At 44.8% G+C, this 549,590-nt stretch overlaps 1 protein-coding gene across 4 annotated transcripts; it reads right to left on the bottom strand.

Moving 5' to 3' along the window:
• Positions 1–74,085: 74,085 nt before the first annotated feature.
• atrn (attractin) lies at positions 74,086–444,462 on the bottom strand. 4 transcript variants are annotated; one of them, XM_067981305.1, is made up of 29 exons: positions 444,140–444,462; positions 378,072–378,155; positions 371,319–371,432; positions 364,511–364,639; positions 345,113–345,318; positions 344,143–344,308; positions 343,039–343,129; positions 340,501–340,744; positions 328,564–328,747; positions 324,848–325,002; positions 311,176–311,260; positions 307,591–307,811; positions 305,758–305,879; positions 303,817–303,955; positions 301,729–301,910; positions 296,455–296,674; positions 292,386–292,571; positions 281,046–281,267; positions 280,745–280,882; positions 278,479–278,572; positions 270,956–271,008; positions 264,739–264,833; positions 264,051–264,129; positions 255,843–256,000; positions 230,151–230,212; positions 204,223–204,301; positions 140,165–140,272; positions 88,274–88,388; positions 74,086–81,896 (listed from the first exon to the last, which is right to left on the bottom strand). In XM_067981305.1, exons 1-29 carry the CDS (start codon positions 444,427–444,429, stop codon positions 81,772–81,774), a joined length of 4,146 nt encoding a protein of 1,381 aa, XP_067837406.1. In that variant the 5' UTR covers positions 444,430–444,462; the 3' UTR covers positions 74,086–81,771. The 4 variants fall into 4 exon arrangements, with proteins under 4 accessions (XP_067837406.1, XP_067837441.1, XP_067837452.1 ...); XM_067981340.1 differs by having other exon boundaries at positions 255,843–255,997; XM_067981351.1 differs by lacking the exons at positions 74,086–81,896; positions 88,274–88,388; positions 140,165–140,272; positions 204,223–204,301; positions 230,151–230,212 and adding an exon at positions 249,893–253,492.
• Positions 444,463–549,590: the final 105,128 nt, after the last annotated feature.

Here is a 549,590-nt window from a genome sequence, read left to right as displayed (position 1 = left end):
GTGGTCGGGGTGTGTTAGAGACGATGGTGGTCGGGGTGTGCTAGAGACGATGGTGGTCGGGGTGTGCTAGAGACGATGCTGGTTGGGGTGTGCTAGAGACGATGGTGGTCGGGGTGTGCTAGAGACGATGGTGGTTGGGGTGTGCTAGAGACGATGGTGGTCGGGGTGTGTTAGAGACGATGGTGGTCGGGGTGTGCTAGAGACGATGGTGGTTGGGGTGTGCTAGAGGCGATAGTGGTTGGGGTGTTCTAGAGATGTGTGTCGCTGAGAATGACAAGCTGTTTCACCTTGTCCAGAACAATCGAACCAGAAGACACGGTCTCTGGTGGGTCGACCCAGCCTAAAATGAGCCTGTCCGGGGGCCTTGGAAAAATTTTCAATGGGGCCTGTGCCAGCCTTTACAGAGGGTGGCCATTTACAGGCCCCAGCAACAGTGTGGAAAATTTCGAAGAGGGAAAAAAAATGTTCTTCAGGCAGCTGGGCGGTTGCTTTCTTTTCCATTGGGCCATCCACACCAAGTCTCTGCACTTGCCCCCGCCCTCTCCGAGCCTAGCCTGAGACCCCAATGGAGCCTCGGGAGCCCACCTTTTATTGTGAGTGACCCTGGGACCAGAATCAGAGCCAAGTTCAGAGGGCAATTCTGGGGCAGGCATTAGTCCTACCCTCACCAGAGATCCACTCCCCTGTCTGAAGATCCAAGCCTATATATTTACAGGAAAAACGTGACTTCTCTTTTAACAGATTGGAAAAGGCATAAAAGATTTATCTTGTGTCTGAAGATTTGTAAGCCGATAAGGTGATAAATAACTGTTTGTGCTTCTAACAAAGCACTCTGGGCATATCAGCATGATGGAACTTACCTTACTGGGCACCGATCCAAGTTCCATCTCAAGAGGATCTGACTTGCTGCACAGACAGTCTGAGTCGAAAGGTTTAATAACAAACATGGCAATCTGTATCATCGCATTTCACACACCTGGGGCTTTTAATCAGCCGCATTCAAAAACCAAATGACCAGCTTACTGATTGATGGCCTTGAGTGTCGAACTTTCCCCCACTCCTCCCCCACCCGACTTGACCAGTAGGCTGGGGGCAGGTGGCTGTTCCATTAACAAGTGGGCTCTGCTTTCCTCCTCTCTGAATTTCAATAGTCAAATGTGACGGGATGCAAAAATAAAAAGACCTACACACAGGAACATGGAGACTAGGAGCAAGAGTAGGCCATTCGGCTCTTCGGGCCTGCTCCGCCATTCAAAATGATCATGGCTGATCGTCTAACTCAGTACCCTGTTCCCGCTTTTTCCCCATATCCCTTGATCCCTTTAGCATTAAGAAATATATCTATCTCCTTCTTGAATACATCGAATGACTTGGCCTCGACAGCCTTCTGTGGTAGAGAATTCCACAGGTTCACCACCCTCTGAGTGAAGAAATTTCTCCTCATCTCGGTTCTAAATGGCATACCCCGTATCCTGAGACTGTGACCCCTGGTTCTGGACTCTCCAGCCATCGGGAACATCCTCCCTGCATCTAGTCTGTCTAGTCCTGTTAGAATTTTATATGTTTCGATGAGATCACCTCTCATTCTTCTAAACTCTAGTGAATATAGGCCTAGTTGACCCAATATCTCCTCATACGTCAGTCCTGCTATCTCAGGAATCAGTCTAACATACATGCCAACTAGTTGCATTTCATCTTCCAGTTCTGACGAAAGGTCTTCGACCTGAAACTTTAACTCTGTTTCTTTCTCCACAGATGCTGCCTGACTTGCTGAGCTTCTCCAGCATTTTCTGTTTTTATTTCAGATTTCCAGCATCCGCAGTATTTTGCTTTTAATCAAATATTCTGGACAGCTGAGAGGAGCCGAGCCGAGCGGAGGGAGCGTCCGATAAAAGGCGGGATTTCAGAGTGCTGAGAGGAGCCGAGCCGAGCGGAGGGAGCGTCCGATAAAAGGCGGGATTTCAGAGCGCTGAGAACAGCTGAGAGGAGCCGAGCCGAGCGGAGGGAGCGTCCGATAAAAGGCGGGATTTCAGAGCGCTGAGAACAGCCGAGCCGAGCGGAGCCGAGCGGAGCTGCGACCGAGTTCGAAGTGACGTCAGGAATCAGATCGGGACATGACACAGGGGAGGCACCTGATTGGTGAGTAGGTTCAGGTGAGTATTTCTCCTTATCTACAGTAACTGAAGTAAAAGGAAAGGGAAGGTCTGCAGGTCTTAAAGGAAGTAGCGTTTATTTTTTAGTGAATCAAGGTCCCTAGTGTAGTTAACATTCTCTAAATTGAGAACAATTTAAAGGAGTAAACTCCTTAAAGGGAGTGGTAAGTAGTTTTTCTTTCCTTTTTTTTTCTCTTGACATTGTAGTTGTTCTTAAGCTAATTTAAGGGTTAAGTCATGGCAGGAGATCCCAGCGCCGTGTCATGTTCCTCTTGTGGGATGTGGGAATTCAGGGCTCCTTCCTGTATCCCTGATTCCTTCACCTGCGGGAAGTGTGTCCAGCTGCAGCTATTGTTTGACCGCTTGACGGCTCTGGAGCTGCGGATGGACTCACTTTGGAGCATCCGCGATGCTGAGAAAGTCGTGGATAGCACGTTCAGTGAGTTGGTCACACCGCAGATAAAAATTACTGAGGGAGATAGTGAATGGGTGACCAACAGACAGAGGAAGAGTAGGAAGGCAGTGCAGGGGTCCCCTGCGGTCATCTCCCTCCAAAACAGGTATACCGTTTTGGATACTGTTGGCGGAGATGGCTCACCAGGGGAAGGTGGCAGTGGCCAGGTTCATGGCACCGTGGCTGGCTCTGCTGCACAGGAGGGCAGGAAAAAGAGTGGCAGAGCTATAGTGATAGGGGACTCGATTGTAAGGGGAATAGACAGGCGTTTCTGCGGACGCAACCGAGACTCCAGGATGGTATGTTGCCTCCCTGGTGCAAGGGTCAAGGATGTCTCGGAGCGGCTGCAGGACATTCTGGAGGGGGAGGGTGAACAGCCAGTTGTCGTGGTGCATATAGGCACCAACGATATAGGTAAAAAACAGGATGAGGTCCGACAAGCTGAATTTAGGGAGTTAGGAGTTAAACTAAAGAGTAGGACCTCAAAGGTAGTAATCTCAGGATTGCTACCAGTGCCACGGGTTAGTCAGAGTAGGAATGACAGGATAGCTAAGATGAATACGTGGCTTGAGAGATGGTGCAAGCTGGAGGGATTCAAATTCCTGGGCCATTGGAACCGGTTCTGGGGGAGGTGGGACCAGTACAAATTGGACGGTCTGCATCTGGGCAGGACTGGAACCAATGTCCTAGGGGGAGTGTTTGCCAGTGCTGTTGGGGAGGGTTTAAACTAATGTGGCAGGGGGATGGGAACCGATGCAGGAAGTCAGTGGGAAATAAAGTGGTGACAGAAACAAAAGGCAGTAAGGGAGAGTGTACAGAACATGACCGGACAGATGGTCTGAGAAAGCAGGGCAAAGACCAAGGGAAGTCTAGATTAAACTGCATTTATTTCAATGCAAGAAGTCTGATGGGCAAGGCAGATGAACTCAGGGCATGGATGGGTACATGGGACTGGGATGTTATAGCTATTACTGAAACATGGCTAAGGGAGGGGCAGGACTGGCAGCTCAATGTTCCAGGGTACAGATGCTATAGGAAAGATAGAGCAGGAGGTAAGAGAGGAGGGGGAGTTGCGTTCTTGATTAGGGAGAACATCACGGCAGTAGTGAGAGGGGATATATCCGAGGGTTCGCCCACTGAGTCCATATGGGTAGAACTGAAAAATAAGAAGGGAGAGATCACTTTGATAGGATTGTACTACAGACCCCCAAATAGTCAACGGGAAATTGAGGAGCAAATATGTAAGGAGATTACAGACAGCTGCAAGAAAAATAGGGTGGTAATAGTAGGGGACTTTAACTTTCCCAACATTGACTGGGACAGCCATAGCATTAGGGGCTTGGATGGAGAGAAATTTGTTGAGTGTATTCAGGAGGAATTTCTCATTCAGTATGTGGATGGCCCGACTAGAGAGGGCGCAAAACTTGACCTCCTCTTGGGAAATAAGGAAGGGCAGGTGACAGAAGTGTTAGTGAGGGATCACTTTGGGACCAGTGATCATAATTCCATTAGTTTTAAGATAGCTATGGAGAAGGATAGGTCTGGCCCAAAAGTTAAAATTCTAAATTGGGGAAAGGCCAATTTTGATGGTATTAGACAGGAACTTTCAGAAGTTGATTGGGAGAGTCTGTTGGCAGGCAAAGGGACGTCTGGTAAGTGGGAGGCTTTCAAAAGTGTGTTAACCAGGGTTCAAGGTAAGCACATTCCTTATAAAGTGAAGGGCAAGGCTGGTAGAAGTAGGGAACCTTGGATGACTCGGGAGATTGAGGCACTAGTCAAAAATAAGAAGGAGGCATATGACATGCATAGGCAGCTGGGATCAAGTGGATCCCTTGAAGAGTATAGAGATTGCCGGAGTAGAGTTAAGAGAGAAATCAGGAGGGCAAAAAGGGGATATGAGATTGCTTTGGCAGATCAGGCAAAGGTGAATCCAAAGAGCTTCTACAAATACATAAAGGGCAAAAGGGTAACTAGGGAGAGAGTAGGGCCTCTTAAGGATCAACAAGGTCATCTATGTGCGGAACCACAAGAGATGGGTGAGATCCTGAATGAATATTTCACATCGGTATTTACGGTTGAGAAAGGCATGGATGTTAGGGAACTTGGGGAAATAAATAGTGATGTCTTGAGGAGTGTACATATTACAGAGAGGGAGGTGCTGGAAGTCTTAACGCGCATCAAGGTAGATAAATCTCCGGGACCTGATGAAATGTATCCCAGGACGTTATGGGAGGTTAGGGAGGAAATTGCGGGTCCCCGAGCAGAGATATTTGAATCATCCACCGCTACAGGTGAGGTGCCTGAAGATTGGAGGGTAGCAAATGTTGTGCCTTTGTTTAAGAAGGGAGGCAGGGAAAAGCCTGGGAACTATAGACCAGTGAGCCTGACATCTGTAGTGGGTAAGTTGTTAGAGGGTATTCTGAGGGACAGAATCTACAGGCATTTGGAGAGGCAGGGACTAATTAGGAACAGTCAGCATGGTTTTGTGAGAGGAAAATCATGTCTCACGAATTTGATTGAGTTTTTTGAAGGGGTAACCAAGAAGATAGATGAGGGCTGTGCAGTAGACGTGGTCTACATGGACTTCAGCAAAGCATTTGACAAGGTACCGCATGGTAGGTTGTTAAATAAGGTTAAATCTCATGGGATCCAAGGTGAGGTAGCCAATTGGATACAAAATTGGCTTGACGACAGAAGACAGAGGGTGGTTGTCGAGGGTTGTTTTTCAAACTGGATGCCTGTGTCCAGCGGTGTGCCTCAGGGATCGGTGCTGGGTCCGCTGTTATTTGTTATTTATATTAATGATTTGGATGAGAATTTAGGAGGCATGGTTAGTAAGTTTGCAGATGACACCAAGATTGGTGGCATTGTGGACAGTGAAGAAGGTTATCTAGGATTGCAACGGGATCTTGATAAATTGGGCCAGTGGGCCGATGAATGGCAGATGGAGTTTAATTTAGATAAATGTGAGGTGATGCATTTTGGTAGATCGAATCGGGCCAGGACCTACTCCGTTAATGGTAGGGCGTTGGGGAGAGTTATAGAACAAAGAGATCTAGGAGTACAGATTCATAGCTCCTTGAAAGTGGAATCACAGGTGGATAGGGTGGTGAAGAAGGCATTCAGCATGCTTGGTTTCATTGGTCAGAACATTGAATGCAGGAGTTGGGATGTCTTGTTGAAGTTGTACAGGGCATTGGTGAGGCCACACTTGGAGTACTGTGTACAGTTCTGGTCACCCTATTATAGAAAGGATATTATTAAACTAGAAAGAGTGCAGAAAAGATTTACTAGGATGCTACCGGGACTTGATGGTTTGACTTACAGGGAGAGGTTAGACAGACTGGGACTTTATTCCCTGGAGAGTAGGAGGTTAAGGGGTGATCTTATAGAAGTCTATAAAATAATGAGGGGCATAGATAAGGTCGATAGTCAAAATCTTTTCCCAAAGGTAGGGGAGTCTATAACGAGGGGGCACAGATTTAAGGTGAGAGGGGAGAGATACAAAAGGATCCAGAGGGGCAATTTTTTCACTCAAAGGGTGGTGAGTGTCTGGAACGAGCTGCCAGAGGCAGTAGTAGAGGCGGGTACAATTTTGTCTTTTAAAAAGCATTTGGACAGTTACATGGGTAAGATGGGTATAGAGGGATATGGGCCAAGTGCAGGCAATTGGGACTAGCTTAGTGGTATAAACTGGGCGACATGGACATGTTGGGCCGAAGGGCCTGTTTCCATGTTGTAACTTCTATGATTCTATGATTCTATGCATACAGTTAGACAGACAGCTCTGCCCCTCAGAGATACTCGGCTCCTCGGTGACACTGCAGCACGGCCCATCAGTAGCAGATGAAAGGTCATCGATCTGAAACATTGGGCTCGATGTTAGCAGGGCTGTGGGTTTGCGGCGGGGGCGCTATTGGGCGTGTGGGTAACACGCCCGGTGAAATTAGTCTGCCCCGCGCGCGATCGCAGCCAAAAAGGGTAGCAGGCGCATGGGAACAACACCACCTGCACGTTCCCCTCCAAGTCACACACCATCCCGACTTGGAAATATATCACCGTTCCTTCATCGTCGCTGGGTCAAAATCCTGGAACTCCCTTCCTAACAGCACTGTGGGAGAACCGTCACCACACGGACTGCAGCGGTTCAAGAAGGCGGCTCACCACCACCTTCTCAAGGGCAATTAGGGATGGGCAATAAATGCCGGCCTTGCCAGCGACGCCCACATCCCGTGAACGAATAAAAAAAAAACTTACCTGGTCTTCCGGGTTCCCCACTGCTGATCTGCACGTCGGGCGGGCTGCGCATGCGCGGTAAGATCTGTCAGCTGGAGGAGCTCTATTTAAAGGGGCAGTCCTCCATTGACAGATGCTGCAACAAATAGAAAAAATTACAGCATGGAGCAGCCCAGGGGGAAGGCTGCTCCCAGTTTAATGATGCCTCACTCCAGGTATCAATACATGGGGTGAGGAGGAGACGGAGGACAGAGATCTTCCACCCGGCGGGCGGGAGGAAGCAGCCTGCCTCTGCCACCAGGAAGGCCTGGCTCGAGGTGGCAGAAGAGGTAACCTGCACCACCAACATATCGCGTACCTGCATACAGTGCAGGAGGCGCTTCAATGACCTAAGTCGGTCAGCCAAAGTGAGCACACTTACTCATTCCCCTACACTCCATCTGCCACATCACCGCCCCCACCCCACATCTCCTTCTGCACTGCCAACACTACTCTGTCACATCACCCCTCATACCCACTCAAAGCTCATCCTCATCTTACCTGCACTTACTCACCTCGCCAGTACTCATCCTGCCACTACCACTCAACCCAATCCTCATACAATCTCATGGCTCTAACCCATACTCACCCTCTCGTGCATCTCTTTCACGGTCAGCCTCACTCAACCTGTCACTACCTGTGCTGCAGCCACAGGGCATGCATCACATATGTGCAGTAGGCAGCGTAAGGCAAACGTGTCGTGAGCATGAAGGGGATGCACAAGGGTGTTTGAGGGTTTGTCATGTTTTTTTACTTATATTGAATTTCTGACCAACTCACATTACATATTATATTGGCACCACTACTGCCACGTCTTTGCAAATCTTGTCTAGTTTGTACAATAATGCCCTTTCCTGAGGATCACAATGAAGACCCACAACTGATGCCACCCATTGTGTCACTGTAGAGTGGTGTAGGTGTATTTGCAGGGCTCTTTTGTGGAGACGTCGGTGATGTCCCCGGTGGCACCCTGGAAGGATGCGGAGGAGAAGTTGTTCAGGGCAGTGGTGACTTTGACAGCGACAGATAAGAAGATGGTACTTGGGCCAGCCGGGAGCAGCTCGGCATGAAGGAGGCTGCAGATGTCCACGACTACATGTCGAGTGACTCTGAGTCTCCGTGTGCACTGCTGCTTAGAGAGGTCCAGGAAGCTGAGCCTCGGTCTGTGGACCCTGTGGCGAGGGTAGTGCCCTCTGCGACGCATCTCTCTCTGCGGTTGCCCTCCCTCCTGCTGTGGAGGTGGATGTGTCACAGCACTCTGTTGTGGAGCTCCACGTGTCAGAGGTGGATGGCGTGGCCGGCGAGGCTGGTGATGCTGTTCACCCTCCGTCATGACTGCAGCTACGGCGGCTCCCATCCAGAAGATGTACATCTGAGGGGGTCCGCAAGGTAGGTAAATGTCTCTGGACCCCGGGGTAAGTGTGCAAGTTGGTGAATTTTCTTGTCAGGAGGAGGGTGGTGGAGGCCAAACTTTGTCCCAAGTGACAGAGTGGCCTCCTGCAATGAGTGAGGGTCTCCCCTCCCCCCCACCTGTCAAATGGACCTTTGCAGCTGCCACAGGCTGACAGCTGCGACAGGTCCATTTGAACTGGGAGTGTTTCCCCCAGTATGGGAAACAGTCCCAGTTGTCTATAAAATCCCACCCCTCCTCACATATTCCCTTAATCAGGTCTGTCAATGACCTGAAATACCTCAGTAAATACTTTTAAGTGGCACCCCGCTGGCTTTAATTGCCTGCGGGAGTCCCACATGCCGGGGCTGCGCGCGTACACCGGCGCATCCGTGGGGAACCCGGAAGTGGGCGGGTTGGAGCCGGGCTCCCGACCCGCTCCGGGATTCCCCGATTTTCGGAGCCCCCCCGTCAGGAACGCACCCGATAGCAGGTGCTAAAATGGAGGCCATTAACTCTGTTTCTCACTCCACAGATGCTGTCTGACCTGCTGAGTGTTTCCACATTTTGTGTTTTTATTTCTACATACGTAATATTTTGTTCTGGGAGTGTGCGACTTTAGTGATCAGTTTAAATTAGTTACTGAATGGCTGAGAACAGCCGGTCTAGATTTTATTTGAATTAGGACCCTAACTTTCGAAGGCTCACAGCTATATAAAAGGGGCTCTTTGAGTTCCTTTTCTTCTCTGATTCAATGAATCATTTTTGAGAAAGCAACACGTGACTACACTTACAGACTACAGTAGTTTTGGGAGGGGGAAGGTTTCTCACCTTACTGTTCACAAGTAGTTGCCACAGTGACTCATGCACTTCAGAGAGGAGATTGTGGGTTCAGAGACCAGAGCACATAATCTCAGCTGATGTTTCAGTAGAGTACTGAGTGCAGCCTTTCAGATGAGGTGTTAAACCGAGGCCCTCTCAGGTGGATCAGAAAGATCCTAAGGGAACTGTTTAAAGAAGAGCAAGGTAGATACCCTGACCAACATTTATCTCTCAACCAACACCACCAAAAACAGATTAACTGGTCACTTATCTCATTGCTGTTTGTGGGATCTTGCTGTACGCAAATTGATTGTTTCATTTCCTACGTTACAACAGTGACGACACATTGCCGAATCCCCCCATCAACATCCTGGGGGTCACCATTGACCAGAAACATAACTGAACCAGCCATGTAAATACTGTAGCTACAAGAGCAGGTCAGAGGCTGGGTATTCTTTGGCGAGTGACTCACCTCCTGACTCCCCAAAGCCTTTCCACCATCTACAAGGCACAAGTCAGGAGTGTGATGGAATACTCTCCACTTGCTTGGATGAGTGCAGCTCCAACAACACTCAAGAAGCTCGACACCATCCAGGATAAAGCAGCCCGCTTGATTGGCACCCCATCCACCACCCTAAACATTCACTCCCTTCACCACCGGCGCACTGTGGCTGCAGTGTGCACCATCCACAGGATGCACTGCAGCAACTCGCCAAGGCTTCTTCAACAGGACCTCCCAAACCCACGAACTCTACCACCTAGAAGGACAAGGGCAGCAAGCACGTGGGAACATCACCACCTGCACGTTCCCCTCCAAGTCACACACCATCCCAACATGGAAATATATCGCCGTTCCTTCATCGTCGCTGGGTCAAAATCCTGGAACTCCCTTCCTAACAGCACTGTGGGAGAACCGTCACCACACGGATTGCAGCGGTTGAAGGCGGCTCACCACCACCTTCTCAAGGGCAATTAGGGATGGGCAATAAATGACGGCCTCCCCAGCGACGCCCACATCCCGTGAACGAATATTAAAAAAAACTCTGCGGCGAGTGACTCACCTCCTGACTCCCCAAAGCCTTTCCACCATCTACAAGGCACAAGTCAGGAGTGTGGTGCAATACTCTCCACTTGCCTGGATGAGTGCAGTTCCAACAACACTCAACATAAATCAACGTCTAAAAATCAATCATAAAACCTAAAAGGGATCTTTCCTCCAGACACCATCCAGGATAAAGCAGCCCGCTTGATTGTCACCCCATCCACCACCGTAAACATTCACTCCCTTCACCACCCGCGCACTGTGGCTGCAGAGTGTACCATCCACAGGATGCACTGCAGCAACTCGCCAAGGCTTCTTCGACAGCACATCCCAAATCCACAATCTCTACCACCGAGAAGGACAAGGGCAGCAGGCACATGGGAACACCATCACCTGCACATTCCCGTCCAAGACACACACCATCCTGACTTGGAAATATATCGCCGTTCCTTCATCGTCGCTGGGTGAAAATTCTGGAACTCCATTCCTAACAGCACTGTGGGAGAACCTTCACCACACGGACTGCAGCGGTTCAAGAGGGTGGCTCACCACCACCTTCAAGTTATTTCTCTCTCCCGATATCTGTACTTGTCTCTCTCTCCCTTCCTGTGTCGGAATGAACTTGTCTCTCTTTCACCTCCGTGTGTCAGTTTGTCTGTCTCTCCCTTATGTCTGAGTTTGTCTCTCGCTCTCTCTCTGTCCCTCCCCATGTCCTGAACTCGTCTCTCTCTCTCTCTCTCTCCCTCCCCATGTCCTCAACTTGTCTGTCTCTCGCTCCCCCTCCCCATGTCCTGAACTTGTCTCTCTCTCTCTCTCCCTCCCTCCCCATGTCCTGAACTTGTCTCTCTCTCTGTCCCTCCCCATGTCCTGAACTTGTCTCTCTCTCCCCCTTCCCATGTCCTGAACTTGTCTCTCTCTCTCTCTATCCCTCCCCATGTCCTGAACTTGTCTCTCTCTCTCTCTCTCCCTCCCCATGTCCTGAACTTGTCTCTCTCTCTGTCCCTCCCCATGTCCTGAACTTGTCTCTCTCTCTCTCCCTCCCCATGTCCTGAACTTGTCTCTCTCTCTGTCCCTCCCCATGTCCTGAACTTGTCTCTCTCTCTCTCTCTCTCTCCCTCCCCATGTCCTGAACTTGTCTCTCTCTCTATCCCTCCCCATGTCCTGAACTTGTCTCTCCCTCTCTCCCCCTCCCCATGTCCTGAACTTGTCTCTCTCTCTCTCTCTCTGTCCCTCCCCATGTCCTGAACTTGTCTCTCTCTCTATCCCTCCCCATGCCCTGAACTTGTCTCTCTCTCTCTCCCCCTCCCCATGTCCTGAACTTGTCTCTCTCTCTCTCTCTCCCTCCCCATGTCCTGAACTCGTCTCTCTCTCTCTCTCTCTCCCTCCCCATGTCCTGAACTCGTCTCTCTCTCTCTCTCTCCCCCTCCCCATGTCCTGAACTTGTCTCTCTCTCTCTCTCTCTCCCATTCTCCTGAACTTGTGTCTTTCTATCTCTCCCCCTCCCCATATCCTGAACTTCTCTCTCTCTCTCTCTCTGTCCCTCCCCATGTCCTGAACTTCTCTCCCTCTCTCTCTTCCTCCCCATGGCCTGAACTTGTCTCTCTCTCTGTCTCTCTCCCTCCCCATGTCCTGAACTCATCTCTCTCTCTCTCTCTCTCTCCCCCTCCCCATGTCCTGAACTTGTCTCTCTCCCTCTCTCTCTCCCTCCCCATGTCCTGAACTTGTCTCTCTCTCTCTCTCACCCCTCCCCATGTCCTGAACTTGTCTCTCTCTCGCTCTCTGTCCCTCCCCATGTCCTGAACTTGTCTCTCTCTCTCTCTCTCTCCCCCTCCCCATGTCCTGAACTTGTCTCTCTCTCTCTCTCCCTCCCCATGTCCTGAACTTGTCTCTCTCTCTATCCCTCCCCATGTCCTGAACTTGTCTCTCTCTCTCTCCCCCTCCCCATGTCCTGAACTTGTCTCTCTTTCTCTCCCTCCCCATGTCCTGAACTTGTCTCTCTCTCTCTCCCTCCCCATCTCCTGAACTTGTCTCTCTCTCTCTGTCCCTCCCCATGTCCTGAACTTGTCTCTCTCTCCCCCTCCCCATGTCCTGAACTTGTCTCTCTCTCTCTCTCTCTATCCCTCCCCATGTCCTGAACTTGTCTCTCTCTCTCTCTCTCCCTCCCCATGTCCTGAACTTGTCTCTCTCTATCTCTCTCTCCCTCCCCATGTCCTGAACTTGTCTCTCTCTCTGTCCCTCCCCATGTCCTGAACTTGTCTCTCTCTCTCTCTCTCTCTCCCTCCCCATGTCCTGAACTTGTCTCTCTCTCTATCCCTCCCCATGTCCTGAACTTGTCTCTCCCTCTCTCCCCCTCCCCATGTCCTGAACTTGTCTCTCTCTCTCTCTCTCTGTCCCTCCCCATGTCCTGAACTTGTCTCTCTCTCTATCCCTCCCCATGCCCTGAACTTGTCTCTCTCTCTCTCCCCCTCCCCATGTCCTGAACTTGTCTCTCTCTCTCTCTCTCCCTCCCCATGTCCTGAACTCGTCTCTCTCTCTCTCTCTCCCCCTCCCCATGTCCTGAACTTGTCTCTCTCTCTCTCTCTCTCCCATTCTCCTGAACTTGTGTCTTTCTATCTCTCCCCCTCCCCATATCCTGAACTTCTCTCTCTCTCTCTCTCTCTGTCCCTCCCCATGTCCTGAACTTCTCTCCCTCTCTCTCTTCCTCCCCATGGCCTGAACTTGTCTCTCTCTCTGTCTCTCTCCCTCCCCATGTCCTGAACTCATCTCTCTCTCTCTCTCTCTCTCCCCCTCCCCATGTCCTGAACTTGTCTCTCTCCCTCTCTCTCTCCCTCCCCATGTCCTGAACTTGTCACTCTCTCTCTCTCACCCCTCCCCATGTCCTGAACTTGTCTCTCTCTCGCTCTCTGTCCCTCCCCATGTCCTGAACTTGTCTCTCTCTCTCTCTCTCTCCCCCTCCCCATGTCCTGAACTTGTCTCTCTCTCTCTCTCCCTCCCCATGTCCTGAACTTGTCTCTCTCTCTATCCCTCCCCATGTCCTGAACTTGTCTCTCTCTCTCTCCCCCTCCCCATGTCCTGAACCTGTCTCTCTCTCTCTCCCTCCCCATGTCCTGAACTTGTCTCTCTCTCTATCCCTCCCCATGTCCTGAACTTGTCTCTCTCTCTCTCTCTCTCCCCATGTCCTGAACTTGTCTCTCTCTCTCTCTCTCTATCCCTCCCCATGTCCTGAACTTGTCTCTCTCTCTCTCTCTCCCTCCCCATGTCCTGAACTTGTCTCTCTCTATCTCTCTCTCCCTCCCCATGTCCTGAACTTGTCTCTCTCTCTGTCCCTCCCCATGTCCTGAACTTGTCTCTCTCTCTCTCTCTCCCTCCCCATGTCCTGAACTTGTCTCTCTCTCTGTCCCACCCCATGTCCTGAACTTGTCTCTCTCTCTCTCTCTCTCCCTCCCCATGTCCTGAACTTGTCTCTCTCTCTCTCTCTCTCCCTCCCTCCCCATGCCTGAACTTGTCTCTCTCTCTATCCCTCCCCATGTCCTGAATCTGTCTCTCTCTCTCTCCCTCCCCATGTCCTGAACTCGTCTCTCTCTCTCTCTCTCTCCCCATGTCCTGAACTTGTCTCTCTCCCTCTCTCTCTACTTCGCCATGTCCTGAACTTGTCTCTCTCTCTCTCCCTCTCCCCATGTCCTGAACTTGTCTCTCTCTCTCTCCCTCCCCATGTCCTCAACTTGTCTCTCTCTCTATCCCTCCACATGTCCTGAACATGTCTCTCTCTCTGTCCCTCCCCATGTCCTGAACTTGTCTCTCTCTCTGTCCCTCCCCATGTCCTGAACTTGTCTCTCTCTTCCTCCCCATGTCCTGAACTTGTCTCTCTCTCCCCCTCCCCATGTCCTGAACTTGTCTCTCTCTCTCTCTCGATCCCTCCCCATGTCCTGAACTTGTCTCTCTCTCCCTCTCTCCCTCCCCATGTCCTGATCTTGTCTCTCTCTCTGTCCCTCCCCATGTCCTGAACTTGTCTCTCTCTCTCTCTCTCTCTCCCCATGTCCTGAACTTGTCTCTCTCTCTATCCCTCCCCATGTCCTGAACTTGTCTCTCACTCTATCCCTCCCCATGTCCTGAACTTGTCTCTCTCTCTCTCTCTCTCCCTCCCTCCCCATGTCCTGAACTTGTCTCTCTCTCTATCCCTCCCCATGTCCTGAACTTGTCTCTCTCTCTCTCGACCCCTCCCCATGTCCTGAACTTGTCTCTCTCTCTCTCTCTCCCTCCCCATGTCCTGAACTTGTCTCTCTCTCTCTCTCCCCCTCCCCATGTCCTGAACTTGTCTCTCTCTCTCTCTCTCCCTCCCCATGTCCTGAACTTGTCTCTCTCTCTCTATCCCCCTCCCCATGTCCTGAACTTGTCTCTCTCTCTCTCTCCCCCTCCCCATGTCCTGAACTTGTCTTTTTCTCGCTCTCTGTCCCTCCCCATGTCCTGAACTTGACTCTCTCTCTCTCCCCCTCCCCATGTCCTGAACTTGTCTCTCTCTCTATCCCTCCCCATGTCCTGAACTTGTCTCTCTCTCTCTCTGTCCCTCCCCATGTCCTGAACTTGTCTCTCTCTCTGTCCCTCCCCATGTCCGGAACTTGTCTCTCTCTCTCTCTCTGTCCCTCCTCATGACCTGAACTTGTCTCTCTCTCTCTCTCTCCCTCCCCATGTCCTGAAGTTGTCTCTCTCTCTCTCTCTGTCCCTCCCCATGTCCTGAACTTGTCTCTCTCTCTCTCTCTCTATCCCTCCCCATGTCCTGAACTCGTCTCTCTCTCTCTCTGTCCCTTCCCATGTCCTGAACTCGTCTCTCTCTCTCTCTCTCCCCATGTCCTGAACTTATCTCTCTCTCTTTCTATCCCTCCCCATGTCCTGAACTTGTCTCTCTCTCTCTCTGCCCCTCCCCATGTCCTGAACTTGTCTCTCTCTCTCTCTGTCCCTCCCCATGTCCTGAACTCGTCTCTCTCTCTCTCTCTCCCCATGTCCGGAACTTGTCTCTCTCTCTCTCTATCCCTCCCCATGTCCTGAACTTGTCTCTCTCTCTATCCCTCCCCATGTCCTGAACTTGTCTCTCTCTCTCTCTCTGTCTCTCCCCATGTCCAGAACTTGTCTCTCTCTCTCTCTCTGTCCCTCTCCATGTCCTGAACTTGTCTCTCTCTCTCTCCCTCCCCATGTCCTGAACTTGTCTCTCTCTCTCTCTCTGTCCCTCCCCATGTCCTGAATTTGTCTCTCTCTCTGTCCCTTCCCATGTCCTGAACTTGTCTCTCTCTCTCTGTCCCTCCCCATGTCCTGAACTTGTCTCTCTCTCTCACCCCATGTCCTGAACTTGTCTCTCTCTCTCTCTCTCTGTCCCTCCCCATGTCCTGAACTTGTCTCTCTCTCTCTCCCTCCCCATGTCCTGAACTCTTCTCTCTCTCTCCCTCTGTCCCTCCCCATGTCCTGAACTTGTCTCTCTCTCTCTTTCTCTGTCCCTCCCCATGCCTGAACTTGTCTTACTCTCTCTCTCCCCCTCCCCATGTCCTGAACTTGTCTCTCTCCCTCTCTCTCTCCCTCGCCATGTCCTGAACTTGTCTCTCTCTCTCTCCCTCTCCCCATGTCCTGAACTTGTCTCTCTCTCTCTCCCTCCCCATGTCCTGAACTTGTCTCTCTCTCTATCCCTCCCCATGTCCTGAACTTGTCTCTCTCTCTCTCTGTCCCTCCCCATGTCCTGAACTTGTCTCTCTCTCCCTCCCCATGTCCTGACCTTGTCTCTCTCTCTCTCTCTATCCCTCCCCATGTCCTGAACTTGTCTCTCTCTCTCTGTCCCTCCCCATTTCCTGAACTTGTCTCTCTCTCCCCCTCCCCATGTCCTGAACTTGTCTCTCTCTCTCTCTCTATCCCTCCCCATGTCCTGAATTTGTCTCTCTCTCCCTCTCTCCCTCCCCATGTCCTGATCTTGTCTCTCTCTCTGTCCCTCCCCATGTCCTGAACTTGTCTCTCTCTCTCTCTCTCTCTCCCCATGTCCTGAACTTGTCTCTCTCTCTATCCCTCCCCATGTCCTGAACTTGTCTCTCACTCTATCCCTCCCCATGTCCTGAACTTGTCTCTCTCTCTCTCTCTCTCCCTCCCTCCCCATGTCCTGAAATTGTCTCTCTCTCTATCCCTCCCCATGTCCTGAACTTGTCTCTCTCTCTCTCGACCCCTCCCCATGTCCTGAACTTGTCTCTCTCTCTCTCTCTCTCCCTCCCCATGTCCTGAACTCGTCTCTCTCTCTCTCTCCCACTCCCCATGTCCTGAACTTGTCTCTCTCTCTCTCTCTCCCTCCCCATGTCCTGAACTTGTCTCTCTCTCTCTCTCCCCCTCCCCATGTCCTGAACTTGTCTCTCTCTCTCTCTCTCTGTCCCTCCCCATGTCCTGAACTTGTCTCCCTCTCTCTCTTCCGCCCCATGTCCTGAACTTGTCTCTCTCTCTCTCCCTCCCCATGTCCTGAACTTGTCTCTCTCTCTCTCCCTCCCCATGTCCTGAACTTGTCTCTCTCTCTCTCTCCCCCTCCCCATGTCCTGAACTTGTCTCTCTCTCGCTCTCTGTCCTTCCCCATGTCCTGAACTTGTCTCTCTCTCTCTCCCCCTCCCCATGTCCTGAACTTGTCTCTCTCTCTCTCCCTCCTCGTGTCCTGAACTTGTCTCTCTCTCTATCCCTCCCCATGTCCTGAACTTGTCTCTCTCTCTCTCTGTCCCTCCCCATGTCCTGAACTTGTCTCTCTCTCTGTCCCTCCCCATGTCCTGAACTTGTCTCTCTCTCTCTCTGTCCCTCCTCATGTCCTGAACTTGTCTCTCTCTCTCTCTCTCCCTCCCCATGTCCTGAAGTTGTCTCTCTCTCTCTCTCTGTCCCTCCCCATGTCCTGAACTTGTCTCTCTCTCTCTCTCTCTCTATCCCTCCCCATGTCCTGAACTCGTCTCTCTCTCTCTCTGTCCTTTCCCATGTCCTGAACTCGTCTCTCTCTCTCTCTCTCCCCATGTCCTGAACTTGTCTCTCTCTCTCTCTGTCCCTCCCCATGTCCTGAACTTGTCTCTCTCTCTCTCTGTCCCTCCCCATGTCCTGAACTTGTCTCTCTCTCTCTCTCCCTCCCCATGTCCTGAACTTGTCTCTCTCTCTCTCTCTGTCCCTCCCCATGTCCTGAATTTGTCTCTCTCTCTGTCCCTCCCCATGTCCTGAACTTGTCTCTCTCTCTCTCTCTGTCCCTCCCCATGTCCTGAACTTGTCTCTCTCTCTCTCCCCATGTCTTGAACTTGTCTCTCTCTCTGTCCCTCCCCATGTCCTGAACTTGTCTCTCTCTCTCTGTCCCTCCCCTTGTCCTGAACTTGTCTCTCTCTCTCTCTGTCCCTCCCCATGTCCGAAACTTGTCTCTCTCTCTTTCCCTCCCCATGCCTGAACTTGTCTCTCTCTCTCCCTCCCCATGTCCTGAACTTGTCTCTCTGTCCCTCCCCATGTCCTGAACTTGTCTCTCTCTCTCTCTCTCTCTGTCCCTCCCCATGTCCTGAACTTGTCTCTCTCTCTCTCTGTCCCTCCCCATGTCCTGAACTTGTCTCCCTCTCTCTCTGTCCCTCCCCATGTCTTGAACTTGTCTCTCTCTCTGTCTCTCCCCATGTCCTGAACTTGTCTCTCTGTCCCTCCCCATGTCCTGAACTTGTCTCTCTCTCTCTCCCTCCCCATCTCCTGAACTTGTCTCTCTCTCTCTCCCTCCCCATGTCCTGAACTTCTCTCTCCCTCCCCATGTCCTGAACTTGTCTCTCTCTCTCCATCCCTCCCCATGTCCTGAACTTGTCTCTCTCTCTCTCTCTCCCTCCCCATGTCCTGAAGTTGTCTCTCTCTCTCTCTCTGTCCCTCCCCATGTCCTGAACTTGTCTCTCTCTCTCTCTCTCTATCCCTCCCCATGTCCTGAACTCGTCTCTCTCTCTCTCTGTCCCTTCCCATGTCCTGAACTCGTCTCTCTCTCTCTCTCTCCCCATGTCCTGAACTTATCTCTCTCTCTCTCTATCCCTCCCCATGTCCTGAACTTGTCTCTCTCTCTCTCTGTCCCTCCCCATGTCCTGAACTTGTCTCTCTCTCTCTCTGTCCCTCCCCATGTCCTGAACTCATCTCTCTCTCTCTCTCTCCCCATGTCCGGAACTTGTCTCTCTCTCTCTCTATCCCTCCCCATGTCCTGAATTTGTCTCTCTCTCTATCCCTCCCCATGTCATGAACTTGTCTCTCTCTCCCTCTCTGTCCCTCCCCATGTCCTGAACTTGTCTCTCTCTCTCTCTCTGTCCCTCCCCATGTCCTGAACTTGTCTCTCTCTCTGTCCCTGCCCATGTCCTGAACTTGTCTCTCTGTCTCTCTCTGTCCCTCCCCATGTCCTGAACTTGTCTCTCTCTCTCACCCCATGTCCTGAACTTGTCTCTCTCTCTCTCTCTCTGTCCCTCCCCATGTCCTGAACTTGTCTCTCTCTCTCTCCCTCCCCATGTCCTGAACTCTTCTCTCTCTCTCCCTCTGTCCCTCCCCATGTCCTGAACTTGTCTCTCTCTCTCTTTCTCTGTCCCTCCCCATGCCTGAACTTGTCTTTCTCTCTCTCTCCCCCTCCCCATGTCCTGAACTTGTCTCTCTCCCTCTCTCTCTCCCTCGCCATGTCCTGAACTTGTCTCTCTCTCTCTCCCTCTCCCCATGTCCTGAACTTGTCTCTCTCTCTCTCTGTCCCTCCCCATGTCCTGAACTTTTCTCTCTCTCCCTCCCCATGTCCTGAACTTGTCTCTCTCTCTCTCTCTATCCCTCCCCATGTCCTGAACTTGTCTCTCTCTCTCTGTCCCTCCCCATTTCCTGAACTTGTCTCTCTCTCCCCCTCCCCATGTCCTGAACTTGTCTCTCTCTCTCTCTCTATCCCTCCCCATGTCCTGAATTTGTCTCTCTCTCCCTCTCTCCCTCCCCATGTCCTGATCTTGTCTCTCTCTCTGTCCCTCCCCATGTCCTATACTTGTCTCTCTCTCTCTCTCTCCCCATGTCCTGAACTTGTCTCTCTCTCTATCCCTCCCCATGTCCTGAACTTGTCTCTCACTCTATCCCTCCCCATGTCCTGAACTTGTCTCTCTCTCTCTCTCTCTCCCTCCCTCCCCATGTCCTGAACTTGTCTCTCTCTCGACCCCTCCCCATGTCCTGAACTTGTCTCTCTCTCTCTCTCTCCCTCCCCATGTCCTGAACTCGTCTCTCTCTCTCTCTCCCCCTTCCCATGTCCTGAACTTGTCTCTCTCTCTCTCTCTCCCTCCCCATGTCCTGAACTTGTCTCTCTCTCTCTCTCCCCCTCCCCTTGTCCTGAACTTGTCTCTCTCTCTCTCTCTCTGTCCCTCCCCATGTCCTGAACTTGTCTCCCTCTCTCTCTTCCTCCCCATGTCCTGAACTTGTCTCTCTCTCTCTCCCTCCCCATGTCCTGAACTTGTCTCTCTCTCTCTCCCTCCCCATGTCCTGAACTTGTCTCCCTCTCTCTCCCCCTCCCCATGTCCTGAACTTGTCTCTCTCTCGCTCTCTGTCCCTCCCCATGTCCTGAACTTGTCTCTCTCTCTCTCTCCCCCTCCCCATGTCCTGAACTTGTCTCTCTCTCTCTCCCTCCCTCCCCATGTCCTGAACTTGTCTCTCTCTCTCTCCCTCCCCATGTCCTGAACTTGTCTCTCTCTCTCTCTATCCCTCCCCATGTCCTGAACTTGTCTCCCTCTCTCTGTCCCTCCCCATGTCCTGAACTTGTCTCTCTCTCTTTCCATCCCCATGTCCTGAACTTGTCTCCCTCTCTCTCTGACCCTCCCCATGTCCTGAACTCTTCTCTCTCTCTCTCTCTCTCTGTCCCTCCCCATGTCCTGAACTTGTCTCTCTCTCTCTTTCTCTGTCCCTCCCCATGCCTGAACTTGTCTCTCTCTCTCTCTGTCCCTCCCCTTGTCCTGAACTTGTCTCCCTCTCTCTCCCCATGTCTTGAACTTGTCTCTCTCTCTCTCTGTCCCTCCCCATGTCCTGAACTTGTCTCTCTCTCTCCCCATGTCTTGAACTTGTCTCTCTCTCGATCTGTCCCTCCCCATGTCCTGAACTTGTCTCTCTCTCCCTCCCCATGTCCTGAACTTGTCTCTCTCTCTCTCCCTCCCCATGTCTTGAACTTGTCTCTCTCTCTCTCCCCATGTCTTGAACTTGTCTCTCTCTCTCTCTGTCCCTCCCCATGTCCTGAACTTGTCTGTCTCTCTCTCTCCCTCCCCATGTCCTGAACTTGTCTCTCTCTCTCTCCCTCCCCATGTCCTGAACTTGTCTCTCTCTCTCCATCCCTCCCCATGTCCTGAACTTGTCTCCCTCTCTGTCCCTCCCCATGTCCTGAACTTGTCTCTCTCTCTCTCCCTCCCTCCCCATGTCCTGAACTTGTCTCTCTCTCTCTCCCTCCCCATGTCCTGAACTTGTCTCTCTCTCTCTCTATCCCTCCCCATGTCCTGAACTTGTCTCCCTCTCTCTGTCCCTCCCCATGTCCTGAACTTGTCTCTCTCTCTCTCTATCCCTCCCCATGTCCTGAACTTGTCTCCCTCTCTCTCTGTCCCTCCCCATGTCCTGAACTTGTCTCTCTCTCTCTATCCCTCCCCATGTCCTGAACTTGTCTCTCTCTCTCTGTCCCTCCCCTTGTCCTGAACTTGTCTCTCTCTCTCTCTGTCCCTCCCCATGTCCTAAACTTGTCTCTCTCTCTTTCCCTCCCCATGCCTGAACTTGTCTCTCTCTGTCTCTGTCCCTCCCCTTGTCCTGAACTTGTCTCTCTCTCTCTGTCCCTCCCCATGTCCTGAACTTGTCTCTCTCTCTCCCTCCCCATGTCCTGAACTTGTCTCTCTGTCCCTCCCCATGTCCTGAACTTGTCTCTCTCTCTCTCTCTCTGTCCCTCCCCATGTCCTGAACTTCTCTCTCACTCTCTGTCCCTCCCCATGTCCTGAACTTATCTCCCTCTCTCTCTGTCCCTCCCCATGTCTTGAACTTGTCTCTCTCTCTGTCTCTCCCCATGTCCTGAACTTGTCTCTCTCTCTGTCCCTCCCCATGTCCTGAACTTGTCTCTCTCTCTCTCCCTCCCCATGTCCTGAACTTGTCTCTCTCTCTCTCCCTCCCCATGTCCTGAACTTCTCTCTCCCTCCCCATGTCCTGAATTTGTCTCTCTCTCTCTATCCCTCCCTGTGTCCTGAACTTGTCTCTCTCTCTCTCTCTCTCCCTCCCTCCCCATGTCCTGAACTTGTCTCTCTCTCGACCCCTCCCCATGTCCTGAACTTGTCTCTCTCTCTCTCTCTCCCTCCCCATGTCCTGAACTCGTCTCTCTCTCTCTCTCCCCTTCCCATGTCCTGAACTTGTCTCTCTCTCTCTCTCTCCCTCCCCATGTCCTGAACTTGTCTCTCTCTCTCTCTCCCCCTCCCCATGTCCTGAACTTGTCTCTCTCTCTCTCTCTCTGTCCCTCCCCATGTCCTGAACTTGTCTCCCTCTCTCTCTTCCTCCCCATGTCCTGAACTTGTCTCTCTCTCTCTCCCTCCCCATGTCCTGAACTTGTCTCTCTCTCTCTCCCTCCCCATGTCCTGAACTTGTCTCCCTCTCTCTCCCCCTCCCCATGTCCTGAACTTGTCTCTCTCTCGCTCTCTGTCCCTCCCCATGTCCTGAACTTGTCTCTCTCTCTCTCCCCCTCCCCATGTCCTGAACTTGTCTCTCTCTCTCTCCCTCCCTCCCCATGTCCTGAACTTGTCTCTCTCTCTCTCCCTCCCCATGTCCTGAACTTGTCTCTCTCTCTCTCTATCCCTCCCCATGTCCTGAACTTGTCTCCCTCTCTCTGTCCCTCCCCATGTCCTGAACTTGTCTCTCTCTCTTTCCATCCCCATGTCCTGAACTTGTCTCCCTCTCTCTCTGACCCTCCCCATGTCCTGAACTCTTCTCTCTCTCTCTCTCTCTCTGTCCCTCCCCATGTCCTGAACTTGTCTCTCTCTCTCTTTCTCTGTCCCTCCCCATGCCTGAACTTGTCTCTCTCTCTCTCTGTCCCTCCCCTTGTCCTGAACTTGTCTCCCTCTCTCTCCCCATGTCTTGAACTTGTCTCTCTCTCTCTCTGTCCCTCCCCATGTCCTGAACTTGTCTCTCTCTCTCCCCATGTCTTGAACTTGTCTCTCTCTCGATCTGTCCCTCCCCATGTCCTGAACTTGTCTCTCTCTCCCTCCCCATGTCCTGAACTTGTCTCTCTCTCTCTCCCTCCCCATGTCTTGAACTTGTCTCTCTCTCTCTCCCCATGTCTTGAACTTGTCTCTCTCTCTCTCTGTCCCTCCCCATGTCCTGAACTTGTCTGTCTCTCTCTCTCCCTCCCCATGTCCTGAACTTGTCTCTCTCTCTCTCCCTCCCCATGTCCTGAACTTGTCTCTCTCTCTCTATCCCTCCCCATGTCCTGAACTTGTCTCCCTCTCTGTCCCTCCCCATGTCCTGAACTTGTCTCTCTCTCTCTCCCTCCCTCCCCATGTCCTGAACTTGTCTCTCTCTCTCTCCCTCCCCATGTCCTGAACTTGTCTCTCTCTCTCTCTATCCCTCCCCATGTCCTGAACTTGTCTCCCTCTCTCTCTCCCTCCCCATGTCCTGAACTTGTCTCTCTCTCTCTCGATCCCTCCCCATGTCCTGAACTTGTCTCCCTCTCTCTCTGTCCCTCCCCATGTCCTGAACTTGTCTCTCTCTCTCTATCCCTCCCCATGTCCTGAACTTGTCTCTCTCTCTCTGTCCCTCCCCTTGTCCTGAACTTGTCTCTCTCTCTCTCTGTCCCTCCCCATGTCCTAAACTTGTCTCTCTCTCTTTCCCTCCCCATGCCTGAACTTGTCTCTCTCTGTCTCTGTCCCTCCCCTTGTCCTGAACTTGTCTCTCTCTCTCTGTCCCTCCCCATGTCCTGAACTTGTCTCTCTCTCTCCCTCCCCATGTCCTGAACTTGTCTCTCTGTCCCTCCCCATGTCCTGAACTTGTCTCTCTCTCTCTCTCTCTCTGTCCCTCCCCATGTCCTGAACTTCTCTCTCACTCTCTGTCCCTCCCCATGTCCTGAACTTATCTCCCTCTCTCTCTGTCCCTCCCCATGTCTTGAACTTGTCTCTCTCTCTGTCTCTCCCCATGTCCTGAACTTGTCTCTCTCTCTGTCCCTCCCCATGTCCTGAACTTGTCTCTCTCTCTCTCCCTCCCCATGTCCTGAACTTGTCTCTCTCTCTCTCCCTCCCCATGTCCTGAACTTCTCTCTCCCTCCCCATGTCCTGAATTTGTCTCTCTCTCTCTATCCCTCCCCATGTCCTGAACTTGTCTCTCTCTCTCTCTCTCCCTCCCCATGTCCTGAAGTTGTCTCTCTCTCTCTCTCTCTCTGTCCCTCCCCATGTCCTGAACTTGTCTCTCTCTCTCTCTCTCTATCCCTCCCCATGTCCTGAACTCGTCTCTCTCTCTCTCTGTCCCTTCCCATGTCCTGAACTCGTCTCTCTCTCTCTCTCTCCCCATGTCCTGAACTTATCTCTCTCTCTCTCTATCCCTCCCCATGTCCTGAACTTGTCTCTCTCTCTCTCTGTCCCTCCCCATGTCCTGAACTTGTCTCTCTCTCTCTCTGTCCCTCCCCATGTCCTGAACTCGTCTCTCTCTCTCTCTCTCCCCATGTCCGGAACTTGTCTCTCTCTCTCTCTATCCCTCCCCATGTCCTGAACTTGTCTCTCTCTCTATCCCTCCCCATGTCCTGAACTTGTCTCTCTCTCTCTCTCTGTCCCTCCCCATGTCCTGAACTTGTCTCTCTCTCTCTCTCTGTCCCTCCCCATGTCCTGAACTTGTCTCACTCTCTCTCTCCCTCCCCATGTCCTGAACTTGTCTCTCTCTCTCTCTCTGTCCCTCCCCATGTCCTGAACTTGTCTCTCTCTCTCACCCCATGTCCTGAACTTGTCTCTCTCTCTCTCTCTCTGTCGCTCCCCATGTCCTGAACTTGTCTCTCTCTCTCTCCCTCCCCATGTCCTGAACTCTTCTCTCTCTCTCCCTCTGTCCCTCCCCATGTCCTGAACTTGTCTCTCTCTCTCTTTCTCTGTCCCTCCCCATGCCTGAACTTGTCTTTCTCTCTCTCTCCCCCTCCCCATGTCCTGAACTTGTCTCTCTCCCTCTCTCTCTCCCTCGCCATGTCCTGAACTTGTCTCTCTCTCTCTCCCTCTCCCCATGTCCTGAACTTGTCTCTCTCTCTCTCCCTCCCCATGTCCTGAACTTGTCTCTCTCTCTATCCCTCCCCATGTCCTGAACTTGTCTCTCTCTCCCTCCCCATGTCCTGAACTTGTCTCTCTCTCCCTCCCCATGTCCTGAACTTGTCTCTCTCTCTCTCTCTATCCCTCCCCATGTCCTGAACTTGTCTCTCTCTCTCTGTCCCTCCCCATTTCCTGAACTTGTCTCTCTCTCCCCCTCCCCATGTCCTGAATTTGTCTCTCTCTCCCTCTCTCCCTCACCATGTCCTGATCTTGTCTCTCTCTCTGTCCCTCCCCATGTCCTGAACTTGTCTCTCTCTCTCTCTCTCTCTCCCCATGTCCTGAACTTGTCTCTCTCTCTATCCCTCCCCATGTCCTGAACTTGTCTCTCACTCTATCCCTCCCCATGTCCTGAACTTGTCTCTCTCTCTCTCTCTCTCCCTCCCTCCCCATGTCCTGAACTTGTCTCTCTCTCTATCCCTCCCCATGTCCTGAACTTGTCTCTCTCTCTCTCGACCCCTCCCCATGTCCTGAACTTGTCTCTCTCTCTCTCTCTCCCTCCCCATGTCCTGAACTCGTCTCTCTCTCTCTCTCCCACTCCCCATGTCCTGAACTTGTCTCTCTCTCTCTATCCCTCCCCATGTCCTGAACTTGTCTCTCTCTCTCTCTCCCCCTCCCCATGTCCTGAACTTGTCTCTCTCTCTCTCTCTCTCTGTCCCTCCCCATGTCCTGAACTTGTCTCCCTCTCTCTCTTCCTCCCCATGTCCTGAACTTGTCTCTCTCTCTCTCTCTCCCTCCCCATGTCCTGAACTTGTCTCTCTCTCTCTCCCTCTCCATGTCCTGAACTTGTCTCTCTCTCTCTCTCCCCCTCCCCATGTCCTGAACTTGTCTCTCTCTCGGTCTCTGTCCCTCCCCATGTCCTGAACTTGTCTCTCTCTCTCTCCCCCTCCCCATGTCCTGAACTTGTCTCTCTCTCTCTCCCTCCTCGTGTCCTGAACTTGTCTCTCTCTCTATCCCTCCCCATGTCCTAAACTTGTCTCTCTCTCTCTCTATCCCTCCCCATGTCCTGAACTTGTCTCTCTCTCTGTCCCTCCCCATGTCCTGAACTTGTCTCTCTCTCTCTCTGTCCCTCCTCATGTCCTGAACTTGTCTCTCTCTCTCTCTCTCCCTCCTCATGTCCTGAAGTTGTCTCTCTCTCTCTCTCTGTCCCTCCCCATGTCCTGAACTTGTCTCTCTCTCTCTCTCTCTATCCCTCCCCATGTCCTGAACTCGTCTCTCTCTCTCTCTGTCCCTTCCCATGTCCTGAACTCGTCTCTCTCTCTCTCTCTCCCCATGTCCTGAACTTGTCTCTCTCTCTCTCTATCCCTCCCCATGTCCTGAACTTGTCTCTCTCTCTATCCCTCCTCATGTCCTGAACTTGTCTCTCTCTCTCCCCATGTCCTGAACTTGTCTCTCTCTCTCTCTCTCTGTCCCTCCCCATGTCCTGAACTTGTCTCTCTCTCTCTCTCTGTCCCTCCCCATGTCCTGAACTTGTCTCTCTCTCTCTCTCCCTCCCCATGTCCTGAACTTGTCTCTCTCTCTCTCTGTCCCTCCCCATGTCCTGAATTTGTCTCTCTCTCTGTCCCTCCCCATGTCCTGAACTTGTCTCTCTCTCTCTCTCTGTCCCTCCCCATGTCCTGAACTTGTCTCTCTCTCTCACCCCATGTCCTGAACTTGTCTCTCTCTCTCTCTCTCTGTCCCTCCCCATGTCCTGAACTTGTCTCTCTCTCTCTCCCTCCCCATGTCCTGAACTCTTCTCTCTCTCTCTCTCTGTCCCTCCCCATGTCCTGAACTTGTCTCTCTCTCTCTTTCTCTGTCCCTCCCCATGCCTGAACTTGTCTCTCTCTCTCCCTGTCCCTCCCCTTGTCCTGAACTTGTCTCTCTCTCTCTCCCCATGTCTTGAACTTGTCTCTCTCTCTCTCTCTGTCCCTCCCCATGTCCTGAACTTGTCTCTCTCTCTCTCCCCATGTCTTGAACTTGTCTCTCTCTCTCTCTGTCCCTCCCCATATCCTGAACTTGTCTCTCTCTCCCTCCCCATGTCCTGAACTTGTCTCTCTCTCTCTCCCTCCCCATGTCTTGAACTTGTCTCTCTCTCTCTCCCCATGTCTTGAACTTGTCTCTCTCTCTCTCTGTCCCTCCCCATGTCCTGAACTTGTCTCTCTCTCTCTCTCCCTCCCCATGTCCTGAACTTGTCTCTCTCTCTATCCCTCCCCATGTCCTGAACTTGTCTCCCTCTCTCTGTCCCTCCCCATGTCCTGAACTTGTCTCTCTCTCTCTCTATCCCTCCCCATGTCCTGAACTTGTCTCTCTCTCTCTCTCCCTCCCCATGTCCTGAACTTGTCTCTCTCTCTCTATCCCTCCTCATGTCCTGAACTTGTCTCTCTCTCTCCCCATGTCCTGAACTTCTCTCTCTCTCTGTCCCTCCCCATGTCCTGAACTTGTCTCTCTCTCTCTCTCCCTCCCCATGTCCTGAACTTGTCTCTCTCTCTATCCCTCCCCATGTCCTGAACTTGTCTCTCTCTCTCTCTCCCTCCCCATGTCCTGAACTCTTCTCTCTCTCTCCCTCTGTCCCTCCCCATGTCCTGAACTTGTCTCTCTCTCTCTTTCTCTGTCCCTCCCCATGCCTGAACTTGTCTTTCTCTCTCTCTCCCCCTCCCCATGTCCTTAACTTGTCTCTCTCCCTCTCTCTCTCCCTCGCCATGTCCTGAACTTGTCTCTCTCTCTCTCCCTCTCCCCATGTCCTGAACTTGTCTCTCTCTCTCTCCCTCCCCATGTCCTGAACTTGTCTCTCTCTCTATCCCTCCCCATGTCCTGAACTTGTCTCTCTCTCTCCCTGTCCCTCCCCTTGTCCTGAACTTGTCTCTCTCTCTCTCCCCATGTCTTGAACTTGTCTCTCTCTCTCTCTCTGTCCCTCCCCATGTCCTGAACTTGTCTCTCTCTCTCTCCCCATGTCTTGAACTTGTCTCTCTCTCTCTCTGTCCCTCCCCATATCCTGAACTTGTCTCTCTCTCCCTCCCCATGTCCTGAACTTGTCTCTCTCTCTCTCCCTCCCCATGTCTTGAACTTGTCTCTCTCTCTCTCCCCATGTCTTGAACTTGTCTCTCTCTCTCTCTGTCCCTCCCCATGTCCTGAACTTGTCTCTCTCTCTCTCTCCCTCCCCATGTCCTGAACTTGTCTCTCTCTCTATCCCTCCCCATGTCCTGAACTTGTCTCCCTCTCTCTGTCCCTCCCCATGTCCTGAACTTGTCTCTCTCTCTCTCTATCCCTCCCCATGTCCTGAACTTGTCTCTCTCTCTCTCTCCCTCCCCATGTCCTGAACTTGTCTCTCTCTCTCTATCCCTCCTCATGTCCTGAACTTGTCTCTCTCTCTCCCCATGTCCTGAACTTCTCTCTCTCTCTGTCCCTCCCCATGTCCTGAACTTGTCTCTCTCTCTCTCTCCCTCCCCATGTCCTGAACTTGTCTCTCTCTCTATCCCTCCCCATGTCCTGAACTTGTCTCTCTCTCTCTCTCCCTCCCCATGTCCTGAACTCTTCTCTCTCTCTCCCTCTGTCCCTCCCCATGTCCTGAACTTGTCTCTCTCTCTCTTTCTCTGTCCCTCCCCATGCCTGAACTTGTCTTTCTCTCTCTCTCCCCCTCCCCATGTCCTTAACTTGTCTCTCTCCCTCTCTCTCTCCCTCGCCATGTCCTGAACTTGTCTCTCTCTCTCTCCCTCTCCCCATGTCCTGAACTTGTCTCTCTCTCTCTCCCTCCCCATGTCCTGAACTTGTCTCTCTCTCTATCCCTCCCCATGTCCTGAACTTGTCTCTCTCTCTCTCTGTCCCTCCCCATGTCCTGAACTTGTCTCTCTCTCCCTCCCCATGTCCTGAACTTGTCTCTCTCTCTCTCTCTATCCCTCCCCATGTCTTGAACTTGTCTCTCTCTCTCTGTCCCTCCCCATTTCCTGAACTTGTCTCTCTCTCCCCCTCCCCATGTCCTGAACTTGTCTCTCTCTCTCTCTCTATCCCTCCCCATGTCCTGAATTTGTCTCTCTCTCCCTCTCTCCCTCCCCATGTCCTGATCTTGTCTCTCTCTCTGTCCCTCCCCATGTCCTGAACTTGTCTCTCTCTCTCTCTCTCTCTCCCCATGTCCTGAACTTGTCTCTCTCTCTATCCCTCCCCATGTCCTGAACTTGTCTCTCTCTCTATCCCTCCCCATGTCCTGAACTTGTCTCTCTCTCTCTCTCCCTCCCCATGTCCTGAACTTGTCTCTCTCTCTCTATCCCTCCTCATGTCCTGAACTTGTCTCTCTCTCTCCCCATGTCCTGAACTTCTCTCTCTCTCTGTCCCTCCCCATGTCCTGAACTTGAATCTCTCTCTCTCTGTCCCTCCCCATGTCCTGAACTTGTCTCTCTCTGTCTCTCCCTCCCCATGTCCTGAACTCTTCTCTCTCTCTCCCTCTGTCCCTCCCCATGTCCTGAACTTGTCTCTCTCTCTCTTTCTCTGTCCCTCCCCATGCCTGAACTTGTCTTTCTCTCTCTCTCCCCCTCCCCATGTCCTGAACTTGTCTCTCTCTCTCTCTCCCTCCCCATGTCCTGAACTTGTCTCTCTCTCTCTATCCCTCCTCATGTCCTGAACTTGTCTCTCTCTCTCTTTCTCTGTCCCTCCCCATGCCTGAACTTGTCTCTCTCTCTCTCCCTCTCCCCATGTCCTGAACTTGTCTCTCTCTCTCTCCCTCCCCATGTCCTGAACTTGTCTCTCTCTCTGTCCCTCCCCATGTCCTGAACTTGTCTCTCTCTCTCTCTGTCCCTCCCCATGTCCTGAACTTGTCTCTCTCTCTCTCTCCCTCCCCATGTCCTGAACTCTTCTCTCTCTCTCCCTCTGTCCCTCCCCATGTCCTGAACTTGTCTCTCTCTCTCTTTGTCTGTCCCTCCCCATGCCTGAACTTGTCTTTCTCTCTCTCTCCCCCTCCCCATGTCCTGAACTTGTCTCTCTCCCTCTCTCTCTCCCTCGCCATGTCCTGAACTTGTCTCTCTCTCTCTCTCCCTCTCCCCATGTCCTGAACTTGTCTCTCTCTCTCTCCCTCCCCATGTCCTGAACTTGTCTCTCTCTCTATCCCTCCCCATGTCCTGAACTTGTCTCTCTCTCTCTCTGTCCCTCTCCATGTCCTGAACTTGTCTCTCTCTCCCTCCCCATGTCCTGAACTTGTCTCTCTCTCTCTCTCTATCCCTCCCCATGTCCTGAACTTGTCTCTCTCTCTCTGTCCCTACCCATGTCCTGAACTTGTCTCTCTCTCTCTCTCTCTCTCTCCCCATGTCCTGAACTTGTCTCTCTCTCTCTCTCCCTCCCCATGTCTTGAACTTGTCTCTCTCTCTCTCCCCATGTCTTGAACTTGTCTCTCTCTCTCTCTGTCGCTCCCCATGTCCTGAACTTGTCTCTCTCTCTCTCTCCCTCCCCATGTCCTGAACTTGTCTCTCTCTCTATCCCTCCCCATGTCCTGAACTTGTCTCCCTCTCTCTGTCCCTCCCCATGTCCTGAACTTGTCTCTCTCTCTCTATCCCTCCCCATGTCCTGAACTTGTCTCTCTCTCTCTCTCCCTCCCCATGTCCTGAACTTGTCTCTCTCTCTCTATCCCTCCTCATGTCCTGAACTTGTCTCTCTCTCTCCCCATGTCCTGAACTTCTCTCTCTCTCTGTCCCTCCCCATGTCCTGAACTTGTCTCTCTCTCTCTCTGTCCCTCCCCATGTCCTGAACTTGTCTCTCTCTCTCTGTCCCTCCCCATTTCCTGAACTTGTCTCTCTCTCCCCCTCCCCATGTCCTGAACTTGTCTCTCTCTGTCTCTCTATCCCTCCCCATGTCCTGAATTTGTCTCTCTCTCCCTCTCTCCCTCCCCATGTCCTGATCTTGTCTCTCTCTCTGTCCCTCCCCATGTCCTGAACTTGTCTCTCTCTCTCTCTCTCTCTCCCCATGTCCTGAACTTGTCTCTCTCTCTATCCCTCCCCATGTCCTGAACTTGTCTCTCTCTCTATCCCTCCCCATGTCCTGAACTTGTCTCTCTCTCTCTCTCCCTCCCCATGTCCTGAACTTGTCTCTCTCTCTCTATCCCTCCTCATGTCCTGAACTTGTCTCTCTCTCTCCCCATGTCCTGAACTTCTCTCTCTCTCTGTCCCTCCCCATGTCCTGAACTTGTCTCTCTCTCTCTCTGTCCCTCCCCATGTCCTGAACTTGTCTCTCTCTGTCTCTCCCTCCCCATGTCCTGAACTCTTCTCTCTCTCTCCCTCTGTCCCTCCCCATGTCCTGAACTTGTCTCTCTCTCTCTTTCTCTGTCCCTCCCCATGCCTGAACTTGTCTTTCTCTCTCTCTCCCCCTCCCCATGTCCTGAACTTGTCTCTCTCTCTCTCTCCCTCCCCATGTCCTGAACTTGTCTCTCTCTCTCTATCCCTCCTCATGTCCTGAACTTGTCTCTCTCTCTCTTTCTCTGTCCCTCCCCATGCCTGAACTTGTCTCTCTCTCTCTCCCTCTCCCCATGTCCTGAACTTGTCTCTCTCTCTCTCCCTCCCCATGTCCTGAACTTCTCTCTCTCTCTGTCCCTCCCCATGTCCTGAACTTGTCTCTCTCTCTCTCTGTCCCTCCCCATGTCCTGAACTTGTCTCTCTCTCTCTCTCCCTCCCCATGTCCTGAACTCTTCTCTCTCTCTCCCTCTGTCCCTCCCCATGTCCTGAACTTGTCTCTCTCTCTCTTTCTCTGTCCCTCCCCATGCCTGAACTTGTCTTTCTCTCTCTCTCCCCCTCCCCATGTCCTGAACTTGTCTCTCTCCCTCTCTCTCTCCCTCGCCATGTCCTGAACTTGTCTCTCTCTCTCTCCCTCTCCCCATGTCCTGAACTTGTCTCTCTCTCTCTCCCTCCCCATGTCCTGAACTTGTCTCTCTCTCTATCCCTCCCCATGTCCTGAACTTGTCTCTCTCTCTCTCTGTCCCTCTCCATGTCCTGAACTTGTCTCTCTCTCCCTCCCCATGTCCTGAACTTGTCTCTCTCTCTCTCTCTATCCCTCCCCATGTCCTGAACTTGTCTCTCTCTCTCTGTCCCTACCCATTTCCTGAACTTGTCTCTCTCTCCCCCTCCCCATGTCCTGAACTTGTCTCTCTCTCTCTCTCTATCCCTCCCCATGTCCTGAATTTGTCTCTCTCTCCCTCTGTCCCTCCCCATGTCCTGAACTTGTCTCTCTCTCTCTCTCTCTCTCTCCCCATGTCCTGAACTTGTCTCTCTCTCTCTCTCCCTCCCCATGTCTTGAACTTGTCTCTCTCTCTCTCCCCATGTCTTGAACTTGTCTCTCTCTCTCTCTGTCCCTCCCCATGTCCTGAACTTGTCTCTCTCTCTCTCTCCCTCCCCATGTCCTGAACTTGTCTCTCTCTCTATCCCTCCCCATGTCCTGAACTTGTCTCCCTCTCTCTGTCCCTCCCCATGTCCTGAACTTGTCTCTCTCTCTCTCTATCCCTCCCCATGTCCTGAACTTGTCTCTCTCTCTCTCTCCCTCCCCATGTCCTGAACTTGTCTCTCTCCCTCTATCCCTCCTCATGTCCTGAACTTGTCTCTCTCTCTCCCCATGTCCTGAACTTCTCTCTCTCTCTGTCCCTCCCCATGTCCTGAACTTGTCTCTCTCTCTCTCTGTCCCTCCCCATGTCCTGAACTTGTCTCTCTCTCTCTCTCCCTCCCCATGTCCTGAACTCTTCTCTCTCTCTCCCTCTGTCCCTCCCCATGTCCTGAACTTGTCTCTCTCTCTCTTTCTCTGTCCCTCCCCATGCCTGAACTTGTCTCTCACTCTCTCCCTCCCCATGTCCTGAACTTGTCTCTCTCTCTCTCCCTCCCCATGTCTTGAACTTGTCTCTCTCTCTCTCCCCATGTCTTGAACTTGTCTCTCTCTCTCTCTGTCCCTCCCCATGTCCTGAACTTGTCTCTCTCTCTCTCTCCCTCCCCATGTCCTGAACTTGTCTCTCTCTCTGTCCCTCCCCATTTCCTGAACTTGTCTCTCTCTCCCCCTCCCCATGTCCTGAACTTGTCTCTCCCTCTCTCTCTATCCCTCCCCATGTCCTGAATTTGTCTCTCTCTCCCTCTCTCCCTCCCCATGTCCTGATCTTGTCTCTCTCTCTGTCCCTCCCCATGTCCTGAACTTGTCTCTCTCTCTCTCTCTCTCTCCCCATGTCCTGAACTTGTCTCTCTCTCTATCCCTCCCCATGTCCTGAACTTGTCTCTCTCTCTATCCCTCCCCATGTCCTGAACTTGTCTCTCTCTCTCTCTCCCTCCCCATGTCCTGAACTTGTCTCTCTCTCTCTATCCCTCCTCATGTCCTGAACTTGTCTCTCTCTCTCCCCATGTCCTGAACTTCTCTCTCTCTCTGTCCCTCCCCATGTCCTGAACTTGAATCTCTCTCTCTCTGTCCCTCCCCATGTCCTGAACTTGTCTCTCTCTGTCTCTCCCTCCCCATGTCCTGAACTCTTCTCTCTCTCTCCCTCTGTCCCTCCCCATGTCCTGAACTTGTCTCTCTCTCTCTTTCTCTGTCCCTCCCCATGCCTGAACTTGTCTTTCTCTCTCTCTCCCCCTCCCCATGTCCTGAACTTGTCTCTCTCTCTCTCTCCCTCCCCATGTCCTGAACTTGTCTCTCTCTCTCTATCCCTCCTCATGTCCTGAACTTGTCTCTCTCTCTCTTTCTCTGTCCCTCCCCATGCCTGAACTTGTCTCTCTCTCTCTCCCTCTCCCCATGTCCTGAACTTGTCTCTCTCTCTCTCCCTCCCCATGTCCTGAACTTGTCTCTCTCTCTGTCCCTCCCCATGTCCTGAACTTGTCTCTCTCTCTCTCTGTCCCTCCCCATGTCCTGAACTTGTCTCTCTCTCTCTCTCCCTCCCCATGTCCTGAACTCTTCTCTCTCTCTCCCTCTGTCCCTCCCCATGTCCTGAACTTGTCTCTCTCTCTCTTTGTCTGTCCCTCCCCATGCCTGAACTTGTCTTTCTCTCTCTCTCCCCCTCCCCATGTCCTGAACTTGTCTCTCTCCCTCTCTCTCTCCCTCGCCATGTCCTGAACTTGTCTCTCTCTCTCTCTCCCTCTCCCCATGTCCTGAACTTGTCTCTCTCTCTCTCCCTCCCCATGTCCTGAACTTGTCTCTCTCTCTATCCCTCCCCATGTCCTGAACTTGTCTCTCTCTCTCTCTGTCCCTCTCCATGTCCTGAACTTGTCTCTCTCTCCCTCCCCATGTCCTGAACTTGTCTCTCTCTCTCTCTCTATCCCTCCCCATGTCCTGAACTTGTCTCTCTCTCTCTGTCCCTACCCATGTCCTGAACTTGTCTCTCTCTCTCTCTCTCCCCATGTCCTGAACTTGTCTCTCTCTCTCTCTCCCTCCCCATGTCTTGAACTTGTCTCTCTCTCTCTCCCCATGTCTTGAACTTGTCTCTCTCTCTCTCTGTCGCTCCCCATGTCCTGAACTTGTCTCTCTCTCTCTCTCCCTCCCCATGTCCTGAACTTGTCTCTCTCTCTATCCCTCCCCATGTCCTGAACTTGTCTCCCTCTCTCTGTCCCTCCCCATGTCCTGAACTTGTCTCTCTCTCTCTCTATCCCTCCCCATGTCCTGAACTTGTCTCTCTCTCTCTCTCCCTCCCCATGTCCTGAACTTGTCTCTCTCTCTCTATCCCTCCTCATGTCCTGAACTTGTCTCTCTCTCTCCCCATGTCCTGAACTTCTCTCTATCTCTGTCCCTCCCCATGTCCTGAACTTGTCTCTCTCTCTCTCTGTCCCTCCCCATGTCCTGAACTTGTCTCTCTCTCTCTGTCCCTCCCCATTTCCTGAACTTGTCTCTCTCTCCCCCTCCCCATGTCCTGAACTTGTCTCTCTCTGTCTCTCTATCCCTCCCCATGTCCTGAATTTGTCTCTCTCTCCCTCTCTCCCTCCCCATGTCCTGATCTTGTCTCTCTCTCTGTCCCTCCCCATGTCCTGAACTTGTCTCTCTCTCTCTCTCTCTCTCCCCATGTCCTGAACTTGTCTCTCTCTCTATCCCTCCCCATGTCCTGAACTTGTCTCTCTCTCTATCCCTCCCCATGTCCTGAACTTGTCTCTCTCTCTCTCTCCCTCCCCATGTCCTGAACTTGTCTCTCTCTCTCTATCCCTCCTCATGTCCTGAACTTGTCTCTCTCTCTCCCCATGTCCTGAACTTCTCTCTCTCTCTGTCCCTCCCCATGTCCTGAACTTGTCTCTCTCTCTCTCTGTCCCTCCCCATGTCCTGAACTTGTCTCTCTCTGTCTCTCCCTCCCCATGTCCTGAACTCTTCTCTCTCTCTCCCTCTGTCCCTCCCCATGTCCTGAACTTGTCTCTCTCTCTCTTTCTCTGTCCCTCCCCATGCCTGAACTTGTCTTTCTCTCTCTCTCCCCCTCCCCATGTCCTGAACTTGTCTCTCTCTCTCTCTCCCTCCCCATGTCCTGAACTTGTCTCTCTCTCTCTATCCCTCCTCATGTCCTGAACTTGTCTCTCTCTCTCTTTCTCTGTCCCTCCCCATGCCTGAACTTGTCTCTCTCTCTCTCCCTCTCCCCATGTCCTGAACTTGTCTCTCTCTCTCTCCCTCCCCATGTCCTGAACTTCTCTCTCTCTCTGTCCCTCCCCATGTCCTGAACTTGTCTCTCTCTCTCTCTGTCCCTCCCCATGTCCTGAACTTGTCTCTCTCTCTCTCTCCCTCCCCATGTCCTGAACTCTTCTCTCTCTCTCCCTCTGTCCCTCCCCATGTCCTGAACTTGTCTCTCTCTCTCTTTCTCTGTCCCTCCCCATGCCTGAACTTGTCTTTCTCTCTCTCTCCCCCTCCCCATGTCCTGAACTTGTCTCTCTCCCTCTCTCTCTCCCTCGCCATGTCCTGAACTTGTCTCTCTCTCTCTCCCTCTCCCCATGTCCTGAACTTGTCTCTCTCTCTCTCCCTCCCCATGTCCTGAACTTGTCTCTCTCTCTATCCCTCCCCATGTCCTGAACTTGTCTCTCTCTCTCTCTGTCCCTCTCCATGTCCTGAACTTGTCTCTCTCTCCCTCCCCATGTCCTGAACTTGTCTCTCTCTCTCTCTCTATCCCTCCCCATGTCCTGAACTTGTCTCTCTCTCTCTGTCCCTACCCATTTCCTGAACTTGTCTCTCTCTCCCCCTCCCCATGTCCTGAACTTGTCTCTCTCTCTCTCTCTATCCCTCCCCATGTCCTGAATTTGTCTCTCTCTCCCTCTGTCCCTCCCCATGTCCTGAACTTGTCTCTCTCTCTCTCTCTCTCTCTCCCCATGTCCTGAACTTGTCTCTCTCTCTCTCTCCCTCCCCATGTCTTGAACTTGTCTCTCTCTCTCTCCCCATGTCTTGAACTTGTCTCTCTCTCTCTCTGTCCCTCCCCATGTCCTGAACTTGTCTCTCTCTCTCTCTCCCTCCCCATGTCCTGAACTTGTCTCTCTCTCTATCCCTCCCCATGTCCTGAACTTGTCTCCCTCTCTCTGTCCCTCCCCATGTCCTGAACTTGTCTCTCTCTCTCTCTATCCCTCCCCATGTCCTGAACTTGTCTCTCTCTCTCTCTCCCTCCCCATGTCCTGAACTTGTCTCTCTCCCTCTATCCCTCCTCATGTCCTGAACTTGTCTCTCTCTCTCCCCATGTCCTGAACTTCTCTCTCTCTCTGTCCCTCCCCATGTCCTGAACTTGTCTCTCTCTCTCTCTGTCCCTCCCCATGTCCTGAACTTGTCTCTCTCTCTCTCTCCCTCCCCATGTCCTGAACTCTTCTCTCTCTCTCCCTCTGTCCCTCCCCATGTCCTGAACTTGTCTCTCTCTCTCTTTCTCTGTCCCTCCCCATGCCTGAACTTGTCTCTCACTCTCTCCCTCCCCATGTCCTGAACTTGTCTCTCTCTCTCTCCCTCCCCATGTCTTGAACTTGTCTCTCTCTCTCTCCCCATGTCTTGAACTTGTCTCTCTCTCTCTCTGTCCCTCCCCATGTCCTGAACTTGTCTCTCTCTCTCTCTCCCTCCCCATGTCCTGAACTTGTCTCTCTCTCTATCCCTCCCCATGTCCTGAACTTGTCTCCCTCTCTCTGTCCCTCCCCATGTCCTGAACTTGTCTCTCTCTCTCTCTATCCCTCCCCATGTCCTGAACTTGTCTCTCTCTCTCTCTCCCTCCCCATGTCCTGAACTTGTCTCTCTCTCTCTATCCCTCCTCATGTCCTGAACTTGTCTCTCTCTCTCCCCATGTCCTGAACTTCTCTCTCTCTCTGTCCCTCCCCATGTCCTGAACTTGTCTCTCTCTCTCTCTCCCTCCCCATGTCCTGAACTTGTCTCTCTCTCTATCCCTCCCCATGTCCTGAACTTGTCTCTCTCTCTCTCTCCCTCCCCATGTCCTGAACTCTTCTCTCTCTCTCCCTCTGTCCCTCCCCATGTCCTGAACTTGTCTCTCTCTCTCTTTCTCTGTCCCTCCCCATGCCTGAACTTGTCTTTCTCTCTCTCTCCCCCTCCCCATGTCCTTAACTTGTCTCTCTCCCTCTCTCTCTCCCTCGCCATGTCCTGAACTTGTCTCTCTCTCTCTCCCTCTCCCCATGTCCTGAACTTGTCTCTCTCTCTCTCCCTCCCCATGTCCTGAACTTGTCTCTCTCTCTATCCCTCCCCATGTCCTGAACTTGTCTCTCTCTCTCTCTGTCCCTCCCCATGTCCTGAACTTGTCTCTCTCTCCCTCCCCATGTCCTGAACTTGTCTCTCTCTCTCTCTCTATCCCTCCCCATGTCTTGAACTTGTCTCTCTCTCTCTGTCCCTCCCCATTTCCTGAACTTGTCTCTCTCTCCCCCTCCCCATGTCCTGAACTTGTCTCTCTCTCTCTCTCTATCCCTCCCCATGTCCTGAATTTGTCTCTCTCTCCCTCTCTCCCTCCCCATGTCCTGATCTTGTCTCTCTCTCTGTCCCTCCCCATGTCCTGAACTTGTCTCTCTCTCTCTCTCTCTCTCCCCATGTCCTGAACTTGTCTCTCTCTCTATCCCTCCCCATGTCCTGAACTTGTCTCTCTCTCTATCCCTCCCCATGTCCTGAACTTGTCTCTCTCTCTCTCTCCCTCCCCATGTCCTGAACTTGTCTCTCTCTCTCTATCCCTCCTCATGTCCTGAACTTGTCTCTCTCTCTCCCCATGTCCTGAACTTCTCTCTCTCTCTGTCCCTCCCCATGTCCTGAACTTGAATCTCTCTCTCTCTGTCCCTCCCCATGTCCTGAACTTGTCTCTCTCTGTCTCTCCCTCCCCATGTCCTGAACTCTTCTCTCTCTCTCCCTCTGTCCCTCCCCATGTCCTGAACTTGTCTCTCTCTCTCTTTCTCTGTCCCTCCCCATGCCTGAACTTGTCTTTCTCTCTCTCTCCCCCTCCCCATGTCCTGAACTTGTCTCTCTCTCTCTCTCCCTCCCCATGTCCTGAACTTGTCTCTCTCTCTCTATCCCTCCTCATGTCCTGAACTTGTCTCTCTCTCTCTTTCTCTGTCCCTCCCCATGCCTGAACTTGTCTCTCTCTCTCTCCCTCTCCCCATGTCCTGAACTTGTCTCTCTCTCTCTCCCTCCCCATGTCCTGAACTTGTCTCTCTCTCTGTCCCTCCCCATGTCCTGAACTTGTCTCTCTCTCTCTCTGTCCCTCCCCATGTCCTGAACTTGTCTCTCTCTCTCTCTCCCTCCCCATGTCCTGAACTCTTCTCTCTCTCTCCCTCTGTCCCTCCCCATGTCCTGAACTTGTCTCTCTCTCTCTTTGTCTGTCCCTCCCCATGCCTGAACTTGTCTTTCTCTCTCTCTCCCCCTCCCCATGTCCTGAACTTGTCTCTCTCCCTCTCTCTCTCCCTCGCCATGTCCTGAACTTGTCTCTCTCTCTCTCTCCCTCTCCCCATGTCCTGAACTTGTCTCTCTCTCTCTCCCTCCCCATGTCCTGAACTTGTCTCTCTCTCTATCCCTCCCCATGTCCTGAACTTGTCTCTCTCTCTCTCTGTCCCTCTCCATGTCCTGAACTTGTCTCTCTCTCCCTCCCCATGTCCTGAACTTGTCTCTCTCTCTCTCTCTATCCCTCCCCATGTCCTGAACTTGTCTCTCTCTCTCTGTCCCTACCCATGTCCTGAACTTGTCTCTCTCTCTCTCTCTCTCTCTCCCCATGTCCTGAACTTGTCTCTCTCTCTCTCTCCCTCCCCATGTCTTGAACTTGTCTCTCTCTCTCTCCCCATGTCTTGAACTTGTCTCTCTCTCTCTCTGTCGCTCCCCATGTCCTGAACTTGTCTCTCTCTCTCTCTCCCTCCCCATGTCCTGAACTTGTCTCTCTCTCTATCCCTCCCCATGTCCTGAACTTGTCTCCCTCTCTCTGTCCCTCCCCATGTCCTGAACTTGTCTCTCTCTCTCTCTATCCCTCCCCATGTCCTGAACTTGTCTCTCTCTCTCTCTCCCTCCCCATGTCCTGAACTTGTCTCTCTCTCTCTATCCCTCCTCATGTCCTGAACTTGTCTCTCTCTCTCCCCATGTCCTGAACTTCTCTCTCTCTCTGTCCCTCCCCATGTCCTGAACTTGTCTCTCTCTCTCTCTGTCCCTCCCCATGTCCTGAACTTGTCTCTCTCTCTCTGTCCCTCCCCATTTCCTGAACTTGTCTCTCTCTCCCCCTCCCCATGTCCTGAACTTGTCTCTCTCTGTCTCTCTATCCCTCCCCATGTCCTGAATTTGTCTCTCTCTCCCTCTCTCCCTCCCCATGTCCTGATCTTGTCTCTCTCTCTGTCCCTCCCCATGTCCTGAACTTGTCTCTCTCTCTCTCTCTCTCTCCCCATGTCCTGAACTTGTCTCTCTCTCTATCCCTCCCCATGTCCTGAACTTGTCTCTCTCTCTATCCCTCCCCATGTCCTGAACTTGTCTCTCTCTCTCTCTCCCTCCCCATGTCCTGAACTTGTCTCTCTCTCTCTATCCCTCCTCATGTCCTGAACTTGTCTCTCTCTCTCCCCATGTCCTGAACTTCTCTCTCTCTCTGTCCCTCCCCATGTCCTGAACTTGTCTCTCTCTCTCTCTGTCCCTCCCCATGTCCTGAACTTGTCTCTCTCTGTCTCTCCCTCCCCATGTCCTGAACTCTTCTCTCTCTCTCCCTCTGTCCCTCCCCATGTCCTGAACTTGTCTCTCTCTCTCTTTCTCTGTCCCTCCCCATGCCTGAACTTGTCTTTCTCTCTCTCTCCCCCTCCCCATGTCCTGAACTTGTCTCTCTCTCTCTCTCCCTCCCCATGTCCTGAACTTGTCTCTCTCTCTCTATCCCTCCTCATGTCCTGAACTTGTCTCTCTCTCTCTTTCTCTGTCCCTCCCCATGCCTGAACTTGTCTCTCTCTCTCTCCCTCTCCCCATGTCCTGAACTTGTCTCTCTCTCTCTCCCTCCCCATGTCCTGAACTTCTCTCTCTCTCTGTCCCTCCCCATGTCCTGAACTTGTCTCTCTCTCTCTCTGTCCCTCCCCATGTCCTGAACTTGTCTCTCTCTCTCTCTCCCTCCCCATGTCCTGAACTCTTCTCTCTCTCTCCCTCTGTCCCTCCCCATGTCCTGAACTTGTCTCTCTCTCTCTTTCTCTGTCCCTCCCCATGCCTGAACTTGTCTTTCTCTCTCTCTCCCCCTCCCCATGTCCTGAACTTGTCTCTCTCCCTCTCTCTCTCCCTCGCCATGTCCTGAACTTGTCTCTCTCTCTCTCCCTCTCCCCATGTCCTGAACTTGTCTCTCTCTCTCTCCCTCCCCATGTCCTGAACTTGTCTCTCTCTCTATCCCTCCCCATGTCCTGAACTTGTCTCTCTCTCTCTCTGTCCCTCTCCATGTCCTGAACTTGTCTCTCTCTCCCTCCCCATGTCCTGAACTTGTCTCTCTCTCTCTCTCTATCCCTCCCCATGTCCTGAACTTGTCTCTCTCTCTCTGTCCCTACCCATTTCCTGAACTTGTCTCTCTCTCCCCCTCCCCATGTCCTGAACTTGTCTCTCTCTCTCTCTCTATCCCTCCCCATGTCCTGAATTTGTCTCTCTCTCCCTCTGTCCCTCCCCATGTCCTGAACTTGTCTCTCTCTCTCTCTCTCTCTCTCCCCATGTCCTGAACTTGTCTCTCTCTCTCTCTCCCTCCCCATGTCTTGAACTTGTCTCTCTCTCTCTCCCCATGTCTTGAACTTGTCTCTCTCTCTCCCTGTCCCTCCCCATGTCCTGAACTTGTCTCTCTCTCTCTCTCCCTCCCCATGTCCTGAACTTGTCTCTCTCTCTATCCCTCCCCATGTCCTGAACTTGTCTCCCTCTCTCTGTCCCTCCCCATGTCCTGAACTTGTCTCTCTCTCTCTCTATCCCTCCCCATGTCCTGAACTTGTCTCTCTCTCTCTCTCCCTCCCCATGTCCTGAACTTGTCTCTCTCCCTCTATCCCTCCTCATGTCCTGAACTTGTCTCTCTCTCTCCCCATGTCCTGAACTTCTCTCTCTCTCTGTCCCTCCCCATGTCCTGAACTTGTCTCTCTCTCTCTCTGTCCCTCCCCATGTCCTGAACTTGTCTCTCTCTCTCTCTCCCTCCCCATGTCCTGAACTCTTCTCTCTCTCTCCCTCTGTCCCTCCCAATGTCCTGAACTTGTCTCTCTCTCTCTTTCTCTGTCCCTCCCCATGCCTGAACTTGTCTCTCACTCTCTCCCTCCCCATGTCCTGAACTTGTCTCTCTCTCTATCCCTCTCCATGTCCTGAACTTGTCTCTCTCTCTCTCTGTCCCTCCCCATGTCCTGAACTTGTCTCTCTCTCTCTGTCCCTCCCCATTTCCTGAACTTGTCTCTCTCTCCCCCTCCCCATGTCCTGAACTTGTCTCTCTCTCTCTCTCTATCCCTCCCCATGTCCTGAATTTGTCTCTCTCTCCCTCTCTCCCTCCCCATGTCCTCATCTTGTCTCTCTCTCTGTCCCTCCCCATGTCCTGAACTTGTCTCTCTCTCTCTCTCTCTCTCCCCATGTCCTGAACTTGTCTCTCTCTCTATCCCTCCCCATGTCCTGAACTTGTCTCTCACTCTATCCCTCCCCATGTCCTGAACTTGTCTCTCTCTCTCTCTCTCTCCCTCCCTCCCCATGTCCTGAACTTGTCTCTCTCTCTATCCCTCCCAATGTCCTGAACTTGTCTCTCTCTCTCTCGACCCCTCCCCATGTCCTGAACTTGTCTCTCTCTCTCTCTCCCTCCCCATGTCCTGAACTCGTCTCTCTCTCTCTCTCCCCCTCCCCATGTCCTGAACTTGTCTCTCTCTCTCTCTCTCCCTCCCCATGTCCTGAACTTGTCTCTCTCTCTCTCTCTCTCTGTCCCTCCCCATGTCCTGAACTTGTCTCTCTCTCTCTCTCCCTCCCCATGTCCTGAACTTGTCTCTCTCTCTCTATCCCTCCTCATGTCCTGAACTTGTCTCTCTCTCTCTTTCTCTGTCCATCCCGATGCCTGAACTTGTCTCTCTCTCTCTCCCTCTCCCCATGTCCTGAACTTGTCTCTCTCTCTCTCCCTCCCCATGTCCTGAACTTCTCTCTCTCTCTGTCCCTCCCCATGTCCTGAACTTGTCTCTCTCTCTCTCTGTCCCTCCCCATGTCCTGAACTTGTCTCTCTCTCTCTCTCCCTCCCCATGTCCTGAACTCTTCTCTCTCTCTCCCTCTGTCCCTCCCCATGTCCTGAACTTGTCTCTCTCTCTCTTTCTCTGTCCCTCCCCATGCCTGAACTTGTCTTTCTCTCTCTCTCCCCCTCCCCATGTCCTGAACTTGTCTCTCTCCCTCTCTCTCTCCCTCGCCATGTCCTGAACTTGTCTCTCTCTCTCTCCCTCTCCCCATGTCCTGAACTTGTCTCTCTCTCTCTCCCTCCCCATGTCCTGAACTTGTCTCTCTCTCTATCCCTCCCCATGTCCTGAACTTGTCTCTCTCTCTCTCTGTCCCTCTCCATGTCCTGAACTTGTCTCTCTCTCCCTCCCCATGTCCTGAACTTGTCTCTCTCTCTCTCTCTATCCCTCCCCATGTCCTGAACTTGTCTCTCTCTCTCTGTCCCTACCCATTTCCTGAACTTGTCTCTCTTTCCCCCTCCCCATGTCCTGAACTTGTCTCTCTCTCTCTCTCTATCCCTCCCCATGTCCTGAATTTGTCTCTCTCTCCCTCTGTCCCTCCCCATGTCCTGAACTTGTCTCTCTCTCTCTCTCTCTCTCTCCCCATGTCCTGAACTTGTCTCTCTCTCTCTCTCCCTCCCCATGTCTTGAACTTGTCTCTCTCTCTCTCCCCATGTCTTGAACTTGTCTCTCTCTCTCTCTGTCCCTCCCCATGTCCTGAACTTGTCTCTCTCTCTCTCTCCCTCCCCATGTCCTGAACTTGTCTCTCTCTCTATCCCTCCCCATGTCCTGAACTTGTCTCCCTCTCTCTGTCCCTCCCCATGTCCTGAACTTGTCTCTCTCTCTCTCTATCCCTCCCCATGTCCTGAACTTGTCTCTCTCTCTCTCTCCCTCCCCATGTCCTGAACTTGTCTCTCTCTCTCTATCCCTCCTCATGTCCTGAACTTGTCTCTCTCTCTCCCCATGTCCTGAACTTCTCTCTCTCTCTGTCCCTCCCCATGTCCTGAACTTGTCTCTCTCTCTCTCTGTCCCTCCCCATGTCCTGAACTTGTCTCTCTCTGTCTCTCCCTCCCCATGTCCTGAACTCTTCTCTCTCTCTCCCTCTGTCCCTCCCCATGTCCTGAACTTGTCTCTCTCTCTCTTTCTCTGTCCCTCCCCATGCCTGAACTTGTCTCTCACTCTCTCCCTCCCCATGTCCTGAACTTGTCTCTCTCTCTATCCCTCCCCATGTCCTGAACTTGTCTCTCTCTCTCTCTGTCCCTCCCCATGTCCTGAACTTGTCTCTCTCTCACTCCCCATGTCCTGAACTTGTCTCTCTCTCTCTCTCTATCCCTCCCCATGTCCTGAACTTGTCTCTCTCTCTCTGTCCCTCCCCATTTCCTGAACTTGTCTCTCTCTCCCCCTCCCCATGTCCTGAACTTGTCTCTCTCTCTCTCTCTATCCCTCCCCATGTCCTGAATTTGTCTCTCTCTCCCTCTCTCCCTCCCCATGTCCTCATCTTGTCTCTCTCTCTGTCCCTCCCCATGTCCTGAACTTGTCTCTCTCTCTCTCTCTCTCTCCCCATGTCCTGAACTTGTCTCTCTCTCTATCCCTCCCCATGTCCTGAACTTGTCTCTCACTCTATCCCTCCCCATGTCCTGAACTTGTCTCTCTCTCTCTCTCTCTCCCTCCCTCCCCATGTCCTGAACTTGTCTCTCTCTCTATCCCTCCCAATGTCCTGAACTTGGCTCTCTCTCTCTCTTCCTCCCCATGTCCTGAACTTGTCTCTCTCTCTGTCCCTCCCCATGTCCTGAACTTGTCTCCCTCTCTCTCTTCCTCCCCATGTCCTGAACTTGTCTCTCTCTCTCTCCCTCCCCATGTCCTGAACTTGCCTCTCTCTCTCTCCCTCCCCATGTCCTGAACTTGTCTCTCTCTCTCTCTCCCCCTCCCCATGTCCTGAACTTGTCTCTCTCTCGCTCTCTGTCCCTCCCCATGTCCTGAACTTGTCTCTCTCTCTCTCCCCCTCCCCATGTCCTGAACTTGTCTCTCTCTCTCTCCCTCCTCGTGTCCTGAACTTGTCTCTCTCTCTATCCCTCCCCATGTCCTGAACTTGTCTCTCTCTCTCTCTATCCCTCCCCATGTCCTGAACTTGTCTCTCTCTCTGTCCCTCCCCATGTCCTGAACTTGTCTCTCTCTCTCTCTGTCCCTCCTCATGTCCTGAACTTGTCTCTCTCTCTCTCTCTCCCTCCCCATGTCCTGAAGTTGTCTCTCTCTCTCTCTCTGTCCCTCCCCATGTCCTGAACTTGTCTCTCTCTCTCTCTCTCTATCCCTCCCCATGTCCTGAACTCGTCTCTCTCTCTCTCTGTCCCTTCCCATGTCCTGAACTCGTCTCTCTCTCTCTCTCTCCCCATGTCCTGAACTTGTCTCTCTCTCTCTCTATCCCTCCCCATGTCCTGAACTTGTCTCTCTCTCTATCCCTCCTCATGTCCTGAACTTGTCTCTCTCTCTCCCCATGTCCTGAACTTGTCTCTCTCTCTCTCTCTCTGTCCCTCCCCATGTCCTGAACTTGTCTCTCTCTCTCTCTCTGCCCCTCCCCATTTCCTGAACTTGTCTCTCTCTCTCTCTCCCTCCCCATGTCCTGAACTTGTCTCTCTCTCTCTCTCTGTCCCTCCCCATGTCCTGAATTTTTCTCTCTCTCTGTCCCTCCCCATGTCCTGAACTTGTCTCTCTCTCTCTCTCTGTCCCTCCCCATGTCCTGAACTTGTCTCTCTCTCTCACCCCATGTCCTGAACTTGTCTCTCTCTCTCTCTCTGTCCCTCCCCATGTCCTGAACTTGTCTCTCTCTCTCTCCCTCCCCATGTCCTGAACTCTTCTCTCTCTCTCTCTCTCTGTCCCTCCCCATGTCCTGAACTTGTCTCTCTCTCTCTTTCTCTGTCCCTCCCCATGCCTGAACTTGTCTCTCTCTCTCTCTGTCCCTCCCCTTGTCCTGAACTTGTCTCTCTCTCTCTCCCCATGTCTTGAACTTGTCTCTCTCTCTCTGTCCCTCCCCATGTCCTGAACTTGTCTCTCTCTCTCTCCCCATGTCTTGAACTTGTCTCTCTCTCTCTCTGTCCCTCCCCATGTCCTGAACTTGTCTCTCTCTCCCTCCCCATGTCCTGAACTTGTCTCTCTCTCTCTCCCTCCCCATGTCTTGAACTTGTCTCTCTCTCTCTCCCCATGTCTTGAACTTGTCTCTCTCTCTCTCTGTCCCTCCCCATGTCCTGAACTTGTCTCTCTCTCTCTCTCCCTCCCCATGTCCTGAACTTGTCTCTCTCTCTATCCCTCCCCATGTCCTGAACTTGTCTCCCTCTCTCTGTCCATCCCCATGTCCTGAACTTGTCTCTCTCTCTCTCTATCCCTCCCCATGTCCTGAACTTGTCTCTCTCTCTCTCTCCCTCCCCATGTCCTGAACTTGTCTCTCTCTCTCTATCCCTCCTCATGTCCTGAACTTGTCTCTCTCTCTCCCCATGTCCTGAACTTCTCTCTCTCTCTGTCCCTCCCCATGTCCTGAACTTGTCTCTCTCTCTCTCTGTCCCTCCCCATGTCCTGAACTTGTCTCTCTCTCTCTCTCCCTCCCCATGTCCTGAACTTGTCTCTCTCTCTCTCTCTGTCCCTCCCCATGTCCTGAACTTGTCTCTCTCTCTGTCCCTCCCCATGTCCTGAACTTGTCTCTCTCTCTCTCCCCATGTCCTGAACTTGTCTCTCTCTCTCTCTCTCCCCATGTCCTGAACTTGTCTGTCTCTCTCTCTGTCCCTCCCCATGTCCTGAACTTGTCTCTCTCTCTCTATCCATCCCCATGTCCTGAACTTGTCTCTCTCTCTCTCCCTATGTCCTGAACTTGTCTCTCTCTCTCTCTCTCTGTCCCTCCCCATGTCCTGAACTTGTCTCTCTCTCTCTCTCCCTCCCCATGTCCTGAACTCTTCTCTCTCTCTCTCTCTGTCCCTCCCCATGTCCTGAACTTTTCTCCCTCTCTCTTTCTCTGTCCCTCCCCTTGTCCTGAACTTGTCTCTCTCTCTCTCTCTCTCCCCATGTCTTGAACTTGTCTCTCTCTCTCTCTGTCCCTCCCCATGTCCTGAACTTGTCTCTCTCTCTCTCTCTCCCCATGTCTTGAACTTGTCTTTCTCTCTCCCTGTCCCTCCCCATGTCCTGAACTTGTCTCTCTCTCCCTCCCCATGTCCTGAACTTGTCTCTCTCTCTCTCCCTCCCCATGTCTTGAACTTTTCTCTCTCTCTCCCCCCATGTCTTGAACTTGTCTCTCTCTCTCTCTCTGTCCCTCCCCATGTCCTGAACTTGTCTCCCTCTCCCTCTGTCCCTCCCCATGTCCTGAACTGGTCTCTCTCTCTCTCCCTCCCTCCCCATGTCCTGAACTTGTCTCTCTCTCTCTCCCTCCCCATGTCCTGAACTTGTCTCTCTCTCTCTCTATCCCTCCCCATGTCCTGAACTTGTCTCCCTCTCTCTGTCCCTCCCCATGTCCTGAACTTGTCTCTCTCTCTCTCTCCATCCCCATGTCCTGAACTTGTCACCCTCTCTCTCTGACCCTCCCCATGTCCTGAACTCTTCTCTCTCTCTCTCTCTCTGTCCCTCCCCATGTCCTGAACTTGTCTCTCTCTCTCTATCCCTCCTCATGTCCTGAACTTGTCTCTCTCTCTCCCCATGTCCTGAACTTCTCTCTCTCTCTGTCCCTCCCCATGTCCTGAACTTGTCTCTCTCTCTCTCTGTCCCTCCCCATGTCCTGAACTTGTCTCTCTCTCTCTCTCCCTCCCCATGTCCTGAACTTGTCCCTCTCTCTCTCTCTGTCTGTCCCTCCCCATGTCCTGACCTTGTCTCTCTCTCTGTCCCTCCCCATGTCCTGAACTTGTCTCTCTCTCTCTCCCCATGTCCTGAACTTGTCTCTCTCTCTCTCCCCATGTCCTGAACTTGTCTCTCTCTCTCTCTGTCCCTCCCCATGTCCTGAACTTGTCTCTCTCTCTCTCTGTCCCTCCCCATGTCCTGAACTTGTCTCTCTCTCTCTCCCTCTGTCCTGAACTTGTCTCTCTCTCTCTCTCTCTGTCCCTCCCCATGTCCTGAACTTGTCTCTCTCTCTCTCTCCCTCCCCATGTCCTGAACTCTTCTCTCTCTCTCTCTCTGTCCCTCCCCATGTCCTGAACTTTTCTCTCTCTCTCTTTCTCTGTCCCTCCCCATGCCTGAACTTGTCTCTCTCTCTCTCTGTCCCTCCCCTTGTCCTGAACTTGTCTCTCTCTCTCTCTCTCTCTCCCCATGTCTTGAACTTGTCTCTCTCTCTCTCTGTCCCTCCCCATGTCCTGAACTTGTCTCTCTCTCTCTCTCTCTCTCTCTCCCCATGTCTTGAACTTGGCTCTCTCTCTCTCTGTCCTTCCCCATGTCCTGAACTTGTCTCTCTCTCCCTCCCCATGTCCTGAACTTGTCTCTCTCTCTCTCCCTCCCCATGTCTTGAACTTGTCTCTCTCTCTCCCCCCATGTCTTGAACTTGTCTCTCTCTCTCTCTCTGTCCCTCCCCATGTCCTGAACTTGTCTCCCTTTCTCTCTGCCCCTCCCCATGTCCTGAACTGGTCTCTCTCTCTCTCCCTCCCTCCCCATGTCCTGAACTTGTCTCTCTCTCTCTCCCTCCCCATGTCCTGAACTTGTCTCTCTCTCTCTCTATCCCTCCCCATGTCCTGAACTTGTCTCCCTCTCTCTGTCCCTCCCCATGTCCTGAACTTGTCTCTCTCTCTCTCTCCATCCCCATGTCCTGAACTTGTCTCCCTCTCTCTCTGACCCTCCCCATCTCCTGAACTCTTCTCTCTCTCTCTCTCTCTCTGTCCCTCCCCATGTCCTGAACTTGTCTCTCTCTCTCTTTCTCTGTCCCTCCCCATGCCTGAACTTGTCTCTCTCTCTCTCTGTCCCTCCCCTTGTCCTGAACTTGTCTCCCTCTCTCTCCCCATGTCTTGAACTTGTCTCTCTCTCTCTCTGTCCCTCCCCATGTCCTGAACTTGTCTCTCTCTCTCCCCATGTCTTGAACTTTTCTCTCTCTCTCTCTGTCCCTCCCCATGTCCTGAACTTGTCTCTCTCTCTCCCTCCCCATGTCCTGAACTTGTCTCTCTCTCTCTCCCTCCCCATGTCTTGAACTTGTCTCTCTCTCTCTCCCCATGTCTTGAACTTGTCTCTCTCTCTCTCTGTCCCTCCCCATGTCCTGAACTTGTCTCTCTCTCTCTCTCCCTCCCCATGTCCTGAACTTGTCTCTCTCTCTCTCCCTCCCCATGTCCTGAACTTGTCTCTCTCTCTCTATCCCTCCCCATGTCCTGAACTTGTCTCCCTCTCTGTCCCTCCCCATGTCCTGAACTTGTCTCTCTCTCTCTCCCTCCCTCCCCATGTCCTGAACTTGTCTCTCTCTCTCTCCCTCCCCATGTCCTGAACTTGTCTCTCTCTCTCTCTATCCCTCCCCATGTCCTGAACTTGTCTCCCTCTCTCTGTAACTCCCCATGTCCTGAACTTGTCTCTCTCTCTTTCTCTGTCCCTCCCCATGCCTGAACTTGTCTATCTCTCTCTCTCCCCCTCCCCATGTCCTGAACTTGTCTCTCTCCCTCTCTCTCTCCCTCGCCATGTCCTGAACTTGTCTCTCTCTCTCTCCCTCCCCATGTCCTGAACTTGTCTCTCTCTCTATCCCTCCCCATGTCCTGAACTTGTCTCTCTCTCTCTCTGTCCCTCCACATGTCCTGAAATTGTCTCTCTCTCTATCCCTCCCCATGTCCTGAACTTGTCTCTCTCTCTCTGTCCCTCCCCATTTCCTGAACTTGTCTCTCTCTCCCCCTCCCCATGTCCTGAACTTGTCTCTCTCTCTCTCTCTATCCCTCCCCATGTCCTGAATTTGTCTCTCTCTCCCTCTCTCCCTCCCCATGTCCTGATCTTGTCTCTCTCTCTGTCCCTCCCCATGTCCTGAACTTGTCTCTCTCTCTCTCTCTCTGTCCCCATGTCCTGAACTTGTCTCTCTCTCTATCCCTCCCCATGTCCTGAACTTGTCTCTCACTCTATCCCTCCCCATGTCCTGAACTTGTCTCTCTCTCTCTCTCTCTCCCTCCCTCCCCATGTCCTGAACTTGTCTCTCTCTCTATCCCTCCCCATGTCCTGAACTTGTCTCTCTCTCTCTCGACCCCTCCCCATGTCCTGAACTTGACTCTCTCTCTCTCTCTCCCTCCCCATGTCCTGAACTCGTCTCTCTCTCTCTCTCCCCCTCCCCATGTCCTGAACTTGTCTCTCTCTCTCTCTCTCCCTCCCCATGTCCTGAACTTGTCTCTCTCTCTCTCTCCCCCTCCCCATGTCCTGAACTTGTCTCTCTCTCTCTCTCTCTGTCCCTCCCCATGTCCTGAACTTGTCTCCCTCTCTCTCTTCCTCCCCATGTCCTGAACTTGTCTCTCTCTCTGTCCCTCCCCATGTCCTGAACTTGTCTCTCTCTCTCTCCCTCCCCATGTCCTGAACTTGTCTCTCTCTCTCTCTCCCCCTCCCCATGTCCTGAACTTGTCTCTCTCTCGCTCTCTGTCCCTCCCCATGTCCTGAACTTGTCTCTCTCTCTCTCCCCCTCCCCATGTCCTGAACTTGTCTCTCTCTCTCTCCCTCCTCGTGTCCTGAACTTGTCTCTCTCTCTATCCCTCCCCATGTCCTGAACTTGTCTCTCTCTCTCTCTGTCCCTCCCCATGTCCTGAACTTGTCTCTCTCTCTGTCCCTCCCCATGTCCTGAACTTGTCTCTCTCTCTCTCTGTCCCTCCTCATGTCCTGAACTTGTCTCTCTCTCTATCCCTCCTCATGTCCTGAACTTGTCTCTCTCTCTCCCCATGTCCTGAACTTCTCTCTCTCTCTCTCTCTCTGTCCCTCCCCATGTCCTGAACTTGTCTCTCTCTCTCTCTCTGTCCCTCCGCATGTCCTGAACTTGTCTCTCTCTCTCTCTCCCTCCCCATGTCCTGAACTTGTGTCTCTCTCTCTCTCTCTGTCCCTCCCCATGTCCTGAATTTGTCTCTCTCTCTGTCCCTCCCCATGTCCTGAACTTGTCTATCTCTCTCTCTCTCCCTCCCCATGTCCTGAACTTGTCTCTCTCTCTCACCCCATGTCCTGAACTTGTCTCTCTCTCTCTCTCTGTCCCTCCCCATGTCCTGAACTTGTCTCTCTCTCTCTCCCTCCCCATGTCCTGAACTCTTCTCTCTCTCTCTCTCTCTGTCCCTCCCCATGTCCTGAACTTGTCTCTCTCTCTCTTTCTCTGTCCCTCCCCATGCCTGAACTTGTCTCTCTCTCTCTCTGTCCCTCCCCTTGTCCTGAACTTGTCTCTCTCTCTCTCCCCATGTCTTGAACTTGTCTCTCTCTCTCTCTGTCCCTCCCCATGTCCTGAACTTGTCTCTCTCTCTCTCCCCATGTGTTGAACTTGTCTCTCTCTCTCTCTGTCCCTCCCCATGTCCTGAACTTGTCTCTCTCTCCCTCCCCATGTCCTGAACTTGTCTCTCTCTCTCCCTCCCCATGTCTTGAACTTGTCTCTCTCTCTCTCCCCATGTCTTGAACTTGTCTCTCTCTCTCTCTGTCCCTCCCCATGTCCTGAACTTCTCTCTCTCTCTCTCTCCCTCCCCATGTCCTGAACTTGTCTCTCTCTCTATCCCTCCCCATGTCCTGAACTTGTCTCCCTCTCTCTGTCCCTCCCCATGTCCTGAACTTGTCTCTCTCTCTCTCTATCCCTCCCCATGTCCTGAACTTGTCTCTCTCTCTCTCGCCCTCCCCATGTCCTGAACTTGTCTCTCTCTGTCTATCCCTCCTCATGTCCTGAACTTGTCTCTCTCTCGCCCCATGTCCTGAACTTCTCTCTCTCTCTGTCCCTCCCCATGTCCTGAACTTGTCTCTCTCTCTCTGTCCCTCCCCACGTCCTGAACTTGTCTCTCTCTCTCTCTCCCTCCCCATGTCCTGAACTTGTCTCTCTCTCTCTCTCTGTCCCTCCCCATGTCCTGAAATTGTCTCTCTCTCTCTGTCCCTCCCCATGTCCTGAACTTGTCTCTCTCTCTCTCCCCATGTCCTGAACTTGTCTCTCTCTCTCTCCCCATGTCCTGAACTTGTCTCTCTCTCTCTCTGTCCCTCCCCATGTCCTGAACTTGTCTCTCTCTCTCTCTGTCCCTCCCCATGTCCTGAACTTGTCTCTCTCTCTCTCCCTATGTCCTGAACTTATCTCTCTCTCTCTCTCTGTCCCTCCCCATGTCCTGAACTTGTCTCTCTCTCTCTCTCCCTCCCCATGTCCTGAACTCTTCTCTCTCTCTCTCTCTGTCCCTCCCCATGTCCTGAACTTTTCTCTCTCTCTCTTTCTCTGTCCCTCCCCATGCCTGAACTTGTCTCTCTCTCTCTCTGTCCCTCCCCTTGTCCTGAACTTGTCTCTCTCTCTCTCTCTCCCCATGTCTTGAACTTGTCTCTCTCTCTCTCTGTCCCTCCCCATGTCCTGAACTTGTCTCTCTCTCTCTCTCTCCCCATGTCTTGAACTTGTCTCTCTCTCTCTCTGTCCCTCCCCATGTCCTGAACTTGTCTCTCTCTCCCTCCCCATGTCCTGAACTTGTCTCTCTCTCTCCCTCCCCATGTCTTGAACTTGTCTCTCTCTCTCCACCCATGTCTTGAACTTGTCTCTCTCTCTCTCTCTGTCCCTCCCCATGTCCTGAACTTGTCTCTCTCTCTCTCTGTCCCTCCTCATGTCCTGAACTTGTCTCTCTCTCTGTCCCTCCTCATGTCCTGAACTTGTCTCTCTCTCTCCCCATGTCCTGAACTTGTCTCTCGCTCTCTCTCTCTGTCCCTCCCCATGTCCTGAACTTGTCTCTCTCTCTCTCTCTCTCTGTCCCTCCGCATGTCCTGAACTTGTCTCTCTCTCTCTCTCCCTCCCCATGTCCTGAACTTGTGTCTCTCTCTCTCTCTCTGTCCCTCCCCATGTCCTGAATTTGTCTCTCTCTCTGTCCCTCCCCATGTCCTGAACTTGTCTCTCTCTCTCTCTGTCCCTCCCCATGTCCTGAACTTGTCTCTCTCTCTCACCCCATGTCCTGAACTTGTCTCTCTCTCTCTCTCTGTCCCTCCCCATGTCCTGAACTTGTCTCTCTCTCTCTCCCTCCCCATGTCCTGAACTCTTCTCTCTCTCTCTGTCCCTCCCCATGTCCTGAACTTGTCTCTCTCTCTCTTTCTCTGTCCCTCCCCATGCCTGAACTTGTCTCTCTCTCTCTCTGTCCCTCCCCTTGTCCTGAACTTGTCTCTCTCTCTCTCCCCATGTGTTGAACTTGTCTCTCTCTCTCTCTGTCCCTCCCCATGTCCTGAACTTGTCTCTCTCTCCCTCCCCATGTCCTGAACTTGTCTCTCTCTCTCTCCCTCCCCATGTCTTGAACTTGTCTCTCTCTCTCTCCCCATGTCTTGAACTTGTCTCTCTCTCTCTCTGTCCCTCCCCATGTCCTGAACTTCTCTCTCTCTCTCTCTCCCTCCCCTAGTCCTGAACTTCTCTCTCTCTCTATCCCTCCCCATGTCCTGAACTTGTCTCCCTCTCTCTGTCCCTCCCCATGTCCTGAACTTGTCTCTCTCTCTCTCTGTCCCTCCCCATGTCCTGAACTTGTCTCTCTCTCTCTCTGTCCCTCCCCATGTCCTGAACTTGTCTCTCTCTCTCTCCCTATGTCCTGAACTTATCTCTCTCTCTCTCTCTGTCCCTCCCCATGTCCTGAACTTGTCTCTCTCTCTCTCTCCCTCCCCATGTCCTGAACTCTTCTCTCTCTCTCTCTCTGTCCCTCCCCATGTCCTGAACTTTTCTCTCTCTCTCTTTCTCTGTCCCTCCCCATGCCTGAACTTGTCTCTCTCTCTCTCTGTCCCTCCCCTTGTCCTGAACTTGTCTCTCTCTCTCTCTCTCTCTCCCCATGTCTTGAACTTGTCTCTCTCTCTCTCTGTCCCTCCCCATGTCCTGAACTTGTCTCTCTCTCTCTCTCTCCCCATGTCTTGAACTTGTCTCTCTCTCTCTCTGTCCCTCCCCATGTCCTGAACTTGTCTCTCTCTCCCTCCCCATGTCCTGAACTTGTCTCTCTCTCTCCCTCCCCATGTCTTGAACTTGTCTCTCTCTCTCCACCCATGTCTTGAACTTGTCTCTCTCTCTCTCTCTGTCCCTCCCCATGTCCTGAACTTGTCTCCCTCTCTCTCTGTCCCTCCCCATGTCCTGAACTGGTCTCTCTCTCTCTCCCTCCCTCCCCATGTCCTGAACTTGTCTCTCTCTCCCTCCCCATGTCCTGAACTTGTCTCTCTCTCTATCGACCCCTCCCCATGTCCTGAACTTGTCTCTCTCTCTCTCTCTCCCTCCCCATGTCCTGAACTCGTCTCTCTCTCTCTCTCCCCCTCCCCATGTCCTGAACTCTTCTCTCTCTCTCTCTGTCCCTCCCCATGTCCTGAACTTGTCTCTCTCTCTCTTTCTCTGTCCCTCCCCATGCCTGAACTTGTCTCTCTCTCTCTCTGTCCCTCCCCTTGTCCTGAACTTGTCTCTCTCTCTCTCCCCATGTGTTGAACTTGTCTCTCTCTCTCTCTGTCCCTCCCCATGTCCTGAACTTGTCTCTCTCTCTCTCCCCATGTCTTGAACTTGTCTCTCTCTCTCTCTGTCCCTCCCCATGTCCTGAACTTGTCTCTCTCTCCCTCCCCATGTCCTGAACTTGTCTCTCTCTCTCTCCCTCCCCATGTCTTGAACTTGTCTCTCTGTCCCTCCCCATGTCCTGAACTTGTCTCTCTCTCTCTGTCTCTGTCCCTCCCCATGCCTGAACTTGTCTCTCTCTCTCTCTGTCCCTCCCCTTGTCCTGAACTTGTCTCTCTCTCTCTCCCCATGTCTTGAACTTGTCTCTCTCTCTCTCTGTCCCTCCCCATGTCCTGAACTTGTCTCTCTCTCTCTCCCCATGTGTTGAACTTGTCTCTCTCTCTCTCTGTCCCTCCCCATGTCCTGAACTTGTCTCTCTCTCCCTCCCCATGTCCTGAACTTGTCTCTCTCTCTCCCTCCCCATGTCTTGAACTTGTCTCTCTCTCTCTCCCCATGTCTTGAACTTGTCTCTCTCTCTCTCTGTCCCTCCCCATGTCCTGAACTTCTCTCTCTCTCTCTCTCACTCCCCATGTCCTGAACTTGTCTCTCTCTCTATCCCTCCCCATGTCCTGAACTTGTCTCCCTCTCTCTGTCCATCCCCATGTCCTGAACTTGTCTCTCTCTCTCTCTATCCCTCCCCATGTCCTGAAATTGTCTCTCTCTCTCTCGCCCTCCCCATGTCCTGAACTTGTCTCTCTCTGTCTATCCCTCCTCATGTCCTGAACTTGTCTCTCTCTCGCCCCATGTCCTGAACTTCTCTCTCTCTCTGTCCCTCCCCATGTCCTGAACTTGTCTCTCTCTCTCTGTCCCTCCCCACGTCCTGAACTTGTCTCTCTCTCTCTCTCCCTCCCCATGACCTGAACTTGTCTCTCTCTCTCTCTCTGTCCCTCCCCATGTCCTGAACTTGTCTCTCTCTCTCTGTCCCTCCCCATGTCCTGAACTTGTCTCTCTCTCTCTCCCCATGTCCTGAACTTGTCTCTCTCTCTCTCCCCATGTCCTGAACTTGTCTCTCTCTCTCTCTGTCCCTCCCCATGTCCTGAACTTGTCTCTCTCTCTCTCTGTCCCTCCCCATGTCCTGAACTTGTCTCTCTCTCTCTCCCTATGTCCTGAACTTATCTCTCTCTCTCTCTCTGTCCCTCCCCATGTCCTGAACTTGTCTCTCTCTCTCTCTCCCTCCCCATGTCCTGAACTCTTCTCTCTCTCTCTCTCTGTCCCTCCCCATGTCCTGAACTTTTCTCTCTCTCTCTTTCTCTGTCCCTCCCCATGCCTGAACTTGTCTCTCTCTCTCTCTGTCCCTCCCCTTGTCCTGAACTTGTCTCTCTCTCTCTCTCTCCCCATGTCTTGAACTTGTCTCTCTCTCTCTCTGTCCCTCCCCATGTCCTGAACTTGTCTCTCTCTCTCTCTCTCCCCATGTCTTGAACTTGTCTCTCTCTCTCTCTGTCCCTCCCCATGTCCTGAACTTGTCTCTCTCTCCCTCCCCATGTCCTGAACTTGTCTCTCTCTCTCCCTCCCCATGTCTTGAACTTGTCTCTCTCTCTCCACCCATGTCTTGAACTTGTCTCTCTCTCTCTCTCTGTCCCTCCCCATGTCCTGAACTTGTCTCTCTCTCTCTCTGTCCCTCCTCATGTCCTGAAATTGTCTCTCTCTCTGTCCCTCCTCATGTCCTGAACTTGTCTCTCTCTCTCCCCATGTCCTGAACTTGTCTCTCGCTCTCTCTCTCTGTCCCTCCCCATGTCCTGAACTTGTCTCTCTCTCTCTCTCTGTCCCTCCGCATGTCCTGAACTTGTCTCTCTCTCTCTCTCCCTCCCCATGTCCTGAACTTGTGTCTCTCTCTCTCTCTCTGTCCCTCCCCATGTCCTGAATTTGTCTCTCTCTCTGTCCCTCCCCATGTCCTGAACTTGTCTCTCTCTCTCTCTGTCCCTCCCCATGTCCTGAACTTGTCTCTCTCTCTCACCCCATGTCCTGAACTTGTCTCTCTCTCTCTCTCTGTCCCTCCGCATGTCCTGAACTTGTCTCTCTCTCTCTCTCCCTCCCCATGTCCTGAACTTGTGTCTCTCTCTCTCTCTCTGTCCCTCCCCATGTCCTGAACTTGTCTCTCTCTCTCTCCCTCCCCATGTCCTGAACTCTTCTCTCTCTCTCTCTCTCTGTCCCTCCCCATGTCCTGAACTTGTCTCTCTCTCTCTTTCTCTGTCCCTCCCCATGCCTGAACTTGTCTCTCTCTCTCTCTGTCCCTCCCCTTGTCCTGAACTTGTCTCTCTCTCTCTCCCCATGTGTTGAACTTGTCTCTCTCTCTCTCTGTCCCTCCCCATGTCCTGAACTTGTCTCTCTCTCCCTCCCCATGTCCTGAACTTGTCTCTCTCTCTCTCCCTCCCCATGTCTTGAACTTGTCTCTCTCTCTCTCCCCATGTCTTGAATTTGTCTCTCTCTCTCTCTGTCCCTCCCCATGTCCTGAACTTCTCTCTCTCTCTCTCTCCCTCCCCATGTCCTGAACTTGTCTCTCTCTCTATCCCTCCCCATGTCCTGAACTTGTCTCCCTCTCTCTGTCCCTCCCCATGTCCTGAACTTGTCTCTCTCTCTCTCTGTCCCTCCCCATGTCCTGAACTTGTCTCTCTCTCTCTCTGTCCCTCCCCATGTCCTGAACTTGTCTCTCTCTCTCTCCCTATGTCCTGAACTTATCTCTCTCTCTCTCTCTGTCCCTCCCCATGTCCTGAACTTGTCTCTCTCTCTCTCTCCCTCCCCATGTCCTGAACTCTTCTCTCTCTCTCTCTCTGTCCCTCCCCATGTCCTGAACTTTTCTCTCTCTCTCTTTCTCTGTCCCTCCCCATGCCTGAACTTGTCTCTCTCTCTCTCTGTCCCTCCCCTTGTCCTGAACTTGTCTCTCTCTCTCTCTCTCCCCATGTCTTGAACTTGTCTCTCTCTCTCTCTGTCCCTCCCCATGTCCTGAACTTGTCTCTCTCTCTCTCTCTCCCCATGTCTTGAACTTGTCTCTCTCTCTCTCTGTCCCTCCCCATGTCCTGAACTTGTCTCTCTCTCCCTCCCCATGTCCTGAACTTGTCTCTCTCTCTCCCTCCCCATGTCTTGAACTTGTCTCTCTCTCTCCACCCATGTCTTGAACTTGTCTCTCTCTCTCTCTCTGTCCCTCCCCATGTCCTGAACTTGTCTCCCTCTCTCTCTGTCCCTCCCCATGTCCTGAACTGGTCTCTCTCTCTCTCCCTCCCTCCCCATGTCCTGAACTTGTCTCTCTCTCCCTCCCCATGTCCTGAACTTGTCTCTCTCTCTCTCTCCCCCTCCCCATGTCCTGAACTCTTCTCTCTCTCTCTCTGTCCCTCCCCATGTCCTGAACTCGTCTCTCTCTCTCTTTCTCTGTCCCTCCCCATGCCTGAACTTGTTTCTCTCTCTCTCTGTCCCTCCCCTTGTCCTGAACTTGTCTCTCTCTCTCTCCCCATGTGTTGAACTTGTCTCTCTCTCTCTCTGTCCCTCCCCATGTCCTGAACTTGTCTCTCTCTCTCTCCCCATGTCTTGAACTTGTCTCTCTCTCTCTCTGTCCCTCCCCATGTCCTGAACTTGTCTCTCTCTCCCTCCCCATGTCCTGAACTTGTCTCTCTCTCTCTCCCTCCCCATGTCTTGAACTTGTCTCTCTCTCTCTCCCCATGTCTTGAACTTGTCTCTCTCTCTCTCTGTCCCTCCCCATGTCCTGAACTTGTCTCTCTCTCTCTCTCCCTCCCCATGTCCTGAACTTGTCTCTCTCTCTATCCCTCCCCATGTCCTGAACTTGTCTCCCTCTCTCTGTCCCTCCCCATGTCCTGAACTTGTCTCTCTCTCTCTCTATCCCTCCCCATGTCCTGAACTTGTCTCTCTCTCTCTCTCCCTCCCCATGTCCTGAACTTGTCTCTCTCTCTCTATCCCTCCTCATGTCCTGAACTTGTCTCTCTCTCGCCCCATGTCCTGAACTTCTCTCTCTCTCTGTCCCTCCCCATGTCCTGAACTTGTCTCTCTCTCTCTCTGTCCCTCCCCATGTCCTGAACTTGTCTCTCTCTCTCTCTCCCTCCCCATGTCCTGAACTTGTCTCTCTCTCTCTCTCTCTGTCCCTCCCCATGTCCTGAACTTGTCTCTCTCTCTCTGTCCCTCCCCATGTCCTGAACTTGTCTCTCTCTCTCTCCCCATGTCCTGAACTTGTCTCTCTCTCTCTCCCCATGTCCTGAACTTGTCTCTCTCTCTCTCTCTGTCCCTCCCCATGTCCTGAACTTGTCTCTCTCTCTCTCTGTCCCTCCCCATGTCCTGAACTTGTCTCTCTCTCTCTCCCTATGTCCTGAACTTGTCTCTCTCTCTCTCTCTGTCCCTCCCCATGTCCTGAACTTGTCTCTCTCTCTCTCTCCCTCCCCATGTCCTGAACTCTTCTCTCTCTCTCTCTCTGTCCCTCCCCATGTCCTGAACTTTTCTCTCTCTCTCTTTCTCTGTCCCTCCCCATGCCTGAACTTGTCTCTCTCTCTCTCTGTCCCTCCCCTTGTCCTGAACTTGTCTCTCTCTCTCTCTCTCCCCATGTCTTGAACTTGTCTCTCTCTCTCTCTGTCCCTCCCCATGTCCTGAACTTGTCTCTCTCTCTCTCTCCCCATGTCTTGAACTTGTCTCTCTCTCTCTCTGTCCCTCCCCATGTCCTGAACTTGTCTCTCTCTCCCTCCCCATGTCCTGAACTTGTCTCTCTCTCTCCCTCCCCATGTCTTGAACTTGTCTCTCTCTCTCCCCCCATGTCTTGAACTTGTCTCTCTCTCTCTCTCTGTCCCTCCCCATGTCCTGAACTTGTCTCCCTCTCTCTCTGTCCCTCCCCATGTCCTGAACTGGTCTCTCTCTCTCTCCCTCCCTCCCCATGTCCTGAACTTGTCTCTCTCTGTCTCCCTCCCCATGTCCTGAACTTGTCTCTCTCTCTCTCGACCCCTCCCCATGTCCTGAACTTGTCTCTCTCTCTCTCTCTCCCTCCCCATGTCCTGAACTTGTCTCTCTCTCTCTCTCCCCCTCCCCATGTCCTGAACTTGTCTCTCTCTCTCTCTCTCCCCATGTCCTGAACTTGTCTCTCTCTCTCTCTCCCCCTCCCCATGTCCTGAACTTGTCTCTCTCTCTCTCTCTCTGTCCCTCCCCATGTCCTGAACTTGTCTCCCTCACTCTCTTCCTCCCCATGTCCTGAACTTGTCTCTCACTCTCTCCCTCCCCATGTCCTGAACTTGTCTCTCTCTCTCTCCCTCCCCATGTCCTGAACTTGTCTCTCTCTCTCTCTCCCCCTCCCCATGTCCTGAACTTGTCTCTCTCTCTCTCTCTCCCTCCCCATGTCCTGAACTCGTCTCTGTCTCTCTCTCCCCCTCCCCATGTCCTGAACTTGTCTCTCTCTCTCTCTCTCCCTCCCCATGTCCTGAACTTGTCTCTCTCTCTCTCTCCCCCTCCCCATGTCCTGAACTTGTCTCTCTCTCTCTCTCTGTCCCTCCCCATGTCCTGAACTTGTCTCTCTCTCTGTCCCTCCCCATCTCCTGAACTTGTCTCTCTCTCTCTCTGTCCCTCCTCATGTCCTGAACTTGTCTCTCTCTCTCTCTCTCCCTCCCCATGTCCTGAAGTTGTCTCTCTCTCTCTCTCTCTGTCCCTCCCCATGTCCTGAACTTGTCTCTCTCTCTCTCTATCCCTCCCCATGTCCTGAACTCGTCTCTCTCTCTCTCTGTCCCTTCCCATGTCCTGAACTCGTCTCTCTCTCTCTCTCTCTCCCCATGTCCTGAACTTGTCTCTCTCTCTCTCTATCCCTCCCCATGTCCTGAACTTGTCTCTCTCTCTATCCCTCCTCATGTCCTGAACTTGTCTCTCTCTCTCCCCATGTCCTGAACTTGTCTCTCTCTCTCTCTCTCTGTCCCTCCCCATGTCCTGAACTTGTCTCTCTCTCTCTCTCTGTCCCTCCCCATGTCCTGAACTTGTCTCTCTCTCTCTCTCCCTCCCCATGTCCTGAACTTGTCTCTCTCTCTCTCTCTGTCCCTCCCCATGTCCTGAATTTGTCTCTCTCTCTGTCCCTCCCCATGTCCTGAACTTGTCTCTCTCTCTCTCTCTGTCCCTCCCCATGTCCTGAACTTGTCTCTCTCTCTCACCCCATGTCCTGAACTTGTCTCTCTCTCTCTCTCTGTCCCTCCCCATGTCCTGAACTTGTCTCTCTCTCTCTCCCTCCCCATGTCCTGAACTTGTCTCCCTCTCTCTGTCCCTCCCCATGTCCTGAACTTGTCTCTCTCTCTCTCTATCCCTCCCCATGTCCTGAACTTGTCTCTCTCTCTCTCTGTCCCTCCCCATGTCCTGAACTTGTCTCTCTCTCCCTCCCCATGTCCTGAACTTGTCTCTCTCTCTCTCCCTCCCCATGTCTTGAACTTGTCTCTCTCTCTCTCCCCATGTCTTGAACTTGTCTCTCTCTCTCTCTGTCCCTCCCCATGTCCTGAACTTGTCTCTCTCTCTCTCTCCCTCCCCATGTCCTGAACTTGTCTCTCTCTCTATCCCTCCCCATGTCCTGAACTTGTCTCCCTCTCTCTGTCCCTCCCCATGTCCTGAACTTGTCTCTCTCTCTCTCTATCCCTCCCCATGTCCTGAACTTGTCTCTCTCTCTCTCCCTCCCCATGTCCTGAACTTGTCTCTCTCTCTCTATCCCTCCTCATGTCCTGAACTTGTCTCTCTCTCGCCCCATGTCCTGAACTTCTCTCTCTCTCTGTCCCTCCCCATGTCCTGAACTTGTCTCTCTCTCTCTCTGTCCCTCCCCATGTCCTGAACTTGTCTCTCTCTCTCTCTCCCTCCCCATGTCCTGAACTTGTCTCTCTCTCTCTCTCTGTCCCTCCCCATGTCCTGAACTTGTCTCTCTCTCTCTGTCCCTCCCCATGTCCTGAACTTGTCTCTCTCTCTCTCCCCATGTCCTGAACTTGTCTCTCTCTCTCTCCCCATGTCCTGAACTTGTCTCTCTCTCTCTCTCTGTCCCTCCCCATGTCCTGAACTTGTCTCTCTCTCTCTCTGTCCCTCCCCATGTCCTGAACTTGTCTCTCTCTCTCTCCCTATGTCCTGAACTTGTCTCTCTCTCTCTCTCTGTTCCTCCCCATGTCCTGAACTTGTCTCTCTCTCTCTCTCCCTCCCCATGTCCTGAACTCTTCTCTCTCTCTCTCTCTGTCCCTCCCCATGTCCTGAACTTTTCTCTCTCTCTCTTTCTCTGTCCCTCCCCATGCCTGAACTTGTCTCTCTCTCTCTCTGTCCCTCCCCATGTCCTGAACTTGTCTCTCTCTCTCTCTCTCCCCATGTCTTGAACTTGTCTCTCTCTCTCTCTGTCCCTCCCCATGTCCTGAACTTGTCTCTCTCTCCCTCCCCATGTCCTGAACTTGTCTCTCTCTCTCCCTCCCCATGTCTTGAACTTGTCTCTCTCTCTCCCCCCATGTCTTGAACTTGTCTCTCTCTCTCTCTCTCTCTCTCCCTCCCCATGTCCTGAACTTGTCTCCCTCTCTCTCTGTCCCTCCCCATGTCCTGAACTGGTCTCTCTCTCTCTCCCTCCCTCCCCATGTCCTGAACTTGTCTCTCTCTCTCTCCCTCCCCATGTCCTGAACTTGTCTCTCTCTCTCTCTCCCCCTCCCCATGTCCTGAACTTGTCTCTCTCTCTCTCTCTCCCTCCCCATGTCCTGAACTCGTCTCTCTCTCTCTCTCCCCCTCCCCATGTCCTGAACTTGTCTCTCTCTCTCTCTCTCCCTCCCCATGTCCTGAACTTGTCTCTCTCTGTCTCTCCCCCTCCCCATGTCCTGAACTTGTCTCTCTCTCTCTCCCTCCCCATGTCCTGAACTTGTCTCTCTCTCTCTCCCTCCCCATGTCCTGAACTTGTCTCTCTCTCTCTCTCCCCCTCCCCATGTCCTGAACTTGTCTCTCTCTCTCTCTCTCCCTCCCCATGTCCTGAACTCGTCTCTGTCTCTCTCTCCCCCTCCCCATGTCCTGAACTTGTCTCTCTCTCTCTCTCTCCCTCCCCATGTCCTGAACTTGTCTCTCTCTCTCTCTCCCCCTCCCCATGTCCTGAACTTGTCTCTCTCTCTCTCTGTCCCTCCCCATGTCCTGAACTTGTCTCTCTCTCTGTCCCTCCCCATGTCCTGAACTTGTCTCTCTCTCTCTCTGTCCCTCCTCATGTCCTGAACTTGTCTCTCTCTCTCTCTCTCCCTCCCCATGTCCTGAAGTTGTCTCTCTCTCTCTCTCTGTCCCTCCCCATGTCCTGAACTTGTCTCTCTCTCTCTCTCTCTATCCCTCCCCATGTCCTGAACTCGTCTCTCTCTCTCTCTGTCCCTTCCCATGTCCTGAACTCGTCTCTCTCTCTCTCTCTCTCCCCATGTCCTGAACTTGTCTCTCTCTCTCTATCCCTCCCCATGTCCTGAACTTGTCTCTCTCTCTATCCCTCCTCATGTCCTGAACTTGTCTCTCTCTCTCCCCATGTCCTGAACTTGTCTCTCTCTCTCTCTCTCTCCCTCCCCATGTCCTGAACTTGTCTCTCTCTCTCTCTCTGTCCCTCCCCATGTCCTGAACTTGTCTCTCTCTCTCTCTCCCTCCCCATGTCCTGAACTTGTCTCTCTCTTTCTCTCTGTCCCTCCCCATGTCCTGAATTTGTCTCTCTCTCTGTCCCTCCCCATGTCCTGAACTTGTCTCTCTCTCTCTCTCTGTCCCTCCCCATGTCCTGAACTTGTCTCTCTCTCTCACCCCATGTCCTGAACTTGTCTCTCTCTCTCTCTCTGTCCCTCCCCATGTCCTGAACTTGTCTCTCTCTCTCTCCCTCATCATGTCCTGAACTCTTCTCTCTCTCTCTCTCTCTGTCCCTCCCCATGTCCTGAACTTGTCTCTCTCTCTCTTTCTCTGTCCCACCCCATGCCTGAACTTGTCTCTCTCTCTCTCCCTCCCCATGTCCTGAACTCTTCTCTCTCTCTCTCTCTCTCTGTCCCTCCCCATGTCCTGAACTTGTCTCTCTCTCTCTCTCTCTATCCCTCCCCATGTCCTGAACTCGTCTCTCTCTCTCTCTGTCCCTTCCCATGTCCTGAACTCGTCTCTCTCTCTCTCTCTCTCCCATGTCCTGAACTTGTCTCTCTCTCTCTCTATCCCTCCCCATGTCCTGAACTTGTCTCTCTCTCTATCCCTCCTCATGTCCTGAACTTGTCTCTCTCTCTCCCCATGTCCTGAACTTGTCTCTCTCTCTCTCTCTCTGTCCCTCCCCATGTCCTGAACTTGTCTCTCTCTCTCTCTCTGTCCCTCCCCATGTCCTGAACTTGTCTCTCTCTCTCTCTCCCTCCCCATGTCCTGAACTTGTCTCTCTCTCTCTCTCTGTCCCTCCCCATGTCCTGAATTTGTCTCTCTCTCTGTCCCTCCCCATGTCCTGAACTTGTCTCTCTCTCTCTCTCTGTCCCTCCCCATGTCCTGAACTTGTCTCTCTCTCTCACCCCATGTCCTGAACTTGTCTCTCTCTCTCTCTCTGTCCCTCCCCATGTCCTGAACTTGTCTCTCTCTCTCTCCCTCCCCATGTCCTGAACTTGTCTCCCTCTCTCTGTCCCTCCCCATGTCCTGAACTTGTCTCTCTCTCTCTCTATCCCTCCCCATGTCCTGAACTTGTCTCTCTCTCCCTCCCCATGTCCTGAACTTGTCTCTCTCTCTCTCCCTCCCCATGTCTTGAACTTGTCTCTCTCTCTCTCCCCATGTCTTGAACTTGTCTCTCTCTCTCTCTGTCCCTCCCCATGTCCTGAACTTGTCTCTCTCTCTCTCTCCTTCCCCATGTCCTGAACTTGTCTCTCTCTCTATCCCTCCCCATGTCCTGAACTTGTCTCCCTCTCTCTGTCCCTCCCCATGTCCTGAACTTGTCTCTCTCTCTCTCTATCCCTCCCCATGTCCTGAACTTGTCTCTCTCTCTCTCTCCCTCCCCATGTCCTGAACTTGTCTCTCTCTCTCTATCCCTCCTCATGTCCTGAACTTGTCTCTCTCTCGCCCCATGTCCTGAACTTCTCTCTCTCTCTGTCCCTCCCCATGTCCTGAACTTGTCTCTCTCTCTCTCTGTCCCTCCCCATGTCCTGAACTTGTCTCTCTCTCTCTCTCCCTCCCCATGTCCTGAACTTGTCTCTCTCTCTCTCTCTGTCCCTCCCCATGTCCTGAACTTGTCTCTCTCTCTCTGTCCCTCCCCATGTCCTGAACTTGTCTCTCTCTCTCTCCCCATGTCCTGAACTTGTCTCTCTCTCTCTCCCCATGTCCTGAACTTGTCTCTCTCTCTCTCTCTGTCCCTCCCCATGTCCTGAACTTGTCTCTCTCTCTCTCTGTCCCTCCCCATGTCCTGAACTTGTCTCTCTCTCTCTCCCTATGTCCTGAACTTGTCTCTGTCTCTCTCTCTGTTCCTCCCCATGTCCTGAACTTGTCTCTCTCTCTCTCTCCCTCCCCATGTCCTGAACTCTTCTCTCTCTCTCTCTCTGTCCCTCCCCATGTCCTGAACTTTTCTCTCTCTCTCTTTCTCTGTCCCTCCCCATGCCTGAACTTGTCTCTCTCTCTCTGTCCCTCCCCTTGTCCTGAACTTGTCTCTCTCTCTCTCTCCCCATGTCTTGAACTTGTCTCTCTCTCTCTCTGTCCCTCCCCATGTCCTGAACTTGTCTCTCTCTCTCTCTCTCCCCATGTCTTGAACTTGTCTCTCTCTCTCTCTGTCCCTCCCCATGTCCTGAACTTGTCTCTCTCTCCCTCCCCATGTCCTTAACTTGTCTCTCTCTCTCCCTCCCCATGTCTTGAACTTGTCTCTCTCTCTCCCCCCATGTCTTGAACTTGTCTCTCTCTCTCTCTCTCTCCCTCCCCATGTCCTGAACTTGTCTCCCTCTCTCTCTGTCCCTCCCCATGTCCTGAACTGGTCTCTCTCTCTCTCCCTCCCTCCCCATGTCCTGAACTTGTCTCTCTCTCTCTCCCTCCCCATGTCCTGAACTTGTCTCTCTCTCTCTCTACCCCTCCCCATGTCCTGAACTTGTCTCTCTCTCTCTCTCCCTCCCCATGTCCTGAACTCGTCTCTCTCTCTCTCTCCCCCTCCCCATGTCCTGAACTTGTCTCTCTCTCTCTCCCTCCCCATGTCCTGAACTTGTCTCTCTCTCTCTCTCCCCCTCCCCATGTCCTGAACTTGTCTCTCTCTCCCTCTCTCTGTCCCTCCCCATGTCCTGAACTTGTCTCCCTCTCTCTCTCCCTCCCCATGTCCTGAACTTGTCTCTCTCTCTCTCCCTCCCCATATCCTGAACTTGTCTCTCTCTCTCTCTCCCCCTCCCCATGTCCTGAACTTGTCTCTCTCTCTCTCTCTCCCTCCCCATGTCCTGAACTCGTCTCTGTCTCTCTCTCCCCCTCCCCATGTCCTGAACTTGTCTCTCTCTCTCTCTCTCCCTCCCCATGTCCTGAACTTGTCTCTCTCTCTCTCTCCCTCTCCCCATGTCCTGAACTTGTCTCTCTCTCTCACTCTGTCCCTCCCCATGTCCTGAACTCGTCTCTCTCTCTGTCCCTCCCCATGTCCTGAACTTGTCTCTCTCTCTCTCTGTCCCTCCTCATGTCCTGAACTTGTCTCTCTCTCTCTCTCTCCCTCCCCATGTCCTGAAGTTGTCTCTCTCTCTCTCTCTGTCCCTCCCCATGTCCTGAACTTGTCTCTCTCTCTCTCTCTCTATCCCTCCCCATGTCCTGAACTCGTCTCTCTCTCTCTCTGTCCCTTCCCATGTCCTGAACTCGTCTCTCTCTCTCTCTCTCCCCATGTCCTGAACTTGTCTCTCTCTCTCTATCCCTCCCCATGTCCTGAACTTGTCTCTCTCTCTATCCCTCCTCATGTCCTGAACTTGTCTCTCTCTCTCCCCATGTCCTGAACTTGTCTCTCTCTCTCTCTCTCTCCCTCCCCATGTCCTGAACTTGTCTCTCTCTCTCTCTCTGTCCCTCCCCATGTCCTGAACTTGTCTCTCTCTCTCTCTCCCTCCCCATGTCCTGAACTTGTCTCTCTCTCTCTCTCTGTCCCTCCCCATGTCCTGAATTTGTCTCTCTCTCTGTCCCTCCCCATGTCCTGAACTTGTCTCTCTCTCTCTCTCTGTCCCTCCCCATGTCCTGAACTTGTCTCTCTCTCTCACCCCATGTCCTGAACTTGTCTCTCTCTCTCTCTGTCCCTCCCCATGTCCTGAACTTGTCTCTCTCTCTCTCCCTCCCCATGTCCTGAACTCTTCTCTCTCTCTCTCTCTCTCTGTCCCTCCCCATGTCCTGAACTTGTCTCTCTCTCTCTTTCTCTGTCCCTCCCCATGCCTGAACTTGTCTCTCTCTCTCTCTGTCCCTCCCCTTGTCCTGAACTTGTCTCTCTCTCTCTCCCCATGTCTTGAACTTGTCTCTCTCTCTCTCTGTCCCTCCCCATGTCCTGAACTTGTCTCTCTCTCTCTCCCCATGTCTTGAACTTGTCTCTCTCTCTCTCTCTGTCCCTCCCCATGTCCTGAACTTGTCTCTCTCTCTCCCCATGTCCTGAACTTGTCTCTCTCTCTCTCTCCCTCCCCATGTCCTGAACTTGTCTCTCTCTCTCTCTCTGTCCCTCCCCATGTCCTGAACTTGTCTCTCTCTCTCTCTCCCTCCCCATGTCCTGAACTTGTCTCTCTCTCTCTCTCTGTCCCTCCCCATGTCCTGAATTTGTCTCTCTCTCTCTGTCCCTCCCCATGTCCTGAACTTGTCTCTCTCTCTCTCTCTGTCCCTCCCCATGTCCTGAACTTGTCTCTCTCTCTCACCCCATGTCCTGAACTTGTCTCTCTCTCTCTCTCTGTCCCTCCCCATGTCCTGAACTTGTCTCTCTCTCTCTCCCTCCCCATGTCCTGAACTCTTCTCTCTCTCTCTCTCTCTGTCCCTCCCCATGTCCTGAACTTGTCTCTCTCTCTCTTTCTCTGTCCCTCCCCATGCCTGAACTTGTCTCTCTCTCTCTCTGTCCCTCCCCTTGTCCTGAACTTGTCTCTCTCTCTCTCCCCATGTCTTGAACTTGTCTCTCTCTCTCTCTGTCCCTCCCCATGTCCTGAACTTGTCTCTCTCTCTCTCCCCATGTCTTGAACTTGTCTCTCTCTCTCTCTGTCCCTCCCCATGTCCTGAACTTGTCTCTCTCTCCCTCCCCATGTCCTGAACTTGTCTCTCTCTCTCTCCCTCCCCATGTCTTGAACTTGTCTCTCTCTCTCCCCATGTCTTGAACTTGTCTCTCTCTCTCTCTGTCCCTCCCCATGTCCTGAACTTGTCTCTCTCTCTCTCTCCCTCCCCATGTCCTGAACTTGTCTCTCTCTCTATCCCTCCCCATGTCCTGAACTTGTCTCTCTCTCTGTCCCTCCCCATGTCCTGAACTTGTCTCTCTCTCTCTCTATCCCTCCCCATGTCCTGAACTTGTCTCCCTCTCTCTCTCCCTCCCCATGTCCTGAACTTGTCTCTCTCTCTCGATCCCTCCTCATGTCCTGAACTTGTCTCTCTCTCGCCCCATGTCCTGAACTTCTCTCTCTCTCTGTCCCTCCCCATGTCCTGAACTTGTCTCTCTCTCTCTCTGTCCCTCCCCATGTCCTGAACTTGTCTCTCTCTCTCTCTCCCTCCCCATGTCCTGAACTTGTCTCTCTCTCTCTCTCTGTCCTTCCCCATGTCCTGAACTTGTCTCTCTCTCTGTCCCTCCCCATGTCCTGAACTTGTCTCTCTCTCTCTCATGTCCTGAACTTGTCTCTCTCTCTCTCCCCATGTCCTGAACTTGTCTCTCTCTCTCTCTGTCCCTCCCTATGTCCTGAACTTGTCTCTCTCTCTCTCTGTCCCTCCCCGTGTCCTGAACCTGTCTCTCTCTCTCTCCCTATGTCCTGAACTTGTCTCTCTCTCTCTCTCTCTGTCCCTCCCCATGTCCTGAACTTGTCTCTCTCTCTCTCTCTCCCTCCCCATGTCCTGGACTCTTCTCTCTCTCTCTCTCTGTCCCTCCCCATGTCCTGAACTTTTCTCTCTCTCTCTTTCTCTCTCCCTCCCCATGTCCTGAACTTGTCTCTCTCTCTCTCCCTCCCCATGTCTTGAACTTGTCTCTCTCTCTCTCCCCATGTCTTGAACTTGTCTCTCTCTCTCTCTGTCCCTCCCCATGTCCTGAACTTGTCTCTCTCTCTCTCTCCCTCCCCATGTCCTGAACTTGTCTCTCTCTCTCTCCCTCCCCATGTCCTGAACTTGTCTCTCTCTCTCTATCCCTCCCCATGTCCTGAACTTGTCTCCCTCTCTGTCCCTCCCCATATCCTGAACTTGTCTCTCTCTCTCTCCCTCCCTCCCCATGTCCTGAACTTGTCTCTCTCTCTCTCCCTCCCCATGTCCTGAACTTGTCTCTCTCTCTCTCTATCCCTCCCCATGTCCTGAACTTGTCTCCCTCTCTCTGTCCCTCCCCATGTCCTGAACTTGTCTCTCTCTCTCTCTATCCCTCCCCATGTCCTGAACTTGTCTCCCTCTCTCTCTGTCCCTCCCCATGTCCTGAACTTGTCTCTCTCTCTCTATCCCTCGCCATGTCCTGAACTTGTCTCTCTCTCTCTGTCCCTCCCCTTGTCCTGAACTTGTCTCTCTCTCTCTCTGTCCCTCCCCATGTCCTAAACTTGTCTCTCTCTCTTTCCCTCCCCATGCCTGAACTTGTCTCTCTCTCTCTCTGTCCCTCCCCTTGTCCTGAACTTGTCTCTCTCTCTCTGTCCCTCCCCATGTCCTGAACTTGTCTCTCTCTCTCCCTCTGTCCCTCCCCATGTCCTGAACTTGTCTCTCTCTCTCTCTGTCCCTCCCCATGTCCTGAACTTGTCTCCCTCTCTCTCTGTCCCTCCCCATGTCTTGAACTTGTCTCTCTCTCTGTCTCTCCCCATGTCCTGAACTTGTCTCTCTCTCTCTGTCCCTCCCCATGCCTGAACTTGTCTCTCTCTCTCTCTGTCCCTCCCCTTGTCCTGAACTTGTCTCTCTCTCTCTGTCCCTCCCCATGTCCTGAACTTGTCTCTCTCTCTCTCTCCCTCCCCATGTCCTGAACTTCTCTTTCCCTCCCCATGCCTGAACTTGTCTCTCTCTCTCTCTGTCCCTCCCCTTGTCCTGAACTTGTCTCTCTGTCCCTCCCCATGTCCTGAACTTGTCTCTCTCTCTCTCTCTGTCCCTCCCCATGTCCTGAACTTGTCTCTCTCTCTCTCTGTCCCTCCCCATGTCCTGAACTTGTCTCCCTCTCTCTCTGTCCCTCCCCATGTCTTGAACTTGTCTCTCTCTCTGTCTCTCCCCATGTCCTGAACTTGTCTCTCTCTCTCTCTGTCCCTCCCCATGTCCTAAACTTGTCTCTCTCTCTTTCCCTCCCCATGCCTGAACTTGTCTCTCTCTCTCTCTGTCCCTCCCCTTGTCCTGAACTTGTCTCTCTCTCTCTGTCCCTCCCCATGTCCTGAACTTGTCTCTCTCTCTCTCCCTCCCCATGTCCTGAACTTCTCTCTCCCTCCCCATGTCCTGAACTTGTCTCTCTCTCTCTATCCCTCCCCATGTCCTGAACTTGTCTCTCTCTCTCTCTGTCCCTCCCCATGTACTGAACTTGTCTCTCTCTCTGTCCCTCACCATGTCCTGAACTTGTCTCTCTCTCTCCCTCCCCATGTCCTGAACTTGTCTCTCTCCCTCCCCATGTCCTTAGCTTGTCACAGTCTCTTTCCTTCAGCCGCCCCTTGCTTTCAACTTTCTCCCTTCTGGCCTTTTGCCTTCCTATCTTCAGACTCGCTCGCTGCTCTCCACAGCCCCATTGCCGATGGTAGCTTTGCTTCCGTCTCTCACTGTTGACTGCGGCTGCCTTCTCACTAATTTTGCTTTACCCAGTTTGAATTCCCGGGGCTCCAGCCAGGGCTGACCCCTGTGCCGCTAAAACTTGTTTTTGCTATAAACCCATTGAAGACGGCTTCTCCGACAGTGAATCACTCCCTCAGTACTGCACGAGAGTGCCAGCCCAGATTTTGTGCTTAAGCCTCTAGAGTGGGACTTGAACCCATAACCTCCTGATTCAGAGGCGAGAATGCTACTAACTGAGCCAACATTCATAGAAAGTGCAGAAAGTCAACCACATTACTGTTTTCCTAAAGTGCGATTGTGAACATCTTTCTGGCTTCTCCAAACAGCAACCATATTCAGTATAAAACTTTAAATTCTTCAAAGTAGAAAAAATCCTTTCAACAGAAAGAAGATACTTCAAAGTATGCCTATGGATTTGCTGTGCACTGACAGTATATTATTCTTTTAGTTCATATGTTGATGAGCACTGCTTATATTTCCAGTTTTAATGCATTTGTTTTACAGCATTTTTCTCTTCAGTGTGGTGGTTGCACAGAGGAAGATTGTCCTGCAACAGGCTCAGCCCCAACATTAATGAAGAATCTGATGACAGGCAGTCATATCGTATTTGGCAAGAGCTGAGATACCAACTCAAGTATTTGAGCATGTAGATTGAGGCACAGGTTCTGTGCACAGTGTATCCATTTTCACAAACAATCCCATCTGCTGGGACAGTGCTCCCTCAAAATTTGCCACAAAGTGGTTCCAGTGTGTGTGAGATGATCAACACTCATTGATACACAGACAGCTCTCAGTCTACTGAGAAGAAATCACTTACAACAAAGCAAGGTAGAAACACTCCCCTACCCCTAACTACCAAAAGAAAGACTTGCATTTATATAGCGATTTTCACGACCTCAGGACATCCCAAAGCACTTTACAGCCAATGAGATACCTTTGAAGTGCAGTCACTGTTGTAATGTAGAAAACACGGCAGCCAATTTGCACACAGCAAGGTCCCACGAACAGCAATGTGATAATGACCAGATAATCTGTTTTAGTGATGTTGGATAAATATTGGCCTCGGACACTGGGGCGAACTCCCCAGCTCTTCTTCAAAATAGTGCCGTGGGATCTTTTACGTCGACCACTGTACTGCACTGGAGAGTCAGCCTAGATTATGTGCTCAAGGCCCTGGAGTGAGGCTTGAACCAACAACCTTCTAACTCAGGCGAGAGTGCTACCACTGAGACAAAGCTGACACCTTGGTCACAGGCACTTGAACAGATTTAAAGATTTAATACAGTAAAAGCTAAAAGTCTCTGCATTTACAGATGTGTCACATGGCATATATTGTAAATATACTTTCTCCATCAAATGCCACAATTGGCATCTATAATGTCAAAACCAGTTTGATTTAGTCACAAATATCGAGTTATATGTTGCAATAGGACACCACTCACTCAATCACTGACTAAACGGATTGAGGAACCCGAGTGACTGCACCGCCCAGGTCTGTAATAACTCCATTCTGCGTGTAGCAGTTTACACGTTGAATAAATATTATTTCACCAGTGGATGTCCCGTTGGTCAGAATAAGTCGGTTAACATGATGTTTTATAACGACAGGAATGCTGTGCTATGTATTTGGTGTACTCTGCTGCTGAGGTGAAGCAGCGTTTAGGTGGGTGGTTCCTTTAAGGACATAAAGCTCAACTGCTGCAAATCCTGAGGTCATTTTGAGGTTAATAGCTGTTAGTGAGGGAAGTTTACAGATTAGGAGGTGGTTGGTAATTTAATGTGGCATAGTCTTATAGAAAATAACTATAGATCATCTGTTGTGTATATGCAGTATCTGTGCTGTGTATTCTTTTTGTGTTTTTATAAGTATCCAACTGAGATTAAGGAGATGAAATTACACCCTACCGTTAGCACAAGCTGCATATCTTACCGTACAAATTGTAACTGGAATATAACGAAATGAAGAATGATTGACAAAAGCAGACTTTATCAGGATCTAACCAGATCCAGATATACACCAATTCCATTATGTTTGATCCATTATATATTTTTGTATTTCCATAATTTTCTTCCTCAAAGGCAATTTTTTTTGGTCAAGTGGGTATCCGACACACACATAATCCCTTCACGTTTAAGAGTCTCCAGGCTACTCCTGCTCTAGATGACAGGTCTATCTCTTCAGATTCCATTATTGAGCCAAGTAATCATCAACATTGCCCCAGAATACCGTAGATCTGCCTGAGGTACTGGATTACCAACTCAGCCAGAAGGATTACTTGAGATCTTAACTTCCATTTTGAAGTCACCTTGACCCCAAAGAGACTCCAATTAATTTTTCCAAAGGAAGACTCACTAGCTGGTTATTGGACACTGATAAAGAACCTCTATTAAGATAGTACTTTATCACAGCCTCAGGATATCAGGAAGTGCTTCATAACCAATCAGTTGCAAGCATGGCTTTGAGCCCTCAATAAGTGGAGGTCCTCACATGCGTGGCAATGGTGAGCAGCGTAATTCATCATAAAATATGTGACTGCATCACCACCATTCTCCCAGCCACAACATGGACACACACCACACCCAGTCAGATCATGGCTCCATTAATTAGAGGTGTGGAGCTTCTGCAACCTAATCACAGTAGACGCCACCAAGCCCTGGATCTATGAGCATGTCTTCTCATACCCAGCCTGTAGCTAAGATCGACTAGCTGCGGTCAGCCCAGGCCTGACAGTTTTCTCATCGGTCAGCCACTGGACATTTGTGTTCAGATGGACCTACACAGGGCAGCTAACTTCATGTTCCAGGCATCCAATGCTAGTGCCATATCAGGCTTGCTCCTCTCAAACTCCTGAATGCGAGGAGCTTTGGCTGAGCGGTGTGCCTGCCGCGAGGCTGACTCTCTCCCTCTCTCTCCCCAAGGTACTCGGGGTTGGGTCAGCGTAATACGGAACCATAGGTTCTGCAATCTTTTCCCTTTTCGGCACAAATCCATCTCGCAGACCTGGACACAGTGCATGGGCCAGAAGGTCTTTCATTGTATGCTCTCAGATGGAGGCCATGTGGACATGTGTTATATGCCACAAATGTAACCTGCTTTGGAGCCTTCTTGTTATTTAAGCAAGGTGAGAAAGACCAAAGTGTCCTTTGTCCCTTAAATCTTCCAATCAAATACAGTCAAGATCCCTCGTTGAGTCGTGCAAAGCTGTCTCACACCACTATATCCTCACAGCACAGGATCGCCTGTAAAAACGGAGCGCTACAGTACTTGCAGAAAATACTGGACCAGGCAAACGAGACAGTCCCTTACGATGCCATCCAAAACATCATTGAACACATTGTCTAGCATGGGTGGCAGTGGAGAATTTTGCCTCACTGCTTTACTGTGTTTCTCCTCTAACATTATACGGATCTTGGAGCTGGAGTACAGATCCTGGGTAAGATCCAAGATTTGACCATGTACTTCCATAGCTTCGAGCTGCTTCACAAAGCCCCCATGAGGCACTAGGTCAACGCATACAAATTGATCAAAGTGATGTAAATGGGTTTCCCCTGAGCCATACCATATTCTGCAATCTTGTATAAAGCCACAACTCGCCCTACATATTTCTCACAACTACGAATCCAGCCTGTTCCTTTCTGAATATTCCACAGGTTCCAATATCCAATGTGCAATGACCCGAAGAATCATCTTGATGATACCCTTGGTAGATTTCAGGCTGGAAACCACAACTTGCACTCTGATACGCTAAGGGAATGTGCGGCTCAAACAGAATTCTATTCACCAGCTTCAGAGGGCAAGTTGGTGGTTCCTGGCCTGTTTTTCCAGACCACCTGTCATTCACCCCCCACCCTTTCACATTCAGCAGTTTTTATGAATTGAGCACGAACAGTGTCCAAGTGCTGTCATTAGTTAGGCATAATACAGTAGGCCTAACTGTGGTCAACAACTTCTTCTTCAGACTCCCATATTGGAGTTAGGCACATCAAACAGTACACTAAGCAGTATCAGGAGAAATGAGGAGGAATCACACCAACAAGGTTGGAACCCTGGTCACCCTACAGTTTAGCTGATCTGCAATAGCAGTTACTACTACACAAACGGGAGTTCAAACTTGGTGCCACAACAATGCCCAAAGCAAAGGGGTCAATCGACTGACGAGGACTTCTTAACTGCTGCAAACCATAACTCCACTGCAGAATGATTATTGATAAGAGCTTGAACTAAATAGAAGGGTTTTCATTTGCTGCCCTTATCCTTGCAGTTACTCTATCTGCATATGGGACAGGAACACCTCAACATCCCCAACAATACAACTTCCGACGCTTGTGGAAGGACATATTGGCACACACTGAGTGGAAAGAGGTAAGTCAATGATTTGACTGGCAGAATTTTTAGACTTTTCATGAAAATAAATATTTGTTGGTATGAGTCATTATTACAGGCACTTCGGCATGACTGGAGATAGGAAATGCCTTCCTTCAACTTCTAGATTTTAAGGTCAGGACATTGTCTAACATATAAATGTTTGGTGAGAAACACTAAACTCAAACAAAACACTAGCCTTGTGTGAAAATGCACACAATAAAAGAACTTGGATTTCTATGGAGCCTTTCAGGTCCTCAGGATGTTCAAAAGCACTTTGCAGCCAATGAAGTACTTTTTTTTTTGAAGTGTAGTCACTGTTGTAATGTAGGAAATCACCTTTGTATTCAGAGTATCACAATCGGAACGAGTTTTATTTCAGTGAAATTTCATCCTTCATTTACATGTGTAGTACAGGCCTTTCCCCCCATGTTCAATTCTTCCATTATTTTCATTTCTATTCAAATTTCAACCATTAAATTAGCTGTTATTTTACAATACAAAAATTATACGAAAAAGTGCAATCCTAAATGTTTCCCCCCCCCCTCCCAACCCTCCACAATCCCCCTCGCAGTGAAACTGTTTACAATACTTACTCAATATTTACATACCAGTGCAATTGATGCTAAATTATACATATTAACAAACTACTCATTTTATGCACATGGAAATAAGAGTACAGGAAGAACATTCTGGAAGCAGTAAGTTAAAACTTTACAGGAAAATCAGCCAAAGGAGACTTGACTTCTATGATGCCTTCTTGTGCATTTTCAGAACTCATGGTTCAGGATGAATATCCATTCAGGGATCAGGGAACTGGTACATCAGAAAAGACTAGTGAGCAACTGGTCCCAAGGTTTCAGTACAAGTTTTCTGCTGTATCCATCTGTGAAGATATGGGAGATTTGCAGGATTGAAAGGGGATGGGAGGAGAGAGGAGGGGGAACTCATCACTGTTTTCTGATGAGCAGCAACTTGGAAGGGCTCAGCATCCTTGCCATCATCACTGGAACAGCGGCCCCCCCTATACATTATAAGCAAGGCCACTGGTTTTCCATTTACAGAGAAACAGACACAATTGCGGAATGTAATCCCTAAAACATTGGTAAAAATTCCAGAATCCCATGCCATAAAAATGGAATTGGACTTATTCAGTCACCATATATCCTGATCCTCGGGATGCCACGTATAAGTGACTTAAAGATTTTTTTTTGCAACGTGGTATAAATGTTAAAAATGAGTTGGAAAGCTACGCCAATAATTTCCAAAGTGCCACCATTCCTTTTCCACAAAAAAAGCTGCTGTCTGCATGGCTGAATTCTCCCTTTTCTGGATTCCCCAAGATAGTAGTTCCAAATACAGGCCCAATATTTGTACTGATTGGTGACTTTTCTTTAAAAAAAAAGGTTTTGCTGTTTTTTTTTCTGTAACATTAAATTGGGTTTGGGTTAAGGAAGAGCAAACCAATACACAAGTCCAGATGGGCTCCAGAATGTTGTTCCAATTGTTTTTTCAACTGACAGCCATTTGACTAAACTCTGCGATTGTACAAAACTAAGATAACTATCATCCAAAAGACAATGTGTGTACATTTTCAGCTGTGCACAAGTAGAATTGTGCGGGCAGCAATAAAATGTGCTGTTCATAAAGCATTATCTTTCAGTCTTCTTGCAGTGATGCCACTGGAATTAATCACACCCCTAAGCTTTCCTTTACCCACATCTTACGGTAATTAAGTCTGCTTTCCAGTGACTAACTGGCTTATCCTGTTCAACAATCAGATGAAGATGAGGGTGATTTTTGTGTGGGAGAATTACATACAGTAAATGATGAAAATCTGAAATAAAAACAAAGTGCTGAAAATGCTCAGCAGGTCCATCAGTATCTGGAAAGAAGAAAGGCAGGTTAATGTTTTTTTCAGAACTCCTAATTTGTTAACTCGTCTTTTCTCTATTCACATGCTGACAGACCCGCTGTGTTTTTCTAACTTATTACTGCAAGATGCAACACTTCCATATCAGGCATTAAAATCTACAAAGTCACTGCTGGCTCAGCAGTGCAATCACTAAACACTTTGTAACACACTGCAGGCTGCGCATTCTTCTACATATTTTAAGAAAGGAGTTTTCCCAAAGCAGAACTTATTGGCTCCCAAAAAACATCTCAGGCAAAGGTACGAAACACACTAAAAATTTACAGTTATTGCAATTTTAGAGTGCCAAGCTCTGGTACCTGCAACTCTTCAATGCTCTGATTTCAAGATTCTATCCAAATTAGTAACGATAAAAAAAATCTTGTGTCTAAATTTACTTGATTGTTACAGCTAAATAGAATGTTTTAACCTGTTAGTAAAGACCTGACTGCTCACTCTCTGAATTCCCCTCCCATAGTGTTTAAAGTATTTACATTTACAATTTTAATAACGATCTCTCTCCAATGTATTTTAATAGTATAAAGCCCCAGTTTGCTCAATGGTGTAATACTTCACCAACTAGCATAATTGCAATTCTCAACCAATGCTCTGAAGGTGAACTGTGGGTTTTCTTTAGAAAAGGGATGTAGCATAATAGAACCCTCTCTCCTTATGAAAGAGATAACAGGAATCACGGGTGACTAACTGGACGAGTAAAAATGTCACAATGTGACACTTGTTGAAAAGGTTAACAAGCTGCACAGTGCATTCTTCATAAACGGTCCTGTAATTCGTTTAATGCTTCTTTTGAAAATATAAACCATTTAGTATTAACATAATCCTCTTGCTTATTTTGTATTTTTCTATAACAAATAAAATGAAAAAAAGAAAGTTGGATAGATTGAATATCTTCATTCTGGGAAATTCAGTGTTTAAAATTTGGGTTATCCACAAGTCCCGAATGGAAAGTACCAACCAATTAAAGATAGCATGCCCCTTTTATTGGCCTATGCTCAATGTAAAATTCAAAATGCTGAGATCAGGGACTGAGAGGGTAAACATGCCAAAATGTCAATAGTCTATGTATCAAGTGAAAGTGAGTCTTATTGATCCTGTATAATGAGGGGGTTTTGTTGGGGGGGGGGGAAGGGGGGAGGAGGAGAAAGAAACAGGGGCAGGAAGAAAAAAAATAGCAGTTGAGTTGTTTATTAAAACTTTTTTCCATTACAGCCAAAAAGTGGGGATCAAGCAGTAATTCTGTCCGGCATACAAAACTTCCAATGTGGCTAATTTCAACTGGTTCTGACAGCCTGTGATGACAAACAGCAGCCCTGCCCAATCTCTACCACAAGCCCTGCAGTATTGGAGAAAGTAACTTTCTGTTTAGCTGAATAATAATTTTAAAAAGTACTTCGAATTTTTAAAAAGAAATAAATCAGAAGCAATAAAATGTTAGTATGGGCAAGGAATGACGCTCTAAGGTGGGGGGAGGGGCACTGATGGCCCTCAAGGGTCAGATGTGGAAGGAAAAGAAAGAAACTATTATTGGCAATGGATGGATAAATGCACTGATGCTAATTGAAAGCTGGCCAATTAAAAAAAGTCAAACTCTCTCTCTTGGCTCCCATGATGTTGTCCAGCCAGAAGCTCTGGGAGAATCTGGTGCATTGACTGCTCCCCATGGCTAATGCCATTTACTAGAAAAAATGAATTTTCATTTACATAGCGCATTATCACATCCTCTGGACACTCCTAAGTGCTTTACCATCAATGGGTTACTTTTGAAGTGCAGTCAATGTAGGGATATACAGCAGCCAGTTTGCACATAGCAAGATTCCACAAACAACTAATGATTGAATGAAAGGCCAGTTAATGTGTTTCCGATGGAACTGGCGAAGAGGAATCTTGGCCAGCACACCGGGAGAACACACTGCTCTTCTTTTACCTCCGAGCAGGCAGGCAGGCAGGCACGGCCTTGGTTTAATGTCTCATCCAAAAGGTGGAACATTTATAATTTTCTCCCTCCAAATGTTAATCAATAGTTAACCAATGGCTGCTCACCTTTCTCTTTACTGCAACTGCATTGTTGCTTCTACACATTTGGACATTAAAGAGTGTCTTTTTAGCTTTGACTGAGGCAACGGAGTCTTAGCATCTAGGGAAGTAGAGCTGAGTCTTGGTGGGAATACCAATTTATTTGAAAAGACTTCACTAATTTCATCTGGGAACTGTAAACCACACCACATTTCAGATCTGAACAGGGAGATGCTGTTTTCTCTTATATTAGTTGGTATTTGGGTTAGGTTTACAGTGCATCCGAGGTTACAGCTCAGCATAATCAACTGATCCAAATGTGCCCACAGAGGCACATTAAAGAATGTCATTGCTTTGCGAGTTTACATCACTGAGGTAAAGGAAAGCGCAAATGAAAGAAAGCACTCCTGTGGGATGAGAGGATGCACTGCACTGAACCAACACCTGGTAGCACAGCATTAAGGAATGCAGGCTGATTGCCCCAAGACAGACGGAAACATCAGAGCACCAATCTTAGGCCTTTCTCATGTCTTCCAGCTGCCGGCAGGTTGACTACTAGCTCTCCCATTCATAGGTTCTGCATCAGAGAGCATGATGGAGGAGAAAAGAATTCACCCTCACTGTAAATCCAAGTGCTAGATCAGGAATGACTAGCTCAATGTTGCACTCATGACCCAAATGGCCAAATATGGTTCCCAGTCCCATCTTTGTAAGAGGGTAATGAGCAGAGTTGTTGATAGGGAGAAAGTCGAGAAGAGAATTGTTACTTTCCTGCTTTACTTTTTTAAAAAAAGCAAATGTGAGCTTGTGAACTAGCTCTATCAGTCAGGAGTTACTTGTCCCCTCTTCACTGATGGCAAGACAATATGATTTTCTGCTCCCTTTGGGAAGAAAATATAAAGATGAAAAGCAAAGGGTTAGAACTGCTTCACCAACCATAAATTATTTTTTAAAATGACAATCCAGATCATCGGGAAGAAAAAGGAAAAATAGATTGACTGTTTCCGCTTCCCCATAAAAGATAAGATCTTTAATTCCCTATTACAATTCTTATTAAAGAATAAATTGTTCAAACAAAACCCTCAACCTTGTGTGCATGCACAACTCTCTGTTCTAAAACTTTTTTTTACACAGCGAGTGGTTGGGATCTGGAATGCACTGCCTGAGGAGGTGGTGGAGGCAGATTCAATCATGGCCTTCAAAAGGGAACTGGATAAGTACTTGAAAGGAAAAAATTTGCAGGGCTACAAGGGAAGGCCGGGGAGTGAGGCTCGCTGGATTGCTTTGCATAGAGCCAGCGCGGACTCGATGGGACGAATGGCCTCCTTCCGTGCTGTAACCTTTGTATGATTCTAGTTTAGAAGATGTCTGTCCGACTTTCCTTCCAGTCCAAAGCTTGGCTATGATTGCCTATGGTCTCAATAGCTCACTGCAGATTAAGTTTCAAAGCTCGAATATAAAAATGGCCCCAAAATGTAAAAGCTAATGAACATAAAAACTTTACCGCCTTCAAACAATAAATGGCCAACAAAGGGGCATAACCATCTGACCAGCAGCTCAAAATCTTTCAGCATCTATTTTCTTTAACTTATTACCTTGAATTTTAGGGAAGCATTTAGATTCCAAATTATATTTTTCCTCTTTGTGTTTTGAAGCCACCAATTTTGGTGCTCATTATATGCCTACAACATACTATGGTTGCAAGTTGACTTTTTGAAAGATAACATTTTTATGTTACTCTAAATCTAAAAGGATTACTACAAACCTGACTAACAGCACAGCTCGACATGGTCAGTTAAAAATGTAGTGCCTCAAGCTGTCTTATCCTCCTCTCACACCTCCCCCTATCCCCCACAAAACTCGTTTCCCTCGTGTCAAATGTTCAAGTTTTTCACAGTAGACAAGAATTTCTGGAGAGCACAGTTTGGGCACTAGTCTCTGACCTTGGCAGGAAGCCTGGGTTGAATGGTGCCAGTACACAGACAATGCACTGCTGACACTGCCGCAAAAACTCTGAACACTTTAAACAAACATTTTGCAACAGGTCAACTTTCTTACACTGTTTGTGACAATTACGAAGCATTACAATTTACGTGGTGTTTGGCGGTGCTTTAGAAGGATCTGAGCCTTGTCTGTACTTTTTATCCATTTTTAGTGAGTCCTGAAAGTACTTACTACTAAAATGAGTCTCAGTCCATCTATATCACTGTGTCGGATAGTGATCAGTAGCAGTCGTAATGATATTTCTGCGTCACTCGAATCCCATTAATAAAGTCAGCACCACCGTAAATTTCTGATAATTCTGAGTGTTGGAATGGTTGAATGAAATACTTTTATCGTGCACTTATGTTGGTTTTTAGGTTAGTGAATTGCGACGTCAACAGTTCAGCGGGAAACACGAAGATGGAGTGATTCGGAGATCACTGCGAATGCTGGAAATTCTGAAACAATAATTTAAAAAAATTATCTGAAAATGTTGGAAGCACACTGCGGGATCCATCAGCATGTGAAAGGGAAATGAAGGGTTAAGAGCTTGGGTGTAACTCATCGTCAGGACTATTTTTGATGAAGGGTTACACCCAAAGCATTAATCTATCTTTTCTTGTTAAGATATTGACCACGCTGAAGTAATGTTTAGTTCTGCAGGAGAACCAGGCCTGAAACATCTGTTCTCTCCACAGATGCTGACTGACCTACCATGTATTTCCAGCATTCTACATTTTTGTTTCAGATTTCCACCATTTGCAGTTTTTAATCTGAAATTATAACATTGTTGGCTCAGCAGCAAAGAATGACTTATAACCAATGCCTTAGCGAGCTTTCAGGCCTCGCTACTGACTCGCGCTAGACCATCACAGTTTGCATATCAAGGTTTCCTGCAAAACAAAGAAGTGTGGCGGATTTTTTCACATTCATAAAAGGAACAGTTTTCACAAAAGCAGAGAACGACATTCTGAACAATACAGTTTTGCCAGTGGTTGGCTGGAGTCATGATGTACAGTACAGAGGACCCAAATCACAGAGCGGCCGGTTCATCAAGTTATTGTGGAAAGCAGATAATTACTACGGACCAGAGTGTTTTATTTCTGTCCCTTTTAAAAGCTTATATGCAGAATTTGATCAAGACCAGCTCCACTGGACGTCCAAACCATTTTCACAGGTGAACTATTCCTTTATGTCCCAGCAAGACAGCTTCACAAGCGTCAAGTGTTAAATCTAAGCAGACCGTTTCCAAGGTCCTTTCATTGTTTAGGGTGAAGGTACAACATTCACTGCCAAGATTCCTTTATTAAAAAAGATGCAGACCATCTTTCCTCCCATTTTGCGTTTCTTACCAAATTGCCTGTGGAATAAATAAGTCGCTGCTCGCCTGGACATAACTACAAAGGAAAGGAAAAAATAAAAATCAGCAAATAGTGTTATTCAAGAATAATTTTTGTTTTGTAGCTTTCTTAGAAGGTTCCTGGATAGTGTCATAATTGAGATGTAGCAATTCTTAATGACTATTGTTTTCTTTATATATATAAGCTGAGGTATGGTAAAAGTGTCTCTGTGTAGATATGATCTGTGATCATTCTAAAACAAGCCAACAGAGCTGGTATCCTGGCCAACGTGGGACAGACGGTACTCACTTCCCCCCTCCCAACAATAGAAGTTGGAATCTGTTATAACAGTCAAAACTATGAACATCACATCGGTTAACATCTTACCACTTTTTTTAAATATCATGAAATTTGTAACATCCTCCGGCCCTCCCTCGCCTAAAGTGCCTAGGGAGGAATAAAAATGTTTAAAAACCAGATATTGCTTTTGATCATCATTTCCAGTTTCTATGGAGAATGTGATCTTAACCGGTTTTCATTAAGTGAATGCAAAAAAAAAGAGATGTGACATGATGAGAAACTCTGCCTCGGAAATATAGACACTAGCACATAATCTTCAGCGAGCAAATCTCACACATGCACAGAAGAGGGGCAGATGGAGAGATCTGTGTTTCTCAAAATGTTTTTAGTCTCTTTTGGCCACAATCTCAGAACTGCAAGCTAAGTTTTTTTAAAAAATCCTTCAAGATCGACAAAATGAGGCTTTGCAGTGTCAAATGCAGGTGGCTGGCTGTGCAGGGGGGAGGTGCTTCCTATTTCGCACGGCTCCAGACTTTTCTTTGTGATCCATTGACTTTTGTTGAGAGATGTCAACTAACGCGCTGGCTACAGCAAGACCTAATCAAAGGACAAACAAAAACAAAGCAAGTTTAGTATAGCAAAAGCTATAACATGGCCAGTCATAAGTTAACACGGTGAATGTGGCTGGCACAGAGTTGCATTAGGTACGAGTAGGACATGGACTTGCTGCTGTGATTTCCCCACATGATGATTTTCTACTCTCAGATATGCCGTTAAGGGTGAGGTGTAAGGGTCAAGTACTTCCCCCTGGTAGCAGGAAAAATCTGGGGGAGGGGAAGAGAAATGGGTGCCACCTTCACACACCTACAGCAGGCAACTCAAGAGGGGCATCAGCAGCCTACCCTCAATACCCTGTGGCAGAGAGAGCTCCCGCACCCAGGAAAGATCTTGCGAAGAAGGAATTTTTCAAACAAATTATTATTCGGGCACAGAAGTCAATCATAGCACTTCAACATTAGGTAAAAGGAAGATGTTCAAGGGTATGAGGGTCAGACACAGAGAGCTCAATATGCAGAAAGCCTAGAGGAGAATAGAAAGTGCAGGGGTGAAATTAAAAAGGTGATTAGGAAAGCAAAGAGAGGGCATGAAAAAATACTGACAAGTAAAATCAAGGAAAACCCAAAGATGTTTTATAAAATACATAAAGAGCAAGAGGACAACTAAGGAAAGAGTAGGGCCCATTAGAGACCAAAAAGGTAACCTATGTGTGGAGGCGGAAGATGTGGGGTATGGTTCTCAATCAATACTTTGCGTCTCAAAAGAGGGGGACGATGCAGACATTGTAGTTAAGGAGAAGAAGTGTGAAATATTGGATGGGATAAACAGTGAAGGAGGAAATATTAAGGGAATTAGCATCTTTGAAAGTAGATAAATCGCCAGGCCCGGATAAAATGTATCGCAGGCTGTTAAGAGAAGCAAGGGAGGAAATAGCAGAGGTTCTGACCATCATTTTCGAAACTTCTCTGGCTACAGGTGTAATGCTGGTGGATTGGAGGACTGATAATGTTGTACCGTTGTTTAAAAAGGGGGAAAAGGATAGACCGAGTAATTACAGGCCAGTCAGCCATATCTCGGTGGTGGGCAAATTATTGGAAACAATTCTGAGGGACGGTATAAATCATCATTTAGAAAGGCACAGATTAATCAAGGACAGTCAGCATGGATTTGTTAAGGGAAGGTCGTGACTGACTAACTTGATTGAATTTATTGAGGAGGTAACAAGGAGGGTCGTTGAGGGCAGTGCATTTGATGTAGTGTATATGGATTTTAGCAAGGCTTTTGACAAGGTCCCACACGGCAGACTGGTCAGAAAAGTAAAAGCCCATAGGATCTAAGGGAAAGTGGCAAGTTGGATCCAAAATTGGCTCAGTGGCAGGAAGCAAAGGGTAATGGTCGACGGGTATTTTTGTGACTGGAAGGCTGTTTCCACTGGGGTTCCACAGGGTTCAGTACTAGGTCCCTTGCTTTTTGAGGTATACATTAAAGATTTAGACTTAAATGTAAGGGACATGATTAAGAAGTTTGCAGATGATACATAAATTGGCCATGTGGTTGATAGTGAGGAGGAAAGCTGTAGACTGCAGGAAGATATCAATGTACTGGTCAGGTGGGCAGAGAAGTGGCAAATGGAATTCAATCCAGAGAAGTGTGAGGCAATGCATTTGGGGAGGGCAAACAAGGCAAGGGAATACACAATAAATGGGAGGATACTGAGAGGTGTAGAGGAAGTGAGGGACCTTGGAATGCATGTCCACAGATCCCTGAAGGTAGCAGGACAGGTAGATAAGGTGGTTAAAAAGGCACACGGGATACTTTCCTTTATTAGCCGAGGCATAGAATATAAGAGCAGGGAGGGTGTGCTGGAACTGTAGAAAATACTAGTTAGGCCACATCTTGAGTACTGCGTACAGTTCTGGTCACCACACTACAGGATAGATGTGATTGCACTAGAGAGGGACAGAGGAGATTTACGAGGATGTTGCCAGGGATGGAGAATTTTAGCTATGAGAAAAGATTGGATAGGCTGGGATTGTTTTCATTGGAACAGAGGAGGCTGAGGGGAGATTTAATTGAGGTGAACAAAAATTATGAGGGGCCTAGATCATGTGGATAGGAAGGACCTATTTCCCTTAGCAGAAGGGTCAGTGACAAGGTGGAGAGCATAGATTTAAAGTAATTAGTAGAAGGATTCGGGGGGAGCTGAGGAGAGTTTTTTTCACCCAGAGAGTGGTGGGGGTCTGGAACTGACTGCCTGAAAGGGTGGTAGAGGCAGAAACCCTCAACTCATTTAAAAAGTACTTGGACGTGCACTTGAAATGTTGTAACCGACAGGGCTACGGATCAAGTGATGAAAAGTGGGATTAAGCTGGAGAGCTTTTTTCCGGTCAGCACGGACACAATGGGCCGAATGACCTCATTCTGCACAGTAACTTTCTATGATTCTAACAAACAGGAAAATGGAATTAGTGTAGAGCATTCCAGCAAGGGACAAAGACATAGGCACGGTGGCATACGTTTGTACTGAAATTTCTAGGATTCAAAAATGGGAGAAAATACAATTAAAATTTTTAAAATTTCTATTTCAAAAAATGAAGTGAGTGTTTCAAAATGACCTCTGCTGGACTTGTAATAGCCTCTTTGTAGACTTATTCTGGATCATTTTGGCCAATAGAAGCATAGAAAGGTTACGCAAGGAAGGAGGCCATTCGGCCCATCGAATCAGTGCCGGCTCTATGCAAGAGCAATCCAGCTAGTCCCACTCCCCCGCCCTATCCCCGTAACCCTGCATATTTTTTCCTTTTAAGTACTTATCCAGTTCCCTTTTGAAGGCCATGATTGAATCAGTCTCCCCCACTCCCCCGGGCAGTGTATTCCAGATCCTAACCACTCCCTGTGTAAAAAAGTTTTCCTCATGTCACCTTTGGTTCTTTTGCCAATCACCTTAAATCTATGCCCTCTGGTTCTTGACCCTTCTGCCAATGGGAACAATTTCTCTCTATCTACTCTGTCTAGACCCTTCATGATTTTGAATACCTCTACCAAATCTCCTCGCAACCTTCTCTGTTCCAAGGGAACAACCCCAGCTTTTCAAGTCTATCCATGTAACTAAAGTCCCTCATTCCTGGCATCATTCTAGTAAATCTCTTCTGCACCTTCTCTAAGGCCTTCACATCTTTCCTGAGTTGCGGTGCCCAGAACTGGAGACAATACTCCAGTTATGGCCGAACCAGTGTTTTATAAAGGTTCAACATAACTTCTATACTTTTATACTCTATGCCACTATTTATAAAGCTGTATGCTTTTTTGACCGCTTTCTCAATCTGCCCTGCCACATTCAACGATTTGTGAACATATACCCCCAGATCTCTCTGTTCCTGTTCCCCTTTTAAAATTGTGCCCTCTAGTTTATATTGCCCCTCTTCGTTCTTCCTACTGAAATATATCACTTCCCATTTTTCTGCGTTAAATTTCTTCTGCCATGTGTCTGCCCATGCCACCAGCCTGTCTATATCCTCTTTTGAAATCTATCACTATCCTCCTCACTGTTCACTACCCTTCCAAGTTTTGTGTCATCTGCAAATTTGGAAATTGTGCCCTGTACACCCAAGTCAAAGTCATTAATATAGATCAAGAAAAGCAGTAGTCCCAGCACCGACCCCTGGGGAACACCACTGTACACCTTCCTCCAGTCCAAAAAACAATCGCTCACCACTACTCTCTGTTTTCCTGTCACTTAGCTGGTACTGCCCCCCACTTTACTCTATGGGCCTCAGTCTTGATGACAAGCCGACAATGCGGCACTTTATCAAACGCCTTTTGAAAGTCCATATACACCACATCAACTGCATTGCCCTCATCTACCCTCTCTGTTACCTCATCAAAAAACTCGATCAAGTTAAAAAATGACTTGCCTTTAACAAATCTGTGCTGGCTTTCCCTAATCAATCCACACTCGTCCAAGTGACTGTTAGTTCTGCACCGGATTATCGTATCTAAAAGTTTCCCCTATAGTGAACAATAGTTGATTTTTGGGTGGGAAAAAGTGATTCCCCCTGATGCCTGCGTGCCAGTCGGTGAGAGAAGGGGAGTATTCTAAGGCCTGCATACCTACATTCCCTGTTCCTGGAAAACAGACTAAATCTGGGAAAAAAAGAATAGGCTACGAAGTAGCAAGAGATATAAACACAGTTGTTGAAGGGACAAGGGATGTCAAAAATCAATAAAACCAGGAAAAAGGAGAGCGTGAATGTTCCAATAAATTGGACCGGTTTGTACATGAAGGCATAAAGTATCCAAAATAAAACTGGAGAGTTTGAAGCAGTATTAACTATGGAGAGATAAGATCTAGTTCCTATAATGGAGATATAGCTTAATTTTGGACAGACTTTGGAACTTAATATTCCTGGTTGGAACATTTTCAGGACAGATAGAGGGGAAAAAAAGGGGGTCGATGTGGTGGTAGTGTGAGTGAAGGATTCTGTCACAGCGCCAGAACATAACATAATCCTCTAGGACATCCTTAAGACAGAATCCATATGGACAGAGTCAAGAAATAGAAAGGGAAATGGTACAATTCTTAGTGTGTATTACAACCACTAAACAGTAGAGATGAAATAGACTGAGAGATCCTCACACAGTTCAGATAATTATACAAAAAGAGGGTAATAACTTTGGGTGATTTTAACTATCCCAACGTAGACTGGAATAAAGGTAATGCATGCGATCAAAGTGGGGAACACTTTTTAAAATGCAAGCAGTACTGCTTCTGAGATCGATACATTTCTAATCCATCAAAGAAAGTAGCATTGCATGATTTATTTCTGGGAAATGATGTGGTGCAAATAACTGATGAGAGTAGAACAATTGGGAAATAGTGACCACAACATAGTTAGGTCCAATGCAAGAACAGAAAAGGGTAATTAGAGTCAAAGATAAGGATGCTAAAGTGTAAAAAGGCAAAGTTCAGAGTGTTTAAATGGGGTCTGGCCCAAATTAACATGGCATAGAAATTAGCAAACAGATTAACAGAATAGCAGTGGAAAATCTGTAAATAGGACACGCACAGAGTCAAAAATAAATATATTAGTACAAAGCAAAATGAGGGTGCAAAGTTTGGAGTTCCATGGTTAGAGAGATTAAAACTAAACAACTTGCATTTGTACAGCGCCTTTAACAAAGCAATAACGTCCCCAGGGTGCTTCACAGGAGCGTTAATCAGACAAAATTTGACACCGAGCCACAGAGATATGAGGACAGGTGACCATAAGCTTGGTCAAAGGGGTAGTTTTAAGGAGATATTTAGAGGGGGAGAGGCGGAGAGATTTAGGGAGCGAATTCTAGAGCTTGGGGCCTAAGCAACTGAAGGCATGGTTGCCAATGGTGAGAGATGAAAATCGGGGATGCATGAGGCCAGAACTTAATAGGGAGGCATATGATGGAAATTAGGGCCAACAATATTGGAGCATGGAATGCTTTGAGGCAGAGACCAGTGCATTTTTAAAGGGAAAATTGGTAAATATTTGAAGTGGAGGAAGATACAGGGATATGGGGAGATAGCAGGGCAGTGAGGTTAGTTTTCGATTGCTCTCAGCCATATGGGAGTGAAATTAGGAAGCACTTTTTCACACAAAGGATAGAACCCTCTCCCTCAAGAGGCTGTGGATACTGGGACAATTGGAGCTTTCAAGTCAGAGATCGACAGATTTTTTATTAGGTAAGGGTATCAAGAGATATAGATCAAAGATGGGTAAATGGAGCCGAGGGACAGGTCAGCCATGATCCAGTTGAATGACAGAACAGGCTCGATGGGTTGAATGGCCTTACTCCTGTATCTATGTTCTAGCAAAGAGCCGGCACAGATACGATGGGCCAAATGGATTCCTTCTGTGCTGTAAACGTCTATGGTTCTAACTTGTCATTTACATTCCTACACAGGATTTTAATTTAGCTGTTCACACAGCTTCATATATTGTGTGCACAGCTTAAAACGCAAGGAAAGGATATTCTTTGATTAAAAGCAGGTTTCAGTTTGGAAGTGAAGAGTACATTAGTATTAAATGTCAGAACGCTCCATTGGTACGCATGTAGTCCACCCTCAAATGCAAATCCTCCCCTTAGAGCAAAAAACTTTACATACAAGCCACACAACAAACCAAGCTTTTTTTCTGATTTTTAAAAAAGTTCTGCCTCTATGCAAGTTAACATAGTAACCACAAGTCCTCACTCCTTCCCTAGTCAAAGTTACCATGCAGCAAGACGACACGACACCCCAAAAAATTGTCATCTTATGCCCCCACACCTCTGAGCAAAGGTTTTACATTAGAATTGTTTGGCAAGGGATAGAATTAAACAGGATCTATACAGGAGCTAAAGTTCATTGTAACTTAAGCAGGGGATTCTAAATTTTCACTGACCTGACTGTCCTGGTGGTGGGATTCCTCCCAATCCTCTTGGTAATCGTACAAATATTGATAGGATAGCTGCTTTATTACCAAAGCACGGCTCTAATGCAATGGGTTTAGGGATACTCTGCAAGGGAAAAAGAAATAAAAGCTTTACTACATTATGCAAGAGAGCACGTCAAAACTGGTGGTGGGAGCGCAGACATAAATTGGATCGGAAATAATTAATCTTTATGTGACTGACCTACCCAGACTAAAGTCTAAAATAAAATTACTTTTAACAGCAGCTTTTTGGCACTATATTGAGTTTCTCTTATTTAAAAAAAACATGTTACATTCAGCACTATTTATCATTAGCTTTTTCTTGAACAAAACACTAGGCTCCTTCATTTTGGAGAAAGCAGTAGCCCAGTGAATACTGTTGGAATAGATTGTGCACATATAAAAGTGTAAACAAAACTCGGAAATCAATCTTCATGGAGAAATCATGCCTCGTCACCTAATAAACCACCTTCTTTTTGCAGAAGGGAGATGTAATGCCTTGTCAGTGCTGAGACCCACTGCTGTAAATTTGGCTCAGCAGCTTGATTTGAAGGGTCGGCGGGACTGCCTGTTTACATTGGCAGTTGCTCCGTTCAGTAATTTGTACTGCTTCTAAATTAGGCTGCATGTGCACACATATAAGCACTTATTAACATTCTCCCATAGTGGCAAGGAATCAGCAGTTTGTGCAGGAGGCAATAAGCAATGAATAGGTGGAGGTTGAATGAATAGACCCCTTTCTGCTCCTGTCTACTGACTATAAGATAGTCCTTTTTTCCTCTCCTCCCCAGTTCCTGAATAGTGATCAGGAATGGGAACTCCAAGTCAATTTCCCTCTCAATCAAGAGCCTGGAGGTCAATTATAGGACCCAGTCATAATTTTCAGGGTTATGTGCTAGATATTTGCTAAGGTTTAATGTCAACAGTCACTCCGATAAGCAGACCTCACATCCCCTATGATCCGGGGTGCATCTTTCCTACTCAATATCTAGACAAATGATAGCATAATCCAGGGATTATGACAGAGAACCTACTTCATAAACCAGCTACTGAAATGTAACACATGTTGCTACCACATAAACACAGACCACACTGTCTTAGCGAGAGAGGAAGAGAGAGAGACAGCCTCTCTGTGAACCCTGACCTTTAAGTCAATGAGATGGGGGCTTGGGTAAAACTGTCAATCAGAGTTAGTAGCCTCTGATATGGTAGGAAGCTTCCCACTGTCTGCCTCGTTTGGCCCTCGACTGTGCCAATGGAACACAACACCTTGGGCTCGATATTAGCAGGGCGGCGGGTTCACAGCGGGGGTCGACTGGACGCGTGGGTAACGCGCCTGGTGAAATCAGTGTGCTCCGCACGGAATCGCAGGCTAATTGGAGCCACTTACCTTTGCTTCCGGGTTTCCCACAGGTAAGTTGCGCGGCGGGCGGACTGCGCATGCACAGCAAGATCTGTCAGCTGGAGGAGCCCTATTTAAAGGGGCATTCCACCAATGCTCCTCCTGCAGCAAACAACCAATGCTGAACCATGGAGCAGGCCAGAGGGAAGGCTGCCCCAAGATTTTCGGACACCTCACTCCAGCTGCTGCTGGATGGGGTGAGGAGGAGGAGGGAAATCCTTTTCCCGTCTGATGGGAGGAAGTGCCCTCCCTCCACCATGAAGGCGGCATGGCTGGAGGTGGCTGAGGAGGTCACCAGCAGTGGAAATGTGCCACGAACCTGGGTCCAGTGCAGGAAGAGATTTAATGACATAACCAGGTCAGCCAAAGTGAGTATACTTACGCATTCTCCCACACTCCGTCTTCCACATCTCCACCACCACACAACCCCTTCTGCACTGCCACCACAACGCGCTCGCATCACTCCTCACATCCACTCAACTATCATCCTCACCTTGCCTGCATGTACTCACCGCCCCTGTCCACATTCGAACACTACCACGCAACCCAATCCTCATACAATATCATGGCTATGGTGCACACGCACCCTCCCATGCATCTCTCTCACGCTCAACCCCACCCACACCAATGCATGCAGTGGCTCGCCATGCAACCATCACTCAATCACACCTCTGTGTTTTGCCTTGATAGGAGAAGAGATGCCAGAACGCCTGGGAGAGGGCACGGTCCGGAGGGGGCCCGCCACACCAGGTGGCACTAACAGACGCAGAGCAGAAGGCATTGGAGATTAGCCATACGCTGGAGTGCCTGTCCGTGGCGGATGCCGAGGCTGGGATTGCACAAGCGGCCGGTGACAGAAAGCTAACACTCAGCACTCATGATAGCAAATGATCTTAGCATCACTTGGCATCTGCAGCACCACAACATCTGTCCACATGCCTAATATTGCTTTCTGTTCTCTTACAGGGCCATCTGCGAGCGCCGTGACCGTGGAGGGCAATTCCTCAGAGGACCTGCCGGTCTCCGAGGGTCCATCATCACATCTGAGCCATGCATCTACCACCGCAGATACATACACCTTGGTGGGTCCCCTTCCTCACTTAGTTGGGCCTGCACATGGTGAGTCACCACGCACATGTGAGCACGAGCAGACCCTGGTGGCAGGGGCAAACGTGGAGAGTCCGCGTCAGTGGGAGCACTCTTCTCCCGGCTCTGCTCAGCTGGACCCAGATGATGAACCCTGGGGGCCAGCCATGAAAAGGAGAGTCATCGAGGGGCAGGAGCCATGCATCCACCAGAGCAGATACATACATCTCGGTGGGTCCCTGTCCTCACTTAGTTGGGCTTGCACATGAGGGTATCTCCGAGATAGTGTCGCAGGGACGTGAAGGCATCTCTGAGACAGTGTCGCGGGTAGGTGCGGGAATGTCTGCAATGGAGGAAAGGCTAGCCTCCCTCGGGCGTCAAGCACGGCTCAACAATGAGTCCATTCAGGCCCTGACAACGGCCGTTCGGATTCAGGGTGAGCAACATTCTGCCGCCTTGAACAGGCTGACAGATACTTTACAAGTGGCCTTCCAAGGCCTCACACAAGTCGTCCAAATTGCCATCCAGCAGGGTGGAAGGAGTGATGTGGGCCTGGGCCACGAGAGGGATGATGGTGAAAGGGGACATGGAAGTGGGGACGCCACTCAAAGCGCTCCCACGTCTCACCCGTTGCCCCCCTTTCAACCAGTACATGCAATGCTGCCCCCTCTCCAGGTGGCCGAGTCTGCCCCCACACAGGTGCAGGTGGAGCAGTCTTTGGAGGGGCCCTCACGGGCACCCAAACCCAGAGGGCGTCGGCCCAAAGCATCTCATCGGTCAGGGCATGGATAAGAGTAACCTGCCACTACCTCTGCTGAAGCCACAGGGGTAGCACCACGTAGGGGTTACTGGAAATGCAGGGCAAAGGTTTTGTGAGCACAAAGGGAATGCACAAGGGTGTCTGATGATTGGTCATGTTTTTTATTTATATTTGTTTTCTTTCACATGCACAATAAATATTATCACCACTACGGCCACGTCTTGCCCATTCTTGACTGGCTTGTGGAATAGGTCCCTTTCATGCGTTTCACCATGAACACGCACACTTGATGCCACCCATTGTGTCACTGCAGAGTGGGAGTAGGTGTATTTGCAGGGCTCTTTTGTGCAGACGACTGAGAGAAGTCGGCGACGTCCCCAGTGGCACCCAGGAAGGATGCGGAGGAGAAGTTGTTGAGGCCAGTGGTGACTTTGACAGCGACAGGTAAGAAGATGGTGCTCGGGCCAGCCGGGAGCAGCTCGGCACGAAGGAGGCTGCAGATGTCCACGACTACATGTCGAGTGCACTGCTGCTCAGAGAGGTCCAGGAAGCTGACCCTCGGTCTGTAGACCCTGTGGCGAGGGTAGTGACTTCTGCGACGCATCTCTCTCTGCGGTTGCCCTCCCTCCTGCTGTGCAGGTGGATGTGTCACAGCACTGTGTTGTGGAGCTCCACGTGTCAGAGGTGGACGGCGTGGCGGGCGATGCTGTTCGCCCTCCGAGGAGGTCATGACTGCAGCTACGGCGGCCCCCATCCGGAAGATGTACATTTAAGGGGGTCCGCAAGGTAGGTAAATGTGTCTGGACACCGGGGTAAGTGTGCAAGTTTGTGAATTTTATTGTTAGGGGGAGGGTGGTGGAGGCCAAACTTTGTCCGAAGTGACAGAGTGGTCTCCTGCAATGAGTGAGGGTCTCCCCCCACCCCCACCTGTCAAATGGACCTTTGCAGATGCCACAGGCTGATGGCTGCAACACGTCCATTCCCCCAGTACGGGAAGCAGTCTCAGTTAATTTCAAAATCCCAGCCCTCCTAAAATATCAGGTCAATAAGGTCTGTAAACAACCTGAAGTACATGTTCAAGTACTTCAAGTGGCACCCCGCCGGCTTTGATTGCCGGCGGGAGTCCCACATGCGAGGGCTGCACGCGCATGTCAGCGCGTCACTGGGGAACCCGGAAGTGGGCGGGTTGGAGCCAGGCTCCAGACCCGCCCCGGGAATCCCGGATTTTCGCAACCCCCCCCCCCCATCCCCGCCACGAATGCACCCGACTGCGGGTGCGAAAATCGAGCCCCTTGTCTCTCAAGTGTCACAAGGACCCATCTTCTCTCAGTAGCCCAAAATGTTTGACATTGTACATAATGATCCTCACTTTGAGTAACTAAATAAAACTTCAAATCCCGATTGTAACCAGTCTGATTCCAGATTATTAATTAAATAAAATGCTGAATTTAGCATTACACAAATATTGTAAGTAAAAAAAAATCTCAGTCAACACAGGTGAAGTCCAATTTGCCACATACCCCAGCAGAGTCTTAGTTAGATCAGCTTACCTGGGGCCTTCCTGGTCGATTTAGCTCAGTTACTTAATGGATAAACCGATTGAGCAAGTATAAACTACTGATCACACTCCAATTAGACACTTATCAGTAGGTTAGAGGGGTAGGCATGTTAGAAAGCACAGGATTTTTCAGCAACATGGAGGCAAACATACTGAAAGCGGTGACACAGCAACAACCAACACGAAATCAATTACATTTCCCAAATCACATTGACATCTAAATGAAAGAGGTTGAAGAATAATCACAGAAAGACCGTTGAGAAAAGGAGCTCCTTTTGTGCATTTGTGGAAAGCTGTACTTTTCTGACCACACAATATCCTTTTGTTTGTTATCGCCATCCTGGGTAATGCACACCCTGCTGCTTATTAAAGCCAAGTAGATAGTTTGCTTCCAAGTCAGTATTACTCTTGGTACCACTGGCAAATTTTTCTTTCCCTCTCTTAACAAGCAGCGATATTCTGCTCCAGTTTTGCCTTCAGCAACATGGCCAAGGATGGGGACTCAGTGTAGGAGGAGATAGAACCATGCTGAGGAAAACTGCTGATAACCTGACCTTGCCTTAATGATAAAATAAAGTTTATTACTAGAAATATAGTCTGTAAAAAAAAAATACTAACATTATCTTTTCCAAAACTAGAAATCAAGAGTGAAGTCAGAGTGTCCAGACTGCTTTGCTTTTTAAAAATCACATACAATTTATTTGCTGCAAAATTGATTCTGCTGTTGCAAAGTTCATTAGCAAATATCCCAGCAATTTGTTCAGTTGAAAAAGACCCAGAGGCTATTTAGTGGCATATAACTCCTTTCAAATGTATGCTGATGACATCATAGATTCCTTGAAGGAACTGTTGAGGTTGGTGATGTGAGTTAGCCGAGCTAGCAGGCAATTGAAGCCAAAGCAGCTCACCTCTCTGGGCTTACAACTAATCTCTCGTTCAGGTGATGAGAAATACATGGAAATACGCAGAGGTCACAACTCTGAAACAGGCTATTTGGCCCAACCAGTCTGTGTCAGTGTTCACCCTTCATGAGAACAAATAGTTCTAACCACCTACCCTTAACATTCAACGGCATTACCATCGCTGAATCCCCCACCATCAACATCCTGAGGGTCACCATTGACCAGAAACTTAACTAGACCAGCCACATAAATACTGTGGCTACAAGAGCAGGTCAGAGGCTGGGTATTCTGCAGCGAGTGACTCACCTCCTGACTCCCAAAGCCTTTCCACCATTGACAAGGCACAAGTCAGGAGTGTGATAGAATACTCCCCACTTGCCTGGATGAGTGCAGCTCCAACAACACTCAAGAAGCTCGACACCATCCAGGACAAAGCAGCCTGCTTGACTGGCACCAATCCACCACCCTAAACATTCACTCCCTTCACCACCGGCATACCGTGGCTGCAGTGTGTACCATCCACAGGATGCACTGCAGCAACTCGCCAAGGCTTCTTCGACACACCTCCCAAACCCGTAACTTTTAACACCTAGAAGGACAAGGGCAGCGGGCACATGGGAACACCACCACCTGCACGTTTCCCCTCCAAGTCACACACCATCCCGACTTGGAAATATATTGCTGTTCCTTCATCGTCGCTGGGTCAAAATCCTGGAACTCCCTTCCTTACAGCACTGTGGGAGAACCGTCACCACATGGACTGCAGCGGTTCAAGGCCGCGGCTCACCACCACCTTCTCAAGGGCAATTAGGGATGGGCAATAAATGCTGGCCTTGCCAGTGACGCCCATATCCCACGAATGAATAAAAAAAAGTATTTTCTCTCTTGAAATGCATCCAAGTGCCTTCTAAACCATTGAAAATATTAACATCAATGTTCAACCATGGTAATTTATTCTATGATCATATTACTCAATGTGTACAAAAAAAAATTGTCTAATTTTTTATCTTGTTGCTCCTGGTATTTAAACCCTTCATCACAGGGAACAATTTGCATGGATGAACTTTGTCATTCTCCTTCATAAATTGTGAAAAATTCAATTACATCACCTCAAAGTCTCCACTTTTTCCCCAAAGAGAACAAGCCGAACTTCCTTAATCGTTACTCATAACTGAAATTCTTAGAGCCGTAGAAGTTTACAGCACAGAAGTAGGCCATTTTGTGCCATCTTTATACTAGAGCAACCCAAAACAATCTCACTGCCCTGCTCTCTCCCCATAGTTTGTTTCCTCTGTTTTGAATAGATATCCAAATTTCCATTAAAAGATGCAATGGTCCCTGTTGCAAAGCAGTCCATGCACCAACAACCCTCTGCACAAAGAGATTTTTCCCAACTGCTCTCCTTACTCTGTGAAAATTTTAAATTGACGATACCTTTGTCAGGATCTCCCAACCAGAGTAAACTTTTCATAATTTTAAAAACCTCTATTAAATCTCCTCTTAGCCTTCTCTAATCCAGTGAAAATAGTCTAAGTATCCTAAACTTCTCATCATAAATATAGCTGCCCATCCCTTGGTGAACCTATGCTACACACTCTCTCGGACTTTAGAGTCCTTTCCATAATGGAGTGCCCATGACTGCAGAGAGTACTCTAGTCTAACCAATGTTTTGCATAAATTCATCATTATTTCTTTACACTTGTATTTTATGCTCCTATTTATAAAAACACAATTCTATTGGCCATTTTTATGGCATTGTCTACCTGCACTCAACACTCTCAAAGAATTATTTGAACCCCTAGTTCTGTTCATCCACACCCTTCAGTGTCTTTCCAACTTTAATTTTGTAACATCTTTAAAGCTTAAAAAAAGAGAATTTGACTTATTTGAGTTGACATAAACCAATATTCCTAATTCTAAACACAACCACTGTATATACTCCCCAAAATGCTGGTTAAAAATCTCATAATTAAATTTAATATAAACTGAATTTGGTTTAGTCACTGTAAATCAGTGTCCTTGCCCATGATTGACTGCGTGCCAACTTGAGTAAATTACAAAAGGTAGAAATGCTGTCTATTTCACCTCTGGAAAGAACCTAGGTGAAAGGACTGTTTCCATAATATAAACAGGCCATCAGCCTGCCGGCTTCAGGGATGAGAGGTCTGAACGACAATTCAAAAAATGACAGCACCAAAGCCCCAGAGGATGCTTTCTAAGGAACTGTAGCAGTTGTGTTGTGTGTTGCATATTTAAAGACTGTTAACACAACCAAATTGTTTTTCACACTGGGGACTTTAAAAGAGGGAATATTCTTCTCACAAGTGACTTTTAAGATGTTTATTTACATTGATTGGAGGAGTACAGAAATTAAAATGAAAAGTGACAAATGTAGGGTTAATAATACAAAAGAAAATCAAGCGGAGTATAGAAAGCAAAAGAGTGGAAGCAACAAAGATTGGAAAGGTCAGTCTGTTTTGGGACCTCTTTTGTTTAATCTCTTCATAAATGATCTGCTGTAGGAGTCACAAGCACAATGATCAAATTTGTAGATGATTCAAAGCTAATGAAGGTGGTAGACTCCAAAACTGAACAGGATACGGCGGGATTTGAATATATTTGGGAATTGGGCAGACAGGTGGGTAAGATGAAATTCAATGTAGAGAAATGCAAAGTGCTTCACATGGGGACAAAAAAATCCAGGAAGGGACTATTACTAAAATGGAGAAAATAATATGCAAAGAAAACGAAGGCGATCTTGGGGTCCAGATTGACAATAAATTGAAGCTATTGCAACAATGCTCAGTAGCAGTGAGTGAAGCAGATCAGATTTTGGAATGTATTAAAAGATCAATATTGAGCCAAAATAGTAAGTGAGGTAATCTTGTCACTTTATAAATCATTGGTGCAACTGCACTTAGAATACTGTGTATAGTTCTGGTCGCCACAGTACATAAAGTATATTGCAGCCATTGAACGGATACAGAAGAGAGAAAGCAGAATAATTAAGGGTATGGAGGAATTGGATTATGAGGAGCAATTGAGCATGCTCACTGGAAAAGAGAAGGTTGAGAGGTAATTCGATTGCTTTTTTTTAGGACTCTAAAAGGACCATGAAAAGCTGTTTCACCTTGTCCAGAACAGCAGGACACAGCCAGCACTTGAAGGGGGATAAATTCAAAACTAATCTGCAGAAAGTTTCAGTGAGCGAGTGGTCAGTCTACAGAACAGGCTCCCTAGGGATACGGTGGAAGCAGATAGTATTGATTTATCCAAGTGCAAATTAGATATTTTTCTTTCAGAAAATAATATTTTGGGATACAGTATATAAATAATTTGAGACATGACATATGGTAAGAGGATCAGATGACTTTGAACTTATGCCAAAGCTTTCTACCGCTGGGGGTTTTCCTCGCCTCATGTCTGGGTCTGTTGTGGACTAATTCATAGAGATTGTTTGCTATGGTTAGTTAACAGCTCCATTATTATATCATGCGACTACCAGGATGGCAGAAGGCAAACTAGATGGACCGTGGTCTTTTCTCGTCCAGCAATTCCTATGCTCCCATGTTGAACAGGGAAGTTGGTGTTTCAGGTATGGATTATTCATTTGAACAGAACTGTTACATTGATACAATGCAGAGAATGTTTCCAGCATTCCCCATAACTGCACCAATGTAACACCTCTGCTCAAAAAGGGAGAAAGGGATACACTGGGTAATTATATACCAGTTAGCCTTACGTCAGCAATAAGTATAATTAATACTCATTTGGAAAGAAATAATTTAATTTAAAGACAGCCAGCATGGATTTGTCTGACAAATTTAATAAAGTTCTTTAAGGAAATAATGGAGTGTATTAATATAGGAAATGAAACGGATGTTTCGCATATGGATTTTCAATTGATGTTTGATAAGGTACCTCATAGGAGAACTGTTAGTGTAATTAGGGCACACACTATTAAAGGGAATGTTTGAGCATGGATAGGAAGTTGGCTAAAGGACAGAAGAAAAACAAGAGCTGTGGCTAATGGATGTTTTTAGACTGGAGAGAGATGGAAACAGTGATGTCCTCACAGGAGTCAATGTTGGGATCATGGTTCTGCAAATGATCTGGACTCAGATGTATGGGGGGAGGGGCACTATTAAAATTTGGAGATGTGAAAAAAAATGGAAAGCATAGCTAGCTGTGAAGAGGACTGTAAACAACTTCAGGAGAAAAATAGACAGATTGGGAAAAGAGGTCACATGAAATTCAATACAGAGAAATGTGAGGTGATACATTTTAGGAAGAGTAAGGAGAAAAAAATATACACTAAATGGAAGAACTTTAAAGAGAATAGAAGAGCAGAGAGATTTAAAACACATTTTTAAAAGTAGAAAAAGAAGTTGTTTTAAAAAAGCATCTAGGATTTTGAATTTTATGAATTGAATATAAAAAAGCAAAGTGGTAATGCTAAACCTGTACAAATCATCTGTTAAAGTTGCAAATAAGATACTGTGCCCAGTTTTGGGCACCTTACTTCGAGAAGATGTCATGGTCAAGGAGAGGGTACACAAGAGATTTACTAAGATGATTCTAGGGATGAGATTTACGAGGAGAGAAACCAAGCATTTTTTCACTAGAACAGAATGGTTAAAAGGAGATCTGAGAGAGGTGTTCAAACTTATGAGGGTTTTTTTCATGGTAAAAACAATTTCCACTGGATGGTGAGTTGGGAACTAGAAGGCATCAATTTAAGATCATCACCATAAGAATGAAAGGGGAGGTTAGGAGAAAATTTTATGGAGCAGATGCTTGTTAGCACATGGAATGTCCTACTAGAGTGATGGAAACACATACGAACATACAAATTAAGAGCAGGAGTAGGCCATTCGGCCCCTCGAGCCTGCTCTGGCATTTGATAAGATCATGGCTGATCTGATTGTGATCTCAACCCTACTTTCCCGTCTACCTATTATAACTTTTGACTCCCTTATTAATCAGGAATCTATGCATAATAGTTTATAAAAAGAGAATAGATTTTTTTTTAAAAAGGAGGAACAAATGCCATGGGCAGAATGCCCTTCTTCTCTGCCGTAAGATTCTGTGATAGTTTATTCTTGTCACACGGTACTCCAAAACACCAACATACACTGACTTTTTCCAGGTTCATGGATGGAAAATGGGCATCTCTTTCTGTTAGCTCAATGGGCCCCCATAATCACTGGCAACATGCAAGTCAAAGGAAAATATTTATGTAACAGTGCCTGAGCTGCACCTTAACGCAAAATATCAAACTACCTTTAAACTGCATTTGGACTCCTCAAAACTAATTACATATTAAGTAGGAATGAAGTTCACTGAAAACTGGGCACTCGAAATATATGTGAACACACAGTTTAAACAAAGAGGATCTCAAGTTGCTGCAGCCAAATCCCAAATTAATGTCAGAAAAGATTAATTTTAACTGAATTACAAGGGTAGATTTGAATTTCATAAACCTTTAAAAGATGTGGGAGTTCAGAATAAATGGTGAACCCTTAATCTGCTGAATAGGAATACCTGCAGGACAACAAATGTTGAACATTGATTCGTAACAATCTCTGAAGTTACACAGGGACTCAAGAAACATGCTTATTCCAATAAGTACCTACATTTCCAGCTCACCAATTTTCTTTCCTCTTATCTTAGCTGACTCTTGCTGGACGATGGTAACTGCTGTTACTTCACCCACCCCAAGCAGTCATTCATCCTGTGCGAGCCTAGTGAGTGGTGGCATGCCATTGAACCACAGAGGGCATCACAATGAAGTCTAATCCTATTCTCACCTGACGTCCACTTTTTTTTGTTGGGGGCTGGGGAGGGTAGCAGTGAAAAGTAATCAGGAGTGGAAAGTTTGGCTGACTTTCCCCACTCACATCCCAAGGACGCTAAGGCCAACTGTAGCACCCAAAATGTTGCCTTGGCTGAGATCATCTAACTCAGCAATGACTGAATTTTGAACCCTCCTGCATTATACCAGGTGCTGCCTTAAGGCAGTGGGCCGTTGGGGGAACAATGGCACAGAACAACACAGAACTGCAGTCAGGGATCTTGGGCTGACACAGCAACCAAATGGGTAATTATGATAGCCTGGCTCTAATTTTAAGATTATACCCCTTTGTTCTAGATTCCCCCACCAGAGGAAATAGTTTCTGGGGCAGGAGGGACCTGTATAAGCCAGATAGGTTGCACCTCAACAGAACTGGGACCCATGTCCTCGCGGGGAAGATAACGAGTATTGTGGAGGAGGGAGGCACCAGAATGAAACATTAGAAAGGAGAAACAAGGTGACAGAGGATTGGGAGAGACAAAAAGCAGTAGAGTAAAGAATAGTTCAGAAATAGAAGGGATCAAAGAGGGAGCAAATGAGTCTAAGGTAAGTTTGGAGTGCATGTGCATAAATGCATGTAGCGTGGTATATAAGGTTAGTGAGCTGCAAGCACAAGTCACCACATGGGACTATGATACAATGGCAATAACAGAGACCTGGCTCAAAGAAGGGGAGGATTGGGTACTTAATATTCCTGGCTACAAGGTATTCAGAAAAGATAGGGAAGGAAAGAAAGGAGTGGGGGTGACAGTGTTGATCAAAGAAACTATTAGAGCACTGGAAAGGGATGATTTTGAGGGGTCAAAGACAGAATCTATTTGGTTAGAAGTAAGGAACAATAGAGGAGCCATTACGCTATTGGGTGTATACTACAGGCCACCAAATTGTGGGAAGGAGACAGAGGATTAAATTTGCAGGGAAATTACAAAAAGGTGCATGAACTATAGACTAGTGATAATGGGGGACTTCAATTATCCCAATATAGATTGGGATAGTAACAGTATATAAGGGCAAAGAGGGGTAGGCATTCCTGAAATGTGTACCATCAGTGTGTTTCTAGCCCAATAAGGAAGGAAGCAGTGCTGGATCGAGTTCTGGGGAATGAAGTGGGGAAGCGGTGCACGTTTCAGTGGGGGAGCATTTGGGGAACAGTGATCATTATATCATTAGGTTTAGAATAGTTATGGAAAAGGACAAGGAACAATCAAGCACAAAAATACTTGACTGGAGGAGGGCTAATTTTAGTGAGTTAAAAGGGGATCTTGCCCTGGTCGATTGGAATCAAAAATTGGTAGGCAAAACAGTAATTGAACAATGGGAAGCGTTCAAGGAGAAGCTGGTTCGGGCATAGAGTAGACACATTCCCATGAGGGGGAAAGGAAGGACATACAAAGCTAGAACTCCCTGGATGACTAAAGATATAGAGATTAAAATGAAACAGAAAAAGGAGGCTTATGACAAGTGTAAGGTTCATAATACAGTGGAGAATCAAGCTAAGTACAGAAAGTACAGAGGAGATATAAAAAAGGGAATAAGAGGGGCAAAGATAGAGTACGAGAATAGATTAGCAGCTAACATGAAAAGGAACCCAAAATCTTTTATAAACATATAAATAGTAAAAGGATAGTCAAAGGAAGGGTGGGGCCGATTAGAGACAAAAAAGATAGAGGCAGAGGGTATGACTGAGGTACTAAACGAATACTTCGCATCAGTCTTCACGAGAGAAGAGGATGCTGCCAACATAGCAGCAAAGGACCAATGTTGGATAGGATAAAAATAGATAAACAGGAGGTACTTAAAGGAATGGCAGTACTCAAAGTAGAAAAGTCACCCAGTCCAGATGGGATGCACCCTAGGTTACTGAGGGAAGTAAGGGTGGAAATTGCAGAGGCTCTGGCCACAATCTTCCAATCCTCCTTGGATATGGGGATGGTGCCGGAGGACTGGAGGATTGCAAATGTTACACCCCTGTTCAAAAAGGGGGAGAGGGATAAACTCGGCAATTACAGGCCAGTCAGCCTAATATTGGTGGTGGGGAAACTTTTAGAGACAATAATCCGGGACAAAATTAATGGCACTTGGAAAAGTATGGGCTAATAAATGAAAGTCAGCACGGATTTGTTAAAGGGAAATCGTGTTTGACTAACTTGATCAAGTACTTTTAATGAAGTAACAGAGGTTTGCTGAGGGTAATGCGGTTGATGATGTGTGTATGGACTTTCAAAAGGCATTTGATAAAGTAGCACATAATAGACTTGTAAGCAAAATTCAAGCCCATGGGATTAAAAGGACAATGGCAGCATGGATACAAAATTGGCTAAGGGACAGAAAGCAAAGAGTAGTGGTCAACGGTTATTTTTCAGACTGGAGGGAGGTGTACAGTAGTGTACCCCAGGGGTCAGTAATAGGACCATTGCTCTTTTTGATATATATTAATGACCTGGACTTGTGTATACAGGATATAATTTCAAACTTTGCAGATGACACTAAACTCAGAAATGTAGTAAACAATGTGGAGGACAGTAACAGACTTCAGGAGAACATAGACGGACTGGTGAAATGGGCAGATGCATGGTAGATGAAATGTAACGCAGCAAAGTGTGAAGTGATGCATTTTGGTCGAAAGAATGAGGAGAGGCAATATAAACTAAATGGTACAATTTTAAAGGGGGTGCAGGAACAGAGAGACCTTGGGTTGTATGTACATAAATCTTTGTAGGTGGCAGGACAAGTGGAGAAGGCTGTTAAAAAAGCATATGGGATCCTGGGCTTTATTAATAGAGGCATAGAATACAAAAGCAAGGAAGTTATGCTAAACCTTTATAAAACACTGGTTAGGCCTCAGCTGAGGTATCAAGTTCAATTCTGGACACCACACTTTAGGAAGGATGTCAAGGCCTCAGAGACGGTGCAGAAGAGATTTACTAGAATGGTACCAGGGATGAGGGGCTTCAGTTATTTGGAGAGACTGGAGAAGCTGGAGTTGTTCTCCTTCGAACAGAGAAGGTTAAGAGGAGATTTGATAGAGGTGTTCAAAATTAAGAAGGGTTTTGATAGAGTAAATAAGGAGAAACTGTTTCCAGTAGCAGAAAGGTCGGTAACCAGAGGACACAGATTTAAGGTGATTGGCAAAAGAATTGCCTGAATGGGTGGTGGAAGCAGATTCAATAATAACTTTCAAAAGGGAATTGGATAAATACTTGAAGGGAAAAAAATTACAAGGCTATGGGGAAAGGGCAGGGGAATGGGATTAACTGGATAGCCCTTTCAAAGAGGTAGCGCAGGCACGATGGGCCAAAGGCCCCCTTCTGTGCTGTAGCATACTATGATACTTTATCTACCTATCGAATCCTTTTATCATTTTAAACACCTCAATTAGATCTCCCCTGAATCTTGTATACTCAAGCGAATACGAGCCAAGTTTATGCAACCTGCCCTCATCATTTAACCCTTTCTGCCCCTGCATCATTCTGGTGAATTTGGGTTGCACCCCCCTCCAGGGCCAATATATCCTTCCTCAGGTGCCGTGCCCAGAACTGAACGCAATACTTCAGATTGGGTCTGACCAAGGCTCTGTACAACTGAAGCATCACTTCCTCCTCTTTGTATTCCAACCCCCTTGAGATAAAGGCCAACATTCCATCAGCCTTTGATTGCTTTTTGTACCTGTCCACTAGCTTTTAGTGATTTGTGTACATGGACACCCAAATCTCTTTGCTCCTCCACAGTTCCTAGTTTCTCACCATTTAAAAATTCAACTAGATTAGTCAGATATGATCTACCCTCACAAATCCATGGTGACCCTTTGATCAGTTCACACTTGTTCAAAATGCTCAATCGGTCCCTGATGATAGATTCCAGTAACTTCCCGACAACTAACATTAACTGAGGTCTGTAGTTTCCCCCTCCCTCCTGTCTTAAATAACGGAGTAACATTTGCAATTTTTCAATCCAAAAGCACAATTCCTGAATCTAGAGAGCTTTGGTAAATTATGACTAATGTTTCTGCAATTTTCTCACCTAATTATTTTAATACTCTGGGGTGGAAGCCATCAGGCCTTGGAGATTTGTCTATCTTAAATCCCATTATGCTCTCCATTCCCATTTTTTTTTCCTTACATTCACTAAGTTCCTTCCCTTGAATTATTTCCACTGGTGTTCTGTCTGTCCAGTGAAAACGAATACAAAGTATTCATTTAGCAAGTCTGCCATTTATTACCCATTACAGCCTTGCCAGTATCTGTTTTTAAAAGGTTTACATTCCTCTTCACCTCTCTCTTTCTCTCTTAATATATTTATAATAACTTTTATTGTTAGCTTTGATATCCATTGCAAGGTATTTTCAAATTGCGTTTTTTCACCTCATAACTTTCTTTGTATCCCTTTGTTCCTTTTTATTGCTTTCACATAACATGGGTGCTGTTCTGGGAATGGGGATAGGGCACACTGCTTTGGCAGAATACAAGTTGCTTTACGCCTTCTCCAGGTTTTCAGCGAGTGGTACCAAACCGATCTTTCCTCGTTATTCTTCCATATTTATACTATCCTGTGCGTGCTCAGAAGACCTGGGGCTCAATATGAGCAGGGCGGCGGGTTCTCAGCGGGGGGTCGACTGGGCGCGTGGGTAACGCGCCCGGTGAAATCAGTGTGTTCCGCATGCAATTGGAGCCACTTACCTTTGCTTCCGGGTTTCCCGCTGGTAAGATGCGCGGCAGGCGGACTGCGCATGCGCAGTAAGGTCTGTCAGCTGGAGGAGCCCTATTTAAAGGGGCAGTCCACCAATGCTCCTAATGCAGCAAACAACCAATGCTGAACCATGGAGCAGGCCAGAGGGAAGGCTGCCTCAAGATTTTCAGACTCCTCACTCCAGCTGCTGCTGGATGGGGTGAGGAGGAGGAGGGAAATATTTTTCCCGTCTGATGGGAGGAAGTGCCCTCCCTCCACCACGAAGAACGCATGGCTGGAGGTGGTCACCAGCTGCAGCAACGTGCCACGAACCTGGGTCCAGTGCAGGAAGAGATTTAATGATAGGCAAAGTGAGTATACTTACGCATTCTCCCACACTCCGTCTTCCACATCACCACCACCACCACACAACCCCTTCTGCACTGCCACCACAACGCTCTCGTATCACTCCTCACATCCACTCAACTATCATCCTCACCGCCCCTGTCCCCATTCGAACACTACCACGCAACCCGATCCTCATACAATATCATGGCTATGTTGCACACGCACCCTCCCATGCATCTCCCTCACGCTCAACCCCACCCACACCAATGCATGCAGTGGCTCACCATGCAACCATCACTCAATCACGCCTCTGTGATTTGCCTTGATAGGAGAAGAGATGCCAGAACGCCCAGGAGAGGGCACGGACCGGAGGGGGCCTGCCACACCAGGTGGTCCTAACGGACGCGGAGCAGAAGGCATTGGAGATCAGCCATATGCTGGAGTGCCTGTCTGTGGCGGATGCCGAGGCTCGGATTGCACAAGCGGCCGGTGACAGAAAGCTAACATTCAGCACTCATGATAGCGAATGGTCTTAGCATCACTTGGCATCTGCAGCACCTCAACATCTGTCCACATGCCTAATATTGCTTTCTGTTCTCCTGCAGGGCAATCTGCGAGCGCCGTGACCATGGAGGGCAATTCCTCAGAGGACCTGCCGGTCTCCGAGGGTCCATCGTCACATCTGGGCCATGCATCCACCAGAGCAGATACATACACCTCGGTGGGTCCCCGTCCTCACTTAGTTGGGCTTGCACATAGTGAGTCACCATGCACATGTGAGCACGAGCAGACCCTGGTGGCAGGGGCAAATGTGGAGAGTCCGCGTTGGTGGGAGCACTCTTCTCCAGGCTCTGCTCAGCTGGACCCAGATGATGAACCCTGGGGGCTAGCCATGAAAAGGAGAGTCATCGAGGGGCAGCAGCACATTGCCGAGGTGCTGGAACAGGTGCCACGTGCACTCTCCACAATCGCGCAGAGAATGGAGGAGTCCAACTCCTGCATGAGGGGAATGGTGGCACAGGTGCAGGAGGGTATTTCCGAGATAGTGTCACAAGGACGTGAAGGCATCTCTGAGATACGCGGATAGGTGCGGGAATGTCTGCGGTACAGGAAAGGCTAGCCTCCCTCGAGCATCAAGCACGACTCAACAATGAGTCCATTCAGACCCTGACAACGGTCGTTCGGATTCAAGGTGAGCAACATTCTGCCGTCTTGAACAGGCTGACAGATACTTTACAGGTGGCCTTCCAAGGCCTCACACAAGTTCTCCAAACTGCCGTCCAGCAGGGTGGAAGGAGTGATGTGGGCCTGGGCCATGAGAGGGATGATGGTGAAAGGGGACATGGAAGTGGGGACGCCACTCAAAGCGCTCCCACGCCTCACCCGTTGCCCCCCTCTCAACCAGTACATGCGATGCTGCCCCCTCTCCAGGTGGCCGAGTCTGCCCCCGCACAGATGCAGATGGAGCAGTCTTTGGAGGGGCCCTCACGAGCACCCAAACCCAGAGGGCGTCGGCCCAAAGCATCTCATCAGTCAGGGCATGGATAAGAACAACCTGCCACTACCTCTGCTGAAGCCACAGGGGTAGCACCACGTAGGGGTTCCCGGAAATGCAAGGCGAAAGTTTTGTGAGCACAAAGGGAATGCACAAGGGTGTCTGACGATTTGTCATGTTTTTTATTTATATTTGTTTTCTTTCACATGCACAATAAATATTATTATTACCACTACTGCCACGTCTTGCCCATTCTTGACTGGCTTGTGGAATAGGTCCCTTTCATGGGGTTCACCATGAACACGCACACTTGATGCCACCCATTGTGTCACTGCAGAGTGGGTGTAAGTGTATTTGCACGGCTCTTTTGTGCAGACGACTGAGAGACGCCGGCGATGTCCCAGGTGGCACCCTGGAAGGATGCGGAGAAGTTGTTGAGCGCAGTGGTGACTTTGACAGCGACAGGTAAGAAGATGGTGCTCGGGCCAGCCGGGAGCAGCTCGGCATGAAGGAGGCTGCAGATGTCCACGACTACATGTCGAGTGACTCTGAGCCTCCATGTGCACTGCTGCTCAGAGAGGTCCAGGAAGCTGAACCTCGGTCTGTCGACCCTGTGGCGAGGGTAGTGCCCTCTGCGACGCATCTCTCTCTGCGGTTGCCCTCCCTCCTGCTGTGCAGGTGGAGGTGTCACAGCACTGTGTTGTGGAGCTCCACATGTCAGAGGTGGACGGCGTGGCCGCCGAGGCTGGTGATGCTGTTCGCCCTCCGAGGAGGTCACAACTGCAGCTACGGCGGCCCCCATCCGGAAGTTTGAGGGGGTCCGCAAGGTAGGTAAATGTGTCTGGACACCGGGGTAAGTGTGCAACTTTATGCATTTGATTGTTAGGAGGAGCGTGGTGGAGGCCAAACTTTGCCACAGGCTGGTGGCTGCAACAACACTCAAGAAGCTCGACACCATCCAAGATAAAGCAGCCCGCTTGATTGGCACCCCATCCACCACCCTAAACATTCACTCCCTTCACCACCGGCGCACTGTGGCTGCAGTGTGCACCATCCACAGGATGCACTGCAGCAACTCGCCAAGGCTTCTTCGACAGCACCTCCCAAACCCGCGACCTCTACCACCTAGAAGGACAAGGGCAGCAGGCGCATGGGAACAACACCACCTGCACGTTCCCCTCGAAGTCACACACCATCCCGACTTGGAAATATATCGCCGTTCCTTCATTGTCGCTGGGTCAAAATCCTGGAACTCCCTTCCTAACAGCACTGTGGGAGAACCGTCACCACACGGACTGCAGCGGTTCAAGAAGGCAGCTCACCACCACCTTCTCGAGGGCAATTAGGGATGGGCAATAAATGCCGGCCTTGCCAGCGACGCCCACATCCCGTGAACGAATAAAAAAAAACTGGGAGCGTTTCCCCCAGTACGGGAAACAGTCTCAGTTAATTGCAAAATCCGATCCCTCCTAAAATAACAGGTCAATCAGGTCTGTAAACAACCTGAAGTATCTGTTCAAGTACTTTAAGTGGCACCCCGCCGGCTTTCATTGCCAGCGGGAGTCCCACATGGGGGGGCTGCGCGCACATGTGAGCGCGTCACTGGGGAACCCGGAAATGGGGCGGGTTGGAGCCGGGTCCCGGACCCGCCCCGGGAATCCCAGATTTTCGCAGCCCCCCCGCCACGAACGCACCCGATTGCGGGTGCGAAAATAGAGCCCCTGCTCTCCATTTTCCGTATCCACCTCCAACTGGCTTATTGGAGTGGAAGCACAAGATCGTTTTAACGATTGGAGTCCTCTTTTGAATTAAAAAAAACATTTCTGCAATAAAAAGGAATGTGAAGAACTGGTCGGGAAACAGGCACTGAGCCAATCGCGCGTTACTGGGCGAGCATGCTGATGCACTGAATTGTTTTCAGGGAGTTTGGAAGAGCACAAGAGGAGGTTATTGCTCGGGCAGTAAATCATAGACCCATGAACAAATACATCTCCAACAGCTCTGCCAGAACAAGGTATGTTCGACGATTCTTATCTGAACGCAGCTGTTGGAACTGTGCATTTACCGTTAAGTACATACGTCCCTTTCATATTAGTGCTTGGTTAGTATAGATCCTGAAGGCAAAGCTGTAGACCTACAAAAAAAGCTGGGACCACGACTGGCGTACGGAGACAGATTTAGCAGTGTATAGGTGGAGTGCTGGCTCATAGATGCCAGTCTCCCACAGTCCGAACCAAATCGAGAGAGAGCAGTGTTCGCTCTTTGCGCCTGATTTTATTGGCATGATCACCTGACACAGATGCCAAAGCTTTCCAATTCTTCACTCAACTTAAGCATGAAAATTCACATAGAAAAATAAAGAGGCACTTACATTGTATATGCTACAAATTTGACTTTTTTTTTTTAAGACTGTTGTAACAGCGGTGAGGGGGCATTGGGAAACTATAATGCAGCTTTTGGAAAACAGATAAAAAGAATGAAAATGCTGAAAAACAAAGAGAAAAAGCTGAAAACTCAGTAGATTAGTCAGTGCATGAAACAGAAAGACAGATTAATATTGTGGTGAGACAGGCGAGAAGTTCTGACAAATGGTCTTAGATAAAACTTTAATTTGTCTTCACTTTCAAATACTGACTGACCTACTGTGCATTTCCAGCATTTTCTGTGAATTATTTATTCTGTATTTTTTACATTCAATGGCTCAATGTATATCCTCTACATCAGGGGTGCCCAAGCTTTCTGTCTTGGGAAGTCACCTAGATACATACCATGGAGTCTTGCAAGATTGGTCACTTACAGCTGTAAATCAGTGTCAGAGCATTGGGAGGCATTCAAGGGGGAGATTCAAGGGGCTCAGAGTAAACATGTTCCCACAAAGAAAAAAGGTGGGAGTGCCAAATCAAGAGCCCCATGGATGACAAGGAGCATACAGGGTAAGATAAGGCAAAGAAGGGAAGCTTATGTCAGGCACCAAGAACTCAATACTGCAGGAAGCCTAGAGGAGTATAGAAAGTGCAGGGGTGGAATTAAAAAGCAAATTAGGAGAGCAAAGAGAGGGCATGAAAAAATATTGGCAAGTAAAATTAAGAAAACCAAAAATATTTATAAATATATAAAGAGCAAGATTAGAGACCAAGAAAGTAACCTATGTGCGGAGGCGGAAGATGCGGGTATGGTTCTTAATGAATACTTTGCGTCTGTCTTCATAAAAGAGGGGGACAATGCAAAGATTGTAGTTAAGGGGGATGAGCATGAAATACTGGATGGGATAAACAGAGAGAGGAAGTATTAAGGGGATTAGCACCTTTGAAAGTAGATAAATCAGGCTGGATGAAATGTATCCCAGGCTGTTAAGAGAAGCAAGGGAGGAAATAGCAGAGGCTCTGACCATCATTTTCCAATCCTCCCTGGCTATAGGCGTGGTGCTGGAGGATTGGAGGACTGCTAACATTGTACCATTATTTAAAAAGGGAGAAAGAGATAGACAGAGTAATTATCGGCCTGTCAGTCTAACCTCGGTGAAGGGGCAAATTATTGGAATCGATTCTGAGGGACAGCCTAAATCGTCATTTAGAAAGGCACAGACTAACCAAGGACAGTCTGCATGGATTTGTTAAGGGAAGGTCGTGTCTGACTAACTTGATTGAATTTTTTGAGGTGGTTATAAAGGAGGGTCGATGAGGGTAACATGTTTGATGTCGGGTACATGGATTTTAGCAAGGTCCCATATGGCAGACTGGTCAAAAAAATAAAAGCCCATGGGACTCAAGGGAAAGTGGCAAGTTGGATCCAAAATTGGCTCAGTGGCAGGAAGCAAAAGGTAATGCTTGACGGGTGGTTTTTTGCAACCGGAAGGCTGTTTCCAGTGAGGTCCCGCAAGGATCAGTAGTAGGTCCCTTGCTTTTTGTGGTATATATTAATGATTTGGACTTGAACTGGGGAGCTTGATCAAGAAGTTTGCAGATGATACAAAAACTGGCTGTGCGGTTGATCGTGAGGAGGAAAGACTATAGACTGCAGGAAGCTATCAATGGACTGGTTGGTGGCAGAAAAATGGCAAATGGAATTCAATCCAGAAAATTGTGAGGTAATGCATTTGGAGAGGGCAAACAAGGCAAGGGAGTACACAATAAATGGGAGGATACTGAGTGGTGCAGAGGAACTGAACAAAGGGACCTTGAAGTGCATGTACATAAACCCCTGAAGGTAGCAGGTCAGGTATAAGGACATAACAAATAGCAGCAGGAGTAGGCCAGATGGCCCCTCAAGCCTGCTCCACCATTCAATCAGATCATGGCGGATCTTTGCACTCAACTCCACTTTCCTGCCCGATCCCCTTATCCCTTAATTCCCCTAGAGTCCAAAAATCTGTCTATCTCAGCCTTGAATATATTCAATGACTCAGCATCCACAGCTCTCTGGGGTAGAGAATTTCAAAGATTCACAACCTTTTTTTTTTATTCGTTCATGGGATGTGGGCGTCGCTGGCGAGGCCAGCATTTATTGCCCATCCCTAATTGCCCTTGAGAAGGTGGTGGTGAGCCGCCTTCTTGAACCGCTGCAGTCCGTGTGGTGAAGGTTCTCCCACAGTGCTGTTAGGAAGGGAGTTCCAGGATTTTGATCCAGCGACAATGAAGGAACGGCGATATATTTCCAAGTCGGGATGGTGTGTGACTTGGAGGGGAACGTGCAGGTGGTGTTGTTCCCATGCGTTTGCTGCTCTTGTCCTTCTAGGTGGTAGAGGTCGCGGGTTTGGGAGGTGCTGTCGAAGAAGCCTTGGCGAGTTGCTGCAGTGCATCCTATGGATGGTACACACTGCAGCCACAGTGCGTCGGTGGTGAAGGGAGTGAATGTTTAGGGTGGTGGATGGAGTGCCAATCAAGCGGGCTGCTTTATCTTGGATGGTGTCGAGCTTCTTGAGTGTTGTTGGAGCTGCACTCATCCAGGCAAGTGGAGAGTATTCCATCACACTCCTGACTTGTGCCTTGTAGATGGTGGAAAGGCTTTGGGGAGTCAGGAGGTGAGTCACTCGCCGCAGAATACCCAGCCTCTGACCTGCTCTCGTAGCCACAGTATTTATATGTCTGGTCCAGTTAAGTTTCTGGTCAATGGTGACCCCCAGGATGTTGATGGTGGGGGATTCGGTGATGGTAATGCCGTTGAATGTCAAGGGGAGGTGGTCAGACTCTCTCTTGTTGGAGATGGTCATTGCCTGGCACTTATCTGGCGCGAATGTTACTTGCCACTTATGAGCCCAAGCCTGGATGTTGTCCAGGTCTTGCTGCTTGCGGGCTCGGACTGCTTCATTATCTGAGGGGTTGCGAATGGAACTGAACACTGTGCAGTCATCAGCGAACATCCCCATTTCTGACCTTATGATGGAGGGAAGGTCATTGATGAAGCAGCTGAAGATGGTTGGGCCGAGGACACTGCCCTGAGGAACTCCTGCAGCAATGCCCTGGGGCTGAGATGATTGGCCTCCAACAACCACTACCATCTTCCTTTGTGCTAGGTATGACTCCAATCACTGGAGAGTTTTCCCCCTGATTCCCATGGACTTCAATTTTACTAGGGCTCCTTGGTGCCACACTCGGTCAAATGCTGCCTTGATGTCAAGGGCAGTCACTCTCACCTCACCTCTGGAATTCAGCTCTTTTGTCCATGTTTGGACCAAGGCTGTAATGAGGTCTGGAGCCGAGTGGTCCTGGCGGAACCCAAACTGAGCATCGGTGAGCAGGTTATTGGTGAGTAAGTGCCGCTTGATAGCACTGTCGACTACAACTTCCATCACTTTGCTGATGATTGAGAGTAGACTGATTGGCCGGATTGGATTTGTCCTGCTTTTGTGGACAGGACATACCTGGGCAATTTTCCACATTGTCGGGTAGATGCCAGTGTTGTAGCTGTACTGAAACAGCTTGGCTAGAGGCGCAGCTAGTCCCCATCTCAGTCTTAAATGGCCGACCCCTTATTCTGCGACTATGCCCTCTAGTTCTGGACTCTCCAGCTACGGGAAAAAACCTCTCAGCATCTAGCCTGTCAAGCCCCCTCATAATCTTATATGTTTCAATGAGATCACCTCTCATTCTTCTAAACTCGAGACAATAGGCCCATTCTACTCAACCTCGCCTCATAGGACAACCCTCTCATCCCAGGAAATAATCTAGTGAACCTTCGCTGTACCGCCTCTAAGGCAAGTACATCCTTCCTTAGATAAGGAGACCAAAACTGTACACAGTGCTCCAGGTATGGTCTCACCAGAGCCCGAAACAATTGTAGTAAGACTTCCTTACTTTTGTACTCCAACCCCCTTGCAATAAAGGCCAATATTCCATTTGCTTTCCTAATTGCTTGCTGTACCTACATGCTAACATCTTGCGTTTCTTGTACGAGGACAGCCAAGTCGCTCTGAACACCAACAATTAATAGTTTCTCACCATTTAAAAAATATTCTGTTTTTCTATCCTGCCTACCAAAGTGAATAACCACACATTTCCCCACATCATACTCCATCTGCCACCTTCTTGCCCACTCACTTAAACTGTCTATATCCCTTTGCAGACTCTCTGTGTCCTCCTCACAGCTTACTTTCTCACCTAGCTTTGTATCATCAGCAAACTTGGATACATTACACTTGGTCCCTTCATCTAAGTCATTAATGTAAATGGTAGATAGCTGAGGCCCAAGCACCGATCCTTGCGGCACCCCACTAGTTACAGGTAGATCAGGTGGTTAAAAAGGCATACGGGGTACTTTCCTTTATCAGCCGAGGCACAGAATCTAAGAGCAGGGAGGTTATGCTAAAAGATTGATTAGGCCACAGCCTGAGTAATGCGTACAGTTCTGGTCACCACATTACAGGAAAGATGTGATTACACTAGAGAGGGTACAGAGGAGATTTACGAGGATGTTGCCAGAGCTGGAGAATTTTAGCTATGAGAAAAGATTGGATAGGCTGGGGTTGTTTTCTTTGGAACAAAGGAGGCTGAGGGGAGATTTAGTTGAGGTATATAAAATTATGACGGGACTAGATAGAGTGGATAGGGAGGACCGATTTCCCTTAGCAGAGGGGTCGGTGACCAGGGGGCATAGATTTAAAGTAATTGGTAGAAGGATTAGAGGGGAGCTGAGGAGAAATTTTTTCACCCAGAGGGTGGTGGGGGTCTGGAACTCACTGCCTGAAAGGGTGGTAGAGGCAAAAACCCTCAACTCGCTTAAAAGTACTTGGATGAGCACTTGAAATACCGTAACCTACAGGGCTACAGACCAAGTGCTGGAAAATGGGATTAAGCTGGATAGCTCTTTTTCGGCCGACATGGACACGATGGGCCGAACGGCCTCCTTCTGTGCCATAACTTTCGATTATTCTATGATAAACTGGTTCTGCAACCTGTGCTCCATTTCTTGGGAGGCTCCATGCCGGGAGCAGAGCCTTGTAAAACAAGATTAACTCCACGTTCCTATTAACTTACAGATATCTTAAATTGCTATTACCAATATGTTCCCATTATGGATTTATTCAACAGTGCTGAAAACAACCCTTTCCAAACCTCCAGGCCCATAAAATTCAACCAGGACAAACCAGAAAACAGATACAAGAAAGAACAAGTCCCAAAGCATTTCACGGTAAATTAGGTACTTTTGAAGTGTAAGCACTATTGTAATATAGGGAAACATAGCAACCAAATTGCAAACAGCAAGGTCACACAAACAGCAACGAGATAAATAACCAGATAATCTGTTTCAGCGCCACGGGATCTTTTATGTCCACCCGAGAGGGCACCACCTCCTACAGTGCAACACTCTCTCAGTACTACACTGAACTGTCAACCTGGATTACGAGCTGAAGTCCTGAAGTGGGCCTTGAACCCACAACGTTATGACCTGGAGACGAGAATGCTACCACCTCGAAGTCAGAAGGTCGTCAATTCAAGTGCAAATAGGAACGAGACCCCTGGGATTTTGAGGGGCAGATTGTCAGGGCTCACAAGCCCGATGGGCTTAGTTTGGACACCTGCTGCTCAGTATGCTTTTCTACAGAACAGTTGACCATACCACTATTAGAGAAATTCCATAGTGAGGAAAGCGCAAGATATCACGTGCAAATGCATCAATCTTGTTACAATGAAATATCCACCTGCTTGTAGTGAAAATCCACATCTTAATCCTCTTATTATTTAGCCCATCTAAACAGCTGTGGAATAAACTCCTTAATAAATTAAAAGTGATTCCTTCAGTCACCAAGTGCTTCATCTCTGTCAACATACTGACTGAATCTCTTAATAAGACCCATTTCAAAGCGATCATTTCGATTCAATTGTAGTGAACTGCCCATCTCGGGACTGCAATGAAACCCTGTTTGATGAAGTACGCAGTCAGTTTCGGGTTAGAATCTTGATGAGAAACTGACTGCGCATTTCATCAAAAGGTTGCAATCCCAAGACTGACTGTTTACTTCAAGTGAACTCGAAGCTTTCACTATTTCATCAACCTGTCAGTAAACAGGGCTCAATCAGCCAAGCTTGTGAGATGCTGAAATTTTGTTGTGGAAGAAAATTTAATGACAAAAAGCGGGACTCTTAACTACAATATAAATTGGATTCACAAACATTTGCTGTGCTGGAGAGCCAGAGCCATGTGCTGGATTGGTTCATTATTATGACAAAATCTAATGGCACAATTTCGATATATAGCAAGTCAAGCGAGGTACTGTGCAGGCCATAGATCTTCGTGTAATCATCTGTAAACATGGCCAACAGTATAATCTGCTCTCAGTGTGCAGAATTTACAGGATTAGTTACAGGCAACTGAATCTTCTGATGTTGCTCTTGGAATTTTCATTCAAATTTTATGTGCCATGCGGTTTTCTAAAATTACAATTAGATAAAAGTTTTGATAAGCTACAAAACTGCATACACACCCAATAATTCAACCCACCCGACAGCAATGTCACCTGCATTGGTCACATCAACAATTGCACCTTCTAACAGTCATCCGTCTGCAGCAGAGAATGTGATAACACTTGCCCCAGGACACATATAAATCTGTCTCTGTTGAGGATGACGTCTAAGACAGCAAAAACTTCCTAAGGCACTCAATACTTACGCTTGGCTGCACCAGCAAGCTTTTCCTGACATGATAGGGGGAGAAAGAGAAAGAGGAAAACACAGGGGAGTACTTCAGAATGTAAACTTGTAACAAAGTAGACTATAAGCCAGCACTGTGAATTTTACACAATTCAATAGAAAGGTAGGAGTATACACATACAAAATTCATAAGAACTGGGATAACAATAATAAGGGGCAAAGAGGAATTTTTGAAATGTGTTCAGGATAACTTTCTTGACCAGTACGTTTCCGGCCCAACGAGGAAGGAGGCATTGCTGGATTTGGTTCCAGGGAATCAGGCAGGCCAAGTGGAGCAAGTGTCAGTGGGGGAGCGTTTAGAGAGCAGCGATCATAGTATCATAAGGTTTAGAATAGCTATGCAAAAGGACACGGACCAATCTAAAGTAAAAATACTCAATTGGAGGAGGGCCAATTTCAATGGGATGAGAACAGATCTGGCCCAGGTAAATTGGAATCAAAGATTGGCAGGCAAAACTGTAATTGAACAGTCGGCAGCCTTTAAAGAGGAGATGGTTCGGGTACAAGTCTAGACACATTCCCACGAAGCAGAAAGGTAGGGCAACTGAAGCCAGAGCTTCCTGGATGACAAAAGAGATAGTGAGTAAGATGAAATGGAAAAAAGGGGCATATGACAGATGTCAGGTTGATAACAGAAGTGAGAACCAGGCAGAATATTGTAAGTTCAGAGGGAAAGTGAAAAAGGAAATAAGAAGGGCAAAGAGAGAGTATGAGACAAGACTGGCGGCCAACATAAAAGGGAATCCTAAAGTCTTCTACAGGCATGTAAATAGTAAACTGGTAGTAAGAGGGGCGGGGCCAATCAGGGACCATAAAGGAGATCTACTCATGGCGGCAGAGGGGATGGCCAAGGTAAGAAATGAGTATGTTGCATCTGTCTTTACCAAGGAGATGCTGCCAGAGTCTCAGTAAAGGAAGATTATAGTTGAGATATTGGATGGGCTAAAAATTGATAAAGAAGAGGTACTTGAAAGGCTAGCTGTACTTCAAGTAGATAAGTCACCCGGTCCGGATGGGATGCATCCTAGGTTGCTGAGGGAAGTAAGGGTGGAAATTGCAGAGGTACTGGCCATAATCTTCCAAACATCCGTAGATACGGGTGTGGTGCCAGAGGACTGGAGAATTGCAAATGTTACACCCTTGTTCAAAAAAGGGTGTAAGGATAAACCCACCAATTATAGGCCAGTCAGTTTAACCTCAGTGGTGGGGAAACTTTTAGAAACGATAATCCGGGACAGAGTTAACAGTCACTTGGACAAGTGTGGATTGATTAGGGAAAGCCAGCACGAGTTTGTTGAAGGCAAATCTTTAACAAAAAATCTTTAACAGAAATTAACTTTATGGAGTTTTCTGATGAGGTAACTGAGAGGGTAGGTGAGGGCAATGCAGTTGATGTGGTGTATATGGACTTTCAAAAGGCGTTTGATAAATGCCACATGGTAGACTTTTCAAGATTGCAGCCCATGGAATAAAGGGGGCAGTAGCAACACGGATATAGAATTGGCTAAGTGACAGGAAACAGAGAGTAGTGGTGAACGGTTGTTTTTCGGACTGGAGGGAGGTGTACAGTGGTGTTCCCCAGGGGTCGGTGCTGTTTTTTTTTTGATACATATTAATGACTTGAACTTGGGTGTACAGGGCACAATTTCAAAATTTGCAGATGACACAAAACTTGGAAGGGAAGTGAACAGTGAGGAGGATAGTGACAGACTTCAAGAGGATATTAGACAGGCTGATGACCTGGATGGACACGTGGCAGATGAAATTTAACGCAGAAAAATTAGAAGTGATACATTTCGGTACGAAGAATGAGGAGAGGCAATATAAACTAGAGGGCGCAATTCTAGAAGGGGTACAGGAACAGAGAGATCTAGGGGTAAATGTGCACAAATTGTTGAAGGTGGCAGGACAGGTTGAGAAAGTGGTTAAAAAAAGCATACGGGATCCTGGGCTTGGTGTTGTAAAATTGTTTACAATTGTCAACCCCAGTCCATCACCGGCATCTCCACATCATTTATAAATAGAGGCATAGAGTACAAAAGTATGGAAGTCACGATGAACCTTTATAAAACACTGGTTCAGCCACAACTAGAGTATTGTGTTCAGTTCTGGGCACCGAGCTTTAGGAAGGATGTGAAGGCCTTAGAGAGGGTGCAGAAGAGATTTAGTAGAATGATTCCAGGGATGAGGGACTTTAGTTACGTGGACAGGCTGAAGAAGCTGGGGTTGTTCTCCTTGGAACAGAGAAGGTTGTGAGGAGATTTGATAGAGGTATTCAAAATCATGAAGGGTCTAGACAGAGTAGATAGAGAGAAACTGTTCCCATTGGCGGAAGGGTCAAGAAGCAGAGGACATAGATTTAAGGTGAATGGCAAAAGAAACAAGGGTGACATGAGGAAAACTTTATTTACACAGCGAGTGGTGCGCACACTTCAGACAGGAAGTGCGTAGGACGCCACCTTGGTAAAGGGGTTTGCCCGCGTGCAACTAATGACCGCTGGCAGCATGTAAAGTATGGAGATTATGATGTCAATCAGTGTGCAACGTTGATTTAAAGGGACTGCTTCTATTTTGGAAGTCCACACTCCACCCAACGCAGTGTCTTAACTTTGCATGGCTGAGCACGATGCCCCATCGGCAGTATTTAAAGGGATCATGCAGGAGTTACAGGTAGATTCCTGGATTATTACTTTTGGCTGTTGCTCAACTTCTAGATGTTTTTTGCTGAGTTCTAGGGATGTTGAAACTTTCAATAATTAACAGAGAGGGAGGTCTGGCTGCTCTGGCAGTCCTGTGGCTTTTATCTACAATCCACCATCTACAAGGCACAAGTCAGGAGTGTGATGGAATACTCCCCACTTGCCTGGATGAGTGCAGCTCCAACAACACTCAAGAAGCTCGACACCATCCAGGACAAAGCAGCCCGCTTGATTGGCACCCCATCCACCACCTTAAACATTCATTCCCTTCACCACCGGCGCACCATGGCTACGGTGTGTACCATCACAGGATGCACTGCATCAACTCGCAAAGGCTTCTTCGACAGCACCTCCCAAACCCGCGACCTTTACCACCTAGAAGGACAAGGGCAGCAGGCACATGGGAACACCACCACCTGCACGTTCCCCTCGAAGTCACACACCATCCCGACTTGGAAATATATCGCTGTTCCTTCATCGTCGCTGGGTCAAAATCTTGGAACTCCCTATCTAACAGCACTGTGGGAGAACCTTCACCACACGGACTGCAGCGGTTCAAGAAGGTGGCTCACCACCACCTTCTCAAGGGCAATTAGGGATGGGCAATAAATGCTGGCCTTGCCAGCGACGCCCACATCCCATGAACGAATAAAAAAAAAAATCTACTACACAAATTAGTTGCCTTCAGACATGGATGGCCTGGTAGCTCTACCTCTCAGATTAGAACATGACAGAGCAGGGCAAGCTGCCAGAAGAGGGGGGAGGAGGAACAGGGCACTTAGCAGGAGGCCATATCCACAAAGGGTCTTCAGGAACCATTTCTCCTACCTCATCTTCAGCAAGGAGCAGTGCATAATGTGCCTCAAAGCAGAGCAAGGACAGCAATGCCTGTGGCTGTCATGGTTGAATAGCTGCCAGTGTGTGTGAGTTGTGAGATGTGGGTGTGAGGCTTGCAACAGTGCTAAGTGTGTGAGGGTGAGGCAAACCATATGAATTGAAGGGTTGAGTACCGATTGATAGATTGGTAGATGGGTGATGGGGTGTATTGAATTGAGCAGTGCATGAGGCTAGTGGTGCAGTCAATAGGATATGCCATTTGAAGAATGAACTCACTCACTCACCTTGACAACTTGCATTATATCACTGAACTTCTTCTAGCACTACATTCAAGTTCTTGGAGCTACGCTCCTAGCATTGACCTCCTCCGCTACTTCCTCCCACTGCATCTTGAGCATATGCCTGGAGGACCTCCTGCACCCCTGTGGATACAGGAATGTCCCTCCTTCTCTCCATCTCTCGCACCAAGGCTTCCAGTGCATTATCAGAGAAACTTTGTGCACGCTCTCTCACAGGTTGAGACACATTCACAAATCATCTTCCGAACCAATCCACTTATCTCACAATATATATCAATGCTTTGGATGAGGGAACCAAATGTAACATTTCCAAGTTTGCAGACGACACAAAGCTGGGGTGGAATGTGAGCTGTGAGGAGGATGCAAAGAGGCTCCAATGTGATTTAGATAAGTTGGGTGAGTGGGCAAGAACATGGCTGATGCAGTATAATGTGGATAAATGTGAGGTTATCCACTTTGGTTGTAGAAACAGAAAGGCAGATTATCTGAATGGTGATGGATTGGGGAAAAGGGGAGGTGCAACGAGACCTGGGTGTCCTTGTACACCAGTCGCTGAAAGCGAGCATTCAGGTGCAACAAGCAGTTAGGAAGGCGAATGATATGTTGGCCTTCATTGCAAGAGGATTTGAGTATAGGAACAGGGATGTCTTACTGCAGTTGTATGGGGCCTTGGTGAGACCACATCTGGAGTATTGTGTGCAGTTTTGGTCTACTTATCTGAGGAAGGATGCCCTTGCCATGGAGGGAGTGCAACGAAGGTTTACCAGACTGATTCCTGGGATGGCAGGACTGACGTATGAGGAGAGATTGGGTCAACTAGGCCTATATTCACTAGAGTTTAGAAGAATGAGGGATGATCTCATCGAAACATATAAAATTCTAACAGGACTAAACAGACTAGATGCAGGGAGGATGTTCCCGATGGCTGGGGAGTCCAGAACCAGGGGTCACAGTCTCAGGATACGGGGTATGCCATTTAGAACTGAGATGAGGAGAAATTTCTTCACTCAGAGGGTGGTGAACCTGTGGAATTCTCTACCACAGAAGGCCAAGTCATTAGATGTATTCAAGAAGAAGATGGATATATTTCTTAATGCTAAAGGGATCAAGGGATATGGGGAAAAAGCGGGAACAGGGCACTGAGTTAGACGATCAGCCATGATCATCGGGAGCAGGCCCGAATGGCCTACTCTTGCTCCTATTTTCTATGTTTCCTGACAATAATTCCATCAGTCACAGTGCACCTCCCCTTTAAGAAGTGCCGGTTGCTTTTAAGCATTGTATATTACAGGCGTTTTTGGAATGGTTATTTTCAGAAAGCTCTTGGTCTTGGGGCACAGCCTATTTCCTCCTCCCCCAGTCGTAATCATAAGTGATCATAAATAAAGCGCAAGGTAGCAGATTTGATTTTAAGAACTGTTTTCATTGTGTCATTCAACAGTATCTTCATGCATTAAATGGAGATGTGGACATATCTCTTGATTCAAACTGCACATCCACCATTCATAGTGAAATGAAGTGTTCAGCAACTGATGGGGCAGGCCAGTTTATTGATTGACTCATTGGTGTTATCTTGAAACGCACAATAGTTTTTACTCATATACACCGGGATGTATGTCGGGACCCCACTGATGCGTGCAGCTGATGAACAGCGCAGGCTGCACGCGGCAATCATTTAAATCAGCAGGCAGCACAAATCGCAATGAATGGGCATGGGTTAATAGGGTACCACGATCCCCGCACCCGTTTTCAGGGGTTTTCCAATTTAACCCCCATGGCTTTTTTTTTATCAGTTTTGCACTGAGTTGCTTAAATTGCATGAAATACCTTATGTTGGAACCAATCACCAACCATGAACACTTGATTGATCCAGAAAATAAATGTTGGTTTCAGTTGAGTTTTAGTGTCAACATGTTACATAAATGGAAGACTGTTTTAATAGCATTATTTCAATTCTAAAGAATTAGTTCTTTGTCATGGAAACTTATGGGTATACAGAAATTCAAACCAAGTTATCAATTCTTTTTGGCAATGGGCCAGCTTAACTCCATTATCTGGTTTGTCTGACTGATAAGACTTGCAGTCAAAGGATACTACATCAAAGTGGTCAGATGCACAGCTAGACTACTATTCTGCTCATATGTTTTTTCTCTGCTCCAGTTTCTCCCCTTACCTTTCTAAAAGATATGACTTGTATTGGGGGACAGTTGTTCTAGGGGGTTACAGCTATGCAATTCCTCACTTAGGTCGCTGTTCTGTATATGTGAAGCCGTACAATGAGTGCAGGTGTACTTGCCTGTATGGGCGAGGTACATCAAAACTGAATCCGCTGTCCACATGCATGCATGCATACAAGCACAATTCAAGCAATTGCCACAAGGATCTCTGACTGACGTTCTCTCCTCTGGCCCAAGAACACTGAAGCAAGCAGCAGAATCCAGTGCCACCCAGCTGGGAATAGGGTTGTCTGACTGATGGACTTGCAGTCAAAGAATACTACATCAAAGTGGTCAGATGCACAGACCATGAGACAAGCTTAGTCTGTCGGCTCAGAGCCACATCAGTTGACCAAAGAGTCATCTTGATTGGGGTGGGGAGGTGGCATGTGAAGCAGCAATCTCTTCAATCAAACGTACAGGTCATGTAGGATGTCCTAATTATTCAGGTGATGATAGGAAAGAAAATTTCGTAACATCTACTGAAACATGAACACAGCTCTCATGATTTTGAAGAGTTGTCCCTGTTGACTTCATTTTCAAACGAAGACAAACAATTAGAGATATCGGGAGATAAACTGGGCCGCATAGCGGCCGTCTTGTAGGCGGTACGCAACCTAAGGACCCAAAATGGCATATGGAATACGCACGCACGCCTTTACTGTGACACGCGCTGGATGCCATCTTGGTAAAGGTGTTTGCGCACACACAGATAACGAACACCGGCACTATGTAAAGTAGGGAGAATATGCAGTAGATCAGTGTGCAACGCTGATTTAAAGGGACAGATGTGATTTTGGAACTCAACGCACCGTCCTAACCACGCACAGCTGAACAGGTCGTAGATAACCTGGAGGACCCCCCCAACCGGCGCTATTTAAAGGGGTCATGCAGGTGTTGCAGGTTAGTTGCTAGATTATTGCTTCTGGCACAATTATACATGTTTGTTGAAGCTTCCTATACTTGGAGAAAGTTGCAATATTATATATAGAGTATAATGTAGGAAAATCCTACATTACTGTTGGTGGCATTTAAAACAGTGTGCTGAACAAGGTTTCTGCCAACTATGGGTGGCTGCTAGGGCTCCCGCTGGGCATTGAACACGACTGGGAGCACGCAGAGAGGCCATGCAGAGCAGGTCAAACTGCGAGGAGAGGGAGGAGGATAAGGAGTAAGCAGCGCAGAACACTGAGCAGGAGGCCATATCCAATGAGGGCCTTCAGGGACCAATTCTCTTACCTCAACATGAGCGACGATCCGATGGCTGTGGTTCACGAAAGAGGTTGTGATGGAGATATGTCAACTGTTGCAGCCACAATTGCAGCCTCAGAGCAGGGCAAGAACAGCACTACCTGTAGCTGTGAAAGTAACCGTGGCGCTGAACTTTTACGGCTCTGGATCCTTTCAGGCCACTGCTGGTGATATAAGCAACATCTCGCAGTTTGCAGTGCACTGAGGCTCAGGATGAGCTGCGCAACAGATTCATAATGTTCCCTCTTGACAGAGCATTAGAATGAGCAAGCACGATGGTTTGCTCGCATTGCAGGCTTCCCCATGGTGCACAGTGCCACTGACTCCACGCATATTGCCATGCATGCTCCACATCTCAACTCGGACATCTTCATGAACAGAAAGAGGTTCCACTCCCTCAATTTGCAGCTGGTGTGCGGCCACACACAGTGCATCATGCAGGTCAATGCCTGCTACCCTGGCAGCAGCCTTCATTAGACCACAGTCCAACGTTCCACCTACCCTTTAACTGGCACGGCAAGTCAAAAGCTGGCCGGTGGGCGACAAGGGCTATCCCCTCATGAAGTGGCTCATGACTCGTCAGACATTGCATCATGGTGGGTTCCACAGGTGTGCTGATGGAGGTGGCCACCTGTTCCATGTGGGAAAGGATGGGCTCCAAGCTCTGTGCAAAGCCCTGTGCCAAGTTGCAGCTGGACTCCTCCATGCCCCTTGACATTGTGTGCAGGTTTTCTGGTAGGCTTTCCAGTGCGCTAAGCATTTGGTTGTGTACGCCAATCAGCGTTCTTCTGTAGCCTGGCCCATCAAAGTCCTCACCTGACTCCTCGGCAGCAGAATTAGTGTACAACCTCGCTCTCTGGAACTGTCCCAATGGACTGGAAGGTAGCAAATGTTACCCCGCTATTCCAGAAGGGAGAGAGACAGAAAATAGGGAACTACAGGCCAGTTAGCCTGACATCAGTTGTCAAGAAAATGCTGGAATCCATTAGTAAGGAAGTGGTAACAGGGCACTTAGAAAATCATAATATTATTAGGATCGTCAACATAGATTTATGAAAGGGAAATCATGTTTGACAAATCTATTAGAGTTTTTTGAGGATGTAACTTGCAGGGTAGATAAAGGGGAACCAGTGGACGTAGTATATTTGGATTTTCAAAAGGCATTCGATAAAAGGTTGTTATGCAAGGTAAGGGCTCATGGGGTTGGGGGTAATATATTAGCATGGATAGAGGATTGGTTGAAGGACAGAAAACAGAGAGTAGAAATAAATGGGGCATTCTCAGGTTGGCAGGCTGTAACTAGTGGGGTGCCGCAAGGATTGATGCTTGGGCCTCAGCTATTTACAATCTATATTAATGACTTAGATGAAGGGACCGATTGTAATGTACCCAAGTTTGCTGACGATGCAAAGTTAGGTGGGAAAGTAAGCTGTGAGGAGGACATAAAGAGTCTGCAAAGGGATATAGACAGATTAAATGAATAGGCAAGAAGGTGGCAGATGGAGTATAATGTGGAGAAATGTGAGGTTATTCACTTTGGTAGGGAGAACAGAAAAACAGAATATTTTTTAAATGGTGAGAAACTATTAAATGTTGGTATCCAGAGAGACTTGGGTGTCCTCGTACAAGAAACACAAAAAGTTAGTATGCAGGTACAGAAGGCAATTAGGAAAGCAAATGGAATATTATTGCAAGGGGGTTGGAGTACAAGAGCAAGGAAGTCTTACTACAATTGTGCAGGGTTTAATGAGACCTCACCTGGAGTACTGCGTACAGTTTTGGTCTCCTTATCTAAGGAAAGATATACTTGCCTTAGAGGCAGTGCAACGAAGGTTCACTAGATTAATTCCTGGGATGAGAGGATTGTCCTATGAAGAGAGGTTGAGTAGAATGGGCCTATACTCTCTGGAGTTTAGAAGAATGAGAGGTGATTTCATTGAAACATATAAGATTATGATGGGGCATGACAGGGTAGATGTTGAGAGATTGTTTCCCCTGGCTAGATAGTCTAGAATTGGGGACATAGTCGCAGGATATGGGGTCGGCCATTTAAGACTGAGATGAGGAGGAATTTCTTCATTTAGAGGGTTGTGAATCTTTGGAATTCTCTACCCCAGAGGGCTGTGGATGCTCAATCATTGAATATATTCAAGGCTGAGATCGTTCGATTTTCGTACTCTTGGGGCATGAAGGGTCATGAAGATCAAGCGGGAAAGTGGAGTTGAGGTCGGAGGTCAGCCATGATCTGACTGAATGGCAGACCAGGCTCGAGGGGCGTATGGCCTACTCCTGCTCTTATTTCTTATGTTCCAGCGAGATGGCATCTGCTGTATCCGTTGCCCCCGCCCCAGCTCCTGCGCGCTTGTGCCCGGTGTCTCACCACATGCAGATCCCTCCTCTAACCTAGCCTCTACACTACAAGCAGTGTCAGTATCCGAGCTGGTGCATGCGAGTGTCAGATTAAGTGAAGGTGTGGCTTCATTATCACTATCCTCCTCCACCTCCACCTCGGACAGTGCCGACTCCAGTTCTTGGTTATCTGCAATGACAAAGGGAATCTCACGTGCTGCCTGCATCTCAATGACTGGGCCCTAGTTAATCATGCACCGCGACCCACGCACCCGGATTCGGGAGTTATCCAATTTAACCCCCATGCTAATCTGTTTGAAGCAAGTACGGGAGTGCTACATAACAGTTGAAAAACAAAATTATCAGTTTAAAAATGTTTTATTCCGTTAGTTTACCCAGTGATAATCCTGGCCTGCCATCAGTGTTGTGAAACACCACCCGCTTTTTAAAAAAATTACTAGCTGGTCTCCTGTGGTGTTGCTCATTTAGTCAGACAGGACTGTTCTCAACAGAGTTGCTGCTGTTTCTTCAAATTTGCTACTAGGCTTCAGGTTCCCCTTCTGTCCCGGCTCAAAGTATGACCTGCCCTCCAAATTTCTTACTTATTAATATGAGCCATGCAGTTCAAACAGAGTGGGCAACCTAATCCAGCAGCCACGTTGAAAACTGAAACAAGTTTATTGAGGTTGATGCATCCTCCCTCAGTTCTTCCTGGTCCTAGCTCTGCCCAAATACACTTCCATACACGAGCCTAACTTTCGCGTGTTGCCAAACCCAAGTTCCCCCCTCAACAGGGTCTCATTCATCATCATCCCACTAATGATCCCATAGTGCACCTTCCCCCCATTCTTCTCCCCCTGACCCAGAAATGCTCCCAAGCCCTAATGTTGAAGAGTCCAGATTTTGCAGTCAGATAAAAGTGCAATGAGCACAATCCTCTCGAACTTCATGTTAAGTTGGTTCCAAAAACAAAAACAGGCAGCATATGCCACACTGGTCTTTTGGATTCGCTGCACTTCACTGGACAACAAAGTAAAAAAAAAAGCAAATTTAAAGGAGTACTTTTTTCTAGTCTGCTAAAAATACTACACAATATACCCGATTCACTAGATTCTGAGGGACCTTCACAGAACTAATTGCATAGAAAAATGAAAAAGGTCATAAAATATCATAATTCATAAATACAATGGAAGCTAAACTGACAGTTTTAGTGCTTCAGGAGTGTGTTGACTATAATGCTTTCCTGGCAGTGCATGAAGAATTGTCACTTCAGCAAGGTACAAGATGGTTTCTGGTGCTTGTGGCGCCATAACCCAGCATCTTCAGGAGACAAGGAGAGACTTTTATTGGGGGTGGGGGGAGAAAGAGACGTATGGAATTAGACAACCTCAGGAAAGCTCCAATCTGCACCTTTGTATGGGCAATAAAAATGATTGATAATATACTTCTAGGCTTACAGAGTGAGACCACGGTAATGTGACTGGGCTCTGAGGCATCAGTGCATAGCTAGTGACTGTATCTGAATTGTAAACAATTTTACAACACCAAGTTATAGTCCAATGATTTTTATTTGAAATCTACAAGCTTTCGGAGGCTTCCTCCTTCCTCAGGTAAATGTACCTGAGGAAGGAGGAAGCCTCCGAAAGCTTGTAGATTTCAAATAAAAATCGTTGGACTATAACTTGGTGTTGTAAAATTGTTTACAATTGTCAACCCCAGTCCATCATCGGCATCTCCACATCATGTATCTGAATGTGACAGTGCAGGCTCTGAAACGTCAAGCTTGTATTGCATAGGACAGTGTATAGGTCGCAATATTGGTCAAAAAAACAATTACAGCTGTGAGGAGGGATATGTTAGAAGGATCATCAAATGAGGACATATGGGTTGAAATGAAGAACAAAAAAGCATCAATCACACTGCTGGGAATGTACTATAGATCCCTAAGCAGTCAGAGGGAGATAGAAGAGCAAATATGTAGGCAAATTTCTGAGAAGTGCAAAAACTATAGGGCAGTAATAGTAGGGGATTTCAACTACCCTAATATTAACTGGGATAAAAATCAGTGTAAAAGATGTAGAGGGCGCAGAATTCTTAAAATACGTTCAGGAGAACTTTTTTAGCCAGTATGTAGCAAGCCTAACAAGAGTGGGGGCAGTTCTGGACTTAGTTTTAGGGAATGAAGTTGGGCTGGTGGAAGGGGGTATTCAGTGAGAGAGCATTTTGGTGGTAGTGATCATAATTCAGTTAGATTTAGCATAGTTATGGAAAAGGATAAAGACAAACCAGGAGTAAAAGTTATCAATTGGGGGAAAGCTGAGATGTGATTTAGCAAAAGTGGACTGGAAACAGTGTCAGAGCAGTGGGAGGCATTAAAGGAGGAGATAGTGAGGGTTCAGAGCAAATATGTTCCCACAAAGAAAAAGGGTGGCACTCCCAAATCTGGAGCCCCCGGATGTCAAGGAACATAGAGGGTAGGAAAAGGCAGAAAAGGGAAGCTTATGTCAGCTACCGAGAGCTCAATACTGCAGAAAGTCTAGAGTATAGAAAGTGCAGGGGTGAAATTTTTAAAAATTAGGAATGTAAAGAGAGGGCATGAAAAAATATTGGCAAGTTAAATCGAGGATAACCTAAAGATGTTTTATAAATACATAAAGAGCAAGAGGATAACTAAGGAAAGAGTAGGGCCTATTAGAGGCCAAAAAGGTAACCTGTGTGTACAGGTGGAAGACGTGGGTATGGTTCTTAATGATTACTTTGCATCTGTCTTCACAAAAGAGCCATGATGTGGAGATGCCGGTGATGGACTGGGGTTGACAAATGTAAAGAATCTTACAACATCAGGTTGTAGTCCAACAATTTTATTTTCAAATTTTCAAATAAAATTGTTGGACTATAACCTGGTGTTGTAAGATTCTTTACATTCACAAAAGAGGATGATTCAGAGCTTTTGTTCAGGAGGAGGAGTGTGAAATATTGGACGGGATAAACTTGATGAGAGAAGAAATATTAAGGGGTTTAGCATCCGTGAAAATAGATAAATCGTCAGGCCTGGATGAAATGTATCCCAGGCTGTTAAGTGAAGCAAGGCAGGAAATAGCGGAGGCTCTCACCATCATTTTCAAATCCTCCCTGGCTATAGGCATGGTGCCAGAGGACTGCTAACGTTGTACCGTTGTTTAAAAAGAGAGAAAGGGATAGACCGAGTAATTACAGGCCAGCCATTCTAATCTCGGTGGTGGGCAAATTATTGGAAAAAATTCTGAGGGACAATATTAATCGTCATTTAGAAAGGCACAGATTAATCAAGGACAGTCAGCATGAATTTGTTAAGGGAAGGTTGTGTCTGACTAACTTGATTGAATTTTTTGAGGCGGTAACAAGGAGGGTCAACGAGGGCAGCGCATTTGATGTAGTCGACATGGAGTTTCGCAAGATTTTTGATAAGGTCCCACGTGGCAGACTGGTCAAAGAAGTAAAAGCCCATGGGATCCAAGGGATCCCTTATTTAAGGAAGGACATAATTGCTTTGGAGGCGGTTCAGAGAAGGTTCACTCGACTGATTCCTGGGACGAGGGGGTTATCTTATGAGGAAAGGTTGGACAAGTTGGGCCTGTATACACTGGAGTTTAGAAGAATGAGAGGTGATCTTACTGAAACATATAAGATCCTGAGGGGACTAGAAGGGGTAGATGCTGAGAGGATGTTTCCCCTGGTGGGATAGACTAGAACAAGGAGCCACAGATTAAAAATAAGGGAGATGAGGAAAAAAATTCTCTCTGAGGAAGTGAACTCCCTTCCCCAGAGAGCGGTGGAGGCAGGGTCATTGAATATTTTTAAGGCTGAGTTAGATAGATTCCTGGTTAACAAGGGAGTCAAAGTTAAGAGTAGGTAGATGGGAAAGTAGGGTTGAGGTCACAATCAGATCAGCCATGATCTTCTCAAATGGCAGAGCAGGCTCAAAGGGCCGAATGGCCTACTCCTGCTCTTAATTCGTATGTTCGTATGAAAGTGGCAAGTTGGATCCAAAATTGGCTCAGTGGCAGGATGCAAAGGGTAATGGTCAACGGGTGTTTTTGTGACGTGATGGTTGTTTCCCATGGAGTTCTGCAGGATCAGTTCTAGGTCCCTTGCTTTTTGTGGTAAATATCAATGATTTAGACTTAAATGTAGAGGGCATGATTAAGAAGTTTGCAGATGATACAAAAATTGGCTGTGTGGTTGATAGTGAGGATGAAAGCTGTAGACTGCAGGAAGATATCAATGGACTGGTCAGGTGGGCAGAAAAGTGGCAAATGGAATTCAATCCGGAGAAGTGTGAGGTAATGCTTTTGGGGAGAGTAAAAAAGGCAAAGGAATACACAATAAATGGGAGGATACAGAGAAGTGGAGAGGTACAGAGGGACGTTGGAGTGCATGTCCACAGATTCCTGAAGGTAGCAGCACAGGTAGATAAGGTGGTTAAGACGACATACGGGATAGTTTCCTTTATTAGCCGAGGCACAGAATATGCAGGGAGGTTATGCTAGAACTGTATAAAACACTAGTTAGGCCACAGCTAGGGTATTGCGTACAGTTCTGGTCACATTACAGGAAAGATGTGATTGCCCTCGAGAGGGTACAGAGGATGTTGCTAGGGCTGGAGAATTTTAGCTATGAGGAAAGATTGGATCAGCTGGGGTTGTTTTCTTTGGAACAGAGGAGGCTGAGGGGAGATTTAATTGAGGTGTATAAAATTATCAGGGGCTGAGATAGAGTGGATAGGGAGGATCTATTTCCCTTAGCAGTGAGGTCAATAGCCAGGGGGTGTAGATTTAAAGTAATTGGTAGAATGATTAGAGGGAAGTTGAGGGGAATTTTTTTCACCCAGAGGGTGGTGGGGGTCTGGAACTCATTGCCTGAAAGCGTGTTGGAGGCAGAAACCCTCATCACATTTAAAAAGTACTTGGATATGCATCTGATGTGCCATAACCTACAAAGCTACGGATCAAATGCTAGAAAGTGGGATTAGGCTGGATAGCTCTTTTTTGGCTGGCACAGACACGAGGGGCCGAATGGTCTCCTTCTGTGCCGCAAATTTCTATGATTCTACAAGTGTAAATGCCAGCTAGAGCAGTTGTTAATATTGTTAACTCTTCATTCATGTTATTTGGAGCAAATCCATGGCATTGACCTGCAGAGCTAGAAATTATCAGCATTGCCCAGTACAGTTACCGTAGCAAAATAAATATAACAGTAAATGTTCTTCGATTCTTCCTATGTCAACTCACAGAAGCATCAAAAGCAGCATGTGAAATTTCAATACCTCAGGCGATTTTGTTTGAACATTTGTATCTCTAATGTTACACGAACTCCAGCTAGCAAAGCAAGGTGACTTCAGCTACAGTTTATACAATCTAAATATTTTGTTAGAATAGGGATTTACTGACATGAAAACTACTGTTTTCAGACACTTTCTTCAATAATGATGAGGCTCGCTGTGTCAGTCACAAAGACAAAAAGGTGGTAGGGCAATTTTTGAAGAATGTATATAAGATTTTCTAAGCTTCAGGGATCACCTGAAGAAGTTGCAGATTATCACAACATTAATCTCAAAGAGACAACTTGAAATTCCCAACAGCCTTCTTGTACACGGGCAATTTCAACAGTGAAATTATAATTTTCTCAGCAAATCAGTTTTCCTGAATTCAAGATTAGCACTTCCCCGATTTCCTCTCAATCTCTTAAACCATGCAAATTGTTTCACAAGGAGGGAGGTGGGGAAGTTTTACCCAGTGTCTTCACCAATACCACTCCGAACTGGCGGAAGCCTCTCTGGTATGGCCCTCCTGTGGCTAACAGCTTGCTTTAGGTGTCAGCTTTGGCTCAGTTGATAGCTTTCTCACCTGAGTCAGATGTTTGTTGGTTCAAGTCCCACTCTGGAGACTTGACCACATAATCTAGGCTGACACTCCAGTGCAGTACTGTCTTAAGTGCTGTCTTTTGGATGAGACGTTAAACGGATGCACCACCTGCGCTCGGAGTTGGATATAAAAGATCCCATGCCACTATTTGAAAAATAGCAGGGGGGTTGCCTGACTAACATTCATCCCTCACTAAAACAGATTATCTGGTTATTATCTCAAGATTTGTAGGGCTTTGCTGTGTGCAAAACGGCTGCCGCTTTTTCCTACATTACAATATTGAGTACAGTGCAAAAGTATTTCATTAGCTTTGAAATGTCCTGAGGTTATGAAAGGCACTACATAAACGCCATTTGGTGCTTTCAAACAGCAACATACCAAAGACTGGAAACTCAGTGGATTGAGGCATAACAGAAACATAAACTCATTTATCATTGCATAATGCCACCCTCCAATGCCAATATTTTGATAATTTTTCATAAGTTTGGGTACTGAAGGTCCCTAGAAAGCATCAAACTAGAGAACAGCGTCACAAATTTCACAGACTATGAAATGAGATTCAAGAAACTAATCTCATTTTAGGCTTAAATGCTATTTCATATTTCAAAAGAATAAATCCAAGATTACAATATTAAAAGCTGGAAAACATCTTTCTTACATATTAATCATTTGTAGCATTTTATGTTTCATTGCAAAAAAACTTTAAACAGCATACAAAATGTACCAAGTCGATCTTCAATGAAATTAGATGGTGCTTGAATTTTGCATTTAGACACCCAATTGGCATGATCTGGTATTGCTAATTACAACTTCTATGCCCAGGTAAGGAATCACAGAATCATAGAAAGGTTACAGCACAGAAGGAGGCCATTCGGCCCATCGAATCCACGCCGGATCTATGCAACAGCTGGTCCCATTCCCCCGGCCTACCCCTGTAGCCCTGCAAATTTTTTTCTTTCAAGTACTTATCCAGTTCCCTTTTGAAAGCCATGATTGAATCTGCCTCCACCACCCCCTTGGGCAGTGCATTCCAGATCTTAACCACTCACTGTGTAAAAAAGTTTTTCCTCATATCACCTGTGGTTCTTTTGCCAATCACCTTACATCTATGCCCTCTGGTTCTTGACCCTTCCGCCAATGGGAACAGTTTCTCACCTCAATATCTACTCTGCCTAGACCCTTCATGATTTTGAATACCTCTATCAAATCTCCTCGCAACCTTCTCTGTTCCAAGAAGAACAACTCCAGCTTCCCCAGTCGATCCATGTAACTAAAGTCCCTCGGCTCTGGAATCATTCTAGTACATCTCTACTGCACCCTCTCTAAGGCCTTCACATCTTTCCTAAAGTGCTGTGCCCAGAACTGGACACAATACTGCAGTTGTGGCTGAACCAGTGTTTCTGAAGGTTCAACATAACTTCCTTACTTTTGTACTCTATGCCTCTATTTATAAAGCCCAGGATCCCGTATGCTTTTTTAACCACTTTCTCAACCTGCCCTACCACCTTCAACGTTTTGTGCACATGTACCCCCAGATCTCTGTTCCTGTACCCCTTTTAGAATTGTGCCATCTAGTTTATATTACCTCTCCTTGTTCTTCCTACCGAAATGTATCATTTTGCATTTTTCTGCGTTAAATTTCATCTGCCACGTGTCCATCCATGCCACCAGCCTGTCTATATCCTCTTGATAGTCTATCACTACCCTCTTCACTGTTCACTACCCTTCCAAGTTTTGTGTCATCTGCAAATTTTGAAATTGTACCCTGCACACTCAAGTCCAAGTCCAAGAAAAGCAGTGGCCCCAGCACCGACCACTGGGGAACACCACTGTACACCTCCCTCCAGTCCGAAAAATAACCGTTCACCATTATTCTCTGTTTCCTGTCACTTAGCCAATTCTGTATCCATGTTGCTACTGCCCCCTTTATTCCATGGGCCGCAATCTTGATGACAAGTCTACCATGTGGCACTTTATCAATCGCCTTTATCAAAGGAGGTGGGAATGAACTGGCAAAAACCTGTTGCTCATGTTCCTCTCACGAGGAGGATAGCAGATAGGAACAGCTCATGAGCAATGTGGTAATCAGAACACTCAATGCAATGTGACCACATTCCACCATGACCACAGCGTGGATACGTACCATACTCTGCTGAATGACTCTGGGAGAACTTCACATTGAGTAGAGATTGTTTACGGTCACCTGAACAAACAAATGGGATCTTGGTTTAACACCCCATTTGAAAAACGGCACTTCTAACAGTACAATGCTCCGATCAGTACTCCATTCCAGTGGCAACAGAGATATAAATCAACTATGTGAACAGACACTCCTTACGTCCTCCAACTGGCAACTTTGAGAACCTTTATGAGTGAAACAAAGACTTAACGCCATAATTGGGGGCATCCACTAATTATCAAAGGATCATAGAATGTTACAGCACAGAAACAGGCCATTTAGCCTGCATCAGTGTTTTTCTCCTTCATCCAGCTCGGCTATTTACACACTCCTGCTTACTCTCAAAACATGGACTCTGCTTCCACAACAGTTTTGGCAGTGAATTCCAAACTCTAACCACCATGTATTAAAAATAAACATTCTAACCTCCCATTTAATTAATTTTGTGATTAGTTTAAATTTGCACCTTTTCATTACTGCCTTGCTGACCGATGGAAACAATTCACTATTTGCATCATAACCCTTCATAATATTGAAGGCCTCCATCAGGAACCCATTAATTCTCTTCAGTCTGGTGAAAGAAAACCCTCATTTTTGGTAGCGTTCTCATGAATCTACACTGTACCTTCTCCATTGCTTTTATATACTTCCTATAATGGAATGCCTAAAACTGCACACAATACTCCAACCGTAGCCCAATTAAGGTCTTGTACAAGTTCAAAATTAAGGATTCCATTTGCCTTTTTCATGGCTATGTCCACTTGCGATGCCATCTTTAATGACCTGTGTATCTGAACATCAAGGTTCTTCTGCTCCATTTAAAACCTCACCATTTATACTGACTTTGCTTTACTCATTCTTAAATCCAAAAGGTATGATCACATACTCTAACTGAATGCCATCTGCCAACTATCTGCCCATCTCCTGCAATCCTTCACAATTCTCATCACAATTTATTGCAACCCCTCTGCCCCCAATCTGTTATCATCACAAACTATTGTTCCTTCAATTCCTAAGAGCTGATAATTTATGTATAAAGGAAATACAAGACTGGTCTAAACACACACTTTTTTGGACCACCAATCCCTTATCTTTCCTGTCTGAGAAACATCCTTTTACTCATGCCCTTTGCTTTTTCCCATCCAACCGTATGGCTCTTTATCCATGCGGCCACATTCCCCTCAACAGCTTGCACTTGTATCACGTTTTTAATGTAGAAAACATATTTTTAAAAAATGTTCCAAGGCACTTGAAGAGTGTACTTCTTTGATGACGCTGACTCATACGTGAGCTGTGACCGCGAGTGTTCACAGGCTATTCAATTCATCTACATCTCAGCCTGATCCTGTTCTCACCCAATGTCAACAAATGCACACTTCTCAGTGGTGGTGGTGGTGTGGGGGGGGGGGGGGGGGGCGCGGCGGGGGTGTGTGCGCGGTGTAGGGGAGAGAAAGAGTTACTGCAGAGAGATCTGGAGCAGAACCTCTGGCTGATTTGTCTCTCCCCAGGCCAAGGATTCTAAGGGCAACTGTACACTGTAATTACACATTAGCCACATATTCCTTGGAAAATGTGAAAGCCATCAAGAGGTTTTTCTTTACCTGAACTCTCACAACCTTATCAAGAAAAAAACAAGACAACACCAAATCAGAGAGGTGTTGCTTACAGCAAATGGTGTTCACATTTTTCCAAAAATAATAAATCTGACAGGTTAACAAATGGGACTCAATTAAATGTCTACACGACGATTTTTATGCTGGGAGGTTTAAGATGTCCACTAGGGACGGTAAAAATGTGCAACACTAACAAGAAAACAAATCCGGCAACGAACAGGGAAAAAACATGTTTCAGAAACCACCTGTGTTTGTGTAGTGGAAGATTTTATTCGGTGGAAGTTTTTGATGACTGACACATCCTTGTTAAAGAAAGTAAACTGTAAAATTTTTGGACCCGACCCTTTTTTATACAATAAACAACCACTGGTGTAAAGCAACCTTAGAACATCATTCCATTGAGACAAAATTCTCCATGGGGATCAAGCTGGATGACAGTGACCACCTCCCCAGTGTCACCATAAGCTTTTACTACTTATGTCCCCATGGCATTTCTGCATCCATTTGGTGATTATACGACTGATTGGGACTGAACTATTTCACTTAGGAACAGGAGTAAGCCATTCTGCCCCTCGGGCCAGTTCCACCATTCAATCAGGTCATGGCTGATCTGTACCTCAACACTATTTAACCGCCTTTGATCCATATCCTTTGATACCCTTACCTAATAAAAATAGTCAATCTCAATTTTGAAAATGTCAATTGACCTAGCACCACAGCCTTTTGGGGAGAGAATTCCAGATTTTTATTACTCTTTGTATGACAAAGTGCTTCCTGATTACACTCCTAAATGGTCTAGTTCTAATTTTCCCTCACCAGAGGAAAGAGTTTCTCTGTCTCTACCCTATCAAATCCTTTTATTATTTTAGATACCTCAATTTGATCACCCCATAACCTTCAAAACTCATGGGAATATTAGCCAAGATTATGCAACCTGCCCTCATAATTTAATCCTTTAAACCCTGGTATAATTCTGGTGAAGCTGCGCAGCACCACCTCCAAGGTCAATATATCCTTCCTGAGGTGAGTTTCTCAAAACTGAGCACAGTATTCCAGATGGGGTACGACCAAGGCTCTCTGCAACTGAAGTGCAAGTTCTTCCCCGTTGTATTCTAGCCTCTTTGAAATAAAGGCCAACATTCCATTAGCCTTTTTGATTACATTTTGTACTTGTTCATGAGCTTTTAGCGACTTGTTCGCATGGGCACCCAAATCTCTTTGTACCTCCACACTTCCTAGTCTCGAATCATTAAGAAAATATTTCAATTTGGTGTTTTTCTTAGACCCAAAGTGGGTGATCTCACACCTCCCCACAATGAACTCCATTTGCCATAGTTTTACCCACTCACTTAATCAGTTTATGTCCTCTTATGACTTCCTACTCTCATCTACACAACTTACTGTGATTCCTAACTTGGTGCGCAGGAGTTAACATGTGCCCAGTAATCACAAGCAGAATGTGTACTGGCAAAACAAGCTTCTCCCTAGTGGAATTTTGCACAAGACAGGTAATGGATACTGAGGCACTTCCACTGAAAACAAATGCCACAAACATTGCAACACAGATGAATTGATCACTGAGAAAATATAAACAACATGCGCAACAGAAACAGTCAAGATAAGAAAAATATCCCATAAATGTTGGTAATGTTGCAAATGTTTCTCTGCCATCTCTCCCCACCCCACCCCACTCCATGCCTCCTCTGAGCTCATCTCGTCTATTAGACTCACTTCCTCATCACTCATACCCATTCCCAATTTGCTGGCCACCCAACTTCCTTACCTGGCTCCCATGTTCCCTCCTATCATGGTTACCATCATCCACTCTTCTCAAAACAAAATCCACCCATATCCTTAAAAACTACCATCTCACCTCCAACCTTCCTTTCCTTTTCTTTCCAAGGTCCTTCAACGTGTTATAGAGTCATAGAGTTAGAGTCATAGAGTTATACAGCACGGATAGAGGCCCTTCGGCCCATCGTGTCCGCGCCGGCCATCAGCCCTGTCTACTCTAATCCCATATTCCACCATTTAGTCCGTAGCCTTGTATGCTATGGCATTTCAAGTGCTCATCCAAATGCTTCTTGAATGTTGTGAGGGTTCCTGCCTCCACAACCCTTTCAGACAGTGAGTTCCAGACTCCAACCACCCTCTGGGTGAAAAAGTTCTTTCTCAAATCCCCTCTAAACCTCCCGCCTTTTACCTTGAATCTATGTCCCCTTGTTATAGAACCCTCAACGAAGGGAAAAAGCTCCTTAGTATCCATCCTATCTGTGCCCCTCATAATTTTGTACACCTCAATCATGTCCCCCCTCAGCCTCCTCTGCTCCAAGGAAAACAAACCCAATCTTCCCAGTCTCTCTTCATAGCTGAAGCGCTCCAGCCCTGGTAACATCCTGGTGAATCTCCTCTGCACCCTCTCCAAAGCGATCACATCCTTCCTGTAGTGTGGCGACCAGAACTGCACACAGTACTCCAGCTGTGGCCTAACCAGCGTTTTATATAGCTTGTTGCCTCCGTGATCCATGCCCATCTATCCCGCAACTCCCAGTTTGTATCCCGCCAACCACGCTTCCGCCCCTTTCATAGCAATAACAGAGCCCTAACCAAATCAAGAACAACATAATGACTATGATGCATTATCTCTCCTTGTCCTCGCTGCAGCCTTTGACACAGTTGCCAAACTAGCCTCCTCTAATGCCTCTCCTCCACCGTCCAGCTCAATGGGACTGCCCTTGCTTGGTTTAGTTCTAACTTATCCAATCATAGCCAGAGCCTCTTCACCAATGTCACCATCACTTCAAAAGAGTCCTCCGTCTTCGGTGACCTCCTCTTCCGCATCTACATGCTGCTCCTCAGCAACATCATAAGAACATAAGAAATAGGAGCAGGGGTAGGACATACGGCACCTCAAGCCTGCTCCGCCATTCAATTAAATCATGGCTGATCTTCAACCTCAAATCCACTTTCCTGCTCGATCCCCATATCCCTTGGTTCCCCTGGAGTCCAAAATTCTATAGATCTCATCTGCAGACATAGATTCAGCTTCCACATGTATGCTGCTGACAACCAGTCAGCTTGTCTGACATGCAGTCTTGAATAAGCTGCAATTTTGTCCGGCCAAACATTGGGAAGACCAAAGCCATTGTATTTGGCCCCCACCATAAACTCTGTACAGTCACCACTGACTCCAATCCCCAGTGCTTCAGACTGAACCAGACTGCTCGCAACCATTGCATCCTATCTTCTCCCGAGCTGAGACCATGACCCCAAATCCTTTCCATTGTAAAGATATACCTACTTTACCACTGCCCTCAACTCAGCTCATCTGCCAGCGAAACTCTCATTCATGCTTTTGTCACCTAAAGACTCAACAATTTTCATGCTCCCAAGCCAGCATCCCAACCTCAGTACATCCAAAACTCTGCTGTTGTGTTCTATCCCACACCAAGTCCAGTTCACCAATAACCCTCTGTCCTTGTTGACATGCATCATCTCTCGATCCCTCAATAATTAAAATTTAGAATTCTCATCCTTGTATTTCGCCCCTCCCTATCTCTGCAACCTCTTCCAGTGTTCCACTCAGGAAGCCAATCGATTGGAAGCTTGTTGGAAGATGGGATAAAGTGTTCTGCTGTAGGATTTGAAGGCCTGAAGCAGTTTAAAGGGCCAGGCACCATCAGCTTTAAAGTATCATCAGTCTTTGCCAAAAAGTGTCTGAGGTCAGCTGCAGGTCGGACACAGAAGTGCTGCTGCTGGAGGTCTAGCCCTGTTTGGAATAGAGAAACAGAGGCCCCAGTGGAGAGCTAGCTGCACAAGTGCAATGAATGGAGATGACCAGGGCAGTGGGAACCAAGTCCAATACCCAACACACGGTCAATCAATGCTTGAAAAAGTTTTATGTTCTTACCAAGTCAAGCGATGCAGAAGGGACCAGCCACGTCTTCCAAGAATTCACTGTACTAAACACGCCTGCCAGTTACAAATATCTTCTCCTCACATACAGCTGAACTGCTTATAATCAATGCCTGTTAAGTAGCACACCTTTTGCATCCTTACACTCCACAAAAAGCCTTGGATGATATATGACTGCCTATTACACACTCATTACTGTCTGTATTTGTGAATCATGATGCTTAAAGCATTACGACTGCAGGCAGGACGGACCAGCTGGTCTTTTCCTGTGCATCATTTTTGTATGTTTGTATGTTGAGAACTTATTACTGGATGTCATGGTAACCAAAGGTAATTTGGCCCATTTGTTCTCCTTTTCAAAGGCAAGATAGCCCATAAAGCAGAGAGAAATTTGTGATGGAAGACCCCCCAAACCTCTGCACTCTCTTCCACTATGAGGAGGAAGTGCTCAGAATCCTGAGGGAGGGAGGGAGGCCGGAAATGGGAAGTGGTAGTTGTGAGTTCTTGATGACATTCTGCATTTTTTCTGACTCTTCCTATTGTCCCCCACATTACTGAATTGTCCTTCCTACTGTCTCTCACTGAACTAGATTATGAAAACTCTCAGATCATTCCTTTCACTGAAAGTAACAGGAGGTCCACTCTTCCAAAAACCATTCTAGCCTCACTTCCTCTTCCAGGAGGAGCTTGGCCCAAATTCATCAGTAATGCCAACACTTTATCGCACCATTGTTTACTCTATTTCCCCTTACAGCGACTTGCCTACAAAGAAGGTGTCGGGTTTTATAAAGCAAAGCCTCATCAACCTCTGATCCTGGGACAACTAGACGTGTCCCTACCTCTGTCTGTATATTCTGGTGAGGTTACAGCAGGAGGACCTGCATCTCTGGTGCTGCCTGTCATTGCTCCACAGTGTCCTTTTCTAAAAAGCAAAGGAACAAGGGAATGTCCCATGGGAAATCTACTGTGTCCCTCCTAGAACAGTAGTGGAAATTGGCACAAAGGTAAATGGATAAGTTATTGGCAAGAGGAAAAAAACCCACCAAAATCAAGCTGGAAATAATGTTTCAGCAAATCCTACTTCTGGTGGCCTCTATTTGCTTCCGTCTTTTCTACAGCACCTAGCAACCTTGAATGCCCATTTCATACAGGAAATGAAATAGTGCAGATAGGGATGGAGGCAGATAATGTTATGATACGTTAGTCAAATGGACAGCTCTGTATCACAAATCTTAATAAACACTGGGTACAAATGGACATTTTTGTAAATAGAGCAAAAACAGCAATAAACACCAACTAGACAATTTGAGACAGTGATTTATCAACTGTTCCCTTCCTCAAGTTTGGTGTAAAATAACAGGTATACAAAGGGACTTCTCATTACCTTGATGCTTCCTCCAATGAGATCGGGCGGCTCCTCTTCTGTCTCCAAGGCAACATTGATGGTGGCAAAAGGGCGACTGGCCATCTGCTGCATCTCTCGTAGAAGTTGCTAGGAGACACAAGTACACACAGGTTTACTAAAGGCAAACAGCAAAGAGTGCAGTGCAACTCTTAGCTATGCACCAAGCTTCTCTAACAACCACTACTCTGGTTTCCCAACAGCATAACAGCTCATTTAGCACAACAGGTATATTATCAGCTAACATGAAGGTTCTGCTCCACACACCAGGATCCATATTCCTTTGTAGCTGCTATGATTTATTTGTAGAAGTGGGGGAGAGGAGTGGGGGGAGGGGGGGGAAAGAGGGGTAGACAGAGAAAGGTACAGCAATGATTGCAGTCTGTTCTTATATATATATATTATGTTAATTCATTTTATATGTACCTCATTTTTCAAGAAAAAAGGGCTATTCCCAACACAACTTTCAAATATTCAAGGCTACACCACCTATCAAAAAAGTGACTGATCCTAATTGTAGTAATGTTTCTCCATTTTACCAGTTATATTAAAAAAAATAAAAAGGGGGTGGTAGAAAATTTTCAGATTCCCTTGTACATTTTACACATGGCAGAGCAATCTAAGTGGATAGCTCACTCAGAGAACTGGTGCAGCTGTGATGGGCCAAATGGCCTTCTTATCTGTTGTAAAATTCTATGCTTCATATGGACCGATAAAGATCAAACAGGCTTCATCCAAAAATGTAAAGACTGCACAGATCCATAAGACCATAACAGATAGGAGCAGGAGTAGGCCATTCGGCCTCTCGAGCCTGCTCCGTCATTCAATGAGATCATGGCTGATCTGATTTTTACCTCAACTCCAATTTCCCGCCTTTTCCCCATATCCTTTGACCCCCTTGCTGATCAAAAATTTGTCTAACTCAGCCTTGAATGTATTCAATGACTCAGCCTCCACAGCTTTTTGGGGTAAAGAATTCCAAAGAATCACGACCCTCTGGGAGCAGAAATTCCTCCTCATTTCTGTCTTAAACGGGCGACCACTTATTCTGAGACGATGCCCCCTAGTTTTAGATTCACCCATGAGGGGTAACATCATCTCAGCATCTAACCTATCGAGTCCCCTCAGAATCTTGTATGTTTCAATGAGGTCTCCTCTCATTCTTCTAAACTCCAATGAGTATAGACCCAACCTGTTCAATCTTTCCTCAAAAGACAACCCTTCCATACCCGGAATCAACCTAGTAAACCTTCTCTGAACTGCCTCCAATGCAAGTATGTCCTTCCTTAAATAAGGGCACCAGAACTGTATGCAGTACTCCAGGTGTGGTCTCACCAGCACCCTGTACAGTTGTAGCATGACTTCCCTGCTTTTATACTCCATCCCTCTAGAAATAAAGGCCAATATTCCGTTTGACTTCCGGATTACCTGCTGCACCTGTATGTTGACTTTTTGTGTTTCATGTACGAGGACACCCAAGTCCCTCTGTACCGCAGCATTTTGTAGTATTTCTCCATTCAAATAATATTTTGATTTTTTATTTTTCCTCCCAAAGTGGATGACTTCACATTTTCCCACATTATATTCCATCTGCCAAATTTTTGCACACTTAACCTGTCAATATCCCTTTGCAGACACTTGGGGCCCGATTTTACCAGGGGTGCGGGTACTCGGCGGGTAGGCCAGCGGGCGCGTTGAAAACGCGCCCGGTGAAATTAGTGGGTTGCCCGCGCGATCGTAGCAGGCAACACACTAATTGGATCCACTTACCTGCTCCTCCGGGTTCCCCGATGCTGATCTGCGCGTTGGGCGGGCTGCGCATGCGCAGTAAGATCTGTCAGCTGGAGGCGCCCTATTTAAAGGGGCAGTCCTCCACTGACAGATGCTGCCACAAACAGCAAAAATTACAGCATGGAGCAGCCCAGGGGGAAGGCTGCTCCCAGTTTAATGATGCCTCACCCCAGGTATCATTAGATGGGGTGAGAAGGAGGGGGAGGACAGAGATCTTCCACCCGGCGGGCGGGAGGAAGCGGCCCACCTCTGCCACCAAGAAGGCCTGGCTCGAGGTGGCAGAGGGGGTCACCTGCGCCACAAACATATCGCCCACCTGCATACAGTGCAGGAGGCGCTCCAATGACCTCAGTAGGTCAGCAACAGTGAGAACACGTAGTCTTTCCCCTACACTACGCCTGCCACAACACTGCCCCCACCCCACATCTCCTTCGGCACTGCCAACACTACTCTGTCACATGACCCCTCATACCCACTCAAACCTCATCCTCAACTTACCTGCACCTACTCACCTCGCGAGTACTCACCCCGCCACTACCACGCAACCCAATCCTCATACAATCTCATGGCTCTATCCCATAGTCACCCTCTCGTGCATCTCTCTCACGGCCAGCCTCACTCAACCTGCCACCACCTGTGCTGCAGCCACAGGGCATGCATCACATATGTGCAGTAAGCAGCGTAAGGCAAACGTGTCGTGAGCATGAAGGGGATGCACAAGGGTGTTTGAGGGATTGTCATGGTTCTTACTTCTATTGAATTAAAGAACAACTCACATCACACATTATATTGGCACCACTACTGCCATGTCTTCGCGAATCCTGTCCGGTTTGTGCAATAATGCCCGCTCCTGGGTATCCCTATGAGGACCCACCACTGATGCCACCCAGTGTGTCACTGCAGAGTGAGTGTAGGTGTATTTGCAGGGTTCTTCTGCGCAGACGACTGAGAGACATCGGGGATGTCCCCGGTTGCAGCCTGGAAGGCTGTGGAGCAGAAGTTCGGGAGGGCAGTGGTGACTTTGACAGCGACAGGTAGGAAGATGGTGCACGGGCCAGCCAGGAGCAGCTCGGCATGAAAGAGGCTGCAGATGTCCACGGCTACATGTCGAGTGACTCTGAGCCTCCGTGTGCACTGCTGCTCAGAGAGGTACAGGAGGCTGAGCCTCGGTCTGTGGAACGTGGGGCGAGGGTAGTGCCCTCTGCGACGCATCTCTCTCTGCGGTAGCCCTCCCTCCTGCTGTGCAGGTGGATGTGTCACAGCACTCTGTTGTGGAGCTCCACGTGTCAAAGGTTGACGGCGTGGATGGCGAGGCTGGTGAGGCTGGTGATGCCGTTCGCCCTCCGAGGAGGTCATGACTGCAGCTACGGCGGCCCCCATCCGCAAGATGTACATCTGAGGGGGTCCGCAATGTAGGTACATGTCTCTGGACCCCGGGGTAAGTGTGCAGGTTGGTGACTTCGACCATCAGGAGGAGGGTGGTGGAGGCCAAACTTTGTCCCAAGTGACAGAGCGGCCTCCTGCAATGGCTGAGGGTCTCCCCCCACCCCACCTGTCAAATGGACCTTTGCAGCTGTCACAGGCTGACGGCTGCAACACGTCCATTTCAACTGGGACTGTTTCCCCCAGTGTGTGAAACAGTCCCATGTTTATCCAAAATCACACACAGTCCCTTAATCAGGTCAGTTAATGACCTGAACAACCAAAGTAAATACACTCAAGTGGCATCCCGCTGGCTTTAATTGCCTGCGGGATTCCCACCAGCGGGGGCTGCGCAAGCACCCCCGCACGTCAGCGCGGAACCCGGACGTGGGCGGGATCGAGGCGCGATCCGGTCACGTGTCTGGATATCGGGATTTTCGGGGCCCCCCCGCTGGAAAGCCACAGGAAACCCGACGGTAAAATCGAGCCCCTGGTGTCCTCATCGCAACTTGCTTTTCCACCTATCTTTGTATCATCAGCAAATTTGGCCACAAGACACTCTGTTCCTTCATCCAAGTCATTGATATATATTGTAAATAGTTCAGGCCCCAGCACTGATCCCTGCGGCACCCCACTAGTTACAGATTGTCATTTTGAAAATGACCCTTTTATCCCGACTCTTTGTTTTCTGTTGGTTGGCCAATCCTCTATCCATGCCAGAAGATTCCCCCTAACACCATGAGCTCTTATCTTATGCAGTAATCTTTTATGTGGCACCTTATCGAATGCCTTTTGGAAATCCAAATATACTGCATCCATTGGTTCCCCTTTATCCACCCTGCCCATTACTTCCTCAAAGAACTCTAATAAATTTGTCATACACGATTTCCCCTTCATAAAACTATGTTGACTCTCCTTGATTGTATTATGAGTCTCCAAATGTCCTGCTACTACTTCCTTAATAATGGATTCTAGCATTTTCCCAATGACAGATGTTAGGCTAACTGGTCTATAGTTACCTGCTTTCTGTCTCACTCCCTTCTTGAATAGGGGTAGAAACATAGAAAATAGGAGCAAGAGTAGGCCATTCGGCCCTGCTCCGCCATTCAAAATTATCATGGCTGATCGTATAACTCAGTACCCTGTTCCCGCTTTTTCCCCATATCCCTTGATCCCTTTAGCATTAAGAAATATATCTATCTCCTTCTTGAGTACATCTAATGACTTGGCCTCCACTGCCTTCTGTGGTAGAGAATTCTACGCGTTCACCACCCTCTGAGTGAAGAAATTTCTCCTCAGCTCGGTTCTAAATGGCATACCCCGTATCCTGAGACTGTGACCCCTTGTTCTGGACTCCCCAGCCATTGGGAACATCCTCCCTGCATCAAGTCTGTCTAGTCCTGTTAGAATTTTATGTGTTTCGATGAGATCACCTCTCATTCTTCTAAACTCTAGTGAATATAAGCCTAGTCGACCCAACCTCTCCTCATATGTCAGTCCTGCTATCTCAGGAATCAGTCTGGTAAACCTTCGTTGCACTCCCTCCATGGCAAGGACATCCTTCCTCAGATAAGGAGACCAAAATTGCACACAATACTCCAGATGTGGTCTCACCAAGGCCCGGTACAACTGCAGTGTTATGTTTGCGGTTTTCCAATCCGCTGGGACCTTTCCAGAATCTAGTGAATTCTGGAAGATTATGACCAATGCATCCACTATCTCTGTAGCCACTTCCTTTAAAACCCTCGGATGCAAGCCATCAGGTCCAGGGGACTTGTCAGCCTTTAGACCCATTAGTTTACCAAGTACTTTTTCTCTAGTGATAGTTTTTAGTTCCTCCCTCCCCTTTGCCCCTTGATTTTCTACTATTACTATTACTGGTATATTATTAGTGTCTTCTACTGTGAAGACAGGTACAAAATATCTGTTCAATTCCTCTGCCATTTCCTTGTTTTCCATTATTATTTCCCCAGTCTCATCTTCTAAGGGACCAATGTTTACTTTAGCTACCCTCTTCCTTTTTATATACTTGTAGAAGCTTTGACTGTCAGTTTTTATATTTCTTGCTAGTTTACCCTCATAATTTATTTTCTCCCTCTTTATTATTCTTTTAGTCGTCTTTCGCTGGTTTTTAAAGTTTTCCCAATCTTCGGGCTTACCAGTAATCTTTGCCATGTTGTATGCTTTTTCTTTTAACCTGATACTATCCTTGACTTCCTTAGTTAGCCATGGTTGGTTCACCCTTTTTGTGGAGTCTTTCCTCCTAACAGGGATATATTTTTGTTGCAAGTCATAAAATATCTTTTTAAATGTTTGCCACAGTTTATCCACCATCATACCATCCAATCCGTTTACCCAGTCCACTTTAGCCAATTCTGCCCTCATTCCTTTATAATGGCCCTTATTTAAGTTTAATACAGTAGCTTCAGACCCAAGATCCTCGCTGTCAAACTGGATGTGAAATTCTATCCAAGTGTAGACTTCAAGGAGACCCAAAGTTAGATAAGTCCTGGGAAACTTATTAGACAATTTCTCAAACTGTCTACTACGTAAACTGTATCAATGCATGCACTGTCGTCCCTGTGTATAGGCTGCACTCAAACGTGAACCCTCGCACGAGGAAAAAGTGATTCACAAAAGGGTTGCTCCCCAACTTACAAACTGTTTTTTTGAAGTTGGCCTATGTATGAGTCAAATATTAATTGGAGTGGGCAGACAGAGAGAAAAAAGCAAAGTGCTGCTCCAGCAAAATTAGCAAAAAAAAAGTTCCTGTGACAAGAAATTTTTAATCTCAAGAGTCTCATGGAAGTATAAGGCAGAGATCAAGAGCAAGAGCCCTGGGACAAACTTTTTTCCTCTCTTCACAAGGACATCGCTGTCCAGGCTGAGGCTGAATAAATCAGGAGAGAAAAGGGATCAAACATGAAATCAGTCTGGTCTGTGTGTCTCAGTACCACCAACATGGGGCCCTGCCCACTGAGCAACCACAATAAAGGTGCAGATATTTTATGTCTAAATTAAAGGCATCACATAATCAAAGCATTGTTACAGCACAGGAGGAGACCATTCGGCCCATCGTGTCTGTGCCGGCTTTTTGAAAGAGACATCCAATTGGTTCCACTCCCTACTTCTGTAAATATTTTCTCAAGTATTCATCCAATTCCTTTTTCAAAATTATTATTGAATCTGCTTCCACCGCCCTTTAAGGCAGCGTATTCCAGATCATAACAACTCACTGTGTAAAAAAAAATGCTTCCTCATGTCGCCTCTGGTTTTTTTGCCAATCATCATAAATCTGTATCCTCTGGTTACTGACCCTTATGCCACTGGAAACAGTTTTTCCTTATTTACTTTATCAAAACCGGTCATGATTTTGAGCAACTCTATCATATCCCCACTTAACCTTCTCTGTTCTAAAGAGAACAGCCCCAGCTTCTCCAGTCTCTCCGCATAACTGAAGTGTCTCATCCCCGGTACCATTCCAGTAAATCTCTTCTGCACCCTCTCTGAGGCCTTGACATCCTTCCTAAAGTGTGGTGCCCAGAATTGAACACAATATTCCAGCTGAGGCCTAGCCAGTGTTTTATAACAGATTTAGCATCACTTCCTTGCTTTTGTACTCTATGCCTCTATTAATAAAGCCCAGGATCGCCATATGCTTTTTTAACAGCCTTCTCAACTTGTCCTACCGCCTTCAAAGATTTATATACATACACCCACAGATTTCTCTGTTCCGGTACCCCCTTTAAAATTTACCATTTAGTTTATATTGCCTCTCCTCGTTCTTCCTACCAAAATGCATCAATTCATACTTCTCTGCTTTAAACATAATCTGCCATGAGTCTGCCCATTTCACCTGTCCGTCTACGTCCTCCACAGTGTTTACTACATTCTCGAGTTTCGTGCCATCCGCAAACTTTGAAATTATACTCTGTATACCTAAGTCCAGGTCATTAATATGTATCAAAAAGTGCAGTGATCCTAATACTAACCCCTGGGGAACACCACTGTATGCTTCCCTCAAGTCTGAAAAACAACCATTCGTCCCTTAGCCAATTTTGTATCCACGCTTTAATCCCATGGGCTTTAATTTTGCTTACAAGTCTATTATGTGGCACTTTATCAAATTCCTTTTGAAGGTCCATATACACATCAACCCTCTCAGTTACTTCAAACATGATTTTCCTTTAACAATTCACTGCTGACTTTCATTTATTAACCCATACTTTTCCAAGTGCCAATGAATTTTGTCCCAGATATTGCCCCTAAAAATTTCCCACCACCACCAATTAGGCTGACTAGCCTGTAATTGCCAGGTTTATCACTCCTCTTTTTTGAACAGGGGTATAACATTTACAATCCTCCAGTCCTCTGGCACGCCCCTATATCTAAGGATTGGAAGATTGTGGCCAGAATCTCTGCAATTTCCACCCTTATTTCCCTCAGTAACCTAGGGTGCATCCCATCTGGACCGGGTGACTTTTCTACTTTGAGTACTGCCAACCTGAAGTACCTCCTCTCTATCTATTTTTATCCTATCCAATATCGCTACTACCTCCTCTTTTAATGCTACATTGACAGCATCCTCTTCTCTAGTGAAGACCAATGCGAGGTATTCGTTTAGTACTGCAGTCATACCCTATACCTCCATAAGATCATCTTTTTTGTCCCTAATTGGCCCAACCCTTCCTTTGACTACCCTTTTACCATTTATATGTTCATAAAAGACTTCTGGGTTCCCTTTTATGTTAGCCGCCAATCTATTCTCATACTCTCTTTGCCCCTATTATTCCCTTTTTTAGATCGCCTCTGTATTTTCTGTATTTAGCTTGGTTCTCTACTGTATTATGAACCTTACATTTGTCATAAGCCTCCTTTTGCTGTTTCATTTTAATCTCTATATCTTTAATCATCCAGGGAGCTCTAGCTTTGGATGTCCTTCCTTTCTCCCTCGTGGGAATGCGTCTACTCTGTACCCCAACCATCTCCCCCTTGAAGGCCTCCCATTGTTCAATTACTGTTTTGCCTATCAATTTTGGATTCCAATCCACCTGGGCAAGATCCCTTTTTATTTCACTGAAATTAGCTCTCCTCTAGTTAAGTATTTTTAGGTTTGATTGTTCCTTGTCCTTTTCCATAACTATTCTAAACCTAATGATATTATGATCACCGTTCCCCAAGTGCTCCCCCACTGAAACATGCGTCACCTGCCCCACTTCATTCCCCAGAACTAGATCCAGCACTGCTCTTTGGGCTGGAAACACAATGATCAAGTAAGTTCTCTTGTATACATTTCAGCTTAGAGATTTTTAAGCGAAATTTGTTCCACATCTCACTGGAGTTTTTACTTTTGTTTAAAAAGATTCTTTATACTACACCATTGACATGGAGCCAGGAAACCAGTGAAATAATGCTTTTGACACTGTTTACCTGGCAGAGATATATTTTCTAATTCCAGCTTTAACAGTTGCTTTTTTTGACAAATTTGTTGAAATCCAGTACATTAAATTTCTTGCATTTTAATAAACTGAAACACCTTTGCCAGAAGTTAGTTGCTTTAGCTCTTTCCAATTAAGTAGAAGTACAATGTGCATAATTTTGTTAAACTGGGTTTTAAACAGCAACATGCAAACTCTATTGAAACCTCGATTATTGCCAAGAATTTGAGGCAGTCAGTACACCAGTGGGAGTCAGGGCTCCAGAAAGTCAGGAGTTGCAGCTTTGGGCCTGGGAAAAACGATTATATATTGTAAACGAACCTGCTGTTTTCTGCATTTCATAAGACTGTCGGCTATTAATGCTCAAGCAGCCTGCTCCCCAATCTGCATATGGCATTGTTGTTGTGGTGAGAAGGAATTGATAGATGCAAAAACAATCCAAAAATCAAGTCCTCTGACATTGAAAACAGCTCCATAATAATTATAGGGAACTGTCAAATTGAACTGACTTCAGCTGAAAAAGGTTTCAGGAAGCTTATGGACATTGTCTCCAACAGCAAGCAACTTCTCAGGCAAATCAGAAGCTGAGGCATTGGGTAGGGGAAGTCTCAGGGAAAGAGTGGGCAAAGTTCATGAACAGAGGTTTCATAACTCCTTTTAAAATGCAAAGTTCTGTGGATGACCACAAAAGTACTGTTCTGGCAGTAGACCCAGGTTGCACTCTGCAAAAGCCTACAAAGGAAAACCGTGGATAATTTTATTCTACTTCCTGCATGGCAGTTTTGTGGTTCACTGTACGGAGGCCAGTAAAAGTGCTCAAGCCAGTCAAATTAAGTCACGCCAGCTGCACAAGTGGCCAGAGTTCATCTGTCCATTAAATAGAATTCAGAGATTACATTCCCTGTATTTTACATGCAATTTCAATGCAGAAGATACTGCAGTTGCTATCCGAATTGTCCTGATAACCTACTGTAATATATATTTCCAGAGAATATCATGTGAGGCTTACACCTCTAGCTCTTGTAACATAATGACGCCTCATCTTTTCAGATTTATTGCACTGCTTTTACTGTATTCTGTACTGACTGCATAATGATTTAAAATATCAACTATTATACATATTATAAAGTGTAGCTTAGAATAATACAATCTGGCTGTTCTCGACGTTAAAATGGCTCACACTTCACACCATTCTAAGCAGTGCTTATTTAAAAAAATATAAAACAGACAGAAGAAAAGTGCCAGTAATTCATTCTTGAAGAGTGAATATGATTTTGCCACTTGTGCTATCATATTTTATCTTAACAGCTGGCTTTCTGGCTGTGATGCTGTCAGGAAGAAGCACTTAAGAGTCGCTTTAGGGAATAATTACACTAAACACTGAAGCAATCTGCTTATCATACTCACTTTGTAGTCTTTTTAAAAAAAATACAGACTACAGCTCACAGACTCAATGCACTGTCCTGAGAGAGAGAAAGAAAAGAGAGAAAAAGAGAGAGAGAGAGAGAGAGACAGACATGTGACAAACCACCATGAGGCTTCTATCTGAAAGGTCAAAACATCACACTCAATAATTCAGCTGGAGCTCATGTTACATTGAGAAAGGCTCGGTGGCCCATCAATATCCGTTACTTATGAACTTCTGAAATACCCATGTGAATGCATCAGTTCAAGCGTATGCAGCACAGGGCTGGTATATGCCAGGACTAATGAACTCATAAATGGTTGAAGGGAGCTGGGGAAAACTAAATATTAACCCTTTGCATGGCATCAGCCAGCACAGACATTAAGGACCTGCGGATTTGAACAAAATCTCACCAAGAGTCCCTAATTATATTGCAGCAAGCCATAGATATGATGTACAACAACAACAACAACAACTTGCATTTATAAAGTGCCTTTAACGTAGTAAAAAGTCCCAAGGTGCTTCAGAGGAGCATTACCAAACAAAATTTGACAGCAAGCCACATAAGGACATGTGACCAAAAGCTTGGTCAAAGAGGTAGGTTTTAAGGAGCATCTTAAAGGAGGAGAGAGATGTAGAGAGACAGAGAAGTTTAGGGAGGGGATTCTAGAGCTTAGGGACGAGGCAACTGAAGGCAATGGTGGAGCGATTAAAATCGGGGATGGACAAGAGGCCAAAATTGGAGGAGCGCAGAGATCTTGGAGGATTATAGGAGGTTACTGAGATAGGGAGGAGCGAGGCCACAGAGGGATTTGAAAACCAGGATGAGAACTTTAAAATCAAGGTGTTCCTGGAACGGGAGCCAATAGTTCAGCGAGCACAGGTGTGATGGGTGAACTGGACTTGGTGAGAGTTGGGATACGGGCAGCAGAGTTTTGGATAAGTTCAAGTTTACGGGGGGTGGAAGGTGGGAGGCCGGCCAGGACAGCATTGGACTAGTCAAGTCTAGAGGTAACAAAGGCTTGGATGAGGGTTTTTAGCAGCAGGTAAGCTGAGGCAGGGGCAGAGACGGGCGATGTTACGGAGGTGGAAGTAGGCGGTCTTGGTGATAATGCGGATATGTGGTCATAAGCTCATCTCAGGGCCAAACAGGATGGCAAAGTTGCGTACGGTATGGTTCAGCCTCAGACAGTGGCCAGGGAGAGGGATGGAGTCAGTGACTAGGGAACGGAGTTTGTGGCGTAGAAGACGACAATGGCTTTGGTCTTCCCAATATTTATTTGGAGGAAATTTTTGCTCATTCAGTACTGGATGTCAGACAAGCAGTGTGACAATTCAGAGACAGTGGAGGGGTTGAGGGAGGTGGGGGTGAGGTAAAGCTGGGTGTCGGCAGCATACACGTCCTTTGGGGACTCCAGAGGTAATGGCGCAGGAGTGGAAAGAGAAGCCATTGCAGGTGATTTGTTGGCTGCAACTAGATAAATAAGAATGGAACCTACTATAGACTATATAGCACTTACGATATATTGATCGCAATACCTTTTATTTTTCAAAGACATTTGTTCACTAAAGACACTTTCACAATTAACTGCAAAATTATCCCAGTCCAAGGAAACTTACCTCCGTGCTCTGCTGTCCTCAGTTTACCTTTCATAAACTTATGGACTCGATAATTTGAAGCCTCCTGCTCAGTACTGGGTAAGGGGTGTGAGGTGGAGCAAGGAAACAAATAATGGCTTTCCGAGTAGAACTGTTCAAGTAATACGTGCTAGTAGTGCATTGTAATTGTAGTATATTGTATAGTAATGAATAGCAGAATGTATCTATCCCAGACTACATAAAATCACACACTTAGCTGTTTCTTGGGAGTGGGGAAATGGGAGGGGAAACAGAAGCAAATCAGGCAGAACAATTAAAAGTTACCATCCTGTCCTAGACTGGTGTCTGCACAATTCATTGTTTTAAAATAACAGTCCTGCAGTGAAGACCTGATGCTTCCTTTGAATTTACCATTTCCACCTGTTAACAACTTGCATGTTATAGAAATTATTTCTCACAGTTTAAGGTCACTGCCCAGAGACTTCAATTCTCTTGTTGAATGATTTGAATAAAAACCTGAGTGCTGACTGGGTACAAAAGCCAAAATGCCCCTTATAATACAAACATAAGGCCACAATACAGTGTAATGCAAGACGTGTGCACTGGATAATTACATATCAAATTCAGTTGTTCTGCCCTCCCCCAACATTACCCCTGTATTTTGATAACTATCACACGAGAACATAACAAAGTCGGCTGGTATGCATTTCAAGCAGTGTGGTCATTCGCCTTGCTTCCCACATAATGACCTTTGGTTTCCTGCAATTAAAAGGAAATAATCAGTTCAATAAATATTTAATTTCCCATAAATTTTATGGGGGTGGGGGGTGGGGGAGGAGGCACAAGCAGATGTACTGGGACCAGTCGAAAATATACAATCATGTAAAGGAGCAGGAGCTGACCCAGGCAGATATTAAGACTTCTGAGGAACAAGGGTCAGCTCCTGCTCCTTTACATGATCTTCTCCCAGTCCTGACAAATACCAAAAATTCAAACAGGAAAGAAAGTACATTTTTTGTTTGTCCCATGTTGTGCGATATCCAGGCCAATTCTGTAAATTTTACAGAAACTTCCATCCTGCACAGTGAACCTTCCTTTAAACAGCGATGGTTGACACAAACATCAGCCATCTATCAGTAAATGTAAACAATCTTACAACACCAAGTTATAGTCCAACAATTTTATTTGAAAATCACAAGCTTTCGGAGGCTTCCTCCTTCGTCAGGTGATTCACCTGATGAAGGAGGAAGCCTCCGAAAGCTTGTGATTTTCAAATAAAATTGTTGGACTATAACTTGGTGTTGTAAGATTGTTTACATTTGTCAACCCTAGTCCATCACTGGCATCGCCATATCATCTATCAGTAAAACACCAGCATTTTCTGGCATAAATTGACCACACCTCAGTAAACTTTCCATAATAACTTTCTAAACTACTGTCAGTTTATGGTTGCTAGGACACTTAACATTGCTTTCTCTGGGGGAAAAAAAAACTGAAAAAGGCCCACATTTGTTCAAGTGCTAAAAGAGAAAGAAATGAATTGCACAAGAACAAAACTGAGTGAAAAAGATTTTTTTTTTCCAAGGATGTTTTTGTATGCAAGTTAACCTTGGGGTTGGCAGGGGCAGGGTAGAGTGTTATTCATGCGCTCTTACATTGCAGTAGGGATTTAAGGAAAGCAGTGCCATACTGTTTACCCTTGTTGCCGAGAGACTTCAGCTCTCTTGTTTGAGCAACAAACCTCAGGACAACTAAGGACACAAGTCAAAATGCCTATTATAGAACAAAAGGCCATAATACGTAACCCGGTCATTGAGTAATTGCATATTAAATCCAGTTGTCCAACTGCCCCTCTCATTACCCGGCATTGTGGTAACTATTGTGGTGCATTATAAAATTGAGTTAATGTACAATTTGTGCAGTGTGGTTGGTTGACTTGCATCACATATAATGACTTTGCTGGGCAGCTTTCTGATTCAAGATATTCCTGTATTGATCTCCCTGTTCCTTTTTAAAAAAAAACTTTAACATAATTTTCCTTTTCCCCGAGTTTGTAGAACTGTAGAAGTTTACAGCACAAAAGGAGACCATTCGGGCCATTGAGCCTGCTTTGCTAGAGCAATGCACAACTAGTCCCATTGCCTCACTCTCTCCCCATCACCTTGTATCTTTCTCTGCTTCAAATATTTATCCAATTTTTCCTTTAAAAGATGTAGTGATCTCTGCCTCAGCCACTCCTTGTAGCAAAGCAGTCCATTCTCAAAAATCCTCTATGCGAAGGAACTACTCCTCACTCCCTTACTGAGGACTTTAAATTGATGAGCCACATCACCGACTTCCCCAATTACAGGAAATTGTCTTTCCCTATATCAAAATTCCTCATTACTTCAAAATATCTCTTTGAATTTCCTCTTCGCCTTCTCTGCTCCATTGGAAATAGTCCCAATATCTCAAGTCTCTCCTCATAATTCAAGTTTCCCATCTCTGCCATCATATGGGTGATTCTATGCTGTCCACTCAACATGGATTTTATATCCTTTTTATTGTTTTAATGTCCTTATTCCCATTTTTCCCTCACTTTGGCTTGCTTCATTTGTTTTTCTCTAGTTCACATCACTCTCAAGGGTCTTATGAAATGTCTTCAGATCCAACTGAGGAAATTGGAGCCAGCAAATCCCAAAGCAGTTTGTAACATTTGCAAAAAGATGGATCTCTGCTGATGCCATCACAAGGTAAGTCAGTCAATATGTGTTTATACTTCAGCTGACGAGGAGACCTGTTAATTGCTGGCTACAGTAAATGCCTTTAAACACTCACACTTAGCCACCGTTCGATAGCACTCCAGCTGCTAACTCACTCTCACACATCTATTTTTGTTGCTTAAACTCTGATTTTGCTGCTTTTGCTTATGAAGGGACTTTTTAATGAATCTCTCTGTAATTGGAGTAGCGATAATTTACTGCAGTGAATGGCTTTAATTTCACTGCTGTGGTAACGCAGAGCAGTGAAATATGCAAACCCTGTGGAATAAGAAAAGTTCTGTAAACACCACAGACAAGTGAAAAGGATGCTATCTCAATCTAGCAGATTACTTTTGCTCTCTCCCTAACTGCTGCTTCATTACCTATGCATAATGCCCACTCCACAATCTCATCCTGTGCCTGAGTAATTAGAATGAATTTCAAAGGAGTGAGTTTGCACTAGTGTAAAAGTGGCAACTCGCATCCTGGTATTAAGATTGCCAATCACACGGGGTACCAATGTTGTGTGAGCAAAGCCTGGTTTTAGGGTCCTTGAAATTTTGGGATCCAAAAGGCCCACTGAAAGAAAAAAAATGTTTTTTTTAAATTGAGAAAGAGATGAAAAGACAAGGTCCATAGCGCAGGACACTAACAACGTCGAAGAGTAAGAAAGAAGGCAAGATAAATCAAGCAGTGATTAGGTTACACTATAGCTCCGGTTTTACCTCGGGGCGGGAATTAGATAAGCGTGTGGGGGGATGGGGGGGGTGAGGCAAGCGCCAAATCCCTCTGGCCTCAGCAAAGAGGGGCCAGAGAAATTTTAACTCACAGGCCCCATCTGAATGCCCCCAGTCAGTTGCCTCACTCCAGCTTCATCTGGCCAGCTGGCGGGAGCGTAATCTTGAGTGACAGGAGGTCGCCGACTGGGACCAAAAGAGCGGTTGCCGACAAGGGAGGTATAAACTTTCCTTGTAAGGACTGGAGAAGCACTCCTGCTCCTCCTGGCCCCAAAAGAAAAGTTTAAAAAAAACACTGCTGTTTGGGCCTCTGCTGACACCGGCTCCTCTTCCCGCTAGCTTAACCTTGCAGGAAAGCCACAATTCCTTTCCCGTTCAGGCGACCAGTTAAAATTGCAGTCAGGCCCGAATATGTCATCAGACCCCAATCTGCATATTTAAAGAAGGACCCTGCCAGTTTCAGATGGGTGTCCTTGTCTTCTGATCAGACGACCGGGTTAAAATAGAAGACAGCGGGACCGGAGCGATACATCGACGGGTAAGTCTTCTGGCCGACTGGAACACCCCACCTGCTCGGGCAAGGTTAAAATCGCCCCATAAGTTTCGGTTTCAAAAGATGAAAGATTGTAGGAGAAAGAGAGGACAAGGACCTTTAGGTATTGAAACTTGCAGTCCTTACCCGGTCTGGGCCTATATGTCACCCCAGGCCCACACCAATGTCTACTGCCCTCAGAAGTGGCCTAGCAAGCCACTCAGTTGGCCCACCACCACCTTCTCTTCCAACTAGAGATGGCCAATAAATGCCAGTCTTGCTAGCAACTCCTGTATCTCAAGAAGGAATAAAAACAAACATGCAGAGGGAGCCCACAGATACTTTCCTGCAGTCGTCACCACTATTCCAACACAGTCTTCAAGTGTTGTGAATGTGGTGCAAGTTTTTAGGTTTTCCAATTCCTGGAATAATAACGTTACCAGTAATATAAAACTATCTGACGGTTTATGCTGCTGTACATGTCTACAAATTGGCTCGCACACGGTTTAAGTAAAAGTTTTTAACAGATTATCCCCTGCAAGAAATTAGGTGTTGCCCATCAAGTATGGGTTTTGCCGGCATTATTTTAGTCCCCTATCTAGATATCTGACCCTAAAACTGACAGCAGCAAAGAAATACGTGCAATACGCTTCTCTACATGATCACATGGGTAAGATGGGTATAGAGGGATATGGGCCAAGTGCAGGCAATTGGGACTAGCTTAGTGGTATAAACTGGGCGACATGGACATGTTGGGCCGAAGGGCCTGTTTCCATGTTGTAAACTTCTATGATTCTATCACGTTAGTGGACCTTGCAAGCAGCATGTTGGTGTGTGCAGTTTTTAAACTTCCTCTGCTCCACTCCTGTTTAGAACCACAGAATAAATCAAGTCTCATTGAAACCACTTCAAAGCAATTCTGATCAGATTGATAGTGACCATGTTTTTCCTGTTGGTGAAACCACATTGCAGCATAATTGGGGAAGTTCACCAACTGGAGAAATCGTGTATTCTGAATAAGTTCCAATATGAGTATAAATTGGAGCAGCAAATGAAATGCAACTAAAAAGCAGAGATAGTTGCTAATTCGGCTTCAACTATGTAGTTAGGTTAGCTCCTTTGCACAGCCAGACTCAATTCCTGCTCCAAACCAGTTGCACAATGACATGAATACTTGTTGTTAGAAACAGAAATATGTAAAAAAATTGACAGAAGTAAAAGTGTTTGCTTTTTGTTTGAAGAGGTCACAAATGAGACTTTCATTTTTGAAATACCAGATTGAAAATTCAGCCTGAGGCAGTTTAAGGCTTAGTTCTGATACTGTGTGTGAATCTTGCATTTATAAGCCACCTTATCAAGTGTCTCAGAAATGTCCTATAGTGCTTCAAGTCCAATGCATTACTTTAAAGTGTAGTTACTGTTATGGGTTATCATCATCAGAACAGAGGAGAATAAGGGTGATCTGACAAGTTGTTTAAAATTGTGAAGGGATGGGACAAAGTAGATAGAAACAGTGATTGAGGGGCCTATAACATAGATTACATATGAAACATTTAGGACAGAGAGCGGGGGAATTTTTTTTTATATAGAGCGTTGTGAAGCTTTGGAATGTACTCCAGAGTTAGTGATTGAAGCAGAGATCACATCAAGATTTAAAGGTTAGATAGGTGGTTTAATGAAAGGGGAATAGAGAGATATAGGAGCAGGGTGAGCACATAGGAATACGACTACAACTGTGTGGAGGATAAACACCATCACAAATGGGCCTGTTCCTGTGTTGTAATTTCTATGTAATCCTACGTAAAAGTAGCAGCCATTCTGTGCACAGCAAAATCCCACAAACAGCAATGAGGCGAATGACCAGTTATTAGGTTTTTATTAGTTTTGGTTATTGGAAGAATTTTAGCTACGGTAGTGGGAGAACTCCCCGCTCTTTTTCAAATAGTGCTTTGGGATGGACGTTCAACATTCAGTTGAACCATCGAAACAGACAGAGCCTCATTGAAAGGACAGCATCTCTGACAATGCAGAACTCACTCAGCAATGATTTTCTTACTTATTTGTTGAGTTTGAAAAGTGAAAACCTACTAAAAGTTGTAACTTACTTATTATTGCCACAAACTACCAATATCTTCATTTCCCCACTTCCTGCTACATTCCATCAACTCAAAGCGGTTGTTTCTGCGAGGTAGTTCTTACAAGGGACATTTAAGTCTCTAAATAACTTCCTGAGCAGATCACTCAATGTTCCAATTTTACATAGGGAATTAAAACCATGGTTCAAAGTCGATGCTCACCATGCATGGACATCTATTATCTGTGTTAGCAAATCTTTAGCATTTCAACACCATGTGTCACAGCAGCTAATAGACACTGAAATCTGAAGACTTGACACTCTTGTGCACCCTCTACCCCAGAGTGCACGTTAGTCATTAACACACAAAATTTGTTTCATCAGGAAAAAAAACTATCACCTCAAACATATAAATTTCAATGAATAAACATGTAGTGAGGCATCATCTGGCAAAGGCAGGTCCCTCCAAAATCTTTCCAAATCTCTGAATAGCTGCAATCAGCAAGTCGGAAACATTTACTTTACAGCCTATTTTGACTGGGTAGAGTAATATCTCGTTTATATGGAGGCCTGGAGCCATAATCCAGCATTAAAATTAACTGTCTATTGGTTCAGGGAGGCACATGATCTTGTCTAAACTATAGAACAGTTTCACGAACTGAGGGGCTGGGTGGTCCGTAGGTCGGGCTATGAGGACTATAAACCTCTGCTTTGGCTGCTCCAGCCCTTCTGCCATGTTCACCATCCCTTGGGCTCACCAAGGACGTTATCCTGCCACGCTACATTTAGAATCATGGCATTTTACCGCAAAGCAGGCTGCCATTCATCCCATCGTACTTTCACCGGTCTCTGAAACAGCAATCCACTTAGCCCATTCCCCTGCCCTTCTCCCATACCCTATAAAAGTTTTCTTTTTCAAGTATTTCAAGAGGGGTAAACCTGGTAACTACAGGCCAGTCAGTCTAACGTCAGTGGTGGGAAAATTACAAGACACCATTGTCAAAACCAAAATTAATTCTCACTTGGAGAAGCATGGGTAACTAAGGGACAGCCAGCACGGATGTGTTAATAGCAAATCATGTCTGACTAATCTGATTGAGTTCTTTGATGAAGTTTCAGAGATGGTTGATGCAGGTCATGCAGTAGATGTTGCATATATGGATTTTCAAAAGGCATCTGATAAAGTATCACGTAACAGACTTATTTGGAAAATAGAAGCACATGCGATTAAAGCGCCGCTGGTAATTTGGGTATGTAATTGGATAAGGGATAGGGGGCAGAGAGTAGTGGTGAACAGATGTTTTTCTGACTGGAGAGAAGTATGCAATGGGGTCCCCCAGGGATCGGTATTAGGACCATTGATTTTCTTGTTATGTATAAATTACCTGGATTTGGGTAAAGCGAGTACAGTTTTGAAGTATGTGGACGACACAAAACTTGGCAACGTAGTAAATAGCAGCAGACTTGAGGAGGACGTGGACAGACTGGTGAAATGGGCAGACACACGGCACATGCAATTTAATGTGGATAAATGTGAAGTGATGCACTTTATGAGAAACATGGAGAGGCAGTATAATCTAAAGGATTCTATTTTGAGGGGGTGCAAGTGCAGAGGGGCCTGGGAGCGCATATTCACAAATCTTTGAAGGTTGCAGCGCAAGTTGACAAGGCGGTTAAGAAAGTGTATGGGATATTTGGCTTTGTAATGAGGGCCATTGAATACTAAATCAAGGAAGTCACGCTGAACCTTTACAAATCACTGGTTTGGCCTCAGTTGGAGTATTGGCTAAGGGACAGGATTACAGAAGGCAGGATTGGCTATTACAGCAATTAGAGAATTGGCTAAGGGACAGGAAACGGAGAGTAGTGGTGAACGGTTGTTTTTCGGACTGGAGGGAGGTGTACGGAAATTTGCATATGACACAAAACTTGGAAGGGTAGTAAACGGTGAGGAGGATATGGACAGGCTGGTGGCATGGATGGACACGTGGCAGATGAAATTTAACGCAGAAAAATGCTAAGTGATACATTTCGGTAGGAAGAACGAGGAGAAGCAATATAAATTAGAAAGCACAATTCTAAAAAGGGTATAGGGACAGAGAGATCTTGGGGTATATGTGCACAAATCGTTGAAGGTGGCAGGGCAGGTTGAGGAAGTGGTTAAAAAAGCATATGGGATCCTGGGCTTTATAAATAGAGGCATAGACTACAAAAGTATGGAAGTCATGATGAACCTTTATAAAACACTGTTTCAGCCACAACTGGAGTATTGTGTCCAGTTCTGGGCACCGCACCTCAGGAAAGATGTGAAGGCCTCAGCGAGGGCGCAGAAGAGATTTACTAGAATGATTCCAGGGATGAGGGACTTAGTTACGTGGATATACTGGAAAAGCTGGGGTTGTTCTCCTTGGAACAGAGAAGGTTGCGAGGAGATTCAAAAGAATAGAGGTATTCAAAATCATGAAAGGTCGAGACAGAGTAGATAGTGAGAAACTGTTCCCATTGACAGAAGGGTCAAGAACCAGAGGACATGGATTTAAGGTGATTGGCAAAAGAACCATAGGTGACACGAGGAAAAACTTTTTTTTGTTTACACAGCGAGTGGTTAGGATCTGGAATGCACTGCACGAGGGGGTGGTGGAGGCAGATTCAATCATGGCCTTCAAAAGGGAATTGGATAAGTACTTTAAAGTAAAAAACTTGCAGGGCTATGGGGAAAGGATGGGGGAGTGGGAATGGCTGGATTACTCTTGCATAGAGCCGGCGCAGACTCGATGGGCCGAATGGCCTCCTTCCGTGCTGTAACCTTTCTATGATTGTGTACAATTCTGGGCACCACACTTTAGGAAGGAAATCAAGGCCTTGGAGAGGGTACAAAGGAGGTTTACCAGGATGATTCCAGGGATGAGAGACTTCAGTTAAGTGGAGAGATTGGAGAAGCTGGGGTTGTCCTTAAACCAGAAAGCAGGTAGTGATCATAATTCAGTCAGATTTAGCATTGTTATTGAAAAGGACAAAGGTAGAATAGGAGTAAAAGTTCTCAATTGGGGAAAGGCAAATTTTACTAAGCTGAGAAGTGATTTAGCAAAAGTGAACTGGAAACAGTTACTTGAAGGTAAATCAGTGTCAGGGCAGTGGGAGGCATTCATGGGGGAGAAAGTGAGGGTTCAGAGCAAATATGCTCCCGCAAAGAAAAAGGGTGGGAATGCCAAATCTAGAGCCCCCTGAATGTCAAGGAGCAGACAGGGTAAGATACAGCAAAAAAAGGAAGCAAATGTCAGTTACCAAGAGCTCAATACTGCAGAAAGCCTAGAGGAGTATAGAAAGTGCAGGAGTGAAATTAAAAAGGAAATTAGAAAAGCAAAGAGAGGGCATGAAAAAATACTGGCAAGTAAAATCAAAAACCAAAGATATTTTATAAATACGTGAAGAACAAGAGTATAACTAAGGAAAGAGTGGGGCCTATTAGAGACCAAAACGGTATCCTATGAGTGGAGGCGGAAGATGTGGGTATGGTTCTTAATGAATACTTTGTGTCTGTCTTCACAAAAGAGGGGGAAGATGCAGATTGTAGTTGAGGAGGAGTGCAAAATATTGGGTGGGATAAAAATAGTGAGAGAGGAAGTATTAAGGGAATTAGCATCTTTGAAAGGAGATAAATCACCAGGCCTGGATGAAATGTATTCCAGGGTGTTAAGACAAACAAGGGAGGAAATAACGGTAGCTCCAACCATTATTTTCCAATCCTGCCTGGCTATGGGCGTGGTGCCGGAGGATTAGAAGACTGCTAACATGGCACCGCTGTTTAAAAAGGGAGAAAGGGATAGACCAAGCATTGATGATCCATCTAGGCCTCCTCCCGATATACCCACCATCACAGAAGTCAATCTTCAGCCAATTTGATTCACTCCACGTGATATCAAGAAACGGCTGAGTGCACTGGATGCAGCAAAAGCTATGGACCCCGACAACATCCTGGCTGTAGTGCTGAAGACTACTGCTCCAGAACTAGTAGCGCCTCTAACCAAACTGTTGCAGTACAGCTACAACACTGGCATTCACCCGACGATGTGGAAAATTGCCCAGGTATGTCCTGTCCACAAAAAGCAGGATAAATCCAATCCGGCCAATTATTGCCCCATCAGTCGACTCTCAATCATCAGCAAAGTGATGGAAGGTGTCGTCGACTGTGCTATCGAACAGTGCTTCAGCTGCTTCATCAATGACCTTCCCTCCATCATAAGGTCAGAAATGGGGATGTTCGCTGATGATTGCACAGTGTTCAGTTCTGTTCACAATCCCTCAGATGATGAAGCAGTCCGTGCCCGCATGCAGCAAGACCTGAACAGCATCCAGGCTTGGGCTGATAAGTGGCAAGTAACATTCGCGCCAGACAATGACCATCTCCAACAAGAGAGAGTCTAACCACCTCCCCTTGACATTCTTTTTTTTATTCGTTCATGGGATGTGGGCGTCACTGGCAAGGCCAGAATTTATCGCCCATCCCTAATTGCCCTAGAGAAGGTGGTGGTGAGCCGCCTTCTTGAACCACTGCAGTCCGTGTAGTGAAGGTTCTACCACAGTGCTGTTAGGAAGGGAGTTCCAGGATTTTGACCCAGCAACGATGAAGGAATGGCGATATATTTCCAAGTCGGGATGGTGTGTGACTTGGAGGGGAATGTGCAAGTGGTGTTGTTCCCATGTGCCTGCTGCCCTTATCCTTCCAGGTGGTAGAGGTCGTGAGTTTGGGAGGTGCTGTCGAAGAAGCCTTGGCGAGTTGCTGCAGTGCATCTTGTGAATGGTACACACTCCAGCCACTGTGTGCCGGTGGTGGGGGTGGGGGGAGTGATGGATGGGGTGCCAATCAAGCAGGCTGCTTTGTCTTGGATGGTGTTGAGCTTCTTGAGTATTGTTGGAGCTGCACTCATCCAGGCAAGTGGAGAGTATTCCATCACACTCCTGACTTGTGCCTTGTAGATGGTGGAAAGGCTTTGGGGAGTCAGGAGGTGAGTCACTCGCTGCAGAATACCCAGCCTCTGACCTGCTCTTGTAGCCACAGTATTTATGTGGCTGGTCCAGTTAAGTTTCTGGTCAATGGTGACCCCCAGGATGTTGATGGTGGGGGATTCGGCAATGGTAATGCCGTTGAATGTCGAGGGGAGGTGGTTAGATTCTCTCTTGTTGGAGATGGTCATTGCCTGGCACTTGTCTGGCGCGAATGTTACTTGCCACTTATCAGCCCAAGCCTGGACGTTGTCCAGGTCTTGCTGCATGCGGGCACGGACTGCTTCATTATTTGAGGGGTTGCGAATGGAACTGAACACTGTGCAGTCATCAGCGAACATCCCCATTTCTGACCTTATGATGGAGGGAAGGTCATTGATGAAGCAGTTGAAGATAGTTGGGCCTAGGACACTGCCCTGAGGAACTCCTGCAGTGATGTCCTGGGGCTGAGATGATTGGCCTCCAACAACCACTACCATCTTCCTTTGCGCTCGGTATGACTCCAATCACTGGAGAGTTATCCCCCTGATTCCCATTGACTTCAATTTTACTCGGGCTCCTTGGTGCCACACTCGGTCAAATGCTGCCTTGATGTTAAGGGCAGTCACTCTCACCTCACTTCTGGAATTCAGCTCTTTTGTCCATGTTTGGACCAAGGCTGTAATGAGGTCTGGAGCCGAGTGGTCCTGGCGGAACCCAAACTGAGCATCGGTGAGCAGGTTAATGGTGAGTAAGTGCTGCTTGATAGCACTGTCGATGACACCTTCCATCACTTTGCTGATGATTGAGAGTAGGCTGATGGGGCGGTAATTGGCCGGTTTGGATTTGTCCTGCTTTTTGTGGACAGGACATACCTGGGCAATTTTCCACATTGTCGGGTAGATGCCAGTGTTGTAGCTGTACAGGAACAGCTTGGCTAGAGGCGCAGCTAGTTCTGGAGCACAAGTCTTCAGCACTACAGCCGGGATGTTGTCAGGGCCCAAAGCCTTTGTTGTATCCAGTGCACTCAGCCGTTTCTTGATATCACGTGGAGTGAATCGAATTGGCTGAAGACTGGCTTCTGTGATGGGGATATCGGGAGGAGGCAGAGATGGATCGCTGAATCCCCCATCCACATCCTCGGGGTCACCATTGACCAGAAACTTAACTGGACCAGCCACATGAATACTCTGGCTACAAGAGTCGGTCAGAGGCTGGGTATCCTGCGGCGAGTGACTCACCTCCCGACTCCCCAAAGCCTTTCCACCATTTACAAGGCATAAGTCAGGAGATGGAATACTCTCCACTTGCCTGGATGAGTGCAGTTCCGACAACACTCAAGCAGCTCGACATCATCCAGGACAAAGCAACCTGCTTGATTGGCACCACATCCACCACTGTAAACATTCACTCCCTTCACCACCGGCGCACCGTGGCTGCAGTGTGTACCATCTACAGGATGCACTGCAGCAACTCGCCAAGGCTTCTTCAACAGCACCTCCCAAACCCACGACCTCGACTACCTAGAAGGACAAGGGCAGCATGCTCATGGGAACAACTCCACCTGCACATTCCCCTCCAAGTCACACACCATCCTGACTTGGAAATATATCGCCATTCCATCATCGTCGCTGGGTCAAAATTCTGGAACTCCCTACCTAACAGCACTGTGGGAGAATCTTCATCACATGGACTGCAGCGGTTCAAGGCAGCGGCTCACCACCACCTTCTCAAGGGCAAATAGGGATGGGCAATATATGCTGGCCTTGCCAGCAACGCCCACATCCCATGAACGAATAAAAAAAAATTACCAGCCAGTCAGCCTAACCCCGGTGATTGACAAATTATTGGAAACAATTCTGAGTGGCAGTATTGATAGTCATTTGGAAAGGCTCGGATTGATCAAGGACAGTCAGCATGAATTTGGTAAGGGAAGGTTGTATCTGACTAACTTGAATGAATTTTTTGAGGTGGTAACAAGGAGGGTTGATGAGGGTAGTGCGTTTCATGTAGTTTACATGGATTTTAGCAAGGCTTTTGACAAGGTCCCAAATGGCAGACTGGTCAAAAAAGTAAAAGCCCATGGGATCCAAGGGAAAGCAGCAAGTTGGATCCAAAATTGGCTCAGTGGCTGGAATCAAAGTGTAATGGTCGACGGTTGTTTTTGTGACTGGAAGGCTGTTTCCAGTGGGGTTCCGCAGGGCTCAGTGCTAGGTCCATTGCTTTTTGTGGTATATATTAATGATTCAGACTTGAATGTAGGGGACATGATTAATAAGTTTTCAGATGATACAAAAATTGACCGTACGCTTGATAGTGAGCAAGAAAGCTGTGGACAACAGGAAGATATCAATGTACTGGTCAGGTGGGCAGAAAAGTGGAAAATGGAATTCAATTCAGAGAAGTGTGAGGTAATGCATTTGGGGAGAGCAAACAAGGCAAGGGAGTACACAATAAATGGGAGGTTAGAGAGGTGTTGAGGAACAGAGGGACCTTGGAGTGCATGTCCACGGATCCCTGAAGGTAGGAGAGGTAGATAAGGCGGTTAAGAAGGCAAACGGGATACTTTCCTCTATTAGTAAAGGTATAGAATGTAAGAGCAGCGAGGTTATGCTAGAAGTGTATAAAACACTAGTTAGGCCGCAGCTTGAGTACCGCGATTAGTTCTGGTCACCGCATTGCAGGAAGGATGTAATTGCACCGGAGAGGATGCAGAGGAGATTTACGATGATGTTGCCAGGACTGGAGAATTTTAGCTGTGAGGAAAGATTGGATAGGCTGGGGTTGTTTTCTTTGGAACAAAAGGAGGCTGAGGGGAGATTTAATTGAGGTGTATAAAATTATGAGGGTCCTAGGTAGAGTGGATAGGAAGGACCTATTTCCCTTAGCAGAAAGGTCAATAATCAGGGGGCATAGGTCTAAAGTAATTGATAGAAGGATTAGAGGGGAATGGAGGAGAAATTTTTTCACCCAGAGGGCAGTGGGGGTCTGGAACTCACTGCCTGAAAGGGTGGTAGAGGCATAAACCTTCGTCACATTTAAAAAGTACTTGGATGTGCACCTGAAGTGCCGTAACCTACCGTAGACCAAGTGCTGGAAAGTGGGATTAAGCTGGATAGCTCTTTTTTGGCCGGAACAGACAAGATGGGCCGAATGGCTTCCTTCTGTGCCGTAAATTTCTATGATTTTATGAGAAGGTTAAAGGGAGACCTGACAGAGGTATTCAAAAAATGAGGTGTTTTGATCGAGCAGGTAGGGAGAAACAGTTTCCTCTGCCAAGTGGGTCGGTAACGAGCGGTCATAGATTTAAAATAATTGGCAAAAAAACTGGAGGGGAATTGAGGAGAAATTTTTTCACACAGAGGTTTGTTAAGATCTGGAACACACTATTTGAAAGGGTGGTGGAAGCAGATTCCATAGGAACTTTCACAAGGCAATTGGACATGTACTTGAAGAGGACTAATTTGCAGGGTTATGGGACTAAATTGGACAGTTCTTTCAAAGAGCTAGCACAGGCATGATGGATTGAATCGCCTTCTTCTGAGCTGTAAGATTCTATGATTCTATTTTTCCCTTCACTTTTAAAAGCTATAATGGATTCTGCTTCCACCACTGTTTCTGGTAGGGCAACAGTCCTCTGCCGAAAGAGGTGCTGGCTAGTGCTTGGGGTGGGAATCCCCCATCCCCACACGGCCAGCGGGGTGATCCCCACCCTGGGGTCTACCTGCTTTTCTCCGCCACATTCCAGGGCCATGGGCGCCTTCTCTTTGCTAGAATTTCCATGTTTCCCTCCCCCTCTGCTATAGCCATCTTCACCACCTCTGGACCCATCTTCTGTTATTGTACTTGTCCCATTATCACCCACTTATTGCCTTGCACCATCATCCCTTTTGTCATTTAATCATTCATTCTCTCCGCCTTATCACAAACATTCCCCTTTATTCTTTACCGACCCCCCTTTCCCCTGGCTCTGAACTTGCTTAAAAGCTGTTAATTTCTAACGCCTTCCAGTTCTGATGAAAGGTCATCGACCTGAAACGTTTCTCTCTCCACAGATGCTGCCTGACCTGCTGAGCGTTTCCAGCACTTACGGTTTCTTTTTTTGATACACAGCTTGTTTTTGTCACCTGACATGGATTAATGTGAGTACAATGCAACAATCCCAAGTCTCTTTCAACTTTCCCATTATGTGGAGATGCCGGTGATGGACTGGGGTTGACAAATGTAAGGAATCTTACAACACCAGGTTACAGTCCAACTATAACCTGGTGTTGTAAGATTCCGTACAACTTTCCCATTGGTAAGTTCTATCCAACCAATAGAATACACATGCTTTCACTTCCAATATGCAGTACCTTGTAATTGCCATTACTAACCCTAATGTGCCATATGATCAATCCAGGTGCCACCTTATTAAGCTTTGCTCACTTCACCCTGGTACTGCATTATCAGAAGTGCTATCTTTTGGATGAGATGAAGAACCAAGATGAGGTGAATGTGAAAAGATGCCATGAAACTATTCAACAGCAGGCTGTAGTCCCACTACCCTGGCCAACATTCATTCATAGAATCATAGAAAGGTTATAGCATGGAAGGAGGCCATTTGGCCCATCGAGTCCTTGACAGCTCTATACAACAGCAATCCAGTTAGTCCCACTCCCCCGCCCTATCCCCATAGCCCTGCAATTTTTTCCATTCAAATATTTAGCCAGTTCCCTTTTGAAAGCCATGAGTGAATCTGCCTCCACCACCCCCTCGGGCAGTGCATTCTAGATCCTAACCATTCGCTGCGTAAAAAAGTTTTTCCTCACGTCACCTTCGGTTCATTTGCCAATCACCTTAAATCTATGTCCTCTGGTTCTTGACCTTTCTGCCAATGGGAGCAGTTTCCCTCGATCTATTCTGTCTATATCCTTCATGATTTTAAATACCTCGATCAAATCTCCTCTCAACCTTCTCCGTTCCAAGGAGAACAACCCCAGCTTCTCCAGTCTATCCACGTAACTCAGTCCCTCGTCCCTGGAATCATTCTGGTAAATCTTTTCTGCACCCCCTCAATGGCCTTCACATCCTTCCTAAAGTGCAGTGCCCAGAACTGGACACAATATTCCAGTTGTGATCGAGCCAGTGTTTTATAAAGGTTCATCATTATGACTTCCTTGCTTTTGTACTCTATGCCTCTATTTATAATGCCCAGGATCCCATATGCTTTTTTAACCGCTTTCTCAACCTGCCCTGACACTTTCAACGATTTGTGAACATATACCCCCAGATCTCTCTGTTCCTGCACCCCTTTTAGAATTGTGCCCTCTAGTTTATATTGCTTCTCCTTGTCCTTCCTATCAAAATGTATCACTTCGCATTTTTCTGCCTTAAATTTCAGCTGTCATGTGTCTGACCATTCCACCAGCCTGTCTAACATCCTCTTGAAGTCTATCACTAACCTCCTCACTGTTCACTACACTTCCAAGTTTTGTGTCATCTGCAAATTTGGAAATTGTGCCCTGTATACCCAAGTCCAAATCATTAATATATATCAAGAAAAGCAGTGGTCCTAGTACTGATCCCTGGAGAACACCACTGCACACCTCCCTCCAATCCGGAAAACAACTCTTCACCACTACTCTCTGCTTCCTGTTACTTTAGCCAATTTTGTATCCATGCTGCTACTGCCCCCTTTATTCCATGGGCTTCAATCTTGATGATAATCCTATTATGCAGCACTTCATCAAACACCTTTTCAAAGTCCATAAACGCCACATCAGCTGCGTTACCCTCATCAACCCTCTCTGTTATCTCATCAAAAAACTCAATCAAGTTAGTTAAGCCTTTAACAAATCCATGCTGGCTTTCCCTAATCAATCCACACTTGTCCAAGTGACTGCTAATTCTGTCCCAGATTATTGCTTCTAAAAATTTCCCCACCACCGAGGTTAAACTGACTGGCCTGTAGTTTTGAACAAAGGTGTAACATTTGCAATTCTCCGGTCCTCTGGCACCACTCCTGTATCTAAGGATGTTTGGAAGATTATGGCCAGTACCTCTGCAATTTCCACCCTTACTTCCCTCAGCAACCTAGGATGCATCCCATCTGGACCGGGTGACTTATCTACTTGAAGTACAGCTAGCCTTTCTAGTACCTCCTCTTTATCAATTATTAGCCAATCCAGTATCTCCAACTATATCTTCCTTTATTGAGACCAACACTTAATTCCTTAACCAACACCACCAAAAACAGATTAAATGGTCATGCATTCATTTGTTCTTTATGGAACTTTGCTGTGCACAAACTGGTCGCTACATCTGCCTACACAACAGTGACTATATTTCAAAAGTAATCCATTGGTCCTGAGGACATAAGGCACTGGACAAATGCAAGTTCAACCATTATTACTCTATTTGTATAAGCTATTTTGTTCACAATTTTTCAAGTTTAAATCTTCATTCAGTGATTTGTGGCAATGTAGGGACCATTTGACACACACACAAGTCATGTTCATCAGTGTGAAAAGTTAGATTTAAGTTATAAAAATAATTATTAGACAAGAACAAAAAAAATCTGCTGCCAGTTGGAGGATTAAACGAAAAACAATATTCTGATTTGCAGGGTTAAAATCAAACCCATGTTTAATGTGTCCCCAAATCTCATTTTGTGTTAAACAGACAAAAAATGCATCATTATTTCCTTCATGCATTTTTTTTTTAAAAAAGAGCCTCGTGTCAAGGATGAGTGGACCATACAGTTAAGACTGTCCGTAACAAGCAATAAGCTTTTGCTTGATGGCCATCGTAATGGACTTGGAAAATGCAAGGCAGCAACCTGCTTGTTCTGTAAATGACACATTCCTACATCGAAAAATACCAGGCTACAAAAGACTTTCCTACGTTTAAATAAAAATGGTTTCAAATGATTGCTTCATGAAGATTTAAGTTGAAGGAAATTGAACTCTCAAATCTCCTTACGGTGGATGATTTGGTTTGTTCAAACCACACAAAAAAGTCAGTGTGATTCACACCCTGCTGCTCTTCACATACAAACCTTCTAATATAAGAGCTCTCCCCCCTCCCCACCCAACCCTTTAGATGTAGAGGAAAGACTTAAACTAGCAGCATCTCTGGCTGTCAGGGATTTTTGAACTACGTGCCTCATTTTTCTCTTCTCTCCTTAACTTCTTGTGTGACAGATTGTCAGATAGAGGGTAAGAACAGAGGAAATGCTTCTGGTAAATTAAATCATTTTTTTTTCGGAACGCGGGGAGATACAGGATGAATAAAAGATGAACTGTTATAACTTGGCTGGATCTTCAAACTCAATTCCATGACAGATGTCTCAGATCCAAGATTCACACAACTGCAAGATGTTTGTGGAACTTAAAATATGAAATCAGAACTGAAGGCACCATGACATTAAAAACCTAGTTAGTAATTTTCACCAAGGACTGCTGCAGAAATCTGCATTACAGCAGTTTAGAAATCATACTGTATTTATCAAATAAGTGTTGCAAGCCTCCAATCACAAAAATAATTTTTGCTGTCAGAATCAAAAGTCGTCGTTGGCAAGTAATTTCATATCAAAAACAACTGCCAAGCAGTGTGAATCGGTCATTTCTTTGCTCTGATTTGCAGCACGTATTTCTTCTGTAAGCAGAATGAGTAACTAAAAACATTAAAATATATGTCCTTCCAAAGTTTCTGGGGAGACTATTTTGAGTGGGAGACACAAACATGAAATATTTCTGAAGCTAATTGTACAGAATTAATATTTTAAAATCAAGAAGAAAATGCCAGGAATGCACAGTTCCATCAAGGCAGATGAACATTTCTGATGAAGGGTTCTTACCAAAAACTTTAACCTGTCTTTTCTCTTTTCAGATGCTGATGGACCTGCTGTGCATTTCTAGCATTTCCTGTATTTTGCAGCATTATCAGGTTGTCCGAGTTGGTAGCACACTGGGCCCCAAGTCAGGAGGTTGAAGGATCAAGTCCCATTCCAGGAGGCAATCCTACATATATGATCTCCTTTCACACTTGAGGCTCAAAAGCCTTAGCTCCACAATTTGTTTGTGGCTTATCTCTATAATCAACTAGATTAATCTCATTACTCTTCTTTGCATTGTCTCAAAGGCCTTATGGCGCACTGATGTCACAGAAGCATAAAATCTTACAGCACAGAAGGTGGCCATTTGGCCCATTCTGCCTGTGCTATCCAATTAGTTCCACTCCCCTGCTCTTTTCCATAGGTCTGCTATTTTTTTCCTTTTCAAGTATTTAGCCAATTCCCTTTTGAAAGTTACTATTGATTCTGCTTCCACCACCCTTTCAGACAGTGCATTCCAGTTCCTAACAACTAGCTGCGTAAAAAAATTCTCTTCATCTGATCATGGTGACCAGAATTTTGTGCAGTACTCTCGGTTCAGCCTGATGAGAGCACTGTGCAGCATGACTTCTTGGGGATTTAAACTTAAATTTTTCATTAGTTACCTTTCAATGCAATCATAAATGAGCCCAGTCATTAAATGGATGGAAATTAATGGTTCAGTGACCAATTTTAAAACAAAATACTATCATCCACATGTGATTTCTCTCAAGTTTATGCTTCCCAATTAATACAAACTAAACTACTCATGTTCCATTTTACCAGCACTACCATGACAGCAGAAATGGTGTCAAGTGCCACAGAAGTCAACAAGACCCACTTAAGATGCTATTTATTGCAGTCTCCTGAGGAAACGATGCCCTCAGCAGCAATATAATTTGGGAAGCTTACATCTTTTTAGGTGCCATTTTTTAAAAAAACTCAAAAATGATTTCTTTTAGGAAAGATACCATTCTTAAAATGGTCTCTCGCACTGCAAGCTGGGAAATTGGCTTCTGTTCTTGTAACTCTGTCCAAAGAATAACAGAAGTGAATACTGAAGATTACTCTATTCCAATAATGCGTCTAGGAGGAGAAAAAGAGTCACCAAATACAATCTCTATCGCAGATTACTTTGCACAGAAAGGTCTTGCTTCAAGTTATCGATACAAGCTTTCCTATGGGAACTGACTTTTGTACAGGGCATGAGAAAAAGTACAGGCGGTTGATTAAACGGGTAAAGAACATAAGAATATAAGAAATAGCAGGAGAGGCAATTCGGCCCCTTAAGCTTGCTCCACCATTTAATAAGATCATGTCTGATCTTTGACTTCAACTCCACTTTCCTGCCCAATCCCCATATCCCTTGATTTCCCTGGAGTCCAAAAATCTATCTATCTCAGTCTTGAATATACTCAACGACTTAGCATCCACAGCCATCCGAGGGAGAGAATTCCAAAGATTCACAATCCTCCGAGTGAAGAAATTTCTCAACTCAGTCTTAAATGGCCGAACCCTTATCCTGAAACTATGCCCCCTCGTTCTAGACTCTCCAGCCAGAGAAAACAACCTCTCAGCATCTACCCTGACAAGCCCCCTCAGAATCTTGTATGTTTCAATGAGATCACCTCTCATTCTTCTAAACTCCAGAGAGTATAGGCCCATTCTACTCAATCTCTCCTCATAGGTAAAGACATGTGGTGGTCACATGGGATTCAGACTACTGCTCGTGTGAAGGATAAACACTAACGTGTACTGGTTGGGCCAAACGCCTGTTTCAGTGTTCTGATTTCTATATAATTCTAGTCTTGGAAGTTATTTTGACGTGACGAGGTGAAGACACTGGAAGCGTAGCAACCACCATGAATGATGAAAACTGTATTTTATGCTTGTGTCCACCACTCAAAATGGTCTCTCCAAACAACACTATTTTGGAAGGACAAATATATTATTGTATTGCACACAACATAAAAATTTCACGTTGCCACCGTTGCATTTAATTGACTTGTAGCGCTAAAATGACAACAAAGGTGTTGTTACATAAACATTCGACATGGCCACAATTACTGCACCAATGATTTCCTATTGACAACCCTGAGTAATATTCTACCTTGCTTTCATAGAACAATACGAGGTAAGTTTACTAAATTGACTTGGGATATAGAGTTGCAGATCAATACTGCCCTGATCATTTTTTATTGTATTGATAGGCTGTACAATTTACACTTCATAAATGGCTTCTATTGTGTTTAATTGGAAGATCAACCATTCATTGGTCTGTAGGACATACAACCAAGATTTAACATGGAAGTGTATTTAGTACCAATATACCAAAGCGAGGGTCGGGGGGTTGGGGGGGGGGGAAATCACATTCAAACCAATGTACTTCAATATTGTATTTAATGTTTCTTATATGATAGTCTAAATTCATCACCTCAAATAACTTGGACAAGTGTGGATTAATGAAGGAAAGCCAGCAGATTTGTTAAATGCAACTTGATTGAGTTTTTTGATGAGGTAACAGAGAGGGTTGATGAGGGCAAAGCAATTGATGTTGTGTACATGGACTTCCAAAAGGCGTTTGATAAAATGCCACATAATAGGCTTGTCAGCAAAATTGAAACCCATAGGATAAAAAGGGCAGTGGCAGCATGAATACAAAATTGGCTAAGTGACAGGAAACAGAGTAGTGGTGAACAGTTGTTTTTTGGACTGGAGGGAGGTACACAGTGGTGTTCCCCAGGAGTCGGTACTAGGACCACTGCTTGTTTTGATCTATATTAATGACTTGGACTTGGGTGTACAGGGCACAATTTCAAAATCTGCTGATGACACAAAACTTGGAAGTGTAGTAAACAGTGAGGAGGATAGTAATAAACTTCAAGAGGATATAGACAGGCTGGTAGAATGGGCAGACACATGGCAGATGAAATTTAACACAGATGTGCGAAGTGATACATTTTGGCAGGAAGAGTGAGGAGATGCAATATAAACTAAATGGTACAATTCTAAAGGAGGTGCAGGAACAGAGAGACCTGGGGGCATATGTGCACAAATCTTTGAAGGTGGCAAGAAAAGGTTGAGAAAGCGGATAAAAAAGCATATGGGATCTTGGGCATTATAAATAGAGGCATGGAGTACAAAAGCAAGGAAGTTATGTTGAACCTTTATAAAACACGGATTCTGCCACAACTGGAGTATTGTCCCCAGTTCTGAGCACCGCACTTTAGGAAGGATGTGAAGGCCTCAGGGAGGGTTCAGAAAAGATTTACTAAAATGGTTCCAGGGATGAGGGACTTCAGTTACGTGAATAGACTGGAGAAGCTGGGGTTGTTCTCTTTAGAGGAAATTTGATAGAAGTGTTCAAAATCATGACGGGTTTAGATAAAGAGAAAATGTTCCCATTGGCGAACCACAAGACGCAGGTTTAAGGTGACTGGCAAAAGAACCAAAGACGACATGAGGAAAAACTTTTTTACGCAATGAGTAATTATGATCTGGGATGCGCTGCCTGAAAGGGTGGTGGAAGCAGATTCAATCGGGATTTCAAGAAGGAATTGGATAAATACCTGAAGGGAAAAAATTGGCAGGGCTACAGGGAAAGAGTGGGGGGATTGGACTAATTGGATTGCTCTTACAAAGAGCCGGCACAGGCTCGATGGGCCGAATGGCCTCCTTCTGTGCTGTAACCATTCTGTGATTCTAACTTCCAACACCAGAATTATATGGAAATCAGAACTGTGAAACAGGCCGTTTGGAACCAGAACGCGTTAGTGTTTATGCTCCACACAAACAGTAGTCCTAATCCCATGTGCCCACTATGTTTCTTTAACCCTTTATTCCCCTTTCATTCAACCACCTATCTAACCTATTCTTAAATGTTGACGTGGTCTCTATTACTAATTACAGTAGTTTATCCCACAGCCTCACAACATGGTGTAAAAAAAATTCTTCTTCTCTAGGTCATAAATCTCTGACATTTAATCTTATATCTATGCCCCCTCATTCGAGAACCCTCAACCATTAGAAACAGTATGTTTCTATCAACTCCGTCCCATTCCTTCATAAATGTAAACACTTCGACCAAATTACCCCTTAATCGCCTCTGTTAAAATGAAAAAGGCCCCAATTTACATAAGAACATAAGACCCCTCAAGCCTACTCCGCCATTCAATAAGATCATGGCTGATCTTCGAACTCAACTCTACTTTTCTGCCCGATCCCCATATCCCTTGATTCCCCTAGAGTCCAAAAATCTATCAATCTCAGTCTTGACTATATGCAATGACTGGGCATCCAGGACCCTCTGGGGTAGAGAATTCTAAAGATTCATAACCCTCTGCTTGAAGAAATTCCTCCTCATCTCAGTCTTAAATGGCCAACCCCTTATCCTGAGACTATGCCTCCTAGTTCTAGACTCTCCAGCCAGGGGAAATAACCTCTCAGCATCTATCCTGTCAAGCCCTCTCAGAATCATATAAGTTTCAATGAAATCAACTCTCATTCTTCTAAACTACAGAGAGAACAGGCCCATTCTATTTAATCTCTTCTCATAGGACAACCCTCTCATCCCAGGAATCAATCTAGTGAACCTTCGTTGTACCGCCTTTAAGGCAAGTATATCCTTCCTTATATAAGGAGACCAAAACTGTACACAGTATTCCAGGCGAGTACTCAAAGCCCTGTACAATTGTAGCAAGACTGCCTTACTCTTGTACTCCAACCCCCTTGCAATAAAAGCCAACATGCCATTTGCCTTCCTAATTGCTTGCTGTACCTGCATACTAACTTCTTATGTTTCTTGTACGAGGACACCCAGATCTCTCTGAACACCAACATTTAATAGTTTCTCATCATTTAAAAAACACTCTGGTTGTTCTATTCTTCCTACCAGTGAATAACCTCACATTATACTCCATCTGCCACCTTCTTGCCCACTCACTTAACCTGTCTATATCCCTTTGCAGGCTTTGTGTCCTCCTCACAGCTTATTTTCCCACCTAGCCTTGTATAGTCAGCAAACTTGAATTCATTACACTCTAAGTCATTAATATACATTGCAACTAGCCGAGGCCTAAGCACCAATCTTTGCGGCAACCCACTAATAATAGCCTGCTAACCTGAAAATGACCCGTTTATCCCTACTCTGTTTTCTGTCCGTTAGCCAACCCTCTATCTATGCTAATATATCCCTCTATCCCTCTGGCGGTCTGGTTGTCCTTCCTTACTGTTGCTGAACACTGCTGTTGCTTTCAGTGAGATATCAACCAATGCCCTCAGATCTCTGTCCTGTGTTTTGTCCTCTTGCCTAGAGTCTTCCAAATTGTACTTTCACTGTTTATGTCCCTTCCCTAGTCTATCACCATGCATTTATCCACCTTAAATGCCATTTGCCACTCATCAGCCAATCTTCTGAACCTATTCACACCCTTTTGTATTTGGTTTGCTGTTCCCTATCGTTATCAAATGCAAACTTACCAACTTTTTGTCTGTCCCCAACTCCAAATCGTTTACATAAACTGGATACAGAAATGGTCGACATGGCGAGGGGTCACCTGCTAGTGAACCCTGGTCAAGTCGACGCACCTCTGTTCACTTTCTCTGCTTCAGCCAATTTCCAAATAATATAGGGTCTATTCCATGCTTTTCTACTCTGTGGACTAATTACTTGTGTGGTATGGTGTCAAAAGCCTTGCTGAAACCAAAATATAATTGCATTCACAGAATTTCTGTTGACAAGCTCTGTAATTTCTTTGAATGAAGCACTTTCAAAATATAATCACTGTTTTAAAAATGGCAGCCAATTTGGATACAGCAAGGTGCCACAAGTAGCAATGAAATAAATTGACCATGTAATTCCTTTAGTGGTGTTGATTGAGAGATAAATTTTGGCCAGGACAATATTCTGCTCTTCAAATAATGTCATGGGATCTTTTATGTCCACTTAAGCAGGCAGGCTTGGTTTAACATCTGATCTGAAAGAAGGCATCTCTGATAGTGCAGCACTTCCTCAGTATTACAAGAAGTATCAGCCTCCATTATGTGCTCAAGCCTCAAATTTTTAAGCAAAGACCACCGCCCTCCCCTAAACCCATGCTAACTCCCTCTTACCCTGCCATACCATACCTATCTCTATCTATTTCATTATCCCCTTTCACAATGCTTTCATGTACTTTACCCACAAAACTAGCACACAGCTTTCCGGGTCTTCCCTACAGACTTTTAAAAATATTTGTGAGTAACTACTTTCCAATCTAGGGCATTACTCCAGTTTCTAATGATTCCGTCCGATAGTGACAAAGATGTGATGACATTTGCTAGCCACTTCTCGAACTACCCTTGTAGGAAGTCCATTTAGAGCTGTTGCCTTGTCTTCCTTTGACTTCAGCCTAACAGTGATTGCTTATCTGAAACTTCTATTTCTTTCAGTATTTCCTCCATCCCTCCAGAAATTCAAGTTCTCTGCTAGGGAGACTGCCCGTGGGGTCTCCTGGGTGAACGCATAAAAGAGTAATTCATTTAGTATGTTTGCTGAACCTTGTTCACTTGTAACCTTCAGTATATTTCAATGGCCCCACAGTTATATTTTTAAGCTGGTCACTGCAAATATTTTGAGAGACATGCCTGGAATTTTTTCCAAATATTCCCTGCCATCCTAACCTCATTTTCTATTTTAGCTTCTTTTACCACACTTTTAAATTTATCTCAGTCTAACATGCTACATGAAGCTTTATACTTCAGAAATAAGCTTTTGCTTTTATTCCCTAAATTACTTCCATTCTTGCCCACATCAGTCGTTTCTCTCACTTGCCCTTCTTCCCTAATGGTATGTATTTGTTCTGTATTCTGTATGATATTTTTAAGCATGGTCTACTTTCTTTGCATGCTTTTCTCCTCAAACTGTCCGGTTTTCTTAACTCATTCCCAATCCCCTCAAAATCTATCTTTTTAAAGTTGGCGGTTTCCATTGCATTCATTCTTTTTTCCCTTATAGTAATTTTCCAGTAATGAAGCTGCTCTGTGGGCATGTCTTCTTTTTAATTTAAAATGTTGTTCCTCAATATGCCATCAGTAATTGATCCACCAACTCCTCATACTGTCTTAATTGCGCAAATTCATCTAAATTAGGCAGCGATTAAAAGGTAATATGTCATAATCCTACTTGATGACACCATGAAACAATACCCTCCATTTAATGATCTGAAGATCAACCACTGGGTTTAGTTTATTAGCATCCAAATGCAGCCCACACAATTATGTAGGAGAGGTCTGTTATTGAAGCGCAAAGATGTGGAAAATTCTCACTCATTTCAGATACAATCACTTTGAACTATTACTGCTGCATGCTCAATTAACCTTTTGTTTGTTAAAATGTTGGTGAATGCAGCAGAACATTGATGAGTTGTATCCTGATGTTTCCTTCTCTTTGCCATTTTCTTAAAGTTTGCTTATGGATTCCTTAAAGCCAATGCTTCGGACAGTATCATTGTCACGGTCTAGTGACACACAAGAGCATGAGAAACAGATTTCAGGTTGAGTGACTGGCCCTCAAATTACTGGAGTCTAGGAGGATGGATGAGATTTTCATTCCTGGGTGGGGGGAGAATCTGGTGCACAACTCAGTTCTGCTCGAATTCCACCCTGTTTACAGTGGTAAATTCTGATAAGTGGGTGCTGTGTTAGAATCTTCCATCTGCCCCCCACCAAGTGGACTTGTTAGGGGACCCCCTGGGCTAGCCCAGTAAGTTCCACTCATTCCGCCTTTGAAAGAGCTCAGGAAAATTCATGCTAGCCGAGAGGTAAGTTGGTAACGGAACTAAGCAGCAAAGTACCTTGGTGGGCACTTTCCTGGCTTCCTCTCACCATTAGAGTGGCACAGTGATGCTTAAATATTCTAACCACTGGTTCAAGGCAGGTGTTGCATGCCTCAGCCATGCAAATGACCCTGGCCCTGCAATTTGCATTCTCAGGCAAGGCATGGAGGTTCCATGTAGCATTTGAATCGTAATGGCACAGGAGCAACGGCCAACTGACTTCCTCAGTGCTGTAATTTCTATGATTCTATAAGAGGCATCATATACTTGACAGCCAACTCCTGAGTTAATAGGCTTATTAAAAATCTTCAGCGGCTTCAAGGCATTCATTTAATAGCCAGATGCTGTGATGGGGAACTGCAGGCTCTTTCTGGTTAGATGAGGCACTGAATGGTCTTCCTCACTGCATTCTACCTTATGATCTCGTAAAAGTGGCAGGTGGATAAAGCAATAGGTACATACCCACGGTATTTACCTCTGGCTCCAATGATCTTAATTTCTAATAATTAATGTATTTTGGAAGAAAGTTGAAGAGTCTCAGTTATGTTGTGCTCAACTTCTTTTCTCCTTTTGGTATCCAGTGTCAGTGTCAAATAAAGCACAATTCAGATGTGGAACAAAGCTTCTTCCAACTCTGTCCTAACCTGTCTTAATCCTAATCTGACAGAATCACCCCCTACTGCACCAGTATGCCATTTCCAATTCTCACATCAGCCATTCTTGTAGGTTCTGAATAAGGCAAACAATTTAATGCTGAATATGTCCAGTTTTGTACTGTGGTCTAGGTTGAGACAGCCCCAAACTATTTCCCATAGGTACCTTTAGCCAGCAGAGAAAGGAGACTTCAATCCATCGGCTCGAGTCACATTTAAACAGATCCTAGGGCATAAACCTACATTTCATTGCAGCTTAAACTGTAAAGAAAAGTTCACGATAACCAAGTTAGTCACAGGTAAACAAATTTATTTGATAAAAAATTAGAGTTGAGCCTTGCCCTGAGAGCACTGGTCACCTTACCAATTTTCGCTACCAGTGTTCATAAGTTATGCGCTTCACCACAGAGATTACTTACTTTTAGGTCTTATTACCTTGAACAGCAATGTTATTTCAGTTACTGCCCATCACTGTCAGCAGCTATCCTAGGAAAGGCTTCTCTAGATGATAAAGCACTTTATGTAAAACGAATCACAATCATCATAGAAATTGCAGCACAGAAGGAAGTTATTTGGCCCACTGTGCCTGCACCAGTGATAACTCTTCAACTGGAGCAATTTACTCCAATCCCATTTCAACACTTGTTCCCTACAATGAAAGCTATTACCTTTCTACCCTATAAGGGAACACAACACTCAGTTTTGTAAAGGCACAGCCACGTTCCAAACCAAGAAACTTCCTTGTGCGAGACAGGTGTTTTAGGCCACTACGTCACATGCCAAATCTATTGAATTAAAGCAGCAGTAGTGCATAATTATAGCAAGACTACTTTACAAGTGGCAAATTTTAATGCATGTTTTAATAGATTTCAAGTCACAACAAAAATCTATCACACAATCAGGTGACTAATAAAAGCAGCAAGTTTCAAGTGGCATTATATTACAAACACTAATGACATGGGAGATGTAGTTTTCCCCCTGCTGTTACCTTTGTTCCACCAGCATCGCAAGACAGCACAGCTAGCAGAGGATTGGGAGGCATTTGTATGCATGTACATGCCAACGCTTTCCGACAGTGCTATTATCTGTTTGCCCAAATGGTTTACATTAGTCTTTTGGGAACAAACTCGCAGCATATAAAGCAGTATTTACCACATCAAGTTTTGTTTAACCGCTGGAAAGCTGACCATGCCGAGCACAACATGCACATCATCTTTGCATCATTTGCTGAACGAACAACTTCATTTTTTTTTAAAAACACCAGATTTGTCTTCTAACCTGAAGGCATCAACCCTTTCTGGAATATTGTCTCATCAACACAGCGAGACCCTCTCGTACCTTGCCCAATTGGCCAGTCTTTCTCCATATGCAAGTTTAAACCTTGAGGAGAGACAGGCTATTTTCCCATGCAGGGCATCACAGTGGAGTTATTCCCACTCAAAACCATGGACATTGGTCAACATATAGCAGTCGGGAGTGGGAATTCTGGCTGATTCACTCTCTTTCCCCCCATTTCCCCCCCCCCGCCGCCCCACACCAAGGCACATCAGGGCCTCAACCAGTATCGAAACTGCTGCATCGGCTGACATCAGCTATTTCGGGCAGCAGAGGATTTTATCTCAGGGAGCTTAAAAGTACATACTGAAAAAACAATAGCCCTTTAGATCAGCTACTTCCTTTATTCAGTCTTCACTTCTCCTGCAGCCTTTTAAAGTCCAAGCTTGGCGTCATCAATTCATTATTACTACACTTAACTAATCTTTCCTCCTACCCTTTTAAATCTGGGTGATGTCCTGCATAATTAGCCTTGTAGTTTATTAATTTTTTTTTAAAAAAAGTATGAAACAGAGCCCACAAAGCAAAAAATTCATCTGAGACACCACGTCACAACTGAACTTACGGTATGGCGCATAAATAAACATCAGAGCTGCACGCTCAACAATAAAAGTAGACAATGTTATTAATTGAAGCAGCTTGAGAAAATAATGACTCAGCCCCTCCAACTTTATACAACAAAACATGACTTTCTCTACCGGATTAGCAATACCCATTAAAAATCCATTTGCAGGATTAGCAACATGAACAATGGGTGGACTTGCATGTTAAGTCTAAAACAGAACAGCAACATCACGATACAAATGAACAGTTTGAGTGGCAAGAAAAAGAATCAGCAGTATCACTGCTCGCAACGAATGCACAGCCCACTTATTGTCAGCAGAATAGTCAGGACCAAGAATAAGTGAGTGCACTATTAGGAATATTTTCAACAACGGTAACACTTCCCTTAAAATCTCCCCACCCAAGTAATTAGTCACCGAACATCTGCGTCAGCACAAGCTTTACCAGAAACAGGGTTATCGAGAATATGATTTCGGGAAATGAACCTGCAAGAAAAGTTCCTGAAGGGTGACAATATCCCTTTATAAGTTTTAAGCATGAGAACACTGTTCCGGACTATAGTCGAAGATCTACTAGAATGGTACCAAGGATGAGGGATTTCAGTTACGTGGAGAGACAAGAGAAGTTGGGTTTGTTCTCCTTTGAGCAAGGGTTGGGGGGAACAAGGGGAGCTTTAATAGAGGCGTTCAAAATCATGAAGGATTTTGATAGAATAAATAAGGAGAAACTGGTTCCAGTGGCAGAAGGGTTGACCAGAAGAGATATATCCAGGAGTAGGCCATTTGGCCCTTCGAGCCTGCTCCGTCATTTAATGAGATCATGGCTGATCTAATTTTTACCTCACCTCCACTTTCCCGCGTTTTCCCCATTTCCTTTGACTCCCTTGCTGATCAAGAATTTGTCTAACTCAGCCTTGAATGTATAACCAGAGGACACAGATTTGAAGTGGCATAAGAGTTAGAGGTGAGATAAGAAGAATTCTTTTTTTTACACAGCAAGTTACGATGATCTGGAATGCACTGCCTGAAAGGGTAGTGGAGGCAGATTCAATAGTAACATCCAAAAGGGAATTGAATAAATATTTGAAGGGGAGAAAATTTGCTGGGCTATGGAGAAAGAGCAGGGGAGTGGGACTAATTGAATAGCTCTTTCAAAGGCACGATGGGCCGAATGACCTCCTTCTGTACTGTAAGATTCTATGACATTACTCCATGTTAGAATGGTATGTATATTCAGTCCAAATCTCTGAAAGCACCTTCAAAGCCCATAAAATGATTTTGGTTTGAATGATTCAGGGCACAAAAACATTGGTGGGCTGCTGTGAATATAAATTGAGTAACTTTAAATTGTTAAGTACTTATTCACCGGTAAGGCATTAACTTTTACAGCCAGCTTCTTGCAGATAATACACATTAATCTGCACTTCGATACAGTATCTGAGGCGCAAGTAATTTTGCCTGAACACAGAAAAGCATCATATCCATTCAGACTTCTGAGAGAAGCACATCGTCCCTAGTTCTCTATAATAATCGTCACTTGGTAGAAATTACCATGAATTCTGGCATCACAAGCCTGTCGTTCATTTTTGCTTCAAGGGTAATTAATTTTTGTTGCTGTTGATCCAAGTAGTAGCAGGAAAAAAAAACTGAAGTTTTTTTTGGAAAAGTAATCGAAGTATAGAAAGGACTTGCATTAGGAGTGAAATTTCCATCCTAATCACATCTCTCAAAAAACCCAAAATGCTTCAGAATTACTTTGAAGTGCCGGGAATACCAGGAGAACTCCCTGCTCTTCTTCAAATAGTGCCATGGGATCATGAGCAACCTAAACCCCTGGGACAGGCAGAGAGAGCCATGGTTCAATAGCCCATACGAAGAACAGTACTTCTGACAATGCAGTGGTCCCCCAATACTGCAGTGGAGTGTTAGCCTGGATGATGTACTCAAATCCTAATCAGGCTTATATCCAGTCTTCTGACTCAGAAATAAGAGTGTTATCAATTGAGCCAAGCTGATAGTTAGTAGTTTAAATGAGCTCCTGTAAAGTCCCATTTGAAATGAGTTTGAATAGTCTCGATCCAATTGTTCATGTGCATGTGCTCATGCACTAAACTGCTGTTATTTAAGCACTAAACTGGCAATCTCACACAGAGAGGCAACAGCTTGGCTGATATGGAGAAAAGAAAAATGTCATTGATGCAATTGTGAGCTAGGAGGCCGATGCACAGCACAGGAAGCTTTACTGCATCTAAACCTGACCTGGGAGTGCTTGATGCTGACAATAAATGCTCAAAATAGAAAATGCTCCATTCTCCAGCACCAAGATCCCTCAACTTGATGAGCACAAATTTCATGAAGAAAACTCACGTTTTAGGTTACCGTTATGTTTTTGCATCTTTTCTAACCTTCTTACTCTTAAATTATTTTGGCTCTCATTTCTTAGATCACACTCACCAGTGAGTTCCCAAACAGCCATATCTTCGAGAGCCAATCTTCACCTTGAGATTTAGATAAGCTTTCAGTAACATGTCCAGATAAATGGAACTGCAAACAATATTTGGTAACTGCTTATAGTTACCGGATTATTTTATGCCTCCATAAGATTTCACTTCACTCTTCAAAAAGTGGTATGGCAGCCTATTAGGTCTTGATTAAAGTTTAAAATATGAAGCAAATATATTACATGAATTATGAACAGGCACACACTCTGATGATGACTTACGCAACTTTTGAGTCGACAAAATAATAATGAAAATCACAACTCTAAGAACTAAACTAATCTTTTGCAGATGATTTTTAAATAGACAGTGTTTTACCCATCTTTCACGAATATCAACTGTGTCTCTTCTGAGATCTTCAAACAGCCTCTTGACTTCTAAGATTTCAAAACTGTTCTCCCATTGGATTTTTCTAACTAATTTGAAGAGAATAGATTGCTTTTATATCCTGGAAAAATGCCACTGGCACTTCCTGGATTTTGAATACCTGATCTCTCGAATTTAAAAATGAACTGTGAAATACAAATGAAGTCTGTGCACATTTGAAAATTGTGTTACATTCCCACAAAATTTGCAACACTGTATTGCAGTATACTTGGCATAAATATCTGAATAGCAGTCAGAATATCTCGTTTGAAAAGGGTTCCCTATATGAAGTGCTAAGTAGAGAGGAGAGATTGGACTTTTGGGAAATCTAGCCTGCTTTGGGAAAGTCAAGGGGCTGGAAAAACTGTTGCAGCTTTGTTACAATGACATCATGCTCAAGCAACAGGACAAAGAGCTGCTGCAAAGTTTTACTCACAGCACTGTGCTTTTGTAAACTGAATAATATTCCCACAAATATTATGCCCCTTTAAAGCATTTCAAATCATTCACAAAAGGGATAATCTGTTACCCTACCTACAGATGCGACTTGGTTTCTGTCAATTGACTGACTGTTACTTTTCAATCACACAGCTTTCCCGTATAAAGATCTCTTCTGAGGTCAAAAAATTAAAATTGTGAGACAAAATAAGATCCATCTCTAGTTGCTACTCATTACAATAAACACTTCAATGAAATATTAATAGCAAAGGCTTCCATTGACGGCTGTTAACTACCACAGAGGGATTAATTAAACCAGCTGCTGTGAAGGCACATTTGTATGTAAAGAAAAGTCATGGGCTGCACATTGGCGTATGTCTTAATTAAAATCAATAATGCTACATAACAGTTTTAACAAGCCGGTTTTGCAAGGGAGTGCTTACTGAAACATTTTTACTTGCGTCGCTGTTTACTTTCCTCCAACTTTAGAACTCAGTGAAATATAGAAAGTAACATTCACAAAGCTTCAATCAACAGGAGTAATTTTCTTCAATTTTAGCAGTAGTATTCAAACTCTAAGAATTCATATATTCTGTACTATAAAAATAACTTAGTTAAAACAAACATTAAAAAGATTAAATGAATTGACATGCACAGTACAGCTTTCAATTATGTATGCAAAGCAGATAAATGCCACATTGACGATCAAACCAACATGACAGATAAGGAGTTTTATTGTCTCTGGACAGCCACATGCCAAATTATTAGCAAACTTCAAGATGTATCAAAACAGATTCAATTAACATCTGTCCAAAACAACTTATTCCATTTAACGTAGAAAAATATTCCAAAGCGCTTCAGTGAAGCCTAACGAGACAAAAAATCAATACCGAGCCAAAAAGGGGGATATTAAGGAGGGGTGACTAAAAGATTGGTTAAGGAGGTGGGGTTTACGGAGGGTCTTTAAGGAGAAGAGGGAGATGAAGAGGTGTAAGGAGTGAATTCCATAACTTAGGGCCTAGATGTCTGATGGCACAGCCGCCAATGATGCATGAGGAGATGCACGAGGCCAGAGTTGGAGAAACGAGAGTTCTCGGGGCTTGTAGGGTGGAGAACAATGCAGAGATAGGAAGGGATGAGGCCATGAAAAAATTTGAATACAAAAGAAAACATTTTTAAACTTGAGGTGTTGGGGCACCAGGAGCCAATGTAGGTCCACGAGCACAATAGTAATGGGTGAGTGGGACTTGCTGTGGGATAAGGGCAGCAAAGTTTTGTATGAACTGAAGTTTATGGAAGGCGAAGGATGGGAGGCCAGCCTTAAGAGTATTGGAATAGTCGAGTCTTGGTGACAATGGCATAGATAAGGGTTTGGCAGTAGATAGGCTAAGGCAGGGATGGAAACTCGTATCAGGGGCAAACAGGATGCTGAGGTTGTGAACAGTCTTGTTCAACCCAAGACAGCAGGGTGGAATCAATGGCAAACATTTGGAATTTGTGATGGGGGACAAAAATAATGGCTTTGGTCTGCCCAACCTTTATCTGGAGAAATTTGTGGCTCATCCATAACTGGATGTTCCACAAGTAGTATGACAACAGAGGCATGGAAGTGGTGGAGAGGCAAAGCTGGCTGTCATCAGCATAGATGTGGAAGCTGACCCCATGTCTTCTGATAATGTCACCAAGTGGCAGCATGTAGATGAGGAAGAGGAGGGTGCCAAGGATAGGATCCTTGGAAGGGGTGGGGGGGAGCGGAGGACTCCAGCGGTAACGGTATGGGTGCGAAAGAAAATCCATTGCTGGAGATATTTTGGCTATGGTTGGATAGGTAAGTGTGGGGCAGTTCAACTCAGCTGGACATTGGAGGAGAGGTGTCGGAAGAGAATGATGCAGTCGACCGTGTCAAAAGCTGCAGAGAAGTATAGAAGTACGAGGAGGGATAGTTCACCACGGTGACGTCACGGAGGATGTAATTTGTGATCTTGTTTAAGGCCGTTACAGTGCTGTGGCAGAGGCGGAAATCCGATTGGAGAGATTCAAACATGGAGTTGCGCAAAACACGGGTGTGAAATTGTGAGGCAACAACACGTTCAAGGACTTTGGAGAAGAAAGGGAGGTTGGAGATAGGTTGGTAGTTGGCAAAGACAGAGGGGTCGAGGGTGACATTTTTGAGGAGGGATCTGATGACAATGATTTTGAAAGGGAGGGGGACAGTAGCTGAGGAGAGGGAAGCATTTACAATGTCAACTAGCATGGGAGCAAGGAGGATAAGTTGGGTGGTCACCAATTTAATGGGAATGGATTCAAAAGAGCAGGAGGTATGTCTCAGGGACAAGGTGAGCTTGGAGTGGGCATGGGAGGGGGTGGGGAAGAGATAGAGAAATTAGAAAAGAAAGCAGGTTCAGGGCTAGGGCAAGAGAATGGGGAGGGGCAACTGAACAGTTGCCCTCAATCTTAGTAACAAAGAAGTCCATGAGCTTGTTGCAAGTTGTTGCTGCTGACAGTGGTGGGGTCGGAAGAGAGGACTTTAAGGAGATGGTTGACAGTGCAGAATAGGAGCTGGGGTTATCTTTGCTTTCAAGGATGATCCTGGAATAGTAAGCAGTTTTGGCAGAGGAGAGCAAAGCCTGATAGTTCTCGATGTGATCCAGGCAGAAGGGTCGGATAGTCCGATATCACTACCCTGTTCTTCTGAAGCAGCCTTTTGGTCGATTCACACTATAACTGCAGCGTTGTGTCACAATGACATTGTGGTTACAGTGTAAATCTGAAGTCAGGCCCTGACATCTCAGCGAAGAGGTAGTCTTACTCCGTTTTGCTTCAGAATCATTTCAGATCTCGATACAAGTTTGGCATCAGTGCAAAGGCACAACTGCTTCGCACCTTCTCCAACCTGTAATATTAACGATGAAAACCAATGCAACAACCTTTCTTCCTATGACAATATTTAACATATTTCCAATAAGTCAGCTGAAGAACTGTACTACTGCCTCTGCTTGTGACAACAGTTACACTTATAAGGAAAACCTCTATTTCTGACTGACTGTAATTGGTGTTAGCTAGGTTCAAGGTTTTTCAGTCATTTGCAATGTATGCACTGCTGTTTTCGCACCTTTTTTACTATAGTTAATGTCAGTAGTTTTGTTTTACCTTTATCACACCTTGGTTTTTTATTTTATTCCTTTTTGCCAAGTGCCAATGTCCAGCTGACTAAAGAAAAAAAATGAAGCTTCGCCGATATCCAGATGCGAGTTCTGAGAAAACTGAAATGAAATCGCTCTTTCTTTAACACTAAGGTGACAGTTGGGTGGCACGAGATTCACATTATTTCTATTTACCTGCTATGTGTTTTTAAACCACACTTCCCTGAAATTAGACTTGTCTGGACCAAAGAAAATCTTTTTCTGTTTAGAAAAAAAGTGATTTATTTATGTACTTCCCAACATGTGTTGCGGTGTGGAGAGAATTTTTTTAAGCCTAATTTTAAATATGGCAGGAGAATGTAAATTTCAAGCCATATCTACTAACACGACTAAGTCTAAGTGTGAGACAATTTTGTTGAGACATGTGGTTAACTACATCACCACCTTAAACATTCACTCGCTCCACCACCGGCACACCGTGGCTGCAGTGTGTACCATCCACAAGATGCACTACAGCACCTCTCAAACCCGCGACCTCTACCACCTAGAAGGACAAGGGCAGCAGGCACATGGGAACAACACCACCTGCACGTTCCCCAAGCTTCACACCATCCTGACTTGGAAATATATCGCCGTTCCTTCATTGTCGTTGGGTCAAAATCCTGGAACTCCCTCCCAACAGCACTGTGGGAGAACCTTCACCACATGGATTGCAGTGGTTCAAGAAGGCGGCTCACCACCACCTTCTCAAGGACAATTAGGGATGGGCAATAAATGCTGGCCTTGACAGCGATGCCCACATCCCATGAATACATTTTTAAAAACATGTTTTCACTGCTGCATATTTGATTTCTAGAACCCACCAGTTTTACAATAAATCCTCCAATTTCAATTGGTTTCTGGTGGTAGATGGAAGACAGTTTAGCTAGATTTTGCCCACTACAAGCAAGACAGAATACATAATGCAACTTGCCTACGTAGGCTCTCCATCTGCCCAAGTGACATTTAAGCAAATGCTGGCAGCTCCTCCGTAATCTTTTCCACAGCTGCAACAAATCTTCATGGTTAAACATACGGGCCCAGAAAGTTCAGCTTCCACAGAAAGAATATAACACATGTGAGAAACCTCCAGGAACATTCCCCAGAGCCAACCTGTCAATTGCTCTGCAACACAATTCACCAACTGCAAACACAGTCAAAAGTAAGGATACTCAGTTGCACATAGCTAAACGTTATGAGCTGAAAATCTGGTGGCATTATACTGTGCTGTATTTCTCATCGAAGCAAATAGGAAGCAGACTATTTTTGTACTGAAATGGAGCTGACATATTTCAAGACTCAATTAGGTTCACTGCTGTTTAGAGGTGCAATCCAAGTGTTTTCCTTTTTAAAATCCCTACTGAAATGAGTGGAAGTAGAATACAAATATGTTAACAATTTAGTCAATACTCCAATGAGATCAACATAGTCACAAACTACTTTATATCAAATTTAAGTACCACTTTAGCAGAAATTGCAGAAATACACAGTGTGAAGATAAAAGGTTTGTGTGGCAATACACAAACTTGGCACAATTCTTCAGAAGATTACAATAATGACTTGACAACAGCAATCGCTCCACTTCAAAAAAAATTGAACACCTGGTCAGCCTAATGAAGCAAATGACCCAAAAAATTGTACCCAAGATGCAGCACATACACAGGCATTAATTTTAAGCCATACCACTTGGCTTAGCAAGTTGTAAAGACTTTTTTCCTTGTTCATCGACTTGAAAATCAGCTTTAAATACATGAAACCCCACAGGGTTAAATCAGGGCTCTGGCAAAGACATCCAGGCTACTTGGGGACACTTGTGACTAATGTGCTCTAAGCACAACATCTTCTCTCGGAAGATCACCAACTGAACCATTTGAAGGCAATATTACACTCTAAGAGACTGCAAGAAGCAAATTTCTGAAAAAGGGTATATTAACCCCTTGTCAACTGAATCCAATTCCATTGTTATACTGTTTAGTGTCTATGTCTTTTTTGATTCACTTTGTTGTTTCACCTGGAAATTAATCTGGCCAAGACGTTTAGCCTGTGGATAATGGACAACAGGCAAGAGTTAGGTGAGAGGGAGGCAATATGATCAAGATTTGAAGAGCCTTTCGAAAGATTGATTGAGAAGTAACAAGGCAGAGCAGGAGAATGTTATGGACTGCAGCCCTGCCATCGATGATGGTGAGGATAGGCGATTTTGCAGGGAAGGGGATACGAGTAGGAAGACACACAGCAGATCAGAGTCAGAACAACAAAGGGTACAGGTTGGGATGGAGGGCTCAAGAAGGCAGCAGAGTAATTTTGGGCACGGCTATGTGGGAATTTGTAAAATGCTACAGAATACAAAGGACAGGACAGAACAGAAATACATCCTTATTTAACAGTACAAACATAAAAAAGATAGGCAATGCACACTGCATTTTTATTTATGTTTATATGTATTTTATTTATGTTTATATGTATTTATTTAGGGAACAGTGGAGTCAACAATTGTAACACTAACAGTTAGCAGGGCAAAGTTTTTGCTGCTGCTTGGAAATGATAATGCAGTAAGAATGGAATTCAAGCCGTACACAGCCGCCACATTATTAGTTTTGTGTTGTGGTGGAAAAGCTTTTATCTGAAGGTAGGGGGATGCACAGAGATTTGATGCTTTTGATAGGAAGTCTTGATAAAGGCAATGACAGGCCAGTCAGCCTAACGTCGGTAGTGGATGATCCATCTCGGCCTCCTCCCGATATCCCCACCGTCACAGAAGCCAGTCTTCAGCCAATTCGATTCAATCCATGTGATATCAAGAAACGGTTGAGTGCACTGGATGCAGGGAAGACTATGGGCCCCGACAACATCCCAACTGTAGTGCTGAAGGCTTGTGCTCCAGAACTAGCTGCGCCTCTAGCCAAGCTGTTCCAGTACAGTTACAATACTGGCATTTACCCGACAATGTGAGAGGGGAGAGATACAAAAGGGTCCAGGGGGGCAATTTTTTCACTCAAAGGGTGGTGAGTGTCTGGAATGAGCTGCCAGAGGCAGTAGTAGAGGCGGGTACAATTTTGTCTTTTAAAAAGCATTTGGACAGTTACATGGGTAAGATGGGTATAGAGGGATATGGGCCAAGTGCAGGCAATTGGGACTAGCTTAGTGGTACAAACTGGGCGACATGGACATGTTGGGCCAAAGGGCCTGTTTCCATGTTGTAAACTTCTATGATTCTATGATTCTATAATGTGGAAAATTGCCCAGGTATGTCCTGTCCACAAAAAGCAGGACAAATCCAATCCGGCCAATTACCACCCCATCAGTCTACTCTCAATCATCAGCAAAGTGATGGAAGGTGTCGTTGACAGCGCTATCAAGCAGCACTTACTCACCAATAACCTGCTCACGGATGCTAAGTTTGGGTTCTGCCAGGACCACTCGGCTCCAGACCTCATTACAGCCTTGGTCCAAACATGGACAAAAGAGCTGAATTCCAGAGGTGAGGTGAGAGTGACTGCCCTTGACATCAAGGCAGCATTTGACCGAGTGTGGCACCAAGGAGCCCTAGTAAAATTGAAGTCAATGGGAATTGGGGGAAAACTCTCCAGTGATTGGAGTCATACCTAGCACAAAGGAAGATGGTAGTGGATGTTGGAGGCAAATCATCTCAGCCCAAGGACATTGCTGCAGTAGTTCCTCAGGGCAGTGTCCTAGGCCCAACCATCTTCAGCTGCTTCATCAATGACCACCTCTCCATCATAAGGTCAGAAATGGGGATGTTCGCTGATGATTGCACAGTGTTCAGTTCCATTAGCAACCCCTCAGATAATGAAGCAATCTGAGCCCACATGCAGCAAGACCTGGACAACATCTAGGTTTGGGCTGATAAATGGCAGGTAACATTTGCGCCAGACAAGTGCCAGGCAATGGCCATCTCCAACAAGAGAGAGCCTAACCACCTCCCCTTGACATTCAACGGCATTGCCATCACCAAATCCCCCACAATAATCAGAGACAAAATTCATTGGCACTTGGAAAAGTATGGGCTAATAAATGAAAGTCAGCACCGACTTGTTAAAGGAAAATAGTGTTTGACTAGCTTGATTGAGTTCTTTGATGAAGTAACGGAGAGGGTTGATGAGGATAGTGTGGCTTATGTTGTGTATATGGACTTTCAAAGGGCATTTGATAAAGTACCACATAATAGACTGGTTAGCAAAATTAAAGGTCATGGGATTGAAGGGATGGTGGCTGCATGGATGCAAAATTGGCTAAGGGATAGAAAGCAGAGAGTAGTGGTGAACGATTGTTTTTCAGACTGGAGGGAAGTATACAATGGTGTTCCCCGGGGTCAGTATTAGGACCACTGTTCTTTTTGACATATATTAATGACATGGACTTGGGTATAGAGGGCATAATTTCGAAGTTTGCAGACGACATGAAATTCAGAAATGTAGTAAACAATGTGTAGGATAGTAACAGGCTTCAGGAGGGCTTAGGCAGACTGGTGAAAAGGACAGACACATGGTAGATGAAATTTAATGCAGAGAACTGTGAAGTGATGCCTTTGGTAGGAAGAATGAGGAGAGGCAATGTAAACTAAATAGTGCAATTTTCAAGGTATTGTAGGAACAGAGAGTCCAGGGGGTGTATGTACACAAATCTTTGAAGGTGGTCGGACAAGTTGAGAAGGCTGTTAAAAAAAGCATACGGTATCCTGGGCTTTATTAATAGAGGCATAGAGTACAAAAGCAAGGAGGTTATGCCAAACCTTTAAAAAACCCTGGTTAGGCCGCAGCTGGAGTAGTATGTTCAATTCTGGGCACCACACTTTAGGAAGGATGTCAAAGCCTTAGAGAGGGTGCAGACGAGATTTACTAGAATGATACCAGGGATGAGGGATTTCAGTTATGTGGAGAGACTGAAGAAGCTGAGGTTGTTCTCCTTAGTGAAGGTTGAGGGGAGATTTGATAGAGGTGTTTAAAACCATGAAGGGTTTTGGCAGAGTAAATAAGGAGAAACTGTTCCCAGTGGCAGAGGGGTCAGTGGCCAGAGAACACAGATTTGAGGTGATTAGCAAAACAACCAGAGGCGACATGAGGAAATATTTTTTTAAGCAGCGAGTTATGATGATCTGGAATGCACTGCCTGTGAGGCTAATCGAAGCAGATTCATTAATAAATTTCAAAAGGGAATTGGATAAATATTTGAAGGGAAAAAATTTACAGGGCTATGGGGAAAAAGCATGGGAATGTGACTAATTGGATAGCTTTTCCAAAGAGCCGGCACAGGCATGATGGGCCGAAAGGCCTCCTTCTGTGATACTATGATAATGGACCCTTAAGCATCAGCTGAGAAGAGAAAACTCAAACTCCACTAACAAGCAGGGAAAGAGCGAGGCGATCAAAACTGACATTTGAGACAGAGGAGACATGATTTCGGAGACTTTTCTTTCTGCCTTGACTTTTGTGATAAACACTGAACATTTTATCCCTAAGCACATTCTAAATTTACAATTTAAGGTTAAGTCATGTTCCCACATTCAAGGCATGGTTGTTTTAAGAAGAATATCTGATCTTAGCAACCCTCTGTTGCTCCCAGTTTCACCCACCTGTTTCATCTGCTTATCTTCTACAATTATACATAAGAACATAAGAAATAGGAGCAGGAGTAGGCCAATCGGCCCCTCGAGCCTGCTCCGCCATTCAATAAGATCATGATGTGGAGATGCCGGTGATGGACTGGGGTTGACAATTGTAAACAATTTTACAACACCAAGTTATAGTCCAACAATTTTATTTTAAAATCCACAAGCTTTCGGAGGCTTCCTCCTTCCTCAGGTGAATGTGGAAATGAAATCCTCGAACCTATCGCATTTATAAATCACAGAACAATGCCTGGTGATTACAGATAGTCTTTTCAACTGCCCGTTGCCAAGGCAACCAAAGTGTTCAGACAGATAGGTGTTACCTACAGGGCCACCGGATATACAAACGGCCAGAACTAAAAAAACAGATGATGTGGAGATGCCAATTAAAAAAAGAGCGAGAGAGGCAGAAACATAGAAACATCCAGAAGGAAAAGACAGCAATTGACCCGTTATATTAAAAACAGATAACATTTGTTCGCTGGTGGGGTAACGAATCTCCATCAAAGACGGGCACCTCAGCACCTCACTCTACCGCAAGCCCACGGACAACCTCACGATGCTCCACTTTTCCAGCTTCCACCCTAACCACGTCAAAGAGGCCATCCCCTATGGACAGGCCCTGCGAATACACAGGATCTGCTCAGACGAGGAGGAACGCGATGGACACCTACAGACGCTGAAAGACGCCCTAGTAAGAACGGGATATGACGCTCGACTCGTCGATCAACAGTTCCGACGGGCCACAGCGAAAAATCGCATAGACCTCCTCAGAAGACTAACACGGGACGCAACCAACAGAGTACCCTTCGTCGTCCAGTACTTCCCCGGAGCAGAGAAACTACGCTATGTTCTCCGCAGCCTTCAACATGTCATCAATGACGACGAACACCTCGCTATGGCCATCCCCACACCTCCACTACTCGCCTTTAAACAGCCACCCAACCTCAAACAGACCATCGTTCGCAGCAAACTACCCAGTTTTCAGGAGAACAGCGTCCACGACACCACACAACCCTGCCACGGTAACCTCTGCAAGACATGCCAGATCATCGACACAGATACCACCATCACACGAGAGGACATCACCCACCAGGTGCATGGTTCATACTCCTGTGACTCGGCCAACGTTGTCTACCTCATACGTTGCAGGAAAGGATGCCCCGGAGCATGGTACATCGGCGAGACCATGCAGACGCTGCGACAACGGATGAACGGACACCGCGCAACAATCGCCAGACAGGAGGGTTCCCTCCCAGTCGGGGAACACTTCAGCAGTCAAGGACATTCAGCCACCGACCTTCGGGTAAGCGTACTCCAAGGCGGCCTTCGAGACACTCGACAACGCAAAATCGTCGAACAGAAATTGATAGCCAAGTTCCGCACCCATGAGGACGGCCTCAACCGGGATCTTGGGTTCATGTCACGCGACACGTTACCCCACCAGCGAACAAATGTCATCTGTTTTTAATATAACGGGTCAATTGCTGTCTTTTCCTTCCGGATGTTTCTATGTTTCTGCCTCTCTCGCTCTGTTTTTTTAATTGGCATCTCCACATCATCTGTTTTTTTAGTTCTGGCCGTTTGTAAATCAGGTGTTACCTACAGGGCCACCGATCTGTCTGAACACTTTGGTTGCCTTGGCAACGGGCAGTTGAAAAGACTATCTGTAATCACCAGGCATTGTTCTGTGATTTATAAATGCGATAGGTTCGAGGATTTCATTTCCACATTCACCTGAGGAAGGAGGAAGCCTCCGAAAGCTTGTGGATTTTAAAATAAAATTGTTGGACTATAACTTGGTGTTGTAAAATTGTTTACAATAAGATCATGGCTGATCTGATCCTAACCTCAAATCTAAATTCATATCCAATTTCCTGCCCGCTCCCCGTAACCCCTAATTCCCTTTACTTCTAGGAAACTGTCTTTTACTGTCTATTATCTTAAGTTCCCAATGTACACTTCTGCTGGAATGAACCAAATTGCCTTTGTCTACAATCCAACCATATCTAGATTGTTTTAAATATTTTGCTACCAAACTTTTTTTTGTTAAGTCATAGGTCAAACTAGCAACAACAAAATCCTTTCTGACGAAAGGTCTTTGACCTGAAACGTTAACTCTGTTTCTTTCTCCACAGATGCTGCCTCACTTACTGAGCTTTTCCAGCATTTTCTGTTTTTATCTTTAACAACAAAATAAAACCCCTTTCTAAATATTTTTTGAAGAAAACTTAAATGTCAATGCCTTTGGTATCAGAAAAACTGGCTTAGGAAGAGTCAGTGAACCCAACAGGTTGAGGGAACTGACTCACCAGTTTTTACAGGTCTTGTAATTGACTGGTTTTCAGACACCAAGGCTGGGAAGTGGACATGCTCCTATGGGATCTACTTGCGTGATGTCAGAGTGTGCCTAATTTAGTTTACACACACAAAACATCTACATGAAGAAGCTTTCTGAAGCTGACAAATAAAACAAACTCAACTTTCCTTTAATTGCAGGCTAAATTCATCTCTGAAATAATCTTAACTACTGAAAAATTATACCTTCTAAAGGAGAAAAAAAGATACATTACAGCTTACCGTATGCTATTGTAATGCCTATTAAAAGAGGAGAGGGAGAGGGAGAGGGAGACAGTGAGAGAAACAAAGATCGCAGACTGCAACTTAGACTTCCACTCCAATTTTTTTTACTGAAAAGAGCTGATTGGACATAACAATGTTAATGTACATTGGTGCTACAGTGTGACACGTAGGTTTCATCTCCATTCCACTAAGTTTCTCAAGTCGGCGACGAGGTGTCATTTGAGGAGATGTTGAGCAAAGACCAGGCAGCTCCGCATAAGGATTAAAAAAAAACCCTCAACGCATATCGCTTAGTCAGTCTGCTTTCCGACATCTCCTGACAGCAACTGAAGAACAGTGCCGATGAAAGTAAATGGAGTACGTCAGCCGTGAGGAGTGTGTGGCTTGGGGAAGCCAAATGAGGGTAAAAATGGAAAGAGTTGAGGCAAACTTAATGAGAAAAAGGTGAGTGGAATCCATATTTTGCAACCTGAAGTCAAGTAAAGAGACCCAAAATATTTTAAGCTGCAGTATATTGTTTACAGAATAGAATTGTTCTCAGGTTGTGAGCGAGGTCAGCAAGGCTGCTTTTAAAAAAATTTTTAACTGCCCATCTCCTAGTTGTCCAAGAAGGTGTGGATTGGCCTTCTCCTTGACCACTGCAATCCTTGTGGTGCTGGTGCTCCCGTAATAGATGGAAGAGGAAGGATCTTGCATTTAAAAAGCACCTTTCATGACCTCAGAACATCCCAAAGCGCTTTACACCCAATGAAGTACTTTTAAAGTATGTTCACTGTTGTAATGTAGGAAATGCAGCAGTCAATTTGCACACAGCAAGGTCCCATAAACAGAAATGAAACAAATGACCAGATAATCTATTTTAATAATGTTAGTTGAGGGATAAATGTTGGCCAGGATATTGGAAGAACTCCCCTGCTCTTCTTCGAATAATGCCGTAGGATCTTTAACATCCACCTGAGAAAGCAGACGGGGTCACGGTTTAAAGTCTCATCCGAAAGATGGCACCTCCAACAGTACAGCACTCGATCAGTACTGCAGTGGAGTATCAGCCTAGATTTTGTTCTCAAGTCTCTAGAGTGGAGCTTGAGACCACAATCTTCTGACTTCAGAGCCGAGAGTGCTACCACTGAGCTAAGGCTGACACATGATGGTGTTAACATAAAGCAGTTTTCATTTTGAAATGGGATTTAGCCATCATCTGAATTAATTTTTCTAAATGGGAGGAAGAATAGTCCAAGCTCAAAGTATGCACAGTAGGTAAATATTTTATATTTTCCCCAACCCTTCAGTTTTGTGGATTACCTATTTCCCTGAGGTTAATTTTCCAGATTTTGCCAAATCCGGGTCTCTGTTCATGACGGATTTCAACCCAAGTGGACTGTGGTAAACCTACGACGTGATGCACTTTGACTTCCAAAAGCCTTTTCATAAAGTTCCACAAGGAAACAACAACAACTTGCATTTATATAGCGCCTTTAACATAGTAAAACATCCCAAGGCAATTCACAGGGGAGGCTATTAATTATACTCAAAGCTGTGGGGGTTCAGGGTAAACCCTGGGAGTTGGTAAGGAACTGGTTAAAGCTTAGGAAACAATGAGTATGTTTTAAAGGTGATATGTCAAAGTGGAGGGGGATGTAATGAGTGGGGTCCCTCAGGTCTCAGTACTGGGAACAATGCTGTTTCTAATTTATATAAACCACATTGATTCAGAAACTCAATGCAAAGTGGTCAGATTTTCAGATGATAACAAACTAGGAGGGATAGTCGAATCAGAAGAGGCAGTTCAGAAATTGCAGAATGAGTTGTACAAGATATGTACGTGAACAAATCAATGGTGCATTACATTTAATGCAGGCAAGAGTAAAGTGCTATACATAAGAAGGATAACTAGATGACAGGCATGAATGGTGTTGAAACAGCTAACGGTGAATCTAAAAGAGCTTTGGAGTATTCGTAAATCCGATGCTAAACATGATCAACCGATGCAGAGAGGCAATCAATAAAGCCAACAGGATGATGAACTACATAGCCAAAATGGTAGGATAGAAGTCAGAGGAGGTGATGATCAAACTTCACAGTGCTCTAGTCAGACCGCACCTTGAATACTGCATCAAGTTCTGGTTGCCAAGAAATGAGAGACATTCAAGCACTGAAGGCAATGCAGAGAAGATGCTGATCCAAGGTATCAACGAGCAGCAGCAGTAAATAAAATCTAAATGCAATAAGTACCAATGCCCATGCTAAGTGCCCACCCGCCCCCCCCCCCCATATACAATGAGTTTGACACCCTTGGCCTACCTTAACAGAATACTGTAAGTGGAATCATTTTTTAGTCTCTTGGGTATGTATTTCTGCAAAGACGGAGCATAGAAAAAGCACTTCAGAATTGTAGGGGATAAAGTCTGCTTATGGGTACTGCTGTTAGTCATTCAGAGATAAGACAGTATAAACCTTGTTTTTTTTTCAAGAAATGACAGGCCAAGGTCCATGATGTAGAATACCCGTATCAAAGGAAAGGACATGGTAAAACGAGCGTTTGGGTGAGAACAACCTTGGGTTTTAAAAGACGTGTCATAGGAGGAAGAGAGTGAGATGAAGAGTTTCACAGTTTTTAAGTCCCAGGATAGAATGAATTAGAGTGAGGTGCATCAATTGCAAGACATTAAGTAGGGATAGAGGGGAGACAGCATATAGGATAGCGTATCTGCAGCTTAAAAGGAACAAGGGAAGCAAGTACAGATAAATAAACGCTCAAATTTCCCAATTACAACAAAGGTGGTACAGCACAGAAACAGGCCATTCAGCCCAACAGGTCCATGCTGGTGTTTATGCTCCACATGAGCCTCCTCCCACCCGTCTTCATCTAACCCTATTCAACATTGAAAGCAAACCCCTACCCTTCCAAAGTTTCCCTCTCCCAAATTACCCAAAACTCACTTTACAGTCATTCAACTCTACTGTTCAATTCTGATTATCTTATAAACCAAAAAGATTTACCAGTGGTATATCATATCATGGTATTTTTGTAGGTCATTGAAGTAATTTAGCAAATTGGGAAATATTTCAACAATAATGATCCTAATTAAAATTTGAGACACTTAGCAATTGATCATTTATGCCCTCCAGTATCAGTCATTGGCTGCTCAGGAACCTTAGAAATAGACTAATTTTTCTTGTATATTAAAGGAGACAACATTTTAAGAAGATTCAGCTTGCCACAACTGATCCAAATGAAAAAAAGTTTTTTTTAAAAATAAGTATCTTGGGTGATGGGCAATATTCTGAAAATCTATTCTGGATGTTTTTCTAATGCCACACCTTTGCAGGTTTAAGAATTATTCAAGGATAGCTGACAAGCACATCATTTAAAAGGAATGCTAGCATTAACTACAGAAGCAAAAATAGAAATAGAAATTTTCCATTCACCAGTGCTAAATGCCTTGAGCTTAGGGGAAAAAAAAGATAGGAAGGCAAACTTAGAGAAAAACACTCATCAGCTTTTCTCTGACTCAGGGGAACCTTAAACTAAGCTTTACCAAACTGCAGCAGAAAGCAACAGAATGAAACCATGGTACTATAGCTCATAATTTAACAACCACAAGGTTACTAAATAGCACACTATAGAATAAAATAAGACATGAAGAATACCTTTAATATAAAACTGTATCACAGTGCCCTCACCTCTGCAGACTCCAGTACAACCTCAATTCAATATATTAAAATGATATTATCATAGAATCATAGAAGAATCATATTCTTCATTTTTCTCGAGGTACTGCAAGTAACAGGTCCACTGACACATTTTTCCCAATGTGCCATGAAATATTCAACTTTTTAAATCTTCAGAGTTAATGGTTTGAGTTCCTGATGCTGCTTGAATAATTTTCCCCTCTTTTTCTGGAGTATAGATGCAGTCTGGTAATTTCATCAAATCCACCTCACACTAGCCAACGATTGGTCCTGCGATAACTTGGAAATTTCTTCCGCCCTTGTACAATAAACAAGTCCAGGCCTCAGGCAAGCCTAACTCAAGCAGTCACATTTTTTTAAGCGCTCTTTCTGTATATAATTCCTCAGCCTTGCACTTATTTCATCTGCAATAGTTCTGTCCACTTACAAATACTGTCCAAGTCCTTCTGTGATTCTTCGCTGCTTTGTCAGACCCCACCGTTACCTTTTAAGATTATGAAAGGGCTTGATAGGGTACACGGAGAGAAGACATTTCCATTTATGGGGAAATCAAAATTAAGGCTATAAATATAAGACAGTCATGAATAAATCCAATAAGGAATTCATCTTTAGAAATATCTTCACCCAGAGAGTGGTTAGAATTTGGAACTCGCTACCACAAGGAGTACTTGAGGCAAATACCATAGATGCATTTAAGGGGAAGCTAGATAAACACAGAAAGGAAGAAAGGAATAGAAGATTATACTGATAAGGTTAACTGAAGAGGGAAGGAAGGAGGCTCGTGTGGAGCATAAACACCAGCATAGACCAGTTGGGCGAACGGCTTGTTTCTGTGCTATGCATTCTATGTAATTCTGGAAGGAAAAGATGTGGAAGGAAAGTGGAATAGTTTCAAAGGGATAGTTTTTAAGATGCAAAAGGAATTTACCCCTGAAATAGGTGAGGGACAGGATAAAAGAGTAAGACCAGTTTGACTAACAAATATGTGAAAGGCATTAGGGAGAAAGAGAAATATTCAGGAAGGGAACAGGATAGGAAGATCTATAAAAACAGACTGAGTAATGCCAAGAAACTGATAAGGGCTGCAAAGAAAATATAGCTGGAAATTGTAAAGTATCCTTCAGGCATGTCTAGAGTAAGCAAAGAGGGGTTGGCGCACTAAAAATTACAATGGGGAACTGGTGTCCGAATGTAGAGAAATTGCTTAGGTGCTTAACCCATTATTTTTCAACAGTGTGCACAAAAGAAATGTGGGGACAGTTTAAAGATGAATGTAGACTGAAAAAAATGAAATCACAAGACAGGACATATGTGGGGGGGGGGGGGGGGGGGGGGGAAAACGTTGATGAAGCTCGAGGTAGATAATGCTCCTAGCTCTAACAACTTTCATCCCAGGACTCTGAAGGAATTGGCTTAATCGATTGCAAATCCTTATGCGGATATTTTTCAGAGCTTGCTGGACTCGGGCCAATTCCCAGAGAATTTGGAAAATAGCAAATGTGACTCCCATCTTCAAATGAAATAGGGCATATCAATGTTGTTCTTTCTGTCTCTTCAGTAACTAATGAAAACCCAAGTACCATGTTACTATCAACACTCCTTAACATTAAATATTTTGCACAAATGATAAAAATGCCTCCATTTTCTGCCTGTAGTTCTTGTTTTCTGAAATAATCATTCCTATATAGTCTAACCATGGCAGGACTGGAGCTGACTTTTGCGGCATCCACTTCAAATGACATATTCCAAAATGTGGGTTTCTAAAAATTGTTGAATTGGAAGGTCAGAATTTGGAGCAAAAGTTGGAAGAAGCTATTTTACAGAGAACTACAGCTTCCCACCAGTGTACCTCTTACATAAATTTGCTTTTCGTATTACCAGCAAGTTTTATTTAGTCATACACAGTGGATGGATGGATGGATACAAGAAAAAAAGCCTGAAAAAGACTTGCTCAGCCAAACACAGAGCATATATACAGATCTACCTTTCCAACACACACCCAACATTGCACAGCTCAATAGGCTAAACCCATAATAATGGTGTAAAGTTCTGTTTGCATTTAAGCTTCCCACAACAAAACCAAAGACATGTGAGAGATCCAAATGTGCAACGCTTCACTTGTGCTTCCATACTGTGTTAAAAAAGCTTTAAGACTTATAAAAGCTATAGTCAGACAACGTATTGCAGCAATATTTAAAATTAATTTATTCCATGGAAAGCAACTCATAGCATATCAACTTATAGCCCAGACCTAGTGGCCTATCAATCAATATACCATTTTGGTACAGCAACGAGGAGTATAGCAATGTGGTATCAGGTGTCCAGGGTCTGTTGGTCAATCTTACACATTATGGCATTACAATTAGTTTCAGCATCCCGAAGATAAGAGAGATATAAACACAGTCACACAAGCTGGAAAAATGTTTATGTGGACAAATGAAGGCCAAATTAAGCCCATTTGCAATGGTCTCCATGGCCAAGTAGCCCAATACTCATCATCCTGACTCAAACATGATGAAAGAGCACTTGGGCAAAGACCTGGAGGTTGCAGTGCCACATGGAACCACACTCAAATATAAGTTGCTGCCTTTGGAAAATCAGCAGTAAGGGAAAAACCGGAGAAACGTTAAATGAAGCCCACTTGCTGCAATGTGTGCATGAGTTACCATAATTCATCAATACATTATCCAAATACTGCAGCATTGTGCATACACCAAGCTGTTCCAGTACAGCCACAACACTAGCATCTAGCCGACAAAGTGGAAAATTGCCCAGGTATGCCCTGTCCACAAAAAGCAGGACAAATCCAATCCGGTCAATTGCCACCCCATCAGTCTACTCTCAATCAGCAAAGTGATGGGAGCTGTCGTCGACAGTGCTATCAAGCGGCACTTACTCACCAATGCTCAGTTTGGGTTCCGCCAGGACCACTCGGTGCCAGACCTCATTACAGCCTTGGTTCAAACACAGACAAAAGAGCTGAATTCCAGAGGTGAGATGAGAGTGACTGCCCTTGACATCAAGGCAGCATTTGACAGAGTGTGGCACCAAGGAGCCCTAGTAAAATTGAAGTCAATGGGAATCAGAGGGCAAACTCTCCAGTCATACCTAGCACAAAGGAAGATGGTACTGGTTGTTGGAAGCCAATGATCTCAGCCCAAGGACATCGCTGCAGGAGTTCCTCAGGGCAGTGTCCGTGGCCCAACCATCTTCAGCTACTTCATCAATGACCTTCCCTCCATCATAAGGTCAGAAGTGGATGAGTGCACAGTGTTCCGTTCCATTCGCAACCCCTCAGATAATGAAGCAGTCCGTGCCCGCATGCAGCAAGACCTAGACAATATCAAGGCTTGGGCTGATAAGTGGCAAGTAACATTCGCATCAGACAAGTGCCAGGCAATGACCATCACCAATAAGAGAGAGTCTAACCATCGCCCCTTGACAGTCAACAGCATTACCATTGCCAAATCCCCCACCATCAACGTCCTGGGAGTCACCAGTGACCAGAAACTAAACTGGACCAGCCACATAAATACCGAGGCTACAAAAGAAAGTCAGAGGCTGGGTATTCTGCAGCGAGTGACTCACCTCCTGACTCCCCAAAGCCTTTCCACCATTTACGAGGCACAAGTCAGGAGTGTGATGGAATACAATCCACTTGCCTGGATGAGTGCAGTTCCAAAAACACTCAAGATGCTCGATACCATCCAGGACAAAGCAGCCTGCTTGATTGGCACCCCGTCACCACCTTAAACATTCACTCCCTCCACCATCGGCGCACCGTGGCTACAGTGTGCACCATCTACAAGATGCACTGCAGCAACTCACCAAGGCTTCTCCGACAGCACCTCCCAGACCTGCAACCTCTACCACCCAGAAGCACAAGAGCAGCAGACGCATGGAAACAACACCACCTGCACGTTCCCCTCCAAGTCACACACCATCCTGACTTGGAACTATATCGTCGTTCCTTCATCGTCGCTGGGTCAAAATCCTGGAACTCCCTACCAACAGCACAGTGGGAGAACCTTCACCACACGGACTGCAGCAGTTCAAGGCGGCGGCTCACCATCACCTTCTCAAGGGCAATTAGGGATGGGCAATAAATGCTGGCCTTGCCAGCGACACCCACATCCCATGAATGAATTAAAAAAAACATACACCCATATGTTTTATTCCATTGCACAAGTAATAAAAAGATGTTACCACACAATACTGTAATTCCAGCTCATAGTCACATTTCCACTTTTGTGAACCTGTTATTTCTTTGTCATAGTGGCCAGATTAAGTCACTTATCACAAATATTGTCGCACTAAAAAATGACAATTACCAAGAGCAAACATTTGCATTCTTAAACAGCAAAATAATCTGAGGTAATAAAACTTTCCAAGATATTTCTACAATAATTTTGATGACCACAATCAGGTATTCAATGGTTTCCTTTTGTGTCTTTATGTTATGTGTGACTGATTAATGTGGCGCCTCATGGAATTATTAAGATCTGTTTAAAAAGAACTGTCCAAACCTGCACAAAAAGCAGTCACACCACATTTAAATACGGCTACTACTCTAGGCTAGTTCAGGAGATAGGAGTGTTCAATGCGCAACCTTATATTGAAAAGGAGCATGTCTCAACTGATAACCGTTTGGCAGTAGTGGTGAGGGGTGAGGGGGGAGTCAGTTGGTATTTCTGGTAACTCGGGCTTACCTCTCTCCGCCTCGATGCCCAGCAGCTTTGTTTAATCTTCCACACCACAGCAGCCACCAACAGTAACGACAGAAAACAACTGCAAAATATTTTTTAAAAAGAACAGTCAACCCGGAGGAACAATCGTACTTATACACACCCTCCAGCAGACAGTCTAATGCACCGAACTAGACATAGTCAGAGACAAAAGAAGAAAGGGCAGCTTATTGACCCATAGCAAAGGTCAGCCAGTTTTTAAAACTAAGGATTGCACTGACTCAAAATGACCAATTTTGATATTCAAGGGGGACTCCTTGTTCAAGGGCATTGTTAGTTTAATAGTTCAGACTTCTCTTATGAGACCTCATGCAAATACGGAGTCGCCCCAAGTGAACCCCCTGCAAATACTGAGACATCTGCAGACTTCTACTCTAAATTCTGAAAGGCAGCATCAGGTACCAAAAGATGGTTATTGCAGAGAACATTCATTAGAACACAGCAAACAAATATCATTCTGAAAAACAGGACAATTCTAGAGACACTGCTCAAGGCATGCCAAAAGCCAAATAGACAGTATACTGATGTGGCTGCAGATTTCCAAGGAGCCCTGCATTAAATCCCTAGGATCTACTAATCCCAGTTTCAAAACTTGCACTCCAGTGCATACCCAGACAGCACTGCAAAAATTGCTTAGTAATGTCAGTTTAGCTCAGATTGTAGCACTCTCGTCTGAGCAGGAAGCCTGTATGTTCAAACCCAACTCTGGGGGTGAGTCTAGCTTGACACTCCAATGCAGTACTGAGACATGGCGAGAGATGCTATCCTTTGGACAAGATGTTAAACCTATTCCCAATGGACATTCAGATGGACATTAACGATCCCATGGCACAATTTGAAAAGCAGGGAGTTCTCCCAAGTGTCCCAGCCTAGATTCCTCCTTCAGCTAACAAAACAAATGTTTACCTCAGGATTGTTACTTTTACCTACAATTTAAAACAATTCAAAATACATTAAGCCCTTCGAGATTTCTGGAAAAAGTGGTGAGGTGATATATGTGCACAAGTCTTCGTCAATATTGCTCAGTTACATAAATTGATTTAAATATTGTATGTTTAGCTATTTTTGCATTTTGAGTTTTTTGGTTGGCGGTGAAATGCATGATGCAAATTTTCATGTTCAATTACAATTACAAAAGGAGCTTTGGCGACCAGCTGGTGTATGTACAATGAGGAGGAGTAAAAGTAGCCCACCACACAACAAACCATTAAAAATAACATTTATAGTTCCAATGGGCATCTGGAACAATTCACATTAGCAGGACTCCAATACAATTAAGATAAAAATCAATGTTAATTCTGCTTTGGACCCAAATATTTTCCATGCTCAAAATCTTTTCCCACTCACTGTGCTCTAATGGTGTGGTGAAGATCGATTCTAAACCTTCATATTTTATTTGAGTGCCTGCCATCCTTCTCATACCATCAAAACTTGACTTAAATCATTAAGTAGGATCTTAAAAATGCAAATGATGTCTGGTCATACGTTGCTGCCATGTCCTGTCAAAATTAAATCTTGACGTCAGCTAGTAGCTACAAAATACTCATGTCATCCTTCAGAAATGACCCTATAATTTGGTGAGTATAATGAAATGTGAACTCTCTGAACTATTCGCTACTACAAACTTGTAATTAGTTTGGGATAAAATGCACAGTCAATTGCTTTAGCCTACGTTTGTATTTCTTTTGCTTCAATTTATTTCTTATTTTTGACAATCAATAAGCTTTTCAGCCAGAGTGGTACGCTGTAAATTAAGTGCACATTGTACAAATGCTGTTTCGAGCAGGCAGATTAGAAGCTGACAAACTAAAAAGTCCTCATTCTCAACAATCACCAGATACTCTGCAGTTCAAGACATTTTTCAGCAGATTTCAGGAAAATTACACCACTTTTCTTCCTTCTTCAAAAATAGAATTTCACAAGCTGTGTTAATAGAGTGCAACTATAATAGCAGAATATAGGAGAGTGTGCATGATTGTGTGGAAGTTCAATATGGTCCAGCAAATGTGCGAAATAAGGCACATAAGGTAAACTGTCTTGTACATTTCTCAAAGCACATTTTTAAATGCAGAGAATAGTTGGGCACATCACAACTTCAAGCCGTTTGTACATTTTGCAGGTAAGGTCATCCTACTTCCAATCAGTAATGAAATATTGTCAAACAGCATTATTCCAGTGTGTAAAGTGATAGAGATAAGTGTAGATGATATAATTGTATATTTTAGGAGTACGCAAGGGCCTCTGCTGCTGTGACTAAAACAATGTCATCTATGGAAAAGGACCAGCCATATTTGAATAGTGGAGCTGTGGAAGGAAAGACACTTGCATTTATAATGTCTTTTCACGACTCCCAAATGTCCTGACGCACTTCACATACAATAAATTACTTACGTCAACAAATGCGATAGTTGTTTTCTGAACAGCAAGATCCCATAAAGCAATGAGATGTTTGGTATTGGTTAAAACCCGAAAACCTGGTCTGTTTATGATGATAATACATAATCAGCTCAGACTATTATAGACAATGACCCAAACCTAGCAGATTGCAATGTCATTACTGCCTGCAGCCATAACACGAGAATGTAATGCCAAGCACCATAAAATATCCTGGGATTGGAGGGAAAACCCAGCAAATTGCTGCAAATCACGAAGGTTACTTCGACAGCCAACTCCCTCCCTTGTGACCTCTACCACGAAAAAGGACAGCAGCAACAATGTTGTGGGAACACCATCACCTTAAGTTTCCTTTCACGTCATACACATCCTGACTTTGACATATGTCACCACTCCAGCATTGCTGGGTCAATATCTCGCAATACCCTACCCAACATCATTATGGGAGCACCATCACCACATGGACTGCAGCAGGTCAAGAACAACAACTTGGGATGGGCAATAAAAGTCACTTTACCAGCATTGTCCATTCCCAAGGACAAATATAATAAAACAAGAGGCCCTGACCCAATTTACACAATGTCTAAAATGGAAGGTCTGTCGGGTACATCCAAAAGGCTGGAAAAAAAATTCTCCTGAGGTCTTCCAATGTACCTCAGGAACTGATGCATTGCAACCAACAATGTAGTTTGTAATAAATGATGCTGAATGACTCTAAATTGGGCATCTCATACTGATGACCTGTAACCAAAGAAGCAGCCTGCCTCCCAATGTTCATCTGGGATGGCAAAATTACAGTTATTTCCTCATGCCCGTTTGAGAGCTGCAGCTCTCCAGCGAAAAAGAGGTTAGTTGTCTTTTAACAAGAGAGAGATGAACGTCTTTTGCATTTATGATAGGACATCTATGCTTGATCAAGAGCAGAATACCTGAAGGTAACCATAAAGATAGTATTGGTGCAGAAGAGATTTGTAAGAACGGATTCCCTATCATGATGATGGTAGAATTTTCAAGCCAGATCAAACTAGCTTAGAAAAATCCTGGTCCACGTCAGTAAAGGGATTCTCAGCATTGAGCCAAGGAGTGGGTTGACAGGCACAAGACAACTTTTGCTCAGGCTCCATTGATCATCTGGAGATGCACAATAACATTCAATCCTGCAGCACAAGATTTGCTCCAAAAATAACATAGCACCGAACAGCACTCATCATTATTTAAAAGCAAATGGAAGAGCAACTTCCAGCGAACACACCCATGTACAGTCAAACACACAAAGCCGGAAGTTGCTTTACGAAATTCTCTGCTCATTTGAAAGCTGCGCGGGAAGGACAGCTCGCCGGTGAAATGAATGGACCAGCACAAAGTTGCTGCACTGGAAACAAACTAATCGGGTACGATATCATAGTGGTTATGTTACTGGACTAGTAATCCAGAGGCCTGGACTAATAATCCAGAATCACGAGTTCAAATCCCGCCACGGCAGCTGGGGAATTTAAATTCAATTAATTAAATAAAATCTGGAATTAAAATACTAGCATCAGTAATGGTGGCCATGAAACTACCGGATTGTGGTAAAAACCCATCTGGTTCACTAATATCCTTTAGGGCAGGAAACCTGCCGTCCTTACCCAGTCTGGCCTATATGTGATTCCAGACCCACAGCAATGTGGTTGATTCTTAATTGCCCTCTGAAATGGCCTAGCAAGCCGCTCAGTTGTAAAATCTCGCTAAAAAAAGTCACAAGAAGAATAAAACCGGACGGACCACGAGGCACCGGACACAACAAAGGCAAACCAAGCCCAGTCGACCCTGCAAAGTCCTCCTCACGAACATCTAGGGACTTGTGCCAAAATTGGGAGAGCTATCCCACAGACTAGTCAAGCAACAGCCTGACAGAGCCATACTCACAGAATCATACCTTTCAGCCAACGTCCCAGACTCTTCAATCACCATCCCCGGGTATGTCCTGTTCCACCGGTAGGACAGACCCACCAGAGGTGGCAGTACAGTCAGGATGGAAGTGGCCCTGGGAGACCTCAATTTTGACTCTGGACCACATGAAATCTCATGGCATCAGGTCAAACATGGGCAAGGAAACCTCCTGCTGATTACCACCTACCGCCCTTCCTCAGCTGATGAATCAGTCCTCCTCCATGTTGAACACCACTTGGAGGAAGCACTGAGGGTAGCAAGGGCACAGAATGTACTCTGGGTGGGGGACTTCAATGTCCATCACCAAGAGTGGCTCGGTAGCACCACTACTGACCGAGGTGGCCGAGTCCTGAAGGACATAGCTGCCAGACTGGGCCTGCGGCGGGTGGTGAGCGAACCAACACGAGGGAAAAACTTATTTAACCTCGTCCTCACCAATCTACCTGTCACAAATGCATCTGTCCATGACAGTATTGGTACGAGTGACCACCGCACAGTCCTCGTGGAGACGAAGTCCCATCTTCGCACTGAGGACACCATCCAACGTGTTGTGTTGCACTACCACTGTGCTAAATGGAATAGATTCAGAACAGATCGAGCAGCTCAAAACTGGGCATCCATGAGGCGCTGTGGCCCATCAGCAGCAGCAGAATTGCATTCCAGCACAATCTGGAACCTCATGGCCCGGCATATTCCTCACTCTACCATTACCAACAAGCCAGGAGATCAACCCTGGTTCAATGAGGAGTGTAGAAGGGCATGCCAGGAGCAGCACCAGGCATGCCTAAAAATGAGGTGCCAACCTGGTGGAAGTGACAACTCAGGACTACCATGCATGCTAAACAGCGGAAGCAACATGCTATAGACAGAGCTAAGCGATTCCACAACCAACGGATCAGATCAAAGCTCTGCAGTCCTGCCACATCCAGTCGTGAATGGTGGTGGACAATTAAACTACTAACGGGAGGAGGAGGCTCTGCAAACATCACCATCCTCAATGACGGCGGAGTCCAGCACGTGAGTGCAAATGACAAGGCTGAAGCGTTTGCAACCAGTTTCAGCCAGAAATGCCGAGTAGATGATCCATCTCGGCCTCCTCCCAATATCCCCACCATCACAGAAGCCAGTCCTCAGCCAATTCGATTCACTCCACGTGATATCAAGAAATGGCTGAGTGCAGTGCATACAGCAAAGGCTACGGGCCCCGACAACATCCCGGCTGTAATGCTGAAGACTTGTGCTCCAGAACTAGCTGCGCCTCTAGCCAAGCTGTTCCAGTACAGCTACAACACTGCCATCGACCAGATAATGTGGAAAATTGCCCAGGTATGTCCTGTCCACAAAAAGCTGGACAAATCCAATCCGGCCAATTACCGCCCCATCAGTCTGCTCTCAATCATCAGCAAAGTGATGGAAGGTGTCGTTGACAGCGCTATCAAGCGGCACTTACTCACCAATAACCTGCTCACCGATGCTAAGTTTGGGTTCCGCCAGGACCACTCGGCGCCAGACCTCATTACAGCCTTGGTCCAAACATGGACAAAAGAGCTGAATTCCAGAGGTGAGGTGAGAGTGACTGCCCTTGACATCAAGGCAGCATTTGACCGAGTGTGGCACCAAGGAGCCCTAGTAAAACTGAAGTCAATGGGAATCAGGGGGAAAACTCTCCAGTGGCTGGAGTCATACCTAGCACAAAGGAAGATGGTAGTGGTTGTTGGAGGCCAATCATCTCAGCCCCAGGACATTGCTGCAGGAGTTCCTCAGGGCAGTGTCCTCGGCCCAACCATCTTCAGCTGCTTCATCAATGACCTTCCCTCCATCATAAGGTCAGAAATGGGGATGTTCGCTGATGATTGCACAGTGTTCAGTTCCATTCGCAACCCCTCAGATAATGAAGCAGTCCGAGCCCGCATGCAGCAACACCTGGACAACATCCAGGCTTGGGCTGATAAGTGGCAAGTAACATTCATGCCAGACAAGTGCCAGGCAATGACCATCTCCAACAAGAGAGAATCTAACCACCTCCCCTTCACATTCAACAGCATTACTATCGCCGAATCCCCCACCATCAACATCCTGAGGGTCACCATTGACCAGAAACTTAACTGGACCAGCCATATAAATACTGTGGCTACGAGAGCAGGTCAGAGGCTGGGTATTCTGCAGAGAGTGACTCACCTCCTGACTCCCCCAAGCCTTTGCACCATCTACAAGGCACAAGTCAGGAGTATGATGGAATACTCTCCACTTGCCTGGATGAGTGCAGCTCCAACAACACTCAAGAAGCTCGACACCATCCAGGACAAAGCAGCCCGCTTGATTGGCACCCCATCCACCACACTAAACATTCACTCCCTTCACCACCGGCGTACTATGGCTGCAGTGTGTACCATACACAGGATGCACTGCAGCAACTCGCCAAGGCTTCTTTGACAGCACCTCCCAAACCAGCGACCTCTACCACCTAGAAGGACAAGAGCAGCAGGCACATGGGAACACCACCTGCACGTTCCCCTCCAAGTCACACACCATCCCGATTTGGAAATATATCGCTGTTCCTTCATCATCGCTGGGTCAAAATCCTGGAACTCCCTTCCTAACAGCACTGTGGGAGAACCTTCACCACACGGACTGCAGCGGTTCAAGAAGGCGGCTCACCACCACCTTCTCCAGGGCAATTAGGGATGGGCAATAAATGCCGGCCTCGCCAGTGACGCCCACATTCCATAAATGAATAAAAAAATCTGCACAGACAAAGATACGCTGGGTTTTTTTTTTAGGTCCAAACTAACTTTTAATGGTGTGCTAAGTCTTAATGATTACCAATCAACCTCTCTGGCACTGAAAATTAACTTTTGAAAATGTGAAGTCTCATTCCTTCCGATTTTAATTGAGATTTAAAAAATTTTTCTTTTTACTTTTTATTTGTCTCTTTTCTCTATCTTTTTATTCAATATTTCTTACCCTTTCTTTTTTCACTTTCTCTAACTGATTTTACATTGAATTAACTGTTGTAGCTTTCACTTGCTGGTTCTGTGCCTGCACGGCTTGTCAAGGATGCTTCAATCTGATCAGTTGAGGGGAGAAGGAGCTCCTTTCTCCGCTCACACAGCTCACCGATGCCCGGGAGAGGACGCTGCGCTTTTTGCAGCTCACCATTACAGCAAGTTCCCATGCTAAAGCCCATAGATCGTTTGTGGGCAAGTTTAAATCTAATGAACGATGGGCCCCGTTCCTTCGCCACTCAGAGCAAATTTCGGGCCTTTGCCAGAGAAATTTTTCTCTTTATTTTGTATTTTAACTTTTAGGAATAAAATCTATAACTGCCACCTGACAAACTGCAAACTGCAATGGGTAGGGGCAGCTTTAAATGAAAACACTGCTCTTTTTAAATGCCACACAGACTCTCAGAAATGAAAGCTGTTTGTCATATTTGACACCAAGCCGGTTCAGTAAGTCCCATTACTCTCCTGAAAAATGACAGCTCTATTAAAAGGAAGAATTCTTTTGATGTACCTGTCATAAAACCAACACCTGGGAGAATAGAGAAATCTCACATTTCAGGGGTCCTATTCCAGTTCATGCCTTCTCTAAGATAGCTAGCAGATTATGCTGTCGACAAATAAGGTTTATTTGTAGACAGCACCTCCTTGTGGACATTACTGTTGATGATCCTTTTTGGATTTTATTTCATCAATACAACTATGTTCATCATTCAGGTACGGTAGCACAGCGGTTATGTTACTGGACTAGTAATCCAGAGGCCTGGACTAATAATCCGGAGACATGAATTCAAATCCCATCATGGCTGATGGGGAATTTAAATTTAATTAAATAAAATAAAATCTGGAATAAAAAGCTAGTATCAGTAATGGTGACCATGAAACTACCGGATTGTCGTAAAAACCCATCTGGTTCACTAATGCACTTTAGGGAAGGAAACCTGCCGTCCTTACCTGGTCTGGCCTATATGTGACTCCAGACCCACAGCAATGTGGTTGATTCTTCACTGCCCTCTGAAATGGCCTAGCAAGCCACTCAGTTGCACAATCCCGCTACAAAAAATCCTAATAAGAATAAAACCGGATGAACCACCAGACATCGGACCACGAGGCACCAGACACCGGACCACTAGGCACCAGACACAGCAAAGGCAAACCAAGCCCAGCTGACTCTGCAAAGTCCTCCTCACTAACATCTGGGGACTTGTGCCAAAATCGGGAGAGCTGTCCCACAGCCTGACATAGCCATACTCACAGAATCATACTTTTCAGCCAATGTCCCAGACTCCTCCATCACCATCCCTGGGTATGTCCTGTCCCACTGGCAGGACAGACCCACCAGAGGTGGTGGCACAGTGGTACACAATCAGGAGGGAGTGGCCCTGGGAGTCCTCAACATTGACTCCGGACCACACGAAGTTTCATGGCATCAAGTCAAACATGGGCAAGGAAATCTCCTTCTGATTAACTCCTACCGTCCTCCCTCAGCTGATGAATCAGTCCTCCTCCATACTGAGCATCACTTGGAGGAAACACTGAGGGTAGCAAGGGCACAGTATATACTCTGGGTGGGGGACTTCAATGTCCTTCACTAAGAGTCGCTCGGTAGCACCACTACTGACCGAACTGGCCGAGTGCTGAAAGACATAGCTGCCAGACTGGGCCTGCAGTAGGTGGTGAGAGAACCAACAAGAGGGAAAAAATAACTTGACCTCGTCCTCACCAATCTACCTGTTGCAGATGGGCATCCATGAGGCGCTGTGGCCCATCAGCAGCAGCAGAATTGTATTCCACCACAATCTGTAACCTCACGGCCCAGCATATTCCTCACTCTACCATTACCAACAAGCCAGGGGATCAACCCTGGTTCAATGAGGAGTGTAGAAGAGCATGCCAGGAGCAGCACCAGGCGTACCTAAAAATGAGGTGCCAACCTGGTGAAGCTACAACTCAGGACTACATGCATGCTAAACAGCGGAAGCAACATGCTATAGACAGAGCTAAGCGATTCCACAACCAACGAATCAGATCAAAGCTCTGCAGTCCTGCCACATCCAGTCGTGAATGGTGGTGGACAATTAAACAACTAACGGGAGGAGGAGGCTCTGCAAACATCCCCATCCTCAATGATGACGGAGTCCAGCACGTCAGTGCAAAAGACAAGGCTGAAGCATTTGCAACCATCTTCAGCCAGAAGTGGAGAGTGGATGATCCATCTCGGCCTCCTCCCGATATCCCCACCATCACAGAAGCCAGTCTTCGGCCAATTCGATTCACTCCACGTGATATCAAGAAACGGCTGAGTGCACTGGATACAGCAAAGGCTATGGGCCCCGACAACATCCCAGCTGTAGTGCTGAAGACTTGTGCTCCAGAACTAGCTGCGCCTCTAGCCAAGCTGTTCCAGTACAGCGACAACACTGGCATCTACCCGACAATGTGGAAAATTGCCCAGGTATGTCCTGTCCACAAAAAGCTGGACAAATCCAATCCGGCCAATGACTGCCCAATCAGTCTACTCTCAATCATCAGCAAAGTGATGGAAGGTGTCATCGACAGTGCTATCAAGCGGCACTTACTCACCAATAACCTGCTCACCGATGCTCAGTTTGGGTTCCGCCAGGACCACTCTGCTCCAGACCTCATTACAGCCTTGGTCCAAACATGGACAAAAGAGCTGAATTCCAGAGGTGAGGTGAGAGTGACTGCCCTTGACATCAAGGCAGCATTTGACCGAGTGTGGCACCAAGGAGCCCTAGTAAAATTGAAGTCAATGGGAATCAGGGGGAAAACTCTCCAGTGGCTGGAGTCATACCTAGCACAAAGGAAGATGGTAGTGGTTGTTGGAGGCCAATCATCTCAGCCCCAGGACATTGCTGCAGGAGTTCCTCAGGGCAGTGTCCTCGGCCCAACCATCTTCAGCTGCTTCATCGATGACCTTCCCTCCATCATAAGGTCAGAAATGGGGATGTTCGCTGATGACTGCACAGTGTTCAGTTCCATTCGCAACCCCTCAAATAATTAAGCAGTCCGAGCCCGCATGCAGCAACACCTGGACAACATCCAGGCTTGGGCTGATAAGTGGCAAGTAACATACGCGCCAGATAAGTGCCAGGCAATGACCATCTCCAACAAGAGAGAGTCCAACCACCTCCCCCTGACATTCAACAGCATTACCATCACCGAATCCCCCACCATCAACATCCTGGGGGTCACCATTGACCAGAAACTTAACTGGACCAGCCATATAAATACTGTGGCTACGAGAGCAGGTCAGAGGCTGGGTATTCTGCGGAGAGTGACTCACCTCCTGACTCCCCAAAGCCTTTCCGCCATCTACAAGGCACAAGTCAGGAATGTGATGGAATACTCTCCACTTGCTTGGATGAGTGCAGCTCCAACAACACTCAAGAAGCTCGACACCATCCAAGATAAAGCAGCCTGCTTGATTGGCACCCCATCCACCACCCTAAACATTCACTCCCTTCACCACCGGCGCACTGTGGCTGCAGTGTGTACCATCCACAGGATGCACTGCAGCAACTCGCCAAGGCTTCTTCGACAGCACCTCCCAAACCCGCGACCTCTACCACCTAGAAGGACAAGGGCAGCAGGCACATGGGAACAACAACATCTGCACATTCCCCTCCAAGTCACACACCATCCCGACTTGAAATATATCGCTGTTCCTTCATTGTCGCTGGGTCAAAATCCTGGAACTCCCTTCCTAACAGCACTGTGGGAGAACCGTCACCACACGGACTGCAGCGGTTCAAGAAGGCGGCTCACCACCACCTTCTCGAGGGCAATTAGGGATGGGCAATAAATGCTGGCCTCGCCAGCGACGCCCACATCCCGTGAACGAATAAAAAAAAATGCATCTGTCCATGTCAGTATTGGTAGGAGTGACCACAACACAATTCTTGTGGAGACAAAGTCCCATCTTCACACTGAGGGCACTGCCCATCGTGTTGTGTGGCACTATCACCATGTTAAATGGAATAGATTCAGAACAGATCTAGCAGCTCAAAACTGGGATCCATGAGGCGCTGTGGGCATCATCAGCAGCAGAATTGTATTCCACCACAATCTGGAAACTCCATGGCCCGGCATAACGCTCACTGTACCATTGTCATCAGGCCAGTGGATCAACCCTGGTTCAATGAGAAGTGTAGAAGAGCATGCCAGGAGCAGCACCAGGCATACCTAAAAATGAGGTGCCAACCTGGTGAAGCTACAACTTAGGACTACATGCATGCTAAACAGCGGAAGTAACATGCTATAGACAGAGCTAAGCGATTCCACAACCAACGGATCAGATCAAAGCTCTGCAGCCCTGCCACATCCAGTCGTGAATGGTGGTGGACAATTAAACAACTAACGGGAGAAGGAGGCTCAGTGAACGTCCCCATCCTCAATGATGGCGGAGCCCAGAGGTGAGTGCAAAAGACAAGGCTGAAGTGTTTGCAACCAGCTTCAACCAGAAGTGCCGAATGGATGATGCATCTTGGCCTCCTCCCGAGATCCCCACCGTCACAGAAGCCAGTCTTCAGCCAATTTGACTCACTCCACATGATATCAAGAAACGGCTGAGTGCACTGGTTACAGCAAATGCTATGAGGCCCGACAACATCCAAGCTGTGGGGAACTAGCTACGCCTCTAACCAAGCTGTTCCAGTACTGGCATCTACCCAACAATGTGGAAAATTGCCAAGAATGTCCTGTCCACAAAAAGCAGGACAAAGCCAATCCGGCTAATTACCGCCCCTATCAGTCTACTCTCAATCATCAAGAAAGTGACGGAAGGTGTCGTCGACAGTGCTATCAAGCGGCACTTACTCACCAAAAATCTGCTCACCGATGCTCACTTTGGGTTGTACCAGGACCACATGGCTCCAGACCTCATTACAGCCTTGGTCCAAACATGGACAAAAGAGCTGAATTCCAGAGGTGAGGGGAGAGGTGAGGCGACATCAAGGCAGCATTTGACCGAGTGTGGCATCAAGGTGCCCGAGTAAAATTGAAGTCAATGGGAATCAGGGCGAAAAATCTCCATTGGCTGGAGTCATAGGAACATCGGAACAGGAGTAGGCCATTCAGCCCCTCGTGCCTGCTCCGCCATTTGATAAGATCATGGCTGATCTGTGATCTAACTCCATATACCCACCTTTGGCCCACATCCCTTAATACCTTTGATTGCCAAAAAGCTATCTATCTCAGATTTAAATTTAGCAATTGAGCTAGTATCAATTGCCGTTTGCGGAAGAGAGCTCCAAACTTCTACCACCCTTTCTGTGTAGAAATGTTTTCTAATCTCACTCCTGAAAGATCTGGCTCTAATTTTTAGACTGTACCCCCTACTCCTAAAATCCCCAACCAGCGGAAATAGTTTTTCTCTATCCACCCTATCCGTTCCCCTTAATATCTTATAAACTTCGATCAGATCACCCCTTAACCTTCGAAACTCCAGAGAATACAACCCCAATTTGTGTAATCTCTCCTCGTAACTTAACCCTTGAAGTCCGGGTATCATTCTTGTGAACCTATGCTGCACTCCCCCCCCCAAGGCCAATATGTCCTTCCGAAGGTGCGGTGCCCAGAACTGCTCACAGTACTCCAGGTGTGGTCTAACCACAGTTTTGTATAGCTGCAGCATAACTTCTGCCCCCTTGTACCCTAGTCCTCTCGATTTCAAGGCCAGCATTCCATTAGCCTTATTGATTATTTTCTGCACCTCTTCATGACATTTCAATGATCTATGTGCCTGAACCCCTAGGTCCCTTTGGACATCTACTGTTTTTAACTTTTTATCATCCAGAAAGTACCCTGTTCTATCCTTTTTTGATCCAAAGTGGACGACCTCACATTTGTCTGCACTGAATTCCATTTGCCACAGTTTTGCCCATTCACCTAATCTATCAATATCGCTTTGTAATTTTGTCATGCCTAGCACAAAGGAAGATGGTAGTGTTAATTGGAGGCCATCTCGCCTCTAACTAGTCTGAATACTGGTGAGGGAGAGGGTTCCTTGGGGAGTGTAGCCAGAGCCAAGTCCACAGTACCATAGTACCATGGATGGCTCAGCTGCACTTGGGGGGAGGGGGGGGGGGGGCGGAGGGGAGGGCGGAGAAAGGTCAGGAGAGCAACAGCGATAAGGGATTCCATAGTTAGAGGAGCAGACTGGCGTTTCTGTGGCCGCAGAGGTGATTCCAGGATGATATGTTGCCTCCCTGGTGCCAGCGGCTGTAGAACATTCTGGGGGAGAGGGTAAACAGCCAGAGGTCGTGGTCCATATTGGTACCAACGACATAGGTAGAAAGAGGGATTTGGTCCTCAAGGAAAGTAATCTCCGGATTACTCCCAGTGCCACGCGCTTGTGGGTACAGAAATAGGAGGATAGAGCAGATGAATGCATGGCTGGAGGGATGGTGCAGGAGGGAGGGCTTTAGATTCCTGGGTCATTGGGACTGGTTCTGGGGGAGGTGGGACCTGTTCAAGCCAGACGGATTGCACCTCAACAGGGCTGGGACCAATTTCCTTGCGGGGAGGTTTGCTGGTGCTGTTGGGGAGCGTTTAAACTAACTTGGCAGGGGGATGGGAACCTGAGAGGAGATTCAGAAGGCAGAGAAACAAAGCTAGAAGTAGAAGGCTGAAAAGGAGTAAGTGAAATTGGAAGACAGCAGAAAGAAAGGCCAGCAGAAAATAAGGTCAAACTAGGAAAAAATGTTAGAGGCAAAATTAAAGGTACTTTATCTGAATGCACGCAGCATTCGCAACAAGGCAGATGAATTGACGGCACAAAGGGAAGTAAATGGGTATGATCTAATTGCCATTACAGAGATGTAGATGCAGGGTGACCAAGGCTGGGAACTGAATATTCAATGTTATTCAACATTTAGGAAGGACAGGAAAAAAGGAATAAGAGGTGGGGTAGCGCTGTTAATAAAGAATGAGATTGTACAATAGTGAGAAAGGATCTTGGCTCAGAGGATCAAGATGTAGAATCAGTTTGGGTACAGCAAGGGGCAGAAAACATTGGTGGGAGTTGTTTACAGGCCAGCAAACAGTAGCGGTAATGTCGGGCACAGTATGTGGGAGAATCTTCACCACGTGGACTGCAGCAGTTCAAGAAGGCGGCTCACCACCACCTTCTCAAGGGCAATTAGGGATGGGCAATAAATGCTGGCCTTGCCAGCAACGCCCACATCCCATGAACAAATCAAAAAAAGTATAAAACAGGAAATTAGAAGCACATGAAACAAGAGTAATACAGTAATCATGGGGGACATTAATCTACATATGGATTGGGCAAACCAAATTAGCACTAACACTTTGGAGGACGAATTCCTGGAATGTATACGAGATGGTTTGCAGTATGTTGAGGAACTGAGGGAACAGGCTATTTTAGATCTAGTATTGTGCAATGAGAAAGGGTTAATTAATAATCTTGTTGCAAAGGAGCCCTTAGGGAAGAGTGACCATAATATGATGGAATTGTTCATGAAGATTGAAAGTGATGTAGTTCAATCCGAAACTTGGGTCTTAAATCTAAAATAAGGAAACTACGAAGGTATGAGGCGCAAGTTGGCTGTGGTTGATTGGGGAACTACATTAAAAGGTATGTTGGTAGACAGGCAATGGCTAGCATTTAAAGAATTAATACATAATTTGCAACAAATATATATTCCTTTAAGGCACAAAAACCCAACAGGAAACGTGGTCCAACCGTGGCTAACAAGAGAAATTAAAGATAGTATTAAATCAAAGGAAGAGGCAGATAAAGTTGCCAGAAAAAGCAGTAAGTCTGAGGATTGGGTACATTTTAGAATTCAGCAAAAGAGGACAAAGAAACTGATAACAAAAGGGAAAATAGAATATGAGAGTAAACTAACGAGGAACATAAAAAGGGACTATAAAAGCTTCTATAGGTACTGTTAGCGTGGATTTTGGACTGTTGAATTAAAGGCAACGATGAAGTGACTGATGGGTACATGACAGTGGTATTTACCCTAAAACCACATTGAAATGCGCTTTGTGTAGATTAGACTAACCTTAATTAAAGGCTTAAATATAACGCTTGACTACTAATAAAATGGACACTTAATTAAACAAAATGGATTCTATTAACAAAGGGACACTATTAAATAAAATGGATTCTGTGACTGTGGGAAAGACAGTTAAAAGTGTTGAGTTTGTACATTCCAGAACTGGCTTACAGTCTGGGAAGACAAAGGACATTTCATAACGAACTGATAAAACTATAGAACCAGACTGCATAAAACAAAGGCATGCTGTCTTAAGGTGATAATAGTTGTTCGGACTTAATTGGTTAATGCGTAAGCAGTCTGTTGTTGCTATGCGGACTTAATTGGTTAATGTGTAAACTGTCTGTTGTTGCTGTGCGGACTTAATTGGTTAATGTGTGTAATCAAGATTTATGATGTAAAAGCTACTGAAATCTGTATTTCAAAGGTATAAAAAAGCATGACAACCATTTTAAAGTTGAGAAGTTAGCTGCGGTGCTGCGGAGTGTCCAGTCTTCTCCCAAAGCTTTGTCCAATAAAACTGCATGTTGAATCTTTAAGTCTGACTCCGAGTGGTGATTTTTTCCCACAACAATTGGCGTAGTCGGCAGGATCTCACTACTGGTGAGCTGATCGGTTGGCCTCGATCAGCGAACTGGAGTAGAGATCATTGAACTGTGGGAGTCAGACTAAGCCAACAGTGCAGTTAACACAGGGGGGTAAGTTAAGAGAATTTATGGGACTGTTGGGTATAACTAAGAGCTGGTTGATTGTGCTGATCGACTAAGGACAAGGAAGTGTCTCTTTTGTAGCCTGCCTTAGACTGGCTGTTAAGAGGGGAGATCCCCCACGCGAAGGTCAGGATCTTGAAGTGGATGCAAAAACAGGGGCACTTGTGATTGTGAAGCACGAGTAACCAGAACCATCCGGTACCAAACTCTGTAGTGGCGAACAAACGCAGAGATTAGAGCATAAGTTAAAGCATAAGTTGATTTACGATGTGTATTGTCTGATCATACAACCTAGAACCGAACCCCATGGGAGGAAACACATTATCAAACTGATAATTGTGACCGTGAGTATATAGTTGCAACTGAGAGTAAAATCTGGAGTGGAGTTCAGGCTGGGAGTTAAGAAAGTTTAGAAAGTTTGGGAGGGAAAAGCAAATCTGGCGTGACCGGCAGTGACCGGTGATAAGGCTGGCTGTACACCAGCACATACCGACAGTGATCGGTGATTAAGTACCGGCAAGTCCCGGGGCCAGGACCCGATAGCTGAAAGAAAAGAAAATCCGGCAAAAAAGCCGGGACCCGAAGGAAAGATATAGCGAGAGGCTGATATATCAGAAAAGAAAATCCGGTGGTTAGACCGGGACACGAAAGGTTCGAGTGAAAAGAAAACCCGGTGGTTAGACCGTGACCCGAAGGATATAGCGAGAACAGAGCACGATAGTAAAGATGACAAGTGAACAACCTAGATGGGGACCTGCAGGTTCCCTCATCGAGAAGTATATGACAGACAGACACTCATTAATTAAACAGATGCAAAAGGATGGCTGGGATATTTCTCAGACCTTAGAACAACAGAGAAAGTGGATAGATAGGGAAAAGAAGGATAAAACAAAAAAGGCAGGAGTATTATTAGTCCACCAACTAGCGGGACTAATAGGGCAAGTAGGAACCTCTACTAAAAAGTGGAGTGACGACAAAGATAAAATAGGGAATTAGAAACTAGGATAAGGGAATTCGAAAAAAGAATCAATTAAAATGTTTAAAAGACAGAGACCCGGAAAAGAAAGGGTGTACTGTCTCTTTAAAAAGCCTGTCCTGATTGTGAGTGTTTTTTTTTTCGGTGTTGTGGGCCACGCCCCTTCTTACTGCGTCTTACGTGTTTATGTATTTGTTTTGTCTTGTGTTTAATTCTGAGATTGCTGAATTAAAATTGGAGTTATTGAGGTTAAGTGACCGATTAAATTCTGATTCTTATAAAATGTGAGCATGTCAAATTCCAGACATGGGATCTTCTAAAAATTGGCATTTTGAATTTTTATCTTGTGATTGGCTGTGGTTAAAAAGAGGTTAAAAAAAAAAATAACGGGACAGATAAAAAAAAGCTATCTGGTATCACCGTGATAGGAAAAGTCGGAAACCTGGAACAGCTCAGAGAGTTGGTTATAATCAAACCCACTAAAACTGTGTGAAAAAAAAAATGAATTGGAAAGCTATAGTTGTGTATGACGAGCAAATTATAAAACTTACGAAGACTAACTATAAACTAAAATGTACGATGGAAGATGTTGTTTCCCAGTATGAATTTTTTTTAAAAAAAGAATTTATGTGAAAATTACGTTGACGTATGCTTAGAAAAGTCTAACCTTCCCAAGGACACCGATATCTGTTTCCAATTCACCAAGACAAAATGAGGTTTTAATTGTAAAGAAAGATAAAGTGCAGATTTAAAGAATTACTCGGAAAGTTACAATCTCTAGTTATAAATTAAACTGATCTTCGAAGCATTTTGTGCTATTGTGATTGATTAAACACTATGGTTAAAATAAATCTCAAAAATAGTGTAAAAAGATAAAGTGAAAGCAATCCACAAATGTGAGAAGTGAAAAAAAAAAATCAGTCAAAACTGTGTGAAGAGAAATTTTGATTGTGGAAACTTAATCTCAGAGGGAGTAGTATCAAATTACTCCTACCACAAGAGCAAGTTAATGTTAACCCCTTCAATCCCAAGAAGCCAGACTAAAGATGCCAAGAGCAGTTCAAACAGATAGAAATGACCCAGTTGATTGAGAACTGTCTGAGGCTAACCATTACACAGATGAACATGAGGTAACAATTGATATAGGTTATATTATTAAAGTTGACCCAATTACTTGGAAATGTCAAAGGCACCCAGACAATGCTACAGTGGAAAAAATTGATAAGAAAGAAATGTAAAACAAATCGTATCAAAAGAAAGCATATCTTAGACAATTGGAAGTCCATTACTTGAGCTATGTACTGACACAGGGTACTAAACGCCTATCAGTTTTACCCCACCACAGTATGATAACGAAGTTCGACAAGTTCGGGGGCTATTCACGAATACTAGATACAATATAAATCTGACCAACGAGGGGAGACCTTCCCTGACAAATTATATAACGCGCGTTGAGAATGCTAAGAAAATTCAACAATTATATTAACACCTCCTAACTCAAGTCTTAAAACAAAGCGAGACATGGAATGGAGGTGGATAATCGTAAAAGAGATAGATTTGGACATCTTGAAAACACGGAGATTAGGACTTGGAGTTAGAAATTCCAGTCCGCAGTCCCACGTACATCTGTATGTGGGAGAGACAGTGTTTATTTCAGACAGGCTGCGTGCTCCAGAGAGAGAGAGAGAAAGAGAAAAAGACTAGCCAATTCCTCTCTCCTGTTTTGTTTTTTGATTTGGTTTCGGGTAAAGGGATTATTCCTTTGGACAAAATAAATAATAAAAGATGATTTGACAAATTAACCCCTTGGGCTCTCAAGAAGAGCCGCAATGGATTTTCTGTGTTTCTTTTAAAACAGGTGACCCTGATTACCAAGAGTAATTACAAAGTTACGATGCAACCTTTGCTGGACAAATTTGGTGCATGAAACGATCCAGTGATGTTAAAGATTTAAGACTTTAGCTGCAGACATCAGCAGATACAATGTTGCATGGACTTTGTTAGTATTGGTCTCTATGATTATTAAGCCATAATCATGACCAACAGGGGGGTCTGTTAGCGTGGATTTTGGACTGTTGAATTAAAGGCAACGATGAAGTGACTGATGGGTACATGACAGTGGTATTTACCCTAAAACCACATTGAAATGCGCTTTGTGTAGATTAGACTAACCTTAATTAAAGGCTTAAATATAACGCTTGACTACTAATAAAATGGACACTTAATTAAACAAAATGGATTCTATTAACAAAGGGACACTATTAAATAAAATGGATTCTGTGACTGTGGGAAAGACAGTTAAAAGTGTTGAGTTTGTACATTCCAGAACTGGCTTACAGTCTGGGAAGACAAAGGACATTTCATAACGAACTGATAAAACTATAGAACCAGACTGCATAAAACAAAGGCATGCTGTCTTAAGGTGATAATAGTTGTTCGGACTTAATTGGTTAATGCGTAAGCAGTCTGTTGTTGCTATGCGGACTTAATTGGTTAATGTGTAAACTGTCTGTTGTTGCTGTGCGGACTTAATTGGTTAATGTGTGTAATCAAGATTTATGATGTAAAAGCTACTGAAATCTGTATTTCAAAGGTATAAAAAAGCATGACAACCATTTTAAAGTTGAGAAGTTAGCTGCGGTGCTGCGGAGTGTCCAGTCTTCTCCCAAAGCTTTGTCCAATAAAACTGCATGTTGAATCTTTAAGTCTGACTCCGAGTGGTGATTTTTTCCCACAACAGGTACGTAAAAAGGAAAAGACTAGCGAAAGCAAATGTGGGTCCCTTACAGACAGACGGGAGAATTTATAATGGGGAATAAGGAAATGGCAGAGAAATTAAACAAACACTTTGTGTCTGTCTTCACGGAAGAAGACACAAAAAACCTCCCAGAAATACTGGAGAACCAAGGGTCTGGCGAGAATGAGGAACTGAAGGAAATTGGTATTAGTAAAAAAACAGTACCAGAGAAATGAATGGGACTGAAAGTCGATAAATCCCAAGGACCTGATGATCTATATCCCAGGGTTTTGAAAGAGGTGGCTATAGAGATAGTTGATGCATTGGTTGTCATCTTCCAAAATGCTACAGATTCTCAAACGGTTCCTGCAGAGTGGAGGGTAGCAAATGTAACCCCACTATTTAAGAAAGGAGGAAGAGAGAAAACAAGAAGCCACAGACCTGTTAGCCTGACATCAGTAGTAGGGAAAAGGCTAGAATCTAATATAAAGGATGTGATAACAGGACATTTAGAAAATAATAATAGGATTTGGCAGAGTCAACATGGATTTATGAAAGGGAAATCATGTTTGACAAACCTACTGGAGTTCTTTGAGGATGTAACTAGTAAAATAGATAAGGGGGAACCAGTGGAAGTTGTGTATTTGGATTTTCAGAAGGCTTTCGATAAGGTTCGACACAGGAGGTTGGTGAACAAAGTTAGAGCACATGGAATTGGGAGTAATATACTGGCATGGATTGAGAATTGGTTAACAGACAGAAAACAGAGAGTAGGAATAAATGGGTTTTTTTCAGGTTGGCAGACTGTGACTAGTGGGGTGCTGCAGGAATCGGTGCTTGGGCCTCAGCTATTCACAATCTATATCAACGACTTGGTTGTGGGGACCAAATGTAATATTTCCAAGTTTGCTGATGACACAAAACTGGAAGCAAAGAGGCTTCAAGGGGATACAAACAGGCTAAGTGAGAGGGCAAGAATGTGGCAGATGGAATATAATGTGGAAAAGTGTGAAGTTATCCACTTTGGTAGGAAAAACAGAAATGCAGAGTATTTTTTAAATGGTGAGAGATTGGGAAATGTTGATGTTCAAAAGGACCTGGGTGTCCTTGTACATGAGTCACTGAAAGCTAACATGCAGGTGCAGCAAGCAATTAGGAAGGTAAATGGTATGTTGGCCTTTATTACAAGAGGATGTGAGTACAGGAGTGAAGAAGTCTTAATGCAATTATATAGGGCATGGTGAGACCAATTTTAGTCTCCTTACCCAAGAAAGGATATACTTGCCATGGAGGGAATGCAACGAAGGTTCACCAGACTGATTCCTGGGACTTGTTGTATGAGGAGAGATTGAGTAGACTAGGCCTGTATTCTCTGAAGTGTTGAAGAATGAGAGGTGATCTCATAGAAATGTACAAAATTCTTACAGGGCTCGACAGGGTAGATGCAAGGAGGATGTTTCCCCTGGCTGGGGAGTCGAGAACCAGGGGTCACAGTCTCAGAAGGGGTAGGCCATTTAGGACTGAGATGAGGAGAATTTCATCACTCAGAGAGTGGTGAATCTTTGGAATTCTCTACCCCGAAGGGCAGTGGAGGCTCAGTCATTGTCGATAGATTTCTAGATATTAAAGGCATCAAGGGATATGGGGATCGTGCAGGAAAATGGCACTGAGGTAGGAGATCAGCCATGATCGTGTTGAATTGCTGAGCAGGCTCGAAGAGCCGGATGGCCTACTCCTGCTCCTATTTCTTATGTTCTTATGTTCTAATCATCTCAGCCCAAGGACATCGCTGCAGGAGTTCCTCAGGGCAGTGTCCTTGACCCAACCATTTCAGCTGCTTCATCAACGATATTCCCTCCATCATAAGGTCAGAAGTGGGGATTCTTGCTGATGATTGTACAGTGTTCAGTTCCATTCGTAACCCCGCAGATAATGAAGCAGTCCGTGTCCACATGCAGCAAGACCTGGGCAACATCCAGGCTTGGGCTGATAAGTTTTTAAGTAACATTTGCATCACACAAGTGCCAGGCAATGACTATCTCCAACAAGAGAGTCTAACCACCTCCCCTTGACATTCAACGGCATTACCATTACCGAATCCCCCACCATCAACATCCTGGGGTCACCACTGACCAGAAACTTAATTGGAGCAGCCACATAAATATCGTGGCTACAAGAGCAGGTCAGAGGCTGGGTATTGTGCGGCGAGTGACTCATCTCCTGACTCCACAAAGCCTTTCCACCATCTACAAGGCACAAGTCAGGAGTGTGATGGAATACTCTCCACTTGAATGAGAGCAGGTCCAACAACACTCAAGAAGCTAGACACCATCCAGGACAACGCAGCCCACTTGATTGGCACCCCATCCACCACCTTAAATATTCACTCCCTCCACCACCAGTGCACTGTGGCTGCTGTGTGCACCATCGACAAGATGCACTGCAGCCACTCGCTAAGGCTTTTTCGACAGCACCTCTCAAACCCGTGACCTCTACCACCTAGAAGGACAAAGGCAGCAGGCACATGGGAACACACCACCTGCATGTTCCCTTCCAAGTCACACACCATCCTGACTTGGAAATATATCGTCATTCCTTCACCGTCGCTGGGTCAACATCCTGGAACTCCCTACCTAACAGCACTGTGGGAGAACCTTCACCACACAGACTGCAATGTTCAAGAAAGCGGCTCACCACCACCTTCTCAAGGGCAATAAATGCTGGCCTCGCCAGCGACACCCACATCCCACGAATGAATTTTAAAAAATTACTCATCTAAATTTCTTTCTCTTCTCTCAAATTGAAAATACAGCATCTTATACGTTTTCCCCCCTACTGGTGTTAAAATCAAGACTCATTGCCTACTCTAACTCATTCTTTCCCAGGACTTCAATATTGTAAAATGCTTTATTTCCTCCAGTTTTTCTACCCCCCACAGGCTTAAAACCCCTAACCAAAATACATTTGTGTATTCTCTGCTTATTCGAAGTTATAGGAAGACATCATTCCGACCTTTGCTTAAACTTCTGGAAGAACTCAACTAGCATCACTGAAGTATTACTAGATTTATTGTACATGCTTTCCTTTGTTGAGTCCTATAATTTGGACCTTGGCCTTTCAGCTAGGCTCCTCAATTATACAAGTATATGTTATTTCAGAAATTAAAAAGTTTTCATACAATCTGTAGAATCCGCTGCCAAATACACACCACATTACACTAACAACTTGCATTTATATAACGTCCCAAGGTGCTTCACAGGCATGATTATCAAACAAAATTTGACACTGAGCCACATAAGGACATATTCGGACAGGTGAAAGGTAGGTTTTAAGGAGCATCTTAAAGGAGGAGAGAGAGGTAGCGAGGCGGAGAGCTTTAGGGAGGGAGTTCCAGAGCTTTGGGCCTAGGCAGCTGAAGACACGGCCGCCAATGGTGGAGCAATGAAAATCAGGGATGCGCAAGAGACAAGAATTGGAGGAGCGCAGAGATCTCAGAGGGTTGTAGGGTTGGAGGAGGTTACAGAGATAGGGAGGGACGAGGCCATGGAGGGATTTGAAAACAAGGATGAGAATTTTAAAATTGAGGCTGTCCTGGACTGGGAGCCAATGTAGATCAGCAAGCACAGGGGTGATGGGTAAAAGGACTTGGTGCAAGTTAGGATAAGGGCATCAGAGTTTTGGATGAGCTCAAGTTTATGGAGGGTGGAAGATGGGAGGCCGGCCAGGAAAGCATTGGAATAATCAAGACTAGAAATAACAAAGGTATGGATGAGGCTTTCAGCAGCAGATGGGCTGAGACAGGGACGAAGATGGGCAATGTTATGGAGGTGGGAGTAGATGGTCTTGGTGATGGAGCGGATGCGTGGTTAGAAGCTATTCTCAGGGTCGAATAGGATGCCAAGGTTGCGAGTGGTCTGGTTCAGTCTCAGACAGTGGCCAGGGAGAGCGTTTGTTTTTGTCCTGTGTTTAACTTTTCAATATAATCAGCCAATGTACCTGTTGCAGCTTGATGCACGTCACCTGGCTGTTTTCAAAGACTGTGATGAAAATGTAAATTCTAAATATTCACTGTAATTACACTAAGCCTTCTTTGAAACTCTTAAACTTGCTTTGACCTCTTTAGACACTTGGCTGAAAGAACTTGACAGAGTTGAATTTTTAACATCATCTTCATCTTACCAACATGGGTCCTACAACACCCTCCCCCAAGCTGCAGCAGCAGCTCAAGCACTTCTGAGCCATTATCTTCATACATCATCCTGCCTCACTACTCTGCAAATGACATATCACCTTGAACAATCTTCAGCACATTAGCTGGTCATTTCTTACACACATCACCAAGCGATTACTGTGACCAGCCTACCCACTCAATTTAACATAACTCAAATCTTGAGGATGGGGGAAGGGGGTGTAATACTCCTTAGTCATCCTGCAGTTTGTCACAGGTCACAGTAGGTGCTTTCTTCACTGGGAAAATTTTGTGCATGATTGCCAGAGAAAACATAAAACTTTTGGTGGGTGGCTACTTCTCTGCACTTTGTGAAAATAAAATATTTGAATGAAGTTGCACTGACACTAAGCATACAAGGCCAGCCAGAGCAATTATAAGTCATTGTTTAGTTAGCTCTTAAATCAGGAGTGACTTTTCCAGTCTTCCATGTTACTAACAGTGGACCGCATATTCAGCAGTAATTAAGCCTCATCATATCACTAAAAAGGTGCTTAAACAGGAATGGACAAGCCCTAATTTTTTGTGGCGAGTTTAGCCCAAGTACAGGAAATTCATGCCGTGCAATGTAGTTGAATGGTGAGTCAGACAGCAAGATGCCGTTTTCATGAAGTTGATGGAGGGGCAACGCATCTTGGATAGCGACTTCCAGATTTTCACGTTTAACTGCGCATGTGCGCTCATCGGAAGTTACTGTGCGCTGTTAGCCTCATAATTTTATAAATTATGGGCCATTATGTGACATTTAACATTAGAAAAGCCCCGGAGTGCTACCCACAGGCGTAACTGGTACTGCAGGTAAACGCCGACACATTTTCACATTGGCAGAGTATGATGTAGGACTTTTTAATGGGCCAGAACGTGCACAGAGCGGCGTGGCAACGATCACTGCAGCTCCTGCGAATTGTATTAACCAATGTACTTACTGCGGCTCTGTGGCGTCACCTTGCTTGATTTTGAACTGTTAAAAAATTGTGCGCCATCAACCCAGCCTCTGAGCAGCGTACGGTGATGCGCATGGAACAGTCTGTGACAATAAAAGACACGGCCACAGAATCTATCAGGAAGAGAAGTCATGCCCATAAGCAGGCAAGCAGACTTCATTCATTTAAAGTTAGCATTCTGGAAGTCTTTTGAAATAAAAATTTAATTTTTTTTTATAAATAGCTAAAGAAATAATTAAAGAGACAGAAGGGAAAAGTTTTTTAAAAATGTAATTTTAAAAAAAAAATTTTTTAGATGACCAAAACCTATTAAAATAAGGAGGAATATGAGACTCCACATTTTTAATATTTAATTTTTAGTTGTTTGGCAGTCACTAAGATTAACCGCGCTTTTAAAACTTAGTTTAGACCTGGTATTTTTAAGCCTACCTTTTTGATGGTGTAATTAGTTACTTTCCAGGTGGGCAGATGAGCAAGTTTTCAATTTTTCTGTGATTTCAAAGATTTCAACGTGCTCTTTAATTCCGAAGCTGTCAAATTGTCGGCGAACCAATAGAAGCAAGTTCACAATTTTATTACGTATGTACAAATGAGGGAACTTGCTCCTTCGACTCGTCATGAGAAATGGACAGCGCTGGTGAGCTCTCCATTATTTCAGGAGCAAGTTCTGACCCAGTGTGTTTTGAAATGGAATGTTGCAACCCACTCAATGATTTCACTATATAATAGATATTGCTTTGGCAACTCCAGGTTATTGGCTGAACTTGCACATTGCTGTGAAAAGGACAAATCCTGCAGCAGTATTTACAAGATTATCCAGATTCTGCAAAAACACACATTTTGAATAAGAGAAGCAAGTGGATTAAAGAGTTTAAAAATCAGCAATAAATTTTTATATGAATCAGATATATACTTTTGACTCACCTGAAAAACGTGACAAAGAACTGCACAAGGTCCATGAAGTTGCTGTGCTGAGAAAAGGCAATCTACAAAGTAAAAGGGACATGCATAAAATTTAAAACAAACCTAACAAATGGATTTAATACGTTATGACCATAAAGATATTGAACATGATAAAATCATTTAAATAAATTATGCAGATAATAGAATTCAGTGTACTCTCTGCTTGAGTAGGAACAGACTTCAGGATTACAATATTCAGGGCCCTCACTGATCTCATTCTCAGCACCGAGCTGGGCTGGGCTGGAAGGGGACATGGGTCAGAGACAACGTTGCTCCCTCTCAGTGCGACTCCTTGTGGGTGCCGTGAGATTGGTGAACTTATGCTATTATTTGAAAAAGCTGATATTAACTAAAGATCAACATTTTCAGGATTTCTGAAGCTGATACACTATACTCCTTTTAACTTGCACCTGTCCAGAGTCAAGCAAATTAAAAAGAATCAGGGGTAAAAAGGACCTGGAATATGCTTAATTAGTTTTTTCTACAATTGCCAGACATGAGGATTAACATCCTTGACTAATTGAATTGAGAGTTCAGTTGCATCCAAAAAGGAGTGTACTGCATTTCCAATATGCAATTTGGTCCACAATAAGGATCACTACCCCTTAGGCATAAGTCTTCCTTTTAATGAATAACAATTTTTATTTTGCACATTCTTTTCTTCTATAAAATGGATCAAGGGTTCACTGTAGCCATTCACTGACCTTTTCAAATACTTAGTCAAAATTTGTATTAACGTCATAAAACATGGTGCAATAGTGATACTGTTAACCTCCTACCTTTTTGAAATACTTCTCACTGAACTAAACAAGTTTACACATAGCAGGCCATTCCACCCTATTGTGACAGTACTACCTCTCCTATGACAGCACTTTCCTGCCTTTCCTCTCTTCTATAAGTATCTCTCTATTTCGTCGAACAAGTGGAACTGTTCATCTTTCAAATAGTACCAATTGCACACAACATAAAATGTTATGTTTTATGATTAGAAACGCAAAGTGATGTACAATCATCACAGAATTAAAATCAAATTATTCCAGATAGACAAATAGTTTTAGAACGCAAATGCATTAAACAGCAGCTGGCAGTCAAAGGGTTCAATGGAAGTTGGGTACATAAAATTCTGCATTTCCAATTACCGTGATTCAAATAAACAGAAGAATACGGTAAGAGAATTTAATAGTGGAAAATGATTAAGCATGACATTTAACCGAGTAAAATGCTCCAGTGCTTTAAAACAAACCTACCAAACAGTATAAATGTACTGAAGGTCTTACCTCTTCAAAATCCATAACATTGCTTCACAGTGAAATGATTTTAATCATTCTGCACTATTATTAAGAAGTGCAGCCCTCAAATTGCGTTGCAACTTTTGTAAGAAAACAAGTTCTCAATTATCAAACAACTTACAAGGGCAGCAACGAGACATGAAACGCAGAAGAATATAGATGTGATGAAAATCACAGACATTCATTGCAACTTGTAACCAAACACTGCACTAGAAGCCCATTGTTAGCGTGGATTTTGGACTGTTGAAATATTGTTGAGAAAAAAAATGAAAATTCATCAGAAAATGAGATGGGATATTGTTAAAACAGGCTGGAAAATTGTCAGGCGCACCGGATAAAACTCACAAAGATAAGTGCTAGACAAAGCAACAAAAATTCCATTTGTTCCTTTCAGGAAATTCAACGCCTTTCTATGAACCTCCCGTTTCCTTTTCTGATAAATCCTGTACAACAGCATTAAGTTAACCCTTTCATAATACATCACAAATAGGTTTGGATGAAGGCAGCCCATCAGACCTCATCCTTCCAGAATATACCAACCCTATAATCTTCCCATTACACCTTCTTCTGCCCACCTTGGTTTAAAGAAGAAACAAACAAACATAGGAAAAGGAGGAAGCCATTCAGCCCATCAAGCCTGTTCCACCATTCAATTAGTTCATGGCTGATCTGTATCTCAACTCCATTTACCCACCTTTGTTCCATTTCCCTTGATAGAATTACCTAACAAAAAATCTATCGATCTCAATCATGAAAATTTCAATTGGATTGGTATCCACAGGCCTTTGGGGGAAGAGAGTTCCAGTTTTCCACTATCCTTAGTGTGAAAGCATGCTTCCTGATTTCACTCCTAAATGGCCCAGATCGAATTTTAAGATTATGCCCCCTTTTTCTGGAATCCCCACCAGAGGAAATAGTTTCTCTTTATCTATCCTATCAAATCACTTTGAAGACCTCGATTAGTTCACCCCTCAACCATCTAAACTCAAGGAAATGCAAGCCAAGTTTATGCAACCTGTCCTCATAATTTAACCCTTAAGCCCCGGTATCATTTTGTTGAATCTGCGCTGTATACCTTCCCAAGACCAATATACTTTTCCCGAGTTTCAGTGCCCAAAACTGAACGCAGTACTCCAGATGAGGTCTGACCGAGGCTCTGTACAACTGAAGCATCACTTTCTCACTTTTGAATTCCAATCCCCTTGAGACAAAGTCCAACATTCCATTCGCCTTTTTTGATTAATTTTGTACTTGTGCATTAGTTTTTAGTGATTTGTGCACATGGACACCTAAATCCCTAGCTCCTAGTTTCTCACCATTAGAAAATATTCCAGTTTTGTCTTTCTCAGATCCAAAGTGGATGACCTCACATTTCCCCACATTTAACTCCACCTGTCATAGTTTTGCCTATTCATTTAGTCCATGTATGTTCCTTTGGAAACTACTGCTCCCATCCACATAACTCACTATTCCTAACAACACCATTTACAAACTTGGATATATAACTCTCTATTCCTTCGTACAAGTCATCGATATATATTGTGAAAAGCTGAGGCCCCAGTACAGTTGCCTGAGGATCACCACTTATCACATCCCGCCAATCAGAGATCAAGCCTTTTTCCCTACTCTGTGCCTCCTACCGCCTCCACCCCCCCAGCCAATTAACAACCCATCTTGCAATAACTTGCATTTATATAGCAACCTCAGGGTGTTCCAAAGTGCTTCACAGCCAATGAAGCACTTTTGAAGTGTAGTCACTGTTATAATGTAGGGCAGCTTGGCAGCTAATTTGCACACAGCAAGATCCCACAACAGCAATGAAATATATGACCAGATAATCTGTTTTTTGTTGTGTTGGTTCAGTGATAAATGTTGGCCAGGACAACTGCCTTCTCTTCAAATATTGCAATGGGATTCTTTTACATCCACCCAAAGCGGCAGATAGGGCCTCGATTATAATTTCACCCCCGACAGTACAGCACCGAAGCACCAGCCCAAACAATTTCCTCAAGTTTCTGGAGCGATGCCCAAACAACCTTCTAATCCAGAGGCAAGAGAGCCACCACTGAGTTGAGATTATCACCTTTGGTACTACTTGAAAAAGAGCAATGTTCAGACCAACATTTCTCCCTCAACCACTACCACTTCAACTCAAGTGCTGTTTGTTGGTTGCTGTGTACAAATTGGCTGCTGCATTTGTCTATAAAATGCCTATGGGGAGAGAACGGGGCACTGGGATTAGTTTGGGATTGATGCAGGGCTATGAGGAGCAGGGCAGTGGGACAAGTGTGGCATTGATACAGGGCTATGATGGCAGTACGGGGCAGCGGGATTAGTTTGCGATTGATACAGGGCTGAGGCGAGAACAGAGCAGCAGGATTAATTTGGGATTAATACAGGGCTATGGGGAGAGTGGGACAGTGAGATTAGTTTGCCAAAGGAGATTCCTTGCCTGAAATCACTGATGTGGCGATGCCAGTGATGGACTGGGGTTGACAATTGTAAACAATTTTACAACACCAAGTTATAGTCCAGCAATTTTATTTTAAATTCACAAGCTTTCGGAGGCTACCTCCTTCCTCAGGTGAACGATGTGGAAATGAAATCCTCGAAATGAAGTCGCATTTATAATTCACAGAACAATGCTTGGTGAGTACAGACAGTTTTTTCAACTGCCCGTTGCCAAGGCAATCAGTGTGCAGACAGACAGGTGTTACCTGCCAGGTCTCACAGAATATACAAATCACCAAAAAAAACAAACAAAAAAAACAGAGATAGAGAGGTAGAAACATAGAAAAGACAGCAACTGACCCGTTATATTAAAAACAGATAACATTTGTTCGCTGGTGGGGTAACGTGTAGCGTGACATGAACCCAAGATCCCGGTTGAGGCCGTCCTCATGGGTGCGGAACTTGGCAATCAATTTCTGCTCGACAATTTTGCGTTGTCGTGTGTCTTGAAGGCCGCCTTGGAGTACGCTTACCCGAAGGTCGGTGGCTGAATGTCCTTGACTGCTGAAGTGTTCCCCGACTGGGAGGGAACCCTCCTGTTTGGCGATTGTTGCGCGGTGTCCGTTCATCCGTTGTCGCAGTGTCTGCATGGTCTCGCCAATGTACCATGCTCTGGGGCATCCTTTCCTGCAACGTATGAGGTAGACAACGTTGGCCGAGTCACAGGAGTATGAACCATGCACCTGGTGGGTGGTGTCCTCTCGTGTGATGGTGGTATCTGTGTCGATGATCTGGCATGTCTTGCAGAGGTTACCGTGGCAGGGTTGTGTGGTGTCGTGGACGCTGTTCTCTTGAAAGCTGGGTAATTTGCTGCGAACGATGGTCTGTTTGAGGTTGGGTGGCTGTTTAAAGGCGAGTAGTGGAGGTGTGGGGATGGCCATAGCGAGGTGTTCGTCGTCATTGATGACATGTTGAAGGCTGCGGAGAACATGGCGTAGTTTCTCCGCTCCGGGGAAGTACTGGACGACAAAGGGTACTCTGTTGGTTGCGTCCCGTGTTAGTCTCATGAGGAGGTCTATGCGATGAAATCACTGAGGAATCTCACATGTCTCCGTTAACTCCTCATTGAATTTAGCTGCAACACCTTTCGTCCCTTGAGACCCATCTCCAATCTCCCTATCCTCTCCAAAGTCCTTGAACATGTTGTCACCTCCCGAATCCGTGCCTATCATTCCTGCAACTCCACGTTTAAACCTCTCCAATCAGGTTTTCACCCCGGCAACAGATTCAAAACATCCCTAAACAGTCACAAATGACATCCTCCGTAGCGGTGACCACAGTACATTATCCCTCCTTGACCTATCCACAGCCTCTGACACTGTTGACCACACATCCTGCCCCAATATCTCTCCTCCATTGTCCATTTCAACGGGACTGCCCTCACTTGGTTCTATTCTTACCTGTACAGTCATACCTCCTGCAACAGCTTCTCTACTGGGCCTTACCGTTACCTCTGGAGTCCCCCAAGGATCTATCCTTGGCCCTCTAATCTTCCTCAACTACATGCTTCACCTCTTGGCAATATCATCCGCTGACATGGAGTCAGATTCCACACGTACGCTGACGACACCCGGCTCTACCTCACCACCACCTCCCCTCGACCCCTCCACCGTCTCTGTGCTGTCAGACTGCTTGTCCAACATCCAGTACTGGATGAGCCGCAATTTCCTCCAGTCAAACCTTCCACCCATTTGGGAGCCAAAATTCCTCAGGCTCTGCCCCCTTCGCCTGAAGCATGGTGGGATGAGACTTCCAGCCCATTTCAGCAGAAGACTGTAATTTTTAAAATTGCTGACAATTCATCTGTGGCCCTTTCCTAACGGCTCTGCTACCGATTGCCGACCAGAAACCAGCATTAGGCCCACAACTCCATCTTACTCCAGGACAAAGCAGTCCACTTGATTGGCAGCCCAGCCACCACCTCAAACATCCACTCCCTCCACCACCATGACTGCAGCGTGTACTATCCTGTGTTTACAGGATGATGCACTGCAGCAACGCGCCAAGGCTTCTTCGACAGCACCTCCCAAACCTGTGACCACCACTACATAAAAGAACAAAGGCAACAGGTGAATGGGAACACCACCGCCTCCATGTGTGTTCGTATGTTGAATCGAGCCGTTTGCCGCATCCATCAGGAAGGACGCAGGCATTGGCCGGGGGGGGTGGGGGGGTGGGTTGACGGTCCCAGGCAGCGGAGGCTCTCAAGTTAAGGCCTCCCGGTACATAGACGATGTCACCGCCTTCTGTTCCAATCAGCAGTCGGTCCACACACTGATGGGCATCTGCGACCATTTCAAGCTGGCCTCGGGAGCCAGAGTGAACCGAAGTAAAAGTGCTGCCATGTTCTTCGGCAGCTGGGGGACCCGGTCCCTGTCCCCTTCACCATCAGGTCTGACTACCTGATGGTGATGGGGAGCTGGTTCGAGGGGCCATTGGCCTGCACAAAGAACTGGGAGGAGCGGATCGCCAAGGCCAAACAGAAGTTTGGTATGTGGGAGGGGCGATCCCTCTCCTTAACCAGCATGAATCTGGTTATAAAGTGTGAGGTCCTCGCGGTGTTGCTCTCTGTGGCCAGGGTCTGGCACATTCTCCACAACTCCGCCGTCACAGTCACCCGAGCTATCTTCCACTTTGTCTGGAGGTCCAAGGTAGAATGTGTCCACAGGGTCACCATGTACAAGATCCCAGACAAAAGGGGGGGGGGGGGGCGCACGGGAAGAGCGTCCCCAACGTCGCTCTGATCCTGATGGTCACCTTTGTGTGTAGCTGCCTCAGGATATGTGTAGAGCCCCAGTACGCAAACACCAAGTGCTGAGTTTCTACCTGTCCAACACACTGAAGAGGCTGGGTCTGGCCATGCTGGCCGAGCAGGTGCAGGATATCCCATCCCATCCAGCTGGACCATCTCTTCCCCACCTCCCCCCCCCACCCACCTGTCCCAGGTGGAAAAGTTCCTGAGGAGGAACCCCTTCGACCACAAGGCCATCAGACACGAAACGCTCTAAGAGTCCTGCAAGGAACAGAGAGGGTGGACTCGATCGGTTTCTTTCCCGAGACGTCTCATCGCTAGAACTGACCAACAGGCACCAGGATGTCGCCTGGATGGTGAGAAAGGCCCTCCCAGTCCGATCCTCCCAATATGCACGGAACCTCAGCTCCACCACGAGCTGCCCTCGAGGTTGTGGCAGGGAGGAGACCGTCATCCACCTCCTGATGGACTGCCCCTTTGCGCAGAGGGTGTGGAGAGAGATGCGTTGGTATCTGTCCTGGTTCATCCCAAACAGTTCGATAACACATGACATTGTGCTCTACGGACTGTTCCCCGGGACACACACCGAGACAGACATCACCTACGGTTGGAAGACCATCAACTCGGTGAAGGAGGCCCTTTGGTCCGCCTGAAACCTGCTGGTCTTCCAGCTGAAGGAGCTGTCCATGACCGAGTGTTGCCAACTGTCACACTCCAAGGTTCAGTACGTGCTGCGGGACGCACTGAAGCGAGGTGCAACCTACACAAAGGCTCTATGGGGAAAGGCCTCTGTGTAAGGCCACCCAACCTTGTATTGTACACCATGAGTCATGAGAAAAATTATATTTCAATTGTAATAATGAGATCACTGTGTACGATCTGGAGTGTTTTGGTTTCAATTGTACAGGGTTGGAATTGTGATATTTACATTGAACTCTATATCTTTAAATTCTATGAAATAAAGTATATTTTGAATTAATAAAAAAAATCCCCAGAATTAAATTTTAAAATGTCTGCCTGTTTCCTGCAGGTGCACTTTCTCCTGGGTTGCAGTGAAGATGGAACTGGTGGGGTTTCTGGCAGGGGAAGGGTGTAAATGTCAGTCCACTAGTCTTTGAGTGACATCACCACAGAAGGGGCATGGCACAAGAGAACCCCCAGAACTGGGTGCCAGCCCAAATTCCAGCCACCCCCCCCAACACCTGCATCCTCAATCCAGGCCCCCAGGCCCAAGAATTTTGGTGCCATTGTGCTTTGCATGTTTGACATTCAAAGAAATAAAGATTTGCCAGACAATTTTGTCTGATGACAGTGTCCCTTTAAGAGGACAGGTCGTGAAGTGCATTTCGCAATAAACTGAGAGAAATGAAACTGAAAGTGAAGTCAGCGATAGAATAAAGAGCAGGAACTGAGATGGCAGTCAGCAAATAAATCTTAATCCTGTCTGAGGAATTAACCTGCTCCATCTGCCTTTCTGTGTTTGTGCAGCTGGTGCGACTGAACTGTGAGCACAACTTCTGTAAATCCTGTGTCGAGAAGTGTTGGGAAAAGCAGCATACAGCTGTGTCCTGCCCGAAATGTCAGGTGGTTCTCGCCCAGAGAAACTACAACAGTATCAGGGTGCTGGCCAATCTCTCGGAGAAAGCTCGGTAGCTGAATCTGAAGCCAGAGTAGAGCCGTGAGAAACTGAAGCTGTTCTGTGAAGAGGATGAGATTCTGATCTGTACAGATTCATCCGCACATTCAGACCAGAGGTTCCCACCAGTACAGAAGGCAGTTCAAAAGTACACTGTAAGGGGGCAGTGAGTTACCCATCTGCATTGCTCATTGTGCTTATTGGGGTGTAATTAGCACTGTTTGTAGTTAATAGACAACTTTTGGTCAGTCCTCCTATTTGCTCACTTTCAGCTCAACACTGACATTTAACAATGAGGAATCTGGGCGATAAGGCCAGTTAATAGTGTGCACTAGTGTGTTACGGGCTGTATTTACACTTCTACTGTAGTTAGGGTCGCCAGCTCTGGTTGGTCATATTCCTGCAGGTTTAATCACATGATCTCCCACCTCCAACCGCCCCGCCCCACCATTGGTTGCCCGACTTGTCCATCCTCATGGTGCCCCGCCTTCCCACAATCAATTGGAAAGGGAACAGACTCTTCATTACCCGACTGACGGAGAGTCAAGAATCATCCAGTCTTTCCGCTCCCCATCATCGCCAATATTTTTATAACTAATAAACAAAAGTGTTTAAGGAAAATGAAAAAAAAACTCACAATTTTGTTTAATGCCCCTTTGATTTTTCTCCTGGATTGCTTGCAGCATTGTCCTGGAAATTAATCTTCAATTCCTCAAGACTCCAGGACAATCCTGGAGGGTTAGCAACTCTAGCTTTAGTGGAAAGCAGCTTTAAGTAAATTTCTTTTACTACAGTATTTCTACTAATATTGTAGTATAATGCAGCTTTCAGTGAGGTGTCAGTCATTATAGGGGGGGCACAGCCTATAACCCCGCACAGACAGAAAGCATGGAGATGCTCAGGCCCTTGATTACATTGACACCTCAAATTTAAAATTCTCATCCATATGTTCAATCCCTCCATGGCCTCATCCCTCCCAATCTTTGTAACCTCCTCCAGCCCAACGAACCTTTGAGAACTCTGCGTTCCTCCAATTCTGGCCTCTTGTCCGTCCCCGATTTTCATCGCCCCACCATTGACGATCGTGCCTTCAGCTGCCTAGGCCCCGTGCTCTGGAATTCCCTCCCAAAGCCTCTCTGGCCTTTCTCCCTCTCTCTCTTCCTTTAAATCTCTCCTTAAAACCAACCTCTTTCACCAAACTTTTGGTCACCTGTCCTAATATCTCGTGTGGCTCGGCGTCAAATTTTGTTACATAACGTTCCTGTGAAGCGCCTTGAGATGTTTTACTACGTTCAAGGCACCATATAAATGCAAGTTGTTGTTGTTGTTTTGGCCTGTTTCTCAACTTGATGTTGCAGTTTGAACCCCCCCCCGCCCCCTTTATAGAACCCGGCTGATGCTGATTCCATTGAAATCAATTGGAAATTAAAATCGGGGCAGTTTCTGTAACAGGCGGCTGATCTGCGCGCCCAGGTGGCACGTTTAAAAATCTACCCCCTCTGTCTCTGTTATATGCAGCCCCACACAGCGAGCAGGATGACGTGGGTTCAGGCGAAGGTCCACTGAATACCAAGGCTCTGAGGTGCCACAAGAGGGAGGTAGTGAATGGAGGGAGAGTGACCCCACATTGCCCTTTCACCTCAGGCAGCAGCTGGTTTTAGGGGAGCCTGCAGGTCATAGTGCAGCAAATATCTGGCCAGAAATGGTGGTTGCAGAGCAGAGATAAATAACAATAGAAGTACTTGAAAACAAAAGTTTCACCAACAAGAAATCCTAGAGTATGTCAGATTACAATAATACCGTGTGTGTGTCTCCGACAGACTCACATCCAGTATAAATGAGCCTCATTTACTTTAAGATCAGTCTGGTAGTCTAAGGAAGTCAGAAGAAACTTCTTTACCTAGAGAGCGGTTAGAATGTGGAACTACCATATTTAGTCTCCATCACAAGGAGTTGATGAGGCAACTAGCATAGATGCATTTAAGGGGAAGTTAGATAAATACATGAGGGACAAAGGAATAGAAGGATATGTTGATGGGGTTAGATGAAGAAGGGAGGGAGGAGGTTCATGTGGAGCATAAACGCTGGCATGGACCAGTTGGGTTGAATGGCCTGTTTCTGTGCAGTACATTTTACATAATTCTATGTAAAACAAGTGATTTGACTTAAAAAGTACTCCATTCAAGTGAAATGCTTCACATAAGAACATAAGAAATAGGAGCAGGAGTAGGCCAATCGGCCCCTCGAGCCTGCTCCGCCATTCAATAAGATCATGGCTGATCTGATCCCAACCACAAATCTAAAGAACACAAGAAGTAGGAGCAGGACCCGGCCACTCAGCCCGTGGGCCCTCTCCGCCACCCACAGGGCATTGACCGATCCGAACTCAGCTTCATGTCCAATTTCCTGCCCGCTCCCCGTAACCCCTAATTCCCTTTACTTCTAGAAAACTGTCTATTTCTGTTTTAAATTTATCTAATGATGTAGCTTCCACAGCTTCCTGGGGCAGCAAATTCCACAGACCTACCACCCTCTGAGTGAAGAAGTTTCTCCTCATCTCAGTTTTGAAAGAGCAGCCCCTTATTCTAAGATTATGTCCCCTAGTTCTAGTTTCACCCATCTTTGGGAACATCCTTACCGCATCCACCCGATCAAGCCCCTTCACAATCTTACATGTTTCAATAAGATCGCCTCTCATTCTTCTGAACTCCAATGAGTAGAGTCCCAATCTACTCAACCTCTCCTCATATGTCCACCCCCTCATCCCCGGGATTAACCGAGTGAACCTTCTTTGTACTGCCTCGAGAGCAAGTATGTCTTTTCTTAAGTGTGGACACCAAAACTGTATGCAGTATTCCAGGTGCGGTCTCACCAATACCTTATATAACTGCAGCAATACCTCCCTGTTTTTATATTCTATCCCCCTAGCAATAAAAGCCAACATTCCGTTGGCTTTCTTGATCATCTGCTGCACCTGCATACCAACTTTTTGATTTTCTTGCACTAGGACCCCCAGATCCCTTTGCACTGCAGTACTTTCCAGTCTATCGCCATTAAGAAAATAACTTGCTCTCTGATTTTTCCTGCCAAAGTGCATAACCTCACATTTTCCAATATTATATTGCATCTGCCAAATCTCCGCCCACTCACCCAGCCTGTCTATATCCCCTTGCAGATTTTTTATGTCCTCCTCACTCTCTACTTTCCCTCCCATCTTTGTATCATCTGCAAATTTTGATATGTTGCACTCGGTCCCCTCCTCCAAATCGTTAATATAGATTGTAAAGAGTTGGGGACCCAGCATCGACCCCTGTGGAACACCACTGGTTACTGGTTGCCAGTCCGAGAATGAACCATTTATCCCAACTCTCTGCTTCCTCTTCGATAACCAATCCTCCACCCATGCCAGAATATTACCCCCAATCCCGTGATTTTTTATCTGAAGTAATAATCTTTTATGTGGCACCTTGTCGAATGCCTTCTGGGAGTGTAAATACACTACATCCACTGGTTCCCCTTTATCCACCCTGTACGTTATATCCTCAAAGAACTCAAGCAAATTTGTCAGACATGACTTCCCCTTCATAAAGCCATGCTGACTTTGTCCTATTAAATTATGCTTATCTAAATGTTCCGTTACTGTCTCCTTAATAATAGACTCCAAAATTTTACCCACCACAGATGTTAGGCTAACTGGCCTATAATTTCCAGCCTTCTGCCTACTACCCTTTTTAAATAACGGTGTTACATTAGCAGTTTTCCAATCTGCCGGGACCTCTCCTGAGTCCAGCGAATTTTGGAAAACTATCACCAAAGCATCCACAATCCCTACTGCCACTTCCCTCAAGACCCTAGGATGTGAGCCATCAGGTCCAGGGGATTTATCCGCTTTGAGTCCCATTATTTTACTGAGTACCATCTCCTGAGTGATTTTAATCGTATTTAGCTCCTCCCCCCCTAGAGTCCCCTGTTTGTCCAGTGTTGGGATATTCTTAGTGTCCTCTACCATAAAGACTGAAACAAAATATTTGTTCAGCATTTTTGCCATCTCCATGTTTCCCACCATTAATTTCCCGGTCTCATCCTCTCAGGGACCGACGTTTGCCTTAGCCACCCTTTTTCTTTTTATATAACTGTAGAAACTCTTGCTATCTGTTTTTATATTTTTTGCTAATTTATTTTCATAATCTAACTTCCCTTTCTTAAATCAATCCTTTAGTTACTTTTTGCTGTCTTTTGAAGAATTCCCAATCTTCTATCCTCCCACTAAGTTTGGCTACCTTATATGTCCTTGTTTTTAGTCGGATACTATCCTTGATTTCTTTACTTAGCCACGGATAGCTGTCATTTCTTTTACACCCTTTTTTCCTCAGTGGAATATATTTATTTTGAAAGTTGTAAAATAACTCCCTAAGTGAACACCACTGCTCATGTTCCGTCTTACCCTTTAATCTATTTTCCCAGTCCACTTTAATCAATTCCGCTCTCATACCATCATAGTCTCCTTTATTCAAGCTCAGTACGCTTGCTTGAGAATCAACCTTCTCACCCTCTAATTGGATATGGAATTCAACCATGTTGTGGTCGCTCGTTCCAAGGGGATCCTTAACTAGGACATTATTAATTAATCCTGACTCATTACACAGGACCAGGTCCAAGGTTGCCTGCCCCCTTGTAGGATCAGTTACATACTGCTCAAGAAATCCATCCCTGATGCACTCAATGAACTCTTCCTCAAGGCTGCTCTGCCCAATTTGATTTGTCCAGTTAATGATAGTTAAAATCCCCCATAATTATAGCTGTTCCCTTATTACATGCCCCGACTATTTCCTGATTAATACTTCTTCCAGCAGAGTTGCAACTATTAGGAGGCCTATATACTACGCCCACTAGTGTTTTTTCCCCCTTATTATTCCTTATCTCTACCCAAACTGTTTCATTATCTTGATGCTTTGTCCCAATATCATTTATCTGTATTACAGTGATTCCTTCCTTTACTAACATAGCCACCCCACCTCCCCTTCCTTCCTGCCTGTCCTTCCTGATTGTTAAATACCCTGGTATATTTAATTCCCAGTCGTTGTCACCCTGCAGCCATGTTTCTGTAATGGCCACAAGATCATACCCATACGTAGTTATTTGTGCCGTTAACGCGTCCATTTTGTTACGAATGCTACGTGCATTCAGATAAAGAACTTTCAAAATCTGTTTTGTGACGCTTAGTTCCTGCTTTTTCCTTTTTTTAACACTTTACCTATTACTCCATACCTTCTGTCCCTTCCTGTTACGCTTTCCTCTGTCTCCCTGCTCAGGTTCCCAACCCTCTGCCACTTTAGTTTAAACCCTCCCCAACAGTACTAGCAAACACTCCTCCTAGGACAGTGGTCCCGGCCCTGCCCAGGTGCAGACCGTCTGGTTTGTACTGGTCCCACCTCCCCCAGAACCGTTTCCAGTGTCCCAGGAATTTGAATCCCTCCCCCTTGCACCATTCCTCTAGCCACGTATTCATTTGAAATATCCTCCTATTTCTACTCTGACTAGCACGTGGCACTGGCAGCAATCCTGAGATTACTACCTTTGAGGTCCTATTTTTTAAATTTACCTCCTAACTCCCTATATTCTGCTTTTAGGACCTCATCCCCTTTTTTACCTATATCGTTGGTGCCTATGTGCACCACGACAGCTGGCTGTTCGCCCTCCCCCTCCCCCTCCAAAATGTTCTGTAGCCGCTCCGAGACGTCCTTGATCCTTGCACCAGGGAGGCAACACACCTTCCTGGAGTCTCGGTTGCGGCCGCAGAAACGCCTGTCTATTCCCCTTACAATTGAGTCCCCTATCACTATAGCTCTTCCACTCTTTTTCCTCCCAGCCTGTGCAGCAGAGCCACTCGTGGTGCCAGGAAGTTGACTGCTGCTGCCTTCCCCTGATAAGTCATCCCCCCCCCAACAGCATCCAAAGTGGCATATCTGTTTGAGAGGGGGATGGCCACAGGGGACCCCTGCACTACCTGCCTGCACCTCTTACTCTTCCTGGTGGTCACCCATTCACTTCCTGCCTGTATACCTTTTACCTGCGGTGTGACCAACTCGCTAAACGTGCTAGCCACGAGTTTCTCTGCATCACGGATGCTCCACAGTGAATCCACCCGCAGCTCCAGCTCCGAGATACGATCGGTCAGTAGCTGCAGGTGGACACACTTCCTGCACACATGGTCGGCAGGGACACTGGTCGTGTCCATGACTTCCCACATCTTGCAGGAGGGGCATATCACGGGTGCGAGGTCTGCTGCCATGACTTGCCTCAGCTTAGTTACCCCTTTTAAATTACGTTGAAATTAGAAAATGTTAACGATACTAGGGACCTAGGTTCACTTAAAAAAAACACACTACCTGCTGTAAAACCTGCAGACCTTCCCTTTCTTATTACTTTACTTACAGTAAAATGGTAGAAATACTCACCTTTGATATGGTTTTCCTTGTTTTAATCACTTCGCTCACGCAAAAAAAGTTGCATGCATGTACAACATCAGTCTTTCAACTGTCCTCCCTTGGACCCTCCATTAAAAAAGACTAGACTCTTGAGCTTCGCAACACACTCACCAGAAAGCAAAATATTTTAATGCTGCGGACTGTACAGATCTCAAATCTCCCCACAAGAACCTGAAAACACTACAGCAGCCAAGAATAGAAAATATCAAACAATGACAAACTCTTCCAGACCACTTAGTTGGCACTGCCAACTGTGGAACTGATACATACAGGGCCAGATTAGATCCCTGGTCCATGGTGAGTTAGCTGATCTTTGGCTTAGGGAAAGTAAAAAAAAAGCTAGTGTTTGGGCAGGATTGGGCTCAGTTGTGATGCTTCCACAGTCAAATAGCCTGGCAGCACACTCACTGTCTCGCTTCACATATGAAAGAATGTTCTTTGGATTAGGCACCAGAGGATCCCTGGCACCCATAGGACCATGCATCAGCATGGTGAAAACATAGTGGAGAACATTCAAAGTCAGCAAGTTTCTATACAGTAAAATGACAGTACCCTGCAGACTTAAAAAGTGAATCTATACTTCAGAAAATGTAACAAATATTCACAGGAATAACTAAGCAATGGTTAAATTACAAAATCCGAAAGAGACAGACAGACATTCTTGAACGACAGTTTTATACAGCAATTTCCGGATGGGACTGAAAACCAGCAAGTAAATTCCATACAGCATTCTTGGTATGAAACTCAAAGCAGAAAGCCGTTTGCCAGGATGGCACCACCATCACTGCACAACACCTGAAGAAAGGGAGCTGTGGATAAGGTCTGCAGGCATTGGGCTGGAGAAAGCGAGCTGAGCGTTCGGGAGTTAAGCGGGCAGATGGTGGGTCTCATGGAGACAAGTCTGATGAAATTTGGCGGGGGGGAGGGGCAGGCTCAGTGGAGTATTGTGGGGTTCGGGCAGAGGGGGGGGCCTGGGAAACGCAGAGTGGAGAAGTGGTATGGCAGGAGGGGGCTTTCATCAGCCACATTGGTTGGCAACACATCCTACCCTATACTTCTAAAAAAAATTAGATTTATAGAACATGACAAACAAAAAAAAAAATCCACAAACATTTCCATTCAATCTTAAAAATGTCTGCAACAAGTTTCTCCTAATCAGGCCTATCCCTTTGTTCATCAACCAAAGAACTGCACTGCCAACAATGCAACACTCCCTCACTACACTTGAGTGACAATGTAGGTTATGGGCTGATAAATGGCAAGTAGCATTCGTGCCACACAAGTGCCAGACAATGACCATCACCAACGAGAGAGCCTAACCACCTCCCCGTGACGTTCAATGGCATTGCCATCACTGAGTCTGCCATTTTCAACATCCCAGGGGACACGATTGACCAGAAACTCTCAACGAACCAGGCACATAAACGCCGTGGCTATTAGAGAAGGTCAGAAGCTGGGTATTCTGCAGCAAGTGGCTCATCTCCTGACTCTCCACCATCTACAAGGCACAACTCAGGAGCGTGATGAAATACTCTCCACTTGCTCGGATAGGCGTAGCTGCAAAAACACTCAAGAAGCTCAACTCAATGCAGGACAAAGCAATCCTGTTGATTGGCACCTCATCCACCAGAATTAAACATCCACTCCCTCCACCAGCAGCATCCTGTGGCTGCAGTGTGTATTATCTACAGGATGCACTGCAGCAACTCGCCAAGGCTTCTTCGGCAGCACCTCCCAAATCTTCAACCTCCACTGCCTAAAATGACATGGTTCCCCTCCAAGTTACACACCTCCTAACTTGGACATATATCGCCATTCCTTCATTGACTGCATCTATTTCTCTTCTGTAAAGTGCCCTGGCATGTTCACCAGATTAAAGGCTCTGTATAAATGCAAGTTTCTGGTGTTTCATGCTCTTGTGAACAAGGAACTAAAATATCTCACTCTAACACAGCTCTAAATTGAATATATTTTTCGTGTGGGCCTCCAACTACCAAGTTCCAGAGGATCTCTTGAACCTAAAGTCACAGCATTTTGAGCTGCCACACATGCCGAAGAACACACACGAAATATGTGTCTTTGTTTTTAGATCCTGAAACTATTAGCAAAGAGATGCACAAAATTGCACAGCACGTGCGCATTATGAAATATGCCTCTAAAATTACGCTGGGGATACTGGCTGGACAAATGCTGAGCACAATTGTTTGAAATTCCCCTCTGTGCTATCTTGGCTGGGGCAAAAGCCATTTAAAATAGTGAAGACAAGAGTTCTAAGCCATTCAAATCCCACGGCATAATTTCAAGGCTTACAACTTCACAGCTTTTGCTGAGCACATTGCAAATGAGATAAAAGGGCCGGATGGACTGAAGACTGCAAGTATTCACAGCGCCACTAACAGCAAGTTTCACTGATGTGTACCCCTCCCTTTCTTGCTCTTTAGAAACTGAGAATCTTTCCCTGATTTCTTCCTTGGCCAATCCACCTGTTCCAACAACAGCTTGCATTTATAGTGTGCCTTTAACGTAGAAAAACGTGTTGCAGCACAAGCCATCGGCACTTCCAGTCAATTTGATTATGCCGCAAAGACACCTCAAAGACTCAACAGATTGGCAAGTCCGAAAAGATGAAACTATTTCCATTGTGCTCCATTTTGAACACAAAATATATATTTTTTTCAAACTTTTTTCCTAAAAAAAAGTCAAAAACATGTGCAACTTTCAGAAAACTGGGCTAAAGCTACAAAATATTTCACTTGTTAATTGTTAATAGCCAGACAGTGTTGATCTTTCCAGTCAGGACTCAGTACCAATAAAAGAAAGTTTAGCTAGCAATTTTTTCCCATAACAAATGCATTCTCCTAATTTATTTAAATCACCATATAGTTAAGCAGGTTTGATCAAGAGCTGGAAACTATGGACAGGTCAAAATAACATTCTGCAAAACAAACAGCATAATTGGAACACAGAAATAAAAGATGCAGTGACAACTAAGCACTTGCCAAAATAAAAGTCCATCAAAGGTGAGAATAGATACCTTGTCGATGACTCAATGTTACGAAAAGTCCCCCTAGTTTTACAAAGAAGAGGCACTCTCTCTCTCTAGCAACGGGAAATTGTCTTTTCAAAACATGTCCCGCAGCAAACAGAGGAAATAGTTGCAATGTGAGTGCATATGGTGGAGGAGGAAGAGAGAGAGGGGCAGACAGAGAGACAGAGAGAGAGAGAGACCCCAATAAAGAGCGGGGCGGGGGGGGGGGGGGGGGGAGAAAGAGAGAGAGAGAGAGATGGGAAAGAGAGAGCGCATAAGCGAAAATGAGCAGTGAAGCCAGATCTGACAGCTGTTTTATATTTGAAGAGATGGTGATCTGTTTCAACTAACAGAGCTATGAATTCACCTCTGAATTGCCAGCAAAAATGGCAAATATCATCTCATTAATACACATCAGTGACGTCAAACAGTTTTGTGCAGCCACCGGTCAATGCAGTAAACAAGCAGACCTCCGAGGGACTAATCAGTTTTTGTGGATTTTGATAATGCTATAAATACACTTCTAAAAAAACAGAAAAAAATACAACAGGCAGAAATGCACCCAAGATTGTTCAACACTTCTCGTACTGATCCAAGTAATATCCAATGCATTGCTTATCACTAATTAATTTTAAAAATGTAAATATTGTAAAAATGGTGAATAAAGTTTATAATTTTCACCTTCCCCCAAGAGATTACATGGCTCCGGGTGCACTGAGAGTTTTTGCATTGTGATATATAAGGTACCACCACTGTACAGGACAGGTTAAATGGTCCAGTTGGTCTTTTCCTGTCCGACATTTTCATACATTTGTATTAATGCTTTCCAGAACGAGTTGAATCTGATACTACGCGCCTCACTAAGCCAGCACGCTCAACAGCCCTGCTGCCAACTGGAAGTCACTTTGGCCTTTCCATCTGAGACGGCAGATCCAGTCTATGTGGGATCATAAAGACTCAATCAATGTTCAGGTCAAAATTTTCAGTAGCTTTGGCACAATAAGGGGAACTATCACAGGGTAATTTCTTCTGCAGGATAGCTATTGGCCAGGAAAGAAGTGGTTCAAAAATAAAAGGCACACCAAAACTTCCTGTTGCAGGTCAGAGGTCTACTCTCATAACTCCTACCGCAGAACCTCAACAATCTCTTTCTGAGAGGTGTGGGCTCTGTGCAGCCCTATTCCTTGATATCAGAAAGAAGTCTATTTGTGAAAATAGATATTGTGCCTGTTGAATGAAGGTGTTAGTTATCATTCCAGTTTCAAAATATCTATGACACATTTTCATTATTTTAAAATAAAGTTCAGAAACCTGTGGTCAAGTATGGATCAGAATCCATCTGTACTTTATGGGGTTACAAACTAATGAGTAAAACCCCCAGGATCTCAAGAACAACTAGTATTCTTTCAATAACCACCCGGTACTTAAATGGTAGTGTTTTCTCTAATGTATTTGTTCTTAAGATGTTCCTAGGATGTGGGTGTCGCTAGTACAGCTGCATTTACTGCCCATCATCAGTTGCCTCGAGGTCTTCCCAGTTTGAATTTCTATTTGTGTTTATGCTTTTGAAAATGTTGCCCTCCCACAATAATTTATACCACAAGTGTAAAGTACTTAAGTTCCCAACTACTCCTTGGCATTTCCGTAATGCTTAACACTAGCATTTGCACAACACCTCATACTATTACTATGCAGTGTCTTGTGTCGGCAAATGTGCAGGCATTCTGATCCAACTTCCCATAAATACAACTGGTCATCTGTTTCAATCTGCGTTTGGTGATAATGATTGGTCAGGACACTAGAAGAACTCCCTGCTCCTCTTTAAGTAGTGCTATTCGATCTTCAACATAGATTTGAACCATATGAATAGGCATATAGGGCCTCTGTTTAACACCTTATCCAATAGATGTGCATTACAGTGCCTGGAAGAGTGAATTTCTACTGTTCAGATATCCATGGGCATTGTGTTCCTGGAAATTAGCAATATTAAATTTAGCGATTATTTTGACTTTAGCATCTTAGGATGTTTTATTACATTAAAGGACGATATAAATGCAAGCTGTTGTTGACAAGTTAGAACCTCTGAACTATTTTAGTCCGAGGAAATGATGGTCAGAAATTATAGGGAACACATTACATCAAGGTTCAGTATTCTGCAACAAATACTGCTACTGCAACATAATTACAGGTGAGCATATACTGTACTTTAAACAAATTACATGACTTAAATGGTAAAATTCAGCTTTTAGGTTAAAACTCATGCTCAACTCAACTTTTCTTGAAAGAAGGATGCAAGGGGTTAATAATGAGCACTCGCCAATGTACCAAAACACTTGCTTGTCCTTTCCACAGGACTGCTACAGCTATTTAGTGCAGTCCTAGCTTCAGATGATTGTAGACCAAGAATGTTTTTTTTTTAAAAAGGGACATACGGTGTAATGGAACCATTTAATTTAAAAAAAAAGCTACAGTACATTACAAAACAACAAACAATTAGAGTGTCATTTTGCAAAAAGAACAAGTGATTTTAGATGGCACAAGATCACCCCAAGTCAAAATGTCTTCACAGTTTGATTTTCAATTTTGTCCTCAAACTCTAAAGAGCAATCTTTTTTTAAAAAATGTCATTGTACAATTACTGAAAAACCCTTACTTTCAGTGTTTATTACGCTAACATAAAACTCTGTGATGCAACGTTAATAAGGTCACATTGTCATTACGAAACTTGAGTTTTCTGAAAAGCCATTTAATAATTTTTTTAAAACAGGGATTAAATCAGCCAACAAAAATGACAGCATCAGTGGCTTCAGGCAGAAAACGACATGCTCCATATAACTGAACTGGACACAGCTGTTAGGCTGATTGCAAGTTAAAGGACAAAGCACAGGAGAAACTATAATGTAATTCAGTTTTAGGCTACAGCAATTGGGGCCAAGTTAATTTAATGTCAACTCCAATTAGCTCCATTTGATTAAGACACTGTAATTCACCAGAAGAGATTATAAATGGTCACTTTATGGTCACAAATCGAAGAACAGTCTTTGCAGTAGCACTGCTCAGCATCAGTGATTAAAATACAGCACATCTTAATGAAATTTGAGGAGCCTTAAAGTGTTTTGTTGCTAAGATAATCAGTCACAGTTTAATCATCAGTTAGAAAATTGTTAAATGGTTTTTTATTTACTTATATTTCAGGCAATCAAAATTTCCAAGAGCTGAATAAAGAAATATTACACAAATATTACCACAAAATGAATCATCCTCCAGTTTGAGGCTGATAAAGTGATCTGTTAATCTAGTCTCATCTTCAAGAGGCTTCACGACTGCATTGACATTAAATAACCAATATTAATTATCTACCTTTGTTCATTAAAAACATATTACTTGAAGCTACGCTGTGCGTAGTGTAGGAGTCCTTAAATTGTTAACCTATTTTAAACAGGCTAACACCTAGATTCATAGAAAGGTTAAAGCATGGAAGGAGGCCATTCGGCCCTTTGAGTCCGTGCCGGCTCTATGCAAGAGCAATCCAGCTAGTCCCACTCTCCCACCCTAACCCCGTAGCCCTGCAAGTTTTTTCCTTTCAAGTACTTATCCAGTTCCCTTTTGAAAGTCACAATTGAATCTGCCTACACCACCCCTTCGGGCAGTGTATTGCAAATCCTAAACACTCACTGTGTAAAAAGGTTTTTCCTCATGTCACCTTCGGTTCTTCTGCCAATCACCTTAAATCTATGTCCTCTGGTTCTTAACCCTTCCCCCAATGGGAACAGTTTCTCTCTATCTACTCCGTCTAGACCCTCATGATTTTGAATACCTCCATCAAATCTCCTCACAACCTTCTCTGCTCCAAGGAGAACAATCCCAGCTTCTCCAGTCTATCCACATAACTAAAGTCCCTCATCCCTGGAATCATTCTAGTAAATCTCTTCTGCACTCTCTCTCTAAGGCCTTCACATCTTTCCTAAAGAGCGTTGCCTAGAACTGGACACAATACTCCAATTGTGGCTGAACCAGTGTTTTATAAAGGTTCATCATGACATCCTTGCTTTTGTAGTCTATGCCTCGATTTATAAAGCCCTGGATCCCGTATGCTTTTTTAACCGCTTTTTCAACTTGCCCTGCCACCTTCAATGATTTGTGTACATATACCCCCAGATCTCTCTGTTCCTGTACTCCTTTTAGAATTGTGCCTTTTAGTTTATATTGCCTCTCCTCATTCTTCCTACCGAAATGTATCACCTCACATTTTTCTGCATTAAATTTCATCTGCCACGTGCCCATCATGCCACCAGCTTGTCTATATCCTCTTGAAGTCTATCACTATCCTCCTCATTGTTCATTTCCCATCCAAGTTTTGTGTCATCTGCAAATTTGGAAATTGTGCCCTGTACACCCAAGTCCAAGTCATTAATATATATCAAGAAAAGCAGTGGTCCAAGTACTGACCCATGGGGAACACCACTGTACACCTCCCTCCATTCCAAAAAACAACCGTTCACCACTACTACTTAGCCAATTCTGTATCCATGCTCCGAATGCCCCCTTTATTCCATGGGCCACAATTTTGATGACAAGCCTACCATGTGGCACTTTTGAAAGTCCATGTACACATCAACTGCATTGCCCTCATCTACACTCTCTGTTACCCCATCAAAAAACTCCATCAAGTTAGTTAAACACGGTTTGCCTATAACAAATCCATGCTGGCTTTCTGTATTCAATCCACACTTGTCCAAATGACTGCTGATTTTGTCCTGGATTATCATTTCTAAAAGTTTCCCCACCACCTCCGTTAAAACAGCAGAATCGGGAATCGCACATGAATAAATTCACTGTCTGCACACTAATATTCGCACATCACCATTTCTTGGTCTCAGTATCAATATTGCAAGCCAACCATAGTTCAGGCAAAACCGTTTCAGCGATCACGGATGTAGAAACATATTTAATCCATAATCTCCAGTAAGAATAACAAATGTAGCTAAATACTGTCAAATTACAAATGCAAAAAATCAGCCATGTTTTTAAATTCCTTCAAATTTCTAGGAATAAAACAAAGATATAGCAACTGGATGAGAGGCCTTTAAGAACCACTGTTAGCTTCATCAAATTTTCCAGAAATGTTATTTTCTGTTCTCATTAGACCTTCCTTTGCACTGGTAATGGTCGTTATGGCCTGAATTAAATTGTATTGGGTTTGTACTGATCACCATTCCTTTCCCACCCACCCCCCACCGCCCCCAGGCTTTCATTGGGGGGAAAATCTCAGAAATTTCAGTTAGGTTCTTCAAGATTGAAAGAGGAAAGAATGTCTTGGGGAATAGTTTTTGTACTGCCCAAACCACCACCTATTCAAAATATATAGGTTTTATAAAAGGCTTTTTAAAAAATTAAAATCCATTCTAGATAAAATCCAACCTAGATTGACAGAGTTGAAGTCTCCTTCATTTTCTGGCTGTGGGCAGTCTCTCTGGTTCCTACGGCACTGCCCCTAGTTTGACATTAAATTAGTCACAGGATGGCTGGTCAGAGAAACAGTAATATGTCCCAGTGGTACAGCTGAGGGTGCTATTCTGAAATTTGCATGGAGGAACATCTGTTAAGGTAGAATAGAAAGAGTCTTGTTCTGTATCTAATCATACTATGTCTGATCTGGGAGTGCTTAATGCCAACACTGAATGGCTAAAATCCGGTGTTCCTTTTTCCAATACTAACATCCCACACTTTGAGCACTAAGTTCCGGCAAAAAAAAAGTTTTTTTTTAAATCATCAAGCTATTAGACTATTTCCCCAGTGTTGAGCAGCTCCAGAGTGGCTCCCAGGCTGGTCCAAAGCATCCACCTCTGCTGCAATTAATGCAACCAACGAATCCTGGACATATAGGGCCTCTCACTCTTCAGTAAAGCTCCTGCAGTGCACCAGGTGAGGACACACAGGGACTTTGTCTGGTTCAGATATTTGGAGCATGACTTTAGTTGGGAGCCAGGAAGAAGGCGGGGGGAATTCCTGATGGGAAACCTGTACAGCCGTCCATGCGATTTTGGGTAAGGGCGTCTTTTTTTTTTAGTATGTTTCCCGCCCGACAGGCCAGCCTGGCCTTAGTTGAACCGGAGAAAAGGAAGGATGAGGATGTGAACAGCTAAGTGTTATATCAGGGAGGTGGGGGGGGCGCCGAGATCCGTGGTGGAGGGGAGTGGGCAGAGCTCCAGGAGGGGGGGCAGTGGGCGGAGATCCGGGAGGGGGGGGCAGTGGACGGAGATCCGGGAGGTGGGAGGGGCAGTGGGCGGAGATCCGGGAGGTGGGAGGGGCAGTGGGCGGAGATCCGGGAGTGGGGGGGGGCAGTGGGCGGAGGTGGGGGGGGGGGGCAGTGGGGCGGAGATCTGGGAGGTGGGGGGGCAGTGGGGCGCAGATCCGGGAGGGGGGGCAGTGGGCGGAGATCCGGGAGGGGGGCAGTGGGCGGAGATCCGGGAGGGGGGGCAGTGGGCGGAGATCCGGGAGGGGGGGCAGTGGGCGGAGATCCGGGAGGGGGGCCGGTGGGCGGAGATCCGGGAGGGGGGGCAGTGGGCGGAGATCCGGGAGGGGGGGCAGTGGGCGGAGATCCGGGAGGGGGGGCAGTGGGCGGAGATCCGGGAGGGGGGGCAGTGGGCGGAGATCCGGGAGGGGGGGCAGTGGGCGGAGATCCGGGAGGGGGGGCAGTGGGCGGAGATCCGGGAGGGGGGGCAGTGGGCGGAGATCCGGGAGGGGGGGCAGTGGGCGGAGATCCGGGAGGGGGGGGGCAGTGGGCGGAGATCCGGGAGGTGGGAGGGGCAGTGGGCGGAGATCCGGGAGTGGGGGGGGGCAGTGGGCGGAGATCCGGGAGGTGGGGGGGGGGCAGTGGGGCGGAGATCTGGGAGGTGGGGGGGCAGTGGGGCGCAGATCCGGGAGGGGGGGCAGTGGGCGGAGATCCGGGAGGGGGGCAGTGGGCGGAGATCCGGGAGGGGGGCAGTGGGCGGAGATCCGGGAGGGGGGCAGTGGGCGGAGATCCGGGAGGGGGGCAGTGGGCGGAGATCCGGGAGGGGGGGCAGTGGGCGGAGATCCGGGAGGGGGGGCAGTGGGCGGAGATCCGGGAGGGGGGGCAGTGGGCGGAGATCCGGGAGGGGGGGCAGTGGGCGGAGATCCGGGAGGGGGGGCAGTGGGCGGAGATCCGGGAGGGGGGGCAGTGGGCGGAGATCCGGGGGGGGGGCAGTGGGCGGAGATCCGGGGGGGGCAGTGGGCGGAGCTCCGGGAGGGGGCAGTGGGCGGAAATCCGGGAGGGGGGCAGTGGGCGGAAATCCGGGAGGGGGGTCAGTGGGCGGAAATCCGGGAGGGGGGTCAGTGGGCGGAGGGGGGGGGGGCAGTGGGCAGAGGTCCGGGAGGGGGGGGGCAGTGGGCGGAGATCCGGGAAGGGGGGGGGGGGGGGGTGGTCAATCACATTGGTAGGGTCACAGCAGGTCGGCTTGTTGGGACTGTGGGGGGAGCACTCCTGCTCCTCCAGGCCCACAAGCTGTGCTATTTAAGGCACTTACCTGCTGTTTCGGGCTTCCTCGCCTCCTCTCACTTGGCGTGAAGTAGAAGGCCTGGGAATCCCGACCCCCCAGGGGTTAAAAACAAAAAATCTGTCAAAACGGAGGCCCACAGCCTCCTTGAAAGCTTTTACTGACCAACCCGCCTCCTGAGAGCAGGTTGGTGATCCGTCCCTTGTCCCTCCTCAATTAAAACCGAAACTGAACTGGTTGGAGGCAGGTTTGGGGCGGGTTTTACATTTTAAAAATTTTTCTGCCCTCCCCGCCACCAACCCACCTGTTTTTCCCATTTAAAATCATGCCCTTGATATTTTTAAAACAGTCAAGCCTTTTCTTAAAAAGACAACAAGCAGTACTCTGCTAGACTTTCTTTCCCTCCAAGTAGGAAGGATGTAAGAAACAAACCTGTATCTTAATGGGCCAGGTGAAGTTGTTGACATACACAAAGAAGGTTATATTAGGATTGTTGCGAAAATCAAACTTCTCATTGGAGAAACTGTCCTTGTATTCCTTGATGTTGGTCTTTGAAACAATTGGCATTTCTTCTCCTGGTGGTGTTCCTGCTGATATAAAGGACATAGAAACAAAATCCAAATAATTAGTTAAAAAAATCTTAAGTGAAAATTGGAAAGCGGAGCAAACTCAACACTGCTGGTGAAAGTTTAAAAAAAAAATCATCCATGACAGTAAAAGAACTCATGTGTAAGACACAGAACAAAAATGCAAAGCTAAATGTATTTTTATACAACAGTTGTAATCTCTGGTGCAGTGTGAGAGCACTTTGACGCACAGCTGCTTTGATGCCAGACACAGCATGAAACCACCAATAAATTCCCTCGCACCATGCTGTGCAGACCACAATAGAACCAACCACGGTTACCGACCACCTAAGAAATAACCAAACAAAATAATAAAGCAAGTTCGTAACACTTACTTTTATTTCTGTCCTTTCTTGCTTTCAATTTATTTGTTCCACAAATTTCAAGGACATCTTCTATGGGCACTCTTCAAACTTCTGCTTTGAACACTGACTTCCAACAACTTCAGAATATCTTGCCGGATTCTCCCTAGAGGTGTCATTCACTTACTCATGCCCACTCTTTCGCCCCTTTTACTTTAGAAATATTTCTGATCACCCTTTCTTTCATCAATGCCTTTCCAAGGGCCTGACAGTTATGACCAGTGCATAGTACACATCAGGGATGTCCAATAGAAAGCCCCCAAGCCCTGGTAATCCAGTCCTTGAAGCCCAAGCAATTCAGGGGTTTTTTTTTGCACTTACATTAATTATAATTTGAATTTTGTGGGCCTGGAGTTTTGGAAACAGCTGTTTCCTCAATGGATGAATCCTAAACTTATGTTTCTCCGCAAGCCCAGTCGTACACACCAATGGAGCCCATAAAGCCATAGGCCTAGGCACCCCTAGTTAACAGTATTTTATGCACCTTTCTGGCATTTTAAAATGCGTTAATTAGTTTCCTGTGAAATCAGTTATGGAATTCCAATTTTTAATTTCTATCCATTGTTTTCCCTTCTGTTTTCAGTTTTATAAAGGAATGACTTAAGCTGGACCATGAAGTCCTGACTAAAGTCTCTAATGTACAACCCGGACTTATTTTTGTTTCAGTTGTTGCAGGGCTTTTGAAAAATATTTTTCTGCTTCCTAATCTCCTTCTTTCACCTGATCATTTGTTTTTATTTCTCACTTTCACTCATCTACTCCACATTTGCTTTACTGCAAGACGACTGCCTTCATATCACTGCTTCTTTCCCACCATTCCTATCCTGCACCATCACACGTTCCCTCAATCATGCATGATTTCCATTTGCTTGCCCAAGTCCATCGTCAGGCAATATCAGTAACTTATTTGCCTACCAAAAACAAAGTATTTCTCTATAAACCACAACATTACATTTCCTATTCCAAAACATTTCACTCCAGTGAGATACATGTATATTGCTGGCAGACTAGATAATGCATCTGTAATGTCATTCCTTTACTGTAATGCAGCTGGGATCATTTACTGTATGGCCCGAAAATGTGCAAATCTTTTAGGGTGTTGGTGCCAAATATAAATTTTACACTATTCCAGTATTTTAATGGTGCATTTTAATAAGAACATAAGAAATAGGAGCAGGAGTTGGCCATACGGCCCCTTGAGCCTGCTCCGCCATTCAGTAAGATCATAACTATCTTCGACCTCAACTCCACTTTCCCGCCCAATCCTCATACCTTGATTCCCATAAGAATCAAAGAAATAGGAGCATATGGCCATACATCCCCTCGAAGGGTTTTACACTAATCTAAGCATTGGGCATTTTTGACATTGTCAATAACTTAAACTTGCACAATCTTGCTTGCAAAAACAATTTCCCACCAAATCAGCAGCATCCATACAGGCCAGCAATATGAAGTTTGCAACAATGATCTGTACAAGTCAGGCTGAAATCTCAGGCTGCCTGATAGTGAAACAAAATAATGGTCCCAGTAATAACTATGTACATTTACTTTTGAGAGCACATGGCCTTCAAAGGCAGGAACCCTTGCAAGGTGACACTCTGCTTCGCATTGATATTATAGAATCATAGAAGTTTACAACATGGAAACAGGCCCTTCGGCCCAACATGTCCATATCGCCCAGTTTATACCACTAAGCTAGTCCCAATTGCCTGCACTTGGCCCATATCCCTCTATACCCATCTTACCCATGTAACTGTCCAAATGCTTTTTAAAAGACAAAATTGTACCCGCCTCTACTACTGCCTCTGGCAGCTCGTTCCAGACACTCACCACCCTTTGAGTGAAAAAATTGCCCCTCTGGACCCTTTTGTATCTCTCCCCTCTCACCTTAAATCTATGCCCCCTCGTTATAGACTCCCCTACCTTTGGGAAAAGATTTTGACTATCGACCTTATCTATGCCCCTCATTATTTTATAGACTTCTATAAGATCACCCCTTAACCTCCTACTCTCCAGGGAAAAAAGTCTCAGTCTATCCAACCTCTCCCTATAAGTCAAACCATCAAGTCCCGGTAGCATCCTAGTAAATCTTTTCTGCACTCTTTCTAATTTAATAATATCCTTTCTATAATAGGGTGACCAGAACTGTACACAGTACTCCAAGTGTGGCCTCACCAATGCCCTGTACAACTTCAACAAGACATCCCAACTCCTGTATTCAATGTTCTGACCAATTAAACCAAGCATGCCAAATGCCTTCTTCACCACCCTATCCACCTGTGACTCCACTTTCAAGGAACTATGAACCTGTACTCCTAGATCTCTTTGTTCTATAACTCTCCCCAACGCCCTACCATTAACGGAGTAGGTCCTGGCCCGATTTGATCTACCAAAATGCATCACCTCACATTTATCTAAATTAAACTCCATCTGCCATTCATCGGCCCACTGGCCCAATTTATCAAGATCCCGTTGCAATCCTAGATAACCTTCTTCACTGTCCACAATGCCACCAATCTTGGTGTCATCTGTAAACTTACTAACCATGCCTCCTAAATTCTCATCCAAATCATTAATATAAATAACAAATTACAGCAGACCCAGCACCGATCCCTGAGGCACACCGCTGGTCACACGCCTCTACTTTGAAAAACAACCCTCTACAACCACCCTCTGTCTTCTGTCCTCAATCCAATTTTGTATCCAATTGGCTACCTCACCTTGGATCCCGTGAGATTTAACCTTATGTAACAACCTACCATGCGGTACCTTGTCAAAGGCTTTGCTAAAGTCCATGTAGACCACGTCTACTACACAACCCTCATCTATCTTCTTGGTTACCCCTTCAAAAAACTCAATCAAATTTGTGAGACATGATTTTCCTCTCACAAAACCATGCTGACTATTCCTAATCAGTCCCTGCCTCTCCAAATGCCTGTAGATCCTGTCTCTCAGAATACCCTCTAACAACTTACCCACTACAGATGTCAGGCTCACTGGTCTGTAGTTCCCTGCCGCCCTTCTTAAACAAAGGCACAACATTTGCTACCCTCCAATCTTCAGGCACCTCACCTGTAGCTGTCGATGATTTAAATATCTCTGCCAGGGGACCCGCAATTTCCTCCCTAACCTCCCATAACGTCCTGGGATACATTTCATCAGGTCCTGGAGATTTATCTACCTTAATGCGCGTTAAGACTTCCAGCACCTCCCTCTCTGTAATATGTACACTCCTCAAGACATCACTATTTATTTCCCCAAGTTCCCTAACATCCATGCCTTTCTCAACCGTAATGGCACTGCGTTCAATGGCATAGCTGAAAGCATAGAAACATAGGAACAGAGAGGGGCCATTCAGCCCCTTGAGCCTGTTCCGCCATTCAATTAGATCATAGTTGATCTGTGCCTCAATTCCATTTACCCGCCTTTGATCGATATCTCGATACCCTTACCTAACAAATATCTATAGATCTCAGTCTTGAAATTGAATTGATCCAGCACCCACAGCCATTTAGGGGTAGATTTCCACTACCCTTGATGTGGAAATAAGCTTTCTGATTTCAATCCAAGAGGCCTAGATCTAATTTTAAGATTATACCCCCTTGTTCTGGATTCCCGTACCAGAGGAAATAAGAACATAAAAACTTAAGAAATAGGAGCAGGAGTAGGACAAATGGCCTCTCGAGCCTGCTCCGCCATTCATTAAGATCATGGCTGATCTTTAACCTCAACTCCACTTTCCCGCCCCGATCCCCATATCCCTAGGCTCCCTTGGAGTCCAAAAATCTATCTATCTCAGCCTTGAATATATTCAGTGACTCAGCATTCACAGCCCTCAGGGGTAGAGAATTCCAAAGATGCACAATGCTCTGAGTGAAGAAATTCCTCCTCATCTCGGTCTTAAATGGCCGACCCCTTATCCGGAGACTGTGCCCCCCAGTTCTTTACTCGCCAGCCAGGGGAAACAACCTCTCAGCATCTACACTGTCAAGCCCCTCAGAATTTTATATGTTTCAATGAGATCACCTCTCATTCTTCTAAGCTCCAGAGAGTATAGGCCCATTGTACTCAATCTCTCCTCATTAGGACAATCCTCCCATCCCAGGAATCAATCTAGTGAATCTTCGTTGCATCGCCTCCAAGGCAAGTATATCCTTCCTTAGATAAGGAGACCAAAACTATTCACAGTACTCCAATCCCCTTCCAATAAAAGACCAGCATGCCATTTGCCTTCCTAATTGCTTGCTGTACCTACCTGCTAACATTCTGTGTTTCTTGTATGAGGACACCCAAATCTCTCTGGACACCAACATTTAATAGTTTCTTACCATTTAAAGAATATTCTGTGTTTCTATTCTTCCTACCAAACTGAATAACCTCACATTTCCCCACATTATACTCCATCTGCCACCTTCCTGCCCACTCACTTACCCTGTCTATATCTCTTTGCAAACACTTTGTATCCTCCTCACAGCTTATTTTCCCACCTAGTTTTGTATTGTCAGCAAACTTGGATACATTACACTCAGTCCCTTCATCTAAGTCATTAATATAGATTGTAACTAGCTAAGGCCAAAGCACTGATCCTTGTGGGACCCCACTAGTTACTGCCTGCCAACCTTAAAATGACCCGAATATTCCTACTCTCTGTTTTCTATCTGTTAACCAATCCTATAGAACCATAGAAAAGATACAGCACAGAAGGGGGCCATTCGGCCCAAAGAACAACCTGGTGCCCATTCTAATCCACCTTCCAGCACCCAGTCCGTAGCCCTGCAGCTTACAGCACTTTAGATGCAGGTCCAGGTACTTTTTAAAAGAGTTGATGGTCCCTGCCTCTACCAACAATTCGGGCAGCGAATTCCATACACCCACTACCCTCTGGGTAAAAAAGTTTTTCCTCATGTCCCCTCTAATCCTTCTGCCCATCAGCTTAAATCTATGTCCTCTAGTTCTTGAACACTCCGCTAGGGGAAAGAGGTACTTCCTGTCTACTCTATCTAATTATGTACACCTCAATCAAGTCTCCCCTCAGCCTCCTCTGCTCCAAGGAAAACAACCCCAACCTTTCCAACCTCTCCTCGTAGCTGCAATTTTCAAGCCCTGACAATATTCTTGTAAATCTTCTCTGCACTCTTTCCAGAGCGATTACATCCTTCCTGTAATGTGGTGACCAGAACTGCACACAATACTCCAGCTGTGGCCTTACCAGCGTTTTATACAGTTCCATCATTACATCCCTGCTTTTGTATTCTATATCTCGACTAATAATGGAGAGCATTCCGTATGCCTTCTTCACAACCTTATCTACCTGTACTGCCACCTTCAGGGATCTGTGCACATGCACTCAGTTCCTCTACCCGTCTCAATATATTCCCGTTTACTGCGTATTCCCTTTTACTGTTTGCCCTCGCTAAGTGCATTACCTCACACTTCTCCGGGTTGAACTGCATTTGCCACTTTTCCACCCACTCCACCAACCCATTGATATCTTCTTGGAGTCTACAGCTATCCTCTTTACTATCAATATCAATCCTCTATCCATGCTAATATATTACCCCCACCCCATGAGCCTTTACCTTGTATAACAACCTTTTATGTAGCACCTTATCGAATGCCTTTTGAAAATCCAAATATACTACATCCACTGGTTCCCCTTTATCTACCTTGCTAGTTACATCCTCAAAAATCTCTAATAGATTTGTCAAACACGATTTCCCTTCCATAAAACCATGCTGACTCTGCCTAATCATATTATGATTTTCTAAATGCCCCTTTACCACTTCCTTAATAATGGATTCTAGCATTTTCCCTGACGACCGACGTCAGGCTAACTGGCCTGTAGTTCCCTGTTTATAGTTTCTCTGTATGCACCCAATCAAATCCCTTTCTCATTTTCAGCACCTCAATTAGATAACCCCTCAACCTTCTAAACTCAAAGGAATACAAACCAAGTTTATGCAATGTCATCACATTTTAACCCTTTAAAGACTTGGTAACATTCTGGTGAATCTGCGCTGTACACCCTACTACTGTAATATAATGGAGTGTTAGTTTAGTTTCATCAGTTGGTACCAGAGTTAGTACATCAAGTAGTGAAGCACTCCTTGCAGAATGGTAAAGCAGACTGGTCTTACTGCTGATCTCCAAGCAGAAAAGACCATTCTGTCCCACCATCTGGTAGTTAACAGAAGGGAAATGTTTTATTTCTCTCACTCGCATCGTAGCCAAAGAATGCTGCAAAATGGTCCACATCGTTCCAAGGTCTAAACTAGCTAAATTATAAATTTTTGCTTTCAGTTTCAGCAGAGACATTAGAGTAAAAAGGTTACTATTCAATTTTATCTCCTTAATACATTTAAATTGCCTTTCCTATCAATCTTAGGAACATAGCAACAGGAGAAAGCCATTTTGCCCCTCGAGCCTATGCCACCATTCAATGTGATCATGGCTGATCTGTGATCTAACTCCATTTACCCGCTTTAACCAAAGGTATTAAGGAATATGAGGCTAACAAAAATCTATCAAACTCAGATTTAAAATTAACAATTGAGCTAGCATCAACTGCCGTTTGCGGAAGAGAGTTCCAAGCTTCCACCACCCTTTGCATCTAGAAATGTTTCCTAACTTAACTCCTGAAAGCCCTGGCTCCAATTTTTTGGCTCTGTCCCCCAGTCCTAGACTCCCCAAGCAGCAGAAATAGTTTCCCTCTATCTACCCTATCAGTACCCCTAAATATCTTGAAAACTTTGATCAAATCACCCTTTAATCTTATAAATTCCAGGGAATACAACCCTAGTTTGTGTAATCTCTCCTCATAATTTCACTGTTAGAGTCCAGGTATCATTCTAGTGAATCTACGCTGCACACCCTCCACGGCCAATGTATCCTTCCTAAGGTGCGGTGCCCAGAACTGAACACAGGTGTGGCCTAACCAGGGCTTTGTATAGCTGTAGCATAACATCGACCTCCTTGTATTCTAGTCCTCTAGATATAAAGGCCAACATTCCATGAGCATTTTTGATTATTTTCTGTACCATGACATTTTAATGATCTATGTACATGGACCCCCTAAGTCTCTTTGGACCTCCACTGTTTCGAGCTTTTCACCATTTAGAAAGTACCCTGATCTATTCTTTTTAGGTCCAAAGTGGATAACCTCACACTTGCCAACATTGAAAGCCATTTGCCACAGTTTTGCCCATTCATTTAACCTATTAATATCTCTCCGTAATTTGATGCTTCCATCTACACTGCTTATAATGCTGCCTATCTTTGTCTCATCGGCAAACTTGGATATGTGGCCTTCTATCCCGTCATCTAAGTCGTTAATAAATACAGTGACTAGTTGAGGCCCTAACACAGATTCCTGTGGGACACCACTAGTCACAATCTGCTAATTTGAGTACCTGCCCATTATCCCTACTTTCTGTCTCCTGCTGCTCAGCCAATTTCCTAAGCAGGTCAACAATTTGCCCTCTATTCCATGAGCTTCAACTTTAGCTAAGTCTCTTATGAGGGACTTTATCGAATGCCTTCTGGAAGTCCATATAAACAACATCCATAGACATTCCCCTGTACACCAGTTTAGTCACCCCTTCAAAAAATTCAATCAAGTTTGTCAGGCATGACCTACCATTTACAAATCTTACCTAAAAAGCTGCTGGACCACGTGATGTTGAGGTTGAAGTTTTTTGATGCATTAATAAACATGTCCAGGTCTCGGTTTTGCTGAAACAGAGAATATTCAAAACTGTGTTTTGTTTTCCAAATGTTTCCAGAGAACAAACAGTTAACTAACAAGGGGGTGGAGAAAAGAATAAACAGTGCTGAGGATTGTAAAACTAAGGATCACAGTTGAAAAATGTTGCCGCATCTCCAGAATGAATCACACATTACATTTTTTGAACAAAAAACAAATTTCTCAAGGTAAAGGGGTCATAAATAGCAGCAGGCATCACAAAACGCCTGAGCTCTGAATGTAAAAGTTCTTAAGATCAAGCACTGAGCATAATTGAAGACTGACAAAACATAGAAAGCAGTCAAGATCAGAACACAAAAGCCCATTCAGGCTACCCAGACAACCCAATAAGCCAGATCTTCATTTGAAGTCTGTGCATTTTTCCACCTCCAACACTCAAGTGATTATTTCCACATTTCCCAGCCCCGCAGGATCTCTAAAAAGGATTGTCAAATGAACAGCTATTAGTGCCAAATGTGACTTTTGTGTCCTGCGGATTTGTCTGCAAGAAATAGGCCAAAGACACTCAAACTCATTTCCAACTGAGACACTTAACTGGATCAAGGCCCTATCTCAAGTCAGTCACTGGGAATACTTACTTCCTCAGGGGTGGCGACAAAGTTGATGGCAGTATAGTAACGATCATCCTCTTGAGAGAGGCTGAAGGTGAACTGATAGTCAATCAGCAGAGTGTCTGTGAACAAAAGGAAACTAAAATGACGGACTGAAATGTTGGATGACACCAGTCAGTGACAGAAACATCCATTTCAAATATTAAGATTTGTATTTATATACGGCCTTATCACATCTCTCAGAAACATTCCAAAGCACTTCTCATGCAATTAATAACTTTAAATTGAAGTCACTTTCATTACACAAACAAAAAAATCTCAGGATTTTAACATAAATGTTGAAAAAAGACCTGCTTTTATAGAAATAAAATTCAACCATAAAAAGAATGAAACTTCCAACTTCTAAGGCCACTTCATATCAATTGCTGGTGCCAACTTTGATGTACATATATAAAACAATAACATTAGGTCATACCTTAGCATTAAAAATGTAACCGAGGTTAAATGGCATGGCAATTTCTCAAGTCAACACAGCAAATTATAAAAGTGAATTTTGAAGTAATCTTTTACTTTAGGCATCAGCAACACAGCTGCCAGACTGGGCATTCAGCAGGTGGTGAGAGAACCAATGCGAGGGAATAACCTACTTGACCTTGTCCTCGCTAATGCACCTGTCCATGACAGTATTGATGGGAGTGACCACTGCATTGTCCTCATGGAGATTAAGTCCTGTCTTCTCACTGAGCACACCCTCCATTGTGTCATGTGGCATTACCACCATGCTAAATGGCACAGATTAACAACACATCTAGCAGCTCAACACTGGACATCCACAAGGGGCTGTGGGCCACGAGTGACACCAGAATTGTATACCACCACAATCTGTAAACCTCATGGCACCTCCACTACATCAAGCCAGATGACCGACCCGGTTTCAATGAAACGTGTACAAGAGCATGCCGGGAGCAGCACCAGCAATACATGAAAAAGAGCTGCCAACCTGATTAAGCTACAACACAAGACCAAATGCATGCTAAACAGTGGAAGCAGAATTCGATGGACAGGGCTCAGCGATCCCACAACCAACAGATCAGGTCAAACCTCTGCAACCCGGCCACATCCAGTCACGAATGGTGGTGGACAATTAAGCAACTAACAGAAGGCGGAGGCTCCATGAACAACCCCATCCTCGACGAGGGTGGAGCCCAGCACGCAGAGGATAAAGCTGAAGTATCATTACTATTTTCAGCCAGAAGTGCTGAGTGGATAATCCTTCTCGACCTCCTTCTGAGGTCCCCACCATTACAGGTGCCAGTCTTCAGCCAATTCGATTCACTCCACGTGACATCAGGAAATAGTTGAGTGCATTAGACACATCAAAGGCCACTGTCCCCGACAACATCGCAGCTGTAGTTTTGAAGATCTGTGCTCCAGAATTACCTGCACCCTTAATTAAGCTGTTCCAGTGCAGCTAAAATACTGGCATCCACCCAACAATGTGTAAAATTGCCCATTTATGTCCTGTCCACAAAAAGCAGAACAAATCCAAGTCGGCCAATTATCAGCCGATCAGCCTGCTCCCAATCATCAGCAAAACACAAGAAGGAATCGTCAACAGTGCTATCAAGTGACACTTACTCAACAATCACCTGCTCACCAATGCTCAGTTTGGGTTCTGCCAGAACCACTCGGCTCCAGACCTCATTACAGACTTGTATCAAACATGGACACATCAGCTGAATTCCAAAGCCGAGGCTAGAGTGACTGCTGTTGACATCAAGGCAGCATTTGACAGAGTGTGGCATCAAGGAGCCCTGGTCTGAAGTCGATGGGGATCAGGGGGCAATCTCTCCAATGGCTGGAGTTATACCTGGCACAAAGGAAGATGGTAGTGGTTGTTGGAGGCAGCTCCTTCATCGTCGCTGGGTCAAAATCCCGAAACTCCCCACCCAATAGCATTGTGCGAGTACCTTCATCAAACGTTCAGTACAAGAAGCCGGCCCATTACCGCCTTCTCATGAGTAACTAGAGATGGGAAATAAATGCCAGCAACGCCCATATTGCATGAATGAATTTAAAGAGTACACATACATCAGCAGTATAACAGAACTCAGATAATTGGATAGATCAACAACACAGGTTCAGTTCTACTGCTCCACATCACAGTATGATTTTCTATTGAAGGAAATTAATCTGCATTACCCTAGTTGTTGTGATTAAAATCTCAAATTCTAAGCGGGTCCCAAAATGGTTTCAGGCCAGTACCTGCTTAGAGCCATGCAGAGCTGGCAATGCTGAGTCCATGTTCCCAACTCTGAATCACTTTTGCCAAGCAAAAAAGACTGTACCCAACATACCTCCAACCACCAGCATCTAGAGGACAGTTATATCCTCAAAGACCAAAACAGACAGCAGGCTCTCAGATTCTAATTGTCACCTAACCCAAAATTTGCATAGGTTTAGCATTACTTCTTAGTTTATGTATTCTATACCCCTATTTACAACATCGAGAATTCCATATGCTCCTTTTTAAAAAAAGGAACTTTATCACCTTGTCCACCCATTTTTATGGATCCAAATCCCTATGGTCTCTCTGTTCTTCCACTTCTTTAAAGTTTTAACATTAATGCACAAGCCCTCGTTATTCTTCCTCCAAAAATGTATTTGCTACAAATTAACTGGGGGAAGTTTCCCCATTGTTGCCAGTGTACAATAAAATCTTGTAATTAATTTATAAAGAACACTTTTGCTACAAATACAAAGAAAAACTTTGCCACTTAGAATCATACAATCATAAAATGGTTACAGCACAGAATGAGGCCATTAGGCCCATCAAGCCCATGGCGGCTCTTTGTAAGAACAATCCAGCTAATCCCATTCCCCTGTTATTTTCCCGTAGCCCTGCAATTTTTTTCCCCTTCAAATATTTATCAAATTCCTTTTTGAAAGCCACGAATGAATCTGCTTCCACCGCCCTTTCAGGCAGCACATTCCAGATCATAACCACTCGCCGCGTAAAAAAAGTTTTTCTTCATGTCGCCTTTGGTTCTTTGGCCAATTACCTTAAATCTGCACCCTCTGGTTCTCGATCCTTCTGCTAATGGGAACAGTTTCTCTATTTACTTTACCTAAACACTTCATGATTTTGAACAATTCTATCAAATCTCCTCTTAACCTTCTCTGCTCTAAGGAAAACAACCCCAGCTTCTTAAGTCCATCCACGAAACTGAAGTCCCTCATCCCTGTAAATATTTTCTGCACCTTCTCAAAGGCCTTCACATCCTTCCTAAAGTGCGGTGCTCAGAATTGGACACAATACTCCAGTTGTGGCCACACCAGTGTTTTATAAAGGTTCATCATAACCTCCTTGCTTTTGTACTCTATGCCTCTATTTATAAAACCCAGGATCGCGTTTGCATTTTTAAGCATTTTCTCAACCTGTCCTGCCACCTTCGAAGATTTGTGCACATATATCCCCAGGTCTCTCTGTTCCTGCACCCCCTTTAGAATTGTACCATTTAGTTTATATTGCCTCTCCTCGTTGTTCCTGCCAAAATGTAACACTTCACACTTCTCTGCATTAAATTTCATCTGCCACGTGTCCGCCCTTCCACTTGCCTGTCTATGTCCTCCTGAAGTCTATTACTATCATCCTCACTGTTTACTACACGTCCAAGTTTTGAGTCATCTGCAAAATTTCAAATTGTGCCCTGTAAATCCGAGTCCAAGTCATCAATATACATCAAGAAAAACAGTGGTCCTAGTCCCGACCCCCGGGGAACACCTCTGTATACCTCCCTCCAGTCCAAGAAACAACCGTTCACCGCTGCTCTCTGTTTTGTATCCATGCTGCTGCTGCCACTGCCCCTTTTATTCCATGGGCTTCAATTTTGCTGACAAGCTTATTATATGGCACTTTATCAAACGCCTTTCGAAAGTCCATATACACAATATCAACCCTCTCTGTTACCTCATCAAAAAACTCAATCAAGTTAGTTAAACACGATTTGCCTTTAACAAACCACCCCCTTATCTAAGGAGGATTGGAAGATTATGGCCAGCACCTCTGCAATTTCCACCCTTACTTCCCTCATCAACCTAGGATGCATCCCATCCGGACCTGGTGACATCTACTTTAAGCACAGCCAGCTTTTCTAGTATCTCCTCTATAATTTTTAACCCTCTTTCACTGTGACTTTGGAAGCATCTTCTTCCTTCATAAGGACAAATGCAAAGTACTCATTTAGTACCTCAGCCATTCCCTCTGCCTCCATGCGAAGATCTCCTTTTTGGTCCCTAATTGGCCCCACCCCTCCTCTTACTACCCATTTACTGTTTATATGCCTACAGAAGACTTTTGGATTCCCTTTTATGTTAGCCACCAGTCTATTCTCATACTCTCTGTGCCTCTTATTTCCTTTTTCACTTCTCCTCTGTACTTTCTATATTCAACCTGGTTTTCATTTATATTATCAACCTCACATCTGTCATACGCCCCTTTTTTCTGTTTCATCTTACTATCTATCTCTTTTGTCATCCAAGGAACTCTGGCTTTGGTTGCCCTATCTTTCCCCCTCGTGGGAATGTACTTGGACTGTACCTGAACCATCTCCTCTTTAAAGGCCACCCATTGTTCGATTATAGTTTTGCCTGCCAATCTTAGATTCCAATTTAACCGGGCCAGATCTGTTCTCAGTCCACTGAAATCTCCTCCAATGAAGTATTTTTACTCCAGATTGCTCCTTGTCTTTTTCCATAACTAATCTAAACCTTATGGTACTATGATCACTGTTCCCTAAATGTTCCTCTGCTGAAACTTGCTCCACTTGACCCACTTCATTCCCCAGAACTAAATCCAGCAATGCCTCCTTCCTCGTTGGACTGGAAACAGACTGATCAAGAAAATTCTCCTGAACACACTTCAGAAATTCCTCCCCCTCTTTGCCCTTCACACTATTACTATCCCAGTCCATATTAGGATTGTTTAAGTCCCCCATTATCACTACTCTATAGTTCTTGCGCCTCTCTGCAATTTCCCTGCAAATTTACTCCTCTTGGTCCTTCCCAAGAGTTGGTGGCCTATAGAATACACCCAGTAGTGTAATGGCACCTCTACTGTTCTCAACTCTAACCAAATAGATTCTGCCCTTAACCCCACAACAATATCCTCTCTCTCCAGCACTGCAATATTCTCCTTAATCAATACTACCATCCTCCCCCCTCCTTTTTTTCTTCCATATCTTTCCTGAACATCTTGTATCCAGGAATATTTAGTACCCAATCCTGCCCTTTTTGGAGCCAGGTCTCTGTTATCGCCACTACATCATATTCCCATGTGGCTATTTGTGCCTGAAGCTCACCAACCTTATTTACCACGCTTCGTGCGTTTACACACATGCACTGTAAACCTATCTTAAACCTTTGCGTATTCTCTCTTGGTCTGATCCCATCTAGTCCTGTAATATTTCTTACTCTAGTGTTATCTGTCTCTCCCAATCCTTTGTGCACCTTGTTTCTCCTTTCTAATGCTACATCCTGGTGTCCAACTCCAAGCAAATTAGTTTAAACCCTTCCCCGCAGTACTAGTGAACCTCCCCGCGAGGACATTTGTTCCAGCTCTGTCGAGGTGCAACCCGACCGTCTTGAACAGGTCCCTCCTGCCCTAGAACTCGTCCCAATGCCCCAAGAATCTGAAGACCTCTCTCTTGCACCATGTCTCTATCCACACATTAACCCACCTTATCTTCCTATTTCTGTACTCACTAGCACGTGGCACTGGGAGTAATTTGGAGATTACTACCTTTGAGGTCCTGCTTTTTAACTCCCTTCCTAGCTCCTGAAACTCTGACCGCAGGACCTCATCCCTTTTTTTTCCTATGTCATTGGCACCCACATGGACCACAACTTCTGGCTGTTCTCCTCCCCCCCTCCGCATATTGTTCTGCACCCTCTCCATGATGTCCTTTGCTCTTTGAAGCAACTTTCAGCCCTGGGCCTCACCAATTTATTAAATACTCATCCTCGACTCACAACAAACTTCAAGTCTTGGTTCATAGAATGATAACACAGTCCAATTAAGAAGCTTGCACAGATAAATGAAATATACAGCTAATATAAGCAAAATATACCAAGCTGTGTACAATTTCTCGGATACCCAAATTAAAGTTTATGTCAACAGTACAAGTAAATTTTAATTAATGTTTATTTTTCTTCCCAGTTTCCCGATGTGCACTTAAATACTTACAGTAACAGGTTCCTTTCAGAGGGTTGCCCTGGTATCGAGTCTCAACATCGCATCTATAAGCGAATTTGATACAGTTTAATTAACTTGCAATCATGAATTTTCTCCCATTTATTTTGTTTTGCATTGTAATTATATAAAGTTTATGTATTTATAAACTTTCCAAATACAAAAAATAACAGTTCCTAAGCATAGGTGGATATAAATTATACCCCAAGGACTTTATGGCAAATTACTAGTGAAGGGCCAGTGGCACTGCTCATCGTGAGTCAGAGGATGCACGTAACATACCAATTATTAGGGCTCTTCATTTATGATTGAAAAGTGAAACTGCACAGTATTATAGTATAGCCAGAGGGTGGATCCAGTACAATAAACTGATGCATCATAAATATCATACCGACAAACCCCAGTAGGTGGCCTTTATTACTGAAAGGGGATTAGATTGCCCAGTCCAAAGATATTCATTGCTGACCAAATCAAACCAGCATTACAGTCCAACAATGAATGAAGGGCAACTTCATTCTTCGTTGCCAGTGAGAAAGACCAAGGCAAACATAGAAATTTGTCACCAATACTACTTAATTTAACTACAGTTACAAAGGTACAGTCAATGACAACATGACATTAAATATTATTGATTACACAAGGTAACTTGACCGAAAACAAATCGACAAACTAAATCAAGACGGGAACTTAACTGTAAATGACCACATTGCAGCATTGGCTGCGTCTCCCTTAATAACAGTATGACAGAATAATGTTTGCTATTTGAAATTACAGTAACATTTTAGTAAGTTTACTTCAAAGTCTACATGCGAGCAGGAAAGCTCCTTTGGGCTGCACAAGGAAAGTTTAGGCTCCCTCCCAAGACCCCCTTCCCCACGACTGAGCTTGTTGCCAGTGACTGTTTCTTTGGTCGGTGGCCACCGCCACCTGAAATTCAGCTCCCACCCACCTGTTTTGAGCGGAGCAGCTGTCCAATAGCATTTAGAGGTGGCCCCAGAGTTAAAATCGCCCAGGCCACCACTGCTAAGGTAGCATTTGTGGGGGGGGGGGGGGGGGGGGGGGCGGCGGCGGTGATTGCTTTATTCCAGGTTAAGTTTGGGCTATAATTTCTGAAATTAATTAATCCAATCACATGACTGTCAGGTTCATAATTTTAACCCAAGGGCCCTCGATCCAAAAAAAATGTTTGCTTTCACCAGTATCTGCATGCAGTGAACTGCCAAATATCAAAATTCTAGTCCAGTGTAATTTTGTTTACAAAAATCGCTAAGACGATGAATTCATATCTTTTGCAGACACAGCTATATTTCTGTATCATGGGATGAAGTTATGTGATTATGCCCCACTTCATGGAATCTGCAAATCAGTGGTTTGTTTGCACTGAGTTTTATGTCATACCCTTCAAGTCCATGATGCACGGGAAGATGTTAGCGAATATAAGGAAGATGTTGGAGAGTGCAGCTCAAAGGCATGTCATAGCAATGAGGAGTAACCATGGACATAATATATGAACGGGCAAAAAAAAAGGATTGTTCCGAAAACATTAAGTAACAAAAATCAGGTTAAGAAACTGGTCAAGCGAGCTAAAGTAGAAAATCGAGTTTCGATAACTAGGAGTATTAAAAAGACATGTTAAGTATTTCTATAAATACATATTCACAGGAAGCAGGTAGAGAAGTAAATGGTCAGGTCATTGAAAGATCGCACAAGTGATGTGATATCAAGCGATCGATGCATAGCCAATATATTAATTGAATTCTTCTCTGACAACGGAGGCTATTTGGTGCAGGATGAATTTCTGGAGGGGTTGGGGGGGTGATTGAGGGCCAAGTACTAAATAAGTACCAAGTACTTAGATAAGACAGTCACTGACAGATGGAGAAAGTTGAAGGAAAAGAGGAGTTTGCTAGGGGTTATAGATAGGTTAAGTGAGTGGGGCAAAAATTTGGCAGATAGAGTATAATGTGGGAAAATGTGAACTTGTCCACTTTGGCAGGAGGAATAGAAAAGCTGTATATTATTTAAATGGAGAGAGATTGCAGAACTCTGAGGTACAGAGGGATCTGGGTGTCCTAGTACATGAATCACAAAAAGTTAGTATGCAGGTACAGCAGGTGAATAGGAAGGCTGTTGTCATTTATTGCAAGGGGAATGGAATATAAAAATAGAGATGTTTTGCTACAGTTGTACAGGGCATTGGTGAGACCACATCTAGAATACTGTGTGCAGTTTTGGTCTCCTTATTTAAGAAAGGACATAATTGCTTTGGAGGCGGTTCAGAGAAGGTTCACTCGACTGATTCCTGGGATGAGGGGGTTATCTTATGAGGAAAGGTTGGACAAGTTGGGCCTGTATACACTGGAGTTTCGAAGAATGAGAAGTGGTCTTATTGAAACATATAAGATCCTATGGGGACTAGAAGGGGTAGATGCTGAGAGGATGTTTCCACTTGTGGGAGACTAGAACTAGGGGCCACAGTTTAAAAATAAGGGGTCTTCCATTTAAGACTGAGATGAGGAGGAATTTTTTCTCTGAGAGTCGTGAATCTGTGGAACTCCCTTCCCCAGAGAGCGGTGGAGGCAGGGTCATTGAATATTTTTAAGGCTGAGTTAGATAGATTCCTGATTAACAAGGGAGTCAAAGGTTATAGTAGGTAGATGGGAAAGTAGGGTTGAGATCACAATCAGCCATGATCTTATCAAATGGCAGAGCAGGCTCGAGGGGACGAATGGCCTACTCCTGCTCTTAATTCGTATGTTCGTAAAACTAAGCACCAGGTTCATAGAATCGTAGAATCATAGAAGTTACAACATGGAAACAAGCCCTTCGGCCCAACATGTCCATGTCGCCCAGTTTATACCACTAAGCTAGTCCCAATTGCCTGCACGTGGCCCATATCCCTCTATACCCATCTTACCCATGTAACTGTCCAAATGCTTTTTAAAAGACAAAATTGTACCCGCCTCTACTACTGCCTCTGGCAGCTCGTTCCAGACACTCACCACCCTTTGAGTGAAAAAATTGCCCCTCTGGACCCTTTTGTATCTCTCCCCTCTCACCTCAAATCTATGCCCACTCGTTATAGACTCCCCTACCTTTGGGAAAAGATTCTGACTATCTACCTTATCTGTGCCCCTCATTATTTTATAGACTTCTATAAAATCACCCCTAAACCTCCTACTCTCCAGGGAAAAAAGTCTCAGTCGATCCAACCTCTCCCTATAAGTCAAACCATCAAGTCCCGGTAGCATCCCAATAAATCTTTTCTGCACTCTTTCTAGTTTAATAATATCCTTTCTATAATAGGGTGACCAGAACTGTACACAGTATTCCAAGTGTGGCCTTACTAATGTCTTGTACAACTTCAACAAGACATCCCAACTCCTGTATTCAATGTTCTGACCAATTAAACCAAGCATGCCAAATGCCTTCTTCACCACCCTATCCACCTGTGACTCCACTTTCAAGGAGCTATGAACCTGTACTCCTAGATCTCTTTGTTCTATAACTCTCCCCAATGCCCTACCATTAACGGAGTAGGTCCTGGCCCGATTTGATCTACCAAAATGCATCACCTCACATTTATCTAAATTAAACTCCATCTGCCATTCATCGGCCCACTGGCCCAATTTATCAAGATCCCGTTGCAATCCTAGATAACCTTCTTCACTGTCCACAATGCCACCAATCTTGGTGTCATCTGCAAACTTACCAACCATGCCTCCTAAATTCTCATCCAAATCATTAATATAAATAACAAATAACAGCGGACCCAGCACCGATCCCTGACGCACACCGCTGGTCACACGCCTCCAGTTTGAAAAACAACCCTCTACAACCACCCTCTGTCTTCTGTCGTCAATCAATTTTGTATCCAATTGGCTACCTCACCTTGGATCCCGTGAGATTTAACCTTATGTAACAACCTACCATGCGGTACCTTGTCAAAGGCTTTGCTAAAGTCCATGTAGACCACATCTACTGCACAGCCCTCATCTATCTTCTTGGTTACCCCTTCAAGAAACTCAATCAAATTCGTGAGACATGATTTTCCTCTCACAAAACCATGCTGACTGTTCCTAATCAGTCCCTGCCTCTCCAAATGCCTGCAGATCCTGTCTCTCAGAATACCCTCTAACAACTTACCCACTACAGATGTCAGGCTGTAGTTGCCAGGCTTTTCCCTGCCACCCTTTTTAAACAAAGGCACAACATTTGCTACCCTCCAATCTTCAGGCACCTCACCTGTAGCTGTCGATGATTCAAATATCTCTGCTACGGGACCTGCAATTTCCTCCCTAACCTCCCATGACGTCCTGCACCAGGTTCAGATGAACTTCACACTAGGGTACTTACATTAGTGCCCAACAAACTCTGTCACATCAATGCCACGATCTTTATGGAAGCAGGAGTGATGGATTAGTAAATAGCTAACAGAATGTCAATCTTTAAAAAGGAGCGGTGGGACAACTGAGGAAACAGCAGGCCAGTGAGTCTAACATCTGCTGTTGGTGAACTTTTAGAATGCATTCTGATAGATAATTGAAAACTTAGTTAGGTATGGCATTGTAAAGGGAAGTCAGTTAGAATTATTGGAAGGAGGTCTTGCACAGCAGATTTACTGGAGTCATTTGAGGAAATGATAGGCCTTGCTGACCACAGAAATTCTGTAGATGTGCCCAGTCCATAAGGTAGGAGGTCTGGATTAAAAGGCAAGCTTGAAGTGGCTAAACCAGAGAAACCGAAAGGTGGCTATGAATGGAGCTGTGTTCACATGGCAATGTGTCACTAGCAAGGTGCTATAGGGATCAGTGCAGGGACCGTAGCTGTAGAATGTAAATAGATGATTTGGAGCTGGGTACACAAACAAAACTGTCTATAAGTTGAGGTTGATTTCTAAGGAAATAAATAAATTGAACCTATAAGATGTTAGAGATTGCCACAAACTCTAGAACCAAGGGATAAGGGCTCAAGCTTGAGAGGGAATGTGCAGAGACAGTTTAGATTTATCCACTTTACACAGGGGTGCTTAACATGTGAAACAGACAGTCCAGGGAGGTATTGGAGGTGGAAGAATTTGAGGGAGAATTAGATAGATATTTGAGGGAATAAGTGCATTGAGAGATATTAACTTTTAGGAGGGACTAGATTGTTTACTGGTCTATAATTTCCAATGTTTCTCTGTCATATGGTTTGGTTATGTTGGGAGCATGATCCAGGGACCTGGGAGCAGTAGGATAGAGTTAGTGGGATATAGGAGCAGCAGGGATTTTGCAGTCTTGGAGTACTGAACAAGGAATTCTCTGGGTCTAGGGGTTGTGGGGACAGCTTTAGTAAATATGGAAATTACGTGTTGGGACTGCAGAAGTGGTTTCTGTAAAAGCTCTTGGTGTCTTAATGAATGCGCAGTAAGCAATTTTAAAAACTTAACGCTGGTTCCTGAGTTACGGCTGGAAATGAGGCAATATGGCATATCTGGGTAACGGGTAGATTGGGAAAGGCAAGGGGGAAACTTTCAATGGAACTCAGGACAAGGGGTACTATCAATTGACACCAGGAGGGAGCAGGGAGGAAGAAAGGACACAAGGGATCAGGATAGTAGGAAACTGGTGAGGCAGTAATAATTCATTTTTGGCGAGAAACCTGATCTTTACAAACCTCAGGTGAGTGGACCTATAGAGAAGTGCCATCCCTAGTGATGTGATTTGGCAGCTGGGGAAACCCAGAGCTGGAGTGAGTCAGGCAGTAGAATGAGCTAACCAGATAGGTGCATGTTGTCAAAAGCAATATTACTATCCGTGATACAGATTAAATAAGGAGGGGGAAAAGGAAGAGAACTTGCATTCATTTATATGGCACCTTTCATACCCTCAGGACCTTCCAAAGTGCTTTACAGTCCATGAATTAGTTTTGATGTTTAGTCACTGCTGTTTTGTACATAAATACAGCAGCCAATTTGCACATAGCAAGGTCCCATGAACAGCAATAAGATAAATTACCAGTTAATTTGCTTCGGTGATTCTGGTTGAATCATGAACATTGCCAGGATATTGGTAGAACTCTGTTCTTCGAATAGTCCTATGTGATCTTTTATGCCCATGAAGCAACTGTTTTCACTGTCAGGTGGGTCAGTAACCAGAGGACACAGATTTAAGATAATTGGCAGAAGAAGCAGAGGGGAGAGGAGAAGAAATGTTTTTACGCAGTGAGTTATGATGATCTGGAATGCACTGCCTGAAAGGGTGGTGGAAGCAGATTCAATAATAATACAAATGCCCAATCTTCACAGGTAAAGTAGAGAGTGGTCACTTGTATGAGGCTTCAAATAACAGCTGGTTTCTATGGAACCACTAGCATGAGATACGATTGCGGGGAGGGGGATGGGAGGGTTAAGAGAAAAATACTTCTTCCCAGCCATTAGCATCCTTTCACAAGGTCCCAAGACTTGAGATTAGCTCTCAGGCAGGTTCAAAGTCACTTCAAATGGAATTGTTCTGTAATATTGCACAGAAATTATCCCTTGCAGGCCTAGAAGGGATGGTTTCTGTGCTCCTGAGAAAATTAATGTTTTTAACTCCACATCCCCAATTTTCTCCCTTCTTCTGAAGCCTTCAACTGGAGTACCAGCAGAATTGCCTTCTGAGGACCTAGTCCAAGTAAGCATTCTTCATGTGAGCCTAGACAGTGAGCATTCAACTTGCAGCACAATCAAAATCAATTCTGCTCTTCCCCGAGGTGTACGCACGCGCACACACACACACACGCACACCCCGCCCCTTCCATCAGGAGGAAGTACATCATATGGTGGCGTACTGAGCCATTTGGGCTCCCAGTTTGATTTCCTGTCTGTGCTAATTTGGTTCACTCTCGGCATGAAGACAGAGTGCTATAGTTGACACGTCATCCTGGACTGGGTGGGGGAGGGGGAAAGGAGAATAAGAAAATAGCTAAAATAGATTAATAAACTGATGACATACCAGCTGTTATGGAGTAAATGGTAATGTTTGAATAGCGATCAACTATTTCTCCCCCCCCATAACGGATACTCCACAGTGTATCCATGATGACTGTTAAGAGTGTAGCTAACTCTGCACTGTCCATAAAGAACAATTCTTCAATAGTTGAACTTCTTGGATTACATAAATTTAAACTTGAAGGACAATCTTTGATCATTTTGCTAGTATTTCTGTATCATAATAAAGCCTTAATATCAAATACAGAAGTCCAATGTTGGGTGAGAAGAATGAATAAAGGAACAAAGCATTTTAAACTGTGGATAGAATTGAATTGAACGATCTCCTACCGCACTTTGTGTATCTCAGAACACCAGATGCCTGTAGTTTATGAGGGGTGCTTTTTAAATTACTCTCCAAACACTCAATTTGATTGCGTTAGCTTGCTCATTAATTGAAAATGTCATGGTCACAAAGTGGAACTGAAATATATGGAAATTTTATTGCCGCCATAAACCTCCACCAAAAGCATTGTGCACATAAAAAGCGCTGAATGTAACTTACAGCTGACACTTGTCGCCTTTAATTCCTTTAGTCGTGCAGAAGCATTTTCCTGTCTGAGTATTGCAGATGGATGCATGTCCATTGCACTTGCAGGCTTGGGAAGTAGCAAACAGAATCAAAGTGGAAAAATTACAAAAACAAACATTTATCTTTTCTCACTATATATTAGCTCTATGGCTAATTTACTTGGGGCCTTTTATTACCTTGCCACCTGCACCAAGATATGCCTCAACCCCAACTTTGGAAAAAGACCCCACAACTGCACCAGTGTAACAGTTCTATTTCCCACATCAGCTCATCTGTACTTCCCAATGAGACGGGAATTGCATGGAAAATTGTGGGCTGTTTCATGCTGTTGCCTGGGTTGAGGTTACCCAAGTTCCATCTCATCGATGCCCCTTTCAGCCAGAGAGGAGATTCTCGATCAATCTGAACTGAATTCAATTTATGAACAGAGACAAAAAGACAGTGAGCTAAAACATTACACCACCGAGTCGGACATGGTTATATCTTAAATCAGCTTGTATACATATTGGCCTAGCAGAGAAGGGTCCCCACAGTTTCAGGAGTTCAGTTGAAATGACCATGGATTATTTCTATTCAATCATGGCAGGATGCCACGGAAAGGCTTAATGTGGCTCCATGCCATAATTTACTGATCAAATGAGCTCCTGATTAAAATTGAGCCATGGAGGAACCACATAAAAGCCAGTGACTTCCCCAAAAGAGGGGAGGCCACTTCTTTCACATAACCTCAGTGGACATTTAGACAGCAGCACTGGGAGCTGATCATCCACCCGTCCTTTCAACTGGGGAATGTGCATGATGTAAAAGGAGTGATTCTGTATAAAAGATGATTCCACAATCTGGTGCCAAGTGCACCTCTAGCAGGGAGGACGGAATCGCCATTCGAGAGATTTCAGTAGGGAAAGGAAACAAGGCACAACTCAAAGACAAACATAGCCTTTTGCACACAGACTAGATGCGTGTAGTTTGAATGTCCCAATTGAGGAGAGGCACGGAAGATGTCCTCATCCTTACGTTCTGCTTTTTTGTCTTTATCCATCATAAGTTCCAACCAAATGTCTTGACCATCAGGTTGAGTTGCCACCAAATTCGCCCCTCCCATTTTCACTGCTTCCTCACTCAGAAAAACTCATGTCAAGTATTCTGATTTCTGCTTCTTGTCACCTTCCTTATGGTGCTCCGGTATCTTCCTTTTGTTGTTCACACTCGGTTTCCATCATCTATACCCAAATTTTCTCAACTTTTTCTAACAGATGGAGATGTATCTTCAACCAGCTTCGTATGTATCTTGGAACTGAGTAACTTCCTTGGCGTCTCTATTGGAAAGAACCCATGTGGAAGGCTGTGCTCAGGTGACCCCGAGTGACAATGGACAGACAGCTGCAGGAACTAGCAGACAACAGAGCATGGCAGCAAGGCCTTGAGGCATCTATAACGAGTCTGATTATTACTGATCAGCACACCGAGGCTTTCACCTTTTTTTAAATAAAAATCACATTTGTAAGGATCAAAATTTACTTTCAAACAGTTACTCTGAATTTCTCGTTGCATAACACTATGGGAATAGCTGAAATCCACTTTTTGCCTTCAATTAAAATGTGAGCTGAAGCGTCTAATTTAACGATGGTCTATAACTCCAATTTTGTGAGGGATGATGATGCTTGTTGGTGATAACTCTTCAGCACTTAGCATAATAGTACTGCACAAGATCTTCTATGCAAAAATCTCAGATGCCTGCTGTATTTCAACAGAAGTATATGATCATTCTAAGTATAAGTTGTAAATTAATCTTGTTTGTACAAATGCAACATACAACCAGCAACAAGTTCAGTTCAATAGAACAGAATTACCATGGGAGCACTAACAAATGGACACTATATACCTCAAACCAAAAAATGCATTATAAAGCAAACCTCCCGCAGATCAGAAAATCTGATTTATTCACAATCAATGATTTCTCAACAGTACAGCCATTAGTTAAGTAAAATTTTATGCTATTCCTAATGGCTCAACAAGGTTGTGTAAGGAGCACCTGAGCCATAAAGGCATCAGATTTAATTCCCAGGATGTTCCTGCCCACAGTCATAGTGGAGCTTCACAGATGAAGAATGGCAATTTTGATTTCACCTGCAACGTGCCATAGAGCAGCTGGCACCTGCAGATCTGTGCCCAGCAAGGAGTCAAGACCTTGGGAAGGGAGGAAACTGCGAGAAATTAAAAACATTAAATTGGCACTTACATTGGCAATTCCCTCCATTAGTAGGGTCTCCATAGTAACCAGATATGCAAGTTTCACAGTGTTTGCCAGTTGTTAGGTCTTCACATTTCTCACAGATACTTTCATTAACACACTTGCTATGACCGTTGCACTGACAAGCTAAGGGAAACAAACAAAACAAGTCAATTTTTTTCATTCTGTGTGTGATATACAATGACAAGCACCAGTTCCTTCTCCTCCCCCCACATCTCCGATTTCCTCTTGGACTATAAACACATGAGAATAAGCAATTTGTATTTGTCTGCGATAGGTCTTCACTAACCTGGGCACTGGATAAAGGACCAGTTGTATTTTGTTTCTGCTGGGCACATGCTCACATTCAGAATGGGTGTATAGGGAGCATTTACTGCAGCTATTTTCAATGGTCCTTGGTAAGATCCTTCTATGCACTGTCCCTTTCCCGTATTGCTGGGGTCAGTACACCATCCACATCCTGGCTGTTCCAAGCACTGACTGCATGTACGATAACCAGAACAATTCTCAGCTAAGACGACAGAAAAGACATTTATTTATTTACACATTATTCATGTATAACAGGGCAGGATAATGTATGAGGGCAGAGTGTAATCGGACACAAATTGTCCCAAGGCACGTCACAGGAATGTAATCAGACAAGAACTGACACTGAGCCAAAGAAGGAGTTATTAGGAGGGGATACGAAAAGCTTGGTCAGAGAGTTAGGTTTTAAGGAGGGTCTTAAAGGAGGAGAGACAGGTGGAGGTGAAGTGGTTTGGGGAGGGGATGCTCCTTATAATACTTTTGGACAAACTATTTGGTCACTTAATATCTCTTCCATTCACTCAGCACCCAATTTCTTTGTTTACACCTCTGTGGACCATTGTAGTGCTTTTTCTACGTTCAAGATGCTATATAAAAGCAAGTTGTTGTTGATTTAATAAGGCTTGTAACTGTTGGTCAGTATCAACCTGGGAACTGATATATTTTTGCAGAAATATCTACCCCTCATCATCACATGATTTGCTCTACCACCACAAATGGAAACAAACAGTGGCCATAGGCTTTTGAATCCATATCCATGGTAGATTGTCAATATAGCAGAAGTCCATCATAATTTTTTTTTGTTCAGCTAGATATGTGACACAGGTGGAAACCCATCATCACCCAAACCAACCTACTGAGAATCCCACGTAAGTAGAGCTTGCAGTGCCTGATATGGAGTGCACAAACTCTTGCCACATGCACATACCATAACTGCTTATGCCCAGAGTTATGGAATACAGGTTAGAGAGAATCAAGTCTTGAACACCACTATAGGCAGAGGTACTACTGGAGTTTAACCAAGATCCTGGTAAGTTTCACGCTATCCACCAGAGACCATCTACCTACACTGCAAAGTTATCTGGAGCTGAGTGAGAAGAACCACGGTGGCCCATCCATGTCCCATCAATAGGCCAGGCTAGCTGGTCAATCAACAGTGCTTCAAGTACACAGGACCTGCCTGGCTCAGGTTTGCCACAAAGGATCAACTTATTTCTCACTCCCATCACTGGGGCTCATATTTTTGACACTGAAGAAACTCTGCATACAAGTTCACATCATGATAGGAGGTATCCAACAAACAACATATTGCTTTCATGTTTCTTCCAAGTAGCAGTGCTAATATACGAATGAAGGATGATAGAGAGACTAGTCAAGTTGCTAGGTAGCAGTTATGATTACCTCTAACATTGTTTACACTTAAACAAATATGGAATGTTTTAAAAATTTCAACTAATTTTTATAACATTGCTTATCAACTTAAAAAATTTTGAACCGTTGTCAAAATAAAGTAAAAATGTGCGAGTTTATCTATCTGGTTTATTTTCACACTAAGTCAGCATTTAAATTTCATGGGGCACCTGGGTGGTTCACTGGTTAGACACTGGCTTTTCACCTTTGACAGCCCAAACTGATGGAATGAAAGTCTCATCCCATTTGCTGTCTGTAAGAGTTCTCTATGAAACAAAATGGGTTTGGGCCTTTTCAATCCAGTTGCCCATGGGAATGGATGCACTGCACAAAACTGCCATTAGTTTGGCATTAAATGGGCAGTCTTACCAAAAATGGCCACAATATGGATAGCAAGATACATGGAAATGATGCAAGAAGAGGTATCTTTGAGTTTGGAGTTGAAGTGCATCATTAATGCTGAATAACTTTAATGCAATTACCAGGGTACGGTAGCATAGTGGTTATGTTACTGGGCTAGTAATCCCGCCACGGCAGCTGGCGAATTTAAATTCAATTAATTAATTAAAATTCAATTAATTAAATAAAAATCTGGAATTAAAATACTAGTATCAGTAATGATGGCCATGAAACTACCAGATTGTCGTAAAAACCCATCTGGTTCACTAATGTCCTTCAGGGAAGGAAGCCAGCCGCCCTTACCCGGTCTGGCCTATATGTGACTGCAGACCCACAGCAATGTGGTTGATTCTTAATTGCCCTCTGAAATGGCCGAGCAAGCCACTCAGTTGTAAAATCTCGCTACGAAAAGTCATAATAAGAATAAAACCGGACGGACCACCCGGCATCGGACCACGAGGCACCGGACACGACAACGGCAAAACACCAAGCCCAGTCGACCCTGCAAGGTCCTCCTTACTAACATCTGGGGACTTATGCCAAAATTGGGAGAGCTGTCCCACAGACTAGTCAAGCAACAGCCTGACAGAGCCATACTCCCAGAATCATACCTTTCAGCCAATGTCCCAGACTCTTCCATCACCATCCCTGGGTATGTCCTGTCCCACCGGCAGGACAGACCCATCAGAGGTGGCGGTACAGTGATATACAGTCAGGAGGGAGTGGCCCTGGGAGTCCTCAACATTGACTCTGGACCCCATGAAATCTCATGGCATCAGGTCAAACATGGGCAAGGAAACCTCCTGCTGATTACCACCTACCGTCCTCCCTCAGCTGATGAATCAGTCCTCCTCCATGTTGAGCACCACTTGGAGGAAGCACTGAGGGTAGCAAGGGCACAAAATGTACTCTGGGTGGGGGTCTTCAATGTCCATCACCAAGAGTGGCTCGGTAGCACCACTACTGATCGAGCTGGCTGAGTCCTGAAAGACATAGCTGCTAGACTGGGCCTGCGGCAGGTGGTGAGCGAACCAACACGAGGGAAAAACTTACTTGACCTCGTCCTCACCAATCTACCTGTCGCAAATGCATCTGTCCATGACAGTATTGGTAGGAGTGACCACCGCACAGTCCTCGTGGAGATGAAGTCCCGTCTTCGCACTGAGGACACCATCCAACGTGTTGTGTGGCACTACCACCGTGCTAAATGGGATAGATTCAGAACAGATCTAGCAGCTCAAAACTGGGCATCCATGAGGCGCTGTGGGCCATCAGCAGCAGCAGAATTGTATTCCAGCACAATCTGTAACCTCATGGCCCGGCATATTCCTCACTCTACCATTACCAACAAGCCAGGGGATCAACCCTGGTTCAATGAGGAGTGTAAAAGAGCATGCCAGGAGCAGCACCAGGAGTACCTAAAAATGAGGTGCCAACCTGGTGAAGCTACAACTCAGGACTACATGCATGCTAAACAGCGGAAGCAACATGCTATAGACAGAGCTAAGCGATTCCACAACCAACGGATCAGATCAAAGCTCTGCAGTCCTGCCACATCCAGTCGTGAATGGTGGTGGACAATTAAACAACTAACGGGAGGAGGAGGCTCTGCAAACATCCCCATTCTCAATGATGGCGGAGTCCAGCACGTGAGTGCAAAAGACAAGGCTGAAGCGTTTGCAACCATCTTCAGCCAGAAGTGCCGAGTGGATGATCCATCTCAGCCTCCTCCCGATATCCCCACCATCACGGAAGCCAGTCTTCGGCCAATTCGATTCACTCCACGTGATATCAAGAAACGGCTGAGTGCACTGGATACAGCAAAGGCTATGGGCCCCGACAACATCCCAGCTGTAGTGCTGAAGACTTGTGCTCCAGAACTAGCTGCGCCTCCAGCCAAGCTGTTCCAGTACAGCTACAACACTGGCATCCACCCGACAATGTGGAAAATTGCCCAGGTATGTCCTGTCCACAAAAAGCAGGACAAATCCAATCCGGCCAATTACCGCCCCATCAGTCTACTCTCAATCATCAGCAAAGTGATGGAAGGTGTCGTCGACAGTGCTATCAAGCGGCACTTACTCACCAATAACCTGCTCACCGATGCTCAGTTTGGGTTCCGCCAGGACCACTCGGCTCCAGACCTCATTACAGCCTTGGTCCAAACATGGACAAAAGAGCTGAATTCCAGAGGTGAGGTGAGAGTGACTGCCCTTGACATCAAGGCAGCATTTGACCGAGTGTGGCACCAAGGAGCCCCAGTAAAATTGAAGTCAATGGGAATCATGGGGAAAACTCTCCAGTGGCTGGAGTCATACCTAGCACAAAGGAAGATGGTAGTGGTTGTTGGAGGCCAATCATCACAGCCCCAGGGCATTGCTGCAGGAGTTCCGCAGGGCAGTGTCCTAGGCCCAACCATCTTCAGCTGCTTCATCAATGACCTTCCTTCCATCATAAGGTCAGAAATGGGGATGTTCGCTGATGACTGCACAGTGTTCAGTTCCATTCGCAACCCCTCAGATAATGAAGCAGTCCGAGCCTGCATGCAGCAAGACCTGGAAAACATCCAGGCTTGGGCTGATAAGTGGCAAGTAACATTCGCGCCAGATAAGTGCCAGGCAATGACCATCTCCAACAAGAGAGAGTCTAACCACCTCCCCTTGACATTCAACGGCATTACCATCGCCGAATCCCCCACCATCAACATCCTGGGGGTCACCATTGACCAGAAACTTAACTGGACCAGCCATATAAATACTGTGGCTACGAGAGCAGGTCAGAGGCTGGGTATTCTGCGGTGAGTGACTCACCTCCTGACTCCCCAAAGCCTTTCCACCATCTACAAGGCACAAGTCAGGAGTGTGATGGAATACTCTCCACTTGCCTGGATGAGTGCAGCTCCAACAACACTCAAGAAGCTCGACACCATCCAAGATAAAGTAGCCCGCTTGATTGGCACCCCATCCACCACACTAAACATTCACTCCCTTCACCACCGGCGCACTGTGGCTGCAGTGTGCACCATCCACAGGATGCACTGCAGCAACTCGCCAAGGCTTCTTCGACAGCACCTCCCAAACCCGCGACCTCTACCACCCTGAAGGACAAGAGCAGCAGGCACATGGGAACAACACCACCTGCACGTTCCCCTCCAAGTCACACACCATCCCGACTTGGAAATATATCGCCGTTCCTTCATTGTCACTGGGTCAAAATCTTGGAACTCCCTTCCTAACAGCACTGTGGGAGAACCGTCACCACACGGACTGCAGCGGTTCAAGAAGGCGGCTCACCACCACCTTCTCGAGGGCAATTAGGGATGGGCAATAAATGCCGGCCTTGCCAGCGACGCCCACATCCCGTGAACGAATTTTAAAAAATTATAACCTGGAGGCACTTGGTGATGACACTGGGTGCCTAAATTACAAAGTGTTACAGTTCAGCATTGACATCCCTCACCTTGAGCACAAAATTAACACACAGCAAGAATTGGGGGGGGGGGGTGGACGAGTTTCCACATATTGCTAAACCCTTCAAAAATCAAAATAAACTCTCAGTGCATCAGCCTTTGAATAAAATCGATGAAGTGGGAAAAATCAAAACCACTTATTCTGAAGATCCATTAAAAAACTAATTTTATGAAGCACACTTACTGGAATTCACTAATTTTGTATCTCTGACTACAGGCATAATTGTGATAATTGGGCATTGTTAACTTTGGTGGTGTGTAACAGGCAGAAATACACTTTACTCACTTAAATATTGAATCTGCCCAAGTGTATGCTATTTTCCATTATAAAATTACAGAATTAGCTACTTAAATTGAAACTCTCTTTCAGTGTTCAGACAATGCTGTCCACTTGAGGGCAATTGCTCTGAAATGAGGCCGCCTTCTGAAACCAAGATATGCAGGGCTCTGGGGATAGGGCGGGCGGAGTGGGACAAGCTGGATTGCTCTTGCATTGAGCCGGCACGGACTCAATGGATCAAATGGCCTCCTTCCATGCTGTAACTTATGATTCTATTTCTATGATTCTAAAATGATTCAAATTTAAGGGGTTCAGATGTATGTTGTCAGGGCACCACCTAACATTCCTTAGGTTCTGAAACCCATCAGTGTAATACAGGCTTCAGGGAACTTGTATTTTTAAATAGAACAACAGTGATGGCAAACATCAGTGGTACAATCTAATCATCCTCATGTCTATTACAGTTGCCCTCATAATGCAGGAAGTTTTTGAGCATGTAGGGAAGGGAACCTATGAAGTAGGATATTACAGATAGATAAAAGGAGGCGCAAAAGTTCAACTAAGGATGAGGGGAGCAGCAACAATGAAAGGTGTACAATTGCCACAAAACAGGATGACCAGGCACCTCTTGTCTGACCAGTGTGGCAAAATAGATTTTGGCCGATGTTGAATTATATTTAACTTGCATTGTGTTGCCACAATCAGTATGTAAGGAGTTAAATCAATATTACTTCATTCGCAAGATGGAACATTCAAGCTCAGGTCTTGATATACCAGCTACAATGCCCGTTACATACATGCATTGACAAAAAGGAGAATAGGGAGATCAAGGGGTTAATTAACTGGAATGGTCACAATCATTGACAAGCAGCATAGGCTGCCATTTCGTTTAATTAAGTCATGAGAGGTATATCACTTGCTGCCTCTGTTTTAGGATTTGCAGGGGGTGATCACAAGCCCACCACTTCTAGTTCAAAAGGTGGGTGCAGGGGTGACTTTGTTTGGCAGCTATGCGTTATTTGACAAGAGGACAGAATCCCTGATTGACAGCTCAGTGGGCTGAAGCTCCATCTCAGATTTATTGTGGCGATTTTCAGCAGAGAGGGAGCAAAAGCCAATGAGCATGTTTGCAACTCGCAGTAACCAGCTGTAATGTTGACTGGTTTAAGCTTTCGTGCTAGAATGACAATCAAAATCAGGCCTGTATGAGGTTATAGTAAATAAACGTGCAAGTTAGTGACTTGACTTAAAGTTGTGTCTTGGTTGGAAAAATATATCTCACTGAAAACGTAATTCATTTAATTCACGCAAATACAACCATTTGTTCCTTTGATGCCTCTGTCTTGATCAGCTAAGAGTGCTATCCATAGACAGAATTCACAATGCGGGATATGATACATTCCAATAACCAGTGTGCGCAACAATGGTTCTTTTATGATTTCTGGGCCATGGTATCGTTTATTTGGATAGAGGGCAGAAAAATGTGCGGATCATAGGGGAAGCAAGGTCCACTTTTAGGAGTGACTGGTGGTGTTGCACACAAGAAAATATCTGGCATAAAAAGCCAAAAACTGTGATGCTAAGGAGCAACAATTTGGGGCAGCAAAAGGAAGGAATGTAGAAATTGTTGCTTTGTAAAAAAGAGATAACATTTTTTTTTAAATTGTATCATTGAAATATATTTAGATTACCTACAAAGGGAATTGGATATATACTTAAAAAAGAAAATTTACAGAGCTATGGGGAAAGAGCAGGGGAGTGGGACTAATTGGATAGCTCTTTCTAAGAGCTGGCACAGGCATGGTGGGCCAAATGGCTTCCTTCTGTGCTCAATGATGTGCTAGTCAAACCTAATTTGGAGCAACGCGTATGTTCTGGTCACCCTATTATAGCAATCATTAAGTATAGAAGCAAGCTATGTGGTTTCTTGAGTTTAGAAGGTTGAGAAGTGATCTTATTGAGGTGTTTAAAATGGTAAGGGGATTTGATAGGGTCGATACAGGTAAATATTTTCCTCTGGTGGGGGAATGCAGAACAAGGTGACATAATCTTATAATTAGAGCTAGGCCAGTTATTAGCGTAATCACGAAACATATTTTCACACAAAAGATGGTGGAATTCTGGAACTCTCCTTTCCCCCAAAAAGGCTGCGGATGCTGGGTCAATTGAAATTGTCAAGATTGAGAGCCATAGATTTTTGTTGTGTAAAGGTAACAAGGGATATGGAGCAAATGCAGATAAATGGAGTTGAGATTCAGATCAGCCATGATCTAATTAAATGGCGAAATAGGTTTGCGGGGCTGAATGGCTCACTCGTGTTCCTATGTTTCGGGTAGCAAGAATTTAAGTTTTCAGGAAAGGTCAAAGAAATAAGGATGGTTCAAATTTTGGAATGCAGGAGACCTCCAAGTCATCGAACAAATTCCCAAGATTAAGAAAGACACTGACAAAGTTGAGCCAAGCTAACTGTTCACCATGTTGAAGGATTCATGCCAGGGGAAATTAATAAAAAACGGGGAAGTGAGCAGTAAGACAGGAGGTCAAATAGAATTTATTCACCCAAAGGATTATCGAGCTATGGAATATTTTACCAGGGAATGGGAATGTCAATGAAGCAAATCATATAAATAACTTGGAGACAAGTGGGCACATTTATGGTGAGAGGAGGGATGCAGAGGCACAATGAGAAAGCAGAGTTGTTCTTCAAAACAGGGATAGGTTTGCAGTACTTATGCCTTTTCCTGCTCTTAATCCTCCTTATGCCCCTTTATATGTAAAGGAGATGAAAAATGACATTCAAAAGCTGGTTTACAGTGAGTTTGTGCCATATAACATCTAACAGGCAAAATTGATGCAACGCAACCAATTAATAGCCTTTAGCATTTCTTGTTGCTTGGTTCAATGTTCCTGTCATTTTACATTGCACATGGATTCCGACCTGGCATCAGTATGGACCCCATTATTGCATTTCTCCTGTCCTTCCAGTCCAATATCACATTGTGCAGAAACATCCCAAACTGTTTCAAACAAAAAGAATTCTTTTTTGAATCACTGTCCTGATGTGAACAAACGTAGCAGCCATTTCATGCACAATAAGGTCCCATGAACAGCAATAACACAAATGGCCAGTTAATCAATTTGTGCCTGTGTTGGTTGAAGGGAAGACACAGAAAACTTGCTGTTGTTCTTTGAATATTGCCAAAGGATCATCAAGGTCCACCTGAATCACCAGAACAGTCAGACTCCGCGGACCTTGATGTAACGTTTCAACTGAAGAACGACACCTCCAGCAATGCAGCACCTGATTATTATTACACCAACAATCAGTCTAGATTATTTGCTCAACTCCTTGAGTGTAGCTTGAATCCATAACCTGACTCAGAGGTTAAGTGTGTTAACAAATAAGTGATTCTGTAACATTTATATGCACGCTTAATACATTTATTAGCACATGTTAACAGAGGAAGATGAGTGGTAACAAGAATTCTATTTTGTTTTCTGAAACCCGGCTTCATTGCCTTCAAGAAAACATAACATATGTTTAATGTATCTGTAATTTATGATTGCAATTCAGCCTTTCAACTGTCAAATTGGTAATGAAGAATGTGACGTGGGAGTGACTGCCCTTGACATCAAGGCAGCATTTGAACGAATGTGGCACCAAGGAGCCCTAGTCAAATTGACGTCAATGGGAATCAGGGGGAAAACTCTCCAGTGGCTGGAGTCATACCTAGCACAAAGGAAGATGGTCGTGGTTGTTGGAGGCCAATCATCTCAGCCCCAGGACATAGCTGCAGGAGTTCCTCAGGGCAGTGTCCTTGGCCCAACCATCTTCAGCTGCTTCATCAATGACCTTCCCTCCATCATAAGGTCAGAAATGGGGATGTTCGCTGATGATTGCACAGTGTTCAGTTCCATTCGCAACCCGCAGATAATGAAGCAGTCCGTGCCTGCATACAGCAAGACCTCAACAATATCCAGGCTTGGGCTCATAAGTGGCAAGTAACATTCGCGCCAGACAAGTGCCAGGCAATGACCATCTCCAACAAGAGAGAGTCTAACCACCTCTCTTTGACATTCAACGGCATTACCATCGCCAAATCCCCCACCATCAACATCTGGGGGGGTCACCATTGACCAGAAACTTAACTGGACCAGCCATATAAATACTGTGGCTATAAGAGCAGGTCAGAGACTGGGTATTCTGCAGCGAGTGACTCACCTCCTGACTCCCCAAAGCCTTTCCACCATCTACAAGGCACAAGTCAGGAGTGCGATCTCATACTCTCCACTTGCCTGGATGAGTGCAGTACCAACAACACTCCCTTCACCAGCAGTGGCCCGTGGCTGCAGTATGTACCATCTACAGAATGCACTGCAGCAACTCACAAAGGCTTCTTCGACAGCACCTCCCAAATCCGCTACCTCTACCACCTGGAAGAACAAGGGCAGCAGGCACATGGGAACAACACACCTGCACATTCCCCTCCAAGTCACACACCATCCCGACTTGGAAATATATCACAGTTCCTTCATCGTCGCTGGGTCAAAATCCTGGAACTCCCTACCTAACAGCACTGTGGGAGAACTGCAGCGGTTCAAGAAGACGGCTCACCACCACCTTCTCAAGGGCAATTAGGGATGGGCAATAAATGCTGGCCTTGCCAGCGACGCGCACATCCCATGAATGAATAAAAAAAAATCAATCATCTTCGCCTGCTAGATATGCAACATGCAAAAGCTGAATTCATGGAATTTGCTTTATATAGTGACCACAGACACATCTCCCCATCAGACAGTGGAAGCTATTTGAAGGTATAAGGTTAATCCTTTTGAGGTTCTGGAATTACAATTTAATGGACTGTTACTTGCTTTATGTATGCAGTTTCATTTTGCAGCAACTGGTGAGTTTACCCAATTACAATGTCAAGCTGAGGCGTATTCTGTTGGTTGTTTTTTTTTGAATAAAATATATTATGAGTTTTAAAAATGAGTGATTTTAATTTCAACTGGTTAAATCTAAGGCGGCCAGTTTTCTCAGGTACATACCCAGGTAGTTTGAAGAGATCAAGTACACAGAAGTGATGGGTGCCAATAGCCTTTCAACTGCACAGTCTAACTCAGGCAATGGCTCAGCAAATGCACTAATTGGTGCTGCAATGTGCCATACAAACCAAAAAGATCTTGGGCTCAGTCCCTGATTCTCACTTTGTTAGATAATCTCAGGTTGGACTGCAATAAGATCACCACTATTGATGTCCCTCAGCTAGGAATGAAGGAAGAGAGAAGAATGTACAATTTCACATGTGCGATTTTACAATAATTTCGATTCAATTATTTAATAATGAAAAATACCATCCCAAATCTCCATAGTTTCTCTGTGTATATAAAAATACATTAAACTGGGTCAAAATCCTGGAACTCCTTTCCTAACAGCACTGTGGGAGAACCGTCACCACACGGACTGCAGTGGTTCAAGGCGGCGGCTCACCACCACCTTCTCAAGGGCAATTAGGGATGGGCAATAAATGCCGGCCTCGCCAGCGACGCCCACATCCCATGAATGAATAAAAAAATTAATTTGAACAAATAAATATCACTGGGGGCCACGAGAACTTTAACGAAGATTTAAAAATCTCACCTGAAAGAACAATTATGCAACTTGACCACAAATAGAAAATCAGAGAACTGTAAATGTTCACACTGCAATATGTGGCAAGAACCACAAACAATGGCAAGACAGAAAAAGCTTTATTTTTACTCACGTGGACAGCTGCTCATGGTATACCACTCCATGCACTGGCCAAATGGAAAGGAAGCGACATATGCGTTGGCGTCCACACACTGCTTCATGTTGCTGCACCACATACACTCTGAGTTGCCACTGGTACACTCACCGCAGATCATCCTCAGTGCACAAGGGGTGCGGCACTGCTTCGCACTGTGGTTCGCTGTGAATTGAAGAGACACCACTTTGATTTCAGTGACATTTTAATTTCCTTCCCTCTTCCTATACTTCTCACCTTGATTATTCTTCATCCAGCTGAAGGACGGTCAGCTGTAAACCTCGATTCCATTGCAACTTAAACTGAACAATGTTTTTCTCAGACTTTCCTACACTCACCCTCCCACACCCCCTGCTGGTGCATGACAACATCTGTGCCAGACACTCAGAGAGAATGAAAGAGAAAAGCAATGAGGAAGTGAAATCCCTGAGATACAGAAAGAAGAAAAAAAAGTGAAAGCTAGGGAAAGTCAGAATGAATGGGCAGAGAAAACAATGTTGGTATGGTGAGAGAGAGCTGCGAGATGGAGAAATTAATAAGAGGAACAGAGAGAAAATAAAACAGATCCAACAATGAGAAATTACGAATGGTATAAAAAGCACGAAGAAAAGCACTGAATGAATGCGCGGTAGACAAACAGAAAATCAAAAAACAAAGTCATAGGATGGGACGAAGCAAAAAAGTTACATTAAAAACAATTTTTTTAAAGTTTTCTTTGTGACGGCCTGTCAGATGTGAAGGCCTTAGAGAGGGTGCAGAAGAGATTTACTGGAATGATTCCAGGGATGAGGGACTTTAGTTACGTGGATAGACTGGAGAAGCTGAGGTTGTTCTCCTTGGACAGAGACAGTTTCGAGGAGATTTGATAGAGGTAGTCAAAATCATGAAGGGGGTAGACAGAGTAGATAGAGAGAAGCTGTTCCCATTGGCGGAAGGGTCAAGAACCAGAGGGCATAGATTTAAGGTGATTGGCAAAAGAACGTAAGGTGACATGAGGAAAAACCTTTTTACACAGCGAGTGGTTAGGATCTGGAATGCACCACCCGAGGACTCAATAGACCGAATAGCCTCCTTCCATGCCGTAACCTTTCTATGATTCTTGGTAAGCACCACCATAGGAGATTAACTATATTATACTGCACTGCTTTACAGCATAGCAAACACAAACATTCTATCATCTCGGCCTAAACTCCAGTACGTTTCTGATAACGAGCTAAGGATTGGAAAGGTAAATAACCAATTCACATAAATCTGTAAATAATCCCTTGAGCGATCTATTAGTTTTAAAACAAAATATAAGAGCTATTTTAAGGTTTAAGCTCATCTCAGTGTTCAGCTGACAATTATAAACCACTTGAGATTTATTTTTCCAATTTAGAAAGTCATCTGGCCAAATCAATGAGATTGTTTCTGTACAATTACTCCCAAACGTCTGTTATTCTCTACATTAAAATTTGGAGACACCCCTAACCGTTTGAGCTTTCTATGGTCCGAAACTCAACTGGGAGCTTTCAAGTGGGGGTAATTCAGTCCTATCAGACTGATTTCAGAATAAAATTCCACCTCTTCCATTTGAGGTCCAAAACAGATTATCCAGGGCCAACTCAAACTGGAAAGGAGACTGAACAGGTAAATTCAGTATCTCCTGACAGCATCAGTCAGCTCAGGCTTGCTCACTTCAACACTGGTAGAATGGGAGAGGTGACACAGCAAAAGAAAAATTAAATTTGTCTCAGATCATAATGGCATAAGATCTGAAGGGCTTGTAAAGTACATAAATTGTACATCAGCATCTGTCCACTTCCTTCTTCCACAGTGAAGGCATTTTACTTTTAATCTAAGCCTTCATTCTGAAAAGACATTCATAGATGGCAGCTTGACCCTCAATGCTATTATTTCCATTATCCGAGTTGTTTTCAGGTTTTCACTTAGTCCATTTTTTTTTATCCCTTTGAGTTTTTTAAAAATAAAAAGCAGAAGCATTTTCCAGGTCCAGCGTTAAACGATGTCTTTTGATTGATGACAGCCATACAATATGCAGAAGGTGCCTCACATACTAAAGCATTCAACAGCTTTTAATTCCATTGCCATTCCCACTCACCTCCGCCCCAATGGAATTCCTATAATGTAACACTGTACATGTCAAACTCAATACTGCATTGACAATGTAAAAAAAATTTACATCGCACACTCTAACTCTATTTGAAAACTTAGAGCTTGCAAATATTAATTCATAGCTTAAACAAGTCTGTCAAACAGAAGTTTGAAGAGTGTATAATTCATGGTTTCTTTGCTAAAGTTCCCACTCCTCTCAAACAACTCGAGAAAGTGTGCACGTACTAAAACTTTTAAAGCCATTCCCATCACTTTCTGTACATAAACCCCTTGAGCACAACCCTGCAATTTCACTGTCTTTCGGCCATTAAAATTGCTTTGTGACATTTTCAGAAAGTATACGCTGACGTCTATTGACATTCAGTAACAATTGTTTTACAAAAATGCAAGATTTCAAAAATGTCAATTGACTGAATCTTTAGAAGTTTTCTTTTTAAAAAGTCAATTTAAAATTGAACTAGTTTTTTAAAAAGCTCTGAAACGGACAAAATTAAACTGTAGTATGTTTAAGCGTCATGAAAGCACAGACGAGAAAAAAAACAAGGATGAGATACAAAAAAAATCATACAAAATTCGTCCTCGGCCACAGCTGGTACTTAAAATGAGTCTCAGTGCAGACCAGACCGAGGTATCAACCTGGGTACACATCATTAAATCAGTTATCATGCAATCAAACCTAGTGCCCACATCCACATACCAGCCTAATGTTATCAGCTTAGTTCAAACTCCTCATTTAAATTTACTTTTTAAAAAAAATGCTTATGCATGCAATGTTTGATCATTTTAAATGCTGATGCTACAACAGAACTATCTCTCTGTTTAATCAACATGTGTGGAGTTGATGGCTGAGTCCAGATCTCAGCACCAGTTGTCGAAGTAATCAGGCTGAAACTTGGTAATATTAAAACCTGTGAGCATGAAACTTACCAATTTACATTATGGTTCAGTTCGGATTTGAACTCTTTCTTTTAAAAGTAAAAGTTTTATTCAAAAGCAGCTCTTTTTCTCACATGTACCCCTTAGTTTTCTTTATTCTATGCCCCAGAGTGTTCCAGATTGGATCAAAGGACAACTTGGTAGTTGATATCAAAATGTTGATGTCTTGACCACCAATTGTACAATGATTTTATTTGGATTTGTAATTGATCTGCCATGACCGAGGTCCCGACAGCTGTACTTTTTTTTTACAAAATTACGATAGAGATGAGGACTATTGGGCCCATCCATCCAGATAAGACAAGGCACCCCCACCCCAATGATTTCTTAAATGATTCCAGAGCTTTTGCCTTCACGAACCCACCTGGAAATCCATTGCAAGTGTTGGTCACTCTGTGTCAAAAGCTTTCTGGTATAATTTTCATACCTGCGCACACTTTTCCATCCATCATGGTTTAAAGTGACACATATTGTTCCAGATTTACTTGTCCCATTCCATTCATCCCCTCATACATACTTCTGTGAAGTCCCCTCTTGGCCTCCTTCCAAGATTGAAAATCCCCAGTTTTTCCAGCCGTTATTCATAACTCAGTGCTCTGCAAGAGATCAGCCTTCAGACTCTTCTTTGAGCAGCTTCCAGGGCAAGAATGTCCCCTTGGGTTTCAGTAACCAAAACTGGGCAAAGTATTCAAGAGATGGTCCGATAGGAGCATGAGGCTTAAGTAGGATTTTGTCCAACTTGTACTCTACTAATTTGGTTATATATTTCAGCATTTCATTTACTTAACTGATTATTGCTCTGCAGTGACTGGATTTGCTAAGTAGCCAGTCTACCAACACCCCGAGATCTTCAAACTTCACCTCTTGGCTATTACACTATTTATGGAATAATATAATTATTATTATTATTCCTGTTCTAAAATATGCAATGTAACAAATTACGACACTTCAGGAAACAATTTAAAACTCATGGCACATGACTTGCCACAACACTTACCTGGTCTTTCACACACACTTCCATTCACTGGGTTGATGCCAGTAGCTGCCTTCAAACCAGCATAGTTCGGTTCTGCCAAATAACCACAGAATCCTGCATCACTTGGCTCCTCCACCATCCACTGCAGTGATGTGTTTGTGAAGGGCGACATGTCTTCCCAGCACCAATATGAAACATTGATTTTCCGTAATCCGACCCATGGGGTTATGGTAGCTTTGGACTGTAATTTAAACAATTGTGTCAGTGTTAATATGGATAACATTTGCTAAAACAACAGAAAAGACAGCATGTCTGCTGGAATTGGGTGGAGACACCTGAGGCATTAACCTGGCTTTGCTTTTTCAGGTACTGACTGACCTGCTGCAAATTTCTAAGATTTTTTAGTTTTTGTTTCAGATTAGATTATTTTCCACGCCTTTACCCAGGAACATAGGAAAAGGAGTAGGCCATTCAGCACCTCGAGCCTGTTACAGCATTCTATTAGATCATGGCTGATCTGTACCTCAACTCTATTAACGCAACTTTTCTCTTTATCCCTTAATACACTTACCTAACATTACAAATAGTGACTACACTTCAAAAATTACTTCATTGGGACATCCTGAGGTGGTGAAAGGCACTATATAAATGCAAGTCTTTCCTTTCTTTTAACAAAATTCTATCAATCTCACTCTTGAAAATTTCAATTGACCCAGCATCCACAGCTTTTTGGGGGAAGAGTTCCAGATTGCCACTACCACATGAAAAAAATGCTTCCTGATTTCACTCTTAATTTTAAGGTTATGCCGCCTTGTTCTGTATTGTCCCACGAGGAAATAGTTCCTCTGTATCTACCTTATCGAATCATTTCGTAATTTAAATACACCGATTAGATCACCCCTTAGCCATCTAACCTCAAGGAAATACAAACCGAGTTTACGCAACCTGTCATCGTAATTTAAGCCTTTAACCCCTGGTATCATACTGATGAATCTGCACAATAACCCTTCCAAGGCCAACATATTCTTCCTGAAGTTCGGTGCCTGGCCAAGGCTTTGTAGAACTGCAGTATCACTTCTTCACTTTTGTATTCTGACCCGCTTGAGGTAAAGGCCAACATTCCATTAGCCTTTTTGATTGTTTTTTTTATATCTGTGCATTAACTTTGTGATTGTAGACACATACATCCCTTTGCTCCTCTACAGTTCCTGGTCCCTCACCATTGAGAAAATATTCCAATTGGTCTTTCTCGGGTCCAAAGTGGATGACCTCTCACTTTTCCACATTGGCAGATGGAATTCATAGTTTCTTTTCCCCACTCACTTAATCTGTCCATGTCCCTTTGTAACGTCTTGCTCCCATCCACACAACTTACTGTGCCCCCTAACTTAAATATATAACTCTCTATTCCTTCATCCAAGTCAGTAATATATATGGTAAAAAGCCGAGTCCCAGTACAGATCTCTGGTGGACACTGCTTCTCACATCAGCAACCGAGAATATTCCCTTTATCCCTACTCTTTCTCCTATTGCCCAACCAAGTACCAACCCATGTTACAAGGTGACCTACAATTCAGTGCACTTTAACTTTTGATGATAATCTCCTGTACAGAACTTTATCAAATGTCTTCTGGAAGTCCATATAGACAACATCCACAAACACTCCCCTGTCCACCACATTAGTGACCGTCTCAAAAATTTCCAACTAGATTAGTTGTACATAACATACTCTTCGTAAATCTGTGCTAAATCTCTTTGATCAACTGATACCTGTCCAGTCACTCTACCCCAGACAATAGAGTCTTATCATTTACCCACAACTACTGTTAAACTGACAGATCTGTGGTTAGTTAGTTTCTCCCTCCCTCCCTTCTTAATTAATGGAGTGACATTTGCAATTTTCCAATCCCTGAATCTGGAACACTTTGGAAAATTATGACGAATGCATCTGCAATTGCTTCCCCCATTTCTTTTAATACACTGGGATGGAAACTATCAGCTCCTGGAGCTTTGTCTATCTTAAGTCCCATTATTTCCTCCATGACCATTTTCTTACTTATATTAAATCCACTAAGTTCGCCCCTCCATAACTTATTTTTAGGTTCCCTTGTACCGCTGGTATTTTGTCCTCTTTTTCCGCTGTGAAAACAAATCCAAAGTATTCATTTAACAAGTCTGCCATTTCCTTATTATCCATCATCTCACCTGCATCCGTCTTCAATGGGCCCACATTCATGAAGACTTTTGGTGTTAGCTTTGATATCTCTTGCAAGTTTTTTTGCATTTTCCCTTTTTGCACCTTATTACTGTCTTTGTATCCCTTTGTTTATTTTGACAGCTCTCCCAGTCTGCTGGATTTAAACCTTTCCTCTTTGTTGACCATGGTTGCATAACTACACAAGTTGAGCCTTTACTTTTTACAGATTTTCAAAAGGCTTTCGATAAGGTGCCACATAATTTGAAATTAAACATAAATTAAATTTAAGCAGAAATTGATAGCCAAGTTCTGCACCCATGAGGACGGCCTCAACCGGGATCTTGGGTTCATGTCACACTACACGTAACCCCACCAGCGAACAAATGTTATCTGTTTTTAATATAACGGGTCATTGACTGTCTTCCTTCTCTCTCTCTCTCTCTTTTTTTTGGGGGGTTTGTATATTCGGTGGCCTTTTAGGTGACACCTTTCTGTCTGCTCACTGTGATTGCCTTGGCAACGGGCAGTAATCACCAGGCATTGTTCTGTGATTTTCAAATGCGAAGGGTTCGAAAATTTCATTTCCACACCGTCCACCTGACGAAGGAGGAAGCCTCCGAAAGCTTGTGGAATTTAAAATAAATTTGTTGGACTATAACTTGGTGTTGTAAAATTGTTTACAATTGTCAACCCCAGTCCATCACCGGCATCTCCACAACATAAAAAGTTGTTATGCAAGATAAGGACACTTGAGGTTGGGGGTAATATATTAGCATTGATAGAGGTTTGGTTAAAGGACAGAAAACAGAGAGCAGGGATAAAGGGATCATTTTCAGATTGGCAGGCTGTAACTCGTGGGGTACCGCTAGGATCGGTGCTTGGGCTTCAACTATTTACAATCTACATCAATGACTTGGATGAAGGGACCGAGTATAATGTATATCCAAGTTTGTTGACGATACAATGCTAGGTGGGAAAGTAAGCTCTGAGGAGGACACAAAGAGTCTGCAAAGGGATAGAGACAGGTTAAGTGAGTGGGCAAGAAGTTGCCAGATGGAGCATAATGTGGGGAAATATGAGGTTATTCACTTTGGTGGGAAGAATAGAAAAGCAAAATTTTTTTTAAAAACAGTTAGAAACTATTAAATGTTGGCACCCAGAAAGACTTGGGTATCCTCGTACAAGAAACACAAAGTTAGTATGCAGGTGCAGCAGGCAATTAGGAAGGCCATTGGCATGTTGGCCTTTATTGCAAGGGGGTTGGAGTACAAGAGCAAGGAAGTCTTACCACAATTGTACAGGGCTTTGGTGAGACCTCACTTGGAGTGCTGCATACAGTTTTGGTCTCCTTATCTAAGGAAGGATATACTTGCCTCAGAGGCTGTGCAACAAAGGTTCACTAGATTAATTCCTGGGATGAGAGATTTGTCCAATGAGGAGAGATTGAGTAGAATGGGCCTATACTCCCTGGAGTTTAGAAAAATGAGAGGTGATCTCATCGAAACATATAAAATTCTGAGGGGGCTTGACAGGGTAGATGCTGAGAGGTTGTTTCCCCTGGCTGGAGAGTCTAGAACTAGAGGGCATGGTCACAGGATAAGGGGTCGGCCATTTAAGACTGAAATGAGGAGGAATTTCTTCACTCGGAGGGCTGTGAATCTTTGGAATTCTCTACCCCAGAGGGCTGTGGATGCTGAGTCATTGAGTATATTCAAGGCTAAAACAGATAGATTTTTGGACTCTAGGGGAAATCAAAGGATATCGGGATCAGGCAGGAAAAGCACAGTTGAGGTTGACGATCAGCCATGATTTGATTGAAAGGCAGAGCAGGCTCGAGGAGCTGTGTGGCCTACTCCTGCTCCTATTTCTTATGATCTTATGTTCTTATATGTAATAGTTTTGTATCGTACCAAATATTTCCCACTGTTTTCTGTAGGTTTAACCATTAACAGTTCAACCCAGTTTACTCTAATCAATTTACGTCTCATCTCTTCGAAGTTTGCCTTACCTAACTTTAAAACCTTTGTTGATGACTCTCCCTTCTCCCTCTCAAACCTAATATCAAATTCAATCATATTATAGTCACTATTCCCCAGTTATTTCCTTACCGACAGATTGTTAACTAATTCTGATTCTTTACTCATCACTGAGTCTAGTATGGCCTGTTGGCTTGTCGGTTCTAGAACATATTGCTCTAGAAAACTGTCCCGAATACATTCTAGAAACTCATTGCCTTTAATACTCAAGCTGTTCTGCTTCTCCCAGCCTTAATGAAAATTAAAATTTCCCATTATAACCACTTTGTTTTTGCTACATGCTTCTCTGATCGCCGTATTTATACACCGCGCGCCCCCCCCCCCCCCACCCCATCACTACTATTAGGTCTGTAGACAACTCCTGCCTGGGCCTTGCACCCTTCACTATTCTTTAATTCTACCCATCGTTGTTTCCACTCTCTGATCACCCTGACTAAAATCCCTTCTTCCCACTAATTGTGTCTTTTATCAATTTTGCCGTTACTCTTTTTCTACAGCCTGGAATATGGGCTTCCAATCATGTCCAGCTTCGTTCATGAACAATTTTATTTTAAAATTGTAGGAGTTGAGTAATTTCAACAGCTGATACTTAAGATTCAACCAGTTCATAAATGGAGATTCAGGCTTGTTCAGTGATCCAGGCCTTGACCTTGCTCAGGATTTAACTTGTGTTAAAAATTAAAATTTCAACTGACATTTTATTTCAGGTCAGTTGAGCTTTCCAATTGAAACATTTAAATGGTTAGTTATTCCCAAGTTCCTCCCATTTTAGCTGTGGGTGTGAGACTCTAACGCCTGCTTCATGAGTTTGTTGTAGAAAATATTCTTGGATTTGTTCAATCCAAAACCACATAATCGATGCATTGGCCACTCATAAAGCAAAAAGCACATGCACAAAACTTTCTGACCCAGAATGGAGAAAAGTTACCTGTCAAATTTTGTTTGATAACGCTCCTGTGAAGCACCTTGGGACGTTAAAGGTGCTATATAAATGCAAGTAGTTGTTGTTCTTCAACTCAAAAATCCAAAGTAAATTTTGCTCAAAGCGAGAGTAATACTCACCAACACTTGCATGATCTGTAATTCCTTCAGAACAAATTCAACTTTCTTCTGCGTGGTAAGTGAGGCCAGTGCTGCATTATGACTCCGACAGAACAGCTTTGCATTATCGTAGTTTTCTTTTGCAGTGGTGATTGTCAGACATGAATTTCCCACCAAGTGCCAGTTCTCTCCACAGATGGTTTCTGTAGGTCCCAATTTGAAAATTAAACACTTCAAAATAAAATACATTACTGCTTCCATCTAGTTTCATTTGAAAATCAAAGATACATAACTGCATTCGCATTACGAACACCATACAGGAGATTGTTTCAAGGTTGCTCAATGACAATATGCATTGCTCTGCCAAGCTCACAAATGCTGCTCATCCATGTGATGCAAGTGACTGTTAACAGGCTAATGTGACACCCCCCACCAACAACATTGTTCCTCTTTCCCTCCTCTACGGGTCCACTTCACATATCATCAATCACGCACTGGCAGAAAAAACAAACAGAGAGTTTCTTCACAGCAAGCTGGGATAGGAATGATTTTACACTGCGCATCAAATCCCTGCTCCCTCCCCACAAAAACACACACATTAAGGTCTTAGAAATTCAGATATATCACATATATCAGCTGTAAAGTCCAACTTAATAAGCAGAGGATTATGCCTAAGGCTGATTTGATAACTTAGCTGATGATAATTCAGATGCACCAAAATTGCAAATTAGGCACCATCAGCACAACAAGCGGGATATAAGAAAATAAGAAATAGGAGCAGGAGTACGCCATACGGCCCCTCGAGCCTGCTCCGCCATTCACTAAGATCATGGCTGATCATCTACCTCAACTCCACTTCCGACCCTATCCTCATATCCCTTGATTCCCTTAGTGTCCAAAAATCTATCGATCTCAATGACTGAGCATCCACAGCCCTCTGGGGTAGAGAATGCCAAAGATTCACAACCCTCTGGGTGAAGAAATTTGTCCTCATCTCAGTCCTAAATGGCCAACCGCTTATCTTGAGACTATGACCTCTCGTTATAGACTCTCCAGCCAGGGGAAACAGCCTCTCAGCATCTACTCTGTCTAGCCCCCTCAGAATTGTATACGTTTCAATGAGATCACCACTCATTCTTCTAAACTCCAGAGAATATAGGCCCATTCTGCTCAATCTCTCCTCATAGGAGAACACTCTCATCCCAGGAATTAATCTAGTGGACCTTTGTTGCACCGCCTCAAAGGCAAGTACATCCTTCTTTCGGCAAGGAAACCAAAACACAGTACTCCAGGTGTGGTCTCACCAGAGCACTATATAATTGCAGCAAGACCTCCTTACTCTTACCATCCAAACCCCTTGCAATGAAGGCTAACATACCATTTGCCTTCCAAAATGCTTGTTGTACCTGCATGTTAACTCTCTGTGTTTTGTGTACAAGGACACCCAAATCCCTCTGACGACCAACATTTCTTATTCTCACCTTTTGAAGAATATTCTGCTTTTCTATTTTTCCTACCAAAGTGGATAATTTCACATTTCCCCACATTATACTCCATATGAAATTGGGTCTCATGGATATTTATCATAAATACTGTTTAGATATGGTATAATTTAGAATTACAGGCAAATAATTTTAAATGCGAAAGATACCAATGTGCTGATAGTGATGTTACTGCAACTAGTCCACAGAGAACTATTGCAATGCTGCACTGTTCCATGTCAATGATGTCATATCAATGAAATATTAATATTTCATACAGTGCATGTTGTGGCATCATCTGTAACAGATATTGGCAGTTAAGCAAGGGGTGGAGGGGGAGGGTTGCAGTTGCTCAAATAACAAACAGATGAAAAAGTTAGGACCAACTTCGTAGTAAGAATGGACAGCGACAAAATTTACTAGCTGCTCTCCCCACAATTGTCAACTTTCAGGTGTATTTCTTTTTTGTTCAACTATTGTTATTTACTCTCTTGGGGAACAACATTTGCAACATCATGAGTTGGGAGCTGGCGCAGGCCATAAGGGATGCCCTGGACAGACAGAGCATTGCAAGGTATTCAAACTGTGACAAGCAAACACTTAAGCATTAAAACAAAATAAAACCTACCAGGTAGAGGGATGCATTCCTGATTCCTGGGTTCCCACTGACAGTTCTGGTCCATGGCACAGCTTTTGCAACTAGTCAGCTTATTGCAAACATACTCAGGTTTATCTTTTGGACAAGCCTCATAATCCCAGATTGATCCCTAAAACAAACATAGTCGCCATCAATGCAAAACAGATAACGTGCGCCCTGTTACAGGCCTGCAATTCAACTTCATGGTTTGTGTGCTATGTACTATAAGATTAAAATTACTTCCTGAAACTCTCAGCCCAACTTTTTCTTCAAATTTAGTTTACTTAAACATTACATGACTGATGCTTTATCACAAGGTTTATGATCAGGACACTTGAAGGTACATGGCATCATATCATAAATCAGTTTCACTTCTTCAGCAACAAAACACAAGATATAATACGCATTCCATCTCACAGCTGATCGCTCTTTCTCTCACAATCTTTCACGCTCTATTTTTATCAATGCCACCAACAGTAGCGCTCTTCCAAATTTTGCTCTATTAGTCCTCAGACACTCCAAATATGCTATCCTACTTGCTCTTCCTTCTACATGAAACCTGTGCTAAAAATAAACCTCAAATCAATCTTCCACTCATCATTTCCCAGGAACTCAAATCTGTGCAAATCCTGACTTCTCCTCAGTCTTTCCTTCCTCCTGCAAGCTTTCAAGATTTGTGTTATCTAACCATGACTTGTTGATCTATCTTATTCTGCCTCCTACTTTTCCAAGTTGGGTATTGTCTGGCATAGAGGGTCGCAGCCCTTCAACTAGGCTTGCCGATAAATATTGAATATAATATAGCCACTCTACTAATCAAACAAACAAAAATATATTAGCAAAGACGTAAGCAATTGATTTTTATTCCTTGGTTGCAATCTCTTCACCAGTATGATTCACTTAGAAACCTACTGTTTGGTACTAGCTATTAATGCTTCGTTATTTGGAATATATTTGGTGTCCACTTATTGTAAGAATTAGGGTTTTTGTTGATTGCACAAAAATCATAGACTGCAGGATTATTAAATGATTTTACTGTCTGAATAAACAGAACTGAGGCCATGTTTGCAAACAGAAAATAAAGCGGGTATGTATCAGATCCATAAACCACAAAATTTCCACTTGGATTTCAGCAGATTGTGGATTTATAGCCACAGAAATGTACAATATATCAAAGCATGAAATCACTTAATATTTATCGCCCCAGAGTATTTTTTCTTGTAGTCACTGAAGTTGGTGGCGCAGTGTCAGCTTGGCCCAGTTGGTAGCGCTCTGGCCTCAGTTTTCGAAGATTGTAGGCTCAAGCCCTGCTCCAAGACTTCAGCACATAATCTAGGTTGACATCAGTGTACAGTGCCACAGGAGTGCTGCATTTTGAGGTGTGCCATTCTTTGGATGAGATATTATACCAAGGCCCTATCTGCTGGCTTAGTTGGTTCAGGTGAACATTAGGAATCCCAAGCCACTATTTGAAGAGGAGTAGAGGAGTTTTCTCTGTTGTCCTCGTTAACCTTCCTCTCTCAAACACCACCACCAAAAGCAAACCAAGTGGTTATGCATCTCGATATATTTTGTGAGATCTTACTGTGTGAAAAATGGCTGCTGGGTTTGCCTACTTAACAGTCACCACTCTTCAAAGTAATTCATTACGCGAAGTGCCTTCAGACATTCTTGACGGGCATTCTAGGGTGCTGTATAAATGGAAATCTTCCTTTTTCATGGTATATGCTTTGTACCAAAATGAAGAACAGTGCATATCTGTTAATCAGATTCTGAAGTGAAACAAGTGTCACAGTGTCCATTATTGTCATTTCACTCTGTCTCAACAAAAATAGAGCTTATTTTACAGTACAAGACTGTCCTTCTAGAAGAATGATCGTTAGACATACAATTAATTAAAACCCACTCTGAAGGGTTGGTTGCTGTACTCACAGTGACTTCCGTGCAGTTACTGTTCTTAGACAAGCACTTATCATGACACCACTGACAGCCATTTGTGTTTACTGTACAGCTGTAGCAATCAGTATACTGATCACACTTTTCATTATCTGCATCTGTAGGATGGGGGAGGGGGGAAAAAACATTTTCAATTTATCTCCAAATAAGACACGTTCATGCGCAATGACATTTTCTCCCATTCATTTCTATGGAAATCTGCTCTGCTAACCATCTAATAAAGATAATTTCATCTTAATTGCACTCTGCACTCCTACCACCAGCAGAACCTGGTGATTGTTCTGCTGTTACAGTTCTAGGCAGTTTCCAAACTGAACTTGATTCAAAATAGTTTTGTAAACATGGAAGAAATTTCCATATAAATTGGTTTTTGTATTGCAGTCCACTTAATACATATTCTTAAGTGAAGACTCACGGTAAGTGCATGACATAAACTGTATGCAAATCAGTCCCGTCACTAGGAGGGCACTGTGATTTTAAATGAAGTAAACCCCATTCTACTGTATATCCAGATCTGTTCTAATGAAGTATTTTGTATTGTTGCCACAATTAAAGTAGTGGTAATAATGTTGACTTTTTTTTTTGTTAATCAATATTACCTTCCCCCATTAACACAATCAAACCATTTAGCTCAGTTTGGATAACGTTTTTTTTTATTCGTTCATGGGATGTGGGCGTCGCCGGCGAGGCCGGCATTTATTGCCCATCCCTAATTGCCCTCTTCACAAACACAGCAGTTATAAGCTAGCCCTTTCATTGATTCTGTTGACGTATGATGGAAGAGGGAAATGAGACCCCATATCAAACCCTACAAAGGGAAGAGCTAAGCGTTCAAAATTATGAAGAGTTTTGACAGAGTAAATAAGGAGAAACTATTTCTAGTGGCAGAAGGGTTGGTAACCAAAGGGCACAGATTTACGGTAATTGGCAAAAGAACCAGAGGCGAGATGAGGAGGAATTTTTTTTTAAACGCAGCGAGTTCTTACGATCTGGAATGCAATGCCTGAAAGGGAGGTGGAAGCAAATTCAACAGTAACTTTCAAAAGAGAATTGGATAAATACGTGAAGGGGAAAAACTTGCAGGGCTATGGAGAATAAGAGTAATTGGATAGCTCTTTCAAAGAACCGGCATAGGCATGAAGCGTCTAATGGCCTCCTTCTGTGATGTATGATTCTGTGAAGTTGTTCATTTCTCAATGACGGTAGCAGGCCTCAGAACTTGCTGTCACTAACCTGAACTTACAAACATATCAGAAGTGCACGAATAGGCCATTAGACCAATCAGTGCTCATCCTATCCATTTGATGGTATAACCTTGTGAACCACCGTCCCCAACTGCTTTTAATGCTAACTTCCAAGGGGAGTGGGGCGGGATGCTCCCCCCACCACCCCACATCCTCAATGCTCCCATATCCTTAGGAACAGAAGACTATAGGATCAGAGAAGACCATTTGTAATCTCACTCCTTTCTCGATGTAGGAAATCGAATCTGTCCTCTGAATAAATCACTAATTTCCAGTCTGTCAAGTTCTCGATCACTGTGACTTAGGGGACACAGGAAAAAGAGGGCAAGTATCCTAACCAACACTTGTGCACCTCCCAGTTGCCCTTGAGGAACAACATTAACAATGCTCTGCAATTGCCTTGTCAAGTGCCTGGTCTTCCAGTTGGAAAACAGTGGCAACCCGAAGAGGCATTGAAAAACAAAACGGGTAGCACGAGAAATTTAAAAGAAAGGTCAGAAGCATGAGTGTAAAAGGGACTTACATTACAAACACCAAAAAGGGGGAAAAAATAACAAAAGCATACATGTCTTGTTGGGGCACATGTCGAGAATCTGACGCTTTTCTCTTGCTGCTGCCATTTCCCAAGGCACGCATTGCAAAATACTGGTGTTCCACACACAGCGGATTCCAGGGCCTGCACCAACACACGCCACCTCATCAGGGAAAGCATCACAGCTGGCTGGGGTGAACATCAGGACGTCGCTCAGCAGAAGACTGTTGAACCCGCCAAAAATATACATCGTGCTGAGAACAAGGGGAAAAAACACACGTCAGAATCCTGCATTCGTCCTGGATACTTCTCTACAATCTTTAATAAGACCCTGTTAAAAAAGAGATAAATTCCAGAATGGCAAATGGCCATTCCAAGTCCACTCTAGCCAGAGCACTTATGATTATTCTATATTGACTTCCCCATTGATAGCCTACTTTAGGGAACGTTAACCCTATGTTTTTTCCCTCTCCGCAGATTCACAGAAAATAGGAGCAGGAGTAGGCCATTTGGCCCTTCGAGACTGCTCCGCCATTCAATATGATCATGGCTGATCCTCTATCTCAATACCATATTCCCGCTCTCTCCCCATACCCCTTGATGCCTTGTGTGTCTAGAAATCTATCTAGCTCCTTCTTAAATATATTCAGTGACTTGGCCTCCACAGCCTTCTGTGGTAGGGAATTCCACAGGTTCACCACCCTCTGAGAGAAGACATTTCTCCTCATCTCAGTCCTAAATGTCCTACCCCGTATCCTGAGACTGTGACCCCTCGTTCTGGACCCCCCAGCCAGGGGAAACATCCTCCCTGCATCCAGTCTGTCTAGCCCTGTCAGAATTTTATATGTTTCAATAAGATCCCCTCTCATTCTTCTAAAGTCGAGTGAATACAGGCCGAGTTGACCCAATCTCTCCTCACAGGACAGTCCTGCCATCCCAGGGATCAGTCTGGTGAACCTTCGCTCCACTCCCTATATGGCACGTATATCCTCTCTCAGGTAAGGAGACCAAAACTGCACACAATACTCCAGGTGTGGTCTCACCAAGGCCCTGGATAACTGCAGTAAGGCTTCCTTGCTCCTTTACTCAAATCCTCTTGCAATGAAGGCCAACATACCATTTGCCTTCCTAACTGCTTCCTGCACCTGCATGTTTGCTTTCAGTGACTGGTGTACAAGGACACCCAGGTCCCTTTGTACATCAACATTTCCCAATCTATCACCATTTAAATAATACTCTGCCTTTCTGTTTTTCCTTCCAAAGTGGATAACTTCACCTTTATCCACATTATACTGCATCTGCCATGTATTTGCCCACTCACTCAACTTGTCTAAATCGCCTTGAAGCCTCTTTGCATCCTCCTCACAACTCACGATCCCACCTAGTTTTGTGTCATCAGCAAACTTGGAAATATTACATTTGGTTCCCTCATCCAAATCATTGATATATATTGTGAATAGCTGGGGCCCAAGCACTGATCCCTGCGGTACCCCACTAGTCACTGCCTGCCACCCCAAAAAAGACCCATTTATTCCTACTCTCTGTTTCCTGTCTGTTAACCAATTTTCAATCCATGCCAGTATATTACCCCCAATCCTATGTGCTTTAACTTTGCACACTAACCTCTTATGTGGGACTTTATCAAAGGCCTTCTGAAAATCCAAATAAACCACATCCACTGGTTCTCCCTCATCTATTCTACCAGTTACATCCTCAAAAAACTCCAATAACCCTTTCATAAATTCATGTTGACTTTGTCTAATCCTGTTGATGTTTTCTAAGTATCCTGTTATCACATCCTTTATAATAGACTCTAGCATTTTCCCTTTTACTGATGTTAGGCTAAACGGTCTGGAGTTCCCTGTTTTCTCTCTCCCTCCATTTTTAAATAGTGGGGTTACATTTGCCATCCTTCAATCTGCAGGAACTGTTCCATAATCCAAAGAATTTTGGAAGATGACAACTAATGGATCCACTATTTCCATGACTACCTCTTTTACTGCTCTGGGATGCAGATTCTCAGGCCCTGGGGATTTATCAGCTTTCAGTCCCATTAATTTCTCCAGCACTTTTTTTTTTACTAATACTAATTTCCTTTAATTACTCCTTCTCACTAGTCCCTTGGTTCCCCAACATTTCTGGGAAGTTATTTGTGTCCTCTTCCGTGAAGACAGAACCAAAGTATTTGTTTAATTGCTCTGCCATTTCCCTGTTCCCCATTATAAATTCTCCCGTTTCTGACTGTAAGGGACCTACATTTGTCTTCACTAATCTTTTTCTTTTTACATACTTGAAGAAGCTTTTACAGTCCTCTTTTATGTTTTTTGCAAGTTTACTCTCATACTCTATTTTTCCCCTCTTAATCAATCTCTTGGTCCTTTTTTGCTGAATTTTAAACTGCTCCCAATTCTCAGCTTGCTACTTTTTCTGGCAACTTTATTTGACTCCTCTTTGGATCTAATACTATCCTTAATTTCTTTTCTTAGCCATGGCTGGGCCACATTTCCTTTTGTATTTTTGCGCCAGAAAGGAATGTATAATTGTTGCAATTCATGCATTCATTCCTTAAATGTTAGTCATTGCCTATCCACCGTCATGCCTTTTAATGAAGCTCCCCAATCTATCGTAGCCAACTCACTCCTCATACCTTTGTAGTTTGCTTTGTTTAGATTTAGGACCCTAGTTTCGGATTGGACTACTTCACTTTCCATCTTAAAGACGACACCGGGAAGAACTCCCCCGCTCTTCTTCAAAATAGTGCCATGGGATCTTTTCCCTCCACCCGAGAGGGCATACAGGGCCTCAGTTTAATGTTTCATCCGAAAGATGGTATCTCCGACAGCGCAGCACTCAGACAGCGCAGCACCCCGACAGCGCACACACCACCTTCAAAAACCCCAAATTCACGAACAATTTAACCCTCCCCATGTGTCCATTTCGCAGAGGCACAACGCCCCCCCCCCGCCCCCCCCGCAGCTCAGACTGACACATTTTGTCCTCTTCCCCTTTCCTGTCCTCCCTACAAATACACATTGGCATGCTCACGTCCCCTTGCTCAACACTGCTCCAGAACTTTACTCCCCGGACTCTTGCGGTTTTCCTCGTTCCTCCTCAGTGCCACACCTGACCAACCACCCTCCTGACTCCTTAGCATTGCTTCCAGGCACCAATCTCCTTTTTCTGTTGAAGTTGTTGAATGCTGGTGGAAACTATGGGTGAGAATTCCTGGTCCCACATATCAACCCCTTGGAGAAACAACAGGAGGTAGGAACGAGGAGCAGCATTCAGAAAGGAAAAGGAATACTGATGAGGAGGAACAGCTCTGAAGTTGGCAGAGCGCAGATGGGATGCTGATTTTCATCTCCAAATATGAAAACGGACAGTGCCCGAAAACACCAACTGTCTGCCTCAAACAGTTGACATGCATGATTTTATAAGGAAAAATGAATACAGAAAAAAAAATGTGTTTTTCAACTGTACTTGAAAAACATGATTTACTGCGTGATATACCCAAAAATATAGAGGACTTCTCAAAATATTCAAATACCTCCAGATTTAAACAGAAAGTCTTAGTTACCATTGCTGTCAATGTTAACAGTGAAATCTCTGCTCCCTTACCCGTTGCTGAATACAGCCGAGTGACCAAACCGGTTGACAACGTGAGAAAGATCAGGTGTTGGCAGCACAGACCACTCATCGCAAGCTATGGACACATAAAAACAAGTTAACCACAAAACCATCAAGCTTGGCCATGAACTAAATGAACTAAAATCAAACCAAATAACCATGTAGATAACCTCACAAAACATTCACTCTAAACATTGTCTCGATTACATTACGAGATTGATCCATTATTATAAGGTTAACATAAGTAATTGAAAGCTTCTGCTGTATTTCACACAATAGGCTCAACAGTTATTTGCTACTTCTTTTTATATGTTCTTGGGATTTGGGTGACACCAGAAACGCCATATTTATTGCCCACCTATAGTTGCCCTGAGGCAATTAAGAGTCAACCACATAATATAGACATGGGGTCACATGCAAGCCAGAGTAGGTACTTACTGTTGTGGGAAAAAATCACCACTCGGAGTCAGACTTAAAGATTCAACATGCAGTTTATTGGACAAAGTACTCTGGGAGAAGGCTGGACATTCCGCAATGTACGCATATACCTTCTCAACTTTAAAATGGTTGTCATGCTTTTTTATACCTTTGAAATACAGATTTCAGTAGCTTTTACATCATAAATCTTGATTACACACATTAACCAATTAAGTCCGCACAGCAACAACAGACAGTTTATACATTAACCAATTTGTGGTTTTAGGGTAAATACCACTGTCATGTACCCATTAGTCACTTCATCGTTGCCTTTAATTCAACAGTCCAAAATCCACGCTAACACTTACCATGGTGGGATTTGAACTCATGGCCTCTGGGTTGCTGGTCTCTTACCATAACCACTACGCTACCATGCCCTACTTTGATCTAGTTTCAGGAATGTGGCTTCATGTCTTGTTTCTCCATCTTCAGACTGAAACTATCGACTCATTGAATCGTGACACTTAAGACATAATGTGTGGGCAGGCAAAAAAACCATCATAGACTGTACACAACCCATTCAATCTCCTGAGGGAAATTTCTATACAAATACTCCACAATCCCTAAAAGCAAACAAATCTCAAAATTATCTGTCCACTCCCACATTGCTGTTCAGAATTGATCTATTGCCATCCACAACTATTCTCCACCCCCAAAAGCACAGGAAGGACTGTTACAGTTAATACTGGCAAAACAGTGAAGGCAGTCAAATCCCTTACAGATTACTGAAGTTATCAAGCACTCACTTTTGGGAATGATATGAAATGTGAGGTTCTTCTTGATATTGGACAGCATTAAAAAGGTGCAGCCACAGATCACCAGCATCTATGCTGGGTGCACCTTGTGACTTGGAGGAAACACTAAACCAAATGCACGGTCTGCAGGTGATCGTCAACTCTGAAAGAGGTAGAGCTCTCGTGACAACATTGTGGGAGAGGATTAAACAATGAGGTGCACATAGCAAAGCTTTGCAGATCTAACTCGATGCCGACATTTTGGATTGAACATTAAGATGCATCTACCGCAGCTCTCGTAATCTTGCTATAAATAGGAAGGGTGCTTCAGTGCCAGTAACTTGTGCTGTCGCGCCAGTTGTCCCAATAGAGAGGAAGGACAGATGAACAGAATGTGACAGCTTTGGGACAGAGTACACCATCATCAACCCCTCTGATCTGCATGACTTTGATCAATACTGAATCCAAGTACAACAACTTTCATTTATATAGCGCCTTTAACATAGTAAAACATCCCAAAGCATTTCACAGGAGCATTATCAAACACAATTTGATAACCAAGCCACATAAGGAGATATTAGGACAGGTGACCAAAAGCTTGGTCGAAGAGGTAGCTTTCAAGGAGCGTCTTAAAGGAGAAGAGAGAGGTAGAGAGGCGGAGAGGTTTCGGGAAGGAATTCCAGAGCTTAGGGCCAAGGAAGCTGAAGGCACGGCCTCCAATGGTGGAGTGATTAAAATCGGGGATGCACAGGAGGCCAGAATTGGAGGAGCACAGAGATCTGATAAAGAGGGTTGTAGGGCTGGAGGAGGTTACAGAGATAAAGAGGGGTGATGCCATGGAGGGATTTGAAAACAAGGATAGAGAAATTTAAAATCGAGGAGTTTTAAAAATACGAAGGAGTTCTCAACGCAGCCTGCCAAACACAGCTACAATATTCACCACAAGATGTAGTCTTTGTGCCACTGAAGCTGCAAGAGAACAAGGCAGGATGTTATTGACGATTTGAGAAAAACAGGAGACAGCAGGGAATATTACCTGGGGACACATGAAGGGTGCATTTCTGTGTACTTTATAGTCTGGCTATTGATTTGAAAATAGCAATTAAAAGAGTAAATTGGGGAATGTTATTGTTTGATTGTCAGAACATTCCTGAATCAGATATTTATTCTGTACCTCGCACAGTAACACACTCATTAATCAAACTGAGACCTCGCCTTGTCCAAGTTGCATTTGGCATCCAAAACCAGCTTGCTAAAATTTTTTCTTAAAGTAAAAATTCACTGATACTCAGTCACTAATCTCCTCCGGTGGGATGGTGGGTAAATACACCACAGGGGATGTGGTGCCAGATAAGTTCAATATCATGCTCAGCTGTGCGGTAACACTCCACCCTTCCTCCAACGCATACATACAAATAGACTGGCAACACTCAAGGCTCCGCATGGAGAATTGCCACTTGGGTAAGGTACTGAAGGGCAGGCAGCGCCCATGGAAGCACACCACAGCCAGAATCAGCCCTTCAGGAGAGAAGGGAAAAACAAGACCACTAGCAATTCAAAATAATGCACCGCTGCTCCAGTAATCATTCCATTTTCTGTTGATATCTTTTCGATCAATTAAACCAAGACAAAACTAATTAAATTCAATACTTTAAAAGACCTGCAACCGATATTCCCCATGTTACAGATAGCAGCACATCACCTCAACTGCCCAAATATTTGGAATTATTTTACTGAACTAGTACAACTAGTGTTCTATCTAGACAAGATAAACTTACAAAACAAAGGCAAATGCAAACCAAGATCACTATCTGCCAAATTATTTGATTTAATCCCCTTACTACTTGCCAAGTACAAACAATTTACAGCAAATTTAAATTAGCTGGCGCTAGCAACAAAACTTTCCCTTACCCCCTTGAAGATACCTCACATGTGCTACGAGCTTCACAAATATCACCTCATTTTCACGTTGCAAGATCAAAACTGCTAGGGTAAACAAGTTAGTATGTACAGTAATGGGCAGTTCCCACATTAGATAGAAAATGAAAACATGGGGGGAGATAAGTGAAATTTCAATATTGTAGAAATAAACAACACACACCATATTCACATGCCAACAGTTGAACTGTGAATTGCTCCCGAGTTCATTGAGGTTTGGACGTTGACTTTGCCTCCACATCCCAAATTAACATCAGGACACGTGCACAGAACAGTCTGGTATATTTTTGAATTAAAAATGTTTTTAATGTTATTAATCTCAAGAGGAATAATCAATGACCCCTACCCTCGCTGACCTATATTGGTTCTCTGTCCCCCAACACCTCAAATTTAAAATGCTCCTCGTGTTTAAATCCCACCATGGCCTTGCCACACATCCCATCTATGTAACCTCCTCCAGTGCTACAACTAACTCCCACCGAACTTTCCTTTCATCTGACCTCTGTTTCCTTTCCTTTGCCTCACCATTCACAGCAATGCCTTCAGCCGCCTAAGTCTAATGCTCTGGTGTTCCCTTCCTAAATCCCTCCACTTCCCTCTCTTCCTTCAAAATCCTTCAAGACCCACTTCCTTGACCAAGAGTTTAGACACCCCTCCTAATATCTTCTCCTTTGACTCTGTCTTTACCAAGGAAAAAGATGCTGCGAAAGTCTCAGTAAAAGAGGAGGCGGTTGAGATACTGGATGGACTAAAATTGATTAAAAGTAGGTACTAGAAAGGCTGGCTGTAATTAAAGTAGATAAGTTACCCAGTCTTATGGGATGTATCCTAGGTTGCTGAGGGAAGTAAGGGTGGAAATTGCAGAGGTGTTGGCCATAATCTTCCAATCCTCCTTGGATATGGGGGCGCTAGAGGACTGGAAAATTGCAATTTTTACACCCTTGTTCAAGAAGGGGTGAAAGGGTAAACCCGGCAACTACAGGCCAGTCAGTTTAACCTCGGTGGCGGGGAAGCTTTTAGAAATGATAATCCAGGACAAAATTAATAGTCACTTGGACAAATGTGGCTTAATAAAGGAAAGCCAGCACAGATCTGTTAAAGACAAATCATCTTTAACAAACTTGAGTTTTTTGAGGAGGTAACAGAGAGGATTGATGAGGGCAATGCGGTTGATGTTGTGTATATGGACTTTCAAAAGGCGTTTGATAAAGTGCCGCATAATAGGCTTGTCATCAAAATCGAAGCCCGTAGAATAAATGGGGCAGTGACAGCATGGATGCGAAATTGGCTAAGTGACAGAAAACAGAGAGTAGTGATGAATGGTTGTTTCTCGGGCTTGAAGAAGGTGTACAGTTGTGTTCCCCAGGGGTCGGTACTTGGACCACTGCTTTTTTTGATCTATATTAATGACTTGGGTGTACAGGGCACAATTTCAAAATTTGCAGATGACACAAAACTTGGAAGTGTAGTAAACAGTGAGGACGATAATAATAGACTTCAAGAGGACATGGACAGGCTGGTGAAATGGGCGGACACGTGGCAGATAAAATTTAACACAGATGTGCGAGGTGATACATTTTGGCAAGAGGAACGAGGCGAGGCAATATAAACTAAATGGTACAATTCTAAAGGGGGTGCAGGAATAGAGAGACCTGGGAGTATATGTGCACAAATCTTTGCAAGCGGTTAAAGAGCATATGGGATCCTGGACTTTATAAATGGAGGCATAGAGTACAAAAGCAAGGTGGTTATGATGAACCTTTATAAAACACTGGTTCGGCCACAACTGGAGTATTGTGTCCAATTCTGGGCTTTAGAAAGGATGTGAAGATCTTAGAGAGGGTGCAGAAAAGATTAACTCGAATGGTTCCAGGAATGAGGGACTTCAATTACATGGATAGACTGGAGAAGCTGGGATTGTTCTCCTTGGAACGGAGAAGGTTGAGAGGAGATCTGATAGAAGTGTTCAAATTCATGAAGGGTTTAGATAAATTAAGTGAAGAGATACTGTTCCGATTGGCAGAAGGGTCGAGAACCAAAGGTCACATATTTAAGGTGATTGGCAAGACAACCAAAGGCAACTTGAGGAAAAACATTATGCAGCGAGAAGTCATGGTCTGGAATGCGCTGCCTGAACCGGTGGTGGAAGCAGATTCAATCGTGGCTTTCAAAAAGGAATTGGATGAGTACTTGAAGGGAAAAAATTTGCAAAGCTATTGGGAAAGAGTGGGGGAATGGAACGAACTGGATTGCTCTTATAAAGAGCCGGCACGGACTCGATGGGCCTAATGGCCTCCTGTGTTGGAACCATTCTACAATTCTATGACTCAGCGCTCAATTTTTTTTCCCTCTATGACTGTGAAATACCTTGGGATAGTGTTAAAGGTGCTATATAAATGCAAGTAGCTGCTGCTGTAATCACCAGGTGCTGAATTAAATCTTGTATTACATTACAACAGCGACGGCTCTTCAAAAATACTTCATTGCTGTGAAGTGTTTTGGGACATCCTGAGGATCTGAAAGACACTATATGAATTGAAGTTTTTTCTTTACATACCATCTTTAGCACTGCCTGCTTTGTTGCACCTAGAGACAAAGTAAGATATCTAGAAGACTTTGTACAAACAGCTGAAGCAAAAGGCAGAACCTCCCGCCTCACAAAACCACGCACTTCATTTAAATAGTAATGCTGCCCTCTACTGGCACCTTTTTGCACTATCCTACTGCACATGAAATGCCTTCGTCAGGTCACAGCAAAGTCAGGGCATTAATTAAACTGCACCTTTCTGCTTAATTGAGCAGAAACTGCTCCTGATTGACTATTAGCCCTCTAGCCCTCAAACACTCAAAATGCAATTAAGGAACCTTTTTAACAAATTTATCATCAATTACAAAAGGGGATGGGGGATGTGGTGTGTCAGGGCAGAAATGAAACTCAAAACTTACTTATCTTAAAACACTGCAACAAAATATCTTTCACACTAACCAAGGATGACATTAGGACAGCAGTGGAGTCTCAAGTTATCTCACAGGGAAACAAATCACAAAATTCATCAATGCTACCAGACCAAGATGGTTATCACAGTGGGAAAAACCATAGAGTATAAACTACACAAAATAAATCAGTTTGAGGTGGGACAACAGCCGATGTGAATTGTTTGTGTATTTTCCCAGAGGAAAGCTTCAAGATTTTTGGGAGAAGCAGACTACACACATGTTAATACAGTAAAAAAACAGATCAGTTAGCACCTGAAAGAGAAATGCAGAAAATGTTAGATACATGCAGCAGGTCAGTCAGCATCTGTTAAAAAAATACAAGTTCGGACATTTTGGGGCTGTAACCTTTGATCAAGGTTGGACACATGAAAAATCAATAACCTGCTTTTTCCACAGATGCTGATTGGCTTGCTGTGTATTTCCAGCATTTTCTGTTTTGATTTGAAATTCAGTGGCTTTTCTTTTCAGCTCAGAAAATGAAGGTAGTAGTTCTACTGCATTAATAGTCTGTATTTACTGGGGACATTATTTTTCCTCCTGTGTTGTGCTTCATAAACATCTTCCATATGGAAATGCTTGCATTTATATAGCATCTTATCAAGTCATCAAAACATCACACAGTTCTCCACGCACATATTAATTTTTGAAGCAATGTGGATATGGATTAAATTATAAATACTAATAAAAGGTTACAGCTACAACTTAAATATTTTCTTTTAACTCAGAATACTTGCAGAAGCTCTGAATCGATCAACTTATCTTTTTGTATATAAGTAACATTAAGTGTCACTTGAAAAAAAACTTAAATGAATTTTCAATCAATGCCACAATAAATGATTTAGGATTCAGTTACACTGCTGCCTTTGAGTAGCTGTGAAGCAGCTTCTAATCTGTGTAGAACTTGAGTCATTTCTCAATGTGACTGCAACCAGCAGTGTGTGAGCCATTCAGGGAGAGTGTTTCCATCACGTGGGCTTGACACTGCTTGGGGAAAACGAGTGCTGCTTTGAGCTTCGCTTAAAACGTGGACCCCGGACACTTGGTAAACTCCATCTGCGGCACAGACACGATGGGCCGAATAGCCTCCCTCTGTGCCACGATCTTCGATGATTCTGGAATAGTCAATGAAATGCTTTGAGGATGTGGATACGCCTACCCTCAGCTGGGAACAAAGCTCACTTCCTACACGCAAGCATGTGTGCAGAGCTCTCTTCTGCTCACGAGTCAGATTCGCAGCTGGGCAGTATAAGTAAAGTGCTGCTGGCTGCCAATCAAGAGGGCTCAGGTTCAATCGATCAACAGCTACATTACAACCGCTGTATAACTGGAAAAATGAGTGGCGGAGGCAAAATCCCGACAGCGCTCGAGATTCATTTCTCTTGATCAGTCACACGGACTGCAGTCTATTTCCCTTGATTCTTTCTGATAGCCAATACGTACTCACTTGAAAGCACCATATCCTTTTCCTTGTCACCGACTGTAGCTTCCCTAAATTGTTCCAGTGAAAATGTTCACAAATTTTAGGCAATTTTTAATCTTACTTATGAAGGTTTCTATCCCTATAGCCACAGAATCAGCAGTTACTTTTTATTCAATATCAATCAAATCTAGTCATTTGCCATTCAAGAAAAGAACATATGATCGCAATTAATGACAGCCATGTGCAGTGTATCGGCGGCAGCACTGGTATGGTACTGCAAGCTAGTGGAAAATCATTTATTGTTTTTATCACTGTAAAACTACGAAACATTAAGTAGAAGACTCTAAACATCACAAGGACAGCTTTACTGTAATTTTGTATTTATTTTAATTTGGTCATGGGATATCAGCGTCGCTGGCAAGGCCAGCATTTATTGCCCATCCCTAATTGCCCTCGAGAAGGTGGTGGTGAGCCGCCGCCTTGAACCGCTGCAGTCCATATGGTTTAGGTACTCCCACGGGGCTGTCAGGTAGGGAGTTCCAGGATTTTGACCCAGCGACAATAAAGGATGGTGTGTGACTTGAAGGGGAATGTGCAGGTGGTGTGGTTCCCATGTGCCTGCTGCCCTTGTCCTTCTAGGTGGTAGAGGTCGCGGGTTTGGGAGGTGCTATCGAAGCAGCCTTGGTGAGTTGCTGCAGTGCATCTTGTAGATGGTACACACTGCAGCCACAGTGCGCCGGTGGTGGAGGGAGTGAACGTTTAAGGTGGTGGATGCGGTGCCAATCATGCAAGCTGCTTTGTCCTGGATGGTGTCGAGCCCCGATTTGCACAGTCCTTTGGGAATTGGTTATTTCTGTATTTCCAGCACTTTACAATTTACAAAGACACTAGATTGATTCTTCCCAAAGCTATCTAACCTGGTTTTACTCAAACCATCACGACTTGGCAATCTGTCACCAATTTATGGGAAATCAGCTACGTGAAGGTACAAAAGAGAATCCAAAAGGATTGTGGGAGTACCTTCACCACTACAAAAAGAATCCAAAAGTCTTCTATAGGTATATAAATAGTAAATGGGTATTAAGAGGAGGGGTGGGGCTGATTAGGGACCAAAAAGAGGATCTACACATGGAGGTAGAGGGCATGGCAGAGGTACGAAATGAGTACTCTGCATCTGTCTTTACGAAGGAAGACAATACGGCCAAAGCCACAGGAAAAGAGGTAGTCAAGATACTGTATGGGATAAAAATTGATGAAGAGGAGGTAGTAGAAAGTCTGTACTTAAAATAGAGAAATCACCAGGTCCGGATGGGATGCATCCTAGATTTCTGAGGGAAGCAAGGGTGGAAATTGCTGGAGTACTGGCCATAATCTTCCAAACATCCTTAGACACGGGGGTGGTGCCGGAGTACCGGAGAATTACAAATGTTACATCCTTGTTCAAAAAAGGGTGTACGGATAAACCCAGCAACTGCAGGCCAGTCAGTTTAACCTAGGTGGTGAGGAAGCTTTTAGAAACAATGATCTGGGACAAAATGGAAAGTCACTTGGACAAGTGTAGATTAATAAGGGAAAGCCAGCACTGATTTGTTAAAGGCAAATCGTGTTTGATTAACCTGATTGAGTTTTTTGATGAGGTAACAGAGAGGGTAGATGAGGGCAATGCGGTTGATGATGTGTATATGGACTTGCAAAAGGCGTTTGATAAAGTGCCACTTTATAGGCCGGTCAATAAAATTGAAGCCCACGGAATAAAAGGGGCAGTGGCAGTATGGATACGAAATTGGCTAAGTAATAGGAAACAGAGGGTAGTGGTGAACGTCTGTTTTTCAGATTGGAGGGAGGTGTACAGTGGTGTTCCCCAGAGATCGATACTGTGACCATTGCTTTTCTTGATATATATTAACGACTTGGGCTTGGGTTTACCGGGTACAACTTCAAAATATACAGATGACACAAAACTTGGAAGTGTAGTAAACAATGAGGATAATGATAGACTTCCAGAGGATATAGACAGGCTGGTGGAATGGGCGGACACGTGGCAGATGAAATTTAATGCTGAGAAGTGTGAGGTGATACATTTTGGTAGGAAGAATGAGGAGAGGCAGTATAAACTGAAGGGTACAACCCTAAAGGGGGTGCGCAGTTAACAGAGAGGCCTGGGAGTATATGTACACAGGTTGTTGAAGGTGGCAGGACAGGTTGAGAAAATGGTTAAGATAGCATTGGTTAAGAGAGGCAGAGAGTACAAAAGCGAGGATGTTATGTTAAACCTTTATAAAACACTGATTTGGCCACAATTGGAGTATTGTGTCCAATTCTTGGCACTGCACTTTCGGAAGGATGAGAAGTCTTAGAGGGAGTGCCGAAAAGATTCACTGGAAAAGTTCCAGGGATGAGGGACCTCAGTTGCATGGATAGATTGGAAAAGCTGAGATTGTTCTCCTTAGAGCAGAGAAGGTTGAGAGGAGATTTGATAGAGGTGTTCAAAATCATGAAGGGTCTAGACAAAGTAAATAAAGAAAAACTGTTCCCATTGGCGGAACGGTCGTGAACCAGAGGACACAGGTTTAAGGTGAATGGCAAAAGAACCAAAGGCAACACGAGGAGAAACTTATTTACGCAGCGAGTAGTTAGGATCTGGAATGCACTGCCTGAAAGGGAGCAGGGTCAATTGCGGCTTTCAAAAAGGAGTTAGACAGGTACCTGAAGGAGAAAAATTTGCAGGGCTACAGGGACAGAGCAGGGGAGTGGGACTAGCTGGATTGCTCTTGCAGCGAGCTGGCGCAGGCCTCCTTCTGAGCCGTAATCATTCTATGAGAACTGCCAGCTAGGTTCACAACCCACAGAGTTTGGTGAACTTACATTGATGTGTGCAATGTTATGAAATTCTGTAAGATTCAATGCCCTGCATTCGTTAAAGTGACATTATTTTATCCTCGGGCTCCCCCGAAACAGACCACCACCAGCATGTAACATAAGGATGTACGGGGCCTGAGGAGCACAGTGCAGTCCATCCATCCAGTCCCATGCACTCTCTCTAATAACCCTCAATTTCCTTCTTTACTAGGTATATCTCTGCAGTTGCCTCTTGACTTTGCTGACATTATCTGTTCCACATGTTAATACCAACTCTGTAACGTTGTTACATCTAAACTGTATGTTCACCTTCTTTCCAGTTTGAGTTCATTGAATATTGTAGAGTTGCGGTTAAGCCAAACAAACTACTAGGGCTCAACAAGAGAAGGGGTGACCTGATAAAAGGGACTCTTCAGTGCCACCTCAGCCAATTAGTAGGATGCACCCAACCTTGGGTTTCCTCCTCCTCTCTGGGGAGGCACATGGCCTGTGCTTAGCATCTCCCCAGAACAGCATGGATAAATGACCACGATGGATAACTCAAACAGTGAAGGAATCGAGTCCTGATCTTCCCACTGTTGTGGCATAATATGCTGGTGCTGCAAATGAGGAGGTAGTTAAGTATCAGCTTCCAAAAATGTTGTGGTTTGAGATTTTGAGTTGCAAGTTCCAGTTACAGCAACATATACTGGATGCATGAAAATTTGTATTTTGGAGTAAACAGTTCGCAATCTTAACTGATCTTTGTGGCCTGTTTATAAACAAGTTTATTTTTATTGCTCTTCTCAGTAGCACCTGGCTCAATGGGGCTGCAGTGGATTCATTTTTAGCACTGCAGCTAGCTCTTGCTTTGGGCCAATACACTTAACCTGATCTTGATATACAAGAGATGCCAATGAACGATCAACAACGGATGATGCTGGCCAATGCAGAACCACTTGCTCTGCTCTGAACCTGGTGCAAGGCTAGAGTGTGCTGAACTGAAATACACATCAGGATTAAATGGACTAAATTTCTCAGATACTGTCCTTTGGACAAGATGTTAAACCAATGCTCCATCCGCCTGTTCCAGTAGTTCAGGTAGACGTCAATGATCCCAGTGTGAGCAGGAAGTTCTCCCAGTGTCCTAGCTGGCATTATTCCCTCAACCAACACTGTCAAAAAAAAATGAATTCGGCATTCATCTCAAAACTTTTTGTGGGATCTTGTGCACAAAATGGTTGTCCCATTTCCATGTAACAGCAGAAGTTGCATAGTTTATGTATGTGAAAGACTTTCTGATGTTTGAGACGTATTAAGGCACTCTGTAAATGCAAGTTCTTTCTTACAGTGCAGTAAGAGGCAGCAAGTGGAGATGGAAAAGGCCTGCAATTATTTGCTGTACTCTATCCAAACAGCTCAATGCAATGTGCAGTATACATGGCCGGAGAGTAAGTCTCAGTTAATGGACGAGGAAGATGAGATGTCATCTAATTGTCCGTTCTTGGGGCCAAATTAATCTGTGAATTTGCTTTCTGCCACCCCAATTTTTTCTTTCTACTTTTCTTTTTATTTGTGTGAGTTTTGTGTTCCAAGTGAGGCATGTTGATACTAATGAATGGATCATATTCTATTTCGGGCACTGGGCCAACAACATAGCTTAGTCCCAACCTCAAAAGCCTTTTTCCATTTCTGACACCACCCATCCTGCTCCAAGTGAGATTGCTAATTTAGTGCCAAATTAGGGGCAGTGTTGTACTGTAGGCCCGGGCCTGCTTGGAACCAGATTGAGACCAGACAAACTCACACAGAATCATTATTGCCAGTGCAGACTTTCCATCTCATTGGAAGCTGGATCCCTGAGATGAAAGACCAGCATTACTGCACCATTCGGTCCCGTTGAGTATGGCGATTCTGTTGCCTGCCCTCATCAGAACCTTTTTGATTTGTGGATAGAGACAAAACCCTTTGACCTTCCGTAAGTTTCTGCATCAAGCATTATATACAGCTTTCAAAGCAAGGACAGAGAACATGGCAGCTATCAGCGTATGTGGCTGACATCCTCTAATTGCTTCCTGTACATACAGTGAAGTGACTACTGTAAGGAACTTCTTCCAGCTGAGAATGGAGAAGTGGGGGAATCTAACCTCATCCTCTCTTCTCCAGTGCAGCCAATCACAACTTTTGGGATCAAGTAATTGGAAAGTAGTCAGTAACATTTTAATTAGTTGACAAAATATCCAGCAAGTATCTGATGCTGCTACCCATTCCAGTGTGCAATTCCAGCACTAATGCCTCCCATTGCTTAATTTGTTCGGCATTGCCCATGTTCCAGAATGTCTACAGTACGAAGTATCTGGTATTTATAATTCTTATCAGTTTTTGACAATGGATAGTATTGGTAAGTAGCAGGAATCCAATAGCTTCCACCTATTAAAAGGGATAAAGGGTACTTTCGAGCCCTGCCATTCTTACCTGTACTGAAAACTCTGTGAATATTTGTATTTGTCACTAAGGAAAAGGTACTTTGTTTTGTTTAGAAAAGCAAACGTGGGACACCCTAAGATTTCAAAGAAAGAGTACAACAAGGTAGCTACAATGACTCATTTGGTAACGGCAATGAGTAGCTGAGCCATACAAACCAGAAGGTCCCAGGTTCGATCTTTAGCCTATGCTCAGTAAGCTGATCTCAGACAGGGTGGAAGAAGTGATTTATAATTGGATAGAGCGCAGTAAACCAACTGAAGTTCCTGCTCCTGAAAACGTTTTTTTTTACCCTTCCTGGAAAGTGTAGAAGTAGGGATATCGGGTGAGAGCAAGATTGAGCTTGGCTGTGATGCTTCCCACACTCAAATAGCCTGCCCACATTCACTGTACAGGTTCACACATGAAGAATTAGCCCTTGGGAAAAATACTGCAGGTTGGCAGCACAGCTGTGCCCTAACAGATGTCAATCCCTCCAGGAAGGAGGATGAGAAGAAAACAAAATTACCAAAGTACATGATGAAAAACTGGCTGGGGGCATGCTACGTCTGGGCTTTAGCAGGAAGGAAAGATATAAAAATAAAATTTCAAGACAGTCATAATAAGTGTGAGGCAAGGGGAGTAAATCTAAAGGGACAGAGAAGGAAAAAGTCTGAAGACCATCTCAGAACTGGAACATCCTTGCAGTAACTACCCCAATCAATGTACACGTTAGAAGCATTACTATTGAATCAAGCTCTCCATAATATAAAACACAAATTCCCCAGCAGCTTACCCAGGTCATAGGCCATGAAGTCCGAAGAAAAGCACTTAGCTCCATGGCTCATTGATGTGTCGTTGTGAGTGTTGCCACCAAACACCAACATGGTCCCGCTTTCAATAATGGCAGTGTGCAGGTAACGGAAGAAGCCTCGGTCCTTCAAGATTGTCCTTTCGAAATGGAAAAGAATGGATATCATTCCACATTTCTTTAACAGCTTTGTACTGTTGTAAACCAATGTTGTTCAAACTTTTGCCCATATGGGGTGTGAGGGAGGCCCACTGCAATATCAAAACAGTTCCGGAGACACAGCGTAAACTTTGACACATTTCCAGAAGCCCCACTCTTATAATTATTAATGCATTTCCAGGAAACCCCTGCCAATACTGACACACTCCCAGTGACCCTGCAAATATCAATGCACTCAAGGAGACCATCCTGCAAATACGGATACATACTTAGGCAGCCACTGACGCACACCCAAGGAACACCTGCACTGATTTACAAAAGACAGTGTTGGCTACTCAAATTAAAACAACACTATTCGTGCATAAATATATTAGTATATAGAAAGATAAACAATGCGCTAGTAAATCAAAAAAGGCAGAAAAATATAGAATACATAGCTGTACATAGTACTCCTAGCAACAAATGGACAAGAAGCCAAACATCGCTCAGACTTTTAAGCCCCAGTTTGAAAACCGTGTTTCAAACTCTAGTTCAGAGCAAGCCTTTGTCAGATAATCTGAGAAAGGAGATAAATAACAGAAATGCCAATTTTAGGTCAGTTTCAAATATCCAATAAGCTGCTGTTACTCCAGTAGAAATTGCTTTGCACTTTAAGCATTCTTATGCAAGGCCTTCATTATAATTGCATTGAATTTGAAATTGTATTGCCCACTGTTCCTTATTTTTCCCATCACACTGTCATCTGCTGCAAAATGCATTTGGAAAGATTTCACTGTGGGTCCTGTGGCCCAGCACAATGAAAGCTGCAATTCACCCCAAATATCATGCATTTAAGGCTACATCTAAACACTTTATTCAACTAAGGACAGGCCTTCTCTGAATAAAATTAGGGTTTATTTTGAGAAACCCAAGCCCTTATTTGGAGGGAGGGAGATGGGGAGGTGCCTCGCAGTGACTATTCCCAATATGAAAAAGCCAAACCACCTCCCCTTGACCTTCAATTACACTATCATCGCTGAGTTCCCTCACCATCAACATCTTTGGAGACACTATGGACCAGAAGCTTAACTGGACGAGCCATTCAAATGTAACACCACATGTTCAAGAAAGGAGGGAAAAAGAAAACAGGGAACTACAGGCCTGACATCAGTAGTCAAGAAAATGCTGGAATCCATGATTATGGAAGTGGTAAAGGGGCACTTAGAAAATCATAATATAATTAGGCAGAGTCTACATGGTTTTATGAAAGGGAAATCATGTTTGACAAATTTATTAGAGTTTTTTTTGAGGGTGTAACTAGCAAGATAGATAAAGGGGAATCAGTGGATGTCGTACATTTGGATTTTCAAAAGGCATTCGATAAGGTGCCACATAAAAGGTTGTTACTCAAGGTAAGGGCTCATGGGGTTGGGGGTAACATATTAGCATGAATAGAGGATTGGGCAATAGGCAGAAAACAGAGAATAGGAATAAACAGGTTATTTTCAGGTTGGAAGGTTGTAACTAGTGGGGTGCCGCAAGGATCAGTGCTTGGACCTCAGCTATTTACAATCTATATTGATGAATTGGATGAAGGGACCGAGTGTAATGTATCCAAGTTTGCTGACAATACAAAGGTAGGTGGGAAAGTAAGCTGTGAGGAGGACACAAAGAGTCTGTAAAGGGACAGAGACAGCTTAAGTGAATGGGCAAAAAGATGGCAGATGGAGTATAATGAGGGGAAATGTGAGGTTATTCACTTTGGTAGGAAGAATAGAAAAACAGAATATTTTTTAAATGGTGAGAAACTATTAAATCTTGGTGTTCACAGGTATTTGGGTGTCCTTGTGCACGAAAGGCAGAATGTTAACATGCAGGTACAGCAAGCAATTAGGAAGGCAAATGGTATGTTGGCCTTTATTGCAAGGAGGTTGGAGCACAAGAGGACGTCTTGCTGCAATTGTACAGGGCTTTGGCGAGACCTCACCTGGACTACTGTGTACAGTTCTGGTCTCCTTACCTAAGGAAGGATATACTTGCCTTAGAGGCGATGCAACAAAGGTTCACTAGATTCATTCCTGGGATGAGAGGGTTGTCCTATGAGGAGAGATTGAGTAGAATGGGCCTATATTCTCTGGAGTTTAGAAGAATCAGAGGTGCTCTCTGAAACATTTAAAATTCTGAGAGGGATTGACAGGGTAGATGCTGAGAGGTTGTCTCCCATGGCTGGAGAGTCTAGAACTATGGGGCATAGTCTCAGGTTAAGGGGTCGGCCATTTAGGACTGAGATGAGGAGAAATTTCTTCACTCAGAGGGTTGTGAATCTTTGGAATTCTCTACCCCAGAGGGCTGTGGATGTTCAGGTCATTGAGTATATTCAAGGCTGAGAACGATAGATTTTTGGACTCCCGAGGAATCGAGGAATATGGGGATCGGGGAGGAAAGTGGAGTTGCGGTCGAAGATCAGCCATGATTTTATTGAATGGCGGAGCAAGCTCGAGGGGCCATATGGCGGACTCCTGCCAAGGCCACGAGCAATGCAGAGGTTGAGTACTCTGAGGATGGTTCACCTCTTGATCCCTCGAAGCCTCAAACCCATCGGTGTTTCTTGTCAGGAATCTGTAGGAATACTCACCTGGATGGGTGCAGCAAAAACAGTCAAGCAGTTTAACACCATCCAGGACAACGCAGCGCACTTGATCAGCGATATCCACACTCTGCCAGGAACAGTATTTACTATCTACAGGAAGCACTGCAGCAACATGCCATGCTTAGTTCAACAACCCCACGATATGTAACACTCAAAAGGACAAGCACAGCAATGTCATGGAAGACTTCCACTCCCATCCTGACTTGGGCATGCGTCACCATTCCTTTGTTGTCTCCAGGTAAAAATCCTGAGGTTCATCAATGTGGATTCCATTGTCACAGAGAGTGTAGCAGTGCAAGAAGGCAGCCCATCATCTTCGCAGGACAACCAGGGATGAGGACTAAATGCAGCCTTGCCATTGTCACCCAAATCCCACAAATTTTTTTTTTTACATTGCCAATTCAAAGCATTCACACACTCCTACACTCTGCTTTCTGTTCCCTATTCATGGGCTACATTCACTTCAACAACATGTGACTTCATTTTTTCAACAAGTTAATATGGCACCTTATCAATCGCCTTCTGAAATACATACATACACCATCTACTGTGTTCCCTTCATCTATACACACTGATTCCTTCAAAAAAAAATTCAACTGCACAAAAGTCAAGCAACAGTTGCCTCCCTTTATAAATCGATGCTGATTGTCTGTGATCAAACTATGCATTTCTAATTTGTTCATGATTTGACCATGTCTTTCTAACTGTTCACCAATTCACCAAATTCATATGGCCACAAAGTTCACTCAGTCTCGGATTTTTTTTTGTGATCGCCTCGTGTGAAAAAGGTTTTATCTTCAGGAGAAAAATATAATCGTGATTGGATTAAAAGCAAATGTTGCTTCAGTCAAAACCAATGGCAAAACAATCAACCACTTGTAAGCAATGTAACAAGTTACTGGAAAACACTTACCATGTACTCGTATCCACATCGTACTTATACAGGTCATCTGCAAGGCCATACTTATTGGCGCTGACAGCTTTGTATCCACCATGTATGTAAATAGCCCTTGTCTTGGGGTCATAAACACTGCTGTGACCATATCCTCCTTGAACCAAGGCCCCACTTGTTTGCAGTATATGCCACGTATTTTTACCTGTTCAAAGAAAAATGACGCTCTATATTACCTCTAACTAGTACCCTCAAACACAATCAACATTCATTTTCTGAGTCTTAAAATACTGCAGGCCTACATTTACCTTAGGCTTTATAGAATTTTACAACATAAAAGGCAGCCATTTGGTTTATTTGCACCTTTGCCAGCTGTCAAACAGCTATCTACTTAGTCCCTTTCTCCTGCCTTCTCCCCATACTCTTAAGAATCTTTTTTGAAGGAGGTGTTAACTTGACAGATGCTTTCCATTTCAAACTTTTTTCAAAAAACTCACAGACCACCTCCACAGAAGGTGATCCTTCATTTCCTCAGTGAAATGAGGCAAAAAAAGCTACAAGGTGCCCCCAGTAGCTCTGTTTTGATTAGAGCTTACATAACATATTACAAACAACGTACAGCACAGAAGCAGACCATTCGGCTCAACAGGTCAAAGCTGGTGTTAAAACTCCACGCGAGTCTCCTCCCACCCTTCTTGGTCAAACCCCATCAGCATAACCATCGAGCCTCGCGTCACGCTACCAAAGAAATACGAGTGCCCAGTGAGGGAAATGTTGGGGGTTATAGTGATGGGGTTACCTCAAAACCACCAACCACAAGTTCCGACATCCAGAAACTGCTATGACATCGATGCCCACAACAGGAAGGCGATGGGTTCTTACTATCCAAGCTCACGCTAAGATTGGTCACCTGGGTAAGGGAGCCAGAGAGCTGATGGTGCCCATTGGAACAGTTAACCAGTGCTAGTGGGAGGGGCAAGTATCACTAGAGTAAAGAATAGTTCAGAAATAAAAGGGATCAGACAGGGGGCAAATGCGAGGCAGTGTAAGATGAAATTGGAGTGCATGTGCGTTAATGCACATAACGTGGTAAATAAGGTTGGTGAGCTGCAGGCTCAAGTCGCCACATGGGACTATGATATAGTGGCAATAACAGAGACTTGGCACAAAGGGGAGGATTGGGTACTTAATATTCCTGGCTGCAAGATATTCAGGAAAGATAGGGAAGAAAAGAAAGGACGGGGGGTGGCAGTATTGATCAAAGAAATTATGAAAGCACTAGAAAGGGATGATGCAGTTGAGGGTCAAAGACAGAATCTATTTGGATAGAATTAAGGAACAATAGAGGAGCTATTACGCTACTGGGTGTGTATTACAGGATACCAAATTGTGGGAAGGAGATTGGGGTGCAAATTTTTAGACAAATTAAGGAATGATGCAAGAACTATAGAGTAGTGATGAAGAGGGATTTCAATTATCCCAATATAGACTGGGTCAATAACAGTGTAAAGGGCAAAGAGGGGGAGGAATGTTTGCAATGTGCTCAAGAGAACTTTCTTGATCAGCGTGTTTCCAGCCCAACAAAGAAGGAAACAGTGCTGGATCTAGTTCTGGGGAATGAAGTGGGGCAGGCAGAGTAAGTTTCAGCTGGGCAGTACTTGGGGCACCTAATATTAGGTTTAGAATAGTTACGGAAAAGGATGAGGAATAATTAAATGTGAAAATGCTTAACTGGAAGAGGGCAAATTTCAGTGAGTTAAAAAGGGATCTTGCCCAGGTGGATTGGAATCTAAAATTGGCAGACAAAACAGTAATTGAACAATGGGAGGCCTTCAAGGAGGAGTTGGTTCAGGTACAGAGCAGACACATTCCGAAGTGGAGGGGAAAGGAAGAACATCCAAAGCGAGAGCTCCCTGGATGACTGAAGATTTGGAAGATTAAAATGAAACAGCAAAGGGAGGTTTATGACAAATGTATACAAAATTAGCTAGGGGACAGAAAGCAGAGAGTAATCGTGAACGGTTGATGTTCGATACTCGAGGGAAGTATACTGTGGTGTTCCCCAGGGGTCAGTATTAGGACCACTGCTCTTTTAATGGCCTGGACTTGGGTATAGAGGGTATAATTTCGAAGTTTGCAGATGACACAAAACTCGGAAATGTAGCAAACAATGTGGAGGATGGTAACAGACTTCAGGAGGACATAAACAGACTGGTGAAATGGGCAGACACATGGCAGATGAAATTTAATGCAGAGAAATGTGAAGTGATGCATTTGGTCGGAAGAATGAGAGGCAATATAAACTAAATAGTACAATTTTAAAGGGGGTGCAGGAACAGAGAGACCTGGGGGTGCACACACACAAATCTTTGACGGTCGCAGGACAAGTTGAGATGGCTGTTAAAAAAGCCTATGGGGCCCTGGGCTTTATTAATAGAGGCACAGAGTACAAAAGCAAGAAGTTATGCTAAACTTTTATAAAACACTGGCTAGGCCTCAGCTGGAATATTATGCTCTATTCTGGGCATCACACTTTCGGAAGGATATCAAGGCCTTAGAGAGAATGCAGATGAGATTTACTAGAATGGAACCAGGGATGAGGGACTTCAGTCATGTGGAGAGTCTGAAGAAGCTGGAGTTGTTGGGAAGATTTGATAGAGTTTTGGCAGAGTAAATAAGGAGAAACTGTTTGCAGTGGCAGAAGGGTCAGTAACCAGAGGACACAGATTTAAGATGATCGGCAAAAGAGCCAGAGGCGAATTGAGGAAACTTATTTTTTTAACGCAGTGAGTTGTAATGATCTGGAATGCACAGCCTGAAAGGGTGTTGGAAGTAGATTCAATAGTAACTTTCAAAAGGGAATTGGACAAGTAGTTGAAGGGAGAAAATTTACAGGGCTATGGGGAAAGAGCAGGGGAATGGGACTAATTCGCTAGCTCTTTCAAAGAGCCGGCACAGGCAAGATGGGCCCAATGGCCTCCTCCTGTGCTGTACCTCCTACTATTATACCCGCAACACATTTGCAAGGGGAACTACTGAATTGGGGCAGTCTGTGTGCTGTGGGTTTGTGACCACTCGGAACTGTATTGAGCTTGCTGCCAAATGCATTCCATTTCACAAAGGAATGGCGAAAGCCAAAGGGGGAGATCTGGGCCAGCTCGAATCCAGAGCTGGGCTGGTTCCACCGCTGCTTCTCACAGTGAATATTTTACAGCTTAATTTCAACATGTTGGACGATATGAGAAGGCACGGCCATTCCAAACTGTCTAAACACCCACAGAGCTCGAGAGGCCAAGGAAGTCCTAAGTTCAACCCTTGCCCTCAGACAATTCATAGAATCATAAAGGTACAGCACAGAAACTGGCCATTGGGACCATCAAGTTTGCACCACTTTTTTTTCTCCATGAGCCACCTATTTTAATCCCATTCTTCTGATCGTTTCACACAACCTTTAATAGACTTCTTTTGGACTCTGCTTCAACAATGGTTCAACAATGGTTTGTAGCAAAGTACCCTACAATCTAAACACCCTTTGTGTAAAAATATTTTTTTCTAACTACCAAATTAGGGCAGTCACAATCCACCAACACCTGTTCAAATTGGGAGAAGACAGGGTTGGATTTGGGATATGAAATCCATGTGGTCAAATAGCCTGTTGGCAATTACTGTCATGTAACATAACCATAATGGCCACATGGGAAAGATACCAGACAGCGGGCAGCACCTGTAGAATTCAGTCCCTTCAAGAGAGAAGAGGAGAATTCTGGAAGTATAGTTTTTTAGAAAACTGCTACAACCTTCATGGAAACAATCCAACTGAATCAGTTACTTTCCAAGGAAGCCCTTTCCCCATGACTGATATCATTACAATGTTGCCATTCCACAACCTGACAGTAGAGCAACTTGCATATAATCACACAGAAATTACAACTCGGAATTTGGAAACAGGCCATTTGGTCCAGTCAACGTTGATGTGTATTCTCAATATGAGCAGTAGTCCTAATCCCATGTGCCCACTCTTTTCCCATATCTTTTTACTTCCCTTTGCTTCAACCTATCAAACTTATTATTAAATGTTGACCTGGTCGCTGCTTCAAGCACTGAATTCCAGTCTCCCAAACCTCAGCAAAAAAAAGTTTTTCCTGCACTCTGTCCTAAATCTAAATTTCCAAAATTTTTAAAACATTTAAACTTATAAGCAACTAGGGACATCTAGAAAGAAGTACTTGTGATGCATTTATGATCCTGACACCATAACAATGCTAAATTGTATAAATACAAGCTGCTGAATGTGAAAGTTTGACTGTAAAATCAGTCAATTAAACTGTCAAGAAACTTACAAGGAAAAAAAATCACCAACCCAGCTTATTTATCTATTTTTAAGCGTGCCCATGGTTATGCTAGACTTCTCCAGATATCTCAACAATAATTATCCAGTTTTTAATGCTCAGCAACACCAGTGAGCCCATCAACAGATTTCAACTTGCAAAGAGATGCCTTTCAGATAGGCTAACCAATGCCATGAAGAATGGTCGTTACTTGTTGTTTAGATTGAATTCACCCGGTGGGATTCTCTCTCCAGTAAAATGGCAGAGAAAAGGAAACACTGTTATGCCAATTTCCATACAGGTAAAAAAGTCCCACAAAATCTACTTAACATAGCGATTGGGTCCAATGTCTTTTTTTCCTTTTCAATTAAGCCTCCGCTTGACAACTGCCCACAGTGGTATGGTGAAAGCAGGAACTCGCTATGCCCGGAACTAGAAATTCAGACCAGTGTTCCATCACTCTGGTGCAGCATTTCTGAAGGTAGACCATGAGCAAGAGAGCAATCTGTCAAAAAGCTGGTAAGCCTTCCATAGCCACTACTGTAGGAGAAGGCGGACAAGAGTATAAAATTAAGATAAAGTTTCACTCCCTAATAGGCAGGCACAAAATCAGAAATTCTCTGCACTTCTAAATTCACAAGAGAACACCCGTCATGAAGCATTTTCAGAGAATTTTTTTTTAAAAATGACAATTTTGACGTGATTTTGTGCTCGAGTGCTGGCAAATGGAAAACTTTGCAGTCGATGTTAGCATCAAACGCTCCAAGATCGAGCAGAGAATGGTTAGGGGCACAGAACAGCTCGTTCAACTCTGCCCAAATAATTGTGATGCTGCCAGAGCCTCAGAAAAGCATCCTCGATATTCATTTCCTCCATCGATCTGGCAGACTTGCTGAGTAAGAATGACAATTATTGCCAAATTGTGGGGAGTTTTGTGCTGCAGGGTCATGTCCACAAGGTACTTGTTTGAGACTGCCTAAGCTCATTTCATTTAGGATCCTTACAGCCAGCAGGCACAGGAATCTTTCTCAGTGGGGTGTGTTGAGTTTGATTCCGGGTTCCAGGGGTGAAGAATCCACTTCATTCTTTTTCTTCATATGGACAGCACAGAACATGTTACAGCCATCAGGAAATGAAAATTATTGAGTTACTGCTGAAGGAGGAGCAATTACTTTTTTGTAAATTAATATCACAACATCAAGCAGTTTGTCAAGTACAAAAATACAATATAGTAAACAAGTAAAGTCCAAACAATGTGAGCATGACATGAAACCATCGTGAAGGAGTTTCACCGTGTTGAAACTGACAACTGATAATTTGGTTTTATTTCTCTGCTGTCCCAACTGCCCACCATTTGTCACTTTATGCATGAAAAAAAACACTGATTTTTTTTTAACCTATGTTCAATCATACAACATTTTATAAATATACATTTTGTCACACTATTAATATCTGTGATCGAAGCAACTTCCACGGAACACCAAACTGAATAGGATTCCAAAAACAATAGTGAAAAATCTCATGTTGTAACAAAACAATTTGCTTGAGTCAGTCACCAGAAACCAGTGACCCTGACTATGTAGTTAAGGAAAAGGAGTGTGAAATATTGGATGGACAAACATGGTGAAGGAGGAAGTATCAAGGGGATTAGCATCTTTGAAATGTAACCCAGGCTGTTAGGAGAAGCAAGGGAGGAAATAGCGGAGTCTCTGAGCATCATTTTCCAATCTTATCTGGCTACAGGCATGGTGCCGGAGGACTGTTGTACCGTTGTTTAAAAAGGGAGAAAGGGATAGACTGAGTAATTACAGGCCACTCAGTCTAAACTTGTGGTGGGCAAATTATTGGAAACAATTCTGAGGGACAGTATTAATCATCATTTAGAAAGGCACGGATTAATCAAGGACAGTCAACATGGATTTGTTAAGAGAAGGTCGTATCTGACTAACTTGATTGAATTTTTTGAGGAAGCAACAAGGAGGGTCGGTGAGGGTAACGCTTTAGATGTAGTGTACATGGATTTAGCAAGGCTTTCGACAAGGTGTCATATGGCAGACTGGTCAGAAAAGTAAAAGCCCATGGGATCCAAGGGAAAGTGGCAAGTTGGATCCAAAATTGGCTCAGTGGCAAGAAGCAAAGGGTAATGGTCGACAGGTGTTTTTGTGACTGGAAGGCTGTTTCCAATGGGGTTCAGCAGGGCTCAGTTCTAGGTCCTTTACTTTTTGTGGCATATATCAATGATTTAGACATCAATGTAGGGGGGCATGATTGAGAGGTTTGCAGATGATATAAAAATTGGCTGTGCGATTGATAGTGGAGGAAGAAAGCTGTAGACCACCGGAAGCTATCAACGGACTGGTCAGGTGGACAGAGAAGTGGTAAATGGAGTTCAATCCAGAGAAGTGTGAGGTAATGTATTTGGGGAGGGCAAACAAGGCAAGGGAATACACAATAAATGGGAGGATACTGAGAGGTGTAGAGGAACAGAGGGATCTTGGACTGTAGGTCCACAGATGTCTGAAGGTAGCAGGACAGATAGATATGGTGGTTAAAAAGGCACACGGGATACTTTGCTTAATTAGCCATTTTTTTTGGAACAGAGGAGACTGAAGGGAGATTAATTGGGGTGTACAAAATTATGAGGGGCCAAGATAGAGTGGATAGGATGGATCTATTTCCCTTGGCAGAGTGGTCAATAAACAGGAGGCATAGATTTAAAGTAGTTGGTAGAAGGATTAAAGGGGAGCTGAGGAGAATTTTTTTTCACCCAGAGGGTGGTGGGGATCTGGAACTCACTGCCTGAAAGGATAGTAGAAGCAGAAACCCTCATCGCATTTAAGAAGTACTTGGATATGCACTTGAAGTGCCGTAACCTACAAGGCAACAGGCCAAGAGCTGGAAAGTGGGATTAGACTGGATAGCTCTTTGTCGGCCAGCGCAGACACAATGGGCCAAATGGCATCCTTCTGTGCTGTAAATTTCTATGATTCCATGAAGAATAGCAGCCCCTTTGTCTATTCCAGGAAAGATCATTGGTTTTCAGGTTGCCCAGAAATCTGGACAGAATTGTGGAATGTGCTCCCCTCAGTAAAAATCCCAAAGTTATATACAGTAAAAATATATGACATTACTGTGTAAGGTCTGTGTGTGTCTGGCAACCACAAAGAATTTTTGAACAATTTAACAATCAGAATTAGCAACAGAAATCCCCAAGAAATGAGGGAAAATCTCCACCAGTGTCGCTGCAATCATCCCCTGTACAATTGATGTAATGTGGGTTATACCGGCAGCTTAAATTATGACACGCCTTGGTATTTGACTTTTTTAATCATTGTAAACCAGTGATAATCATTGTAAACCTAGCGTATAACAACCACAGGTTAGGATCCGGAATGCACTGCCCGAGGGGGTGGAGCAGGCAGATTCAATCATATCCTGTTCCCTTTTGAAGGCCAAGTACTTGAAAGAAAAAAATTTGCAGAGCTACGGGCAAAGGGAGGGGGAGTGGGACTAGCTGGATTGCTCTTGCATGGAGCCGATGCAGACTCGATGGGCCGAATGGCCTCCTTCTGTGCTGCAACCTTTTTATGATTCTTTCCTATGAATCACACTGCAAAAGGGACTGATTATACACAGTATTTATTTGACCGGAGGACCGGACATCCTTACGCATTTTCACTTGGGATTCTCAATTAAGCAATGCATGAAAATTTGATGCCGACTTTGAAAACTTGCAAAAGCTGAGCAACAGCTTCAACAGAAAAAAATGATGCAGATTCAAAAAAAGTTGTTCACTCAAAAACAGCCCTGAATATTGGCCTGTTACAAGTGATTATACTGAAAGTGCAGTCAAGCAAGGATCATCATAATTTAAGCTGCCGGTATAACCCACATTACATCAATTGTGCAAGGGACGATTGCAGCGACACTGGTGGAGATTTTCCCTCATTTCTTGGGGATTTCTGTTGCTAATTCTGATTGTTAAATTGTTCAAAAATTCTTTATGTGGTTGCCAGACACACACAGACCTTACACACTAATGCCCTTAAGGGAAGGAAACCTGCTGTCCTTACCTGGTCTGGCCGATGTGACCCAAGACCCACAGCAATGTGGTTGATTCTTAATTGCCCATTGAAATGGCCTAGCAAGCCACTCAGTTGTAAAATCTCACTAAAAAAAGTCATAATAAGAATAAAACTGGACGGACCACCCGGCATCGGACCACTAGGCACCGGACACGACAAAGGCAAACCAAGCCCAGTCAACCCTGCAAAGTCCTCCTCACCAACATCTGGGGACTTGTGCCAAAATTGGGAGAGTTGTCCCACAGACTAGTCAAGCAACAGCCTGACAGAGCCATACTCACAGAATCATACCTTTCAGCCAACTCCCAGACTCTTCCATCACCATCCCTGGGTATGTCCTATCCCACGGGCAGGACAGACCCACCAGAGGTGGCGGTACAGTGATATACAGTCAGGAGGGAGTGGCCCTGGGAGTCCTCAACATTGACTCCGGACCCCATGAAATCTCATGGCATCAGGTCAAACATGGGCAAGGAAACCTCCTGCTGATTACCACCAACCGCCCTCCCTCGGCTGATGAATCAGTCCTCCTCCATGTTGAACACCATTTGGAGGAAGCACTGAGGGTAGCAAGGGCACAGAATATACTCTGAGTGGAGGACTTCAATATCCATCACCAAGAGTGGCTCGGTAGCACCACTACTGACCGAGCTGGCCGAGTCCTGAAGGACATAGCTGCCAGACTGGGCCTGCGGCAGGTGGTGAGCGAACCAACACGAGGGAAAAACTTACTTGACCTCGTCCTCACCAATCTACCTGTCGCAAATGCATCTGTCCATGACAGTATTGGTAGGAGTGACCACTGCACAGTCCTCGTGGAGACGAAGTTCCGTCTTCGCACTGAGGACACCATCCAACGTGTTGTGTGGCACTACCACCGTGCTAAATGGGATAGATTCAGAACTGATCTTGCAGCTCAAAACTGGGCATTCATGGGGTGCTGTGGGCCATTAGCAGCAGCAGAATTGTATTCCAGCACAATCTGTAACCTCATGGCCCGGCATATTACTCACTCTACCATTACCAACAAGCCAGGGGATCAACCCTGGTTCAATGAGGAGTGCAGAAGAGCATGCCAGGAGTAGCACCAAGCGTACCTAAAAATGAGGTGCCAACCTGGTGAAACTACAACTCAGGACTACATGCATGCTAAACAGCGGAAGCAACATGCTGTAGACAGAGCTAAGCAATTCCACAACCAACGGATCAGATCAAAGCTCTGCAGTCCTGCCACATCCAGTCGTGAATGGTGGTGGACAATTAAACAACTAACAGAAGCGGGCTCTGTAAACATCCTCATCCTCAACGATGGCGGAGTCCAGCAGGTGAGAGCAAAAGACAAGGCTGAAGCTGAAGGCTGGAGTCAAACCTAGCACAAAGGAAGATGGTAGTGGTTGTTGGAGGCCAATCATCTCAGCCCCAGGACACTGCTGCAGGTGGATGACCCATCTCGGCCTCCTCCCGATATCCCCACCATCACAGAAGCCAGCCATCAGCCAATTCGATGCACTCCACGTGATATCAAGAAACGGCTGAGTGCACTGGATACAGCAAAGGATATGGGCCCCGACAACATCCCAGCTGTCGTGCTGAAGACTTTTACTCCAGAACTAGCCGCGCCTCTAGCCAAGCTGTTCCAGTACAGCTACAACACTGGCATCCACCCGACAATGTGGAAAATTGCCCAGGTATGTCCTGTCCACAAAAAAACAGGACAAATCCAATCCGGCCAATTACCACCTCATTAGTCTACTCTCAATCATCAGCAAAGTGATGGAAGGTGTCGGCAAGAGTGCTATCAAGCAGCACTTACTCACCAATAACCTGCTCACCGATACTCAGTTTGGGTTCCGCCAGGACCACTCGGCTCCAGACCTCATTACAGCCTTGGTCCAAAAATGGACAAAAGAGCTTAATTCCAGAGGTGAGGTGAGAGTGACTGCCCTTGACATCAAGGCAGCATTTGACCAAGTGGGGCACCAAGGAGCCCTAGTAAAATTGAAGTCAATGGGAATCAGGGGGAAAACTCTCCAGTTGCTGGAGTCATACCACTGGTAGTGGTTGTTCGAGGCCCATCATCTCAGCCCCAGGACATTGCTGCAGGAGTTCCTCAGGGCAGTGTCCTAGGCCCAACCACCTTCAGCTGCTTCATCAATGACCTTCCCTCCATCATAAGGTCAGAAATGGGGATGTTCGCTGATGATTGCACCATGTTCAGTTCCATTCGCAACCCCTCAGATAATGAAGCAGTCCGAGCCGACATGCAGCAAGCCCTGGACAACATCCAGGCTTGGGTTCATAAGTGGCAAGTAACATTCGCGCCAGACAAGTGCCAGACAATGACCATCTGCAACAAGAGAGTCTAACCACCTCCCCTTGACATTCAACGACATTACCATCGCCGAATCCCCCATCATCAACATCCTGGGGGTCACCATTAACCCGAAACTGAACTGGACGAGCCATATAAATACTGTGGCTACAAGAGCAGGTCAAAGGCTGGGTATTCTGCGGTGAGTGACTCACCTCCTGACTCCCCAAAGCCTTTCCACCATCTACAAGGCACAAGTCAGGAGTGTGATGGAATACTCTCCACTTGCCTGGATGAGTGCAGCTCCAACAACACTCAAGAAGCTCGACACCATCCAGGACAAAGCAGTCCGCTTGATTGGCACCCCATCCACCACCCTAAACATTCACTCCCTTCACCACTGGCGCACAGTGACTGCAGTGTGTACCATCCACAGGATGCACTGCAGCAACTCGCCAAGGCTTCTTCGACAGCACCTCCCAAACCCGCGACTCTACCACCGAGAAGGACAAGAGCGGCAGGTACATGAGAACAACACCACCTGCACGTTCCCCTCCAAGTCACACACCATCCCGACTTGGAAATATATCACCATTCCTTCATCGTCGCTGGGTCAAAATCCTGGAACTCCCTTCTTAACAGCACTGTGGGAGAACCTTCACCACACGGACTGCAGCAGTTCAAGAAGCCGGCTCACCACCACCTTCTCAAGGGCAATTAGGGATGGGCAATAAATGCTGGCCTCGCCAGCGATGCCCACATCCCTATGAAGGAATAAAAAAAGACACCTGTCTCCCACAGTTTGCTGAAGTTCATTCTGGCAATCTTGACATTCCCTCCTATACAGACAAACAGTTACCAAATCCAATCCACTGCTGGTCTATAAATCCCAGGTACAGTGGTTGGCACACATGAACCTAATGAGTTCCTCAAACCTATTCTAGAGATTTTCTTTGCTGCCGATCGTTGCATGCACACGTACTGCATGCGTACAGACGATTGTGTGCATGCAGTACTATACTCAGCCAGCAGATGATGCCATTAACACTGAGGAAAGAATTCCACTTTTTAAAAAAAGAAAAAACACACATTGTACTAAATGGTTGCAAAGATTGTAGGTGAAGAATCATTTTTTTTTTAAATGATGTATGCTGAAGCAAATTACTTGACTCTTTTCACCTGCTTCAATGGGAATGAAAGCTTAGTTTGCTGTTCTCATCTTGTCAGTACTCACCAAGATTATATCCTTGTATTTTGCTGATGTATCCATAAAGCGGACAGTAGCCAAAGATGACCAACATCACAACACTACCGTCCTTCAACTGTACAATATGTGCCGAATGGCCTACAACTGCGTACTGCTGCTTTGTCTTAGGAGTCAGCTGCACCCACGATTGATTCTGAATGTGAAACACCCATAGCTGGTTCGTGACATTCCCTGTTGAATCGATTTTACCTCCATACATATAAATTTTATCCTAAAATAAAAAAAAAACATGAGTTAAAGATCAACATCAGTTGCATTTATGCAAATAAAAGTAAAACATCCACATTCAAAAAAGGTTTATGTAAATCTAACATTAATAGAATGCACAAAGTAAACCCAATTTCACTCAAATCACATTGTGAAGTTCAGGTAACCAAAAGAAATGGAAATCACCTGCACATTAAGCAAATCTATGCATGGTTTTGATTGCATCCTGCACGAGGTAGCCAAAAGCAACAATACAATGACATGTCAAACAAATTTTATTACACTGCTTGCCAGGAGCACAGGAAGGCCTGGTGAACTGTACTGGGGTTACACAGAATTACATGGATTGTATAGCACAGAAACAGACCATTCAGCCCAACAGGTCCATGCCAGTGTCCATGCTCCACACAAGCCTCTTCCCTCCCGACTTCATCTAACCCCATCAGCACATCCTTCTATTCCTTTCTCCCTCATGTGATTATCTAGCTTCCCCTTAAATGCATCTATGCAATTCACCTCAACTACACCTTGTGGTGGCAAGTTCCACATTCTAACCACTCTCCGGGTCAAGAAGTTTTTCCTGAATTCCCTATTGGATTTATTAGTGACTATCTTATATTTATGACTCCTTGTTCTTCCTAGTCTCCCCCGAAACTGGAAACATCTTCTCTACATCTACCCTATCAAACCCTTTCATAATTTAAAGGCCTCTATCAGGTCACCCCTCAGTCTTCTCCTTTCCAGAGAAAAGAGCCCCAGCCTGCTCAGTCTTTCCTGATGGGTATAACCTCTCAGTTCTGGTATCATCCTAATAAACCCTTTTTTGCATCTCTGGCCTCCACATCCTTTTTATAATATGGAGACCAGAATTGTTCACAGTACTCCAAGTTTGGTCTAACCAAGATTCTATACAAGTTTAACATAACTTCTCTGCTTTTCAATTCTATCCCTCCAGAAATGAATCCCAGTGCTTGGATGGCATCTTTTAATGGACTTATTAACCTGCTTTGCTATTTAAGTGATTTGAGTGATTTGTGTATCTGCACCTTCAGATCCCTCTGCTCCTCTACCCCATTTAAACTCTTATCATCCTAGCAGTATGTGCCCCCCTTATTCTTCCTACCAAAATGAACCACCTCACACATATCTATATTGAAATTCATTTGTCAATTACATGCCCATCCGGCAAGTTTATTAACGTCTTCCTGTATTTTGTCGCCGTCCTCCTCGATATTAACTATACCCAGCAATTTGGTGTCGTCTGCAAATTTTGAAATTGTACTTCCGATTCCCGAGACCAAATTGTTTATGTAAATGGTGAACAACAGTGGTCCCAGCACTGATCCTTGTGGAACACCACTTCCCACTTTTTGCCAGTCTGAGTAACTACCTTCAACCCCTATTCCCTGTCTTCTGTTTTTGTAGCCAGCTTGCCACATTCTGCTACTTGTCCCAACTTCACATGCTCTGACCTTAGCCACAAGTCTATGCGGTAACTTATCGAAGGCCTTTTGAAAATCCAAATATATTACATCTACTGCATTACTCTTGTCTACGCTTTCTGTTACTTCTTCAATAAGGTTGGTCAAGCGTGACCTTCTCTTTAGAAATCCGTGCTGACTATTCTTTACTATACTTTCGGTTTCAAGATGTTTTTCTATTACATCTTTGAGTAAGGATTCCATTATCTTTCCTACCACTGATGTTAAGCTACATGTGGGAAGTCCCACAGATGCCCCATAACTCATGATATGCTTCAGTTCAACAAGTCATGGTTAACTCAACATTTTCAAGTTCACTGGTTATTATTTGTAGGATGCTGCTGGTGCAAAATGGCTCAGGCATTTGCCTACAGATGACTCCTGGTAATTCAAATTTTCTTTCATGCTAGAAATTTGCAACATCAGATAATTTGAATTAAGGGGTGTTGAATTAAAAGTAGAGCCACTCACGCTTCGCCTGCCTGATAGAAACCAGTCACTATTCAGAGTGCCGAGACATTTCAATGACATGATAAGGCACTGTATAAATGAAAGTATTACCATGTTTGAAATTTTGTGCAAAGGGATCAGGGTTACATCAATATTAGGGAGCGGGCCCCACAGACAGGCAAAGCGGGAGCGGGCCCCACAGACAGGCAAAGCGGGAGCGGGCCCCACAGACAGGCAAAGACACATGCAACACTAACAAGAGCACCGCCAGAAGCAAACTGCATAGCTAAAAGTTAAAACACAACCTTGTGAACACTGCAACACTCCGAGCTCTTAAGCACCACTGCTGCTAATTCAAAAGTATTACCTTGTACAAAGCCACGGAATGCCCATATCTCCCAACAACCAGGTTTGCAGATTTCTTCAATGGAAACCATTTCAGATCTCTCAGATCATATCTGTGGGCAAGAAATACAGGAACAAAATATTTTTGTCAGCTGTTCCTGTTGCTAACAGGTCTGCTGGATTTTCCGATACAGTTCACAATCAGATACCAAATTTTTAAAAATCTGGGGCAGAAGAAGGAGGGGAGAAAAAACTATAGTTGCAAGTTACCTCTACCTTTGTAATGCAAAATGCAGCTTCATCCTTCACCAAACCTTAGTAATACATTATAACTCTATACAGTTGTTGAAATGCAAAATGAAGTACAACAAAGTAAGACTCTGTCCGTGAGGACACTGCCATAATTCTACAATTAGTAAATGCAGAGGCAGCGCAGATCCAGCAGGGGACATTTGCTAACAGAATTTTCATACATTATCAGAACCTGCAAAAAGTTTGCAGGACAGAAGCAATTACTTAACTTTCGATCATGGAGCTGGAGCTCGGATGAATTAAATGCACATTCTAGTTTATTTAACTTACATATTCCATGTATTTCTGATGGCTAAATCCACTTGAAGGATACATAGCAATGGATTAAACAAAGTCAACTAAACTTACAGCTGCTGAAACTGCAACTGATGAAAAAAATATTTATAATTGGATCTGTTTTTAAACAATGCTGTTTCAAGAATGACATCTCAGATATTGTTTCTGCAGAAGCTTGCTGCAAAAACAATTTTGGAGCAACATTAGCTGCCACCGCACAAATTCGTGCAAACCTGCTTTGTTAAGGGGTAAGGAGGTGATAATGCTTAAAAACTTATGAGAGAAAACATATCTACACAGTGATAGACAAAAATCATATAGAACGGTTACGGAGCAGATTTTTCACTGGTGTGGAGACCATTAAGAACTCTGCAATGTTTATGATCGGGCTGGGGAAGGGGGAGAATCTAGAATACAGTGGCTATACAGGCATGGAAACAATGGCAGCCTGAACAAAAGCAGCAATGTTCCCAAAAAGATTAACCCCCACAACAGTGCAGTGATTCATTCCAGCTAAGCATGGATTTGCTCTACTTACGCTGCAACCATCTGGTAGTCTGAGTAATTGAACACATAGCCTCCAATAACCCACATGACACTGTCGCTGACGACTGCCTTGTGGGAAGCCCGGGCGAGCTTAGATACCCCCCCATATTCCTCCCGATCCCAAAAGGGCTGATTAGCTGGAAATGAACAGTCAGGACCTGTAAAGTATGAAAAAAAGACTCAGTATTAATCTAGATTTGCAGAATGCATTACAATCACCATAAGATGTGTAGACTTTTCAAAGCCAAACCGTCATCAATCACAGACAGCGAACAGCTGCCTCATTAGTGTTTGATATTGAGAGAAACAAAGCACAAGTATTGGCAAATATTGAAGCTTTATAAGCAATAACACATTATAGAATCCCCTCAGCACACCAAAACTTCAACAAAATTGTAATAAATACCACCACCGATACCAAACACTAGTATTCAGCAACATACAGAGAACAGATTTCCAATTCATTTCCATCCACTGCTATTTTAATAGTCCTTATTGGCGATCATTCACAGCAACAAATACAAAAAGGAATTTAGGTATAGACCAGCTGAGAACACACTTCGACCATTAAACATGTATTTCGGCGTGGTTTAACGGCACAACACAGTGGACCTAACACTACCCTAACACGCTGCATCCCCGAGTGCCAGATATGGGGTCATGCCCATGATTTTAACCGTACTGCTGTGGAAAGGTGCTGTGCACAAACTAGGCACCATACCATCCCCCCAGGTGAGGGGGAAAGAAAAACAGAACTTAAACCTCCGTTAAACACCTTGGGAAGTTTCCTATATCAAAGATGTTATATAAGTGCAAGTTGTTGTAGTTGCTAACTGGTGACATCCATGGATCCTCACCCCAGCAAAAGCCAGCACCTTCTGTAGAGCTGGGGGGGGGGGGAACAAACAGATCAAGTTAAATTTGTTTCCTTTTCTTTTACAAGCATCTATGAAGAGACTCACCTTGCCAGCTATCAAAGCATGCACATGCTTTGGTATCATTCATGTCACACCTGCCACGATGTGGATACCCACAATTGTCTCTGCAGTGAGGGATATCACATGATTCTCCTTTCCAGTGTTCACTGCACACACAGTACACAGTGCTGTTGTCAGAATCTTCCTGGCATTCTCCATGGCCTGAGCAGTTGTTTGGGCAGGAATTGATGCTGTTTGAAAGCAAAATAACAACAAAATTGAACAATGAAACTACAATTGAAAAATACAAGATAACTCATCAACATCGAAGCTGTTAACTTCTCATCATTAATCATCCTGAAATGTCTCCAACTTCTGAGTGTTCTTTCCAGAAAACTCAAGCTCCGCTGCTGATACAATGGCCACTCACCCATTTGATGAGGTACTGCACTATACAGAGGAGGAAAATGGCAGCTGTGACCTGTCCCACAATGGGTTTCTACTGAGTTTACTGATCATAGCTGAAACAGCAATAGAGGTGTTAAAGTTGGATACAAGTCCTCAGGCAAAATGGGTGGTGCAGAACGAGGAGTGGCAATCAGAAAGTTCTCACGCCCAATGATTGTTCAAAGCATGAAAATCAAAATTTGCTGACAACGCAAAAGTAGGGGGTTTGGCAAAAAGTGAAGAAGACGGTAAAAGACTTGGGGAGCAGTTGGGCTGGTGGAACAGGCATAGAAATGGCAGTAGAAATGTAATGCTGTGTGAGGCACTGCAATCTGAAAGAAAAAAGAATGGGGAAATTAACTCAATGGAATGATGCTTCAGAATGTGAATGAATAAAGAGACCTAGGAATTCAAAAACATAATTTCTGGAAAGTGTGAGTACATGGAGATAAAAAAAAACAGCATTTTGGATTTCGTAAATAGGGGCATAGAGCGAAGGAGTAATAAATTTGTACAAAGCCATGGTGTGGCTTACAGTGTGCAGCATTGGGTGCCACAATTATAGAAAAGACATGAAAGCCATAAAGGGCACACATCAAAGATTCACAAGGATGATACCAGTGATGAGAACCTATCGTAATAAAGAAACAGTGGCGATAATAGGACGACTACCACTTAAGCAGAGAAGACTATATTTAATAGAGGTTTCTAAAATTACAAAGGGTTTTGATATGGTGAGTAAGCAAAGACCAGTTCTTTTGGTTGAAGAGACAGTGACAAAGCATCATCAATTTAAAATTAGGAACATAAGAAACAGGATTAGGCAATTCAGCCCCTCAAGCCTGCTCTGCGAATCAATTAGATCACGGCAAAACTACACCTCAAAATTGTCACTTAGAGAACGAGGAGAGAGTTTTCAGAATAATTTCTTTACAGGGAGACTGCTACATTTTTTAAGGAAAGGCCAGATAAACATTTGAAGCAGAGGAAGATACAGGGGTACAGAAGTGCTGCAGGGGAGTGAGATTAATTTCAACTTGCTCCAGCAAAGAACTGGCATAAACACAATGGGTTAAACCGCCTTCTTCAATGCTGTAAATGTCTATGGCTCTAAGACCCCTGTTGTTTATGTGAGTATGCGTGTGCGCACATCCACACAACCCATTTGGATACTTCCTGAGGTCCAGATCAGGCTTAGAGTGAATACCAATACATCAATATCTGTCGAGGAGCTGGCCAGCATTCACTGTCCCAAATCACTCATTCAAAAACAATGATGCTTGAAAAAGATATCCAAGGGCTGCTACTATCTTGTAGAACGTTAACTATACCACGTAAGAGCATAAGAAATAGAAGTAACAGTAAGCCATACGGCCCCTCAAACCTGTTCCACCATTCAATAGGTACAAGTCACCATCTTCATGAGGGGAGAAAATAAAGAGAGATCTCAGGTTCCAATAATGTGCAATTACAGCATTTAGTGCATGGAAAACAGTGCCAGCCTCCTTGCTCTAAGTGCCATTATCAAGTCATCTGATGCAAGAAGATTTTCTAAGTGCTACTGCAGGAGGACAGCCGATCTCCATCGGTCAGCTGCACTCCACTGTACATACTTCTTAGCATTCAGAGACCAATGGCATTTAAAAACGTGGGCCTGCTAATCAAAGAAATTTAAAGCACAGAAGGAGGCCATTCGGCCCATCGTGTCTGTACCAGCCGAAAAAGAGCTATTCAGCCGAATCCCACTTTCCAACTCTTGGTCCATAGCCTTGAGGGTTACGGCACATCAAGTGCATATCCAAGTACTTTTTAAATGCAATGAAGGTTTCTGCCTCTACCACTCTTTCAGGCAGTGAGTTCCAGGCCCCTACCACCCTCTGGGTGAAAAAATTGCTCCTCAGCTCCCCTCTAATTCTTTTACCAATTACTTTAAAACTAATAGAAATAGAATAAGGGGCTAGTTTATAATGTCAGTCCCTGCCTTTATACTCTATTAAGCAGTTGAGGCTCCACCCAGGAACTGATTACAAAGTAAAGGAAAAACGGTGTTCTACAAAGATAAGAACATAAGAAATAGGAGCAGGAGTCGGCCATACGGCCTCTCGAGCCTGCTCCGCCATCCAACAAGATCATGGCTGATCTTCTACCTCAACTCCACTTCCCCGCCCTATTCCCATAGCCCTTGATTCCCTTAGAGTTCAAAAATCTATCAACCCCAGTCGTGAAAATACTCAACGACTGACCATCCACCGCCCTCTGGGGTAGAGAATTCCAAAGATTCACAACCCTTGGAGTGAAGAAATTTTTCCTCATTCAGTCCTAAATGGCCGACTCGTTATCTTGAAACTATGTCCCCTAGTTCTAGACTCTCCAGCCAGGGGAAACAGTCTCACAGCATCTACCCTGTCAAGCCCTCTGAGAATCTTACATGTTTCAATTAGATCACCTCTGATTCTTCTAAACTCCAGAGAATATAGGCCCATTCTACTCAATCGCTCCTCATAGGACAACTCTCTCATCCCAGGAATCAATCGAGTGAACCTTCGTTGCACCGCCTCTAAGGCAAGTATATCCTTCCTTAGGTAAGGAGACAAAAACATACACAGTACTTCAGGTGTGGTCTCGCTAAAGCCCTATATAATTGCAGCAAGACTTCCTTACTCTTATACCCCAACCCTCTTGCAATAAAGGCTAACATACCATTTGCCTTCCTGCATGTTAATTCATGTGATTCGTGTACAAGGGCACCCAAATCCATCTGATTACCAACATTTCTTAATCTCTCACTTTTTAAAAAATATTCTGCTTTTCTAGTCTTCCTACCAAAGTGGATAATTTCACATCATAATCCATCTGCCACCTTCTCGTCCACTCACTTAACCTGTCCTACTCCCTGCACAGAAACAATGGGAAATAGGGAATGTGTCTTATATCTGCTTTTTCACTTGTGGGTAGAAAAGTAATGGACTGCTTCTTGAACCAAATCTCAGAAAGCTCTTCTGCACACTAAACGTACATTCAGAACTTGGAATTCCCCTTTTATAAATAGCAATGCAAATGATTCACACTCTGAATGCACATAACCGTTTAAACACCATTAAATTGTCTCCCAGCACATAAACCAGTTTAAACAATACAGAAAATCTCCTTCAAGCATTTTCTCCCCCACAAATCAAATTGCATTTCCGCTTCAGCTAAGTGCTCTAGGTGGTACTTAACCAGATTTCAGTTTGTTTACTTCAAACATGAAGCTAGTGGGCTAAACAGAAATATGGATAATCAAAAGCAAAATAGTGCAGATTCTCGAAATCTGAAATAAAAAGAGAAAATGCTGGAGAAGCTCAGCAAGTCAGACAGCATCTGTGGAGAAAGAGTTAACATTTCAGGTCGAAGACCTTTCGTCAGAACTGGAAAATGTTGAGAGGAACAGCACCTCAACTTTCATTTAGGCACTTCACAACCTTCCGGACTCAACACTGATTTCAATAACTTCAGATCATAAACACTGCTCCCATCTTTTCGGTCAGCTCATGCTGGTAATGGTTCTGCTGCCGCCATTTACAGCTACTCCTGATCAATCGTTTGTTCTTCACCTGTCCCATTACCACCTTCCTTGCCTTGCACCATCATCCCTTTTGTCATTTAATCAGTCCTGCCCTCTACCCTACCACCCTTCCCTTTTGTTCTTTCCTCCCCTCCCCGCTTTTCCTGGCTCTGTACTTGCTCAAAAACTTAACTCTCTTAACATCTTCCAGTTCTGACAAAAGGTCTTCGACCTGAAATGTTAGCATCTGTGGAGAAAGAAAGAGTTGAGAAATATGGATAAATACCATCAGCAGCAAAAGGATCACATTTTGTAGACATATCAGTCACTTGTAAATTAATTTTTGCTTCAAAAATACAGACACCTTCAAATTACACAAATTTAATTTTCAAAATATATGACAATAGTAAAGCATGCATCAAAAACCACTGATCGGCAATTTGTGAATGAAGCTTCTACAATACCAAAAGTTAAAAATTACAAGTGATGAATACAGAATATGAAACAACCTTTGCAAAATGCTAACTCACAGCTTCACTGCCCCCATTATTCTATTTGTAACATCAAAATTGGGCAAGTCTCTAAATAAAGTGCTATATCACTAGAATGTTTCACTTTTCCATTTAAAGCAGATCACTGGGAATATACTTAACCTAGGTTATGGTTATCTCTCAGATCGGTAGCCACAGTAATGGTTTGCAACCAGCAGCACCATATTTATATGGCAAGCTGCAAATCAACAATACCAGTTGTGATGTTAATGTTTTGGCACTGTGGAAGATGATGATTGAAATCTAATGTTCACATACCTTAACTTTATGTGAAGCAGTTCGAAAAGCATGGTCGAGTACATGAGCCATGATGAAAAATGAAATCTTTAAAAAAACGTGCTCTTTGGAGTCTTTTCCTATTTGGTACTACAGATCAGTTTTGCTCCATTTATATAATTTGCAAATTATTTCAAAAAACCTTCATGACAATTCCAATTGCTCCAACAAGTAGATAAGTCACCCGGTCTGAATGGGAAGCATCCTAGGTTGCTGAGGGAAGGGTGGAAATTGCAGAGGTACTGGCCAGAATCTTCCAAACATCCGTAGATACGGGAATAGTACCAGAGTACTGGAGAATTGCAAATGTTACACCCTTTTTGAACAAGGGTGTTAGGATAAACCCAGCAACTATCGGCCAGTCAGTTTAACCTCAGTGGTGGGGAAACTTTTAGAAGCGATAATCTGGGACAGAATTAACAGTCACTTGGACGAGGGTTGATTGATTAGGGATTTATTAAAGGCAAATCGTGTTTAACTAACCTGATAAGAGACGGAGACAATGCAGTTGATGTGGTGTACATGGACTTTCAAAAGGAGTTTGCTACCCTCCAATCTGCCTGAAGATTGGAGGGTAGCAAATGTTGTGCCTTTGTTTAAGAAGGGCGGCAGGGAAAAGCCTGGGAACTACAGACCAGTGAGCCTGACATCTGTAGTGGGTAAGTTGTTAGAGGGTATTCTGAGGGACAGGATCTACAGGCATTTGGAGAGGCAGGGACTAATTCGGAACAGTCAGCATGGTTTTGTGAGAGGAAAATCATGTCTCACGAATTTGATTGAGTTTTTTGAAGGGGTAACCAAGAAGATAGATGAGGGCTGTGCAGTAGACGTGGTCTACATGGACTTCAGCAAAGCATTTGACAAGGTACCGCATGGTAGGTTGTTACATAAGGTTAAATCTCATGGGATCCAAGGTGAGGTAGCCAATTGGATACAAAATTGGCTTGACGACAGAAGACAGAGGGTGGTTGTCGAGGGTTGTTTTTCAAACTGGATGCCTGTGTCCAGCGGTGTGCCTCAGGGATCGGTGCTGGGTCCGCTGTTATTTGTTATTTATATTAATGATTTGGATGAGAATTTAGGAGGCATGGTTAGTAAGTTTGCAGATGACACCAAGATTGGTGGCATTGTGGACAGTGAAGAAGGTTATCTAGGATTGCAACGGGATCTTGATAAATTGGGCCAGTGGGCCGATGAATGGCAGATGGAGTTTAATTTAGATAAATGTGAGGTGATGCATTTTGGTAGATCGAATCGGGCCAGGACCTACTCCGTTAATGGTAGGGCGTTGGGGAGAGTTATAGAACAAAGAGATCTAGGAGTACAGGTTCATAGCTCCTTAAAAGTGGAGTCACAGGTGGATAGGGTGGTGAAGAAGGCATTCAGCATGCTTGGTTTCATTGGTCAGAACATTGAATGCAGGAGTTGGGATGTCTTGTTGAAGTTGTACAGGGCATTGGTGAGGCCACACTTGGAGTACTGTGTACAGTTCTGGTCACCCTATTATAGAAAGGATATTATTAAACTAGAAAGAGTGCAGAAAAGATTTACTAGGATGCTACCGGGACTTGATGGTTTGACTTACAGGGAGAGGTTAGACAGACTGGGACTTTTTTCCCTGGAGAGTAGGAGGTTAAGGGGTGATCTTATAGAAGTCTATAAAATAATGAGGGGCATAGATAAGGTCAATAGTCAAAATCTTTTCCCAAAGGTAGGGGAGTCTATAACGAGGGGGCATAGATTTAAGGTGAGAGGGGAGAGATACAAAAGGGTCCAGAGGGGTAATTTTTTCACTCAAAGGGTGGTGAGGTCTGGAACGAGCTGCCAGAGGCAGTAGTAGAGGCGGGTACAATTTTGTCTTTTAAAAAGCATTTGGACAGTTACATGGGTAAGATGGGTATCGAGGGATATGGGCCAAGTGCAGGCAATTGGGACTAGCTTAATGGTATAAACTGGGCGACATGGACATGTTGGGCCGAAGGGCCTGTTTCCATGTTGTAACTTCTATGATTCTATGAAAGTGCCGCACAGTAGGATTATCATCAAGATTGCGGACCATGGAATAAAGGGGGCAGTAGCAACATGGATACAGAATTGGCTACGGGACAGGAAACAGAGAGGAGTGGTCAACGATTGTTTTTTGGACTGGAGGGAGGTGTACAGTGGTGCTCCCCAGGGGTCAGTGCTGGGACCACTGTTTGTCGATGTATACTAATGACTTGGACTTGGGTGTACAGGGCACAATTTCCAAATTTGCAGATGACACAAAACTTGGAAGGGTAGTAAACAGTGAGGAGGATAGTGATAGACTTCAAGAGGATATGGACAGGCTGGTGGCATGGGCGGACACGTGGCAGATGAAATTTAACGCAGAAAAACGCGAAGTGATACATTTCTGTTGGAAGAACGAGGAGAGGCAATATAAACTAGAGGTTACAACTAGGGGGTACAGGAACAGAGAGATCTGGGGGTATACATGCACAAATCGTTGAAGGTGGCAGGGCAGGTTGAGAAAGTGGCTAAAAAAGCATACGGGCTTTATAAATAGAGGCATAGGATACAAAAGTAAGGAAGTCATGATGAACCTTTATAAAACACTAGTTCGGCCACAACTGGAGTATTGTGTCCAGTTCTGGGCATCGCACTTTAGGAATCACTGGATTGGGGGTAATATTCTGGCATGGGTGGAGGATTGGTTATCTAACAGGAAGCAGAGAGTTGGGATAAATGGTTCATACTCGGACTGGCAACCAGTAGCCAGTGGTGTTCCGCAGGGGTCGGTGCTGGATCCCCAACTCTTTACAATCTATATTAACGATTTGGAGGAGGGGACCGAGTGTAACATATCAAAGTTTGCAGATGATACAAAGATGGGAGGGAAAGTAGAGAGTGAGGAGGACATAAAAAACCTACAAGGGGATATAGACAGGCTGGGTGAGTGGGCGGAGATTTGGCAGATGCAATACAATATTGGAAAATGTGAGGTTATGCACTTTGGCAGGAAAAATCGGAGAGCAAGTTATTATCTTAATGGCGAGAAACTGGAAAGTACTGCACTTCAAAGGGATCTGGGGGTCCTAGTGCAAGAAAATCAAAAAGTTAGTATGCAGGTGCAGCAGGTGATCAAGAAGGCCAACGGAATGTTGGCTTTTATTGCTAGGGGGATAGAATATGAAAACAGGGAGGTATTGCTGCAGTTATATAAGGTATTGGTGAGACCGCACCTGGAATACTGCATACAGTTTTGGTGTCCATACTTGAGAAAAGACATACTTGCTCTCGAGGCAGTACAAAGAAGGTTCACTCGGTTAATCCCGGGGATGAGGGGGTGGACATATGAGGAGAGGTTGAGTAGATTGGGACTCTACTCATTGGAGTTCAGGAGAATGAGAGGCGATCTTATTGAAACATATAAGATTGTGAAGGGGCTTGATCGGGTGGATGCGGTCAGGATGTTCCCAAGAATGGGTGAAACTGGAACGAGGGGGCATAATCTTAGAATAAGGGGCTGCTCTTTCAAAACTGAGATGAGGAGAAGCTTCTTCACTCAGAGGGTAGTCGGTCTGTGGAATTTGCTGCCCCAGGAAGCTGTGGAAGCTACATCATTAAATAAATTTAAAACAGAAATAGACAGTTTCCTAGAAGTAAAGGGAATTAGGGTTTACGGGGAATGGGCAGGAAATTGGACATGAATTTAGATTTGAGGTTAGGATCTTATTGAATGGCGGAGCAGGCTCGAGGGGCCGATTGGCCTACTCCTGGCTCCTATTTCTTATGTTCTCATGTTCTTAGAGAGCGTGCAGAAGAGATTTACTAGAATGATTCCAGGGATGAGGGACTTTATTAACGTGGATAGGCTGGAGAAACTGGGGTTGTTCTCCTGGGAACAGAGAAGGTTGTGAGGAGATTTGATAGAGGTATTCAAAATCATGAAGGGTCCAGACAGAGTAGATAGAGAGAAACTGTTCCCATTGGCAGAAGGTTCAAGGACCAAAGGACATGAATTTAAGGTGACTGGCAAAAAAACCAAAGGTGACATGAAGAAAAACTTTTTTTTTTTAACACAGCGAGTGGTGAGGATCTGGAATGCACTGCCTGAGGGGGTAGTGGAGGCAGATTCAATCATGGCCTTCAAAAGGGAACTGGATCAGTACTTAAAAGGAAAAAATTTGCACGGCTACGGGTAAAGGACGTGGGAATGGGACAAGCTGGATTGCTCTTGCATAGAGCCGGCGTGGACTCGACGGGCAAAAATGGGCTCCTTCCCAACAACTCTCCCCTTCCCACACACCCTTACAGCTCCAAACCCAGGTATAGCCTCCCACGTCAGTCCAAAACAGCAGGCTTGAATACACACTTGCACCTTGCAGTTCAGTCCACCCCAACAGGGAAAACACATGTGCAAAAGACTGAAAAGGGCATATTCACATCCCTGAACATGCATATTCATTTACAGCATTTCAGTTCCCAATCTGGTGGGCTCTTCACCAGAGCAGCAGTAGCCTCAAAACCAAATAATTCTCCCTCCATGTGTAGCCTCAGTTCTGGGTTGAATTAACTGACCTTCACTCCAAAATCTAGAGTCTCCTCCATATCATGCTTCCAGCACTGGCCAGGCCCCACTCCTAAGTCCCATTCTCAGTTAGTTCCCACCAGCAGCTCCCCAAGTTCCTATTTGAACTAAGCTTGGCAGGTCCTTGGGTTTTGGGCCTCAGTTTAAGGTCAAGAGAAGAAATAAAAGTTATTACAGGCAGACTAAAAGGATGAAAAGTACCAACACAGAAAAGACTAAGCAGGAAAATAAAAAATAAAAATGAAGCTCAGACAATAGGAGGGACAAACAGAAAATAAAACAGGAAGAACAGCAAAGTAAAGAGCGACTAGGAAGAAACCTTACCACCCCCTCAACTTGGCTTTGACTTTGTCAGCTTGGCTCAGATGATGGAGTCACTCTGAGGTGAGGGAACTGAGACTGGAGCACATTCTATACATTAACCCTCCAGTGCAGTACGGAGGGAATGCTGCATTGTTGGAGATACCTTTCTACTGATGAGACTTTAAACTGAAGGGTGTCTGCCTATTCCAGTGGGATTTAAACAATCTAATACACTATCTGAAGAGCAGGAAGATCTCCTAGTATCCTGGGCAACATTATTCCCTCACCCATTCCCATCAAAAACAGTTTAGCACGTCATTCATCATATTGCTGTGCAGAAATTGGCTGTCACGCTTGCCTAAATAACAGACATTGTACTTCAAAAGTAAATGATTCTATGTGACGTGCTAAGAGACATTTGAGACACATGAGAGGCATTATACAAATGCAAGTCTTACATTAACTTCTCAGTTTTCATTAAAACATTTTTTAAAAATCGGCGAGCAACAGAAGGTATACTGGTCATTTAAAAGGTCTCTGGATGGTCATTTTGAGCTGCATTAACATTAGTGAGATGAAAGTGGTGCAATGAGTTACACATTAAATGTCACTAGCATATATGTATTGCCAATGGCTAAAACTTATGGGCTTAAATGACAAGTGCCATTATCGACACCAATTTCCCTCTCATTCACCCCACGCAAAGAAATTGTTTGAATTTCACGAACTGCCCTCGTTAAAAATGAACATTTACCCAAAATACTTTCATCGCATTCACTGATGGAGTCATTAATTAGCAATGACTTCATGTTCTAACTTTGTCCTTTTTAAAAAAAAAGTTGGTAATCTGGGTTTATCCTTCATATACTACCCAAGGAGCCAACCGAGGTCAGTGGTCGGATGAGGAAGACATGGGAGTGAAAAATGGTGTGATTATGTACATTTGGTCACCTCCCCTAATTCTAATGCTCAATATCAGTTTTTTTCCTCCTTTGTTAAATGTGTTTGGGTGTTTATTATGTTAAAAGCACTCTATGAATGCATATATTGATATGTGGAGCCAGAACAAATGAGATAGACTACGATTGAACAGCTGGAACAGCAGGTGAAACCAAAGAAACATTTTCCTCATGTGCAACAGAATGAACCACTGCCAGTGGATATTCAGAGTGTAGCTAGGATGAGATGGGGAGAAAAGCCACATGCTGGTGTGACTATTGCAAGGTTCCTATTAACAGAAGCTCTGTTAAAGTATTAGTATTTCATCAGGTTTAGTCAGGTGGGACTAAATTCAGCAGTATGCTTTCCCACTTTATGAAGTAAAACTCTCTCTGAGTAAAACCAGATGACACTGCTCAGTGTACTTTTCTCGCCAATATCAATTGTACTGGTTATAACCTCTGAAATGTCCAAATGAATACCAGATGCTGCTGACATCTCTAATCATTTAAAATTACTATATTTTAACAAGACTGAAAACACACTCAGAACAGATCCAAATTAAATGTAAATCACGGTACGGTTGTCCCACATCACTGGGAATACGTGCGGCAAGCAGACAGTTTATAATAGGATAAAATAATCTTAGTCTCTTGGTCTGTAGAAACCTATATTTAGCTTCGAACAAACCACATTCATTTACCACTAACCCACATTTATTTACACGTACTTCTCCAGTTTGAGCAAGCTAAATGCATGTATTTTACCTGGACGAAAAGCTCATGAATCAAATCCAACTCAAGAAATTTTAGCCCAGATTTTTTGTTTGTAAAAGGTCATCCATAATTGATATTTTTTTTCACCAGGTGGTAAAACATTCAAGTTTTATGTTCTCCAAAACGCACAACTTTAAAATTAAGGATTTTTTAAATATATGAAAAAGTAGTGCACTCATCCACCTGCAAAAAAAGATTGTACCCAGCAATTACATATAAAGAAAAAAAGACTCGCATTTATGTAGCGCTTTTCACGACCTCAGGACGTCCCAAAACGCTTTACAGCCAATTAAGTACTTTTGAAGTGTAGTCACTGTTGTAATGTAGGAAACATGGCAGCCAATTTGCAATGTCATAATGACCAGATAATCAGTTTTTAGTGATACTGATTGAAAGATAAATATTAGCCAGGACACTGGGGATAACTCCCCTGCTCTTCTTCGAAACAGTGGCATGGGATCTTTTACATCCACCCGAGAGGGCAGATGGGGCCTCGGTTTAACGACTCATCCGAAAGATGGCACTTCCAACAATGCAGCACTCCCTCAGTACTGCACTGTTGAGTGTCAGTCTAGATTTTGTGCTCAAGTCTCTGGAGTGGGACATGAACCCACAACCTTCTAACTCCAACTGAGCCACAGCTGACACACCAACAGAAGAATAAAAATTCAATACTCCATGCACAATAGTCACCACATCAATTCCCACCTACAAACTATTTGGAGCTTACATTCAAGAGCATCTGCCTCTGACTCCATTTATATAAAAGATGACAGCGGTATCGACCAAATAAAAAAGGTAATGAAACTGAAAATCACCAGGCCTAGGTGGTATGCATCTCACAGTACTGAAGGAGATTGGGAAAGAGATTGCAAAGCCACCAACCATTACTTTCAAAACTATTTGCAGAAAAGGACTGTGAAAAAAGGAAGAGAGGATGGCAAATGTGACATCCCTTTAAAGAAAGCAAAAAGGGATAGAGCAGAAAATTATAGGCCTGAAGCCCATCCAAAAAGCAACGTAAGACTATTTGGCCCATCAGTTTAGGTTGAAATTAGTGAATTAGTTCACTAAATTAGTGAACACTAATTAAATTGTTAACCAGAACAATCAGCACTGATTTGTAAAGGGCTGCTCGCAATCGGCTTTCAATTGTTTGAACAAGTCACGGTGCCTAGATAAATCTGTATATGCACATTTTTTTTTTAAAAAGCATTTAACAACTTTCTACACAAGGAACTTGTTTGTAAATCTAAGACACATGGCATTAAAGGGTCGGCACCACATGGTTGAAGGGGTAGCAGAAAGTAAAGGAGGGATAAATCATGTTTTTTGGATTGGCAAGATGTGGGTAGTAGTGTGCCCCAGGGATCTGTGGTAGGATTTTGTTTTGTTTTCCATTTATGTAAGCGATTTGGACTTTGAAACAAGAGTTACAAGACTGGAGTTTGCTGATGATGGGGAGCAAAGCAAACTGCAGGGAATAATGCGAGCCAGCAGACAGATCAGCAAAGTGGGTCAACATGTGAGAGATACAATTCAATGCAAAGGAAATGTTAAGCAGTATACTTTGGGAAAAGGAGCTCAAGAAAAAACATTCTAAATGGTCAGACTGAAGAGTACAGATGCATAGATCTTTTAGTCTCCCCCAAGGATTTATCCTTGGCCTCTTCCTATTTCTTATTTACACGAGAATAAACCAGTGCGAGAGCGGGACCTGAGATAGACCATAAAGCAGCGTGTGCACAGAACCGAAGAGAGACCATAAATCGGGGCGAGAGCGTGACCCGAGAGACTGTAAAGCAGCACAAGAGCAGGACCATAAAGTGGTGCGAGAGCAGGACCTGAGAGAGAGAGACCGTAAAGTGGAGTGAGAGCAGGACCCAAGAGGAGACCGTAAAGTGGAGTGAGAGCAGGACCCAAGAGGGAGACCATACAGCGGTGCAACGGCGGGACCCAAGGGAGAAATCGTAAAGCAGCGAGAGCGGGATCCCAGAGACCGTAAAGCGGCGCGAGAGCGGGATCAGAGAGAGACCGACTGTAAAGCAGCATGAGAGCGGGACCTGACCAAGAGACCATAAAGCAGGGAGAGAACGGGACCTGAGAGACTATAAAAGCAGCGCAAGCAGTGAGTCTGAAACAGATAGAAAAACCAAAAAATGACATCGCAACACAAGCAGGCGGGAAGTAAGTTATAGTGAAGTATTTAATTTATTGGTTAGTGTTTTTAGTAGTGATTCGTGTTTTTTTTAGTCAATAGACTTTGTGTTTTAATGTTAGCTAAACAAACAGTTTTAAATAATTGTGAGCCAACATGGCAGGACAACATGGCATGCACATCCTGTGCCATGTGGAAACTCAAGAACACTGTGTCCTGGAAAACATGTGCAGGAATTGTCACCAACTGCCCAAGCTCAGGAGTTTCTGAGTTACAGAGAGTACAGGAGAAGAGGGTGTAGGTGACCACCAGGCAGACTAGGAGGAGCAGGCAGGCAGTGCAGGAATCCCCTGGGATTGTGGCACTCAACATATTCAGTGTTGAATACCAATGAGAGAGATAACACCTTGGGAGAGTGCAGTCAGGAGCACCGTGGATGACTCGACTACAGGGCGGGGGGGGCACAAGAAAGTGTAGAAATGCAGTTGTTATAGTCTCGGGGATAGTCAGGCGTCTGTTTCTGCAACCACCAACCTGAGTCCCGCATGGTGTGTTGCCTCCCTGGTGCCAGGGTAAAGGACATCACTGAGAGGGTGCAGAACCTTTTGTTGGGCCGGGGGGTGGGGGACGGGGGGGGGGGGGGGGGGACGGACAGCCAGAAGTCATGATCCATGTGGGAACCAAAGACATAGGAAAGAAAAGGGTTCAGGTCCTGCAGTCAGAGTTTCAGGATCTGGGGAGGAACTTAAAAAGCAGGACTTCAAAGCTAGTAAACTCTGGATTACTCCTACTTCCACGTGCTAATGAGTATTGAAATAGTAGAAAAAGACACATTAATGCATGGCTGCAGAAACGGTGCAGGAGGAAGGGCTTCCTATTCCTGAGGCATTGGGACCAGTTCTGAGGCATGGGGGACCTGTACAAGCCAGACAGGTTGCACCTCAACAGAGCTGGGACCAATGTCCTTGCAGCGAGGTTAACTCATGCTGTGAGGGAAGGTTTAAACTAATTTGGCCGGGGGATGGGCACCAGAATAAAATGTAGAAAGGAGAAACAAGGAGAGACAAAAAGCACTGGAGTAAAGAATAGTTCAGAAATAAGAAGGATCAAAGTGGGGGCAAATGCGAGGCAGTCTAAGATTTTGGAGTTTGGAGTGCATGTGCACAAATGCATGTAACATGGTAAATAAGGTTGGTGAGCTGCAGGCATAAGTCGCCACATGGGACTATGATATCGTGGCAAAAACAGAGACCTGGCTCAAAGAAGGGGAGGATTTGGTACTTAATTTTTTAAAATTAATTCATGGGATGTGGGCGTCGCTGGCAAGGCCAGCATTTATTGCCCATCCCTAATTGCCCTCGAGAAGGTGGTGGTGAGCCGCCTTCTTGAACCGCTGCAGTCCGTGTGGTGAAGGTTCTCCCACAATGCTGTTAGGAAGGCAGTTCCAAGATTTTGACCCAGCGACGATGGTCATTGCCTGGCACTTGTCTGGCGCGAATGTTATTTGCCACTTATCAGCCCAAGCCTGGATGTTGTCCAGGTCTTGCTGCATGCGGGCACAGACTGCTTCATTATCTGAGAGGTTGCAAATGGAACTGAACACTCTGCAATCATCAGCAAACATCCCCATTTCTGACCTTATGATAGAGGGAAGGTCATTGATGAAGCAGCTGAAGGTGGTTGGGCCAAGGACACTGCCCTGAGGAACTCCTGCAGCAATGTCCTGGGGCTGAGATGATGGGCCTCCAACAATCACTACCATCTTCCTTTGTGCTGGGTACGACTCCAGCCACTGAAGAGTTTTCCCCCTGATTCCCACTGACTTCAATTTTACGAGGGCTCCTTGGTGCCACACTCGGTCAAATGCTGCCTTGATGTCAAGGGCAGTCATTCTCACCTCACTTCTGGAATTCAGCTCTTTTGTCCATGTTTGGACCAAGGCTGTAATGAGGTCTGGAGCCGAGTGGTCCTGGCAGAACCCAAACTGAGCATCGGTGAACAGGTTAATGGTGAGTAAGTGCCGCTTGATAGCACTATCGACGACACCTTCCATCTCTTTGCTGACGATTGAGAGTAGGCTGATGGGGCGGTAATTGGCCGGATTGGATTTGTCCTGCTTTTTGTGGACAGGATATACCTGGGCAACTTTCCACATTGTCGGATAGATGCCAGTGTTGTAGCTGTACTGGAACAGTTTGGCTAGAGGCGCAGCTAGTTCTGGAGTACAAGTCTTCAGCACTACAGCCGGGATGTTGTCAGGGCGCATAGTGTTTGCTGTATCCAGTGCACTCAGCTGTTTCTAGATATCACGTGGAGTGAATCAAATTGGCTGAAGATTGGCTTCTGTGATGGTGGGGATAATGGGAGGAGGCTGAGATGGATCATCCACTCACCACTTCTGGCTGAAGATTTCTGACTTCTGGCTTAATATTCCTGGCTCCAAGTTATTCATGAAAGATAGGGAAGGAAAGAAAGGAAGGGGGGAGGCAGTATTGATCAAAGAAACTATTATAGCACTGGAAAGGGATGATGTAATTGAGGGGTCGAAGACAGAATCTATTTGGTTAGAATTAAGGAACAATAGAGGAGCTATTATGCTACTGAGTGTATATTATAGGCTATCAAATAGTGGGAAGGAGATAGAGAAGCAAATGTGCAGGCAAACTACAGAAAGATACAAGATCTAGGGCAGCAATAATGGGAGACTTACAATGTTATATTGGGATAATTGAAATGACAAAGAGTGAGAGGAATTCTTGAAATGTATACAAGAGAAGTTTCTTAATGAGTGTGTTTCCAGCCCAATGAGGAAGAAAGCAGTGCTGGATTTAGCTCTGGAGAATGAAGTGGGGCAAGTGGAGCATGTTTTAGTGGGGGAGCATTTGGGGGAACAGTGATCATAATATCATTAGGTTTAGAATAGTTATGGAAAAGGACAAGGAACAATCAAACATAAAAATACTTAACTGGAGGAGGGCTAATTTCAGTGAGATGAAAAGGGAGTTTGCACTAGTGGGTTGGAATCAAAAATTAGTAGGCAAAATAGTAATTGAGCAATGGGAGGCCTTCAGGGAGGAAATGGTTTGGGTACAGAGTGACACATTCCCACGAGGAAGAAAGGAAAGGTATCCAAAGCTAGAGCTCCCTGGATGACTAAAGATAGAGAGATTAAAATGAAACAGAAAAAGAGGCTTATGACAAATGCAACGTTCATAATGTTGTAGAGAACCAGGCTGAATAGAAGATCTAAAAAAGGAAATAAGAGGGGCAAAGAGAGAGTATGAAAATAGATTAGCTGCTAACATAAAAGGAAATCCAAAAGTCCTTTATAAACATATAAATAATAAAAGGGTAGTCAAAGGATGGGTGGGGCCGATTAGGGGCAAAAAAGGAGATCTTCTTACGGAGGCAGAGGATACGGCTGAGTACTAAATGAATACTTCACATTCGTCTTCACTAAAAAAGAGGATGCTGCCAATGGAGTAGTAAAGGAGGTAGTTGCGATATTGGATAGGATAAAAATAAATAAAGGAGGTACTTAAAAGGTTGGCAGTATTCAAAGTAGAAAAGCCACCTGGTCCAGATGTATTCTGGCTTACCGAGGGAAGGGTGGAAATTGTGGAGGCTCGAGCCACAATCTTCCAATCCTCTTTACATATGGGGGCGGTGCCAGGGGACTGGAGGACTGCAAACGTTATACCCCTGTTCAAAAAAGGAGAGGGATAAACCTGGTAATTATAGGACAGTCAGCCTAACATCGGTGGTGGGGAAACTTTCAGAGACAATAATCCAGGACAAAATTAATTGGCACTTGGAAAAGCATGGGCTAATAAATGAAAGTCAGCTCAGATTTGTTAAAGGAAAATCGTGTGTGACGAACTTGATTGAGTTCTTTGACGAAGTAACGGAGAGGGTTGATGAGGTGAGTGCAGTTATGTATATGGACTTTCAAAAGGCATTTGATGGAATACCGTATAATTGATTTGTAAGCAAAATTAAAGCCCACGGGATTAAAGGGACAGTGGCAGCATGGATACAAAATTGGCTAAGGGACAGAAAGCAGAGAGTAGCAGTGAGTGGTTGTGTTTCACATTGGAGGGAAGTATACAGTGGTGTTCCCCAGGTATTAGGCCCATTGCTCTTTTCGATATATATTAATGACCTGAACTTGGGTATACAGGGTATAATTTCCAAGTTTGCAGATGACACAAAACTCAGAAACGTAGTAAACAATGTGGAGGATAGTAACAGATTTCAGGAAAGCATAGACAGACTGGTGGGCAGACAAATGGCAGATGAAATTTAATGCAGAGAAGTGTGAATAGATGCATTTTGGTAGAAAAAATGATGACACAATCTAAACTAAATGGTACAATTTTAAAGGGGATACAGGAACAGAGGGACTTGAAGGTGTATGTACACAAATCTTTGACGGTGACAGGACAAGTTGAGAAGGCTGTCAAAAAACAGATGCGATCCTGGGTTTTATTAAGAGGCATAGAGTACAAAAGCAAGGAAGTTATGCCAAACCTCTATAAAACTCTGGTTAGGTCTCGACTGGAGTATTCTGTTCAATTCTGGGCACCATACTGTAGGAAGGATGTCAAGGCCTTAGAGAGAGTGAATAAGAGATTTACCAGAATGATACCACGGATGAGGGACTTCAGTTATGTGGAGAGACTGGAGAAGCTGGGATTGTTCTCCTCAGAGCAGAGAAGGTTAAGGGGAGATTTGATAGAGGTATTCAAAATCATGAAGGGTTTTCATAGAGTAAATAAGGAAAAACTGTTTCCAGTGGCAGAAGGATCGGTAACCAGAGGTCAGAGTTTTAAGGTGATTGGCAAAAAAACCAGAGGCGACATGAGGAAACATTTTTTTACATTATGATCTGGAATGCACTGCCTGAAAGGGTGGTGGAAACAGATTCAATAATAGCTTTCAATAGGGAATTAGATAAATACTTGAAGGGAAAAAAATTTCAGGGCGATGGGGAAACAGCGGGGGAATGGGACGAATTAGATAGCTCTTTCAAAGAGCCGGCACAGGCACGATGGGTCGAATAGCCTCCTCCTGTGCTGTACCTTAATTCAGGTAAAGTTGATAATGATTTTTTTTATATAAACAGAGAAGTTGTACAATTCTTTTGAGCATGAGAAAAAATGATTGCAACAATTACACACCTATTCTAGCTTTTGTTTGGTGTTCTATAAAGTTTATTATGCTGGGGAGGGGAGAAAGAAAGCAGAGAACAGTGCCTTTCCTCATGCTAATGTTCCATTTTTAGTTTTTTTCCCAACTTTGGCCCAGCATTTGTCTTTCCCCCTTGTCGAGTGCTCTACATGTGGAGCATCCTGCAAATGATAAAGAATTGGTAGATTTGCAAGGGAATCAAACATGCTGGCTACTTATTACATCAATGAAAAACATTCAACTTCACAAAAACAAATTCAACAACCACCATAGAGCAGAGCATCATACCAACATCCTGTAAATGATGGGTTTAGCACCTTCACTGAAGGTCTGCAGAAGAATGTGGTGTGACGTGTGTCTAACAGTTGTGAGCTACCACTTCAAGGCTAAAGTACACAATTTCAGAATTTCATAAAAAGATTAAACTATGACACTGGACAGTGGTGTGTTCGCGTTGGGAGTTTTGAACTACCCTGGTGGTCCTCTCGCTGAAAAGACAGTAAACATTCAATCTCTCATCATGCAATTTACCAATGAACAAGCACGTTTAGGTTGGTGGTGTCCTTGGAATCTTATTTCACTGAAGCTTTATCAAAAAGTCTTCTTTCCTCTCTTCAATTCTCTGTTGTGAAATTATGGATTAAACTGTAAACACACTCTACATTTACATATTGCTTGACACTTACTTGTATGTTATGTTAAATCCAGTCAGATTATAGGCAGCATCACTGAAAAAATGCAGCAAAGCATAGCCGGATCTTGATACAACTTCAGGTATAGTCTCATTCACATTCTTCTCAGGTACGATCAAACCACTGAGGGAGAAAAAGGAGAGATCAAAAAAAATGAATCAGTGTTTTGGAAACTACGATGCACTCATTTGAATGGATCATGAAGTGCACATTTCATAAAATTTATACAATTTGGGATATCCCGATACCTCAGTGCATCTGTCCAGGCAGTAGCTGGCAAGAGGGTATGACAATAATCTCAGCACCCAGGGTAAAGGAAAGGAAAATCAACAAGGGTTTCTGACGCCTGATCGCTACCGAGAGCGCAACCATCCTCCTGAATAGTGATCAGGAACAACTGGTAGTGGACGAGTGATGACGCCTTTGGCCTTGACCATGGCCATGATGCTCCCGTGGTGGAATAGCATGACAACACTCACTATCAAGGCTCTTGCATAAATAAGAGACACTTGGGTAAGATACCAGAGTGCTCATAAAATTAGAGAATTCACAAGAATAAAATTGGGATGTCAAAAGAATGCCTGCAACAAAAGGAACCTGGCAATGAGGCTGGAGACACAGAAGAAAATTATGCCACCACAGTCTTAATTACTCTTTCACCTACATTACATTGCTTCTTTTACCAAACTGAGCCTGTTCTAGGACAGTTTCAACAAATCCCAACAGTATATCTGGCATTAAATTTAAGGCTGCAATTCAATCAAATAGCATCCTGACATTCACCGCCAAGGCTCATGTAACGAATGATCAATTGGGCAAAGCACCAGAAAGCAAGTGACACCCATTGAAGCATAACCTGGGAGAAGTCAACTCCTTAAAGGAAGGAGGACGCAATGGGAGGGCAGAAAATCGGCGTGGCAACAACATTTTTTTTTGAAGAGTTAGACTTGAGGATTCTTGCTTAAACATCAACTAAATGTCAAGTTTGTTTAAATCATTAAATTAACTACATAGAACATTCCCAAAGGTCATTCAATGACATTTCAGAAATGCTTCAAATTCATAACAAGGTGACCCATGCACCACACAATTCCTTCAGCTTTCAAGGAACACAATTCACTTTTGGCTTTTCAAATTACTTTACTCATTGCTACAAAAGTCCATTAAATAAACCAGAGAACTGTAAAGTCATAACACTGCACATATCTGCTCTTGAAATGAATTAATCATAATTCAAGAACTTACAGGTATCCGCAACAAGTAGATTTCAACTATGTTTTTTTTTTAAAAACAATATATACAAGGTTCACAGTCTCACTTCCTACATACCAAAATCAACTTCTGCCAATTAAAATCCTCGATAATCTGCTTAAAAAATAAATTAGAATACGCAGTTTGTGGAATGATGCTTCTCCGATATCAGGCACACATTTTGGTGACCGTCCTCCAATGCCTACACAGGCAAGAATGGTTGATGTGATTAAGAGATTTTTCTTTCGAACTGAAGAGCCAACTGCAGGGAACCACTGAGATTAAAAAGTATGGCAAAGGTGGCAAGATAAATCGAATCGTATCCAAACATTGCCAAACTTGGGGTTTAAAAAAAACTGTCGCAGAAAGGGAAGCTTGAGGGGTAAGGAATTTCAAAAAATTAACAATTTTGGCATTCTGTGAAATAAGAAATTAAATAAAAAATTAAGTGGCAGGAATAAAAATTAATTTTGCAAATTCTACAGATGGCAGACAGATCAGGAGTTTCTAATTATACACCTGTGTGAGCTGTTAGTTCAAGTCATTCACCCAGAAATGGCTCCAAACCAACATGTGACCACATTTCTGTAAATTCACTACTGACGATAAGAAATACTTTGTACTCGAGTAAGTTACTGCTTGTAAATACAATCTTTTGTTAATAGCCATGTCTCACTGTCCGTTAAACTAATTTGGTGGTCCTCTGGGGAAAGAAATGCATCCCTCCTTTGGGAAATAGTGGCCTACACTCTGGAAGCCCAGTAAATTATTATTAAAAGTGTGCCAAGGTCAGAAAGCAACAATAAGCCAGTGCCAGTACACAACACTTTAAAGAAAGAAAATGTTAACAGCATGTTTTACAAAATAAAAACTCCATGGAGACATAAAATTTGATATGGAATCATAGGAGTTTCCAGCATAGGAGGCCACGTTTTGGCCAATTGTTTCTGTGCAAGCTCTTTTCCAGAACAATCCAAAACTATTGCCATTGCTCCACGCTCTCCCCATAGCCTTATATCGCGTTCTCCTTCAAATATTTATCTTATAGTAACTTTGCAATATAAAGTACAGATTGAGAGGTCATTCAGCTCATAAAACTTGACTTTTCCACAGACCAAGTACAATCTACCCCATCAATGGCTGCACCCCATTCATTTTATCTGAGGTGAAATTGTGCATGAACTTCCTGATCCCAAAAGATAGTTTAAAAATATATTAATCCAACCCAACATCTTCACGCTGGAATCCTAGCCTGTTGCTCTTCACAAACATATTTTAGAGACAATAGCAGAATGGAGGAAGAAATCTAAATAATTTTCAAGAATTAGATCGCTATACAATATAAACATGCATTAACTTGGTATATCTTTTTAATGTGAAGACTGCTACTAACTTTTGCAATATAGTCAGGAGGAAAAGACTGCATATACATACTCAGGACCCACAATCTTGAGTGGACTATGAAATTGTACCAATTCCTGCCAATTTTCTTTTCCCTGAATTTCTCACAAAAAACAGTGCATGTGTCATTCGAATGATTTCTGATACTGGCTGCGACAATGATACTAGATCTCCCACATTAATAGGAAAGTCAAAATACAGCAGAGATCATAAATAGCTGTAATAAGTGGTGGCTTATACGCCAACTTTTGTGGACCTGAAAACTAGTAGCCAGTCTTCAGGAATTGCTGTAGCTCACCAAGCAAGAAAAGGAACACTACCTATTAAAATATCGGAATAAACAGTATATCGGGTGATGGTTATGGGGGAAACCTTAATTACTCAATGAAAATCAAATGGAGCAAAAGACATTTTTCAGAAAAAGGAAGAGGGACCATGGTGCAAACACAAAAGTACTTCTGGACACAGTAGGGGTGATATTCGGGTCGATCAGCCTCAGGCAGCACAAACTTAAAAGATACAGAATACCTGAGCATCAAGAAAATTACATTATAATCAATACTGTGGCTTACATCAGAGTAAACGAATAAAATGATTCCAGCATAGCTGATTTTAAATCCACAAGTGTTGAAATTAGAGGATAAAAATGGTTTTTAAAAAAAGGGTAAACACTGAATGGGATAGAATGACAAGGATAAATTGGATAATAGATACTATAAAAATTTGATGACTGAAATAAAATGATGATTTCTTTTAAAAATTGATTTTTACATTCCCATAATTAAAAAGTGATTTTTTAAATTCCCATAACAGTTCTCACTACAGGAAACTGTAGCATGCCGCTGGTGGTGTATTAGGTGGAACTAAATTCAGTTAATATAAAGAACTGACACAATTATGCAAGGGGTTAATTAAACGAGCAAGAAGTTGGAAGAAAGCTGTAAAACCTCAATGCTCAAAATGCAACACGACTGGGCAAAATACATCCAAGTGCATTGAAAGCACCGAAGTTGTAAGTGAGGAGGAGCTGCGGCTTGAACTTTTTTCCAGCTTGTTTATATGCAGAAATAAACGCAGGTGACTGGAAAAGAGCCAACATTGTTTCAATTTTTCGTAACGGTCAAGAATTCAGCCGAGGAATTGTGCATCTGTTACCCAACATATATTGCTGGAAAGACACTGGAGTCGGGAAGGAATTAAAGTGATTAAACTATGAAAAAACAATCATTCCAATCATGTCTAGATTTCAGTTTTATTTTCTACTCCTGAAAGCACTGACACAAACACTAGTCAACGTCTGTTATCCTGGCGATTTGTTTGTTTATTTATTCATACATGAGCCAGAGGCTATTCAACTGCAAAGGCATCATTGCCAAGTCCAAAGCTGCCCAGCAACCACACATGCACACTTCCTGCAGCAGTTGCTGTACATCAATCAGGAACAGCAAACTGGGTTTGCCAAGACTAATTTTAACACCCGTTGCCATCACAACTGAGTTAAGCTGACTCAGCATAGACACAAGAGATGGAATCTGGGGCTTTGTAGTCTGCGCGGCTCAGTGACTTACTGGGTAAACTTGCTGAGCCATAACTGAACTGGTACATGTTAGAAATCTTGGCTTTCAAAAAACATCTCATAAGATGCCTTATAAAAGTGTGCACCAAATGTGAGAATTCTTGGGATTCAGGATAATGTTGCAAATTGGATAAATAATAGAAATATAAGGGGCTGACATAATTAGCAAGAATTCAAACGAGAGGTCAGTCTGGGGACTGCTTGTTCACAAGATTTATGAAATTATATTTTGCTGATCACAGCATTAAAGATATCCTCGGTTTTACAACAGCACTGAGGGTACTCATTCATTTTAATGGGTTGTCAGTACCATTACAATGGGAACATCTAGGCCAAAATGTCTGTCTGTAAATAATACCAGGACGTTTTGAGACACAAAGCTGAGATTTACAAAAGCTTAACAATTGTCAAATAAATCATAACGAGCAGTTATTGAGAAATGTAATAATAAAATAAAAACTAAGATAGAAACAAAGAACTTGCATTTAATGACCGCACCTCATAATATTGTCACGGTGCCACAAGTGCTTTCCAACCAATGAATAAATTCTGAAGCACAATCACTGGTGTTATGTAGGCTGGGGCGGATTAACGCACAGGCCTATGTGGTTCGTGCATGAATGAGGCCCTCAGTAAAATTCACCGTAACAAGGGTTGTCAACCTTCCTGGATTGTCCTGGAGTCTCCAGGAATGAAAGATTAATCTTGGACTCTGCTACGAACAAACCGGGAGAAAATAGGGAAGTAGAGCTCAGTTTGTGCACACCTGTGGGCTTTCTTTGTTGCTCACAGCAGCATCCTGGTTCTTGGGACATCTCGCACAATGTTCCAGGGTTAGCAATGGGCTAGGCTTTGTTTTTGTTTAGGTCCAAATGATGTTACATAAAACTGCAATAGCAATATTTTAGTATACATATTAATCTTAAATATTAGTGGTTACGACAGGATTTTCTGTCTCCTGATGGATTCCAGTCTAATGTTGAATAAATGTTCCACATTTATTTCCTGCCATTCCTTCCTCCAAAAAAATGTTTCCCTGTTACCTTAAGGAGTGAAGTAAGTATGTGATAGCAGAAAAATTCAATTATTTTGAGGAGATGGTGCATGTAGCAGATTTGCTGGATTCAGTGATGAATAAAGAACTAGAATTAGTTAACAATCTGATGGTAAAGGATCATCTTGCAAATAGTGGCCATCATATGACTGAATTTGATATTGGGTTTAAGAGGGAGAAGGAAGAGTCACAAACCAAGGTTTTAAATTTAAATAAGGAAGACTTCAAACGGAAGAGAAATAAATTGACCACAGTAAACTGGGTTGGAGTTAATGGGTAAACCTACAGACACACAGTGGCAAGTATTCAAGATTGTGGGTTCAAGTCCCACTCCAGAGACTTGAGCACAACACCTAGGCTGACACTTCAGTGCAGTACTGAGGTAGTGCTGCACATCGGAGGTGCCATCTTTCAGATGAGACGTTAAACAGAGGTCCCGTCTGTCCTCTCAGGTGGACGTAAAAGATCCCAGGGCACTATTTCAAAGAAGAGCAGGGGAGTTACCCCAAGTGTCCTGGCCAATATTTATCCCTTAACCAACATCACTAAAACAGATTACTGGTCATTATCGCACTGCTGTTTGTGGGACCTTGCTGTGCGCAAAGTGGCTGCCGCGTTTCGTAGATTACTAGTGACTACACTTCACAAGTACTTTGTTAGCTGTAAAGCGTTTTGGGACGTCCTGCGGTCGTGAAAGGTGCTATATAAATGCAAGTCTTTCTTTTTTCTTGAAAATAATGACGGACTTTTACCAAATAAGGAGAAAAGAACCAAGGAATGTAATAAATTGAAGAAGGAATAATCATAACCTTATGTGCTGAAGAGTCAACAACTTATGGAATGGGTTTGTGAACTAGATACTGGCTCAAATTAAGCATTCCCGACTTAAACTGGGTCTTTAAATGTACCTGGAAAACAGAGAAAGTTGCTGTCCACAACATTCTGAAGCGATGAGTACCAATTATGAAACCAGCTTTTTAAATTCAGGGAACTGGTGTGCATTCAACAGTTAAAGCAGAAAGTAACACATAGCAGAATCAAACATTTGTTGAGTTTAACTGACAACAAATGACTGTTGACTCTTCTTCAATGAATACTGTGCAGAGGTCAAAAGTACAAGTCTAAACTCTTATTATTCTGATTCACTTCACCTGGTCCCATATGCAGAGCTGCAGCAATCCATTAACTGTGTGAATTATTACACAGCAGTCATTTAATAGACAAGTTCAAATGACGTCAACCATGAAAGCAAATCTATTATGAACTGTCATCCAAGGCCCAAGATCAAATTAAGGCTTTATAATTGCCTTCAGCTCCAATCTTACAGGGAGGTTTTATTCCATCATTTTTTCACACTGACAACCAATTATCTATTTCTTTCTTTCATGTTTAAAAATATTAGCGTGGCACGCCCAGCATTTAGGCCATTGTTGCTGCAGCTGTAATCAAGCAATGATCTGCCTTTAATGAGAAATTCCATACTCAAAGCATTCTAAATCCAGCTAAACAATTCCCCTTACCTGAACACAGCTAACAATGGTGCATAAACGGAGTCCCCATCGTACACATATAAATGATCCCAGCTGCACTCTGTGGCAAAGTGAATGAATCGAAGTCTTAATATAGTATTTGGCCTAGATTTAAAAACAAATTCATGTTAAGACAGTCTTTATTTATAATCAGCATTAAAAACTGCCCAAAAAGTTCACCTCATAGCAAATTCAAAGATTCACTGAACAGTAAGATGCAGCACTGAGTCACATAGACCAGGAGAGATTTACGACATGACCTCTGATCTGTGTTCAGTTTTCTCAAATCAACAAGGGTGGCAGTGAACTTGCTCTAATTGCTCTCAATGTTCCTAGACTAGTTTGGACAGGTAGGAGGGAACAATTAAGGGGCAGAGGGACAGAAGACAAAGAGAGGGAGACAGAACAACCACCAACCAAGATTCTCTATTATCACTGCTAGCCACTGGCCTCCCCTGGAAGCAAGCATATACAGACAGAATGCCTTCCCCACTAACCCCCAATATGATTAGAGTGCTCACACTGAAAAATACCACTTGGGTAAAGTATCAGATGCTTCTCAGTGCCACTGCAACTTTACACCACATGATTTTCCAACTTCACGAAAGCATGTGTAAGGGGAGGAATAAGAATCAAGGGAATATGGAATAGAGAATCAAGTTTAATTTGCCACGGATAGTTAATTATGGACCTGAATCCACAATACAAGACTGTCCAAAATTCAGAAAGATTGTGCATAGATTTACAATTTCAGAAAGGTTACAAAAATGTCAGACAACTGAAGAGTTTTGGCAGAGCAGAAAACACTTCACAGAGGGGTAATTTAAAAAAAGTCAACGCCAAGCTCAAGAAGGCGATTACTGGGAGGGGTGAACAAAAGTTTGGCCAAAGATGTGGGTCTTAAGGAGGGTCTTAAAGGAGGCAAGGTGGAGGGGTCTAGGGAGGAAATTGCAAACAGTAGGGCTGAATGCAGAGCTGACACTGGTGGAGGAAGGGGTGATGCACAAGAGATCAGAAGAATAGAGAATTCAGGTTGGGGGTGTTGCAGGGCTGGAGGAGGTTGCAGAGATTGGGAGGGAGGGCATGAGGGATTTAAGGACCAAGATTAAAATTAAAATTTGAGGCTTTGGGGACCAGGAGCCAATGTAGGTCCAGTGAGGACAGCAGTGAAGGGATTGAGAGAGGTGGTAGAGATAGAGTTGCGTGTCATATGTAATCAGACCTCATATCTGCAGATGATATCACCAAGGGGCAGCATGTAGATAAGGAAGAGGAGGGGTACTCCAAAAATAATGTGAGGGCGAGAGGAGAAGCCATTGCTGGAGATGCCCTGGCTATGATCGAACAGGTGAAAACACAAGCAAGTTATGGTAGTCCCAATAAGCTGGACAACAGAGAACAGACGTTGAAGGGGCAAGGAGTGGTCAACTGTGTCAAAAGCTGCAAAGAGCTTGAGGCTGAGGGGTGAAAATTCACCAGAGTCACAGAGAATGTCCTATATTAATATCCTATGATTACTGAGCAGCGGTATTTTTCTGCCCACTCCAAACAAAAAACCTTGTGGTGTCTAAGACTTTAGGCATCCTTGGCACTTGAGCTTGCAACCATAATGTTGCACAATGAGATTTTTCCATTCCCAGCTGTGTTACCAAATAGGACAACAGAGCAGGAAAGCACCAATTAGGCAACTGGACCACACAGAAGCACTGATTTCAATGTCCAGAAGAAGTCACAGCATTTGAAAGGGCAGTGGTCAGGTCAAGAAGTCAGAGTAAGAATGGTTAATGAAACAAATGTGGGTAGCACACCATACTGAAGCACATGCTCATTTTAACATGCCAAAGGAAATTTAGTTTTCTCCCCACGTCTACTGATGTACTGCATTAAATGTTGGTGTTCAGAGACTTGGATGTCCTCGTACAAGATACAGCAGGCAATTAGGAAAGCAAATGGCATGTTGGCCTTTATTGGAAGGGGGTTGGTGTTCAAAAGTAAGAAGTCTTACTACAGTTGTACAGGGCTTTAGTGAGACCTCACCTGGAGCACTGCGTACAGTTTTGGTCTCCTTATTTAAGGAAGGATATACTTGCCTTAGAGGTGGTGCAACGAAGTTTCACTAGATTAATTCCTGGGATGAGAGGATTGTCCTATGAAGAAAGGTTGAGTAGAATGGGCCTGTTCTCTCTGTAGTTTAGAAGAATGAGAGGTAATCTCATTGAAACATAAGATTATAAGGGGGCTTGACAGGGTAGATGCTGAGAGATTGTTTCCCCTGGCTGGAGAGTCGAGAACTAGGGGGCAGTCGCAGGATAAGGGGGCGGCCATTCAAAACTGAGATAAGGAGGAATTTCTTCATGCAGAAGGTTGTGAATCTTTGGAATTCTCTACCCCAGAGGGCTGTGGATGCTGAGTCACTGAATATATTTATGGCTGAGACGGATAGATTTTTGGACTCTATGGAAATCAAGGGATATGGGGAACCAGCGAGAAAGTGGAGTTACGGTTGAAGATCAGCTGTGATCTGATTGAATGGTGGAGCAGGCTCAAGGGGCCGTATGGCCAACTCCTGTTCCTATTTCTTACGTTCTTATGACTGTACTATAGATCATGCACCCTCCAATACCTCGACCAAGTGCTAATTTATGTGAGAGCCTTTTTAGGCGAGTGGCAATTTGACCATTGTAGGGGCTAAAGACATCACAGGCAAGCCAGATCCTGTTCTTTCTACACATCAACCACATACTTTCAAGCAAGGTTCAGTGAAATGCAGTCATGAGCAAGAACCCTGGTCGATTTCGGTTTGATGGAAAACAATGATTAGGGACTGTGGCTGATTTTTTTCCTCTCTAACTCAACGACACTGAGGCCAATTATAAACTCTTACTGGCTAAAAATTTTTTTTGTCATATGTTCTCAGGCTGTGGCCAACATTGGGATGACGGCATTTACTGCCTAACCAGAGTTGCCCTGCAAAGGTCAAGTTTCTTGATTGTTGATGCAGCTGCATCCATATAAGTAACTGGTGAGTATTCCATCAAACTCCTGATTTGAGCCTTATAGATAGTGGTGAGGCTTTGATAGGGTCAGGAGGTGGGCCATGCATCGCAGAGTACCCAGCCTTTGCCCTGCTCTTGCAGCCAATGTGTTGATTTGGCTGGTCCAGTTAAGCTTCCGGGCATGGTGCCCACCACCCCCCTCCCCCAAAATGTCGATGATCGGGGACTGGCCGATGGTAGTGCCATTGAAGGTCAAACGGGTACGGTAGTGTAATGAACATGGTATGGTACTGTAGCAGTTATATTACTGGTCGAGCAATCCTGAGGCCTGGAACAATAATCCAGAAAACCAGAGTTCAAATCCTACCATGGCAGTTTGAGAATTTTAATTCAGTTGAAAAAAAATGTGGAGATATCATAAAAAAGTGACCATGAAGCTGTCGATTGTCATAAAAACCCAACTGGTTCACCAATATCCTCTAGGGAAGGAAATCTGCCATCCTTGCCGAATCTAACTAATATGTGACTCCAGTTCCATACCTATATGGTTGACTCTTAACTACCCTCTGAAGTGGCCTAGCAAACTACTCAGTTGCATCAAATTGCTGCAAAGAATATGGATTGCAGGGGTTCAAGGCCCACTACCAACTTGTCGGAGCAACTAGGAATGCCAGCCTTGCCAGTGATGCCTATATCCAAGCATGAACTTTTAAAAAGTAGATATGGCTGGCTTTCTCTTGTTTGAGATGGTCATTATCTGGCACTTACATGTTGTGAATGTTACCTGCCACTTGTCAGCTCAAGCCTGGATATTATCCAGGTCCTGCTGTAGGCTGGCATGGGCTGCTTCATTATCAGAGAAGTTGAGAATGAAATTGAACATCATGGAACCAACAGCAAACAGACCCACTCCTGACCTTATGACAGAGATATGGTCATTGAAGAATGTGGGGCCCAGGATACTTCCAAGGAACTCCCGCAGTGATGTCCTGGGGCTGAGATAACTGGCTTCTAACAACCACAACCATCATCTTTTGCATTATGTATGGCTCCTGAATTTTCCCTTTGACCCCACCCCCAGTGACCTCAGCTTTGCTGAAGCTCCTTTGCTATACTTAGTTGAATAATGCCTTGATGTCAAGGGCAACTCTTATCACCTCTCTTCTGCCATCGAGCTTTCGCATCCATGTATGGATCAAAGTTGTGATGAGGTCTGGAGCAGAGTGGTTCTGGCAGCACCTGAATTAAGCTTCTGTGAGCAGGTTGTTGGTGAGTAGCTATTGCTTGATGGCACTATTATTGACTCCTTCCATCACTTTTTCTGATTATTGGGAGGAGGTTGACGAGGCAGCTAGAGATGAGGAAGTTAGAGATCCTGTTTCTTGTGGATAGAACATATCTGGGCAATCTTCTGTACAGTTAGGCAGATGCCAGTGTCAGAGCTACAATGGAACAGATTGGCTTAGGGAAGCAGCTACCTCTGGTGCACAGGTCTTCAGCACTACAGCTGGGATATTGTTATGGTCCATAGCACTCAGCCGCTTCTTTGTCATGTGGAGTGAACCAAATTGGCTGGACACCGACATCTATGGAGACAGGCACTTCAGGAGGATGGAAAGTAGGATCATCCACTCCACACTTTTGTCTGAAGACACTTGCAAACACCTCAGCCTTGTCTCTTGCACCCACGTGTTAGGCCCCACCGTGGTTGAAGAAAGGGGTATCCAGAGTCATCTCCTCCTTTTAGTTGCCTGGCTGTCAGCCACTATTCTCAACTGGATGTGATGGGGTTACAGATCTTAGTCCTGATCCGTTGATGTGGGACTGCTAAACTATCTATAGCCTGCTGCTTTTGGTTTTTAGCACACAGGTAGCTGTCAGGTAGTTTCATGAGATTGATTCCTCATTCTATGGTATGCCTGGTAATACTCCTGACATACCATAGAACGAGGAATTGAAAAAGGGCCAATCAGTCCAACATCACTGGTGGGAAAACTTCTAGAGACCATTGTCAAGGCCAAAATTAATTTTCATTTGGAGAAGCCCAGGTTAATAAAGGACAGCCAGCACAGATGTGTTAAAGGTAAATCGTGTCTGACTAACCTGATTGAGTTCTTTGATGAAGTATCAGAGGGTTGATGAAGGTAGTACAGTAAATATTGTATATATGGACTTTCAAAAGGCATTTGATGAAGTACCACATCACAGATTTAGTCAGAAAACTGAAGCACATGGATTAAAGCAACAGTGGTAAGTTGGGTACATAATTGGCTACGGGTTAGGAGACAGAGTTGTGGTGAATGGATGTTTTTCTGTCAAAAGAGAAGTATGCAGTGGGGACGCCCAGGAATCGGTGTTAGGACCATTGCTCTTCTTGTTATATATAAATGACCTGGACTTGGGCATAGGAGTATAATTTTGAAGTTTGCAGAGGATACAAAACTTGGCAACGCAGTAAATAGCAGCAGATCTCAGGAGGACTCAGACATACTGGTGAAATGGGAAGACACATGGCAGATGCAATTTAATGCGGATAAGTGTGAAGTGATGCACTTTGGGAGGAACAACATGGAGAGGCAGTATAATTTAAATGGTACTATTTTGAGAGGGGTGCAAGAGCAGAGGGACCAGGGGGTGCATATTCACAAATCTTTGAAGGTGGCAAGACAAGTTGATACAGCGATTGAGAAAGCGTATGGGATACTTGGGTTTGTAAATAGGGGCATTGAATACAAAAACAAAGAAGGTATGCTAAACCTTTACAAAGCACTGGTTAGGCCTCAGCTGGAGTACTGTGTACAATTCTGGACACCACACTTTAGGAAGGATGTCATGGCCTTGGAGAGGGTATGGAGGAGGTTTACCAGGATGATACCAAGGATGAGGGACTTTAGTTATGTGGAGAGATTGGAAAAGCTGGGATTGTTCTCCTTAGAGCAGAGAAGTTTAAGGGGAGACATAATAGAGGTATTCAAAATAATGAAGGGCGTTGACAGAGCAAATAGGGAGAAACTGTTACCACTGGCAAGTGGGTCGGTAACCAGAAGTCATAGATTTAAAACAACTGGACAAAGAACTAGAGGGGAAACAAGGAGAAACCTTTTCACAGAGGATTGTTGTTAAGATTTGGAATGCAATACCAGGGTATTAGAAGCAGGTTCCATAGGAACTTTCAAAAGGCAATTGGACATGTACTTGAAGACAACTAATTTGCAGGGTTATGGCGAAAAAGCTGGGGAGTGCGACTAAATTGGACAGCTCTTTCAAAAAGCTGGCAAAGGCACGACGGGCCAAATGGCCTCATTCTGTGTTGTAAAATTCTATGATTCTAGTCTCATAGCTTGATGGTGATCAAGTGGGAGGAGTGCCAGGGCTTAGAAGGACATACCTGGGCAATCTTCTACACAGTCAGATAGATGAGAGTGTCTTAACTTGTAGTGGGAAAAAATCCTGCTGCTGTTGATGGCCCACAGCATCTCCTGGTACAGATCCCGGATCAAAATTGGAGACACTCCTGATCTTTACAAATCAGCTGATCACTGAATAAATTTACAGAGCCACTGGGGTGCAATCAGTTATGAGCTGTTCTGGCACTTCCTTAGCAGCTGGTGTGACAGGAGCAGATATGCAAATAAAATACCCCCTCCTCTGAGCTGATGACAACATTTGATACAGGGAGAATTGGGGGAAAAGACTGTCACACAAAATTAGACATTGTACGTTGAAAGTGGAAGACTCAAATACTCACTGTCCTTCAATAAGCCATGTACATTTTGTTTTGTATTTGTAGTTCCCAGGTCCATCAGTAAGATATCCAGATGGTCCAGTTAATCTGTAAATTAAACAAAATTACAGTTATTACATTCAAAACAAATTGAGGCTCCTTTTACAGTTTGGCACTTTTTTAAAAAAAGCTACATACAATTATCAACTTCTGGGGAGGAGGATAAGTACAGCTGAAGAACTACTGATTTTGGTTCCACACAAGCATTATCAAAGCATATTGGCTTAAGGCAATTTTTCCTGAAGCTTACATTAATTAAGGCTATTAACAACACTATTAGATAAATGACAAGGATAACAACTGCAGTGCATTATATATCTGCAATACACACAGGGGAAAATGATTAAGCACAGAAGAGCAAAATTGGGCTCTGTAGTGGTGCAAACCACCAAATTCCAAAAAGATTTCACTTTCACACCAAAAAGAAGGGAGTGAGACAGAAAGCAGGTAACTATAGACCAGTTAGCCTAACATCTGTCATTGGGAAAATGTTAGAATCCATTATTAAGGAAGTAGTAGCAGGACATTTGGAGACTCATAATACAATCAAGGAGAGTCAACATGGTTTTATGAAGGGGAAATCGTGTCTGACAAATTTATTAGAGTTCTTTGAGGAAGTGACGGGCAGGGTGGATAAAGGGGAACCAATGGATGCAGTATATTTGGATTTCCAAAAGGCATTCGATAAGGTGCCACATAAAAGATTACTGCACAAGATAAAAGCCCATGGTGTTGGGGGTAATATACTGGCATGGATAGAGGATTGGCTAACTAACAGAAAACAAACAGTCGGGATAAAAGGGTCATTTTCAAAATGGCAATCTGTAACTAGTGGGGTGCCTCAGGGATCAGTGCTGGGGCCTCAACTATTTACAATATATATCAATGACTTGGATGAAGGAACAGAGTGTCTTGTGGCCAAATTTGCTGATGATACAAAGATAGCTGGAAAAGCAAGTTGCGATGAAGACACAAAGTGTCTGCAAAGGGATATTGACAGGTTAAGCAAATGGGCAAAAATTTGGCAGATGGAATATAATGTGGGAAAATATAAAGTCATCCACTTTGGGAGGAAAAATAAAAAAGCAAAATATTATTTGAATGGAGAAATACTACAAAATGCTGCGGTACAGAGGGATCTGGGTGTCCTCGTACATGAAACACAAAAAGTTAACATGCAGGTGCAGCAGGTAATCCGGAAGGCAAACGGAATATTGGCCTTTATTTCGAGGGGGATGGAGTATAAAAGCAGGGAAGTCATGCTACAACTGTACAGGGCGCTGGTGAGACCACATCTGGAGTACTGCGTACAGTTCTGGTGCCCTTATCTAAGGAAGGACATACTTGCATTGGAGGCAGTTCAGAGAAGGTTCACTAGGTTGATGCCAGGTATGGAAGGGTTGTCTTTTGAGGAAAGATTGAACAGGTTGGGTCTATACTCATTGGAGTTTAGAAGAGTGAGAGGAGACCTTATTGAAACATACAAGATTCTGAGGGGACTCGATAAGGTAGATGCTGAGAGGATGTTACCCCTCATGGGGAATCCAAAACTAGGGGGCATGGTCTCAGAATAAGGGGTTGCCCGTTTAAGACGGAAATTAGGAGAAATTTCTTCTCCCAGAGGGTCGTGAATCTTTGGAATTCTTTACCCCAAAAAGCTGTCAAGGCTGAGTCAATGAATACATTCAAAGCTGAGTTAGACAAATTTTTGATCAGCAAGGGAGTCAAAGGATTTGGGGAAATGGCGGGAAAGTGGAGTTGAGGTAAAAAATCAGATCAGCCATGATCTCATTAAATGGCGGAGCAGGCTCGAGGGGCCAAATGGCCTACTCCTGCTCCGATCTCTCATGGTCTTACTACAAACTCTGAAGTTAATGCTGTGATTGGATTGCTATCTTGCATACTTACATTTTTATGAACACAATAATTCTGCAATTTCCTAACTGCTTTGCAAACAGGTGTTGTACAGTCAGTGCTGAATAAACCTGTTAATTCATATTTGCAGTCATGCAATGCAAAATCTAAGGCTGACACCAAAAAGTTGCAGTGGGGCAGAGCTCAGGTGTCAAGCCCCAGATACCACTTCATTGTACAAAATTCAGCACCAGCTAAAGTTCTGGCCCGGAGTTTGGTTTCATTCAGTTCAGATCATATAAGATGACAAGCAGAAGTCATGTATCAAGACAACGATCTTTCACCACTATATGCAAGGCTGGAGCTGCCTTTAATCAAAGTAGTACAAATGCAACTTACGAATGAAAATTCCCAGTTTCATAAAAACCAAGGAAGGTATTCAAGTGCTGACGGCAATGCAGAGAAGAGCCATGAGGCTAATCCCTCGTTTGAGGGATCAGAGTTACTGTGCTCCTTTTAACTGTTGGAGCTCTGCTCATACTTCCTTAACGACTCTGCCATCAGGACAACACTGTGTGCCACAGCTGCCGTGACTCTGCTCTGCCCCTCAACTGCTTCAAGTTTAAGGTGACCCATTCTAGTCTATTGCCACTGACTTCTGGCCTTCAGGACTGTGCTTCATTGCACATAGATTTACAGCTTTACTCTGCTGCTATGTTGGGTCCTGGACAGAAATACAGCTTCTTCTGGGCTGAAGTCCATTTCGCCGTTGACTTCCGGGCTCTACTGTCGCATCCTTCACTGCCAATTTCTGCTGAGACTATTTTCTGTTCGACTGCCTCTATTCCAGTACCTAGTCTGCTTCTATTCTGCTCCCCTGTTGGGATTTTTCTTTGCTCTAAACTGAGCTAGCTTTGATCTGTTCCTCCTGGTTTTGATCTGTTCCCATCTGTTCCTCTTCTTAAGACAGGACCAAGGATGGACCATGAGGATGGAGCTCTGGGCATACTGGAGGTGGCAGTGCAAGCATGAGAGAAGAAACAATTTGGAAATGTGAGTGAAACCAAGAGAATGCAGAGATGGACCACAGAGGAAAATGAAGTGGTTGAAGTTGTAGAAATCATAGAACCATACAGCACAGGAGGTCACTCAGCCCATTGTGCCTGAGCCGACTCCTTGAAAGAGCTCTCCAATTAGTCCCACTCCACTCGCTCTTTCCCCATAGCCCTACAAAGGTTTCCTTTTCAAGAATATATCCAATTCCTTTTGTAAGTTTACCACTGAATCTGCTTCTACCACCCTTTCAGGCAGTGCATTCCAAATCGTAACAAGTCAGTAGGAAGGGAAACTTCAAGGGCTGGATTGGTGGGGATGGGTCAAGGGAGCAAGTGGTGGGTTTCATGGAGATGAGTATCATCACAATTTATGGGGAAAGGGTTAGACAACATAACAAAAAAAGTTATCGACCTGAAATGTTAACTCTGTTTCTCTCTCCACAAATGCTGCCTGACCTGCTGAGTATTTCCAGCATTTACTGTTTTTATAACAGAGAGGCTGCTGAGTTTAGGGACTAATCGATTGACTACACGTAATAGAACTGCATCATCGTAACAGTAAATTCATCACACAGGACCAAGGAATGGAAGGAAATGGAAATTTACCCAAGAAAAACAATTAAGGTCAATAGGAATTCACAAGCAAAATGAGCATTAAAATCAAATCCAAAGTACAACACAAATCTGCTAATCCACTTTTTCACTTTGATAATTAAAATGTTAGTGCATGTAATTAAGATCTATAATTTATTAATGGTAAACAAATCATGCCCCTCTCTTTCAAAAAAAAATCTGAAGTAGTATAACCCTTTAAATGACAATTTCTATTTCAATGGATCTCTGCTCCTAATCCCAGGCATTGTGCTTCTCCATGCACATGCTCCAGTTTTCTTCTGTCCAAACCACATGTTTTTTTTAAACCAAGACTTATCAGCTGCTTCCCATCATTCTTCGCATCTATATAGTTATGAACTTTGAGCTTTCTCTGAACCAGAAGTCCACATTTCTGCCTTTATTCAGTTATCTATTTATAGTATCTGGGAGAATGTAAGATCGGGGAAAAGCACTCCAGTGGCTGGAGTCATAACTGGCACAAAAAAACATCCTCATGTTTGTGGAGGCCAATCATCTCAGCCCCAGGGCATTACTGCAGGAGTTCCTCACAGTAGTGTCCTAGGCCCAACAACAACTTGCATTTATATCATGCCTTTACAGGAGCTTTATCAAACAAAATTTGACACCAAACCACATAAGGAGATATTAGGACAGGTGACGAGGTAGGTTTTAAGGAGCGTTTTAAAGGAGGGAGAAGTAGAGAGGCAGAGAGGTTTAGGGAGAGAATTCCAAAGCTTCGGGCCCAGGCAGCTGAAGGCATGGCCACCAACGGTGAGGCGATTAAAGTCGGGGATGCTCAAGAGGCAAGAATGGGAAGAGCCGAGAGATCTTGGGAGGGTTGTAAGCCTAGAGGAGATTACAGAGATGAGGAGGGCTGAGGCCATGGAGGGATTTGAAAACAAGGATGAGAATTTTAAAATTGAGGCATTGCTGGCCCAACTATCCAGCTGCTTCATCAATGGTCTTCCCTCCATCCTAATGTCAGAGGTGAGGCTGTTCACTCATGCTTGCAGTGTTCAGCTCCATTTGCAATTTCTCAGATAATGAAGCAGTCCCTTCCTACATACAGCAAAAATCAGGCTTGGGCCGATAGGTGGCAAGTAACATTCGCGCCACACAAATACCAGGCAATGACCATCTCCAACGAGAGAGCCAAGTCACTCTCCCTTGACATTCAATGGGATTACCATGGCCGAATCCCCCCTCAACATCCTGTGGATCAACATTAACTAGATACTCAACTGGAACAGCCACATAAATGTGTGACTATTGGAGCAGGTCAGAGGCTGGGTGCTCTGTGGTGAGTGGCTCACCTCCTGATTCAAAGGCTGTCCACCACCTACAAGGCACAAGTCAGGAATGTGATGGAATAGAATTTCTTTTCATTTTCTGAAAATTTGATGAAAAACTCTTTCATCGTGCTGCTTTGGGTTGTCCTGGTGGTCAGTGCAGTTTTCCGATAGTTATACTCGCTTAAACGAAATAACACAATTAAAATGTTATGAAGTTTTTTTAAAAATCGTTCTTCAGGATGTGGGCATGACCGGCATTTATTGCCCATCCCTGGTTATGCTTGAGAAGGTGGTGGTGGGCCTTCTTCTTGAACCGCTGCAGTCCATGTGAAGGTATTCCCACAATGCTGTTAGGTAGGGAATTAGCAAGATGACTTGCCTGGATGGGTGAAGCTCGACCCCATCCAGGTCAAAGCAGTCCGCTAGGTCGGCATTCCACCCACTAGCTTAAACAACCACTTCCTCCATCGCCGGCATACAATGCGGACAATCTACAGGATGCATTCAGCAACTCGCCAAGGGTCCTTCTGCAGCACCTCCCGAATCTGCAACCTGCACCACTTAGAAGATGCATGGGAACACCATCACCTCCAAGTTCTCCTCCAAGTCATACACCATCTTTACTTGGACAGGTATCGCAGTTCCTTCCTTGCCCCTAACTCCTTACCTAATATTGTGGGAGTACCTTCACCACATGGACTGCAATGGTTCAAGAAGGCAGCCCACCACCACCTTCTCAAGTGCAACTAGGGAAGGGCAATAAATGCCAGCCTTGCCCACATCCTGAAGAACGATTTTTTTAAAACATTTTAATCATGTTATTTCATTTAAACTAGTATAATTATCGGAAAACTGCACGGACCATTAGGACAACCCTAAGCAGCGCGATGAAAGAGTATATCAAATTTCCTGAAGTCATACAGTTGAAAAGAAATGATATCACATTGGTTTGTAGCACTTCCATGGTTATTAATGATATCGTCTTTTTGGTTTCAGTTTCTTTGCTATCCATCAAGTAGGATTGAATGAAATAAATGTGTAATTCAGAAGAAAAATCGAACCGCAGAGTATGCTGCACTGTTTGAAGCAAGTTTCTCTGAGGGCTTTTTGTTACAATGACGTGCTCAGTATTTCATTGACACTACTCCATAGACCTCAATTTACTTTGATGCTATTCATTATAACAATGAACTACAATGACCTTCATTATTCAACAATGCTGCTACTTTCCAAACTATTACCGAAAAAATCTCATAGCAATAAATAAAAGATCACAAACTAAGAATGATAATCTGGTCTATTTTAGTTAATCCATTTGGAAAAACCTACAGTTCCCTCTCCATCACAGCTTGGTCATCAAGCACAAATGAAAGTCTCTTAAATGACACAGCTTCCACCAGCCAACCCAGAATTCCGTTCCAAGTCACAAGACACGTTTGGAAGAAGAAAGTCTTTCCGGAACAGAAAAACTTCAATTTTCCAATTACAGCATCTAGCTGTATCAATTAAACCCAGTAACCTGGACTCAACCATCCTTCCTGGCAACCCACTGATCATCCCACTGTGCAGAAATATTTCTTGGTGTCTGTCCTAAACTTTTTCTACACAGCCTCAGTTTGCGCCTTCTCTCCTGCTGGCTCAGCATATCTAATCGTAATGTTTCAGGTTAACTAAGTATCTAGTAAGAGTGTTGATGACTTTTAATGCAAAGAGCAGCTTTCGGCTTTTCTTCAACCCTAAATTTTCCTTCCACCATTTATACCCAAATCCCCTTATCCTACATTAAAGCTGACCTTGAATTGGGACTCTTTTTAAGGTGATAGAGCTCCACTTTCTCCAGCCTTTCCGCGCACCTCAAACTTCGGACATTAAGATCAGCCACATGGCTCTTGCCTGAATTTTATTTTGCATCTCGCTGACAAACTGGCAACAATACTTCAGGTGCAGTCTACCCAGAGCACCATGCATCTCCAACGTGATATCCTTGGCCTATATTTTACCAATTTAGCAATACTGTTTATCTGCTTTGTTAACTGCTATTTAATCGTGACTGGACACATTAAGCACCAGGTCTAACATCAGCCTGTTTACCTCTTCCCACAATACCAGGCTCATATCCACATTGATCAAGCCCATGGATTTCCCTCTGCTCCTCCATTACTGTTCTCCACTGCGACATCTGTCATTGGTTCTCCCAGAGCAGGAACCACATCAGTTACTTACCTCTGTTCCCGACAGCCAACTTTCACCCAATTCGCTCTTGCCCTCTCTAATCTCCTCACTATCCAACTCACCTCCCCTACTGTCCCCCCACCACCACACCCCACCCCGACCCTGCCAGCAGATCAGAAATCCCTGCCCCATTTCGTATCAGCCTCCAGAACTTCAACTCACTTGAAAACAAAGTCATCACAATCCATGACCTCACGCTGGGTTGACGTATTGTCATCTTGGTGCTGGCGGAAACATTGTTAATGGGTTTCTATTTCCCCTCCCTCAAAGATTTCCAACCTAACTAGAAATTCCATCACCTGCCCTACTCAAACCACAACAGTGGTAGCACAGCCTGCATCAACAATTCTACCTCAATCTTTCTCCCTATTCCTCTGACACCATCTTCTCATCCTTTTCCAGCCTTTCCACCTCTCACACAATGTGTATTCGACTGCCTTCTCCTTTAGTTCAGCGTTCTTTTTTTTCTATTATGCCCCCGTGCAGCACTTTGGGATGTTTTTCAACATTAATGAAAGTAGCTATTGAATCAATTCAACACAATATGAACAGCTTTGAAAATTCATATCCCACGTTTACATTCTATAAGAAAATAATTACTTAATTTAGTTAGTGCCTTGTACCTTTCTGGAAGCCATCCATGATGACTTACTGAATATTTCATTATTTAATATATGACCAACACCTCAATGAAGATTTATGTAAATTTTCAAAATGCAGTGACACTTCAGAAGACTTGATAGGACAGGGAGCACTGAAGGGCCCATTAACAAAATACTGCATTGAAGTTACTGCACATAAAGTCCTTTGTCCAGCTGCACATGACATGTCTTCTCCAAAAAGTAAAACATTAAATTCGAAACAGCCTTCAAGTTAGTGACCATGACAGGAAACATTCTCTTGAAATGGAGACGAACATTGTTGCCATGATCAAGACTCCCGATATAGACACAAAGCTGTTCATTCTCTCCCTTGCGCCGTGCGCCCCCCGCCCACAACATATATTCCTCTTTTCTTCACAGTTCATTTTCCATACATAAAAGCACAAGACATTTAGCTTGACAAATTAATGAATAATGAAATAACCCATTTTTATGATAGTAAGAACACTTTCAAACTGATTCAGTCAAAAACAGTTCTACTGGGGATATTTGTAATATTATCAGCATATGGAGACACACATCCTAACAGGTAATAAAATCAGTATCAAATCTTTCTTAAAACTAATAGGTTTTTGCAGCTAACTCCTCCCACAAAATCAAAGCAACTGAGATGGCAAATTCATTCTAGATGAGAGGGGAGAAAGAGTTCCATATGATGTTGTGCAAAGCTCAAATGAACTCAAGAGTTTACAGCCTGTACAATAAAAAAAAGCCTCAAGTTCTTCGGATACGAAAGTACGGAGGTGATCATCAACAAGGCATGGATTCGGCTTCAGCTGGGAGTGTAAATTTTCATGCTCACTATTTACAGAAAAGATGAAAAAGGTGCACCATGATCACAGATCAGAGTTAGATTTGAGACTTAAAAAACTAGGGCTGTATTCACTGCAGGAGAGAAGAGGATCTAAAAGATAAATTGAACATTTTGAAAAAGACCCAAGACAGTAAACAGTCAAAGTTTATTTCTACTGGTTGGTGAATCAATAGCAAAGGGACATAAACAGAATTATACTAAAGTCAAAGAGATGAGGAGGTTTGAAGATTTTTTTTAAAAACACAGAGGGCAGTAAGTTGAAATGCATTAATGGAAGTAGCCAAAGCAACATCAATCATATAAAGAGGGTGAAAGATCATAGAATCAATTATGGCATAGAATGAGGCCATTCGGCCCATCATGTCCGTGCCGGCCAAAAAAGAGCTATCCAACTTAATCCCACTTTCCAGCACTTGGTCCGTTGCCCTGTAGGTTACGGCACTTCAAGTGCACATCCAAGTGCTTTTTAAATGAGTTGAGGGTTTCTGCCTCTACCACCTTTTCAGGCAGTGAGTTCCAGACCCCCACACTGTCTGGGTGAAAATAATTTCTCCTCAGCTCCCCTCTAATCCTTCTACCAATTACTTTGAATCTATGCCCCCTGGTCACTGACCTCTCTAAGGCAAATCGGTCCTCCCTATCCACTCTATCTAGGCCCCTCATAATTTTATACACCTCAATTAAATCTCCCCTCAGCCTCCTTTGTTTCAAAGAAAACAATCCCAGCCTAAACAATTTCTCACAGCTAAAATTCTCCAGCTCTGGCAATATCCTCGTAAATCTCTTCTGTATCCTCTCCAGTGCAATTACATCCTTCCTGAAATGTGACCAGAACTGTACGCAGCTCTCAAGCTGTGGCCTAACTAGTGTTTTATACAGTTCCAGCATGACCTCCCTGCTCATATATTCTATGCCTCAGCTAATAAAGGAAAGTATCCCATATGCCTTCTTAACCACCTTATCTACCCGTCCTGCTACTTTCAGGGATCTGTGGACATGCACTCCAAGATCCCTCACTTCCTCTACACCTCTCAGTATCCTCCCATTTATTGTGTATTCCCTTGCCTCGTTTGCCCTCCCCAAATGCATCACCTCACACTTATCTGGATTGAATTCCATTTGCCACTTTTCTGCCCACCTGACCAGTCCATTGATATCTTCCTGCAGTCTACAGATTTCCTCCGATCAACCACACGGCCTATTGTACCATCATCTGCAAACGACTTGATCATGCCCCTTACATTCAAGTCCAAATCATTCACATATACCACAAAAAGCAATGGATCTCGTACTGAGACCTGCGGAACCCCACTGGAAACAGCCTTCCAGTCACAAAATCACCCGACCATTACCCTTTTCTTCCTTCCACGGAGCCTATTTTGGATCCAACAAGCCACTTTCCCTTGGATCCCATGGGCTTTTACTTTTTTGATCAATCTGCCATTATTATTAAAAGGTTGAAGGAACAGAGCAGAAAATGTGAGAGCAGAGTAGATAGAACCAATGCAAAGCAAGCACTAGTAAAGACATAATGGGCCAAGTGACGACCTTCTGAACTGAAATTTCTATGAAATAGCCATTTTACAACATATCTGGATTTTACAGGAGAAGACTTTGCTTTGCATCTGTTTTTGCTTTGTCAATGTCAGGTGCCACAGCAGATGCCAACAGGCAGGGTAGCTGGTGCACTTCACAATGAAGGATCAGTGTAATCACTGCAGCATTTTTTGATTTACTTCCCAGTGATTTAGCAGTGGTACTTCTACAGTGACAAGATCGAAACCATGTAACAGTGGATAAAGGAACAGGCCATTAGGCCTGCTCTGATATTTTTAGCCATAGCAGTGCGACACTGTAACCCTAACTTCCATGCCCTTTCTCCACATTCCTCAAAACCCTTATTTCCCAAGTAAGTGGGACTATTTCTAGTGGAGAAAACTATGAAATATAGTAGAGGTTTTTTTTAAAAAAAATGTTATGAAGGGTTTTGACAGAGTGAATAGGAAAAGACTATTTCCTCTGGTTGGCAAGTCATTGATAAGGGGTTATCATTTTAAAATTGTCAGAGTGAGGAGAAATTTCTTTATGTAGAGGGTTGTTACAGCATGGAATGTTTTGCCAGAGGGAGTGGATGAGGCAGAAGCCATGGCTTCTTCAAAGGGAAAATTGTACAAATATTAAAAGCAGAGACAGATATAAGGCTATAGTGAGTATGTGGGACAGTAGAGTTAGTTTTCGGATTGCCCCATCAAAGAGCTGGTACAGACACAATGGACAAAATGGTTGCCTTCTGTGAAGCATTTGACCAAGTGTGGCACCAAGGAGCCCCAGTAAAATTGAAGTCAATGGGAATCAGGGGGAAAACTCTCCAGTGGCTGGGGTCATACCTAGTATAAAGGAAGATGGTAGTGATTGTTGGAGGCCAATCATCTCAGCCCCAGGACATTGCTGCAGGAGTTCCGCAGGGCAGTGTCCTATGCCCAACCATCTTCAGCGGCTTCATCCATGACCTACCCTCCGTCATGAGGTCAGAAGTGAGGATGCTCGCTGGCGATTGTACAGTGTTCAGTTCCATTCGCAATCCCTCAGATAATGAAGCAGTCCGTGCCCACATGCAGCAAGACCTGGACAACATCCAGGCTTGGGCTGATGAGTGGCAAGTAACATTCGCGCCAGACAAGTGCCAGGCAATGACCATCTCCAACAAGAGAGAGTCTAACCACCTCCCCTTGGCATTCAACGGAATTACCATTACCGAATCCCCCACCATCAACATCCTGGGGGTCACCATTGATCAGAAACTTAACTGGACCAGCCATATAAATACTGTGGTACAAGAGCAGGTCAGAGGCTGGGTATTCTGCAGCAAGTGACTCAACTCCTGACTCCCCAAAGCCTTTCCACCATCTACAAGGCACAAGTCAGGAGTGTGATGGAATACTCTCCACTTGCCTGGATGAGTGCAGCTCCAACAACACTCAAGAAGCTCGATACCATCCAGGACAAAGCAGCCCGCTTGATTGGCACCCCATCCACCACCCTAAACATTCATTCCCTTCACCACCACGCACTGTGGCTGCAGTGTGCACCATCCACAGGATGCACTGCAGCAACTCACCAAGGTTTCATTGACAGCATCTCCCAAACCTGCAACCTCTACCACCGAGAAGGACAAGGGCAGCAGGCACATGGGAACAACACCACCAGTACGTTCCCCTTCAAGTCACACACCATCCCGACTTGGAAATATTTCACCGTTCCTTCATCGTCGCTGGGTCAAAATCCTGGAACTCCCTTCCTAACAGCACTGTGGGAGAACCTTCACCACATGGAGTGCAGCGGTTCAAGAAGGCGGCTCACCACCACCTTCTCAAGGTCAATTAGGGATGGGCAATAAATGCTGAGGACTCCCAGGGCCACTCCCTCCTGACTGTATATCACTGTACCGCCACCTCTGGTCGGTCTGTCCTGCCGGTGGGAAAGGACATACCCATGGATGGTGATGGAAGACACTGGGACGTTGGCTGAAAGGTATGATTCTGTGAGTATGGCCATGTCAGGCTGTTGTTTGACTAGTCTGTGGGACAGCTCTCCCAATTTTGGCACAAATCCCCAGATGTTAGTGAGGACTTTGCAGGGTCGACTGGGCTTGGTTTGCCTTTGTCGTGTCCGGTGCCTTGTGGTCCGATGCCGGGCAGTCCATCCGGTTTTATTCTTATTATGACTTTTTTTAAGCAAGATTTTGCAACTGACTGGCTTGCTAGGCCATTTCAGAGGGCAATTAATAATCAAGGTAGATAAATCTCCGGGACCTGATGAAATGTATCCCAGGACGTTATGGGAGGTTAGGGAGGAAATTGCGAGTCCCCTGGCAGAGATATTTGAATCATCGGCAGCTACAGGTGAGGTGCCTGAAGATTGGAGGGTAGCAAATGTTGTGCCTTTGTTTAAGAAGGGCGGCAGGGAAAAGCCTGGGAACTACAGACCGGTGAGCCTGACATCTGTAGTGGGTAAGTTGTTAGAGGGTATTCTGAGAGACAGGATCTACGGGCATTTGGAGAGGCAGGGACTGATTAGGAACAGTCAGCATGGTTTTGTGAGAGGAAAATCATGTCTCACGAATTTGATTGAGTTTTTTGAAGGGGTAACCAAGAAGATAGATGAGGGCTGTGCAGTAGACGTGGTCTACATGGACTTTAGCAAAGCCTTTGACAAGGTAGGTTGTTACATAAGGTTAGATCTCATGGGATCCAAGGTGAGGTAGCCAATTGGATACAAAATTGGATTGACGACAGAAGACAGAGGGTGGTTGTAGAGGGTTGTTTTTCAAACTGGAGGCCTGTGACCAGCGGTGTGCCTCAGGGATCGGTGGTGGGTCCGCTGTTATTTGTTATTTATATTAATGATTTGGATGAGAATTTAGGAGGCATGGTTAGTAAGTTTGCAGATGACACCAAGATTGGTGACATTGTGGACAGTGAAGAAGGTTATCTAGGATTGCAACGGGACCGATGAATGGCAGATGGAGTTTAATTTAGATAAATGTGAGGTGATGCATTTTGGTTGATCAAATCGGGCCAGGACCTACTCTGTCAATGGTAGGGCTTTGGGGAGAGTTATAGAACAAAGAGATCTAGGAGTACAGGTTCATAGCTCCTTGAAAGTGGAGTCACAGGTGGATAGGGTGGTGAAGAAGGCATTCAGCATGCTTGGTTTCATTGGTCAGAACATTGAATACAGGAGTTGGGATGTCTTGTTGAAGTTGTACAATTTCCACATCGTTCACCTGAGGAAGGAGGTAGCCTCCGAAAGCTTGTGAATTTAAAATAAAATTGCTGGACTATAACTTGGTGTTGTAAAATTGTTTACAATTGAAGTTGTACAAGACATTAGTTAGGCCACACTTGGAATACTGTGTACAGTTCTGGTCACCATATGAGAGAAAGGATATTATTAAACTGGAAAGAGTGCAGAAAAGATTTACTAGGATGCTACCGGGACTTGATGGTTTGACTTATAGGGAGAGGTTGGATAGACTGAGACTTTTTTCCCTGGAGAGTAGGAGGTTTTGGGGTGATCTTATAGGAGTCTATAAAATAATGAGGGGCATAGATAAGGTAGATAGTCAAAATCTTTTCCCAAAGGTAGGGGAGTCTATAACGAGGGGGCATAGATTTAAGGTGAGAGGAGAGAGATGCAAAAGGGTCCAGAGGGGCAAATTTTTCACTCAAAGGGTGGCGAGTGTCTGGAACGAGCTGCCAGAGGCAGTAGTAGAGGCGGGTACAATTTTGTCTTTTAAAAAGCATTTGGACAGTTACATGGGTAAGATGGGTATAGAGGGATATGGGCCCAAGTGCAGGCAATTGGGACTAGCTTAGTGGTATAAACTGGGCGACATGGACATGTTGGGCCGAAGGGCCTGTTTCCATGTTGTAAACTTCTAACCACATTACTGTGGGCCTGGAGTCACATATCGTCCAGGCTGGGTAAGGACGGCAGGTTTCCTTCCCTAAAGGACATCAGTGAACCAGATGGGTTTTTATGACAATCCGGTAGTTTCATGGCCACCATTACTGATACCAGTATTTTAATTCCAGATTTTATTTAATTAATTGAATTTAAATTGCCCAGTTGGCGGGATTTGAACTCATGACTCCTGGATTACTAGTCCAGTAACATAACCACTATGCTACCGTACCCTTATCTAACCCTATCAGAATATCCTTCTATTCTTTTCATCCTCATGTGTTTATCTAGCTTCCCCTTAAATGCATCCATGCTCGTCGCCTCAACTACTTCTTGTGGTAGCAAGTTCCACATCCTAACCAATCTCTAGATAAAAAAAGTTTCTCCTGAATTCTCTATTGGATTTATTAGTGGCCATCTTATATTTACGTCCCCTAGTTCTGGTCTCCCTCGGAAACATCTTCTCTACGTCTACTCTATCAAACCCTTTCTTAATCTTAAAGCACTATCGGGTCACCCCTCAGTCTTCTCTATTCTCGAGAAAATAGCACCAGCCTGCTCAATCTTTCCTGATAGGTATAACCTCTCAGTTCTGGTATCATCCTAGTAAATCTTTTTTGCAACTTCTCCAGTGCCTCTATATCCTTTTTATAATATGGAGACCAGAACTGTTTATGATCTGAAAACTCTTAGGTTTTAACCCTTGCAAAGTCAGTGTATCCAGGCATGAGCTATTACTCCTGTTGTGATAATATGTGGCAATTAGGTAAGATTGCCACTAAGCCTTCAATCTATTCGGGTAAGTGTAAATATTGGACTTGAGATTTAATAGTCTGAAACAACCAATAATAGATCTTTTCAGGATGGCAGAGATCGGATCGAGGTGTTCAAAATCACGAAGGGTTTTGATAAAAGTGAATAGGGAAAAAGTATTTCCATTAGTCACTGAGAGTGTAACTAGAGGGCATAAATTTAAGATCACAGTCATTAAAAGAACAAATGGAGAGGTCAGGAATTTTCTTTGAAAGAGAGGGTTGTGAGAAAATAGCATATCCTACCAGAAACCATGAACCTATCATGATAGCTTTTAAAGGAGAAGTGGATAATAATATTTGAAAAAGATAAATTTAAAAAGATATGGGGAAAGGCCAGGGGAATGGGTAATAAATGGGTAAGCTCTTTCAGAGTCGGCACAGGCACGAAAGGCCTGAATGGATTCTGTCTGTACTGTAAAATTTGATGATTCTTTAAGACTCCATAAAATGGACTGATGCGTTCTTCAACAGAGAAAGAAAGGGAACAGGAATGACCTCGAAGAGCAAAGATTTCAACGCTGCATTTCCTCATACAATGAAATCAGTGACAACTTGGGACAGTTTAATCCCACAAAGTTTATTCATTACCTGCCCAATTCTGACAAGGTGAATTATAAAAGTAAAGCTTAAAATTGAGATTTATCTGAAGATACATCTGCAGCTGATGTATGCAGGGAAAGTGCAAAAGGGAAAAAAAACTTCACACAGGACTGCAGGTGTTGGAGAAGTCAAAGTGCTTTAATAAATATTCTTTTTTGGGGCAGAGCATTTAAACTCCCACACACTCCACAGAAACATATTTTTGCAGGTATGGCTTCTAATTTACATACATATAATTTTACCAGTTGGAGGGACTGCTTGTCATTGAGGAAATTTTTATCTAAATATGTTGCATAGTCATTTTGCAGACAGCTGCATGACATTGTCTGCAGGGGATGGGACCAGGTCACTTGATTATCAGCTCAGCCAGGAGAGGCATGAGAAAACAACAGCAAAGGAATAAAATTCTTCCAACTCTGAAGTAGCCACTGTTCATTTACACAGATGTTGACGCTACTTACATCACGTAATTAAATAAGCTTCAGTGTACAGGTATAAATGTTGTGCTGCCAGATTAACAATTGCTTGTTACAAGTTCATATAGATTGCAATGTTTCTTCTACCATCCAAACTATAAGGAACTAATGATCAATACATCTGACAGGCATGTTCTGCTCCTTGCCACATTGATATATTGAGGCAAGTTCTACAGGGCATAAGTGACAGTGCAGCAAAAGGTTCTCAGGTATGAGAGCTTTTTTTTGCTTGCCAATTTTCCCCCATATGATCCTCTCCTAAGGGCCCCTTCCTCGGCTACAGGGTGAAAGACTATTTCTTCTGGTTGGGGAGTCAGTGATGAGGGGTCATGAAGTTTTAAATTGTCATAGAAGAGTGAGGAGAGGGCTTCGGAGAATTTTCTTTTAAAAACAGATGGTAGTTGAAACACACAATGCTTGGACACAGTGTGGTTGAGGCGGATACCATTTCATCTTTTAAAAGTATAAAGATTTGAAAAAGAGGAAGATGTAGGGCGATGAGGAGAGCGCGGGATAGTGGGATTAGTTTTAATAGAGCAAAGAGATGGCCTCCTTCTGTGTTGTCAACTTGTATGGGTGCTAGCTGTTCTCAGGCATTTTGCCCAAGTGGTCATTATTCATACCTGAGGTTTAACAATGGAGGGTCAAAAGTCTCTGACTGCTTCAGCATCACAACCAAGCTCAATCAATCCTGGCCTCTTGCGACACCAACTCACTTTCTAGCAGGGGACAATAATCAGGAGTGACTCACAATCTGCACCCAAACCCAGTATCATTGAGGCCAATTGTAGCATTCCTTCACTGTCCCGGGTAAGATCATCTAACGAAGCAGGGACTGGGAATGAAAACTGGAACATTTCCTGGTTTTTATGACTCACCGACTAACTGGATGAACTTGCTGAGTCATCATAGTAGCTGGATTATTTTAAATTTTCAGATCTTACTCCAAGGATTTCAGCATTTCAATCGTGTAGACGTTTAAGGTTATATTAGGTGGAAATTTCAAATTACCCAGCATCCTGGAAATTTTTAACCCCAATTAGAAACCAGAATTTGCAGGACCATGGAGCATTTGTTTTTCCAAGTAGATTGGAAACGACAAACAAATGATAATCTGGCTACCTCTAGTTTGGTGGAGAAATCCTCAAAGGGTTAAATTTCCCCTCTCTCAGAACGCGCATAGCAACACTGATCTGTTAATTTTGCTCATCAAACGGAACGGGACCAAAATGTATCAGACAATCATCATTCATGTATTTACATGCATTAGATTTATTCCACATAGAAGATAACCCAGGGACAAGAACGACTTTCCCCATGAGCTGCAAGCAGTTTAAATATAACGGCTGTGTGCTCACTCTCTCAGCGAACAATAGCTGTAACTGTGGCAATTCTCAACCAGGACCATCTGGTGTTCCACAGCATAGAGTGTAAAAAAAATGACCAAAACTTCATCAATAGAATTATGGAAAAACTGTAATACACAGAGTTATATAGAAATTACATCACAGAAACAAGCCATTTGGCTCAACTGGTCTATGCCGGTGTTTACAGAAGAACATAAGAAATAGGAGCAGGAGTAGGCCATCCGCCCCTCAAGCCTGCTCCGCTATTCAACATATCATGGCTGATCTTCTACCTCAACGCCATTTTCCTGCACCATCCCCATATCCCTTCATGCCTTTAATATCTAGAAATCTATCGATCTCTGTTTTGAATGTACTCAATGACTGAGCCTCCACAGCCCTCTGGGATAGAGAATTCCAAAGATTCACCACCCTCTCAGTGAAGAAATTTCTCCTCATCTCAGTCCTAAATGGCCTACCCCTTATTCAGAGACTGTGACCCCTGGTTCTAGATTCCCCAGCCAGGGGAAACATCCTCCTTGGATCTTCCCCTGTTGATCCCTTCTAAACTCTGGAGAATACAGGCCTAGTCCACTCAATCTCTCCTCATACAACAATCCTGCCATCCAAGAAATCAGTCTGGTGAACCTTCGTTGCACTCCCTCTATGGCAAGTATACCCTTTTTTAGGTAAGGAGACCAAAATTGTACACAATACTCCAGGTGCAGTCGCACCAAGGCCCGATACAATTGCAATAGGACATCTTTACTCCTGTACTCAAATCCTCTTGAAATATAGGCCAACATTCCATTTGCCTTCCTAATTGCTTGCTGCACATGAATGTGAGCTTTCAGCGACTCGTGCACAAGGACACCCAGGTCCTTTTGAACATCAACGTTTTCCAATCTCTCACCTTTTAAAAAATACTCTGCACTTCTATTTTTCCTACCAAAGTGGATAACTTCACATTTTTCCACATTATATTCCATCTGCCACATTCTTGCCCTCTCACTTAGCCTGTCTGTATCCCCTTGAAGCCTCTTTGCATCCTCCTCACAACTCACAATCCCACCTAGTTTTGTGTCATCAGCAAACTTGGAAATATTACATTTCGTCCCCTCATCCAAATCATTGATATAGATTGTGCATCGCTGGGGCCCAAGCACCAATCCCTGCGGTACCCCACGAGTCGCAGTCTACTAACCTGAAAAAAACCCGATTATTCCTACTCTCTATTTTCAATTACCAATTCTCAATCCATGCCAGTATATTACCGCCAATTCCATGTGTTCGAACTTTGTTCACCAACCTCCTGTGTGGGACCTTACTGAAAGCCTTCTGAAAATCCAAATACACCACATCCACTGGTTCCCCCATATCTATTCTACTAGTTACATCCTCAAAAGAACTCCAATAGGTTTGTCAAACATGATTTCCCTTTCATAAATCCATGTTGACTCTGCCAAATCCTATTATTATTTTCTAAGTGTCCTATTATCACATCCTTTATAATAGATTCTAGCATTTTTCCCTAATACTGATGTCAGGCTAACAGGTTTGTAGATCCCTGTTTTCTCTCTTTCTCCTTTCTTAAATAGTGGGGTTACATTTGCTACCCTCCAATCTGCAGGAACCATTCCAGAATCAATAGAATTTTTTTTCATTATTTGCTCATGGGATGTGGGTGTCGCTGGCAAGGCCAGCATTTATTGCCCATCCCTAATTGCCTTTGAGAAGATGGTGGTGAGCCGCCTTCTTGAACCGCGGCAGTCTGTGTGGTGAAGGTTCTCCCACAGTGCTGTTCGGAAGGGAGTTCCAGGATTTTGACCCAGCCACAATGAAGGAACGGCGATATATTTCCAAGTCCCAATGGTGTGTGACTTGGAGGGGAACGTGCAGGTTGTGTTGTCCTTCTAGGTGGTAGAGGTCGCAGGTTTGGAAGGTGCTGTCGAAGAAGCCTTGGCGAGTTGCTGCAGTGCATCCTGTGGATGGTACACACTGCAGCCACAGTGCGCCGGTGGTGAAGGGAGTGAATGTTTAGGGTGGTGGATGGGGTGCCAATCAAGCGGGCTGCTTTATCTTGGATGGTGTCGAGCTTCTTGAGTGTTGTTGGAGCTGCACTCATCCAGGCAAGTGGAGAGTATTCCATCACACTCCTGACTTGTGCCTTGTAGATGGTGGAAAGGCTTTGGGGAGTCAGGAGGTGAGTCGCTCGCCGCAGAATACCCAGCCTCCGACCTGCTCTTGCAGCCACAGTATTTACGTGGCCAGTCCTGCTTTTTGTGGACAGGACATACCTGGGCAATTTTCCACTGTCAGGTAGATGCCAGTGTTGTTGCTGTACTGGAACAGTTTGGTTAGATGCGCGGCTAGTTCTGGAGCACAAGTCTTCAGCACTACAGCCAGGATGTTGCCTGGGCCCATAGCCTTTGTTGTATCCAGTGCACTCAGCCGTTTCTTGATATCACGTGGAGTGAATCGAATTGGCTGAAGACTGGCTTCTGTGATGGCGGGGATATCAGGAGGAGGCAGAGATAGATCATCCACTCGGCACTTCTGGCTGAAGATGGTTGCAAATGCTTCAGCCTGGTCTTTTGCACTGATGTGCTGGACTTATCATTGAGGATGGGGATGTTCACAGAGCCTCCTCCTCCTCCCGTTGGGATGACGACAACCAATGCATCCACTATCTCTATAGCCACCTCTTTCAAAACGCCGGGACGTAGATCATCAGGTCCTTGGGATTCATCGACTTTCAGTCCTATTAATTTCTCTAATACTACTTTTTTTACCAATACTAATTTCTTTCAGTTCCTCATTCTTGCCAGACCCTTGGTTCTCTCGTATTTCTGTGAGGTTTTTTGTGACTTCTTCCGTGAAGAGAGGCACAAAGTATTTGTTTAATTTCTCTGCCATTTCCTTATTCCGCATTATAAATTCTCCCGTCTGTCTATGAGGGACCCACATTTGCCTTCGCCAGTCTTTTCCTTTTGACATACCGACAGAAGCTTTTACAGTCCGTTTTTATGTTTCTTGCTAGTTTACTCTCATATTCTATTTTCCCTTTCTTCATCAATTTCTTGGTCCTCCTTTGCTGAATTCTAAAATGCTCCCAATCCTCAGGCTGACTCCTTTTTCTGGCAACTTTATATGCCTCTTCCTTTGAAATAATACTATCTTTAATTTCTCTTGTTAGCCATGGTTGGACGACTTCCTGTTGAGTTTTTGTGCCTTAAAAGGAATATATATTTGTTGCAAATTATGTATCAATTCTTTAAATGCTAGCCATTGCCTGACTACCTTCATACCTTTTAATGTAGTTCCCCAATCAACCACACAGGTAGTAACTTGAGAATTTTTTTTTAAAAACCACACTCTTTCCCTCAACATCTCAAAAGAACTGATTTCCATTCATACTACACTTATCACACGTCCCAAATTGCTTTACAACCAAGGGTGACTTCTGAGGTGCTGTCACTGTTTTTATGCAAGCAAATGCAGAGATTAGACAAGCATGTAACAAAGGCATAGTGGTCTTAATGGGGGACTTTAACCTTCACATAGATTGGGAAAAGCAGACGAGCAACTGTCAGAAAGGTAGAGAATTTCTTGAGTGTGTCCGGGATAGTTTTCTGCAGCAGTATATCCTAGAGGCAACAAGGGGGCAAGCCATACTAGATTTAGTAATGAGTAATGAACCAGATTTAGTTAACAGCTTAACTGTGCGCGAACATCTATCCAATAGTGATCATAACATGATCGAGTTCAATGTAGTGTTTGAAAGGGAAAAAAGTGAATCAGCTGCTAAGATTCTAGACTTGGGCAAGGCCGACTTCAATGGGATGAGACAGAGACTGTCCACAGTAAATTGGGCAAATCTGTTAATGGGTAAAACGACTGATGATCAGTGGGAAATGTTTGAAGAAACATTTAACGTGATACAGAATCGGTTTATACCCGAGGGGCAAGAACTCTACTTGCCAAAAAAAACAGCCATGGACAACTAAAGAGGGAAGGGACAGTATAAGACATAAGGAAAGGGCACACAAAAAGGCAAAAAAGGAAAAAATGGCACAGATCCTGGCGAATGGGAAAGATACAAAGATCAACAAAGGGTCACAAAACAGATAGTAAGAGCTCCAAAAAGAGAGTATGAAAAGAAACTCGCAAGGGATATCAAAATCAATACGAAGAACTTTTATAGTTATATTTGGAAAAAGAGGGTGGTCAGGAGCAGTGTTGGCCCCTTAAAAACTGAAAGTGGGGATATTGTCATTGACAATGGGGAAATGGCGGACATGTTGAACAATTACTTTGCATCAGTATTTACAGTAGAAAAAGAGGATAGCATGCCGGAAATCCCAAGAAAACTTATATTGAATCGGGGACAGGGACTCGATAAAATTAACAGAAGTAAAGCAACAGTAATGAAGAAAATAATAGCACTAAAGAGTGACAAATCCCCAGGACCAGATGGTTTCCATCCCAGGGTTTTAAAGGAAGTAGGTGAGCACATTGCGGATGCCCTAACTATGATCTTTCAAAAGTTCTCTAGATTCAGGAACTGTCTCTCTGGATTGGAAAATTGCACATATCACTCCGCTTTTTAAGAAAGGAGAGGGAAACCGGGGAATTATAGACCAGTTAGCCTAACATCTGTTGTGGGGAAAATGCTGGAGTCTATAATTAAGGATAGGGTGACTGAACACCTCGAGAATTTTCAGTTAATCAGAGAGAGCCAGCATGGATTTGTGAAAGGTAGGTCGTGCCTGACAAACCTGATTGAATTTTTTGAAGAGGTGACTAAAGTCGTGGACAGGGGAATGTCAATGGATGTTATTTATATGGACTTCCAGAAGGCATTTGATAAGGTCTCGCATAAGAGACTGTTAGCTAAGATAGAAACCCATGGAATTGAGGGAAAAGTACGGACTTGGTTAGGAAGTTGGCTGAGCGAAAGGCGACAGAGAGTAGGGATAATGGGAAGGTACTCACATTGGCAGGATGTGACTAGTGGAGTCCCGCAGGGATCTGTCTTGGGGCCTCAATTATTCACAATATTTATTAATGACTTAGATGAAGGCATAGAAAGTCTCATATCTAAGTTTGCCGATGACACAAAGATTGGTGGCATTGTAAGCAGTGTAGATGAAAACATAAAATTACAAAGCGATATTGATAGATTAGGTGAATGGGCAAAACTATGGCAAATGGAATTCAATGTCGACAAATGTGAGGTCATCCACTTTGGATCAAAAAAGGATAGAACAGGGTACTTTCTAAATGGTAAAAAGTTAAAAACAGTGGATGTCCAAAGGGACTTAGGGGTTCAGGGATATAGATCATTGAAGTGTCATGAACAGGTGCGAAAAATAATCAAGAAGGCAAATGGAATGTTGGCCTTTATATCTAAAGGACTACAGTACAAGGGGGCAGAAGTTATGCTGCAGCTGTACAAAACCCTGGTTAGACTGCACCTGGAGTTGATGTGGTGTATATGGATTTTCAAAAAGCGTTTGATAGAGTGCCACATGGTAGGCTTGCTATTAAGATTGCGGCACATGGAATAAAAGGGGCAGTAGCAACATGGATACAGAATTGGCTAAATGACAGGAAACAGAGAGTAGTGGTGAGCGGTTGTTTTTCGGACTGGAGGGAGGTGTGCTTGGTGTTCCCAAGGGGTCGGTGCTGGGATCACTACTTTTCTTGATATATAAATATATAAATAAATAAATAAATAAATAAATAAATAAATAAATAAATAAATGACTTGGACTTGGGAATACAAGGCACAATTTCAAAATTTGCGGATGACACAAAACTTGGAAGGGTCGTCAACAGTGAGAAGGATAGCGATCGACTTCAGGAGGATATCGACACTCTGATGGCATGGGCAGACTCATGGCAGATTCAGTTTAACGCGGAAAAATGCAAGGTGATGCATTTCGGTAGGAAAATTGAGGAGAGACAATATAAACTAGAGGGCATAATTCTAAAAGGGGTGGAGGAACAGAAGGATCTGGGGGTGTACGTGCATAAATCGTTGAAGGTGGCAGAGCAGGTTAAGAAAGCGGTTAAAAAAGCATACAGGGTCCTCGGCTTTATAAATAGAGGCATAGAGTACAAAAGCAAGGACGTCATGATGAACCTTTATAAAACACTGGTTCGGCCACAACTGGAGTATTGTGTGCAGTTCTGGGCACCGCACTTTAGAAAGGACGTGAAGGCCTTAGAGAGGACGCAGAGGAGATTTACTAGAATGATTCCAGGGATGAGGGACTTCAATTACGTGGATAGACTGGAGAGGCTCGAATTGTTCTCCTCGGAACAGAGAAGGTTGAGAGGAGATTTGAGAGGTGTTTAAAATCATGAAACGTCTAGACAGAGTGGATAGAGAGAAACTTTTCCCATTGGCGGAAGGGTCAAGAACCAGAGGTGATTGGCAAAAGAACCAAAGGTGATAAGAGGAAAATTTTTTTACATGGCGAGTGGCTAGGATCTGGAATGCACCGCCCAAGGGAGTGGTGGAGGCAGATTCAATAATGGCCTTCAAAAGGGAACTGGATAAGTACTTGGAACAAAAAAATGTGCAGGGCTATCGGGATGCGGCGGGGCAGTGGGACGAGCTGGATTGCTCATGCATAGAGCCGGCATGGACTCGATGGGCCGAATGGCCTCCTTCGGTGCAATAACTTTCTATGATTCTATATTCTGTGTTTTCAGATTTATTGCTGATTTCGAATAAAATAGCAGCTGTGTCAATTCAGTTATCTTGACTTCAGGCTAGTGCAGTGATTTTGGCTATTTTAATGTCTTGGAATAAACTTTGTAAGAGAGGTGAACAATCCACGGCCCCATTTTCAACATGTCTTAAGGACCATGTGACCAACAACAAAGCATTTCAAAATTTACACGGTGATTTTTAGAAGGAAATATACACTGACTTCTAAAACGTCTTAGCATTTCAAAAGTGACCTCCTCTTAATCTAGGTTCAACCATTAACCATTTAATCGATATATTGGTCTCAGCTAAACATAGTAATATGTTGACTTTTATCTGTATTCTTTTTTTTAATTTATTCGTTCATGGGATGTGGGCGTCGCTGGCGAGGCCGGCATTTATTGCCCATCCCTAATTGCCCTCGAGAAGGTGGTGGTGAGCCACCTTCTTGAACCGCTGCAGTCCGTGTGGTGACTGTTCTCCCACAGTGCTGTTAGGAAGGGAGTTCCAGGATTTTGACCCAGCGACGATGAAGGAACGGCAATATATTTCCAAGTCGGGATGGTGTGTGACTTGGAGGGGAACGTGCAGGTGGTGTTGTTCCCATGTGCATGCTGCTCTTGTCCTTCTAGGTGGTAGAGGTCATGGGTTTGGGAGGTGCTGTCGAAGAAGCCTTGGCGAGTTGCTGCAGTGCATCCTGTGGATGGTACACACTGCAGCCACTGTGCGCCGGTGGTGAAGGGAGTGAATGTTTAGGTGGATGGGGTGCCAATCAAGCGGGCTGCTTTGTCCTGGATGGTGTCGAGCTTCTTGAGTGTTGTTGGAGCTGCACTCATCCAGGCAAGTGGAGAGTATTCCATCACACTCCTGACTTGTGCCTTGTAGATGGTGGAAAGGCTTTGGGGAGTCAGGTGAGTCACTCGCCGCAAAATAGCCAGCCTCTGACCTGCTCTTGTAGCCACAGTATTTATATGGCTGGTCCAGTTAAGTTTCTGGTCAATGGTGACCCCCAGGATGTTGATGGTGGGGGATTCGGCGATGGAAATGCCGTTGAATGTCAAGGGGAGGTGGTTGGACTCTCTCTTGTTGGAGATGGTCATTGCCTGGCACTTATCTGGCGCGAATGTTACTTGCCACTTATGAGCCCAAGCCTGGATGTTGTCCAGGTCTTGCTGCATGCAGGCTCGGACTGCTTCATTATTTGAGGGGTTGCGAATGGAACTGAAATCTGTATTCTTCGAAGTGTATACACAGTGCAGCATTGTCACTAGGATTTCAGTCAAGTGCAACGGCGGCATGAAATTTTCATACTATGGTAAGTTGAACTGAAAACATCCAGCAGGAGAATTAGAGTCCGTCTTTCCAAACTTGCAAGAGCATTTTGAGCTGTCCAAGAGTCTGGTGAAATGCTGCTGCTTACATGCGTCACAGTAAACAATTTGACATGGTAAGTTAAGGATATATAAAAGGAAGCTTATTGACTCAACTGTGATTTTTCCCAAAGCATACTGGTATCAATAAGATAAATATACTTACTGATAATATGCAACACAGTTACCACCGTTTAAAAGGAATATTTAGTAACATTAGAACCATTAACAAATCGTACAAACTGGAAGTGTCACGTATTGTGATAACAAGCCTCCAGAAACCTTTCATAGAGGTGGCACGCAAGCAACAAATTACAGAAAACCATGCTACAATGGGCTCAACTGATGCAAGTACATGAACATGTGCAGTAATCTACATAATGCAAACATTATAGTCCTGCGTTGGAATAGAGCTATTTGTAGCAGTTCACAGATAAGAGTTTCTAGTGATTCAGTGTTCAGCACAATAAGTGTCAGAAGATTGTGTGGTACAGTAGAGATTGGTGTAATTAAGGAAGTCATTCTCCTGTATTTGTTGACATATGGCTGGTCGTCATGACTTGGCACATTCATTGCAATACTACGGCAGAACGTCACAGTCCCCAATTATCAACTTGTCCAAATAAAAACAGGTCTATTTAGAAAGCCCATATTGAGAAACGAGGAATCTGGATACGAAACTGGAAGGGAGAGACTTATGAAATCTCTAGAGTGGGTGTGTCACTCTGGGCTTTTGCAAATTCCATTTCTAGCTTGAAGCAACAAACAAGAGATTTTGTTCTGCTAAATTTCGAGTGAAAAAGTAACATCACTGCATCTTTTAGCATTTCTCTCGCCCCTGGGCAGGGCACAAGAACAAGTTTTTTTGATTGGTGAACCCTCTAGTACGTTGAACCTCCAACAACCTTTCGAGTAGATCTGTACTTTTATCCCTATCATTACAGTTAGCGCCTCATAACTTCACTCTCGTTCCTAAACTCGAAATATACTGTCCTACATGAAAGGCGCGGACTCAATGAGCTGAATGGCCTCCTCCGGTGCTGCAACCTTTCTATGATTCCATGAAAGGTTTTGACTGGCTAGTGAAACTGTAACAAGGGAGTATGGAAGTAGTTAGAAGCTTTTTTCTCCCAGAGAATTGTCAGATGATATAAAAATCCAGCATACTCACACACTGTGATTGTTGGGGAAAAAAAAACATCATTTTCTACAATGATTGAGTCCAAGAGAATGACAACACATTTAAGCACATTGAAAATGGAAGAGGGAGTCCTGCTAACGTCTTTAGTCACCGGACTAATCATGAAAATTAATGGAAAATTAGGCTATTTAAATCAATTTCAAGAGAGTTGGGCAAAGGTACACAGGGTCAAACTCGTAAAAGGTGAATTGAAGATTGATATCAAGTAGTACACACATGCAAGTATGCACGCGCACAGAGTGATCAATCCATAGAATAGACTTCCAGATTAGAGTAATGTAGGCAAAAACCCTGCAAACATTTAAGAAAAAAATGACACTGTAATGGGGGATTGGGGTTGGAGGGGGGCTATTGGGTCATTCTGAATCTATAAATTAAGATGGGCCGAATAGCCTTCCTCAGCTGTGCTTAGTGTGTGTTGTGTTCCTGTTATCAAAAACAAATGCAACTCCCAGTTGACCTGACTTTGTGCTCAGTTTCACTCAGAAAAGCTTCATCAGAACAGAAATTGTCCAAGGCCCTTCTAATTCAGGGACGTTTTATCTTGGGTCAATGAAGGACTGATACAAAATCTTGAATTATTTATTTTGGAGAGGGATGGATTACAGGAGTTTAACAAAGATGGAACGAAGTACTTTTTTTAAAAAGATTAATGCTCAGCCTAAAAATGCACCATGCAGCTTATTCCTCAACAATAATGACCAGCAAGATTGCAAAATGTATCCCTGGTATGTACTAAATTAGCCAACGTCAGCTGAGGCAGCAATTACCTGATTATCTCTGGAATGAGGTGGAGAGAAAAAAAAACAACCACCAAAGTTCCTCCTCCCAACTGCTATTTATAACTACTGCTGGAAAATGGAATTCGATGTCAGGCAAAGACAGACCCAAACTAACCTGTGAAGCACCGTCAAATGACCTGCTGATGCTAATTATTGAGATTCACACTTGAACAGCTGCTTTAATAAGTTACCACTGGCTGTCAAAGCTCGCTAAACTACCCACAAAATGTTGCTTTCAATGCAGGTAGAAAACTGGGAAAGTATTAACATTTGACATGCTCAAAATGAAGGGTGCAAGCAACCAAACAGCATGCATCTCCTACTGGACACTGATCTGCATTTTACATAAAAATACCCAGGGTAACCAAACCAACCTTCAATTGAAAAAAGTGTACTTAAAGACTGCATGCAAAGAAATGTGTAGTCAATTTCTAAAATGCATAGGAGCTCTAGTGGAGTGCTCTCAGAAGCAGGAAACAAATACAAGCCCTGAAATTAGCTTGCTGATCTGGACCTGCCTCACTCCAAACATAACCAAGTTATAGTCCAACAAATTTATTTTAAATTCCACAAGCTTTCGGAGGCTTCCTCCTTCGTCAGGTGAACGGTATGGAAATGGCATCTGTTTGTTCAACAGTAAATTTTATGACCACTCAAAATTCTGATCTTGATTGCTGTCAATTAAAGCTTACTCATTTGTTTTGTCAAGGGCCACTCTTATACGAACCATAAAGCAATTCCATGTACTCATTTTTTTTTAATTTAAAAGAAATATCACTAACCCACACCAGCTGGCAGGCTGCAAATTGATGTCCCCAATGCACTGTTTGTTTAACAGTAAATTTCGTTCACCTGACGAAGGAGGAAGCCTCCGAAAGCTTGTGGAATTTAAATTAAATTTGTTGGACTATAACTTGGTGTTGTAAAATTGTTTACAATTGTCAACCCCAGTCCATCACCGGCATCTCCACATCACTCCAAACATACTTCAGCCTTGCAGTTAACTCCAAACTTACAAGTTCCCACACCCCGTTCATTTTGTGCAAGCACTGCTGATAGAAAAGATTTATAAACAATTTACTGCTACAGCTCCAGAATATCCTAGTAGAGTAAATGTCAGAGCCCAACAAGTAAATGTTTTCAGCGAGTCCCCAGTTTGGACACTGATAGTTGTAATACTGCTCAAAGCCCATTTAACAACATACTTCCCAGTTACCAATTACCCTCAGCAGACTGGGGACATCAATTTGCAGCCTGCCAGCTGGTGTGGGTTAGTGATATTTCTTTTAAATTAAAAAAAATGAGTACATGGAATTGCTTTATGGTTCGTATAAGAGTGGCCCTTGACAAAACAAATGAGTAAGCTTTAATTGACAGCAATCAAGATCAGAATTTTGAGTGGTCATAAAATTTACTGTTAAACAAACAGATGCCATTTCTTAACTTACCTTTTTACTCCAGATCTAATATTTAAGTTTTCAAAGTCAGCTATGTTCACTGCAGTTCAATCAGAATGAACGGAAACATGAAATCATTGCTAAAAATTACTCTCGTTTTTTGGAGTTAACTGTGAACAAACTCAATCACAGCAAAACAAAATAAGTGGGAGAGAAAAGAAAACTGATAAATATGAAAAGAACATGCCCAATTGCTGTCTCACCACAATCTAGTTTCTAATTGAACCACAATACACAGGAACCCGTCATTAAATCTACGTGAGTGGTGCTGGAGGACTGGAGGGTCGCAAATATTACACCCCTATTCAAAGAAGGGAAAGGGATAAACCAGTTAACTACAGGCCAGTCAGTGGGGAAACTTTGAGAGGCAATAATCCGTTACAAAATGAATTGGCACTTGGGAAAACATGGGTTGATCAATGACAGCCAGCACAGATTTGTTAAAGGAAAATCGTGTTTGACTAACTTGATTGAGTTCCTTGATAAAGTAGCAGAGGGGGTTGATGCGGGTAGGTCAGTTGATGCATATATGGGCTTTCAAAAGGTGTTTGATGAAATGCCGCACAATAGGCTTGTCATCAAGATTGAAGCCCATGGAATAAAAGGCGGCAGTAGCAGCATGGACACAAAATTGGCTAAGTAACAGGCATTTAAATTTTTTTTAAATGAGTACATGGAATTGCTTTATGGTTAGTATAAGAGTGGCCCTTGACAAAAAAAGACTAAGCTTTAATTGACAGCAATCAAGATCAGAATTTTGAGTGGTCATAAAATTTACTGTTAAATAAACAGATGCCATTTAATATAACGGGTCATTGACTGTCTTCCTTCTCTCTCTCTCTCTTTTCTTGATATATATTAATGACTTGGACTTGGGTGTACAGGGCACAAATTCAAGATTTGCAGATGACATAAAACTTGGAAGGGTAATGAACGGTGAGGAGGATAGTGATAGACTTCAAGAGGATATGGACAGGCTGGTGAAATGGGCGGACACACGGCAGATGAAATTTAACGCAGAAAAATGCGAAGTGATACACAAAAGTGATACACAAAATTGGCATACTCCAAGGCGGCCTTCGAGACACACGACAACGCAAAATCGTCGAGCAGAAATTGATAGTGCAAGTTCCGCACCCATGAGGACGGCCTCAACCGGGATCTTGGGTTCACGTCACACTACACGTAACCCCACCAGTGAACAAATGTTATCTGTTTTTAATATAACGGGTCATTGACTGTCTTCCTTCTCTCTCTCTCTCTCTCTCTCTCTTTTTTTTGGGGGTTTGTATATTCGGTGGCCTTTTTAGGTGACACCTTTCTGTCTGCTCACTGTGATTGCCTTGGCAACGGGCAGTAATCACCAGGCATTGTTCTGTGATTTTCAAATGCGAAGGATTCGAAAATGTAATTTCTATACCGTTCACCTGACGAAGGAGGAAGCCTCCGAAAGCTTGTGGAATTTAAAATAAATTTGTTGGACTATAACTTGGTGTTGTAAAATTGTTTACAATTGTCAACCCCAAGTCCATCACCGGCATCTCCACATCATAAGTAACAGGAAGCAGAGAGTAGTGGTGAACGGTTGTTTTTCGGACTGGAGGGAGGTGCGCAGTGGTATTCCCCAGGGGTCGGTACTCGGACCACTACTTTTCTTGATATATATTAATGACTTGGACTTGGGTGTACAGGGCACAAATTCAAGATTTGCAGATGACATAAAACTTGGAAGGGTAATGAACGGTGAGGAGGATAGTGATAGACATCAAGAGGATATGGACAGGCTGGTGAAATGGGCGGACACATGGCAGATGAAATTTAACGCAGAAAAATGCGAAGTGATACATTTCAGTCGGAAGAACAAGGAGGGGCAATATAAACTACAGGGCATAATTCTAGGAGGGGTACAGGAACAGAGAGATCTGGGGGTATATGTACACAAATCGTTGAAGGTGGCAGGACAGGTTGAGAAAGCAGTTAAGAAAGCATACGGAATCCTGGGCTTTATAAATAGAGGTGGAGAGTACAAAAGCAAGGAAGTCATGATGAACCTTTAAAGAACACTGGTTCGACCACAACTGGAGTATTGTGTCCAGTTATGGGCACCACACTTCAGGAAAGATGCGAAGGCCTTCGAGAGAGTGCAGGAAAGATTTATGAGAATGATTCCAGGGTTGAGGGACTTTAGTTATGTGGATAGACTGGAGAAGCTGGGGTTGTTCTCTTTGGAACAGAGAAGGTTGAGAGGAGATTTGATAGAGATATTTAAAATCATGAAGGGTCTAGAGAAAATAGAGAGAGAGAAACTGTTCCCATTGGCGGATGGGTCAAGAACCACAGGACATAGATTTACAATGATTGGCAAAAGAACCAAAGGTGTCATGAGAAAAAACTTTACACAGCGAGTGGTTAGGATCTGGAATACACTGCCAGATGGGGTGGTGGAGGCAGATTCAATCGTGGCTTTCAAAAAGGAACTGGATAAGTACTTGAAGGGAAAAAATTTGCAGGGCTATGGGGATAGGGCGGGTGTGTGGGACTAGCTGGATTGCTCTTGCATAGAGCTGGTGCGGAATTGATGGGCCGAATGGCCTCCTACAGTGCTGTAACCTTTCTATGATTCATGTGGCACTTTATCAAATGCCTTTTCAAAGTCCATATACACCACATCAACTGCATTACCCTCATCTACCCTCTGTTACTTCATCAAAAAACTCTTATCAAGTTGGTTAAATACGATTTCCCTCTAACAAATCCGTGCTGGCGTTCCCCAATCAGTCCACACTTGTCCAAGTGACTGCTAATTCTGTCCCAGATTATCGTTTTGGATGGAAGTGCGAGAAGAGGCAATATAAGCTAAATGTTAAAATTTTAAAGTGGGTGCAAGAGGAGAGAAACCTGTGGGTTTACATACAGAAATCTTTGACGGTGCTAGGACAAGTTGAGACGGCTGTTATAAAAGCATACAGGATCTTTGGCTTTATACATAGTGTCAAAGAATACAAAAGCAAAGAAGTTATGCTAAACCTTTATAAATCACTGGCTAGGCCTCAACTGAAGTTATGGGCCAGATTTTGCTGTAGCAGGGCATCTAACAGCGTCTGCCATTAGTTAGACTTTCCCGTGCATGTTTGGGTTTTTAAATTTTTTGCGTGGCAAGTTGCTGAACGTGCAAGCTGATAGTCGCAGCGAGGGAAACAGGGCATCTGGGACCTGAATGAATTGGGCAACCAACAGTGCAGATCCTTAACCAATCAGATTGAAGGATTGTGAAATTAACAGCACAAGCACTGAGAAGGAAGTGTAAATTAGATTGGGCGAATTCAATGTCAAATTAGGTACAGAAAGAGAAAGAGCGAGCGAAAGAAAGATTGGATTAAGAGAGAGAGAAAAAGAAAGACAAAAGTAAAAAAATGTAAAAATTTAAAATGTTACATTTTTAAAATCTCCAACAATTAATACCTGACGGAATGAGACTCCACACTTTTAACAGTTAATTTTCAGTGCAAGAGGTTGATCGGCAGTAATTAACACTTCTCACGTGGTTAAAAGGGTACTTGTACTTGAAATGACAAGACTTAACTTTCTGTGGTGAGTTCAGTTTGTATCTACCATTCCAATACAGCAACTTCATGCCGTTCAGTACATGTTAATAGTGAGGCAGACAGCGAGATGCCGTTTTCGCAAAGCTAACGCCCCAATGGTGCAACACCATCAGCAACATCTGGATATTCGCATTTAATCAAGCATCTGCCCCTCACTTGAAGTTGTACCATTTGCCATAAATAACAGCGAGCACCATTAGCCTCATTGTTATTTTGAGAGCAAAATCTGGCCTGGTGTGTCCAATTCTGGGTACCACACTTCAGGAAGGATGTCACGGCCTTAGAGAGGGTGCAGAGGAGATTTACTAGAATGGTACCAGGGATGAGGGACTTCCGTTATTTAGAGAGAACGGAGAAGCTGGGATTGATCTCCTTAGAGTAGAGAAGGTTAAGGGGAGGTTTAATAGAGGTGAGGTGCCTGAAGATTGGAGGGTAGCAAATGTTTTGCCTTTGTTTAAGAAGGGCGGCAGGGAAAAGCCTGGGAACTACAGACCGGTGAGCCTGACATCTGTAGTGGGTAAGTTGTTAGAGGGTATTCTAAGAGACAGGATCTACAGGCATTTGGAGAGGCAGGGATTAGGAACAGTCAGCATGGTTTTGTGAGAGGAAAATCATGTCTCACAAATTTGATTGAGTTTTTTGAAGGGGTAACCAAGAAGGTAGATGAGGGCTGTGCAGTAGACGTGGTCTACATGGACTTCAGCAAAGCCTTTGACAAGGTACCTCATGGTAGGTTGTTACATAAGGTTAAACCTCATGGGATCCAAGGTGAGGTTGCCAATTGGATACAAAATTGGATTGACGACAGAAGACAGAGGGTGGTTGTAGAGGGTTGTTTTTCAAACTGGAGGCCTGTGTCCAACGGTGTGCCTCAGGGATCGGTGCTGGGTCCGCTGTTATTTGTTATTTATATTAATGATTTGGATGAGAATTTAGGAGGCATGGTTAGTAAGTTTGCAGATGACACCAAGATTGGTGGCATTGTGGACACTCAAGAAGGTTATCTAGGATTGCAACGGGACCTTGATAAATTGGGCCAGTGGGCCGATGAATGGCAGATGGAGTTTAATTTAGATAAATGTGAGGTGATGCATTTTGGTCGATCAAATCATGCCAGGACCTACTCCGTTAATGGTAGGGCGTTGGGGAGAGTTATAGAACAAAGAGATCTAGGAGTACAGGTTCATAGCTCCTTGAAAGTGGAGTCACAGGTGGATAGGGTGGTGAAGAAGGCATTCGGCATGCTTGGTTTCATTGGTCAGAACATTGAATACAGGAGTTGGGATGTCTTGTTGAAGTTGTACAGGACATTGGTACAGCCACACTTGGAATAGTGTGTACAGTTCTGGTCACCCTATTATAGAAAGGATATTATTAAACTAGAAAGATTGCAGAAAAGATTTACTAGGATGCTACCGGGACTTGATGGTTTGACTTATAGGGAGAGGTTAGACAGACTGGGACTTTTTTCCCTGGAGAGTAGGAGGTTGAGGGGTGATCTTGTTCAAGTCTATAAAATAATGAGGGGCATAGATAAGGTAGATAGTCAAAATCTTTTCCCAAAGGTAGGGGAGTCTATAACGAGGGGGCATAGATTTGAGGTGAGAGGGGAGAGATGCAAAAGGGTCCAGAGGGGCAATTTTTTCACTCAAAGGGTGGTGAGTGTCTGGAACGAGCTGCCAGAAGCAGTAGTAGAGGCGGGTACAATTTTGTCTTTTAAAAAGTATTTGGACAGTTACATGGGTAAGATGGGTATAGAGGGATATGGGCCAAGTGCAGGCAATTGGGACTAGCTTAGTGGTATAAACTGGGCGACATGGACATGTTGGGCAGAAGGGCCTGTTTCCATGTTGTAACTTCTATGATTCTATGATGTTCAAAATTATGAGGGCTTTTGATAGAGTAAGGCGAAAGTGTTTCCATTGGCAGAAGGGTCGGTAACTAGAGGACACAGGTTTAAGGTAACTGGCAAAAGAGCCAGAGGTGAGATGAGGGGAATTTTTTTTTTAAGCAGCGAGTTATGATGATCTGGAATGCATTATTTGAAAAGGTTGTGGAAGCAGATTCAATAGTAGCTTTCAAAAGGGAAATGGATAAATACTTGAAAGGAGAAAATTGCAGGGCAATGGGGAAAGAGCAGGGGATTGGGAGTAATTCGATTGCTCTTCCACAACGGGCCGAATGGCCTCTTTTTGTACTGTAAGAATTAATGATTCTATGGTCAGTGCTTCACAGTGGCGCAAGAGACTACTGAGTGGCAAGATAAGTTCAGAAAGGTTAAAATTTGACAATAGTAATTATTTAGTGTAGCAAGGAATCTAAACTTCAGGGCAGGACAGAAGAAAAAATAATTCAAATTTTAATTTATTTTTGGTCTATTGCAGTTGCCCATGTTAAATAGTATGATCAGACAAACCACATTCTTTCGATGATTAAGTAAATTTGATCACTTGAGAAAAACAAGATTTACAACTTTTTTTCCTCTTATTTTCGTTTGTTTTAGCTTTGTCGTCATGCAAAGCTCACAGTGACTGAGCAACAATGTAAAGGACATGAGCAATCATTGAAGTGTTACAAATCATCAAAACAACTTGATGAAGGACAATCTCTGATAATACAACTGCACCACAATATCAACTTGTGGATACAAATGTTTTGGTAGGGGAAAAAAAGATTAATAATTCAACTTTTTTTTTTAAAAAGGGAAATGATCATTTCTATTTTAGGATCATAGAAACATGGAAAATTTACGACACAGGAGGCCATTCGGCCCATCGTGTCCACGCCGGCTTAGAAACGAGCCACCCAGCCTAATCCCACTTTCCTGCATTTGGTCTGTAGCCCTGCAGGTCATGGCTCTTCAGGTGCACATCCAGGTACTTTTTTAAAAAAGAGAGTTGAGGGTTTCTGCCTCTACCACCCTCTCAGGCAGTCAGTTCCAGACCCCCACCACCCTCTGGGTGAAAAAATATTTCCTCATTTCCGCACTAATCCTTCTACCGATCACTTTAAATCTATGCCCCCTGGTTATTGACCCCTCCACTAAGGGAAATAGGACCTTCCTATCCACTCTATCTGGGCCCCTCATAATTTTGTACACCTCAATCAAATCAACCCTCAGCCTCCTCTGTTCCAAGGAAAACAACCCCAGCCTATCCAATCTGTTGTCATAGCTAAAATTCTCCAGTCCTGGCAACATCCTCGTAAATCTCCTCTGCACCCTCTCCAATGCAATTACATCCTTCCTGTAATGTGGTGACCAGAACTGTGCACAGTACTCAAACTGTGGCCTAACCAATGTTTTATACAGTTCTAGCATAACATCCCTGCTTTTACATTGTGTGCCTCGGCTAATAAAGGAAAGCATTCCATATGCCTTCTTAACCACCTTATCTACCCGTCCTGCTACCTTCAGGGATCTGTGGACATGTACGCCAAGGTCCCTCACTTCCTCTACACCTCTCAGTATCCTCTCATTCATTGTGTACTCCCTTGCCTTGTTTGCTCTCCCCAAATGCATTACCTCTCACTTCTCCAGATTGAACTTTACTTGTCACTTTTCTGCCCATCTGACCAGTCCATTGATATCTTCCTGCAGTCTACAGCTTTCCTCCTCACTATCAACCACACGGCCTATCTTTGTATCATCCGCAAATCTCTTAATCATGCGCCCTATGTTTAAGTCCAAATTGTTAATGTATACCACAAAAAGCAAAAGGACCTAGTACCGAGCCCTGTGGCACCCCACTGGAAACAGCCTTCCAGTCGCAAAAACACCCGTCAACCATTACCCTTTGCTTCCTGTCAGAGAGCCAATTTTGGATCCAATTTACCACATTCCCTTGGATCCCATGGGCCTTTACTTTTTTGACCAATCTGCCATGTGGGACCTTGTCAAAAGCCTTGCTAAAATCCATGTAGAATTTTATGATGCTAATTGCTGTGTTACCTAGATCTAAAGTGCTAGCATATACATTAAAAATAATACGATGTTCATATTAGAGCCAGTTCTACTTGAAGTCGAAGCATGAAATCTGCCCTGCTGACATCACTTGAAATATGGCGTTATTTTGAAGTCACAAATTGCGCTGTGGGTAATGAGGTACAGATCACCAAACAGAAAAAAGTAGCAGCAAATGTTGCTCTGGCACTCGTGTCCAGCAGTGTCAGGGACAACCTCATCAATTGGTCCAGACTCCTTCAGAGGCAATACCGTTTTATTTTCATTTTCCAGCTCTCCAACGGAGCTGTACCTACCCAAAGCCAAAATTTACAATGCATTTTCATGCACCTTTGTCAATATTGTCACACGGAATCTTCTTCACAATTCATGTCTGACTCCTTTCTTCAATTCAAATCTAATTTTGTGGTGTCACAGGTATCGAAGTTAATCAGACAATAAATAAAGTTTGAACAGGCGTTGGTTATGCAGTATTGGAAAACTAGTCCGCTGCTACATCAGATTACATCACTTCTGAACTTAATATTTTAAGGATTATTCTTATATGCTCAACATACAGATTTCAAATTCCTGTCCATAAGCCACACTACTTGCTTGCCACAGTTTTTTTAAGAATGCAACTGAAGGGTTCTAAGGCCTTTTTCCTGCAGCTGCTTCATTCATCACTCAGTGACAACTCTGGATGTATTGAAAATCAAATCAACAAGACACATGACCCCTAAATTTGCTGAAGTGGGTTTCTGCTTCAACATGACTCAACAAAATTAAACAACTGGTTCAATAGTCCCATACACCAATTCTCCCACTTTGATAGCACCCCAGCAATCAGCATGCTTCATCTGAATAGGTTTTGTTACAAGTACTCAAAAACAGTCCTCATTTCCTTTCAACAGGATGCTGCACTCCTCCACTCAACCTGATACACAGCAAGATAAACATACTAAAATTTCCACTTCTAACTTCTTTCATCCAATTCCTACTGTTTCCACCCCACCCCTTTTGAATTGCACTGCAATTGCCAATGAAATTGGAACTGAGAGGGCAAGAAAAAAAATCACTGCTTTAGTTAAACATGCATTACTGCTGATTGTGGCATCTTAATGGCACCACACTATTAACTTGTACAATCGAAACAGTGCATTAAGAGTCAGAGAGCTGATTTTGCTTCTATTTTTGCATTGCTTAATAATGTCTCTCTCGTCTTTGTCTTCGCATGCTGTCGCCCCCCACCACAGCCCGGAAGACATACCATACTCTCAGTATCCTGGTCTACAGTTGGCAAAATTCACCTACACAAAATCAGAATCTTAGAGCACAGGAGCAGGCCGCCATTCGGCCCATTGCACCCAACAGGTATCACACTTATCTAGTTCGTCCTGTTCACTTGCCTTTTGCCCATACTATTTTAAGCTTTTCTATTTCAAATACTGAGCCATCTTTTAGGGAGGTGAAGACGTGGCTGAAGGAGTGGTGTGGGGAAGGGAGGTTCCATTTCATGGGACATTGGCACCGGTACTGGCACCTGAACCGGGCTGGGACCAGGGTCCTAGAGGAAAGGATAATTAGGGCGATCACAAGGACTTTAAATCTCTGATAATACAACTGCACCACAATATCAACTTGTGGATACAAATGTTTTGGTAGGGGAAAAAAAGATTAATAATTCAACTTTTTTTTTTAAAAAGGGAAATGATCATTTCTATTTTAGGATCATAGAAACATGGAAAATTTACGACACAGGAGGCCATTCGGCCCATCGTGTCCACGCCGGCTTAGAAACGAGCCACCCAGCCTAATCCCACTTTCCTGCATTTGGTCTGTAGCCCTGCAGGTCATGGCTCTTCAGGTGCACATCCAGGTACTTTTAGTAAATGGAGGGGTGAGGGGGTGGGCCTCAGGTGGAAAAGGTAGTATAAATAATAATTCTAAAACAAACGAAAAGGAAGAGAGCAGAGTAATAGTCAGAAATTATGCAGGTAAAGGGAAAACTAAAAGAAGTAAAGTAAATAAATCAGGAGAGAAAAATAAGAAATGTGTGAGAAAAACATTAGAGCAGAAGAACAGGTTAGAGTGTGTGGCCCAAATAAGCGTTCTTTATACAAATACGCCTTCTTTATTCAAATACACTGCATATAAGGAACAAATTGAACAAATTGCAAGCGCACATTCAACTGAGAGGGTACAACATGGTAGCCCTTACTGAGACATGGCTGCAAGACGGTCAGGACTGGGAACTGAATATACCAAGTTATAAGGTCGACAGGAAGGATAGGGAAACTGGTAGAGAGGGAGGAGTAGCCTTAATGATTAAGGATGAAATTACTTCAATGATAAGAGAGGATATAATGAGAGGTAAGCAGGCAGTGAAGACTTTAAGGGTAGAATTAAGAAATAGAAAAGGATTCAAGACTGTAGTAGGAGTTGTGTATCGGCCCCCTGGTAGCAGCTGTGAAGTGGCAGAATTTATAAATGCAAAGATTAGACAAGCATGTAGCAACGACAGAGCGGTTGTAATGGAGGATTTTAACCTTCATATAGACTGGGATAAGCAGACAAGCTCATGTCAGAAAGGTAGCAATTTCTTGAGTGCGTTCAGGACAGCTTTCTGCAACAGTATGTCCTCGAACCAACAAGAAGGCAAGCCTTATTAGATTTAATTTTTTTTATTATTCGTTCATGGGATGTGGGCGTCGCTGGAGAGGCCAGCATTTATTGCCCATCCCTAATTGCCCTTGAGAAGGTGGTGGTGAGCCGCCTTCTTGAACCGCTGCAGTCCAAGTGGTGAAGATTCTCCCACAGTGCTGTTAGGAAGGGAGTTCCAGGATTTTGACCCAGCGACGATGAAGGAACTGCGATATATTTCCAAGTCGGGATGGTGTGTGACGTGGAGGGGAACGTGCAGGTGGTGTTGTTCCCATGTGCCTGCTGCCCTTGTCCTTCTAGGTGGTAGAGGTCGCGGGTTTGGGGGGTGCTGTCGAAGAAGCCTTGGCGAGTTGCTGCAGTGCATCCTGTGGATGGTACACACTGCAGCCACAGTGCGCAAGTGGTGAAGGGAATGAATGTTTAGGGTGGTGGATGAGGTGCCAATCAAGCGGGCTGCTTTGTCCTGGATGGTGTCGAGCTTCTTGAGTGTTGTTGGAGCTGCACTCATCCAGGCAAGTGGAGAGTATTCCATCACACTCCTGACTTGTGCCTTGCAGATGGTGGAAAGGCTTTGGAGAGTCAGGTGGTGAGTCACTCGCCGCAGAATACCCAGCCTCTGACCTGCTCTTGTAGCCACATTATTTATATGGCTGGTCCAGTTTAGTTTCTGGTCAATGGTGACTCCCAGGATGTTGATGGTGGAAGATTCGGTGAAAGTAATGCCGTTGAATGTCAAGGATTGCTGATGATTGAGAGTATATTGATGGGGCAGTAATTGGCTGGATTGGATTTGTCCTGCTTTTTGTGGACAGGACATACCTGGGCAATTTTCCATATTGTTGGGTAAATGCCAGTGTTGTAGCTGTACTGGAACAGCTTGGCTAGAGGCGCAGCTAGTTCTGGAGCACAAGTTTTCAGCACTACAGCCGGGATGTTGTCGGGGCCCATAGCCTTTGCTGTATCCAGTGCACTCAGCCGTTTCTTGATATCACGTGGAGTGAATCGAATTGGCTGAAGACTGGCTTCTGTGATGATGGGGATATCGGGAGGAGGCCGAGATGGATCGTCCACTCGGCACTTCTGGCTGAAGATGGTTGCAAATGCTTCAGCCTTTTCTTTTGCACTCACGTGCTGGACTCCACCATCGTTGAGGATGGGGATGTTGAAAGTGCCTCCTCCTCCCGTTAGTTGTTTAATTGTCCACCACCATTCATGACTGGAAGTGGAATCGCTTCGCTCTGTCGATAGCATGTTGCTTCCGCTGTTTAGCATGCACGTAGTCCTGAGTTGCAGCTTCACCAGGTTGGCACCTCATTTTTCGGTACGTCTGGTGCTGCTCCTGGCATGCTCTTCTACACCCCACATTGAACCAGGGTTGATCCCCTGGCTTGTTGGTAATGGTAGAGTAAGGAATATGCCGGGCCATGAGGTTACAGATTGTGCTGGAATACAATTCTGATGCTGCTGATGGCCCACAGCGCCTCATGGATGCCCAGTTTTGAGCTGCTAGATCTGTTCTGAATCTATCCCATTTAGCACGGTGGTCGTGCCACACAACACGTTGGATGGTGTCCTCAGTGCGAAGAAGGGACTTCATCACCACGAGGACTGTGCGGTGGTCACTCCTACCAATACTGTCATGGACAGATGCATTTGCGACAGGTAGATTGATGAGGACAAGTTCAAGTAAGTTTTTCCCTCGTGTTGGTTCGCTCACCAACTGCCGCAGGCCCAGTCTGGCAGCTATGTCCTTCAGGACTCGGCCAGCAATGGTGCTATCGAGCCACTCTTGGTGATAGACATTGAAGTCCCCCACCCAGAGTACATTCTGTGCCCTTGCTACCCTCAATGCTTCCTCCAAGTGGTGCTCAACATGGAGGAGGACTGATTCATCAGCTGAGGGAGGGCGGTAGGTGGTAATCAGCAGGTTTCCTTGCCCATGTTTGACCTGATGCCATGAGATTTCATGAGGTCCGGAGTCAATATTGAGGACTCCCAGGGCCACTCTCTCCTGACTGTAGATCACTGTACCGCCACCTCTGATCGGTCTGTCCTGCCGGTGGGACAGGACATACCCAGGGATGGTGATGGAAGAGTCTGGGACGTTGGCTGAAAGATATGATTCTGTGAGTATGGCTATGTCAGGCTGTTGCTTGACTTGTCTGTGGGACAGCTCTCCCAATTTTGGCACAAGTCCCCAGATGTTAGTGAGGAGGACTTCGCAGGGTCGACTGGGCTTGGTTTGCCTTTGTCGTGTCCGGTGCCTAGTGGTCCGATGCCGGGTGGTCCGTCCGGTTTTATCTTATGATGACTTTTTTTAAGCAAGATTTTACAACTGAGTGGCTTGCTAGGCCATTTCAGAGGGCAATTAAGAATCAACCACATTGCTGTGGGTCTGGAGTCACATATAGGCCAGACCGGGTAAGGAAGGCAGGTTTCCTTCCCTAAAGGACATTAGTGAACCACATGGGTTTTTATGACAATCTGGTAGTTTCATTGTCACCATTACTGATACTAGTATTTTAATTCCAGATTTTATTTAATTAATTGAATTTAATAAATTGAATTTAAATTCCCCAGCTGCCGTGGTGGGATTTGAATGGGATTTGGCAGGAGTGAAGTTAGGAAACACGTCTACACGCAAAGGGTGGTAGAAGTTTGGAAATCTTTTCCGCAAACAGCAGTTGATGCAAGCTCAATTATTAATTTTAAATCTGAGATAGATAGATTTTTGTTAACCAAAGGTATTAAGGGATACGAGGCTATGGCAGGTACATGGAGTTCGGTCACAGATCAGCCATGATCTCATTGAGTGGCGGAATGGGCTCAAGGGGCTAAATGGCTTACGCCTGTTCCTATCTTCCTGTGCAACCCTGAGATTTGAGCTAAAGATAAATTTTAATTTGCTGTTCTTGCAAAAAAAATCAAATAAAAATTTACACTGGGCAGTTAAATTGCAACAACGATATCTTTTCTACAATGCAGCTCCATATAGAGGCAACAGCAATAAACACAGTTCTTCCCATAAATAAATCTGAAACAACTGTAGAATATTGGTTTCATGTTTAAAATGCCATTTGGCTGCAACTGAGACTTGTCTGTCAACAGTGAATTTACCTGAACTGCACACTTCAACTATGTTTACACTGCAGTTCAAATTGTTCAGGATATGCAAAAAGCACACTTGCCAATTATTCCTTCCAGCCATAAATGTTTTTTTAAAAAAACATGCACCTTAGCCTGTACAATCCATTCTGTGGAAGATTTTTACTTTCTCAAGTCAGGCTTCAGCACAGCAGTCTGACTATCACCAAAGCTAATTTGTATCCCAACCTCGCATCATTTTAAAAGGCAAGTACAATCAAATTTGTGCCCAAAAGGAAACGCCAGACAAGTATTAATGAAATCACACTCAATTTGTTTTAATGGAGAAATCATATGGCCTCTGTTCAGTACCTCCTTGTATATCCATGACTGTGAGTAGCAGTGTGGTATGAAATGCTGATGCAAACCTGCAGTCCCCGTTGATGCTTCTGCTTTCATTGCAAGACGAATGTAAAACTGCAACTATCACATATTAAACTGGGAATTATTCCATTCAACGTCTGTTGCCACAAACACAAAATCATAGAATGTCTAAAGTATACGGATTGTTACCGAACAAAGCCCCAAACACTCCCAAAAAAAACAGCATTTTCATGAAACGTTCTCAAATAATTCAATGGAACGTGGCAAAAATGTACTTGAAATATCCAAATAAACATTCCTTGCATAGAACATGAATCATTCCAAACAAGTAACTCCTAAAACTTCGTTTTTTAGTCAACCTATATGTCTTATTTGGGGAAGGTATTTTAATGAGTTGTTACTCTTGAATTTATCCCCCAATGTTGGCTTCTGGAGTAGTAGAATACAGAATCAAAATTCTGACACATTAGAAAGCCTAGAAAGGCAGAAATACAAGGAGAAGGGCTAAAAAGAGAGCAGCATACTTTTAACTGATTTTCAAGCACAATTTAGGAAAAAAAAATCTCTAGCATACATGCAGCTATACCAAGTTCTATAAATATTTTTCTTCTCTTTCCCACAGTGATTTACTTAGGTGAGGTGACTGGAATTAATAGACAGACCAAATATATATTTAATTTGTCACACCATTAATTTTTAAGTTTCTAATGTCATTGCTCATTGAACTGCAACTATTTAAGAAATGATTTTGGTTCTTCAGCTTTGCCAGAAAGGCACTCTACCTGCTTTAACCCACATTATTCACTTAGCAGCAAGATCACAAACATATGTTGTTTAACAGCCACAGTCCCAGTAAATCAGGACTTAACAATTAGAATGTTACTTACTACTTAAACATAACCATGAAGGGATTGAATTGAACCAAATTTCCAAGTTCAGTTTCCACTAATGAGCTTTTCAAGATAGCATTCATGCTTCTCGATACAAAAGAAAAACTACAGAAACTTAGAACTGATTTTTTTTTAAAAAACAGAAGAAAAGCTAAACCAACTGTGGTCAGCAGAAATCCACAACTATGTTTGAGGAAAAGCACAGGACCGGAAAATACCAATGGCTCTTCGAGAGCCTCCAACTGCATGGAAGGAGGCCATTCGGCCCATCAAGTCCATGCCGGCTCCATGCATGAGCAATCCAGCTGGTCCCACTGCCCCGGCCTATCCCCGTAGACCTGCACATTTTCTCATTTCAAGTACTTATCCAGTTCCCTTTTGAAGGCCGTGATTGAATCTGCCTCCAACGCCCCCTCAGGCGGGGCATTCCAGATCCTAACCACTTGCTGTGCAAAAACGTTTTTCCTCATGTCACCTTTGGTTCTTTTGCCAATCACCTTCAATCTATGTCCTCTGGTCCTTGACCCTTCTGCCAACGGGAACAGTTTCTCTCCATCCACTCTGTCTAGACCCTTCATGATTTTGAACACCTCTATCAAATCTCCTCTCAACCTTCCATGTTCCAATGAGAACAACGCCAGCTTCTCCAGTCTATCCAAGTAATTTAAGTCCCTCAGCCCTGGAATCATTCCAGTAAATCTCCACTGAACCCTCTCTAAGGCCTTCACATCCTTTCTAAAGTGCAGTGCCCAGAACTGGACACAATACTCCAGTTGTGGTCAAACCAGTGTTTTATAAAGGTTCATCATGATTTCCTTGCTTTAGTACTCTATGCCTCTATTTATAAAGCCCAGGACCCCTTATGCTTTTTTAACCACTTTCTCAACCTGCCCTGCCACCTTCAACAATTTATGCTCATATACCCCCAGATCTCCCTGTTCCTCCACCCCTTTTAGAATTGTGCCCTCGAGTTTATATTGCCTCTCCTCATTTTTCCTACCGAAATGCATCACCTTGCATTTTTCCGCGTTAAACTTCATCTGCCATGTGTCCGCCCATGCCACCAGAGTGTCTATATCCTCTTGAAGTCTATCGTGTACTATACAGTTCTCACCTTTTGCACCCCCAATGCTGAGGGCCGCATAAATGAGCATACCTGGCATGTGATTGACCTAGTTGTCCATTACCGGATCTCGAGCAATATTGCAGATCCCTTTCTGCAGCTAAATACTTCCACTATTTAGGGGCATCCTGGAAGAAAAGGATCCACCTAGTTTTCTTTTCTGAATGACTGCTTCCTCTGGCACCATCCTTCATCTCCTTTGCCTTAACCTCAGACGTCAAGTGCAAGAACCTTATGGACTTAATCCATATGAATTGAGAATGTGGCATTCATCAACCATCGCTGCCTTCTCCTTCCCATCCCTACCTGCCCAGCCTCTCCCTCATCCTAGCCCCAAGACTTATTACTCCGTAACTTCTCCATCTCTGTGATCACAGCATTTGATCATGCCACCCTCCACCACTGGCTCTCCCCCACAATCCATCTCTGGGAGAATTTCCATCACATGATTCCACTGCCAATACATTCAAACAATAAATGAAGTTGCAGCAAAAAAGAAAGGCCATTCGGCACATCGTATCTATGCCAGTGCTAACTTTTCATTTGAGATTAATACCTTTTTCTGCACTGTCTGTATCCTTTTACATTCTTCCTTTTTCAATTACTTAACCACTTCCCCGATTAATTGTCTCTGTCTCAATAGACACTTACGGTCAATAATTCCATGTTGCAATAACTAATTCATTCTTCAGTGAAAATCCTCAGTCTCTGCCCCCTTGTTATCAGTCTAATAATCAGTGGAAACAATCTTTCACGACCGAACCTCTTGAAACCTTTCATAATTTTGAAAACCTCCATCAGTTCCCCTTAGCTTTCCCTGTTCTGCCAAAAAAGCCTAAATTTTCCAAACTTTCTTGAGTAACTATAACCCGTCATTCTTGGTAGCATAGAATCATCGAATGATACAGATCAGAGGGAGGCCATTCGGCCCATCATGCCTGAGCCAGCTCTTTGAAAGAGATGTACAACTAGTCCCATTCTCCTACCCTTTCCCCATAACCCTGCAAATGTTTCCCCTTCAAGTATTTAGCCAATTCCATTTTGAAAGTTATTATAGAATCTGCTTCCACCACCCTTTCAGGCAGTGCATTCCAGGATCATCATAATTAGCTGCATAAAAACATTTCCCCTCATCTCACAGCTCGTTCTTTTGCCAATTACCTTGAATCTGTGTTCTCTGGTTACTGACCCTTCTGCCACTGGAAAAAGTTTCTCCTTATTTATTCTCATCAAAACCATTCATGATTTTGAACACCTCTATGAAATCGCCCCTTAACCTTCTCTGCTCTGAGGAGAACAACCCCAGTTTCTCTAGTCTCTCCACATAACTGAAGTCCCTCATCCCTGATAGCAGTCTAGTAAATCTCCTCGGTGTCCACTGTAAGGCCTTGACATCCTTCCTAAGGTGTGGTGCCCAGAATTGGACACAACTCTCCAGCTGGGGCCTAACTTCCTTGCTTTTGTACTCTATACCTCAGTTTATAAAGCCACGGATCCCTTATGCTTTTTTAACAGCTTTCTCATCTTGTCCTGCCACCTTCAACGATTTGTGTACATACACCACCAGGTCTCTCTGTTCCTGCACTCCCTTTAAAATTGTCTCATTTAGTTTATATTGCCTCTCCTCAAACTTATTTCCAAAATGCATCGCTTCACACTTCTCTGCATTAAATTTCACCAGTCTGTCTATGTCCTGACGTCTATTACTAGCCTCCTCAATGTTTACTACACCTCTGAGTTTCATGTAATTTGCAAACTTTGAATTTATACCCTGTGTACCCAAGTCCAGGTCCAAAAAGAGCAGCGGTCCTAATACCAACTCCTGATGGACACCACTTTATACTTCCCTCCAATCTGAAAAGCAACCATTCACCACCACTCTCTGCTTTCTGTCTCAGCCAATTTCTTATCCATGCTGCCATTGCCTCTTTAATGCGATGGGCTTAAATTTTGTTAACAAATCTATTTCGTGCTACTTTATCAAACCTCTTTTGAAACTCCATATACATATCAAATGCACCACCTTCATCAAAAGCTCCGCTATTTCATCAAAGAACTCAATCAAGTTAGTCAAACATGACTTTCCTTCAACAAATCCGTGCGATTAACCCATATGTTTCCAAGTGACAATTAAATTTGTCTCAGATTATTGCTTCTGAAAGTTAACCCACCGCCCACATTAGGCTGACTGGCCTGCAGTTGCCGGGTTAATCCTTCTCCCCTTTTTTGAACATGGGTGCCACATTCGCAATCCTCCAGTCCTCTGGCACCGCCCCCATATCTAAGGAGGATTGTGGCTAGAGCCTTAGCAATTTCCACCCTTACCGCAGCAACCTAGGATGCATCCCATCCAGACCGGATGACTTTTCTACTTTGAGCACTGCCAACCTTTAAAGTAACTCCACTTCATCTTATCAAATTTCTACCTCCTCATTTACTGTGACATTGGCAGCATCCTCCTCTTTAGTGAGGACAGATGCAAAGTACTCACTTAGTAACTCAGCCATGCTCTCTGCCTCCACAAGATTTCTTTGTAGTCCTTAATCAGCCCCACCCTTCCTTTGACTACCTATATGTTTATAAAAGATTTTTGGGTGCTCTTTTATGTTACCCACTAACCTATTCACCTCTTTACCCCTCTTATTTACTTTTTCAGTTCTCCTCTGTACTTTCTGTATTCCGCTTGGTTTGCTACTCTATTATGAGCCTGATATTTATCATAAGCCCCCTTTTTCTGTTCTAGTATTGGTCCAATATCCTTCCTATAATGGAACAATCGCCAACAATTACTAATCATCTAGCCCTTGCTGGTGTGCCCCAAAGCTCCAGACTTGCCCCTGCCTTTTCCTCATTTGAATTTGCACCTTGGTGACCTGATCCATACGTCACTTTCCATATATGCTCATGATACTCAGCTTTTCCAGTCCACTACTTCCCTCAACTTCATCATTACTCCATGCTTTAAATAACCTGTCATACAAGTGATATACGAGACAGAATTCCCTCCAATTGAATAATAACAAGATTGCCAAGAAATTCGACACCTTTGCCAGTGGCCCTGCCCCAGCTGCTCATTGTGGTTGAACAAGTCAGTCATTGTGCAACCTCAATGCTCAGCTTCACCAAGATGTGGAGATGCCGGTGATGGACTGGGGTTGACAATTGTAAACAATTTTACAACACCAAGTTATAGTCCAACAAATTTATTTTAAATTTCACAAGCTTTCGCAGGCTTCCTCCTTCCACACCATTCACCTGAGGAAGGAGGAAGCCTCCGAAAGCTTGTGAAATTTAAAATAAATTTGTTGGACTATAACTTGGTGTTGTAAAATTGTTTACAGCTTCACCAAGACTACCTCCACCTCATTCTTACTGCTGCTGAAACCATCAACACTTTTGCTACCTCTATACTCAACTTCTTGAGGGGGAGAAAGAAAGATATAGAGCATAATATAGAATATAGAACTAACAGTTTGGTTTCCTATTCAGATCACCATTTAGTAACCACTGGTGGAAATGCCGATGTGGATGTTGGGTGGGGACAAGACTGGACTTCAGTGTGACATCTTCACTGTCACGCAGCCCACCAACTTCACTGCCAATGTTTAAACATATAGAATGGCTGCTTTGGATAAGTACCTGGGGGAGAGCAGGAAAACAATTTATGGAAGGTACTGCATCTTAATATAACTCACATCAAGTTTTTCTTATATAGCTTAATCATCTTACTTCAAAATTACTCAATTAAAATGATCTGATAATTCTGTTTTTCAAGCACAAAATGCCCACTGTGCTGCTTGATGTTGCTTAATTCAAACTAATGAATACACATTTTAGCATAAAAAATAATACATCAGCAGACAGTAGTATTAACTTGTCTTAAATGAGTCAGAAAATGTTGTGTAACAAATCTCAAATCTACGACTTCAAACACATCTTACTGAAAGATTTCATTTTAAAATCACAAACTGAAGCTCTTAGCACATCCAATTAGTGTTCCATACAAACATACGAGTTAAGAGCAGGAGTCGGCCATTTGGTCCCTCGAGCCTGCTCTGCCATTTGATAAGATCATGGCTGATCTGATTGTGACCTCAACCCTACTTTCCCGCCTACCTACTATAACCTTTGACTCCCTTGTTAATCAGGAATCTATCTAACTCAGCCTTAAAAATATTCAATGACCCTGCCTCCACCGCCCTCTGGGGAAGGGAGTTCCACAGACTCACGACCCTCTGAGAAAAAAATTCTCCTCATCTCCGTCTTAAATGGGAGACCCCTTATTTTTAAAACCATGGCCCCTAGTTCTAGTCGCTCCCACAAGGGGAAACATCCTCTCAGCATCTACCCCTTCTAGTCCCCTCAGGATCTTATGTTTCAATAAGATCACCTCTCATTCTTCTACACTCCAGTGTATACAGGCCCAACTTATCCAACCTTTCCTCATAAGATAACCCCCTCATCCCAGGAATCAGTTGAGTGAACCTTCTCTGAACCGCCTCCAAAGCAATTATGTTCTTTCTTAGACCAAATCTGCACACAGTATTCTAGATGTGGTCTCACCAATGACCTGTACAACTGTAGCAAAACATCTCTACTTTTATATTCCATTCTCCTTGCAATAAATGGCAACATTCCATTTGCCTTCCTAACCATTTGCTGCACCGACATACTAACTTTTTGAGATTCATGTACTAGGACACCCAGATCCCTCTGTACCTGAGTTCTGCAATCTCTCTCCATTTAAATAATATACTGCTTTTCTATTCCTCCTGCTAAAGTGGACAAGTTCACATTTTCCCACATTATACTCCATGTGCCAAATTTTTGCCCACTCACTTAACCTATCGATATCCCTTTGCAGACTCCTTATGCCCTCTTCACAACTTACTTTCCGACCTACCTTTGTGCCATCAGAAAATTTAGCAACCATACATTCGGTCCTTTCATCCAAGCCATTGATATAGAATGTATATCGCTGAGGCCCAAGCACTGATCCCTGTGGTACTCCACTCGTTACATCTTGCCAACCTGAAAATGGCCCATTTATGCCTACTCTCTGTTTCCTGTTAGCTAACCAATCCTTTATCCATGCTAATATGTTGCCCCCTACACCATGAGCTCTTATTTTGTGTAGTAGCCTTTAATGTGGCATCTTGTCAAAAGCCTTCTGGAAATCCAAGTACACCACATCCACATGATCCCCTTTATCCACGTTACTTGTTACTTCCTCAAAGAACTCTAATAAATTAGTCAAACACGATTTCCCTTTCACAAAGCCATGTTGACTCTGCCTGATTGCACTGAGATTTTCTAAGTGCCCTGCTATAACCTCCTTAATAATAGATGCTAGCATTTTCCCTATGACAGATGTTAAGCTAACTGGACTGTAGTTTCCTGCTTTCTGTCTCCCTCCTTTCTTGAATAGAGGAGTTACATTCGCTATTTTCCAATCTGATGGGACCTGGGGGACTTATCAGCTTTTAGTTCTAATATTTTTTCCTGGTCAACTGTGCACGTTTCTGAATACTCTTGCTGCCCACAAGGTTTGCACCAGGCCATTTTTGTGCTTATTTTTCTTCTCTTTCACATTTCCCTGCCAATTTAGAACAAGCTTTCTTGTCCCTTTTAGATGCCCTGTGTTGCTCATCATTGCCCTACCTCAACAGCAATAAGGGAAATCTGTTCATTGGCCTCTGTGGCTTATTAGTTGGCCATTAAGTAGTGTGGATTGATTTAACCACCATCCAAGCAAATGCTTTTTTACTCTTCACATTTTTAAAATGTCAACCAGCACTAATTTTACTAAGTTCCAATATCTGCGCTGCCATTTATAGGAAGCTGGACCCACAGCAAGCACAGAAGGCTCCAGCAAACATAATATTTTAAAAAGTCACAGCATTATAAAGTCACAGCTCCAGTATCTGAGAAATTCCACATTTTGCACGTTCACAGCTTCAATCATATTAATCATCTCGATACAAAAGCCCAAGTCAGATACCTACACAATATAGCACCAAATGGCACAAAAGGCAAAAAAATTGAAGACCACAGCTCATGAAAGCAAGTTTATACAGTAGTCCCACTTCATCTCTGCTCGTAATAGCGAACAATTTTCATTTTGTTGTCTGGTTTCATCTCAGTGGCTCCTCACCCAATGGTAGCCACTCAAAGATATGCGTAAACCTGCTCAAATTTACCATGGTGAAAGATCCGATTGATTGCTTTGGTAGCACTCTCACCTTTAAGTCACAAAGTTGTGGGTTCAAGCCCCACTCCAGAGACGAGCATATAATCTAGGCTGACACTTCAGAGCAGTACTAAGGAAGTGCTGCATTGTTGGAGGTGCCATCTTTTGGATGAGATGTTAAGAGGGCACATGGGGCCTCAGTTTAAATTAATCTCATGGCATTATTCGATGAGCAGAGAAGTTCTCCCAGTATCCTGGCCAACAATTATTCTTCAACCAACATCACAAAAAAACAGTAAGCTGGTCATCTATCTTATTGCTGTTTCTGGGACCTTGCTGTGCTCAAATAGGCTGCCACATTTCCCCACATTACAACAGTAACTACACTTCAAAGGTAATTCATTGGCCGAGAAGTGCTTTGGGATGTCTGGAGGTCCAGAAAGGCCCTATTTTAATGCATGCTCTTCATCACTGTAAAGGAAAACCTCAGCTGAGGAAAAAGGAGAGCATTTCAGAAGTTCTGCTGTAGAAAGTGACGTTCTCAGAACAAATGGGATAAAGGGATGTAGTCCTTACAGAAGGTGGTCTGGTAAGAAGCATAATCAACAAGAGTCAATGGGCTAGTAATCGATGTTTGTGAATAACTCATCGCCAAAGACAACAGTTCAGAAAGGGAAGAGCCAGGAATAGACCACGTAAAGGTGAGGGATGTGTGGAAATTGGAAGCATAATAAATGAAATTCTCCAAATCAGAGCAAAAGTAGGAATCAGAACATACACAGCCATTAAGAAAGAAACTGATTCTGAGGAGTATTTCTGAGTAGTAATTCCTCACCCACGGTGAGGAATCACTAAAGAGACTACACGATAACATCAACAAGTTCCATCCCACCATCAAGCTCACCATGGACTACTCCTCAGAATCAGTTTCTTTCTTGGACACACGAATCTCCATCAAAGACGGGCACCTCAGTACCTCACTCTACCGCAAGCCCACGGACAACCTCACGATGCTCCACTTTTCCAGCTTCCACCCTAACCACGTCAAAGAGGCCATCCCCTATGGACAGGCCCTGCGAATACACAGGGTCTGCTCAGACGAGGAGGAACGCGATGGACACCTACAGACGCTGAAAGACGCCCTAGTAAGAACGGGATATGATGCTCGACTCATCGATCGACAGTTCCGACGGGCCACAGCGGAAAAATCGCGTAGACCTCCTCAGAAGACGAACACGGGACGCAACCAACAGAGTACCCTTCGTCGTCCAGTACTTCCCCGGAGCGGAGAAACTACGCCATGTTCTCCGCAGCCTTCAACATATCATCAATGATGACGAACACCTCGCTATGGCCATCCCCACACCTCCACTACTCACCTTTAAACAGCCACCCAACCTCAAACAAACCATCGTTCGCAGCAAATTACCCAGCTTTCAGGAGAACAGCGTCCACGATACCACAAAACCCTGCCACGGTAACCTCTGCAGGACATGCCAGATCATCGACACAGATACCACCATCACACGAGAGGACACCACCCACCAGGTGCACGGTTCATACTCCTGTGACTCGGCCAACGTTGTCTACCTCATACGTTGCAGGAAAGGATGCCCCAGAGCATGGTACATTGGCGAGACCATGCAGACGCTGCGACAACGGATGAACGGACACCGCGCAACAATCGCCAAACAGGAGGGTTCTCTCCCTGTCGGGGAACACTTCAGCAGTCATGGACATTCAGCCACCGACCTTCGGGTAAGCATACTTCAAGGCGGCCTTCGAGACACACGACAACGCAAAATCGTCGAGCAGAAATTGATAGCCAAGTTCTGCACCCATGAGGACGGCCTCAACCGGGATCTTGGGTTCATGTCACACTACACGTAACCCCACCAGCGAACAAATGTTATCTGTTTTTAATATAACGGGTCATTGACTGTCTTCCTTCTCTCTCTCTCTTTTTTTGGGGGGTTTGTATATTCGGTGGCCTTTTAGGTGACACCTCTCTGTCTGCTCACTGTGATTGCCTTGGCAATGGGCAGTAATCACCAGGCATTGTTCTGTGATTTTCAAATGCGAAGGATTCGAAAATTTCATTTCCACACCACCTGAGGAAGGAGGAAGCCTCCGAAAGCTTGTGGAATTTAAAATAAATTTGTTGGACTATAACTTGGTGTTGTAAAATTGTTTACAATGATCTAAATGAATGGCAGAACAGGCTCAATGGGCTGAATGCCCTACTCTTGTTCCTATGTCAGCAGGTGGTGATGTTGGTATCCAGGTTGGAGCTGAGAGAACAAGTTCATTCAGATAGATTGGAGTGGTTAAGGGGAATATGAAACAGTGTCATGGCAGCAGTTCCAGATACAAAGATCAGTTGATAAGCCATACTGTGGGAATGTTGCATCGTCTGAAGTGCCATCCTTTGCATGAGAAGTTAACTTGATACCCCGTCAGCTTATTCAAATGAACTTAATTACGCTATTTTCACGAGCGAAGTGTCCTCTCAGCCAGCACCACAAAAAAATTAACTCATTGCTGTTGCGAGAAGTTGCTGGTGCAGAATGGAACCCGAGTTTGCCTCATGACTACCAGAACACTTCAAAAAAAAATGTCGACAATGCGTTAAGACACAGTATAAATGTAGGCAATTCTTCTTGCTTTGGACACAAGAATCAACACACCTATTGTGCTTCTTTCAAAACTGGAATCAACCAGTGCACATTTTTTTATAAAATTACAAAGAATAATTCTGTGATCATTTGTTTCTGAATATTTTAGCCTTAAAATTGAATGATATCAGGCAAAAATGACAATGAAATTCCTAAGCAAGACTACTCAAGGAAGCTGAAGTAACTTCAAAGAACATCAGTCTTTCACCCAGGCAGGTTTCAGTGATTAGGTTCCTTCAAGCATGTATATTGAAAAAATACTCCAGGGAAAGGTCACAAATATTGTACTTCAGATTCTTCCCTTAACAAGTGGCAGATACTGAGATTTAAAATGAAATCTTAACATGAAATTTCAGCGTGATCAGGTTTTATTATTGCTGATCGGGTTAGATGAAATATGGAGGGAGGACGCTCGTGTGGAGCACACACCGTGCAAGAGGTCAACACTGGCTTGGACCTGTTGGGCCAAAAGGCCTGTTTCTGTGCTGTACATTCGATGTAATTCTATAACCAATCTGCACAGCAATTCCTCAGTTCCCGCAATAATTCATATTTAAGTACAGTACTCCAACTTCAACAATGACTCAGTTGATTAAGTACAGCACTTCCTACCCCATGAAGAACACCTATAACACCAGTAATGTCACAAGCTTTATTACGTGCACCGGCCCCGATACACTATAGTAGTGTTTCAACTGCAGCCCATCAGCCTAGACCACCTGTTTTACCACTGACAACCAATCTGGCAACCTTGTACAAGAGAATAAAAAGTAGGTGGAAATGTAGCTTTGCCTGATTCATCAGTTAATCAATGACTATTAGTGGCTGGTAAACTACTTATTAATGCGAATATTTTTCATTCTGAAGCCCAGTGCAGCTTTTTTAAGGAAATCTTGTTCACTCTCCGTTAAGAGCAGGTTGATTCCTCCTGGTTGTGACTCAGTTATTGGCTTTCATCTTTTGAGAGCCAGGGAAGCCTTGTTAATATACATGTCAGAAGGACTGCTGATGGGAGCTTTCGGACTGACTGATCCTACTCAGAAAATCAACTGATCTGCTTTTTCTGACACTGTGAGCCTGTGCATCCACTTAAAACTGCCACCTTACTCTGTACCAACAGCGTGGGCCCGAAAAGAGCAAGTAGCCAGCAAGAGAAAGGCTGTTCAGAGGGAATCACACAACTTCTAACAGCAGCTACCTGTGGTCAGCATTGACAGCCTCCTTAGCCAATAGATAATTTTGAAGAATATAAATCCCATTTACAAAAAACAATAAAATATAAAATAGCTCAATTATGACTTAGAGATATGTCAACCAGGAAAAGAGAAAAATTTAAAAGATTCAATTCTCTCATTTTCATATTTATGAAATAGTATTTATTTGAAATGCTTATTCTCAGCATACAAAAAAAATACAAAAATTCTCTGAATTCAATTTTGCATTGCAAAGGTTTATATGTAGCCCACAGTGCTCCATGTCAAACAACTGAAGTGGCCCATGAATCATAGAATGGTTACAGCACAGAAGGAGGCCATTCGGCCAGTCAAGCCCGTGCCGGCTCTCTGCAAGAGCAATCCAGTTTGTCCCACTCCCCCGCCCTTTCCCCGTAGCCCTGCAGATCTTTTCCCTTCGAGTATTTATCCAATTCCCTGTCGAAAGCCACGATTGAATCTGCCTCCACCATCCTTTCAGGCAGTGCATTCCAGATCATAACCACTTGCTGCGTAACAAAGTTTTTCCTCATGTCGCTTTTGGTTCTTTTGCTAATCAGCTTAAATCTGTCCCCTCCGGTTCTCGACCCTTCCATCAATGGAAAGAGTTCCTCTCGATCTACTGTCTAGACCCCTCATGATTTTGTAGACCTCTAGCAAATGTCCTCTCAACCTTCTCCACTCTGAGAACAACCCCAGCTTCTCCAGTCTATCCATGTAACTGAAGTCCCTCACCCCTGGAACCATTCTAGTAAATCTTTTCTGTACCCTCTCTAAGGCCTTCACATCCTTCCTAAAGTGCGGTGCCCAGAACTGGACCCCATACTCCAGTTGTGGCCGAACCAGTGTTTTATAAAGGTCATCAAAACCACCTTGCTTTTGTACACTATGCCTACTTTTTTTAAACTGATTTCTGAACCTGCCCTGCCACCTTGAATGACCTGTGCACATATACCGCCAGGTCTCTCTATTCCTGCACCTCCTTTAGAATTGTACCCTTCAGGTTATTTTGTTTCTCCTCGTTCTTCAAACCAAAATGTATCACTTCATACTTCTCTGCATTAAATTTCATCTGCCATGCGTCCGCCCATTCCACCAGCCTGTCTATGTCCTCTAGAAGTCTACTACTTTCCTCCTCACTGTTCACTACGCTTCCAAGTTTTGTGTCATCTGCAAATTTTGAAATTGTGCCCTGTGCACCCAAGTCCAAGTCATTAATATATATCAAGAAAAGCAGTAGTCCTAGTAGCGACCCGTGGGGAACACCACTGTATACCTTCCTCCAGGCTGAAAAACAACCGTTCATCACTGCTCTGTTTCCTGTCTCTTAGCCAATTTCGTATCCATGCTGCCACTGCCCCTTTTATTCCATGGGCTTCAAATCTGCTGACAAGCCTATTATGCGGCATTTTATCAAACTTCTTTTGGAAGTCCAGAAAGACCACATCAACCGCACTGCCCTCATCAAAAAACTCTATCAAACAAATCCGTGCTCGCTTTCCTCAATTAATCCATTCAGACATTCTCTGACCTTGTAAGAGTACAATGATCCACCTTCAGATAGACTGGAGCAGATGTCAGTCCGCAGTAGCCTAAGTTGGCAGGACATTGGAACAAACTGGCAGCCTGTCCTTGATGTCAAGAAGTCCTGACCACATATCTTTCGATGCTCAGCTTGAAGGCAGTGAGCCCCATTAGTAAATGTCTATGGTATTTACTTTATTAAACCACACTTGTCCAAGTGACTGTCAATTTTGTCCCAGATTATCGTTTCTAAAACCACCACCAAGGTTAAACTGACTGGCCTGTAGTTGCTGGGTTTATCTTTACACCCTTTTTTGAACAAGGGTGTAACATTTGTAATTCTCCAGTCCTCTAGCACCCCCCCCACCCGCCTTATCTAAGGATGATTGGAAGATTATATCAAGTACCTCCACAATTTCCACCCTTTCTTCCCTTGGCAACCAAGGATGCATCCCATCCGGACCTGGTGATTTATCTTTTTTAAGTACAGCCAGGCTATCTAGTACCACCTCTATCAAATTTTAACCCATCCAGTATCTCAACCACCTCCTCTTTTACTGTGACTTTGGCAGCATCTTCTTCCTTGGTAAAGACAGATGCAAAATACTCATTTTGTACCTCGGCCATGCCCTCTGCCTTCATGAGTAGGTCTCCTTTTTGGTCCCTAATCGGCCCAACCCCTCCTCTTACTACCCATTTACTGTTTACATGCTTATAGAAGACTTTTCGATTCCCTTCCATGTTGGTTGCCAGTCTATTCTCATACTCTCTCTTTGCCCTTCTTATTTCCTTTTTCACTTCTCTTCTGAACTGGGGAGAAAAAAAACATTTCAACATCCATGATGAGAAAAAAACAATATTTCACTTAAGCCAAAATACTTTGTGTAATATTCCTAGTTCTCCCACCGGTAACAGACTACTAAACATTAGTGGTTCACTCCAAGTTATAACACTCGGGGAAAATTCTCTCCACACAAAACCCAAGTGCTTAGCTGGGTATTATTTTCCAGAGTTCAACTGGACACAACACAAAGATTTCACACATCTAAAAATGTAATGATAGAAAACGTCACAAGGCACTTAGCCATACAGGCTGACCAAACTGTTAAAGATTTAGGAGAGTCGACCAAAAGCATGGCGAAAGCCAAAAAGTTTCAGGAGCCATTAAAGGCTGAATGCCAGTTCCAGACAGCTGGATTTAGACTGATATCCTAACGAGAACACTGATCACCAAAGAGCAAAGTAGCATACCAAAATTGTATGATGTAACTAGGGAATGAATGTACTTGTTACAATACAAGGATGGTAGTTGAATTATTGCAACACGAATGTTCGGAATTTTTCAAGGCAAGGAAGGTAAGGAAAAGAAAAAAAAATCAATTCCTCCGTTTTAAGAAATGAAAACTTTCCCACAGGCTTTGAAACCCTCAAATAGGGCCTTCCTCCCTCAAAAGCCAAAATTTACAGGAAATAATCCAGATTGGATTCATTGCCAACAGCTGGGGAGTGGCTTCGCACTAGCCTGCAGAATGCAGTCGATCCCAGGAAGCCACAGTACAGGTAGGCAAATCTGCATTTCAAGTCTGCAGTGTGGCTGGCTCCCGAATGACTCCCTGATCAGTTTGAAGTCACTACGCATTGCAGTTTGCATTGAACAATGTAGCTCCCTAAAACTGGATGACACTGAAGAAGCCTAGCAGGAAGACAGACCCTCCTTGAGCTTGCTATAATTTTTTTTTAAACCGTGAAAGAAATGTACTGTCGATCTATTATTTTCTTCTATAAAAAGAGGAAGTATCTGAACAAAAATTACTTCCCCCCCTAGACTTTCCTTTCCTATTTTCTGCCAAATTACCAAGAAAAGCTCACAAATACAATTTTCTTTCCTGTAATACTCTTTTAAAGCCTAATCTTGAGGTTATCCTCCACTCTTTGAAGCTGTAATAGAATATTAATGTGATTTTTGGCAAAAAGGATTTATTTTGAGAAGTGCTGATTAAGGTTAAAAATAGAAGTAATGCAGCTTTCAAGCAATGAAATTGATTGATGGGAGTCGCACTTCAATATGTATCAAATGACAATAAATTCTGTAAATTTAAGGTTCAAAATAAACTGTCCTTGAACCTAACTTTCCCAGGATCATATATAAAGCTATTGTCTTTTTCCTATCCCCCCAGCACATTCTTGTCGGAATCATGGTAACGATCTCGCAGATGAATAAAGCAGTTTCACTCCAGCACATCCAATAGGATGTCAGCCAGACAGGACTATAGGCTACTAGGCTGCAACTGCAATCGATGACCTTTTCTGGCCATTTCACATTCCTCATGCTTGCCCCGTTTGCTCCCTTGGTTTCCATTACAGTAAACGCACAGCCAAATGTTCCCAAACTTTCCACTCATTTTTTTAAAAAAACTTTTCAGTATACACTAGCAGAAAAGAAAGAGGCACAAGAGTGAGAAACTGAAAGCCAAATAAATAAAAAAGTCCAAGATAAGGGAGTAAAAATTATAAACTTCAGAGAACGTGGACCACAAAAAATACTTGTGCACATTGCGTAGACGACTGCTAAATAATTCAGTTAGTCAATTATGAACAATGAAGCATTTATTGTTAGTTTGAGCTTAGCACCACTATTGAATTGTTTCAAAACTACTTTCATAAATTGTGTGCAATTTTTTGAACTTCATTTTCTTACGGCAGCAAAGGAGAAGTGAAACCTCATTTAACATTTGTTTGTATTTTGTAACTAATCTCAGCTGGTCAACAAACCATTCTTTATGACTTACTAATCAGTCATTCCTGAACACATAAGGTGCTCAGTAACATTTCTCACTGCTGGAAACAAATTGTAATTTCATCTGGATTGAAATATATGGTGAGAAGACAGGCACATGCAGCTAATGTATTAAAAAGAGATGAGCATGATGGTCAAAACCATCGTTTACTGTTCCTAAAAATTCTGAGCACCTAGGTTAACTTAGAAAATGCTGCAACGCAACCAATTGTTTTGAATGTGCAACAGAGTTTAATTTTAGAAGTTTGCGCACACTTTGAACAGGACTTTCTTTTGTTTCCTAGTCACATTTACATATGTTATCATTGACCGATGAATGCCGTTAACTCCTATTAATTCAAAGTCGTTTATTTTGCACTAAAAAATCCAATTATTCCAGCAGTTTAAATTAAGCAATGTCAATAACATGGCAAAACGGGCAGTTAGTGATCAAAAATATTTGAATGAGCAGATAATTCAAATTGAGCAAATTGCAACTAGATCCGAATACAGGTTCAACTCTCCTTTTCACACCTTCCCAGATAAAAGACGACGATGATAGTAGACTTACCGGTTAAGCACCAAACTGATCAAGACCTTCGATCCAGACCTTCAAAGCATCCTACGTGCTCTCATCCCACGTACTCCCCAAGTGGGAGACTTCGACTGCCTCCCAAAGATACACAAAGCCAACACACCCGGATGTCCTATCGTATCAGGCAACGGAACCCTGTGAGAACCTCTCTGGATACGTCGAGAGCATCCTGAAACCCATCGTACAGGGAACCCCCAGCTTCTGTCGCAACACTACAGACTTCCTACAAAAACTCAGCACCCACGGACCAGTTGAACCAGGAACACTTCTCACCACGATGGACGTCTCAGCACTCCACACCAGTATCCCCCACGATGACGGCATCGCTGCAACAGCATCAATACTCAACACCAACAACAGCCAATCTCCAGACGCCATCCTACAACTCATCCGCTTCATCCTGGATCACAATGTCTTCACCTTCGATAACCAGTTCTTTACCCAAACACACGGAACAGCCATGGGGACCAAATTCGCACCCCAATACGCCAACATTTTCATGCTCAAGTTCGAGCACGACTTCTTCACTGCACAGGACCTCCAACCAACACTATACACCAGATATATCGATGACATTTTCTTTCTATGGACCCACGGCGAAGAATCACTAAAGAGACTACACGATAACATCAACAAGTTCCATCCCACCATCAAACTCACCATGGACTACTCCTCAGAATCGGTTTCATTCTTGGACACACGAATCTCCATCAAAGACAGGCACCTCAGCACCTCACTCTACCGCAAGCCCACGGACAACCTCACGATGCTCCACTTTTCCAGCTTCTACCCTAACCACGTCAAAGAGGCCATCCCCTATGGACAGGCCCTGCGAATACACAGGATCTGCTCAGATGAGGAGGAACGCGATGGACACCTACAGACGCTGAAAGACGCTCTCGTAAGAACGGGATATGACGCTCGACTCGTCGATCGACAGTTCCGACGGGCCACAGCTAAGAATCGCATAGACCTCCTCAGAAGACAAACACGGGACGCAACCAACAGAGTACCCTTCGTCGTCCAGTACTTCCCCGGAGCGGAGAAACTACGCCATGTTCTCCGCAGCCTTCAACATGTCATTGATGACGACGAACACCTCGCTGAGGCCATCCCCACGCCTCCACTACTCGCCTTCAAACAGCCACCCAACCTCAAACAGACCATCGTTCGCAGCAAATTACCCAGCTTTCAGGAGAACAGCGTCCATGACAACACACAACCCTGCCACGGCAACCTCTGCAAGACATGCCAGATCATCGACACAGATACCACCATCACACGAGAGGACATCACCCACCAGGTACATGGTTCATACTCCTGTGACTCGGCCAACGTTGTCTACCTCATACGTTGCAGGAAAGGATGCCCCAGAGCATGGTACATCGGCGAGACCATGCAGACACTGCGACAACGGATGAACGGACACCGCGCAACAATCGCCAGACAGGAGGGCTCCCTCCCAGTCGGGGAACACTTCAGCAGTCAAGGACATTCAGCCACCGATCTTCGGGTAAACGTTCTCCAAGGCGGCCTTCGAGACACACGGCAACGCAAAATCGTCGAGCAGAAATTGATAGCCAAGTTCCGCACCCATGAGGACGGCCTCAACCGGGATCTTGGGTCCATGTCACGCTACACGTAACCCCACCAGTGGAAAAAAAAAATCTGTTTTTAATACAACTGGACATTCTCTCTCTGCCTTTCGGGTCTCTTTCTCTCTCTGGCTTTGTCGTCTGACCCACTGTGTATTCAGTATACTGGGATGTAATGTTTTCCATGGCTCACCTGTCTGAACACCAACGACACCTTTGATTGCTGTGATCGTCTCCCAGGCTAACATATGCTATGAGATTTTAGAACCCTTCACTCACTCACCTGACGAAGGAGGTAAGCTCCGAAAGCTTGTGATTTTCAAATAAAACTGTTGGACTATAACCTGGTGTTGTAAGATTCCTTACACTTCCATCAAACGCAACTTTGAAGAAAACAAGTGAAAATTTTTCACTGGGTTGCTAACTGGTAGAGACAACATGATGTATTTACACATCTGCGGTGTAAAACTCAGTCACACTGTTAATATAGGGCAGGTCTGATTCAATTATAAGACCATGCTATACTGGTATCATTACACTATTTATGCCAGTTGATGGGCACAGTAATGAGTTGTTCAAAAGTGACAAATCCTATTTCATTGCTAACACATTCTAAATCTAAAATCAGTGCTGTCACATATGTTTTGGTATAAGCAGACTACATAGAATATCACATATATTGCCTTGTGTGATTTTTCAAAGTTCATCACCTTAAACTGCTCCGACTACCACCAGTGACAACTCCGTAACAACTAGCATTTATAATACACAATACACAAAGGGTAGCAGAAATCTGGAATTCTCTGCCCCAAAAGGCAGTGGATGCTGGGACAATTGGAGCTTTCAAGACTGAGATCGATAGATTTTTGTTATGCAAGGATATGAAGGGATGTGGAGCTAAGGCGGGTAAATGGAGTTAATGTACAGATTAGCCATGATCTAATTGAATGGCGCAGCAGACTCGAAGGACTGAACAGCCTACTCCTGTTCCTACAGTAGAGCCAAGCCTGCCCCATAGTAACAGTGCCAGGGGTTTCATATCATCACTATTAAATAAAGCATATTATTCTACAGCAGTCAGCGTTACGTGGTGTTATACAGTTTGAAAAGCTTCCCAGACAACCCATGTTTAGAAAGACAAGCTATATAATTTCACTGTGAAGCATTTCTCACAATTTAAATGGAGTAAGCCCAAAAAATTTACACTCCTTCACTATATTTTAGTGATATCCTAGTAACAGCACTGTAACAAGAACTACAGCATAAAGGAAAATTGATCTCAGAAGATAGTCCCCACCAAATTTTTTGCTTAACTGAAGTGTAGCCCTGAATTTTGCATAACCCAGCATGGCTCAACAGTATTTATGGAGTTTAGAAAACTAAAAATAAGAGATCAACCACATATTTCCAGCTGTGAATGCCTTGACTTAATATGTCTGTAGTGCATGAACTATCAAAGATGTTGATGTTGCTGGTGCAATGTTTGACCAAAATATCCAAATTTTCATGAACTGTCCCAACTTTTCTTATGTTCTTTTAGCAGTTCTGAACAAAGCAATGGCTAAAAGAAACAGCAGGATTAAAAAATCTCAATTCTGATTTTCTTACTGATTTTTTTTTCTTTAAATACAACCCTTGCCTCCCCAATGAAATTCTAATTCCATCCAGACCAATAGCAGATGGCACAACTGGGAAATAGAAGGGGAGGAGAAGATGGCACCAAAGCCCAAAACCTGAAGAATCCAAAGTTCAAAGAATTGCAGCAAGCCAATCAAAGATGTTCTTAAAAACAATGACGTGATTTAAAGAACAACAGAGAAATGGGAGTTAACTTGTTCTAACAACAGATATCCTTAATTTAACATTGTACTTTGTACAATAGTTCTTTGATACAGGTTCCAGAAATCTATTGGAAGATTTTAATTGATAATACAAGGGTCACCTTTGTGATTTACTTTATACAACAGAGTTGAGCAGTTGGCCAAACAGTTGTTTTGAAAATAAAAATTCATAAGTTAGGATAATTAAATAGAAAAGCTATGAATTCTAAAGGATTTAAAAATTATTTTCACAAATTTTGAACAAAACTTTTTTCTTTCAAATCTTTTACCAGAACAACATTTCTCTACTGTAGGAAAGGGAAGGAAAAAACCTGCATTTATATTGCACTTTTCATGACCTCAGGATGTCCCAAAGAGACTCACAGCCAATTAGGTACGTTTTAAGTATAGTCACTGTTGTAATGAAGGGAAACGCAGCAGTTTTCACACAGCAAGCTCCAACAAACAGCAATGAGATACATGACCTGATACTCTCGCTTTTTTTTAAAATGAAATGATGTTCGTTGAGGGATAAATATTGACCATGACAATTCCCCTGCTCTTCTTCAAATAGCGTCATGGGGATCTTTTACATCCATCTGAGAAGGCAGATAGGGCCTCGGCTTAACGTCTCATCTGAAAGATGGCACCTCCGACAGTGCAGCACTCCCTCAGTACTGCACTGCGCAGATTATGTGCTCAAGTCTCTGGAATGGGGTTTGAACCCATGAGGTTACTCAAAGGTGAGAGTGCCACAGCCACTAAGCCAAGACTGATATCCAAGAAAGCACAAGTTTCTCATATTACACAAGTGCCAAAATACAAAGCTTTCATTTAGAACCTTGAATGGAAACTCTACAATAAAAGACAGGTGCAGCACTCAGCATTTCCGGGTTTCCAAACTTGCACTAAGTATATAGCACCCATTTCACAAGGAGAATGAGATACTCTCAATACTCCTGTTCAGCGAATACAACATCCAAATACAACTTTATTGGAAAACAAAGCATCTTCATGTGCCCTGGAATGAGGGAAATTTATAAAGCAAGATGGCATACCTACAGCAAACTTAAACATATACATACTTCACTGAGTAAATCTCAATTCACTTTTGTCCAAGACTCTTGGAATAATTAAAGGAGAAAAGGGGCAATAATCCTGTGACAATAAACTTCAAATTCTAACAATAAAAAGGTACATCTTCAATGATTGAGATAATTTGCACAGATTTCAACTGTACAACAAATGATATTATAAATATAAATACAAAATTTCTTTGCTTTTAATACCAAATACTGTCTTAAATTGAACTGACAGACTACGATGACTACACTTGCATCAGAAAAGAATTATTTATGCCTTCCAATAAGAAAACACAATTCTACAACTCAATTTCACATTATAAAAAGCACTCTTACAGAAAGCTGCAAACATGTCAACTATCAACGAAACAAACACACCCAGGCAAGTAAAGTGATGAAAACAAATGGAGCAGATTATCTTGATCCAACCCAAGGGTAGATCCCATCTCCAAACGTCAATCTCCAGATTAGAAATTCTATAAATGTTTTAGTACTGTTTAAATAGTGTATTATCAGAGCTAACAAGATTAATTAAGAGTAAGATTTATGCATCAAGAAGAGGAAGATCACAAACTCATTTCAACATAGGAGGGCTGGGCTCATTTTTGAAGAAATCAGATATACTTTAAGTGACCTGTTACTAATGTATGAATGCATACCTACATGCATAACAGCTTTGTGGAACATAGGAACAGGAATAGGCCATTCAGCCTCAAACCTGTTCTACAATTCAATTAGATCATAGGTGATCCTATGTTCTTATCTGTAAGTCAACTCCATTTACTCGCCTTTGTTCCATATCCCTTGATACCCATACATAACAAAAAGACCTAACAAAAATATATCAATCTCAGTCTTAAAAAATTTCAATTAACCCAGCATCAACAGGTTTTTGGGGGAGAAAATTCCAGATTTTCACTACCCTTTGTGTGAAAAAGTGTTCCTGATTTCACACCTAAATGTTCTCGCTCTAATTTTAAGATTATGCCCTCTTGTTCTGGATTTCCCTATCAGAGGAAATAGTTTATCTGTATCTACCCTGTTGAATCCTTTTAACATTGGTTGTAAAGCACTTTGGGATGTTCCAAGGTTGTGGACAGCGCTATATAAATCCAAGTCTCTTCTTTTTATTTTGAACATCTCAGTTAGATCACCCCTCAACCGTCTAAACTCAAGTGAATACAGCCCAATTTTATGCAACCTATCCTCATAATTTAATCCTCCAAGCCCCGGTACCATTCCAATGAATCTGCACTGTACCCGCTCCAAGGCCAATATATTCTTTCTGAGGTGCAGTGCCCAAAACAGAACCTAATACTCCAGATGGGGTCTGACCAAGGCTCTGTACAACTGAATCATCACTTCCTCACTTTTAAATTCCATGCATGTACACCTGCATGTACAACAGTTTCATAAAACGTCAATGTACTTTCTTATGTACACAATTAACAAAAAAGTGACAATCTCTCTCCAAATGAGTGGTACTTCACAGGTGTCAATAAGATAGCACGTCTGACAGCAACATCAGAAGCTGGCCCAGTGATTTAATCTGATCGACAAAGGTAGAATTAGGGAGTGATTTTTTTTTAAACTGCATTTTCAGTTTTCTTTTCCCCCAAAACGATCACAAATCAGCAGCCTGGACAATAATTCACCCTCACACTATGAATGTGGAACTCACTACCACAAGTAATGGTTGAAGCTAACAGCATAGATGCATTTAAGGGGAAACGAGATAAGTACATGAGACAGAAAGGAATACAAGGATATGCAGATAGGGTGAGATGAAGTGGGGGGGGGGGGGGGGGAGAGGAGGCTGGTATGGAGCATAAACACCGGCACAGACCAGTTGGGCCGAATGGCCTGTTTCTGTGTTATACATTCCATGTAATCGCGGGATAGACGGGTGTACACTGACGGAGAGGCTGCTGCAGTGCCACAAACATCGAGTGGGGCCTCCTGGCACAGTGTGGTGACTACCAGCGCTCCCGCGCCCCCCTCGGGGGAGGAGGGTGTAATTGAGGGCCGATGTGATGTGACCCCCCCCCGCCCCCCGCCCCCCGCGACCCCCCGCTCCCTCTCTCCCCAGTTTTTGGTGGGGGAAGGGGTTACTCACTTGAACCTGCCGCCGCAGTGCTGACACAGCTCCCCGACCCAGCCGGCTTGGCACACGCACTGTCCGCTCGGTGCGCTGCAGTTGCCGTGGACGCACAGCTTCTCGCAATCCTTGCCCTCGGCGCCCGGCCAGCCGCACAGCGACAGCGACAACGCCAGCATGAGGACGGACAGCGGCCAGCCCGACTTCAGGAAACTTCCAGAAGCCGCGGCCGTTACCACTCGGCCCTGCGGCCCAGGTCCGACCCGGGACCGAGTCCGCCGCAACCCCTCTCGCTCCTCCGCCGCCATATTCTTAACTTTCCGTCCGATCCCCAGATTGAAGCCGGGAGAAGGGGTGGGGGGGGGGAAACACACACACACTACACTCCTCTCTACGCCTGCGCGCTTTCTCGGTCCACTGAGCATGCGCGCTACCCGCGCCCGCTTCTCACGGTGCGGATTGCTGTTTCTCTTCAGTGCGCATGTGTGAAAGTCCAATGGAATACTTTTGGGGGAGAAGTTGTTCCTCAAGGTGGGCAGTGCTGGAAGGGAAATTCCATGCATGTACAACAGTTTCATAAAATGTCAATGTACTTTCTTATGTACACAATTAACAAAAAAGTGACAATCTCTCTCCAAATGAGTGGTACTTCACAGGTGTCAATAAGATAGCACGTCTGACAGCAACATCAGAAGCTGGCCCAGTGATTTAAGCTGATCGACAAAGGTAGAATTAGGGAGTGATTTTTTTTTTAAACTGCATTTTCAGTTTTCTTTTCCCCCAAAATGATCACAAATCAGCAGCCTGGACAATAATTCACCCTCACACTATGAATGTGGAACTCACTACCACAAGTAATGGTTGAAGTACACTGAATCAAAATCATGGTATTTTGCTTTTGTCTTCTGGAATATGTCATTTTCCACACACCACCCTGGATGAAAAGATATTTATCCAGGAGGAAAGCCATTTCATTCAGACATAGTATCGTACTGCACAGGAGGAGGCCTTTAGGGATGGGCAATAAATGCTGGCCTGGCCAGCGACGCCCACATCCCATGAACGAATATTTTAAAAATTCAGCCCATCGTGCCTGTGCCGGCTCTTTTAAAGAGCTGTCCAATTAGTCCCACTCCCCTGCTCTTTCCCCAGAGCCCTGTAATTCTTTTCGCTTCAAGTATTTATCCAATTCCCTTTTGAAAGTTCTGATGTGGCGATGCCGGTGATGGACTGGGGTTGACAATTGTAAACAATTTTACAACACCAAGTTATAGTCCAGCAATTTTATTTTAAATTCACAAGCTTTCGGAGGCTACCTCCTTCCTCAGGTGAACGATGTGGAAATGAAATCCTCGAAATGAAGTCGCATTTATAATTCACAGAACAATGCTTGGTGAGTACAGACAGTTTTTTCAACTGCCCGTTGCCAAGGCAATCAGTGTGCAGACAGACAGGTGTTACCTGCCAGGTCTCACAGAATATACAAATCACCAAAAAAAACAACAAACAAAAAAAAACAGAGATAGAGAGGTAGAAACATAGAAAAGACAGCAACTGACCCGTTATATTAAAAACAGATAACATTACCCCACCAGCGAACAAATGTTATCTGTTTTTAATATAACGGGTCAGTTGCTGTCTTTTCTATGTTTCTACCTCTCTATCTCTGTTTTTTTTTGTTTGTTGTTTTTTTTGGTGATTTGTATATTCTGTGAGACCTGGCAGGTAACACCTGTCTGTCTGCACACTGATTGCCTTGGCAACGGGCAGTTGAAAAAACTGTCTGTACTCACCAAGCATTGTTCTGTGAATTATAAATGCGACTTCATTTCGAGGATTTCATTTCCACATCGTTCACCTGAGGAAGGAGGTAGCCTCCGAAAGCTTGTGAATTTAAAATAAAATTGCTGGACTATAACTTGGTGTTGTAAAATTGTTTACTTTTGAAAGTTATTATTGAATCTGTTTCCACCGCCCTTTCAGGCAGTGCATTCCAGATCATTACAACTCACTGCGTAAAAAAAATGTTTCCTCATGTCGCCTCTGGCTCTTTTGCCGATCACCTTAAATCTGTGTCCTCTGGTTACCGACCCTTCTGCCACTGAAAACAGTTTCTTCTTATTTACTCTTCATAATTTTGAACACCTCTATCAAATCTCCCCTTATCCTTCTCTGTTCTAAGAAGAACAACTCCAGCTTCTCCAGTCTCTCAGCATAACTGAAGTCCCTCATCCCTAGCAGCATTCTAGTAAATCTCTCTTCACCCTCTCTACGGCCTTGGCATCTTTCTTAAAGTGTGGTGCCCAGAATTGAACACAGTAGTCTAGCTTGAGGCCACACCGGTGTTTTATAAAGGGGTTCGCATAACTTCCTTGCTTTTGTGTTCTATGCCTCTATTAATAAAGCCCAGAATGCCATATGCTTTTTTAACAGCCTTCTCAACTTGTTCTGCCACCTTCAAAGATTTGTGTATGCACACCCACAGGACTCTCTGTTCCTGCGACCCTTTAAATTTGTACCATTTAGTTTATATTGCCTTTCTTCATTCTTCCTACCAAAATATAACATTTCACACTTCTCTGCAATAAATTTCATCTGCCATGTGTCTGCCCATTTCACCAGTCTGCCAATGTCCTCCTGAAGTCTATTACTATCCTCCACATTGTTTATTACATTTCTGAGATTCGTATCATTTGCAAACTTATAAATTATACTCTTTATACCCAAGTCCAGGTCATTAATACATATCAAAAAGAGCAGTGGTACTAATACCGACCCCTGGGTAACACCACTGTATACTTCCCAGACGAGCCCTTATTTTAGAATATAAGAGCAAGGAGGTTATGATGGAGCTGTATAAAACACTGGTTAGGCCACAGCTGGAGTACTGTGTGCAGTTCTGGTCGCCACACTACAGGAAGGATGTGATCGCTTTGGAGAGGGTGCAGAGGAGATTCACCAGGATGTTACCAGGGCTGGAGCGCTTCAGCTATGAAGAGAGACTGGGAAGATTGGGTTTGTTTTCCTTGGAGCAGAGGAGGCTGAGGGGGGACATGATTGAGGTGTACAAAATTATGAGGGGCACAGATAGGATGGATACTAAGGAGCTTTTTCCCTTCGTTGAGGGTTCTATAACAAGGGGACATAGATTCAAGGTAAAAGGCGGGAGGTTTAGAGGGGATTTGAGAAAGAACTTTTTCACCCAGAGGGTGGTTGGAGTCTGGAACTCACTGTCTGAAAGGGTTGTGGAGGCAGGAACCCTCACAACATTCAAGAAGCATTTGGATGAGCACTTGAAATGCCATAGCATACAAGGCTACGGACCAAATGCTGGGATATGGGATTAGAGTAGACAGGGCTGATGGCCGGCGCGGACACGATGGGCCGAAGGGCCTCTATCCGTGCTGTATGACTCTATGACTCTCTATGACTCTAGTCTGAAAAACAACTGTTCACCATTACTCTCTGCTTTCTGCCCCCTTAACCAATTTTGTATCCATGTTGCCATTGTCCCTTTAATCCCATGGGCTTTAATTTTGCTAACAAGTCTATAATGTGTTACTTCATCCAACGTCTTTTGAAAATTCATATACACATCAACCGCACTACGCTTATCAACCATTTCCGTTACTTCATCAACGAACTCAATTGAGTTAGTCAAACACAATTTTCCTTTAACAAATCCATGCTGACTTTCATTTATTAGCCCATACTTTTCCAAGTGCCAATTAATTTTGTCCCAGATTGTTGACTCTAAAAGTTTCCCCACCACCGACATTAGGCTGACAGGCCCATAAATGCCAGGTTTATCACACATTTGCAATCCTCCCATCCTATGACACCATCCCCATATCTGAGGAGGATTGGAAGATTGTGGCCAGAGCCTCCGCAATTTCCACCCTTACCTCCCTCAGCAACCTAGGATGCATCCCATCTGGACTGTGTTACTTTTCTGCTTTGAGTACTGCCAACCTTTTAAGTACCTCCTCTCTATTTTTATCCCATCCACTATCGTTACTACCTCCTCCATTAATGCTGCAACGGCAGCATCCACTTCTCCAGTGAAGACGGATGCAAAGTATTCATTTAGTACCTCAGCCATGCCCTCTGCCTCCACAAGAAGATCTCTTTTTTTGTCCCTAATCGGTCCCACCCTTACTTTGACTACCCTTTTACTATTTATATGTTTAAAAAGACTTTTGTTTTTTCTTTTATATCAGCTGCTAATCTATTCTCATTGTCTCTCTTTGCCTGTTTTATTCCCTTTTTTAGATCTCCACTGTACTTTCTGTATTCAGCCGGGTTCTTTACTTATGAACCTTACATTTGTCAAGCCTCCTTTTTCTGTTTCATTTTAATCTCTATATCTTTGGTCATCCAGGGAGCACTAACTTTGGATGCCCTTCCTTTCCTCCTCGTGGGAATGTGTCTACTCTGTACCCAAACTATTTCCTCCTTGAAGGCCTCCCATTGTTCACTGTTTTGCCTACCAGTTTTTGATTCCAATCCACCAGGGTAAGATGCCTTTTTAACTCACTGAGATTAACCCTCCTCCAGTTAAGTATTTTCACATTTGATTGTTCCTTGTCCTTTTCCATAACTATTCTAAGCCTAATGATATTATGATCACTGTTCCCCAAGTGCTCCCCCACTGAAACATGCTCCACCTGCCCCACTTCATTGCTTCCTTCTTCATTGGGCTGGAAACACACCATTCAAGAAAATTCTCTTGTACACATTTCAGGAATTCCTCTCCTCTTCTCTACTCTCCTCTTAACTGGATGGTGGGTCCTTTTGCCCCACAACTGACTGAGCATCCCCAGTCACAGGAGATGATTGCAGTGGATAAATTTGAAGATTAGATGCAACCTGCCTATATCTATGTACCTTGCCAGGTGAATGGTTGGTCCACAGGGTTAAACTTGTATTTGAACTTTGAATTGATCTGCTGTGTTCCAAGGTGTCAATCTAGATTAACATTGCCCGTTGTTGCTCATCCCCGGACTGGAGTATCTTCCTTTACCCTTTACACTGTTACTGTCCTGGTTTATATTGGGATAATTGAAGTCTGCCATTATCACTAATCTATAGTTCTTGTACCTTTCTGTAATTTGCCTGCAAATTTGTTCCTCTATCTCCTTCCCACTACTTGGTGGCCCATAGTATACAGCCAGTCGCATAATAGAACCTCTATTGTTCCTTAATTCTCGCTAAAACTAAAACATGAACCACAAAAAACACTAACCAACAAATACTTCCCTATTGTGGTATCCAATTGTTTCTTGAATGATTCTAAGGTTTTTGTTTCCACTATTCTATCCATATGTTGATCGTTGTGTATGCGTGAAAAAAGAATTTCCTGATTTCAGTCTTAAATATACCGTGCTCTGGTATGGACCAGTTCTACTCCCACAGTTTAATTTAAAGTAATATTCCGAGTTAATGTTTTCTATACCCTTAACAATCTTATATACCTGAATAAGATCACCTCTCAGACACCTCCTTCCCAGGCTGAAAAATGCAAGTCTACTCGTTCATCACCTCACTAATCCGTACTGACCCCCGTCCCTCAATGAATTGAATTTATAATCCTGATCGTCATCTTCAAATTACTCCCTGGTCTCATCCCATCCGACCTTTGCAACCTTCTCCAGCCTTATGTCCCCTCCTGAACCCTTCAATCCTTTATTCCTCTCATCGAACCATTGTGCCTGTTCCGGCTCTTTGAAAGAGCTATCCGATGAATCCCACGTCCCTGCTTTTTCCCCATAGCCCTGCAAATTTTTCCTTTTCAAGTATTTATCCAATTCCCTTTTGAAAGTTACTATTGAATCCGCTTCAAACACCCTTTCAGGCAGTGCATTCCAGATCATAACAACTCGCTGCGTAAAGAAAAATCTTCTCATCTCCCCCATGGCTCTTTTGCCAATTATCTTAAATCTGTGCCCTCTGGTTACTGACCCTCCTGTCAGTGGAAACAGTTTCTCCCCATCTACTCTATCAAAACCCTTCATGATTTTGAACACCTCTATTAAATCTCCCTTAACCTTCTCTGTTTTTAGGAGAACAACCCCAGCTTCTCCAGTCTCTCCACATAACTGAAGTCCCTCATCTCTGGTACCATTCTAGTAAATCTCTGACGCACCTTCTCCAAGACCTTGACATCCTTGCGAAAGTGTGGTGCCCACAATTGGACATACCATCTCAAATGGTGTCTTAAAAATTAGTACGGTTAGCAGAGAGCTGCGAATTCGACTTATTCAAGAAACCTTCAATTGTGTGTGATCAATCTCTCGACATTGCACCTCAGCAAAGATCGGTATGCCCATTATCCAACCTCGCTGGATCCCTTTCCAGTCCCTCCAATTATATTGACATGCATGAGTAACAATGAATCAAACCCATAATTTGTTTTATTTATATTAGAATGAATCAAAACATAAAGATTAATAGCACTTAGCACATCATTCAGGCACTGAAACAACATGCAAAAATATTAACAATGAACCACCACCCCCATGCTTACCTCTAATGACTTTTCAATCTTTCCTTTGGTCTATTCTTACACCTTCCAAGTCCCACCTGAGGGTCTGCAAAGTGGATGGCTGCTTTCCTTTATGGTAAGTGTCATTAGACAAAGGTGGTTCTCTGGTCCTCAGACACAGAGCCAAGGCAGGCTCCATCTCTGGGCCTGGCTCAGCGTGGGGAAATGAGGGTCGCAATAGTGGTGTGTGTGTGTGAGTAAGAGAAGGAGGTGGAGTGAAGTGTGGTTCAGTAATTGTAGGAGAGAAGGGAAACGGGGAGTAGAGTACTGTGAGTAGTGAGGCTGGAGGTGGTAGAGGTGTGAGCAGAGAATAAGGGAGCAAGTATTCTTACCTTGACAATTCTGGTGAGGTCATTGAACTTTCTGCAGCTTTGTCCTTGGAGCTAAGCCCCTGGCATCAGCCTCTTCAGCGATCTCTTTCCATTGGCAGCAGAGTTGTTGCTAAAGGCATTCTACCCCCTGGCGGGGGGGGGGGGGGGGGGGCGCGGGGAAGATGTGAGGTGTGGGGAAATGAGGGTTGCAATAGTGGTATGTGTGTGTAAGTAAGAGAAGGAAGTGGAGTGAAGTGTTGTCTCCTGTCCACTGCCTACACCAGGGCCTCCAAGGCAGCATCAGTGAATCTTGGTGTGCTCTCTGAGCTTGCTGCACCAATTTCTGTGTTGAGAAGTGTTTCTTTTCATCTGCAGCCAGAGTGCAACCTCCCCTTTAAGAAGTGCTGGCTGCCTTTAAATGGCATGAGAGACATCCAATACCCGGCCTCCCAAACAGGTGTGGAGCTAATGAATAGCATGGGTGGTGCTGGCTGTATGCCTAAGTGATGATAATGAGTAGGCAACATGAATATTACGTGGTGCTTGCAGTGCGTGCCCCACCCTATGCACGCCTGTTTTGGGGCATGATCGAATTTCTAGGCCATTGACCCTGTCTGTACCCCTTCCTTGTCGACATCAACCCTCTCTGCAGCATATTTTTTTTTAAAATTCGTTCACGGGATGTGGGCGTCGCTGGCAAGGCCGGCATTTATTGCCCATCCCTAATTGCCCTCGAGAAGGTGGTGGTGAGCCGCCTTCTTGAACCGCTGCAGTCCGTGTGGTGACGGTTCTCCCACAGTGCTGTTAGGAAGGGAGTTCCAGGATTTTGACCCAGCGACAATGAAGGAACGGCGATATATTTCCAAGTCAGGATGGTGTGTGACTTGGAGGGGAACGTGCAGGTGGCGTTGTTCCCATGCGCCTGCTGCCCTTGTCCTTCTAGGTGGTAGAGGTCGCGGGTTTGGGAGGTGCTGTCGAAGAAGCCTTGGCGAGTTGCTGCAGTGCATCCTGTGGATGGTGCACACTGCAGCCACAGTGCGCCGGTGGTGAAGGGAGTGAATGTTTAGGGTGGTGGATGGGGTGCCAATCAAGCGGGCTGCTTTATCTTGGATGGTGTCGAGCTTCTTGAGTGTTGTTGGAGCTGCACTCATCCAGGCAAGTGGAGAGTATTCCATCACACTCCTGACTTGTGCCTTGTAGATGGTGGAAAGGCTTTGGGGAGTCAGGAGGTGAGTCACTCGCCGCAGAATACCCAGCCTCTGACCTGCTCTCGTAGCCACAGTATTTATATGGCTGGTCCAGTTAAGTTTCTGGTCAATGGTGACCTCCAGGATGTTGATGGTGGGGGACTCGGCGATGGTAATGCCGTTGAATGTCAAGGGGAGGTGGTTAGACTCTCTCTTGTTGGAGATGGTCATTGCCTGGCACTTATCTGGCGCGAATGTTACTTGCCACTTATCAGCCCAAGCCTGCATGTTGTCCAGGTCTTGCTGCATGCAGGCTCGGACTGCTTCATTATCTGAGGGGTTGCGAATGGAACTGAACACTGTGCAGTCATCAGCGAACATCCCCATTTCTGACCTTATGATGGAGGGAAGGTCATTGATGAAGCAGCTGAAGATGGTTGGGCCTAGGACACTGCCCTGAGGAACTCCTGCAGCAATGCCCTGGGGCTGAGATGATTGGCCTCCAACAACCACTACCATCTTCCTTTGTGCTAGGTATGACTCCAGCCACTGGAGAGTTTTCCCTCTGATTCCCATTGACTTCAATTTTACTAGGGCTCCTTGGTGCCACACTCGGTCAAATGCTGCCTTGATGTCAAGGGCAGTCACTCTCACCTCACCTCTGGAATTCAGCTCTTTTGTCCATGTTTGGACCAAGACTGTAATGAGGTCTGGAGCCGAGTGGTCCTGGCGGAACCCAAACTGAGCATCGGTGAGCAGGTTATTGGTGAGTAAGTGCCGCTTGATAGCACTGTCGACGACACCTTCCATCACTTTGCTGATGATTGAGAGTAGACTGATGGGGCGGTAATTGGCCGGATTGGATTTGTCCTGCTTTTTGTGGACAGGACATACCTGGGCAATTTTCCACATTGTCGGGTGGATGCCAGTATTGTAGCTGTACTGGAACAGCTTGGTTAGAGGCGCAGCTAGTTCTGGAGCACAAGTCTTCAGCACTACAGCTGGGATGTTGTCGGGGCCCATAGCCTTTGCTGTATCCAGTGCACTCAGCCGTTTCTTGATATCACGTGGAGTGAATCGAATTGGCCGAAGACTGGCTTCCGTGATGGTGGGGATATCGGGAGGAGGCTGAGATGGATTATCCACTCGGCACTTCTGGCTGAAGATGGTTGCAAACGCTTCAGCCTTGTCTTTTGCACTCACGTGCTGGACTCCGCCATCATTGAGAATGGGGATGTTTGCAGAGCCTCCTCCTCCCGTTAGTTGTTTAATTGTCCACCACTATTCACGACTGGATGTGGCAGGACTGCAGAGCTTTGATCTGATCCGTTGGTTGTGGAATCGCTTAGCTCTGTCTATAGCATGTTGCTTCCGCTGTTTAGCATGCATGTAGTCCTGAGTTGTAGCTTCACCAGGTTGGCACCTCATTTTTAGGTACGCCTGATGCTGCTCCTGGCATGCTCTTCTACACTCCTCATTGAACCAGGGTTGATCCCCTGGCTTGTTGGTAATGGTAGAGTGAGGAATATGCCGGGCCATGAGGTTATAGCTTGTGCTGGAATACAATTCTGCTGCTGCTGATGGCCCACAGCGCCTCATGGATGCCCAGTTTTGAGCTGCTAGATCTGTTCTGAATCTATCCCATTTAGCACGGTGGAAGTGCCACACAACACGTTGGATGGTGTCCTCAGTGCGAAGACGGGATTTCATCTCCACGAGGACTGTGCGGTGGTCACTCCTACCAATACTGTCATGGACAGATGCATTTGCGACAGGTAGATTGGTGAGGACGAGGTCAAGTAAGTTTTTCCCTCGTGTTGGTTCGCTCACCACCTGCCGCAGGCCCAGTCTAGCAGCTATGTCCTTCAGGACTCGGCCAGCTCGGTCAGTAGTGGTGCTACCGAGCCACTCTTGGTGATGGACATTGAAGTCCCCCACCCAGAGTACATTTTGTGCCCTTGCTACCCTCAGTGCTTCCCTCAAGTGGTGTTCAACATGGAGGAGGACTGATTCATCAGCTGAGGGAGGACGGTAGGTGGTAATCAGCAGGAGGTTTCCTTGCCCATGTTTGACCTGATGCCATGAGATTTCATGGGGTCCAGAGTCAATGTTGAGGACTCCCAGGGCCACTCCCTCCTGACTGTATATCACTGTACTGCCACCTCTGGTGGGTCTGTCCTGCCGGTGGGACAGGACATACCCAGGGATGGTGATGGAAGAGTCTGGGACGTTGGCTGAAAGATATGATTCTGTGAGTATGGCTATGTCAGGCTGTTGCTTGACTTGTCTGTGGGACAGCTCTCCCAATTTTGGCACAAGTCCCCAGATGTTAGTAAGGAGGACTTGCAGGGTCGACTGGGCTTGGTGATTTGCCGTTGTCGTGTCCGGTGCCTAGTGGTCCGATGCCGGGTGGTCCGTCCGGTTTTATTCTTATTATGACTTTTTGTAGCGAGATTTTACAACTGAGTGGCTTGCTAGGCCATTTCAGAGGGCAATTAAGAATCAACCACATTGTTGTGGGTCTGGAGTCACATATAGGCCAGACCGGGTAAGGGCGGCAGGCTTCCTTCCCTAAAGGACATTAGTGAACCAGATGGGTTTTTACGACAATCCGGTAGTTTCATGGCCATCGTTACTGATACTAGTATTTTAATTCCAGATTTTTATTTATTTAATTAATTGAATTTAATTAATTAATTGAATTTAAATTCGCCAGCTGCCGTGGCGGGATTTGAACTCATGACTCTGGATTTTAGTCCAGGCCTCTGGATTACTAGCCCAGTAACATAACCACTATATTCCCTCTTTTATCAATATCGCCACTCTGCCTCCTTTCTTGTCTTTTTTATCGCTCCCGAATATATTATATCCTGATATAGGAAAACCATCACCTCTCGGATTCCCTCCAAATCACACACATCCTGAATTGGACATATATCGCCGTTCCTTCATCGTCGCTTGGTCAAAATGCTGGAACTCCCGACCTAACAGCACTGTGGGAGCACCTACACTACGCGGACTGCAGCGATTCAAGAAGGTGGCTCACCACCACCTTCTCAAGGGCAATTAGGGATGAGCAATAAATGTTGGCATTACCAGCGATGCCCATATCCGGGGAATGAATATAAAAAGAAAATATTTTCCATTCTTGTTCAGTTTGTAGCCAGGTTTCTGTTCATACTATTAAGTCTAGATCTTCCTGCAAAATAATTGCAGCTCGTTCCCCTGGTTCATTTCCCACATTCCATGTATACCTCTACCATACGTTTAACCTTTCTTTTGCTTTTTTACAACACTTCTTTTCTGCCCATAATTTGTTTTGTCTAAAATACCCCCTACCTTTACTTCAGTCTTTTCCCTTTTTATAACTAGCCCATTTGGTTTTGTTCCTCGACTCCTTAACTTTCTTGCTAATTTGTTTTCTGCATGAATATGATCCGCATCTATTTCTCCCTTCACCATTTGCTGATCCTGGTTGGTTTTATTTTCCACCCACCCTTCTTGTTTAAATAAATCATCACTTCCCTATTTAACCGTTATGTCAGTACATTGGCACCCTCCCTGTTGAGGTGTGGCCCATTGTTGTGGAATAGCTCCCATCTGTCCCAGAACTGGTACCAATTCCCAACAAAGTGTTTGATGGAGTGTACATGGATTTTAGCAAGGCTTTCGACGAGGTCCCACATGGCAGACTGGTCGAAAAAGTAAAAGCCCATGGGATCCAAGGGGAAGTGACAAGTTGGATCCAAAATTGGCTCAGTGACAGGAAGCAAAGGGTAATGGTTGACGGGTGTTTCCGGTGGGGTTCCGCAAGGCTCAGTACGAGGTCCCTTGCTTTTGTGGTATATATTAATGATTTGGACTTGAATGTGGGGGGCTTGATCAAGAACTTTGCAGATGATACAAAAATTGGCCGTGTGATTGATAGTGAGGAGGAAAGCTATGGACTGCAGGAAGATATCAATGGACTGGTCAGGTGGGCAGAAATGTGGCAAATGGAATTCAATCCAGAGAAGTGTGAGCTAATGCATTTGGGGAGGGCAAACAAGGCAAGGGAGGACACAATAAATGGAAGGATACTGAGAGGTGTAGAGGAACAAAGGGACCTTGGAGTGCATGTCCACAGATCCCTGAAGGTAGCAGGACAGGTAGATAAGGTGGTTAAGAAGGCATACGGAATACTTTTCTTTATTAGCGGAGGCATAGAAAATAAGCGCAGGGAAGTTATGCTAGAACTTTATAAAACATTGGTTCGGCCAAAGTTTGGGTACTGAGTACAGTTCTGGTCACCACATTACAGGAAGGACGTGATTGCACTAGAGAGGGTACAGAGGAGATTTACGAGGATGTTGCCAGAGCTGGAGAATTTTAGCTATGAGAAGAGATTGGATAGGCTAGGGTTGTTTTATTTGGAACAAAGGAGGCTGAGGGGAGATTTAATTGAGGTATACAAAATTATGTTGGGACTAGGTAGAGTGGTTAGGAAGGACCTATTTCCCTTAGCAGAGGAGTCAGTGACCAGGGGGCATAGATTTAAGTAATTGGTAGAGGATTAGAGGGAGCTGAGGAAAAAAATTTTTCACCCAGAGAGTGGTGGGAGTCTGGAACTCACTGCCTGAAAGGGTGGTGGAGGCAGATACCCTCAATTCATTTAAAAAGTACTTGGATGTGCACTTGAAGTGCCGTAACCTACAGGGCTACGGACCAAGTGCTGGAAAGTGGGATTAAGCTGGATAGCTCTTTTTCGGCCGGCACGGACACGAAGGGCCGAATGGCCTCCTTCTGTGCTGGAACTTTCTATGATTCCATGATAAAGTGGAATCCCTCTTCCTGATGCCATACCTTTAGCCATGCATTGATTTCCCTAATCTCCCTATTCTAATGCAGGGCTAAGGAAGTAATCCTGAGATTAGCACTTGTTAATTCCTGTTCCGAAACTTGTTTCCTTTTAGGAAAGAAATAATTTGCATTCATATTGCGCTTTTCGTGACCTCAGAATATTCCAAAGCACTTCATAGCCAATAAAGTACTTTTCATGTGTAGTTACTGATGCAAGGAAACGCAGTAGCCAATTTGTCCACAGCAAGGTCCCACAAACAGTAATGAGATAAATGACTAATTACACTGTTTTACTGATGTTGGTTGAGGGATAATTGTTGGGAGAACTCCACTGTTCTTATTCAAATACTGCAATGGGATCTTTTATGTCCACCTGAGAGGGCAGACAGGGCCTTTGTTGAACATCTTATTCTAAATACAGCACCTCTGACAGTACTCCACTGAAATATCAGCCAAAATCATGTGCTCAAATCTTGGAGTGGGGCTTGAACCCACCACCTTTTGAGTCAGAGGCAAGACTGCTACCAACTATGATTAAGATATCTCTCAACATTCTTAGAGTAACTATTCTGCTGTTACAAAGCTCCCTTTATTTATAATTTCTCTTGATATCCTGCAAAGAAATCTTTTCAAATATTACACAGTCTCTGCAATATCCCATTCTTCCGGTAGCTCTTCACCGGACTCTTCCTGTGGGTAAATGTGCATGATGCCAGCTGCATGCAGATCCCTGCCAACGGTCACGTTTATGGATACTCATCAGTCGAGAGATATCTTAATCATAGCTAAAATACCCCAGGCCTCATTTCTGGAGCAGTGGGTGAGTTTCTAACTGACACTGCTACTCACCCACCAAAAACTGGCCTGGAGTTGAAATCTGGCTGGAGGTCTTATAACGCATAGGTTTTCCCACGTTGTGCGAGGGAATAATTTAAATGCGGTTGTTTCAAGGTTGGGACTTTTGATCCCTGCCTTTACTTTCATTTGAACGACCCCAAAGAATTAGCTTGAGACTGATCACAAAGCATTACTAATAGCTTTAGTAATACGTGGGTGCACAGACTTAATGACTCTCTTCGATCTGTAAATGATACACTTGCAGCCTTCAGCTACAGCAGAAATGCCGTACTTGGTTTAAAAACATAAATGTTAATGTAGCATGTCAGCAAAACTGTGTCACCATTAACTTTTAGTTGGTGTCAACAAAAAATCTGAATAATGACTGTAAGCCGACCTCAGCCGCAGCCAAAAATTAAAATGGGAGCCTGACTGTTAAAGCTCTTCATTTTCAAAAGTGATTACATGGCAGATTTTACACTATTGCACTTGAACGTAAAGTAGCACCTGGTCAGAACGCATGGAAGAAAATCGAGCAGCAGGGATTGCACACTCATAGTGTCAGGTGTGGCTCAGTGATAGCACTCTTGCCTCTTGGTCAGAAGGCCATGGGTTCAAACCCTCACTCCAGAGACTTGAGTACATAATCTAGGTTGGTGCTTCTGTGCAATACTGAGGAGGAGGTGCTGTCCTTCAAATGAGATATTAAACCAAGGCTCCATCTACCCTCTCAGGTGAATGTAAAAGATTAGAACTTCAAAAGTACTTTATTGGCTGTAAAGTGCTTTGGGACATTGGGAAAGGTGCTATATAAATTCAAGTCTTTCTTTTAGTGAAGCCTGCCTAATTTTCCATCCGTTCATATAAATGGACAGAATATCGGACAGGCTCTGTTATGGGCAGACGATCCTCTCCATCTGGTCTGCCCAAGTGATGCTTTATGTCCAAGTCCTAAAGGGGAAAGGCTGCCGTTATATATAAGAATCATTAAAGTCATTTTTTAATGTCATTTTTTTTGGGTGTTTCTTCAGGTTCTATTTTTAGTGTTGAAAATAGTGGGGGGAGGTTGAATGAGACCCCAAAAAATTCGGTAAATTGAGAGAAAATCTGTGAAAATTGGTTTTTAATTGGAACACCACTAAAATTCAGAAAACAAAATTAGCCCCAAAATCAAGGCGGGTGGGGGGAATGGGTGGGATGGAAGGTCAGAAATCATTTACAGAAAATGATGGATAACTTCAATGAAACAAATAATACTGTATTTAAAACGTTTATGTTTAATTTATCACGGATAACCGACAAGGGATGAAAGGGCTGCTGCAGGTATTTAAATTTGAGCTGCTTTCTTGCCTGCAAGTCAAGGGGAGGGGTTGGGAGCTGTAAAACCCGAGGTTGCTCACCGACACAGGCCCAGATTCATAGTTACTGCACTTTAATTCCTGCTGGATGAAATGAGGCAAAGGAAGGCTTTCTTCGTGGGCTCGAATGGACAACATCCCCAGGAAAGAGTGGTCCAGCAAACCTGATAGGTGATTGTTGACCAGCTGAATGCTGCCAGTAGAACCCAGAGGACTTGGCTGCAATTGTGCAGGAAGGTGGAAGACCTGAGAAACATTGCCAATGCAAAGCTTCCCCTCCCGTACTCCCACGATGCTCTTAGTGACCATAAAGCTATCATGATGTCGTAAAAGCCCAACTGGTTCTCGAGTGTCCTTTAGGGAAGGAAACCTGCTGTCCTTACTTGGTCTGGCTTATATGTGACTCCAGTACCACACCAATGCGGTTGACTCTCAACTGCATTGAATCTACACCACAGAAAAGACATTCAGCTCATTCAGTGTATGTTGGTGTTTATACTCTATATAAGCCTCCTCCCACTCTGATTACCACCTACCATCCTGCCACATATCTCTCTATACCCATCTCCCTCATGTATGCATCAAGCCTCCCCTTAAATGTGTAAATATTATCTGCTTTAACCACTCCATGTGGCAGCGAGTTCCACATTCTCACCATTCTGTGTGCAAAGAAATACCTCCCAAATTCTTTATCTGTTAATGGCTACATTATTTCTATGCCCCAAGATCTTATCTAGAGATAGTGAATGCATTAGTTGTAATCTTCCAGAATTCATTAGATTCTGGAAAGGTCCCAGCGGATTGGAAAATCGCAAACATAACACCCCTATTCAAGAAGGGAGTGAGACAGAAAGCAGGTAACATCTGTCACTGGGAAAATGCTAGAATCCATTATTAAGGAAGTAGTAGCAGGATATTTGGAGACTCATAATACAATCAAGGAGAGTCAACATGGTTTTATGAAGGGGAAATCGTGTCTGACAAATTTATTAGAGTTCTTTGAGAAAGTAACGGGCAGGGTGGATAAAGGGGAACCAATGGATGCAGTATATTTGGATTTCCAAAAGGTATTCGATAAGGTGCCACATAAAAGATTACTGCACAAGATAAGAGCTCATGGTGTTGGGGGTAATATACTGGCATGGATAGAGGATTGGCTAACTAACAGAAAACAAAGAGTCGGGATAAAAGGGTCATTTTCAAAATGGCAATCTGTAACTAGTGGGGTGCCGCAGGGATCAGTGCTGGGGCCTCAATTATTTACAATATATATCAACGACTTGGATGAAGGAACAGAGTGTCTTGTGGCCAAATTTGCTGATGATACAAAGATAGGTGGAAAAGCAAGGCGGGTTGGCAGTGTGGGGTCGACTGCGCATGTGGGTAACACGCCCAGTGAATTCGGGGCGCTCCGCACGCAATCGCAGCTTAATTGAAGGCACTTACCATGGTTTCCAGGTATCCCGTTCCAGACCTGAGCAGCGGGCGCACTGCGCACCCGCATCACAGGCTGTCAGTAGGAGGAGGAGGAGTATTTAAAGGGGCAGTCCTCCAATGCTCCTCTTGCAGCAAAGAACCAATTTAGGATCATGGAGCAGGCCAGAGACAAGGCTGCTCCAAGGTTCTCTGACTCCTCACTCCAGGTGCTGCTCGATGGGGTGAGGAGGAGGAGAGAAATTTTTTTCCATCGGATGGGAGGAGGTGTCCTCCCTCCGCCACCAAGAAGACCTGGCTGGAGGTGGCCGAGGAGGTCACCAGCAGCAGCAATGTGTCCAGAACCTGGGTCCAGTGCAGGAAGCGATTTAATGACCTAACCAGGTCAGGCAAAGTGAGTATACTTACGCATTCTCCCACACTCCGTCTTCCACATCTCCACCACCACCACACAACCCCTTCTGCACTGCCACCACAACGCGCTCGCATCACTCCTCACATCCACTTAACCATCATCCTCACCTTGCCTGCACTTACTCACCGCCCCATTTCCCATTCGAACACTACCACGCAACCCAATCCTCGTACAATCTCATGGCTATGTCTCACACGCACCCTCCCATGCATCTCCCTCATGCTGACCCCCACCCACACCAATGCATGCAGCGGGTCACCATGCAAACATCACTCAATCACGCCTCTGTGTTTTGCCTTGATAGGAGAAGAGATGCCAGAATGCCCGGGAGAGGGCAAGGACGGAGGGGGCCCGCCACACCAGGTGGTCTTAACAGATGCGGAGCAGCAGGCACTCGAAATAAGCCGGACGCTGGAGTGCCTGTCCGTGGCGGACGCCGAGACTGGGATTGCACAAGCGGCTGGTGACAGAAATCTAACACTCAGCACTCATGATAGCAAATGATCTTAGCATCACTTGGCATCTGCAGCACCTCAATATCCGTCCACATGCTTAATATTGCTTTCTGTTCTCTTGCAGGGCCATCTGTGAGCACCGTGACGGCGGAGGGCGATTCCTCAGAGGACCTGCCGGCCTCTGAGGGTGCATCGTCACATCTGATCCAGCCATCCACCAACACAGATATACACACCTCGGTGGGTCCCCGTCCTCACTTAGTTGGGCTTGCACATGGTGAGTCACCACGCACATGTGAGCATGAGCAGACCCTGGTGGCAGGGGCAGCCGTGGAGAGTCTGCGTCGGTGGGAGCACTCTTCTCCAGGCTCTGCTCAGCTGGACCCAGATGCTGAACCCTGGGGGCCAGCCGTGAAAAGCAGAGTCATTCGAGGGCCAGCAGCACATTGCTAAGGTACTGGAACAGTTGACACGCGCACTCTCCACAATCGCGCAGAGGATAGATGAGTCCAACTCACAACTCCTGCATGAGTGGAATACTGTCACGGGGACGCGAAGGCATCTCTGAGATAGTGTCGCAGGTTGATGCGGGAATGTCTGCAATGGAGGAAAGGCTAGCCTCCATCAAGCTTCAAGCATGGCTCAACAATGAGTCCATTCAAGCCCTGACAACGGCCGTTCGGATTCAGGGTGAGCAACACTCTGCCGCCTTAAACAGGCTGACATATATCTTACAACTGGCCTTCCAAGGCTTCACACAAGTCCTCCAAACTGTCATCCAGCAGGGTGGAAGGAGTGATGTGGGCCTAGGCCAGGAGAGGGATGCTGGTGAAAGGGGACATGGAAGTGGGGACACCACTCAAGGCGTTCCCACGTCTCACCCGTTGCCCCCCATCTCAACCAGTGCCCGCAATGCTGCCTCCTCTCCGGGTGGCCGAGTCTGCCCCTGCACAGGTACAGGTGGAGTAGTTTTTGGAGGGGCCCTCATGGGCACCGAAACCCAGAGGGCATCCGCGCAAAGCATCCCATCGGTCAGGGCATGGACAAGAGCAACCTGCCACTACCGCTGCTGAAGCCACAGGGGTAGCACCAAGTAAGGGTTTACGTAAACGTAAGGCGAAGGTTTTGTGAGCACAAAGGGGATGCACAAGGGTGTAAGACAAAATGTCATGTTTTTGATTTACTTTTGTTTGTTTTGCAAAAAATCATACAAAATTGTTGTCACCACTACTGTCACGTCTTTGCAAATCTTGTCTGGTTTGTGCAATAATGCCTTTTTCTGAGGATCACTATGAAGACCCACAACTGATGCCACCCATTGTGTCTCTGCAAAGTGTAGGTATATTTGCAGGGCTCTTTTGTGCAGACGACTGAGAGACGTCGGCAATGTTCCCGGTGGCACCCTGGAAGGATGCGGAGGAGAAGTTGTTCAGGGCAGTGGTAACTTTGACAGCGACAGGTAAGAAGATGGTGCTCGGGCCAGCCGGGAGCAGCTCGGCATGAAGGAGGCTCCAGATGTCCACGACTACATGTCGAGTGACTCTGAGCCTCCGTGTGCACTGCTGCTCAGAGAGGTCCAGGAAGCTGAGCCTCAGTCTGTGGACCCTGTGGCGAGGGTAGTGCCTTCTGCGACGCATCTCTCTCTGCAGTTGCCCTCCCTCCTGCTGTGCAGGTGGATGTGTCACAGCACTCTGTTGTGGAGCTCCACATGTCAGAGGTGGACGGCGTGGCCGGCGAGGCTGGTGATGCTGTTCGTCCTCCGAGGAGGTCAAGACTGCAGCTACAGCGGCCCCCATCCCGAAGATGTACATCTGAGGGGGTCCGCAAGGCAAGTAAATGTGTCTGCACACCGGGTTGAGGTTGCAAGTTGGTGAATTTTAGTGTTACGAGGAGGGTGGTGGAGGCCAAACTTTGTCTAAAGTGACAGAGTGGCCTCCTGCAATGAGTGAGGGTCTCCCCCCCACCTGTCAAATGGACCTTTGCAGCTGCCACAGGCTGCTGGCTGCAACACGTCCATTTCAACTGGGAGTGTTTCCCCCAGTTTAGATGAAAATCCCACCCCTCCTAAAATATCCTAACGACCTGAAGTATCAAAATAATTGCCTTAAGTGGGATCCCACGGCTTTAATTGCCGGCGGGAGTCCCGCATGCGGGGGCTGCGCGCGCATCTAAGCACGTCACTGGGGAACCCGTAAGTGGGCGGGTTGGAGCCAGGCTCCAGACCTGCCCCAGGAATCCCCAATTTTCGGAGCCCCCCCGCCACGATCACACCCACTCGGACGTCCGAAAATCGAGGCCAAAGTGTTTGCAAAGGGATATTGACAGGTTAAGCGAGTGGGCAAAAATTTGGCAGATGGAATATAATGTGGGAAAATGTGAAGTCATCCACTTTGGGAGGAAAAATAAAAAAGCAAAATATTATTTGAATGGAGAAATACTACAAAATGCTGCGGTACAGAGGGATCTGGGTGTCCTCGTACATGAAACACAAAAAGTCAACATACAGGTACAGCAGGTAATCTGGAAGGCAAACGGAATATTGGCCTTTATTTCGAGGGGACGGAGTTTAAAAGCAGGGAAGTCGTGCTACAACTGTACAGGGTGCTGGTGAGACCACACCTGGAGTACTGCGTACAGTTCTGGTGCCCTTATTTAAGGAAGGACATACTTGCATTGGAGGCAGTTCAGAGAAGGTTCACCAGGTTGATTCCGGGTATGGAAGGGTTGTCATATGAGGAAAGGTTGAACAGGTTGGGTCTATACTCATTGGAGTTTAGAAGAATGAGAGGAGATCTTATTGAAACATACAAGATTCTGAGGGGACTCAATCGGGCTGACACCATATTGGTCCTCGCTGTGTTTTGGCGTCCCTGGCGGCCTCCTGAAATCAGCGTTGGATCAATTTAAATATGCAAAGAAGGGTCATGGGTGAAAAACTAGGTATAGCATGCGTCGTGAAAGCTCAGACTACTTCCTCCTGTTCTGCAGCAGCCTAAACCCTGGTCCTTAAAGGGAACACTGGAGGTTGCCGAAGAAATGGTAGGGAAAGGGTGCCTCTCCCATTTCTACAGCGCTGCTGCGGGCCACTGTCGGCCCACCCTCGGCCCTCCTGTGTTTTCCACCGCCGATCTCCCAGGACTTCCCAGTGATGCAGCAGGCCCAAATTTGATCCCAGATGTCAAGCGAGCGGCCTCTGGAGATGTGACAGGTTCCAGTATTATTGATGTGAAGCCTGTGATGCAAAATTTTAAAGGTGTTCTCCCAGGCAGTTAGAAGGTTCATGTCCCATTCCAGGAGTCTCGACATCCTTAAGCACAGCAAACTGTGGGCCAGATGAAACAATTCCGCAGGTGGTACGTTTGACACCCCTGCTCTAAGGGCTCGCACAAGCGTGATTCAGAATTATTTCTGTTCGCTGTTAGATACATATGGAATTGAGTTGTTTGATAAATTTGTTTTCTGTTCTGAATTTGGTGTTGGTGTTTATATTTGTAATGAAGTGAGGGCCAGACCCATACGGCTGGACTGAAGGAAGGCAATTGGATGGTGGTAGTAAGGACCATAGTAAGGATTGTGGGATTGTTGGTGTATTGGGAATGGTTTAGGTGAAGCTCTCTTCGATCAACAGCTCTCTGAGAGCTCTGGCATCTACAGGGCACTGGTGGTCGATGCCCCCACTGGTCTTCCTCCTCATCCTGCTTCTGCTGCTCTTCTTGTTGCCCAGGTGGTGGTAAGGGCTGGTCCTTATCACAAAGTTATGCAGTTTTACATAGAATTTACAGCACAGATACAGGCCATTCGGCCCAACAGGTCCATGCCGGTGTTTATGCTCTACACGAACCTCTTCCCACTCCTAGTCATCTAACCTTATCAGCATATCTTACTATTCCTTTCTCCCCCATGTGTTTATCCAGCTCCCCCTTAAATGCATCAATGCTATTCGCCTCAGCTACTCCTTGTGGTAGCAAGTTCCACATTCTAACCACTCTCTGGGTAAAGGAGTTTCTCCTGAATTCTTTATTGGACTTATTGGTGACTATATTATATTTCTAAGCCCAAATTCTGGTCTCCTCCACAAATGGAAACATCTTCTCTACGTCTACCATAGCAAGCCCCTTCAGAATTTTAAAGACCTCTATCAGGTCATCCCTCCGCCTTCTCTGTTCCAGAGAAAACTGTCCCAACCTGTTCAGTTTTTCCTGATAGTTATAACCTCTGAGTTCTGGTACCATTCTTGTAAATCTGTTTTACACCTTCTCCAGTGCCTCTATATTCTTTTTGTAAAATGGAGACCAGAATTGTGCACAGCACTCTAATTGTTGTCAGCATGCAGCAGATCACCACAAATCTGGTTTACCCGCTCAGAGATGACCTGCAAAGCTCCTCTGGAACGGTCCAGACAGCAGAAGCGTTGCTTGAGCATGCCGATTGTTGTTCGATCATGAAGCGGCATAGCTCTCATTGTCGGCCAGCTCTTCAGCTGTGCCGCATTCCAAACTGGAGTCATGAGCCATGTCCAGAGGGCTATCCCTTGCGGCCCAGTAGCCAGCATGTAAATTGATGGCCTGGTTGGAATAAAGGCAGCACAGAGGACTGGCACAGGGTGAAAGAGTCATGACTGCTGCCAGAACCGATGATGCACTGCCTGTGGTCGCAAACCAGCTGTATATTAAGGGAGTGGAATCCCTTTTGACTGGTAAAGAAGATAGGCTGGTAATGGGGAGCACGCAAGGCAATGTGGGTGCAGCCTATGTCACCTTGCACCGCGGGAAAGCCTGTAATGTGGGTGAAGCCTAATGCTCTCTTGTCCTGCTCTATTCTGTCTAGGGGAACGAGATGCAGGTGTTTCACCTGGTGTAGAGAGCCTCCGTCACCTCCCTGATACATCGGTGGACCGCAAACTGTGAGATGTCACTGATATCACCAATTTGGATTAGGGCAGATTTTGGAAAGATGAGGAGCGAGCTCGCTAACGAAGGCAAGATTAGCACACGGGACTGTAGAGAAACAGTGGGATATTTTTTAAAAAGAGATTGCAAAGGTACAGAGTAAGTATATTCCATTAAAAAAGAAGGAAACTACTAGTAGTTTTAGGATGCCATGGATGAATTAAGAGGTTAGAAACCAATTAAAATTGAAGGAACACTATTGGAATAATGATAATGAAAAAAGTAATGGAGAAAATGAGAAAATAAGAGAAGAGGTTAAGAGTGGAATGAGGAAAGCTAAGAGGGAATATGAGGAATTTTTTCTTTTAAACACATCAAAAGGAACAGTAAAGTATTTTGTAAGTATATCAGTAAAATGAGAATTGTTAAAAGTGAAGTTGGACTTCTGAGAGAAGAGGATTTTCAATTTGTAGATGATTAAAATAGCAGAGGTATTTAATAACTACTTTTGCATCGTTCTTCACTATCGAGAAGATGCATCATAAAATGGGTAAAAAAGAGTTATGCAGCATTATGATGGAGAAAATATTTTTTTTAGATAAGTTATTTAAGCTGAAGGAAGACAAAGCGCTCGGGTCCAATTATAGCATCATCGAATGATACAGCACAGAAGGAGGCCATTCGGCCCTTTGTATCTATGCCAGCTCTTTGAAAGAGCTTTACAATTTGTCCCATTCCCCTGTAAGAATATTGGAAATAGGGAAAAATTGACATCTTTTTCTTAAAACTACTAACCATCATGCTCTGCAGGCTGTGCTGCGTATTTTGCTGAGTGTGTAGCTTATTTTGCTGAATTGTAAACTGTTAACCATTGATAAGTGACTGACCTGTGTCACCCTCCTTGCTAGACATAGAATCATAGAATGGTTACAGCACAGAAGGAGGCCATTTGGCCCATCGAGCCCATGCTGGCTCTTTGTAAGAGCAATCCAGTTAGTCCCATTCCCCCGCTCTTTTCCCGTAGCCCTGCTGATTTTTTCCCTTCAAGTATTTATCCAATTCTTTTTTGAAAGCCACGATGGCAGATACGTGATAAAAGAGGAACATTGACCCAAAAAATCAGAACAATGATCCAAAGATAGCAATAAGACCAGGACCATGGCTAGATAGCTAGACAATGCATTCACACAAGCTGGCAACGTTGAAAATCTGTCTTGAAAAGCGTCTCGTGATTAAATGAGTAATGTTAAAACAAGCTGACCATCTGGAATTCTTTGAAAAACAACTTTGTTAATTTATAAGGGTCTTATGAGTGTTGTTCCATATATGGTGGGAGTTTCCTGCCAGAGGGGACATAAAAACCCAACGTTTTTTGAGCTCAGGCAGAGGAATCAGCGAAGACCACCAGCTGTCTGAAGACGACATCGCAGTGAGAAGAACACCTGACTATCAGAAGACTACCTCACTCTGGGAAAACTTGAAATGACCACATCGCCAACTTAATTATGACCTCTGCCCAGAGATCAAATAGAGTAATATTGTTTTGATCTTTGTTGTCTAAATATTTGATACATGTTTGATTTGGCTATTAAATAAATGAGACATTGATTACCAATTGGTGTCACCTCCGAATCTGTTACACCCCTGCTCTTTCCCCATAGCCCTGCAAATTTTTCCCCTTCAAATATTCATCCAATTCCCTTTTCAAAGTTACTATTTGAATCTGCTTCCACCACCCTTTCAGGCAGTGCATTCCAGATCATAACAACTTGCTGGGTAAAAAATGTTTCCTCATGTTGCCTCTGGTTCTTTTGCTGAATGTCTTAAATCTGCGTCCTCTTTCTGCCACTGGATTCAGTTTCGCCTTATTTACTCCATCAAAAATGAACACCTCTATCAAATCTCCCTTTAATCTTCTCTGCTCTAAGGAGAACAACCCCAGTTTCTCTAGTCTCTCCATGTAAGTGAAGTCCCTCGTCCCTGGTACCATTCTGCACCCTCTCTAAGGCCTTGACATCCTTCCTAAAATGTGGTGCCCAGAATTGGCCACTCCAGCTGGGAAGAAGGCGGGTGGGTGGGGGGAGGGAATTCCTGACGGGTAACCGGGAAGTACAGGTTGACAGGCTGGTCTCAGTCGGATGGGAGAAGAGTCAGGAAGCGGATGCCAGCAGGTAAGTCTTAGATGGTGGGGAGTTCGGTCGGTGTGGGGGGGGGGGGGGGGCGAGATCGGGGCTAGGGGTCGTCGGGGTGTCGGGGTCATCAGGGTCGGGGGTCATTGGGGTTGGTCGTCAGAGAGTTGGTGGTCATCAGGGGTCGGTCATCCGGTGGAGTCATGGGGGGGGGGCGGTGTCGGGAGTCACCAAGGGAGTTATCGTGAGGGGGTCAGGCGTCATCAGGGGGAGCCATTGGGGGTCAGGCGTCATCGGGAGGGGTCGGGAGTCAGCGGAGAATCATTGGGGGGTTGGAGTCATTGGGGAGTCGGGGATCATCGGGAGGGTTGGTCATTGGGGGGAGTGACCGGTGGGGGGTTGGGCCATTGGGGAGTCAGGGGTTATTGGGGGGAGTCATCAGTGGGTCAGAGTCATCGGGGGTCAGAGGTCATCAGTTTTTTGGTCATCGCGGGGTCTGTCATCAGGGTCGGGGGTCACCGGGGGAGGTCAAAAATCGTGGGGAGAGTCAGAGATCATGGGGTCAGAGATCGTGGTGGGGGGATCGGAGATTGTGGGGGGGTCGGAGATCGTGGTGGGGGGGGGGGGTGGGTCGATTGCATGTGTGGGATCGCTGCAGGTAGGCTTGTTGGGCCTGGGGGAAGCACTCCTGCTCCTCCGGGCCCACAAGCTGTGCTATGAAGGCACTTACCTGCTGAGCTAGGCCTTCTTGCCTTCTCTTACGTGGCATGAAGTAGAAGGCCCGGGAATCCCAGCCCATAAGAGTTAAAAATAAAAAAGTTGTCAAAATGGAGGCCCGCAGCCTCTTTAAAAGCTTTTTGTGACCAGCCCACCTCCGAAGAACAAATTGGTCACCTGCCTCTCCACCCGCCTCCATTAAAACCGGAAGTGGGCACATTGGAGACGAGTTGGCTTCGGGTTTTAGTTTTTTACAATTTTTCCCTTCCCACCTGCCCCCAAACCACCCGTTTGTGGGGTTAAAATTTAGGCCTATTCCTCTATTTATGAAGTCAAGGATCCCATGTGCCTTTTTAACAGCCTCCTCAACTTGTCCTGCCACCTTCAAAGACTTGTGAATGTATACCCCCAGGTCACTCTGTTCCTGCACCTCCTTTAGAATTGTGCCATTTAGTTTATATTGCCTTTCCTCATTCTTCCTACCAAAATGAATCACTTCACACTTCTCTGCGTTAAATTTCATGGGGCATGATTTTAGCTCAGAGCCAGGAACCCAGCGCGTCCGTAGATATTCGCATGGGGAACCCAGAAGCCAAATGAGTGCGTCGCAATCTGCGATCGCAACTCAGATTGACAGGCTGGCTGCCTGTCGGAAGGGAAAGGAGCCATGAATCGGAGAGTGGGGCAGGAGGGAGAGAGAGATCGTGGGCCATGGAAGAAATCGGAGGGAGTTGGGGGACGTGGACGATATCGGGTGGTCCTTGGAAAAGATTGGGGGTCCACCATCGGAAATGGGGAGGGGGAGGTCCATCATCAGGGGGTCGACCATGGGGGTGGGGGTCCACCATCAGAGGGATGTGGACGGCCAATTGCGGGGTCCTATCACGCTAGATGAGCTTGTTGGGCCTGGAAGAAGCATTCCTGCTCCACCTGGCACAGAAGCAGTGCAATAAAAGCACTCTCCTCATGGATCCAGCCCTTCCCGCCTGCTTTCACCTGACGTGAATCAGAAGCGATGGGAAACCCAAACAGGTAAGATTAAATTTGTTTGACACCTGTTCTCGGGGGTTAAAATTATCCCCCATGTGTTTGCTCATTTCACCAGTCTGTCTATATCCTCCTGAAGTCTGTTACTATCCTCCACATTGTTTACTACATTTCTGAGTTTCATGTCACCTGCAAACTTTGAAATTGTGCCCTGTATACCCAAGTCCATGTCATTAATATATATCAAAAAAAGCAGTGGTCCTAATACTGACCCCTGGGAAACACCACTGTCTATTTCCCTCCAGTCTGAAAAACAACCGTTCACCACTACTCTCTGCTTTCTGTCCCTTAGCCAATTTCGTATCCGCACAGCCACTGTCCCTTTAATCCCATGGGCTTCAATTTTGCTAACAAGTCTAACAAGTCACTTTATCAAATGCCTTTTGAAGGTCCATATACACAACATCAACCGCATTGCCCTCATCAACCTTCCCCGTTACTTCATCCATGAACTCAATCAAGTTAGTCAAACATGATTTACCTTTAACAAATCCATACTGGCTCTCATTTATTAACCCATATTTTTCTAAGTGCCAATTCATTTTGTCTCGTTTTATTGTCTCTAAAAATTTCCCCACCTCCGACATTCGGCTGACCTGCCTCTAGTTGCTGGGTTTTAACCTTCTCCCGTGTTTTTGAATGGTCTCCCCTTTTTTATACAGGAATCCTGGGGAAATGACAGAGAAAATTGCAGAGGCCTTTGAAATTACAGAGTAGATTTTCACCTTCAGCACCTGGTGGTAATCTGGCAGAGCAGATCGCACACCCGTGTGGAACCCATCTCTTTTCATTCCCTTGAAATCACTATGACAACGCAGGTGTGATACGATGGAACAGGGTAGATTGGAGCAGACTGTTTCCAGTTGTTGAACAGCCTACAACAAGGAACCATTGAAACAAGATTAACTGCAACATATTTAGAACAGAGAGGAAGAGAAACCCCTTGGCACAAACAGTTGTGAGGCTGTGGAATTCATTTCTAGGAATAGTGGTTGAGGCAGAAACGATGTCAACATTCAAGATTAGAGAGGATTTACTTGTATTTCGGATTTAATTTCCATTCAGGCTAAAACTATAAATGGTGTAAAAATCACCTTGTATTTTCCTGGCACAGTGTATTGCCACAATGCTAAGTCATTGTATATAGATAATAATCTGCCTATAAAAAAGGCTGGCTGCCACCACATTTATTTTTGCACTGACTTCCTCCTTTGATAGCTTATCCGTAACAGCCTACATTGAGCAGTCCTATGTACAACGTCTTTATTTTACATCTCAGACGATTTAGCAGTGTAATGAACTATTGAGTACTGAGTTTTCAGTAAAGTTAATGGAGGTAATGAAGAGAGGGTGCATAGGAGTCGCTTTGACCTATCAAATTTGGTATATGTTAGAATATATTGACAGCACCTTCCAAATCTGTGGCCTCTGCCACCTAGAAGAACAAGAGCAGCAGTTGCTTGGGGATGCCATCACCTCCAAGTTCCCCTCCAAGTCACACACCATCCTGACTCGGACATATATCGCCGTTCCTTCATCGTTGCTGGGTCAAAATCCTGGAATTCCCTACCTAACAGCACTGTGAGAGAACCTTCACCACACGGACTGCAGCGGTTCAAGAAGGCTCATCACTCCCAAGGGCAACTAGGGATGGGCAATAAATGCTGACCTTGCTAGCGACACCACATCCCAGGAATGAATTTAAAAAAAAGAATGGGTAGGAAATTTGCCAATTAAGTGAGATACCAAAGAGTTTGAACTGTACTTCGAATAAGTCAGAGCCTTCAGGGAAGGAGAAAAAGGGAGTCAACTCAACAAGGAATGGACAAATAAAGAAGGAGAAGAAATCTCTTGGGTCTCCATGTGAAGTCAATTATTGCAGATGGTGGATTTAGGATCAGTGTGTGACAAAAAATTAGGAGGAACAGGAAAGAGAATCTGATTAGACACAGTTAAAAAGAGAAAATCCCCATGGGCGAGCTGTAGACTTCAATAATTAGTACGTGGAGGTAGGTAGATACCTAGAGAGTCAAGTGTGGGCAACAAAGGGATTGAAAGTCATTGGAGATCTGTTTGGAACAATTCCTTTGCTAGCTTCACTCACCTAAGAAAGGAACTTCAGTTAAACAGAGAGGAAAAGTTTATCCACATGTAGAAATCAAAGCTCTGGGTAGTCAAACTTTGGGCGGGGGTGGGGGGGGGCGGTGGCTAGGGAATGACTGAGCATTCACAACCCTCTGACTAAAGAAATCTTTCCTCATCTCAGTCCTAAATGGCCGACCCCTTATCTTGAGACGATGACCCCTAGTTCTAGACTCTCCAGCCAGGGGAAACAGCCTCTCAGCATCTACTCTGTCAAGCCCTCTAAGAATGTTATGTTTCAATGAGATCACCTCTCCAGAGAATACAGGTCCATTCGACTCAATCTCTCCTCATAGGACAGCCTTCTCATTCCAGGGATCAATCCAGTGAACCTTCGTTGCACCCCCTCTAAGGCAAGTATATCCTTCCTTATGGAAGGAGACCAAAACTGTACACAGTAGCCCAGGTGTGGTCTCACCAGAGCCATATATAATTGCAGCAAGACCTCCTTACTCTTATACTCCAACCCCCTTGCAATAAAGGCTAACGTACCATTTGCCTTCCTAATTGCTTGCTATACCGATATGTTAACTTTCTGTGATTCATGTATAAGGACATCCAAATCCCTCTGACTACCAACATTTCTTAGTCTCTCACCTTTCAAAAAATATTCTCCTTTTCTATGCTTCCTACAAAAGTGAATAACCTCACATTTCCCCACATTATACTCCATCTGCCACCTTCTTGCCCACTCACTTAACCTGTCCATATCCCTTTGCAGACTCTTTGTGTCCTCCTCACAGCTTATTTTCCCACCTAGCATTGTATCATCAGCAAAACTTGGACACATTACACTCGGTCCCCTCATCTGAGTCAATAAAACAGACTGTAAATAGCTGGGGCCCAAGCACCGATCCTTGCGGCACCCCACTAGTCACAGTCTGCCAACCTGAAAATGACCCGTTTATTCCTACTCTCTGTTTTCTGTCCGTTAACCAATCCTCGATCCATGCGAATATATTACCCTCAATCCCATGAGCTCTAATCTGGAATTCGTTGCCACAAACTATTGTTGAAGCAGAATCCACAAATACTTTTAAAAGGGAATTAGATAGGTGCTTAAAAAGGGGAAAATGAAAGGGTGTAGACAGTACAGAGTGGGATTATATCAAGTGGCTCATGTGATGGAAAATACTGCTGCAGGCTTGCTGGGCCGAGTGGCCTATTCCTGTGCTAGAACATTCTGTGAAAATTAATATGGAACCATGTGAAGAAAGGTGACCGGTCAATTGTGAGGAAGACGTTCGAAGGAGGATTTGGAGGCAGCACAGAATACTCATCATGAATGAAGTTTCAAAAGAATACAATTGAAGGTAGTTCATAGGAATTGCATGTTACTTAACAGGCACAGTGGGGTAATGGAAGAAGCTGGATGCTTTAGGTACGGACTGCTGGGAGCAAGCAATTATTGTGATATAGACAGGTCCAGTTTTGGAGGAAATATTAAAGGGAGCTGAAATAAACTGACGAAGATCACTGAATCACAGGTGGTATTTGGTCATTTAACGTTCTGACGAATATGAACTCGAACAGTTTGGAGAAGATTCAATGTGCAAATTTTGTAGCCATTCTGTTCACAATGTCTATCTCTCCGTAATTCTCAAAATCTCAGGTGTGAGGAAAGGGTTAATTGGACTGATTTGAAGTCTGCCAGGAAAAATTTCCACTCAGAGGCTTGTGAATCTTGGGAATTCTCTACCCCAGAGGGCTGTGGATGCTGAGTCATTGAATATATTCAAGACTGGGATCGATAGATTTGTGGACACGAAGGGAATCAAGGGATATGGGGAGAGGGCAGGAAAGTCGAAGATCAACCATGACCTGATTGAATGGCGGAGCAGGCTCGAGGGGCCGTATGGCCTACTCCTGCTCCTATTTCCTATGTTCTTATGTTTCCATTGGAACAGGAGTAGGCCATTCAGCCCCTCGAGCCTGCTCTGCCATTCAATTAGATTGTGGCTGATCTGGACCTCAATTCCATTTACCCGCCTTAGCTCCATATCCCTTGTTACCCTTACCTAACAAAAATCTATCCACCTCAGTCTTAAAAGCTCCAAGACTTGGCGGGCCTTCCAGCATACACCCGGCCAAATTAAACCCAGAGTGTGCTGGACACCCACGAATTAGGCCAGGAGCTAGACACACTGGGTCTTGGCCAGCACTGTTAGTTTCCTGGGAGCCTTGTTTGTGGCAGACCCTCTGTCTGCCCAAAACATGCTTCCCCATATCACTGGAGGCGTGGGCCAAGAGGAGGCAGCTCTGAGGCTGGGAGTTTCTTTGACCCTGACCTGTGGTCTGCTGGATATCCGGTATGCTGGGAAAAAGAAGGCATCTGGCCGGCAGATGTTGGGCCCGCCTGAAGCTCCAAGCCTAGGTCCTGACCTAGACCCTCAAAAGACTTGCACTTGGTCGATGCCTCATCAGCATCTTTCACAAAGGGATTGATAGACCCTTGGGAACTTTCTACATTTGGGTGGGGATCCCAGAGGAAACTGAGCAGCTGGCCACCGTCTTACACTGGGGTTGACAGCTCATGGATTTTCGGGGCTGTTTGGAATTTAGGTTTGGAAATGTTTTAGTCAATTTGCTTCACTGGAAGATGGGGACAGGGGCACACAAGGGTGGTGGGGTCATTTTGTTTAAATATACCAGTTTGCATTAACAACCTACATTTAAAAGGAGACATAGGACACATGTACAGAGTTTCATAACATGTTGTTTAAACTGAGAAATGGAAAATATATCTTTAAAACTATGTAAAACCTTTACTTCTGCATTTTGATTACATTATTAAACAGAGAGAAAGGCCCAGATCTATGGGATTGCTACAAATGATCTCTTGCTCAACATTGTATTTTTATTTCAGTGTCATTTTTGTTTTTGTCAAATTTTATTCCCTCCTCACCTCTTTGTGGCCTCTCGGAGGAGTCTAAATTCCCCAACTGAGAGGTTGAATGGGTCCAAGGCCTCTGTCAACAGGGCTCAGGAGTTCATGAAGAAACTCATGACTCCTACGATTGGTCTCATGTGACTCTCCACCCACTGTGACATCTGGCACGACTCTATATTATTCTCCTTGGGCACCACATAATCATTGTGACAATGAACTCTGTGTTATGTCATCGGGTACTGGAGAAGTTCCACAGGCTTGGAAGCAAGCAGAATGTTTACATTTAAAAAGGAGAACAACTTGGACCCTGGCAAGAAGCCCATTAGCCTTATATCAATACAGGGTGATATAATGGAAGGGTAAGTTGGAGGAGTATTTGTCCAGTAATAGCTTTAAAAGCTGGGTCAATAGCTGGGTCAAAATCCTGGCACTCCCGACCTAACAGCACTGTGGGAGAACCTTCACCACACGGACTGCAGCGGTTCAAGAAGTCCCACCACCACCTTCTCAAGGGCAATTAGGGATGGGCAATAAATGCCAGCGACGCCCACATACCATGAACGAATAAAAAAAATAGTAACAGTCGGCATGGATTTAGGAGGGGAATGTGCTACTTAACAAATCTCCTCAATTTTCTTTGAAGACATTACAAATAAAATAGACAGTGGTCCCTACGATATGGACTATACAATGTGTCATTCTTAGTTCAGTGTTTGCACTTTTGCCTTTGTGTAAAAAGGTTGTGGGTTCAAGCCCCACCCCAGAGACTTAAGCAAAGAGTGGTAAGAATGTGGAACTCGCTGCCACAGGGCGTAGTTGAGGCAAATAGCATAGATGCAATTAAGGGGAAACTAGATGAGTACGTGAGGGAGAAAGAAATAGAAGGGTATCCTGATAGAGTTAGATGAAGTAGGGAGGGAGGAGGCTCATGTGGATCATAAATGCTGGCATAGACCAGAATGGCCTGTTTCTGTGCTGTAGTTTCGATGTAACTCGATGGAATACATAATACAGACTGCCACTTCAATGCAGCGCTGAGGGAATACTCACCTCCCCCAATGAACTTGAAATGGAAAAAAAGGGAAAATATTGCATGGCTATGGGGAAAGAGCCAGGGGATAGTGGGACTAATTGGAGAACTCTTCCAAAGAGCTGGCACGGGCACAACGGACTGAATGGCTTTCTTCTGTACAATATGATTCTATGAATACCCGTGTAAATCATAGAATCATAGAATCATAGCAGTTACAACATGGAAACAGGCCCTTCGGCCCAACATGTCCATGTCGCCCAGTTTATACCACGAAGCTAGTCCCAATTTCCTGCACTTGGCCCATATCCCTCTATACCCATCTTACCCATGTAACTGTCCAAATACTTTTTAAAAGACAAAATTGTACCCGCCTCTACTACTGCTTCTGGCAGCTCGTTCCAGACACTCACCACCCTTTGAGTGAAAAAATTGCCCATCTGGACCCTTTTGTATCTCTCCCCTCTCACCTTAAATCTATGCCCCCTCGTTATAGACTCCCCTACCTTTGGGAAAAGATTTTGACTATCTACCTTATCTATGCCCCTCATTATTTTATAGACTTGAACAAGATCACCCCTCAACCTCCTACTCTCCAGGGAAAAAAGTCCCAGTCTATCTAACCTCTCCCTGTAAGTCAAACCATCAAGTCCCGGTAGCATCCTAGTAAATCTTTTCTGCACTCTTTCTAGTTTAATAATATCCTTTCTATAATAGGGTGACCAGAACTGTACACAGTATTCCAAGTGTGGCTGTACCAATGTCCTGTACAACTTCAACAAGACATCCCAACTCCTGTATTCAATGTTCTGACCAATGAAACCAAGCATGCCGAATGCCTTCTTCACCACCCTATCCACCTGTGACTCCACTTTCAAGGAGCTATGAACCTGTACTCCTAGATCTCTTTGTTCTATAACTCTCCCCAACGCCCTACCATTAACGGAGTAGGTCCTGGCCCGATTCGATCGACCAAAATGCATCACCTCACATTTATCTAAATTAAACTCCATCTGCCATTCATCGGCCCACTGGCCCAATTTATCAAGATCCCGTTGCAATCCTAGATAACCTTCTTCACTGTCCACAATGCCACCAATCTTGGTGTCATCTGCAAACTTACTAACCATGCCTCCTAAATTCTCATCCAAATCATTAATATAAATAACAAATAACAGCGGACCCAGCACCGATCCCTGAGGCACACCGCTGGACACAGGCATCCAGTTTGAAAAACAACCCTCTACAACCACCCTCTGTTTTCTGTCGTCAAGCCAATTTTGTATCCAATTGGCTACCTCACCTTGGATCCCATGAGATTTAACCTTATGTAACAACCTACCATGCGGTACCTTGTCAAAGGCTTTGCTGAAGTCCATGTAGACCACATCTACTGCACAGCCCTCATCTATCTTCTTGGTTACCCCTTCAAAAAACTCAATCAAATTCGTGAGACATGATTTTCCTCTCACAAAACCATGCTGACTGTTCCTAATTAGTCCCTGCCTCTCCAAATGCCTGTAGATCCTGTCCCTCAGAATACCCTCTAACAACTTACCCACTACAGATGTCAGGGTTGTTAAGTGGTGGCACATAGGCAGAAATGAAATTAAAGACTGTCTTCAAAAGTAACTTCTTGATTTGCTGCTGAAGACTCGTTCTTTGTTTGTGGACCTCCCATCTTCCCCTTGCGGAGAGCTTCAACATTTGTTGCTGGTTCAGTTTTTGGAGGCCAGGAACAATGGTAGCTCCTTAATCAATTCCTCTGTGATGGAGAGGAAGAAGGAGGAGGATCGGAACTTAGCAATATATGAACAGGAGTCGGCCACTGAATCTCTCAAACCTGTTCTGACATTCAATTTGATCATAATTGATCTGTACCAACCCCATTTAGCCACGTTTTCTCCAAAAATTCTGACAAAATCTGTCGATCTCAGTCAGCAATTGACCCAGCATCTTTTGGGGGAGGGAGTTCCAGATGTCCACTATGCTTTGTGTGAAAAAGTGCTTCCTGATTCCAGAAGAATGATGTGGGGAGTCCACATTGATCAGATTGCATAGGTGGTGTCCGGCCCCCACACACGGGTACCCAAGGTTGTACAGACTCTGGCAGTCATATTTACACCTCACGACTCGGCAATGCTTGAGGTGGCTGTGCTTTGCCAGCTGCCAGGCATCTAAGGGCAGAACTCACAAAAGGCATCTCCAGATAAATAATTGCTCTAACCATTGCTACAACAGTCTGCCTTCCTGATCCAATCAGTCATACAATCAAAAGCAAAATACTGTGGATTCTGTAAGGTGTTTTGGGGGTGTTCTCACCCTATTGATCGGTGCTAATATCGGGACCCCGGTCTAGCCCAGGAACACCTATACCTCACGGATCGGGGTCCGGGAAAAACGGGACTTATGCTAGCGCACCAGGTGATGGATCACACAGCTGAATAGCACAGAGAACACACAGACTCGGTGTTTGATTTTTGAATTGGAAGGTTGGTTTTATTGTACCACCAATGCGAAGAAAATGACCATTAAAATGGTCCTACGCAGTACATTGGGTTACACACACACTACAGTACACTACCCCACTAAACTAAGAGGTTGGTGGGGATCCTGGAGACACCTATCACACACACACACACACACACACACACACGTGGTCGAGGCTCACCAATCCTTGCGCACTTGCAGGTCTGGCTGACCTGTTCTCTCACGTAGGGTTTGTTGGTTTCGCTGGAAGCCGCTCTTCTCTCTGGAGAGCTCGGGTGGCGGAGGAATCAGCCCAAAAGTCAGGACTGAGTTGCACGAGTGAGGAATCCGAGAGATAAAAGAGGCAAAAAGGGGGTTTCGGGCTTCCACTTTTGTACCCCTCTTACAATAGTTTTTAACATTAACAAGCTTACTTCAATGTTCATTTAAAAATTCTTTCAAAGCTTCTTAGAAGTCCTTGATGGGTTTCGATGGCCCTTTGTCTTGCTGCAGATGCCTCTCTCGATGGGCTATTGTTCTTCGAATTAATGCTGATTGTTGATCACCTGCCATACAGGGCTCCTTTTGTATCCAATGTCCGAGGTGTTGATCGGTTTTGCTTTTAAACAAAGACATAGCCCCACCATGTCTGGAGATGTGATTCACTGGGTGGTGGCTGTTTAATTCAACCTTGTTTTTTTTCCCACATTCCACTGTGTTTTGTTGATTCGTTTGGTGACCTTTCAACTGCACCTTCCATCTTAGAATTTTGGTCAATGGCCAATTTTTACAGACTCAGGGAAAAGGTGGAATTCACTGAATTCTACAGAATGCTGAAAATTTGAAATAAAAACAGAAAATGCTGGAAATACTCAGCAAGTCAGGCAGCATCTGTGGAGAAAGAAACAGAGTTAACATTTCAGGTCGGGAAGAAGTTGAAGATTAAACAGTTCTTAAGCAAGTACAGAGACAAGGAAAGAGAGGGAGGGGAGGAAAGAACAAAAGGGAATGTCTGTGCTAGGATGGAAGGCAGGAGTGATTAAATGACAAAAGGGATGATGGTGCAAGGCAAGGAGGGTGGTAATGGGACAAGTAAAGAAACAAAAGATGGATCCAGATGAGCTGTGGCAACAGCAGAACCATTACGAGCACCTGCTGTCCAAAAAAATGGGAGCAGTGGTTATGATCTGAAGTTATTGAAATCAATGTTGAGTCCAGAAGGTTGTAAAGTGCCTAAATGAAAGATGAGGTGCTGTTCCTCGAGCTTCCAGTGAGCTTCATTGGAACAGTGTAGGAGGCCGAGGACAGAAAGGTCAGAGTGGGAGTGGGCCAGAGAAATAAAATGGCAAGCAACGAGAAGCTCAGGATCACGCTTGTGGACTGAGCGGAGGTGTTAAGCCAAGTGATCACCCAACCAACACGAGGGAAAAACTTACTTGACCTCGTCCTCACCAATCTACCTGTCGCAAATGCATTTCTCCATGACAGTATTGGTAGGAGTGACCACCGCACAGTCCTCGTGGAGACGAAGTTCCGTCTTCGCACTGAGGACTCCATCCAACGTGTTGTATGGCACTTCCACCGTGCTAAATGGGATAGATTCAGAACAGATCTAGCAGCTCAAAACTGGGCATCCATGAGGCTCTGTGGGCCATCAGCAGCAGCAGAATTGTATTCCAGCACAATCTGTAACCTCATGGCCCGGCATATTCCTCACTCTACCATTACCAACAAGCCAGGGGATCAACCCTGGTTCAATGAGGAGTGTAGAAGAGCATGCCAGGAGCAGCACCAGGCGTACCTAAAAATGAGGTGCCAACTTGGTGAAGTTACAACACAGGACTACATGCATGCTAAACAGCGGAAGCAACATGCTATAGACAGAGCGAAGCGATTCCACAACCAACAGATCAGATCAAAGCTCTGCAGTCCTGCCACATCCAGTCGTGAATGGTGGTGGACAATTAAACAACTAACGGGAGGAGGAGGCTCTGCAAACATCCCCATCCTCAATGATGGCGGAGTCCAGCACGTGAGTGCAAAATACAAGCCTGAAGCGTTTGCAACCATCTTCAGCTAGAAGTGCCAAATGGATGATCCATCTCGGCCTCCTCCTGATATCCCCACCATTACAGAAGCCAGTCTTCAGCCAATTCCACGCGATATCAAGAAACGGCTGAGTGCACTGGATATAGCAAAGGCTATGGGCCCCGACAACATCCCGGCTGTAGTGGTGAAGACTTGTGCTCCAGAACAAGCTGCGCCTCTAGCCAAGCTGTTCCAGTACAGCTACAACACTGGCATCTACCCAACAATGTGGAAAATTGCCCAGGTATGTCCTGTCCACAAAAAGCAGGACAAATCCAATCCGGCCAATTATCGCCCCATCAGTCTACTCTCAATCATCAGCAAAGTGATGGAAGGTGTTATCGACAGTGCTATCAAGCGGCACTTACTCACCAATAACCTGCTCACCGATGCTCAGTTTGGGTTCCGCCAGGACCACTCGGCTCCAGACCTCATTACAGCCTTGGTCCAAACATGGACAAAAGAGCTGAATTCCAGAGGTGAGGTGAGAGTGACTGCCCTTGACGTCAAGGCAGAATTTGACCGAGTGTGGCACCAAGGAGCCCTAGTAAAATTGAAGTTAATGGGAATCAGGGGGAAAACTCTCCAGTGGCTGGAGTCATACCTAGCACAAAGGAAGATGGTAGTGGTTGTTGGAGGCCAATCATCACAGCCCCAGGACATTGCTGCAGGAGTTCCTCAGGGCAGTGTCCTAGGCCCAACCGTCTTCAGCTGCTTCATCAATGACCTTCCCTCCATCATAAGGTCAGAAATGGGGATGTTCGCTGATGATTGCACAGTGTTCAGTTCCATTCGCAACCCCTCAAATAATGAAGCAGTCCAAGCCCGCATGCAGCAAGACCTGGACAACATCCAGGCTTGGGCTCTTAAGTGGCAAGTAACATTCGTGCCAGACAAGTGCCAGGCAATGACCATCTTCAACAAGAGAGAGTCTAACCACCTCCCCTTGACATTCACCGGCATTACCATCGCCGAATCCCCCACCATCAACATCCTGGGAGTCACCATTGACCAGAAAGTTAACTGGACCAGCCATATAAATACTGTGGCTACAAGAGCAGGTCAGAGGCTAGCTATTTTGTGGCAAGTGACTCACCTCCTGACTCCCCAAAGCTTTTCCACCATCTACAAGGCACAAGTCAGGAGTGTGATGGAATACTCTCCACTTGCCTGGATGAATGCAGCTCCAACAACACTCAAGAAGCTCGACCATCCAGGACAAAGCAGCCCGTTTGATTGGCATCCCATCCACCTAAACATTCACTCCCTTCACCACTGGCGCACAGTGGCTGCAGTGTGTACCATCCACAGGATGCACTGCAGCAACTCGCCAAGGCTTCTTCGACAGCACCTCCCAAACCTACGACCTCTACCACCCAGAAGGACAAAAGCAGCAGGTACATGGGAACAAAACCACCTGCATGTTCCCCTCCAAGTCACAAACCATCCCAACTTGGAAATATGTCGCCGTTCCTTCATCGTCGCTGGGTAAAAATCCTGGCACTCCCTTCCTAACTGTGGGAGAACCTTCACCACACGGACTGCAGCGGTTCAAGAAGGCGGCTCACCACCACCTTCTCAAGGGAAATTAGGGATGGGCAATAAATGCCGGCCTCCCCAGCGATGCCCACATCCCATGAACGAATAAAAAAAAATCCAATCAGCCATACCCTGATATTTGCCTCTACTGCACATCTACCAATGTGACCATTTCATATGCAGAGAGATTTAGGGATCCAAGTACAGAAATCACTAAAACTAAAACTCATGAGTGAACAGGTACAAAAAATAAATAAAAAGGCTAATGGAATGTTGGCCTTTATCTCAATGGGGCTGGAATACAAATGGATGCAAGTTATATTACAGTTATATAAAGCTCTTGTTCGACCCCATTTAGAATACTGTATTCATTTCTGGGCCTCACATCTCAGGAAGGATATGTTGGCCTTGGAGGGGGTGCATTGCAGATTCACCAGAATGATACCGGAGCTAAAAGGGTTAAATTATGAGGACAGGTTGCACAGACAAGACCTGAATTGCCTTGAGTATGGAAGATTAAGAGGTGATCTAATTGAGGTGTTTAAGATGATTAAAGTAATTGATTGGGTAGATAGAGAGAAACTGTTTCCTCTGGTGGGGGGAGTCCAGAACAAAGGGGACACACCCTTAAAATTAGAGCTCGGCCGTTCAGGGGTGATGTCAGGAAGCACTTCTTCACACAAAGGGTCGTGGAAATCTGGAACTCTCTCCCTCCAAAAAGCTGTTGAGGCTGGGGGTCAATTGAAAGTTTAAAAACTGAGATTGATAGATTTTTGTTCGGTGAGGGTATTAAGGGTTACGGAACCAAGGCGAGTGGATAGATTTAAGATACAGATCAGCTATGAGCTAATTGAATGGCGGAACAGACCCGAGGGGCTGAATGGCCTACTCCTGTTCCATCGTTCCTACATGCATTGGGCTATTCCATTTCCCAGGTATTCCCTCACCTTGCCAGAAATCAATCTGCACATGTAATTTCAGTGATAACAATTCTTTAATTCATACAATAATTTGTGTTCCTATTGTTTCCTACCACCTTCCCTGAACTTGGTGCCTACAATTATGGGCCTTTTAAACATAGCCAGATGGTAGCAATCAAATTTTTGAAGCTCTGGTGCCCAAGGGGTCAATGGAAGCAGTTGCACCTGTCATGCCAGGATGTACAACTCTTTTTAGGTTCTCTTTAGAAGGGAATCTCTGCTGCAGATCGTTCCAGAACTACTACAGGCTTTAGCGTTGACTTGCACATCTAGCGTTGGCTGTCCACACATCCATCATGGTGGCGCAGATGTGGGTAGTGGGTTCTGCCAAGTCAGTTGCCATTTGTAACGCATTCTGGGACATCATCTCTACCGTCTGTACATTTCCAGAAGGGTATAGTAGTGTAGTGGTTATGTTACTGGACGAGTAATCCAGAGACCTGCACTAATCAATCTCTCTATGCATGTGATTTCAAATCCCACCATGGTTGCTTGAGAATTTGATTTCAGTTTTAGAAAAGCTTGAACCAGTAAAAGTGACGATGAAGCTGTCGGATTGATAAAAACCCAATTGATTCACTAATGTCCTTTCGGGACAGAAACCTGCCGTCCTTATCTGGTTTGGCTCCAGTCCCACACCAATGTGGTTAACTCTTAACGGCCCTCAGAAGTGGATTAGCAAGTCACTCGGATGTATCCAATGGCTACATGCAGCAAGAAGAAGGCCCACCACCACCGCCTCTGGGCAATAGGCAATAAATGCCGGTCTTGCTTGTGATACCCACATCTCGAGAATGAATTTTAAAAATGTTTAGTGCTCTTCATAATCCTTTTTTTCAATGCCACGCGTTTGACATGTAGAGGTCCTTAAGTCCTCTCATCTTCCACCCCGGCTCCTCCTTGCATGTGTGCCACCATGTGGGTGTCTGCAGGAGTGAGATGGAGCGACTGGGTTAGCGAAGAAAGGCTCGGAATAGCTGAAGTGAGGGGGCCAGATTTCACAAACTGCTCTTTCTCTGCTTGTAGGAAGGCAGAAAAAGAAGAAGTTAGCAAAATGAGCATTGCACATTCAGAACAAGGTCACCAGGTCACAATATAATTACGGATGAGGAAGACGATCCGGCCCATCTTTGCTCATCTATCGAGAAGGATCCCACATTCTCCATTGCAGCATCCAGATATCCTTAAATTATTCCAGGGTTTTCACCTCCACTACTCTATCTGAAAGTCCATTCCAAGCGTTGATCACTCTTTGCGTGAAGAAGAACTTCCTGACCGCAGTCCTAAATTTACCTTTACTAGTTTGAACCTGTGTTCCCTTGTCCCACTCCTGCAGTTTAATTTGAACTAATTTACCCTTTCCATTCCCTTGACTATCTTTTATAATTTTTATAAGATCACCTTTCCAATCTGAAAAGCCCAAGTGTCTTCATAACTCAGGCCATTGACACGAGGAACAACCTCGTGGCTCTTCTCTGCACTGCTTCCAGTGTCTGAATATCTCCCGTGTGTCCTAACAAACAGAAATGGACTCACTACTCATGGTGCAGTCTGATCAGAGCACTGTACAGTTTGATCACAACTTCCTTTTACTTGTATTTTCGGTTTTGACTATGTAGTTCTATATTCTGTTAGCTTTGTTGATTATTGCTCTGCAATCAGTCGACATGATGAGTGTTGAGTTTACTAGGGCTCGATAAGTCTCTTTCAGCTTCATCCGTAGCTAATCAATAGGAGCGTGTGTGTTTCCCATTTTTACTTCTCGTATGCAGTACTTTGTATTTGTTTGGATTAAGTTTAATCTGCTATCCACTGCCCACTCATACATTTTGTCCAACTCATTCTGTAATTTCCGAGCTGCCTTGTCCAAGTCTACTGCCCATCCTGGTTCAGTATCATTTGCAAATTTGACAACTATGCATTGAATATCTGAATCCAAGTCAGTGATGTAAATTAGAAACAGTTATGGTCCCAGCTCCGAATCTGGGGGACCTCAAGCAGAACCTCCCCTCACCCTTATCCGAACTAACTCCTCGAACAAGTTCCTGTTGTTTTCTAACCTTTAGCCAATTTCTTAACATAGAACCATACAGCACAGAAAGAGGCTACTCAATTAGTCCCACTCCCCCGCTCTTTCCCCACAGCCCTGCACATTTTTCCTTTTCAAGGATATATCCAATTCCCTTTTGGAAGTTGCTATTATATCTGCTTCTGTCCATTGTGAGGCACGAGGAATGGTTTGATAGTGAAATTCTCCACAGTTACTGTCAATGGGGTAAATTTTAACCCCGCAGAACAAGTGGGTTGGGGGGGGGCGGGTGAGCGGTGAAAATCCTCCATGTTGCGAGCAGGACCACGGGAGGAGGAGGAGGAAGATGAGGAGGAGGAGGACGATGGGCAACCCATCGACCAAGCAGCGCCACACTTGGCTGCTCGTGATGCGAGGGAGTCACTCATATTTGATAGATTCTACCCAGGAGATCTGCAAAGTGAAGATAGTGAAGTACTCGGAACGCCTGGAACGACCACCAACATCAGCCCCCCCCTCGCCCCCCCATCGCCCCCCCTCGCCCCCCTCCCCCCCCCCACCGTTTGCACAAAACAGTCCTACAACCACACATACACTTGAAGCTGGTGGGACGATATTTAAAGGGCCAATTGAGGTACTTAAAGTATTTAAAGATGTTAAATATTTATGGTTTGAACTACACAGGCCTTTTTAACTGCTTCTGAATGTGTCTCCCATGGCCTCTGAAAGACGCCATGGAAACAGAGGCGAGTTGCAGCCGGCCCTCATTTGGACCTTTAAACCAGTGATTGACACATGTGAAGAAAAGGTTAGTTTTTGCAGCAGGGCAATCAGTTCTTTCAGACAAACCTTTGGCTGGGAATTCTTTGTGTTTGGACTGAGATTTCTTGGTTCACACTCAGAATTCTTGTGTTCAGAGATATTTACCTACATTTTGGACTCCCTCAAACTGACAACATCAGGATGGGGTGGTGCAATGGATTTATTCTACAGTACACCTGAGGAGGAGGCACATCACCATCTGCGGCAGGCACGGAGTGCAGTTCTGGGACTTGCAGCTCCAAAAGACAGAGGTGCATCATGAGGATCTGCAGAAGAGCAGAGAGGGGACCAACGGTGGGGCTGATGTCGCAGGAGACACTACCCATGTGAGAGGGTCTACAGGCAGAGGCTGAGCTTTTTTTTCATTCGTTCATGGGATGTGGGCGTCGCTGGCGAGGCCAGCATTTATTGCCCATCCCTAATTGCCCTTGAGAAGGTGGTGGTGAGCCGCCTTCTTCAACCGCTGCAGTCCGTGTGGTGAAGGTTCTCCCACAGTGCTGTTAGGTAGGGAGTTCCAGGATTTTGACCCAGTGACGATGAAGGAATGGTGATATATTTCCAAGTCAGGATGGTGTGCGAGGGGAACGTGCAGGTGGTGTTGTTTCCATGCGCCTGCTGCTCTTGTCCTTCTAGGTGGTAGAGGTCGCGGGTTTGGGAGGTGCTGTCGAAGAAGCCTTGGCGAGTTGCTGCAGTGCATCCTGTGGATGGTACACACTACAGCCACGGTGCGCCGGTGGTGAAGGGAGTGAATGTTTCGGGTGGTGGATGGGGTGCCAATCAAACGGGCTGCTTTGTCCTGGATGGTGTCGAGCTTCTTGAGTGTTATTGGAGCTGCACTCATCCAGGCAAGCGGAGAGTATTCCATCACACTCCTGACTTGCGCCTTGTAGATGGTGGAAAGGTAGGAGGTGAGTCAGGGGGTGAGTCACTCTCTGCAGAATACTCAGCCTCTGACCTGCTCTTGTACCCACGGTATTTATGTGGATGGTCCAATTAAGTTTCTGGTCAATGGTGATCCCCAGGATGTTGATGGTGGGGGATTCGGCGATGGTAATGCCATTGAATGTCAAGGGGAGATGGCTAGACTCTCTCTTGTTGAAGATGGTCATTGCCTGGCACTTGTCTGGCGCGAATGTTACTTGCCATTTATCAGCCCAAGCCTGGATGTTGTCCAGATCTTGCTGCATGCAGGCATGGACTGCTTCATTATCTGAGGGGTTGCAAATGGAACTGAACACTGTGCAATCATCAGCGAACATCCCCATTTCTGACCTTATGATGGAGGGAAGGTCATTGATGAAGTAGCTGAAGATGGTTGGACCTAGGACACTGCCCTGAGGAACTCCTGCAGCAATATCCTGGGGCTGAGATGCTTGGCCTCCAACAACCACTACCATCTTCCTTTGTGCCAGGTATGACTCCAGCCACTGGAGAGTTTTCCTCTTGATTCCCATTGACTTCAATTTTACTCGGGCTCCTTGGTGCCACACTCGGTCAAATGCTGCTTTGATGCTTCCTGAACCTCTCTGAGGAGCAGTGCCTACGAAGGCTCCAATTAAGTCGCCAGGTGTTCACAGACATCTGCAGCCTCCTTCATGCAGAGCTGCTCCCAGCTGGGCCTAGTGGCCACACATTGCCCATCGCAGTTAAAGTCACCACTGCCCTCAATTTCATTGCCTCCAGATTTTTCCAGGTTTCCACCAGTGACATTGCTGGGGTCTTTCAGTTGGCTGCACGTAATTGAATACGACAGGTCACGGATGGCTTGTTTGCCAGGGCATCCGACTATGTCAACTTCCTCATCGGCGACATCAGCCAGACTGAGAGGGTAGTGAGTTTCCACTCTCTGGCTAGCTTCCCATGGGTACAGGTTGCAATTGATTGCACACATGTAGCAATCCAAGGACCTGCACATGATTCAGGACTGTTCATGAACCAAAAGGGATATCACTCCATTAATGTGCAGCTGGTTTGCGATCACCGGAAGAGGTTTCTGCAGGTGTGTGCCAAATTGCCTGGCAGCTGCCATGATGCTTGGAGACAGGGGATACCCCCTGCAGACATGGCTTATGACACCTGTGAGCAACGAGGCACAGCAGCGGTACAATGACAGTCACATCATCACCAGGTCTGTCACTGAACAAGCCATTGGAATGCTCAAGATGTGCTTCAGGTGCCTGGATCGATCTGGGGGCTCCCTTCAGTCCTCACCGGTGAGGGTGTGTAGAATAATAGTCGTGTGTTGTGTCCTCCACAATATCGCTCAACAGAGAGGGTTACAGGTGGATGAGGTCCCGTGCGCTCATGAGGCATCCGCACCTGCCATCAACACTGAAGAAGACGAGGAGGAGGAAGAGGTTGAGGAGAAGGAGGACGAGGAAGAGGAGGAAGAGGAGGAGGACGATGGGCAACTCATTGGCCAAGCAGCGGCTCACCTGGCTGCTCGTGATGCCAGGGAGTCACTCATATTTTATAGATTCTCATAAGGAGATCTGCAAAGTGAAGATAGTGAAGTACTCAGACCGCCTGGAACGACCACCAACACCAGCAGCCCCCCCTCCCCCCTCCATTTGCACAGAACAGTCCAACAATCACACATACACCCATTGTAAACGTACCCAATGGGTGGCATCAAGTCTTGCTGTTCATGATGAGGGACATGCAAGGGATTCCAGAATGGACAAGACATGGCAGTGATGGTGACAAAACTGACATTTATTGTGAATGCAACAAAAGACAAAGAGAAATGAAAAACAAGACATTTTGTCAGTCACCCTTGTGCATACTCTTGGTGATCACAAAACCTTCGCCTGCCTCTTCCTACTACTTCTACGTGGAGCATCTCTTGTGCATTCAGCAGAGGTAGTGGCAGATTTCTCAGGTCCCTGCCCTGACTGCTGTGATGCTCTCGGCCTAAGACCTCTGGGTTTTGGAGTCCGTGAGGGCCCTTCCAAGGAAAGCTCCACCTGCACCTAAGCAGGGGCAGACTCGGCCTTTGGAAGAGGAGGCAGCATTTTGGGTACTGGTTGAGAGGGGGGCAAAGTGTGAGACATGGGAGTGCTTTGAGTGGAGTCCCCACTTCCATGTCCCCTTTTGCCATTATCTCTCTCCTGGGCCAGGGCGACATCACTCCTACTGCTGGACAACAGCTTGGAGGATATCTGTGATGCCTTGTAAAGCCACTGCTAAAGTACCTGTCTGCCTGTTTAAGGTGGAAGACTGTTGGTCACCCTGAGTCCACACGGCCGTTATCAGGGCCTGAATGGTCTCATCTGTGAGCCGTGCTTGAAGCTCAATGGAGACTGCCATTCTCTCCATCGCAGACATTCCCACACTTACCTGCACCACCATTCCACTAATGCTGGAGGTGGTCTCCTCCATCCTCTCCACTATTGTGGAGAGTGTGCGTGGCACGTCTTCCAGTACGTCGCAAAGGTGCATCTGTACCTCGATCATTCTCCTTCTCAACGATGGCCCCCGGGGTTCAGCATCTGTGTCCAGCTGAGTAGAGCTTGGAGAGGAGAGCGCCCACCGACGCGGACTCTCCACAGCTGCCCCTACCACCAGTGTCTGCTCGTGCTCACTTGTGTGTGGTGAATCAACAGGTGACAACCCAACTAACTGAGTAATAGGATCCACCGAGGTGTGAGTATCTGCGCTGGTGCATGGCTCACTATGATGTGACGGTGCACCCTCAGAGGCATGGTGCTTCTCTGAGGAATCACCCTCGTCTAGGTCGTCTGCTGCTTCAACAATCCTTGAAGGCCCTGGAAGAGAATACACAGCAATATTAAGTATCATCGCAGAAGTGGAGAAAGTACAGATGTGTGAGTGAGTGAGGGTAACGGGGTCACCCAATGGATGCATTGCTCTGGATCAGGTTGACAATGAAACAGATGCATCAGAGGGTGAGTGGGAGTGGTGGGTGCACAAAAAGGGAGGTGAGGAAGTGCACAGAAAGTGAAGATAACTTGATACTGAGCCTTAAGTGGGTGTGAGGAGTGATGTAATGGAGCAGGCTTCGTAGGGCAGAGTGTGCGGGGGGGTAATGTACACCACAGAATGTAGGTGAATCAGTAACTTTACTGATTTTCCCCAACCTGGTTAGGTCATTGAAGTGCTTCCTGCAATGCACCCACATCCTTGAGACTCTGCTCACCTCCTCTGCCACCTGGGGCCAGGCCTTCTTGGGAGCAGAGGCAGGGTGTTTCCTCCTGTCAGCAGGCATAATGTTTCCCTCCTGCTCCTCACACCGGTTAATGGCAACTCCAGCAAAGAGTCACTGAACCGGGGTGCTGGCCTCCTCCTCTGCTGCTCCATATTTGCTGTTTTCTCCTTTCCCCCTCAAAACCCATGGTTTCAATGGCCCTTTAAATAACCCAGCTCCCAGCAGGTCATTCAGGTGCTCAGCTTGGAGACACGAAACCGGGAAATCACATTAAGGGCCTTCAATTGAGTCGCAATCACTCGAGAAAACGCACAAAAACATTTTCTGGGTTTCCCACCTGTATTGACCCCCTCATCCTCCACCCCCCCGCCCCAAGCTGAGATCCCACCAGTATGTTAAAATTTACCCCATTGTTCTCCATTGGCTGACAGTGCCTGTGTTTTGCGACTGTTTTTCCCTTTCTTCTTGAGATACTATGTTCCAGCACAACAAGGTGAACGAAGCCATGAGAGGCCAGGACAACACCAGCGAAACTTACTAATAAGGGATCGTTGAAACTTTAAAAAAAATGTATTTATGCGATGTGGCCGTCACTGCCAAGGCCAGCATTTATTGCCCATCCCTAATTGCCCTTGAGAAGGTGGTGGTAAGCTGCCTTTTTGGCAACTGAGTGGCTTGCTAAGCCATTTCAGAGGGCTGTTAAGAATCAACCACATTGCTGTGGGTCTGGAGTCACATATAGGCCAGACCGGGTAAGAACGGCAGGTTTCCTTCCCTAAAGGACATCCGTGAACCAGATGGGTTTTTACAACAATCCGGTAGATTCACGGTCACCATTACTGATATTAGCTTTTTATTCCAGATTTTTTATTTTAATTAACTGAATTTAAATTGAACTCATGTCTCCAGATTATGAGTCCAGTAACACAGCCACTATGTCACCGTACCCAGTAACATCAATCTGATCAAGGTGGATGCTGTCTGATAAATCTGGAGTACAACTCTCTTGGACTTTCTTGGGTACGTTGACACAGTAAACTGTAACTACAAGTATTAGCCCTGCTTAACCTCTCAAAGTTTTCTTTTCATATATCTGTGCGTGGGGAAGCTTGGAACAATTTTAGCCCTTACTGAAAAGACATGAAATGTGCCAACATATCACCACAGTTCATAAAAAGTAAGTCATAAAAAGGTTAAGCTATAACCATATGTATATATAGGCCAGTCAATTTAAAACTATAGGCCAGTCAGTTTAACCTCGGTGGTGGGGAAACTTCTGGAAATGATAATCTGGGACAGAATTAACAGTCATTTGGACGAGTGTGGAGTGATTCGGGAAAGCCAGCACGGATTTGTTGGAGGCAAATCGTGTTTAACCAACTTAATAGAGTTTTTTAATGAGGTAACAGAGAGGGTCGATGAGGGTAATGCAGTTGATGTGGTGTATATGGATTTTCAAAAAGCGTTTGATAAAGTGCCACATGGTAGGCCTGCTATTAAGATTGTGGCCCATGGAATAAAGGGGGCAATAGCAACATGGATGCAGAATTGGCTAAGTGACAGGAAACAGAGTAGTGGTGAATGGTTGTTTTTCGGACTGGAGGGAGGTGCACAGTGGTGTTCCCCAGGGGTCGGTGCTGGGACCACTGCTTTTCTTGATATATATTAATGACTTGGACTTGGGTGTACAGGACACAATTTCCAAATTTGCAGATGACACAAAACTTGGAAGGGTAGTGAACAGTGAGGAGGATAGTGATAGACTTTAAGAGGATATAGACAGGCTGGTGGAATGGGCGGCCACGTGGCAGATGAAGCTTAATGCAGAAAAATGTGAGGTGATGCATTTCGGTAGGAAAAATGAGGAGAGGCAATATAAACTAGAAGGCACAATTCTAAAAGGGGTAGAGAAACAGAGGGATCTGGGGGTATATGTGCACAAATCGTTGAAGGTGACAGGGCAGGTTGAGAAAGTGGTTAAAAAAGCATTCGGGATCCTGGGCTTTATAAATAGAGGCATAGAGTACAAAAGGAAGGAAGTCATGATGAATCTTTATAAAACACTGGTTCGACCACAACTGGAGTATTGTGTCCAGTTCTGGGCACCGCACTTTAGGAAGGATGTGAAGGCCTTAGAGAGGGTGCAGAGGAGTTTTACTGGAATGATTCCAGGGATGAGGGACTTAAATTATGGGAATAGACTGGAGAAGCTGGGATTTGTCTCCTTGGAACAGAGAAGTTTGCAAGGAGATTTGATAGAGGTATTCAAAATCATGAAGGATCTAGACAGAATAGATAGAGAGAAACCGTTCCCATTGGCGGAATGGTCAAGAATCAGAGTGCATTGATTTAAGGTGATTGGCAAAAGAACCAAAGGTGACATGAGGAAAATCTTTTTTACGCAGCGAGTGGTTGGGATCTGGAATACACTGCCTCAGGGAGTGGTGGAGGCAGATTCGATCAAAAGGGAACTGGATAAGTACTTGAAAGGAAAAAATGTGCAGGGCTAAGGGGATAGGGCGGGGGAGTGGGATTAGCTGGATTGCTCGTGCAATGAGCCGGAGTGGACTCGATGGGCCGAATGGCCTCCTTCTGTGCTGTAACCTTTCTATGATTCTATGATTCTAAAAGAGAAACCACAAATTCTGGAAATCTGAAGCAAAAGCAGAAAATGCTAAAAAAAATCCACAGCAGGTCAGTCAACATCTGTTGAGAGAAAAAAGTCATTTAATGTTCTGAGGTAGCATTCTACTCAAAACTTTAACCCATCTTTTCTCACACCAGATGCTAACTGACCTGCTGTGTATTTCCCGTGCTTTCTGTTTTTGTTTCTGGAAATGTTCTGCCGGTCACTCAGCATCGAACAGAGTTAATGACTCGAACAGGACAGACACTTCATTAGAACTCTTAAAAAAATTGTTCACATTTGTTCTTCCAGCCACATCTCAGCGCTGTAGCTGAACAGGATTTCATACTTTTTACCAGTCCTGTAATGGAGGGTTCTTGTGAGAGTTCACATCCAAGTTTTCCACAGTATACAAAGGGGTGGAAGTAATGTTTCAGTTGTAGAGGTCCTTGGTCAGACCCCATCGGGAGTACAGCCTTCAGTTCTGGGCACCGCATCTCAGGAAGGATATATTGGCCTTGGAGGCGGTGCAGCACAGAGTCACAAGAATAATACCGGGGCTTAAATTATGAGGACAGGTTGCATAAACTTGGCTTGTATTCCCTTGAGTATAGAGGGCTGAGGGGTGATCAGATCAAGGTGTTTAAAATGTTAAAAGGATTTGATAGGGTAGATACGGAGAAACTATTTCCTCTGGTAGGGGACATAATCTTAAAATTAGAGCCAGGCCGTTCAGGAGTGAAATCAGGAAGTACTTCTTCACATGAAGGGCAGTGGAAATCTGGAAATCTTTCCCTGATAAAGACTGTGGATGCTGGGATAATTGAAACTTGCAAGACTGAGATAGATAGGTTTTTGGTAGTTAAGGATCTCAAAGGATTTGGAGCAAAGGTGGGTAAATGGAGTTGAGGTACAGATCAGCCATGATCTCAATGAATGGCGGAACAGGCTCGAGGGTCTGAATGGCCTACTCCTGCTCCTATGTCCCTATCAATGTTAACCAACACTAATAGTGATCGTTAATACCAGGCCTCAAAGCTCAACATTTCGTGTAGTTGTACTAATTTCTCATGGGTACTGTCAATTTCACATGTAAACATTGACTTTTTGTGAATTTCCACAATGATTATACGCTGCTACCCACCATTTTGATGACAAATGACACACAATAATTGTGAGTGACAGGTTATTTCCCTTAGTCTGGGTTCAATGTATGAAAAAGCACTATTTCATTTCTAGACTCTTGTCCCACATGCGGCGAATCATCCTGAAGATTTCTTTCCAGCGTGACTTCATCGACTTTTATCTTTTGCCATGTAAATTAGACACAATGAAAAAATGCTGAATTATTGTTCATCAGTGTAGGAACTGAAAAATGTGAAGGACGGATTTGTCAGTTTAAAAGATCATCCCAGTACAATTGTGCGTAATTTAATGCTCACTCTGTGACTAAGTGCTGTATCAGTGTGTAATTTGCATGCATGTTGCCCTGTTCCAGCTGGCTGAGTTCAATGCTGTTGAATCACCTTCCAACTTGGGTGTATAATTGGGCTTTGAGCCCACACTAACAACATTGTATAACCTTCAGACTAGCTGAGCATAACAATTGGCTGTGTCATTCTGCACCAACAACCAGGAACAGATTCGAGTCTTTACTTGTGGGGTTTTTTCCTCTGATTTTTTTTGAATGTTTTTAAAATTTTAAAGTTGAGTTTTTAAAACTCTCTTCTTGGCTCCTTGCCCTGGCCCACACACCAGCGAGAGAGCCAGCCTTGCCTTTATGTCGCACCTTCTCATAGGGGTAACATTCAACGTCGGCAGAGGGAGTAAGACTGGGGGATATTGGATCGTTTTACTCCGCACGATTTTCCCTTCCATTGACTTCATGGAAAGGGAAATCAGGCGGGGGGTATAATGGGAGTCCAATCCAAAACCCTCGGGTTTTACTCCCCCCTCCAAAGCTGAAAGCTCCCCTCCACATCTCTGAGTGCTTCACATGCAGTGAATTACTTTGAAATGCAGTCACTGTTTCAGGAAATACAGCAGCCAGAACTGCAGTTGAAATGAAAGGTCTGCACCTGAAAAGAATAAACTACCCTTTTAACAGATATACTTTAAAAAAAATCCATAAGATTGACAGTGAGTTTCCCCAGAACAAACAAATTTACACCTGCCCCCTTTTTTAAGGGGCGCAACTAATAAAGGACCTCAAAACATAAAATGTACTTGCTATATATTTCCAATATTTCTGTTTTTATTTCAGATTTTCAGCATCCTCAATATTTTTTTTAATATCATCTATATAAATCTAACATTGTTTCTTTGTCTCTTTTGAAACCTGCTAGCCTTGATTTTAACCTAACCCGTCCTGTGGGAATGAAGTGGGTTTAGGTCAGGCGCCTGTTTTCATACCTTGTCCGATTTTACTCTCCATTGATTCCATTCGGGCGTAGCGGGGGGTACAATAGGCGTCTGACCAAAACCCGCCCCATTCCTGTCGGGCGGATTAGGTTAAAATCAGGGCTGCAGTGTTTGAACTTGAACACCTGTCAGAAGCCTGTGATCACATTGGAGAATCTACTCCTTACTAAGTCGCTCAATTGGGAGATTAAGACACAATGCAGGCAACATTTTCAACCCCAATAAGCACAAGACAAAAATGCCATTGTGGCTTTTGTTATACCACATTACTATCCAAGTAATGTCAGCAGCCATACCTGCTCTTTGTCTGAAGAAAGAAAGAGAAAGAAAGAACTTGCATTTATATATCACCTTTCACGACCTCAGGACTTTACAATCACTTTTCTTGATAAATATTGGCCAGGACACTGGGGAGAACACCCCTGCTTCTCTTTGAAATAATGCCGTGGGATCTTTTACGTCGACCCGGGGTCTTGGTTTAACGACTCATCCGAAAGACGGCATCTTCAGTTGTGAAAGGCACTATCTTCAGCAGCACCTCCCAAACCCACGACCTCTACCACCTGGAAGGACAAGAGCAGCAGGCACATGGGAACACCACCACCTGCACGTTCTCCTCCAAGTCACACACCATCCCGACTTGGAAATATATCGCCGTTCCTTCATAGTCGTTGGGTCAAAATCCCTTCCTAACAGCACTGTGGGAGAACCTTCACCACACGGACTGCAGCGGTTCAAGGAGGCGGCTCACCACCACCTTCTCAAGGGCAATTAGGGATGGGCAATAAATGCTGGCCTCTCCAGCGACATCCACATCCCATGATCGAATTAAATAAATAAATAAATGGACGTGCTTTCTTTCTGGAGATTGATTCGATTTGCCAGCCACCCTCTTCACACACCACCTTTACCATCGCTGTGAAGAACCGCTTTGCAGCAACAATAAGGATGGCATGTGGATGCTCCCTAAAGAATTATTGGTGAGGACACTGAGCACAATAACCTTCCTGATGATCAGAGAATCAACTTGAGAAATGTTCAACTTTGACTGATTTTGAAATCTGAAGCAGGGGTCTCAAAAGCTCAACCCTAATCATTTGCCACTCAGAAGCAGTGATGAAACTTTAGTTGGATAAACTGTTACCTGCTACTCAGCCAAACCACTCCAGGCACAAACAATGTTTATTTTTATACTGTATTCAGCTCAACTCTCAGAATCATAGAATCATACAATCTTACACCACTGAAGGAGGCTATCCGGCCCATTGTGCCTGTGCCAGCTCTTTGAACGAGCTATCCAATTCGTGCTCTTTCCCCATAACCTGCAAATGTTTCCCCTTCAAGTACATGATTTACACTCAACATGAATTCTCTCGAGAGTCAGGCCCCAGGCTATTTTCCAATATGAATTTTCCAGTTCTCAAAATACACAGTATTAGTGCGGCTCAGGAGCAACATCACGAATTAATTAAAAGAAAAAATAAAGTTCAAATACATTTACAAAGAGGGCATATATCTGTTAGCAGACACTGATCCAAAGATTAAACCACAAGGCTTTGCCATTAAAGCGGTCACCCACTCAGCAATCAACAGGACATGCAAAGACGCCTGTATGTTGCATTATTCAGTCATCCAGACTGTGCTCGAGCTCCACCTGCAATGTGGCAATGTATCTTGTTGTTTTTGTTTGGCAGTACTGTTTCCACGTATACATAGGCCCTGAAAATAGCTGGGGTGTGATCCCGGCAATTACACACCGGTATCTCACCTGTCGGACCCTCTGCCGCTGACCCTGCCAGAGTGTGCGAAGTCAGGGGGAGGTCCCATCATTTGCGTACACATGGCAGGTGCTCGCGCCACGATGGAACCTTCCTGGGTGCCTGCCCCCGCAGGCTGGAAAATTGGCCATGCTCTGCCAATCCAAGCAGGTGACGGGTCCCCAGTGGTAAGATGTTTATGGCCTCCTCAGCCCCTTGTAAGTGGACCAATAATTAAAAAAAAAATAATACACTTCTGCCTACCAGGTGGTCCAGGGACTGGGGAAGGACCATCCCGTGACTTCAATCCCACCTCAGCGTCATTGACTCGAAACTGCCCTCTGAAGTGGCCTAGCAAGCCACTCAGTTGTATCAAACGGCTACTTTTTCCTTCATTGTTAAATGTCTGTGAGTCTCTTTGGATGATGTGCCTCTCCTTGGTTGGCCCCACTTTCCCATGAATCCCGTTGCTATCTACAAACACAGGTATGCTGCGTATTTTACACATAATAGATAAAAGCGGGCAAAAGCATATATTTTGATATATCTAAGGTTAACTGACAACACTGACACTGCAGAACATAAGCCTGGTTTTACATGATATCACTGCACCCCCTGCTGTCTGACACCAATCACTTGAAACTGCTTGAGCCAAGTTCTGCAAGAATTTTCATCGTTTTGGAATGTAAAGAAGAATCACCATTATTTTCACAATGAGAAAATAAAATCGAGCAAGATGGCGACCCGAGGGTCAGGAAATTGGGCTTTAGGCCTCATCTGCATAAACCGCTGAGCTGCGGATGCCAGTCGAACATCCCAATGCACCTTTGGTAACTCGTCCCACTCTGGTACTCCCAGGTCGGTCCTGAGGGTGGTGCCGGGCGGAGGGGGGGGAGGAGGCAAACCAGAACGGGTGGGCCCGAGCCAGCAGCTGTTCCCATTATTTTTGTGGAGCCAGGTGGAGTTCCGAGCGGGAACCAGGTGGGCAGGGGATCAGGCGAGTGCCAATTTCCCCTGACCCTGGGACTCACCTGCACGCCCCTGGTCAGTTGCCTGCCCGAAGCCAGCGGGAAGCTGCAGCTGGCCCTGTGGGCAGGAGCACGCTGTCAGGCAGCGGGAACGATGTCAGCCAGCAGTCAGATAAGACGCGGGGAGGCGGTTTCGGGATCTGTCTCACTATCGGGAAGAGGGGGGAGTTTAGGGAAGCGCAGTTCTAGATTTTCTTGTGCGGCCAGGAGGAACATTCCTGCTCTTCCTGGCCTCCCAAGGAAAGTGAATAAAAGTTTAAAAATCTTACCTGCTTGGGGTTTCGGGTGGGCAACTGACCAGGGGCATTCAGGTAAGTCACAGGGTCAGGGGAAATTGGCACTCGCCTGACCCCCTGCCCATTCTCTTCACCTGAAGGGAAAGCCACAATGGCCTCCCCGCTTAGGCCGCCGGTTAAAATTGCAGTCTGGACTCAGTGAGGTCATCGGTCCCCGATCTGCATATTTAAAGAAGGACTCTGCTGGTTTCAGGTGGGTGCCCTGGCCACCTGCTCAGAAGAGCAGGTCAAAATAGAAGACAGTGGCATCAGAGCGGGACGTTGAAGGGTAAGTCTCCCGGCCCAATGTTTACTGCCCGTCTATCTGGTTTCTGCCAGGCGAGTGGGGGTTAATATCACCCCTTGGGTGCCTGAAATGGAAAGTGTTCCACTCCTCACCTTGATGAGCAGACAAAGAAATATGTATTATGATCACAGATGAGGGTGATGACTTGGCCATCTAGTTCATCCTTTAGTAGAAATCTATGATTCTCCCATCATCACAGCATCTAACAACCCGTTGAATGATTCCAGAGTTTTTGCCTCCACTCCACAACGCCAAAGATCATTGCAGGAATGAGTCACTCTTTAGAAAAAATGATGGGAGAAGATCATCGGGCCAATGAAGCCCGTCCCCTCCAGATATGATGCAACCACATTTACCATTTACTCTAAATCAAAAGCAAAATACTGCAGATGCTGAAAATCTGAAATAAAATCAGAAAATGCTGGAAAAGCTCAGCAAGTCAGGCAGCATCTGTGGAGAAAGAAACAGAGTTAACAGGGTTAATTTTCGGATGGCCGAGTGGGTGTGTTCGTGGCGGGGGGGGGCTCCTAAAATTGGGGATTCCCGGAGTGGGTCCGGAGCCCGGCTCCAACCCGCCCACTTCTGGGTTCCCCAATGACGCGAATCGGTGCGTGCGCAGCCCCCGCATGTGGGACCCCCACCAGCAATCAAAGTCAGCGGGATCCCACTTAAGATCATTATCTGGATACTTGAGATCGTTTACAGACCTCATTAGTTGGAGATTTTAGGAGGATTTGGATTTTGGACCACCCAGAGTGTGTTTCCCATGCTGGGGGAAACACTCCCTGTTTAAACAGACGTGTTGCAGCCAGCAGCCAGTGGCAGCTACAAAGGTCCATTGAACAGGTGCAGGGTAAACCCTCATTCATTGCAGCAGGGCACTCTGTCACCTCAGACAAAGTTTTGCCTGCCACACCGTTGTCTCCACACTCCAAATTATTAAATCGTACCCTAAACTCTGCTGTCCAAACACATTTACCTACTTTGTGGACCCCCTCACACTCACACCATCAGGATTGGGGTGGTGGGGGTCCATTGCTGCATTCATCACTCCATTGGAGGACGAGCAACATCACCAGCCTCGCCAGGCATGCCGCCCACCTCCGCCACGTGGAGCTACACAACACAGTGCTGCGCAACAGGCACCTGCATAAAGTAGTCGTGCAACTACACATACACCCACTGTAGGGTGACCCAATGGGTGGCATCAAGGGTGTTCATGGAGAACCTCATGAAAGGGCATTATTGCACAAGCCAGTCAAGAATGGCCAAGACATGTCAGTAGTGGTGACAATATATGTAATGTGAGTTGATCAAAAATCAAATATAAGTAAAAACCATGACAAACCCTCAAAGACCCTTGTGCATCCCCTTCATGCTCACGACACGTTTGCCTTACACTTCCTACTGCACATATGTGATGCATGCCCTGTGGCTGCAGCACAGGTAGTGGCAGGTTGAGTGAGGCTGAGCGTGAAAGAGATGCATGAGAGGGTGAGTATGAAATAGAGCCATGAGATTGTATGAGGATTGGGTTGAGTGGTAGTGGTGGGATGAGTACTGGCGAGGTGAGTAAGTACAGGTAAGATGAGCATGAGGTTTGAGTGGGTGTGAGGAGTGATGTGATAGAGTAGTGTTGGCAGTGCAGAAGGAGATGTGGGGTGGGGGCGGTGATGTGGCAGACGGAGTGTAGGGGAATGAGTAAGTGTACTCACTTCGGTAGACCTACTTAGGTCATTGAAGCGCCTCCTGCACTGTATTCAGGTGCGTGATGTGTTGGTGGTGCAGGTGACCTCCTCTGCCACCTCGAGCCAGGCCTCCGTGGTGGCAGAGGCAGGCCACTTCCTCCCGTCCGTTGGGGAGAAGATCTCAGTCCTCTCCCTCCTCCTCAACCCATCCAGTAGGACCTGGAGTGAGGCATCATTAAACCTGGGAGTAGCCTTCCCCCTGGGCTGCTCCATGCTGTAATTTTGCCTATTTTCTGCAGTATCAGTCAGTGGAGGACTGCCCCTTTAAATAGGGCTCCTCCAGCTGACAGCCTATGATGCGGATGTGCAGTCTGCCCACTGCGCAACTTTCCAGCGTGAAACCCGGAAGCCAAGGTAAGTGGCTTCAATTTACTTACAATCGCGTGGGGAACCCACCGATTTTACTGGGCGGGTTACCCACGCGCCCAGTCAACCCACCGCTGGCAACCCGCCTCCCTCCTGATATCGGGCCCAACGTTTCAGGTCGAAGACCCTTCACCAGCTCTGATGAGAGGTCTTCGACCTGAAACATTAACTGTTTCCTTCTCCACAGATGCTGCCTGACATGCTGAGTTTTTCCAGCGTTTTCTGTTTTTATTTACCATTTACCCGCCCGTTTACCACCTAATCTTCTCGACAGGCAATATTCCAGCGGAAAGAAACTGCGGCCAATTTAGGAAAAACTCTTGGGAAAATCCTTTCCGAGACCGCATAACCCATTGCACATTATCCCAGCGAACTAACAATTGCCCATTTCACTCAGGGACTTATCAAGTTCCCTTTTAAAGGTTTGGAGCGAGTCCATATGCACTGCATGTTTTGGCTTCCTGCCGAAAGTCCTAACCTTGCCTTCTATTAGTTTGTTCCTATACCCCATTGTACAATAGCTGTTGTTTAACTTCAAATATTGCTCCAGATTAATCTTTTCATTCCACTAGCTATCAGATTTACCTTTATACGGTTCCCTCTCATTCACCTGTTTTCAGGGCCAAAGAGTTCAAGTTTCTCTAGCTGAAAGCTCTGACACTGGTGATCAGTTTTGTGGCCCTTCTCTGAAGGGTTTGGATGTTGCCCCTGTGCCCTGGTGACCAGAACTGAATGCAGGTATTCCAGATGTAGCCATACCAGAGCGCATATACAGAACAAAAAGAGGGAATCTTCCCACTACGTTTATAACGCAAAAAGAGGGAAATAGTGCATTATAAGCAGAGGAGGAAGATTCCCGTTGTCTGCTATTTCGAATGAAATAATGAATGTTCCAAAAGAATACATTTATGATTTCATTACAAATTGCAACCAATGGAAATCTCCCAATGGCAAAATGGTAATCATGATCATTCCATAATGGCTGTTATTAACTCAGTGAGAAACTTTTGCCTTGTAACTAGCATTCACTCTGTCGCTAAAACAATAGAAATGAATTGTCTCCACCGCTGCTTCAGCTCATCTGCTGCTGAAACCCTCACCCAGGCCTGTGTTACCTCTAGACTTGACTATTCCAATGCTCACCTGGCCGGCCTCCCATCTTCCACCCTCCATATACTTGAGCTCATCCAAAACTCTGTTGCCTGTATCCTAACTTGTACTAAGTCCCGTTCGCCCATCAGCCCTGTGTTCACTGACCTACATTGGCTCCCGATCCGGCAAAGCCTCGATTTTAAAATTCTCATCCTGGTTTTCAAATCCCTCCATGGCCTCGCCCCTCCCTATCTCTATAACCTCCTCCAGCCCTACAACCCTCCAATTCTTGCCTCTTGTGCATCCCTAAATTTCATCGCTCCACCATTGGCGGCTGTGCCTTCAGCTGCCTAGGCCATAGGCTCTGGAATTCCATCTCCCTAAACCTCTTTGCCTCTCTATCTCTCTCTCCTTTAAGATACTCCTTAAAGCCTACCTCTTTGACCAAGCTTTTGGTCACCTGTCCTAATATCTCCTTACGTGGTTCGGCGTTAAATTTTGTTTGCTAACACTCCTGTGGCGTGCCTTGGGACGTTTTACTACATTAAAGGCGCTATATAAATGCAAGTCATTGTTGTTGTTAGAAATATTCACTGGAGGCTGATTTTCCTCATTGCAACGCTTGGGAAATGATTATTCATTACGGAGAGGAAAAGGGGGTGAAGATCTCCACCTCTACTTCTCTGCCCTGGGATTTCTAGAGCTTTTCCAAATGAGCAGACCTGGACCTGTGCCTACAGTAGGTGTATGCCCAGTGTTGCAAAAGAAATGAGGTGGGAGAGGGCATGACCAGCTTTCACAACCCAACTTCCTCGTCGTCCATCCACGGGGCACCCAAATACAGGGGTGCACCAAAATGCTGGCAGTGGGTCTTGCGCCAGGACCCCCCCCCCCCCCCTCAGGTTGGAGGGTCTGAGGGGGGCCTGGGAGAAAAACAGACATACGTGAGATTTTTCCCCTCTTCCAGCTGGATCTTGGAGCAGCGGGGGCCTTCTGACTCAAACTGAAGAGCAGAAGCCAGGCTGGGAGCCAGGACTGGAGTAGCTGGCTTCAGAGGCTTGCAGCTGTGCTCCTATTCTTGCCCAGTTTCCAGCTCAAGGCCCTGCCTGCCTATCTGCTCAGGATAGCACAATCAGGCAGACCGAAGTACTGAAGGGGACAGTGCACTTCAGGCATGCTGTGACTGTTTAGCCCCTAGCGTGGGGTGGAAGGAAAATTGGCCCTGTGTATGTTTGTGAAACGCCAGACTTTTCTTCAAATATTCAGCCCACAATCCAAGAGATATACAAGAAGAAGAAGAAGAAGAAGCATTTATATAGCGCCTGTAATGTAGTAAAATATCCCAAGGCGCTTTGCAGGAGCATTATCAAACAAAATTTGACACTGAGCAACATAAGGAGGTATTAGGACAGGTGACCAAAAGCTTGGTCAAAGAGGTAGGTTTTAAGGAGCATCTTAAAGGAGGAGAGAGAAGAAGAGAAGCAGAGAGGTTTAGGCAGGGAATTCCAGAGCTTAGGATCTAGCCAGCTGAAGGCACGGCTGCCAATGGTGAAAATCGGGGATACGCAAGTGGCCAGAATTGGAGGAGTGCGGAGATCTCGGAGGGTTGTAGGGCTAGAGGAGGTTACAGAGATAGGGAGGGGCGAGGCCAAACACACACGTATTTCTATATATTAGCCTTTGAGAGTGTCAGACTGAATGGCGAACTCAACCCTCTAAATTCAGGTCTATCACTGATAGAATGGATGTCAGTTTTATTAGGAGCTGCGAGTACTTTGACAGTGACACGGTCTGCAGCATGAAATGTCCAATGTAAATACTTTCCTTATAAAATTTCCCCCATTTCCAGGCTCTTTGCCGTCCTGTGTAAATCTTTTCCACCGTCGATAATTGGAACTTAAGTCAGTTTTGACTGAGTCACAAATCAAATGATCATAATTAATGGAAATATATTCAATTTATTGTCCAGAAATCTGAATGCAGTAATTAGCATTTTAATTTAAATTTTTGTCAGTCTTCTCTTTTGCAGATTCTGGCTTGCACCAAATGTCAGACGCGACAGATGGCAGAAAATTATGTGCTGGAGCCTCACAAAGGGGTAATTCTTGGATATCCTGTACAGTTACAACATTGTCTCACAAAACCAACTCTCATTTGAAAATTCAGAATCTGAAATTAAGACATTGGGTGAAAATGTATCGTATGAAAACTCATCAAAAAAATGGAATATTCTCTCATTAATGGTAATTGTGACCAAGATGAAGCATTTCTGCCTGGGTTTAGCTGTAATTCAGTCACTGGTCATAAATTAGACAACATCTTGTCCAAATTTAACCCCGTGTAAATGTTGCAAGCTTTGTCAGTTGTCTGCAATGCTTGCGGGAGGAACCAAGCTGCTTTTGAAGAATCACAGACTCTGGTTCATTCAGTTATGGACTTGGTGAGTGTCACATCACTCCTGCACTCTGTTCTTGCGCAGAGCTGTAGGACTGCTGAGGAGCAGCCTCAGGAGAGTGGCCTTGTCTCCATGGGCGAGGTAGCTGCTGTCCTCTCTCAGGATGGCAGCCCGTCTGCGCCCCCGCCACCCACTCCACCCGTGCCCTTGTCAGTGCCACACAGCCAGCTGGGCCAGACTGCCCTGGCCCATGCCGAGATGCTGCAGTCTGTAGACCCTCAAGGCCCAGAACTGCTCGAAGTCATCCACCACGGCCATCTGGTGTGCTCAATGCCATCCCACTGACGCTGAAGAAAGCAGCAAAGAGGTAGGTTTTAAGGAGCATCTTAAAGGAGGAGAGAGAGGTGGAGAGGCGGAGAGGTTTAGGGAGGGAATTCCAGAGCTTAGGGCCTAAACAGCTGAAGGCAAGGCTGCCAATGGTGGGGCGAAGGAAATCGGGGATGCACAGGAGGCCAGAATTGGAGGAATGTAGAGTTCTCAGAGGGTTGTAGGGTGGCGGAGGTTACAGAGGTAGGCCATGGAGTGATTTGAACACAAGGATGTTCATTTTAAATTCGAGGCGTTACTGGACCGGGAGACAATGTAAGTCAGTGAGCACAGGGGTGATGGGTGAACGGAACTTGGTGCAAATTAGGATACGAGTGGCAGAGTTTTGGATGAGCTGAAGTTAACGAAGGGTGGAAGATGGGAGGCCGGCCAGGAGAGCATTGGAATAGAACAGAAAGACGAACAGAGTGATCTTGAGCAGGTAGCACCAGCTTCATTACAGTGCATACAATAAGAGGAATAATTCGATGTGGTGGCAATGGAGGAGTGGGAACCAGTTGTCTACAAGATCAGCTCATTTCCTCCCTTGCGCACAGCAAGATCCCACAAATAGTAATTGGATAAATGACCAGATAATCTGTTTTAGTGATGTTGTTTGAGGGATAAACATTGGCCAGAACACCAGGAAGAACACCCCAGCTGTTCTTCGAATTGCACCATGGAATTTTTTCCATCCAAAAGACGGCACCTCCAACTGTACAGCACTCCTTCAGTACTGCACTAAGTGTCAGCCTAGATTATTTGCTTAAGTTTTTGGAGTGGGACTTGAAACCACAATCTTCTGACTCAGATGCAAGAGTGCTGCCACTGAACCTCGGCTGACACTTATATTCATTAACGTTTCTCCTTCCAACAAATCATACACAACTTGTGTTGTCATGGGATCTCTAAAACTTATTTAATTTTCTGAGGGCAGTGAGAAACCACCAGAAGAAACCTTCAGAGAAAATAAACTTCTGTGAAATTCCTCGTTTCGTCCCAAACGAAAGCATCATTCAACCCTGACATTACATTTCCGTGGTCCCAGCATGTTTGACTATTTGATTATCTCTGTCCAGATTTATCTGTAGAACCTTCAATCCTATCTCTATCCAGGTATCCATGCAGCTCTTTTTTAGATTAATCAATGTAGCTTTTGCTGCTTTGGATGGGAGCCTGTCCCACATCTACTTCTCTGTGGGGATAAACATAATCCTCTAATCTCATATCAGACTGGCCAGTTTCCTATATCCTATAATCCTGTGATCACAGTTAATAACAACTTTACATGACCTCGGTACTTTCACCGTGGGCTTAACAACCACTCCGAAATGCTTTTACTCTCTTGTTTTGGCAGTGGACACCCATTCATTATGTACATGTTTCCTTCACTGACGTTAAATGCTTAACTTGTAAATTTACAAAATTGCAATCCGGGCCCTAAACCTTGCCAGTTTGTCAGGAATCTGGGGCATGCCTCCATGATTTTCCATCCATTAATTTTAGAGGGGTGGATAATTGTGACGAGTGGGAGGAAGTCTCCAGAATAATTTCAGTAGCTAAAGTAATCAACAGAAAGGTTTTTCTGTTTGTTATCCTGGGCATGTCCTCCAAAGCTTACGTAGATATCAGGGCTAGGAACGATTGTCTCGAGGTCATACCTCACCTATGAGAGTAATCTAAAATATTGAATCTGGAAAATCTAAAGTAAAGAGAGTAGAAAAGGCATCAAAAATATAACAGAGGTCACTGAGACTCTAGAGGGAATGTATTGGAGAGTAATGAGGCTGACAGCCAGTGTTAGAAGCATAATCTGTGAGGAAAAATTGATTCAGCCTCAAATAGAGATATATCATAGAATTATAGAATCATAGAAAGGTTACAGCATGGAAGGAGGCCATTCGGCCCATCGAGTCCACGCTGGCTCTATGCAAGAGCAATCCAGCTGGTCCCACTCCCTTGCTTTTTCCCCGTAGCCCTGCAAATTTTTTCCTTTCAAGTACTTATCCAGTTCCCTTTTGAAGGCCATGATTGAATCTGTCTCCACCACCCCCTCATGCAGTGCATTCCAGATCCTAACCACTCGCTGTGTAAAAACGTTTTTCCTCATGTCACCTTTGGTCCTTTTGCCAATCACCTTAAATCTGTGTCCTCTGGTTCTTGACCCTTCCGCCAATGGGAACAGTTTCTCTCTATCTACTCTGTCTAGACCCTTCATGATTTTGACTATCTCTATCAAATCTCCTCACAACCGTCTCTGTTCCAAGGAGAACAACCCCAACTTCTCCAGTCTATCCACGTTAATAAAGTCCCTCATCCCTGGAATCATTCTAGTAAATCTCTTCTGCACCCTCTCTAAGGCCTTCACATCCTTCCTAAAGTGCGGTGCCCAGAACTGGACACAATACTCCAGTTGTGGCCGAACCAGTGTTTTATAAAGGTTCATCATGACTTCCTTACTTTTGTATTCTATGCCTCTATTTATAAAGCCCAGGACCCTGTAAGTTTTTTTAACCGCTTTCTCAACCTGCCCTGCCACCTTCAACGATTTGTGCACATAAACCCCCGGATCTCTCTGTTCTTGTACCCCTTTTAGAGTTGTGCCCTCTCGTTTATATTGCCTTTCCTCGTTCTTCTGACCAAAATGTATCACTTCGCATTTCTCTGAGTTAAATTTCATTGCCACGTGTCCACCCATGCCACCAGCCTGTCTATATCCTCTTGTAGTCTATCACTATCCTCCTCACTATTCACTATGCTTCCAAGTTTTGTGCCATCTGCAAATTTGGAAATTATGCCCTGTACACCCAAGTCCAAGTCATTAATATATATCAAGAAAAGCAGTGGTCCCACCATTGATCCCTGGGGAAAACCACTGCACACCTCCCTCCAGTCCATAAAACAATTTTTCACCAGTACTCACTGTTTCCTGTCACTTAGCCAATTCTGTATCCATGTTGCTACTGCCCCCTTTATTCCATGGTCCGCAATCTTGATGATAAGCCGACTGTGTGGCACTTTATCAAATGCCTTTTGAAAGTCCATATACACCACATCAACTGCATTGCCCTGATCTACCCACGCTAATATCTCATTAAAAAACTCTATCAGGTTAGTTAAACATGATTTGCCTTTAACAAATCCATGCTGGCTTTCCCTAACCAATCCACACTCATCCAAGTGACTGTTAATTCTGTCCCGGATTATTGTTTCTAAAAGTTTCCCCATCACTGAGGTTAAACTGACTGGCCTATAGTTGCTGGGTTTATCCTTACACCCTTTTTTGAACAAGGGTGTGACATTTATCAGAGCGACCCTTATAGAAATATAAAATATACTTTATGAGATAGAAAAAGTAAACACACATTTAACAGAGATTTAGTAGAGGTGTTCAAAATTATAAACGGTTTTGATAGAGTAAATAAAAGAAGGAAAGACTTGCATTTATATAGTGCCTTTCATGACCTCAGGACGTTCCAAAGCTACAGTCAATGACGTTTTTTTTTGAAGTGTAGTCACTGTTGTAATGTAGGAAACGTGGCAGCCAATTTGCGCACAGCAAGATCCCAAAAAACAGCAATGTGATAATGAGGAGATAGTCTGTTTTAGTGATGTTGGTTGAGTGGTAAATATTGGCCAGGATACTGTGGAGAACACCCATGCTCTTCTTCGAAATAGTGCGGTGGGACCGTTTTTATCCACCTGAGAGGGCAGACAGGGCCTCGGTTTAACGTCTCATCCAAAAGAAGGCACCACCAACAGTGCAGCACTCCCTCAGTGCTGCACTGGAATGTCAGCCTAGATTTTGTGCTCAAGTCTCTGGAGTGGGATTCCAAACACATGACCTTCCACCGACAGAGGCGAGAATGCTACCAACTGAGCTATGGCTGACATAGGGAGAAATTGGGAGAAATTGTTTTCACTGGCGGGAGGGTATGAAACCAGAGGGCACAGATTTAAGATAATTGGCAAAAGAACCAGGGGCAGTTGAGGATAGTTTTTTTTAACGCAGCAAGTTGTTACGACCTGGAATGCGCTGCCTGCAAGGGTTGTGGAAGCAGATTCAATACTAACTTCCAAAAGGGAATGAGATACATATTTGAAGGGGAAAAAGATTGCAGGGCTATGGGGAAAGACCAGTGGAGTGGGATGAAAAGGATAGCTCTTTCGAAGAGCCGGCACAGGCACGATGGGTCGAATGGCCTCATTCTGTGTTGTATGATCCTATGATTTTAACAATATTTTTAGAAATGCCAGAGCAGCAGGACAAGAGGGCACGGGCTCAGTGTTGTGAGGGGTAAATTTACGAGAGATACCAAGAAGTATTTCATTACACAGAGGGTGGTCAAGAGCTGGAATGGATAACTAGGAGGCCAAAACACCAGATCCATTTAAAAAACAGCTAAATGCTGTATGATAGAGTTGGTATGTTAGAAGGATGAGATCAAATAGGGCAAAGGGCCTGCTTCACTCCAACTTATCGTGACATCCAATGGATAGCCCTCATAAAGAATAAAGCAAATTTAAAATCATGGCCCTATTGTTTTAAAGACCACATTGACTTCACCCGATGCTTCCTTTCTGGCATCAGTACCATTGGGGGAAGTTGCCTCATCCTTTTGGAACTTTTCACTGTCAAATTTGGTTCTTTTGCCAATCACCTTAAATCTGTGTCCTCTGGTTCTCGACCCTTCTGCCAATGGGAACAGTTTCTCTCTATCTACTCTGTCCAGACCCTTCATGATTTTGAACTCATCTATCAAATCTCCTCACAATCGTCTCTGTTCCAAGGAGAACGCCAGCTTCTCCAGTCTATCCACGTAATCAAAGTCCCTCATCCCTGGAATCATTCAAGTAAATCTCTTCTGCACCCTGTCTAAGGCCTTCACATCTTTCCTGAAGTGCAGTGCCCAGAACTGGACACAATACTCCAGTTGTGGCTGAACCAGTGTTTTATAATGGTTGAAGATAACTTCCTTGCTTTTGTACTCTATGCCTCAATTTATAAAGCCCAGGATCCCGTATGCCTTTTTAACCGCTTTCTCAATCTGTCTTACGACCTTCAGCAATTTGTGCACATATGCCCCCAGGTCTCTCTGTTCATGCACCCCCTTTAGAATTGTACCATTTAGTTTATATTGCTTCTCTTCATTCCTCCTGCCAAAATGTATCACTTCACAATTCGTTAAATTTCATCTGCCATGTGTCCGCCCATTCCACCAGCCTGTCTATATCCTCTTGAAGTCTATTATTATCCTCCTCATTCTTTACTGCACTTCCAAGTTTTGTGTCCTCTGCAAATTTTGAAATTATGCCCTGTTCACCCGTCCAGGTCATTAATATAGATCAAGAAAAGCAGTGGTCCTAGTACTGACCCCTGAGGAACAACACCGTGTGCTTTCCTCCAGTCTGAAAAACAACCATTCACCATTGGCTTAGTTTCCTGTCACTAAGCCAATTTCGTATCCATGCTGCCACTGCCCCTTTTATTTCATGGGCTTCAATTTTGCTGACAAGCCTATTATGTAGCTCTTTATCAAACAGCTTTTGAAAATCCATATACACATCATCAACTGCATTGCCCTCATCAACCCTTTCTATTACCTCATCAAAAAACCGCATCAGTGGAAGCTGAGAGGTTGTTTCCCATGGCTGGAGAGTCTAGAACTAGGGTGCATAGTCTCAGGATAAGGGGTCGGCCATTTAAGACTGAGATAAGGAGGAATTTCTTCACTCAGAGGGTTGTGAATCTTTGGAATTCTCTACCCCAGATGGCTGTGGATGCTCAGTCATTGATATATTCAAGACCGTGATTGATAGGTTTTTGGACTCCAGGGGAATCAAGGGATATGGGGATCGGGCAGAAAAATGGAGTTGAGGTCAAAGGTCAGCCATGATCTTATAGAATGGCGGAGCAGGCTCAAGGCGCCATATGGCCTACTCCTGCTCCTATTCCTTAAGTTCTTATAAAACTCAAACAAGTTAGTTAAACATGATTTGCCTTTAACAAATCCGTGCTGGCTTTCCTTTATTAATCTTCATTTATTTCAGGAGCTGGGGAGGAAGTTATAAAGCAGCATCTCAAAGGCTCATCTCTGGATTACTCCCAGTGCCACACGAGTACAGAAACGGGAAGATAAGGCAGGTCAATGCTTGACTAGAGACATGGTGCAAGAGGGATGGCTTCAGATTCTTGGGGCATTGGGACCAGTTCTGGAACAGGAGGGACTTGTTCAAGATGGGCAGGTTGAACCTCAACAGAGCTGGAACCAATGTCCTCATGGGGAGGTTCACTTGTGCTGTGGGGGAGGGTTTAAACTAATTTGGCAGGGGGGTTGCACCAGGATGTAGCATTAGAAAGGATAAACAAGATGCACAAAGAATTGGGAGAGACAGATAGCACTAGAGTAAGAAATAGTACCGTATTAAATGGGATCAGACTGAAAGAGAATACAAGAAAATCTAGGATCGGTTTAGAGTGCATGTGTGTAAACGCACAAAGTGTAGTAAAAAAGGTTGGTGAGCTTCAGGCACAAATAGCCACATGGGAATGTGATGCAGTGGTGATAACGGAGACCTGGCTCAAAAAAGGACAGAATTGGGTACTAAATGTTCCTGGTGTTCATGAAAGATACGGAAGGAAAAAAAGGAGGTGGGGGGTGGTAGTATTAATTAAGGAGAATATTGCAGTGCTGGAGAGAGAGGATATCCTTGAGGGGTCAAGGACAGAATCTATTTGGTTAGAGTTAAGAAACAATAGAGGTGCCATTATACTACTGGGTGTATTCATAGGCCACCAATTAGTGGGAAGGATATAGAGGAGCAAATTTGCAGGGAAATTTCAGAGAGTTGCAAGAACCAGAGATTAGTGATAATGGGGGACTTCAACAATCCTAAAATAGACTGGGATAGTAATAGTGTAAAGGGCAAAGAGGGGGAGGAATTCCTGAAGATTATTCAGGAGAACTTTCTCGATCAGTATGTTTCCGGTCCAACGAGGAAGGAGGCATTGCTGGATCTGGTTCTGAGGAATGAGGTGGGTCAAATGGAGTAAGTGGGAGAACATTTAGGGAACAATGATCATACTATCATAAGGTTTAGATTAGTTATGGTAAAGGACAAGGAGCAATCTAGAGTAAAATACTTAATTGGAAGAGGGCCAATTTCAGTGGGTTGGGAACGGATCTGGTCCCGGTAAATTGGAATCAAAGATTGGCAGGCAAAACTGTAATAGAACAATGGGTGGCCTTTAAAGAGGAAATGGTTCAGGTACAGCCTAGGTACATTCCCACGAGGGGAAAAGGTAGGGCAATCAAAGCCAGAGCTCCCTGAATGACAAAAGGGAAAGAGAGTAAGATGAAGCAGAAAAAGGGGGCATATGACAGATGTCAGATTGATAATACAAGTGAGAACCAGGCTGAATATAGAAAGTTCAGAGGGGAAGTGAAAAAGGAAATCAGAGGGGCAAAGAGAGAATATGAGAATAGACTGGTGGCTAACATAAAAGGTATTCCAAAAGTCTTCTATTGGCATATAAATAGTAAATGAGTAGCAAGAGGAGGGATGGGGCCGATTTGGGACCAAAAAGGAGATCTACACGTGGAGGCAGAGGGCATGGCTGAGGCATTAAATGAGTACTTTGCATCTGTCTTTACCAAGGGAGAAGATGCTGCCAGAGTCTCAATAAAAGAGGAAGTAGTTGAGATACTAGATGGGCTAAAAATTGATAGAGGAGGTACTAGAAAGGCTGGCTGTACTTAAAGTAGATAAGTCACCTGGTCTGGATTCAATTCATCCTCGGTTGCTGAGGGAAGTAAGGGTGGAAATTGTGGAGGTGCTGGCCATAATCTTCCAATCCTCCTCAGAAAAAAACAAAATATGGGGGTGGTGCCAGAGGACTGGAGAATTGCAAATGTTACACCCTTGTTCAAAAAAGGATGTAAGGATAAACCTGACAAGGACAGGCGAGTCAGTTTCACCTCAGTGGTGGGGAAGGTTTTAGAAACGATAATCCGGGTTAAAATTGACAGTCACTTGGACAAGTTTGGATTAATGAAGTAAATGCCATAGACATTTACGAATGGGGCTCACTGCCTTCAAGCTGAGCATCGAAAGATATGTGGTCAGAACTTTTTGACACCAAGGACAGGCTGCCAGTTTGTTCCAATGTCCTGCCAACTTAGGCTACTGCGGACTGACATCTGCTCCAGTCTATCTGAAGGTGGATCATTGTACTCCTACAAGGTCAGAAAATGTCTCCTCGCAGTTGGTTAGATCCTCCCTCTAAGGCTGCTGGGTTTGTGGGATAGTTGACCTGATGTGAATTATAGCATGCACGACAGTGCTGCCCATTGCATGTTGTAGATCCAGACCTCACATCCTCACTTTTGATCTCATACTTACATTGTCCTGGCAAATCCCAGCTTTGCAGTTTCTTTAGCTGGAGAGCAAGAGAAAGCAAGAGAATGTTCTTGAGGTGGAACTATCACAGTGTTCATAGCAGAAGTGAAAGGCCTCCATTAAAATTACAGAATCCATGGTTTTAATGGAGGCCTTTCACTCCCCTTATTCCTATCTATGAAGGCAGTTCCACATCCATTGTGTTCTCTTGCTCCCTCTTGGTCTCCAATGAGTGAAACCAAGAGAAAATGTGAGCATTCTTCATGGATAGTGCGAAAGAGTTAGAAAAGGAAGGAAAAGACAGAGAATAAAAAAGCAAAGGGAAGAGAGATAAAAAGATGAGAAGATGATTAGAAAATATGCTATTGTCACATTTCTATTTCTATTGCACTGAAAAATCTAGCAGGAGCCAATTTTCGACCAGATGCACACATCATTGTGAAAGTGGGGAAGGGAAGATTCCATGAATGATACTCAAACATATGCATACACGGAACACAGCTCACTGGCCTCCCACTACCAATCTGAATTTTAATGATTAAAAATAGCTTACAAAATAGTGAAATAATTCTGTCAAGATTTATGTTAGGCACTGCTGGGATGGCTCAGTGCTTGTAACTTCCTGGAAAGTGTGCACATGTGGATTATTCTTGCCTGTGGTATTCTCTACAGTTGAACGCTCTGCTAACATTTATTATAATGGCTAGACACAAAGAATGCCCTTTGTCAAAGTACCAGAGGGCTGCTGCACAACCATGTGAGTCACAGCCCTCAGAAGATGAGGGAGGGAAATTGGGAAAAAAAGGAACAATAGGACTGATCTTCTTGTTCAAAACAACTCCTACATTAAAGTAAATGGTTGGATATCAGTGCTGGGTTAGCCTCCTCCTCTGGTAAAGAAAATGGTTAGATATCAGTGCTGGGTTAGCCTCCTCCACTGGTAAAGAAAATGGTTCGATATCAGTGCTGGGTTAGCCTCCTCCACTGGTAAAGAAAATGGTTCGATATCAGTGCTGAGATAACCTGCTCCTACAGTAAGGTGAATGGTTAGATTTAAGGATGACATAAGGACTGTGGTGAGAAAGGATCTTGGCTCGGAAGATCAGTAAGTACAATCAGTATGGGTAGAAACAAGAAATAATAAGGGACAGTTTCTAGGCCTCCTAACAGTTGCTATACCATTGGACAGAGTATTAATCAAGAAATAACTGGAGCTTGTAACAAATAACTGTGGGGGACTTCAATCTTCATATAGACTGGACAAATCAAATTGGCAAAATTAATCTGGAGGACAAGTTCATAGAATGCATTAGAGATAGTTTCCTCGAACAATACACCATGGAACCAACCAGGGAACAGGCTATTTTAGATCTTGTATTGTGTATTGAGACAGGGTTGATTAGCAATCTCACAGTAAAGGATCCTCTGGGGAAGGGTGATCATAATATGATAGAATTCCACATTGAGTTTGAGAGTGACATACTTAAGTCTAAAACTAGAACCTTGAACTTAAATAAAGCCAATTACATAGGTATGAGGGTCGAGTTGGCTAAGATAGATTGGGAAATTAGATTAAAAGGTATGATGGCAGATCAGCAATGACAAACATTTAAAGAAATATTTCATAATTCTCAGCGAATATACATTCCATTGAGAAATAAAAACTCCATGGAAAAAGTGATTCATGTGGCGAACTAAAGAAGTTAAGGATGAGGGTAACGCAGTGGATGTGGTATACATGGATTTCAGTATGGCCTTCGATAAAGTCCCCCACAGGAGACTGGTCAAGAAGGTACGAGCCCATGGAATCCAGGGTGCCTTGGCACTTTGGATACAAAACTGGCTTAGTGGTAGAAGGCAGAGGGTGATGGTCGAAGGTTGTTTTTGTGACTGGAAGCCTGTGGCCAGTGGGGTACCACAGGGATCGGTGCTGGGTCCCTTGCTGTTTAGAGAGCTAGGTAGCAGATTAAAGAGCAGGACCTCAAAGGTTGTAATCTCTGGATTACTCCCAGTGCCACGGGCGAGTGAGTATAGAAATAGGAGGATAGAACAGATGAATGCGTGGCTAAAGAGTTGGTGCAGGAGGGAGGGTTTCAGTTTTCTGGATCACTGGGCCTGCTTCTGGGGAAGGTGGGACTTGTACAAGTCGGACGGGTTGCACCTGAACCAGAGCGGGACAAATATCCTTGCGGGGAGGTTTGCTAGCACTGTTGGGGGGGGTTTAAACTAACTTGGCAGGGGGATGGGATACAGAGTGGAGCTACAATAGGGGGTGATGTGCAGCCAAATATAGAGAAAAAAACAAGTCAGCTTGGAAGACAGGGCAAATATGTGAGGGCAAGGCTGGATGGCATCTATTTTAATGCAAGGAGTCTTGCGAATAAGGTGGATGAACTGAAGGTGTTGATAAACACATGGGAGTATGATATTGTTGCTGTCACAGAGACATGGTTGAGGGAGGGGCAAAACTGGCAGCTCAATATTCCGGGGTACAGAATCTTCTGGCGAGACAGAGGGGGAGGTATAAGAGGAGGGGGGGTCGCAATATTAATTAAAGAATCAATTACTGCCATAAGGAGGGATGATATATTAGCAGGTTCCTCTAATGAGGCCATATGGGTGGAGCTTAAAAACAAAAAGGGGGCAAGCACTTTGATGGGAGTGTACTATAGGCCCCCAAACAGTCAGGGGGAGATAGAGGAACAGGTATGTAGGCAAATCTCAGAAAATTGTGCAAATAATAGGGTAATAATAGTGGGGGATTTCAACTTCCCCAATATTAACTGGGATACTCAGAGTGTAAAAGGCTTAGAGGGTACAAAATTCTTAACGTGCATCCAGGAGAGCTTTTTGAGCCAGCATGTAGAAAGTCCTACAAGAGAGGGGGCGGTACTGGACCTAATTCTAGGGAATGTGGCCGGCCAAGTGGAAGAAGTGCTAGTAGGTGAGCACTTTGGTGACAGTGACCATAATTCGGTGAGATTTAAGGTGGTCATGGAAAAGGACAGGGAGGGGCCGGAAATAAAGGTTCTAAATTGGGGGAAGGCCGATTTTAATAGGATAAGGCAGGATCTGGCCATAATGGACTGGGATCAGCTGCTTGTAGGAAAATCCGCATCGGAGCAATGGGAGTCTTTCAGAAGGGAGATTGAGACCATACAATGGCAACATGTTCCCGTAAAGGTCAAGGGTGGTTCCAAGAACTCCAGGGAACCTTGGATGTCAGGGGATATACGAGAATGGATTAGGAAAAAAAGGAGGGCTTTTGGCAGATACAAAAGGCTAAAGACGGAGGAAGCCCTAGAGGAGTACAAAAAGTGCAGGGGGATACTTAAAAAAGAAATTAGGAGATCAAGGAGGGGCCATGAAATAACACTGGCGAGCAAAATAAAGGAAAATCCTAAGATGTTTTATAAGTATATTAAGGGTAAGAGGATGACTAGGGAAAAAATAGGACCCATTAGGGACAAAAATGGCAATCTGTGTGTGGAGCCGGCAGATGTAGGAGGGGTTCTAAATGAATTTTTTGCATCTGTTTTCACAATGGAGAAGGACGATGTAGACATAGAAATACGGCAGGGGGACTGTGATATACTCGAACATATTAACATCGAGCGGGAGGAGGTATTGGCGGTTTTAGCAGGCCTAAAAATGGATAAATCCCCAGGCCCGGACGAAATGTATCCCAGGCTACTGTGTGAGGCAAAGGAGGAAATTGCGGGGGCTCTGACACATATATTCAGAACCTCTCTGGCCACAGGGGATGTGCCAGAGGACTGGAGAACCGCTAATGTAATACCATTATTCAAGAAGGGGAGTAGGGAAAAACCGCGGAACTACAGGCCAGTGAGCCTAACATCAGTGGTAGGAAAATTATTGGAAAAAATTCTGAAGGACAAAATTAGTCTCCACTTGGAGAAGCAAGGATTAATCAGGGATAGTCAACATGGCTTTGTCAAGGGAAGATCATGTCTGACTAATTTGATTGAATTTTTTGAGGGGGTGACTAGGCGTGTGGATGAGGGTAACGCAGTGGATGTGGTATACATGGATTTCAGTATGGCCTTCGATAAAGTTCCCCACAAGAGACTGGTCAAGAAGGTACGAGCCCATGGAATCCAGGGTGCCTTGGCACTTTGGATACAAAACTGGCTTAGTGGCAGAAGGCAGAGGGTGATGGTCGAAGGTTGTTTTTGTGACTGGAAGCCTGTGGCCAGTGGGGTACCACAGGGATCGGTGCTGGGTCCCTTGCTGTTTGTGGTCTACATTAATGACTTGGATATGAATGTAAAAGGTATGATCAGTAAGTTCGCTGATGAAACAAAAATTGGTAGGGTGGTAAATAGCGAGGAGGATAGCCTCAGTCTGCAGGACGATATAGATGGGTTGGTCAGATGGGCGGAACAGTGGCAAATGGAATTTAACCCGGAAAAGTGTGAGGTGATGCACTTTGGAGGGACTAACAAGGCAAGGGAATACACAATGAATGGGAGGACCCTAGGCAAGACAGAGGGTCAGAGGGATCTTGGTGTGCAAGTTCACAGATCCCTGAAGGCGGCGGAACAGGTAGATAAGGTGGTAAAGAAGGCATATGGGATACTTGCCTTTATTAGCCGAGGCATAGAATATAAGAGCAAGGAGGTTATGATGGAGCTGTATAAAACACTGGTTAGGCCACAGCTGGAGTACTGTGTGCAGTTCTGGTCGCCGCACTACAGGAAGGATGTGATCGCTTTGGAGAGGGTGCAGAGGAGATTCACCAGGATGTTACCAGGGCTGGAGCGCTTCAGCTATGAAGAGAGACTGGGAAGATTGGGTTTGTTTTCCTTGGAGCAGAGGAGGCTGAGGGGGGACATGATTGAGGTGTACAAAATTATGAGGGGCACAGATAGGTTGGATACTAAGGAGCTTTTTCCCTTCGTTGAGGGTTCTATAACAAGGGGACATAGATTCAAGGTGAAAGGCGGGAGGTTTAGAGGGGATTTGAGAAAGAACTTTTTCACCCAGAGGGTGGTTAGAGTCTGGAACTCACTGTCTGAAAGGGTTGTGGAGGCAGGAACCCTCACAACATTCAAGAAGCATTTGGATGAGCACTTGAAATGCCATAGCATACAAGGCTACGGACCAAATGCTGGAATATGGGATGAGAGTAGACAGGGCTGATGGCCGGCGCGGACACGATGGGCCGAAGGGCCTCTATCCGTGCTGTATAACTCTATGACTCTATGACTCTATGAATGTTGCCAAGAAGAGTAGTAAGCCTGAGGATTGAGAGAGTTTTAAAAACCAGCAAAGGATGACCAAAAAATTGATAAAAAGGGAGCAAAGAGAATGAGAGTAAACTCACAAGAAATATAAAAATGGATTAGAACCATAGAACCACAGAAAAGATACAGCACGGAAGGGGCCATTCCGTGCAGGCTCACAGAACAACCAGGTGCCCATTCAATCCCACCTTCCAGCACCCGCTCCGTAGCCCTGCATCTTACAGCACTTTAGGTGCAGGTCCAGGTACTTTTTAAAAGAGTTGAGGGTCCCTGCCTCTACCACCAATTCGGGCAGCGAATTCCATACACCCACCACCCTCTGGATAAAAAAGTTTTTCCTCATGTCCCCTCTAATCCTTCCGCCAGTCAGCTTAAATCTATGTCCTCTAGTTCTTGAACTCTCCGCTAAGGGAAACAGATACTTCCTGTCTACTCTATCTGGGCCCCTCATAATTTCATACACCCCAATCAAGTCTCCCCTCGGCCTCCTCTGCTCCAAGGAAAACAACCCCAGCCTATCCAATCACTCCTCGTAGCTGCAATTTTCAAGCCCTGGCAACATTCTTGTAAATCTTCTCTGCACTCTCTCCAGAGCAATTACGTCCTTCCTGTAATGTGGTGACCAGAACTGCGCACAATACTCCAGCTGTGGCCTTACCAGCGTTTTATACAGTTCCATCATTACATTCCTACTACTGTGTTCTATACCTCGGCTAATAACGGAGAGCATTCCATATGCCTTCTTCACAACCTTATCGATCTGTACTGCCACCTTCAGGGACCTGTGCACATGCACTCCAAGGTCTCTCACTTCCTCTACCCCTCTCAATATAGTCCCGATTACTGCGTATTCCCTTTTACTGTTTGCCTTCCCTAAGTGCATTACCTCACACTTCTCCAGGTTAAACTCCGTTTGCCACTTTTCCGCCCACTCCACCAACCCATTGATCTCTTCTTGGAGTCTACAGCTATCCTCTTCACTATCAACTACACGGCCAATTTTTGTGTTGTCTGCAAATTTGCCAATCATGCCCCCTACATTCAAGTCCAAATCATTAATATACACCACAAACAGCAAGGGACCCAACACTGAGCCCTGTGGCACACCACTGGAAATGGATTTCCATTCGCAAATACATCCATCGACTTTTACCCTTTGTTTCCTGTTACTGACCTAATTTTGGATCCAATTCGCCACATTTCCCTGTATCCCTTTCTGACCAGTCTGCCATGTGGGACCTTGTCAAATGCCTTACTAAAATCCATGTAGACAACATCCACTGCACTACACTCATCAATCCTCCTTGTCACTTCCTCAAAGAATTTAATCAGATTTGTAAGGCATGACCTTCCCTGAACAAATCCATGCTGACTATCCCTGATTAAACCATGCCTTTCCAAGTGACAGTTTATCCTATCTCTCAGTATTGATTCTAATAGTTTGCCCACCACCGAGGTAAGACTGACCGGCCTATCATTGTTCGGCCTTTCCCTCGTATCCTTTTTAAACAATGGTACTACGTTTGTAGTCTTCCAGTCCTCCGGTACCTTCCCTGTATCCTCAGAGAAAATGATCCTCAGAGCATCCGCTATTTCCTCCCTGGCTTCCTTCAATAGCCTAGGAAACAATCCATCCGGCCCTGATGACTTATCAACTTTCAAGGATTCCAGTCCCTCTAGTACTTCCTCTCTCATTATGTTTACCTTATCCAATATTTCACACCTCTCCTCTTTAACTACTACATCCGGATCATGCCTTTCCCTTGTGAATACAGAGACAAAATATTCATTTAAAACCCTACCCACATCCTCTGCTTCTATACACAAGTTACCCTTATCATCCCTGATAGGTCCCACCTTTTCCTTAGCTATCCTCTTGTTCTTAATATACTGATAAAACATCTTTGGGTTTTCTTTAATCTTACCAGCTAATATTTTATCATGCCCTCTCTTTTCTTTCCTTATTTCCTTTTTTACGTCATCCCTGTACTTTCTATACTCCTCCAGGCTTTCTGCAGTATTTAGTTTTCTGTGACAGACATAAGCTTTCTTTTTCTGCTTTATCTTGCCCCGTATACTTCTAGACAATCAGGGAGCTCTAAATTTGGCAGTGCCACCCTTTCTCTTTGAGGGGACGTGTCTGCATTGTACCCGTAGAATTTCACTTTTTCGTGCCTCCCACTGGCTTGCCACTGATTTCTCCTCAAGTAATTGTGTCCAGTCCACTTCTGCCAAATCACCTCTCAGTTCTGTAAAATTTGCCTTGCCCCAATTTAAAACATTTACTCCTGATTTAACTCTGTCCTTTTCCATAATAATGCTAAAACTAACTGAATTGTGGTCACTATCCCAATATGGTTACCCACTGTCACTTCACCCACTTGCCCATCTTCATTTCTCAGGACTAAATCTAAAATTGCAAACCCTTTTGTTGGGCTTGTCACGTACTGGCTAAAAAAGTTCTCCTGGACAACGATCAAGAATTTTGCGCCCTCTGTGCCCCTCACACTGTTTGAATCCCAGTTGATGTTCGGGTAGTTGAAGTCCCCTGCTATTATTGGCCTTTTATTTTTGCACTCAGAAATTTGCCGACCTATTTGTTCTTCTATCTCCCTTTTGCTATTCGGGGGTCTACAGTACACTCCCAGGAGTGTGACTGCCCCTTTTTTATTTCTTAGCTCAGCTTAGGATTGTAAGAGCTTCTACAAGTATGTAAAAAGGAAGAGAGAAACAAAAGTAAACGTTGGTCCCATGGAGGCTGAGACAGGAGAAATTATAATGGGGAATAAGCAAATTGCAGAGACATTAAACAAATATTTTGTATTTGTCTTCACAGCAGAAGACGCAAAAAACATACCAGAAATAGTGGGGAACCAAGGGTCTAATGAGACTGAGGAACTTAAAATAATTAATATCAGTAGAGAAAAAGCTCTAGAGAAACTAATGCGACTCAAAGCAGATAAATCCCCTGGACGTGATGGCTTACATCCTAGGGTTCTAAAAGAGGTGGCTGCAGAGATAGTGGATGCATTGGTTGTGATCTTCCAAAATTCTCTAGATTCTAGAACGGTCTCAGTGGATTGGAAGGGAGTGAATGTAACCCCACTATTCAAGAAAGGAGGGAGAGAGAAAACAGGGAACTACAGGCCAGTTAGGCTGACATCAGTCATTGGGAAAATTCTGGAATCCATTATTAAGGGAATGTTGACATGGCACCTGGAAAATCATAATATGATTAGGCAGAGTCAACATGGTTTTAGGAAAGGGAAATCGTGTTTGACAAATTTATTAAATTTTTTGAAAATGTAACTAGCAGGGTGGAGTTTCTCTTTTATTCGTTCATGGGATGTAGATGTCGCTGGCAAGGCCAGCATTTATTACCCATCCCTAATTGCCCTTGAGAAGGTGATGGTGAGCCGCCTTCTTGAACCACTGCAGTCCGTGTGGTGAAGGTTCTCCCACAGTGCTGTTCGGTAGGGAGTTCCAGGATTTTGACCAAGTGACGATGAAGGATCGATGATATATTTCCAAGTCAGGATGGTGTGACTTGGAGGGGAACGTGCAGGTGGTGTTGTTTCCATGTGCCTGCTGCCCTTGTCGTTCTAGGTGCAGAGGGTCGCGGGTTTGGAAGGTACTGTCGAAGAAGCCCTGGCAAGTTGCTGCAGTGCATCCTGTGTATGAAGGTGGTGGAGGGAGTGAACGTTTAGGGTGGTGGATGGGATGCCAATCAAGCGGGCTGCTTTGTCCTGGATGTTGTCGAGGTTCTTGAGTGTTGTTGGAGCTGCACCCATCGAGGCAAATGGAGTGTATTCCATCACACTCCTGACTTGTGCCTTGTAGATGGTGGAAAGGCTTTGGAAGTCAGGAGGTGAGTCACTCGCTGCAGAATACCCAGCCTTATAGATTTATATGGCTGGCCCAGTTAAGTTTCTGGTCAATGGTGACTCCCAGGATGTTGATAGTGGGGATTCGGCGATGGTAATGCCATTGAATATCAAGGGGAGGTGGTTAGACTCTCTCTTATTGGAGATGGTCATTGCCTGGCACTTGTCTGGTGCGAATGTTACTTGCCACTTATGAGCCCAAGCCTGGATGTTGTCCAGGTCTTGCTGCATGCGGGAACGGACTGCTTCATTGTCTGAGGGGTTGCGAATGGAACTGAACACTGTACAATCATCAGCGAACATCCCCATTTCCGACCTTATGATGGAGGGAAGGTCATTGATGAAGCAGCTGAAGATGGTTGGGCCTAGGACACTGCTCTGAGGAACTCCTGCAGCAATGTCCTGGGGCTGAGATGATTGGCCTCCAACAACCACTACCATCTTCCTTTGTGCTAGGTATGACTCCAGCCACTGGAGAGTTTTCCCCTGATTCCTATTGACTTCAATTTTACTCGGGCTCCTTGGTGCCACACTCGGTCAAATGCTGCCTTGATGTTAAGGGCAGTCACTCTCACCTCACCTCTGGAATTCAGTTCTTTTGTCCATGTTTGGACCAAGGCTGTAATGAGGTCTGGTGCCGAGTGGTCCTGGCGGAACCCAAACTGAGCATCGGTGAGCAGGTTATTGGTGAGTAAATGCCGCTTGATAGCACTGTCGACGACACCTTCCATCACTTTGCTGATGATTGAGAGTAGACCGATGGGGCGGTAATTGGCCGGATTGGATTTGTCCTTCTTTTTGTGGACAGGACATACCTGGGCAATTTTCCACATTGTTGGGTAGATGCCAGTGTTGTCGCTGTACTGGAACAGTTTGGCAGATTGGGAAAAGCAGACTAGCAACTGTCAGAAAGGTAGTGAATTTCTTGAGTGTGTCCGGGATAGTTTTCTACAGCAGTATGTCCTAGAGGAAACAAGGGGGCAAGCCATAGTAGATTTAGTAATGAGTAATGAACCAGATTTAGTTAACAGCTTAACTGTGCGTGAACATCTATCCAATAGCGATCATAACATGATCGAGATCAAGGTCGTGTTTGAAAGGGAAAAAAGTGAATCAGCTGCTAAGATTCTAGACTTGGGCAAGGCAGACTTCAATGGGATGAGACAGAGACTGTCCACAGTAAACTGGGCAAATCTGTTAATGGGTAAAATGACTGATGATCAGTGGGAAATGTTTAAAGAAACATTTAACGTGATACAGAATCGGTTAATACCCCTGAGGGGCAAGAACTCTACTTGCCAAAAAAAAACAGCCATGGACAACTAACGAAGTAAGGGACAATATAAGACATAAAGAAAGGGCATATAAAAAGGCAAAAAATGGCACAGATCCTGGCGAATGAGAAAGATACAAAGATCAACAAAGGGTCACAAAACAGATAGTAAGAGCTACAAAAAGAGAGTATGAAAAGAAACTTGCAAGTGATATCAAAACCAATACGAAGAACTTTTATCGTTATATTAGGAAAAAGAGGGTGGTCAGGAGCAGTGTTGGCCCCTTAAAAACTGAAAGTGGGGATATTGTCATTGACAATGGGGAAATGGCGGACATGTTGAACAATTACTTTGCATCTGTATTTACAGTAGAAAAAGAGGATAGCATGCCGGAAATCCCAAGAAAACTTATATTGAATCGGGGACAGGGACTCGATAAAATTAACATAAGTAAAGCAACAGTAATGAAGAAAATAATAGCACTGAAGAGTGACAAATCCCCAGGACCAGATGGTTTCCATCCCAGGGTTTTAAAGGAAGTAAGTGAGCACATTGCAGATGCCCGAACTATAATCTTTCAAAAGTTCTCTAGATTCAGGAACTGTCGCTCTAGATTGGAAAATTGCACATGTCACTCCGCTTTTTAAGAAAGGAGAGAGAGGGAAACCGGGGAATTATAGACCAGTTAGCCTAACATCTGTTGTGGGGAAAATGCTGGAGTCTATAATTAAGGATAGGGTGACTGTAGACCGAGAATTTTCAGTTAATCAGAGAGAGCCAGCATGGATTTGTGAAAGGTAGGTCGTGCCTGACAAACCTGATTGAATTTTTTGAAGAGGTGACTAAAGTCGTGGACAGGGGAATGTCAATGGATGTTATTTATATGGACTTCCAGAAGGCATTTGATAAGGTCCCACATAAGAGACTGTTAGCTAAGTTAGAAGCCCATGGAATGGAGGGAAAAGTACGGACTTGGTTAGGAAGTTGGCTGAGCGAAAGGTGACAGAGAGTAGGGATAATGGGTAAGTATTCACATTGGCAGGATGTGACTAGTGGAGTCCCACAGGGATGTGTCTTGGGGCCTCAATTATTCACAATATTTATTAACGACTTAGATGAAGGCATAGAAAGTCTCATATCTAAGTTTGCCGATGACACAAAGATTGGTGGCATTGTAAGCAGTGTAGATGAAAACCTAAAATTACAAAGGGATATTGATAGATTAGGTGAATGGGCAAAACTGTGGCAAATGGAATTCAATGCAGACAAATGTGAGGTCATCCACTTTGGATCAAAAAAGGATAGAACAGGGTACTTTCTAAATGGTAAAAAGTTAAAAACAGTGGATGTCCAAAGGGACTTAGGGTTTCAGGTACATAGATCATTGAAGTGTCATGAACAGGTGCAGAAAATAATCAATAAGGCACAAACACACACCCAATCATTACCATTTCTCTTCCACCACCAGCTCATTGTCAGAGTGGTGCTGCACACTTTTGCTGAGCTCAATCCTCACCTTGCCATCTCCACACTTGGTCCCAGTTTTTACCAGGCCGGGGTCTGGCAGATCCTCCTGGCCATGCTGAGTTGAGTATAGGTAGGCCCCACGACACTTCACTTCCCTGCTATTGAATCGAATGGTCGTATCTATGGAAACAGTATTCCGCTCCTTGGGGTTCTTGGCAGAACTCTGACACTGAATCTTCCCACACATCGCGTCACTGCAGAAACACCAGTAAAACCATCAGAACCGGTCAAACCATCAGAACTGGTCAAACCATCAGAACCGGTCAAACCATCAGAACTGGTCAAACCATCAGAACCGGTCAAACCATCAGAACTGGTCAAATCATCAGAACCGGTCAAACCATCAGAACTGGTCAAATCATCAGAACCAGTCAAACCATCAGAACTGGTCAAATCATCAGAACCGGTCAAACCATCAGAACTGGTCAAACCATCAGAACCAGCAAACCATCAGAAACAAAAGAAAGATCACAACCAATAGAACTATCAAAAACAATAGAACCATTGGAACCATTTGCACGTGAGTGCAAAAGACAAGGTTGAAGCGTTTGCAACCATCTTCAGCCAGAAGTGTCGAGTGGATGATCCATCTCGGCCTCCTCCCGATATCCCCGCCATCACGGAAGCCAGTCATCAGCCAATTCGATTCACTCCAGGTGATATCAAGAAACGGCTGAGTGCACTGGATACAGCAAAGGCTATGGGCCCCGGCAACATCCCAGCTGTAGTGCTGAAGACTTGTGCTCCAGAACTAGCTGCGCCTCTAGCCAAGCTTTCCAGTACAGCTACAACACTAGCACCTACCCGACAATGTGGAAAATTGCCCAGGTATGTCCTGTCCACAAAAAGACGGACAAATCCAATCCGGCCAATTACCACCCCATCGGTCTACTCTCAATCATCAGCAAAGTGATGGAAGGTGTCGTCGACAGTGCTATCAAGCGGCATTTACTCACCAATAACCTGCTCACCGATGCTCAGTTTGGGTTCCGCCAGGACCACTCGGCTCCAGACCTCATTACAGCCTTGGTCCAAACATGGACAAAAGAGCTGAATTCCAGAGGTGAGGTGAGAGTGACTGCCCTTGACATCAAGGCAGCATTTGACCAAGTGTGGCACCAAGGAGCCCTAGTAAAATTGAAGTCAATGGGAATCAGGGGAAAACTCTCCAGTGGTTGGAGTCATACCTCGCACAAAGGAAGATGGTAGTGGTTCTGTTTTTTTTTATTCGTTTATGGGAACCAATAGAACCAACAGAACAATTGGAACCAATAGAACCATTGGAACCAATAGAACCATTGGAACCAATAGAACGATTGGAACCAATGGAAATATTGGAACCAATAGAACCATTGGAACCAGTAGAACGATTGGAACCAATAGAAACATTGGAACCAATAGAACCATTGGAACCAACAGAACCACTGGAACCAATAGAACGATTGGAACCAATGGAAATATTGGAACCAATAGAACCATTGGAACCAGTGGAACGATTGGAACCAATAGAAATATTGGAACCAAGAAAACCAATTGGACCATTGGAACCAATAGAACCAAAACAATCAACGGAACCAATAGAACCAACAGAACCAATAGAAACATTGGAACCAGTAGAACCATTGGAAACAATAGAACCAATAGAACCATTGGAAGCAATAGAACCAATAGAACCATTGGAAACAATAGAACCAATAGAACCATTGGAACCAATAGAACCAGTGGAAACAATAGAACCAATAGAACCATTGGAAACAATAGAACCATTGGAACCAATAGAACCATTGGAACCAATAGAACCAGTGGAAACAATAGAACCAATAGAATCATTGGAACCAAAAGAACCAATAGAACGATTGGAACCAATAGAACCAAAACAATCAACAGAACCAATAGAACCAACAGAAACATTGGAACCAGTAGAACCAATAGATAACCAATAGAACCATTGGAACTAATAGAACCATTGGAACCAATAGAACCAAAATAACCATTTGAACCAATAGAACCAACAGAACCATTGGAACCAATAGAACAAATAGAACCATTGGAACCAATAGAACCATTGGGACCAATAGAACCAGCATGGATTTGTGAAAGGTAGGTCGTGCCTGACAAACCTGATTGAGCTTTTTGAAGAGGTGACTAAAGCAGTGGACAGGGGAATGTCAATGGATGTTATTTATATGGACTTCCAGAAGGCATTTGATAAAGTTCCACATAAGAGACTGTTAGCTAAGATAGAAGCCCATGGAATCGAGGGGAAAGTACGGACTTGGTTAGGAAGTTGGCTGAGCGAAAGGCAACAGAGAGTAGGGATAACGGGTAGGTACTCACATTGGCAGGATGTGACTAGTGGAGTCCCGCAGGGATCTGTAACCGGTGACCTCCGGTCAACAGGACCTCAATTATTCACAATATTTATTAACGATTAGATGAAGGCATAGAAAGTCCCATATCTAAGTTTGCCGATGACACAAAGATTGGTGGCATTGTAAGCAGTGTAGATGAAAACATAAAATTACAAAGCAATATAGATAGATTAGGTGAATGGGCAAAACTGTGGCAAATGGAATTCAATGTAGACAAATGTGAGGTCATCCACTTTGGATCAAAAAAGGATAGAACAGGGTACTTTCTAAATGGTAAAAAGTTACAGTGGATGTCCAAAGGGACTTAGGGGTTCAGGTACATAGATCATTGAAGTGTCCTGAACAAGTGCAGAAAATAATCAATAAGGCTAATGGAATGCTGGCCTTTATATAAGAACATAAGAACATAAGAAATAGGAGCAGGAGTAGGCCAATCAGCCCTTCGAGCCTGCTCCGCCATTTAATAAGATCATGGCTGATCTGATCCTAACCTCAAATCTAAATTCATGTCCAATTTCTTGCCCACTCCCCGTAACCCCGAATTCCCTTTACTTCGAGGAAACTGTCTATTTCTGTTTTGAATTTATTCAATGATGTAGCTTCCACAGCTTCCTGGGGCAGCAAATTCCACAGACCTACCACCCTCTAGAGGACGAGAGTACAAGGGGGCAGAAGTTATGCTGCAGCTATACAAAACCCTGGTTAGACCGCACCTGGAGTACTGTGAGCAGTTGTGGGCACCGCACCTTCAGAAGGACATATTGGCCTTGGAGGGAGTGCAGTGTAGATTTACTAGAATGATACCCGGACTTCAAGTGTTAAGTTACGAGGAGAGATTACACAAATTCGGGTTCTATTCTCCAGAGTTTAGAAGGTTAAGGGGTGATCTGATCAAAGTTTTTAAGATATTGAAGGGAACAGATAGGGTGGATAGAGAGAAACTATTTCTGCTGGTTGGGGATTCTAGGAGTAGGGGGCACAGTCTAAAAATTAGAACCAGACCTTTCAGGAGTGAGATTAGGAAATACTTCTACATACAAAGGGTGGTAGAAGTTTGGAACTCTCTTCCGCAAATGGCAATTGATACTAGCTCAATTGCTCATTTTAAATCTGAGATAGATAGCTTTTTGCCAACCAAAGATATTAAGGGATATGGGCCAAAGGCAGGTATATGGAGTTAGATCACAGATCAGCCATGATCTTATCAAATGGCGGAGCAGGCACGAGGGGCTGAATGGCCTACTCCTGTTCCTATGTTCCTAGAGGCGCGGCTAGTTCTGGAGCACAAGTCTTCAGCACTACAGCCAGGATGTTGTTGGGGCCCATAGCCTTTGCTGTATCCAGTGCACTCAGCCGTTTCTTGATATCACGTGGAGTGAATCGAATTGGCTGAAGACTGGCTTCTGTGATGGTGGGGATATCGGGAGGAGGCCGAGATGGATCATCCACTCGGCACTTCTGGCTGAAGATGGTTCGAAACGATTCAGCCTTGTCTTTTGCACTCATGTGCTGGACTCCGCCGTCATTGAGGATGGGGATGTTTACAGAGCCTCCTCCTCCCATTAGTTGTTTAATTGTCCACCACCATTCACGACTGGATGTGGCAGCTTTGGTCTGATCCATTGGTTGTGGAATCGCTTAGCTCTGTCTATCGCGTGTTGCTTCTGCTGTTTAGCATGCATGTAGTACTGCACATAGGATAAAGCGGAAACAATGGATGTAGTATATTTGGATTTTCAAAATGCATTCGACGAGGTGCCACAAAAAAGGTTGTTGCACAAGATAAGGGCTCACGGGGTTGGGGGTAATATATTAACATGGAAGCAGGTTCACCCAGCACTGATATCTAAACGATTTACCTTACCATAAGAGCAGGCTAACCCAACATTGATATCTAACCATTTACCTCACTATAAGAGCAGGCTAACCCAGCACTGATATCTAACATAGGAAATAGGGGCAGGAGTAGGTCATACATCAGTCGTTTGGAGGGATTCTGGAATCCATTATTAAGGGAATGGTAACAGGGCACTTTGAAAACCATAATATGATGAGGCAGAGTTAACATGGTTTTATGAAAGGGAAATCGTGTTTGACAAATTTATTAAAGTTTTTTGAAGATGTAACTAGCAGGGTGGATAAAGGGGATGGATGGTGCCGCAAGGATCAGCTATTTACAATCTATATTAATGACTTAGATGAAGGGACTGAGTGTAATGTATCCAAGTTTGCTGATGATACAAAGCTAGGTGGGAAAGTAAGCTGTGAGGAGGACACAAAGAGGCTGCAAAGGGATATGGACAGGTTAAGTGAGTGGGCAAGAAGGTGGCAGATGGAGTATAATATGAGGAAATGTGAGGTTATTCACTTTGGTAGGAAGAATAGAAAAACAGAATTTTTTAAAATGGTGAGAAACTATTAAATGTTGGTGTTCAGAGAGATTTTGATGTCCTCATTCAAGAAACACAAAAATTTAGCATGCAAGTACAGCAAGCAATTAAGAAGGCAAATGGTATGTTGGCCTTTATTCCAAGGGGGTTGGAGTATAAGAGTAAGGAAGTCTTGCTACAATTGTACAGGGCTTTGGTGAGACCACACCTGGAGTATTGTGTACAGTTTTGGCCTCCTTATCGAAGGAAGAATATACTTGCCTTGGAGGCGGTGCAACGAAGGGTCACTGGATTGATTCCTGGGATGAGAGGGTTGTCCTATGAGGAGAGATTGAGTAGAATCGGCCTATACTCTCTGGAGTTTAGAAGAATGAGAGGTGATCTCATTGAAACATATAAGATTCTGAGTGGGCTTGACAGGGTAGATGCTGAGAGGTTGTTTTCACTGGCTGTGGAGTCTCGAACGAGAGGACATAGTCTCAGGATACGGGGTTGGCCAATTAAGACTGAGGTGAAGAGGAATTTCTTCAATCAGAGGGTTGTGAATCTTTGGAATTCTCCACCCCAGAGGGCTGTGGATGCTGAGTCATTGAGTATATTCAAGGCTGAGATCAATAGATTTTTGGACTCTAGGGGAATTAAGGGAAATGGAGATCGGAAAGGAAAGTGGAGCTGAGGTCGAAGATCAGCCATGATCTTATTGAATGGCGGAGCAGGCTCGATAGGCCACATGACCTACTCCTGCTCCTATTTCTTTTGTTCCTATGTTAGATATCAGTGCTGGGTTAGCCTGCTCTTATGGTAAGGTAAATGGTTGGATATCAATGCTGGATTAACCTGCTTCTACTGTAAGGTGAATGGTTAGATATCAGTGCTAGATTAATCTATTTTATTCGTGTCACTGCTCCTACCCACTGACATGAATTGCAGATACTGTAAACAGATATAAAATAAAATAGGCCATATCAAAACATGGATGGTACTTTTGATGAACAGTAAAATGTGAATTATTTTAATTAAGTATTGAAAGTTATCTGGCACTGATAACTGAAACTGCCTCTGAAAGAATCCAATTGTTACAGGAAAGAAAATGAAACACAACGCTTGTCTGCTAAAAATAAACCTACAGTAACGCTGCAGGAAAAAACAGCCACATTATCTTAAGCTCCACCCACAGCTTTTCTGCTGTCCAAAAATAAATCTTCTACAGCGACACACTGTTTCACAAAGCATGGTGAGACTACAGGAACTGGCACTGATTCTGAACAGCACGCTCTCAGGAGCTTCCGAACAAATCTTGCAGATAATGAACAAAAAGAATGACTTCACAAATAATTGATATATATCATGGTAAAGTCATTTCAGTGTTTTGTGATGCATTATATAGACTGTACTGCCCATCTGTTCACAAGATCATTAAATAGGTATAAGGGAGGAAGCCCATTCGGTCCATCCTATCACCTATGTTTAGAAAAGAACTGGAGTCTCTTTTTCACAGAACCCAGGTTTTTCCTGAATGAGTCGTGGTTTTTTTGCCTCCATTACCATGCACAGCTAACTTAAAAAAATACAAAAAATGCAAGACATTCAACATACCACTTTAGTGCTATCAATGAGACAGTGCTTGCAGGCTTGATGTTTATTATGAATAATAAAAACATGCTTTACACAAAGCCCAGTTATCTCTTCAGTCACTGGCCATCAGTCTCCAGTTCCACCATTGCACTAAGAGCACGAATCTGTGAGGGGCTGAATGAAACAGTCCCTCGGTAGATAACTCAATTTTCATGAATGTCTTCTCACTCTACTGTTTATAAGGGTCCTACACGACAGGAGTTGGGCAGTTTCTGTCCAGTGCCCAATAGGTGTACGGATCCACCACCCCAACCTGCTCTTAAATTGACAGTCTGCCTCTGAAGGTTATGATGGTGTCTCGTGTGGAGGAATAGAAATGTCAATGGTGCAGTAAAGGTGAGCTGTCTGAAGTTGGGGGTAAGGCACATTGAGGTCTTCACTCTGTGCTACACCTGATCTGATGTTGAGACCGGGGTGCCTGAAATGGATAATTTCCGAACACTAAGCTCTCTGACTTTGAACACAAAATTCACTCAATTAAAAATCAATAATGAGTGCCCTGACCAATGTCCTCAAAAGCATTAACAAAGAAACATGAAAACTGGGAGGTTCTCATTTGGCCATTCTCCAATGTGACTGTGAGATTTGTTATGATAAAGCACAGTTATACTGTTGAGTGTAAGATTATGAACAGCCACGGGGTTGGAAAGTTATTGTTAATTTCAAAATCATGCTCACGTGTGGGGGAACCAGCCTTAAATTTGAAGTTCAACTAAAAAAAATCGAGAAAAGTGCAAAAGGGTCCTATTGCTTTCCCTACTATGTGCATCATTTGTTCCAACAGTTTCTGCCAGAATCAGGGACAATAAATAAATCAAATAAAAACACATGAGCAAATAAAAATAGATTTTTTATTTTCTGAAATCCACACAGTCAAGATAACTGGTTAAAGTAGCATCCTTGATTAATAACCATAGCTTAAGTGCCATTAATTCTGCTCCTTAGTGCTGTCAGAAACAAAACTCCCCCAGACCAATTGTTCCAAATGAAATCACCAAATGATGAAAACTACAGTTGGTGCTGTTATTAACTGGGCTAAAAGGGTTAGCTAATGAGGACAGGTTGCATAGACTGGGCTTGTATTCCCTTGAGAAGAGAAGATTAAGGGGTGAGATAATTAAGGCGTTTAAAATGATTAAAGGAGTTGATAGGGTAGATCGGGAGAAACTATTTTCTGGTGGGAGAGTCCAGAACAAGGGGGCATAACCTTAAAATTAGAGCTTGGCCGTTCAGGGGTGATGTCAGGAAGCACTTCTTCACAAAACGTCCAGTGGAAATCTGGAACTCTCGCCCCCAAAAAGCTGGGGGGTCAATTGAAAATGTAAAAACTGAGATTGATAGGTGATATAAGGTGATTGGCAAAAGAATCAAAGGCGACATGAGGGTAAGCTTTTTTACGCAGCGAGTGGTTATGATCTGGAACGCACTGCCTCAGAGGGTGGTGGAGGCAGATTCAATTGTGGCTTTCAAAAGGGAATTGGATAAGTAGTCGAAGGGAAAAAATTTGCAGTGCCATGGGGAAAGGGCGGGGGAGTGGGACTAGCTGGATTGATCTTGCAGAGAGCCAGCACGAGCTCGATAGGCCGAACGGCCTCCTTCTGTGCTGTATCCATTCTATGATTCTATGATTCTATCTTAGATTTTTGTACAGTAAGGGTATTAAGGGTTATGAAATCAAGGTGGGCAAATGGAGTTAAGCGACAGATCAACCATGATCTAATTGAATGGTGGGACAGGCTCGAGGTGCTGAATGGCCTACTCCTATTGTTATGTTGTTATATGAATATTTAACCTGCTTTTTTCAAATTCCTCGCTATGTTTTTTTAACAGAGCTGTTGACCCATTTAAACCATTTAAAGTAGTAGAGAGAAATTGTGGTAGAAATGGATACGGTAGTGCAGTGATTATGTTATTGGCCTAGTAATCCAGAAGCCTGGATTAATAATGGGCCGGATATTCCTGTGAAAATAACGGCATGGCTAGCAGGGCCCACTGTTATTTCTGTGCTACTGGCATGGCAATTTCCAGCAACTGCACATGCGCAGCTAAACGCAAAAATCTGGAACTTGCTCTACCAGATGCCCTGCTCCTCCGTAAACTCATCATCTCGCTGGTTGGCTCCCCATTCAAATGAATAGAATGGCATGAAGTTCCTGCACTGTCCTGATGGATACGAACTAATCTCACCAAAATAGGGAACGTCAAGTCATTCCAAGTCTAGGGAAAAACTTTGGTCAAAGGGTTAGTCCTTGTCTCTTACAACGCTGGAAGGGAAAAATTTCAAAATCCTCAAACCCGAACCCAACCCAGCTCCATCGCGCCCACTTCCATTTTTAACGTAAGCGCGTTTGGCCGCAGGCGGGTCGATGATTATCACAGGCGGGTCGATGATTATCACAGGCGGGTCGATGATTATCACAGGCGGGTCGATGATTATCACAGGCGGGTCGATGATTATCACAGGCGGGTCGATGATTATCACAGGCGGGTCGATGATTATCATATGGGGGTTGATGATTATCACATGGGGGTCAATAATTATCACATGCGGGTCGATCATTATCACAGGTGGGTCGATGATTATCACATTGGGGGTCAATGATTATCAAATGCGGGTCAATAATTATCACATTGGGGGTCGATGATTATCAAATGCGGGTCAATAATTATCACATTGGGGGTCGATGATTATCAAATGCCGGTCGATGATTATCACATGCAGGTCGATCATTATCACACGTGGGTGGATGATTATCACATGCTAACGCGATTTCAACAGGGATTTGAATTTAATGCCTCCAGCACAGTTTCCCGGGGTCCGGGAAACTCACCAGTGAAATGGAGGAAGATATAGCGGCACTTCATTGGGGTTTTTAAAGTTCTGATTGCCTGATATGTGTAAAGGTTCAGTGCTTACGGCCGCTTTCTCAGTTCCCTCTGGCAAACATTTTGCAGAGAGTTCTTGTGATCATAGACGTATTTCAAAAGTTTGGAGGCTTTCAAACGGATAACATCGGGATGGGGGCGAGGGGCGCATGGATGTTTTTAATAGGACATCGGACGAGGAAAACAGTCACCATCCACGGCAGCAACGTCGTGTTGTGGTGGGATCTGCAGGTGCACAAGAGAGAGGTGCACAACACAGATTTGGACAAAACAGATCTGGAGAACAGCAGAGAGGAGAACAGAGTGGAGAACAGCAGAGAGATCAAAGTCACCACTGCCCTCAATTTCTTTGCCGCTGGCTCCTTCCAGTGCACCACCGGAGATGTCTGGAGGGTCTCTCAGTTGGCTGCAATAGCCAGAATGAGCAGGCAGTCGGATTTGCCTCTCTGGCTGGCTTCCCCCAGGTAGAGGGTGCCATTGATTACACACACGTGGAAACACACACTCCAGATCAACCAGGAGTTTTTATCAACCCCGAGGGATTTCATTCCATCAATGCACAGCTGGTGTGCAACCACAAGAAGAGGTTCATGCAGGTGTGCCCCAGATTGCCTGGCAGCTGTCATGATGCTTTTATTCTGCGGCAGTCCAAGATTCCAAACCTCTTCCTACCAGGAAACAGACTTAAGGGTTGGCTCATAAGAGACAAGGGATGCCCCCTTCAAACTTGGCTCATGCCACCTGTGAAGAACCCCTCAAACAAGGCGCAAGCGCGCTACAACGAGAGCCACATGACCACAAGATGTGTCATCGAGTAAGCCATCGACATGTTGAAGATGTGCTTCAGGTGCCTCGATAGGTCTGGAGGCGCCCTTCAGTATTCGCCAGCGAGGGTGTCCAGGATGGTGGTGTGCTGTGTCCTGCACAACATTGTACAGCAGAGAGGATTAGAAGTGGAGGATGATCAAGGCACTCATCAATCATCTTCTGATGATGAGAACATTAAAGAAGAGGAGGAGGAGGTCGAGGACGATGAGCAATATGAAGATGGGGCACCCATCGCCAGACCAGCCGCGTACATTGCTGCCCAGGATGCCAGGGATGTCCTAATGGCTCGAAGGTTCAGCTAGTGACTCACACTGGAAAAATAAAAAATGAAATCCTCCAGACCGTTATTGTGGAGAGTGCACATGGCACGTCTGTCAGTAACTCACAAAGTTGCTGCTGTAACCCTATCATTTTCCTTCTCAATGGTGGCCCCTGGGGTTCAGCATCTGTGTCCAGCTGAGAGAGCTTGGAGAGGATTGTGCCCACCGATGTGGATTCTCCACAGCTGTGCCTGCCACCAGAGTCTACTCAGACTCACTTGTGAATTGAGAATCACCAGGTGAAAACCCAACTAACTGTCTAACTGGACCCACCGAAGTGCGAGTATCTGCGCTGGTGCATGGCTGTACATTCTTTGATGGAGCACCCTCAGAAGGAATGAGGTCCTCTAAGGAATCGTTGACAAGCATGTCCACAGACAGTTGCTCCACACGTGAAGGCCCTGCAAGACAAAAGAAACAGATATGAATTAGTCATGGCAAAGTAACAATCTTGACAATCACCATACTCAGGCTTCTCATAGTTCAGTCATTCATGAAATAAAGTCAGCATGTGTGTGAGAGATATTTTTAATTCTGTCACCAGGCATCTGCAAGTTCCCAGTCTTTCCATCTCCGATTGACAGGAACGCAGATGTGCCATTTATCTCCATGGCCTCCTCCTCTGCATCTATGAGCTGCATAATTTATAGCAGGCCACCTCTGGTCCTCTCCCTCTCCCTTGTGTTTTGTGCTCTCTTCTACAAGGGGTGAAAGAACAGACCTGTAAGTGACTGTAGGTCATGTATTCACCCGATGGATGCAGTGAGGGTGACAATCAGACAGATGCATCACATTGCATAAGGATTGGGGTGAGTGGCAGTGGATTGATAAATGGGGAGGTGAGGAAGTGCATCGAAAGTGAAGGATGGGTGCTGTTGAAACTTAAGTGGGTGTGAGGAGTGATGTGATGGAGCATGCTTCGCAAGACAAAGTGAGGGGGTGGGTTGGTGTTGTACACCACAGGATGTAGGTGAATCAGCAACTGTACTCACTTTTCCTGACCTAGTTAGGTCATTAAACCGCTTCCTGCACTGCATCCAAGACCAGGGCACAATACTCCTGCTGTTCACCTCCTCGGCCACCTCCAACCACACCTTCTTGGTGAGAGCAGCAGGTTTCTTCCTCCCATTGCTCAGGAATATTATCTCCCTTCTGCTTCTGACAGCACCTAGCAGCAAGATAAGGGAAACATCATTAAATCTGGATGCTGGCCTTGCTCGTCCTGAATCCATGTTCACTAACCCTCACCGTCTCCTTCCAAAGCCTCTTAGCTCTTCCAAATTCCATTTTTGTATTGGCCCTTTCAATAGTCGAGATGAGATCACATCACGTGGGTGCGCATCACGCCTGCTGTTACAGCTTGAAGACACGTAACCCGGAAAGAAAAATTTTAATTAGGCAATCAAGTTGAAATCGAACATTCCAACCCGCTAAATCTTTTACCGGGTTTCATGCATGCAATTCTCCCACACCTCTGTCCCCCGCTTGGAACCTGCCTTTGCATTAATATCGAGGCCTAAGTGTTCATACGAGAACAGGAACCATTGTTTTAAACAAAAAATATTAATTGGTAAACCCAGTAAGTTAGAAGTGAAGAAAAGAAGTTTAAAGTTAGAATTCTTGTACGTGTGTAGTTCACAGAATAAAATCTGTTGATCTGTTAATTATAATTATCTGATCACAAGATAATTACAGATGCAGAAGGCCATTCAGCCCATCTTAATTCATCTACAAGGAAAGAACACCAACAAAGAAAGAGCCTACGATCCGCTCATTTCCGCATCCAACCACTTCTGAATTTATTCCGGGCTATTTACCTCCATTACTCTATCTGGAAGTCTGTCACATGCGTTGATCATTGTGTGCAGAAGAACTTCCTGATATCAGTTCTAAATTTACTTTTACTAGTTTGAATATGTGTCATCTCGTCCTACTCTCACATTTTAATTTAAAGTAATGTTCCTGACTTAACTTTTAACAATCTTCTATACCTCTGAAAATCACCTCTCAGATGCCCCCTTTTCAGACTGAGAATCCCAAGTATCTTCAGTTTTCCTTCATAACTCAGACCCCTGACACCAGGGATTAAGCCTTGTGGCTCTTCTCTGCACTGCCTCCGGGGCTTGAATGTCTCCCTTGTTTCTCCGCCACCAGAAATGGGTGCAGTGCTCATGGTGCGACCTGACCAGAGCACTGTACATTTTTGATCATCACTTCCTCTGACTTACATTTCACTGTTTTGGCTATGCAGTTCAACATTCGATTGGCTTTTTGTCAACATGTCGGGGATAATTCTGACTTTGAGCGATGGTGTAAAACGGCCCATATCGATTCAGCCACCCATTATACAAAATGAAAGTCTGGGAGAGAAGTATAACCGTCGGCTGAATCGCTATCCGCCATTTTCCACTATCTTCTAAAGTCAAAATTACCCCAGTGGAGTGTTGAATCTACAAAGACTCCTTGGTCTTTTTCAATTTCATCCTTACCTATTTCAAAACAATTCATGGAATACATGTTACCCATATTTCCTTCTTACGAGCAGTACTTTACACTTGTCTACAATAAATAGCATCTGCCATTGTTCTGCCAACATACATATTTTGGCCAATTCATTCTATAATTTCTAACCCGAACCCCCTTTGATTCCATTGCCTCTCTAAATTTCGTATCATCTGCATATCTTTTCATTGAGCTTCTGAATCCAAGATGTTGATGTCAATTAGAAAAACCAGTGGTCCCAACACCAAGCTCTGTGGCACCCCACTCAGTACTTCCCTCCACTCCCACATAACTCCTCCAACAAGTATCCACCGCTTTATAATTCAGCGAATTTCCTATCCATTTCCAAGCTTCATCCTGAAACCCTACAGCTTTGAGTTTCATTAATAGCCTTTCATGTTGAAACACCTTTTGGAGGTGCAACACTTCATAGAGCTTACCACAACCCACTTGGTTTGTGATTTCCTCAGAGAGGTTCGTTCAGCAGGATCGTCCTGATCTAAATCCATATTGACTGCTGCTTAATAGGTTATTGTTGTACAGATAATCCTCAAGTTTATTTCTGACAATTGATTCCATTATTTTACCTAGAATTGAAGTAACCCGAATGGGTTTCCAGTTGCCTGTGTCTGTTTTGTCCCCCTTTTGAATATGGGCACCACATTAGCCTGTTTCCTCCCCAGTATCCATTGACTCCCTCATTATGATTGTCAAAGCCTCACAAATCTCCTCCCTAGTCTCTCTCAGCACTCTGGAAAAGATATCATCTATCTCAGGAGATGTAAGAACATAAGAAATAGCAGCAGGAGTAGGCCATATGGCCCCTCGAGCCTGCTCCACCATTCAATAAGATCATGGCTGATCTTTGACCTCAACTTCACTCTCCTGCCCTATCTACGTATCCCTTGATTCCCTTAGAGTCCAAAAATCTATCGATCTCAGTCTTGAATATACCCAACGACTGAGCGTCCACAGCCTTCTGGGGTTGTCTTAGAAGATTGACAACCCTCTGAGGGAAGAAATCTTTCCTCATCTCAATCCTAAATGGCCGACACCTTATCTTGAGTCTATGACCACTAGTTCTAGGCTTCCAAGCCAGGGGAAACAGCCTCTTAGCATCTACCCTGTCAAGCCCTCTAAGAATTGTATATGTTTCAATGAGATTACCTCTCATTCTTCTAAACTCCAGAGAATATAGGCCCATTCTACTCAATCTCTCCTCTTAGGTTAACCCTCTCATTCCAGGAATCAATCCAATGAACCTTCGTTGTACCCCCCTAAAGAAAGTATATCCTTACGTAAGGAGACCAAAACTGTACACAGTATTCCAGGTGTGGTCTCACCAGAGCCCCATATAATTGCAGCAAGACGTCCTTACTCTTATACTCCAACCCCCTTGCAATAAAGGCCAACATGCCATTTGCCTTCCTAATTGCTTGCTGTACCTGCATGTTAACTTTCTGTGATTCGTGTATAAGGACACCCAAATCCCTTTGAGCACCAACATATCTTAGTCTCTCATCTTTTAAAAAATATTCTGCTTTTCTATTCTTCCTACCAAAGTGGATAATTTCACATTTCCCCACGTTATACTCCTTCTGCCACCTTCTTGCCCACTCACTTAACCTGTCTATATCCCTTTGCAGCCTCTTTGCATCCTCCTCAAAGCTTGCTTTCCCAGCTAGCTTTGTATCGTCAACAAATTTGGAGAAATTACACTCAGTCCCTTCATCTAAGTCATTGATATATATCATAAACAGCTGAGGCCCAAGCACTATTCCTTGAGGCACCCCATTAGTTACAACTTGCCAACCCGAAAATAACCTGTTTATTCCTACCCTCTGTTTTCTCTCTGTTAACCAATCCTTAATCCATGCTAATAAATTACCCCCAATCCCATGAGCCCTAGTCTTGCGTAACAACCTCTTGTGTGGCACCTTCTCGAATGCCTTTTGAAAATCCAAATAAACCACACCCACTGGTTCCCCCTTATCTACCCTGGTAGTTACACCCTCAAAAAACTCTAATAGATTTGTCAAACACGATTTCCCTTTCATAAAACCGTGTTGACTCTGCCTAATCATATAATGATTTTCTAAGCGCCCTGTTACTACGTTCTTAATAATAGATCCTAGCATTTTCCCTACTACTGATTACTGATGTCAGCCTAACTGGCCTGTAGTTCCCTGTTTTCTCTCTCCTTCCTTTCTTGAATATCAGGGTTACATTTGCAACCTTCCAATCCACGGCGACCGTTCTGGAATCTAGGGAAGTTTGGAAGATCAAAACCAATGCATCCACTATCTCTGCAGCCACCCCTTTTAGAACTCTACGATGTAGGCCATCAGCTGCAGGGGATTTGTCAACTTTTTGTCCCATTAATTTCTCCAGTACTTTTTCTTTACTAATCTTAATTACTTTAGGTTCCTCACTCTCATTTGACCTTTGGTTCCCCACAGTTTCTGGTATGGTTTTTTGTGTCTTCTACTGTGAAGACAGATACAAAATATTTGTTTAACGTCTCTGCCATTCCCTTATTCCTCATTATAATTCCCCCTGTCTCTGCCTCTAAGGGACCCACATTTACTTTTGCTAATCTCTTCCTTTTTACATACGTGTAGAAGCTCTTACAATCTGTTTTTATATTTCTTGCTAGTTTACTCTCATATTCAATTTTCTCCCTCTTTATCAATTTCACGGTCATTCTTTGCTGATTTCTAAAACCCTCCTCAGGGTTACTACTCTTTTTGACAACGTTGTTTGTTTTGAACCCTTTTAGCCTGTGTAGGACCTCCATCACGTTAATAATGAATTAATTTTGCTTTTGTCATCTCTCTTTGTGGAGGGCATATTGCTCATGTTTTTCCTTTGAGGAAGTAACCATTCGGAACACTTTCTATTTTAATTCTGCATTTTGTTTCTTTGCAATGATTTTATTTATATAAAAAAATATTGATGATGAGATTTACTCGTTAAACTATTAACAGGGAAAACTATACATTCCTGCAAAATTTCTGAACAGCAATTTCTGTTACAATGAAAATGTGAACGTTCTTTTAGAAAGAAAGACTTGCTTTTATACAGCGCCTTTCATGACCTCAGAACATCTTAAAGTGCTTTACAGCCAATGAAGTACATTTGAACTGTAGTTACTGTTGTAATGTAGGAAATGCGACAGCCAATTTGCAAGGTCCCACAAACAGCAATGAGATAACCAGATAATCTGTTTTAGTGATGTTGGTTGAGGGATAAATATTGACCAGTACATCAAAAATCACTCTCCCGCTCTTCTTTGAAATAGTGGCATGGGATCTTTTATGTCCACCTAAGAGGATAGATGGGGGCTCAGTTTAATGTCTCATCCAAAAGATGGCACCTCTGACAGTACAGAACTCCCTCAGTACTGCACTGGAGTGTCAGCCTAGATTTTGTGCTCATCTTTGGAGTGGGACTTGAACCCACGACCTTCTGACTTATAGGTGAGAGTCCTACCCACTGAGCCACGGCTAATACATAATTTTACTATAAAAGCCAATTTGTTTCAATCATAGATTGTACAAAACAGATATGTTCTTCTTCCTCACTCAGTTTTAATGTGCCCCGGCTGACAATGATGGAATTATACATACATGAATAAATTCTTTTTATCTTCTGATGCACAGTGCACTACCATTTGGCCTATGCACAATTCAAGAAGATTAAACTGTAGTTAGAGGTCAAGATTATCACTGGCTGATCTTCAAGTTAAACCATTTTAGTTAGAAACTCAAAAAAACATGTATGCAACACTGTTGTGGAATGTGCTGATGTTTCAAAAAAATCCTCAGCAGATTGACTGCACCACACATTGGAATAATAATACTTGTGTTTTTATAGTGGTTTATCATATTGCAAGAACATAATTACAACTGCAGTGCAAAGACTGTTGTTATGTGGGTAAATGATTGGCTTCTGATTTCCATGGCTACTGGGAAGGAACAGAGCAGAATCTGCCCAGTGAGCAATGGAACATAGAGTATGAGCAACAGGAACGTCTCTTATTTTCTCCAGAGCTATCCTTGGTGCAAGGGGAGCGCAGGTTGCGGACTCCAACACCATCCCTCCTCGTTTTAATAAATGCTAATGAGCTCCCAACAGCATTAGTGAGCGCACGCGTGTAAAGTCTCAGATCACGTTGTTTGCTACAGTGTTACAACTACAACATAATGGGACGAAAATCTGGTGGAAACCGTCCTGCCCCAGAATCTACCTACAAGAATGCCAGCACACTGATTTTAAGGCAGAAACTCACCAACAGTAGCGAGTAAATTTGAATAGGCCTGAAGTGGTGTTTTACAACATGACAGGTTTACAGTGATCAAGCCAGAACTGGTGTCAGGATTTATTTTACCAGCTACGGAGGAATAGAATCAAAGAATTTTACAGCACAGAAAGAAGCCATTCAGCCAATTTTCTTCGCTGTCTGAAAGAACCATCCATTTAGTTCCATGCCGTTTCCCATATAGCCATTAATACTTTTCTTTTTCAAATATTTACTATGGATACTATAGCTTTCATACATCAACAATAAGTTGCATTTATATAGCGCCTTTAACATCGTAAAACATCCCAAGGGGCAACACAAGAACGTTATTAAACAAAATTTGACACCGTGCCACTTACGGAGATATTAGGACAGGCGACCAAAAACTTGGTCAAAGAGGTCGGGTTTTAAGGAGGAGAGAGAGGTGGAGAGGCAGAGATGTTTAGGGAGTGAATTCTAGAGCTTAGTGCCTAGGCAGGTTAAGGCACGGCGGTCAATGATGGAGCGATGAAAATCGAGGATGCAGAAGAGGCCAGAATTGGAGAAGTGCAGAGATCTCGGAGGGTTGTAGGGCTGGAGCAGGTTACAGAGATAGGGAGAGGTGAGGCCATAGAGGGATTTGAAAACAAGGATGAGGATTTTAAAATCGAGACACTGATGGACCGGGAAACAATGTAGGTCAGCGAGCACAGGATTGATGGCTGAACGGGACTTGGTGCCAGTTAGGATATGGGTAGCAGAGTTTTGGATGAGCTCAAGAGGCAGCTCGCCGGTTCCAGGGGGCAGCAAGATCGGCCAGCTTTGATGCCGGCTGAGGTGTTTAGGAGAGTCCAGGAGTTGGGGGGAGAGGCAATTGGGAGGAAGGGGTGAGCGGCGGCCAGCAATGACCCTCGGATTTAATGCGGAGCCGGGAGAAGCACCCCAGCTCCACAATAAGGTAAGTAAAAAAAGTTGAAACTTACATTTCGGGTTGGCAGCTTCCATTGGTCACTTTAAGGACCACTGATTTGGCTGCTAAACACCTGAAGAAACTACCCGCAGCATACTTGGCACATGTTGCAGTCAGTTGTAACCGAGTTTCACAGAGGGCCTAACGTCTGTTTCAAGCGTGAGCTCTGGACACCTATGGAGGAGTCCTAACCAATATGGCAGATGGTGCACTTTCAGCGCAGAATGAGAGCATGCACGCTGCCGACCATCTTGGATCCTTAGGCGCAGTTTTATGGGTGCAATTTTTAGGCTGAGGTGTCAAAAACTGGTTGATTAAGTGGGGCTGCTGTGGCTGATTAGGCAAGACGAAGCCTGAAACTATTTTCATCCATCAAACATATAAATATTCAAATTCTTCCCAGCAGGGGCAACTGCATAGTGATCAGGGACAGGAATCTTGGGAGATTATTTTTTTCTTTGAAGCTCAATTTGTTCTATTGTAATACTTCAAATTTGATGCGCTCTTTCTCCCTCTCACATTTGCTCTCTATATTGACAGATGTAGACAACATATATTTTGGTTAGAGGATACCTGGGTCCTGTCAAGATATTTGTAATGCTGCACAATCAGTCAACAATGAATTTATACACAAGTCATGGCATTCATGTTCACAAACTGTTTAAGTATCATAAACCATGTCAGGAGTCTTCATTTTAAAAAATTCATTCTTGTGATATGGACGGCGCTAGCAAGACCAGTATTTATTGGCCATCCCGAATTGCCCCTGAAAAGGTGGTGGTGGGCCTTCTTCTTGAACCGCTGCAGTCCGTGTGGTGACGGTTCTCCCACAGTGCTGTTAGGTAGGGAGTTCCAGGATTTTGACCCAGTGACGATGAAGGAACATCGATGTATGTCCAAGTTGGGAAGGTGTGTGACTTAGAGTCATAGAATCATTGAAAGGTTACAGTCCGGAAGGAGGCCCCTATTTGGCCCATCGAGTCTGTGCCGGCTCTATGCCAGAGCAATCCAGCTAGTCCCATTCCCCCGCCCTATCCCTCTAGCCCTGCAATTTTTTTTACTTTCAAGTACTTATCCAGTTCCCTTTTGAAGGGCATGATTAAATCTGCCTCCACCTCCCCCTCAAGCAGTGCATTCCAGATCCTAACCACTTGCTGTGTAAAAAAGTTTTTCCTCATGTCACCTTTGATTCTTTTGACAATCATCTTAAATCTATGCCCTCTGGTTCTTGACCCTTCCGCCAATGGGAACTGTTTCTCTCTATCTACTCTGTCTACACCCTTCATGATTTTGAATACCTCTATCAAAATTTGGAGGGGAACTTCCAGGTGATGGCATTCCCATGCGCCTGCTTGGTTGTCGAAATTGTAAGGATAGACACATATAGATTATTAAATAGAATAAGCTAGTTGGCATTATATAGAATTATATATTGTGTTGGTTAAAACACACTTCAAAAAGACACACAGACGTACCAGACAGGCTTTTCAGCACAACAGGGAGTGGGGGGGGGGGGGGGGGAAGGAGCATGAAAAGGAATATCAATCGCTGAATATAAGTTACTTCTGCAATAAAGATTGGAAGAGATAAGACATCAAAGGCATGCACAACAAATGGTAACAGCTAAGCTTAACACTAAATGATTGCAGCTGTATCAACAGCACACATGCAGAACGTGATGACATGTGGTACCCACATTTGTCCTACGTAATTATACCTAGAAAAATACAACACATTAGAGCTCCTGGGGAACTTACATCTAGTCTTGCTGAGGCTAACGTAAGCAGTCAAGACAACACACTTGTGACCTCCTGATGGAGTCCTTGGTATGTGAGTTATAATGTTCTAATTGGTACCTATATCTCATATACATGGCCTGTAAGGGCTTGTGTTTTATTATCTCATTGACTTGATTTAATAAAGAGTATTAGCCTGATGCTTCAGTATTTCCTGGTCCTCGAACTTATATTAGTGGTAAAGGATGTATGACAATATCCTATAATACTTCCACATAAGGGCAATAGGAATATATGACAATATCCTATAGAAACCCAACAGAGGTTGCAAGGTTTGGGAACTCTACAATTTATGCTAAATCACATATGAAATGTAACTCGATGCAGATTTTAAAATTATGAAGGGATTTGAGAGAGCAAATGAAGAAAAACTATTTTCTCTGGTTAAAGGGTGAATGATGACATGTCATCAATTGAAAGAGGGAGAATTAGAGATTATGAGAAAATTCTTTACAAAGGGCGATTGAAGCAGAGGTTGCTTTGCCACAAGGAGTGCTTGGGGCACAGACCATTGCATCTTTTAAGGGAAAAGTGGATAAAAATTTGAAGCAGAGAGATTCAAGGTTTTGGGGAAAGTGCAGGGCAATGGGATTAGGCTTGCTCTACTAAAGAACCAGCACAAACATGGGCCAAATGGACTCCTTATGTGCTGTAAACCTCTTTGGTTCCCCAAAAATATTTAAGTAGCATTCTCAAACACTTGTGGAATCTACGGTTATTTGTTCCATTAACAAAATTAAATATAGTGCCCTCAGCAATGTTACTCCACAGCTGTTATGTGATTGCAACATATGCACACACTAAATTTAAACTGTTATATCTGCAAAATATGTTTTATATCACAAATGTAAATGTGAGCTCACAGATAGAAATTTCAATTGGCTGGTGAAGCATCTTAAGATAATGTGATAATGATATCCAGGATTCTGAAAGGTTTACTGAATTTTATTTTTAAACTGCAGAACAACTTGCCTTTATGGTGCACTTTTAAAATAGAAAAACATCCCAAGGCCCTTCACAGGAAAGGGCACCGATGTTGAACGTTGAACAGAGTTATAAGAGATCACCAAAAGCTTGGTCAAGAGTCTGACAAAGCTTTTAAAAGCAGGAAGCGGGGAGGAGAATCTGTGATCATCAAGGCAGATCTCCCAGGACGAAAGACGACAATCGATAGGACCTTTTACAGCTAACCTTGGATCTGAGCTAACCAGAACGCCGGCTGTGACCTTATGTGCTTGCAAAGTGCGGACTTTTCAGCGATAGGTCTTTTCGTGTGCTGGCTCTGCTCCTACATTCGCATAGGGGCTCCATCAATACTGCAATGGCAACCAGGCACTCACTCAGGGTGACGGTGAAGACAGTTGAAAGTGTTACGCCGATGGATCGTGTGTTTTTTGTAAAACAAGTTTTGTTGCAAAGTTGTGGATTCAAAGCAACAGATATCTTCTGCCTACAGGATTTCCCTTGAAGCAAATATTTCATGTCACCTTCAAGACCATCGCTGGATGCCAGAAGTTTCTTCAGGTGTTCAAAGAAAAGGGGAGCGAAGGACCGCTGGCGATTCTCACTGCGGAGCCGCTCTTCACCCTCCCAACGCAGAGGAATCGGAAGCTGATTGTACACATGTACAACCCACACGTCCCGGTCGTCGATGTGCAGACGTTCCTCGCCAGATACGTCAACGGGGCGGAGAACAGCGTTGACGTCAACGACCATTTCAGGATCTGGACCAGTAAGAGAGACCGTCATGTACGTAGGGCAACACAGCAACATTGAGAGTGGACGCCCACGGCAACATCCTCCACCCCCCCCTCCAGCTTAGTCGTCGGAGGAAGTCGAGGGTACATCATGTACGTGGGGCAACACAGAGTCTGTCGCACCTGCGGCAAATCCGGCCACGTGGCGGCCTCCTGCACTGCAACCGTCTGTAAGAACTGCAAGCAGGAAGGGCACCAGACTAAGGACTGCAAGGAGAGCAAGCGCTGCAACCTGTGCGGGGAGGATGGCCATCTTTACAGGGCCTGCCCCAAACGCAGCTTCAGCTACGCCCAGGCAGCCAAAAGCAACACGACGGAGGAGGAGGGGGCAACATGCAAAGCTGCCCCAAAGAAGGACAAGAACCCTCGACCTGCTGCGACCCCTCCCCGAAAAGACCCTGACCCAGGAAGACAAGGAGTGAGGAAGGAGTCAGGCTGGAAACTGCCAGACCTCGACATCCAACTCCGAGCCTCCCCACCAGACGACAGAGTCCATGGACGAGGAGGAAGCAGAGGGAGAATGGCAGCTTGTCAACAAAAAAAACAGGAAAAGAAAGCCAGAGGAAAAGAAACGAGCCCCGACTGACAGTACAACTAGGGGTAAAAGAGCGCTCGAGTCGCAGTCGGACTACAGCGACTACCCCGCGTCTGACGAGGAGGGACGACAGAAGCGAAGCAGCCAGGCTTCACATCAAAAGCGTAAAAATACACAAGGCAACAGCGATGGGATCAACAGCCCCCATCTCCAGAACACTGGAAGCGACAACGCCTCCAGCACCCTCCAGCTCCGGAATGCCGGGAGCAGCGAAGTGCCCAGCGCACACAAGCTCCGGGACACCGGGAGCAGCACCTCAGAGAGCGAAGACCAGCTCCGGGAAACTGGGAGCAGCAACAACGAGGAGCCCGAGCCGATCGAGGATCGCACGGGCCCCCCCTCCGACACCAAGCCGCCGATGTCACCCAGGCAGAACTACGACCCCCTCTCTGAGGCAGAACAGGACTCGTACCTTAACTCAGGGAACGTGGAACACTTTGCAAAAATCACCTGGATGCAGAGACACGGCCAAGAGCTGGAAACAGCAAACTGACTGTTGGGTGAGACTTTAAACTGTTGTTAAAATGGGTCTGAAAGTTGCATCCATTAACGTGCGTAGCGTTAAATGCACTACGCGATGTGTGTCGACCTTGGACTACCTGGCCAAGGTCAAGAGCGACTTGCTATTCTTGCAGGAGTGCGGCCGCACCTCAGCAATTACTGGCAATGGTCGCAGCGGTGGGCCCACGGGCCGTCGATCTGGTCGGGAGGCAATGACAGCCGTGCCTCAGGCCTGGGGATTCTGCTGTGGGGAGGCAACTTCACCATCGCCGAAGTAAAGGAGGTGGTGGGGGGGGTCGCCTCCTCGTAGCAGACGTAATGTATAAACACACTCCGCTCCGACTAATCAACGTGTATGCCCCGACTCTAAACAATGAATGGCTGGCCGTCTTCCTGCAGCTCCCACTGCTGCTGGCGACGTCCAAGTCGGTCATTCTCGGCGGTGACTTCAACTGCATCATCGATGCGGCTGGACGATCTGGCAGAGCCGACAACAAACTGGACACAACGTCCAAACTCCTAATGGAAGCAGTGAAAGACGCCAAGCTGTGCGACGTTTTCAGTAACCCTACAGACGGAGCGGCGCGTCGATACACCTGGTCCAGACCAGACGGGTCCGTCCGTTCCAGGATAGACTTCTTGTTTGTGTCCCCGAAGCTCAAGGTCAGATCCACCAATGTCACACCGGTGTTCTTCTCTGACCACTGCCTCCTCCTGGCCGACTGTCACCTACAGGACGATCATAGATGGACATGCTCTCCAAAATGGGGTTTGGGGAGGGAATCCGCAATTGGATCCAACTTCTCTACACAAACATCAGTAGTGCCATTTCAATCAACGAGTGGGAATCAGAAAGCTTTCCGATCAAATCTGGAGTCAGGCAGGGCTGTCGTCTCTCCTCCGCCTTGTTCGTGTGCTGCATCGAACCCTTTGCCGAGTCCATCAGGAGGGTGTGGGCATAGGAGGGGGTGACAATCCCAGGCAGCGGAGGCACTCAGATCAAGGCCTCCCTGTACATGGACGACGTCACCATCTTTTGCTCGGATCAGCTGTCGGTCCACAGATTGATGAGCATCTGCGACCAGTTTGAACTGGCCTCGGGGGCCAGGGTAAATCGTACCAAGAATGAGGCCATGTTCTTTGGGAACTGGACGACCTGAAGGTGCTGGGGATCTGGTTCGGGGGGGCCGGGGCGTGCACCAAAAACTGGGAGGAGCGTATAGCCAAGGTCAAGCAGAAACTGGGACTATGGGATCGACGATCCCTCTCGATCGTGGGCAAGAACCTGGTCATCAGGTGCGAGGTGCTCTTGGTGTTGCTCTACGTGGTGCAGTTCTGGCCCATACCTCGCTCCTGCGCCGCGACAGTCACCCGAGCCGTTTTCCACTTTATCTGGAAATCAAAAATGGACCGTGTCCACAGAGGCACGATGTACAAATCTCCGGAGAAAGGGAGGAAAGGCGTGCCCAACGTGACCCTCATCCTGATGGCCACCTTTGTGTGCGGCTGCATCAAGCTGTGCGGAGACCCTCGGTACACAAACACAAAGTGTCACTACGTGCTGAGGTTCCATCTGTCCCTGG

Source organism: Heptranchias perlo, chromosome 1 (assembly GCF_035084215.1).
Source record: "Heptranchias perlo isolate sHepPer1 chromosome 1, sHepPer1.hap1, whole genome shotgun sequence".
Lineage (NCBI taxonomy): Eukaryota > Metazoa > Chordata > Chondrichthyes > Hexanchiformes > Hexanchidae > Heptranchias > Heptranchias perlo.
Note: the sequence above shows the minus strand (reverse complement) of the source record. Positions and strands in the feature narration are given on the sequence as shown.

Excerpts from the sequence above, each read along its gene's own strand:
- atrn (XM_067981305.1), bottom strand. The coding sequence starts at position 444,429 with ATGGCGGCGGAGGAGCGAGAGGGGTTGCGGCGGACTCGGTCCCGGGTC. Across the intron at positions 328,748-340,500 it reads AATACAAGGATATAATCTTG|GTAAAAATACGTGGCATATA; the intron begins GTGAGTACTGAC and ends TTCTTTGAACAG. Across the intron at positions 140,273-204,222 it reads GGGCATCGAGGCGGAGAGAG|CAACTTCTACGAGAGATGCA; the intron begins GTAAGCCCGAGT and ends TGTGTCTCCTAG.